Raw genomic sequence first — 576716 nt, forward strand, 5'->3', positions numbered from 1 at the left:
ATAATGGTGTGTTAAGGTCCCCTACTATGATTGTATTGCTGTCAATCTCTCCCTTGATCTTCTCCAGAAGATTTCTTACGTATTTGGGTGCTCCTATATTGGGTGCATATATATTTATCAGAGTTATTTCTTCTTGTTGGACTGCTCCCTTTAGTATTATGAAGTGGCCTTCTTGATCTCTTTTTATGTCCTTCACTTTGAGATCTAATTTGTCAGATATAAGTATTGCTACCCCGGCTTTTTTTTCACTTCCATTGGCCTGAAAAACCTTTTTCCATCCTTTCACCATCAGTCTGTGTGCGTCTTTTTTTCTGAGGTGGGTTTCCTGTAGACAGCAGATATATGGGTCATGTTTTCTTATCCACTCATTTACCCTATGCCTTTTGACTGTGGAATTTAATGCATTTACATTTAAAGTTATTATTGATAGAAACTTGTTAGTCGCCATTTTTGTTCTTTACCGCTGCGTTCCTTCTTTGTTTCCTGTTTTTTTTCTATTTACAGCAGATCCTTTAGCATTTCTTGCATTGCTGGTTTGGTTGTAATAAACTCCCGTAGACCGTTTTTGTCTGTGAAGCTCCTGATTTGACCCTCAATTTTGATTGATAGCCTCGCTGGGTATAGTATTCTTGGATTCAGACCCTTCCTTTGCATGACTTTGTATATTTCATTCCATTCCCTTCTTGCCTGATGTGTTTCTTTTGAGAAATCGGTCGCTAGTCTGATGGGGGATCCTTTGTAGGTAACTTTCTGTCTCTCTCTGGCTGCTTTTAGGATTCTTGCTTTGTCGTTGGTGTTTGCCAATTTAATTATTATGTGCCTTGGTGTCGGTCTTTTCGGGTTCATTTTGTTTGGGACTCTGTGAGTTTCTTGGATTTGTGTGAGTTTTTTCCTCCCTATTTTCTGTTACTATTTTTTCAAACAGGTTTTCTAGTCCTTGCTCAGTTTCCTCTCCTTCTGGCACCCCTATTATTCGGATGTTGTTTCATTTAGCATTGTCCCAGAGTTCTCTTAGGCTCTCTTCCTGCTTTTTAATTTTTTTTTCTAGAAGCTGTTCTGTTTGGGTATTTTTTTCTACCTTGTCTTCTAGCTCGCTGATGCGGTCCTCTGCTTCTTCTAGTCTACTGTTGATGCTTTCTATTGAGTTCTTTATGGCAGTGATGTCGTTTTTCATTTCTTCTTGGTTTCTCTTCATTTCCTCTTGGTTCTTCTTCATTTCCTCTTGGTTCCTACACATATTGTTGAATTGGTCTTCCATTCTTTTCATCCACCTTATGGCCATTACTCTGAATTCTTTCTCTGACAGGTTGCTTGCCTCCATTGCCTCCATTTCGTTTACTTCCTTTTCTGATGATGCCTGTTTTTCTTTCATATTTGGGTTGGTTCTTTGTTTCACCATGATTTCTCTTCTCAAGGTGTTTGGTTATGTAGTTCTCTCTCTGCTGCGCTGATTCAAAGGCACAAAATGCAACACAACAAGGCACAACGCACAAGGCACCGAACTAAATGCATTCACGATATCAATAATCCCAAATAAAGGTGACCCCCCAAGCGAAGAGAATTAGGGGATAAAGAAGAAAAAAGAGAAAAACATTAAAGGGAAAAATATAAAACAAAAAGGAGTGCTGAAATGAGATTGGGAAAAGGGAGAGAAAAAAAACCAAAAAGACCAAAAAAAACAAAACAAAACAAAACAAAAAAAAACAAAACAACAACAACAACAAAAAAATTAAGAGAATGAAATAGAGGTGGGGAAGAGGCTATTTATATGGGGAGAGCGAGGTATTGTAAATTAGATATATAAGTAGGGTGAAATTTAGACAGTGGGTAGAAAGAAGGAATAGGTAAAATCCAAAGCAGGAATAGGGTAAGAGAAACAGGACAACAAAAGGGGAAAAGTGAGGAAGAGAGTTTTGGCTTAAGGGTAAATGTGAGATAGAGAGAAATGATGCTCAAGGAACGATGAAAATAGAGTGTAGAACACTAATCCCAAAATAAAATAAAGAAAAAAAATACTAAAAAATAAAATGACACTTGAAAAAATGGTAAAAGGATGGCAATAATACTGGTTAAAAAATGTAGTAATTAAAAAGGTAAAATCAGGTGATGAAAAAAATAAAAAATAAAATAAAATAGGTTCTTGATGAAATGGTGAAAAAAGAATTTAAAAAATATATATATAAAAATATTCGGAAGTGAAGGTGCTTCAGATCTTCCACTCTTCTTTTTGGCACGCCTCAGTCCTGCCAGGCATTCAGGGGAGTGTTGAACTTCCCTGCGATACACTGTCCCTCCGTGCAGTAAACCACAGACCTGATTTTAAGGCAGGTTGTATTTGTTTACCAGACTGCCTTTATTTGTGATCGCAAAAGAGACAGTTCGTGGCTCTGCCTCTGGGTGGCAGTGTGTCTGGATTGACCTCCGAGGCCATAAGTCCTCTCTATCAGTAGGGTTTTGTTTTTGTTTTTCTCTATGGTATTTGGAACTGATTCCGGAAAGACCACTGCCCAGAGCTGGTTCCTTGCCACTGCCCGCTGTTTCCCAGGCTCCCCAAAAAGAACTTTCCCCTACACGCTCTGCGAATGACCCCAACTGGGGAATCCCATGCACTGGGTTTAATAATCAAATGCACGGATCAAAGGGGAACTGTAACAAGAGCCTGATAGTTGTGCGAATTCGCAAGCCTCCACCTTCCAGGTCTGCGCACAGTCTCCGCGCGCAGTTTCCGTGCGCCCACTCGCCCCTGGCACCAAGCAGCCAGCAGATTGGCAAAGTCCAAGGCTGCTCCTTTACATCCAGTCCAGCTATGGGCTCATTTTTCCCGTTCCCTTCTGCCAGCAGCCCTGTGGGGCCCCTTCCCCACTCGCGGGTCACGCTGGTCCCAACGGCTGCGGGCTCTGTGGGGCGCAGATTCCGCCCTGCGCGCTCGAGCTCGGTCCTCCCTCCAACCCGAACTGCAAACCGCACCTTTAGGGGATGTCCAACCTTTCCGTGAGAAGAAGCAGTGCTTGTCTGAGTTCAGGCAGTCACGCTGCTGCTGCTTGAAATCCCTTGTTTCCAGGTTAGTAGCTGGTCTCTGGATGCCGGCAACAACCCGGATGGAGATTCTTAAGAGCAATTTCTTGTAAGATGTTTATTCTTTTTAATCTAAAATTGGTTATTTTACATTCTTAATAATGTGCCTATTAGATCATGGAGCCCATTTTTAATAAACGTGTACACATCTTCCTACAAAATGAATCCCCTCGAAAGTTTTAATTAGAAAAAGACCTTGGGAATTCACTTTCTAAGGATATTTGATCAAGTACACCATACTCAGATTTTGTATTATAAAATGAAATAAAATACTTAACATTTTCATTTAAAATTATAAATGTTAGCAGGAGAAAGGCATGCAAAGTAGCCAGTGCCCTATGCATGGAGACAAGGCAAATCAGGCATGCGTCAAGTAGGATTTTCATGATTTCTGAAAATGAATTTCAAGATTCTCAAGAGCACTAGACATTTTGCTCTTAATGGACACCTATTTGGCAGATAACCCGTTTGCAGTTCCCTGAAGCATTTGCATTTCTCCACACTTAAGGGGTTTGCCAGATATAAATATGAAAATAAGCAATTTCTAATTCCAAGGACTGCCAATTCAGCCCTTGGTATTATACATTTCAATGCTGGATCATTTACTATTGCCACAGAAATTAAAACCAATTCTTGAAATTGAATTACTCATTTGCTGTGCCTTGTGTTAACTGCAGAACCACCTACCACACTAAAAATGCATGTTCAAACAATAAAGCATATCTTTCCCAGGAAAGCCTTCCACAGAATGATTATGTCTATCTGCTATCACAGAAAAAGCTTCAACAATAGGCACATATCACTTCTGTACAATCCAGCTCCAGTCCTTCTAGGATGGATGCATAATAGATACTATTGTGACTGTTCCAAACATTCTTGTTCCTCTTCGTCACTTCGTATCACACCATGACAATGAGCACGTTGCTGCTTTTGAAAAGCTTTGATCTACTGCAGCATCTAGAGGCAGAACTGAAAATAAAGTAAGGGAGATGGAAAGAAATTTCAGAAAACCAGCTCAGTCACTGCTCATTCCCATGCAGAGCATAAAACCATCACCAAGCCAAAAATTAGAATGAATGTAGCTCAATTAACGCAGGAAAAATGGTCAGCATTTGATATGTTTCTATCAATTTTATTACAGCAACAACGATAATTTGGAAATTAGAGGGAATCTTAAATTAGGATTAGAAGCTCAACTTTTTAATGTTTTATTGGAACTGAATGTGTTTTATGACAACTAAAAATATAACCATTGTCTTTTCCCTATGTGTTTTGGATCCAAACTATCATTGTAAGAATGAAGTAAAAAGTATAAGAAACAAATAAACAGTATTCTTTCTTCCCCTTTAAAGTCTCTGTTATTGCCTGGGGTTCTTCATACTGTGTGTAGATTTTCAGTGGTGTATTTGAAACATGATGCCCTGGAAGGTGATGGTATAATGCGAGATTGTTTTTGCTACCATAGTAAGGAATGGAAAGTAGAATACCTGAGCTATTGCTTGCTATTTAAAACAAAATGCTCATAAGCTTTCACTTCCATGTTTGATAGTGCTAAGAGTATCTATAGTAGTAGAACAAAATATTGTCCACTAGATTCTTTACCATATTAATCATAGTTATTTTATATTTGAACTAGAGGCCCATTTGCAGGAATATTCCTGCAAGAATAGGGCTTTGCTTGAGTCTCTACCATTCCTACCCCACCCTTCTCTGCTGCTCCCACCCCGCCCCTCTCTGTTGCTTCTCTCCCGCCCCTCTCTGCCGCTTTTCTCTTACCCTTCTCTGCTGCTCCCACCCCGCCCCTCTCTGCTGCTTCTCTCCCGCCCGTCTCCGCTACCTCGGCTCCATTACTTGGCTTCCTTCTACGGGGTCTTCAGTCTTCGCTCCCAACCAGTATATGCAAATTAGCCGCCATCTTTGTTGATGGTTAATTTGCATATCGCTCTGATTAGCCAATGGTGGTCGTAGTGAAGGTATGGTCAATTTGCATCTTTGTCTATCATTAGATAGGATTTGTACAGAGATAGAAGATAATGGAGGCAGGAAATAAGAATAGAAACATAAGTCAAGGCATATTAATAAGGGACAGTGGGTCCTGATAAGAAGTTTGGATTCTAGCCTATTGACCAGAAAATACATAGTGGTTATTTTAGCAAGGAAGTGGCAAGACCACACATTTTTACTATTAGTTTAGGAAAATAGCTATGCTTTCAATGTGATAGATTGTTTCTGGATAAGGAATAAGTGATGGCAGTGAGGCCAATGTAAAGGCTTCCATAGGGATGAAACAGTTATTTGATTTGGACTAGAGATATGGCTGTATGGGTAGAAAGACTTTGAGAACCACTGTTATGGTATAATTGGCAGTGTCTTGACTATTAGGCTATAGTGGGTTAGGGAAGAGGAGGAATCTAAAAAGATACTAGGTTTCTGGCTTAAGAAAATAAGCAGATATAATTAACTAAAGCAAGACAGAGACATTGACCTGGGAAGAAAAACAATGAGTTTAGATTTAAACATGTTAAATTTAAGTAACCTAGTTATCCCAGTGAATATTCTAATAAATAGTAGGTAATACAGGTTTGCTGCTCCAGACCAATGTGAAGGGAAAAACTGAAAATTTACATCCTGGTTTTCTTGAATTTCATTTTTAATTGCAGATAATATTAACTACCTCACAGAGTTTTTAGTGTGCAAATATATGGGATGCACACAGCACCTCAATAAATGACAGCTCTGTGGCTATTTGTTTTTGAAGTTGTTTGGATTAACAGAGATTAATTAAGTCAACCAGAGAGAGCATATAATATATTTGAAGTTAAATCCAAAGAAGTGCTTAGAGGCACATTTTTGTGGGTTAACGAAGTGCTTCAACTTTAGGGCAAGTGTGATACTTTGGATAGCGGAGCAGGACAAAATCCAGAGTTTGAGATTTGTGCAATTTGGCACTTTTCAGTGCCCTCCCAGGGATCATTTTATCAAATTCATAAAGCCATCCTTTTAAGAAGCTATTACCATCAACTTTATAAGGTTCATGACTTGCCTGCCAATGGTCATTCTCAAAGTGGAGCGATGAAACTGACCTTGCAAGTCTGGCTTCTGACTCTCAGCATACAGCTCTGTCATATCAAATCTGCCACTCAGTGAGCTCAACATCCACCCTTTTGCTGTGGAACTTACCTCAATAAAGCAGCTCCATGAAATACTGCATTTGAAAGGCAGCTATGGTGCACAATCTTTTTGACCTTGAAAGCACTTTAATAGTTTATCATCCCATTATAAAAATGTCCAAGAGTAAGACAAAGGTTCAAAACCTATAATCAAATTAAGTTGTTAAGTGCAAAATTCAATGAAATAATTTAGAAATATAGGTATTATTGATTTTTTCAGAGTTCATGTTGAAATTCTAACGCTGTTATGGCATTAACCCAATAAAATTTTTAAAGGTTCCTATTATCTCTAAAAATTCAGCCACACATATTCAGTGCTGTCTTAATAGTTACTGCTATAGAAAAATACATAGCATGTTAACTCTATGCCAACAAGATCAAGTTTGAAATGAAGAAAAAAAATATGCTAAGCAAAATAAGCCAGTCGTAGAAAGATAAATATCACATAATCTCACTTATTTGTGGAATATAATAAACAACATAAACTGATGAACTAAAATAGATCCAGAGACAGAGAAGCATTGAATAGACCATCCAACCTCAGAGGGAAGGCAGGGGAGGTGGAAGGAAGAGGGGTGGAGAGATTAACCAAAGGACTTGTATGCATGCATATAAGCATAACACATAGATACAGACAGTAGAGGGGTGAGGGCATGTGCTGGGGGTGAGGGCATGTGCTGGGGGCGAAATGGCTGTGGAAAGGTCAATGGGGGGGAAAGGAGACATTTATAATACTTTAAACAATAAAGAATTTATACACACACACACACACACATATACACTGAGAGGCCAGATTATTATGACCACCTGACGTTTGTAGGCAAATTAGCTATGATTTCACGCTGAAGTTGCTAGAGGGCCAGACCATTATAAATAGAGAAGCAGTTTGTTTACCACGACAGTAGAAGTGATTTTTTTCTGAAGATATGAATAAACAACGTGATTTAACAGCCTTTTAACGTGGGATACATACTATATATATATATATATATATATATATATATATATATATATATATATATATATACATATATATGTATATATGCTATAATATTTTTTTAAAAGAAATTTATCCCTTCAACACTAAAAGTTTTTTCTTGGGTTTAAAAGATGGGAATTCTTGCCATAGCCAGTTTGGCTCAGTGGATAGAGCATAGGCCTTTGGACTGAAGAGTCCCAGGTTCGATTCAGGTCAAGGGCATATGCCTGGGTTGCAGGCTCAATCCCCAATAGGGGGTGTGCAGGAGGCAGCCGATCAATGATTCTCTCTCATCATTGATGTTTCTATCTCTCTTTCTCTCTCCCTTCCTCTCTGAAATCAATAAAAAATAAATAAAAAGAGATGGGAATTCTTTTTTTTTTAATGAAGAAAGTTGAAGCATACAAATAGTATTTTGTTATTAAGTCCATGATACAACATTTCTTGAAACCTACTCCTCTAGTGGCAGGCAGTATTCTCACTATCCTGTGAACAGTTTCACCATTTGTAAAATGGAGTTTACTTTTTACTACATAAGTTATTGTGGCATTTGGTAGTTTCCTGTCTTTCAGGAACTTCAAAGCATTCCCAAAGTGGCATTTTTGTTATAGGAACAATTTCTCCACAAGCTAGGTTCTATTTCACTCTCATCTTCCATGAGATAATATCCCATGACACAGGATAATTGGAACTTAATTCTGTTCAGGCACATAACTGCTCCAGTCCATGGAAAATAACAGCAATAGATCTGGAATTCATCTAAAAGGTATAATTACACATTAAATGATCCAGTTTATTCTGGACATCTGCAGCATATCATTGTAATTAATCAAGAATGGGTAAGTGTAAAATATTAAGTATGAGAATAAGCATGCTCTGTCTCTATTTTTATTCCCTTCCACTAGAAGAGAAAACAAACATTCTGGAAGTATGAATACATTATGAAAAGGTTTATAGGAAAGGAAATCTTAAATCTGAAGAGTTTTTTATATAAATAACTCAAGAAGTTTGATTCTTGGTAAAACCTTCATTAATAAGTCCAAAATAGGAGGGAAGAGAAAAAAAATACTTATGATGATCCAGAGAAGAAACAGAAAAAAGAGAATGGGGGGGAAAGTAAGGGGGGGAGTCTTTAGCCATCATTCTTTGAGGAAAAGTTAAATGATCCAATGATTGTAATATTCTGCAACTACTCAGTCCCAGGAAAAACTGTAAGAAATGCAAATATCCAAGGAAAACACTCCAATATAAGTCCCAAGATTATATACATTTTATGATGAGCACACACAGACCCCAAAACAAGTAGAATTTCTGATGCTCTCGCAACTGCACAGAAAGTGAATTTAATTCAATAAACAGCTGTGAGGCACCTGCTATATTACCTGCAGTGTTATCAGTACTAGGAATACAGAGATGAGTAACTTGTGGTCCCTCCCTTTGATGAGCTAAGAATCCAGGCAGCATGTTAAAGCACACCAACTAACAAACAAACCAACACTCGGAAACTATAAAAAACTATCCCAATAGTAATATGAACAAGTTACCACAGAAAAATGAGAGCTTCCCTCTTTAACCTGGTGGAAGCAGAAGTGCAGAATACTAAACAGCCTTTCAGAGGAAGTGGCTCTTGAGCTGGCATGTGACAGATGAATAGCTGTTTCCAGGTAGACTGGGGGTGGAGGTCCTTTGTAAGCTCTAGACACTTTCTGAAGGGCTTAATATTACATCAAACATGCTGAAAATGTGCCCATATCAGATATTAAATTATACTTTATAATTTATACACAATCATATAAGTTGGGATGCATTTGACAGGAAGCCATAATGCTAGTAGCTACGTTGTGTAGACAATGAATTAAATGTTTATCAATTCCATTTTGTGATTTGTTTCATGAATTTAGTACAATATACTTAACTAGAGGCCCAGTGTACAAAAATTTGTGCACTTGGGGGTTGGGGGGTCCCTCAGCCCGGCCTGTGCCCTCTCGCAGTCTGGGACCCCTCGGGGGATGACCATCTGCTGGCTTAGGCCTGCTCCCCGGGGGATTGGGCCTAAGATGGCAATCAAACATCCCTCTGGCAGCCCGGCAGCCCTTGGGGGATGTCCACTTGCCAGCAGGGAGAGGCCTAAGCTGCAGTCGGACATCCTTAGCACTGCTGAGGAGGCAGGAGAGGCTCCCACCACCACCGCTGTACTGGCAGCCATCAGCCTGGCTTGTGGCTGAGCAGAGCTCCCCCATGTGGGAGCGCACTGACCACCAGAGGGCAGCCCCTGCATTGAGCGTCTGCCCCCTGGTGGTCAGTGTGTGTCATAGTGACCAGTCATTCCCAGTCTTTCTGCTGTTAGGGTCAGTTTCCATATTACCCTTTTACTATATAGGATAGAGGCCTGGTGCACAGGTGGGGGCCAGCTGGTTTGCCCTGAAGGGTGCCCTGGACCAGGGTTGGGGTCCTGCTGGGGTGCCTGGCCAGCCTGGGTGAGGGGCTGATGACTGTTTTCAGGCTGGCTACACCCCCTTTAGGGTGGGGGTCCCCACTGGGGTGTCTGGCCAGTCTGGGTGAGGGGCTGAGGGCCGTTTTCAGGCTGGCCAGCGACTGAATTTCCCAGCCTCTCCTTTTTTTCTTTTTTTTTTTAATTCTGAGATTTATTTACCTTTTATAATTAAAACATTGTTGCCGTCACTAGTGCTTCCAGCTCTGAGGCTGCGGTCAGCTGAAAGCCGGTATCTGGGGTTTGTTTAGCTTCTATAATTGAAACTTAGTTGCTTTCAGAGCTCAGAGCTCAGAGCTGGGCCGCGACAGGCGGGGAACCTTGGCTTCCTCCATCACTGGAGCAAGCAAGCCTCATGTTCGCTTCAGCTGTGTGGCTGCCGGCCACCATCTTTGTTGGCAGTTAATTTGCATATCGCCCTGATTAGCCAAATGGGAAGGGTAGCAGAGGTACAGTTAATTACCCTTTTTGTCTTTTATTAGATAGGATAAGAAGATCACTGGTTAGCCCTTTGGAGATGAACCCATGTCGGCATTTGCACACACCATTCTCTCTAGCCTGTGGTCAGGTGTCAGCAGCAAAGGGCCTGAGTGAGGGTCCATGCTGAGAAGTTATTTCCCTGTGACTCTGTGCTCATGGATGAGCCCGTTAGCCTCTCCAGCCTTGCTTCCCTATTCATTAAATAAGCATGGCAGATAGCACTATAAATGTGATGTGTGTGAAGCTTCGTATGGAAGACTTTCTAGAGGTGGAAGGCGTAATAGCAGCCAAAATAACTCAGTGCTTTTTATCGAGCACTTTTTTTTAAAATCAAGCACCAGAAATGACAAAAGTTCTTAAAATGTTTTCTTTACCAGAAAAGCAATATGTAATATGAAGATGAGGACCCCTCACTTCTTTAAGGAAACATTGCAAGAGAGCTTTTTTTAAAAAGTAGGAAACCCCTTGAAAATGTTGATTTTCTTTGTGAATTAGCATATGTAAAATCACCGAGTGATGTATGGATGCTTTTGATTTTAAACACTTTATTTTTATGGTCCATCAAGGGCTCCTTTTTACTCATTTGGGTGGGTTTTTGAAACACAGTGAAACTTTATAAAGTCCGGGGTGCCAGGAAAGTGAGCCTGCCCAGGGCAGAGAAGTGAAAGAAGCTTGAGAAACATTTGGCCTTGGGGGTGCCCTCCATGCCCATTTGGCCCTGGCTGCTGGCCCAGAGAGATGAGAACCTTGGAATGGGGCCAGAGTACCTGCCCTGTCCTAAGTTCAGGGCCACGTCCAGCTGTTTTCCACCTGTACAACAATGTGCAAAAATATCTGCGAATATCTCCACACGGGATCACGGAATGAGTTCTGCTTGGCAGTTCTGGGCCTAAGGAGCTTTGGGCCTAAGGAACTTGCCTGACCCTCCCTGCATGGCCTTCACTCAGTGTATCCTCTGCCACCCTCTTCAGGAAACAAAACCAGCTTTTCCTCCCCGCTGTGCAGTGTTTCCTTTGGCATCAGCTGTTGAATTATGACTTCATGTAACAACATTGATAAACATCAGAAAAATACGATGAAGCCAAAAAATCAAGATGCAAAAGCATAAAGATTAAAAATTTATTTAAATATAGATTACAACTTGCTGTGCTAATGGGAACCTTGTTTGGGGTGACCATTTTGATGAAACTGTAAAGAAAGTGAAGATAGTAATAACATGTTCAGGATGAGGTTAACTCTGAGGGGTTAGGAAAGTGAAGTGGCCTGGAGGAGACTTTAAAGGCTCTTGTAAGTTCATTTTATCATGATCGTTTTCATACATTACTAGTCCTTAAGAAACAGCAGTGTTGTTGAAATGCCGACTCAGTGTTGAAGAAAAAATGTAAACAGTGATTGGCCAATTACCAGGGGCGGCTCTACACCTTTATTTCCAGTGAGTCCTCATGGTTTCTAAGCTCCTCTTTATCCTCTTCACTGTCTACCCCTTGGGATTCTCCTTAGTTCTTGTAGTTTCCTATATATTTAAGATGGTGTTTGCTATACTTTGTCCAGCATTTCTAAGTTTTCTTTTGGGAGGCTTTCCAAGATATGTTTTTGTCCACATTGCAGGAAACGAAAGCTTTCTATTCACGTCTTTTGTTTTTCTCCAATCCAGGCTCCCTTCCCTCTTTCCCAGCCCATTAAAACTGTTCTTGTCAGAGATAAAATGTTTTCCATGTTAGCCAACCTTAATAGACACTTTTCTTTTTGTACTCAATTCATTCAATTCAATGCTCTACTCAATTTCTTCAATATAATTGGCAGCTCCCTATGACTTTGTATATTTTCCTCTCCTTACTGCATTGAAACCATAATCTTTGAATTCTCTTACTACCTGCCTTTCTCAGCCTCACTCTCTGGGTCCTTCCCTTGTGCTGGTACCTAAATGTTGAGGTCCCCAGGGCTCAGTGCTGGGCCCTTTTCTCTTTCCTACCCACACTTTCTTCTTCCTACCTGATCTTATCAAATCTCATGGTTTAACTCTCTGAATATCTCCACATTTTTATCTTCAGCCCTATTCTCCAATTCTAGACCCAGATTTGTATATCCAGTTGCTTACTTTACACTCCCATTTGCATGTCTAATAGGCATCTCAGAGTATCATTTCCAAACATAGTTCTTGAAATTCAGTCCTCCTCCTCAAGCCAGTAGGTATCATTGCAGATTTAATGCAGCTGCAAGTAAAATAAAATATCAAAAAATAGTGGCTTGAAAATATAAATGTTATTTTTCTCCTATTCAAAGGAGGCCTGAATGTCAGCATTCATAGCTGCTATTTAAGCTCCTTGGCCATTAGGGATTTTTTTTTACATTTCTGATTTACCATCTTAGCAGTTGCTTCCATATTGAAAATCACTTCAGTATCCATGCTGGTCTTGGCACACCACCCATCGTATCCAGAGTTCACGAAGGAAGACAGAGGAAAGAAAAAAGTGTGAACAGGGCATGTCACTGTGCTTGAAATAACCTTCCCAGAAATCTCACAGAGTATTTCCAATTACATGTTACTAGGGGCCCGGTGCATGAATTCGTGCACCTTGAAAGAAACTGTGGGCCATGAGGCTGCAGTGGGCACAGGGGTAAGTCTCCACCCATCCTCCGTGCCCATGCCCAGCCCCTCCTGCCACAGCCCCCAGTTCCCTGTCTGCGTGCAACCCTGCTCCCATTGCCCCCACTCCCACATGCTGACTGTATAAGGCCCACCCATACCTACTGATGCCGTGGAGCAATTGGGGCCAGCAGCAGGTATGAGCGGGTCTGGCACCTGCAGCGGGTGTGAGAGGCGGTGTAGGCCCTGAGTGCCCCTCAGGAGCAGGGGCAGGTGGAGAAGCCCTGAGGGTCGATCTGGGCCAGCAGCCACCGATCACACCTGATGGCAGCACCAAGCGATCAGGGCTGGCAACAAGTGCATGCAGCGACTCTGGTGCTGCCAGAAGGTGTGAGTGCCAGGCAAGACTGCGGCATGAGGGAGCAAAGAATTTTCAGTAACCACCAGAGACTTGCCTCTATGGCAGTGACTGGCACCCCACCTTGGTCTGGTGCCCCCACTCACCTGCTCCACCATCCCACCCCTGCTAACACCCACCATGTTCCATGCTCTGCCGCCTGCTGCTGACACCCGCCATGTTCCGTGTGCACCCCCTGGTGGTCAGCACACATTGTTCAGTTGTTCCACTGTTTGGTCTATTTGCATATTAAGGTTTTATATATACTAGAGGCCTGGTGCACAAATTTGTGCATGAGTGTGGCCCGGCGGGCTGCCCCAATGAGGACCAATCTGTCTGGGTCGTCAGGAGGGAGGGGCTGCAGGAGGTCGGCCAGCCCTGCCCCCGATGGGGAGGTTGGAGGTGGGGACAGCCAGGGGGAGGGGCCTCAGGAGGTTGGCTGGCTGGCCCCGCCCCTGATCTTGCCAGTTGGCCAGCTGCAGTGAACATCATAGCGACCAGTCAGTCTGGTCATTCTGGCGTTCTGGTCACTGGCTTTTTATATAGATAGATATAAAAGGCTAATATGCTGTGTCCCTCCACCCATCCAACCAGTCACTATGATGCACACTGACCACCAGGGGCCAGATGCTCAACAGAGGAGTTGCCGAACTACAGTGACTTGGCAGCGGCAGTTCTCAGGTGATGCACCCCAAAACCAGAGAGGAGGGAGCCCGATTCCTCACAAGGCCCATGATTCCACCTTTGGCCGCGGGTTATGTTGTTGCTGGGCACTGTCAGCCCTGAATCCAGTTTACTGCACACTTGCATTTGCGTTCCACACTCTGTATGACAGCAACTTTGCAGAGTGCCCTCTTGTACTCCGGGACCCCTCCATGGATGTTGGAGAGCCGGTTTCAGCCGATCTCCCAAGCCAGGCAGAGGGACCCTGCTCACTCTGCAGGCACCATTGGATCCACAGTGCTGCCCCAGGTACAGCCGCTGGGGAGGGACCACGGGAGGTTGGCTCCAGGGAGTGTCTGGCCTGTCTCACCCAGTCCCGCCCCTCCAACCACCTTCTAATTATTTTCCTTTCAATGTTCACAAATCCATGCACTGGGTCACTAGTAGTATGTAAAGTGAAAATTCAGCTTCTTAACAGTGGCCTGCATGAGCATCTGCATATGCCACTCTCACCCTCTGCTCACCTTTTCCAGCCTCAGAAGCTTCCTGCACATCATGTCCCTCCCCTTTAGGACGTTTGTGCCAGACCACACTCCTCCCAGGTGTTTGAATTGGTTTCTTTGAAGCATGTCTCCCGCTGCAACCCAGGCTCCGTGAAGACAGGGTCTTATTGGAGTTCTTCACCCGGCCCTGGAGCAGGGGGCAGTGCTCAGTATTGGTGAATGAACACAGGCATCTCTTATTCATGAAGCTATGAGAAATGCTTATTTTTAATTATGACTTCCACTATATTCCATATATCCTATAACAGAAATGTATTGCTTTTTAATGTTAGAAAGGTTTATATTAGTTAAATAATTTAGTCACTTTACTTAAATGAATTATAACATTCAATAATTTGTAGTGTATAATTATTGTCAGAAGTTAACTAATTAGTTAAAATTTACTAATATTTTGTAGAAGCACTTATAATATGTAAGATGTGGGCTGGAATGTCAGGTAATGAACAAATGAAATACATTATAACCTCAAGGAGCTTACAATTCAGAAATGGGAGCTAAGAAATAAGTACATCTATCTATATTCTAACCCAGACTTGGGTAAGTACTAGAAAGATACATAAATTAGATGTGAGCACTGTTCTATAATCCCTTTGGTAAGTACTCGAAAGATACATAAGTTAGATGTGAGCACTGTTCTATAATCCCCCTACCTCATGCAACTAGTACTATACTATATAAGCATGGCCTCCTGTGCAGCTGTTATACAGACAAATTCAAGTTGCCTCTTGTTCCTACAGTAAAAAGTTTCCTTTATCCTGACTTACATTTTTTTCATTATTAATTCCAAAAACAAATCTAAACAAAAATAATGAAAAACTAACAAAACAAGTAATTAAACAAAGAGATTCAGAGTAATAAATTATAGAGTTGAGAATAATATTTTCATTTATAATTCTGAATACAGTGTTTTCTCAATATTATAGTAAAATAAATATGTATTAAAGACTTAAAATATACCCAGCCAGAATTAGGTTTTATAAAGGATACTAGAGGCCCGGTGCATGAAAATTTGTGCACTTTGGGCGGCGGGGGGTGGGGGGGGCTCAGCTGGCCTGCACCCTCTCGGAGTCTGGGACCCCTCAGGGGATGACCATCTGCTGGCTTAGGCCTGCTCCCCGGGGGATTGGGCCTAAGATGGCAGACAGTCATCCCTCTGGCAGCCCGGGAGCCTAAGCCACAGTCAACAACCTTAGCACTGTTGAGGAGGTGGAAAGGCCCCCGCCACCACTGCTGCACTCACAGCCATCAGCCTGGCTTGTGGCTAAGCAGAGCTCCCCCTGTGGGAGCACACTGACCACCAGGGGGAAGTTCCTGCGTTGAGTGTCTGCCCCCTCGTGGTCAGTGCATGTCATAGCCACCGGTCATTCCCATCATTCCTCCATTAGAGTCAATTTGCATATTATCTTTTTATTATATAAGACTAGGAGCCGAGGGCACGATTTGAAATCATGCGGTGCTTCCCACCCAACTGCAGCCCTGCCTTGATACCCAAACCTGTCCATGCAGAGCTCCAGCACACCTGGCCTAGCCCCCAAACCCTCTGGCCTTCTCTGGCTGCTTCAAGCCCTGCCCTCAATCCGTCTAGTCCTCTCGGGCTGGTCCCGCCTTCTCTGGGTGCCTCCTCGCTTCCGCCCCGTCCCTGGAGCAACGCCCCAGCTAATATGCTAATGACCTGGTTGCTACCATTACTGGTAAGATAGGAAAAATAAGATATTAAATATATTGTCATCTTTGCATAATACTGTGTTTGCATAATAAATGATATATATATATATATATATATATATATATATATATATATATAATTATTATTAAGTACTTTATATCTAGAATTCTGAGGATGCCTTATATTGATAAAATTATAAGTAACTAGGTAAATAAAAGATGAATCATCAAAGTGAATTCAAAATAGCACTCTAACATTACCAAATTTTTCAGTGCTTAATATAATATTAGTCTTGGTTCTTACAAATAAACAGCTTACTGAACATCTTTCAATAACATGAAGCATTTATACTTCAAGATAAACTAAGGTTATTAAATGTTTCCTCTTTTAATTCACTTATAGCTTATTTCCAGAGCACTTCAGTGGCCTTAAAGTTTTTCTGCTTTGATTTTCGAATGGTGCCTTTATTTCCTTGTGGCTGTTATTCAATAAAAAGGCAGATTAATCAGCATCTATCCAGCATGCTGCTCACTTTCTCTGAAGTAAGCTAAGTAGCATCCCTAAGTCAGGCCAAGTGCTTGAAAAGGACTTTCCAAATACCTGGGCAGCATGCAAGTGCCCTGGAAACTTGAACCAAGGAGACAAGAGGTAGGTAATTATGGGTGGTTTCTGTTTTGGTTTTTATGTGTTTGTTTTCCATAGAAGTTTCATTTACAAATTGCATATTGGTGTCCTCAAATAACCTTTATGGTTCTGAATTCTGATCTTTATAATTAGCTGACAATATTTCAAGCCGTCACAAAAAGGAACTCTTCCCAGGCTATATAATTCATTTTAAGTAACACCATGTATGTACACCAGTTTTGTTAGTGCAGAGGGTCCCCGATTTGCCAGGGTTCAATTTAGAATTTTTTGACTTTGTGAGAGTATTAAAATGATAGGCATTCAGTAGAAATGAGCTAGGCTAAGCTAGGGTGTTTGGTGGTTAGGTGTATTAAATGCATTTAAACTTAAGATATTTTCAACTTACAATGGGTTTTTTTCAGGATGTAACCCTGTGGTAAGTCAAGAAGCATCTGTATTTTAATATCTTATTGTATTTTGTTCTTATCTCTTTCTGAAAATGTGAAAACTTGAAAACAAAATATGCTGAGTCGCTAGCAAGAATTGGACTCATAAACCTAATATATAACAGTAGATAATAATAGAAAATGTTTAAAGTTAAAAAAAATCGTATCATCACCAGATTCTCATTAGATTTAAGGAAGTCAACTACGTATTTGATTGTCAAATTAAAACAAATTTAGGAACATATGTATTTGGAATGTTGGAATTTTATCATTGAAGATTAGGTTCAACAGAAAAGAGGTAGCTTATTTTTCCTTTTAAATTCTCTGGGAAGAGAAACTCTTCCTATATATACAGTATTTGATTATTATATGGCTACTGTATATGACTTTCACACACATTTCCAGAAACGCCTTAAATATGAAAGTAGACCCACAAATGGAGGTATCTGGTAGCCAATTGATGGTGGTATTCTCACTCCTCACAGAAAGTATCTCTTTGCTTCATTTCTCTCTTTCTTTTGCTTTTCTTCTATCACCTTTCTTATTCATCCATGCATTTTCTCTGCTTATTCCTCAGGCCTGCTAGTGACACCTATAGGTACCCACAGGCATTGCACACCTTTAAATAGAGCTGGAGTGGGTTAACCTCTAGTGGGAATTTTAAATATTTGGAAGATTTGGAACCTATATATTTTTTTCTCATATTTCAGAATGCTGCAGAGAATTTCAGGAGAATGTTAATCTTGACTAGCACATTATGGCAGAGTGGAAAATGTGTTCGTGTGCTTGCACTGGATTAAAAATTTCGCTCTAATTGATCAGCTGCATAACCTTGAGCTCCTTACTTATCCTCTTAGAAAGTCAGTGTCCTCAGTAATAAATGTGTTTTAAAACACTGACAACTTGTTACTGTAAAGAGTATATATATATATATATATAAACATCTGGCGTAGGGCAGACATTCTATAAATGGTATTATTGCCATGATGCTAATTACATTGATTACTTTTTCTATTACATTGGAGTCGATTGCTGTTATGTTTAAAACTTGGATACAGTTTAATTAAATTAAAGGTTCTCCCTTTAAAAAATCTTAAATATTGAAAGCAATATTGACAACCTCTTCATATTTTTATTTGATTTTTAAGGGCTAATCAATTTCTAAGTGTTTAATAATAGAGTCTTGAGAATCAGTGACAAATAATAAAATAATTAAGACGGTAAGTTCATTGTTAAAACAGACCTCATTCTTAAAAATAAGGCAATGAACAAGATGTTAATTGATTTTCTTATAACACAGAAATGTCACAGTGGTACTGAATTTTGACCACCCTCATATCTTTACTTAGTAAAACAAGAAAATTCCCAATAAGAGTGGAATTTATATATATATATATATATATATATATATATATATATATATATATATATATATAGAAATGAAGCAAAAATTGGTATTGAATGTCTGCTTTTCCCACTTATCTCCAACTGTAAAGACCTTCAAATACTCCAGAGAGCACACAGGGTAGCCATTAAAACCGAGAAAAACCAACAGTCAAGGGAAGAATGTGAATCATTTTGTTTCTTTCATTGCTTTCTTTAATATATTTCATTTTCTTCTTCCAAAATTATATTTTCCTCCTCTGTCCTAGATAGTGACCTCTTTTCTCAACATCTCTAAGCTCTTCTCTCTACTTTTCCGTTCTATCCCCCTCATGATTCTTTTCATTTGTAGTCTGCCTATTGATTCTACACTGAAAGGACTGTCTACACTACAAGGACAGTTAGAGAATGTGCTGAGCTCAGTAACAGTATCAAGCAGATAAAATATGAGCTCTGAAAAGCAAGTCATGGACATGAAAATTGTTGATCTTTTAAAAAACAATGGGCATAAGGAGGAAAGATTGCATTCTGTACTAGGGTTTCTTCCATATAGGTGATGGGTTAGATCTTCAATTTTGGATAACATAAGAAGTGAGCATGTAATAAAGAGTTAGCTGTACAGAGTTAGCAAGGGTAGGGTTACAGTTGTGAGTACACAAAGCACAGTTTATTCTTGTATTATTTATTTATTCTTGTATTATATTATTTTCTATACAAATAACTATAAAACTACTTTTCCCCTGCCTTGTACATTTTTGGTATATGTAATGTCATGAGCAAATAAACAGAGACAGAAAAAAATACAGGTTTTGGTGCAAAGATCAAGCAATGAAGTTTCTGGGCCACTGAACAAAGAGCTGGGAAGGTGGGCAGTACTGAGGATAGCTTTGAAGGACACTGTGAGGAAGCTGGACTCCAGTGAAGATTTCTGAGGAGGGCAAGAGCATAATCCTCTAAGAAATTACTCTGGCAACAGAGTGGAGAAGGAGGATCAAAGGCAGAAGTGCAATTTACTAATAACTGTAAACAATCCAGGCTGAGGATTTTAAGGCCCTGGTATATAAAATTTGTAAAGTGGAGAACAGTATTAGCGATAGATTGGAAAGAAGAGGAAATAAAAAATACTAGATCAGAAACACAAAAACTTCTCAAACTGGGGGCCTTGGAGAATGATATCGGCATTATTAGAAACTAGAGGCCCAGTGCACAAAATTTGTGCACTGGTCAGGGAGGTGTTCCTCAGCCCAGCCTGCACCCTCTCCAATCTTGGTCCCCTTGGGGGATGTCTGACTGCCTATTTAAGCCCAATCCCACAAGGCAGTCAGACATCCCTCTCACAATCCGGGACTGCTGGTTCCTAACCACTCGCCTGCCTGCCTGCCTGCCTGATTGCCCCAACTGCTTTTGCCTGCCAGCCTGATCACCCCTAACCGCTCCCTTGCCAGCCTGATTAACACCTAACTGCTCCCCTGCCGGCCTGATCTTGCCCGCAACTGCCCTCCACTGCTGGCCTGATGGCCCCCAACTGCCCTCCCCTGCCAACCTGGTCACTCCCAATTGCCCTCCCCTGCAGGCCTAATCTCGCCCCCAACTGCCCTCCCCTGCCCCTCCTCCTGGCCTTCACTACACTGTTGTCTGTGTCCATGGGCTATTCATATACGTTCTTTAGCTAATCTCTGCACCTTCTTTCAGCCCCCATGGACCTCTGTTTTTTAAATAATTGTAGTAAAATATATATAAAATAAAAGTTACCATTTTCACCATTTTAGAATGTATAATTCAGTGGCATTAATTGCAATAAAGACCATTATAAACTGATGAACAAAAATAGATACAGAGGCAGAAGGCCGGGGGAGAATTGGGGGTGGGGGGCGGTAAGAGATCAACTGAAGGACTTTTATGCATGCATATAAGCATAACCAATGGACACAAGACACTGCGGGGTAGGGGAGGCCGGGGAAAGGTCAAGGGGAAAAATAATGAGACATATGTAATACTCTTTGTAATACTTTAAGCAATAAAACAAAATTTGAAAAAAAAATTACATTCACAATGTTGTTTAGAACATTTTCATTACCCCAAGCAAAAATTCCGTACCTACTACTAATTCTTACACTGCCTCCTCCCTGATCCTGGTAACTAACCTCTAATCTCCGTTCTGTGTCTATAGAACTCAATAGGATCATATAATCACATAATAGAGTTGTTTTCTTTTACTTTATTGTGGTAAGAATATGTACCATGAGATCTGCCCTCTTAACAGATTTTAAGTGTGCAGTAGATTATTGTTGACTCTAGATATAATGCTGTACAACTGGTTCTAGAATGTATTCATCTTACGTAATTGAAACTGTCCCGTAGATTAATAACTCCCCATTTGTTCCTTTAATCCTTGTTTTGATTTTATGAATTTGACTATTTTACATACATCATATAAGAGAAATCATGTAATACTTGTTATATGTGTCTCATGACCCCCGATTTTCTAAGGAAAAATAATATGGGAATAGGGGAAACATTTTAATTACATTTAAACTGAAGATACTTATTCAAGCACTTACTATCTCCAATAGAAAATAATATTGTATCTCTAGTTGCTTTAGAGTTTACAACATGTTTCCATATTATTTCATTTTTACAACCTTACTGTAAGGTTGGGCAAGAATTATTATCTACATAGCATAGACACAGTGAAGCTCATAGGTACTGGGTGGCTTGCTTCAGAATATATAACTAATAAGTCACACTTAGGTTTCAGGTTTTGTTGATTGAAGCTAGAAATATAATACAACAAACAAACAATCACTAGTAGTTATTTAGAGGTATAATTGATTAGGCTAAAATATGTAAACTTTAACATTTCTGTCTTTAAATGCATGATAAAATTTCCATGTAAAGCTATAAAATATTTCTAAGTAACAAAGTAAAAATTAATTTATCTGATGGGTACAATTTCAATATAAAGTTATAAAATATTTCTAAGTAAAAAATAATTTATCTGATGTGTAGTTAAGTCATCAGAAAATGCCTTAATAACACTCATGTTATTTACTTGGGAATATAATCAGAAATTATCTATATCTGAGTGTAGTAAAACTGTCGTTGTTGGAATGAACCAGAATTTACCTACATTTCCAAAATATAGATGCGTTTCCAAATCTTTTAAAATTTTTAAAAGTTCTCCAAATAATGGAAACTGGTTGATAGATTTTCACAGCACAAAAATACATAAAATAATGGGTGCCCATTAAAATATTACATTGCTTTCAAGTTTTGATGACTATTTGAGGAGAAATTGGGACTTACACATTTTCTATAAAATGTGAAGGGAAGAATCTTGGGTAAGTTTTAAATGAAGAGGACATGATTGGCTACAGCACTCATGTAGTTGGATTTCTTCAAATGCTGCTTTTTAATAAGTCTTTAAAACATAGTGTCTTTAATACTTACACTTGTGGTTTTGATAAAATGTGCATTGTGCCCTAACTGGTTTGGCTCAGTGGATAGAGTGTTGGCCTGAGAACTAAAGGGTCATGGGTTTGATTCCACTCCAGGGCACATGCCTGGCCCTAGCTGGTTTGGCTCAGTGGCTAGAGCATTGGCCTGGGGACTAAAGGATCCTCGGCTCCATTCTCGTCAGGGGCACATGCCTGGGTTGTGGCCTTGATCCCCAGAAGGAGGCGTGCAGGAGGCAGCCGATCAATGATTCTCTCCCATCATTGATGTTTCTATCTCTCTCTCCCTTTCCTTCCTCTCTGACATCAATAAAAATATATATTTTAAAAATTTAAAAAAGTGCATTGTAATAGAGGAAAGTAAAATTAGATGGAATAGCACATTAAATTCTTTGGTCTTTGTTAAGCTCATCTGTGGGCAGCCTGAGGGTTGAGATCAGAAAGCTGAAATTGCGTGTCAGCCATTTGCTGTGTTCTGGCCGTGTACTCTCCGTCTTTAGAAACAGTTCAAAAGGTGCAGCACCAGTGGTTTTTTTTCCAATGTAAGAGTACCTGGTATAAGAAAGGAAAGAGAAAGTATAAATCAGGAAGGTTAAAACTTTTGCTTATGAATAACTGATGTCCCTGCTTTGCTTAATTTTGTTTTCTCTGTTTTGTCCAGGAAAACTCCCAGCCCATCGTCACCTGATCACCTGATAACTCTGTCAGGACTCCATGCAACATTCGGAAGGATGCATTTCAGACAGAGGTTTATGCTTAAGCAGTTTTAAAATGATAGTCAATAAGCAAATAACTTTTGAAAAGGCTAATTTGCTTTGTCGTCAATTCTACCCGAAGATGGGCATTTTCTTCTCCGTGCGTGTGTAACGTGATTTAATGCTGAAAGGAACGTTTCCATTCCCCGCTGGTTTAGTCCCCGACCCTTATTCAGACGGCCATGTTGTTTTTTGATGTTTCTCACGGCACCCACAGTTAACAACTACGTGCCTGGGAATGAATCTCCCAAACATCAGTAAAACAATTCCCTGTAATTGGGACAAACGTATAGGAGTGGTAAGGGTGGGGATGGTTTGAAAGGAGAGCAAGGGTAATTAATAATTGCCAGTCTTTCTGCTTCTCGTCTAGTGTTTTCTTCTCTGTCAGCTGGGGACTTGGGTGGAGTAGATTTTGGCAGACAGGAGAACTTAAAATGAAGTTCCAACAAAGGAGAAACTATCAAGTTGACAGATGTGACCTCAGTGCCTAGGACAGAACCTGGCAGGTAATGGGATCTCACTCACTTGTTCCTCAGCTACTTATTGAGCGCTTACAACATGCTATGACTATTCAAAGAAATGCAAATACGTCATTGGAACACAGCACTCATTGTCCACTGGAATTTATATTTCAGTGGGGGAGGGCAAATAACAAGCCTAATAAATAAAACTTTGGAATCACAAAAGGTGATGGGCTGTGGAAAAATAACAAAGCTGGGTAAGAGGGGTTGGGAGCACAAAAATGATGGAACAGTTGCGATTTCAAAAGATGTGGCCGGGGTAGCACTCAGTGAGGTGAAATGTGAGCAAAGATGTCAAGAAATGGGGATCTGGCCCTAACCGGTTTGGCTCAGTGGATAGAGCGTCAGCCTGCGGGCTTAAGGGTCCCAGGTTCGATTCCGGTCAAGGACATGTACCTTAGTTGCTGGCACATCCCCAGTAGGGAGTGTGCAGGAGGCAGCTGATTGATGTTTCTCTCTCATCGATGTTTCTAACTCTCCATCCCTCTCCCTTCCTCTCTGTAAAAAATCAACAAAATATATTTTTAAAAAATATTTTAAAAAAGAAAGAAATGGGGATGTGGGGCACGTAAATATCTGGAAAAGAGTATTCCAGGCACAGGGAACCGCAAGTGAAGTGGGATAAAGACTCAGCAGCAGTAAGGGGCCAGTGAAGCTGGCGCAGAATACAGGTGAAGGAAGCTCCTTTAAATAGGTCCCATTGGAGGGTGCACCTGGAATAGGGCTGTGGAGGCCACCCAAGGAGTTTGAGTTTCACTCTGAGTGAGATGGGTGTTGTTTTTTCATCAGCAGAAACAATCTAATTTATGTTTTAAACAGATCACTCTGGCTGCTGTGCTGAAAATAGAGGGTGGCAAGGAGAAAAGCAGGGAAGCCAGTGAGGAGACTATGGGAGTTATTTAGGCAAAAGGTGATAGTGGCTTAGATGAGGCTGTGAAATGAGTTCACTTATTCACCTATTCATTCTACAGATCACAATTGAGGGTGTTTTTGTTTTTGTTTTTGTTTTTTTTTTTTGTCAGGCAGGCGCTGTTCTAAATACTTTAAATATTCACATACCCTTATTTGCTTATATAATGTGGTAGGCTGAATAATGCCCCACCCCCAAGATGTCCACATCCTAATCTCCAGACCCTGTGAATGTGTTATTTACATGGTAGAAGGGACTTGGCAAATGTGATTAATCTAAGCATCTGGAAATGAGGAAATTCCACTGGGTTATTGTGGGAGGTATAGCGTAATCACAGGGTTCTTTATAAGAGCAAGGCAGGAGGGTCAGAGTCAGGTAGGAAATGTGAGGATGGAGGCAGAAGGTTGGAGTGATGTGAGGAGGAAAGGGTCAAGAGTCAGTCAATGAACGCAGTAGCCTCCAAAAGCTGAAGAAAGCAAGGAGGTTTCTCCCCTAGTGAGAGCCATTTAGATCTCCAGAACTTTAAGGTAATACATTTGTGTTGTTTTAAGCCACTAAGTTTGTGTTAATTTCTTACAGCAGCAACAGGAAACTAATTTGGAAATAAGATTTCCAAATAAATGCATAAGAATCATGATTATTCAAATTTTAGATTGTTTCCAATTTTTTTCTTGTTATAAATAATACTGGAGGCTATCCTTATGAATAAATCTAGGCATGCACTTCTGATCATTTTTTTAGGTTTGGGAATGGGACAACTGTTATAGTAATTGATTTTTATACTTTAAAATACAGAGATATTACAGAGAATCATACAACAAAAACTATATTCACACAACAAGGTTAACTTTTACTAACACTAGATTTTATACATAATAAATAAAATATAAATGGTAGAGGTTAAGTATCCTTTAATTTGCTTTCCCGTTCTGCTTCCTTACCCCATCTCTTCCAAGACATATACTATGACAAATATGGAAGGATTCACAAATGCGTGAGTCATCTTTGCACATTGGCTATGTAATCCCTGTGTGGTTCCAATTTTAGTGTAACACATTGACAAGGCAAGCAGCAGGGATATCTTTTTATCTTAAGAAAAACTTGAAGAAACATAGCCAACGTCATAAATTATAACTTGTTTATGACAATAATATGTTTAGACTCAAAAATATGAATCTTCATAGAAAGTAAAAAGCAAAAAAAAAACTTTAAGAGAAAGAAGAGGAAAAAAGGTTAAAATAAATAATGAACTGATCATAACTTTTTTGTAAGTGTGCGTTTGATCTCTATTTTATCTCACATTCAAAGTACTAATACAAGTTAAACTTATGAAATCTTTAAATTATGCACTTACAAGCCATTGCTATTTTGTCACAGTTCCAAAGTTAGATCGGCCTGTGCTCTGAACTGGGAAGAAAAGGAGATTGTTTCCTTTACTAGAATCCTACTGTTTTATTAGGGTGTCACATAGGCTACCTTACAGTCTAGTTTGAGAATAGGTCCCTTTGACAAGCTTGGCCAGAATTTGAGCAAACCCTCTACTTAAGCAGAACACAACTCAGTTATGAGGATGAAAATTCATTCCTATTACAAGATATCACAAAACTAGAATTTTGGCTTAATGAACTCACCAAATAAAAAATGCCTAAAATATAAGGGTTTCTCAAGATATGTAACTTAAAATAGGATTCCAAGTTACATATATGACACTTCAAGTTTATATTGGAACAATGGAGTCATTTAGAAGAACACTTCTTTTACTCTGATCAATCTAAATATTCCAACACAAATTTTTATTATTATAATTTATGTAAGAGCCACAAGATAGACATTATTAGCATTGAAAAGGTACACTTTTTGAATTAACTCTTGTAAAATATCTTTAAAAAGCAAAAGCTTATAGGGCTAAAAACTAGTATTTGTGTAGTCCTTGAAACACAAGGTATTTATTATATTTCTTAAATTTCACAAACAAACTATTATGTACTTTCTTCTCATATAAAGCTGTGAACAGCAAGGTTTGTTTATTAGTTTGAATGAAAAAAATTAAAGAGTAGAAATGAATGATTAAATGGTAGATGTCTGTCTGTAGATTGCATTGCACACACAGTGAGAGACTGTGTTTATATTAAAGGGCTAGTCTCTTTTCGAGATAGAAATTGTATCCCTAAAAAAAGTACGAATAATAAGCTGCTCCATATAAGTTTTTAAAAATTATTTTGATTAATGAAACAAGAAGTGAGCAAAGTTCCCACAAACGTTGTTAAAAGGACAAATAAGTTTCACTGTTGTTTTAGAATCAAAAGGATTTGAGCTCTGACTGATAATAACTCGTAACCAAGGAGGAGCTATTTAATGAGATGGGCTTGTCCTCAACTTGGCTATTACTTTCTAAATTCTGAATGACAACACCTCATTATATAAATTGATTTAATCTTAGAGGAATGTGCTTTATATTCAGTTTTTAATTTATGCTTACTTTCTTTTCTGAGTAATGAGACTGAATACAGAAATTTAGATGCTAAAGAAGGTTATTTTTAAAATATTATGTATTATTTTATAGAGGTACCTTTTCTTTTAAGCTTACTGTAATTTACCATGATAAAATGAGGGATAGTAAAAAATGCATTTACACACACATGTTTAATGACTAGGATCTTTAATGTCATGCCTTTACACTAGGAAAGTGTTTTCCAAGTGTGGTGTTGGGATGACTTGCATCATGTGAGCACCCAAAGATCTGTTAAAAAATTAGTTTCCCACATTTCACCCCAACGTAGACTCATTGAATTGGAATCCTCAGGCAGGTGCGTGGAGTGGAAGGATGCATACAGAGCAAGCATACTTGGGATATTGATGGAGACAGTTCAAGGAGTGAATGTCCTTAAAGTCGTGTTTTGTGGGCTAATGTCACATTTTTCTAAGTTTTATTCTTTAGAGCTTCATTAAAGCCACTTTAATATAAAGCCAGTTGTGTATCTATCATACATTTATAAGGCTTATATTTGAACTGATGATTTATAACTGATTATGAATTTGGCAATAATTACATATTTTAAAATGTCACTAAATTTTTAAATATGTAATTATTTTCTACTTTGATAGTAGGCCAGTCAAAACTACTCAGATGTTGCCCAGGATGGGTCGTTTGGTAGGTTGGGTTGGTTGCTAGTTTGATTCCTGGTCAGGACTCCTACGTAGGTTGCGGGTTCCATCTCTGGTTGGGGTAACTACAGAAGACAACTGATGGATGTTTTTCATGTTTCTCTCTCTCTCTCTCTCTCTCTCTCAATAAACATATCCTCAGGTGAGCATTGGAAAAAAGAACACCTATTCAGACTGGTACACACACTTGAGTGATAGCCTTGGATTAGGCATTATACCACAATGGCATTATTTTCTGTGTTATTTTATGTCGTCCTTTGATAAACATAAAAATCACAACCTTTCCTCATGAAGATTCTGATATGACCCCTGCCAGCAAGTGCCAGCTGTGCCTCAGCCCCAGTTAAGGATCATAATATTTTTTGCATTTCCATTAGCTCAGGTAGTATTTTTTGTAGTTTGTACTTTAAAATGTAGATTGTCTTTGTTTCTCAAATATCAAATTATAACATCATTTTTTTGGTCTACTCAGCCTGCTTTCCCCTCTAGCCCTGCAAGTAGTACCAACGTGCATCTTATTGAGAATCAAATTTATATATTGGGGTGGTGGAGGGAGGGATCAAAAAGAAAGAAAGAAAAGAAAGAAAGAAAGAAAGAAAGAAAGAAAGAAAGAAAGAAAGAAAGAAAGAAAGAAAGAAAAAAAGAAAAGAAAGAAGGAAGGAAAGAAACTCACACAGACAACAGTGTGGCCATTATGGGGGGAAGGAGGAAGTGGAAGAGGACATGTGGGTAAATGGTAATGAAAAAAAAGTAAATAAAATAAAAAAATTATCATGATTAAAGTGAAAATTTAGATATTGATTCAAGTTGCCATTATTAATCTTGGACCCAGTTTTATAGTTTACAAGATTGACTCCACAAGTCACATGATTAGTGGATGAGGCTAGGACTCTGGGGTTTCACCGGGAATGGAGAAAGAGATCATCCTTCGGTTATAACTGCTTGACTGTCCTTTGCTGATGTTATCTCTGTATATCTCTCTGTCCTCTATCTGAAACCATTCCTCGATACTGTCTCCAGAAACTCACTCTCTGTATACTGCTTCATGTCAATTATTCATGGTCATCATTTACTAATAAACATCTCTATTTAGACTGTGCTCCATCCTCATAGTTTTTCAAAGATCTTTTGAGTCTTTAAAGTACAACCTCCTGAGTTTTATCTTTCAATGCAATTTCCTCCACTCCAGTTTGGAGTTCCTTTGTTTTCCTACCTACACATATTCTCTATCTCCATATTTAGATACTGCCAAGGAAACTATTGTATATGTCCTTCCTACCGTAATGCAAACATTTCTTGTATGGACCTTGATCTTAGTTGACATTCATTAGGTAGATACAAAAGTTAATCCTCAATCCTTAAATGTTTATCTCTTTCCTTTCCAGGCCTCACAAAATAAAAAGTTTAAATAATCTTCTAAGGATGAATACAAAACACTTCATAGTTCATAAAACAAGGAAAACGTAAGTAGCTAATTATAATCTAAATCCAATACATCAGAACACTCTTTTCCCTGGATGTCACAGGATTTTGGGGTGTAGAATATTTGCAAGCTATGTAAGGACAATAGAGGGGTGAGGTTTCTATTTGGAGAGCTTCTTATTTATTGATGGTCCCAAATATGTATGGAAATCTAAATTTTCAAAGTTTAAGTTATATTTAGTGATGGAAAGACTTAAAGCCTGAAGGAAAAGACATAGGAAAAGTTTTCATTTTCACTAAAACTAAAGTGAAAATTAAAATGTTATTAGAAAATGTAATATAAGAAAGTCAATGAAATATTTTCAAAGTGACATATCAGCAAGAGAAAATAGCAAATAGCTCAAACTAGTAAGGCAGTACCAAAAACCAATAAGGAGAAAAATCTTCCTAAAAATGATGGATGATTTAATCAGGACAACTAGAATCCAATCAGAAGAGAATACACACAGGTAGTAAAATATGTCAGACCAGATTTTGTAGAGCTAGAAAAAAAATGGGTTATTGGATTCTTTAATAATAAATGGAATCCTCTAAGTATTAAAAGAAACTAGTCGACTTTTCCAGTTATGTGCAAATGGCATTCATTAACAGCAGCACATTAGAAATCATTAAATATTTTTGATGCTGTAAGAGATTCTAAAGCTTTCATGTGCCTTTGATTACACAAATTATACTATTTTCTCTGTCATTTTAAGTAGGTCATAGAATACCCGAGTTTGAATGTTCCTTTATTGTTAGCAGAATTTCAATAAATACTGCGTATTTCAATGAGTTAATCACAATTAAATAATACTGATATTCTATCACAAAAATACAATGGCAACAAAGTTCTATATATTTGAAAGCACCTTACTCTGATAAAGTCAACAGGAATTTGTAGGAAAGCACAAAGTAGATAATAGTATATTACTTGAAGGTTATTTTTGTTACTCTCATGGTTTATAGTCATAGTATTACTTCTTAGATCGATATAATATTATCCCATGTATTCCATGAAATAGCCTTTACCCCTTCTGTCTCTGGTTAATTAATAAGACATTTTTTAGATATGTACTCAATATATGATAGTATTGACTGTGTTTTTCTTTTGACAATCTGTTTTTTATTCTTATAAATAAATACAATTTGAGTAGTGTTATGAACTAAAAAGGTATTTTAGACGGTCCTGGCAACTTATTATGGTATTAACATACCTCATAACATACATCACAATATATTTGCTATAGGAATATTTATTCTAGATTAAAATTTTAAATAGCAGATTTGGACCACTGGAACACAATGTCTTCTAACCAGGATTTTGCATCTTTCTCTCTTGAAAGATGCTGCTAGATCTGCCTGGTTTTTACACATTTTGAAAGGAGTCATGTAGAACTTGACCATACAATCTCTATTAACCTTCTTTGAAAGCTATTTTAAACTTGTTTCCAGTTAAAATGAGGATTACCCATAGATTTACTCTGAACTAATTTCCTACACATTTGTCTGCTAATCCTCTTCTAGTATAATAGAACGTACCTACTATTTATGTAACAGAACAAGAAACAGAAATAGTTGTTAACTTTAGAAATATTAGTTCAGATCTTCTGAGGATTACACGTGAAGAAAATATGACCTGCAAAATTTTGGGTTTATCTTTTCATTTTGCCAAAAAAGGAGGCATAGATAAGAATCTTTAAGATGGCTGTGGCTGACAGCCTGCTCATAGGGCTGTACAGAAAGTTACTGGAGCCATCAGGTTTCAGCTGACTGAGTGCACAGCTGAAAGCGTCTCACCACACCCTTCTTGACTCCTCCAGCTTTTACACCACACTGCATGAGAAACCTTGCCTCTTGCATGTCTTGATTTTAATCATCCACAGCCCATGTGAGGTTGGGCCTTCACCCTTTAATAAAAGTTGCTGGAGTTTTGATAACCTATTAACATTTCTCGTTTAAGTAGTGTCTATTTGTAATTATTTTCATATTAATTGTCCTTCCTAGCAATAATATATAATGTTTATAATAAATAAGCTCCATGGTATTTTTCTTATTGCAGAATAAAAGACAAACTAGAAATAGAATTATGATCTCTATTAAGGAAAAATTATAATATTTAAAGGAACAAAGGAGACCTTCAGGGAGGAACCAGATTGCCAGGGAAATTCAGAGACTAGTGACAAAAAAGCCTTGGTTAGAATAAAGGATGAAACCAGACTAACTGGATACAAAACAAAACATGCTTATTGCAAAACTGGTGACATAAAGGTCATATTATCAAGTATTCCTTAAGACTTTTGGTATGTGTTATGCCTTATGATTCTCTTTTTAAAAAACATATTTTACTGTTTATTTTTCAGAGAGGAAGGGAGAGGGATAGAGAGTTAGAAACATCGACGGGAGAGAAACATCAATCAGCTGCCTCCTGCACACTCCCTACTGGGTATGTGCCTGCAACTGGGTATGTACATGTCCTTGACTGGAATCAAACCTAGGACCCTTCAGTCCGCAGGCCGACACTCTATCCACTGAGCCAAACTAGTTAGGGCAAATGTTGAGAATAAATTAGAGATTTTTTACACAAAGTATATTAACATGAGATAAAAAAAAATCAGACAAAAGTTAAACATGAAACAAAATAAAATAGGAAAACATTAAATATTAGCCAGCAATCCATACAGTATCCAGATCAACAGATGAAAAACTCAATTTTACCTAGTTGCTAGCCATGTAAATGTGGCACCATAATATATGCCACCATGTGTTTTAAAGGACTTTTATTTATTGTGGTTTCTTTTTCATTTGCTGAATCAAATCAAAACCACATAATATCTCAAACATGTTAGAATGGCTATTATAAAAAGGTAAGTGAAAACAACAAATGGTGGTGAAGATGTGGAATAAATGAAGCCCTTTTCCACGGTTGATGGGAATGAAAATTGGTTCAGCCACTACAGACTACAGTATGGGGGTCCTCAAAATGCTAAAAGTGATCCAGAAATCTCACTTCTGAGTGATATCACTATCTCGAAGAGTTACCTGTACCCCCGCATTCATTGCAGCTATAGTCACAATAGCCAAGACATAGGCATAACTTAAATGTCCATGGATAAAACAGATTAATGGATAAAACAAAATGTGATACAAATGAATTAATAAATGAATGAATATTATTTATCCATATAAAAAGAAGCATTTGCAACAACATGGATGAAACTTGAGGATATTATGGTAAGTGAAACATCAAAGAATGACAATGTTTAAACCCACTTAGGTGTGTAATCTAAAATAAATGGAATTCATAGAAACTGAAAGTATATTGGGCATTGCCAGGGACTAAGGGATGGGGTGGGGGATATGAAGAGATATTGGTCAATGGGCACAAACTCCCAATTTAAAAATAATACATTCTGGGGACCTGTGTATGCGTTTGGACTATAGCTAACAATACTATATAGTATATTGAAAGTCACTAATCACTTAGATTTTAAATATTCCCACTATAACAATAACAAAATGATAAATATGTAAGGTGAAGGGTGCACTAATTAACCTTATTGTGGTAAACATTTCTCAATATGTACTGTATCAAATTATCACATTGCACAGCTTAAACTTGCATAGTGTTATAGGTCAATTATATATCAATAAAGTTGGAAAAATATCTATAATCAATATCCTAACTTGTTTTAATTTTTCATTCTAAAAAATTAAAACAAGTTAAATCTAAAGCAAGCAGAATTAAGTAAATAACAAAGATTAGAGGGAAATACATGAAATAGAGAATTTAAAAAAGGATAGAAAAAGTCAGCAAAGCCAAAAGGTGGTTCTTTGAATAATCGAAATTGACACACCTTTAGCTCAATTGCTCAAGAATGAAAGAGAAAAGACTCAAGTTGGTAATATCAAGAATGAAGAAGCGGACATTACTGCTATCACCCTCATTAACTAGTTAATATTACCAAGAAAGGAAAGAAGCAAAGGGAAGCCAGACATTGTAAGCATGGCCACCTAGGAAGCTTCATCGGGAAGCTATGGCTTCACACAGCATATTCCTCCCAGGGGATTCACACCCCTCCCGTCTCCCACCTGGTGGCACCGGATTGTTGTGGGGAGAGTGGCACTTGCACAATAAAGTCAAAACGGTGCAGGGAAGGTGCTTGCCTGTCAGACTAGCCTGGGAACAATGGGTTGGCTAGGGGTGGACGCCGTCAGAAGCATGGGACATCTTGGAAAGTTAATTGGTTAGTCTGAATAAGGTCCTGGTTAAGATCCCCAGAGAGGTTTCCCTCTCTCTTGTTCTCTTGTTCTCAGTTGCTCCATGACGTGCATGTGTCCGTGTGTTCACTCATTCTCTACCCACACCCACGTGGCCTATTGGCCATTCAGACTTTACACACAGGATGCTGGACTGGACTTCAATATGGAACAGAAATTCTGGGCAGTGGCCTTATTCTGGACCTGCCAAAGACAACAAGATTGTATATTTTCCATGGTGAGATGAACAGAGATGGAACCTTGGAGGGGGAACTCTTTAATTTTACATCATCAGTAAGCTTTCTACTAAACCCCAACCTCCCATGGGGGCCTCAGGAAATTCATCTCCTCAAGGCCCCCCAAGAACTCCACTTCCACCGATAACATTACTACCAACCTTAAGGGAATATTATGAACAACAGTATGCCAACAAATTAGGTAAAAATGGACAAATTCTGAGAAAGATGCAAAATGCCAAAACTGGCTCCAAAAGAAGTAGAACATTTGAATAGATTAATGACAAGTAAAAATATTGAGCATAATGAGTATCTGTTAGCCAAGTTTCAATTTAGGACAGATCTTTGGAAATAAAGCAATGTGAATGTGGGCGGTGGGATGAAATGGGTAATTTCATAAAGATAAAACTGCATTTAGAATGTTTAAAAACCTCTCCAAAAGTTGGTGTTGATTGGGTTGCAAACAGGTTTCATATCTGTTAATGTCTGACTAAAGTTCTACATTGTTGAGAGTGATTCTGAAATATTATCTTAAGATCTTAAATGAGGGAATGTTCTGTGAATTCCACATCTTTGTCATACACAAAGAACTAAACTGGCACTGATGCCATTGTAATTAGCTAGTCATTAGCAATAGGAAAAAAGCAAAGAGAAGGCCAGACATTATAAGATTGGTCATTTGGGCAGCTTCACCAGCAAGCTGCAACTTTACATTCCACGGTCTATTCCCTGCAGGTCACTGGGGAAATGACTGGACAAAGAGGAGATGGGCACATACACAGTGAAGTTGGGGTGACGTAGAGAAGGTGTGTGCTGCCAGCCAAACCTCAGAACAGAAATCATTGGCCCGAGGGGGTGAGGGCCACTGCAAGCCATGAAAGTCTGGGAATACATAATCCCCCAGACAAAGGAATTCTCTCTCTTGGCGCTCTTGGCTCTTATGTGGCTCTCTTGCATTGGCCTGTGTTCCCGCCATAGCCATGTGGCCCTGAGGATCCCACAGGCAATGGACTGATAGACTGCAACTGGGAACACAAACGAAGCTCGCCTGATGCTGGATTGGACTGTGCCCCAGCACGGAGTGGGAACTCTGGACACTGGCTTTGATCTTAGCCCTGCTGAAAACGGAGTGGGACTTCTTCCTTGGTGGGACAAAGGGAAATGGCACCTTGGAAACTCAGGGGTTTGATTCCACAGAAATATAGATTTCCGGGATATCTCATTGTCCCGCGTGAGTCTTCTAAAATTATTTTTTTCTTGTGATATCACAAGAAGCCCACTTCCACCTGCAACAGGTGGGGAAACAGAGAACTCCCCACAGATAAACAGTACTCTTTTGTGAATTCTGACCTGTTTGTTCATTGAGAGGGTAACTAATATTAAACCCCTGTGTGTTGGGAGGGGAGGGGGGGGGGACAAAGAAAAACAAAACAGCAGTTTAGTTCTTATGACTACAGTAAGATGGAAGATTAAACTTTTTCCACAAAGAAATCCAAATTTCTCTCCATGAAGTTGAAATAGACAATTCTGTGGTAAAATGTATATGGCAAACTTAAATCATTTAGGCCACAAGGAAGGTTTACCCTCTTTTAATTAGCCAGGATTATTTGAGTAATCAACTCAATTTCACTTTGAACATATTATCTTAAATATATTTTAATCATTGGTTGCTTGTGATAATGTAAAGAAAAATATATATTTTTTACAAAACTTATTGGTTGACATTTAAGGCAAAGCATCAAAGCCTAAGTTTATTATAATGACACTAGAGGCCTGGTGCACAAAATTCATGCATGGTGGGGGGGGGGTCCCCTCAGCCCAGCCTGCACCCTCTCCAATCCGGGACCCCTTGTGGGATGTCCGACTGCTGGTTTAGGCCCGATCCCGGGGATCAGGCCTAACCCGGAAGTCGGACATCCCTCTCGCAATCCAGGACCACTGGCTCCTAACTGCTCACCTGCCTGCCTGCCTGATTGCCCCTAACTGCGCCCCCTGCCAGCCTGGTTGCCTCACGCAGCCTGCTGTTCAGTTGTCCATCCAGTTGTGTTGGTAGTGACGGCCCCTGGCTTTTTATATATTAGAATCTTTTTTCTTTCTTAGTCTGGGCACTAAATCATCATGCATGATTGACTTTTGCTTACCTTTATCTTCTCTCTATACTTACTTTCTATGAGGTCAGCTCTTCAGAATAAGATTCAGATATGAGTAAAATGAAATAATGGAGCAGCACCAGTGAAATGGAGATGGATAAAATCCTCTCCAGACTCACTCTGAATTATTACTTGGTTCCCTTTCAATTTTGGGCATCAAATTTCCCCTGAAGGTATATAGTTTCATTCAGGAGGGCAAAGCATTGATGGCAACAAGTAAGGAAAATAAACACTGCTAATTTGCACACATCATAATAAAGGGAAAAAGAAGAATATTATACCAGGGAGAGGTGGGGACTTGTTTCTTCTCAGAGAAACAGGAGACACCCATTTTTCTAATGTGAAAGTAAATGACTTCTGCTCGGCTCCCCATAATTTTGTATATAATGAGACTTGGAGTTGCACAAAGTATTGCTTTAGGAAGGTTTCCACATAGATTCCTGACATAGTAACCTCACTAAGGATGCAGACAGAAAAAAATCAACATCAATTGAATGAAAATCAAATTTTGATAAGAATACTCAATTGTCTAACTTAATGTTAAATAGTGTCCCAGGTACTCTAATTTATATGTAATGTTTCATAGAAGTTAAATATTCTTGGTGACCTACATATATTGAGAAGAAATGAACCGGCTGGGAGAGCAAGGATCTTGATCTCTATATATTTACATATAATTCTGAATATATATATATATATATATATATATATATATATATATATATATATACACACACACACATACATATTCTGAAAGAAAAAGCAAATTGAGTATTGACTTGGAGAAAACATGATTTCCTTCCTGATGTCCCTTTCACCAGCTAAGTGACCATGAGAGAGCCATTCATTTGGCATCAAATTAGCAGAGAAGTTTATCGGAATCCAGTATTGTGACAAAATCAAAGTACTTATGGATGGATCCATAAACTCCTCAGAGCATGGAACAGAGTGGACAAGAAGAGACTAACGAGACCTTTTGCACTTAGAACGCTGAGCTAAAACCTCCATTTGATCTAGGACTCTCTCCTCCCCTCTCTTTCTTGCTCTTTTTTTTTTTTTTTAAAGGAATGTTTGGGGAGTGACATTGGTAAATATGAACATATATTTCTTTCTCTCTTAAAAAAAAACTCTTAGCCGAGGATATGTTTTTATTGATTTTTTTTTTCTAGAAAGAATGAGGGGGAGAAAGACAGAAACATCGATGTGAGAGAGAAATATGGATTATTTGTCTCAGGTCCAGCCCCTGACTGGGGATCCAAACAGCAACCTAAGTATGTGTCCTCACTAGAATTGAACCCAAACCTTTTGATGTTTGGGAAGATGCTCCAACCAACTGAGCCACCCCGCCAGAGTCAGTCTCTCTCTCTCTCTCTCTCTCTCTCTCTCTCTCTCTCTCTCTCTCTCTCTCTCTCTCTCTCTCATCTCTCATAAAGTCATGTATTTTGAGCCAGGCACTGATCTCAGTTCTTTAAGTCTGCAGTATTAACTCAACACGTATAAGGGAGTCATTACAATTCTCTCCATTTGATGGCTGGCGAACTGAGGTACCAAGAGATTAAAGAAATTGCTGTCATGTAACTGTTTAGTGGAGTAGGTGGCATTCCAATCCAGTCTGGCGACAGAATCTGTACTTTTAACCAGTATGCTTTGCTTTCTTTCTTTGCATTTATCCCGTTAATAACATGATGTTAACTGCAAAATAAGATGTAAACTAATGAAAGGGCTGCGAAGGGTTAATGCTAAAGCACACCCGCGAGCAGGGAAAAAAGAAAAAAAAAAAAAACACAAAAACCCACAAACAAAAACAAACTAGCTAGCAAAGCCTGTTCCAGCCCCCGCAGGATAGTCAATGGGCCTCCTGTTTCTTTAAACTCTCGCTTTCGCTCTGGCTGACACTTTACAAAGCAGCTGTGGCGGCTGGACCACGCGGCCCCGCGCCTCCCCCCTCCACCCGCCTCGGAGGGTCTGGGGTTCGAAGGGGCTTCTCGGGGTCACTAGGCATACCCGCTCTGGTTTGCTTTCCTCACACACCATCCCCTGCCATACGAGCCCTCCCGGGACAGGGGAACTCTAATTAACCCTTTTGCGTCCAGAAAGAACCTCTTCTGCGGCCACGACCCCCCGCAGTCTGGCCCCCCGCCGTCTGGCGCGAAGGCGACCCGGGGGCCAGGCGGGTGCGGGCGCCACTGGCCGGAGGGCCAGCCAGGTGCAGGGATGGCGCCCCGGCGGCATGGAGGTGCCGCCCGCCCCTCCCCTCCTGGCTCGGCTTTCTCACCGCCTCTCCCCGCGCCCAGGGCCGCCGGCGGCGGGGGACGAGCCGTGCCGGAGTTGCCCTCTGCCGCTCCCTTGCATTGCTCCCCGGGTTTAATCTCTCGGCGACTCTTCTGCCAGCTCCGAGGAAAGTGCAGCCATTGGACAGGTCGGTGCTAGCTGCCGGTTTCGGGGAGGAAGGTGGGAGAAGGCTGGAGGAGCGAGGGGGAGGGAAGTGGGAGGTGGGAGGAGGGTGCAGCGGCCGATCTGGCAAATTGCGAGCTGCCTTTCCTCCCCAAAGATTGGAGCCGGAGCGCTGGGGAGCGCGGCCACGGCGGCGTCTCCTCCGCCACCAAACTCCGGGGTTCGGTTGGGCTTGGGGCCACCTCCTCCTTAGCCAGGAGGAACCCTCTCTCAATAGGTTCAGCCAGATTTTTTACCCCCTACCTATTTCTTTGTTCTTCTTCCTTTTTTAAAAAAAAAAAACAGCATTTTCTCCCTGACTTTGGATCTAAGAGTGCTGCAGCCTGAGCCTTCCCAGGGCTCAGCTCTTTGGGGCTGCCCATCCCTCCGGCGGCCAGAAAGGACGCGCGCCCGGCGTCGGGCGAAGAAAAGAAGAAAAACTTGTCGGAGGGGTTTCGCCAGTCCACAGTCCCCCCCTCCCCGCAAACCCAAACCTCCCGCGGTGGCCAGCCCAAGATCGGGAAAAGTTCCTTCGGATCCGACAGCTCTCTCGCATTTGGAGGAGGCACCCGCGCTGGCTGTGGAACTGGATCTGTTTTGAACCCAGTGGAGCGCATCACGGGGGCTCGGAAGGCACCCGGGTGGCGCTGTGGGTGCGGAAGCCGGAGTTTGCGAGCCCCGGCTGCTGCTGGTGGTCTTTCCTCCCCGCGGTTGCGGTTTGGTGTCTGGGGTGAGGGTTGCGAGTGTGGTGGCAAGTTGCGAAGAGAGACCGGAGGTCCGGAGAGGACTGCGCTCCCCCGGGTCCGCCCTTCCTCTTCCTGGCTCTCGGCTGTGAAATCCCAGCGAAATTTACAAAGGCCGCCCCGGACCGCGGAGAACCTTCCACGGTGTTAAGCTCCGACCTCCCCAGTCCCACTGAGAGCCCAGGGCGCCGGGGGAGGACTGGCGCGTAGGAAGAGGAGGAGGGGGGTCGCGGCGGCGGAATGGCGAGGTTCCCGAGGGCCGACCTGGCTGCTGCAGGAGTTGTGTTACTTTGCCACTTTCTAATGGACCGGTTTCAGTTCGCTGGAGGGGAGCCTGGGAACCAGCTCAGTGGTAAGATCTGCTTTTCGAAAGCTTGTTGATTTTGTGTGCAGCTGAAGACCTCTCGGACACCCCCATTCTCAACCCACCCCCACCTCATCTCTCTGCTCTTAGGAAAGTTATTGCAGTTGCTTTGGGGGTAAACTTGGGCTTCCCAAATGCGGAGAAGAGGGTTAGCTAGCGAAGGATGGAGGGGACTGTGGCTTTCACGAGGGTTCGGGCTTGCTTCACCTGAGCGCCAGGGGGTGGCACTGACTCCCCCAAGTCGCTCCGAGAGGACTCTGGTGTGAGAGCCTTCTGTGGCTACCTCGCCCAGGAGCTGGCATCCCTGGGCTGTCTCTTCTCCGGCTCCCCCTCCTTCCCTGCTGCCCCGAGAAACTGAACGAAAGCGTGATGGGGGCAGTGGGTGGAGGACTGGGTGGCAGCCAGGATTGCAAGGCTCCTGTCAGCTGGAGAAAATTACCAGTGGCTGCACCTTTCTACCTCCAGGCAATCTCCAGTTTAGCTCCCTTCGCCGTCTGGGGCGCGGCGGGTGCCAGAAGTGGGCAGGGTAGGAGTGGCGGGGCGCCGAGGAGCGTGGGAGGTGGCCAGTGTAGGGCGGGCACGCCTAGGTGACCAACCCCTGGCCCCATTGTCCTCCGCCGCTGCTTTGCAGACGGGCCCGGACGTGCGGGGTTCCTCCGAGCGCCGTGTCACTGCCCCCGCCCGCAGCCCCGACCCCCGCAACTTCCCGGGGCAGCGCCTCCTGCTCCCGCCGCAGCTCCAACCAGGTGCGCGTCCCGCCGGGAGCCGCGCCCCGGGGCGGGTGCGGAGCCCGAGATGCAGCCCTGGGTCGGCTCCGCTGGCTCCTCCGGGCGAGGCGCTGAGCCTGAGGCCGCCCGCCTCCCGGGACCCTGCCCGCTGCCCGCCCGTGCTGTCCCCCGTTTCTGCCCCTCGGAAGGGAAGCGAGGAAACAGGCAGAGACAGACCTTGGCAGAAATTTGTGAACTCGGGGGGACTTCAAGAGTAGGTGAAATGAGAAAGAAAGAAAAAATAAATAAAACACCTGGAGAGGGGGGGAAAAGGAGACATTTCAGTTTACGATAATAAGATTTTGATTTGTTTTCATTCTGGGAGCGGAATTAAAGGGGGCCGGGGAGGAGGATGGCAAGTGATTCTTCAGAAAGTACAAAAGTGTCCTAAAATGTCAGACATGAAAGTGCAGATGGAAGAAGGCCAGGGAGGGCAGCTGGGGATTTCAGGTGAGTGAATCTTCAAGGAGGTACTTGAAGGAGATTTTATAAGCTGAAGCCTAGAAGACAGACAGCCAAAACACTGTGTCTGCCCCAGGTGCAAATTCTTAGAGAAAGTACAGATTCAGGATTGGAGGGGTGTCTGTGCATGTATAGAGAGGGCGGGGACAACATGATGATCACACTTTTAAAACTGAATAAAACGCAAATTTCCTGGAAGTTGACTTGTCTTTATCACATGCAATTTTTCTCCATACTCGGATATAGGTCGTTCTTCACTAGGTATTATTTAGATCAGTAGATCATACCTTCTGTTTATTTCTCTGATAACATTGATTAAAGAAGAAAAAAAAGACTTACCCCTCCAGGAATTTTCATGGTGCAACAGTAATTTTCATGGACTTTTTCATGGAATAAATAAATGCCTTTAAGCATATAAGCAATTTAATTCATCTCAAAGGAGGTCTCAGAGTGGTGTGTGTGTCAAAATGCATCCCAAGTTGTTTATTTGGAAACTTATTTGGCACTGGAAGTAAATAGTGCATTTACAGTAAAAAATAAAAGAAAGCAAATGTTTATTTTTTTCTCAAAATTTTTCATTAAAAATATAATACTGAGAAAATAATATATACAATGAATTTACTATTCTAAGTTCTTAAATTGCAGATGAAATTCATTTCACTCTAAAATTGATCAGCTAGTTAAAAGCCTTTGGTTTGGGAAATATAAAGTACTTAAACTGTTCAATGTAAATGTGCAGGTGTGGTAAACCAGCCCAATATTTTCTGGTGGAAAACTACTCTGGAAACCCATATATTTATAGGATTGAGTAAAGAAGGAATAGTTTTAAATTTGTTGACAAATTTATTTGGAGACTTATTATAAACTGAAGTAGTTTATTTTCTGGATATCAATTTACATATAGTTTTATGAAATAATCCTGGAATAAAATAGCCTAAAATACAGAAATAAAATGGAAGAAAAAATATAGTTTCCTATTCCTATTAAAATAGTCTAGCTAAACGTTCAACACAGTAAATAAAGAGTCCAACAGTCTTGAAATTTGAAATGTAGCAATCAGGATTTTTATTACAGACATTTTGGCATTGGGGTAAAATCTGATTTCATAACAGGGATATTTTATTATGCATTACTTGAGTAATGCTGCAGTTGATTTTATTGCCACCAGAGGGCAGGAAAACTGCTATTTTCTTCTATTTCTATTCCCCAAATCTCTGATTAATGATCCTCAATATTTTGTTTTTTCTATGTGTAATATTTTTTGGTATTTCAGCTTTTATAAATGAGTGACAATTTTCTATAATGAGAGCTTGTTATATATTTTTGTTTTGATTGAAATTAACTAAATATAAATTCATTCAACCTCCTACATGTAAAAAGACCTACACTTTGAATACATCCTTATGGTGTAATAAGTGCAGTGGAAAAAAAACAAATACCCTCTTTTGTTTTATTGCTGGAGATTGTTAAAAAAATTACTGTAGAATTCCCAAGAATATAGCTTTAAAATACCTCTCATTAAAAGGTCATTATTATATAATTAATTTAAGTTTAGGATTGACTATACTTTATGCACATATGCACAGTCTTTGCTCATGCTAAGTAGTATATCTCAAAACCAATACTTAGAATAAGTATTGGAATAATAAATCTAAAATCATCTTTATATGATAATATATTCATTTTTGAAAAACAGTTTAGTAACAATGTCCAAGGAGAAAGATGTATTTCTGTCTTGAAAATTTCTAAAATTTAAGTGAGAAAAAAGGCCTAAAACATGTAGTTAGGTTTTTATTTATTACTCTCAAATGTAACTTAATGAAACAAGAAAGCTTATTATCACTGTGCAGAGAGAACAAAACTAGTTTAGGACCCAAGGGGATTTTAACTTTTTAAACTTTCTAATATCATTATGTTCTAGGGACAAGTAGTTTATTTGTAGTAGATTATTTACATTTATTTTCGTTGTTTCTCCAGTTGGGTATTTTATTTGTCTGTTTTCATTGGCATTACAAAACTTAGTGTGAAACATTACTGACTTGTGGAGTTTGTCATGAGAGTATCTCTGTTGAGACACACTGTCACCAGTATACATTTTCCAACTGCAAAAGACATGGGTCAGGTAATCAGACAAATGACAGCCATTACGTGTGATTGCATACCAAAAAATTTTAAAATATGAAATGGAGAGGCTTTGTCCTTTAGAGAATACATGCAAGTTGAAGCCTGAGGTTGTGCAAGTTTGGCCTGTGACGTCAGTGTGATTGATCTAGAACATTTATGTCAGAGATAGGTTTTAGTTCATGGATGTCTGCATAGAGATTTTGAGTGAGTATATTTATAAAGATGAATGGATTGATCAACAACTGTGATCCTGAGACCCAAAGCCTTAGCCGTTTCCTTTAAATACAGTCTCTTCACTGTGGCTTTCAGAACCGTGTCATCTCAAACTACTTTTCCACCTATCTCTCCTCTGTATGTTTTTTTTAACACTCTAACCAAAGGTGGCTCCTTGATGTTCCCTGAGCATATATCATGTGTTGCTGCTATCTCTTTGCCATTCTTTCTGCTCTCCCTTCCCTAATCCATCTCCATCCATCCCTCTTCTACTTTTCCCGCCTCACAGAAGGATGTGATGTTTTAGGTCCCACAGAGAACTCTATGCCTCGTTTAAGGCACTTGTTTAACTCTGCTTGATATTGTAGGAGTATTTTTTCCTCCCTTTTCTGCATCTTTCATGCATTCGCAGAGACCACATCACACGCTCTGAAAGTCACAGTCCACATCCTTCACTTCTGAATCCCCTGAGGCACCTGCCACCTAGACATGCAGTAAGCAGTTGTTGAACTGAGGGGAATTATAGTTCAAGCTAGATGGACGGCTGACTTGAAGGTCACCTTGGAAGGCATTTTCTTACCTCTATCACTTTTTCCATCAATAAGATGGAAATGAATACATAGATGGGCTTTACAGAATAATAGTTTAAAATGAGAGAATAGGATGAAGAGGTCTGCCCAACTGTTACAATGCATCTAGCAGATGATATATATTTACACTAAACTTTCTATTAGTATACAGAACTTTGAAAAAGTTTATTTTACCATCCTACTATACTTCTGGTTTCTGACTCAACTTTCTCTCATGTTCTTAATTAATACCTTAAAGTATGGTATGTACATGTGTGCGTTTGTATATAAAATGTATATGTGTAAATGCGTATATATATACATATATATATTTTATATATATATATATATATATATATATATATATATATATATATATATATATATATATCAGTGATAGTCTAATTTCAGTGGAGATGAACACTATTAAATAATTGTAGTTCCCAGTGAAATTACTTTTGAACGGAACTGGGCTTAGGCCTGATGCCATTAACATATACAGAAGGAGGCTTTAAAAACATAGTTTCATAAACTTGTTACGGTAGTTGTTATGGGGGCATGGCGGGTGGTGTTTTTCAATGCTTAGTGCAGGGTCTGCTTCCTGAGTGGCAGAGGGAGAGGGAGTGGGAGAGGGAGGGCCAGGGAGAGAGAGAGACAGGATCTTGTGTTTTACTAACAGAAATAACAGATAATATACAGTTCTTCTGAACGGGTTTGTTTGTATTTGTTTATGTCTTCTGCACATTATGAAGCGTGACCAGATGCATTACCTTTTACGTCTTGGTTTCTTGAAAGCTCAGAGGCATAATTAGTGGCCCACCTCCAACAAGTATTTGAACCTTCTGGCCTACATTTTGTGCACTAGCTTCCCTGGGTTTTCATCTTATCTTTCTTTCTCTCATTTATCTTTGTCCAGCTTTTCTCACTTAAAATCTTGTCTTGTATTTATACAAGAGATGGGAAAGAAGTAAGATGCCTTTAGGGTATTTAGGGATGAAAAATAAGTAAATAAAAGGTAATGGCTATAATACATAAAGTTATATATTACTAAATTGCTCTTTGGCTTTCCTTTAATCTAATTCCAGCCTTGCCTTCCTTTCTGAGCACATGTTCTCAAAGTTTTAAATACCTCCTTGCAGTACTGCACTCCGAGAAATCTTTTTTTCTTCACTAAGGTTCACACAGGATGTTTTTCCTCACCATCCCTAGACAACGATGCTGTTCATCTGAGGAAGTTTCGGCAGAATGACAGACTAAATAGTGATGCTTTTGTGAAGACAGTTTCTCTCACTATTTACTGAGTCATATATTTCCTGGCCCAATTAACAGAATGAAATCTGAGGAAAGAATAGAATATATTATATTCTATGCTGTGTTGTAGCAAGACTTTGAACCCATTTCCTATTCTTTGGATTGTTTTTATTTTGCCCTCTTTAGTTAAAACGGTGGTGAGGTATGGACTGACGGTCCAGATTTGGGCATTTCAATAGCATTAGGAGTCTTGTCAGGCACCTGTTTGGAATTAGGTTAGCCTATTAAAGATTGCAGATCTGAACATGGGGTCAGAAACTGTGTGACCTTCCTTGAAATCCAGACTTTTAATCCCTTTCTCCAGAGGCCATCCAAAGGGATCTAAGCACTAGCAACTCCTTTCCCCCTGAAAATTAGAATCAGCTGGCTTCATTGTTTCTGCTTCAGGCGTTGTGATAGAGAGTGGCCTGTGATTTTGTCAAGAGAGGATCATAAAGGCCAGGATGCAGAATGACTTCCACTTGACTTTTCTGGACTCATTAATAAGTTCCTCCCTCTTCTCCACCTATTATTTTTCACTCCTTAATTGGAAATTTGTCCTAGAATCCATATTGCTTAAAATCCCATCCTGTAGATAAATTACCTAGCTCACAGAGGCTTGGAGAATAGAGAGAGAATATGAAGAATTTGTCCAGTAGATAAACTTCATAAGAATCAAATATTTAAAAGTGAATTTTCTACACATTCCTTGGAGTGTTCAGTGATAGAAGTCTAAATAAAGGTGATTTTTTTTACACATGATGTTTGGTAAGTACCCCCTGGTGTATTTAGATTAGGATAATGTATTCTTCGGTCCAGTTGGAATGTGGAATATTCAACATGCAATGATGGCTTTTGGGTAGTTGCTCTCTTCTTCTCACTGAAGCCATAATCTGACATCCAATAAAATATTTATTCCCCTAAACCAGTGGTTCTCAACCTTCCTAATGCCGCGACCCTTTAATACAGTTCCTCCTCATGTTGTGGTGACCCCCAACCATAAAATTATTTTCGTTGCTACTTCATAACTGTAATTTTGCTACTGTTATGAATCGTAATGTAAATATCTGACATGCGGGATGTATTTTCCTTGTTACAAATTAAACATAATTAAAGCATAGTGATTAATCACAAAACAATATGTAATTATATATGTGTTTTCCGATGGTCCTAGGCGACCCCTGTGAAAGGGTCGTTCGACCCCCAAAGGGGTTGCGACCCACAGGTTGAGAACCGCTGCCCAAAACCCTAAAAAGGGAGTAAGGTAGGCAGGGTTTAAAATTATAGGTGATGAGAGTCACAAATAATAATGATTTTCAAGACGTGAAGTAGTCTTGAAGGTCCATTTCAGGTATAGCTCATGCTAAATCTATTATGTATGTTTGCTTAACTATCTCCAAGGTAAGAACTTTGACTGTAGCTACCACTGACCCAAGGAAACTAATTATTGAACTGGTGTATATTTTTTCATTTGTTTTGGTCAAAAAAAGTCACTTACCCTTCTGTAGGCAGAGCTGGGAGCAAGTCCATTGTTGCATTGGACCTCTTTTAGCTCTCCCTCTCCTTTTTCTGCTGTTTACTTCAATGCATCGAGAAAGTCTAAACACAAATTGCATTAATGTAATCTGCATTCTAAAATACTCATAAAAAGTGAGATGGCATTTAGTATACTGAATCACATTCTCAGTGACTATGGGATCTTGCATTTAAATCAATGCTGTCCTGAATTTTTGATTAAAAAATAATTAATCTCTTAATTATTTTGCTAGTCCATACTTATGTTTGAAATTAGCTAAAATGTACTACGTATGCATAATTATTTCAAGAATTATATTATTTGATATTATCTATTTTAATTCTATTTAGTATTTGTATAGGTTACAGGAATATACACCTTTGAATATTTTTTGGTAATTTAGCCATTTAAGTAGACAATCAACTTGTTATTAATCTGGTTGCTAGTTGCTAATTTACATGATATTTTGGATCTATTTTTTGGATTTTGAATTGCAGTTATTTTCAGTGTGATAATATTCTAAGAAGCAAACACTGAGCTAAAAGACATTATCGTTGTATATTTGAATTTTTGTTCTTTGGTTCTTGTTTGGAGTGGGAATAGAAAGGGTCATTTGATTTTTTTTGTCACACAACAAAAGTTCAAAGAATATTTAAACATCTATCTGAAAACTCTGGACACCCTGTAAAAGTAAAGTTGACTTGTAAGGGTAAAAATTGCCATTTTACATTTTAGTTTGATTGAAAGCATTCTTGCTATATTACAGGGATATCACTTGATGTTTTATATCATATGTTTAACATCATAGGATAGTACATATCTTTCATAATGTACATGTCTGTGTTTTGATTCATAAGTTGGATTTTAAAATTTTACATCTTTTTAAAATGTTTATTTCTTTTAATCAAATTAAATGAATTTCATGAAAACTTTTTATTTGACATGAAGTATGTATAAAACTGTTTCCTCTGTCAGAATATTGTGGTAACATTTGTTAATATACCAAGAGTAGTAAAATACTGGTGAGTATGTTACAAAACAATTTTGATTGAGGCTGAGTTGTGTAATGTTTACATCCCTTGCTGTTTTGTACACATGTATTACATGTGCTTGTGTTGGCCCTACTTTTTTCACAATTGGTTTACCCCACAATTGATTTATCCAACCTTCCATCAGTGAGCAAAATTAGTCCTGTTTTGCACACTGGTGCTATGCCTATCCTTGCATGTGTTTCTTCATATGCAGGGGTGACTCAGCTTCTATTTAGAGGTGGAATTCATAAGTTATTGGGCTTGTGGATGTCCTATAAAAGATAAATCCTGGGATAAGTCCTGCTAGATCTTCCAAGATTAAGTACTTCAAAGATAAAGAGAGGGTGTTCAAAACCCTGATAATTATCATTATATGGATATCACAGTCTTACTTTGCTTCATAATAAGTCTTTATATCTGGTGGCAAACACTTCCTCCTTATTCTTGATCTTCAGAAGTGTCCTGGCTATTCTAGAAGGCTCTTTGCTTTTCCATATCTATTTTAGAATAAACTTTTCAGCTTTTGCTAAAAAAATCTGTTGGACTTTCTATTGAAGTCACATTAAATCTCAGAGTCATTTGGTAAAGATTTCAGTTTCCTAATGGAAACGATGTAGTTTTTTTCTACATTAGAACAAGTACCACAGTGCCTCGTAACAAATTGTTAATAGTGGCTATTTGGCAGTGACCTTTTTCAGTTGATACATGTTCCAAGATTGGGGGTTAGTGATGTTTTCCTGTTCATATCATGAAGCTAACCATACATCTAATTGTCTCTTACGAAATACAGGGAGAAATCATTGGTTAATTAAAAGGAACAACTCAACTTCTTAGGAATTACCACAAATGAGGGGGGAGTCCCAGGCAAATACTACATGGAAACGATGACATTTTTTAGTTTTCCTTGACTAGCATTGCAGTTCGGAGCAAGACTAAGTTTGCTGCTTTATGAGAAATAGGCTGGTGAGAATGGCAAAATCCCCTGGATTTCGGATTCTTTCATGAGAGATTTACCTGAAAGAGCATACACTACGTATTGCTGCCATTTAGAGATAATAGATTCACAAATCTGTTTGGACTCCAGGCATTTATAAATTAGTGGTTTATAATTTGCTTGATTTGAAAATCCCAACTTCACACCCATCACAGCACAGTTTATCACTGGCTATTGCATGCTGATCTAGATAGTTTTTTAATCGCGAGTAAATGGACAAGCCAGCCAGTCTGTTTTATTTCTTTATTATTTAGCCTTCATTATCTTTTAAACATCTGTTATTAATTTTAGATATTTTTAAAAACAAGCACAATTCAAAGTCATTCTGCAGATGATAGTCTGGTCTGGACATTGCAAAATAGCTTTATGTGGGAGGCCAAATTTGTGCAATCTCCGTTTTGTCAGGCTGTTTTTAGAAGAGAGGTTTGTAAGACAGGCACAGCCAGTAAGAAGATGCTTTTTCTAAAACCAAGCACTGATGTTTGACTTTAGACAGCTTTTCTCCATCCCCCAATTCCCCTCTCCCAGCTCTGGCAGGCCATCATCCTTTCTAACCTGGGTTACTCCGTAGCTTCCCACCTTGTCTCCAAAATTGTCCTGCTGGAATCCATTCTTCATTCCACTGCCTGAAAGATCTTTTGCAAATGCAAATAAGGCTGTGTTATTCCAACTGCCCCTGGTTTACCTCTCTAGGTTTAAATTCCTCACATCATCCTTCTTACTCTCCCAAGTTTCCCACACACTCGCTCCCTTCTGAAACTGCACACGCCATTCGCTCTTCTTGAAGCACCCTTTCCTCTTTTTTTTTTTTTTTTTGGCTATTTTCCCTTTAGGTCAAAGCTTCAACTAGATTTTTGGCACAACATGTCATTTCTTAGTGTTTCTCTGCCAGCTCCAAGCCTGAGCTGAGTGCCTCACCAAAGTGCACGCTACACATCCGTTTCATATCACTTACCATCAATACTGTAATTAGTCATGTCTGTACTTGCTATTAGTCCTAATCTTCCCAGGGTTAGAGGCCATATGTGACTGATCATCGTGTATCACTAGCTCCAAGTATAGGGTAACCCTTTTGAAAATTTGTTGAATGAAGAAGCAATCTTGTTAGTGTTCGACTTGTATGATGCTGCTATATTTGCTCAGATTTATTTGTACCTTATTTTTACGTATTTTATAGGGCAAAATTCCAAATCATAATTTCTTTAACATGACACCTCAGATTTTCACATCAATGACAAAAATATATAAACAAGCAGGTTGACTTCTGAGTAAGGGAATTTGTCATATGCATTTGTGAAGAATTCACTTACAAATGATGGTTTGGAAATAATCAAGTCATTTGTTAAGCTACCAAAAATAGAAAAAATGATTCTTTAATGATTTATAATGTAGCAACTCAAATGGTCTGATAAAATATTAAAATTGCTTAATTTCTAGGGAGACTTTCATAGTTAATTTACCATCCGTTTAATTAATGAATTAAGATTAATTATCACTCTGGAGAGAATTCCATAATTTAAAAGGATATATGGATAAACAATCAACAAAATAGAAATTAGAGATAGAACCATAAAATTTGTGTAAACAGCTTTCTCAGTATCTCAAAGCTAAAGATGCAAACTTGGAACTATTCCTTAAGATTGCATATTTAAAAGATTTCCAGATACAAATCATTGGGCAGCCTTTTAAGCTTATCCCCCACCCCCAACCCCCTTAAGAGTCTAAAAGATCTCAATACTGCACTCAGTGGTGTGAATTGACTCTTTTTAAGGCCTAAAATGTGATTCACTTGTTGAAGTTCACATCAGTTTTGGTCAGCATCCTTTATGGACTCAACAACTTGTATTGGTTATTCTCCAAGCACATTTTCCTCACATTTGTTTTTCTTTATTGTTTTTCTGGAAACACTCTCCAAAGTTCTTCCTATATTCCATACTAATTTTATGGTGTGAACCTCTGATATTTTTCTGCCCAGTATCTCTGACCACCTTCTTCTGATGATAGCAATATTTTATCATTTTGGAATGCCCTCTCTCAGACTCTGTGTTGTTCTCCTGGGCCTTTTATCACAGTGTGCTTCCCCAGACAGTTCAACTTGTGTTCCAAGGGGGCTACTCATAATAACCCTTTTTCTCGGACCCCAGGCCAATTAGTCCTTCCACAAATGTTGCATATATATTCTAGAAGAGAAAGGGTGTTTGTCTTATTTTTTAAGTTTTGTAGGAGTTGCTGTATTAGGAAGATATAAATCTAAAGCCATCTATAGGCTGCCTTAGACTTCCTAATAGCGTAAGCCAGAAAATCCCAGTTTTGACTTGAGATTTATTACTTGCCACTGTAAGAGTCTTTTATACTTTGCCACTGTAAATACATCAAAGTTTTAATTGTATTGCTATTTGAACAATTATTTGATTGAGGATTATTTTCCCCACTAAATTGTAAACTCTGTGAGGGTAGGATTCATGTTTGTCTTACTTTCCTCTTTTGTTTTTGTTTTGCATTTATCATAATGCTTGGTATATAGAGGACATTCAGTAAGTTATTGTTAAGTGAATTTTCTGCATAAGTTCATTGATTGGTTGGAGTGTCAACTTAGTGACCAAAACATAATTCAAATTTCAGACATCAGGTGACATTCATCAATAGAGTCAAAAGTAATAGCATCTTCTCTGCTAAATGTGAAATGCTCAGGAGCCTCTGGATTTTTAAAGACTAATTTATTTCTTATTTTAACATTTCTTTCATTTACCGATGAAATCTTAGAACAGCTAGCTGGCTTGCTTTTATACATATACTGCTTATTTTTTCAGATAAGTTCACTAAAACACTTTATAAACAGAGCCCCATCCAAGAAAGTTAACTTGTCACCCAAGTGAATTGTGTAATCTCTTAAGGTAGTTTATTTACCCTCAGAAGCAAGTACGAATAAGGTCAAAGTATTATTTTCTTGCTTCAAAGCAGATGACTCAGCAGAATTTTGTTTCATGTCCTCAGCTCAGGCAGAGAAAAGAAAACTGTTTCTGGGAGCTTAGTCTCATTTTACATAACATGGGTTCACTAACAAATAAGACCTTTGGGTGTCCTTTTAATGCATGTTTTATTGGAATAATGTTCTTCAAATCCAAGTCTTGCCCTAGGCTATGGCTGAGTGAGGGGGAGGATTCTGGAAAAGAGCAATGCTTTGCATTCCACAACGAGTCGTGCAAGTCAAAGCCTGTGGGAGGTGCAGTCTGCAAACCATATGCCTGTTCACATGACCATGGAAGCAGTAAGTCTTAATTTTTCCTAGACCTACAACAGTACCGCTGCACCTGATTCCTGAACCAACCCGGAGGGAGGAAGGTCTGTAGGAGGAAAAGCAGATCATGAGAATTGATGAGGAGGGGTCATCTGGGAATTTAGTAAGCATGTTTTAGGTGGAGAAATGGTGGCCAGTTAGTACCAGGTTTCAGTAAGATAGGCAGTGAAGGGGAGAGGAGAGAGGAGTGACATGAATGAAACTACAGTCTTTTAGAAAGCATGGCTGAGAAGGAAATGGGAGAGGAAGTAACCACAGGGGAGCATATGGGCAAGAGAGGTGTTTCTAGAGTTGGAGATTTGAGCCTGCCTGTAGGAATGGGGGAAGCAGCCACTAGGTACATAGGCAGATTGAGAATATAACTAGGATGTAAATGCCTTAAACTGTTTTAGAATTGTCTTTGGGAAGATGATCTAAGCTCTTCCAAAATTCAACCTGATTTGAGGAACTCTTTATTATATCACATGTAAGAAAATTGCTGTGACATCTAATAAAAATTTAATTAAGGCTTAGATGAAATCACATTTATGAAATCACACTTGTGAATCATTACATCCATGAAATCTCTCAAATAAAATAGTTTATAAGAAGATAATTTTATCTTAAGAAGTAGCAGCAGGAAAAATGAATGTTTCATTTATTTTATCAGTTAAGTCTAGGTTACCAAATGAGTATAACATGATAAATAATAGCTGCATTAGAAAAAAAGAATATTTAAATAATTTGCTATGTTTTAGGCATTTTTTATTTTAAGTCAACATCACACCTTGAAGAAGGGAGTAATGACGTCATTGCTTTTTTCTTTTTCTTTCTTTTTTCTTTCTTTTCTTTTTTTTACCAATAAGGAGACCAGGAATTAAAATAACAAACCGAGGAAAAGGTGTTGTTTTTCTTCACTGTAATTAATTTTTATGACTGTTTTCAAGTTGAGTTTTTATAGTTATTAAAACAGTGCCTGGCACTTAGTAGGTCTTAATAAATATTTTTGAACTATGAGTTTTTTTAAACATTTGTTTGTATTTAACTAATGGAAGTAAGTATCAAATATTTTTTCATAAAATGATTGGCACTCTCTTCTCACTGATAAAGTCTTATAAAAGAGGTATTTATTTTCTCCCAATATTGCCTTCAAGGTGATTTAGAGTTTTATAAACAGTTTCTTTATACAATTGTTAAGTCTATAAAAGGACTGATTGTTATAATCTGTAACATGCTACCCAGCAAGACATTCCTGACCAGCTTGAAGTTAAAAAAAAAAAAATAAGGTATCAATCTTATGCAAGTTTGAAATTAAAAATGAGAACAAAAGTTAAAACCAACAAACCCTTCTTATCGGTAGCTTATCTTTCAGGATAGATTACAAATTTGTTTCTCTTAGTAATTGAAAGATTGCTCCATGCTCCCAGTGTGTGTGTGTGTGTGTGTGTGTGTGTGTGTGTGTGTGTGTGTAGGAGGGAAGGTAATGAATGAGTAGGGAAGAAAAATGACATGGCTGAGGTCAAGTTCTGATGATTTAATGATGCTATGGATGTGCCATAAGGCAGTTACTTAGTTTGCGTTTTTGTAAATGATCTGTCCTATTTTAACTTTGTAATGCATTGCAGAGACTAAAACAACAAAGTGCAAAATTAATGAATTTTGTTTTATAAGACATGCAGAAATGCTAATATTGAATATAAATGTGCATCCATGTACAGTGATCCTTCAGCTTGGAACTGAATTTGTTAGGTCATTTATCATTGTTTGTCTATGTAAATTGCTTTGTCATATGCTTTCCTGTAAATCAGAAACACAGGCCTCTCCTTCTTGTTTTTTATTTAGTTTATTTCTTATGTACTTAAGACACTTAATATGAAGCCTGACAATGTAGTAATAAAACGCTACTATGATAAAGCCACTTAGCCTTTCAATTACTTGCATTTTGATGAAACAAAAATAAAAAAAAATAGTTATAATTTGCTGAATGTATATAACTTTTTCTTAGCAAAATTTCCAGGCTCTAAATGCTCAGATATCTAGAGTAGACTATGTAATGCTTTATTTATGTATAAAACATGAACACAACACAATATTTTTATTGTTTAAAGTATTACATATGTCTTCTTTTTCCCGATTGACCCCCTCCCTGCCATTCCCACCCCTGAGGGCAGGCCCCCACCGCCCCAGTGTCTGTGTCCATTGTTTATGCTAGTATGCATGCATACAAGTCCTTTGGTTGATCTCTAACCTGCCCCCCACCCCCACCCCTTGTCTCTGGATCTATTTTTGTTCATCAGTTTATGTTGATCATTATATCCCACATATGCGTGAAATCGTGTGATATTTATCTTTCTCCGACTGGCTTATTTTGCTTGCATATGCTCTCCAGTTCTATCCATGCCATTGCAAATGCTAAAAGTTCCTTCTTTTTTATAGCAGAACTAGAGGCTGGTGCACAAAATTCGTGCACCGGGGGTGGGGGGAGGGTCCGTCAGCCCGGCCTGCACCCTCTCGCAATCCGGGACCTTTTGGGGGATGTCCAATCCCACAGATTGGGCCTAAACTGGCAGTTGGACATCCCTCTCACAATCTGGGACTGCTGGCTCCTAATCGCTCACCTGCCTGCCTACCTGATCGCCCCTAACTGCTTGCCTGGCTGCCTGATTTTGCCCCTAAAACTCAAGCTTCTTTTTTTATTTTTAATATTTATATTTCTTCTTTATTTTTTATTTTAAAAGTCAAGCTTCTTGAGAACATGAGGCATTTAACATTATCCCATATTCCTTAGAGAGAGCTAAGCATGGTAAACACAGCAAATACTTAATACTTATGGGCTTCTATACAAACACTTTCCAACCAGGAATGTTTTAATAGGCAGTCTCCAAAAACTTGAACTGAAAACCTAAAAGTAGAGTGCTCAGATTTCAGGCATCAGGTGCTATTAGCAGGATTTCTATTCCAATTAAACTCTAATTCTTAGCTCTCAACAGTTTGAACAAACTGCCCTTCACTGTCTCCAAAGTTTCTTATTTGTCACTATCCCATTTTCCTTTTTTTTTTTTTTTTGAGTTCCATGTTTTATATCCACATCTGTATGAATGTACCATACAAAACCCACTTGCCAGCCTAGCTGGGCAGGCAGGAGGGGGGCCCATGGCAGCATAGAAAACTGGGCTCTTGTCTCAAAAGAGGAGAAAATGGGTTTACAGTCAAGGAAACAAAATCAGAACCCAACATGATCAAGGAGAAGCCTTGAAACTGCATTGAGCGGAGGTGCTGTGGGCAGCGGTGCATCTCGGCTGGCCCAGCAGTGCCTGCAGCTGCCTCGGTTTCTGGGAAGCCTGGGGCCAGATAGGGCCCAGCTCTTGAGGTTATTTTTAATAATTTTGCTTTTAGAGGAGGAGGGCTTCTGGGCAGCAGCTCCATGTGGGGGTAAAGGGTGTGGGTTTCACTTCAGGGTTTGGAGGGGAAGTTGGGTCTGTGGGGCGGGACCTGTCAGGCCCCAAATGTTACAGCTGAGGTTTGGAAGTGGCACAGCGAAGTTCCTTCCTGCCTTGACCCCAGGTCTATGGCTTAAAAATCAGGGCACCAGGCTGGGGCTGAGCGCCCCAGGGGCCTTTGTAAACATGGCAGGTCCAGGCAGGGGGAGCTTGGGGGGACTGTAGGAACTGGTGGGGGCAACCAGAGCCAGGGGAGGGCAGTGCCTATGGGGCAAGAGTGCATGGGGTGGAAGAGGTAAGCTCCTCCAACAGAGACTTAGAGGTACAGAGACAGTCTGTGCTGGTAATGCAGCACCAGCTCCTTCGGAGACCCCTACAGGTTGTAGGGCTCTGCAAAACCCAAGCCAGTGGCCGTGCGGTAGATGACACAGTGCTGGGTATCGCCGTCCACCACCACAGAGCAGGCATAGCAGCCCCGCTGGCCGCTCTCACGGATGAGGAAGGTACCACCTCGCTTGCCGTTCAGCATTTCCTCAGCCTGTGTGCGGTGGATCTTGCTCACATACCAGGTCCGTTCCTCATGGTGGGGAGGTCACCCTCATCCTCCATCAATGCATACTGGTCTTCAGTCTCATTTTTGATTCCCAGCCACTCATTGATTTTCTTCTGCCGGGCGCCTTTCTGGTGAGCCATACCAGGTACTGGTCTCGGATCTTGTGCAGATGCATGAGGTCTGGCTTCAGGCTGTTCCTGTGCTTATCGATCTCCCGGTTGTCCAAGGCCGGTGTCCGCAGCTCCTGTTCCAGCCTCATGCGGCTCTTGTGGATCTCGGCGATGTGAGACTTGAGCAGTTCTGAGTTCAGCAGGATCCTCTGCATCTCTTTCTCAATGCCCTCACCTTGGAAGCGCTCCAGACACTCCTTGCTGCTCTTCTCTTGAGTCTGGCCCTACTCTTCCAAGATCTTGATGGTTTCATTGAAGGCTTCAATTGTGGTGCGCTTTATCCACAGCTCCTGGGAGGTGCGTGTGTACTCCTTGTAGAGCTGGTTGTACTCCGGCTCTTGTCCTCCTCTTCAAACCAAGGTAACAAACGAAACCTTTAATTATGATCTTCCTCGCTGCGAGGGAACAGCAAATCTCAATAGAAATAATTTCCTGCCAGAAGTCACGTCCAAATATTGCGAGACTGAGGCTATAGGGCTGACTATGTACATGCGCAATAACAGGCTCACATTCTAGCCATCGGAGCCTAGGCGTCCTCCACTATCCCACGATCCTCTGGTCACATACTTCCAGTTTTTCTAGCTCCACCTTAAATGGTGTTTCTTTCAATCACATTTCAAGTCCAGGGCCTCTAGTTGGAGAGGATTTTTCTTTTCTTTGATGTGGATAGCTGTTTACTATTTGGAATCATTGAATTTTCCAGCGGTCCGAAGCTCACTCATGAAACAATCGCCCATTCAGTCCACAGCTGATGCCGTCCTGGTTCTCAATGAGAAAGATTCTGTGCTGCGCTGTTTTCCAATCGGATCTTCCTCTTCCTTTCCCAGCACACTCCAAGCCTACTCTGGGCCCACCACCCCAACTCTGCAGACCCTTAAGACTTTCCCCTCTATTTCTTCGACTTTCCCCCATCAAACTCACACCCTATCGCATTGCCTAGGGTCGCTCGTAACTGCTCCCTTGGGGGTGGGGCCAGCCTGGGCAAGGGGCCCTGGTGTTCTGGTCTCTTGTTGTTCTGGTCTTTAGGGTAGCTGGCTTTTTATATATATAGATAGTATTCCATTGAAAACACAAATTTTTTATATTTTACATATTTGTAATATACATATTATCTTAGACCAGTGATAGCGAACCTTTTGAGCTCGGCGTGTCAGCATTTTGAAAAACCCTAACTTAACTCTGGTGCCGTGTCACATATAGAAATTTTTTGATATTTGCAACCATAGTAAAACAAAGACTTATATTTTTGATATTTATTTTATATATTTAAATGCCATTTAACAAAGAAAAATCAACCAAAAAAATGAGTTTGCATGTCACCTCTGACACGTGTGTCATAGGTTCGCCATCACTGTCTTAGACTCTACAGTGCTTTCCAACCTGTGATAATAAATACAGCATTAGAAATTTGTAATCAAGTATATTTACATCCCAATAAAAAAGATAAATCAGTTTGTTCATCTTCTAAACTTAATGGACATTTTGAAACAGTTTTAAAATGTGCAAAATAAAATGAATTTAAGTCAATTATTTAATCCTATAGAGCAAAGATTGAAATATTGGACTGATAAAGAACAATTCAATTTGTAGCTTCTATACAACCAGAAAGCCTTCTGTGAAGTCTTCCCATATTTCTTTGCCTTTTTGTGTGTTCCTGCATGTTTTTTGTGTACCTGGTAATCTGGCAGTCAGTTGTACATTTTATTGTGTAACTAGAGGCCCAGTGCATGAAAATTCATGCACTTGGGGGGATCCCTCAGCCTGGGCCGCGCCCTCTCACAGTCCAGCACCCCTTGGGGGATGTCCACCTGCTGGCTTAGGCCGGCTCCCAGGGGTATTGGGCCTAAGCTGGCAGTCAGGCATCCCTCTGGCAGCCCAGGAGCCCTCGGGGGAGCGGGCCTAAGCCACAGTGGGACATCCTTAGAGCTGCTGAGGAGACGAGAGAGGCTCCTGCCACCGCCTCTGCGCTCGCAGCCGTCAGTCCGACTTGTGGCTGAGTGGAGCTCCCCCGTGGGAGCACACTGACCACCAGGGGGCAGCTTCTGCATTGAGTGTCTAACCCCTGGTGGTCAGTGTGCATCATAGCGACCGGTTGTTCCCTGTCATTCTGCCTTTAGGGTCAATTTGCATATTACCCTTTTATTATGTAGGATTGCTGCATCAATAAGTCTTGTCTCTTGGGCGATTGCACATTGTTTGCTGGAAAGGACTTGAGCAATACTCATGTCCTGATTTGTCTGTTTTTGACCTGAAGGATAAAGGACTTGGTACTCTTCTCTTTTCAACAGTGGAATTTGTGGGGTAAGAGTTAACTGCACATCTGACGTTTGATTTGGCTGCTTCTAGTTCTTTCTGATCTGCGTGTGGGCACTCCCATGGTGGGCGATGGGTCCCATTCCACAGGTGCCGGGCCTGGGGCATAGATGGAAGCTGTGAGTGGTGCTAGTTGGAGCAGACCTGAAAGTCAGAGAGATGTACACAGGAGTGAACTCAGCCTCATCACTTTTTTGTTGTTGTTGTTTTTTTAATCCTCACCTGAGAATATTTTTTCCATTGATTTTCTAGAGAGAGTGGGAGGGAGAGAGGAAGGAGGAGGAGAAGGAGGAGGAGAGAAAGAGAGAGAGAGGCATCAGTATGAGAGAGAGATGGACAGTGGCCGGGGTTCAAACCTACAACCCAGGTACATGCCCTTGACCGGGAATCAAGCCCACTACTCTTACGTTAGCCAGCTGATATTCCAGCCACTGAGTAACACAGGCCAGGGTGCTACCAATTCTTTGGTTTGTTAGATAAGAACCTGTTTCACTGTTCTTAGTTACTTTCAATAATGCACTAAAGGATTATCAGAAGATTTAAATGAATACTGTATGCAGACCTCTAGCTTTTGATATACTCCACAGCTACAATAAAATATCACCTAATTTAATAAAGTTAGGACTCTTTTGTCAGCAAATGAGAGAAATCCAACTTGAATGTGGCAGGGGCTGCATAGAGGGAGGCCAAGGGGAAGAAATGGGGCACATCTGTAATAGTGTCCACAATAAAAAACAAAAAGCATACAATCCTATCTGTTTTCCATGGCTTGAAGGCTCCTATGAGCAGGTCCCTGCCTACCTGTTTGATCTCATCCCAAACCAGAAGTAATTATTGTTCATGTCCCCTCACACAGGATATGCTTCCACTCCTGTTTCGTTCTTGTTTCTCAGCTCCCAGTTTAAATGTCATCTTTTTATAACAGTTCTGCTGACTACTCAGTAGACAGTAGCCACTCTCTGAAATTACCTTTTATTCTCTTACATTTGTTCCTTTATTTTTCCACATACTGTTCTCTTCTGTTGTCGGGTTAGGGACCTAGTCTACTACTGTTCATTGCTGGGTGTTAACCTGAGGCATGGCACACTGCAGGTTCTCAACCACTGCATGTTACAGGAATGATCTCTCTTCTGGAAAACATGCAGACGGAGCCAGGCTGGGATTAGGGTCCGCTCCATTTCCAGAAAGAAGAGGGGATGGGCAGGCAAAATGAAGAGGCTGCTACACACTCACTTGACACTTTAAACCGCAAAGTATTTTTATAATATCTTATTTAAACTTCATACCAATCCATTAACTTTTCCCCCATTTTAAAATTGTGGTAAAATATATACAACATAAAATATACCATCTTAACCATTTTAAGTGTACAGTGGTATTAAACACATTCATAATGTGCAACCATCACCACCATTCGTCTGCTTCCATAACTCTTTTCATCTTGTTAAATTGAGACTCTGCACCCAATAAACAATAAATTCCCATTTCCCACTTCTCCCAGCCCCTGGCAAACACCTTTCTACTTTCTGTCTCTATTGATTTTGACTACTCTACTCAAGTACCTCATATAAGAAGAATTATACAGCATCTGTGTTTGTCTTTTTGTGACTGGCCTATTTCATTTATCACGATGTCCTCAATGTCCATTCATGTTGTAACATGTCAGAATTTCCTTTCTTGTTAAGGCTGAATAATGTTCTGTTGCATGTATATACCACACTGTACTTACCATTCATGTGCCGATGGACACTTGAGTGGCTTCCATGACTTAGCTGTTGTGAATTATGTTGCCATGAACGTTGACTCTTACCGATAAGGGAAAAGAAACTCTAGGTCGGAGATGAAGAGGCTTTTCTGAGATGATACCAATAGTGAGAATAGGTAATGAACCTATGGCTCCAGAATTCATATTTGGTCTTCTTTCGGCCATGCCCCAGACAATTATGTAGTGAACTTTCTAACCTTTCCAGTTATTTGTATGTATGTGTTTTGTTGATCATAGTCAAGAAATTAAAATTTTCTTGATTTCATGTATACTGAAGTGACCTTTAGCTAATTTGTACTTTATAAGTATCATAAAACCAATAGCTTGTACCATTTGCTTCAAAATCTCCTATTCAGGGCCATGGATACTTTTTCCTCCAAGAAAACTTTTCAATAAAGTGGTTTACTTATGACACCAATTGAGATTATTATTCTTTAAGGATACTTACTGTCTTTGGGTTAGGATTCAATAAAAATCAATTGGTAAAAAGCATTTATTTTTCATGTGCATTTCTTAGTACTTTCTTTCAGCGATACTTTGTATCTAGGATAGATAGCAAAAAGCAGATGGCTGTAGAAAATACAAAAATCTTCAATTACTCTAAGAGATATTTTAAGTATTAATTACATAATTCAGCTTTATATATGTTGTACTTAACACTGGTGACACTTTGCTTATCTTCGTTGCAGTTCTGTTTTGGAATTTTAGTATAATTGTAGTCAGCTCAAACAGCTCCATTTGAATTATACATAACTGGAATTAATTTTCATGGTGATTCTATAATTGGAATCCAAGAATAAATGAATATGATATCATTGCTGATTTCTGCAATCTGTTGGTCGATTAGAAAAGTGGTGACAAATGCACACTGGGTGGCGGAGATCACTCATGAATTTTGGTGACTCCGTGTTGAAAGTTTAAGCCACGCCCCTCAGAATCAATGCTGAAGATCACGGCTCCGCTGCCTTTAGCGTAGAAGCCAGGTGAAGAGGCCTGGACTCAGCTCACTCTGACCTTAGAGCTCTGGCCTGCACTCGATTCCTAGTGCCATGGATTATTAATTCTGTGATTTGGGGAAGTTGCTACATCCTCAGTTCCTTGGTTTTCCCATCTGTAAAATCACATGATAATGCTCACCACACAAGATATTTGTGATGATTAAAACGTAAAATATGGAAAACCCTTAGAAACCCATCTGGGGCATATTGAATAATCACTAATGATAGATATTACAGGTATTCAGTAAATATTCATGTATATTGGTGTGCTCTTTTAAATGTAGTGTTTGAATATGAATCTGCTTACTTTCCTGTCACAATGAAGGTTAAATATGGATTAGCATTTTATGATAAACAAAGGTTGAATCTATTTTCATCTACTTTCATTTACTGAAAATATCCATTTAGATCCGTGGTCGGCAAACTGCGGCTCGCGAGCCACATGCGGCTCTTTGGCCCCTTGAGTGTGGCTCTTCTAAGCCTTAGGAGTACCCTAATAAGTTTATAACAATGTACCTGCCTATATAGTTTAAGTTTAAAAAATTTGTCTTGCAAAAGAAATTTCAATCGTTGTATTGTTGATATTTGGCTCTGTTGACTAATGAGTTTACTGACCACTGATTTAGATCATCTTAAAAAATACAATATTTCATAAAGTTTGAGTGGGCTAGGCAGTAGAGTTTTGTTGTTATAGAAAATGATTCTTGATATAGAGGAATAATGGAAAACAAAGGCAGGTATTTGGTATGACTTTGAGAGGTCACAATATTGGTTGTAGTGGCAGGCTCAGACCTGGAATGCTCTTTCCACTATAGAATTATTAAGTTAAATTTAGCATTACAGTGAAAGTTCACAGTTCCAAGATAGAGCTCCTTGAGTGGTTAGCTTTGATATTTGACATGTAAATAGAAACACACTTTATTAACAAATTGCACTTCATTATGCCTTGAGCAACAAGTTATACATTTTATTCCTTGTTATTTCATAAAGGACCTTCACATTTCTTTGGCATCATAAAAATGTTGAAAACAAATTGCTGTGAGAGGAGAGTAAGAGCTGGCCTATCCTCATTACTGTATCACACACACACACACGCTCACACTCACACACACACACACACACACACACACACACAGATGTATAATCTTACCTGGTGGAAGTGAATTTGGTAAGGAGTGTATATAATTGGTATATAATTTCATTTTTATTTTGGAGAAACCTTAGACATTACTGATTAGATATATACTATTCATGTCATTGCTATTATCAAAGAGCTGATTATGACAAAGAAACAGATGTCAGAAAGCAATTACACTAATAACAACACGATTACTGCCACCAATTTAATTCTAGAAACCTGCCTAGAATCCTTATGAAGCAAATAATTTTCTGCAGCCGTAAAGAATAGGCACTGATCTCTTCCCTTTCCCAACACAACTGAAAAGAAAATGTGCGTGCAAACATTTTTTTATTAAATCTACCGGATAACATCAGCTTTCGAAACCTCTAAAGTTTAAATCTCATTCAAATTAGTTTAATTGCTTTTCAAAGCTTACTTCCCCAGATAGAGGCATTTTAGATGATTGTGTTTATGTGACCATGAGCATCCTTGAAATGTGTGCATGTGTGCATCATGATAGAAAATAAGTCCATGCTCATTCTTTTTATTTTTCAGGTAACCTAAGTTTCCACTTGTTACTCCGTGTCTCTTTTGGTTTTCTACCTTTTCTCACTCAGTTACAGTGTTTAATCATAATATTTTATGCTCTGCCTTATTTTTCCAAGTTATAAATGCAATCCCTGTGAACTATAGATACTAGTGTATAGAAGAAGAATCTTGCCCATCACCCATTGGTCAGAAATTATTAGAATTTGTTGTGTTTCTTTCTCTTTTGTTTTTCTATCTATCATCTATCTATCATCTATCTATCTATCTATCTATCTATCTATCTATCTATCTATCTAACCTATCTATCATCTATCATCTATCTATCTATCTATCTATCTATCTATCTATCTATCTATCTATCATCTATCATCTATCTATCTATCATCTATCTATCTATCTATCTATCTATCTATCTATTATCTATCTATCTATCTATCTATCTATCTATCTATCTATCTATCTATCAATCATCTATCTACCTAACTACCCATCTGCCTATCTATTATTTATCTATAATTCATTTTCTTCCACCTCTGCTGGCTCAACCACTTACTGTGACATCAGTCAGTTATACGTCTGTGCTTTACTTTCCTTATTTATAAAATGAAAATAATAACAACCCTACCTCACAGGGTAACTTTGAGTAGTAAATGGGTTAATTCATGTAAAGCAATTAGCAGAGTGCCTGACACACAGAAAACTCAATAAATGCTAATGATCTGTATTCCACATTTTTTATTTATAACTTATCTGCTGGTACTACTATAGTAACATTTAAATTATAAAAGAGAAACAAAACAGAAATCGAAAGGGACAAAGCACCCAGTGGATGGCGTGCCCTGCCCCATTTGGACAGCACTGGGGATAGGGAGTTGAAAATGTGCAAAGAGCATAAGTGATAGTATTTACAGACATATTCACAGAACTGTATTTATTTTCACGGTTTGGAGTAGGACTCTGAAGTTAATTTGAAATCTTGTTACTCTCCGAATGTTATCTATGTCATTTTACTGAATGGAGATATGATTAAAGGGCATCTTCTGATGTTTTACTTTGAAGGCTCTAAAATAATCATAGGTTTATAGTAACAGGTTCAAAGGCTGGTTTTAATTTTTACGGTTTGGCTCAAAACCCACTTCTCACTCCTGCCACTTCATAAAATGTTTCCTGACAATTGCAGCCCACAAAAACCCTCGCTCTCTGATTTCTTCCTGTTCTACTCACTTGAACTTTGACCATTTAACTGCCTATTTTGGCACATGTGTATGTCAATCATAATGGCCATCTTTAATAACACTCATGCCAGCTTCAGCTCAAAAGAACTGACTCAAAGCCTAGAAATCATCTGAAAGCCCAGCCTGTAAGAAGCTCATCTCCTGGTTGAGCACATTGAATTTGAAGGTCGATAAATATGTTACAAATTTTAAAAAAGGACCATAGATGGAAAGTTGTGGATAGGCTTCTCCTCATTTTTGGGTTAAGGAATAGCTTCCTCACAGTTCTACATTCTCCATAACGTATACTATGAAGAGGACCCTTCTTTGCAGCATGAAGGTTTTTTATTCTCTGATAAGTTTCTATTATCTGACATAATATAAATGAATATAAAAGAAGTCATTATAAAAAATCAGAGCAGAATTGAGATATAAGTATATTGCATTTTTATTAGCAGAGAGAAAAAATAGCTTGACTTAAAAAATATATTTTTATTATTCTATAATATATGTGCTCCCTCCCGCTTAGTAATACTTTTTTTATGTCACTTTTTAAAAATAAAACTTACTAAACTCTTAATTCCTATGCAGTTATGTATTATTTCTACCATGGTTTGTGGTTTTTAATTTGCCACCAATGTTGTATTAAATAATATTTAACAAAATTAACTTATTTATGCATATTGTTTGATAAATAAAATGTTCATGGGTAAGCATAGTTTTCTTTGCTGCCTTTTAAAGGATAAAAAATACATTTAAATATTTTTTCATGTTTTATGTTTTTATTTTTCACAACTTAAAGCTAATGTACTAATTTGATAATTATTCAATAATTTATTCTCATGTTCTGTATTTTCAATTTTTTTTGGATGTACAGAGTCAACCACAGTTATGACTAGCATATCTCCATAATAACTTCATTCATGGGTACCACCAGGAACTTTTCATTGAGATATTTTCTAGTGAAGAAGATGATCAGGGAGATAAAATGTTAGGAAACCAAAGAGGTGGGGAATGTGGGCAGAATATAATTAAAGAATCAAGAGTTGGGGAGACAGTAAACTTGTGCATGTAGAAGCCAGTGGTCCCAACATCCATTGCCTCAGTTTCTCTCTAGTGTTTTATGACATGAATGTGAACAACAAAAGCATGATTTGTTCAGCAATAAATCCAATTCTTAGTGGTGAAACTAGATGAACATCATAGCTTATTTTGTAAATTTGTCCTTGAACCATGTTTTCTATGCCCATGGATAGAGAATTCCAGTCAAAATTACTCACAAAAAAAAAAATGCTGGATCCAACTGCATTTTCATGGATGCTATCTGAAATCTGCATGACTGGTTAGAATTGTAGCTATTAACTGGCTTTGACTCAGTCATATATTAACCACTAACTATTAACACTCATAACTAGAGGATGGTCTTGCTTCCCAAAAGGCCGCAGGAACCTGGGAATTTGTAGTGCTGTTTTGAGATCATATGCAAGGTCATTTATTATATCTAAAATGCATAGAGTTCTGGACATTGGAACTAGGGAGATAAGCCCAGTTTTGTTTTGTTTTTATAGTCACAATCTAAATGTGTACTAGAAAATGTCTCACTTTGGTTTATTCTGGTTACTTATCCCTTATGAGTGATAGGTACTTGCTGGGACATAATGCAAGTTCTTTCTCAGTAAGATGACTGGTCCTCACTGCGGTTCTCTTGGTGAGCCTTCCACTCTTGACCTGTGGGGCAGGTCACTTAACTTCCGTGTGCTTCACGCCCTCTGTGTGTATCAGTGGCCCTTGACCAGGTGTGCCATCACACAGAGCTTTCACAGGTGTGCTAACAGATTGTAATAAACCTGTAGGATTACTTTTTGCTACGCCTTTCGAGAGGCAGTTATGGTGAATCTTGTCCGATGAAATGTTAAAACGAGCTGTGTAGAGAAGGGCAATTTCTTGTAAGCTGGAGGTAAAGTGTAATTTTAAGCCCGTGCCAAGAGAAGAACAGGTGTTTGTGGGAACCTGTGGGAACTCTTCTGCATGTCAATCATACAGCAAAACCCTGCATTAAATAGTTCTTAGTAAGCAACACCATCCATGTCAAGGGTGACTAAATCAATAGGTCTTTATCTGTGGAGCCTATTTATTTAGATCCTTTAAGTCAGTTATCCTATTAACAAAATATCCTGAATACACCAAAATTTTGCCACGCTGCACTAAATTTTATGAATCAGACCTCTTAATTCTTGCTTGGTACCTCCATGTGTAGTCATGGCAACCACCCTCAGCAGTAAATATAAACCTGATGCTTGGGCCAAAGGTGAGTAATTTGGATCTGGGTAGTGACAGGAAAGCTATTTTTAGGGAAGGAGGAGGAGAAAAATGAAAGGGAAAAAAGCATTAATGATATTCATGCATTTCCTTATGGCTCAATATTTTCATCGTACAAAAGGAGAGAGGAAAGGAGAAATGTGGGCTTTATGAAGTGATAGAATCTAGAGCGAAGGGAAAAATTAAGTCCTACTGATGGGTTATGAATCAATTTCTTCTTGAGTCTTTAAGTTCACTGTTAGTGATATGATATATTCTATGTATCTTTTCTTTATATATAATAGTTATCTTCTCTCTATAGAAATAAACCTTAACTATATACACATTTTTTGTCCATTAAAATGTAACTGAGCTGTTTGGTTGGGTCCCTAATAAGCCCTGAGTGTCAGACTTTCTTTGTCTCCCCAAACTTTTTGGGAGGGTCTGACATCAGTTACTCCTCAGGGAGCCAATGCCAGGATACACATGTGGGGAAGGGGAAGTGGAGGGAAAAGTCTCAGAGGCCAAGACCCCCAGCACATAATGAACTTAGTATAAAGTGGCCATTTGAGAAGTTTGACAAACCTCCCCACAAAAAGTATTTATTGATCATTTTGATTGATCCTAGTTCAAGTACTTAGTAAAAGTAATGTATTTTATAGCTTTGTACAACATATATTTGAATAGCTTTCTATATTTGGCCTGAAGTAGAAAAATCCAGATTATTTCAAATAATAGATTTTCATGTGTAGCAAAAAAAAAAAAAAATATTCTGAGTAAGCGCTGTACATGAGTGGAACACATATGCTGGAGATTCACAGGTACTCAGTATCCCTGCAGGTCTATAGAATACATTTGGAGAATCCTATATAATAAAACCCTAATATGCAAATCGACTGAACGGCAGAACGACCGGTCACTATAATGCACACTGACCACCAGGGGGCAGATGCTTAATGCAGGAGCTGCCCCCTGGTGGTCAGGTGCTCCCACAGGGGGAGCACCACTCAGCCAGAAGCCGGGCTCATGGCTGGCGAGCACAGTGGCAGTGGCAGGAGCCTTTCCCACCTTCGTGGCAGGCAGACATCCCCCAAGGGGTCCAAGACTGCAAGAGGGCGCAGGCTGGGCTGAGGGACCCCCCTCACCCCCAGGGCACAAATGTCATGCACCAGGCCTCTAGTCACTAATAAAAATCATTTTCTCTGATGGAAAGTGCTTGTCTGTATGTAAGTCTTAACTCAGTGGTTCTGTAAGTGAGGAGCATCAGAATTAGATGGGAATGTATTAGATGGGTATAGTTCAGTTCCACCTCAGATCTGCTAAGTGTAAAACTTTGAGGTGGGATCCAGGAATCTGTGACTTAGCAAATACCCAAGGTAATTTGGACACTGAAGTTCGAAAATCATGTCCTAACTGATCTTGTCCTTCAGATCTCTTACTCTCATTTCCTCATTGTTCCAAACTCAATTTATTTTAGCCCAACACTTACCATATATTGCACTCTAAACTGTATCACAGACTGTGTCAAGTGATATCCACGCATTAGTATGTTCTTGGAACAACCCAATAACATAGACTCTATAATTAGCTTCATTTTAAAGATGGAGTAATGGATGCTTATAGTGATAAGCTTTCTAAGATTATATAATTAGTAAACGGGGCTGGGATCCAGACTTCTTACCTCCTAAATCTTTGCACCTATTCGCAGAGCTATGCCGCTGTTGTATGTGTTGAATGCAAGGCATTTGGAAACTTGGATTGGAATAATGTAGTCCCAGACCCTGTGGAATCCCATTTTATGGTGGAAAATGATCTGTCTTTGCTAACAGCCCCTGTGCATGCTATTTCACCTAGAAAATATTGCTTTCCTTCCCCTTTAATCCAGTTCTGTGGCTGCTTTTAAAATCAAATTTGAGACACACCTACTCCTGGAAACGTCCCCTGATGCGGCTTGGGGAATAAATGTATATGCTTTTCTTCATCTGTGTCCATCAGTTTAATTTTCAGATCCAACCAGGAACCTGAGAGGGTCAAGGAAAACATTTTCCTCTCCTCATCCCCCTCCACAGTTTGTACCCATTTTCTACTAGAACTTGTACTCTTTGTCATTGTTGACTGTTAAGGCAAAACTGTCAATTAAATCTTAACCTATTATACACACTATTGTTATTAGAAGTGCTTAATGAAAATCGTGAAAGTACAGACAATTGTTTTTTAATTGAATAGACTATCTTGGATAAAAAAATGTTAAGGGTATATAAACAAGTGTATGGAATATGTTGTATATGTTTTGGTAAATATTGTTTCTAGTCTTATTTGAGGGTAGGTACTAATTTTAGAGATGCATGCTTAGAAGTATTGAAAAATTAATTAAAAAGTATATATATATATATATATATATATATATATATATCTCAAGGTGTTCTGGTTTTATTTTATTTTTTTATTTCTTTATTTTTATTTATTTTTAAATATATTTTATTGATTTTTTACAGAGAGGAAGGGAGAGGAGATAGTTAGAAACATCGATGAGAGAGAAACATCGATCAGCTGCCTCCTGCACACCTCCTACTGGGGATGTGCCCACAACCAAGGTACATGCCCTTGATCAGAATCAAACCTGGGACCCTTCAGTCCACAGGCCGACGCTCTATCCACTGAGCCAAACCAGTTAGGCTATTTTTATTTTTATTTTTTCATTTTCAATTGTATTTTACATTCAGTATTACTCTCTATTAGTTTCAGATGTACACCTTAGTAGTTAGAAAATCATGTACTTTACAGAGTGGTCTCCCTGGTATTTCATGTACCCACCCGGCCCCATATATAGTTATGCCATTATTGACTATATTCCCTATGCTGTCATTTACATCTCTGTCACCATTTTGTACTTCTGAATCCCTTCTTTTTCACCCATCCTCCCAACCTCTCTCCCCTCTGTCAACTGTCAATCTGTTCTCTGTATCTATGAGTCTGTTTCTCTGTTGTTTATTTTGCTTTTTAGATTCCACACATAATTAAATCGTATGTTATGTGTCTTTCCCTGTCTGACTTATTTCACTTAGCGTAATACCATCTAGGTTGATCCATGCTGTTGCAAAAGATAAGAGCTCATCCTTTCTTTTCATAGCCGAGTGCTATTCCATTGTTGTAAATCCACCACATCCTTTTGTATCCACTCTTCTATTGCTGGGCACTTGGGTTGCTTCTAATTCTTGGCTATTGTAAATGATGCTGCAATGGATATAGGATACGGGTGCATCTATTCTTTCGAATTTGTATTTTAGATAATTTCTTTAGGCATTTATTTGCCCACGGTTTTTATTGTTGTTTTTTATTCCTGCAGATGGGTGGTTTTGCATTGCTTGCATGCCTCCTACATGGAACCCTCCAAAGAAATTGCGAATTCTTCTTCCAAGAGAGGAACTCTATCTTTTATTGTTGACTTCTTTCAGTTTCCCAGCAGGGTTCTGTACATGGTCAGCATCCAAGTAAGGCTTGTTGAATAACAAGGATATGTATAAAATCTCTTTATAGTCCTTGAGTCAAGTGTTAGGTATCATGGGGAGGAGCCACCTTGGAGGGAAATGGCTATAATAAATCAGAAGTACTTAATGAAAGTAGTGAAAGTAGAGACAATTGCTGCTTTTAACTTGAATTTCCAAATGTCTTCAGCGCAGACTAAGAGGAATTTCAAATGTTTCCATGAAGTACATGCCAGGCTTGCTGTAGTTCTTCCTTTCACAATTGCACCCCCACACTGTTGTTTTTGGCTGCACTTGGATTTACTGAAATGATTCTGTTTGCCTCAAAGGGTTTTGAATGAAAGGTTGGAAGATTTTTTTATGAACTCATCATCTTCATCCCATGAAATGTTTTTAGAAAAGACAGTTTCATTTTATTGCTGTAGTTTTAAACAATGCTACAAAACTTTAAGAGGGAATTAAGATTTTATCATATGGAGAAGGAATTCCTACTTGTGCCTATTAATATCTCTCGTCACATATATTTATAAAGTGTTTCATTCTTTTTTGATCCTTAGATGCCCATGCATTTATTTAAATTATGTGATTTGTGGAATTTATAACCAATAGTTTTTTAACCTATGCACACATATCTGTAGTACTTTAAATGAAAAATAGCATATTTATTACAAAAAAATGTTTATCATAGATAAGGGAAATAAAATTACACAATAAAATAAACCAAGTGCATTTTTCTTTCCCATGTGATGAACTTTATATATATAACTTACATGTATATAAACAGATATTCTCTCTCTCTCTCCTCTCTCTCTCTCTCCTCTCTCTCTCTCCTCTCTCTCTCTCTCTCTCTCTTCCCCCCTCCCCCCAACAGACACATACACACACACACACACACACACACACACACACACAGTCGTGAAGCAAAAATCTCAATAGATTGAGAAAATGCTGCAGAGAATGGTAGCTTTGCAGCCTACTTTATACTTGATATTAGAATCAAAGAAGGAGACTTAAGAGGGGTCACATGAAATCCATTGCTGGTAGGTTAGCAGGCCGGAGAAAGCCAAGGGGGAAATCTCTGGGATTAGACAAAGCATAAAACAGAGGGACACATCCTTCTTTTACTTTGGTGAGCACCAGAGAATTAAAAATCAACACTGACAGCACATACAGGTGGTATTTAGGGAAAAAGATGACAATGAAAGATTCTGTGATCTGCTCTGATGGGAGATTGGCCCTGATGAGTCTGGAAAGATTACGCTGACATTCTAAAGGTATGTTATCATAGGTGCAAAAAGACAACAGACAGCATCCCATCCCGTAAAGACTGAACTTTGTCAAAGAAGCTACAGTCCCAGGACAGGACTACCCACTATAACCGCTTTTGGTTGGGAATGTTTATGTGCAGACCATCCTATGAGGTTACTTTCCGTCGCTGAGTCTGTGTGGCCTGCATGCAAGTCTCCCCTGAGCTTGTCAGGTTGAGTATGTGGCCCCTTTTTTTGTCCAGACTTATCCAGAAGAAAACCGCGCCTGCCTCGCTGACAGATATTTTTAGATACACATGCTTTTTGGATAAGGAAACATTATGTATTTCCCCCACAGTAATTTTGAGTACATAATACTAATCCTTCCTTTAGTATAAGTTTTTCCTACAAATGTTTCAATGACAAATCAGCTGAGTTGTTTATAGATGCCATGTCCTAAAACTTTTTAATCTTTACTCTTTTATGGGTCTTATAATTAAAAGGCAAACTACAAAGCAAATTTGCTTAAAAGATTATTATCTCATGGATGTTTAATCATGAAAGACCTATCTAATCTGCTCCTACAGGACCACAATTTACACACCCCATACTGAGAGACTGATTCTAAAGCAAGTGATCTGCTTTGGAATTACTATCTGTAAAATTCTTTATAAGAACCACCAAATATGCATTTTAAGTAAGATATCCTGCATCCTGCTATTTAGGAAAGACATGAATTTTAATGCATTTTCAAGGAGGTGATAAGAAGCAAATCATGGCTTACTCAGAATCCTCAAAGGACAAATGAAGACCCTAGAGCTAAGTTAAAATGGATTCTGCGCTGAAACTGGTTTGGCTCAGTAGATAGAGCGTCGGCCTGTGGACTGAAAGGTCCCAGGTTCGATTCCGGTCAAGGGCATGTTCCTGGGTTGCGGGCATCCCTGGTGGGGGATGTGCAGGAGGCGGCTGATCGATGTTTCTCTCTCATCGATGTTTCTAACTCTCTATCTCTCTCCCTTCCTCTCTGTAAAAAAAATCAATAAAATAATTTTTTTAAAAAATGGATTCTGCCCTGGAATTCATGGAGCTTTGCTGTTGGATCTGGAAGACGGGTATCTTATTCCAGGATATCAGACCCTCCATAGCATTCAACTGGTTTAACAAACATTTGTTGAGTTCTTAGAATGTACCACACACTCAGATATGCAACCCCAGAAGAGTCAAACAATAAGCCCTACTTCTTACTTCTGCAAGTACCTGAAAACAGAGGATTTTATAATAAATGGACAAAGGTAGACATTTAAACAAAGTATTTTATGACACCAGTAAGAGCTATCAATAATGATATTTTCACAGTGCTATGTTTTGGGACATGATGGGGAGCAATTACTCTTGCCAGTGATGGTTATATTCCAAGCAAATAACTGGTTTTCTCTCGCTCTCTTGTCATCATTCTTAAGAGTAATGTAGGGCCTTTCCCATAATAATAAATCAACACATAGTTGCTTAATTGACCTGAATTAAAGCATTTGTAGTTCTAGGTCCTGGATTTTTTTAAGGAGTGGTCACACAAAATTCGTACTTGTTGACAAAGGTTCCACCTCCTTCAACCCACCCTGTCTAACATGTTTTGGTGTCCCCATTGTCTCTTTCTTTAGTTAACACTTATGTTTGTGAGAAGTAATCTTTGATGGAGTGTATGACCAAGAGAAAGAGCTAAAATATCTCATGTTTATTCAGCTCTTTACCCTTATTTCTGAAGAAGCCCAGTTAGTCTTCTGGATGAAATCACAGATGGTAAGTGGGAGCAATGAACTCGGGGTGATTTTAGCGAAGAATGACACTGATATTTAAACTCAGGTAAAAGAGGAAGGATTAAGACAGGCTGTGAAAAGATAATCTAGAATCTTACTCCTTGAAGTGTGGCCCGTGAACTAGCAGCATCTGCTTTACTTGAGAGCTTTTTAAAAAAGTGAAATCTCCCCAGACACATTGAACAAGAATCTGCATTGTAAAAAGATTCTCATGCCATTCCTTTGCACATTAAACCTGGAGAAGGACTTGTTTAGATAAGTTAGAAAGAGGATAAATCATTGAGAAAGGAGAAATACCAGAGAATTCTAGAAGCAACAATTTTTTGCCTGCAGTGATACTGTTATATTTCACAGTCCATCTAAAGTTTATTGACTATAGAAAATATGAGATGCAAGTGATGATGATCGAGGCATCAAAACACATACTTAGTAAAATGGACAATATTTTCTCTTTGTAACCTCCAGGTAGTGAGCATCTGAGTTTTTATCAGGGACTTTGTTATTTTGTCTAGTCTATAGAATAGGATGTCTACTCTATGGAATAGTATGTATTCCCTCCCGAGTTTAGAAAATTAACATGACTCAGTTATTAAGCAAAGAATCTGTTAAAAATATTTTTTGTCTCTTTATATTGTTGTGATTATTTCTAACTCAATCATATTCTCAGGCAGGCACAATAAGGTAAGCAATATAATCATCACCAGGCTGAGGGTGAAAATACTTTTATTTAGTTTACAGATGTGAACTAATCAGAATAATTTGAATCTTGGATACTGTTCAGAAAAGCCATTTATTTAACTGCTCTTAGATGTGTTCTATTAATTTGCTGGGTAAGAGCTGCAGTTACAGAAAATACATAACATAGAAACTAAAAGTTTTAAGGGCTAAATAAATGGACCAAGGTATCCAATGTAGAGTCACTTGTTACCTGAACCTATAGAACTTAAAGTGAGCAACGCCTGGCTTCCATTCCTAGCTTACATATTACAATTCATTAGAAGCATTGCCGCTTTCTACGCCTACACTGTTTCATTAATAAGAACTGCAGAGTGTGGATGTTGTGTGATTAGATTTTACTACTTTACGCTCACAATGTTACTCTCCTCCTGTTTTCCTTCGCCTTATTTTGCTTCTTTCTCCTTTAGTTTCTGTCTTAGCTCAGGTCTCTAGAACACTGAACTTGAGGCAACGTTTGGTTATTTCTTTCCTAGGAGTGTGCAATCCCTGAAACGCAAGAGTGAGAGCAAAGGGTAAATGAGGAATGAAGAAAGGCAGGCCGACAAAGGGTGATACCGAACTGGCCATCCTTTCACAAGAAAGCAGCTAGCTGTTTGGTCCCACAAGTTGTCTCCCAAAAAGTTGTATGAAGCCACTACATCTGGGACCAGATTCTTATTCGGATTAATTATTTTTTCAGGCTTCTCCCATCTTGTCTCTCTTTGGTCAAAATGTAACCCCAAAGGGCTTCAACTGCACTGTACTAACTCCCCCTGACCAGCCTCTGCAGAACCCGGCACCTCCTTGGGTCTGGTTAGGTCAGACCGTGCACTGGAGGTATAGTGACTCCTGCCATGGTAGGTGCAGTGGAATCCACGTAGGGTCCTGGCCCTAGGTCTCTGGGGAGGACGAGTCCATCTGTGAACATAGGAAACGGGACCACACGACAACAGCTGGGTGCTCGGCACCACGAGACGGGCAGGAGTCACTGGGCTCTGTTCTGGCCTGAATCCCTACAAGCGACTGAGGCCTGTGGGGCAAGGGCACTGAGCAGATCTGGGACATGATATAAACTGTGTTCAGTACGGTCTCTGCATGACTGGCTAGAATGACAGCAGCTTAAAAGAAAAGACCTATTTGTCCTTCCACAACAATGAAACTCACCTAAACCAGTGGCCCAAAGACGTAGATAGATTGTTTTTAACATAAATCGGTGGCTATCAACCCGGGATGATTGTGTTTCCTAAGACATTTATGCAATGTCATAGAGACATTGTGAGTCACCAAACTGGAAGGGTGCAATAGCCATCTAGCTGGTAGAAGTCAGGGATGTTGCAAAACATCCTAGAATACACAGAACCACACATCCACAAAGTGTATGTGGCCCAAAATGTCTTGATTGAGAAATGTTAATATAGGCAAAGAACCTAGTGTGTGTGTGTGCGCGCGCGTGTGTATGTGTGTGTGTGTATGTGTGTGTATAAATTGATTTCAGAGAGGAAGGGGAGAGAGATAGAGATAGAAACATCAATGATGGGAATAATTGATTAGCTACCTCCTACAAGGGATTGAGCCCACAACCTGGGCATGTGCCCTTGCCTAGAATTGAACCCAGGACCTTTTAGTCTGCACTGAGTCAAACCAGCTAGGGCTGAAGAACCTAGTTTTTGATTATAGGGTTAATTTAATATTTTGTTAAGCAGTTGAAATAAACAACTCTCACTTCCTTTCCCTTGAACACTGACTGGGAATTCCAGCCTAGACTGACCTCCCAAAAGCTTCAGTGCCTTCAGGTACAATCTGTGCCCCAGACAAGAGGGGCACCATGGGCTCCAGAGGTGCTGAGTGATTCCTTCCACGACCCGCGTGGAGTAGGGTTCGGTATCTGAAAGAAGAGCCGCACAACAAATGAAAGAAAGAGACACAAGATAATTTTGCAATACCGGGGGACCAGGCGCGGCAAGTCCGGAAAGACTTCCTCCGCCGTGCTCAGGTCTCACCAAGCTTTTATTCATCTGGAGTAGCCCTTAGGGTAAGGAGGTTTTAATGACACACAGATCAGCAGACAATTTCCAGGAATAGGCAGAGTATCTGATTAGCTCATCAACAGATCTCCAGGAGTATCTGATCAACAACAATCAACAAAGATCTACATAAGCACCTAAGGAATTAAGTGAACTAAGGTGGAGATGCTTCAACTATTATTACTTAAATTAACTGGGTAGTTCACAGTTCTGACCTTTTACTAGAACTTCAAAGGTTACTAGCCTTTTTTGGGGGGTCTCTGTCTAAACTCAGCTAGTGAAGACAATAAATGGACTCCGGCATAGAGGGTGCTGCTGGAGAATGCCAGGGACAAATTTCAGCTATTTGTAAATGTGCCCTTAGCCAATTCTGCACAGTGAACAGAGGTTAAACTTTTATGTTTACTTCTGCCTTCTCTGTTGTGCAATTTTATGACCACTCTGTTCAAGATGAAGAATTTGGACCAGAATCTTTAAGTTTATAGTTCTGATAGTTTTTGTAGTAAACATAAATCTGTGAGTCTAACCGTTTATATCAGTTTTCCCTCGTTGAACAGTTTTTAACATGTGTACCATTGAAATACCAGCCCTGATGCATAAATTGAGGCCTTTGGAAATTAGTTCAAATCAGACTAGCATTCATTTAAAATATTTTTATATATCAATATTTGAAGAAGTCTCCCATTTTAAAATCACTTTTGTTATTACTATTCAGAGCTGCAACTATAAGTGAGTTAAAGTAGAAAATAAATAAGGGTAGGGATCTTTGTTTTATTTCAGGATGTGCCCAGTAAGCCACAATTGTACCTGGTTCGTATAGTAAATATTTGTTGAATATAATTTCCATCTATAGTAGTAGAAATGACAATATTTACAGAAGAAATATACAAATACATAAGTAAAACTCAAATACCATTTTTCTCTTTTTGTTCAGGTTCATATAACAGACTCACCAGGCTCATTAAAATGTGGTGTCATTTCAAATCATTATCAAGTTCTTGCAATGAATGTTCTTTACTTTTTTCCCTTTAAAAACTTATATTTGTGGGATCAAACAGACCTGGGTCTGAATCCTGGTTCTTATCAGCTGTGTAACTTTAGGAATATTACCTGCACTTGCTATGCCTTAATTTTCTCTTTAGTAAAACAGACAATAGTAAATAAGTTGATATATTGGACTTAATTTAGTGCTTATTACAAACAAAGTGCTCAAAAATGTTAGCTACCATTAGTATTATGTGCTATTAGAAAACAGAGTATACCAGATTTTATTTGAAGATATTTTGTCATCTTACTATGCTACTGCAGCTCAGTCTTTCTTTGTGAACTGTTTTTCACAGGTTTCATGTACTTTTGTTGATTTTTGTTTTGTTTAGTAGAAATATTTTAAACCACAACTTTGATTTTGACCCTTTAGACAATTTAGCATGAGAACTATACTAAAAAAGGTATGGTTTTTATTAAAGATAACTAATAATTGAAGCTTTACACACAGACACACACACACACACACACACACACACACACACTCACACTATGTGTCAGTATCTTCTTATAGTTAAGTGTTGTTTGACAAACTTCATTATCTCTCAATGTTATGATTTGTGATGGGCATTGACCCAGAGTTGGTCACTGACAACTTTGTCTCTGTAGATCAGTGGTGTGGGAGAGCTGTTAGTCACTGTAAGCTCTGAGAGCTAGAGCTCTGTGAGTTTGAATGAGCATTTTATCTTTTTCCTGCTCATCTCTCCTGGCCCTGACAGCTCAACTTGGCCTTTTCACTTGCTTCATCTACTTTCTCATATGAAAAGTGAACTATATCCAAGCATGAATGACAAGGGAAAATCAAAGCAACTTGACTGAAATTTTGACAGTTTTGAAATTTTTTTATTTTCTGTTATATCTTATCTCACTGTTAGTCTTAAATATCTTGTTCAATTGCATCCTTCAAGATATATTACACCCTGTGAGGAAGGTAAAAAAAAACACAAAACAATAATTGCTGAAATTACTTTCTTATTGAAAATCAGCTGGAAAAAGAGTTGTACACAATAACGAGAACTGTAAACTGAATTTCTACTATGGATAACTTTTTTTTTTACAAGAGACAATAATATTCATAATTTATTAATCATTTTACTATGAATGAGATATCAGGGCGTGCATTTCACATGGATTCTTTCATTAAACTCACAACAAGCTCTTAAATAACTAATGTACAATTGAGGGCACTAAAGCATCCAAAAACTGAGTTATTGCCTAAAGTCCTACAACTAACAAGTTACAGAGCTGGACAGATCCTTCATAGAATAGAGAGTCATTTTATTTGCTGTTTCAGTTTTACAGTATAACTAAAATTTTATAGTTTTTATATTTTGATGATAGAAACAAAGATCTAATCAATCTCTGTCTCTCTCCATTAGATCTGTAATCTACCCAATTCTTAAAGTCTGTATTAGTATTAAAATTGCAGACTGCACGAAATCAATATAAGGGATAAGATAACTCATGTGTCTAATTATATACCTTGTTTGTGCACTTTTTCACTAAGAATAATTAATTTACTTAAATATTCTTCTTGACACTTTAGAAGCTATCCAGAATTGATACAGAGGAACAATTCTTTTTTTTTAAGTGTTTAATAGAAAGTTATTCCTTTCAGTGGTTGGGCAAACTTAAGTTCTAAAGTATTATTATGTAAGCCAAACAATACCCACAGGAATAGATGTACAGAAATAGTGCTTACCCAGTTTGTAATGGGTTAATGAATCTATTACATTCATGGCCAATGGGATCATTATGTAAAATAACCTTTTGGGTTTTTTTTCTAGAATTCATGGTTGGGATATTTTAAATATATTTGTTGGAAGCAGTCAGCTGTTGGGTGCATTTCTCATCTGACCTGCTTGTTCTTTGACTTACCTAAACATGGCCTGGAAATTATAAGTTACTATCCTTTCCTTTGTTTGCCTTCACTGCTGTTGCCTTGGAAGCAACCTCCAGACAAGCCAATCAACCAACCACCTGGCCCCTTGGAAGAATAAATGCAGATATAGGGTAAGGCTGCAAGTAAGGATGGAAGATATGAATGACAAGAACAGCTTAGAGCTGCTCAGTTTGGGGGCAAACTTTCAAGCAGAAAGCTCCCTCATGGAGGACTTTGGTCTCTCAAATTGTTTTCCTTTGCCACTCTCTTCCCATGGTACTTCACCTGACAGGGACCTATACCATGCAGGTCATCTGCTATCTCCCACTCCTAAGGGTAGACCATGTACTCCTTTATCTAAGTGAAATCTATATTGTTTGATGTAGTTTCAATCACAAAATACATTCTAAATAGATACTAGTTGAATAGATGAAGGAATGAATTCTCCTAGTCACTCTCATTTTTATTTTAGGATTATAGTTACATTATACCAGATTTGACATTTATTTAAATTAGCAACCATTACTTAGTGCTATTATAAATGTCTTTGGTAAGGTTACATGCTCTCAGGTTAATGGGAATGAATTAATATAGAGTTATGTCTTCTTATCATGTAATTGGAAGTACCTGCACTGAAGAAATGTGAGTTTAGTTTATTTTAAATTTTATTTTTTTAAATTAATCCTCACCTGATAATATTTTTCCATCGATTTTTTTTGAGAGAGAGAGAAAGAGAAGGATGAAAAGGGAGATAGAGACAAGGAGATCGAGAAAAAGAGAGAGAGAGATACATTGACTGGTTGCCTTCCACCCAAGTTCTGACAGAGGCTGGGATTGAACCTGCAACCCAGGTACCTGCCCTTGACCAAGATTTGAACTCATGACCCTTCCATGTGTGGGCCAACACTAACCACTTAGAAACATTGGCCTGGACAGATATGTGAGTTTAAATGAAAGGTTGGGGTTACAGGGGAGCATTTGGGAAGAAGGGAAATGAGTAGCCTTGGAATAGAATGTATTTTGGACTGTAGAGTGGTCCACTGGGCTAGGGAGCAAAAAAGGCATCACCATGGCAACACAAGCTATTAGGAGGGAAGAAAGAATGGTAAAGGGAGTTCTGAAGGATGCCAAAGGGAAACTGCAGATATCCCCAGGAGTTGGCATACAATGCGCTGTATCTTTCTCTTTCTTTCATTCCTAAAATGTTTGCTTATTCCTAGGACTCATATTTTAGACGGTACCATTAATATTATATTTCAGACATATTATGTGTCAAATAAGTTGTAGGGCCTTGACCCAGAGACCTATGACCATTTGTTATAGTGTTCCTATGAGGAAAATGCAGAGGAACACATTTCAGATGTTTAAGGAATATTATAAATCTTCCAACGGAATGCATTTGTAACATTTAGCGCCCCCCCCCCTTTTTTACTGTGTCTTCTTGTTTCCTTACTCTTCTTGCCTGAATGGTCTTTCCAAAGGTGAAATCTGACTTTGCCACCTCCTTGCTTTACACTTTAATGTCTCCCTCGCTACTCTGACATTGTGTAACCCCTTTCGGTAGCACAGTCTTCAGGTAACCTTTTCAGCCTCATTTCTGCCACTTCATTCTCAGCTCCCCTTAAATTGCCTATCTTTGCTTAAGGCACTGTCCGCTCTTATATATTTCCCCCCTTCTTTTTGCCTATGGAGCCTTTTTGTCCCTCCGTCATTTCTGCTTTGCAATTTTTTGCCCATCCTTTAAGCCTCTGTTCAAGTCTCCATTTTATTTTAACCTGTCCTGCAGCTCTCCTTTAGCACATCTTTTAAAACCCTTCGGAATTCCGTGATAATTGGCTTCATGCTAATATCTCCATTGGACTATGAACTTGAGGCAGAGACTTTCTCACTTATCCAGAAGCCACATCAAGACTCTGGTCTTTCACACAGAGAAGGTTTCATTGTGGTTTGCTCACATTTGATTAGTAAGTGGTATTTATTTAACACTCCAAGGGAATTACTAGCCCTCTTTCTTCAACTCTAAATATAGGCGATATACTAAATGTTGCTATTTAAAGATATTCAACTCTAAATATGGGAGATATTAAGTATGTTCCAAATATCTACTTATTTGCAGCACTTACAGTGGCAAGATGTTATTAATTATTGTAATAATTAACACATTGCATAGTCTGACAGGATTTCAATCTAAAGTATTTCAATTCAACTTGTTTTAAATAAATAGCTTTAGTCATTTCTCTACAAAGCTAGTGGGATATTCTTTTGATTAGTATTTGCATGGTATTTATCTAGTATCTAATTTATAGTAATTACTAGTAAACATCATTATATAATATGCATAAATGAATATTTATATTTACATATAATTATTTAGTATAGTAATATATAGTATTTATCTAGTGACCAACTCAGATTTAGTGCTTTTGTGTAAAATATGAGTATATGTTTTATTACTCTTTTTACACACTTATTGCATAAGTAATCTCATTTAATTCTGCAGAAAAGATTTTATGCAGCCAGTATTTGCTGAGCCATATTATCCACTAAATGTTTACTATTTTCCAGACACTGGAAACTCAGTAGTTAACTAAAGAGTTGCAGTAAAGATAGCCAAGTTCTGCAATAAAGATAGTAATAGAATCATAGGAAACTGAAGAGGGTTCTTTCCTCTTTATGTTGTCTTCCTTAAGTTTAAAAACTTGAATCAGCTCATAAGTCATGAATGAGATAGCTTTCTTGCTTTATGTATTGCGATTAAAGGCATTTATACTACCTATGCTACACAATATCTACCCTGCAGCGACTCGTTTTTCTTTTCTTTTTAACATTGAACTTCCCAATCAGAGAAAATGGAAGCACATGGTGCAGGCTCCATTTACATCCTGCCAAGAGTTAGCCAGGTTCCTTAGAGTTACTGTAGGTTTGTATCCATTTTCCTTTCATTGTCTTTAGTCCTAGGGCCCTGATCTCTTATTCCTTTAGAAGCTAGAAGTGAAAAATGTGAGTGCTATGGAGCCCCAGGTCTATTTAAATCTGCTTTGAGAAACGGTAGAAATAGGTTGTGAAGAGCCTCCTATAAGCCACTGAACTGATGCCTGTTTTATGCGAACGCTCCTCTGATTTTCAAGTGATGTGAACAATGTAACAAATGGGAGCCTTTCTTCCATTTTTGTTTTTAGAGGGAAAGAGGATGTGATTTTGATCTTTAAGATCTAAAAATGAACCCACCTTGCTCCAATTTGAGTCTTCATGTCAGAATTCTTCAATTTTTAATGGCATCTGAGCTACTAAGGATGTGAATGTTGTGCTATTATGTTTTGGACGTTCTTTTCCCTCCAAGTTTTGTTTAGATGAGTCTTAGATCTTGGGTAGATGTTTGTGCAAAAGTTGTATTGACAGAGGCATCTGTGTAGATCCTAGTTCAAAACAATGTTTAGTTCTGGGAATTTTGTTCAGAAACAGCTGTCAGCTGACATTACATTATAGAAGTCTTTGCAGGACCGGTATACTGCATGCAGTGTTTTGCATTTGCCCCTTACGAACTGACGGCTGGGCTGCTTAGAAAGTATATTGAATGTTGTCAGGAGCAGCATATCATGCAGGATATCCTGGGATACAGATGGGCATCACTGCCCCACCTAAAACAGCCCTGGCGGAGAGCCAGTGTATCCTGTAGCAATTCCTTGTTTGGAAGCTATATATTTTGTAGATAGATAACTCCAAGACTGGAATTTTTGTTCTTGCTTTTATTTTCAAAGTATGAATGAGTTAACGATTCAGTACCTGAATGGAGCAAGAAATATATCCCTAGGTCAGGGGTGGGCAACCCCTGGCACGTGTGCCAAACATGGCAAGCCAGTAACTTTTGCTGGCACGCGAAACTCTCTCTTATAATCTTTCATTTACAATTTTTTTCTTAGTATCAACTTTTTTATTTTTCAGTAAATTCAGTGCAGGTGCATCTTAGATAAATAAATAATTTTACATAACAAGTTATCTTAAAGACCATAGACATGTATTGACGAGAGAGGGGAAGAGCGATTTCTATGCCTTACCTTAACTCTCCCTGCCTTCCTAGATCCGACCAATGTTTTGGTTTCAGCCTCAGATGCAACGAGTTTTCGTTGACAATATAACCGCCTCACCTACATATTCAAAATTTCACTCTATAAAAATGAAACCTTCTCTCTCGCTTTGCCCACTGGTAACGAAAGGGGAATAAATTTCTATGTTTCTCTCAGCAGCAAAAGTCCCACTGATAATATCAAACGGAGTCATAAAGTTTTCTGTCGAACTATCAGTGTACATATATACATTAAAAAATAAATGTATTTTTCATCATCATATACTGTGTTTTTGTCGCTCAAATGAATTTTATTATTTCTTCAAGGTTCTTCACATACGTACACCTTAAGAGATATCAAATAGGCATAACATGTTCTCAAAAAATTAGGGTTGGCACGCAGAAGAATTTTGAGTCAGAGATTTTGCTAGTTTTGGCACGCACTCACAAAAAGGTTGTCCACCCCTGCCCTAGGTTTAATTCAATATCTTTCTGCAAAGGATTGCTATTTCAACTTTTTTTTGAGAGTAGAATCCAAAGATTTTTAAAAGAATAATATAAGATTCTACATTAATCATTAATAAACATTTTAAATTTTGGCTCAAGATAATATGTCATATGTTGGATGAGAGAGAAAGCAAACACTGGTTTATGGAAGGTATAGACCAAGCATACTTTACAAAATATATTTTTTAATATCAGAGGAAGACTGTTGGGCTTACTAAGTGTGTGATTTAAATATGGCAATTCATGAAATTTATGGTGGATCTCTGACCAATTCAAACTAATTATCCACAAATTATATAATATATTGTTTTCGTAGGAGAGGCACCAACATGAATGAATTGAAGCAGAATGCCATTTGTGATCAATTTGGACAGATTTTGAAATTTGAATATAAGAAAGGATGGTTTCATTCTGATTAATCATATTTTGCTTTCTTGGGCTAAGATAGATAACTATCTGGTATACCATCTTAGGTTAAATCTTCTAAGAGCACTTGCAAGACCTTCTTAGTGTCCTCATTTTTATTTTATTGGATTTGAGGTACTGATTTAAATGTATCTTCTTTAAAAACATTTGAAGTAACTATCACCACATATATTTCACTTACTATAATTTAATCCAGAGTTTTATGAATACATTCATTCCTTGATTGATTTGATATGACATTTTTTTATCCCATATAATTAAAGGCTAATATTGCAAATCGACCGAACAGCAGAATGACCAGTTGCTATGACGTGCACCTACCACCAAGGAGCAGACGTTCAATACAGGAGCTGCCCCCTGGTGGTCAGTTCACTCCCACAGGGGGACTGTGGCTCAGCCAGAAGCCAGGCTCATGGGTTGGTGAGCGCAGCAGCAGTGACTCCCACCTGGCGCTAAGGATGTCCACCTGCGAGAGGGCGGAGGCCAAGCTGAGGGATCCCCCCTCCCGACCCCCAGTGTACGAAATTTTAATTAATAATTGTAGATACTGTCATATGGCTTTGTGTTCAACATCATCTTGATTAGGCTGATGTTTAGGTTTACGTGTCCTCAGAGGCTTCCCTGACACTATGGCAGAAAACACATTATGACTAGATTCAGTAGGCCAGATCAATAGCAATTTCCCTAAAAGGCAAAGTTGTATTTTTGTTTTAACATTCTAATGCCAAGTGCCATTTTATCTTATGCCTCATATTCTTTGTGAAAATATCAAAAGAATAAATAGTTAAAAATAAATAGAATAATTTTTATAAGTGCTTTGAATAAAAATACTACTGAAAAACTAAAGAGTGTCCAAATGAAGTTCGATTAATAATTGCCAATATCAGTAAGTAGAATTCTAATAGAAATCTATAAACACCAATATTAAAAACTAATAGAAGGTCTCTACTACGTGTAATTTACCATCTCTAAATGTGCTATATTTAGAAATTAAATCTGTTATTTAGGGTCTTAGAACCTCTTCAAGTATATTTGGAGGTTTCATATGTAAATTTGAAAATCTCACTTAAATTGTCTTCATATGCATAAAACAAAGGGGATGCAGAGTACTGAGGATTTCCTCAAACTATTGACAGGTTTTCAAAAATAAACACCAACTTCTTGCAGACACTGTGCCTGATCTGAATTTAATGTAGTTGATCCATTTCTGATTATAATGTGTGCTTCAAAAGAAAGTTTAAAGTTATGCTATTAAAAGAAAATATACAACCATTATTATTTTATTCATATTAACTTAATTGCCTAAGTTAAAAGGTGAAAGTTACTGCTAATACAAATTCTGTTGATTTATGGAAAAGAATCCCTTTTGTTTAATGAAACATCTTTGTTATCCTTGAAATAATTTTGCAGTGTTTTTTTTTTTTTTAATATATTTTATTGATACTCCACAGAGAGGAAGGGAGAGAGATAGAGAGCCAGAAACATCGATGAGAGAGAAACACCGATCAGCTGCCTCCTGCACATCTCCCACCGGGGATGTGCCCGCAACCCAGGTACATGCCCTTGACCGGAATCGAACCTGGGACCCTTCAGTCCGCAGGCCGACGCTCTATCCACTGAGCCAAACCGGTTTCGGCAATTTTGCAGTGTTTTTATTTATTTTGTCAGCTTGCACTTTTTTACTTTGACACTTTATTCTTTTTCTAATATTATTTTAAGACAAAGCATTGCATAGGAACCACCAGTATGAAGCATATTTGTGGTTATTTAAAAAATTTGAGTGGGAAACTGCAACTATTAGGTTAAAATAGGAAAGATAATTTTTAAAATTTTTTTCCTGTCGACATTTGGTTATCCTTGTTACTTTTTAATGAAGTATATGCTAGCACCCTCTGCCCTATCCTACAGATAATTAGAAATAGATTAGGATAGTTTCACATAGGTGTTTGAATGAAAGAACTCAGAGTTCAGGATTTGGCTATGCCCCTTTCTACCTTTAATAACTGTGGACGAGTTCATTTAATTTCTCTAAACCTACAATTCTCACGTGTTCAAAATATGATATCATAGAACTATTAAAAGGATTATAGAAGAGTAAACACAATATGCTAGTTATTATTGTATTACTTTTAAATTTTAATGTTAAGTTTAAATGTTTAATTAATTGGTGTTTCATTAACATTATGTTGAGCAGCGTTTATTTATATTTAACTAGAGGCCTGATGCACAAAATTAGTGTAAGGGGCTCAGCCCTTGCAGCTGCGGCGGCTTGCCTCAGCAGCTTGCCCTGGTCCTTGCAGCCCCAACTTCATCCGGAAGGTCATCCAGAAGGACATCTGGAAGGTCGTTCAGCTGTCTGGTCTAATTAGCATATTATGCTTTTATTATTATAGATTATCTGTAATGTTTAATTTTTTTTCTTTAATGTAATATCATTGTATTGCTATATATTTCTGAACGTACTGATTATGCTAGAAACATATCTAAGTTTTGTTCAGTAAAATATATTTTAAAATTCATTGTAGAGGAATATGCAATAGTTTAATAATCATTAAAATATTTAATACGCCATCATGAGCATACCATTTAATGTGGTAAGTTTTATAAATTTGATGATACTATGGAATATGACTGAAATGCAGAAAAATAGAGAGAAAGGAGTAGAAATGCACTTCATAAGGAAAAGATTGAAAGTACTAGGGTATTTCAGCAAAACTGAAAGTAGAAAACATGGGATCTGCTATTTATCTCTAATATGATTGAAGGTGAAAAATTAACTGAAATATTGCACATTAGGTCATTTCCTGGAGTGAGCAAGTATTAAATGAAGACTAGCTATAATTACTATGACCACTACCACTATTTCAACTTCTGTATCTATTACTAGAGGCCCAGTGCACAGATTCATGCACTGGTGGGTCCCTCTGTGTGGCCTGCGGGGATCTGGCTGAAACGGGCAGTACAACACCGCCTGCCCCTCCTGCCTGCCACTCCTGCTCATCACGGCCCCGCTGTGCCTGCTGCCCTGTGACTCTGTAGGCTCACTGGCACTAGCCTGGCGCCCGTTGGTCAGCTGAGTGGCGCTCCCACTTTGGGAGTGCAGTGACCACCAGGGGCAGCTCCTGTGTTGAGCATCTGCCCTCTGGTGGTCAGTGTGCATCGTAGAGAGCGGTTGATCGGACGCTTAGGCTTTTATAAATAGACTAGAGGCCCAATGCACAAAATTCGTGCAAGAGTAGGCCTTCGCAACCCCAGCCGCCCTCGCAGCTCCGGCTGCCTTGGCCACCCTCACAGCCCCGGCTTTGTCCAGAAGGTCATCTGGATGGTTGTTTCTCTGTTTGGCCATTCGATTGATTTGCTTATTACGCTTTTATTATTATAGATTGCTAAGATGTTAGCTCACTAAACTGGTTTGTTGTTAGGCTCAGGTGAGGAGGGAAAAATCCGTCATGTATAATTTATTTGCTGCTCACTGTGCACCAGATTCTGTGTTAAATATTTTTACGCATTATCTCATGGAATATACACAGCAACCCTGTGAGGTAGGTATGAAAAAAATCAGATTTAAGTTTGAATTGCCCAAGATGTGAGCTGAGATTTGAACTTAGGCATCCTTGCTGCTAACCACAATTAGGTTCAGATTTAATGCATTCTCACATTGAAAGATTTGAAATGAGACAGAAGGCAGGTGGAGATCCTCTTGGAAGCTGGAACATCGTAGTATTTAATAACCTAAAGAAAGAAAGCAAGGGCAGCAAAGCAAAGAATCACAATGGCACCATTTTCCTTTTTTAAAGACTGCCGTAGCTGATTTGGTTCAGTGGCTAGAGTGTCAGCCTGTAGCATGAAGGGTCCTGGGTTCAATTCCAGTTAAGAGCACATACCTTGGTTGGGGCTCGTGAGGGAAGCAATCAATCAATATGTCTTTTTCACATCAATGTTTTTCTCTCTCTGTCTCTCTTCCTCCCTTCCACTCTCTCTAAAAATCAATGGAAAAATATCTCTGGTGAAGAATGACAAAAAAACAAAAACAAAACAAACCCAGCAATAGGACCTTATGAAGAAAATAATTCACGTATATGGTAAAAGGATTCTTGGAGATGTCATTCTTTTAACCACATTTTGTTGAAATATGGACATATCATAGTTTGAAACTCTCCATTATATGACAAATAAAAAGGTAATAAAAAGGCAGAAGACAGATAATAGCATTGTATCCATGTCAAATTGTATACCAGGTGATAAATTTTATTAAAATTTAGCCTTTCTTAGATTATTTGAACTAAAATTCCTTGTTCAGGTATAATTTTATCTAAGAGGTTCATCTTGACATTTCCCATTTAATTGTGCATGCTGCATTCCCAGCGTCCATTTCTTGCTCTGTTTTCCTCCATCGCACTTGTTTTGTAGCATACCACATAGCTGAATCATGTATTCTTTATTACATGTCACCTCCCTTTAGTGTAAGCCCTATGAGGGTCAGGGATTTCTGTCTGTTTTATTCACTCCCGTATTGCCAGAGCCTGGATGCATGCCTGACACCTCTGAGATGTTTAATAAATATTTGTTAGATGAATATTTGGGAAGAACTAAGCTGAAATGCTTGTCTAGAGCAATGGGTGAGTTATTTTTCTTCCGAAGGAACAGATGACTTATTTTTCTTCTGAAAACCCAATGAGTTTGAGGAGTTTCTGGGACCACTGGCCAGAAAGTAGTCTAGAAAGTGAATGAAGACATCTGCGAAGGCAGCTCAGAGCAAGTAGGGGGAAGGCTGCAGCATGTGGCCTAAGCACCTTCATCCCCGAGGTGAAGTTCAAGCCCACAGTGGCAAGCGCCCAGATGTGAAGGAAACACTGAAAGCAAGTTTGGGGAGGCCACAAGAAGATCATGGCCCCTCCAGCGATGGCAGCCCTGTTAGAGCACGTGATGGGCCAGAGGAACATGCTAACCCGGCAGGAATGGAAATCAAGACCTGGAACGTGTGGTCTCCTGAAGAGAACCAGCCCAGCAGAGCTGGTGTCAGTCTTCTGTCCTAAGGAAATCCTGTGCCTGTTTGTGTTTTTGCAGTTTTGCCTTAACTGTCTAGTAAAGTTCCCTGAAACATTTTGACATTTGCTTAGCTCAACTAGGAAAACTGTCTCAGCCGCACTTAGACAAATGTGGCCTGGAATGCTCCAGACTGAGGAAGGGATGTGGCAGCTGCTGGGAAACAGGGTGGAGTGTGGGGATGCTGGGCAGTTAGAGTCAAGGTGGGGGTTGTGGGCTTGGCAAACGTGTGTTGTCTCTGTCGAGGGTTTTCTCCAGCAATGAGGGTCCGTGGTCATGGGATGTAGATTTTCTTTGGGGTACGTCAACCCAAGTGTAAAGAATTTCATTTTGTTGCTCCCTCAGAAATGCTGTTAAAGTTTCCCTGGGTCTACTTGAAGGTCACCAATATTGGGAAAGAGTCTGGGACTGTTTTGTTAACTCCCCTTTTCCACATGTCTAATCTTTATGCTGATGCAAATGATTGCACAAACTCCTCACAGAACATTTTGGCTGTTTATATGACACCAAAGACTTGTTTTGACTAAAAACCTCCTAATGTAGCAAAAAGGTCGGTACTGGTTCAAAACAAGGGTGTTCATGCAGTTCTTTTCTATCACGTGTGCCAAAGTCACCCTATTTCAAGTGCTAATGTTTGTCCATGGAGTTACCAGAGTTCTTTGCTACAGTGATTTAGGATGGGGTGAGTCTAGAGACGTGTTGGGAACAAGGAAGGGCTGTTGTGTGGAAGGTTGCTGTGTCTATGGTTATTGTACAGCAAGCACACCTAGCAGAGCAGTGGGACTGTTTTGTAGATCATTCTAGGCTCAGAGGTATGTGAACCTAACCCTGCTTCCACTAGTGGAGAAGCACTTATTTTATGTTTCCAAAGTATGACCTTTTGTACAATGGACCGGTGGGAGACTTACAGTGGTTCTAGAATGGAACAAAAACATTTATTTAAAAAATCATAATATAAACGATGTATAAAGTATACTCACTTTTTAACATTATAAGGAATTCCATTTCATTTCTTTGGTATCACAAAGGCCTATTTCCATTGCAAAGTGCGAGTAGGTAGTTATGTGGGAGCCATGGAGTATTGGGTACCACCTAAAATGATCCAGAGTAAAAAAAGGTTGAGAGTCAATTCTTGGAAAGAATATTCAGTTCTTATGAGAACATATCATAAGAGATATGTCAGGCTTTTAAAATTATGAACCCAGGTTTCCAAATTCATAAAATTGCAGACCTGCCTGTGGGTGGTCAAGGAAAAGGTAGAGGAGAGAGCCATTCCAGCAAGTGGAGGACAATGTAGAAAACTTTACTTTCTTTACTGAAGGTAGCTCCCCATCAGCAGCTGAGCAGGAGAGCTGAGCAGGCTGTGATTGCAGCTGATTAACCCTGCTTATTCCTGCCGGAGAAATCAGTAAAAAGAGCGATATCACTAAGGATTTGAAGAATGAGGGCTGGGAAATGGCATCAAGTTGAAAGCATGGGGAGCATTTAAGATAAAGTTTTTATTCTGTTTAGAAACAATTTACATGAAGGAAACATGTGACAAGTTTATTTTAATTTTTAAATATGTTTTTATTGACTTTTAGGGAGAGAGAGGAAGGGAGAGGGAGCAAAATTGGCTGCTTCTTTCACACCCCCTTCTGGGAATTGAGCCCGGGCCTGTGCCCTGACCAGAAGAGAACCAGCAATCTCTTGGTGCATAAAACGATGCTCAACCAACTGAGCCACACTGGCCAGGGCAACAGGTTTCTTGGAAACCATTGAATCTTCTCTCATTAGCTGGTATGGAGGAAGGCAACTCACATTTCCAGAAAGGTAGGGCGTCTTAAGCATTCAACAGGGACACGTCAATCACACTCTCTTTCCTACCCAATTTGTTTCCTCAACCTCAGACAGTCATTGACTCTTCTTTAAAAAAGCGATTTGTCAATTACAGTTGATATACCAATATTATGTTAGTTTCAGGTATATAATATAGTGATTAGACTTTTATATACTTTACAAAGTACTCACTCCAATAAGTCTAGTACCCATCTGACACTGTATATATAACTACTAGAGACCCAGTGCATGAAATTCATGCATGGGTATGGTCCCTAGGCCTGGCCTGTGATCAGGGCCATTTTCCTCGGCTGCCCACAGCCAGCCCCGCCCCCCACCGCCACCCACCCCCTGTTCCCCATTTGCCATCGGGTGATCGGAGCCTGCTGGCCAGGGAAAGGGATGGAGAGGTGGTCAGTGTGCCTCATAGTGACTGGTCGAGCAGCCATTCTGGTCGTTTTGCTGTTAGGGTCAATTTGCATATTACCCTTTTATTATATAGGATGTATGATGGAGTCATGACTCTTTTTAAAAATGTTATCTTTATTGTTAACAGTATTACAGATGGCCCCTTTCTTTCCCACTGACCCTCCCACCCTCACCTCTACTGACCCTCCCAGGCCTTCACCACACTACTGTCTGTGTCCATGGGTTATGCATAAGTCCATATAAGTTCTTAAGTTAAGCTCTATCCACCCTGATCCTTGAACATGTTAAAAAATAAATAAATAAAACCTTGGTAGAAATTGCAGATGTTGACTCCCTGCCCTAAGATGACTGCAGGTCTGAGAGGGGGGTGAGTAAAGCACAGCACTTAGAATGCAGGGCGCAAAGTGCGATGTGCTAGGGAACAGGCACATATAGCTAAATGGTCAGAAATTCAGATGCAGAAAAGGGCTTTTGTTTTGGGGACCTGGGGAAAGACTAGACCAGGCTCCTTGAAAGACATGTCATTTGAATTGGGCCTGGAGGGATGGATGTGACCTTAGCAGGCAGAGTTGAAGGCAGAAAGGATTACAGGGCTAGAAAGGTAGAGTGCTTATCTAGGGGAGCTGCGGGGAAGATGACCCAGGTTAAGGAATTTTCACTTTATATGATCAGGAAGAGCAGCTGTCAGAAGTTGGAGGAAATCTCCTCATGCGGTGGGTGATTAGTCTACATGATTTCTCTGCTGCCTTCTAATGGTGTCACCGAAGAGCCGACAATATTATTCCAATGAAACATTCTAGACTGCAGGCCCAAGAATGAAATCACAAAGCCAGCTCCATACTATGCTCAGCCTTGTTGTACTTCTTTGGGGTTCAACATGGAAACTGGTGCAAAAGGCAGAATTTTATGCCATTTTAGTTTTCCCATTCACTTTAGAAGATGTGGCAGTAATAGAAAATTAGCAGAAAAGAAATTCTGAACGAAGCCAGTGGCTCTTGCAGTTTTGCTCATTAATTGTTTTATAAAAATAAATAACTGGAAATTGTATGTAACAACATGAAGGAAAAAGAATAATATGGCTGCTGTTTTCTATTTTCCAGAAAGCGTAATCAGCAAGGCTAAAAAGATAAAAAGAGGTAATGTTAGTTTTTAGAAGTATTTTGAAATGCTAAATTTAAATAACGAAGTTTAACAACTCTGGTAACAATCAAAGGTAGTAAAATGCCCAGACTGTGTAAAGGAAATGAACATGTACATTAGAAATAAAGGTGCTATGTGGTCCTTGTGTACATGCATGTGTGCATGTGCAAACTAATCAATGTTCAGTTTCTTCCCAGAATGCTGAGCTGCGTGCAAACAGAATTTAGAGTGCTTTCAGTGAATGTGTGTCCTATAGTGCAGCTGGAAATACAAGTTAAAGTAATTAGTTCAACTTTTCTAAAACATCAACAGCAGAATTTTTGTTTTCTTCAACTGTATGATTTTCATTCATGTTAAAAAAAAATCAAGTTTGCCTGAGAATCAGAGAAGTGAGAGGTTTTGTCATCTCTCTCTCTAATTCAGTGTTATGTAAAATAAGGGACATGTTAGTTATGATAGAAAAGCTCAACATGTTCATTTTCTTTTTTTAAAATTTGGTTTTGACCAACATTCCTTGTTATGGAATAGAATGGGATAGGAGGGGGCAGGACAGGACGTGACTGGACAGGGCTGAACAGAATGTGACAGAACAGAATAGAATAGAACTGAACTGAATAAGTGTATTATATTTAATCACACACAGACACACACAATTGTGTCTTAGAGTATTGTTTAACATCGATTTCTGACTCTCGTCACAGTTGAAAAAATGTCTGAAAGCCCCTCCACTAGTCCCATGGAAACACTAGCTCTTGGGATTCTTCAGTGTAATAAACTTTCAGCTCAGGAGAGAGTGAGGTGGTGGTCTCCCACTTTCAGGCAATCAGTATGAACTAGCTGTCTTAGGGCACTCCTCACTTGTTGTGCTGAATGGCACCATTTTCCTCTCTCCCACTTGAAAGCACTTCTCAAGAATTTGATGTAGTCCATTTTTCAGGGGCGAACATATATATATATATATATATATATATATATATATATTCAATGCAAATTTAATCCTGAAATTTTTGTTAACTTTTGCCTTGGGGAAAAACAAACAGACCTTAGCATTTGCCTGTAGCATTTTTTTTTCCAGACAAACTCCACAAAATTGGAATACAGTCCAATGGTGGCGATTATGAGTCCAAACACTGGTCCATAATTTATTCTTCCCAATTTCTTATTATCAAGTTCTATTTGCACCATGGATCTGGGAGAGTGGTAAAAGAATCAGAAGGGAAAATATATATATATAAGTTAGGAGGGAGAGATGTATGATTACAGACTACGAGATGTTTTCTATTTGTAGCAAAAAGTGTTTTGCTAATTTTGGCAGATTATTTTAAAACCAGTAAAAAAAAAAAAAAAAAAAAAAAAAACACAAAAAAAACTTTTGCATCAAGACTTACAAATCACTGGAGAAACTATCTTTTCCAGCTTAAACTTCATAAATGTACACAAAACTTTTATTTCTGGTTTTTCAACCATTACTGGGCTGTAGATATATTTTCTCTGTAAATGGAAAAAATTGTAGGCCACCACCCAAAGTCATACAGATCCTGTGTCATAGACATGTACGCTTGAAACCACTATGGCCCTATCATCCTATTAACCGATGTCACCCCAATAGATTTAATAAAAAATTAAAATTAAATAAAAGAAGAGTATTTTTAAAACCAATTCTTTAAGAAGAGGCAAAGCATCACAAAGTCTGAATAGTTATGATAGATTGTCACCATGTGTCTAGTTATAGCACATATGTATCAGGTTTTTTCCATTTCATTTCACAGTGTTTCTTAGGTTCTTAATTGTGACAGAATTTCTTGGCAGATAAAAGTATTTCTGTTTCTAACAACTGTTAACTGTAGTTAGGTTAAATTCAGCTATTTCATCAGTGATATTACATTGAAGTTATTTTTTTAAATCGCATACAAAATCATATCTGATCTTTTGATAACAAATTAACATTAGTCATAGTTACCCAAATTGAAAGAAACCTAGAAAACAGGTGACCCTATATAAAATGCCAGTATAATTAAATATGTAAAGACTAGAGGCCCAGTGCACGAAATTCGTGCACACTAGGGTCCCTAGGCTTGGCTGGTGATCAGGGCCGATTGGGGCCTTCCTTCCCATGTCTGCCGGCTGCTGGGGCCTTCCGTCATTCCGCGCCGCCCCCTGGTGGTCAGTCTTAGCTAGTGGTCGAACTCCAGGTCAGTCAAACTCCCAGGGGGACAATTTGCATATTAGCCTTTTATTATATAGGATGACCTCAACAAGTTGTTTGCAGCCTGTTGAATGATCATTGAAATCTGTGGGGTTAAAACAACACAGTGAGAGTAAATGACTTCTCCCATGCACGCACACAGTCAATAGCAGAACTGGGACTAGACCAACCTTTACTGAGTCACCATTATTTCTATTACATTTAATCTATTCTCCATTTCTTCCAGTTACGTAAGTTTTAGCTGGATACATGACTACCTAGCTAGTTATGATTTATTAATCACACCCATGCATTTAGGTATGGCCAGATGACTAGGTTTTTACCAATCATTGAGGAGAAATGATGTTTGCAACATCTGAATAATTGCTTGGAGAATACTGCTTTTCCTCTGAGTGGGCTGGAATGGAGATCTGGTAACACAGCTTCTATTCTGAACTTAAGATCTGCACCCTAGTGCAGTGGAAGGGAGCCAGGGCGCTGGATGAACTCATGGATCAAAGCCACTCACTTACCCTTGCCTGTTGCCTGCCCCTGGAGAGATATATAAACCTATAACTCGACCGAGTCACTGTACTTTTGGGTTATAGGAGCTTAGCCTACTCCCTAACTATGGTGACAGTGTTTACAATATATTCTATAAACTTTTGATACATTCCTCTTCCTTGGTCTTCGATATAGGTTAGCATCAACGGAAGAATATGTCCTATTTAATACAATACCAGCAAATACTTTGGGGGGAAGAGCTTAAAGCACCTTCAGGTAGTATTGCTGCAACAGATACTACCCAAACCCACCTTGCTTTGGCGAAGATGCATTGGAGAAAGGGATAACAAGGAAATTTAGAGTGAAATCAAGCAAGAAAATACACTTGGAACATTTAACTTTACAAATGCTCTTTCCTACCTGTTAGATTTTAAATAGTTCATTTTCATTGAAAACGGCATAAACATTGAAAGAACTTTGAGAATTGCACATTGTATTAATAAATACTGTCTGGAGCAGTGGTTCTCAACCTTCCTAATGCCGCGACCCTTTAACACAGTTCCTCATGCTGTGGTGACCCCCAACCATAAAATTATTTTTGTTGCTACTTCATAACTGTAATTTTGCTACTGTTATGAATTGTAATGTAAATATCTGATGTGCAGGATGTATTTTCATTGTTACAAATTGAACATAATTAAAGCATAGTGATTAATCACAAAAACAATATGTAATTATATATGTGTTTTCTGATGGTCTTAGGCGACCTCTGTGAAAGGGTCGTTTGACCCCCAAAGGGATCGCGATCCACAGGTTGAGAACCGCTGGTCTAGAATCAAATTCAAGAAGAATACTTTTTCTAGGAATGATAAAATTCCCAAATATACATTCTTTCTGAATAACTGTAGTGCTCAACTCTAGGCAAACACCTTTAATATAAAATGTGCTTATTGGAATTTGGAAAATTTAAGCTATCAATTAGTTATCCTGACCCCCAATAGTTAATTGAAGCTAAAATGGCTTAATATTTTTCTAATGTATTAATTGTGCTACATAGTTTTTTTATAGCTCAACTTATTTTTATTGCCAAAGCAAATTATTTTTCTGCTAATATTTTTCAGCTTCAAATTACTCTGTCATCTTTCATGTATTAGAGGGATATATAAAATGAACTCTGGCTTTCTGTGGGTGTCATGCTATTTTGAGATAGTTCTCATTAGGCATTTTATTTTCTCTCAAAATTGACAGCCAGCTTGAGTGAAGGTGTGGGGAAGCTAACACAGAGGGCTTCTCTCTCACAAATGTGCACAATGCTTCCTTTTTATTTTAGTGTGTAATCTTTTTTTTAAAATATATTTTATTGATTTTTTACAGAGAGGAAGGGAGAGGGATAGAGAGTCAGAAACATCGATGAGAGAGAAACATCGATCAGCTGCCTCCTGCACATCTCCCACTGGGGATGTGCCCGCAACCCAGGTACATGCCCCTGACCGGAATCGAACCTGGGACCCTTCAGTCCACAGGCCGACGCTCTATCCACTGAGCCAAACCGGCTTCGGTTAGTGTGTAATCTTAAGCTTCCTTCGTTTTTATTGATACCACTGCCTTAGGCATGCTACCTGGTCTAAACTGAGGGAGCTATTCTTATCTGCAGTAGTATTAGCCAGTTAACCACTGTAGAATCTGGGGATTCAAATGTTTTAGGTACCTGCTTGAGAGAGAGAGAGAGAGATTCCTTCATTTAGGGGTTAAAGGAATGAGAGAACATCTGGTTAGAACTCTGAGAATTACAGTTTTTAGAATGTGATTAAGAACAAAATGCAAAGTGTTAGTCTGCTCACACTTGCAGTACTTAGAGTCTACTTTCCTAGTGCCGCGACCCTTTAATACAGTTCCTCATGTTGTGGTGACCCCCAACCATAAAATTATTTTCGTTGCTACTTCATAACTGTAATTTTGCTACTGTTATGAATCGTAATGTAAACATCTGATATGCTATATGTGTTTTCCGATGTTCGCGACCCACAGGTTGAGAACCCCTGACTTATACTCACATTAGCATCACTGACCTATCAAATGCTGTGTGAGCATCGTAGTGCTGGCTCATGCAATGCACTCACTCAAGGTTTGTCGATTGTCATATTCATACCCATCCAGAATATTTAGATGCTGTTTTGTATAATTTTCTGCAATCAATAAGTTTCATATATCCATGTCTGAATATATATATCAAATTATTCTAGTATTTATTTGTTAAATTGCACACCCATTATGTGTCAGACATTTTGCCAGGTGCTTGCATTTTAACAAATATCGACCTTAGGGATTTATAATTCAAAGCATTACTGTCTGAAACTTTCTTTTTGTCCATCTAGCTATTTTAGAATTGTGTAGGGCAAGTCTATTAGGTATAAAAACTGCTGCTACAATAAAAGATACCATGTTATTCTCAGGGACTAAGGGACACTCACTCATTCCTTCAAGAGAATATAACCAACTTACAGTTTTATTGAATTACTTATACTTATACCCTATCTACCTTACAAAAGATATTTAGGGCAGGCAGTCCTATTGGTGTTGGTTGCAGGTGAGGAGGAAGAGAGTACTATGACACTGTAAATAAGCAAATGCTGTAGCAGCTGCAGTGTGCTCCCAAAATGCCAAAGAGGGGGCCAGCACATGTTGGAGAAATTACAGCATCTTTGAGGTTGAGATGCCAAGTGAAGGATCATCCTGGAATGCCGAGAGGGAACGTGGGATCAGTAGAAGGGTAAAGAAAATGCTGATGCTAAGTGCAATCAGCATGCAGTGCCTACTTTGGAGGTCAGGAGAACATTATCAAAGAGATAGTTCTGGGAAAATGTCAATGTATTTGACAAATAGCAATTAGTTCAGAATTTCTGTACCATAGTGTAGACATTGGGAGGTTGGAGGGCTCGGGGGAGATGAACCCCTCCAGGGCCATGTTGTAGAAGGCCTTGCTTTTCAAGCTGAGGAGGTTATACTTAACTTCAGTAGGCAGTGGGGATTCATTGAAGGGCTAAGATCAGGAAGAAGAAGTAAAAGTTCATTTAAAAGGATTAATTTACTGAGTTTTATAGGATGGGTTGAGGTATGAAGGAAGTAAAGGTGGGACATCAGATTGAAACTTATTGTGGGCAATATACGTTACAACTAGATAATGCAAGACTGTGGTTGACCTAGCTCTGATTTTTATTGCCAGTAAGTTGATTTAGTAAATCTACCATTCTGAATGTTTAGAAATGCCCTTGATCTAGGGGCTTTTTTCCCCCTTCTGTTGTGCTATCCTATCTAATAAAAGAGCAATATGCAAATTTACCTTCACTCCATTACAAAGATGTCAGCACCCATAGCCACAAGATGGTGGTGCCCAGTCCCCTCAGCCCTGCCACTGGAGTGTTTGGGCCTGTCGGCCCGGCCAGGGGTCGTGGGGACCAAGCGGAGAGGCAGGATCCGCCCACTCTGGTAGCAGATCAAGCCTTGCTGCTCTACCACCTCTGGAGTGTCTGTGGCCAGCAGGGCCTGCTTGGCCATCGCCACGGTGACCCGGAAGCAGCCAAGCATGGCCTGCAGTCAGCACCCAGCAGGGCCTGCTTGGCTGTCGCCGCAGCAACCCGCGAGCAGGCAAGCATGCCCGCAGCCAGCACCCAGCAGGGCCTGCTTGCCTATTGCCGTGGTGTGGAGCAGGCAGGCCCCACAGAGAGCAGAGAACCATGGGGAGCAGGCCTAAGCTGTCAGTAGACCATCCCCTGGGGGCCTCCTGGATTAGAGAGGGTGCAGGTCGGGCTGAGGGACCCTCGCACCCCCATGCATGAATTTCATACACTGGGCCTCTAGTTGAAAAATTAAAACCATATGGGGAGTTTTGAAACAAAATTCTAGTTGCTTTGACCATGTGGACAGAAGTTATTCTGGAATAGCAGCACTCTTCTGCATAAGAAACCACAACATGCGTTAACACTTTAGACCATAACTTCAGGATAAAAATGTGTGGGTATAGTTTCAAAACACTAAAAGCACAATGTGATAATCAGTAACTTAAAGCTTGGGTGACCACTTTTTAAACTATGCTAATGAGTAATTTTTTGCTATTCTATGGAATCTATTACATGGCCAACTTGAATAGTTATTTGCTTTTTTTAAAGTTTTCTATTTGGAAACAGTGAAAAGATTTTTTTCTATTTATTTCAACAAACACAGTATTAATGTCAATAATGTTATATACAATGTGCTAGGCAGAGAGACAATTTTGGAATTTTCTATAAAATAAAGCATCCAGGACTTACCTTATTTCCGCTTTTCCCTCCTCAACTCTCATTCTCTTTCTAGACCCAGTCAACTTTAAGTTTTTACTTTAATGTTTGTATCTTATTTGATGCTGTTGTTACTCCTGGAATATTCTTTTTTTTCTTTCTTCAATTTCTGCTTCTTTAAAAACTGCTTAAAATACTTTAGAAATCAGCAAAACTGATTTTTAAAAATAACCATATATTTATAGTTTTTAGTAGTCTGCAAAACACTGTTGTATCAATGATCTCATTTTAATTCTAGTAACACTATTATGAGATCCAGAACACTATATTTACACAAGAGTAATTAAAATGAAGTTGTGTTCAAATGAACCTTGAATTTGCCTAAGTGTTTGGATGAACTGGGTGTTTTTTTCCAGTATCCTAGATACTTCCCATTTTTCTTCCTCTAAATTTATGTATAAAATGTCAGTGTCTTTTAAGAATGGAGTCTTTCACTTTCTCCCCCAGTGTCTCCTTTATAATGTGAGTGTTTTAACTATTAAGGCATTACAAAAATAATTTTACTGAATTAGTAACTATGAGGCAGTTTTACAATTTAGTGTGAATTACCTACTAGATTTACTGAGTGACCTCAACTGTATGGTACCAAATCACGGAATTTTTAACAGAATATTTATATTTTTGACAACTTGTTTTAACATCGCATTCATAAAATTGTATAAGGCTGCTCTGAATTGCTTGAAAAGGCAGATGTGACAAAAAAAAAATCTTAATGATATGTTACATTATGGATATAATAAAAAAATGGTTAAGAAACTTCGGTAGTTGATTACAGTGCTAAATAAAACTGTTTATAAATTTCTCTATTGTTGAAATTCCCAGTAAGTTCAGATAAGATAACTTTTCCAGTTTTGTGTTGTAGAAGGCATTGCATTTATTAACGATTTTAAGTTATTGTGTCATTACATTTCATATATTTAATATATCTTATGCATAACCCATATTTAAATATTTGCAGTCTACAAAATCTCAATGCTGTCCTTCTCCTTGGACTGAAAGGCTGTCTAGCCTAACTTAATATGTTAATCGCTTCTTCATGCAGTCATCTTAGGCTGACAGACATCTATTTTGGCAGGATTTCAGCTCAAGTTGATGTATTAAAATGTGATGTGTTTCAATCAAAATTTATATTTAGTGCCTACTAAGTGCCTAGGTAAGTGATGAGTGGATTTTTCTTTTGATGGATTTCTGATATGAAACTCTGGCTCATATTTTAGCAATACATGTTTATAAGAATTTTTGGAATAACACTAATTCAGAAGCACTTGTCTTTCTCATAAGATTTTAAAACTTTCATTTACATTTATTTCGGATTCACACAATAAATATTAATTCATTATTCTACAGAAGGAATGTTAACCTGAATGTATAGCAATCAAGACTAAGGGATCATGGTTTGAGTCCACTAATTACGGAAAGCACGAAGCCCAGAGATCAATATCAGGAGGCCAACAAAATGTTTAGGCTAATTAATAATGGCAAAACAGAGGACGAAGAGGTTAGTCAGGCTTTGGAGAAATTAGATGATCAACTAGGTGATTCAGGACTTAAACCTAGTTCTGTTTGACTCTAAAGTCAGGCAGTTCTTTTTCAACACTGCTGTCCTGTTTCCATAAATAGATGTCATGAAGCAGTGTGGCAGAGCTAAATCAAGGAGTCAACTATAATAGTGTGAAAGGTTTATAAGGACAAATATTAAATTTTGCACTTCACTTCAAGAAACAACTGCAAACAAATGGATGAGATTTGGCATATGTCACAAAGATGTGTTCAATGTTAGTCAACGTCCTGAGAAGATCAGCCAAGATTGCACCTTGACCAGTGTTAAAAGAAGCACAACATAGAGAACAAATAAATGGGAGCCTATGTTTGAGTCTTGGCTTCTTTTGTTCATCTACACTTCAAGGGAGCTGAAATTCTGATATTTATTCAGAAAAGAAAGTAAACAGAAGTTAAGAATGCGTGCTTATAAGGAATGATGACAACAATGGAGGGTGTTTAGGAGGCTGTGAGAAAACCTTGTTGGACATGATAAATGCCATCGAAACTTGACTTTCTTTACTTTTAATTGAATTTATTGGGTGACATTGGTTAATAAGATTATATAGGTTTCAACTGTACATGTCTATGATACATGATCTGTATATTGCATTGTGGGCCCACCACCCAAAGTCAAATCATCTTCTATCACCATATATTTGCCCCCCTTTACATTTTACAACCCTTAACCCCCTTTCCTCTTATAACCACCATACTGTTGTCTGTGTCTATTCATTTCACTTTTTTTATTGTCTAAAGTTTTACATATGTCTCCTAGTTTCACTTTTATCTCCCACATTTGAGTGAAATCATATGGTTCTTGGCTTTTTCTGACTGACTTATTTCACTTAGCTTAATATTCTCAAGGTTCATCCATGTAGTCGCAAGTGGCAGCATTTCATTTTTTCTTATGATTGAGTAGTATTTTATAGTATATATGTAGCACAATCATCTTTATCCAATCCTCTATCAAAGACACTTTGGTTGTCTCCATGTCTTGGTCACTGTGAATAATGCTGCAATGGACATAGGGGTTCAAAGTAAACGTTTTCGAGTTTTTTTCAGGTAGATACCCAGGAGAAGGATTGCTGGGTCATAGGGTATTTATTGTTAATTTTTTGAGGAACTGCATTACTGTTTTCCATAGGGATTGTACCAGTTTACATTCCCACCAGCAGTGAGTGAGGGTTCCTTTGTCTCCACAACCTCTCCAACCCTTGTCATTGCCTATCTTGTTGATAATAGCCATTCTAACAGGTGTGAGGTGGTATCTCATTGTAGTTTTGATTTGCATTTCCCTAATAGCTAGTGAAGTTGAAACTTTTTCATATACCTTATTTTTATAGTCTTGTTAATATATTTGTGTATTTTGTAAAACCAATAGCATTAAAAATCAAGATAGAAAATTATCATTATTCTTCCTATTTTACTTTTGTGTAATTTACATCTTGCAAGAATGTATAATGGTTATGCTGAAGGAATGGTTGGTCGCAGAAGGAAGAAAAAAATGCTGAGAACTCATTTAAGGCTCCTTTATTTCCCCCTGGAGTATTGCAGGTTAGTCTTGTGGGGAAACAACATGTATCTGTTTCTGACAGTGCAAGATGCTTTGGTGTCCCCTGAAGAAACTATTAATGGATTTGCTCTAATTAAAGTGTTCATTTTTTGAGGAGCTTTCCTTTCACATCTTTATTCTCCTTTAATTTTTTAATAATGCATCCCAAGGTCCATATTTTGGCTTCTCTTTTTCTGCAAATTAAAAAAAAAAGTTACACTTGAAAAGAATCATAGGGATTAAGAGAGGGTAGTGAAAATTAAAATTTACTTCAATCCTTTGGCCTCAAATTTGATATGCCTCTCAGTCACATAACCTCCCTGCCTCAGTATGTTCGTGTTGCAGAAGCTCATCTTTATTTACGTTAGAGATGCTCAAATGTTTCTGTTTTCGGAGGTCTTGAAACTTAAAAAAATTGAGGACCCTAGTAATTTTTTGTTGTGAATTATATCTCTCAATATTTACTATATTAGAAATTAAAAGTGAATTTTAAATATTTGCCTAATATTTTATTTTAAAATAAATAAAGTATGTACATATTTACATGTGATATTTTTATGAAAAAATACAGTATTAACGAAAAACACTATATTTGTGAAAACAGAATCTTAGAGGAATAGCAACATGCTTTCCACTTTTGTAAATCCAGTATTCAGCTTAACAAAAGATGTTTAGCTTCACACATCTGGGAAATTCCACTGTAGACTCCTGAGAAAATGAGGGTGAAAACGACAAATAATGTCTTAGTTTTATCATGAAAATAGTTTTGACCTCACACCCCCTTAAAAGGATCTCAGAAACATCTATGGATCCCCAGAACACACTACTTGAAAAGCACTAGTTTAGAAAGTAGGTGTGTGTTTTGTATTTATTTTATTTATTTATTTTTAAATATATATATTTTTTATTGATTTCGGAGAGGAAGGCAGAGGGGAGAGAGAGAGATAGAAACATAATGGTGAGAGAGAGAATCATTGATTGGCTGCTTCCTGTATGCTCCCGACTGGGGATCAAGCCACAACCTGGTCATGTGCCCTTGACCAGAATCGAACCTGGGACCCATCAGTCTGAAGGCCGATGCTCTATCCACAGAGCCAAACCAGCTAGGGCAAGATTTGTATTTTTAAATCTTTTTAATTATGTTCCTTTGGTAGTTACAGATAATATGTTCTATATGATCTGCATCATTGACATTCAGTGAAACTCTTTTCATCAGAGAAGGTAGTGATTGAAAACTAGGAAAAAAACTATGTGAGTAAAAGATATGAGGATGAGGAGACTAAATAAAAAGTGTGAGTGTGTGTATGTGTGTACACATGTGCTCACACCTGTGCTCCATACATGTAAAATATAAATGTGTCCCCTGTCAGTCCATCAAGAATGTGGTAATAGAGAGCAATAAAAAAATATCAATAGTATCAAAGATAGTATTTGCCTCTGTTTTGAATATAGAAGTGTTAAAACGTATCGGGATCATTTGACACAAAATAAAATAGATTATTGCTTGAAACAGGATGGAAAGCTTTTTATAATTACAAAGACAACAATGGCAGGATGTAAGTCATTAACAATGACATTAGTGCCGAGCCAGCCAAAAGGAGGAAGAAATTAAGATTTTGACTTAGTCCTGCACAGGCCACATTCTGTCACTGGGTACCTGTTTCACTGCAGTTTGCAGGTTAGTCTTGTGGGGAAACACATGTATCTGTTTCTGACAGTGCAAGATGCTTTTGTGTCCCCTGAAGAAAGTATTAATGGATTTGCTCTAATTAAAGTGTTCATTTTTTGAGGAGCTTTCCTTTCACATCTTTATTCTCTTTTAATATTTTAATAAACTAACAGAATGAGTTGTCAGCTTTGCCAAGAGAATGGTAGGAAAGTATTGTTTAGTAAATATTAATTGAACTGAATTGACCGAAGGTGATATAAATTTTACTTCCTGAGAATTCTGGAGTACTAAAATTATTGAGGAACTCTTCAGCTGTATCTAGGATTTTGCATAAAGTACAGATTTTATTTTCTAAACCAAGTCTTTTTTCTTCTGGTTATTGATCTCCCGTAAATAGTTGGGCAGCCTTTAAAAGAATGATTAAAAGAATGACCAGGAGTAGATTACCTACATCAAGGAGCAATGAACTGGTGGGAGTTAGATCTCTCATTAGATTAATATCTAAAGTACCACTGAGGCGGAGGTAGCCTGAGGAGACTGAGGGAAGAGCCGGCCAGGCGACACTATTGTAATTACAGCATGGCAGTCAGACACCCACGCCATCCCCATCAGAGGAGTTCAGTACAGATTGGGGCCCTATCATAGGAGGCAGATAGAACAGGGGCACAGAGAGTGTTGGCGCTGACCATACTTGCACAGGTCCAGGGCGTCAAGAGACTGGCATCTAGAAGAGTGTCAGAGACGGGGTTTGGGGAAGTACTGGCCGTACCTTGGGGAGCTGGGAAAGGGCAGTAAAAGCAATGGAAAACTCAGTTCCTACAAGTGCCATTAAAGGGGGAGACCTGCTGCAGACAAGGCAAGATGCTGCTTCACCTGAGAGTGCAGAACAAGAATGCAGTGGTTGGACGATGCCAGCCAGCATTCTTTGCAGGCTATCTGCAAAGGAATTTCAGACTTTATGAATGCTTTAATTAAGTACTTTGGAGTAATGTGATATAACTCTTGTTTTCAAGCTTACTCCATGGCTTGACCTTACATGCTGCAGAGGTTAGTAGAAAAAATACCATCTACCTCTGGGAAACATTTTTATAATGTGATAGGGCTCAGTGTTTGACTCATTGCTTCTTTTGAAAAATGGCTTAGTGCTAGGGTGCATCTTTTCTTCCTACTCTATGACTTAAGACTCTATAAAATGCTTAAGGACCATTTGAACATTTTTGGAAGTAGTAACTCCTCCCATTTTGGGTATATTCTTTAAATTTAGATGGAGACGAGCTCTGTTGATTCTTTTCATTGCCAGTTATTTTTCTTTCTCTTAATGGCACTTCTGCTTTTAATCATGCTCATAGAGGCATGTGTTAACTCATTCAAGCCTCTTGGGCTCCTCCAAATATACAGATGTGTGATTCATTAAATGACTCATTAATTGTTTTCAAACCACGAGGGTCTCATTTAATTACTTGCTTGAGCCTGCAATTAAATAGTGTCCTAGTGCCCTCAAAATGAAGCCTCATTTAATGACTCAGGCACTCTTGAAAAGGGAAATTAAGTTCACCACACTGTGCCGGGGTTATAAAGTAAACTGGGTTGCTTCTGTTGGTTGCTTTCTTTTGCTTTCTTTGTGGCCTTCCCAATATGTCTTGCTGAGGTACCAACTACAAATATATATTATCACTAAAAGCTTCTAATCTTATAATTTCAATACTAATATGTTTATTGGCCTTAATTTTAAACATCTACAGGAAGGAAAATCATGGGCCAAGACAAATTTTATACCCTGTGCTCTGAGATGGGCTCCATAATAGTGTCAGCAGGTAGGTAACCCAGATAATTAAAACGAGTGCTGGCTGTGTATAGGCTCTGGCCTATGTCTTTATCTCAATTTTCTCAATGAATTCTCACAAAAATACTATGGGTTGTAGTTTCTACATTAGATGATGCAGTTGAGGCTTAGAGTAGTCCCAGGCAGAGCAAGTGGTAGCATTGGGATCCTAACAGAACCTGCCATCATTCCGTTTCCACATTTCAGAGGCCGCTGCCATTCATTCATAGTTCCTTCATTCATTCCTCCCTTAATTATTATTGCCACTCTGTGAAAGTGAAGGGCAGGGAAGAGTAATACAGTTTCGTCTTCTTGTGCTTATAAAATATAATTATGTGCAGGTGTATGTAACTAATATAAGTATTTCTCTCATTTTTTAATCTCTCTTATTTTTGCTGATAATCTTCAACATATATATGTCCTTCTTATGGAAGTTTAAAATACTGGAAGCCACCTGGAAACATCTTGCTCTATGTAACTAATTTCTTTCTCTCTATTTTCTGCTTTACCTTGGAATTCCTGTCTTTCTGAGTTTCCCACTTGTTTGTTTGTTTTGTTTTGGGGTGTTTTTTTTTTGTTTTTGTTGCAGCTTTAGGGTCCAGCCTCTGTTCTCATTTCTTTCTCAACATTCTGCCATACAGTCTCCTTTCTATACCATTCTGTACACATCTTTAATTATTTCTCCCTTAAAACTTTATCTGTCTCCCAGACACCAGAAAATATAGCAACTTAGCTAAAGGACTTAAAATATAACATAGTATACCCTATTCTCCTTTAAAAAATTGGGATGTAAGTATTTCTGTTCTCTTTGTAGTAATTCATAAATGCAATATTAGAGTGTTTTGTGTGTCACGCTATGTGGATAAAAGCACATGATTTCTTGGCTTTTAATTTTTCTTGTCTTGACTTAAGTTATTCTCACACTATTTTCAACCTCTTTTTCCTCTTTCTCTTTTCTTCTGTTTCCTATTCACAATCTTCTGTAATTACCTTTCACATCTGTTCAATTGCCTTCCAGGCTTTTGAATGGCTTAGCCACAGAGTCTAACATGGGAATTATTATTTTCTGAGCTGTGCTCCCTACTCCTCAAGTACCTACTGCAGGTGCTGTAAAATGAAAGCCACTGGGTCCCCACCTCTGCCTCCTTCTTAAAAGCTCCCTGCATCTTCCTTACAAATATATTGGGCCTGATTTTAGACCTGCTGCCTTTGGGAGGTTAGTCACCTCTGTGGTGATTATAAAGCTAGGCATGATTAAGGAAACTTCTCTTTTGATTCTAATTCCAGTTAGCTATTATAACTTACTTTTAAGTAAAACTCAAAGTCTAATAGTGCAAAGATTTGGTTTTACCTTTAAGTTCTGAAAAAAGTAAACACCATATGATATTACATGTGAAATTGCTTCTTTGATTTAAAAAATTGGATTTTCGTTTTCACAGAATAAGTTGAGATCCTTACGGAAACAAAAAGGGGGGCAGCTTCATTCTCATGTTAGATTGTTTTTAATGAATTTGCTTGTTTCTTGGATTTAAAAAAAGGACTCATGCAACGAGACATTTCCTTTTGTTAAAGAAAAGTTAGGAATTTTAGAAATACAGAATATTAATATAGTACAAAAAAATTTCAGGTTACATTAAAATTTACGACGCATGAGTCATATTCATCTCATACTTGTAGGTACTTCATAAGTATTTGTTAAATAATCATAGTAGCTATTACTTAAGTCTGTTTTTTGCTGTGTCAGCCACTGTCTAAGGACTCTTAGTGAATCCCTACAACCACCTAAACAGGTATGTGCTATTACTGTTTTTGAATTATGAATGAGGATTAGGAGTATGGTGAATTATATGTTATAGTTGTCCGAAGTCAAAGAGGAAGAGTTGAGTTGGGATCCAAACCCGGGCAGTCTGGCTCCCAGGTTTTGCTGTTACCCCCACTGTGTGCACTGTCATCCCAGTGTAGGTAGAGAAAAGACTTGCTCTTGACATTGCATGCCAAAAGTATGTACTTCTGAACATAATTCTGCTTAAGAAAATTTCTGATGTAAACTTACAACTATGACTCCAATTAAAATTGCTGTATGCCATATATAAATGATTCAGTATAAATATATATATATATATATATATATATATATATATATATAGTCATTCACATATAGGAATATTGATTGCTATGATTTCATAAATCAGGCTACTTCCATTACTTCATCTTTGGCCCTAAAAGCTCAATCCTCTGGTACAAATTTGATTTAAAAGAAGATAGTTTCTATACATCAGTGAGCCTTCTTATACTTTGAAATTCCTTTCCTTCTTTCCCCCAAATTTCCTCCGCATTTGGTGGTCACTTCATACAGCAGTAAGTTTTGATGTTCTCTGTTGTGTCTGCACAGCAATGAGTATCAATATGTATTTGTTTATCTCTAAGTAAAGCCTTTGGGGTATAGAAAAAACCGAGAGCCAAGACAGACGGCCGGAGACATTCTTTCTTTCTGTTGCCTTAGTTGGAATGTGCTTGCCACTGTTATGCTTCACCATTGTCATCATGGGGAGCAGGTTCATCCAAGACAGGTCAGTGGTTGGACCTGCTGGGGTTCCATTCCTGAAAGTGGGAATAAGTCAAAGAAGCACTCTGGTCCCGAGATGCCAGAAGGAGTCAAAGTTCAATATCTATATCTCTATAGATATTTAGAGACCTAGGTTTATGTTATCTTATCTCTTCAGGGTTTGGCTCCAGCTTTCATCAAAGAAAGATAATAATCCTACTTCAAGGGGCTGACATATGTATTGATATATTACTAATCAGCTTATGGAGCCTAGCAGGGAACTCCTGGGGAATCGATTCAGTGCAGGGCCTACAATGGTTTCAGCTATGACAGGCACATACTTTGCTAACAGTCCACTGTGTTTGTGATTGAAAATTCAGCATAAATTATATATATGTAGATAGATAGATAGATATGTATATATACATATATACACACATATATATACATATATCTATCTATCTATCTATCTATCTATCTATCTATCTATCTATCTATCTATCTATCTTTATGCTGAATCTTAAATCCCACTGCATATTTTCAAAGCTGAAATGTCTAATATTTGCAATGTTGTTTGTTTGTTGTAGGAAGTATTAGTTACCATTGGGAGGGGGGAAAGTGCCATATCCATTTGCATGAGTTGAAATAGTTGATGACTCATAATAAAGTTATCTGTGGGCTGCTTAATTTAATTTTTATGTAGTGAGTGCCACCTATACATGCATTTTTATATTGTCCACCCTCAAAGTCCTAAATGCCTTTAGAAGGCCATCCTATATAATAAAAGGCAAATATGCAAATTGTCCCCTTGGGCGGGAGTTTGACCGACCGGGAGTTAGACGTGTGGTGACTGCCAGGGGGCGGTGCAGAACATGGCGGGCATCAGTGATGTGGCGCTGGCAGCTGGTGGCAGTAGAGGCGCTCCGGTGGGCCCCAATGAGAGCGGGACCATGGCAGGATGGTGGAGCATGTTCACAGGTGGCGCCAGGCCAAGGAGGGTGTGAGCAGGGGCCCTGATCGCCATGCTGGTTGCCCCACATAGGGCTACTAGTGGTGGTGGCGGGGGGTGGGGCCAGCTAGTGGGCAGTGCCAGGCCAAGTGAGTGCGAGTTGGAGCCCCAGTCACCCCGCTGGTTGCCCCACAGATGGGCCCTGATCGCCAGTCAGGCCTAGGGACCCTTACCCATGCATGAATTTCATGCACAGGGCCTCTAGTCTAATATAAACGAATTGAGGGATGCATTTCTTTATTTAAAAATTGCCATAAACTCCCCCGATGACTCTAAGGCTTATTTAAGTTGTGTGGGAATGCCGTGCAAACAGTGTCTGTGTTCACCATAATAATGACTTCCTTTGCAAAGAAGCAACCTTTCCGAAATTAAGGCCAATGCTTTAGAAGTTTATAAAATAAACAGTTGAAAATAATCTTACAGGAAAAACAACAACACTGTAAGTAAAAGCTTATAGTTATTAAAAGAATCCGCAAGGTCTTTTTACTTTCTCATCAGCAAGTCACAGGGCAGATGGCAGCTTAGTTCTGATCAACTAATTACACAGCCCTTCCCAGAAATGTTTTCTTCTTTGAAGCCTCTTAAGTGAACTTTGAAGAAGAAACCTGAATATTTATGAGTGGGATTTAGTATATGACATGGATGGTCTGGTCCGAGGTCAACCATGCTAACAGCTCAGTTCCTTTGAACCCACTCCAGTGCCCAATGGTTGGACCTGGTGGGGTTTCATTCCTGAAAGTGGGATCAAGTCAGAGGAGCACCCTGGTGCTGAGATGCCAGAGTGAGTAAAAGCCCAATCTTAAGAGCGAGAAACTAGCCTGGGCACAGCTCCACAGAGTGGAGATGCAGCAGGAAACAGACTGAAACATCTGGGGGAAGAAAATGTATATTTTAGTGAGAATTCTCAAGTGTCCAAGATCTGAGGAATTCTGGCAAGCCAAAGGTCCAGTGCTTTCCATTTTATAGCACAAGCCTAAGAAGTTAATGTGTTCCTTAAACTCTCCCATAATATAGTGTGAAATTCTCCTATGTATAATAGTCCCATGAATCAGAGATGTATTTGAATTAACCACTTTCCAATTTCTACAATTCATATGTTCCTTAGAGGGCTGAGTGAGTGAGTGGGTAAGGCATTTATTCGTCCCTATCTCCTTGTAGATATATTTTTTTAATTTCTTTATTGGTTAAAGTATTACAAATGTGTCCTCATTTCCCATTAACCCCCAACCTCCCCGCCTTATCTCCTCGTGGATACTCTTAATTGGATTACTTAACAACGAGGGGAAGTCATGAGGCAGAGGAATCACTATTTGTTTTCAGGACAATGACAGCTCTCCTTCTTTAAATGGGTACAAGAACTAATAAAAAAAAAACAAACAAAAAAAACACAAAAGCACACTAATCCAAATTTAAGATCTAATTATTTGGAATAATTTATCCAGAGTTTCTCTTTTAGAATATATGCAAATTGAATTAAATAAATGTCTTCTATGTATTCTTGTAAAAAAAAAAAAAAAAGACTTGTCTTGGTTACAGATCCTCTATATCCCAGGATGGCATGAGAATACTACTATTTCTTTATGTCATGTCTTTTCCATGACTCTCCCCCATAATGTCATTAAATTATTTTATCCTGACTATTGCAAACTCTGAAGTTCTACTTACGATTTTTCAGAAACAAAATTAAATAACATTGCTTTCATATAGACAGATGACTTAAATTTCAGCTTTGAATTATTCACTCAGTGAGTACAAAAATAATAGGAAAGACAACTCAAACTCAACATGTAAAAGTTTAGTTATAAAAGTTACCAACTATGGTTCTGGATACCCATATGTGACTTTTCCTTGCTCACTTAAGGATTTTACTATTATATTATTATGTATCTGGAAATATGAAAAAAGGTCTTAATTTATATGTCTTTCAAACACAACTCATAGAAAATTGACAACAAAAATGAACTTTAATTAACCACAAAAACCAAAACTAACCAGTTCAGTCTTCCAAACACAACCAACCAGTAGAAAATTAACAGCAGCAACAAAACTGAACTTTAACAGTAGCAACAAAAACTGACTTTAATTTCGGGAGTAGTACATTTAGCTTGTAAACAATGAGTCCCCTTTATTTGCCTCTGTGTTCCTGACTCTTGCCAGGGAAAGCAGAGAATGAAGTCTCTTGATCAGTCTAAACTGAGACCTGTCCCAGTCAGACCACTGCAATTACCAGAGTATTTGTTCCCTGCCCTCTGCCACCTTTGACCTAGAGCAGTTCCTTGCCCACAGCAGGTATTCACTAGGTAGGGACTACATTAAGCGTGAATGCTTGAGATAAATATGTCTATCTGGTATGGCCACGGTGCTAGGTTCTGGGTACCAAGCTCTTGTCCTTAGGAGTTTTACTCGCTTTTGAGCACCTTGTCTGTGCTATAAAACAGAGAGAAAGAAACCTCAGAACATGACCCATTAACCAGCTGCGGAATTCACTCTGGCTTTGCAAAAAGGAAGCGAACTTTTGATTATTTGTCTCCTTCTCTGCTCCTTCCCTTGCTCATTTGCGTTTCCTTTCCCTCCCAAGCAATCAACCCAGTCTCCTCAGATACCTCTCGGACTTGTCTTCCTGAAGTTTGCTCTTAAAGTTGTTCCTCATAATTTTTGCATTATGGTTGTGGAAAATTGGCACACTCCACGGATACATTAAATACTTGAGGGATAAGAATAAGTTAACAGAATGTCTAATTTCTTTTCCAACCAGAGAGTTTATAAAGATCAAACAACCCACCTGTCCTCCATCTGCTGCTAAAGCTGGTAGAGCCCCGGTAGTTAAACATTCTGGCCTGTAAGTACCAACTGCTGCATAATGAAAACATTATTTTACAAAATTAAAATGCAGGAAATTTTGATTGCATATATTGTATGAGAATAAATACTCATGAGTCATATCAGGTAGCCTCAAAAGTACCCTGTAAGGCCAGGTCATTACAGTCAACATATACAACAGAGCAATACCTTGCTAGTAGTTGTGGATAATTAAAATATACTTGGTCTAAACGTATCATTAAACTCTTACTATTGGGGGAAAAAATTCAAACTTTAAAAATTTGCCAAAAAGTAAATGAGAAAAGATAGGATAATGAGTTAGCATTATGTAATAACACAATGTGTGTTCAGTATTTTAGATTTCTTCAAACGCTGCATACATGATATTAAATATTTTAATAAAATTACAGTATTTTTATTACAATCTGTGTCACCTGTTCTAATTTTATTTTATTGTGAAATCTTTATATTTCTTGGGCCAAGAACTTCTAATTATTCGACTTTTTGTCATATTCTCTTAGGTTAGAGCATGATTTTATTCAATCCTCTAAATACATCATGATGGGGAAAAGTATATAGATATAAACATATGAAATGTCATGCTTCTTAGATTTTTCAATTGGCTACAATAAAATTGTTTTTCTGTGTCCCACTAAAAGGAACTTTAGTGATTGTTTCCAAGGGCACATAGAAATGAGAGTTCATTTGCCGACTTCTTTACTTAAATATGTCGTTCACAAAGGGCTTAAAAGGCATACCCTGAAATTGAAGTATAGTAGATAGAAATGGAATTTGAGGAAATATGAAAAACAAAAGGTGAAGTTGGGGCCAGGAGGTGTATGGTGGGAAGTGGTACATTGGAATGACAATATATAAGCTATTGATATTTCTCAACAATCACTCATGGAGTTGAAATTTTGGTTCTGATATTCCTGATGACTAAAGCAAAAAGGGAAAGGCCTAGCCAGTTTGGCTCAGTAGATAGAGCATCAGCCTGTGGACTCAAGGGTCCAGGGTTCGATTCCAGTCAAGGGCACATGCCCAGGCTGTGGGCTCGATCCCCAGTAGGGGGTGTGCAGGAGGCAGCCAATCAATGATTCTCTATCATCATTGATGTTTCTATCTCTCTCTCCTTCTCCCTTCCTCTCTGAAATCATTAAAAAATATATTTTTTTAAAGGGAACATAACAGTTACATGAATCACACTGTCCATTAGGAAAATGCATGTTATTTCTTTAAAAGAAAGAATAATTTTTCTTAATCTTTGGTAAGGAAAAATAAGTTATGTGCTTTATTTTTAAGAAGAGCTGTAATGGATAAAATTCTCTACAACATACATATAGTTCAGGAATAATGAGTGCCCCAGGGCTTTCTGTATTACAGTCTCTCAGTGTGCGCCGAGGACATATGCCATTAGGAAAAAAGATTTTAAAACTTAGTAAATAAGGAACAATTCTAGATTTGAAGTAACATCTTTGAGATCTATAAACCAAGTCTTGGGAAAATAGGCCCTCCCAAATCTCTACTCTAGTTGGTGTCATGTAGAATAGAAACATCTTACTGTCAGGAATATTGCCCAGTCTTCTTGTCTTCTTGTATTATTCCTTCTCAGATTATTGAGATATAATTGACAAGTTACATTGTGTAAGTTTCACATATACAACATGTTGGTTTGATCCACTTATATATTGCAGAATGATTACCACCACAACATTAGCTAACACCGCCATCAAGTCACATAATTATCATTTCTTTTGTGTGGTAAGAACATTTCATATTTACTCTTTCAGCACTTTCAACTATATAGTGCAGTATTATTAACAATACTGTATACACCATGCTGTACACTAGATCCACAGAACTTACTCGTCTTCTAAATGGAAGCTTGACCAACATTCTCCCATTTCACCCGCGCCCAGCTCCTGGGAACCACCATTCTATGCTATGTTTCTATGGGTTCAGCCTTTTTAGATTTGTAGGAAATATCAGTCAGTATCTGTCTTTCTCTATTTGGCTTATTTCACTTAGCATAATGCCCTCAAGTTCCATCTATATTGTTAGAAATGTGAGGATTTAATTTTTTGCTCATAGGTGAACAATATTTTATTATATAACATATATCACATCTTTATTCTTCTATTTAGGTTGCTTTCATATCTTGGTTATTATCAACAATGCTGCAATGAACATGGGAGGGCAGATATGCCTTCAAAATAATGATTTCAATTCCCTTGGCTATATTCCCAGAAGGAGGGCTGCTGGGTAATATGGTAGTTCTATTTCTAATTTTTAAAGGACCCTTCATACTGTATTTCATAGTGGCCGCACCAGTTTACATTCGCACCAAAAATGCACAACAGTTTTTCTTTCTCCACATTCTCTCCAGCACTTGTTATCTCTTGTCTTTGTGATGATAGCCATTCTGACAGATAAGGAGCAAAATAAAGCAGGGATAGCGACTAATGTGTGTGTGTACGTGCACATGCTCACATGTGTGCATATTTTAAAATGTAGGTGTTATTATTACTCAAGCACAGTGTGGCCAGCAGATTAAAAGACGGTTTCAATTGAAAAGAAGGGGCATACTACGCCACACAGGGCTACACAGGGAAGCACAAGGTTCGGCCAGGCGGCAGAGGGAGTGAAGGGAACATATGAGGAAGAGCTCTTATTGCACTTCGCATGGGAAGGAAATGGCGAGTCAGGGAAAACAGGCTTAGATTGGCTAGTTTGAATAATTTTGAGGGCTATAGGGTATAGGGGCTGTCCCTAGTGGTCTAGCAGTATGTAGCCCCAGGTTGACTAAGGCAGGTGCACAGTGGCACTGAGTGTGAGAGCCAGTGAGAGGAGGTGTTGGGGGTGTGAGCATTGTATTGATTGGATTACAGATGGAAAGTGTGCTCTTAGGATACTGGTTTACTATTTCTGGGCTAACCATGAAGTCCCTCCAGTCTCAGCAAGGCTCTAGATGTCAAAGCATCAAAATACAGAAAATAAAAGACATGCTTAAGAAATGTGTGGGTGTGTGTGTTGCTGCTCTTATACATAGGGCAGTAAGATTCCACACATAAAATGACATTGGGCCAAGACTCAAAGATGACTAGAGCGTCAGCCATGTAGTTGTCTGGGTTCCAGGGGGACAGAACAGTAAGTGCAAATGTCCTGAGCGCTTTAAGGGAACAATCCAGACACCTGTATGGCTGGAGCAGCACCAGTGAATGGAGAAGTCAGAGATGATGTCCCAGATCTCGGGCTTAGAAGGAGATCACGTGGGCCTGGTGAGCATTGAATGGACTCTGGGTGGGGTGGGCCCACTGGGGTGTCTTGCGCAGAGGAATGACATGATCTCTTACATTTTAGTGGGATTATGGCTGCTGTGCTGAGAACATTCTACACTGGGGGAAAGTGGGCAGCAGTTTCTTGGGCCCAACTGGTTGGTTCCAAGGAAGGTTGTCAAAATTGGTCAGCTTCTGGATCTGTTTTGAAGATAGAGCCAAAATTATGCTCTGAAGATAAGATGAAGTGTGCGAGACAAGAGTCAGGGAAGAAACAGGCTATAATTAGCCTATTGTGTACTTTTATAAGAATGATTACCCCCCCGCAAAATGTATCCCAACATAATGTTTTATGCTTAAAAATATTTTACTGATTAATTTTCATAATTCTGCAATAAAAGATGTATATAAATTAAAATATAGCATTTTAAAAGTTCTTTGTGACTGTAATCCTAAATATAATTATCATTATAATTATTAGAATTGTCTAATTGATCAAAACGTCATAACTATATTCACTCGGGACAGTTGCCTTTACTGTTCTGTCTCCCTGAAGCCCAGACAACTACATGGCTCATGCTCTAGTCAACTTTGAGTCTTGGCCCAATGTCATTTTATGTGTGGAATCTTCTCTGACCACCCTATCTATGTAATTATGATAAACAGTTATTAAATGTAAAAAAGCAAAATACTATTGACATTGTAACTAGAAAAGGTGTTAGGGGCCTTGACTAAAGAAGCTCTTCTAACACAGGTATTTTGAAAAGTGCTTTGTTTTGTGCTTAGGAGGGTTTAACATGCCTAAGAAATACAGCAGAGTAAAGGGTGTTCTTAAGGAAATCAGTTATAAGACATGGTGCCTGTGGAAGTTTAGGATCAAGATGGCAAGCATTTGTGTTCCCTCAGAAGTGCACACAATCCAATCTGATGAATACCAATACAGAGGAACTGCTAATTACCTGGCAATGCATCGTACGTATATTCTCTCATTTATTCCTCACAACAGTCTTGAGGTCTCCATCAGGACAATGACCATAGGTCTCCCCACATTTCTACAGAGAAGACACTGTAAACTCTATTTCTGTACGGGGCAAGATAGCCTTACCCTTCTTTGCCGACCATTGCTGCAGTAAATCATTTAATCTTTTTTAATTTTGATTACTGAGCAATTTTTAATTATACTTTTTTACCACTATGTAAAGTTCTCTTCAAGGAGAGAATACACTAGGAAAGTGATCTTTATGACCGTTTGCTAGGTTTTGCAATGAAAATATTGGCATTCTGGTTTGTATGTCAATTTCTCATGAGCTTGCATAGTGTGAGTTACTGCTTGGTAACCCAGTTTGTATGGTTATGACCTGAAGCTCTGGACCAACGAATGAGGTGACTAGTCTCAACAAAGCTGAGAATTCCTGAATCAAAATCCCGGGAATGTCAGTACCTGTTGCATGGTAGAGCTTTACACACACACACACACACACACACACACACACACACACACACACACAAGATTATAAAGCAAATCGCATTTCTTTGTTTAGATTCATGTTCATCTAGCTCAAATTAGTTATAGTTATGGTTCATGGAAAAACTAGAGTTTATCCCAGAATCTTACCACCTCAGCAATATATTACCCAAACACAACTTGGCAAGAAGAAAGAGATTAATAAAGCTTGTAGAAGCTGGCATATATTTTTACCAAAGCCACAAATCAAGCTTGACAACAACTTGGCAAAAGATTAAAGGAATGACCAGATGGCCACAGCAGGATAGAACATGACAAACAAATGTATTTACTGATTTACTCTCTCTTAATTATTTGATTACTCATTCATTCATTTCTGTATTCAGTTATTCATTCATAAATAAACACTTCTGGGGTATAGTAGTATTCATTGTAATAGAGATATCAAGAAGAATAAACCATGAGCTCTACTTTGTTGATCACTAATGGCTAGAGGGAATAGATATGTATAAGTCATTACCGAAATAATGATGTTGATGGTGATAATTACACCTCTTTCTATATGACTTACTAGAAGCTAGGCACTGTTCTGTGAGCTTCTAAAGCTCAAATGCTCTAAGTACTGTAAAATACCTATGTTCAATGTATTGCTAGTGGACTCATTAGGATATTATATTATGATGCCATTGCAATTAGGACAATGGCATTCTAATCCTGTCTTTTTAAGGAAATATTTAGTGAAAGACAGGAAATCAGTGTTTTTGATGTATGTTGATCAGCCACACACACTCACAGGCCTGAGTGGTACAGAGTAAGGGTCCAGTTTTTATGGTCCCTATTGTGGATCGGCAACATCCTTGACAGCCGGCAACCCCAGAGATGAGGGCATCAAAGAATTAGTAAACTGTATGTTTATGTGTATATTTGACTTCAGGTTTGATGGATTTGTACTTGTAAACTTCTTTCATCTTTGGAATTTAATGATACATTGTCCAGGGAGTGAAGAGGATGATGATGTTGATGATGATGGCGATAAGAAAGCAACACTTATATGTCAGGTAGCATGTGTGCCCTGCATTTTTCTAAGCTCTTTAAACTGGTTATTTATTTAATTTTCACAGCACAGCGAAGTAGGTGCTACTTTCTGTCCACTCTCCCAGAGGTGGAAAATGAGTCTGAGCATCCATGTAAGATTATGAACCTAGGGCCCCTACTAACTGAAAAGAACCAGGTCTTCCCAGCAGAGCACCGATATTCACCCTTTCTCCTTCCATCTCCTGAAAGGTTGAGAGTGGTCGCTTTTCAAATTGCCACTTGTTTGTTTCATTGGAAGGAGTGCTTGCTTCTGGGAGAGGTGCAGGCCAGTTGAGTTGCAATCAAAGGCCCAAGACAGCACATTCTAGTGTCTGTGCTTACACACTGCCATCATCTAATAACAGAATACATCCTACTTCACGCCTCATCTCCCCTCCAAAACTCGGCCCTTCCCTGGGGTGTGCGCTCCTCTCCAGCTGCAGGTATGGCCTGGTATTAATCTTCATCAAGCCAGGACCACATTTGGGACTATGTGTACAGAATATCTGGCATGCTTGCTTAAAAACAAAAAAAAAAAATGTGACTCAGAGCTTTTTGATCATTTTGAAATAGTAGTACAAATTTTAAATTGTGTCTGCTAAATGGAATAAAGATTTAAAGATTGCCTTTCTACCTATATTCTATCTGTACACATTTTAATGCATTCTCACTATCATTTTTATTTACTTAAAATACTTGATGCCTCTTTAACTCTCAACATTTTTTAAATTGCTCTGGCATAATTTTAAACAAGATCTTTCAAATTCTCTAAGGTTATTTTTTCACCCTACAAAATTGTCCACATATCTTACTGTATGCTTGAGTCAATTCACTTTTGACAGTGAAATACTATAATATCAGCCTCAGTAAAGTCTTTAGTAAAGTTCATTAAAGAACAAAAGTATTTTATCAGTGAGATATATTATAATCTATTTTGGGTTACAGATCAGTATTTAAAGTTGGTTCATGCACAAATAGATCCAGAGACATAGAAGCATGGAACATACCGATGAATTTCAGAGGGAAGCCTGGGTGGGGGTGTGGTAGGGGGGTAGAGATTAATGGAGGAACTTATATGCATACTAGAGACCCGATGCATGAAAATCGTGCATGGGGGTGGGGGTCCCCTCAGCCCAGCCTTCACCGTCTCCAATCTGGGACCCCTTGGGGGATGTCAGACTGCCGGTTTAAGCCCCATCCCAGGCAGTTGGACATCCCTCTCACAATCCGGGACTGTTGGCTCCTAAATGCTCACCCGCCTGCCTGCCTGATCACCTGTAACTGTCCCCCTGCCAGCCTGATCATCCCTAACTGCCTCTGCCTGCCAGCCTGATCACCCCTAACAGCCCCCCCTGCCAGCCTGGTCACCCCAACTGCCCCCCCTGCTGGCCTGGTTGCCCCTCACTGTCCCCCCTGCCAGCCTGGTCACCCCCAACTTCCCCCCTCCAGCCTGGTCGCCCCCAACTGCTCCCCCTGCCGGTCTGATTGCCCCACGCAGCCTGCTATTCAGTCATTTGGTCGTCCCTCACTAACCCCCCTGCCGGCCTGGTTGTCCCACACAGCCTGCTGTTTGGTCATTACTGTGACGGCATCCCAGACAATTTGCATATTCCTCTATTATTAATATAAATATGCATAACCCATGGACACAGACAATAGTCTGGTGAAGGCCTGGGAGTGATGAGTATGAGGTGGAAGGGGTCAATGAGGTTGGGCGGGGGGGAAGCAAAGGGGACATCTGTAATGCTTTCAACAATAAAGATAAATTTTTAAAAAATAAACAAAGTCAGTTGATGCAAATATAGATAGTGAATAGATAGATATGCAATGTTCCGAAGTGCACGTTCTGTGTAAGCAAATTCTGTGTCTCTGGCTTTGAAATTTCTGTCTGGTGCATCTCAAAATACTTCCCTGAAGCTATTTCCTTTTTAAAAATTGTCTCCACTTTATCTTAGTTTATGACTTGCCTCATTTTCCCCTGACTTAGTTTATTTTGCTCAAACTGATTCCACATGTTACTTTCAATCACTGCATCTCAGGGCTTTGGATGAATGGCCCTGAAGCTTTTTCTGGTTCAGCATCTGCAGGGATTTCAGTCCGAGGCACAGAGCTAGGAGAGCTGAGATGGGGAGGCATTGTCTTGGTTTTTGCCTGTTCTCCCATAAGCCAGCTGGGACTTAAAAATAAACAAACAAAATTTTGTTTTATTCTTTGTCTATAAATGTAGATTTTCACAAGCTCATCTTGAAATCAAGTTAACCAACCGGGCAGAAATCTATCCAGATTTTCCCCCTTTGAACATTCTGGAAAATTGTCTAACCTTATCACAGCTGGAATTTGGCTATAATATGAAGAGAATGGGAGTTTGGGAAGCGAATAAAGATGTATTTATCAAATATTTCTCATGTATGTGAACAAAGAGCTAATTATTAACTAATCACTTAGGAGACATATGACTTTGATATAACATTTCTTCAGAGTCAAATTCACTGGCCATGGCCAAAGGGAGTACTGATATTAGTAATATCTATTGTTAACAGAGATTGGTAACATCTGTTTTCTTTGCTCCTCTAAAAGGTCTATATTTTACTTATTTTTAGAGCAATCACATTTAATGATATGATTAATTTTGAAAACTATCACAAATTTTTTAGAAGTTAGCAGTATGTAAAGTTTAAGGCTATAGCAATAGAGACATGATGGCATTAAATAGAAAACAATGGGAGCTTTGTTTACCTGGAGCGGTTCTCTAAGGCAGTTTAATTATCTAAAATAATTAATCTTAAAAACTGTTCTCTTAAGCTTTGCCCTGAGAGAGCATGACCTTTAATAAGCTCTGATATCCGAGCTTGCACAAAACTTTTCAAAGTAGCTGAATATTTTTGAATAATGTGACACACAGTGAATTGAGTTTCCATAAAAACAAAACTATGAACATCAGTTTTATTCCTATTAATAAATTCACAACTTTAAACTTAAAGTTAGGTTATTTGAGATTTTATATTTTGATTCATTTATTATTAATTATTATTAGGAACTTATTTGGTAACTAAGTTATTTCCTAAAATTAAGTTAAAATGTAATTAATATAAAATTTTAAATTCCTTTGGTTCATTCTATTATTTAGATCAATTATGATGGATGAAAATAACAGTACCTACTATTTGAGATGCTGTGCTATCATCAGTCAAGAGCAAGTGGTAGTATACCTTTGGGAGGGGGGGACAGGTAACATTCTTTTTATTTTTCTCTTCTTTGTTTAAATCTTTTCTAGTGTCCTTTGGAATACTAAATTTTGTCTTAGACCATTTAGTCAGAAAATAGAAAAGTTAATTTCAAACTAAAATTTGTATTTTAATTCTACCCAAATCATATGAGTTACAGTAGTAACACACACACACACACACACACACACACACACACACAATAATTATGCTCAAAAGAAAAAGATAAGGTATTCCATTAACCACCAAAAAGGAAGACCCAATGTACACATAAAAACTAGGAAAAAAAATAGAAAGTAAAGAAAAGAAAGGAAGGAAGAAAGACAAGAACAAAAAAAAAAAGAAAGAGAAAGAAGAAAAAACATCAAATGAGACTACTTGAATAATCATTTTCTTTTTTTTTCTTTTGAAATTCTTGTTAAATATTAAATAATAATTTCATGGGCCCAGCTAGGTGTGGCTCAGTAGTTGAACATCGATCTATGAACCAGGAGGTCACAGTTGGATTCCTGGTCAGGGCACATGCCCAAGTTGCAGGCTCAATCCCCAGAGTGGAGCTTGCAGGAGGCAGCCGATCAATGATTCTCTCTCATCATTGATGTTTCTACCTCTCTGAAGTCAATAAAAATATATTTTAGCATATATTTAGCATGAAAAAATAATTTCATGGCATAATTGATTTCTCTCATTCCTTACTTTTCCTTCCTATTTTAAGTCTGAAATGAAGAAGCAGATAAAAATATGTAAGAATCTAGATTCTACTCTATTACCATCTTTCACTGATCAATACACCCATCATTACACAGTGGGCTGTAAAGTTAATTCGAATCTATTTTTCTAAGCTCTTTATTAATTTACCAGTATATTTTTTCCTTGAAATAACTCACAGCAAAATATTATAGTCTGCAAATAATGCTCATGATCATTCATGATATGTAAAGAATTGAAAAGTTAAGGTTACTTTGAGGATTTCTTGTGTCCATTTTTAGCTTTTAGGCCAAAGTATTTATAGGGTTGTTAGAGGGACCAACAAATATAAAACAAGAGCTTGGCACTTTCATGTAATGACCTCATTTATGTCTTTGAACAACCTTATGCATAGACATTAGTTCTTTTTTTTGAGATGGGAATGTTAAAGCTTAGAGAAACTTAACAGAAAACTGAATACCAAGGTCAACAGTATTAAGTGCAATAGTCAAAGTCTATCCCTATGTCTTTGTGACTTGAAACCAACCATATACTCTTTTATATTTTGACACTTTTATTATTATTGTGTTCTTTTTTGCTTTTGGTAATTTTCTTTACTCTGAACTCTACTTTAGATGGTATTACACCATGTATCAAAGTACACAAAATGTTGAGGGGAAATTTTGTGGAGGAACTTTTTCTTTTGCTTTCTTTTTATAATTCATATGGATGGGTGAGAAGTCAAAGTTGGGAAAATACTGCAACAGTAACAGAAGCTAACAATTATTTACACGGTGCTAAACTACTGTGATATTAAATCTTACAGAGTTCTTCGAAATGACTATTAGTATTACCTCCCTTCAATAGACTTGGAAATTGAGGCTCAGGGACAAATCTCAGATCTACATGGTGGTTGTGGAACTGCAATGAGCTCAAACTTTTCCTCAAACCTCAGTGAGTTAGAAATAAATATGTGGCCCGGTTGGTGGTTGAGCGTCAACCTATGAACCAGGAGGTCTCAGTTCTATTCCTGGTCATGGCACATGCCAAGGTGGTGGGCTCGATCCCCAGTAGGGGGCGTTTGGGAGGCAGCTGATCCATGAGTCTCTCTCATCATTGATATTTCTATCTCTCCCTTTCCCTTCCTCTCTGAAATCAATAAAAAAGAAAAATATGTGAAGTACCTGGCATAGGTTCGGTGCTCAAAAATGGGAATTATAGTCACAATCATTCTTTTGTAGTGTAAATGATCATTTGATTTAAGTATTTCTTAGCACTGAAGCTCAAGTACAAAATTCCATGTGTATGCAGAACACCAAGATATTTTTCTAGCAACAGTGGATAAATATAGCTTTTCCGTCATTCAAAAACAGAGATTTAGCAATAATATAAGTACTGCCAAAGAGTCTGAAGACCTTTCCCTTTATAAAAGGCTCGCTGGCCGGAGTGGCTGTTGACTGAATTTCATCATGTAAGTTAGAAAGCTGTTCTCCATTCTTCTCAAAAAAGCGTGGAGTCTGTTCAGTCCGGGCTTGCCTTAATTCTGCATCCTGCTTTGTGTTCCTCCGAGTAGCACAGGGCTTTGGTTCCGGCAGTTCCTGCGAGAAAGCCTTTCACAGACCAGCCGCCCTGAGCTGGCCACAGAAGCAGCGTGGACTGGGTTTCAGGTGCTGCTGTAACAGAATGAAGGATGTTTTGTGTGCTTGGTGGGCTGCAGTTGGGGCAGAGCTCTGGCAGGCCTCCTTACACACTAAAGTGTATTTGCCTGATACTTCAGATCCATCCTGAGGCTGATCATCAGAAACGTCACAGGAACCTAAGTCCTGCTTCATCCTCATCAACTTCTGCGAATCTCCCGTGAATTTTGGACATGCATCCTCCCAAATGATTGTGCAGTTCTGTCAAATGTCCGATTCAGTTGATGAAACTTGAATGCGGTTTCTAGTTGTTAAGTGCACATGTTCAGTCTGAATTTCAGTAACTGCCCTTTTAAGTTGAGGCTGTCTGTGTCTTGCTCACATCAGGGAGAAGGAGATGCAGACACTTTGGGTCTCTTAGAGGCCTTTCATTCTCCAAGGGCTCTGATGTGTGTCAACAGCTGAGGAAACGTTTGAAGGGGCATTTAAAACCCACTCATCTGAATGCATCACAACAAAATAAATGTAACGCTTATATTCTGCTTCGACTTCCTCTGAATAGCCCATAAACTAGAGACCTGGATAACAACAAAAGCACACCGTTCTGATCAGTTTTCCCCTCAGACTAAAGCAGTGAACCTAATTTGCAAAGTTCACAGCACACACTCTCCCCGTGGATGGTGCCAAGGGGAGCTCACCATATTTCTCTTCGGGTTTGAATGAGCTCGTGAAATATTTCCACCCTTTCTTTGCAGGTGCCCTATCGCTCATCAGCCCTTTTGCATTTTGATCTGTTTTTCTCACACTCCCTTTCAGCCCTTGGTTAATTTGTTTATGGTCGCTACTTAGATACTATCTTTTTCCAGAAATGTTAAGCAGGTAACTCTGAGTTTCCATGTGCTGCACTAGGCAATGCCACTTTCCTCAGCCCTTCATTTTATAGGAGAAGAGATTAGGCTAAGAGATCTAGAAAGCTGTGGGTTGAGACATATAGCTGGTCTTGGAAGAGGCAGGAAGTCCCACCCTGGCCTTGTAGAATAAAATATAATTAACCTGATTCCCAGTAGTTGACAAATAGCTTTGTAGAGGAGGTGGGCTTTCTGGTCAGCCTGAGTGATGAAAAGCACTGAGTAGGTAGAGTCCAAGTCCCCACAGTCTCTGTAATCACAATCCATGAAAGGAAGGCTGTGGAAATAATGGCAAACATAGATGGGCTTGGAGGACCGTGAGCATACTGGTATTTCTAACATCAAGTGTATTAAACACAAACTGAGCAATAAAAGCAACTCTGACCTAATACATCTTTAAAAACAAAAATTAGAGGTTTGCCTTGGCCTGAGTAAGGCTAAAAAGGTTGGAAATGGTGGGGAAGGGCACATTAAAGAAAAGTAATCATTTAAGATAGGCATTGCGCTTCTGTAGTCTAATACTGACACTCCTGGTGGGTATTGTAAGTTTGGAGTCAGTTGAGCATGATAAGCTTTTCTTTCCTCAAACAGCAAAGGTAGCTTTCTTAAAGGGCATCTGCAAGGATGAGTTTCTTTCCAATGGCAGGTAACAGGCTGCTAAGAGTTTCTAAATTGTGAAGTACTAGTAGTTATAGTATTATGTATGGGTGCATGTGGAGCTGCAGGACACATAAGCATCATTAAGTCAAACCTAACTGTGCATTACTGGATCTGAGTGTCCTTGAGTATATCTCTCAGGAAATAGTCTGGACAGTTACATTTCATGTATTAGTACAGACTGTGTGAAGTGCAGTGATAATCATATAAACTTAAATTTAGTTCATTGGTAAATAGAGAGTATTTAATGCATTGCTTTGTGGCTATAAATTTTGGAGAAATGTAATTAGTGGGTCTTTCTCTTTGTAAAAGATTTCTGAGTATCCCTAATCGTGTGTTGTTTGAACACTGCTTTTCAATCAATGCTATATACAAGATTCTTATAAAAAACTAGAGGTCCAATGCACGAATTCATGCATGGGTGGGGTCCCTCTGGGTGGCCTGCAGGGATGGGGCCGAAACCCACAGTCCAATGCCACCTGCAGCTCCTACTTGCTGCTCCCGCTCATCCCAACCCCACTTGCCTGCCTCGGGCTCGCAACCAATCACTCCTGATTGGGAGAGGCTCACGCTGCTGTAGCAGCACTTGCCAGTCATTAGCCCTGCATCTGGCACTCTCCCACAGGGAGTGGCCTGTGGGATCGGGCTGAAACTGGCTCTCCGGCATCCCCTGAGGAATCCCGGATTGCAAGAGGGTGCAGGCCAGACTGAGGGACCCCACCGATGCACCATCCAGCCAGGGAGGGACCGTGGGAGTGCTCCAGGGCATGTCCGGTTCATCTCGCTCAGTCCCTATCAGCCGGACCCCAGAAGCAAGCTAACCTACCAGTTGGAGCATCTGCTCCCTAGTGGTCAGTGCACATCATAGCAAGCAGTTGAGCAGCCTTAGCATGTCATTAGCATATTACACTTTGATTGGTTGGTCGGTTGTTCTGCAGTTTGGTCTATTTGCATATTACCTTTTTATTAAATAGGATTATAAAAAGAAATTAATAGTTCTTAGTAGCCAAAGAATAGTTCCTCCGCTTACTCTGTTGATAGGTATCAGAAGGTTTGCCCTTAGGTTTAAAGCTAATAGAAGATTTTCTATTGGTGCTGGTATGCTTCTCATAACCTTCAGTAATTACAATTCTCCTTAGAGAGCTTATAATTTTAAATTCAGTGTTAACTGTGGCAACTGCAGCAAAGCAGTGGAGTTCAGTGGAAAGCAGCCAGGACTGAGAGTGTGAAGGACTGTGTTGTATTTTCAGTTCTGTCAACAATGTCATAGGTGATTCTCTTAAAGATTCTGGGATTGAAATTATTTATTTAAAATGTTTTTCTGATTGTAAAATTAAGATAGTAAGTAGGCTAGATAAATTTAAAGCCCATTCTATTTTGTAATTTTCTGGTCTTATTGATAATAATATAGAATCAAATGTTGCTCAGTGTGAGCAGGTTAATAAGCCATTATTACAAAGCAAATGCAGTGTGGCTCTTTTGAATGAATATAAAATAACCACTTTATAGACACTTCAGTGTTAATTGCTATTGCATGTGCATTTACAGTGTCCTGCTGATTTTTATTTGCGCAAAAACCTTTTTTAAAAGGAACATCATCTTGCATGTAGGATCTTGCTTAAAAGGAATACAGTTTGCTGGCAGAGAATGTTCTAAGCTGCCAATCTCACTGGGAGCCTGCTGTAAAAACATCTGCAGCTTGGAAGAACTGGAGAAAGCTAATAACAATGACTATAATTAATAGTTAATTGTTTTAAGGAAAGACATTAACAAATTGAGGTGATACTTAATCTACCCAATTAAAAAATAAGAAGCAAAAATAATTCAAAAATTATTTCAATAAGCAATGTATATTGCATCCATGGTAGTTTTTTATGGAGATGGTTGTTTTACATATATTTTTACAAAATATACCTGTAATTGAAAGTTATGATTCAGGCCCATAAGACCTGCTTTATTTTGCCTTTCACTTCTGCCTTTTATTGCTACAACTTGCACTTAGGTATCATGTGATCACACAGGATCCAGTAGTCCATTCTAGATCCCATATTTTTTAATACTGACATCAAACTACAGATGGGCAACTAGGGTGGTCCATGATCAGTGGACTGTAAAAATTAGCAATGTTTAGTCTGCATAAGAAAAGAGTAGGCAAAGGCACGCTAACCATTTTCTAGTATTTGAAAGCCCATGTTTTAGTCAACAAATTAAAAGGAGAAAGTAAATTGTCACTTTTACCCACCCTCCATTCACATACTCAAATAATTTATAACAGTGCCCTCCCACCTAGCAATAAGTAAGTGGGAGTGAGAATTTCTCCCATATACCATTTTTAGAGGCTTAGTCAGTTTGGACTACTTTAAGAAAAAAAAAACCCAGCATAACAAAACCATATACTGGTGTCCTAAGTAACAAACATTTAGTTCACACAGTTTTGGAGGCTGGGAAGTCCAAGATTCACTGTCTGGTGGGGGCCTGCTCCCTGGTTTCAGAGACTGCCACCTTTTCTGAGATACAGATTTACTTGCAGCTGAAGAGAAAAAAAAACAACACTAGTTGTTTGCCCGTCATCAAATATATTTAGATTCGATGACTGCTTTCAGATAATGACTTCTTGTTTTCACAAAATGCTGGTGTCCCATCTGATGGAAAGAGCGCTCAGTAGCTCTCTTCTTATAAGGGCATTAATGCCATTCATAGAGACTCCACCCTCATGACTTAATTACCTCCCAAAAGCCACATTTCAAAATACTATCACATTAGGATTAGGGTTTCAGCATATGCATTTTGGAGGAACACAAACATTCAGTCCATAACAGATAGGACAAGTAGCTCCCGTTCTCTCCACTCTTTGCTGATCCCCGACTTTGAGTCCCAGCACCTGTGGTTGCTCTTCATTGGTTTCCTTACATGGTATCTGCGTTTGTCAATGATACATAAGTCCCTATAGGCATTCCAGTTTTGTCTCCTGACCTCTGAGGTTTCTTCTGGTACCCGGTATTATGAGGCTGTATTCTATTCAACTTTATTCTGTTTAAGTGAGCATTCTACTTCATTAACTTCAATTTGATTAAAAAAAAAAAAACCAACAGAACTTTTTGGTTTTATAATTTGAAAAGCATCATTTGGGATATAGCCTTTTAAGTATCATTGATTTTTATGAATTAAAATTGAGTTTTACTACATGAGTGAGATACAGTGAATCCAGTACAAAGTGTTACTCTTTTGTAGATGCTTCAGAGGAGCAGTTTTATTTCTGTTGACCATCCTCCTCATAACTAAATGCTGAGAACATGCTGGATAGTTATGACACTGATGTAGGGATTTGGAGAGTATCCCAAGAAGACAGGATCGTTGCTTTCATGGAGCATATATTCTGAGATGGTTACTTGACTTAGGCCATGGAACCAGACGAAAACAAAGCATAACATGTTAATTTTAGCTCCTCCACCCCCACCCCCTACTGAAGTCTCTATTGTGCTTATTATTTTCTTCTTTAAAGCTTCGGCTCTAGCTTAATGGGGTCAACAGGGCTAGATAGGGTTGCTGTACAACAGTTGTGTGGGCTGTGCTCTGCACAGTGGCACTGACCAAGGGAGGGGAGGGGCTGAAACCCAGCCTGCATTCCGCACACAAGGCCAAGTCCAGCCCACGCCAACCGCAGTGCCCAGGAGCCAGTCAGAACTACTGTGTCTGCCCCAACCGGAGGACACCTGATTCTAATTTACAGGAAGGCTCTCTCCAGGCTAGCAGAGGCCCTGGGACTCAACTTGTGCCTCTGCCCACCCACTGTGAATTGAGGGACAGTCTGCCAGTGTGGTTAAAACTTATCATAGCTTACCCTTTATGGGGCTGTTCCTTGAGGGGGAAGTTACATGTGTGTTGGGGTGGAGAGGCAATTAGACACACCGTAGTAACTGTGCTTGATGTTTTTTCAAGCCCTGGTCTTTGGGATCAGGAGGAAGGAGTCGTTGCTGGTGGTGAGGCTCCCCTCCGCAGTCACCATTCAGGGTGACTTAAGAATGTGTACCACTTTGAAAAGGTCCTACTGCATCTTCTTTATGGCTTAGTTGTGTGGGCGGGGCCTTACTCAAGTGGTGGGAATAAACAGTTGACCCTTCAGAGAGCACATCTGAGACTTAACTTAGTGATCTGAATGTCAAAACCTAGCTCAGTGATTCTAAAACTAAAACATGTTTTTAAAGCTCATGAAATTGGTCTAAAGTGCCAGAAATTCCCATTTTGGATTGGCTTCCAAGCAATGAAAGTTTAGACACTGACTCATCGAACTATTTCCTTATTAACAGATGTGGTACCAAACATTTTTAAGGGTTGAAAAAAATAACTGAACTGTTCAAACACTTTGAGTCTCTCAAATTCAGAGTTCTCTTAACCTCTTCATTTTGAGACTTGGGAATTCAAAGGAAATTTGATCACGGTATCCATACATGTTTTTGTTGCTGCTTTTATTCAGAACTCACCCAAATGCTATTTGGCCAAGGATGCTTATATTTGAGAAATGTTTTGAGTCATTTTTGTAATCTGTTCAGGGCTTTACTTTTTTAGAGCAGGAAGTTGCAAATTGCCAGCATAAAGCAGAAAGTATGTACAAGCTTTATTTAGAAAGAATGCGGTTTTATGAATTATATGAACAGATTTATTTCACTGACAATCCACCCCCAAATATTACATAACAGTTGAAAGTTCTCATATATAAGGTCAGAAAAAATCTCGCCTAATTAGAACCATGTCTATCCAAATTAGTTTAACAAAATACAAATATATTTATATTGAACACAATAGAAGAGTTTAGAGTTCCATGAGAGTGAAAGCCAGTTAAAACATGTATATAATCTCTCTTTGTGTTATATATGTTATTCAGAGCTTGGCACCATCATACATATTTACTAAACTGAATAATTTTCATTTGTTAGTGGCAGAAAAAGTGTTTTACCCATGTGTTACACTGAGGCAGGTAAAGATAATTTTAAAAAATGTTGATAGTCAATAGAAGATGAGGGTAAAAAGGATTGAACAAGCGTTATCTTTGCTTCCACTTGAAAAGGTTGATTGCATTTTTCCTTAGCAAAAACTGATATGTAAATGCTGCTCTATGATTGTATAAAGTTGATAATCTTCAACTCATCCCCACTACTATTAGTTGTTAATGTGTAATTTTTCTATTTCCCTCAAATTTTATGCGTAGGCTAGCAATTATTTTGACATTATTGGTAAGTGGGGGCTCCAAATTCCTCAATAGGGTTATATAATATTGGTCAATAATATTCGTATCTACTTATGGGAGAAAACATTGAAACAAAAATGGAAAATGATCTCTCAGAGCAGTAAAGTGATGAATGGGATTTCAAATAGAACTTTTGGGAAAAGTGGCTACAATCTCTAGACCTTTTTTTAACCTCTAAGCAGTCTGTGCAAATCATTTGGAGGAGTACTGAAAAGGTGACAGAAACTTGCACCCACATTTCTTTTTCTCTAGCAGGGAACACATTTTGGTGAAGACATTCCACTTCTTGACAGTTCGCTTCCGACGTGCAGAGCATAGATATCGGTGGCCTGTGAGTTCACTTGCGATACAGGTGTGAAGAGGTAGCGCTGGTAAATGTTCTGCTTTTTCCAGATGGCAGAGGCAGCTTCCGCCTGCCCATTGACTACCACCTATAGATACCACCGTGGCTTGTTCCATATGACAAGGAAGCTGTATTTCTTATCGATTACCTCTCTGTGCTTTTTGGGAAGTTGATAGGACATGGATTCAAAATCAGGGCAAAGTTAAAGGTCTGCAAACTGCTGCTGTATAGAATATAAATGTGTGGACCTGCTGCAGACACAGCACAGTTAACTCACGTAACTTCCAGCCATGACACCGGTGAGCCGTATTTAACAGCCAGGCGCCAGAGAAGGTCACCCAGGTCCTGCAGGAAAGTCTGTCAGGCTTATTGCAGCTCAGCCGGAACCCGGAAGAAGCTAAAGGCCTGGAGGCTGAATTCGCCTCTGCACACCAGTGACTGTATAACCTGGTGGCCCACGGCAGCATTCCAACAATTCTGTTCTGAGGGGGCCCCATGAGGGCAGTCTGGTAGATGTGATATCACACTGGCAAAATAGTAAGGAAGTTGTTGTTATTTGTTTCCATATAGTCAATGAGAGAAGGGCATGCAGAGGCTTTGGTCTGTTTTATTGTTTGTAAATTTTTAAATATGTTTTCATTGATTTTTTTAGAGAGATCGAGGAAGGGGGAGAGATAGAAACATCAATGAGAAAGAAACATCATCAATCAGCTGCCTCCTGCACGCCCCCTATTGGGGATGGAGCCCACAACCCAGGCATGTGCCCTGACTGGGAATCAAACCAGCCACCTCTTGGTTCATGGGTCCACGCTCAACCACTGAACCACACCGGCCAGGCTGTGTACATCAGTATATTTGAAAACAAGGACAATATCTGAATACTTAATCACGGAGTTGTGTGCAAAATTACATTTTACTGAACTAACCTGTGCTTTGCCCAGACTTTTTCCCCACTTGGGGTGAGAGACTGCAAGGGGTACTAGTTTTCATTCCAAAGTAGACCTCCATCAGCCTCAGTGGGATGGCCCTTAGCTGAGGAATAACATTCATTGAACTGGAGTTGCCTGCTGTTTTCCACAGAGGGAAGCGCGGGAGCACGCAGCCTGCGGAGTTTCTCAGTGTCTGTTTTGAGGTAGAGTTTATCAGCTACACAGTAAGCTCATTACACCTGATGGCTGAAATTAGCAAGTTCCCACAGATAGACATGTAAGGCATCCACATGGCTGCATTAAGCAGAACCAGTGATCTGTAATATCAGAGAGATAAAGTTGCCATTTCCCCTTATTTTTCAATATAGGGCGAATATGAGTAAAAATAGAAATTTCGGAGAGTAAAAGAGGTGACACAATGCAATTCTATCTGGCAGGTTTATACCAGAAGTGAATTTAGGGAAGCAAAATTGCCAGTTACTCACATAACAGTCTCCATAGATTATATATCTGTGACTTTTTACCAACCAATCCCATGGTGGCAAAAAATAAAAGCAAGAGAAATAATGCTTTTTATTCATGCTCAGCCAAGAATCCAGATGAGGTTACATCCCCATGTGAATGGGCAGTGTCCCCATTCCAGCTTCGTGTGATAGGAGTGACAATTCTGCACTGAGGAGGTGGCAGTAAATGAAAAGAACAATTAATGGCTATATTTGCCTTTGTAACTGTCTATTTATTTTACAAAGAGGAAACCGCCCACATGCAGGTTTTTATTGTCTCCAGTATTGTGTTGCCGGAAAATTGCCTAGAGGAGTAGAAGAGAAGGGTCCTCTGCTGAAGAGAGGCATCAGCAGGCGGAAAACTACAGGACTGTGCTGCCCTGTGTTCATCTCGGCTGGGGAATGTAATAGGCAATTACCGAAGGCTGATGGAATCACTTTCTCAGGCATCTGAGCTGGGGGCAAAACGGACAAATGCAGAATGTCTTCCATGTTCTCCTGTTGTTGTTATAGAGCGGGAGCGGCATTAGCAGTGAGAGAGGAATCAGTCTTGCTTGAAGTATGTCCCACCCCATTCCCAACACTGCCTTCGAGCATTGTGGCCCCGGGAAGGCCTTCCTCTGAAATGAGACCCGCAGAGTGTGGGGTTGCTCAGAGTTACTGAAATGAGACACGCCACGAGACATGTCATTGAGACAGGACGGTTATTTGAGGGTCTATCAACACCAATGAGAGCCCTTGACAGGTTGATGGCTGCATCATCTGTTCAGAGACGGGAAAAGTGTGCAGAAAGCTCCTGATAGAGTTTCCTGCTATTTGGATAATGATTGTTGTCCCAACTCTTCCCATCTCTTTCTTCATCTTCCTTTCTACTGCTGGAACCCCAGGCACATCAGCTTTTTGTCTTTCTGCCCATATCCGACTGCTCTCCAATTTACCATGAAGCTGATATTCCCAACAAAATTTACTCACATTCATTCACTCACTCACTCACTCACTCATTCATTTATTCATTCATTCAACAGCCATTTAATCTGTTTTGACTGCTTAACACTTCCCAGGAGCTGTGCTAGAATTCTGAGAATAAAATAGGTTAAAGCAAAGACAAAACACACCTTGGGAAACTAACATTAAACTGCAGTGGAACATGATTGGTATGAACCACGTGCACTGGGAACACGTTGGGAGTGGGGGTGGGGTGACACCACCTACAAGCGCAGGGAAGGCTTCCCAGAGGGAGCTGATATTGTTTCAATTGGGCTTTTGAAGGACAACGTGGCTTTTTTTTTTTTTAATGAAGGAGGAATAAGGGCAATTCAGGTGAACAGATGAATTCACAACAGCAGAGAATCTGCTTAATAAGTCTTTTAAAGAAATAGCTTTTTATGATACAACTGTGTTTATTACAAAATTTAGAAAAACAGATGAGTAATCAGAAGAAAACAAAGAGCACTCATATTCCCTTATCAGTGTGGGGACCTGAGGGAGGTTTTTGCTACCATGAAGTGTATGGGAACTCCAGGCCACACTTGGGTGATGCTTGGTTCAGTTGCCCTTGCTTCCAGAGGGAGAGAGGACAGCAGTGGGTGGTTTGGTGGATTTCATTGTAAGGGGGACTCTTGGCCTGTCTCCCATCCAAAAGTGAGCCACCTTCGGTGGTTAGAGGGGAAGATAAAGGCCTTTTATCCTTTAATCAATGACCTACCCTCTAGAGCAGTGGTTCTCAACCATGGCTGCACATTAGAATCACCTAGGAATCTTTTTAAAATCCTGATTTCTGGGCCTCATCCTCTGGAAATTCTGTTTCTTTGTTATGGGTTGGGGCCACAACATTAGTAACAAAGAAACAGAATTTTCGGAGGATGAGGCCCAGAAATCAGGATTTTAAAAAGATCCCCAGGTGATTCTAATGTGCAGCCAAGGTTGAGAACCACTGCTCTAGGGTAACAGTTTTCTAACAGAAAACTCTATCAAGGAGCTAGAGCCCTTGATTTATATCCACTCTGAGATTTCTACCTTGGAGATTTATCCTACGCCTGCACTGGTTCTAGGATTGTCTCTGTATGAAGAATACTTTGGTTTTGTTTCAGCCATGGGAAAAGTTAAGTAGACAGTCAAAGGAATTTATATTTTCTTGTGGAAATTTGTTCTCAATTTTTAACAACGGATTGATAATTTTTTAAATAGTAATCTTTATAAAAGCAGATTCTCAAATTCCCCTATTTTTTGTTTTTCCTTCTCACTTGGAGACTGTACACAAATACAAAATTGGGAACCAGTTTTTCTTTTCTTGGGCAGAATCAGAGTATAAGCAATGGCTAACATAAGGCTATAGGTCAGGAATCCTATATAATAAAAGCCTAATATGCTAAGTGTCTGGTTGTGTGATCAGCCATTCAACCAATCAAAGAGTAATATGCTAATGATATGCTAAGGCCCCTCAACTGCTCGCTATGACGTGCACTGACCACCAGGGGCAGACACTCCAACCACTAGGTTAGCTTGCAGCTGGGATCTGGCCTTGGGACTGAGCGAGAAGGGCTGGACATGCCCTGGAGCCCTCCTGCAATCTTTCCCCAGCTGGCCAACATCCCGTGTCCCTCCCTGGTCCCTATCATACACTGGTAGGGTCACTCAGCCTGGCCTGCGCCCTCTCACAATTCGGTATCCCTTGAGGGATGACGGGAGAGCCTATTTTGACTCTATGTGAAACAACCGGTCACTATGATGCACACTGACCACCAGGGGCAGACGTTCAATGCAGGAGCTGCCCCCTGGTGGTCAGTGCGCTCCCATAGCGGGAGTGGCTCAGCCAGAAGCCAGGCTCATGGCTGGTGAGCACAGCTGTGCTACCGAAAAGCAGTGGTGGCAGGTTCAGCGGGGCTGGGATGAGCGGGAGTGATGCCCAGCCCCAGCCCAGCCCAAGCTCCTCCCCAGACGCCTGCTGCTTAGTGCACTGTTACATCCCTCCTACCCCATAAGCCTGCAGTTACAATCTCCTGAGAATGGTTGAAGCAGGGACACTCAGAATAACCAGGATGAGCCTGATATGCCACCTCCAGGCTCCTGGAACTCTGCCTGCTGGAACTCTGCCTCCGGAGTCGAGATCAAATCTCATCCCTTACTGATTGCCCCAGAGCTACACAGGAAGGCAGCGATATAACAATGGCCACAAGGTGGCGACTGACAGTCGGGGTAAAAGTCAAAGAGAGATGGATCTGAAGGGTGGGGGCATGGGCAACAGAGAACCCCCGCCCCCCAAAGTCCCCAACTTTGTATTGTTCACCTCGGAGGGTCTCTTATCTGGCTCCGAGTGGTGGAAAGCATCCAGCACAGCCCAGGCGTCTACCAGGGACCGCCCGGCCAGTAAGGCGCAACCTTGCTCACAGAAGGGACATTTGGAAATACTTTTTCAGGAAGCTGTGGGGAGGAGGGTAGAGTTCACATGCAACTTCCCAGCGTCTCACGGGCCGTGGAATCTCCCTGGGCATGGGCTCCCAATTTCCTTTCAATGTGCACGAATCCATGCACTGGGTCACTAGTTTTAAATAAGACAAATCTGTTTTTCCATCCCAGCACTCTGAAACATAACCACTGATTACCTGAAACTGCCTGCTGGTTACATGTCCTGAGAAAAGGGAAGACAGACTCATTTCTTTTGTAATTTTGTGTTAGTGTCCCTCAGACTTAGTCCATTCTCTGGGCTTATTCATATCTAGTTGCTGAAAATCACTTTATAGATAGAACTGTCTTAGCAACTTGGTCGTCGTCTGCTTAGAAAATCCAGAAGAAAAATTTCTCCTGTGTCCTGGAGGATGGGTCCTTTGGACATCTGTTATTGGTCACAAAAGACATTCTCATGTCTTCCCTCCCGCTCCCCTCCCCCCCCAGGATATTTCACAGTACATTTTTCTCATTCTTTTTTGTAAATTTTAATCTCCCCAGATTCCCTTAATGCTGTTTAAATATATGAGTTACTATACTCTTTCTAGGCCCCAATTCTAAAATTTTATTTTGGGAGATTATCTCATTAAGAAGTTGACTGAAATCAGTTTTTATAATGAGGATGAAATATCTCAGTTGAAAATAGTAAAACTTCAGGAGCAAACATTTACTGATTTATAGGAGGATAGAAGCTCTGTCTTTTTACAAAAAGCAGCTGGAATGTGTTTTCCACTTGAGCTCTCTGCAAACCAATAATAAGGTCTTTAGCTCTGTGATCTTAGCATAATTCATGGTTGTCAAGGGAAATATTTGCCGACCTAGAAGATATGTTGACTCCCATCAATGAAATGCAATGAAGCTGATATTTGTACTCAGAAATGTTTTATTGGGCCTGTTCCAATTACACAATAAGCTCTATGGTAAGCAGAATTGTACAATGGTTAGGTAAAATGTGTCTACGACATTTGGGAAGATTGCTAAACAAGGGAAAACAGAGGTGCTTTAGAAAAAAAAGGAAGAGGGGGTCCCTGTGTTTGCTGAAAATGGGATATGCAGTGGCTAGTGTTGTCTCCTGCATGTGGCGAAAACTGTGGGAAAGAAAGCTAGTCTGGGTCAGGTGACCTTGTTTGCATTGACTAAGAGAACACATGCAGTGAAGGAAGAGGGGCTGCAGAGAGCTGATTTCTCTGTGAGTCCATCCCCTGCTCTTCAGAAGCCATAAGGATGAGCCAGCCTGGCACACACGTTCCTTCCCTTTCACTCCCATCTCTGCATTGCTGAGACCCCGGCTGTGAGCCAAGCTGGTTTTAATGGCTGTCTCCAAGCTGCAGCCAAACAACTATTTTACAGGTGCACATTGTTCGACAATTCACAGTTAACATGTAATTTAAAAGGTGTGTGTAAATCATGTAAAAATGTGTTTTAAATGCTCTTTGGTGGGCTTACTCATTAAAGAAACCCACCGCAAGGACATTTTGAAAGGGGAAGCATCTCTTTTTTATGTCAGTAACTGTCAGCACACCTAGGCTTGGCCTTGGATATATTGAATAGGTCTGAAGTGGGGTGGGGTAAGCTGTATGTTCAGGCTGTTACCCTCTGCAGAGGCCATATTGAGTTTGACCAGTTCGCTTATCCATTGTGCTTCTGCCTGCCCCACAGGCCGGACACAGGTCCTGACAGGAGGAGGAGGCAGATTGTTCGTAACGCTTCCTTTTCCTGCCAGGCCGGGTCCTCGCTGGCTTCCCTGCAAACTCCCTAGTTGTGTGAATGAACATAAATAAAATTACTGGAGCTTTAAGAATGACAGATTTGGGACTTGATTCAGTTAAATTTCAAAACAGGAAATGCCTCCTAATTTGGAAAATTTTGGTGCCTGTGTGTGCATTGAAGTTAAATAATGAAATCTACTAAAAAAAACGTTATGCCTGAAGAACTTACATGCCTGTGCAAACAGATTTTTTATTCTGTGCATCACAAGCTGTTAAATAAACTATGAGTCCCATCAGATCTCAGGTCAAACCCCTTTCTGCTTCATTGCATCATGGTGACATAGTTTTTGCTATTTTAATAAAATTTAAAAAAAAAATAATTGACAAAATAACAGACACCAGCTCAATTGCTAGTGTTGTTCTTTTGATTTATTTCTTTTCTAGGTACTTCCAAGGGGTCTATTTCTTTTAACCTGTCTTCTCTCTTATTTTTCTTCACACTCCCTTAATTTATTTTTTTATTTTTTTATTTTTTGGTATATATGCATCTTTCCTGATCTTAAACTTGTCTTACCTTCCAGCTTTTTTTTTTTTTTTTTCTATACCAATGACATGCAATCATCCAACTGGAGTTATTAGGGTGGCCCTTCTGGCACGTTCCAAACCTTTCATCAAATATTAAAATAAACATGTGTTTTCAGATTTGTTTTCATCCTTATTTATGTTTGGCTTGGCAAACTAAATGGCATTTTGTATTTCCTTTTCTTTTTGACTTACTGCTTTGGGATTTTTTTCTTCTGCACAGTGAGACACCTACCACACGTGCTGTCAATTGGAGAGCAAAACATAGCTTTCCACATGAAATGACTAAGAAGTAAATTATAATCTCTTGATAGATTACCCTCATATCTCATATTGAAGGTTTTAGTTGCAAAGTCCAAAGTCACAATGTTGTGGGAATAAAAAATATACTCTTTCTGAGCATGTTTGAATACCAGCCTTCCCAAATGAAATATTCTTCTGGACATGTGTACTTCTTATAGATAATCTACCACATTTGAGATATGCAGATTTAAGACCAGGACTTTGGGTAATATAGGAAGTGATAAGGGGAAGCACAAAAAGGGCTTGGATACCTTCAGTTACTTTTGGCATTTGTCTTTTCATCTAGGAAATCCTTGCTGCCATATACATCAGCTTCCCTTAGCCAAAGAGGGGCTAGAGGATGTTTAGACAGCAGGTTAGAAGGAGAAAATTAGTGTAAACCTAACAATTGTGGTAACAAGCATGCAGGGTAGTTAGCTAAGCCACTTGGTATGCTTGGGGTATTAGACAAATGATTTGCTCATGTCAGGGCCAAGTTCTTCAGCAAAAGGGAGTTGGTACCTTCTGCAGGTAGTTGATATGACTACGGTTGATCTTACAGTTTCTGGCCCAAAGTAAGTGCTGACAAGTATGAGCTTTCCTATTATGATAATGACTAGGGGCCCGGTGCACAAAATTTGTGCATGGGGGGTGGGTCCCTCAGCCTGACCTGCACCCTCTCCAATCTGGGAGCCCTCAGAGGAGCCCTTTCCAATCCGGGAATTTCTGTCTGTCTTTGCAATCATATGAGCGAATTGTCTGAGACCCCAACCCAGTTTGGTTTGGTGCTCACAGAATAATAGAGGTCTTTTTTTTTTTTCTTCTTTGCTCCATTGGTAGAGATTTCCTAGAAATTGCAGGATATCTTCCTTTTAATTTTTCCTCGACACTCTGACTTTACTCATGTCTCTCACATTTGCTTTCTCCCCATCCCCCACCTGCAACAGCAACTTGCTCCAGGCTCACTTTACTCTAGTGCAGTGGTTCTCAACCTTCCTAATACCACAACCCTTTAACACAGTTCCTCATGTTGTGGTGACCTCCAACCATAACATTATTTTCGTTGCTACTTCATAACTGTAATTTTGCTACTGTCATGAATCGTAATATAAATATCTGATATGCTATATATGTTTTCTGATGGTCTTAGGTGACCCCTGTGAAGGGGTCGTTTGACCCCCAAAGGGGTCACGACCCACAGGTTGAGAACTGCTGCTCTAGTGTCTAGGAGATCCTGCAACGCATCTGCCACCAGAACTACAATTCCCAGCATTCCTGGTGCTCCCCCTGCTCTTGGTTTCTGCTTCCAGTCCAGGGGCTGCAGAAACCAAAAGGACTGGGAACTCCAGCCACCCCAGGCTTGGCTGACAGGACCGGACACTCCAGTGGCGTCCCTGGGACCCTGGCTGCTTGGCGCCAGCACATGCGCGCGTGCTCTCCACAGACTCGGAGCAGGCGGCGTCCCACCCTGTCTCCAGCTGCTTGGCGCTTGCGTGCCTGCTCACTGCCCACAGCTCACCATCTTTTTTCAAGTTAATTTGCATACTCACTCCTGATTGGTTGTGGGCATTGCTTAGGGATGGTCAGTTTACATATTTGTCTATTATTAGAATAAATTGTTGATCACCTTGATGGAAAGAAAGATATACCTATACCTGTTTAGTCATGACCGGACAGTGCTTCAATCCCCTACTCAAATTCAGTTACAATTTGCTGATTTGTTTTGGTAACAAAATAAGGATTATCATCACAATGTCTACTTCTCAGTTGGTAAAAATGAAAAATGCAGTGTACTAGTTTAAAAGTATTATTTATCCCAAGCAGTGTATAACTAGTTTGGTTGCTACTGTTTTTTAGGGGTTCCTGGAGTTTGCACAATAGTGTTAACCTTAAAGAAATGGACATCCAGAGATTTCTCCAACAACATGGGGTTATTCAGGTCCACATAGAATTACAATTTGAAACATGTGGTCTAATGGCATACCACTTGCAAGTCTAGGGAAACAAAGAAGAAAAAGACTCTTTTATGAACTTCAGAGGGGCTGTTGTAAAGGAAGAGTCCATTGGATGAAATAGTGACTTTTCATTGGCTGAGTTTTGGCAGTCTCCCACTGGCTGAACTGTTACTGGGCCAGGAGGCATCTGTTCTTCCTCCTGCTGAAGTGGTCAAACCTTAGCACTTCCTGTCAGGAATCCGGGGATGCCTTTTCCTGTTGGGGCCAGCAGTGTGCATTGAGTAACACCGGCGTGGCTTCTTTCCTAGCCTCCTGACTCCATGTTCAATGGGGTTTCTGTTCATTAATTCTTCTAAGAACCACTTAACCATCTATCATTTTGGGGTCTTCATCCGCACCTAAGAGAGTCTCTGCTCCTTTTGTGATTTATTTTCTAAAGTGAAGCAGGCTCTTTCAATGGCTTCTTTATTTATCCAAAGAAAATGTCTTCCCATGTATGTGAGAGGTTTGTTGACTCTTAGAGCCAATAGTATTTCAGCATCAGTGCTGGCCTCACTCATGCCCTAGGCCTGTCCCTTTTCCAAAAAGGAGGGAATATATTTCCATTGAAGATTCAGTAGAAAAATGAAAAAGCCATGGCTATGTTCAACACATTACTGACTGTTTGTATGTGAGGACTTTTAGCCTTTTCTCATCTTCTCCACACATCGTGCGGCCTGGGCCTGTCTCCATGTTCATGGTTGGTAGAGGTTGACGGTGGGAACCTAACGCCCTCTGACAAGATTAGCGGCCTCCTCACGTGCTTCACCAGCACCCAGCGCTCCTGCATGTTACCATCAGGGCACAGGCTGCCCAGCTTGCCGCAGCCAGAGAGTATACTGTCCTGACAGCTGACAGGTGTGTGGGCCTGGAGCTAGAGGAATATCCTCTCCAACCTGGAAAATTGCCAGGCCAGGACCTGGCACGTGGAAGCGCCCAAGGCAGTATGAGCTCCCGCTCCTCTTATTTCCTTTTAGAAATGTAAATCCTGATGAGAGCTTATGGAAAGAGAAGCGAGTGTTTAGGCATCACACCTGGCAGCTCAGGGTTGCCAACGGCTGTCTCCTCTTTGGCTCCAGCGCACACACCTTGGCTGTTGCCAAGCATCTCTTTGTCTTAGCCCCGTCACCTCACAGAAGGTTGAAATTGATATGCTTGACCTGCCTCCATTTTTTTTTTTTTTTACTACTGTATGTGAGAATCACAGCAGTGAAGAGTCACTCCCCCAAGGAAGTGCAGTGAGCTCATAAACAGCCTGATCATAAGTGATATTCAAAGGAGCTAGGATTCTGAAAGCACATTTTAAAACAGCGGAGTTATAAGCATGGAAACTCTTCCAGGGTGGTAAAGATGGGAAAAGACTAGTACCATCCATCAGTAGGAAAGTTTTGACAAGAATTGCAATCAATATACTAGACTTATTGAGAGGATGACTTCGTAATTTATTTAAACATCTAATCACTATGCTGTACACTTAAGTGAATATAATATTGAACGTCAACTGTAATTGAAAAATTAAAAAAAATTAAGAAAGAATCACACTCAATAGATAGATCCTGTTACTGCTATTATTGAAGTATATCTAAATAATTTATCAGTGTTTGTTGTAAATCAAAAAGGCAAATATGTCTTAGTTCTATTCTGATATAAACAAATAAAAAGTTTGTCACTGATGAACAGAATTTTTAAATTTGTTCTTGAGACATCTTAATTTTTTAAGCAAAGTTTTATGTATTGAAATATAATTTGTATATAGAAAACTGCACAAGTCCTAATTGTAAACGTGACATGTTTCCATTGGATAATCAGCATCCTGATAAAGAAACAATATTCTCAGTGCCCCAGAACTTCCCGGTGCTCTTCTCTGGTTACTCTTTCCCAGCTCACCTCTTGCCACTATCCTGACTTCTGATAGCATAGATTGGTTTTGTCTATTTTACATTTTAGATTGAGGTTGACACATTCTTTTAAAGGCCAGATACTTCAATCTCAGTACATATTTTTGTCTTTGTGGGTATTAGAATCTCTGTTGCAACTATTTAAGTCTGCTATTACAATTCAGAAGTAACCACAGAAAATACATACGCATAGGGCATTGTTGTTTTTTAATGAAGCTTTATTTATGCAAACAGAGGCTGGCTGGATTTGCCCCATGGCCACAGTTTGCTAACCTTTGCTTAAAATAATGCTTAACAATATGTTTGTGAGATCCATTCAGTAGTGCATGGGGGCTGGCTCACACTGGCTCCTGAGGACTGATTGTGCATATCTCTTCCCCAACACTTGGTGTAATGACTTCTTGTTGGTAGCTTGAAGCTGTCCATGGTGGAGTATTTACATCATGGAAATTGGCAAATGCTACAAATCATGCTTCCTTCTCCCATTGTTTCCTTTTGAATGTGACTGAATTGGGTCTCAGTGGCAATTCACTTGATGTATCCTTGCCTGTTTCTTCATTTGTAATGGGGACATGGGAACATCCAGAGATGACCTATGATGAACTTAGCAGGGTGGCTGCTACTGAAGTATTCCATTCTAACATAGTGCTCATGTTCTAGAATATTCCACATATTAGCAGATATTGAGAGCTCATCTTAGCACTTTTTACCTTTTAATTTTGGATCTATGATTTCTTAGTGACTTTTCCACAGTGTAACATTTATCTGCTTTTGACTCAAGTTATGGTTCTTAATGCCTAAAAATTAAATGTCCTTTAGCAAGTCATGTATGGTCCTGAAGCAGAATTTTTGGACTGGAACCCGGAATCTTTGTCCACTGGAGTTGAAGAATGAATCCACAGACAGAAGGTAGTATAGCAAAGGTAGAGATTTATTGAAAAACAAGTACAGACTCCCACATGGGGAGAGGGAAAGGGTCCCACAGAACGGACTCCCAAGTGGGGAGGGGGAAAAGGTCCCACCGAATTCCTTTTCCCCTATGGCTTATAAAGGCTACAGATCCTGGTGCCTTGATATCCCCTCTTATTGGTCACTATTCTCTTAGACTGGTTACCATAGTAACTCCTGGGCTCAAAGGTCAAACCTCACATGGGTCATGTGAGGTTCTCCCCCCTCCTTCCCTATTGTTTTCCTAATCCTTTTGGGCTTTCTTCTTCTCCTTCTGCATGAAGGGCTTCCTTCTCTTTATTTTGTAAATATAGACCTTCTGCTGTTCCCAGCTCCCTCATTCTATGGAAATGTACCTTCTGTTGCTCTGCAGCCCTGTGCTTCCTCCAAGATCCCCTTAATTTCCAAAGTTTCTAAAATTTCCTAAAACCTGTCTTTTTCACCCCTAAAAATTCCTGTTTCAGTCCTAATCCCACATCTTCCTTATCACCTCCAGACCTTCTGCCTGCTCTGCCCTACCCTCAGAATGCGCCAGGGCCTTAGGTCATGCTGGTGCCTCTACACAGCACCTCCCCATGTCAGCTCTACCGAAGCTATGAAGTCAGTTTTGCATGATAGCCCCTCACAGCTTCACCCACAGCAGAAGAAATTGTCCCCACACTTATTTAAGTTTAACATTTATTCTAAAACATATAGCATTAAAATCCGTTGTTTATATATCTGTCTTTCCTATTTAAGTCATGAGTCCCGTGAGGACAGAGACTGTATTTTGTATCCTAGTATGCTGCCATAACTCTACTTGGAATACCAATAGATTGCTGGAATGCAAGTCAGAAAAACAGAGGGACAAAAAGAAGTTAATAATGAGAATATTGCCACAGCCCCCCAAAAAGGACTTGCCATCTCAGAACAAGCTCATCTAAATAGAATTTCTGTCCGGATAAGGAGGGGCTCCTGTTCAAAACTGCGTATCAGAGGCAGTAACAGTCCTTGGTAGCTGTTGCGTCTCCAGAACACCTTTGAGAGAACTCTTAACCTGCTTTTATGGTGTGGTGTTGGCCTTGTGGGCTACCACTTGTAATTGTGGCTTTGGCACAGCATAACCAGTAGCTCACACATTTTCCTTCAGCCTTGGATGCCTTTTGCATTTGGCTTCCCACTGGTTATAAAAACTCAAACATCCCTATTTGCATGATGCCATTGCTAGCCTTTCTGATTTGGAAATTCCATACCCATAACTACAACATCAAAATATATGATCTATAGCACCTGTTGTTTATCTTACGTTGCCCTATGTCAATGGCACAGTGGGGAAGCTTGAGGCTCTACCTCAAGCAAAAGCATTAAATAGTTCCTAGGATAGGAATTTGATCTCTCACAAGGAATTCTTTCAGTAACCTGGTGCTATAGGAAGATAAAGTTGAAAAGATGGGTGAGTCTAAGTTGTGGATGAGCTTGAAATGAATCTTCAGAGATGGGTTGCCACTGCTGGGTAGGCAATGAGAAGTAACTGAAAGTTGATTATCAAGGGAGTGTTGTAACAGAGGTGGCTCATGGGAAAATTAAACTGGCAATTGTATGTAGACTAAATTTGAGTAGGAAGATACAGAATCTAGACATTCTGAGAGAAACCTGTTGTAATAGTCCTGACAGGAAGTAAGATGTTCCTAACTATAGCAATGGCAGCATGGCTGGTGTATTAGTCAGGGTTCTCTAGAAAAACAGAACCAATAAGGGGGAAACACACACACACACACACACACACACACACACACACACACACACACACTGAGTGGCCAGATTATTATGACCATCCCATCAGTACTTCGTTGGTCCACCCTTTGCCTTCAATACTGCAGCGATTCTTCTTGGCATTGACTCCACGAGATGTTGAAAGGTGATGCGAGGAATCTGACACCATGCCTGATGAATAGCACTGTCCAGTTCTGTCAGATTTGATGGTTGTGGAACCAGCTGCCTGATGGTTTGTCCCACAAATGCTCAATTGGATTGAGATCTGGTGATTGTGGGGGCCACCTAAGCAAGGTAAAGTCTCCCTCATGTTCTTGAAAGCACTCCTGCACAATACGAGCACTGTGGCATGGCGCATTGTCTTGTTGGAAGAAGCCATCTCCATTGGGATACGCCATCAACATGATAGGATGAAGCTGATCAGCAATGATGCTTAGGTATGTGTGCTATTCAGATGTTTATAATGATCTGGCCCTCTAGCAACTTCATTGCAAAATTATAGCTAATTTGCCTACAAACATCAGGTGGTCATAATAATCTGGCCACTCAGTGTGTGTGTGTGTGTGTATCCCCCCCCCCCCTTATTGGTTCTGTTTCCTCAATGAGTTTTCTCAGTGATAGAATGATAGTTAAATTTCATTGAATTAGTGTTTGGGGATATATATATATTTTACTGTAGGAATTGGCTCACCTGGTCCTGAAGGGCCAGAGGTCCCACAAACTGCCCTCTGCAAGCTGGAGAACCAGGAAAGCAGGGATGTAATTCAGTCCAAGTCTGAAGGCTGGAGAACTAGGAGCTCTGATGTCCAAGGGCAGGAGGAGACAGACATCCAGCTCAGGAAGAGAGAGAGCGATTTCACCGCTCCTTTGCCTTTTTGTTATATTTGGTCTCTCAGTGGACTGGATGATGTCCACCTACACTGGGGAGGGCAATCTTCTTTCCTCAGTCCAGTGATTCAAATGCTAATCTCTTCCAGAAATACCCTCACAGACAGACACATTAAGAAATATTGTTTTAACAGCTTTCTGGGAAACCTTTAGCCTAGTCAAATTGATACATATAATCAACCATCACAAATGGAAAACATGAGAATGGATATGAAAAACATAACTGAGATGGGTTTTCTGAACTTCACAGCTTGTTGCATGAAGGTGAAGGCAAAATACTCTTGGAATTAAAATGTGGAATCAGAAAAGATTTCAATTTTATGTACTAGTGGCTGAGAAGATTCAAATGAACTAAAGATGAATACATGATTACAAAGTTGCAAATTGGTTTAATAATACAAATGAACCAATTAGCACATTGGAGTGTCCCCTCTGGGATATGTGTGTTGGGAGCTATAAATCAATGAGGTGAAACAGCCCTTTCTCAGCTGAGATGAAATAGGACTTAACAGTGTTAAGTGACATTGGCAATGACCTCAGTTGGGGAGAAAGATTACCTCCCTCCAGAAATGAAGAACCATCTAGAGAAAATGTTATCTTAAAATAAGAAATTCTAGAGAGTTATATGTGTCAGTAAAAGGAAACCCTGGGTCAGAGTTTTCTCAATGATAGTTACATTTCATTGAATTAGCATTTGGGGACATACCTTTCCCAGGTTGAAAAATATATACTACATATAAAATAGCTCCAGGAATCATCTGTGGACACTTTAAAACTTTCACCTACTTCTTATGCGCCAGATTTTATAACCATGAAAACTCATAAAAACTTAGGTTTAAAAGGGCTGAAATTGTTCTACTTTCCATTTTTTCCCCCTTAGAAAAATGTCACAAGATGATATGTGGGAAGGAAAGAGCAATACAGTAGCTGAAAAATTCTAATGTTTATAGGGTTCTACTAAAACATTCTGTTGGGCAAAATGTGACAAATGTGGCATAAATGGCAGAAAATGTGGATGTTTTGAGCTATAAGAAGGAAATTTTCTTTTTCCAAGTACTAAAATTAGAAATATACTTATTTGGATTTGGGGTGCCAAGGCAATGAGAATTATATTGGCATGGTTGACATTTTATATAATATGTATATTTATACATATACTGGAGGCTCGGTGCATGAAATTTGTGCAATTGGGGGTGGGGGAGGGTGTTCCTCAGCCCAGCCTGCGCCCTCTCACAGTCTGGGAGCCCTCAGGGGATGTCCAACTGATGGCTTAGGCCTGCTCCCCACGGAGACATCCTTAGCACTGCTGCAGAGGTATGAGAGTCTCCCACCACCTCCACTGCACTTGCCAGCGTGAGCCCAGCTTTGGCGCACTGGCCACCAGGGGGCAGCTCCTGCGTTGAGCGTCTGCCCCCTGGTGGTCAGTGCCCATCATAGCAACTGGTCATTCTGCTGTTTGGTTGATTTGCATATTAGCCTTTTATATGTAGGATATTCAAGCTGGTTTCTTTAATAAATTAAAATTTTAAGAATTTTTCAGTAATGAAAATAATTTATGTGATTTAATACAGTCATGTAAAAGAATTTCAGAGCAGAGGGTATATCATTAAATTAATTAATAAGCTGGAAACTGAAGGTTAAAAAATAATATGGTTTAATGTCATACCAATACTACATTCTGGGAGGTTTTACTTAAATTAAAATAAAGTGAGGAACTTTGAATATTATTAGATAATTTGTACTAACATGCCTAGAGTTTGGAAATATATACCTTGTAAAATTTTTCAAAATGCTAAGAGATCATGAGTTTTAAATGCATACTAATGCTCAAAATGATAGAGAGAATTAAAGAAATCATTTATATGACTTATCCCTTGAAAATAAATCTAAATTTTGGCCTTAATTAAGTGTATAGAAATAGAATAAGTATTTTTTTTATTTGAATGCTTTAAGACAAGTAATTTCCTCATTGTATACTTTATTTGAGTGGAGGAAAATACATTTCTTTGCTTATAAAAGCTTATTTAAATGTGAAAAAAGAACCTAATGTTTTTAAAATTTTCAACCATTTCAAAAATAGCTGTCTGAAAATAATTGCATTTTCATAAGTTTTAAATTGTCTCCAGAGCTGAACTTTCTTTTAGGTCTTCCGAGTATTTAAACATGGATAGAAGAAGGGAAGAGGATTTGTATGGGTTGGGCCTCCTCCTTCATCCTGTTTCTCTTTTTAATAATTGCCCTCTTTAGTGTTGAGAAATTAAATTGGTTCTCAAGATTATTTGACTTTTTTTAATGATTAACTTTATTGTGTTTCATCATCTGCAGAGACAGGATAATAATATCTATCACCAAGATTAATGAAGTACCTTGAGGCTTTTGTTTGAAATATAGAAAAAATAAATAAATAGTTGTTGCCCCTTGAATAATAAGAAATAAAAAAAATACATGTCAACCACCTATTACTCTTAAAGCTCAAGAAAAGAATTTAAGACATTTTGTTGCTTCTGAGATTTAACAAGAATTTATAACACAGAGATAAAATTAAATATTTTATAGGAAAGAATTCAGTAAAGTTTTTAATAATTCTTCAAATTCTCATACTTGTGAATATTGAATATTTCTAACCTGAGATATATCTGGGATGCAGGATATGTTTAACACAAAAAATTATCCTGTCATGGATTCAGGAGCTGGTATCACACTACAAAATAGAGGGTTAGTATCACTTGTAGTCCTAAAGAATTACAGAGCAAGAAAAGGTCAATTCTCTAATTTTATAGGCAAATAGATCAATAGAAGCAAAAATCAAACAGGATTAATTTGGTCAAATTTGTAGAGCTATGCAATGGTAGAACGGGCTTTTGTCCCATAGTAGAATCCCTCTGCCCCTGCTTAATTTTATTTCAAGAATAAATTCTCTTGATTCCTAGATAAGTGGACTTCCAAAAAAACCTCCCAGAGAATATAAGTTTCAAAATTTCTACTGATTAACAAAATAGATCCAAAGACATAGAAGTACGGAACAGACTGTCAAACCTCAGAGGGAAGACAGGAGATGGTGGGTGGGAAGAGATTAACTAAAGCTGCATGAGGCAACCAATCAATGTTTCTCTCTCTCTCCCTCTCCCCTCCTCTCTCTCTGAAATCAATAAAAACATATTTAAAAAAGTGTTTTCTTAAGCCAGCTCCAATGGGAGTCTTACTTGAAACTAAATGTAACCTAACCCATGTTTATCCTCTTAAACATCTTTATTGTAGAAAGAATGCCTTTTATGAGTATGAAAATCACAGAACTTTTTCTTTCATTCATGGAAATTCATGGGGCAACTTGGGGTTCATCTTCCTTAGATTCTCTTTTATCTTCCTTATTTTGTTTTTTACCCTGACTGCGTACCTTTAGATTCCATTAACATTTATCGAGTCCTCCTTGTATGCCATGCATTATGCTCCACACAAGTCCTCTTATTTCACTTCAACCAAATATATATTTTTTATCTTTTATAAGATGAGGTATACCTGCTCTTTAATCAGGCCTCTTTTCTGTGTGTGTTTATTTCCAGGCATTGAAATATAGAAAAATAAGAATGAAGTTTCCTAAGTGATTGAAGAGTTGAACACAAAAAGCAGAGGTCCTGGTGTTATTTATCTTGAACTAAGGGGAATCCTATATAATAAAAGGATAATATGCAAATCGGCTGAACGGCAGAACGACTGGTCGCTATGATGCGCACTGACCACCAGGGGGCAGGCGCTCAACACAGGAGCTGCTCCCTGGTGGTCAGTGTGCTCCCACAGGGGGAGCGCCACTCAGCCAGAAACCCGGTAGCTGGGCTCACAGCTGGCGAGCACAGTGGTGGTGTCAGAAGCCTCTCCTGCCTCTGCAGCAATGCTAAGGATGTCTGACTGACAGAGAGTGGGCCTAAGCCATCAGTCAGACATCCCCCAAAGGCTCCCAGACTGCAAGAGGGCACACATGAGGCTGAGGGATGCCCCCCGAGTGCAGGAATCTTGTGCACCAGGCCTCTAGTATTTAATAACTATCCCTAGTTGCTATTCTGTAAAGACGGTAGTAATTTTGCAACCATTCCCTATCATTTCCAAGGCCAGAGAAAGAATAAATGGACTTATACTGAAACATTAAAAATGCTATTGTAAAGATATGCTGTTGAGAAGATTGTCCAGATGGTGAAAGCTTTTGACTCTCCTGTTATGTGCCAAGTAGCCTTGCACGACACCTTCTTCCACTGAGGCTTAAAAAGCAAGATATTCCCCTGTCTGGCTGTGGTAGTTGTTTCCCCTACGAGTTTTAAGTACTCTCTCATGGAGGTTGCATTAAATGATTCCATAAATTTCCCTTATGATTACCAAATTCTGTCATTTTTATGCACTGCTTTACGTGACTCAAAATATTTCTCATTAAACCTAATTGGGTTCTCCAAAAATAGGAGGAAAGGTCTAATCCACTTGCTTTCCAGGTCCAGTTTAATGTACATAGTTTCATCCTCAATTGACTAAATACTAATTTAAGTATTTATTGGGGGAAAGTCAAAACAACCAGTGCTTATTTGTAATAATAAGGAGATACATATTTTGAATAACTACATCTCCAGTTAACTCAAGATCAGTATTTTAGCCATTAATCATAATTTCTCCACCTTTCAAAAGCCTCTTTTTCAGGCTATTACTTATAGAAGCTATAATGATTTTGAGTTTGGCTTCCCAGAAGAGTTGCTAAAAATCAGAGTATAGCTCAAGAACTCTCAGAAAGAGGAGGCAGCTGCTGCCAAAGTATGCAGTCCCTCCACAATTATATATTTAGCCCCAGAATATTCCAGACTCAGCCCTGCTTTGCTGCTCGCTTAATTAATGGAGTCTTTTTTCTTGCTGACAGGTGTTTTGGGCAATAGGATCTTTTTCAATATAGGTATGTGTATTTCACTAATGGCTTCTAAATTTAAGCATTTCTCTAATGTTCTGTACAATTTAGTTTAGGTCTTAGATGAATATTCTAAGCTTCTAATGTTAATGAGTTATCTACCTTTGCCATCTTTCTCTCATAAACAAGATGACAGAGAGCTCACTTCTTCCCTCTGGCACGGTGAACAGTTTTTAGTGGAGCATCCATTATACAAGCCCTCTTCCATAGAGTGGTTGAGTGAGTAAGCATTGCCATATGCTATTGGCATAGTTTTAATTTCCTGGTCAAGATCTATTAAAGCACAAAATTGCTGTGCTTGGTAAAATACTAGACCAAACAAAGCTCCCTGTGTCATTGGGTTTTCTTACTGCTATTTGCTGAATACTCCTCCGTCTTCCTGCTATAGTACCAGCCACTGAAGAAATTCTTAAAGTAGGAAACATAGCATCTTGTCCTTTTAGAGCTATTAAATCCAATTGGCCCATCCTGAGAATATGAGTTATTTCAGTGACTTGGAAAAACAAGTAGGAATAAAGGTGATTTGTGTTTCTGTCGGAGATAGACTTTTGCTCTGCATTGTACATTAGAATGATGATTTGCCACATTTAATAGAATTCAGCCTTTGTACCATTAAAATGACTGGATATTAACTCTTAGCACTTTTCTCTAAAAACTTGTGGGCTATATTTACCTTTCTGGTAGCTGTTTTGCAGAAGTAGGTATAAAGGAAATTTGATAATTTGAAGGATTTTTGGTTTAATGATAAAAACAAATATATACAATGTTCTCATAAACCTGAAATCAGTTTGATATTCTTTCCAGTAGGAGTAGAATTTCTTTTATTTTTTTCCAGTTAGAATTTCTTTCGCGGGATTTTCTTGTAGACTGCTGGTAATTAAATATTTTCTAGAAAAATAGAGGAATGATGCTATAATTCCACTGAGAAGTCATCACAGCCCATAGGTTTATACATTTTGAGGAGATGGAAATAAAGTCCAGATTAAGAATCTGTTTTTTTTTCTCCAATGTTCTGACATGAAAACCTTCAGAATCTATATTAATTCACATGGTTAGGCCAGTTATTATAAATTTGAAATATGTATTTCTTTACTTGTTATCTTCTGTGGTTGGTAACTCTTGATTTAAAACAAATAAACAAACAAACAAACAAAAAACAACACACACACACACAAAAAAAATTTTTGCCCTGGCTGATGTGGCTCAAATGGTTGGGTGTGCACCGAAAGGTTGCTGGTTCAGTTCCAGGTCAGGGTACATGCCTGGGTTATGGGCTTGATCCCAAGAAGGGGGCCTGCAGGAAGCAGCTGATCAATGTTTTGCTCTCACATGGATGTTTTTCTCTCTCCCTTGCTCTCTTTAATATCAATTGAAAAATATTTAAAGTAAATAAATAAAATTAATTATATTCAGGTTGTTGGGTGTTGTAGTAAACATATAAATATTGCTGTTCAGACACACGAATAATTGTGACCTTGTTCATCCTTTTAAAGCTTTCTCTGCTGACTCACCAACTGTACTGTGAGCCTCCCTATTGAGGAGCCTGTCATGTTGTCAGGGACCCATGTGGTAACAAGAGAATCTGGTGAAACTGTGTCTAAAGTCTCGCTGTGCTAGCAGCGGACTGAAGTTGCGCAGTCTTTCTGGTGATTAGGCATTTCCCCCATTCCGTAAACCTCCAATTTGTTGGGAAGTGGATGCCATGTTGGCAAGGCTCACCGACCATCAGCCTTTCCAAGGCCATGCTGGCCTGGACTCAGTTCTCTTGGCCTTGGTCTTTTATGCTTCCCTATGCAGTACTGATGGAACTGGAGAATGGCTCTCAGCCTTGTGACACTAGTGAGATCTTTGGCTACGAGCAGTTTGTTATGTGCCCTGAGTGGTCTTCAGGCCCCTCTGACCTGTAGAGATCTCCACAGCGTTTCCCTGTCATCTTGCCCGGGCTTCAGAAGCACACTCAGACGCTTAGAGTGAGTTCAATGGGCTCTATTTAGAGAGGTGAAGTAACTGTCTTGTGGAGCGAGAAAAGCCCGTATGTAACCCCAACAAACTACTTTCAGTCAATGTGACAAAGCTTCCAGCTCATTCCAATCAGATATGAGAGATTTGAATTATGTTGTACCCTGTTGAGCTGAAAGAGGTTTCCAGAGGACTGGAAATGTATTTTCACACCAGTTTTCAAATCCCTTGTTATAATTTTGGACAAGACCATGTTAGAGAACAATCATTTAAATTGGAACTAATACTGTGTGCCCTCGAATTCACTCCACCCATTGATGAAGGGTAAGAATGGCTCAGGCAGAATGCTTTCAATTTTGGAAAGACTGTGGGCATCATCATGAATTGATTGTGGCACATTAGAGAATTTTCTCAAGGCAGCTCAGCTGAATCTGCTTTTTCCTAACTGAATTCCCTGCCTCTAATCACCGCGTCCTTCAATTCTGTTCACCACTGCCTGCGGAGTTAACTTCTAAAATGTAGCTCTAATAACGCAAGGGAAGGGGAGAAGCTTGTTGCTTACAGAAAAATGGAAATTCATTAGTCGTCAATGGCCTCCATAATCCTCCTTTCTAGATACAGCTTCCGCTCTGTCCCTTTGCTCCAGCCAAATTTAATATCCTGTTTGCAGTAGACAGAATAATGCCCCTCCCAAGGTGTCTGCATCCTATTCCTGAGAACCTGTGATTATCTCCCATTGTTAGGCAGAAGTAAATTTGCAGAAGGAATTAAGTTTGCTAATCAGCAACCTTGAGATGGAAGATTATCCTGGATTCATTGGCTGTGCTCACTGTAATCTCAAGGGCCTTCATAAGAGAGGAAGGGGGGAGAGTGAGAGTGAAGGGAGTTTCTGAAATGCCAGCTCGACTGCTGGCTTTGAAGATGAAGAGGGGGTCATGAGCCAAGGAATGCAAGTGACCTCTAGAATCTGGAAAGGGCAAAGAAAGGAATTATCTCCTGGTGTCTCCAGAAGGAATGCAGCCCCAAAACCTAAAATTTACCCTTTTGGGGACCCCTTTTGAACTTCTGACCTCCAAAATGTACGATAATAAATCTGTGTTGTTTCAACCACCAAATTCATGGTAATTTGTTACAGCAGTAATAGGAAACTCGTTATGAAAACACTCTGAACTCAGGGTACCAGGCTTGAATCTTGACTTGACACTAGCTCTGTGTCCCTGGGAAGTATCTTGAAGTTATCTAAGGCCTGCCTTTTTTTTTTTTTCCCTGCTCACTAATGCTTCAGATAAATAGATGCCTGCTTTCTCCAAAAACATTTTGGGCTTTACAACTGCCATGCTTTGCTAATGTTATACCCATTATTTTTGGAAAAGATTTTACCTATACTGTTGAACCCTGCACTAATGTTTTCACTTCTTCAAAAATATCTCTGATCCCCTCAAGGTAATTTTGTCTCCCCCCCCCCCTTTTTTTTTTGGAGGGATGCAACTCTAATGTTTTGCTCTTATCAAGTTATAACTTTTGCTGTAGTTAGTTGCATTTGCTTTATGGTCACTATTAATATTAAAAACCCTTGAAAAGATGGGTACATTTTGTTTATATTTGCATCTCCCATCTCTTCGTACTCTAGAAAAGTACATTGTTTATCATAGATGTCCCTAAACTTTGTGGAATCATTGAATTTGACTGTTGACATGAGTCTTGTGAAATTAAGGGTCCAATAAGGTATTTTATGTCTGAGGTTATATTGCCTATTTTGATAATTATATGAGATCATGTCCCCATTAGGCACTTAAAAATGTTAAAGATCAAATGGTCAAATATGCTTATTTAAAGACTTCACAGCTGATATTTCTTCATAAAATCAGTACCCACAGGTGTCCTTCACTATGTGTTAGGGAGTGAAGGGTTTAAATACTCAGTACATGATTATCAGGGCCTAGCGGGAGGGTAACATTAGCAGAGATATATTCTCTTTCTTATTGCCCCAGCCCTTTTACTGATGCCATTTGTCAGATTCCAGTGAGGGGAAAATGGAAAAAACCAACAAAGGTCTTAAAAGCAAGCAAGTAGGGGGCGACATTGCAGAATGATTGTCTCCGTCTCAGGAGTAATAGAATGCAATGCCCTCGATTACAAATGATTTTGATATTCCATTCTACTTCAGACCCTGTGACTGACCATGGTGAGCTCCACTTCCCCTAAGTTATGTTTGATCGTTTCAATGGAAAACTCTGGTTGGGATCAGCAGAATTCTGTCAGGGTGTGGTAGTTAAGTTAATGCTCTGAGCTCTAGAGAGAGACAGATATGAATGTGGATTCCAGCTTTGTCACTTAGGACTTTTGTGGCTTTGAGCCATGCTTAACCTCACCAAGCTAATGTTTTCATATATAATAATGTTAATAATAAAAATAATTTATCTTAAAAAATTATGATTATTATTTCATAAGTTTTGCTGCCTGTATCTTTTGTATTTTTAAAAGGATAAAGCATTGCATTTTTATTAATAAATTAGAATATACATACAATATATATTATGTTATAAACCTGTAATGTACACAATATATGCTCTTATATTCATTGTTGAATCTGAATTTGTGCAGGAGCATTCTACATGTCAAAATACTAATTCTTTTAGTGTTTGAAGGCTAGCTGAAATGTGACCATAAGTAGTCAAGTGAGAAAAAATTCTGACATGCAGAAATAAAAAAATTAACAGCTCTTCTGACACCATTTTTCCAGTGCTTGTCAGAGCAGAGGTATCTGAATATCTTCTGGGAGTGTATGAGGTTAGAAGCAGGGAAAAACTAAATCAATTAAGAGGGACAGTAGGGGGTAGGTCGGACATGAACCTTTCACCTCAGTTGAACTGTGGTAAATGAGATGAACATTTCAGAGTACTATTAGGGGGATAAAATAATGGGAATGCTACTGATATTAGGATATATTTGGTTTCTTTTATGGTTTTAAGTAAAACCAGCCTCAAAGTCACATGTCTGCCAAGTATTATAGCTCAGTTTGTTTGATATTCTCTTTACTTAAAATTATAGATTTTAATTCAAACAGAAGAATTTTTGAGTCACATATGTGCATATCTAAAATCCCAAGTGTCTGAATCTCTTGGCCTGTTTAGGTACTTAACAGCAGCTGTTGTTTGGACCATAAAGAGAATTATTTATTAAGTCAGCCTTCCCACCAGCTGAGTGGCTGCTAATTTTCCAGGAAATGACACTGATTTCTTATGACCATTATAAGTAATGATAATCAGCCACCTAAATTCATTCAACTTTAATTGAATAAATATAGCATGGATTCTCCCATAGGATCTCAAAACCAAACCAGAAGTTGTTCAGCTGAAAGTGAATGACCTTTGGCTGTATAAAACTAATAGGAGTTGAAATGCAGGAAACCCCATTTATCAGTCAAAATCTCTAGAGGATTCCAGACTTCATCAGAGAGTACCTCCAAGTTTGGTTCAGAGACTGTAGAGGAAAATGTAGAATATATGACTTTCTGCTGTGATTGCTGGGGCTGTAAGGAACTTTTCTGGTGTGCACATATTAGAAAAGCTGCAATCTTAGAAGTAGATTGAGCTGTAAGTAAATTCTGTAGAAGAATTGACTAGTTGTCACTTGCTTCAGATTTCCCAAGAGGGTAGTAAGAATGAGACATAAGGGCAGGTTGTAAACTGGTTAACTCATTCTTGTCTGGCCTGAGAGGAATGGGCCAAGGGAAATATATTTTAAAAGTATGCTTTACATATTTATTCTTGATTTTATGTATGTATCTCAGAATTCTAGATTTTGTACATTTCTTAGAATCAAGAATTCCAGATATTATAGCTGTCATTAGTTGACCTTATTTATACTACTAGTTAATTTTGCAATATTGATTTCATACAGTATTTGGGTAGAAGCCGGTTGTTTTAATAGGAATTATTCATAAGAAGGTGATAATAAATCAATTTAGCTTATATTTATTGAGCATCTACTATATGTCAGGCACAAACTCCCAGGCATTTGAGCTGAGGAAAAGACACACCAGAGCTTATTGAAGGAGGATGAGAGTAGGTGTTGTCAAAGTCAGTGACGTTGGGGGTAATGAGAAGCCACTGAGAGATGTCCAGGGTAAGAGGAAATGAGATACTAACAGTATGAGATTTACTTTTTTAAACATAAGACTGCTGTGTAGAAAACAAATTTTAGGGTGATAGCCATGAGAACTGAGTAACCATTGAGACTGTGGTAATCTTAGGTAAGGGGTGGTAGTGATTTGGGCAAGGGCTGTGGGTTCCAGAGGGAGAGAACTAGAGCCATTTGAGATTATATTTGGGAGGTAGAACCGATAGAACTTGCTGAAACATTCAATGTGTGTGCAGTGAGTGCATGAGTCCATGCAGCCTGGGTTGTTAAGAGTGAATAATGTGCAGGGAAATAGAGGATGAGGTAGCAGAAAACATCAAGAATGACTTCTGTCTTTTGGTTTGAAAAAGAGAACAGGTCTATCAAAAATACCAGTCTTGTTTACAATTCAAACAAAAGTTCAAACTTATAGCAGGTCGAAAAATATTGCCATTAAAGTGGAAAGTTTGAAAGGGAAAAGATATTTCAAATTTCAGTTTCAGACCTATCAATCTTGAATCTTTCTTGAACATTAAAATTGTTTTTCTGAAAGGAGTTTATAATTGTCATTCTTTCAGTGATCTCCAGGAATGATTTCAATTCTTTTATTATAATCATCTGTGATAGAGAAAGGAAGGAATGCAGCCTGTTTTTTTCTTTTAAATATGCCAATGAATGTACTGTCTTGTTGATGAAATAATGTTCTCCCAAGCATTGGTGATTGCCTTTTAATTTCAAAGAGTCCAGAAAAGAAAATGACAGCTGATAGCTTTGGGAAGTGGGGGGAGAGGGGGTTGACAGAAACATGCATTTAAATCATATTAAAAGCTTGACTTGAGTCTTTAGAAGCTTAATAACTTATAGCAAGTGACATAAATCAAGCTGCATCTGATGAAAAACAGACAGGATAGGTAGGCATTGGATTAGGCAGAGATTATGCGAATAATGGTGTAAAAAAAAAAAAAGCACGATGGATTTAGTTAAGCAAAATATATTGGCTTATCTTCCAGAGCATTTTCTTTGAAGGTAGTTAATAAAAGTATACCAAGCCTTGCATATTGACTGACTCTGTCAGCCTATTTAATGCTATTTCCTGAGGACAAATTTGGTACATGTTTAGCCTTCATTTTCCTTAGTAACACTTTGAATGAAAATGTCCTCTAAACCAATCTTTAGCAATAGGCAGCTAAAGTAGTAGTACATGCTCTTCGAGGAGAAAACCCAGAAAGGAACATGTAGCCCACTACCTCTATTCAGATGTTTCATATTGTCATTGATGGAAGTGGGGTGTCCACCGGTGGAGGTGAGGGCTCCCTTTCCCAACTGGGTGCTGAGGGTCAGCTTCTTAGATATCGTGAGAAATAAGAATTTCCTAAGACTTGCCCAGGAGGATGAGTGATTTTTATTTGGGTGGAATTACATCCCTGTATTTCTAAAGTCCATTTCCCTTCAACCAGTCCCGGAAGAGGTGCAGCTGGGGTCTCAGCAGAGCCAGAAGCAAAGCCAGTGTCCAGAGTTTTCTTCCAAGGTGAAGTTGGGTCCAGCACAGCATCAGGCTAGTTCCAGTCCATCAGTCCATTGTATGGGGTCAATCTGGCCATGAGCCAGGTTGGCAAATGCAGGGGAGCCAAGAGAGCATGCCCCTTGCAACAAGACAGCCAGGAGCAGAGAGAGCAAGAGAGAGAACCAAGAGGGGAACCTCCTTTGGGAGCTTATGAATCTCAAATCTTCCCACCCTTGCAGTGGCCACGCCTACTCTGGCTAATGACCTATTCCCAGGAGTAACTGAGACAAATATCCTCCCTATTTCACCCCGACTTTATGGGGCATGTGTCTAAATTGCAGCTTTCTGGCAAAGCTGTGCAAATGGCATGCCTATAAAATTTGGCCTTCCCCCTTGCTCCTTTCCAGTTATTAATAACTGGGTTCATTACAATGGTATCAGTATTTGTATCTTGCAGAATTGAATAATTTATTATTTGTACCTGACATCTGATTTTTGACAATTCATTTGTATTTTGTACTGTCTATACAGGGCCTTGTTAGAGAGAACAAAAACATGGTGTGAGCTCTAATTAAATTTTCACAATAGAACTTCATTTACATGGATTTATTTTTAAATTAATTTAAATAAATTAGTTAGGAATGACTAGAAAATTATTAACTGGGGATTCTATTAGAATTTTTGATTTCTATAACTTAACATGCTACAGCATTTAATACTGAGATTGCTCTCAAAGAGAACAAATGGACATTATGAAGTTGTTTCAAACTATTTTTATTAAATAGGATATACGGACCTAGCCAGTTTGGCTCAGTGGATAGAGCGTTGGCCTGTGGACTGAAGAGTCCCAGGTTCAATTCTGGTCAAGGGCACATGCTCAGAGTGTGGCTGGATCCCCAATAGAGGGCATGCAGGAGGCAGCCAATCAATGATTCTCTCTCATCACTGATGTTTTTCTCTCTCTCTCTCTCTCTCTCTCTCTCGCTCTCTCTCCCTCTCTCTCTCGTCCTCTCTAAAATCAACACAAGTATGTTAAAAAATAAATAATAATTTAAAAAATAAATAAAATATATGTTTGAAATACATGTTTCTGTCACAATTTAAACGGTCAGACTATTCTCAGAATGCCCTGTGGTCTCCTTAAGGGGTAGGTCACTTAAGGTCATCCTTAGATGGCTTTCCTGCCCTTTCTGCCAACTCTGTCTCATATACTTCCTTCAGGACACTTTTTTCTAAAGTGAATGGGTGATTATGTTTTTATTTAAAAATGTAGAAGTCTTGTTGCCAACTAAGTTAGGCCCAGATGGGGCTGCAGGTTGGGTTTCTCTGTGTTAATAATCTCTTATAGTTGCCTCTCATTCACCCTTTCTGGATTTTGTATCAAACTGAACTACTCTTCTAAGAAATAAAAGCTCCCATCCTATCCCAGGAAATCAATAGATCCTACACATCCATGTCTAGTTCACAACTTGCTACCTCCCGTCACTGATATCCAGGGTTATGGACAGATAAAAATGTGGGATTTCAAGTCTGTGGTCTGAGGGTTGCCTTTAGGCGGAAACATTAAATTTTTCAGCTTTAGTTTTTTCACTTGTAAAAGGTAATGAAGCACTACACTAATAATATATGACTATAATCTATAAAATACATAGAAAATGCCTGGTATACAGTGGGCGCTGCTTAATGAAGATCAGTTAGCTTTTCTTTTAAAAGAATTGTCCCATCTGTTTTCTCTTACCATGCTGGAAATAATCTCTCTTCTTTTGAGCTGTCATAGCATCCATTTAAACTTTGTTTATATTCTTACATTTTTCAACTATTAGACTAAATACTGGGCGTGTCATCTATACTGCCTGTAAATTCCTGGAAACTATAAATGTCTTATTTGTGCCTGTAATCTTCACAGACCAAAAATAAATCTTTTTTACATGAAAATGAATGTTTATTGACTGGAAGGGTAAGGGAATGCCAACTGCTGTCCTCAGGAGGGTTCTGAGTACTTAAAGAAACGTTTTTAAGAAGAATGCAAAGTATCTTATTAATCATTTTTATATTGATTATATGTTAAAATGATAACATTTTGGATATATACTGGGTGTAATAATTTTAATCTTATTAAAATTAATTTATCCCATTTTTAAATATTTAAATGTACCTTTAAAAATTTACAGGTATATATATGGCCACATTTTATTTCTCTTGTACCAACCTATTGACTTGAGCATTTTTTAACTGCTGATTGATAACAGACCTAGCTAGTTTATTACTTAGATTAACAGGTAAATGGGTGGATGAACAAATGTACAAATAGAAAAAAAGAGAGTTGATATAAAAGATCAATGAGGGCACTATTGTGTTATCTCATACACTTATAGATCCTCTGCATCTAGCACATTCTTTGCTACATACTAGAATTACCTAAAATTTTTTATTGGTTTAGTCCTAGTTATAAAACTATCACAATTCTGTGGTGTCTGTGACTAAAGGCTACCTTACATTCTCATCCTGTTTTCATTTTTCCCCCAATTTAAGGGATTAAGAAAAAAAACAACACACACAACAAAACAGTGAATACCTTTTATTGGTGTACATTAAGCATGTGATTGAAGGATGTTGCTAATGGAATACTTTTTTATATTTTAAGGTCTCATTTTAATGCCCTTACTCTGAAAAATCTTTATTTTTTCATTCTTTCAAAGGACATATTCATATGAGTTGGAGATATACTGTGGTGGCAAAGGCATAGAATAAGTTCTTATTTTCATTTTATTAATCAGTTTGGTGACTAGAGCAGCACATTTAATAACCACATTACAGCTCACTCTGTCATGATAGTTTTTTTCTTTAATAGCTCAGTTTTTTACAGGCAGGCTAAATATTCATCATTCAAATCTATGTAGAATTCCAGCATTTAATAGTCTTTTTTATTTTATTGAAAATATATTTTTATTGATTTCAGAGAGGAAGGAAGAGAGGGAGAGAGGGAGAGAGGGAGAGAGAGAGAGAGAGAGAGATGATGAGAATCATCAATTGGCTCCTTCCTTCACACTTCCTACTGGGGACTCAGGATTGTAACCCATGCAGGTGACCTGACTGGGAATCAGACCTTGACCTCATGGTTCATAGGCCAATGCTCAACTGACCACAATGGCTGGGCTGGTTATATTTGGATGGTATAAAAAGATTGCAATTATTTTCCAATTTGATATGTTTTTGTTTGTTTGTTTATAATACTATTTCCATTCATATGTTTGTATAGCCCTACATTATTACTTGAACTCTAATAATCCATTTAACTGTTTTATAAAAATTATACCTTCAAATTGGCAAATCTCAAATATGGCTCTTGAAATAAAATGGTTTTCCATGAGTAAAGTTATTTTATTCCCATTTTGTTCCTTTTGTTTTAATTTGTTTCCTCCATTGTGGCTTCCTAAGGTGTAAGCGCAGATCACTGATTTCCCACTCTATATTTTTCTAAAATAAGTATTTAAGGCTATTAAACTTCCCTCCAAAGACTGTGTTAACTGCATTTCATCCATGTTGGCATTCTGTTTTCAGTATCATACAATTTAAAGCTTTTCAGATTTCCCTTGTAATTTCCTCTTAGGCCTATAGTATACTTGATTTCTAAATTAATTCCATTGTGGTCAAACAATATATACTATATGATTATTTTTTTCTGAAAATATTATGACTGTTTTATAACTAGTATATAGTATATCTTGTTGAATAGCCCATGTGTCCTTGAATAGGACATATATTCTGCAGTTGGTCATTGTAGGTTCTTTAAATGTCAATTAAATTAAATTATTTATAAAGGTTATCACATCTTTAATAACATCACTTGTGTCTACTTGTTCTAGAAAATACTATAAAAAGAAAATATAAATCCACCTTTAATTTTAGACTTTTTTTTCTTTTAGTTCTGTCATATTTTACTTTACATATTTTAAAGTTTATTTACATGGGGTATATACACATAGGATTATTTTGTCTTCTTGATGAATTGGCCATATTATCATGAAGCAGAGACCCATTTTATTTCTGATTATACCCCCAAGTCCTGAAATCAATTTTGACTGACAGTGAAATAGGTATACAAAATTAGTTTCTGTACAGTATATCTTTAGTCACCCTTTTACTTTTCAACCCTCTGTATCTTTATATATATGGTGTGTCTCCTATGGACATCATATTATTTGACTCTTTAAACAAAAATCCAGCCTAACAGTGTGCTTTTTAATTTGAAGTTAGTATATTTAAATGTAATGTAATTATTTATATGGTTGGCTGAAGTGAAATTTCTTGTTAGTTTTCTATTTGTCCTACCTGCTTTATATTCCCATTTATTTCCTTTCTGCCTTCCTTTGTATTAACTGAGTATTTTTAAATATTTTTATATGCTCTATTGGCTTTTTAGCTATTCTTCTTTATTTATTCTTGTTTTATGGATTATAATATGCAGTTAAAGTTATCAAAGCCTAGTAGAATTATTTGAGTGAATATTATATCACTTTATGTATGAACTAGAGGCCTGGTACATGAAATCCATGCATGGGTGGTGTCCCTAGTCCTGGCTGGCAATCAGGGCCGATCTGTGGTGCAACAGGTGGGGCAATCGCGGGGCCCCCCGGCACTCACCTTGGGCTGGGCTGGGGCCTGCTGGCATTGAGCATCTGCCTCCTGGTGGTCAGTGCGCGTCATAGTGACTGGTTGTCCTGCCCATCATTTTGCCGTTCAGTCGATTTGCATATTAGGCTTTCATCATATAGAATATCCTTCTTATTCCTCTTTCCTTCCTATAGATCTGAGTTTCTGTCTAGCATTATTTTGTAAATAAACTTCAGTTTTTCTCAGCTTTAATTTACTTGAAAATATCTTTATTTGGCCTTCATTTTTTAAATACAAAGTTTTCTTTTATATATAGTGCTTTGATTGAGCATTTTCGTTGATATTCCCCCCCCCCCTTAATCAAAGATGATGCTTCATTATTTTCCAATTTTTGTCATTTTTGATGATGTCAGCCATCATTCTTATCACTTTTCCCATGTAAGTAAGGTGCCTGTTTTTCTCTGGTGGCTTTGAAGCTTTGATTTTAATATTTGGTATTCAACAATTTAACCATCATGTCTAGATGTGGTTTTCTTTAGATTTGGGGAAAGACAGTGATACACTTTTCTCACCTGTCCTCCTTCCAAGCCTTAGAATGAGTAACTCCAGAAAAAGAATCAAGACAGAGGAAGAAACTCTTCCACCAACAATACGTTTTAGTTACACCTCCATTGACAAATAAGGCAATTATTCCCTGAACACCCACTGTCTGCTCGGCCCTGCTCTTGGTGTCTGGAACACAACAGTGAATCAGAGACAAAAATCCCTGCTTTCTTAGAGTGTACATTCTTAGTACAGACGCCACAAATAACAAACACAAAAAATGAGTCTGTCTATAAATTGTAAATATATAAGGAAATATGGGCTTTGGAAAAACAGGTGAGAGATAGCAGGGCATGGGGCCTGGGGAGGGCCAGAGTGGGGTGAGGCCAGTTTGCAGTGTTATATACAAGGTCAGGCCTGACCTTATTAAAAGGTTGGCATTTAAGTTTAATCCTAAGGAATGTGCAGAAGCTTGCCCTGTGGTTATTCAGAAAATGAGCATTCCAAGCAAAAGGAACATCATTATTTCCCAAATCTACAGCACCCTCTATGTTTTTGCAAACTAGTTAACATTTCTTATTAATTCTTTATTCACAAAATGTATTGCAGTTTTGTTGTGAGTCAGTTACTATGCTGGGTGGTGAAAGTCAGTATGAGGAAGACAGAGTCTTGCTTTCAATTTCATGGTTAATTCAAGACCCTTTAGGTTCCAAAGTGGTAGTGATGGTGTGTAGTATCCTAGAATAAGACAATGGGGCATTGAAACAAGCCCTGTGTACCCTACACAAAGGCATTTAAACACATTTCATTGAAACATTATCACTGACAGACAAAATATATCTGTAATTCTAATGCTTCCAGCTGGCTGCCAGCTTGTAACCCGTTCAAGAAATGGGCACATGAAAGCCTAGGTGCAGGAACACACAAGTGTGTGATAGAGAGGCCTGAAGGCAGTGGGAGCAGTGGAGTCTGATGATGGGAACCTGAACAGGCTTACTGGGGTGGGGGGCATTGCCCCAAATGCACAGAGATCACTTCGTGGCTATTCCTAACAGGGTTCACTACATTCATTTGTGCTTAAAATTGATGGATAGTTGGTCAAACTATTTTCCAGTCATTAGGTTAAATTAGTTAATGACAGCTCTTAGGTTTCTTCTAAAGAGCATGCTATATTCTTTGTAAGTTATCAAACACTAAACAAACCGAAATAAAAATTCATTTTGCATATTCCTTATTTCCTACGTTATATGCCATGAAGCCTTTCCATACTTTCCTTGAAGTATCCGTCGGACATTTTCCTTTTGACTTTTCTGTTTTCTCTCAGCAGCAATGAACCCTTTCCTGCTGTGGAAATGCCCCCTCTCTAGTGAAGCCAAGTCACATTGCTGGGGAAGAGTGAAGGGTAACATGCCCCCTTCTCTCCATGACACTTGTCCCGAAGATAAATGGACTATGTAGGTCTCTCTGGCTTGTCTTTCTAACTCAGAATTTTATTCTGAACATATTTTAATAATATAACTCACAGTAGACACAAGGGGAACATGTACATTTTAAAAATGCTCAAAGTCCAGGGACTCTAGAGTCATGAATAAGGTGAAAGAATTGTAATAGAATATATAATGACAGCAACTCTTACATTGTGTGCATGCTACAAGTGGCGACACTTTATAGTTGTGGCAAAATTCTGTCTCCTGGAGCACATTATGAGGCTATCTAGAGTGACATATTATTTTGTTAGTGTTCATACTTTTGTCATAAGTTTTCGTAATGACCCCTATGTTATAGTGCAGGTAGTAAAACTTAAGAAATATTAGCAATTAAGATGTGCTACTGGGAATAATTCTTTTAAACTGAAGAACAATTTCATATATCTACTGTCTGGACACTTGCATAATTTGATAGAATGTCACAAGAATGTCCCTTCTATTAGGTATACTTAGTTTATGAAATTCAACAGTTGGAAATTTCACCAATTATATAAAAGATATACATGCTTTCTTTAAAAAATGGATCTTGACTTCAAACGCAAACTAGAACCAAGTTAGTTCTATCTCTAATCCTAGTCTTCCAACTAAGACCATGTGGAGATTAATTTTAAAGCCAATATAATACACTACTGATGTGCATCACATTGTAAAAAGGATATTGATCTTCTTATAGTTTTTGTTGACTATAGAAATGGTAAATGCTTGTAGTAAGAACATGTGAAATATACAAGTTTAATACATACAGATAAAGACACTTTTTTTAATATTCAGATGTAACCACTTTTAATATTTTTATACTCACATTTTCAGACAGCTTTTCATTTCTCTGTATCTTTAGATTATATGTATATAGTTTCACAAAAAATTCCATAAATTGTATGTTTTTTTTGACTCAATAATAAGTTGAAAATACCTTCTTTCCATGTCACAACATGGAATTATCACTTTTATGGAAGTGTAGAGTTGCATGAACCTATTGTATCATAATACGTAACCAGGCCCCTAGTAGGGACATGCTTTTGGTCTTAATGGATCAAGGGTATGTGAATATTAATACCAAACTATTTTCAGAAAACCTGTACTAATTTATATTCTGTGTTCATGTTCCTTAGCAATACAATATGATTTCTGCAATGAAAGCTATTGGGACAGTGAGATTTATTTTTTAGAATTTGAGTTCTATGTAGTCTTGGTTCCTGTTCTGTATATTAGTTGATACTAGAAAGGCCAGCACATACACATATTCTTTTCTGATTTTTATCTCCTGGTGACTAAATACTTAGCCCGTGGTCGGCAAACTGTGGCTTGCGAGCCACATGTGGCTCTTTGGCCCCTTGAGTGTGGCTCTTCCTAAGCCTTAGGAGTACCCTAATTAAGTTAATGACAATGTACCTACCTATATAGTTTAAGTTTAAAAAATCTGGCTCTCAAAAGAAATTTCAATCGTTGTATGTTGATATTTGGCTCTGTTGACTAATGAGTTTGCTGACCACTGACTTAGACGATCCTTGTAAGCTCACTTCTTAACTAGAAGTCTAACTTGTTTTTCATTAGACCAGATTTCTTCTTGGGGTAACACATAATGAAAATTGTTGTTTCTATGCATATTTCTGGTATTTCATAAAGAAGAGTTGATGGGGTTAATCATCTATTTCTTTGTCATCTCAGAGTAAAATCAATTGTATAATGATGAGGCTCCTGTTAGATAATTACTATTGTGGAGACATAACTTTGACCTCCCGGAACCAAGATAAAGTTCTTGATCACTCACTATGTGCTTGATCCAAAAAGTAATAAAGGCTAAACACATAAAATAAATCATTATAACTTACAGACTATACTGTCCTTTGACACATAAATATTATGTAAATCAGAACTGGAAAACTGACATTTCTTCTTTGACTATTCAGTAGTGTCTGATAAAACCAAGTGTCTCTGTAACCAGATGCCCTCTCTTTCTAAATTTGATTGAAATTATATCTGAAGTAGTTGTGGCCAGGGCATTTAGGGTTTAGTACCTCTTCTCCAAGGCTGTGATATAGCCCAATACTTGAAGTTTATTCCACAATTGCCTTTTTGTTGTTGTTCAGAATTAGTTTGCAGAAGGGAGTGGTTTTTAGTGTGTATGTTTTTTTAAATTCGGTATAAAGACAGAATAGATCTTCTCAAAAAAAAAAAAAGTGTTTAATCCTAGGTCAGATAAGCATCATGTCAGTTTTTTTTATATTATTTTTTTTCAAAGTAAGCTCCCACACTGGCCTAGACCTTGTTCCCGGGGAAGTAAGTGAAACCATTTGCCAAGTTGTCAAAACCTCTCATCCTGTGGTCAGCAGGGGAAATTTTGAGTCCTAAGCAGCTGCTGTGCAGACCATGGATTCCGTGTCTGTGGCCTATTGCAGACAGGTTTCTGATTGGAAACAGAAAGCCAAATATCTTCCTGATTCCCAAACAGAGGGGAGAAATGAATCTAAATTTGGAACCTAAATTTGGTCACTGAATGCTCATTTTACCAGTGGAGAAATTGATCCTAAAATGTGAAGCAATTTACCCAGGATTACCATTTCTTTCATAAAAATAATTCAACTATCTGTACAATGAACCCTTCTGATCTTACAAAATTGTGGAATGATTTTAAGGGAGGGATAATAAAGATAACCTGGAATGATAATGTTGGTGTTTCTGAGAAACACATTTCTAATAAAAAAGGGAAATGAAATCAAATAAAAAGCCTTTGTTTTTAAAAATAATTGAATGGACTGTTACCTTTTGATAAAAAGCTGCTAAAAGTGATTTATCTCTGAGAGAAAAACAACCAGCATTAAAGTAGTGAGTTTATTTGCAGTTTAGCAAGAATCTTGTCCAGGTTTTCATTAAATCTATGGTTACTGTGAGTTGAGAGTTCATGTCTTAATTTAAAAGTCTTGAAATACCTTGTACCCTTAATATTTACTTAAATTAAGTTGAGAAATATTCATATCTGAAATATACCTTAATGTAGAGTGAATCACAAAGATCTTTATTCTAAGCCTGGGACCTGATTCTCTTATAGAATCCCCTCAGAGGGGTGTCATATTTCTTTAGAAGGTAGAACTATCAGTAAACCAAATAGAATCTTAGGGACCCAAATATCTTGAAGATCTAGGGTGAGTTTTTGTTCAACACCCAGTTCTATGACCAATGGAAATGCAGAGCTATTGCCAGGACTTTTGAAAATTTCTAGGATATTTTTTGTACCTCTAGCTTTTTTAGTTTTATTTCCTGCATATTTTCTCTGTACTGTGCTATGTGGCATAGGTGTGAAAATCAGCACCATCTTTGAAACCCCACAAAGACCACTGACAAAAAACACAATGATTTTATTAATACTTATGGAGGGTGAATTTTGGAGAAGGGGTTTATAAAGCAGAAACAACTAGCAAAATGGAACAGATATCATCTCTGTTGTAGTAACTTTTGGACACTTCAACTACATAGTATTTGTGAGGATGGAACCTCATGATCTTGCTAGATTCTCTCTCCTTTTTCCATCCTATTTTCTTTTCTATTCTCTTATATTCACCTCTTCACTGTGAAGGTAGAATGCTGCTCTTCTGATACTCTGAAGCGGCATGGATCCAACCCCTATTATCTTGCGCTCATATTATCAAACATATTATCAAAGATATTTTCCAAGCAAAGATAGTCCCCTCCCACTCTGACTAAGGAATGGTGGTGGCAGAGTACACATTTCACCCCCCCCCCAACCACATTACAATAAAATTTTTATATTCAACTATGTCAGCCACACAAAGTCTATTTGCAGAGGCCTTGAACGACTTATTACTCCTCAACTGCCATTTTGCATAATCATTTGGAATACAAATCATCAAGGTACATAGCTCACTGGCCCTTGAGACCAAAGAATGTACTAGTTATTTTAGTGCTTTAGCAAGCAGAGCATCAGTAAGTTACTTGTCTTGAGCTGCGATATCTCATCTTAAATTGTACATCTATATTGCCAGGCAGTTCTGGAAGCTGCTGGTTATGACTCTACAGCATGGCACTTTGTTTGAATTTACTTAGCTGTTGTTAGCAGGATGTTTCCTGTTTGGATTTACAAGAAAATTCTGTAGTGTTTATGGATAGCACCTCTGAATTTTCTTGCACACCAATGAGGAATCTCAAATTGAATGATTGCACAGATGTAACACAATAGCAGCAATGTATACTGTGCAAACTCATTATTTTCAAGATCTAACTATAAGCTATTGATTTACTGAATTTATCAACAAGGATCATAGCAATGCAAACCGATGGGATAGTGGGACATCAATGTTCAATGTTAGTGCACGTTTGGATTGTTATGGAGCTTTAAGCACATTTGAATATGTCTAACTTAAAAAAACCCTCCTGTTCTTAGCATTCTGTTAAGTCTCTGATGCATGTGCAATGTTAAAGAAACCTTGTGAGAGAAGAGATATTAGCAAAATCTCATACAAGTGACACACATTGCACTAAACACAAAAGAAGGTTCAGCAGGATCAGTTCTGGAATTCATGATGTGAGCCAGGTTGTGGAAGACCTCAAAGCCAGCTCTGTTAATGAAGGCGTCATCCAAATGAGTCACATGGCACTGACGTACAGTTAACACGCAGAGATGTTTGGGTGGCACGTTAAACAGAGAGGTCTTGGAGCAGTGGTTCTCAGCCTTCTGGCCCTTTAAATACAGTTCCTCATGTTGTGACCCAACCATAAAATTATTTTTGTTGCTACTTCATAACTGTAATGTTGCTACTGTTATGAATCATAATGTAAATATCTGATATGCAGGATGGTCTTAGGCGACCCCTGTGAAAGGGTCGTTCGACCTCCAAAGGGGTCACGACCCACAGGTTGAGAACCACTGTCTTGGAGGCATGGTTTCTCTGGGAAGCATTTCAGTGACCTATGAACAGAGTCGATTTGATTGGCCTCATCAGGGTCTGTCTTGATTTCTGAATAAGAGCTAAATTGCGTTGCACTGGTGATGTCTTTGCCAGGCCACAAAGCCCCCCAAGATGATATATCCTGCGCTTGCTGAGAAGCAGTTGCCTATAAAATTAAAGATTCCGTTTCCTGGTGTGCCAGTTGCTGTAAACTTGAATAGAGAACTTGCTCTAATGATCATTTCTCCTATACCCTTTTTCAAAGCAGTTGATACGGACCGCATTTTCCCTTCCCCGTGGATATGAGGGGACTTTTTGTGATTATACACCTATGTGTACGTTTAAATGTGGAAAGAAGTGAATCACGGTGTTTTCCCTACCGTAAAGCTGAAGTTTAGTAAACTTTTCTTTTTGTAGGGGAAGTACTTGTTTCAAGAAATAAGGGGATAAACCTTGCAAGTGAAATCGTGTTGGATTTAGTGCATCTAGGTATTTTCATGTCTGACCATTTTCCCTGGAGAACTTACAATGAAAATAAATAGATTCTTGATCACTTGATTGAAATAGGACTCAATCTACAAAAGTAATAGGGTGAATAGTGATCAAATGGATTTTAAAGCTGGACCCCAACTGAATTGCATTCAAGGCAATGAAGCCTGCGGATTTCTGATGTGCTCAGTTAGCACTGTTTCTTTTTTTCTTTTTTAAATATATTTTATTGATTCTTTATAGAAAGGAAGGGAGAGGGTAGAGAGTTAGAAACATCGATGAGAGAGAAACATCCATCAGCTGCCTCTTGCACACCCCCTACTGGGGATGTGCCTGCAACCAAGGTACATGCCCTTGACCGGAATCGAACCTGGGACCCCTGAGTCCGCAGGCCGAGGCTCTATGCACTGAGGCAAACCAGTTAGGAGCACTGTTTCTTTAATTGATAAAGTCAGCAAATGGAGGCTGGTCATTCAGGAAATATTTACTGGCCCTGACCATGGGCCAGACACTGTGGAAGATACTAATGATACAGCCGTAACCAGGACAGACATAATCTGTGCCCTCACATGTGCCATGTGTTACCATCTTTGCTTGAATTAGCATTTACCCCAATTCATCTTTTTCATCTTAAATCAGTTATTCTCAAACTTATGGAGATCAGAGTCACCTGCAGAGCTTTTCAAACTACAGGTCACTGGACTCCACAACCAGTTTGTTTTTAAGTTTTCTTATTTAATTAATTTATTTTTCCAGCTTTATTGGAGATATAATTGACAAATAAGATTGTGAGATATTGTACAATGAGATGACTTGATATATGTATACATTAGAAAAGGAGTTAATTAACACATCCATCACCTTCACATTAGCTTTTTATTAATTAATTTATTTATTTATTGGTGAGAACATGTATGTTCTCTCTTAGTAAATTTCAGTTATACAATACAGTGTTGTCAAGGATAGTCTGGTTTACTAGTAGTAGTTCTAAGATGAGTCTCAGGAATTTGCATTTCAACAAGTGTCTAGGTGATGCTGCTAGTTTGAAACCACACTTCTAGAACTACAGGATTGGGCAAAAGAAGGTTTCCAGTTGTGATTTCCCAAAATACAAAGTTTATTTTTGTGTTATTTATTAATTATTGTATTATCCTCCACACGAACAACTGTAAACCTACTTTTACCCACCCTGCACTGCTCTAAATAAAAATCAGAAACTGCTTAAATGCGAGTGGTAATAGGTGTCAGTATTAAAGAACCGACCTTTTAATTCCGTGGTTGGCAAACTGCGGCTCGCGAGCCACGTGCGGCTCTTTGGCCCATTGAGTGTGGCTCTTCCTAAGCCTTAGGAGTACCCTAATTAAGTTAATAACAATGTACCTACCTATATAGTTTAAGTTTAAAAAATTTGGCTCTCAAAAGAAATTTCAATCATTGTACTGTTGATATTTGGCTCTGTTGACTAATGAGTTTAAAAGTGTGTAATATTTTTGTGTGCCCAAGTCACCTTGAAAGTAAAATAAGACACTTCTAAATTTTTAATTGTTTTATATTTTTAATTCTAATTTTACTTTTTAATTAAAGTTTACATTCAGTATTATATCTAACTTTTAAAGAATTAACCAAATTGGGCAGTTTTTGATAGACATTAAAATATTTTTTGATAAATGAAAGCAGTACGAGCTATGGATTAAGAACTACAGGTTTAAATATTGAGTAGTGTAGCATTTACTCTATACTGGTCCTGATATGTTAATGTCATTTGATTATATGATTTATTCATATTTTAGGGTGCCTATTTTGACTTTTTCACTGACGTATTTCTGGCTATCTTTACCTATAAATTGTTTATAAATGTTTTTCTCCTGATTGCATAATAGATTGGGGCTCAGAGCTCTCCCCTCCCCTTACTCTGGGAGACCCCTTTGTGCTCTGTACTCTCTGCCGGTAACTCATCTTCTATGGCAGGCTTACAGTATTTCAGAAATGAACTTTAGAGTATTCCGCAGCACATTCTTTTCCCTTGAAATCGGAAATAACACACTGTTAGATCCCATAAGGCAGGCTCTGACCACTTTTCATTACTGTTATTTTCTCCCGGCATTTGGAGTACTTGAACCAAGGACACAGACAGATCTTGGGGAAGTGAGGGAAATGTTTGAAGAGCCCTTTTGATTATCACTGATTAGAGCCACGCTTCTGTTTCTTTAGGTTTTAGGTAATTTCTGAAAGTCAGAAAACGAGTTTGTCCTCTGGTTCTTTGGGAAGGTGGCAGTAGATTTTTTTTTTTTTTTTTTTTTTTTACCTTCTAGGTAAGTGCTTCTGAAAGCACTCCTGTGGAAGTGCAAACATTGTTAATTCATTATTGAGTGATATGCAGAGAATGCAGCAAATAGGAAAAAAATTTACTGCGAAACTATTATCAGTTAAAAGCAGTGTTGTGCCAGCAAGTGTTTACCAACTGGCTCTCGAAGGAAAGGAAATAGTCTTGATTTGTAGCATTGGCCAGTTTCCTTGGTGCTAGTGCTCCCAACATGACAGATTTCAAGCGGCCACGTAGGCATCACTGAGAAATGGAGTTGGCTAGAGGTGCACACAGTTGATTTCTGAGAGCTGGCTTTAGTGCACCAGAGAGGCGTATAGTTTTATGTTTGTTTGCTTTCAGGTGAATGAGCATAGCAAGAGGGAAGAGAATCCTCAGATTTTCTATATGAGCAAAAAGAAGTGTCAGGGTTGGGCCTTTTTCCAAACAACTTAGCTTCCCACTTCTACGCAATGTATTAAATCCTTCTCCATTTTTCAATCCTATAGAAATAACTCAGAAATTCAACTGAAGCAACATACCAAGAGCAGTTAGAACTCATCGATCATCACTAAAGGAAACATAAACGCATAGCATCCTAGCAGTATCTTTGTAGGAATGCCTGTGAGCTGTGGGTTGTGTTCTTGGTGACTCCCCTAGCACAGGGTCCCTCCCCATTATTATAGCACTTGTCACCCGGCATTCTGCCATGATTGTTTGCATGTCTGTCTGTCCCACTAGCCCATGACCTCCTTGAGGGCAAGCACTTTTTGTTGTTGTTGTTGTTAATCCTCACCCTAGGATATTTTTCCATTGACTTTTAGAGAGAGTGGATGGGAGGGGAGATACAGAGAGAGAGAAACTTTGATGTGAGAGAGACACATTGATTGGCTGCCTCTTGCACACGCCCGGACCAGGGCCACATGCAGGGGATTGAGCCTGCAACCCAGGTATGTGCCCTTGACTGGAATTGAACCCAGGACCCTCCAGTCCTTGGGCTGATGCTCTACCCACTGAGCCAAAACGGCTAGGGCTTCCTTCATTATCTTTAAACCTTAGCATAGTGTTTAGTTAACAATAGGAACTAGCATTAGTTTCTGTGCCTCCACAGGGGTCAACTGTGAGGGGCCATCCCAGCTCCAGGCTGCTGCTGTAATCACCCCAGGCCTCTGTTGGAGCTGCATCACAGTTGAATTTGTCCCTCTGCTTAATCTTCTTGCTTTCCTCACTCATTAACAAGTGCTGTTCCCAAGAGAATGCCACAGCACACCTCCTGGGCGCAGATCTCCAGTTCAGAGACAATACTTGATATGTCTCTGACATATACTTGAGATTTTGAATATTGCATAATGAAAAATTGGGAAATTTGCCACTTTTCTACAATAGTGCATGCACTTCGGAGCAACATTAAATAATTGGCTTTTTTTTCTTTTATTTTTAAAGAGCATCATTTTGCTTGAGGTGTCTATTAAACTAGATTCTTTAACTTCCTAAAAATTTCTCTGCACTCTGCATTAAGATAACCTGACTGCCCTGGCCCCATGGCTCAGTTGGTTTGAGCACCGTCCCATACACCAAAATGTTTTAGGTTCAATTCCGGGTCAAGCACATACCTAGGTTGCAGGTTCAATCCCTCGTCAGGGTGCATACTGGTAACCAATTGATGTTTCTCTGTCACATGGATGTTTCTCTCTCTCTCTCTCTCTCTCTCTCTCTCTCTCTCTCTCTCTCTCTCTCTCTTCCTCCCTCTAAAAGCATATCCTCTGGTGAGGATTAATAATAATAAAATAGCCTGACTTAGCTATGATCAGTGCAGCAGAGTTTCAAGAGTACAAGCTCTTTTAGGAAGGAATCCTATCACAGTCATAGAGTCTCCAGACGATTCTGTAAGGTTGGTGTGGACTGTTGGCCAGTTTGTTTTTGTACTTGCCCTGGAAATGTAGGTATGTGCCTTTTGTCTTATGTCATGAGGCAGATTGAACTTACCTTTTTCATCACCTTACTTTCTTAGTGCAAAATCTGGGATTCCTTAGGACAAGCAATTTCCACATGACCTGTGTTAGCTCATGGCCAGAATAACATGACATCTGTGTCTTAAATAAGAAAGTCATGTCTATGGTACCAGCAAATCCCCTGGCTTCCGTGAAGCAGAGACAATGAGGAAGCCTATCTCTGCATGTGCTTAGACTCCCCAGGTCCTCAAGAGCATAGAATTCTCTGCAAAATAATGTTTTGTTACAGGATTGAATGAAAGCACCTATATGTTGATTCTCAGGAATCAGGATGATCACCTTCAGATTCTACAGTGTGCCCCAGAACAGCTATTATTAACACTGTGCTGCATGCCCTAGTTTTGGAATGAAACTCCTATTTCATTATCCCAGTAGTCCTCAAGTGGATTTACAATGCCGTTCTCACTAATAAGATTCCATTCTGAATTCTATCAAGTGCTTCTCGTAGATATCAGTTAAATGGGACAAGTAAACCTTGAATAACTTTCCTGAACTGGGGAAAACTAGTTTATGATTGCCATGATTGCAAGTCAGAGAAACATATAACTATAGAACTGCAGGAACTAAAACACGACACAAACGCCAAACCCAAGCTAAATAATCTCTCACTCTCTTTTAAAATATATAAATATTAAAATTTGGTTTGCATTTTTAAATGGCTCCATTGTAAATCAGGAAGTGAAATGTCAGTAATATTCAGCACACTCATTTTTGCCTTTTTGGTAAAGGAACAGAAGAAAACATCAGAGTTGTTCTGTTTTATGTTTATATATTACGTCTATACTCAGATGGGAGAAATATGAGCTTATTTTATCCCGTTATCTTGTCTCATGAGCTTAGCATATACTAGTAGTCTTGCATCTTATTACTAGTTACTTCCCTACCACCCATCCCTTTGTCTTTTTTTAAGGCTTTAGCACCCAAGTTCAGCCAAACTAGGCCAGAGCTTTTTCAATTGTGCTAAGGCCCATAATTAGAGAGCAGGCTTCTCATAGAAGAGACCAATCGCATTAACATTTTCCCTAACACAGGCAGGTGGGGAATGCAGAGGCAAGGGTAACCTCTGGGGGAAGGACTCTGAGGATGTAGCAATGCAATTGTGGCAGCCGGTCTTGGGGTAGCTATATCCATAGCCACATTTTGGATCTCTGAATGGCCTGTCGAGACATAAATCCCAGACTGTCTTCATCAGTGCTAACAAATGGCAACCTTTGGCAAAACATGTTTTATGCTGCATGTTTTATATGCCTTTGGGGCAGCTTACCTTGTGTAAAATGTGACCATAATGAAACCATCACATTCTTTACCTCTAAAGAGCAAAAACCCACTTCTTACATATGTGTTTTAGGACACGGCATAGGACACTACCCTTTTCTATTAACTGCTTCATTCTAAATTGTGTTGAGGTAACAAAATCACAAATGGGTTTGTTGAGCAAAAAAAGGTAGTCAATAACTTTGGGAACCAATATTAATCTAGACTCCCATGTTGGGCTTGATTTTCAAAACATATGTCCAAAAGATGGAAATATCATCAAATCCAAGTGAAAAGAAATAATATTAACTAAATTATGTCTGGATGCATTCAGAAAAGTATGGGCATTTGTAAAGGAAAATAAATAACCAAATGAACAAAATGGGCTCAGACCACTATTATTTAATTACTTGAGCTCAGACCCAGGAATATCACTTAATTTATTTCCTGTTTCATTCCTTATTGTAAGAAACACAATGTTCAGTCCCACTAGGTGGCTCAATTGGTTGGAGTGGAGTGTTGTCCTGTGCACTAAAAAAGTTGCAGGTTCAATTTCAGGTCAGGGCACATACCTAGGTTGCAGGTTCAATCCCCAGTGTGTGTGGGGGTGGGGGTGGGGGCGTGTATGGGAGGCAACAGATTGATATTTCTCTCTCTTTCTCTCTCACTTTTCCTTCCTGTCTCTCTAAAATAAAAAAAAAAACCTTATCCTTGGATGAGAATTTAAAAACCTACCATGTTCAAACTAGAAAAGGTAGAGTAACCATGTTAAGAAAAAACAACTATCTACACTAATAAAAGAGAAAAATGGTAATTGGTGTACGACGATACCCTTTTCATTGGCTAATCAGGGCTATATGCAAATTAACTGCCAACTAAGATTGGCAGTTAACTGCCAACAAGATGGCAGTTAATTTGCATATGTAGGCACAATGCAGGGAGGCGAAAGGGAAAGCAGGAAGAAGCCCCCTGCCACTGAGAGTGATCAGAAACCCAGGGGGGGGCTAAGAGCTGGGGGCAGGGCAAAGGCGGCCCTGGGGCCGCCTTTGCCCTGCCCCCCAGCCATGATCGGAGAATCAGGCACCTTTGCCACCCTGGCCAGTGATAGCAGGAAATAGGGGTGGAGCCAGCGATGGGAGCTGGACACGGTCGAAGCTGGCAGTCCCGGGAGCTAGGGGTCCCTTGCCTGGGCCTAAAGCAGAGCCCACGATCGCGGGGCTGCTGCAGCTGCGGGTCCCCGCTGCCCGAGCTGGACGCCTCAGCCAGAGGCATTAGGCCTGGGCAGGGGTGGAGCCTGCAACCGCGGGGAGCTGGGGGTCCCCTGCCCAGGCCTGACACCTCTGCCGGAGGCCTCAGGCCTAGTCAAGGAGCCGATCCGGTGATTGGTGATCGGAGGGTGATGAGGGTCAACTCCTCTGGCCGAGGCATCAGGCCTGGGCGGGGGGCGGAGCCGGGGATTGGGGGGATATGATGATCCCCTTGCCCAGGCCTGAAGCCTGGGTCAGAGGTGTCAGGCTTGGGCGGGGGGTGGAGCAAGCGATCAGAGGGAGATGGGGGTCCCCTGCCCAGGCATGATTCCTGGGCCAGAGGCCTCAGGCCTGGGCAGGGGCCAGAGCCAGTGATCGGGGGGAGATGGGGGTCCCCTGTCCAAGCCTGACACCTCTGGCGGAGGCGTCAGGCCTGGGCAAGGGGCCGATCAGGTGATCAGAGGGTGACGGGGGTCTACGCCTCTGGCTGAGGCATCAGGCCTGGGCAAGGGGCAGAGCCAGCAATCGGGGGGGTCTGGGGGTCCCCTGCTCAGGCCTGATACCTGGGCCAGAGGCATCAGGCCTGGGCTGGGGGCAGAACCAGTGATGGGGGGAAATGAGGGTTCCCTGCCCAGGCCTGACACCTCTGTCAGAGGCGTCAGTCCTGGGCAAGGGGCCGATCCTGTGATTGGAGGGTGATGGGGGTCAACGCCTGAGGGCTCCCAGTATGTGAGAGGGGGCAGGCTGGGCTGAGGGACACTGCCCCCCCCCCAGTGCACGAATTTCGTGCACCGGGCCCCTAGTCCTATATAAAAGGCTAATATGCAAATTGACCAAATGGTGAAACCACCTGTCCCTGTGATGTGTACTGATCACCAGAGGGCAGATGCTCAATGCAGGAGCTGCCCCCTGGTGGTCAGCCAGAAGCTGGGCTCATGGCTGGTGAGCACAGCGGTAGGAGCCTCTCCCTCCTCTGTGTCAGTCAGACATCCTCCAAGGGCTCCAAGACTGGAAGAGTGTGCAGACCAGGCCGAGGGACCCCCCTCCCCACCCCCGCCAGTGCATGATTTTCATGCACCAGGCCTCTAGTAATGATAATAATAAACATATTAAGAAGAAATAAAATATGTGAAGAAATGTTAAAAGCATACCTAACTGGTTAAAATTAGTTCAAGATTCCAGACATGCATTATTGACATTTTAGTGCACTGAAAATAATTGCAAATATCACCTCCCTCATGTGTGCCTAGAATCTTGAACTAATCTGAAGTTTGTTAGGTGGTACAACATTGATAGTACAAGTTAAAGAAAAGGAAGGCCTTGCTTTCTTTCTTGTTTTAAAGGGGGAAAACAAAAATCACAGAATCAACAAATGGAGCATAATGCATTAAAAGTGAGTAGACTACATATTAGGCTTTATTTACAAGCTAGTTTCCAGGAAAAATTAAAGAATGCATCCCAGTTAGGAGTGTTATTTAGTCTTGTGTTTATTTTCAGAGGAAGATTTTACAGTGGCATTGATGGAACACATTTGAGTTACATAAACTAAAACGATGAAGAAAATGGAACAAATATCATGTGAATTAGCCAAAAGAACTTGGAATATTTAGCCCAGAAAAGAAGACTTGAGGAAAAAGGTGGCTATTTCAAGTATTTGACAGGCTGTCATATGTGTGATTATTTAGACTTTATTTATGTTGTCACCCCAGTGAGCAGAACAATCAGCAATTTGAAGCTACAAGTAGACACGTCTCCAATCAATGTAAGGAAGGGTTCTAAGTAAGATCGCCAGCTATTTAAATTTAGAAATGGACTGCTCTTAAGATTGTAGGCAGGTTCAAATGGAAGGTGAAGTCAGTCATTCAGGTTTATGGTGGGAGGAAATCTTGTATTATATGAGAGATTAAATATGATGACATCACATCTCCTTTGCTTCAAAAGTTCTACGTTTGGTTTAGAGGAGAGTGTCACTTCGACTTGATCAACCACTCTAGAATGTAGGGGTGTAACATTTGAAGAGTGTAGCTCATTGGGAGCATTTTTTTCATTTATTATATATGGTGGCAGAATATAGGGGAAAAGCTAAAATAAAACGTCATTGAGTAACATAGATGGTACCCTATAAAAACTATTGATTAAATATCTACATCAGTGCAACAGATGGCACAACCCACTGTTAGACCAGTAAGCTTTGTAGGGGTGAGGCTACCAATCCAAAAATTGAAAGCAGGTGGCAAAAGCTCCCTGGGGCACTTGGCATCTGTAAGTAATCAGTTACTGTAAAAGCCCTGGTCAGACACAAATTAGCTTCATTGCTGATGACATTTTTAATAGCTGAAGGACCTCACAGATTTATTTAATTAGAACTGTAATACTCTACATGCATGTAGCTGATCACCTATGACAAGTGTTTGGTTCGCTTCTACTTTGTTAGCCTAAGTTGCAATATACCAAACATTTTATTTCTGTAATGCAGAGGGATCATAATCACAGGATGGAAGACAAGATGCACCAGTCTGCACTGTTCCAGGGTTTCTCTGATGCATTTTCTCTGGTTGTTCCATTCATCCATAACCAACCCTTAAGGAAAAATCAAATACATCTGTACTTGGTTTCTGTTCAGTGGAAATTAAATCCCACAAAAACCAAACCGTGGTTTGAACTGAAAATGCTCATTTTGAAAGCATGTTACTAGCCTTTCTGACATTATACACCACTGCCATCTTCCCCTCCCCAGTGGATATTGAAGTGAATTAAAGTTCATTCGTAGGGAAATTGATAGATAAGAGATGGATAAAGATTTAAATTGCTAATAATGTCCAAAAACATGACTTTCCAAGTCTGGTCTTGTACTCAAATTTCTTTGGAAAATGTGGTGGGGAGTGAGAATTATTTTGTGTAAAGGCCAGACTATTCAGTTTGGAAAGAAATGAATAGCTCAGAGTCTTTAAACATGTGATGGGAACATTTCTGTAGATTCTTGTATGCCATTGGCCAACATTTAAGTGAATATGGTAAGAATTTTTGTTCTGATTATACTCTGGGTTGTTTGTCATGAAAGCATTTGCTTTGTTGAAACAGTAGTTACTGTACTTATAACAATTGAGACTGGCTATAAAATGGGATACATATAAATATATAAGAAAAACAGCAGCATGATTTAAATACCCTGTTTTGGCCCTCACTGGTGTGTCTCGGTTAGTTGAGTGTCATCCCATGCACCTAAGAAGTCACCGGTTTGATTCCCGGTCAGAGCACATGCCCAGGTCACAGACTTGTTCTCTGGTAAGGGGTGTGAGAAGGTAGCCAATTGATATATCTCTCTCATAGATATTCATATCTCTTTCTCCCTTATTCTTTCTCAAAAATCAATAAAAGCATTTTGAAAAATGAAAAAAATAGAATACCCAGTTTGGGAAAAATAAATACTATGTGAAGTCAAAGGACAATATACTGTGTGTGATTCAGAGCCTCTCTCTGTACTTTCTCCATAGTGATATGGAGAACGAAAAGGCAGAAGTCTGCTGCAAATAGTGGCTAAATTTTTAATTATGAAAAGGAGTAGTAGCTGGAGTGGGTAGGATTCATATCTCATTCCCAGAAGTGTGCATCAGCCTGCCTCTTGCCTTCCCTCCTCCACTCCAGGAGAAATTGTATCTTTACATATTGCATTTTCATTACTAGGCATGTATCTATTATCTAAAATGAAGAAAGCATCTTGCATCATTGGCTTTGGTCAAGTCCTTGTAATTTATTAATTTATTTAGTTAATGAATCACTGATTTATTGTTAGGGACCAACTTTCTGCTCATGCTGGTCCTCATACCTTTTATGCATCAACTGTCTACCTAATCAGAAGCCTGGTTCTTGTTGAAATTTAGGAACAGTAAGTCACTTCACAGATTACAGTGACATTTCCAAGAGTTCACATGAGGAAAACATAACCAAGGAATGAAAAATAAACAGTGAATGCCTTTGTGTTATGCATAACTGTAATGTGAACGTAAGCCTCCTGTTTATAATAAAGGCTCTGTTGGATTACCTCACGTAATCCTTCAGATTTCATAGCAGTGGCTAACCTCCTCCACATATAATGAAGATACCCCCTTGGCTTATTCTGTTTATTTAGGAGACAGTGATGGCATTTCCCATTGGTTACATTGCACAGACATAAAGTCATATTTTAAACCTTCTGGATTCCCAAACCCTGTCGTATAGCTCTGGGGCCCACAACCATGGTTCAGGAAGGAATTTCTGGGGAAGAAGAGGCAAACTCTAAGTACCTCCAAGTGAACAAGCCTGTAGTCCCACTGGTGGTCCCCTGAGTGGTGCTGAAGAAGCCCGGAGGAATCTAGAGTAAACATGTCCTATCATGGGAGTCTCCCTCCGAGCTTCATTCCGACATCACAGCAGGATCTGTCAGAAATTGGCTTGGACCTGAAAAATATAAAATCCCTAGAATGTGTTGGATTTAAACCATGCAGCTGCTCCCCGGTTCTTCAAGTTCTGCGCTACTCCTTTCTTCCTGCCTTAGTAAGATTTTTGAGCTTACATGATTAAAACAAAACAAAACAGGTTAAGTTATAGTGTAGTTAATTTATAATTGTTTGTAGATTTTAATGTTGTTAAATTGTGCAAATTAATTGTTCTTTTTTTGCATTCTGCTACTTGCCTTTTATTTCTATCTTGCAAAAAGCTATTAGTTTGCTAATAATTATGTGATGGATAGTTGTTTTAAGAGGTAAAATTCATTGGCTATAACCAATTTATAACCTATATATATATTTGGGTCCATCATTCAATCACAATTCTCTGTTATTATAAACTAGGGTCCTGGTGCACGAAATTCGTGCACTGGGTGTGTGTGGGGGGGAGTGTCCCTCAGCCCAGCCTGCCCCCTCTCACATACTGGGAGCCCTCAGGCGTTGACCCCCATTACCCTCCAATCGCAGGATCGGCCCCTTGCCCAGGCCTGACGCCTCTGGCTGAGGTGTCCGGCCCGGGCAGCGGGGACCCGCAGCTGCAGCGGCCCCGCGATCGTGGGCTTCGCTTTAGGCCCAGGCAAGGGACCCCTAGCTCATCGCTGGCTCCACCCCTACTTCCTGCTATCACTGGCCAGGGCGGCAAAGGCACCTGATTCTCCAATCATGGCTGGGGGGCAGGGCAAAGGCGGCCCCAGGGCCGCCTTTGCCCTGCCCCCCAGCTCTTAGCTCCCCCCTGGGTTTCCGATCACTGTCAGTGGCAGGGAGCTTCTTCCTGCTTTCCCTTTTGCCTCCCTGCATTGTGCCTACATATGCAAATTAACCGCCATCTTGTTGGCAGTTAACTGCCAATCTTAGTTGGCAGTTAATTTGCATATAGCCCTGATTAGCCAATGAAAAGGGTAGCTAGTACGCCAATTACCATTTTTCTCTTTTATTAGTGTTGATAAATGGAAAAGTTCTATAGGCTAACTAATGGTTCAACTTTGATCATCAAGGTTGCTATGCCTGAGTCAGAGATAAGGAATAAATAAAAGGGCCGAGATGAGGGATCTGTTTTCTCTGCGACGAGAGAGGCAAGCTGCATAGCCTAGTGACTCAGCAGCCTGCTTAAGGGGTTGAATGTGAAGGGAGACATTGGTTCGCTCACAATTCTAGGTTGAAGGAAAATAGCCCCTGGGCAGACGAAATACCTTTGGGATATTCATCAGTTTATGAGGTAACTGTGTCATCCTAGACTGCTGCTTGGCATGTGTTTTTTTCATTCATCTCTCAGCAAACCTTTATTAAACTCCCTTTAATGCAGCAGTGTCTGATATGGGATCCTAGGGAGAAAAGCGGGGATTACCTGTGATGTAAGTCAGCATATCTAATTGTCATGACAATGCAGACAAAGGTCTGGTGGATGTGAAATCAAGCAGAGGATCTTGATCTGGGGCTTAAAGAACAGGGCAGGCATTCTAAGAATAGGGAGTGGCACAAGCCAGGCAGGTCCAAGGATCGCTTGGGGAGTTGGGAGAGTAGTTCATTTTAGTATAAGGTTTAAAGGGTGGGTTGGGACATCATTTGGCCTGGTCTTGAGTATCAAGACTAATAGATCCAGTCTTTATCCTGTGGATAAATTAGAATCAGTGCAAGTTTTTTTTTTTATCAGGTCCTCTCACTCTATCTCAAGATATATCTGGCAAAAGTGAGCAAGAGAGACTAGGATGAAAAGAGAATGGATACAGGGGAATGGTTAAGCTATTAGGATACAGAAAAGATACAACAAAAGCCTGAATTGTTGCTGTTAAAGTTGAAATAAAAAGGAAACAGCACACTTACTTTATCAGTTGGAGGACTTAATGTCCTGATTTCATTTTAATGGTGAGCTAATTAATGTCCTCTAGTGTTTTTTTTCTGCACTGGTGAAACAAATTCATCCCTACTCCCTACCTACATGGAATAGATAGTCAGAATTAATGAAAATATTGAAAATGGTAGAGAAATTAGTTTTTTGATATAGGTAAAGCCTGTAAGATTTTATTAACTTTTCTATGATCAGGGCAAAGTAAAAACTCTATTAATTCATAGGTAAAATTTGAGAACAAATTTAGAGTCATTAATTTTGAATTTTAACTATTATTTTTTTCTATAGAAACTGTGCCTATGGTTAATCTCTACATTTTTGTTGCAAATTTGATATACCACATTTGTTGCATCAGTAGCAAATTTTGTCACTTGCAATTGGTGCAGATATTTGCACTGTCCAACATCCTTCAGAATTTGAGAACACAAATGGTTCTTTCTCTCTTCAGGGAACTCAGACAATTTTTATTACATTGCCAATGCAATAATTACCTTAATATAAAGGGATTTAGTAGGCAAAGAAGAATATTGCTTAAGGATACTTTGACCTTTCATTTATAATTTTTCATTAGAACCTAACATTAGTAAGTAGAAATATATGACAAAATTACTTTGGTGGATCCTATGGAGTCAAAGGACATAGGTTTCAAGTTTACCTTTCGAGAAGCACCAGTTTTGCTGGTATAGAATAGAGTTATGATAATGGAATTTTCCTTCTGATGATGAATGACCAGTCTGTGAGGAAGTGGTTAGGCAATGGTAGCCCATCATCTAGAAAGCCCCAAGAGCAACCATTAATAAGCACTCTTTGGTTGAATACCTATCATTATGGAGGCTGAGCTCCCCGGGAGAGCGCCATTCTGCTTCCATCAGACATGCAGAACAGTCAGTAAGAAAATGAATGAAAGAGTATAAAAAGAACTATCAAAAACAGACTGAAGAAATTTTCATTTGGAATAAAGAAAAAATAACAAAAATGTGAACATTTTATTTTTAAGGGAGATTTATAGGTAAAACTACAAATTAATTATTTGTAGTCACTTTCATTAACTTGCCTAAGATATGTGACTGGCTATGTATAAAGTTTAAATATTTAAATGTATAAGATTTTAAATGTTAAAATATGTACTCTTTTATAATACTTCATGTATAATATTTTCAAACTATTTTAATGTTTGAAAACCTAAACAGGAAGAAAGCAAGATTGATAGAGGGCACCAATAGTTTGCCTTTTGAAATTATTTTTGAAAAGTCAGAGAATCATTCACAATGTCCAGATTATGAAACAACCGTTCCTTTAAGTAGAGTTTCTTCTGTCGCATCTCCATCAGGAAGTAGGTATGTAGCCAATTTCCCATGTAGTTCCACAATCCTCAACAAAATCAACTTATTGCTGGATCTTCATTACACCGCAAGATGTAAATTGTTAGTTACCCAACCAGCCAGTGGTTTCTGTGGCTCCTGGGGGGCTGTCAGCCAGTCTATGGGCGGAAAAGTTGGCGACAGAGCAACATTCACATAGAAGCATGAAGTCGCTTAAGGGCCATGGTTCACATGCTGATAGCGGCTGGACCCTTGGCACTGAAGAAGAAAGGAAAAAACTTTCTTGATGCTCACTGAGTCAGTAAATGAAGTCAAGAGTTAGAGTGCATGTGGGGAGACAAACTTTCACAAGGAATGTAGGAAGGAAACCAATGAGTATACAATTAGGAGACCTAATTTCCAAATATTGTGGGCTTCTAGTTAGTTGTAAATGTCCTATTAATGCCTCTCAGCAAATTGCAAACTCCATGGGGACAGACATCGGTCTGGTTTTGCTCATTATTACACCCTGGAGAACCTAGTTGGTACTCAATAGACTTTTGTTAAATGAATGAGTGAGCAATTATCTGAACTTTTATAACTGTGATTATGTTTAATAACATAATTATGCTAGTTTAAATAATGAAGCAGTGAAATGTTCTGGTCCTGATTCTTACAAGGCTACTTGTTGAGAAATCTGGACAAGGTTGTAATTCCCAGTCTCTCAGTTTCTTCATACTCAAAAGGATTAAGTAGACTAATTCATTGTTATTCTTTATACTAGTATTTTCATAAAAAGTAGTATAAATAGATTGTTAATGAGTTGAGAAACCATCATCATCCCACATACACAGTACTGTCATTTCTCTGTCCAGAGGCAGCTGTTCTCACTTTTTGTTTCTATTGGTATTTATCTACTACACATATCTAAGTAATACACTTATAGCACTAGCTCTGGTTTATCAATTTTAATAACTATCCCTCAAATACAATGGAAGATGAGATCTTAACCTTTTAAATTAGCTTCAGCCCCCTATTATACACCATTCCTGCAACTTATTAATATTAGGACCATGAAAGAATTTTTCAGAGCTATGTCATACATTACTATTCCCTTATCTCTCTTTTAAGTTGGATATCTTGTTTTATAAATTTTTCATCTTATTTTTCCTTGATTTACTATCTGATTTTGATATAGTATATCCTCCAGTAGTTTCCTGGAAAAAATGTTTGGGGGTAAGTAACTTTTTGAGATTCTGCATATCTTAAATGTTGTACTCTCATGCAAAATTGGCTGCATATAGACTTTTGTTGAAATTCAGCTCCCTTACAATTTTGAAGGCATTGTGTTTTTTTTCTGCCTTCTAGTTTCCTGTGATCTTGTTGAGAAATCCTAATTTATTTTCACCTTTAGGTCTGTGATGTATTCTCTCTCAATTTCAAGGTGATATGCCCCGATGTAGGTACATTCATTTACATTGCAAGGCACCCAGTAGGTTCTATTGATCTAGAAACTTCTGTTGTTCTGTTGTTCAATTGAAACTTCTGTTTCAATTTGCTTGGCTGATTTCTTTAATATTTTTCTCCTCTTCATTTAATCTTTTCCTTGTTCTAGAGTTTCTGTTATGTAAATAGTAAAGTAATTGATTCTTTCAAATTAATATGACATTGATTTTTAGGACCCACTGCAGAAGGAGAGCAAAGCTGCTCTTCAGGCCTTTCTGGAGATGAAATCCTAGCCTTGAGTCACTATGTAGCCTTCCTATAATCATTACCCATTCATAAATTCCTGCCTGTCCCTCTCTTTGAGCTGAGTCATGTAGGTGAGATAATGCATGTGAAAGCACCTTGTTCTTGATAAAGAGCAAAACAGAAGTCTCCAGTGCTGTTATCATTAATTCAAAATACATGGTATTCTCAATTCCCGCCTCTGTGAAGTGTGCCACAATTCAACTTTTTGATAAAAATGACAATGACTTTTCCCCCACACAGTAAATGGACTCATTTTTCTAAAACTGGGAATCACCTGAAGTAGTATTTCATAATCTCTTTCTTTGAGGAAGAAATAACAATACTTCAGGTGACTAATTTTAATACTGGAGTCTCCAAATGGTCATTTGTGGCTGATTTGTGATAAATTCAGAACCATCACTCCATTATTTTAGCCATTTGAAGTCTAATAGTCTAATATTGCAGGATTCTGGCTCAATCATCGCTTTTACAATCATTTTCCTCTTGACTGTGCTAGGCTCCGGTGCTTATTTTAGCTCCGAGACAGACAACTCCTTGCAACACAATACAGTAATACAAGCATAATACGCATAATACCTATCTGACTTTATTTCTTCAATCCCCATGTTAGGAGAGCAAACTTAATCTTTATGTTTTTATGCAGGATTGACAATACACTATGTAATTTAAAAATAGAAATCATGGTCACTAGCTAAATTATTTTTATGGACAATAGCAAGACATTTTTAGTATACTTTAGTTTTGAGAACATTTTTAGGATCACAGCAAACTTGATCGGAAGGCACAAAGACTTCCTATATACCCTCCCCCCGCCCCCCCCCCCAAGCTACTTCACCTTAATATCCCCCACGAGAGTGGTAGTCTTGTTACAACCCATGAACCTACATTGACACATCATTATCATCCAAATTCCATAGTTTGTGTTAGAATTCACTCTTGCTGTTGTACACTCTATGGCCTTTGACCAATGACATGTGTCTATCCTCATAGTATCAAACAGAGTAGTTTCATTGCTCTAAAAATTCCCTGTGCTCCACCTGCGCATCCCTCCCGACCCTCTACCCCCCCATTACCATGCCTCTTTTTATTGTCTTCATAGTTGTGCCTTTTCCAGAATGTCAAATAATTGGACTCCTGTAGTATGTTGCCTTTTTCAGATTGCTTCTTTCACATAGTAAATGCACTTAAAGTTTTTCCATGTCTATTCAGGGCTTGATGGCTTATTTCTTTTAGCACTGAATAACATTCCATTGTCTGGACACACCGCAATTTATGTATTCATTCACCTACTAAAGGACATCTTGGTTTTTGTTGTTGTTCAGCATCTAGTAGGCGTATTTTTTACATTAAAAAAAACCCTGCAATAGAAATCAGCTTTTTAAAAATTAATTTTGGTGGATGCAAAAGAGAGGATTCAAGAAAATAAACTGTGTAACCTCTTTCTACTAGTATACTGATGTCCTTCATATTGCTGGGTGGATATTGAATCATTATATAATATAATTATCAGTAATAGCATTATCAATATTATTGAACAAAGGACTGCAGATCTGCAAAGTTGATATATCTCTATGAACAGTGACTCTGTTAAAATTTAAATGTATTACTATCAAAACTTTATATTAGCACGTTCTTTTTTATTGTATTTATATGTGATGTAGTATTTTTTCATGGAGATGACTTTGTAATGTATACAAATATCAAATCACTAAGATGTGCACCTGAAACCAATAAGATATTGTATGTCAATTATATTCCAATAAAATAATTTTAAAGTAAAATTATTTAGATCATGTTTAGTTATATAATCCTCTTACAAGTAGCATATCTCTTCACTGAGAGAATCGCACTCGTACCAGTAGCAGATTTGATAGGAATCTGGCCTGCAGTGGGTAATTGCTGAATTCTATTCCTTTTTTCTAAATTAATCTACCAAATTGGTAAAGAAGACATGCTATTTGTCTTGTGGGGGTGAAAAAGAAGGGGAGAAACGGTTTTCATCCCTTCCCTGTGTGTGCCTACATTGATATGTGTGGCTTTCTTAAGTCCAACGCGTTAACCACTCGGCCATCCCGGTGGCTTGTGTGGCTTTCTAATGTTGTTTTATTATTGTTCGGTTTTTGAGAACAAATGGCTATTTGACTTTTTTGGAGGTCAAAGATGAGTAGAAAAATTGGCCCCTGGACTTGCACAATATCCTGCAGAGGAGACAAAAGAATTAGGTGCTTCTGGTGTAATAGCTGCCCTTACTCAATCATTTTAGGCCATCGCCAGTACTGTGGGATAATAAATCAGTCCACATTTGTCATTATGTTGGGGTCCAGTAATTTGCCGTAAGACTAGCTATTCCTATGGCTGTTCAAAGTGCCAGGCAGGGAAGAACAGACAGTACTACTTTGAGATGCATATATGCATCTCCAAATGGTTAAGATTCAAGTTCCAAAAAGCATCTAGGTCCCCATTATCCCTAATTTCCATTACCCCTATCTCAGGGCTCCCCATTACTGGCTATTACATGTATATTTTTTCCTCTTTTTTTCCTTTGGCTGTTACATATATGGACATCACAGTAAAAGGTCTGGTTTTGCGATGGGGATACTAGTGAAATGAATGAATGTTGGCACAACAATGGATAGGAGAATGACCATGAACAGCCCAATTAGCCTTAGTATGGGAGCATAAACTAAATCTGATTTCTTAAGAACCAGGTTCAGGTGTCAGCCAGCCAATGACTGGCAATGGAACTTCAGACAAGGCACCATACCCACTTGCAAATGAATTGCTTCACCTATAAAACTAGCACAATGGTAGCACCTTACATAACTCACAGCTTATTATGAAAAACAAAGTAATAGTTTCGAATGTGCTTTTCAACATGGTCTATGCAGATAAGGAGCAAAGATAAGGTTTCCAATATTTTTTTTAAATCATTTATTTATTTATTTATTTACTTACTTACTTACTTACTTACTTACTTATTTTATCTTCACCTGAGGATATTTTTCCATTGATTTTTTGTTTGTTTGTTTGTTTGTTTGTTTGTTTTAGAGAGAGTGGAAGAGAGAGGGAAAGACAGAGAGAAATATCAATCTGAGAGAAGCACATTGATTGGCTGCCTCCTGCACGTGCCCTGACCAGGGCCTGGGCCAGGCAGGAGCTTGCAACAGAGGTACATGTCCTTGACTGGAGTCGAACCTGGGACCCTTCAGTCCACAGGTCGACACTCTATCCACTGATCCAAACCAGCTAGGGCAGGTTCTGAATATTTGAACAAGTCTTTTCTATTTCAGAATAAAATCAGAACTCATATCCACAGACTATTTTATGTTTTCTTCCATATCCCCTATATAACTTTAAAAGCTGCCCCCAAAGTACAAGCATAAGACCTTTAATTCCAGGGACCAGAAGAAATATATTTCTTAGGTGTTTACTGACAGCAGTCTTTTTCCAAGTACAATTCTCTGATTACCTGCTTCAGAATTCTCTGATATCTTTGTGAAGGGAATGGGTTTGAAGAATCTTCAAGACCACTGTGTGACAGGGATGCATTCTAAAGCTGAGCTGATTTTTACTGTTAATTTTAGGAAAAAATGTAGAAATTTGATTGAAGTTCAACTGTAGGTCTTTTGGTTTACAATTATAACAGCTTCTCTTCATTTATCCTTTTATATTTATTCTTATAAAAGGAGATTGTACATCTGCCTTTTTTTTTCCCTGAGATGCTGTTCACTCATTCATTCCACAAAAATTTATTGAGCACCTACTAAAACTGTGAAGGTCCATTTCCTGTCCAGGAAACCAGCTCTATTGCTGTTTACATTCCTATGTTAATTAGGTAATACATACATTGAAAATGGTCTTTGGTTAGAGTCCTTGTCAAAATATGAATTTTTACACTTATGGACAATAAGCTGCCCTCAGTTTTGAAGTATTTTCCCCCTCCTCTTATTTTTTGTTTTAATTTAAGCCAGAATTGTTTTGGGTTTTTTTTTGTAACTATTGGGACACTTTTAAAAATATATTTTTATTAACTTCAGACAGGAAAGGAGAGGGAGAGAGAGATAGAAACATCAATGATGAGAGAGAATCATTGATCTGCTGCCTCCTGCATGCCCCACACTAGGTATGGTGCCTGAAACCCGGGGCATGTGCCCTAACCAAAGTGGAACTGTGACCTCCTGGTTCCTAGGTCGATGCTCAACCACTGACCCATGCAGGCTGAGCTGGAATTATTTTAAATATATCTTTATTGACTTCAGTGAGGAAGGGAGAGGGAGAGAGAGATAAAACATCAATGCTGAGAGAGAATCATTGATCGGCTGCTTCCTGCACGATCAGGGTTTGAGCCTGCAACTCAGGCACATACCCACCCTGGGAATCAAACTGTGACCTCCTGGTTCACAGATTGATGCTCACCCACTGAGCCATTGCATCTGGGCTAACTACTATTGGAATATTAAATGAGGAGGAAAAAGGACAGAACAAATCAGTTTATTTTGCTTCTCCATGCCACATCTTGATGCATTGAATTTAAATGTATATTCTATTGTAGAGGAGATTATTGGAGTGGATTGTAATGGATATTTTTTCCTGATTTTCACTTAGAGAAGTTGCTAATGATGTTACATGTGTTAAATTTAGGCAAATATTTCATGTCTTATTAAACACATGACATGGAAAATTAATGATCCTAGACATTTAAATTGTTAATCATCTGTCAGCCTGATTGCTTATTTTTCTTCTCACAGTCCACTCTTTATGCTAATAGCGCATGGTAATTGTTCAACCCCTTATTGAGTGACCATGTTAGTCTTTCTGTATGGTAATGCAATGTCTTCAGAAAGAAAGCATTCATTTTTAATTTTTATTTTATTTTTTTACTTTTATCAGTTAAGCCTAGGGTAATGCAAACTGTCACACTCCTAAAAACCACTTTCAGAGAACCCTGGAGGTGCTCTTTTGATTTCAGATCATGCTCTTTCCAGCTTAAAACCTTCTAATAGCTTTTTTTCTTTATTGATTAAGGTATTCCATATGTGTCCTTATCCCCCCATTCCCCTACCATCTCCCACTCATGTCCTCACCCCCCTGGTGTCTGTGTCCATTGGTTAGGCTTATATGCATGCATACAAGTCCTTTGGTTGATCTCTCCCCCTTACCCCTCCCTTCCCCTACCTTCTCTCTGAGGTCTGAGCATCTGATTGATGCTTCTCTGTCTCCGGATCTCTTTTTGTTCATCAGTTTATGTTGTTCATTATATTCCACAAATGAGTGAGATCATGTGGTATTTATCTTTCTCTGACTGGCTTATTTCACTTAGCATAATGCTCTCCAGGTCCATCCATGCTGTTGCAAATGGTAAGAATTTCTTCTTTTTTACCACAGTGTAGTATTCCATCGTGTAGATGTACCACAGTTTTTTAATCCACTCATCTGCTGATGAGCACTTAGGCTGTTTCCAAATCTTAGCTATGGTGAATTGTGCTGCTATGAACTTAGGGGTGCAATATATCCCTTCTGATTGGTGTCTCTATAGCTTTTTAACTCTCAGAATAAAATCAACTTCCTTACACACTGCGAGGCCCTGTGTTATATGCTTCCTGCTCAACCCCAGGCTCCTCTCAGTCCACCTGCCAAGGCTTCCTCCTCTCCAGAAGCACTGGTCCTCCTTCCACTTCTCCAATGGAATGCTCATCTCGCCTGGGCCAGTGTTCTGGCTGCTTCTACATACTCTTCTACACACTGACACTGTCAAGGAACATGATCTGATTTATGAATGAATGAGTGAATGAATGAATAAATGAATGAATGAATGGATTTACAATTTGTTGAGCAGAAAGTATTTTATTTCCTTAAACAAGAACCTAGATTGGCATTTTGCAGACTCCTTTGAAATGTTTTATATCTGATATGGGGAGAGATATTTTGGGCTGGCACAGGGTCTTTCTAATTGTACCCACAGTGAGTTTAAATATGGTAGAGATAGATTAGCATTCTCTGAGCAGCTTAGAATGTAAGCTTAGAATTGGAAATTTGCATATAAATAGAAAATTAAATCAGTTTTCTAAACAGGTATTTTTGAAAATCCAATAGCAGGTTAACAAATTTAAGGTTTATGCAGAATTTTTTCCCTTAATTTTAATTAAATTTCATGAAGTATTTGATTAATAAGTGAGCAAGGAAGAAAGCATTCTCTTGGCATTCTAAACAGCATTGAAGGATATTGATGGCTTAAAAAAAATGATCCCAGACAGCCTGTCTGTAATCCAGCCCAGTGATTCATAACAAAAGGCAGGTTAGAACACTTCACTATAGAGCAGTGTGTTGTGAGATGTGAGACATTATGTAAAGTTAAAGGGAGGACACGCTGATGTGTTTTCTTCTCTTTATTCACATGCCATTCTTTATTACAAGCAATATACTTGAAAGTTGGTCTCAGAGCATTTTGCTTTCCCTGTGGGGAAATGTGAAAGGAAATGATGCATGTAGAATAAAAACAGGTTAATGTGTGATAATTTACTCTAGAAGAGATGCAGGGGAGTTACCTTTGAGTGGGAATGGACTTCTAGTCAACTTATGTTTTCCGTACATGAACACGGAACTTCTCATGGCCAGTTATCACTAATTTTTGAAGTGGGAGGTTATTAAGGGTGAAAACATCTCTCTATATAAAAGCCTAAGCGACTGTCCTACCATTTGACTGTCCGACCAGTAACTATGACACACACTGACCACCACAGGACAAATGCTCAACACAGGAGCTGCTGAGCTGCAGTGTCTTGGCAGCTGTGGTTCTCAGGTGACACACTTGGAACCAGCGAGGAGGTAGCCTGATTCCGGGATGCATCACACAAAAACTGCCCTCTTGCAATCCGGGACCCCTTCGGGGGATGTCGGAGAGCCAGTTTTACTTGATCCCCGCAGGCCAGGCCGTGGGACCCCACTGGTGCATGAATCTGTGCACTGGACCATTAGTATATCACTTTCTCAGTTTTCTCTTTTCAAGTGCCCTAGTTTTTAAGTCAATATTACTGGAACTATAGATGGAGTAAAACTGTTACTCAGGTTTCAGTATGGAGTAAAAGAACAATTAAGATGAATACCATTTGATTCGAGAACATAGAAAGATGTCCTCAGACCCAGACATGAGGCAAGTCACAGCAGGTGACACCTTCATATAAAAACCACATCTCAGCCCTAGCTGGTTTGGCTCAGTGGATGGAGCGTTGGCCTGTGGACTGAAGGGTTCTGGGTTCGATTCCAGTCAGTGGCACATGCCTGGGTTGTGGGCTCGATCCCCAGTGGAGGGCGTGCAGAGGGCAGCCAATCAATGATTCTCTCATCATTGATGTTTCTTTCTCTCTCTCCCTCTCCCTTCCTCTCTGAAATTAATAAAAATATATTAAAACAAAACAAAACAAAACAAAAAACCACATCTCAGATCAGTTGCTTATCTCCTAAGGTTATCTCTGGACTTTAACCAGCTTCCAAAATTACTTTTATGCAATTTGTCATCATTCTTCTAGACACCTGTAATTAAAGCCTCTTAACTTTCCTCTTTCCTTTTCCTAGGTTGTCAAAAGGCTTGTCTGACTTTTCCGTGGAATATGTATCCCACTACTGGTATCTTATTTTTACTCCAATTTAATGCCCTTAATACCTTAGGTATCCAGGGTGTCATGTACACATTTGGATTGAAATTAAACTACTAAAGTACATGTGCCATCTTTCTTTTGATTTCTTCTCTGAGTTTGGATGTTTTTGTTTTTATTTATTTTAATAGAAATTAGGTAGAAGAGTTCAGAATTGAAACTTTCATTTTATATCCTACTCCTTTTATCATACTCTATTTTGTTGAAAATTTAGACTCGTATCACCAAACAATTACATTTTTTTTCCTTGTGGCCTTCATTAACGATGAATAAATTTAATGCTTTTGTCCTTGGTTTGGAACCAGATTTATCTTTTAGATAACTGCTCTTGTTGTGGTTATCTATCATATAAGCCCCCGCATACTTTGTTGGAATTTTGAAGACTCAGTGTTTTTGAAAGCCTTTAAAAATCTAACCGATGAGTAGAGAAATACAGAATTTGAATATACTTGACATGTATAACTTCCAGGAAAGATGAGGCCTTTCCAATGATTTATAAGAATTTGAACCCTCGCCTTGGTTAAACAACTTCCTACTTTTGTTAATGAGTTCTGTTCATTCATTCATCGAATATTAAATACATGCTTACTGGAGCCTGTTCTATAAAGTATAAAGAGTATAAAGATATATAAAGTATAGCCTTTTGGGGTACACATATAATTATATGAAAAATAGGAATACAGAAAAACAAGCAAATGACCTATTTGGGAGGAGAAACTCAACTGTTTATGTGGTAAGTATATGTTCAGATTTACCATTTCACCATACAATTCAGTGCAATTAAGTACATTCATAATGTTTTGCATCACCCTATCTATCAGCAGACATTTTCATCACCCCAAATTGAGACTGTTCTCATTAAACAAAAATTCCTCATTATTCTCTTCGTCCTCTTTCTGGTAAGCTCTACTCTGCTTTCTGTCTCTATGAATTTGACTACTCAGGGTATCTCATTTAAGTGAAATCATACAATATGTTTCCTTTTGTGTCTGTTTTTTTCTTTTTCACTTAACATAGTGTCTTCAAAATTTACCCATGTTGTAGTATGTATCAGATTTTTTATGGATAAATAATATCCCAATATATATATACACCACATTTTGTTTATTCATCTATTTATTTATTCAACAAATAGCCACTTGTGTATTCATCTGTTTATACACATTTGGATTGTTTCTGCCTTTTAGCTAATGTGAATAATACCTATATGAACATTGGTGTTAAAGTATCTGTTAGAGTGGGGAATTACTTTTTATTTTAAAATAAATTTTAATTTAAGAAAAGATGCAAGACTAATACAACCTCCCTATCCGCCCTGCTCTGTGTGTGACAGGGTGCCATCATACATACTTTTTTCTTGGCTGATTGTAAGTTATAGAAATCATATCTAATGTTTCCTCTCAAAATCAAATAATCTTCACACTACTGTTACCTACAGGATTTGAGAATTGACTGAAGGTAATATTTAGAGTTATGTCTGAAGTATCAAAAGTGAATATTTACTTCATTGTGGATTTTTAGGACTAGCATAATTTAACTCATACCACATAGTTATTAAACAAGAAATATTTAATATATGACATCATCTCCAAATTGTATAATTCGGCAAGGATAAATATGTTAATATTCTCACTATTCACTCTATAGTCAAATGGTGAATTGCTTTCATTGTTGTTATTTTTTGAGTCAATATTTTTAATCCTTTTGATAAGGACTAAAATGTTTATATTGGCACATTTTCACATTAGTTTTAGTGTAATAATGCCACATTTAGATGTCTGCCAACATAAAACTAACTTACTATGCCTTACTTTGAGTAAGAATGACCAAATAAACAATCAAACAACTAAACCCTAGATGGTACTTAACAGGAGTACCATTTTTAAGAAATAAGCAAATGTTTGTAGAGTATGTCTTGAAATTTAGCATACAAAAGGTGGTATGCTATCATTTTTACCTCATCAGCTAATGTGGATGATAATATGCATCAAATAAAATATTTGATTTATACTTTAATAAGGACTTTGATTGTTGAACAAAAATCTCTGAATTAGGGGCACATAAATGGGTATATTTTCTGTAGGTAAGGAAATTTCTCCACAAGTTCCAATACTCTGATATAACTGGCACAATAAGACTAAGGCAGTTGATTTTTTACTGCAGGATGAGAGACCATCAATAAAATATTTAGAAGGGATCTTCTGATGAGGCAGAAGCAATTCCCCCACTTTTATGGAGTATGTTTCCCAATGGCACATGCTGAAAGTAAAGATGTGGACAAGCATGTTTGTTGAGTTTACATATAAACGAAATTATTTCATCTTTCCTTAAAGCTCAGAACTGTGCAAAAGCAACTGAATAATGTAATACTCTTATGTGTTAGAAAAATTGTGTCAATTTCAATAAAGTTGTTTCTGACAGATTTATATAAATGATTCTCTGAATATTGTTTATAAATTAGTTTTTACTAAACCAAACAATTCTTTAAATTAAGAAAAAATTGAGTACCTATCCCACAGAAAGGATTTGAGTAATATAACCAAGATGGAAATTGCATCAACATGTTGACTCATTAGCAATCAAAAATGTAAATTATAATAGTGAGATTTCACCTAACAAATAGGCAAAAATGTTTTTCTGAAAGACACCAGTTTAAGGGATTGATGAAAATATTGGATACCCATGTTCAATGTTCTACTGGTGAGCGTGTGAACTGATACAATGTGTAATTGAGTAGAGATTACTCTTTTATCTATTTAAATTTACCTTTATTGTTGAAAGTATTATAGATGACCCTTTTTTTTTAACCTCATTGACTCTCTCTACCCTGTACCCACCCCCTCCCTCCCCAGGTCTTCACCACACTGTCCTCTGTGTCTGTGGATTATGCATATATGCATGTAAATTCATCAATCTCTCCCCATCTACCCATCCACCCACCTCTGCCTTCCCTCTGAGATTCCACAATCTGTTCCATGCTTCTATGTCTCTGGATCTATTCTGTCCATCAGTTTATTTTGTTGATTAGATTCTACATATGAGTGAGTTCATGTGATACTTATCTTTCTCTGGCTCTTTTAGAAGTTGTTTCTAAAAATAAAATAAGCTGCACACAAAAATTTAGCTTCTAGGTTCAACTGAGAAGTTAAATAATTGAGACTTAATTAGATGTGGTGGACATTATTTATTTGTAAATATAGTATACTAGAGGCCCGGTGCACAAAAATTTGTGCACTTGGGAAGGAGGCGGGTCCCTCAGCCCGGCCTGTGCCCTCTAGCAGTCTGGAACCCCTCGGGAGATAACGACCTGCTGGCTTAGGCCTGCTCCTGGGTGGCAGAGGGCAGGCCCAATCCCTAGGTGCAGCCCCTGGTTGGGCTCAGAGCAGGGCTGATTGGGGGGTTGGGGCACTGCCCCCTGTCACACTCAAGGCAGGGTTGATGGGGAGGTTGCGGCGCCACCCCCTGTCACACACAGAGCAGGGCCAATCAGGGGGTTGGGGCACTGCCCAATGTCACTCACAGAGCAGGGCCCATCAGGGGGTTGGGGCTCCGTACCCTGTCACGCACAGAGCAGGGTCGATCAGGGGGTTGGGGAGCTCCCCTCTGTCACGCACAGAGCAGGGCTGACAGGGGAGTTGGGGCACCGCCCCCGTCACACACAGAGCAGGGCGGATCAGGAAGTTGGGGCGCCGCACCCTGTCACACTCAGGGCAGGGCTGATGGGGAGGTTATGGCTCTACCCCGTCACACACAGAGCAGGGCCCATGGCGGGGAGGGAGGTTGGGCACCGTCCTCTATCACCCACAGAGCAGGGCCGATCAGGGGGTTGGGGCACCGCCATTGTCACACTCAGGGCAGGGCCAATGGGGAGGTTATGGCTCTACCCCGTCACACACATAGCAGGGCCCATGTGGGGGGTGGAGGTTGGGGCACCGCACCCTGTCACACACAGAGCTGCAGGGCGATCAGGGGGTTTGGGCGCTGCCCCCTGTCACACTGATCCCGGTGCCGGGAGGCCTCTTGGCTCCGCTGATCCCGGTGCTGGGAGGCATATTACCCTTACTATATAGGATAGAGGCCTGGTGTACAGGTGGGGGCTGGCTGGTTTGCCCTGAAGGGTATCCTGGATCAGGGTGGGGGTCCCGCTTGGGTTCTTGGCCAGCCTGGGTGAGGGGCTGAGGGCTGTTTTCAGGCTGGTGGGTGACTGAAACTCCCAACCGCTCCTTTTTTTCTTTTCATTTTTTATTCTGGGCCAGCTTTAGCTCTGAGGCTTGGCTCCAGCTCTAAGGCCTCTGCTGCTGAAAGCAGGTATCTGGTTCGTTTGGGTTCTATAATCAAAACACTGTTTCAGCTCCAGCTCTGAGATCCCGGCTGGCTGAAAGCAGGTTTCTGGGGTTTTGTTTAGCTTCTATATTTGTAACAATGTTTCAAACTGCAAGCTCAGAGGCCAGCAGTGCAGGCGGGGAACGTTAGCTTCCTCCGTCACTGAAGCAAGCAAGCCTCATGTTCGCTTCAAGCTGCCTGGCTGCCAGCCGCCATCTTGGCTGGCAATTAATTTGCATATTGCCCTGATTAGCCAATGGGAAGGGTAGCGGAGGTACGGCTAATTACCATGTTTCTCTTTTATTATACAGGATAGTCAATAACATTTATATTGTAGTGCTGAAATAAACAGTTATATAGGTGCATGTGTGTACACATGTATACACATAAATATACTCTTTGTACACAGACATCTGCAGACATGCAGAGAACTATCAATGAAGGACATTCATTAAGGTGATAACTCTGCCCCCTGCATCTGGGACAGAATAATAAGTATTTTAAATGTTCTCTTATTTAAAAAAATGGTTTAATTACTAGAGTTCTGGTATTCACTCGACAATATGAATAATGGTTTTTTAAAATGAAATGGAGAGATGCTTATTTATTTAAGGATACTGTATAAAATTCATCACTTATGAACTAGAACAAGATTTTTTAAATCCATGTCCCTCAGATATTTCTTATTTGTGAAATAGAGTAAAGAATTTCTGTCTTAATATTATCCTGAACATTGGTAAATATATAAAATAAAAAGTTTGGCAATACCCTGGCAAACAGTTTATGACCAAAAATAAAATTCATAGGTTTTACCTTATTTTATGAATTTCAGATATTTTTCTTGGCCATGCACTAAAGTAGGCATACCCATAGAAGAGGAATTTTTGATAAATGCATACTGTAATAAGTACTTAAAGCAGAGGCTTTTCCAGTCTATCTGAAATTTGTGTGAATGAAAAACCATTTACAAAAAAGTAATCTATAATAATAAATGACGACCTTCCCGACAAAGCCAGGGCTGCAAGCGAAGACCAGGTCCCGGGTGCCAGAGGGAAGCTGGTGCTGGCAGCTGTGGGAAGGAAGGCCTACTCTTGCACGAATTTTGTGCATCGGGCCTCTAGTTTATGAATAAAGGGAGAGGGAAGGAATAACACAGAAATTGAAATCTAATTTTAGCACAATTTTTTTCTGTCTTAATTTCTTTTTTTAATGTAATTTTGTTGATTGTGGTTTATTTACAATGCTAGTTAAATGTGTAATCAGTATAAATAAATGCAATCATGCAATTTAATTAGGAATGTTATTTAGGAATGTAATGACAAAATTCAGACATTCATGGCATTTTTAAATTTCTTTGGAACTTTATTTTAAAACTGTAATTTGAATGAAAGGTAGTTAATATTCAAATTTAAGTATTTCTCTTTTTCCAAAAAAGTGGAAAAAAATCTTGTTAAATTCAGTGGATTAAAATATATTATTACAGTTTGTAAAAAAACCCAAAATTGTAACTATCCTTATATGATGTTTCACTTTCTATTTCTCATAATTTTCACAGTTTGGGGTTTGAAGTTTCTTATTCTTGTGAAACAATCTATTTAGAATATGATTTGCGTTGTTGTTTTTTAACTCCAAATCATAGACTTACATCAAGAAATATATTTTTTCTATCTCAGGATATTTCACCTCTAATAATTGCTTGAGTTATTCATCAGGTGAACTGGGTAACTGGGTAAATTATGCAAGTAATCAGCTAGAAAATACTCAAAATACTTAATGGAGCAAATACATATTTTGTATGAATTATTCCATGTTGAAGTATAAATAACAGTGTTTGTGTGAGTTAAAGAATTATATGCTTTCTGCTATAATTAACATTATTTATGAATCCTTACTTCACAATGCCTTTGAAATTCAGAATCATAAATCTTTCCAGTAAATTTTTTTACATTATTTACTGCAAAGTTTCTTGAAACTATTAAGATGAAGGAATTTTGCCCATTGCTTTGTGGCCCTAAGGTTGCTTGAAGATATGTTTCATTAAATACTTGAATCAAATGTGAGAAATAGAGTAACTTGGAGAGAATTATTTTCTCTTGCTCTGGCAATCTATATTAATATTTTAAAAGTCTTTAAAGTAATTGTGCTTTAACAGTGAACTTTTATTTCATGAATCTTATAAATAGAAGAAGAGGTGAGAAGAGTATTGGACATTGCACAGAAATTGGCAGGCCTCCTTCTAAATTTTCTGAAGAAATAACCCAACACGTCTAAGTATTCAAGTCTAAGAATGAAGGACAGAGAAATAAAATTGTCGTAAGGAACAACTGCCTTGATGGGAAATGCCAGGTCACTATCCCAGCTTTGTCATGACATATCCCAGGGAAACAGACAGACTGGACAGGCTGAGCAGTTTTAGTGAACTTTTTTATTAGAATCTATAATAATAAAAGTGTAATATGCTAATTAGGCCAGACATCCTTCCTGATGACCTTCTGGACGAAGCCAGGGCTGTGAGAGCTGAGGCAGCAGCAGGGGCGGCAGGTGTGGGGGGCGAGCCCCTTGCACAAATTTCATGCATCGGGCCTCTAGTAACAAATAAGAGCAAAAGATGAGTAAATGACACCTCCCCTGGCTAAGGTCATGGTAGTTTGTAGGATGGCATTTAATCAATAATTACAATAATGAGAAGAACACGGCAGTAGGTTTGAGTAAAGTTCTATGAGATCACACTAAAACACGGTGCCTAGCCCTGGCTGTTGTGGTTCAGTTGGTTGAACATTGTCCCATGCACCAAGAGTTTGCCAGTTGGATTCCCGGTGAGGGCACATGCCCAGGTTGCAGGCTCAGTCCTAGTAGAGAGGTGTGCAGTAGGCAGCTGATCAGTGTTTCTCTCTTGTCTATGTTTCTCTCTCTTTCCCTCTAAAAAATAAATGAAAACATATTTAAAAAGAAAAAAAAAACTCTGCCTAGGAAGATGTATCTTGATGATCATGAAGGTTTCACCAAGTTTAAATATTAAATTTGACCATCAAAATATGGACACTTAGGGCTGTTTATCTCTCACTATAGAAGCAGTACATTATAGAAAAGATATAAAATGAAGATATGCCAAAAGAATAAGCCAAAAAAAATAGCTCTGACATATTGCATGATACAGAGAAAAGTACTATTAATACTACAATGTATTTCTTTCTGTCTTTTTTTTTCTTTTGTGTTATAGGTATAAAATATATATGCATATATATTGTTACCGAATTCAAAGACTACATACCATTTTTCTCTACTTTTTCATTAGTATTTTTGCACATCTAAGGATGTTTACACAGTATCAAATCCTAAACAACTTTATTACAGATTGAAAATTTCCCCATAGAAAACTTTGATTAAATTATGATCCCACTATCAATATCAGGTAACACAATACTTGCTTCAGGAAAAACTCCTATCAAATACTGAATAATACAATTTTACTATAAATTTCTGTGAACAGAGTAGAAAAAATAATTGTATTTTATTGCATTTCTTTGACTTTTTATAATGATAAACATTTTATATATCTTTTAGTATTTATATTTTATTTGAATTATCTATTTATGCCACTTGCTGTGAGTTATCTATTTATGGCACTTGCCCATTTTTAAAATTGAGGACTAATTAAATTGTTAGTATACTTATTGGGTATGTAGTTATATATATTTAGATACAACATATGTGATTGCCATTTTGTAAGTAAAAATTAAATAGATATACATAGTATTAATCATGATCTGTGCTGCTACTGATGTTTTCCTGCTGGCCTTTTACACTTGTATGACACTGAATATAGGACCATTTTTTTTTCTTAACATTCTTTAATGGTTTTATGTTGTTCTTGTGTGTTTTATGTAATGATCGAGTCTCCAATTAGAGCATTTTAAGATAATATTTTGTTTTTCTGTATTTACAACAGTAGCACACTGAAGGAAGCTCATAAATGTAGCTATTGTAGTGGTATTTTTCACTTTTATCCAGGTGATACTTAATATTTAACAACTAATAGTATATGGTCAGTCATAATGCTCACACACCAGACCATAGGGCTGAGCCCAGGTCTGGAAGCCTTGTCAAACCAGGTGTTTATCGCTTAGTTGTTGGGTTCTATGGAGGGCATTGCTCATCTCTTTGCAGGGAAGTGAGGAGTTGGAGTGCAGTTAACTTGTTATTTGTTCAGGTTGAACTTAAGAGTCACTTAGTTAAATTTCCAAAAAATATTGCTGGCTTTGAATGTAAGTATAGAATCAAAACTTCCACTTACTAAGGTTATCTTTTAACGAAGTAACATAGGCCCAGAAGGACTTGCCTGAGGTTACAGTTATAGCCCAAGGAACATAATTTAAAACAAAAAACAATAGAAATAATTTTGTGATGAGGAAATTGAAGTTGATTTTGGCCTCTTGTCCAAGTCCCCACAAATTCTCTAGAGGGCATTTAACCTATAGAAATGTGGGCTATTTTGATAATGGTATGATTTGCATGATTTAAATCAGGCAAAATTTATAAAACATAATCTGATAGAAACACATGTGTTGGTTGGCATGTGTGGCCATTGGCTAAGTCAGCCTATGCTTGACATTGGCCATTATACATTCTGATTCCACAGACTGAATATGGTCTGATGACAATATGCAATGAGATGCGTCTGTCAGACATCTGGCAGCCGTAATTGAATTGAGGCCCCTCAGTGATTCGGGCCCTAGGCATTTGGACGTCATCTTTGACACTGGGCACCATTATAACAATTGATTCCATCTGGTCTGTTCTGGCTCAGAGGACTCGAATTTTTCTTAGAGAGGCTATTGGCCATGGCTGGTCCTTGTTTATAGAATTTTTCATCTCCCCTGGTTGGGACTTAGTTTGTTTGTGCAAAGCCCTTATTCTAAAGTCAGCCATTCCCCAATACATTAAACAAGGGTAGTTTAGGATGACTAATGATAAATAGAAGTGTTAAAGTGTTTTACCATATAAGTTTTTGTTTTTTATTGTGTTCTGGAGGCTCTAAACCAGTGGTTCTCAACCTTCTGGCCCTTTAAATACAGTTCCTCATGTTGTGACGCAACCATAAAATTATTTTCGTTGCTACTTCATAACTGTAATGTTGCTACTGTTATGAATCGTAATGTAAATATCTGATATGCAGGATGGTCTTAGGCAACCCCTGTGAAAGGGTCGTTCGACCGCCAAAGGGGTCGTGACCCATAGGTTGAGAACCGCTGCTATAAACTCTCACAATACATAAATTTTCACAAGTTCAATAGAAAACCTGAAAACAAATATGTAATATATATGATCCAAAATAGCCCTAAATATGTTAAGATATTTAGCTAGCCAGTAGGTGACAGGCTTTTCTAGCTGGGAGGGATTGTAAAGGCTATACAGCTGCCCCCTCTCACTTTATAGATAGTAGGCAGTCACACACCTAAAACTTCGATGTAGGTTCTAGGCTCATGATATAGCATTTTCTACAGAAAACCTAAAGTAGCTTATTAAAGACAGATTCTCAGGTTTAATTAAATGCTATTTTCTCTGTTTATAAATTATTTGTAGATATGGCTCATGTGAAAATGAGTTTATTCTTCAAATCTGACAGCTTTATTTGAAAACTCAGTGGATGGTCTGAGTTATTTGACAATTGTCCTTTTTATTATGAAACAGGAAGTTATATCACCATAAAACAAATGCTGAAATCTACTTGAAGTAATGTATTTATTTTTAAATTTCTACTTGGCAGTTAATAATAGAAATTTCTTAATTAACAAGATTATTAATTATTTATTTTAAAGTACTTAACAAGCTTTCAAGATATAATAAAAATATAATCAATATTAATGTGCTATTACGGCTATGTCTTTACATTAATTAATATTGTTCCATTTACTCTCATTGGTACAGTCAACTTGATGGATATTGTAGTTCTTATTGCTTTCAAATATTAGATTGTTTATATAGTTTTGCTCTTTTAAATAATCCATTTTGTCTAATTTACTTTTTTTAAATTTTCGATTATTTCTTTTTGTCATGTCATTAGGCTTTGTAATAGATTGCTAAATTGATCCCTGAAACACTAATCAGAGGCAGATTAGATAATAGTTAAGACTAAACCTCTGGATCAAGCTCTGGTTACCTTCCTAGTCTAGCACCTCTCATATGTATCAATGTCTTCATATGTAAAGTGGCCTAATAATAATACATGTCAAATACACTAATGTATGCAAATTTTTAGAGCATTGCTTGGAATTTAATCCTAAGTGAGGATCAGTTATTTTTATTAGTAGTAACCCATATTAAAAGCAATACATATGCCAAAACCTCTGTGGCTCAGTGGATAGAGCGTCGGCCTGCGGACTGAAAGGTCCCGGGTTCGATTCCGGTCAAGGGCATGTGCCTGGGTTGCGGGCACATCCCCAGTGAGGGATGTGCTGGAGGCAGCTGATTGATGTTTCTCTCTCATAGATGTTTCTGGCTCTCTATCTCTCTCCCTTCCTCTCTGTGGAAAATTGGTGAAGTAGATAAAAAAAAAAAAAAGCAATACATAAAACTCCGATTAACTTAATACAGTTTTATTCTTTCTAATTTTATACTTTAGTAAATATATTACAGTACTTTAAAATTGTCTTAAACTTTAAGCATGTTTTCCATAGAATAATTTGTCATTCTTATGGGTAAAATTAAAATGTCTGCTTATTATCTTATTTAATATATTAAACTTTAGAATTATAAATTAATTCTATTTTGTAATGTTTGATTAGATTTTCCCATCCTGCTTATTTTTTTGTATATTTTCTACACAGCCTAATATTCTTTTTTAAAAAATGTTTGTTTATTATTGTTTTCAGAGAGAGGGAGAGAGACATAGAAACACCAATGATGAAAGAGAATCATTGATCAACTGCTTGCTGCACACCCCCTATTGGGGATCGAGCCAGCAACCTGGGCATGTGTCCTGACCGGGGATTGAACCATGATCTTCTGGTTCATAGGTCGATGCTCAACCACTTAGCTGAGCCACACTGGCCAGGCCTGCCTAATATTCTTTAGAAAAATACCCTACAGTAACACAGAACCCTACAATGGCTCAGAAGTCAGAGAAGGAGACTCATGGTGAAGGGGGTGTGCAGGTGCTTAAATGTTGGCTAAGGCCTTTATGGTTCTAATGCTCTGCTGTCTCAGAAACTGAGCTCCTACACTTCAAAGTTCTTGAGTAATTCTCACTTATTTTCTACTTTTAACTTAAAATTTTTCTCATTTCATCTACCCCAGATTTTCTCAATTTAGCTGGGCCATGTCCATTCTTCAAAGACATACGTTGCATTTCTTACTGAGTCTGTTAAAGGAAAAAGGGCTGAGATGATGAACTGCAACCCTAAGTGTTGTTGAACATCACTTAACTGGCCAGCAACTATTTTAGAATCAAACTCAAATAAGATAAATAGGAGCTATTATAGATTTGTTTTCCCACAGTTTCCTCCTTCATCCGCCCTGTTACCTGACTATTAAAAAACATGGCTAAAATCCTAAGAAGTTAGACAATAAATTGCATACATCACTTGTAAGACACTTCTCAAATAAGCAGCAAACTGACGAATCATTCATTTACTCATTCATTCTTTCGTAATAAAAAAAACAACAACTTTAAATAGTTATTACATGTCAGTGTCTGTGCTTGTACTGATGGGACAAAAATATAAGTAAGAGCCCTAACCAGTTTGGCTCAGTGGATAGAGCGTCTGCCTGCGGACTGAAGGGTCCCAGGTTCCATTCCAGTCAAGGGCATGTACCTTGGTTGCGGGCACATCCCCAGTAGTGGGTGTGCAGGAGGCAGCTGATCAATGTTTCTAACTCTCTGTCCCTCTCCCTTCTCTGTAAAAAATCAATAAAATATATTTTAAAAAATATAAGTAAGATAGAGTCGCTCTTCTAAAACATCTCTGGATCAGGGGTCTTTAAGGCAGGTTTTGGGAATGCACTACGAGGGCTCACATGACTCAGCATATAGCTGTGCCCATGGTTATGATTTATTACAGAAAAGAGATATAACCAAAACCTGCAGAGGGAAAGGCACTTGTGTGGAACCAGGGCAAGTTTCCAAAAGCCCTCTTCAGCAGGAGCACACAGGATGTTTAATTCCTCCACCAACGAGCTGTGACAACACATGTGAAGTAGTATTGTCTACAGGGAAGGTCATTAGAAACCCAATGCCCAAGGTTTTTAATGGGAGCTGTTCACATAACTGCCTTCTGTCCAGCATTTCCCCAAATTCCAGACTCCCAGAAGGAAGGCAGGTGTTCGGCATCAACCTTATTGTTTACTCAAAAGGCTTAGCCACAGTGAGCCACTCTTATCTGTTAGGGAAATGGGGGAAATCGCCCTAAGTCTAATTTCTTAACCACCAGCCAAGGGCCTCGCAAACACAATTTTCTGTGGATAGCAGTCTCAGGCTGTGTTAACTCTTTTCTGCATAATCGCACATTCAAGTGACAGGCAGAAAAGTGTTTCAAAAGTCGGGTAAAAAGAGTTATTGCATTATAGAAGAAAACTCAATTAGCTCTGCCTGGGTGACTCAAGGGAAGCTTCATTTAACAAGACAATTATTGAGTTGAATCTTGAAGAAACTTGAAATTCTAAAATCCAGGGTGAGGAAAGGATGTCTCCATGCAAAAGTAACTGTATTCATTGCAGTAAGGAGATTACTGAGAAATTCTGCGTGGTGGGAGCACAGGGCCTGAAGGGGAGTCAGAGACAAGGGAGTGTTTGGAACAAGAGCATGAAGTGGTTTATAGTTTTGTGAGTGGTAAGGAGCCATTAGAGATTTTAATAGAAAAAATAAGTGAATACATTTGAAAAGTATATCAGGTAACAACAGAAGGAAACAGGATTGGACAAGAAAGAGTTTGAAGACAGTAAGACCAGTTTTGAGGCAAAAGGTGGGGATGACATGACGTAAGGCACCTATGGAGGGACCAGAATTTGGAGCAGTAGTTCTTACCTGTAAAGGTACAAAGAATTACAACGGGAGCTTATAAAGATTATGATGTCTAAGTCCCACTAAAGCCCTTTTATATCTCTCAACAAAACATTCTGTATGCTTTCACTTATGTAGCTCTCTTACTCTATAATGCTATCAGTGAAACCTCAAAGTCCACTGGGTAGTCAGTTCATTATAGGACATAACCAGGGACATATCATTTGCATAAAATTTCTTCCTCACTTTGACAATAAATTGAGATGCAAAGCCATATGGCAGTCTACCTTAGCCAAATAATTTTATCTATTCTCAGATGAATCTAGCCAATAAATCTGTATGCAATGAAGCATATCAGTGTTTCTGCAGAGGACTCAAAGGGGTGACTTTGTTTTCTTGATAAGTGCAGACCAAAGTGCTTATCAAGAGGTGCAGATGGATCCTAATTACATAAGATTCATGTCAGTATATGTAGTTACTTCTCGGTGGTTCCATGTGTATTGTGCATATGATTTGTATGCAAGCCTCAAGAAATGGGTTCCAAGATGTTTTCAACATATAACTATTATAATAATTAAATGTAAGGTATTTAAATAAAATCATTAGGATAGCACACAAATATAAACATATATAGCCCTGCACAGCTTTCTTCCCTATTGTTTTTATATTATTTTATATTATTTCATTTTATGGTATATGATGGCACAAAAGAGACTTGCTAGGTTTGCAAATAATAATAGAAGGATATACATAAATTTCCTTTATTCTCATTAGCTAGGCATTATTGGATTTCATAGCGATGTGCTATTTGAAATATAATGAAGTGACTCCTTCAGTAATAGCTTATCAGCTATTTTAATTAAGTAAAATATTTTAAGAATGTGTTAAGATCAACTTATATGTTATATACAAAAAATTCATCCTTAAGTTTTCTCTCTTTATATTCAAATGGCAGTCATTAGATATCCTATCTAATAATAGAGAAACATGGTAATTAACCGTAACTTCGCTGCCCTTCCCATTGGCTAATCAGCGAGATATGCAAATTAACTGCCAACCAAGATAGCCGCCGGCAGCCAGGCAGCTGAAGCAAACAGGAGGCTTGCTTGTTTCTGGGATGGAGGAAACCAAGGTTCCCCGCCTGCTGCTGCTGGCCTCTGAGCTGCACTCTAAGAAACAATGTCGCAATTATAGAAGCTAAATAAACCCCGGAAACCTGTTTTCAGCCTTCAGAGCTGGAGTGAGCAGGACCGCAACAGTGTTACAATTATAGAACCCAACCAAACCCAGATACCTGCTTTCAGCAGCTGAGGTCTCAGAGCTGGAGCCGAGCCTCAGAGCTAAAGCCAGCTCTCAGCTCCAGTGACAGCCATAGAAGGTAAATAAATCCCAGAATAAAAAAGAAAAAAAGAAAAAAAGGAGATGTTGGGAGCTTCAGTCACCTGCCAGCCTGAAAACGGCCCTCAGCCCCTCATCCAGGCTGGCCAGGCACCCAAGCGGGACCCCCACCCTGAAGGGTGTGTGACCAGCTGTAAACAGCCATCATCCCCTCATCCAGGCTGGCCAGGCACCCAAGCAGGACCCCCACCCTGATCCGGGACACCCTTCAGGGCAAACCAGCCAGCCCCCACCCATGCACCAGGCCTCCATCCTATATAGTAAAAGGGTAATATGCAAACTGACCCTAACAGCAGAAGGACTGGGAATGACTGGTCACTATGACACACACTGACCACCAGGGGACAGACGCTCAATGCAGGAGCTGCCCTCTGGTGGTCAGGTCGCTCTCTCATGGGAGGAGCTCTGCTCAGCCATAAGCCAGGCTGATGGCTGCCAGCACAGCGGTGGTGGTGGGAGCCTCTCCTGCCTCCTCAGCAGCACTAAGGATGTCCGACTGCAGTTTAGGCCTGCTTCCTGCTGGCAAGTGAGCATCCCCTGAGGGCTGCCGGGCTGCCAGAGGGATGTCTGACTGCCATCTTAGGCCCAATACCCCGGGGAGCGGGGAGTCCCAGACTGTGAGAGGGCACAGGCCGGGGTGAGAGACCCCCTCCCCCACAAGTGCACCAATTTTTGTGCACTGGGCCTCTAGTATTTAATGTTTTGTTGAGTTATATGATTAACAACTATAGCAAAATACGTTGGAGACCATTATCTTTGAAGGGTTTCAGTGGTAGTTTAATTAACATACAGTGGACAGAAAGCATACAATCTGTTCAAACAGATGATTCGAAGATCCCTCCTGTTGCTTTTGTTTTCACTGCAGCTGGGAAGGGAAAGATTATATTACATATATCGTTCATCTTGCTTCTGAATGATTTGTTTTGGTGGTGATTTAAAATATTTTCATGAGTTTGAAAACTTGTGAAGTGTATAGGAATAATTCACAGTGTAGATAACTAGGTTGTGGTTTTGCCAGTTTTTCTCCATCTTTATTTCTGTAAAACATCCATTTTTGACTTGTCTTATCTTCTTTAAAAATGATTCTGAAAAGGGACCAAAATCTAAGCCAATTTTATACTTCAGTCTTGATGAACCAAGTGCTACTGAATAATGAACATATAGGCATGCATCCTCTGTACATGATTGGGCGGTCTTGCTTATTCATCACATAACCAGAGAAAAAGAGTTATATCTAAAATAGCAACCAAAGGAAAATTCATGGAGGCCAGGCTCTAAAAATTAAAAATTTTCTCATTAGAAAACCCTCAGGTCCTTTTTTAGATTATGTTTAGTCTTTGTAAATACAATTGGAGGCAGTAAGTGATCCATTTTTATCAGTTTATCCAGTTTAATTTAGCAAATTTTAGAAGGAGCAAGCCCATCCATGATGGAGACAATCCAATCGATGATTATATTAGCTGATGTGATGGTAAAGCAAGAGAGAAAAATTTTAAAACACAGCTGAAAAACTAAAAAAAAAAACCACAACACCAAAACTGCACAGGTATCTGGAGACTTACCTTTGTAAGTGCTGGAGTAAACATTGATTCTTGCTTCATCTGGGAGGCCTACCTGTTGGTTAGTTTACCTTCCCCAGTAATCTTAATAATAAAATTTGAATAGTCACTGTAAAAACAGGAGTTTGACACATTAATGAAATAACCCAAACTTCAGTGTAAGCGGTGTTAAAAGATAATGTTTGACATATTACAAAATTTAAGTTCACCTGAGCAAGAATCAATTCCAAGGGACAGCACCAAATCAGAAGGGTTTAGGAGCACGCCAAGGACAGGAGCTAGGGGAAAGACTTTTCTGGAGAAAAGGTGGAAGCAAAGTAAGGAAACCATTTGATTGGCTACAGCTTCAGCATTTGCTGGATTCAGAAACGCAGAGTTGGCTGTTAGTGACTGATGGCCCTTAGGTTTGATTTCTTAACCCTGAGGCATTTACTGGCTTAGGTTGGGTTTTGCTTACTATGTAACAGGCTGCTAAGGTATTAGTACCACCTCATTCTAATGGCCTCCTTGTTTAATTAACTTAACAGCGGGGAATATGAACTTTATTGTTCCTGAGATTTGAAGTGCCCTTTCATTTCTTCTCTTGGGTAAGAAAGCTGGGAAAGAAAGAGAAAGGGGGCTCAGGGAAGTTGGGAAATGGAATTCCTATGCACACAGCCTCTCCCGTGCTGCTTATTTCACCTACTGCCTGCCCTGGGCCAGAACCGCAGGAGCTGGTGTGACTGACCGGCCTGACAGGCATCATGGAAAATACTATATTTTATCTTGTGCTATAAACATCTGAAAAGATAGTGGTAAAATCAATATCAGTTAATTAATATCCAACAATAATACTAATTTAAAAGAAACCCAGAGTTGTTTTGAAATTCTGTGTTGAAGATTTTAATAAAATCTAAGTGTTTGAAGTTTTTGGTATATTTTCCCTAATTTACATTATACTAGAAGGAAAAAAAAAAAAAAAACACCTCTGGTTGGACCCGTTCCTTTTGCGTGATTTTAAAAAATATTTCTTTGTTTCTAGGACTTCTGACTCCATTAACTGCATTGCATTTGCCACACTGCTTATCTAGGTTGACAGGTGAGCCAGGACCCTGTGTAGATTTTCAGTAGTTCCTCCAGGACTGTTTGTATTCAGATGCCCACCCCCCTAGTGCAAGGCAAATGCACAGCCCTAAGGTGAACCTAAGCCTGGTGCTAGGAGGTCCTGATTTGGTTGTTGTAAAACGTATTGCTTACCTTTGTTGTAAGCTGCCTCATATATTTTTAGTAATGAGGCAGGATATATAAATGAAGCAAATAAAACTGCTCTCTGTATCTTCGCCTAGAATCATAGGTCTTACAGATCCTCAGGAAAAGCTGTCTACTTCAGGTAAAATAGTGTCATTCCCATTTAAAATATAGGGTAACTAAAGCACAGGGAGTTTTGTGAACTATTCTCAACCCCATATCCAGCAAACCTAACAATAAAATTTCCACTCAAAGTCTCCTGAATCCTTGTACAGTATTTCTTCTATTACACAATTCTGTCTAGTCCTGTCATTCTTGCTCCAAAGAGACTGTCAACAATTCATCGGCCTATTCACTCATTCAACAAAAATTTACTGCGCACTGTCCAATGGCTAGTGGGAACAACAGTGTTAAAAAACAAACATTTCCCTCCCTGGTTAGGTGGCTCAGTTGGCTGGAGTGTTGTCCTATGCACCAAAGGGTTGAGGTTTCAATTCCTGATCAGAGTACATACCTCGCTTGCTGCAAATTCAATCCCCCGTAAGGGTGCATACTGGAGGCAACCAATGGATGTTTCTCTCTCATATCTATGTTTCTCTCCCTCCCCTTCCTTTCTCTCTAAAATAAATAAAATCATATCCTCAAGTGAGTATTAAAAAAAAGGAAACATTTCTTGTAGTGGAGGGTGGGAGGGGACCATAATCAACCCTTTTCGTACATGAGCTTTTTGCGGCCTTACAACAGTTCTATGAATTGAACATAGTGCTACATTTTTGTGGTATTTCTGGAGTTCTTGGTCATTTTCATTCTCCATGGTTCTTTTAAATCCTATCATTCTATGAGCCCATAGAAAAGTCTAGATTGCCGACCCTGTGGTAGTGTTTCTCTCTAAGCTGTATCCACTAAAGCATCAGGCAGTAGGAGATCTTTTAAGTTCATGATGAAACCAAAGAATAGTCTCTCTGTCAAGAAGAATTATCACCTTTTTTTTGAGTTGAAAGGGAGATGTTTTAGACTATTTTCCTGTGATGAGTAGTGGTAGCCTTACCTTAGTTATTAGAGTTCTGAGTAACTGAGTCAATGGTATCATAAGCCACATTAAACACATTTTGGTTTCTTGGAATGTTCTTGTATTGAGAGGAACCTCACAGCTATGATTAAATCACTGCTCTCTTAAGCTCTTTTTGAAGCCATATCCTGCCAGTTATAAAGGCTGTCATTTCATATCTTTTGGTAATAGTTGTGTAGAAGAGGACTGTTCTTCCTAGTCAGAAACTGAATTTCTCAGACTTGTGGTATACCTTCCCCTGCTGACCCACAGAAATGAAAGACTAGGACTAATGATTAAATCTAATTTCCCCTCCTGTGGTGGCAGGATGAGCTGGGTCAGCAAGGACAGTCCCTGCAGATAGCTTTAGAATACCTTTGTGATTTGATCCCCTCGCCTTCCATTTCATTTCTCTAAGTGCCTATCACTGTCATTCTGTACCACCCCAGCAAGTTTCTAAGGTAAGAACAACACAAGTGAACAAGAGCATTTGTGATGCCTCCTGAGAGCGTTGCTTATTAAATGAGTTAGGCAGTGAGCCAAGTCTGACTTGTGAGCTACAAAGCAGGGTAGCACATTTACACGAAGATCATTCCGTGTATTATTTAAACCGTTCACATTATTGTCCCTCTGCTGTTCAACATAACTCATGTGAAATGGATATTAGTTCACAAGTTAATAATGTCTGACTTTTGTATTCAAATGGACTGAGAATCACTTGGTTTTCATTCCTTTGTCTAGATTGTAGCTTGTTTTCTCAGAATAACCGGGGAATATTTATGGAGTGTGTTATGGAAGGTGGGGAGGGAAGGGAATAAAAATGCATTGCTTTAGGGCTGCACATCTGTTTTAGAGACTCTGCTGGGTCTTCACATTAACCACTGTCACGACTTATGATGTGTCCCAAAATTGCATTCTACTCAGAGACGTGCATACCGACTCAAAATATTACCATTAAACAGATTTCACTGGTATGAATTAGTTCTCTATTTTCATGACTAGCAGATATTTTTCCTACTGAAGTTGATAACATGTGTATGATTCATAGCAAGTAAGTAATTAGTTGTTTTATTTACTTTCAAACAGATTGGCAACACCAAGTTGCTCAGGCCTTCCCGCAAGCGGAAGAGGAGATAGAAGTAGACACACATACGTTCAGCCACAGGTGGAAAAGGAACACAGATCCCCTCAAGGCTGTGGACACGAACCGAGCGAGCGTGGGCCAAGACTCCCCAGAGCCCCGAGGCTTCACAGACCTGCTGCTGGAAGATGGGCAGGACAACACCACCCAGATTGAGGTAAACAGCCTGAATAATTGAAATGGATTAATGAGTACAGTTGTGGTAAGGCACCTATATATATGTACTGTCATTTCAGCTCAACCTAGGACTTTTGGACCATTTTTTTTTTTGTAAAGATCAATTTAATTCATAGATAAATAATTAATTTGTTAATATTCAGTAATCCAATAATAAACAATTCTGTTAAACAAATAAATAGGTAAACCATTTACTCACCCACAAATTCATTTACTCATGAAACAGACTAGCATGGACTTGGTGTGGTGAAGGCAGTGAGGGGAACACAAAGATGAAGACAATACAGCACCTGCCTGCAGGGGATGTACCATGTAAGAGGCCCTCCTCGCCATTACCAAATCATCCCTATACCATGCGATATGTACAGAAATATATACAGGCTGTAGCATGGCAGGCATGGAGGAGGGAGTGATCATCTGCTTGGGGCTAGGAGGTGGGCTGTTGTCAAAGAAGTTAACTCTAGAGGTGGGCATCTAGTCAGGGTCTTGGCAGGTTGAAAAGAGTCCACCAGGTTGACAACTTGGCAGTGGGGAGAGAGAAGAATCCTGGCAGAGAGAATTTCATCTGCAGAGGCCGAGTCGAACAACAGCATGGCATGCTGAGGGGTCCAGGGCTGGGGTCTTTCTGGCTTGTAGGGCTTTCCATGCTAAAAATGGGGCAGTGCTGGGCAAACTGGGATGGTTGGCCACTCTGACTGTAAGTAATTCTTTGTTATGGGTGGAACCAGGAGGTGGAAGGGCAAGGGAGGAAGGAGAAGGGGTTGGTGATGGGTTTGATGAGTCTGGAAGTTTGCTGAGGGCATATTTTATGTAGATTTTAGGGTTACCCAGAGGCCTCAGTCCTGAACATTGCAAATCATAAAATATGATCTTGTTAGTACACTAGATATAATAAAAACAACACTTATGGAAATAAGCAAAAACCACCCAAATGAGAACAGAAGCTGTTTTACTCAGTTTGCAATAGCAAGGGAGCCAGCCTCTATCACTTGCCTTTGGTGGAGACTCATAAGTAGTCAAGGCATGGGAAAGGTTTTCAGTTAAAAAAAGAGAAATCTTTACATAAGCTCTGATCGGTGATTGTCGGCCTGCAGAAGCTAGAGGTAGGCTATTTAAAAACAGAACACTTACTGTGACTGGTTGGGGGGGGATATACAGCTCTCTGTGGTTGGTCCTGAGTAGGACACAGGGACAAAAAAATAGAGAAGTATTAATCAAGTCCTGCCCATCACGGGCCAGTTGCTGCCAAGCTTCTGTTCTGGCTCCCTGGACTCTAGAGCAGTGGTTCTCAACCTGTGGGTCGCGACCCCTTTGGCGGTTGAGCGACCCTTTCACAGGGGTCGCCTAAGACCATTCTGCATATCAGATATTTACGTTATGATTCACAACAATAGCAGCATTACAGTTATGAAGTAGCAACGAAAATAATTTTATGATTGGGTCACAACGTGAGGAACTGTATTTAAAGGGCTGGAAGGTTGAGAACCACTGCTCTAGAGGATGGGGTCAGAGTTCTGTTGTCATCCATGGTCTGACCACTGTCCATTTGTATATTCTCTTTCAATCTGCAGTTTTAGTTTCTACTTTCTCCCAGGTAACATGCTTAATACTTTTAAAGGACCAGACACCATTCTTTTTTACTGCTGTGAACTACTCATTATTTAGGAAAAAACTCAGTTCATGAAATAGATACAACATAGTTCTGCCAATTGTATCAAGGCATCACTTGCTGCCTCATTAGCGAGGGGACTTTTCAGAAGATCTGCAGCCCAGGCCAGTGGCATTCTATGTATGTGGGAAGCCCAACGATTTTCAAAACCCCCTCCGTCTCCTTAACTAGTATGTGACCCTGAGGGCCCCGGGCTGCCTCAGCCAGGACCCTTAGCAGGCCACAGAGGGTGTGCCAGGAGCAGAAGTCGCACAATATCTCTGAGAAGCGATTCGACTCCTGCCGTGTGCCTGCTATTTTGGCAACTATGTTGTTATAGCAACGCAGAGTAGGGAACATTATTCTTCCCTGAGAAGCTCTTCAGCTGGGGTGCAGTAAAGAAAGGAGAGCTCAGGAGAGGTGTTTACTCTCTGCACACAGCTGCACCACTGAGATGGCAAGAGGGGGCACAAATTCCTAGAACTCTGTGATCTCTGTGCAGGATGCCGAATTCCCCCTAATCTCTTGTAGAACAGAAAAGCCCTTTGCTCAAGGATGTATGAACCCTCCTCGAAATACAGCCCAGTAGCTATTATAGCTCTGACTTTGTAATTCAGCCAATTTTTTCTTTTTCTACTTTAACAGAGGGAGACCTCATCATGTCAGTGATTTTGAATCAGTGAAAAGATACGGGAAGGATGGTGCAGGGCGCTATTTGCTGGGTGCTCGAGCGGCGCTAAGATCGGCCAGGTGTTGCATGGATATTGTTTTTCTTAGTCCTTATATCGGCCTAGAGGTCGGCATCCCCGGGTTCTCTGAGCCATCTCGGTGACTTACATGAGGGCGATATCAGGTGTAGTGTTTCAGATTCAGGTTTAGCATTTTTAATAAGGACTCCCATTAATGAGTAAGGAAGCTGAAGCTCGCATGTAAACTCAGGTTTAGCCTTCCTACTGGACTTGGCTTCCTCTAATATATAAGGAACAATAAATGGCATTTTGATTTTGGAAGGATTTTGGACAGCGGCAGCACCCAGATAGCAATATGACAGCAGCGTTAGAGTTTCAGTCTGGCTGGAAGGGGACTTACCTTGAAATTAGATGTGTACAGGAATCGGACTCCCTCTATTTTGAGTTTATTTATTTTGATGGCATTCTGGGGACTGGTGAAGATTATTGGGGATCTAAAGTCCCATAAGTCATCTCTTGGCACCACCATAACTCTGGAAACAAAAGCCTACGTCTGAAACTTTTCTGCGAAGTTTATTTATCCTGGCCCCTGAAATAGTATTTTTGAACATTGTTGCATCTCTTTTTGGGGAAAACACTTTTGCTGGATTGAAGTAAACAGGAATAAAAAGAGAAATGAACCACATGTTTATAGAGTGACCCTTCTGTGCTGGGTATCGGGGCAAGATCTTTCTTGTCTTTTAGAAATAGGCATTTTGCTCTATATAGCTGATTATAAGAAATAGCATGAAAGCCAGTATGCTTTTTCCTTTAGATCAGCAGTTCTCAACCTGTGAGTCGCGACCCCTTTGGCGGTCGAACGACCCTTTCACAGGGGTCGTCTAAGACCATCCTGCATATCAGATATTTACATTACGATTCATAACAGTAGCAACATTACAGTTATGAAGTAGCAACGAAAATAATTTTATGGTTGGGTCACAACATGAGGAACTGTATTTAAAGGGCCAGAAGGTTGAAAACCACTGCTTTAGATGCTTCTACAGTCGATGTCAGGAATCAGAATTATTTTGCCTGAGAGCCTGGGCTGTACTCGGAATTCTTAAAAAATAATTTGTATCCCACTGAGATTAAAACCGCCCATTAGGTATTCCTGTGCATGTCCTCACTTCTGCCATGTCTAGACTGTATATCCCACTTTCACTAAACAAAAACAAAAGACAATAGCATATTTACTATTTTGGCACAAATTCATTATGAAACAAAGACTGTTATTCTCTTAAATTGGTGACAGTATTTTTTCTGGCTCTGCACAAGAACAGATAATGGTGGGCTTGTAGAACCCAGTGTCCCAGCTAAAGAATTCTTCCAATTGAAGGTTTTTGTTGTTGCCATTGTTTTTTGTTGTTTTTCTTTTTTAAATATTCTTCCGGTGAGGATATAAAGATGTCTTGAAATCATTTGTACTTCCTGTTGAGCCAGCATGGACTCAACAGTGAGCAGATGCCACTGTTGATCTGAATGTTGGTCCATGTGAGACTTCCTTCTTGTAATTTCTCTGATTGTGTGGACATGTAACCACTCAGCCAAGGAGAAGAACAGGGCCCACTTCTGATTTGTAGGTGTTGAGTGTGTGGTGTCATAAGGCAATCAATCATTCCTGTGCTATGTTTTGTGATTACTTTGGGAATATGAAGGCTTTCAGGACTTTCAGGTAAAGTAGAATTCCATCCACACTCAGCCTTGCTTGAGCAGCCTTCAGTGAACCCCATGACCCCAGGGACACACACATGCACGAGCAAGTCCGGGTCTCTGCACCTCGCTGCTGGCTGCCCAGAGAACTCAGAGCGTCAGAGGTGCCTTACAGAACCGAGAGGGCCTGAGGGGTCAGTGTTTGGTGAGTTTCATAAAGCTCACTTGGATTATCTTATTCCTGTGTGAAGGTGTTGGTAACTTACAATTCTTCACTTGACATAAATCAACCCCGAATTCCTTTCTAACACACTAAACCAAATATGTGTTTTTTTAACACTTATTCATATGGAGTTTTATATTCCCTCTCTTGGGACAATGGAAGTGTTTCTGAAAAGGATTTTTTTAAAACATTTATTTTTTGGTTTTAATTTATTTTTAAATTTATTTTATCTTTATTATTGAAGGTATTTTCCCCCCATTGACCCTTTCCACCCCACTCCAACCCCCCATCTGAGGCCTTCACCCCACTATTGTCTGTGACCATGGGTTATGCATATATGCATATAAGTTCTTTGATTAATCGTTGAAAAGGATTATTACATGTGATTCTTTTTTCTTAATTGAAAAGCACCTGGATGTCTTGAAGAAGGGAAGATTTAAAAGGAGGGCTATGGATTGTATAAGTGTAGCTTTATGTTCCAAACTGACTCGGAAATTGTGAGCTTGACCAGTGCCTCTCAGTTGATACAGATGTGTCTAGACCACAGGCCACACTTGGAGTTGCAAGGAGTTAGAGTGCCAGGTAGATTTACCTAGTGGTTTTGAGGATAGAAAGGTTCCAAAAACCCTTAGATAGAGTTGCTTACCATCAACATGTCTCATGGATTTCTCATCCTGGTACCAAATTAGAAACTGCAGGTATCTTTGGCAATTCTTGAATCATGCATGTTTTTCTTATCTGAGGAGGTACTATGGAGAATGGTCACCAAATATGTGTGATAAATGTAGCTAAAAACTAGAGCTCAATCATTTTTCTCTTAACTGCATACGGGAAAACTCTCTGATCTTCTGTTGGGGGGGTCGACATTTGTCCAGTGTGTCTGCATCTTATTTTAACAACTTGCACAATATGTTTCTCTAAAAAGTTAGCAATTGCTAATTGGGGCACACATGGTTATCATGTGTGTGCTAATATTTTATCACACTTTCTCACTAGGTAATGCATTTGAAAGGAAAGAAGTCACTGTCAAATGCTTAATCTTTAAAAAAAAAAAAAGAGTATGCTTGCTTTGATGGTTATGTTACAAAGAAAAAGGCAAATTCTATTATGTCCCATCTGGGCAGAATGTCCGTGGTATATTTGCAGACTAGAGAATACATCAGAATATTCTCAGTAAATGAAAATCCTACCGCTCCTGTGTCTCAGGGAGCTAATGGCAACAATAATGAATAAAAATGTAAGGTAGTAATAAAACACATCCCATTTCACGGAAAGAGAGTAATGGAAGCTGGCAGAATACTGCTGTCCTGATTCTTTCTAGGCCACTGTTCTGTTCAGTGATCTCATGGAAGAGGAGACTTTCATCCGGGAAGAATGTGACCATGCACATTTGTGACATTTTTCCAAAAGGAAAAATACCACCTGATACTGAACAGCTCTGTTCCTATATTTATTATGCATGTGCAAAGCTGGTGTCGGTTTTTCTTAATGAAACATTTCCATTTTAGGGGGTGTTAAACTCTCAGAGGCTTTAGTATGTGGTTGCAGAACCAGAAAGCTGTGCAAGGGAATTCTAAGATTAGTCCTGAAGGAACACACTTGTTTGACTCAAGAATGAATTGAAATTTCCCAAATGCATGTTGGTGTCAGATTGGCTTCCACAAAAGATGAGAAAGAAAGATCTGAGGGCATATGAACCGAGTCAGAAAGAAAGAGTTAGAATCTGGTAGCCCTGTGTCAGATATATCTAGACAGTGAGTGTCACACAGATTTGGCTTACACAACAAATACTTATTTCTCACACTTCTGCAGGCAGAGAAGTCCAAGATCAGGGGTGCTGGAGGATCTGGTGTCTGGTGAGAGCCTGTTTCCTGGTTGATAAATGGCCATTATTCTACCGAGTCCTCACATGGCTGAAAGGCCTAGAAAGCTATCCGGGGCCTCTTTTAAAAGGGCACTAATTCCATTTATGGGGGCTCCACCCTCATGACCTAATCACCTCCCAAAGGTCCCACTTTCTGATATGATCACATTGGGGGAGGGGGCGTTAGGATTTCAACATATGAATTTCGGGGGTTGAGGGGAGGGACACAAAATTCAGTTCACAACACTGTGTTAAGGTGTTTTGGATTCATTAGGAAGGTACTTGGAAGCCACTAAAATATTTGAAATAGGATCAGGCAAGATTCCATTGATGTTCCTAAAATATTGCTATGGGAGTCTGAGTTGGGGTTGGAAGAGGCAGCTCACATCTAGGGATGGAAAGATAAATTAACTTTAGATGAGAATTGTGGAGTAACATGAGAAGGAAGTTAGGGAAAAGGCAGTGGATAAGCATAAGAATTTGAGAAAGACTTAGATTTCTAATTATTAACTTACATTAACTGCCGGGACCAAAGTTTTGCCCAACCTTCTGGTGCTTGCTTGACTCTGAGGGTTAATTGCTTCCCCGGCTGTGTGGTCAGCCACAAGTGTGACAGCACCCACTTCACGTGGGTTGGGAACTGACCTTATGTCCTCAACTCTGCATTGCCAGAGATTGTATGTCAGCTGACAACAAAATCTATTTCATTTTCTTCTGTTTTGGTAATTGGCAAAAACATGTAGTTTTTTTAAACTTCTTATTTAACCCCATTCATTTTCTTACGGAATATTGATAAGGACTTTTAGTTTTCAAAGAAAAAAATGCACTGAAAATAGCAGGCAGACGTGATCTGCAATGATTGCTCATCCTCTAAAAAGATAATGAGGATTAAAATAGGGTATCATATATCTTGCTCAGTTATATATTATTCTTAGCTTGACATGTCAGGTCTTTATTGAAACAAAAATGGAAGAAGATTCATAACCGTCCTTCACAGAGTTACATAAAGAATAACTGCATTGTCTCATGATGCTTCCTCATGAGCTAATTAAGTTAACATAGTTTTGGCATGGAAATAGTCTTCAAAATGATGTATACAGGGTGTAAAATTATTAAGTGTGTTAGTCATATAAATTATTTGCAGAACCAGAATTATGTTCCAGAGTGAAAACTATATTTGAATTCTCCATGTACAGAGAGAAATATTATATTTAACCTCCTCCACCAGGACCCTGAGATTAATTCTAAGAATATTTGCACTCAGTTTTTCCAGCCTCAGTTTCTTACCACTCATGGGGACCCTATTATATCCTCTGCCTCTCTTTGCACTAACTAGTGACAGTGATAGGAGACTTCTAATATAGGAAACACCAGGTAACTATTAATCAGTTGAATTTCTATTCTATCTAATTGCAATCTCATTTTCTTCTTTGCCCAAACTAACTTTCAACAGAAAATTTAAAATACACTTTCATGAAAATTACTATTTTCAATTAAAAAATTATAGTACAGACCAAGGCCATAGGTCTAGATCTTTCATTGATTTTAAAAACTCATGCCGAAAAGCAGATTGATTGGTTTGATAATCCAGTTTTATATGCTGTGCAAAGGGTTCAGGGTGAAGGAGCAAGTGGCCACTAAGTGTGGGCCGGAACCCAGGAGCAGAAGAGCCAGCATAAAGAACGTCCCCCGTTCTCCTGGCCACCATAGTGCTCCAGGGAGGGAGGTGTCCCCTTTGCTTTTCCTCTTTGTGGGACAAGCATGTGAAAGGCGTTGTGCAGGGGAAGTAAACATTCAAGGATCAAGCTCCGTGCAGCCCAGGCTTGCCTGCCATCCATTTCAGAAGTGCTAGGAAATGTCTCCAGGAGCTGGGTTGGGGTTATCAGGCCCCATGGAACATTGAGTTCAATATCAGTGCACAGGGCATAACCTTTTGTGGGGGCAGAAAAAGGATTGTCCTCCTGTGCTTAAAAGTCTCTGGCTGGACTAACAATCAATAATATGAAACAAGTTAACAGAAGGAAACTGTCAAATGTGTTATTATATACAGTGGTTTCATAAGAACATGAAACCCACGAACAGAGTGGGCATTGAAGGGCTTACATGTCATCTCAAGCTAAGGAGGAGAGGAGATGGGTTGTGGTTTGGGACCTCAAAGAGCAGGAAGGCAATTCCCATGGAGATGAAAAAGCAAATGTTTGCTGGGCCATCTTTAACAATAGGATACAGGTAAGGCTTTGATCAAAGGGACCTTGCTAGGACCCTCCCTATCACACTTAGCTTATATTAAACTAATAGAGGTCCAGTGTATGAAAATTCATGCACTGGAGGGGGGTGTCCCTCAGTCCAGCCTGCCCCCTCTCACAGTCCGAGAGCCCTCAGGGGCGGGAGGCGACCAACGATCTGGGGAAGGTGACACCCCCATCACACCTCTGCTGCTGCCACTGCCAGCAGCACAAGCCTCGGCTGGCCCTGGTTACCTGAGCCTCAGGCAGCCCAGGGAGGCTGGGCAGCCACCATCTGAGGCTTGCCTGCACCTCGGGCCGGCCCTGGGTGGCTGGGGGGACTGAGGGGCCTGGGGGACTCCGAGGCAGGCACACGGCAAGGCCCCTGCAGGGTTGAGGTGACTAGATGCTGCCATCTTTGAGGGCGGGGCAGTCAATTAGCATATTCCTTCTTTATTAGATAGGATAGGTATCTGTGATTAAATCTCACTTTCTGGAGCAGGTCCTCTATCTAAATTCCTTTCAGGCATTAAAGAGGAAGGACAGAGGTGTGTTTCTGAGTCTTTGGTTTCTTAAAAATAAGCAGCTTAAAATAACTAGTATCCCAAAAGGGCATATTTTGGGGTGGCAAACTCTACTTCCCTTCAACTACGTCCTCAGCTCTCTGGTTTCTGGGAAGCAAAGGGAGAGCTTCTGGGGTCATTGCACTAGACCAGTGATGGCGAACCTATGACACGCGTGTCAGAGGTGACACGCGAACTCATTTTGGTTGATTTTTCTTTGTTAAATGGCATTTAAGTATATAAAATAAATATCAAAAATATAAACCTTTGTTTTACTATGGTTGCAAATATTAAAAAATTTCTGTATGTGACACGGCACCAGAGTTAAGTTAGGGTTTTTCAAAATGCTGACACACCGAGCTCAAAAGGTTCGCCATCACTGCACTAGACAGTCCCATTCTATATTAATGCATCATGTTTTACCAACTAGTTTTTCTCTGTGGTTTTTTTTCAGAATCATAAATAGAGTAATAAAAAGTAACTGTAGCTCAAAGACTATAACAGATCTGAGTGGGTACAGGCATGTCAACAGCATGATTTTATTACTACATCTGGGGGAATATTAGGGCTACTACTTACTCCTGTGAAGATTTGTAGTATCTTGAATCTGCCAGCCCCTATAACATGAGCTTACTTAATTTTTAGAAATACTAATACCAATTTGATACACTAAATCATACGAAGTCTTTTTTTTTAATTAAATCTTTATTGTTCAGATTATTACATTTGTTCCTCTTTTTTTTTCCCCCCATAACTCCCCTCCTCCCAGTTCCCGTCCCACCCTCCGCCCTCACTCCCCACCCACTGCCCTCATCCATAGGTGCACGATTTTTGTCCAGTCTCTTCCCACATCTCCCACACCCCTTTCCCCCCCAAGAATAGTCAGTCCATTCCCTTTCTATGTCCCTGATTCTATTATAATCAACAGCTCATTCTGTTCATCAGATTATTAATTCACTTGATTCTTAGATTCACTTGTTGATAGATGCATATTTGTTGTTCATAATTTGTATCTTTACCTTTTTCTTCCTCTTCCTCTTCTTAAAGGATACCTTTCAGCATTTCATATAATCCTGGTTTGGTGGTGATGAACTCCTTTAGCTTTTCCTTATCTGTGAAGCTCTTTATCTGACCTTCAATTCTGAATGATAGCTTTGCTGGATAAAGTAATCTTGGTTGTAGGTTCTTGGTATTCATCACTTTGAATATTTCTTGCCACTCCCTTCTGGCCTGCAAAGTTTCTGTTGAGAAATCAGCTGACAGTCGTATGGGTATTCCCTTGTAGGTAACTGAGTTTCTTTCTCTTGCTGTTTTTAAGATTCTCTCTTTATCTTTTGCTCTTGGCATTTTAATTATGATGTGTCTTGGTGTGGTCCTCTTTGGATTCCTTTTGTTTGGGGTTCTCCGCGCTTCTTGGACCTGTAAGTCCATTTCTTTCACCAGGTGGGGGAAGTTTTCTGTCATTATTTCTTCAAATAGGTTTTCAATATCTTGCTCTCTCTCATCTTCTGGCACCCCTATAATTCTGATGTTGGTACGCTTGAAGCTGTCCCAGAGGCTCCTTACACTCTCCTCGCATTTTTGGATTCTTTTTTCATTTTGCTTTTCCGGTTGGATGTTTTTTGCTTCCTCACATTTCAAATCATTGACTTGATTCTTGCACTCCTCTGGTCTGCTGTCGGGCGTCTGTATAATATTCGTTATTTCAGTCCGTGTATGCTTAATTTCTCGTTGGTTCCCCAATATAAGATCGAGGGTCTTATTAGTTTTCGTGTAGATCTCATTAAGTTTATCGACAGCTTCTAAACAGTTCTTGAGGGACCTTAAAAGTGTGGTTCTGAACTCTATATCTTCCATTGACAATTTTGTCCTGTTTCTTTGTCTCCGCATTTTGTTATGCTTCCTTGGTGTACCCCCTAGTGGTCTTTGTTCGAAGTCTTATAGTTAAATCTTGATTGTTGTAGCTAATTCCAGGGAGGGTTTGACCTCCAGGCCAAGTGGCTATGAGAATCAGCTGTGTCAGCAGTGAGAGAACTTCTGTCCTCTAGGGAGGTGCTAATCTAGCCTTTGCCTGAGGCTATCCGGCAAATGCCTCTGTGCAGGGCTTGGGCGGGGCGGGTCGAACAGGATCAACAGGGTGGGCCGGAGAGAGCAGTTATGGCGGCTCTCAGTCCTGTCCCCAGGGGCTCTGCCTCTCTGAGTCCCAGCACCCGCTGCAAAGCTCGGAGAGAAAGCTGCACTCGCTCTGACCGAAGCCAGACAGTCCCGCTTCTCCCGTTTGAGTCTGGGTCCCTAAAGACTCGCCCGGATCTGGTGCTCAGAGTCTGCGACTCCCTCCCAACTGAAAACAACAACCGCGCCCTCCGCCGCCAGCCCGCTCCGCGCACTCCGCACCTCAGAATTTGACTTCACCACTGCGCCTCCTCTGAGTGTCCGTGTGCGTTTCTCTTTCCTCCTAGTTGTAGGACTTCCACTCAGCCAGCGTTCCTGTGGTTCTGGGTGATGTCTGTTCCGTGTTTTAGTTTCACTTTTGAAGTAGTTGTTCAAAGCAGCAAACTCCGGCGTTAACCTATGCCGCCATCTTGGTTCTCCTATCCAAAAAAATTCCACACGAAGTCTTTGTCTTCCCTCAAAAATTAATGAGTGCTCTATAATTTAGCACCAATTCATTGAAAAAATAAGGAATATAGGCTTATGATAATCAATGATATTCTGTTATTTTATGTGATACACAGTAACTTCTATGGACCTATGTCCAAAGTGTCTCATGTGTCTTTGTCAAGTGTTGTGACTTAGATGGAAAGACTATTAGGTCTACCAGTACACCAAGCATGTCAAACTCAAAGGCTAACATGGGCCAAATAAATAAGGTTTAAGTTTATGTGGGCTGCAAAAAAACAAAAGCTTCAATTTTCATAGAAACGTAGATTTAGTTTGAAAAGTATGATACAAAAAAAAAAAAGAACAAGAGCAATGATAACATTAATGTTTTTTTCCTGACACTTGGCATCTCTCTGCTCCTATCTTTCCTTCTTCGGGGGAAATCTTGTTCGCAGTGATAACTTTCAAAACTGACCCAAGGTGAATGTCAGTAATCCTGGATCTGACAGGAGACGTATTTCCTTTCATAACTGTAAATAACTGCTCACACCGTTATGTTGGCTGGGCCACAGAAATATTCGTTTGGGCCGCATGCAGCCCGCAAGTTTGACATGCTTGGTCTACACAGAAGTGGGCCATTACAAATATAGAAGACATTTTACATTTTCTGATGATTTAAACTTAAGGGATGAAAAATTATATTTCTGTTTTAAGCAATGAGGAATAACACACTTTCCTGAGTGTGCACAGGATTTCTGCTACACCGTGTATTTCGGAAGCACTGTAAGGTAGATAAGGTTCTCTTTAAAACAAAGCATGCACGTGTACAGTCATAGTCATTGCTTTTGCATTTGTCATAAACAGATTTGTCATATGCCATTCTATTAAGCAAGGCATCAAATGTCCGAAGGTCTTTTTAAGAATGGGTGGCAGCAGTCAGAATGAAAAGAGACTGCCTTACTTTTCTTTTTGTGTGTCCCTAAAAGCAAGCATTTTGTTCGTGACCCAGCAATGCATAGATGTCTGAATCTGTCTAGAGTCCAGAGAAGAATTGAACTTTGCAGCCCTTGGGAACAGTTGTTTTGAGCTATTTTCTACATAATGTTTCAAGCCTGAGCTATTAAATTGAAATAATAGTTTGGAATCCATGGTGCTGAATTGAGTGAATGAATTAAACACTGCTGATACTATTCCTCTTTTACAAATAATATCTAGTGGGGGTTTTTTTGTAAGCTTCATATATTTACAGTATCTCTAGTTTAAAGAACAAAACTATAGAACATATCATCATTCCTCTTTTAAACAATACCTATCAATCAGTCATGTATCTATCCATATTGTTTTTGGATTCACAATGTTGATCCTACTTGTGACAAAAGGAATATGTAAGAAAAACTTGCAGAGTGGATTTCTATCTGTTTAACTTAAAATTTTTATTTAGCCACAGCACCTTTTATTAAGAAAGTCTTTTAGGTACTTCCAAAACAGATTATTTCATCTTATGATAGGATTTCTAACAAAAAAATAATGCTGCCTAAACTGTTAGGGTTTAATGGATTCTAGTCTGGAAAATGTTATCATTTTCAAAGATGAATTTAATGATTTGTAATTCTCAGACTTCTTTCTGTAAGAAAATTCAGATTATAATGTTCTTCAATTTTCTTTGTTTATAATGCTTTGCTCAGTTTTCATATTTGTGTGTAATCTTTACTATTCTGTCATTTAAAACTAGTATTAAGTAAAAGATCACTTAAAATTTCATGTTTTAAAAATATTTACAAGAAACACTAACAAACCTTCAAAAGAAACTTAGAACAGTTAATTTGTCCATTGTAAATAGTATGATAGAAGGATCTGTTATCTTAACAACCTGGCATAAACAATCATTTTATCTTGCTTGAATACCAATTGAACAACTAATTACTTTTTATCTTTCTCTATTCAATGAGTAATCAGATATTGCTTTCTTATTTTTACAACTCATGGGGGTTAATTTTTACCAGAAAAGAAGAGTGTCATATTCAAATGGTAAAAATGTAATTCAAAGAGTAAGAAGATAGCTTTATGAATAAATAGAAAAATATGCTAGACCAAAATAATAAGTATCCTTTAGAAATTTTTATCTTTTTACTATTTGGACCTCATGATAGTAAAATTATCTTTTAAAGGTAAACAAAGTTTAGACAACTCTATATATTTGCTGTCCCTCAAAAACTCTGTGCAAAGTAATATTTTTCATCCTAAACCTAAACAAAAAAAATAATCAGTACATTCAAAGCCTCTCTTCCCTCTCCTGCCAACATCCCTTCCCCAACATGGATCCGTTACAGCAGCAGACATTAACGAACAGCTAAGGTTCAGTTACTTATTGGTCCACAAAGATCTTAAGTGTTAACCAAAATCACTTTTGTCGTGTTGGTCAAGACATTATTTTGCCTCACTGAATAGGTTTGCTATGGTCTGAACAGATTAAGAATGTAGTTGACGTGCTTTGTTTACGCATTGTGTTGTTGAACAATCATAACTGCCACTTCAAGGATTTTAAAACATTTTTGCTTTGTAAATGTGTATTTCCTGCCTTATGTTAAAAAGAGAATGCAATATATTCTGCATACGAAGTTATTTGCATAAAAGGGCAAAAGAAAAAAAAACCTGCATTTTTATCTACTTAAGAAACATGTTTAAACATTTTTAAAGGAAACTATAAACTTTTTTAGTTGCTGATCACTTGTGAATGCAAATTACAGTAAATGGTAAATGACTGTGAGACTGTTCTTCCTGATTTTCTACCGACTTTTCAAATGTCAGTGACAAAGGGGCTCGGAAGAGGAAGTGCTTTCCCACTTTGAAATAAAGCAAGGAGTGAGTCAGCGTGGAAGCAGAATCTGGGACCAGCAGTCATTTTCTACTTTGCTCCCTTCTCTTCCGGCACTAGCAGTGCCTTCAGCCCGTGATCCTCTGTCAGCTCAGGGCCACCATCCCCATGCATCACTGTCTTCCTTTGGGCTGCAGATGCAGAATTAAAATCGAAGAACTTGGCATTGTAGCCTGTGATTTTAAAAATCCTCCTGTGTAGGCAGGGCTGCTATATACTAGAGGGTTGTTGTTTTTTTGAGCCTGTAAATAGAAGTTCTAGTAATTTGTAAATGTATATTTGTGTGTGTATCTATGTTTTATGTGTATGTATGTGCACACACACACACCTGTGTGCATCATTCCTAATCATGGTAAATAAGAATTGCCTCTGTGGAGAAAATAAATGGTGGCTTGGACAGCCCCATCTACCAGACACCTAGTTTACACTTGCATTGGGGGTCTTCTTTCCCTCAGTTAATACAACCAACATGTTTTGCATTTTTATTTCATGAGGTCAACAGTCCTATATAATAAAAGCACAATATGCTATGTGTCTGGTCATCTGGTCGGCTGTTCAACCAATCAAAGCATAATATGCTAATGATATGCTAAGGCCATTCAACCACTTGCTATGACATACACTGACCACCAGGGGGCAGACGCTCCTACTGGTAGGTTAGCTTGCTGCTAGAGTTCGGCTGATCATGACTGAGTGAGATGGGCTGGACATGCCCTGAGCCTTCTGGTGGTCCATCCCTAGCTGGCCAACCTCCCGCATCCCCTCTCCCCCCCTACCCCCACCCCTGACCCCACTTGTGCTCTGGTTGGGTCCCTTGGCCTGGCCTCCTCTCTCTCTCAATCCGGGACCCCTTGGGGGATGGCAGAGAGCCGGTTTTGGCCAATCCCGCAGGCCAGGCTGAGGGACCCCACTGGTGCACTAATTCATGCACGGGGCTTCTAATAAAAATTATATAGCTACCTGGAAAACTGGCTAATACTCCCTTTTACTTCAGTGAGCATTTTAAGCTTTAACTGTACTCTTCAGATTATGGCTCTGGAAGATGAGGGGACACTGTAAAAGGAATCAAAGCACAATAGATTTTTTAAATAATAGGAATCAGAAATTATGAAAACTGGACAGGAGATATGATGGTGGACTCGTGACAATGGGGCAGATCCAGTGAGGTTCTCTTATTCTCTCTTCCTTCATGTACCTCTTTCTGCACATGCATCCCTGCCATGAGGCTTGCTCCTTGTGTCTGTTCCAATCACTGTGGTCCCTCATTTTTCTTTATAGCAAATGAAGAAATACTCTCAACCAAGTATTTCTCTTGACTAGAAACTCATAGCCTACTAACAGTGGGTGTACTCTGAAACCATTTGGCATCTTATCATTATTGCAACCCCACGGGAGTAGTATAAAGTAGATTCTTTCCTAGAATAAGCGAGAGGGCCTCTCTATTTGAATCATGGTTTGGCAATAAAACTCTGTGGATATCTCTCCAAACCACATAGCCATGATATGACCAGACTATTTCAAAAGACCTGATCTAGGGAAATCTGACTCAGATTACAACCTCCTTGAAGGAGGAAACAAGGCCAGATATTTTATTGATGCTCATAAAATTTCCATCGATTCAAAGCAAAATTATTGGATGCAGGGAGGGTAGTATTTAATGGACAGTTTGACATAAAACCCAGAAAGGATAGAGAGACTTTACTTCCTTTATGACCAAGAAAACATGGATTCATGGAGTGGGTTAAAAGTAAAATAGAATGTGACAAGAACTAGGAGTAGATCACCAGCACAAGCCTGACAATGCTGTTGGCCATGTTCACATTAAAGTGAGTAGTGAAGTGGGGTGTGTGATTATAGTGTTTCCACTGGGATTCTCTGTACAGCAGTAATTTTGTTTTCATCCTCAAATGATCTGAGTACCGTTTTCTTCTGCAAAAGAAGAGATGAAGGATGAGAGAAAGTGAGGTGAGTACAGAGGTGGTGTTTCTCCCGTGGCCACAGTGCAGAAGCCCTTTCCCTCCGGCACAGGAATCGTGGCCCAGCCTCAGCGCCTGTCTGGAAACCGTGCTTGGGTCCCCTGGAGGGCCTCCCCCACCCCAATCTACTGTGCTTATCAAAGCTCATGCTACCTGCACACATTTTCTCTCTCCACTTCCCCTAAACTGTATTTTTGAAGAATTACACATTCAAGTCTGTCCACATACAAAATAATAGTAGGAGATGGTAGCCGTATTAGCAGCATCACTTCGTGTAGCATTTCTGGGGCAGGGCAAAGCGGAGCCCCAGCAGTTTGCAAAGGCAAGGGTGCACTTGCAGGAAAGGTATCCTTTGGCTTAGCAAGCTGCTGCACCTTCTGCTCTTACTCCAGTCATTTTGCTTCTACTGTGGCAGTTTTTATCCACTTTGCTGCCTTTCTGTCTGCTTCCCATATCAGGCACCCCAAGTTGAAATGCTGCAAAAGCACATGTGCCTGGAGACAGAGAAGAGAATGCACCTTAATCATTTCTATTCATGCCAGTGATGACAGAAGGCCTGATACCATAGCTATGAATCTACCCACCCTGAGTGCCAACTGGGCTTTGTCAGTTGACAGCAGGCATTGTAATACTTCTAGATGGGCAGGGCCATTGGGCATCTCGGTAGCAAACAAGGAATGAGGCTTAAGAAGACACTGGGACCTTCAGGGTTTTGCACCCACTACTCCTTGGTGAATTATCCATGGCCCCAGGCTTCCTTTAACAGGAAGGCCCTAACCTCCCTTTGGGGACCAGGAGAGACCTGGTTCCCAGCTCCCCCACATGTGATCAATCTGGAATTTCTCTTTTCATTCTGTTGATGGATTGTAGATCTGTCTACTTCTAGCATGAAGTAATTGAATTCCATTTTTCTTTTTTTTTTGAACTTCAGATTGATTACCCCCTTTCATTTCAGAGAATCCCACATGGAGAGATTAGGTTTCCACTTCCTAAATTACTAGCACATTCCAAATTCGTTTTCCTGATATTTCACTAAAATTGCCTTGTTTGGGCTCTGAGTGTTCTGAAACTCGTCTGCAAGTCTCATATTAAAGATGGTCACTGGATCGATACTCAGATTTTGTTTTGTTGAGTCTTTGGGGTCAAACTGGTGTTAAAAAGAGACAGAAGCACGTGTGACATGATTTATTGCAGGGAATTTCTTCCAGAATGTAAGAAAGTCATGGGCAGGGGACTGTGGCAGTCAGAGGAGAATGCCAAGCCTGAGGAGGCCATGGGGGAATGTGGGCATAAGACCCTAAACCTTTTAGTTTCTCAAGAGATATCCAAACACTTAAGTGTTGGCTCTTTATTCATTTTATTTTTTTCATAATCACATGTAGACCAACACAATGATGGCAAAATAAAATATGTCCACAGGCCCATGTATCCAATGGCTACCAGATGGTATTGCTGAAATGAACTAAACAGACGACTAATCACATTCTTAATTGATAGAAACTTACTAAGCTATCCTCACTGGGAGGCGCCTCCACTGTTGCCTCCATGTATACCCTAGAGACAGCATTCTATGTGTTAAGTTGAATTCAATCAAATACAATATGATTCTTGGATATATATTTCAGACTCCTCCTGTCCTGCTTTTCTCCTATACTTACAGTGGAGGTGGACTGCTTCCTAATGCGTCCCTTGAAAACAAGTAGTAGAAGATGGTATTAGAGGTCTCACCTTAACTGGCTATTTTAAAAGAAGCGTCCAGGTTTATTTTCTTGTTCTTCTGACATAGTACAGTGCATGGAATTGCATTTAGGAGAAACCTACTGCTTGGATCTGATTGATATAATATACCAAGTTTTCAAGAATATTTATCCATAATAAGAATAACTTTTGCATATTCTATTAATTACAAATAAATATTATAATTTAAACAATAACATTTCTTCAATAAATCATCATTTTTTAGCTGTTATTTTTCTTGGAAGACTGAAACATTCTAGACTTCTCTAGAAACATTTAGACAAAATTTAAAAAGTCCAAGAGATTTGAAACATTGGCAAAAAGTTCGATCCTATATAATAAAAGGCTAATATGCAAATTGACCAAACAGCAGAATGACCGGTCGCTATGATGCACACTGACCACCAGGGGGCAGATGCTCAATGCAGGAGCTGCACCCTGGTGGTCAGTGCGCTCCCACAAGGGGAGCTCCACTCAGCCAGAGCCGGGATCACCGGCTGGTGAGGGCAGCAGAGGTGGTGGGAGCCTCTCCAGTCTCCACGGTAGTGCTAGGATGTCTGACTGCCAGCTCAGCGGGCCTAAGTCATCAGTAGGACATCACCCAAGGGCTCTCGGACTGTGAGAGAGTTCAGGCCAGGCTAAGCCCCCCCTGAATTTTTTGCACCGGGCCTCTAGTTTTTAATAAAGCAGAGGTCTGGTCTATGCCTATAACCAGCTTACTAAAAATATAAATAACAAACAAGTAAAACTGTTTGATTACATGATCATTATGTATTCAATATAAATAAAATATCTATATTTGCACATCAACTTGGAGGAAAACAAGAATGAAACTGAATCAAATAACTGTTTTGGGGAAAAACTTTTAATCTGAGACTTTGCATTTCTTTTCAGTTTTATAGCAGTGTCTACAGTTATAAGCGATACCTTACACAGAACACCGCCGTAGAGGTCTGATGAAGTAACCAGGCTCAGCTTAGATTGCTGGCAGAGCGAGGATAAGGACCCACATCTGGTTTCTGGCTCCTAAAGCCTGCCAGCCATTTTCCACGCACCACCGAGCTGTAGCTCTTTCTCTTGACTCCTGGTAACTGACACCTGGTGCTATGAACTGAACGGTGTCCTTCCCAAATTCATATGTTGAAGCGCTAACCCCCAATCTGATTGTATTTGAAGACAGGGCTTTTAGGAGGTAATTAAGGTTAAATGAGTTCATAAGGGTAAGGTCCTAATCTGATAGGCTCGGTGGCCTTATATAGTAAGAAGAGGAAGAGAGAGACCCTTTTTCTCCATGTGAGCGATATTGAAGAAAGGCCATGTGGGGACACAATGAGAAGCTTCCTGTTTGCAACTCAGGAAGAGGGTTCTCACCAGAACCTGATGCTTCTGGCACCCTACACTCATACTTCCAGTCTCCGGAACAGTGAGAAAATACATTTCTATTTCTGTGCTATTCATGCCCAACTGGGGTAAGATACCTGCTATATGTAAAGAGAGTCCATGGTAGATGTCATTTTCTGAAATGTGTCCTTACGAAGTTTCCAACACTTGAACACTTAACCTTCCAGTCTGAATTGAGCCACTCTTTTGTAAATAATGATCCTACTCCTATTCAATCCCATGACTGGCTGCATGGATCACCACAATCCAAGTCTCACATTGTATCTTCTTTCTGCCCATTTCCTCATAGCACATTTCCCAGTGAACTCGTGGTAGATTTTTCTTGAAGAAAAGTAGCCGCTTCAATTGACCAGACTATACGTTTTCTCTTTCTTCATTTATAGTTTGTGGCACTGGAGAGATTTCATACCTCTTTTATGTATGAATCTCTCTATTCAAGGGTGATTATTTGTAAACAACATTTCCTTAACAGTCTGAAAAATTTGGCTATAGATTTTTGGAATCAGAAATGTTTAGCTAAATCCTTCACAACTACCACATTTTGTGTATGTTGACAGAACCTCTCACAGCTGCATACAGCCTTCAATAGACATGAATGCCTGGTGAGAAAATAAACATCAGTTAACCATCTTTTTCTTCTTGCACCCAGATAACTGTTTATCCTGAAATATTGTTGCATAAGATAAAATAGTGTCCCTAGGGCTCTGACCCACATAAATGAGTACAAGCTAGAGATGGCGTGTAGAAAGGAAAGATGGTGGAGGAGACAAAAATTCAGATAGATCTCAGGTTATTTCCTATCTGGATGGCAAATTGTTTGTTTAATTACCAATTACCTTAGGGAGTTATTTTTAAATATAGCTAAACTGAGCATAACTTAAAGATAGTTAAAGAATCTGATACATTATAATGTGCTTTTTAAAAATTCAAATAAATTAATCTTATCTATAACATCCCCAACAGCCTTTGCTCAGAGTCTTCTACTGGGAATTTCAGCCGGTTCAAGAGAGAACATCTTTGTTTCTGACACAAAAATTTTTTAAGTGTTTCTCATCCTTACTTAGCCAAGTATTTTATCCCCAAAACATTCGCCCAAGAGTCCTCATTCTGACCTCTGCACACAGCAAGGCTAGTTCCCCTCTGTCATTCAGTGGACTCTTCCCCATTCACTTCTCACATGATTTGAACAACAGACCTTAGATCTTTCTCCCCTAGCTACATTTTAATAATTCCATTTATTATTAAAACTAGAGGCCCGGTGCACAAAAATTTGTGCACTCAGGGAGGAGGGGGGTCCCTCAGCCTGGCCTGTGCCCTCTCGCAGTCTGGGACCCCTCAGGGGATGACCACCTGCTGGCTTAGGCCCGCTCCCCAGGGGATTGGGCCTAAGATGGCAATCAGGCATCCCTCTGGCAGCCTGGCAGCCCTAGGGAGATGCCCACTTGCCAGCGGGGAGCAGGCCTAAACTGCAGTCAGACATCCTTAGCGCTGCTGAGGAGGCAGGAGAGGCTCCCACCACCACTGCTGTACTGGCAGCCATCAGCCTGGCTTGTGGCTGAGCAGAGCTCCTCCCATGTGAGAGTGCCCTGACCACCAGGAGGCAGCTCCTGCATTGAGCGTCTGTCCCCTGGTGGTCAGTGTGTGTCATAGTGACCAGTCATTCCCAGTCTTTCTGCTGTTAGGGTCAGTTTGCATATTACCCTTTTACTATATAGGATAGAAGCCTGGTGCACGGGTGGGGGCTGGCTGGTTTGCCCTGAAGGGTGTCCCGGATCAGGGTGGGGGTCCTGCTTGGGTGCCTGGCCAGCCTGGATGAGGGGATGATAGCTGTTTGCATCTGGTCACACCCCTTTCAGGGTGGGGGTCCCCACTGGGGTGCATGGCCAGTCTGGGTGAGGGGCTGAGGGCTGTTTTCAGGAAGGCGGGTGACTGAAGCTCCCAACCTCTCCTTTTTTTCTTTTATTTTTATTCTGGGATTTATTTACCTTCTATGGCTGTCACTGGAGCTGAGAGCCAGCTTTAGCCCTGAGGTTTGGCTCCAGCTCTAAGACCTCGGCTGCTGAAAGCAGGTCTCTGGGTTTGTTTGGATTCTATAATTGAAACACTGTTTCAGCTCCAGCTCCGAGGCCGGCTGGCTGAAAACAGGTTTCTGGGGATTGTTTAGCTTCTATAATTGCAACATTGTTTCTTAGACTGCAGCTCAGAGGCCGGCAGCCGCAGGCGGGGAACCTTGGCTTCCTCCATCACTGGAGCAAGCAAGCCTCCTGTTCGCTTCAGCTCCCTGGCTGCCGGCCGCCATCTTGGTTGGCAGTTAATATGCATATCGTCCTGATTAGCCAATGGGAAGGGTAGCGAAGTTATGGTTAATTACCATGTTTCTCCATTATTAGATAGGATGCTGAGCTCACAATTGTACTCTGCAAGAATTCATCATGGAACCATTGGATCTATTAGCCAATAAGCAATTTTCCCTCAACTTACTATTGGGTAAATAGTATAAATTTATTTATAAACTGACATTTAGGAACTCAGAATACTTTTCTTCTTCTTCTTCTTCTTCTTCTTCTTCTTCTTCTTCTTCTTCTTCTTCTTCTTCTTCTTCTTCTTCTTCACTTTTATAAAATAAGACAATAAGTTCCCTCGGTTTCATTCATCTACTTATTTATTCACTCAACAGATATTTAAATAGTGTCCATTGCTAGTATTTTTAGTAAATAAAGCAGAAATGAAACATGCCTTCTTGGAGGTTTTACAGTCTAGCAGGGTGGATAGACATTGAGTAAATAAGTCAATCTAGAATCATAAATATGAAGGCATAAAGTGGGCGCAGAGATAAGGGTTAGGAGCTGGGATGAGAAGGATCTTCTATAATAAGAGTGTTGGTGAAGACATCTCTAAAGAGGAGAAATTTATGTTGAAACATTAATGGTGGAGTGAGGGCGATGTAGCTTTCTGTGTAGGGAAAGCAGCATTATGAGAAGGTGGTGAGCGGGGAGGAGGTAGATTTGTTCCAGGACCTTAACACATTGTTTGCGGGTAGTTTTTATTGTGCGCTAACAGGTGGCGTGGGCCATTTTTGCTAATTTTTTGCGCAAATGGCAACGTTCAGTAAAATTATGATAACTTTAGTTTACGTATTTATACGTTACCCGCATTCTATTGCTAGTCTATAAAAAACATATTAATACATGTCCCGTGCTCTACTACACTGGTAGAACGTATAAATACGTTTCCCGCATACAGTGTGTTTAATTAAGGAAGGCCAAGGTGGGTAAGAGAAGGAGGCACAGGAAGGGACTGGAGCGTGAGGCTGGAGTTGGAGCCTGAGGTCTTTGGAAGCCATGTGAGGGCATTTGCATTTCTTTGGGGCCTAATGTACTCCAAGGGCCTTGTTGTCCTGTGGACAGCCGGGTCCCCAGAGGACCCTTGGAAGCTGCTCTCTGGATTAAGGAGTAAAAGACCAGAAACATGAACAAACACCACCGCTCCTCTGCTTTGAGGATTCACAGTGGCTCTCCACGCTGCACAATAGCCCATAAGCCACTCATAGGCCCCGGAATGGCCTTAGGAATTCTTTAGAGCAGTGGTTCTCAACCTTGGCTGCACATGAGAATCACCTGGGAATCTTTTTAAAATCCTGATTTCTGGGCCTCATCCTCTGGAAATTCTGTTTCTTTGTTACTAATGTTGTGGCCCCACCCCATAACAAAGAAACAGAATTTCTGGAGGATGAGGCCCAGAAGTCAGGATTTTAAAAAGATTCCCAGGTGATTCTAACGTGCAGCCAAGGTTGAGAACCACTGCCTTAGAGCCTTATACCATCAAGAAGAAATGTGAAGCACATGGACATACTCCTTTTCTGGATTCACTATTACCATTTACAGGGGGAAGGAGAGCTTTTACTTTGACATGAAAACCTTGCAGCTTTCCTAGAGTGCTTGTGAATAAAATATTCTTTATCAGAATATGAGAAATCCTCTAGGCTCTATCTCCGCAATTTTATGATCAATGCTTTTGGTTCTTTAAAGATGTTCTAAGCTACCTCAAAAGAGGGAGGCAAAAAACACTATGGCAGCGACCTCTGCAGTTTGGATATTCTCATCTAACCGAAATGGAAAAAGAAAGACAATGTTTTCATTCAAAAAGATACGTCATTTAAATCTATATTATCTATAATTGTTATTGTTTCAGAAAAAGAAAACAATAAAAAGAAATAGAATATGTATTAGAATAAATGATAGGTGAGTTACTAGATGTATCTTAATTATGTTTGTTACTCCTCTACATGTTTTGTGAACCACTGCTGGCATTATTTTTGCAATATAAACCTTTAGACCATGATGAGTTAGACTAGGGTGGGGCAAAAGTAGGTTGACAGTGCTGAGTATGTGAAACAGTTTTTCTTGTATTATTATTATTCACTAACTAGGGGGCCAGTGCACGAATTCATGCATCTTGAAAGGAACTGTGGGCCACGAGGCTGCAGTGGGCACAGGGGTGGGTCTCGGCCCATCCTCCGCGCCCCAGCCCGGCCCCACCTGCTGTGGCCCCTGGTGTCCTGTCTGCTGGCAGCCCCACTCCTGCCGCCGCCGCTTCCATGCCCTGACAGCGCTGGCACCACTCCACCTGATGGCAGCGTGGAGTGATTTGGGCCAGCACCTTCAGCAGGTGCGAACGGTGGCTGCTGCCCCAATTGCTTCTCAGGATCAGGGGGAGGTGGAGAAACCCTGAGGGGCAACTAGGGCCGACAGCCACTGCTCACACCCACTGATGGTGCTGAGTGATTGGGACTGGCTCCGGTACCGGCAGCGGGTGTGAGCAGAGCTGGTGCTGGCAGCAGGTATGAGCGCCGGGTGGGACTGTGGCACGCAGGAGCAAAGAATTTTCAGTAACCACCAGAGGCTCACCCCAATGACAGCGACCAGCACCGTGCCTTGGTCTGGCACCCCAGCTCACCTGCTCCACCATCCTGCCTTGACCAATACCCGCCATGTTCCGCACACGCCCCCTGGTGGTCAGCACACATTATAGCAACTGGTTGTTCAGTTGTTCCGATTGTTCCACCATTCGGTCTATTTGCAGATTAGCCTTTTATTATATAGGATGATTGTATTATTTCTCCATACAAACATCTGTACACCTACTTTGCTCCACTGTGTATATAAAAATGCTGCATCAGGGGACCAAATATGTGTCTGATTTTGTGAACTCTGTCTTACATATTAGACTGATTACTTATAAATTATCAAGTCAAAATCACATAGTGCAAAGACCCAGATGGAATTTGGATTTTACACTGGTTACAACAGAATGTTGATGCATTGTGCCTACACGCCCGTTTTCACTCATCTGATCCCAATGAATATTTACTACACTCTTTGTTCTCTGAGTGAACGTTGGAATTTTATTCCTCATCCTCCTCCCCACTGTCTCTACCTTTATTCCCTGGGGTAGTAATGTTCCTTCCAAAGCAAAACCCAAAGATAACTTTGACATAAGCTTTCTTCATTTCCCCCCAGGTTGTTTTTAATGTTTCACTATTAAGTAATATTCTTAATTGTATCTCTAACTAGCTGAATTCATTTTATCCACTAATGACTATTCTAAGCAGCTTTTATCCACACTGTAGGTTAGTGAAGAGACCTACTTCGATATCAAAGCCAAGACAGAGGAAATCCATGAGCAAATGGAAATTCTCTAGAATTCTAATGGGAGAACAATAAATGAAAAGTTTTGAACAGTAAATGAGAACTTTTCATTTGAAATATACATGTAAATCAAGTTAAATTTCCCAACGCTAATCTTCTTCAAAGTAGTGTTTATAATTACTATTGTGTTTGGTATAGTCACATACAACTTACCACTGTTTAATTCTTTGCACTTTATGTTTATGCAAAGCCTGATGATTATATACGTAGGCTGACTAATGATCTTTAAAATTGTGTTAATATATCAAAATAATCCAGCATATCCATTGCCTTTTAAAGTTGCTTTATCTATAAACTTGTTTCAAAGCTAGTAAACCTGGGGGGAGGTAGGGTGGCACATAAATGTTACATCAAATTAATATAGCAAAAATCATGACATGAGGATTCCAAATTTATACTATTTGGGACATGTAAGATGCAACCTATGAAACATTTAGAAAATATCTCAGAAATTCTCCAGCTCTGCTATCCATTAAGGAAAAGAAATGTGGATTCAGCCTCCTTTATTGAGATCAATGTCAACAAGGCTACAACTTTAAGAGTCACCATTTCAAAAACAAATGGATTTTTATTACTCCTACAGTTCTCTGTAATATAAATCTTGCTGTATGTAGTTTGGAGGATAGCAAGCTCAACATTTAAAAACATGAAATTCTTAAAATTTGATTATCTCTCTAAGGATAAGTTGATTTTTTAAATTTCTAACATCTTGCTTTGGACATGATAATGTAGATAGAGAACATGTTCAAGTTGCAAATTGGCACTTTCCGCTAATAGGTGATATATGCTCTTATTCAGTGTTTTCCAGACTTTTCCGCACAATTGGGATATCACACTATGCAACCCAAACCAGATTCTGATTTGATTGGCCTGCATATTATTTGGTCTTTGAAATGTTTAAAAGATCTCCAACTAATTTTAATGTGCAGACAAGAATTAGAAGGTTGAAAGGTTTTCCTTAGCTCCTGGCATTGTCCCACCTTGAGTAATGTTTCAAATTCAGTGAGAGTAAGATAAATACATGTGTTATCTGAATACAGGAGGTCTTTCCATTATATCTGGTTATTCTCAAGTCCCTGTTTCTGTGACCCTTGGTATGCACTGTATTTGAAAATCAATGATATTATTTATCTTATACGTGTTTTCTAGAATTTAAAGTGACATGTAGATATTGTAAGTTCTGCTTTAACATGTTAACTGACACCAATTATTTTGAACTGTTAGATTGTCCAGTTGTCCTGACTAAATGCCTCTGGGTCATTTTTGAGTGTACCTCTGTCTTCTTCACAATAGCCTCTCCCCTTGCTGTTTTGCCTGTTTGTAAGCTATTTGGAGCTGTTATGAATTTTTTAAAATATATATTTTGTTGATTTTTTACAGAGAAGAAGGGAGAGGGATAGAGAGTTAGAAACATTGATGAGAGAGAAACATCAATCAGCTGCCTCCTGCACACTCCCTACTGGGACTGTGCCCGCAACCAAGGTACATGCCCTTGACCGGAATTGAACCTGGGACCCTTGAGTCTGCAGGCCGACGCTCTATCCACTGAGCCAAACCGGTTAGGATGGAGCTGTTATGATTTTATTCTTGACTTTTGCAATAGCTCCCAAACCAATGTCTGATTCTAATCTTCCCCGTCTCTAGTCCATACTATTGTCTAGATTGTTCCTTTTGATCCACACTTAATCCATTATTTCCAAGGCTCTCTCTTTACACAGAATCAAGTTCAGACAACCAAGGGGTTGTGCAAGCTACACTCTGCACATCTCACTACTCACTTCACATTACTCCCCTGTATATACCTGTTGTTCTAGTTTTAGGCTGTGGACATGGGTTCCTGTGGTGTTTGGAGAACAGCATTTTGGGGCCCATGCATGGGAAGATGCGATGGAGTGCTAAGATTTACTGAAGCTGGAACAAACACCAAGGATTGTCCCCAGGTACCTGGGGTCTGTGTCTCATCGATGGCCATGGTTCAGCTCCGTCCCACCACGGAAGGCCAGCCTTGTTTGCATCAAGCGCAGAAGGAGGGCCCGGGCCCAGGAATTAATTCTGTGCCAGTGGCCCAGCTTTTGCAGGCATAGCTTGTTTCAGCCCAGGCCAAAGCTTTGTCCAGCTCAGTCTGTCCTCATCCAGCGAACTTAGCCTCTGTTCCCAGCTGCACTCGGGCCGGTGCTGTCTGCTGTGCCCAGGCTGGCCCTAGGAGCCACACTCGGACCTGCGCTTGCTCCAGAAGGAGAACACGCTGGAGCTCGGGAACATGCCAGCACCTGTGTGCTATTGAGAGCGGCCTTTGTTAAGCTTTGACTCTACTATTATCTAGGTCGTGGGAAGGAGCTGGCTGTCTTTCAAATTAGCCAATTTCCTTCCTGATCCCTAGTGGCCTTGTGCTGGGCCCTCCCCCTCACCAATCAGATCCTTTTCCCAGACTAGATTCCTTCCCCTTTAGGTCACCATCTTGGCTCCTACTGTATATGAGCCCAGCAAAGGAGTTTCCCCTTTTTCTCTCCCTTGATCATCCCAGCTAATGGCTGGTAACCAATCTTTCCTTCCCACTTTGGAGATTAGGTCTGAAGGGTGGAGGATGCAGCTGTTCCATAGAATGTGTGAGGCTGTAGCTACCAACCCAATTAGCTTAACCAGTTTTGCTCCCTAGTTTATTAAGCTTAATGTCTGATTCCCTTTGTTTTCTTCCTTTATTAATATCTAGCTACCTATGCTAGCAGAGTTTCTATAATCTTCCTAGCTTTTCCTGCTTATTCCCCTATGCCAGGCCAGGCTTTCTCGGTAGTTCCAAATCATTCTTCAAGGCCCGCATTAAATATCATGACTCTGAACCCACTCTCCCTGATTTAAATCACTAAGACTGAATGAAATGTTTGCCTTCTTCAAAGTCTTATGGAACTGTCGGTGCCATTAGGACTTAGTTACCTCATCCTGGGTTAGAATAGAGATATCTAAACATCTGCATTAGCTCAATCTGTTTCATATTTCAGGAGAGCAAGGACTATATTTTTGGTCCTTCTCAACACTGAGCTCAAGGCCTTCCGCATATATAATCAATGCATCATAAATACTTGCTAGCTTAAGCGAGTGACACTTAAAAGAAATGGTTGTAAATAAACAGGCCATTTGATAGCATCTGACTACATTAGACTCTGATCTCTTGAAAATTTGACCTGCATGTACTATTTTTCTTGAGGTCTTTGAGCTAGTTCTTAGGAAAGGGCGAAGCTAATAACACTGATTTCCCCCTGTGTGATTCTTATAAGACAGAAGCCAAAAAGGAAAACATGTTTCTCAGTCTGCACTGAAATAAAATCTTTTCTAGCTATCTTGTTATTTTAAGGTATAAACGCCGGCTTTGTAGATCTAAAAGAGACTCATTCTGCAAATCAGCAAAACTATATTATGAAAATATTTGTTTGAATCTAGCATCAGTGTTTTTAAAACAATACTACTCTACAGATTGTGCTTTTCTTTTTGCTTCTTTACTTTTAATGATTTATGAAACTATGGCAGTCTCTCTCCCTTTGCTGTGCCCTTGTTTGACCTCTAAACAGCTACCTAAGGTTAAGAGAGCTGGCGACAAGATTTCCCTTTTTTTTTTTTAAGATGTGATCCTAGAATAATTTATCATCTGAAATGGGCATTTAATGTCTTGTTTAGAAAGCATCACAAAGATTTATGTTGTCAAAAGTAACTCTGCCAAATGAAAGCACCTTTACAGATTTTTTTTTTTAATTTAAGCTCCCCAGAGGGTATTATCAAAATGCTATCTCTATGAAGTGAAAATGGTACAGTATCTCGGGATGGGGAGGGGCAAAGTATCTCTATGTTTAAAGTTAGCAAAACAGCTCAACCACTAATGGACAGAAAATGTGGATGGCATGGTGAATTAAAAATGGCCAAAAATTCCTACAATTCCTCCCACAAAGAGGTAGAATCTACCTTCCCACCCTGGAGTTCAGGGCACACCTTGTGACTTACTCTGATCGAATGAATGGGACAGAAGTGAAGGTTTGCAACTTACAAGCAGTGCCTCCAGAGGCCTTGCAGCTTCCACTCTTACTCTCTTGGATTCTATCGCCTTTTGAATAAGCCCAATCTAGCCTCCCTGAGAAGGAGATGGCACCTGGAGATAGAGATCCTGAACGTGTGACCAACACCATGTGGAGCCTACCATCCCCTGCTAACATGCTAACTGGCTGCAAACCAGCAGTGACCCCGCTGACACTATCAGACAGTAGCAATGCCCAGCTGAGCCCAGCCCACCTCAACAGAATCCTGAATGGTTCAAACGCAGAATCCTGACAGTTGTTTCAAGCCATCAAGATCTTGGGTTGTTTGTATATGATCTTCTATTTCTTCCTTGGTGTAAAAGCCACCGTGCCCCAGCTCAGTTGATTGGAACATCCTTCTATACACTAAAAGGTCATGGGTTTGATTTCCAGGCAGGTTACATGCAGGAGGCAACTGATCAATGTTTCTCTCTCATCTTAATGTTCCTCTCTCTTTCTCTTCCTCTCCCTCCTCTTTCTCTAAAATAAATAAAACCTAAAAAAAAAAAATAATAATCCACTATGGTGACATTTCTTCTAAGAGGTAACAAAGGAAAAGAAACTAGCTTTGAGAAATAGAAAGAAGCTTCAACATCAACAAATAAGTATTGAATGTCTGTCATGTAGCAGACACCGTCTAATTCCTAGAATATAGCAGTGAACCCAAGAGAGAGAGGGAAAGATATTTTAAATGGAGTTAGGGAGTGATAATATTTTTTAAAAGTCTGATGGTACAAAAATGTTATAACAGAAATTAAAGCAGACTAAGAATTTAAAGCATGATATAGAAGAGGGGAGGACCATTCCAGATGCATAAAACAGCAGATGTACAGTATGAGGGTGGGGCAAGTTGATGCATCAATGGGACAACAAGAAAACCAATAGGGTTGGTGCAGACTGTGTGACGGAGAGGATGGAGTTGAAGAAATGGTTGTGTCAAGCACAGACTTTATGAGGACTCTGGGTTTTATTCTAAGTGTGTAGAGGAAGAGTGTTATATGATCAGATTCTTGTTTAGAATTACTTTTATTTTATTTTTTAAAAAACATATTTCTTTATTGATTTCAGAGAGGAAGGGAAAAGGAGAGAGAGATAGAAACATCAATGATCAGAGAGAATCATTGATTGGCTGCCTCCTACACACCCCCTACTGGGGAATGAGCCCGCAACCCAGGCATGTGTGTGCCCTTGGCTGGTATCGAACCTGGGACCCTTCAGTCCGCAGGCTGACGCTCTATCCACTGAGCCAAGCTGGCTAGGGCAGGATTACTTTTAAAAGGATGATGCTATTATGAGGAAAATAAAGTGAAGAGAACCAAGAAAAGAAAAGCAGAGAGACCAGTGAGGGAGCTATTAGAAAAGGCCTGGTAAATAGCCTCATGAAACAATTTAACCAAATGTAATATTTGTGAGGTCCTAAACAATTTAATACCTAAAAGATGTCATGTAAGTAGACAGAACACAGACTGAAATTACATACAACTGTTTTTATAACTCTGGGATTCGAGGGATGTCATGCAGTATACTCAGTGTTTCTGAGCTTTAGATTATTTGTAATTCACTTAATTGTTGTTAGGATTACATACATAGAGTATATTATGTGTCAAGATGAGAATTGGGAATATTATATGCACTCATAAGTGATAGTTAAATGTATATACCAGTTCTCATAAATAACTATTTACTTGGCATAAAAGTAAAGGATTCAAAACAAAGACCAACCAACCAACAAAAATCTGATGGTAGATGGTAGGATAAAGCAAATGAATTTGATCTGGTGAGAATGTTGAACTTTCATTCTCTGATACTTGAGGATAATTCATAGATCAATAAATGTTAGTACCACAAAAATGTAAATTATCCGAAATTGTTTTTGTGTTATCTGCAATATTTATGTCAGCAAAACAAAAGTAGTTTCTAATAGCACTTCATAGTTTCCAACATATATTCACATCTTAATCTCAAGGACTTAACCCCAGTATTGTAATATGACTAATTTTATCCTAACTTTCACTTTGTAGTCTTGAAAATAGAGGTTTAGAAAGTTACTTTTATTTACAGAATGTCATCTATAAATGTAAATTAGTATTAGATTCCTATTCTGATTGAAAGTGATGCCAAACTTCCTTTGGCAACATTTTATTCACAGCTTGTCTATTGCTTATTAATCATTGACTGGCTCGGGGGCTAAAATTTTGAGGACATGAGAAGTTATAAGAAAAGATGACAGGAGAAAAGTTTTATTCTTTGACATTAAAGGAGTGAGAATAATATGTAAAAAAATGACTAATTAAAAGTATATTAGCCTGTCACTTGAAATATCAGACTGGATAATTTGGGGATAGTAACAGTTACCTTAGAAATGAGAATGTTGGCCAAGTGGTTACCAGTTGCTAGGAGGAAACCATCCAACTTTTTCACCATGTTGGTTATGTGAAAATTCTCAACTTTTTAATTTTTAAAAGCTGCTTCTGAATAAATATTTTCCGTAATCTTTTGAAATTATAAATAGTAGGCATTTCTCTCTCTCTCTCTTTTTTTTTTCCCCTAAGAAATAGGCCAAGACAGAGAACTGTGTGGATTTTCCAAAAGTCCTCCTATATTAGAATGCTTGAATGGCAGTTTTGATTGGTACTAGAAAATGCCATGAACTTTCAAAGCTAATAAATCTGGGACTTCTTTACAAATGCAAACTTAATAAAGAAGCTATCTGCAAGTGCTGTGCACCGAATTGTGTTCTCCCAGAATTCACACACTGAAGCCTCATGTGACTATATTTAGAGATAAAGCCTTTAGGAAGTAATCAAGGTTAATTGTAGTCATAAAGGCGGGGTCCTAATCTAATGGGATTGGTGTTCTTATAAGAGGAGGGAGAGACACCAGAGAACGTTGTCTTCCACCATGTGAAGACACAGCACAAAGGAGGCCGGCCAGCCACAAGCCAGGAAGAGGTCGCACCCAAAACCAAATCAGCCAGGACCTTAATCTTGATCTTCCCAGCTTCCAGAACTGTGAGAAATAAAGTTTTGTTGTTTAAGACCCCCAGTCTATGTTATTTTGTTATGGCAGCCTGAGCCGACTAAGAGTATGTATATAATTTGCAAAGTTCAGCCCCATTATGGATGCTAAATCTAAATCAGAATATTCGAGGCCCTCCACATAATCGTTGTTTTTTCAGTTGATTGGAAAAATACACCATAATAAGAATTATAGAGAAGTTCAGTGACACTGTACAATTTTCACACATTTACCCATAACAACATTCATTTGAAAAATATCGCACATGTATGCATGGTGTTCTCAAGGATTCTAGCACCCCCTGCAAAGAGTCCAATATGGAGGTCAATTTATAATCCTTATGTAATAAAGGTGTAATATGCAAATGGTTGTTACACCGTGAAGCATAACAACCGACCGCATAACGACTAGATCATGGATCAGCAGGAGGGTGGGGCAGCGAGCTACAAGTGGGCAGTGGAGAGCTACAGGAGGGGGCAGGGCAGCAAGCTATAGGGGGGGCAGAGGGAGCTACAAGAGGGTGGCAGCAACCTACTGACAGGGAGCTACTGGCTACAAGCAGGCAGCAGAGAGCTACAGGAGGGGGCAGGGCAGCAAGCTATAGGGGGGGCAGAGGGAGCTACAAGAGGGTGGCAGCAACCTACTGACAGGGAGCTACTGGCTACAAGCAGGCAGCAGAGAGCTACAGGAGGGGGCAGGGCAGCAAGCTATGAGGGAGGGTGGGGGAAGGAGGGGAGAGCTACTGGAGGGCTGCAGCAAGCTACTGGTGAGCTACTGGCACACGGATTCGTGCGCAGGGCTACTAGTTTGTCAATAAGGATGATTAATTACATATTGCAACGATACTGTAAGGTACAGGTTCTGTAACTAGCTACCTATATGGGCTCTTCAAACTGCACACTTTTATTTCTTTTGGTGAGTATCACTTAAGTAAAGCAAAGAGTCTGCTATCCCATGCTTAGCAATTGCTTTCTCTTTGTGTGTGGCTTTAGGATGTCAGAACCTTAGCTGAAAGGCATTTAAGAGACAACTTAAATCAACCCCTTCCTATACAGAGTAAAGTTTAGAATTTACAGTGAGGCAGGAACTGTACTTCAACCCCAGATCTTCTTGGAGCTACATTATTTTAATGCCAATTTTGTGTGTCTTAATAGAAACCTCACATATAGTTTAAAACTTCTTAATTCCACATGTTTTGCTAGATATTTGGAGTCTTGGAAGATCCCTTGTGAGTTGGCAGTGAATCTCTTTAGTGGCCACTGTTTGGGAATGACTTGCTTGTATTTATAAAAGATAAATTGAGATGTTAATTCGCTCAGAACTGCTGCAGACCTTCTCCTTGGCCTCTTCTTTCTCACCACTCTGAGCCTGGGAATAGTCCCCTAGGCTCCTTTTTGCAAAGGTTAAAGGTTTCAACCAGGGGCAGATAAAAGCATACTTTATTCATTTGGAAAATAAGCTCTGCTTCATTTAATAAATGAATGAACATAAGCACATACCAACACATCTCAAAATGCCTGGAGAGCTAGGCAGTCGTTTAACTGAGTTATAGAGCTTTGGTTTTGTTTTGGAGGATCACAAAAATGTATGTTGTGCCTCCTTGGCCACACACTTACCTCTCTGCACAGCACGAGAGACCATGTCCTCTGTGAGAAAGATTATTACTGGAAAAATGGAAACTATTTTATAATGGAAATATTGCTGGAATCCCAAATTTTTTGTGTTGCACAGTAATCTGACCTCACAAACTCCACCCCCCCCCTTTCTCTCTTACTCAAGTAATCTTACATTTTTGGAGGCCACTTAATTAAACTCTTCTGAATGATTAATAAAATAAATCATGCCAATTAATAGCCATAGTCAACTATAGGGTATTAGATCAGTGTGCAAATAGATCAAGTAGGTAAAGAGAAATGGTGAAGGTGTGTGTAAAACATAAGCATAATGAGAACTGGTGCAATAATCTCATATAATCAACAAGACATAGAGAAGAAGAGAGAGAGAGAGAGAGAGAGAGAGAGAGAGAAACATCAATGATGAGAGAGAATCATTGACAGGTGCCTCCTGCACACCTCACACTGGGGATCAAGTCTGCAACCTGGGCATGTGCCCGAATGAGGAATCCAACTGTGGCCTCGAGGTTCATAGCTTGATGCTCAATCACAGAGTTATGTCAGCTGGGGCCTTCCTTCCTTCCCTCCCTTCCTTCCTTCCTTCCTTCCTTCCTTCCTTCCTTCCTTCCTTCCTTCCTTCCTTCCTTCCTTCTTCCCTCCCTCCCTCTCTCCCTCCCTCCCTCCCTTCCTTCCTTCCTTTGATTTTATGTATGTATGTATGTATATATGTATATATGTATGTATGTATCTATCTATCTGTCATCTATCTATCTATCTATCTATCTATCTATCTATCTATCTATCTATCAAATCAGAGAGATAGAGAAATAGAGAAAAGACTAAAGGTATGTGTCTATATTTAGATGGATATAATTTTATAAATTGTGTTGCATTCAGAATACTGTATTTGAGGAAAATAATGAATTTAACTGTACCTTCTGGCCTTTGAAGGCATGCATGCCATCTGGTTTCAGAGTTTTTCCTTAAAGAGTTCTCTTAATATTAAAAATTTGGGTTTCTTACTTTTTAACACTACATTTCTATAGCTCAGATTTCTACTGATTACTTTCTATGAAACATGATAATGGACTTAGACTATTTTTATTTATTTTCGCAGTTGATGTTTACATTGTGATTTATAATCATAATAACAAAAATGTCCTGTTTCTCTGAACATAATTGCTGTGGAGTCAGGGCTCACTATCTAAAGCTTACTACGGCTTCTTCGTTCCTGAGGCCATGTTTGAGTCACCTCCTGATTGCTTTGGTTGTATTAGTTACTACATTTTTAAGAAAGTCCCACTTATGGTCTATTCCTTCTGCATTTGTATGTATTAGAAATATATTTGTTGCCTTTATACTTAAATTACAACTTTTCAGGGTAAAACATTCTTGAGTCACAACTTCTTTATCTCACATTGTGTGGGCATTGTTTCCACTGGATATTATGAGGAAGTATTAGACTATCTCATTTTTTTCCCTCCTTATAGAGAACTTGATTTGTTTTTCTAGATTTTTATGATTTAAAAAAAAATCCATGAATATTTTGAGTAATAGGAAAATTCTTATTACTCAAAATCCTACTGTAAATTTTCTTGGGACATGATGTACAGGTTCAAATCTTTATCTCAGATAAATTGTTCTAATGTTTTTAAAAGCATTTATATATATATATATATATATATATATATATATATATATATATATTTAAGAAAAAATATAAATATTACTACTATACATATCTAATTTATATTTTATCTATCTTAGACACTTGTTTCATTATCTTTTCCATTTCATCTTGTATACACTTCTCAAGACTGTTTTCTGTGTCCTAACTAGTAATTTCATTTTGTTTATTCTCCTCTTGTTACTATTGAGTTTATCTCTATAATTTTTTTCCTGAGTACTACCAGATCATTCTTTCTCTTGCTCTCTTTTTACTTTATCATGTTTTTTGGTTTCTAATATTAACATGCTTTTATATCGAAGAGGACTATACTAACTCTTTGTTTTTGAAGGGTTTAATATATACAGGTAATACTTTAAAATAGCCTTAACTTTAAATTCACTATATAGTTATTGTAAAATGATTTGTATAAGAAATGATTTATATATTTGATGTATATATTAATACCTGGCAGGAACAGTTGAAATTATAATCTTGTATTTATTATGGAACTATCTTTGTGAGGTAACAAATTGATTCAATGCTAAATAGCTTTACCTAAGAACTTTGATTATGTTTTTTGTATCCAGATATTTCAAATGACTAGCACAGTGAAATAAATTTGGAGTTCAAGTGCTATTACTTTCATAAGGCAATGTGAGGCATTCATAAAAATTACCCACCATAAAATCAACTTAACCCCCATGATAGAAAAAAAGACAATGAGTTAGGAATTGTGTAAATTGCATGTTGCCGAATGTTTAGGCTACACTTACGATGACTTTTCCTCTGTGTGTTTGCTGTCTATCCTCTTTTCATTTACAGCTGCTCATTTCCCAGCATGTTTGAGAAGAATTGATTTATAGGGTTTATAGCTTCCTACTGTGCCATCTACTTTCAGTAACAGTTGGTTTCCTAAGTGAATTGGCAACTAGGCATATCTTAGTAGGGTTTTGTTTTATTTTCTATGATGTTAAAAATAGTTTGTGTTTGAGAAGAAAAGGTTAATCTTTGTGCCTGAATTGGCTTTTGACAACTCTTTAAGTGCCATTACTCCTATACAGGACAGGATATGGTCCCTATCATTTAATAGTGCTGAAATGTCACATTCTTAAGACAGCTATTTTATGGCTCCCCTGAATAACTGAGCCCAGTGCTTCGCCCTGGAACTTAATAACTTATGCCTCTAAATTCCTGGGTAAAAAATAGCCTTCCTCTTTGAATAAAAGTTGCCATGGCAATTGACAAACTTGTCAAACACCAAGGCCAATCCTTAGCTTTGCAATATTTTCAAAGATGTGAGTAAAAATAAAGGTGTATTATCACATACCCGTATAAGTGATTGTAATTAGGCAACATGTATATTTTTGCAGATAATCATTATTTAAGCATAATGATATTATTCTTTATGTTAACTTTAAGACTATATCTTTTTTTTACATATTTTATTGATTTTTTACAGAGAGTAAGGGAGAGGCATAGAGAGTTAGAAACATCCATGAGACAGAAACATCGATCAACCGCCTCCTGCACACCCCCTACTGGGGATGTGCCCACAACCAAAGTACATGCCCTTGACCAGAATCGACCCTGGGACCCTTCAGTCCGCAGGCTGATGCTCTATTCACTGAGCCAAACCAGTTAGGGCTAAGACTATATCTTGACTTATTACAGAGATATAGGTGTTAAGGGAAATACCAAAGTCCTTTTAAATGTGTTGATTGCAATAATTATACTGAATTCTATAGTGAAAATTTGCAGTTTTAAAGAGAATACTATTTGGTATTTATGTGGAAATTTGGCAGCATCATAGAATCTGTTACATAATTCACCTAAAGATTACATCTCTGACTTTAGTGTTGCTGAACTGTTTATAATAATTCTAGCAATAGGGAAAAATTAAAATTCTTATTTAAACTCATAGCCAATTTTCTTCAAAACCACCCTTTTATATGATTCGTTGGGAAATTACATGAATCGTTATCACTTGTTATTCAGATCTGATGATTTCTGGCAAGTTAGATTTAAATTCTCATTTCTGCTATGTGACTAGCTAGAATACCAGAATTGAACGGGAGATGTTTGTTATAGAGATGTGTAAATCTCTACATTAGTTTGCCTTCTTCAGTGTGTTGCTTAAGTTGAGTCTCTTTTGGTTGTAAGTTAGGGAAACTTGGTTGTCAGTTAGGACTCTTTTAGTTGACAATTACCCAACAAAAGGTGTTTTAACAATAAAAAAGATTTCATGGTTAACACACCCAAGTGTAGGTCAAACTTATATGCACCTGATCAGGGATCTGGCTTTTTCTTTGCATTGATTGTTGTTCTGTTCTCATCTATGTTTGCTGTGTCTTCAGGCTGGGTTTTCTCTTGGCAGCAACATGTGGGCGGTAGTTCAAGTCTCACCCCTACGTTTCTCAGCAATCAGAATAAGAGAAAGTATCCCTTTTAAGCTTCTAGATGTCTCACTGGTAAGACCACTGGTAAGTGGTAAGACCACTTTCTTACCATGCTTGTGTGCTCCTGATCCCCACCGGCCCTTGTGGCCTTTGGAGTGACATGTGCAGAACGGCTAGTGCCCAGTGGCAAGGACGGGACCCACCTCAGAAGTATCCAGTGGTGAAGCTCCAGTCAACAGGGAAGACCCGCTGGCGACATAGTCGCAATGCTTGTTACCCTCTCCCCCCGGAACCCACATAATCAGTGTCTTCATCTTCTGCAAGGGAGTGCTGGAAACCCTATGAAATCTCTCTTGGGCTGCATGGAATCTTCTTCCTTCTTCTGCCTTTGTGTCTCCTTTTTTCTCCTTTCTCTGCATAATTTTCTTATCGGTATACACACAATTCAATGTTATACCCAGAGTTTAATTGGAGGTTTACTTAGGAACTTTTAAAAAAATCTTAATGTTAACATATAATCACTGTTCTCAATATTTACAATCAGGGTCAATATTTTTTTTTTTAGTCACACAGCAAAATCTAGCACTAAAAATATTCCCTTCCTTCATATAGTCAGTTTTCTATATATATCTAGCTTGATGGCTTGTGAAAAGGTAGCTGGAATTCTTGTTTTGACAAGATTTCAAGAATAATTGTACTTTATTTAATTAGAACAACTAATAAATGCATTAGACAATATTCACATCTCAAACATTATTATTCAAATCACAGACCCTATAACCAATAACCATTATTCTTACATATACCTGAATGTTTTAAAATATATTCTATCTAGTGGGCTCCACAAATTGATATGCACAATTACATTTCATGGTAAAAAAAATATTTGCAATTTGAATTAGTCAAGAATCATTTTATTTTCTGGGAGCTTCTCTTCAAAATTGCCTTTTAAAACATTTAAGTCTTTGCACTGAGTGAGAGACATGAAAAATAAAGGTTCTGTAGCAGGCACCATGGTGATACCAACAATGAGAATCACGTAAAAGTAGAATTTAGTAACCCCGATTATAGAGAAAATATATATTATCCATTTCTAGGATCTTTAACTTAAAGCAGGCCCTAATGTAACCCCAGCTTTAAAGAAGAGAAGTTTGAATTTGTTGTCACTCAGTGGTAATTATAGTTCAAGTTTTCATTAAATAGTTCCAAGAGTGGCATTTTCTTTGGTCAGCAATTAGAGAGATCCTTGTAATAGAAAGACTATTGTTTATTTATAAATTTCTTCTAAAGAAGCTTACTAATTTTATATATTTTTTATCTAATTCACATCCACTAAAGGTTAACTCCTTTAGCTGTTTTTGAAGAATACTAACACTTTTAATTTCATAGTATCATTATTTAGTTTGTATTTTAAGAATTTTGGGGGACCGTATTCTGTTCATTTCTTTTGAGAACTGACTTTTTTTTTCTTTTTCATGAAACTCTGTCTATAACTCTGTAATTTACATAAATTGGATTAAATGCCTCTTTTCTCTCCAGCCCTATTGAGATAAAATTGACATGTAACAGTGTGTAGCTTTATCTATAAAATATGTTGATTTGGTACATTAATATATTACAAAATAATTACCATGATAGCATTAGCTAACACTGACATCATATCACATAATTACCAGTTCTTTGTTGTGGGGAGAACATTTAAAATCTACTCTCTTAGCAACTTTCAAGTACATAATACTGTACATGTATTATGTACATGTATTATGTGTTAACTATAGTCACCATGCTGTATAGGAGATCCCCAGAATTTATTGGGCAGTTTGTACCCTTTGACCAACATCTCCCCGTTTCTCCAAAACCCCAGCCCCTGGTAACCACCATCCTACCCTGTTTCTATGAGTTCAGCTTTTTTAGATTGCACATATAAAAACATACAGTACTTATCTGTCTCTGACTTATTTCACTTAGCATACTGCCCTCAAGGTCCATCCATGCTCTGTTCTTTATGTGCATTTTTCTCTATTATTACAGGAGGACACAGATCACAATTACTATATATCTCGGATATATGGTCCCTCTGATTCGGCCAGCCGGGATTTGTGGGTGAACATAGACCAAATGGAAAAGGACAAAGTGAAGATTCATGGAATACTTTCCAATACTCATCGACAAGCTGCAGTAAGTGCTTTGACATTTCAATTTCATTTTTTCCTGCTGCGAAAAAAAAAATTTGTTTTAACTGACATATCAGCATTTCTTGTTATGATCACTGTTCAAGTATATTTAGTTCTGCAACTGCAATTTAGATTAATAATTGCATATAAGATATTATAGAAAATAAAAAATAATTATTTTGAGAACCCACCTTTAATTCAATTATTAACAATTTTCCTAATGAGAGGATGAGTTACGTATTCAATGTTGAGATAGATCTTGGGTGGTTGTCAGGTTTTTTTGTGATCCATGAGTTTAGACAATATTTTTTAAAAATTACATTAATTTAGTATCTTCCATTTTGCATGGGTTTCTTACTCTTGGCCTGGGAAAAGTGCAACCAGAAACATTTATGATTCCAATACACATATAGACCAAGATAAAGATCTAAGTGAAGAAGTTTGATATAAAGGAAAAAATTAAACCTAGAAGTCTCCAATTATATTTTAAGCCTGAGTTCATTATTTACCAGCTGTGGTTTCTAAAACAAATAATGTAACTATTCTGAGTCACAGTTTACACATCTGTATGGTAGGGATGACAGGGGAAGTTATATAGGACTCACCTCACATGGTAATTGTTATCCTTTTCTACCTTATAGACTGAATGCTTATGCAGGTTAGCTTTTCAATGTACACAACAATCCTATGATTTCAATATTACTGTCCAGATATTGCAGATGAGAGAATGGAGTCTTGGAAAAATAAGGAATCTACCTACAAGTCTCTAATTAGTAAGTGATGAAATTAGGATGCTAATGTAAGCAGTGAGGCCCACACTCAAAATGTGTGTGTAAAATTTGTCACAGTTGGTTTTCAGCAGTTTTGAGAATTGCTTCCTGATAAGTGCCTGATTTAACATTTTAGAAGTTATTTAGTTTTGCTATCATAGACAACAGTGGTAATCTTACTGTTACTGAGGTGATGTCTTGTTCAGTTTAGTATGACTTAAAGTGAAACAACTTTAAATTTTCAAGTATTCTGCCATTATTGATATAAAGACTCAATGGGTTAAGTGACTCAAAGAGGCATGGATTTGGTAAATGTAAAATACCAAAAATTTTGGCCACAGCCTTTATTGTATGTACATGTACTAGACTTTCCTATTTCAGGAGGTCAACTTCTAACTGTTAAAATGGAAGTTAAATATAATCCACCATAATGATTTATTCAATTTTCAATGTAGAGCACATGTTTTCTGAGGCAGAGAAGCAAAGTAGCCAGCTTGCCCTGGCTGGGTGACTGTGGGTTAGAGTCCTCCCATACACTAAAAGGCTGTGGGTTGTATTCCTGTTCGGGGCATGTATGGGATGAAACCTATGGATGTTTCTCTCTCTCTCTCTCTCTCTCTCTCTCTCTCTCTCTCTCTCTCTCTCTCCTCTCCCTTCCCCCCCCCCTCTTATATCCCTTTCCTCTCTCTTTCAAATCAATAAAAAACATGTCCCAGTGTTAGGATTAAAAAAACAACAACATACGCACAAAAACACTACAGAGTAGCCACCTTTCCTTGCTGAATTTCATCATCTGGCTTTTCCATATTCAAGCAACCCCAGGCAAGATGACAGATTCAGAAATGATTCACTGTTGGGTTTAGAACGGATCTGCAAAAGAAGACAAAATGATTATAGTAGGACAGTGTCTATTAGAAAGTTATTTCATCTTCAGGAAATCCCACTTTGCTTTACTAAAATATATATAGGACAGATGGGGCTTACATGCCCTCTCAAGCTTAGGGGAAAGGGGGTTGGGAGTTATGGTTTGGGACTTTAAATCGTGGGAAGGCAATTCACATGGAGATGAAAAAGCAAATGTTTGGTCAATAAATGCTTGCTGGGCCATACTCAACAAAGGGACCCAGTGAGGACTTTGATCAAAAGGTCCTTACTAGCTTCCTCCCTGTCAATCACACTTAATTCATGTTATCTAAGATGATAGTTCTCTTCCTGGAGCAGTTTTCTATCTAAATTCCTTTAGGTGGGTAAGGGGCCAAAGGTTTTTCCTGAGTCTTCTTTCTTGAAAATATCCAGCTTTAAAAATAATAACCCAAAAAGCATATTTTAGAATGGAAAACTCTGCTTCTCTTCAATATTATAACTTTTTTTTTCCTTTGTTTTCTTTGTTTCTTTATTTTGTTTTCTAAATTCTACCTAAATATAAAATCATAAGGAATCTGTTTTTCTCTATCTGACTTATTTCACTTAGCATAATACCCTCCTGGTTCATCCATGTTGTTGCAAATAGTAAGATTTCATTTGTTTTTTATGGCTTAGTAATATTCCATTGTACATACGTACCACATCTTTTTTATTCATTTGTCTATTAATGGACATTTAGGTTGCTTCCATATATTAGCTATTGTAAATAATGCTACAGTTAACATAGGGCTTGTTAACGTAAAAAAACCATTGAAACCTGTAAAGAATTTTTGTGAGTTTATTTGAGCCAAACTGTCGACATATGCCGGGAAGCAGAACCTCAACGAATTGAGATAGTGCTCCGGAGAATGGCAGGGTTACATACGTATTTATACATGAAATTCATTGGTGACACATTTAAGGAGGTGGGATTAAGCGAAGTGGGGGAAACCTCTGTGATAGGATAAAAAGTAAAATGATGGACACATACTTAGGTGGGTGCAGGAACAATTAACATGACAAATGAAAGAATCTGCTGCATCTGTCCTGGGCCCAGCACACCTGGCCCTGCCCCAGGGGCTCCAGATACAGGGAAATCACAAGTTACCCAGACATTTCAAGGGTATGTTATCATAGATGCAAAAAGACAGATAGGTTCAGCTACAGTAAAGGTTGACCTTATTAGTGTAGATATCGGCTTAGGACATAACTGCCCACCATAACTGCTTTTAGTTAAGGTTTAATTTCAGACCATCCTTTGTGGCTACTTTAGGTCTCCGAGTCTGCAAAACTGCCATGCAGGCCTCTCCTGAGCTTGTCAGGTCAGCATGTGGCCCCTTCTTTCACAGGCTGCATATATCTTTTTGAATTAGTGTTATATATTTCTTCAGCTAAATACCCAGACGTGGAATCGCTAGATCATATGGTAGTTCCACTTTTAATTTTTCAAAAAACCTCCATATTATTTTCCATAGTGGCTGCACCAGTTTACATCCCCACCAATAGTACACAGGAGTTTTCTTTTCTTCAGTAGAAAAATGTGCCAATTGGACTCCATTTAATTAAATTTTATACCTGGAAACTTATAAATTAATAGAACATTTAAAAATTTTTCTACAAACATTCTTCCTTTCATAAAAATTAGTATGAGATTTATAATTTGTAAAGAGTGATGCATGGTTTAACATGTCCTCAATTGGCCTCCCCACATTTCCAATCCTTCCTGGATCTCTCTGCTCTGTTTCCATTACGCCTTCCTCTGAGTAGAATCAGGTTGTTAGAGATGAGGACAGATTTCTAATGTTAAGGCACTAGGGGACTCAGTAATATCCACAGAACCCCTCCCTTCAACCTTCACAGAACACACACACCATAACACAGCTGTTCTCCCTGTGATGTTACTGAGAGGTTTTAGCACAAGGGAAAATGGCAAATGGGAAACAAGACATCCAGGTTGACTTGGTTTACTGATGTCATGATTATCATAATTCTTGATGCAGTGCTCTCTGGTAATTAGGCTGCAAACATTTAAGCCCTAAAAGAAGAGGGAAGTTTCTATAATCTCATCACCAAAAAGGATATAATTTGCATGCCCAAGGTCAAAACAAAAGAAGAAGAAACGATATACCTAGGGGCAGACCCAGGGGCAGTTAGTTAAGTAATCCAGCCCTAAGTAAGCAGGAGGTAGAGTGAGAAAGCTAGAAGATTGATTTTTCTGAAGACACAGCTACCTTCCTCTTTTCTGGCTTCCTCAGAATTGGTCAGAGGAAGACAAAGGAGTGTCTGAGTTGATAGCATAATTTTTAAAAAAATATTTTTCGCTCTTCCACCATCACTCATAAATGTGGTCCAAAGCCATTTGGGGATCATAAATTAATATTCTAGAAAGAGGAGGAGGGTGGAAACAGTAAAAGTTATCCCTGTTCTCCATTAACATAATCCTATATAATAGAAGGTTAATATGCAAATCGACCAAACAGTGGAACGACCAGTCGCTATAATGCACACTGACCACCAGGGGGCAGCCTCACAACACAGGAGCTGCCCCTGGTGGTCAGTGCGCTCCAACAGGGGGAGCGCTGCTCAGCCAGAAGCCAAGTTCATGGCTGGCAAGTGCAGCAGTGGTGGTGGGAGCCTCTCCTGCCTCCGCAGCAGTGCTAAGGATGTCCGACTAATGGCTTAGGCCTGCTCCCTGCCTAAGCCATCAGTCAGACATCCCCCAAGGGCTCCCGGACTGCGTGAGGGCGCAGGCTGGGCTGAGGGATCCCCGAGTACACAAATTTCGTGCACCGGGCCTCTAGTATCTTAAAATTTCACAGCTGAGTATTTGTTTCTAAATCATTTATTTCACGTTTTACATGACAGAACACACTAACTTCTTTTTCTTTTTATATGTAAGATATACTCAGTATTCACATTACATATGTATATTGCAATTTCATTACATGTTCTTTCAAACCTCCCCATTGTGCATTTTGGTTTAAATAACATTTCTTAAATTATTATTAAAAATAAATAAAGCAGATGTTAAAGCCTACTTTTACCTTTGACAAATTAAAGGAAGGATCTTGTATTCCTAGATAAAGTTGAAAAAATTTGCAGTAAGTCCCTACCATATGGCAAGCAATGAGCCAGCACTTTATATTCAATTAGTGGTACTTATTTGTTTTAGGTTGTTGTGTTTTATCTGTTTTCCGTTATTGAAAGTCATACAGTTGTCAGGTTGTAGCTCTGGAAGTTTCTAACTACAAACCTAGGAACCTGTTTGTACCTGTTTCTTTCCCTCTGTGTGGAACTTCAAATTTCATAATTTTGAGATTATTTTCTATATTTCTAAATCATATACTTTCATTCATTGCTGGGCACAAAGTTTGATTAAGTAGCTAGTCAAATTAGAATAATTTTGCCTTCTAAAACTATGGTTTATCAAATTCTGCTTTACAACTTGATACCACTCTCTGGTGGAAGGAGTTTGGGGTGATAGGAGTTATAAAACCTTGGCTCCAAAATTTTTTTTCTCAGGTTTTGGACTCTCTGCATTTTACTTTTACAACCTGCCCACCTTGACTACCCCTCAGTTCTTATTTGAGAATAAAAATGAAATAGCTATGAAAATATCAAATAAAAATGAGATTGCAAATGCATTGTTATTGGAGAGTCCAAAAACATAATAAACCCCCCAAAAGCTAATTTCTAAGTATTCTCTAAGAATATAGGTAGATAGATATTAATATCAATATTATATCTCCATATATTTTATTTTGCCAAGAAATTGTCAATGTGCTCTTTGCTAGATATAAGCCCACTCTTAGCTTACAAAATTGTATCTTTCTCTATGTTAGTAAAAAAGATTGATTCTTTATATAAGAAACCTCAGCAAAATGAAATGAAGTGCTACTCTGTACCTCTGTCGTATTGCAGGCAAGGTTTTTGATGAAACTTGTAGTTTTGACATGGTGATTGTTCTAACACTCTTCTTGGCAGAGATCCTCAGACTACTTGATTTATAAGCAGAAAGCTTCATTTAAAAAAATGAAGTTTTCTGCAGTTTATTTTCTTTCCCCCCCTCCCCCAGGAAAATAGCATCATTTCAACTAGCATTTCTATCAGTCTTACATTTGCATAATGTTGATGTTGGGAGAGCTAAATTTGGATGCCAATTGTGATTATAGTCCATTGTTTGCTCATATTACGCAATTTCATTTTTTTTCTGTGCATCAGAAAATCAACTGATAAATGCTAATTTCTCTAAATGATTAACTCTAAAGGCAATTTAAATTACTGTTTCTATTAGGCTATTATCTAGACCACACATTTCTGCCCGTGTCCTGTTCACAGTATGTAACAAGTTGCTTTTACTTATTTTTGTTGGGTTGGGTGAATAAACTTGCTGCTCTCTGTCTTTTGAATTGTTTCCTTTCAAGTAAGACATCCACAGTCCATCCACCTGGCCTTGCTTGGTTTTGCTCATGGGATTTTCCTCTAGTTTAATAACAAACTGAGATGAGTTGTGCCTGCACATGTCCTTCCAGCTTGATTTTGGTTTCATTCCTTTTACTCTTACTATTTCAAATGGCCACCTACCAATTTTGAGAATAATTCTCTCTCTACTGAAGAAGTGTTATTTGAGGCTTTGTGATCCATTCAGCGTTATCACATGAGGTTAGAGAAACTGACTTCTGTTCCTCTGGGTGCCAGGGAAACAGGCTGGTCCACCCGCCTCAGAGCCAGGAAGTAATGGAAAGAGCTAGTCTCTCCCACGGGTGGCATTAAGAACACCTCAAACACTTCTTGGCCCATTCAAGTTGCTGAGTTTAGTAAACGCCTTTTGCTGATCTAATTACATAAATTACTAATCATTTAAGATACCCTTGATACCCTTCCTGAATCTAAGAACCGGGTTTTAGACATTGCAGGTCCTTTGGTGATTCCTGAAGATAGCAGCAGCCTTATAAGCCCCCAGTGATCAATTCTTATGCATATAACATGCCTTAGGTTTCCAAAGCAAGACATTCTTTTTTTAAAAATCATACTTGAGTTCATCATATTTCAGGTCAATGTCATCTTCATTCTCCATATTGTGTCTTTAGTGGGGGGTGGGCACCATTCTTTATGTAAAATTAATGTAGGAACATTGGGAGGTAATTTTATACGTTCTCTGTTACCAGTGATGGCTGTAAAATAATTCTAGGTAGGCAAATATCTACTCAGCTTTTTAAAGTCACAGTGAGGTGAATACTTGAGGTTTCTATGAAACTCTCTTAGATTTCACATTAATCTTTCATAATCATAAAGTTGCTAAAATAGGACCCTCAGCCATATCTCAGGTGGAATAAATAAGTCCATTTACTCCTGTTTTTCATCCGGGGTTCTCTTCTCCAACCTATTTTTTATTATCTTTTCTGGGATCTCTCCATGAACCCATGATGACATACCAGTGGTTAATTTTAGATAACATGTCATCCTGAAGCTACTCAGTGGTTAAGCTTACACATGACTATTTTGTACGAGAAAAGTTGACAAAATGTAGATGAAATATAATATTTCTTAAGAGTGACTACAACTAACAGCAAGTACATTTAATTCTTGTGAAACATCTTAAGTTTTGGAGGTAAAAGACAAGACATTTTCAGATGAAGATTTCCTTAATAACTTAGTATTTTTATATCTTTTAAAAATATTTTATAGCTATTTTCAATATATTTTATTTTTGTCTGTTTCTACTTACCAAATTATAACCTATCTTTTAAGTTGTAAATGATTACCTGAGGCAGAGATTTTCAAAACCTTTTTCATCTCATAGCACACATAAACTAATTGCTAAAATTCTTTGGCACACTGAAATAGATATTATAATTTTTGCTGATCTGGCAAAAAAAATAGGCATAATTTTTATTCATTCACACCAGATGGCTATTGTTTTGTTGGCTGTTGTCATTTTTTTTTTTTAATTTGACAATCTAAGGGAAAAGAGGTCAATGCTCCTGACTAAAGAGTCAGGTACTGCATGTTTTAAAAATTCTTGCTGCACACCAATGTGCCTCTTTGGGCAAACCGGTTGGAAATCGCTGCCCTTGGGAATAATCAACATGTCACATGGTTTATTTATACATTGGCTTACCACCAGAACTTTGCTGTGCCTGAGTCCAGCCCCAGAAAATGAGTGTCTCTTTCTTCACTAAGTTTCTCTGTTAAAATTCCAATGCGTCTGGAAGTGAGCCTCCTGTAAGCTACTCTCATCCTATACTAATAAAAGAGAAAAATGGTAATTGGTGTACAACCGATACCTTTTTCATTGGCTAATCAGCGAGATATGCAAATTAACTGTCAGCCAAGATGGCGGCTGGCAGCCAGGCAGCTGAGAATAGGAGGCTTGGTTGCCCCAGCGATGGAGAAAGTCAAGGATCCCCGCAGCTGCGGGGCTCTGAGCTCCTGAAGCAACAACTCCAAAAGATACAATGTTTCAATTATAGAAGCTAAAAGATGGCGGTTAATTTGCATACTCAGGCTCCAAGCAGAGCGAAGCCAAACAGCCCTGAAGCAGCAGGGCAGAGAGGCCTCAGGGCCTGGGATCAGCAGAGTCGAGAGGCCTCCCGGCCCCGGTGATCAGCGGAGCTGAGAGGCCTCCCGGCCCCGGTGATCAGCGGAGTCGAGAGGCCTCCCGGCCCCGGTGATCAGCGGAGTCCAGAGGCCTCCCGGCCTGGTGATCAGCCAAGAGGTCTCCCAGCCCCGGTGATCAGCGGAGTCCAGAGGCCTCCCGGCCCGGTGATCAGCCGAGAGGCCTCCCAGCCCCGGTGATCAGCCGAGAGGCCTCCCAGCCCCGGTGATCAGCGGAGTCCAGAGGCCTCCCGGCCCGGTGATCAGTGGAGTCCATAGGCCTCCCAGCCCCGGTGATCAGCGGAGTCCAGAGGCCTCCCGGCCCCGTGATCAGCGGAGTCGGAGGCCCCGCGATCAGCAGAGCAGAGAGGCCTCCCGCCCCGGTGATCAGCGGAGCCGAGAGGCCTCCGGGCCAGGGATCAGGGGAGCCGAGAGGCGTCCTGGCCCTGGGATCAGCGGAGCAGCGAGGCTTCCCAGCACCGGGATCAGTGTGACAGGGTGCGGAGCCCCAACCCTCTGATCGGCCCTGCTCTGTGCATGACAGGAGTGGCGCTGCAACCTCCCTATGGACCCTGCCTTGAGTGTGACAGGGGGTGGTGCCCCAACCCCCCAATCGGCCCTACCCTGAGCATGACTGAGGGTGGCATGGCAACCTCCCAATCCGCCCTGCTCTGTGCATGACAGGAGGCGGGGCCCCAACTCCCCAATGGGCCCTGCTCTGAGCCCGACCAGGGGTTACACCTAGGATTAGGCCTGCCCTCTGCCACCCGGGAGCAGGCCTAAACCAGCAGGTCCTTATCTCCTGATGGGTCCCAGACTGTGAGAGGGCACAGGCCAGGCTGAGGGACCTCCTCTCCCAACCCCGAGTGCACAAATTTTTGTGCACCGGGCCTCTAGTCCTATATAATAAAAGCATAATATGCTAAGTATCCGACCTATTGGTCGACCAGTCGCTATGACACGCACTGACCACCAGGGGGCAGATGCTCTGATGGGTAGGTTAGCTTGCTACTGAGGTCTGGCTGATGGGGACTGGGCAAGAGGGCTGGACACGTCCTAGAGCCCTCCCACAGTCCCTCCCCAGCTGGCCAACCTCCCACAATCCCTCCCTGGCTGGCCGGCCCCCATCGGCCTGATCGGGACTGGGCGAGACAACCCCAATCATCCTTGATCGCAGGCCAGACTGAGGGACCCCACCCGTGCATGAATTCATGCACTGGGCCTCTAGTTTAAGATGTAATGCCAGAAATTTCTTATCATGCAGCAGCTGAGAAGCAATGCCAAGTAAGATTCACTCTTGATAAATAGGTCAAGTTTAAGCATCTGGGCCCTGCTCCCAGACAGGTTAACCTGTAGATATGTGCGAGTATCAAAGGGAGCAGCTCTGAGGGACTGTGTTGAGAGTCATCGATTTCCTTAACTTTTGAAAAATCCAGAAGTTGGCAAATGTGACTAAATGTTAATAAATATTGGTGATCTGCATAAATATATAGGGGACTCTTTCTATTATTTTTGTAACTTTTTTAAATTTGAAAATATTTCCAAATACAAAATTAAGAAAAAGAGACGTTAGCAAAAGAGGAGTTAACTTTGAAGAGTTAATGTTGAACTTGTCCCAATTTCAATTTCAACCTGTAATCAAGTTTTGAATTTTTTGTCACTCTCCCTGCATTGAATTTCAAATCATAGCATGTCTGTTGAGGGGCAGCTTGGTAATAGTGTTTAAGGAGATGGACTTAGGCTGCCTGGATTTTGAGTCTGCCTTCCCCTCCCCCCAGCCCCTACTTTTCTAACTACTAGCTGGGTGATTTTGAACATGTTATTTACTCTATTAATTCCTCATCTATAAAATGGAGTGATAACAGTATCAACCTTTTAAGGTTGACATTAGAATTAAAAGATTTAACATTTGTACAGTGCTTAATTCAGTGGCTGGCACAGTGTTGTAGATGTTGGTGTCATTGATACTAATAATCATCATGCAAATATTTAACTTTAAAACAGTCACTTTCCACTGACAGGAAAGGGACGACAGATTGTAATCAACGAAGGCAAGAGAGGGACTTTTTAAACTGCAAAGGATAAACTAATAGGAGTATTTTTCCTGCCTACCCTGTTTGAGGATCACTGGTCAAGGAGGTAACAGGGGTGTCATTGCCCTCAGGTGTACTAGGGCTGCAAAGAGCGCTAGCAAATCATTGCTTTAAAGGGACTTGGCAAGCAGGTACTGCTATGCTTCAATTCCTCAAATGGAAAATTTCAGGACATGTAAGTGCTACCAGGCGAAGCAAGATAATGTTATCCAGAATCAAGTCTATTTATCCTTTTAATCCATTTCACGCCTGTCAAAGTCCTTATAGCAGTTGTCTTAGAGTTCCAAAGACCATTGATATGACATCAAGTCTTGCTATTCAAAGTGGGCTCCCTGCGGAGAGCTTATTAGAAACACAGAATTTTAGCCCATTCACCCCCAGACCTACCAATTCGGAATCTGCATTTTAACCAGAACCCCAAGTGTTTCCTAGGCACACTCTGGCTTGAGAAGCCTTTGGGGACCCACGGCATTGCTTCTAGAGCAGGGTAAAAAACCCAGAATTGGCTTTTTCTGCTTCTCGTCCTCCCCACCTACCCTTCAGGGGTTTCTTGACAAATCCTGTTGTGCTTTCTCTGTGCCCTGGAACCTGCTGTTGTTCTGCACCCCGCCTGAAGGATAGTTACCTAACTAATTTGAATAATTCTCAAAATGCCCAAGTATAGGCTAGCTAGCACCTATAAGTCAGGTGTTTGCTGCCAGTCATGCACTGTGAGAGGCCAGAGATATGGCGCTAGTTCACTCACTCTGTTTCCCATGAGCGAGCATCAGGTAACTGCAAAATGTTTACATGTTGTTTTCTAATTTATGAATAGGCCCGTGCACAGTGTCATTCAGTATGCAGGGTTAATGAAGTTCTCAATTCCGTTATGAAAAAAAGCGCTGAAGCGGTTAGAATTCCTAACTCAAAAAATCAATTCAATTGATGGGCTTTTTTTTTTCTAAAAGACTGAATAGCCAGTCTCTTGTCCTTACATTTGCATATTGATTAGCCAATTTCCCTGAACATTTTGATCTTTTAATTAGGTTTGCAGTGTTTTCAGTCACTGGATCAATGACCCATGTCCTGTTCTCTCCTCCCAGAGTGTGAGAGTTGGTTAAAATACCATTTTATAACAAATCCTTGATCGTAAAAGCATTATGAATTATTGTGCCCACTGCAGCTATTTTTTTTTCTGGAATATACTCATCTCATTTTGGGACTAGAAGCAGAATCTTATTTTAGGGCCTATATCAGAAGTTTGCATTGCTATTCCACATGTATATGCCTCTCCACAGTCCACTTTCTCTCTTTAATAGTTACTTGTTGTGGAAATATGACAATTAAAATGTTTCTATCTCTAGCTATATCTACAAACATACATGTGTATATGCTTATATTTATATCCCTCTGCTATCTTTCAGTACTATTTATAGTACTGTTAGAAGTGACTTGATTTCTGTTACACAGGTGACTAAATCAGTGAAGGGCAATTACCATTAAGAATTGTAAAAAAGGAAAGAAATGTTCTCGAAGTTTAGAAAATAGGTCCCTGGATCTATTCTCAGAAGGTAAGAAATGGAAGCATCTGAACCCCAGTGTGAAAAATAGAAGTGGTTTAAGTTGTGCCCATCACCTGGTGAGAAGGGGCCTGCTGTGTTGCCATCAGACCTCCATGGGGTGTAGCACACTGTGGCTCCACCCAGCATGGTGCTCTGTTAGTCTAGTCCCCATCATTCCATGCATTTCATCTGAGAAGACTGTTCTACACCTTTTTCAGATTTTGTCTTTTTTTTTTAATTTATTTTTATTTTTTTACTGTGGCCTCATGCATTGTTATTACATGTTAAAGGAAATTGTTACATCTAATAAGAGCAAAGCATGTGACTGCAATATTAAGGATTCCAGGTAGAAAACACAGTTATGGGAAGTCTGATGACATGTAGGAAAAGAATTACCTAGTATAAAAGAAGGGGGATAGAATGATGTAGGTTTTAAGACAGTGTTTTGGAGTCAAACCTATGTGGATTGAAATCCTGGCTCCACTACTTATTGTGGTGTGAATTTACTACTTGACCTTTTCTTGTTAAGTTTTTAAAAAATAATTTCAGGCTGATAAAAAACTGTGCAGGGATTATTGAAAGCATTCCCAGATATCGTTTACTACCCAGCTTTCCCAAATGTTAACATCTTACATACTCATGGTACAGTTATCAATACCAAGCTATTAACATTGTTACTATACTCTTAACTAAGCTATAGGCCTTATTCATAATTTGTAGATTATCCTCTTTTTTCTTATCCAGAATCCAATCTAGGGCCCACACTGCATTTATTTATCCAATCTCCTGGTCTCCTCCAACAGTTCCTCATTCTTTCTTGTCTCTCATGAACTCTACTCTTTCAAAGAATATTGGCCAGTTATTATAGTTTCCCTGATTTGGGGTTTGTCCTAAAAACCTTTGTGTCTTCATGAGGAAACACAGGTCTCTGCTTTTGGCCAGAATAACACAGCAATGGTATTTTGTCCTCCACTGTGTAGCATATCAGGAGGTACATGATGTCACTATGTCTTGTCACTGGTGATGTTATCTTTGATCATCTGCTTAATGTGATGTCTGCCAGGTTTTGTTTCTTTGCTATAAAGTCACTGTTGTTGTTCTTTTTTGTATTTATCAAGTATCTTTTTGCAAGATATTTTACAACTATACAAATATTCTGTTTTTCATCATACGTTCACCTTATTTTAGCATTTATATTTGCTAAAAACAGATAAAATACTTAGCACAATGTCTGATATATTAAATGTTAATTTCATTCTCCCAACATTAGTAAACACAGTAGTCATAATCACTTCAATATAATACAAATGAGGGCATCATAATATTGCTCAGAAACATAATATCTAATTGTGCTATGATTCTATTAGAGAAGTAATTTGCCTGCATTGTTATTAGAGACAACAGATACTAAATCATTTCCAGCTATTTATTAGGAATCAAATAGGAGCTACTTTTTGGTTAGGAAACTTGTTTTAAGGAACTATGCTAGATATCTTCATGTACGTAATCTGATAGTAGCCACCATCCAGTCAGTGCTTATGAAGGGTCAAGTGTCATTTGATTATTTGATCCTTATAATAATCTTTAAAGAAGTGTCTGGACTTTACAGGTGAGCAAACTGTGGCTTAAAGCACTTAAATGACTTATGAAATCACAGAGCTTCTAAGAATCAAACTGGGATGTAATTCGAAGGCTCTTTGACTTCAAAACATGCTAGATCATTCAAAATTAAGGAAAGAACCATTTAAAATTTAAAAATATTTCTCCACCTAGTTCCATTAAAAGAAGATTGTAAAATGTGTGTCTTATGGTTAGCAAAGGAGCGAGACTGCAGTAATCTATTTTAAGCACTAATAGGTGAATGTGTTGTATTTGGGCCTCATTCATTTCCAAGAAAGACAGTCAATTGTTACTTGCATTTTGGAAGAATATATTACATCCCAGTTAAAAAACTTAATTTATTCAGAGTTATCTATTAAAAAGTTATCTAATAAGTAATGATTATTTAATCATTTTTAGCTATTAGAGACATAAATCTTACTAGAAATAAGATCATTTATTTAGGTAGTTCAGATAAAAGCCAGTATCACTGTAAAGTGCCATTTAGGTAAAACATAATGTAATTTTTCTCAAGTTTTTCAAGTCTTCTCAAAGTTAATACCTGGCATAAATAAATATACTGAAAATGGTTTGACTCAAGATTTATTTGACCTACTTTTTCAAAACAATAGCACAAATCTCACTTCACTACTATTACTACTTAAAATAATATCTCAGCTATTAGAAAGCTTCAAGGTAAATAAAAACTTATTTGAATTATTAAAAATGGAATGTTAAGATATATGTATAGAAATTAGTGATTAATCCATGAATTTATTTTTCAATAAATAAATACTCCTATATTTTTAAGACCATTTGCTCTCATGGACTCAGGACATCATCAATTATTAATAGTTTAATTACCACCAATTTTTGTTCCACAAGCTGCTTTCAGCAGGATTATGCCTTCTAAAGATGGCATAAAGACTTGGGAGAACCAGAAAATGTAGCTTTATTACTATGAAGAAGAAGCTGTCTTAAAACAAAAAGCAGTTGTTATTAATGACATTAAAAATGGTTTTGAGAATTATAGAAGTTTCTTTTCTAGATTCTTAATTCTTCTTAAGCAGTTTCTGTCTTCAAGCTTTTACTGGCCCTAATTAATTTACCTTTGTAATACAACTGAGAAATAGGCAAGCAGGGGAAACTGGAATAGTGTGTATGTAGGATTAAAATTCATGTGTTGGAGAACCAAGATGGCGGCGATATAGGCAGACGTGTCCCAGGTCGTGTCCCGGAGCAAATGGAAGCTGAAGCTAGTAACACTCACACCGAATTGGCGAAATTGCTCAGCTGGTGAGAGGGTTTGCAGCCGGGAAGAGCAGAACTCCCCTGGAAAGCAGATCCAAGCAACAGCAACCTCCTGAGCACCACATCCTCTGCTGAGGAACAGCAGCTGTACGTGAAACCTCGCCCCACCAGCCAGAAGAGCCACCACAGCTGTGAACAGCACCCACCAGAGGAGCTGCTGACAACTGAAGAGCAGCTGCTACCGCAACCGCCCGAAGAGCAACCACAGACCAAGGAGTCACTGCCACCAAGGGAGCAACCACTGAACAACTCAACGTCTAGATATGTCAGTGAGATCAAACATGGGTAGACAAAGAAACCCCCAAAGGAAAGAGAAGGAGGACTCTCCAGAAAAGCAGCTAAGTAATACAGAGGCATGCAACATGACAGATAAAGAATTCAGAATAAGGATCCTAGAGTGCATAAACCAGATGGAGGAAAAAATCGACAACCTCTTCAAGAAGCAAGAAGAAACAGATGAAAAAATCGATAACATATGGAAGAAGCTAGAAGAAACAGATGAAAAAATCGATAACATATGGAAGAAGCTAGAAGAAACAGATGAAAAAATCAACAACCTAAGTAAGACCCAAGAGGAAATGAAGAGTGACATAGCTGCAATGAAAAACTCCATTGAAAGTATCAACAGTAGACTAGGAGAAGCGGAGGACCGAATAAGTGAATTAGAAGACAAGGAAGCAAAACACACCCAAAATGTACTGCAATTGGAGAAAAAAATTAAAAGACAGGAGGAGAGCCTAAGGGAGCTTTGGGACAACATGAAACGAAACAACATACGAATAATAGGAGTACCAGAACAACAGAAGGATGAACAAGGATTAGAAAACCTACTCGAAGAAATAATATCAGAAAACTTTCCTGAGGTGGGGAAGAAAAAAGTCACACAAGCCCAGAGAGTCCCAAACAAGGTGAACCCGAAAAGACCCACACCAAGACACATCATAATCACCATGGCAAATGTTCAGGACAAAGAGAGAATCTTACAGGCTGCAAGAGAGAGACGGAAAGTTACATACAAGGGATCTCCCATTAGATTGTCAAATGACTTCTCAACAGAAACACATCAGGCAAGAAAAGAATGGACTGAAATTTACAAAGTGATGCAAAGCAAAGGACTGAATCCAAGAATACTCTATCCAGCAAGGCTATCATTCAAACTTGAAGGGGAAATAAGAAGCTTCACAGACAAAAAAAGGCTAAGGGAGTTTGTCACCACCAAGCCAGCATTGCAAGGAATGCTAAAGGGACTGATATAAAAATAAGAAATAAAAAGCTCAGAAAGAAAACAGCCACACAAAAAAAGAAATGGCTACAAACAAGTACCTTTCAATAATAACTTTAAACGTAAACGGACTAAATGCTCCAACCAAAAGACATCGAGTGGCTGAATGGATAAAAAAACATGACCCATACATCTGCTGTCTACAAGAAACCCACCTCATTAGAAGGGACTCACACAGACTGAAAGTGAAAGGATGGAAAAATATCTTTCAGGCAAATGGAAAGGAAAAGAAAGCTGGGGTAGCAATACTTATATCGGACAAAATAGACCTCAAAGTGAAGGCCTTAACAAGAGATAAGGAAGGCCACTTCATAATACTAAAGGGATCAATACAAGAAGAAGATATAACCCTGGTAAACATATATGCACCCAATGTAGGAGCACCCAAATTCATAAAAAAACTCCTGGAAAATATCAAAGGAGAGATCGACAACAATACAATCATAGTAGGGGACTTTAATACACCATTGACAGCACTGGATAAGTCCTATAGACAAACAACCAGCAAAGATATAGCAATCGTAAATGACTCACTAGATCAGATGGACTTAATAGACATCTTCAGAACACTTCACCCCAAAGCCAGAGAATATACGTTCTTCTCAGGTGCTCATGGGACATATTCAAAAATAGACCACATACTGGGTCACAAGCAAAGTATCCCCAAATTCAAGAAGATTGAAATCATAAAAAGCGTCTTCGCAGACCACGATGGCATAATATTAGAAATAAACTACAATAAAAACAACCCAAAATACTCAAACACCTGGAAGCTGAATAGCATGCTATTAAATATTGATTGGGTTACCAATGAGATCAAAGAAGAAATTAAAAACATCCTGGAAACTAATGACAATGAAAACACAACAATCCAAAACCTATGGGACACATTGAAAGCAGTCCTGAGAGGGAAGTTTATAGCTCTACAGGCCTATCTCAAAAAACAAGAAAAAATGGTAGTAAATCATCTAACTCTACAACTCAAAGAATTAGAAAGAGAGCAACAAGAAAACCCCAGAGTGAGCAGAAGGAAGGAGATAATAAAGATTAGAGCAGAAATAAATGACATAGAGACCAAAAAAACAATACAGAAAATCAATGAAACCAAGAGCTGGTTCTTTGAAAGGATAAACAAGATTGATAAACCTCTAGCCAGACTCACCAAGAAGCAGAGAGAGAGGACCCAAATAAATAAAATCAGAAACGATAGAGGCAAAATAACAACAGACCCCACAGAAATACAAATGATTGTTAAAAAATACTATGGACAGCTCTACTCCAACAAACTAGACAACCTGGAGGAAATGGACAAATTCCTAGAAAAATACAGCATTCCAAAACTCAATCAGGAAGAATCTAAAAACCTCAACAGGCCAATAACTATGGAAGAAATTGAAGCAGTCATCAAAAAGCTTCCATCAAACAAAAGCCCAGGACCAGACGGCTTCACAGGGGAGTTTTACCAAACATTCAAGGAAGAACTAAAACATATCCTCCTCAGACTACTACAAAAAATTCAAGAGGAAGGAACACTTCCAAGCTCATTCTATGAAGCCAGCATCACCCTAATACCAAAACCAGGTAAAGACAACACAATGAAAGAGAATTACAGGCCAATATCCCTCATGAACATAGATGCCAAAATCCTCAACAAAATCTTAGCAAATCGGATCCAGCAGTACATCAGAAAGATCATACACCATGACCAAGTAGGATTTATCCCAGGGATGCAAGGATGGTACAATATCCGCAAATCAATAAACGTGATGCATCACATAAACAAATTGAAAGAAAAAAACCACATGGTCATATCAATTGATGCAGAAAAAGCATTTGACAAAATTCAACACCCATTTTTGATAAAAACTCTCAGCAAGGTGGGAGTAGAAGGATCATACCTCAACATAATAAAAGCCATATATGACAGGCCCACAGCCAACATCATACTCAACGGACAAAAACTAACACCATTTCCCCTAAGAACAGGAACAAGACAGGGATGCCCCCTCTCACCACTCCTGTTCAACATAGTACTGGAAGTGTTAGCCATTGCAATTCGGCAAGAAGAAGAAATAAAAGGCATCCAAATTGGAAAAGAGGAAGTAAAACTGTCCTTATTTGCAGATGACATGATATTATACATACAAAACCCTAGAGATTCCATCAAAAAGCTACTAGACTTAATACATGAATTTGGCAATGTAGCAGGATACAAAATTAACCCCAAGAAATCTGAGGCATTTCTATACACCAATAGTGAACTTTCAGAAAGAGAGATTATAAAAACAATCCCGTTTACCATTGCACCAAAAAAATTAAGCTACCTAGGAATAAACTTAACTAAAGAGGTAAAAGACCTCTACTCAGAAAACTACAGGACATTGAAAAAAGACATAGAGGAAGACATAAACAGATGGAAGAACATACCGTGTTCATGGATTGGTAGAATCAACATCATTAAAATGTCCATACTACCCAAAGCAATCTATAAATTCAACGCACTTCCCATTAAAATACCAACAGCATACTTCAGAGATCTAGAACGAACTTTCCAAAAATTCATCTGGAATAAAAGAAGACCCCGAATAGCTGCAGCAATCCTGAAAAAGAACAAAGTAGGTGGGATCTCAATACCAGATATCAAGTTGTATTACAAAGCCACTGTTCTCAAAACTGCCTGGTACTGGCACAAGAATAGGCATATAGATCAATGGAATAGAATAGAGAGCCCAGAAATCGGCCCGAACCAATATGCTCAATTAATATTTGACAAAGGAGGCAAGAACATACAATGGAGCCAAGATAGTCTCTTCAATAAATGGTGTTGGGAAAATTGGACAGATATATGCAAGAAAATGAAACTAGACCACCAACTTACACCATATACAAAAATAAACTCAAAATGGATAAAGGACTTAAATGTACGACAGGATACCATAAAAATTCTAGAAGAATCCAAAGGCAAGAAAATTTCAGACATATGCCGAAGCAATTTCTTCACTGATAAAGCTCCTAGGGCACTTGAAACTAAAGAAAAAATGAACAAATGGGACTACATCAAAATAAAAAGCTTCTGCACAGCAAAAGAAACCATCAACAAAACAACGAGAAAACCCACTGTGTGGGAAAACATATTTGCCAATGACATATCTGATAAGGGCCTAATCTCCAAAATTTATAGGGAACTCATACAACTTAACAAAAGGAAGATAAACAATCCAATCAAAAAATGGGCAAAGGACCTAAATAGACACCTTTCAAAAGAGGACATTCAGAAAGCCAAGAGACATATGAAAACATGCTCAAAGTCACTAATCATCCGAGAGATGCAAATCAAAACAGCAATGAGGTACCATCTCACACCTGTCAGACTGGCTATCATCAACAAATCAACAAACGACAAGTGCTGGAGAGGTTGTGGAGAAAAAGGAACACTTGTGCACTGCTGGTGGGAATGCAGACTGGTGCAGCCACTATGGAAGACAGTATGGAGTTTCCTTAAAAAACTGAAAATGGAACTCCCATTTGACCCTGTGATCCCACTTCTAGGAATATATCCCAAGAAACCAGAAACACCAATCAGAAAGGATATATGCACCCCTATGTTCATAGCAGCACAATTCACCATAGCTAAGATCTGGAAACAGCCTAAGTGCCCATCAGTAGATGAATGGATTAGAAAACTGTGGTACATCTACACGATGGAATACTATGCTGCTGTAAAAAGGAAGGAACTCTTACCATTTGCAACTTCATGGATGGAACTGGAGAGCATTATGCTAAGTGAAATAAGCCAGTCAATAAAGGAAAAATACCACATGATCTCACTCATTCATGGACAATAGAGACCATTATAAACTTTTGAACAATAATAGATACAGAGGCAGAGCTGCCTCAAACAGATTGTCAAACTGCAGTGGGAAGGCCGGGGAGGGTTGGGGGGCAGGAGGTAGTGGGGTAAGAGATCAACTAAAGGACTTGTATGCATGCATATAAGCATAACCAATGGACATAAGACACTGGGTGATAGGGGAGGCTAGGGGACTGTCTAGGGCGGGGGGATAAAATGGATACATATGTAATACCCTTTGTAATACTTTAAGCAATAAAAAAAAAAATGTTAAAAAAAAAATAAAAATAAAATTCATGTGTTATTAAAAAGAATTTAAAGAGATAATAATTAGTGAGAAGACAATTGGAAGGCATAAGAAAATTATGTTAAAGAGGCAATTAAAGGTGTGGATATACTTAGACATCTAGGAGAATGACCCTGATTAAGTCTAATAGTCAGTCCCAAACAGTAATTTCCCTTGTCTGACATTAGTTCCTCTCCAAAAAGTCCCCAAAACATGCATTGAGATATTTGGTCCATGCCGGGGTCCAACCCCAGCAGGTCCAGGGGTCCCCAAAGGTGTAGACGGAGTCGGCGAAGAAGGAAGGACACTGAAACAGTGTTCAGTTGATCAGCAGCCTAGCCAGGATCTCCAGCCAGGATCTCCAGCCAAGTTCTGGTCTGGATCTCCAGAGAGGTTCTGCTTAGAATCTCTAGCCAGGTTCTGTCCAGGTCCAGCCAGGTTCAGTAGCCAGGTTCTAGTCAGGTTCTCTTGCCAATTTCTGTAGTCAGGTTCAGTCCAGGATCTTTTGCCATGTTCTGTCTCTAGGTTCTTCTCTAGGTTCTGTGCCTCTTGGTTCTGTCTTCTAAGTTCTGTCTTCTTAGTTCTGTCTCCTGAGTTCTGTGTCTTGCTGTCTAGTTATATCTGTATTTATACCAGTTGATTCAATCCTATCAATCTCTATTACAAAGGTTAGGGCGTTTCTTATCTCCATTCCAGGGAGAAAAGATTATGTAGTTTAAGCATGATTGTTCGTAGTTAAAGGGATTAATTACCCACCTGGCACTTAGTTGAGGGGTTTTATTCCCTCCCTAACTTCAGGGGAAAATCCCTACCTGGGGATTCAACCTTTCTCGGAGAGGTGACCTTGGTTAAAACATAGCGCCAAGAAGGTGAGCAAACATATTAAGAACTGTATGCCATATATGCCAGGTCCCTTGAAACAGCAAGGATGGACCGGCTCCCGGCAGGTCCATGACAAAAGGTCCTTGATATTTGGTCCAAAACATCCATGGACATATTTGGTCCACACTAACCCATTTACCTAACCTCTTGTGCTATTACTAGCTAGACTACTGAGGCAAGAAGGGCTATTATGGCCAATGCAGCCACAGTGTAATTATTGGGCCAATAACGCATGATAGTATGTTTTATGAATTAATCCTACAAACCAAAGGTATAAATACATATTATGGACTATTTGAACCCAGGGGCGTATTCTTGGACATTTTAGACAGGACAAAATATCAAGGACTTCTTGGCATGGACCAAATACCTCCATGGGCATTTTGGACAGGAACAAATGTCTGCTATTATAATGTCATGGACCATGTTGTGGGGAGGATGATGTGTTTTTTGAGGTCACAGTCATTTATTGGCTATACCTGCCATACATTTATACCAAATCACCTGGAATCTATGAATATACTTCATCAAACTCTTCAAAGGAAATTTCATAAATTTATCCTTCCCCACATGAAGAAGGGATGCTTTATTTGCTTGTCTAAAAAGTATTATACCTCATCTTTCAAATAGTAACTCCTTTCCACACAGTGTAAGGAAGCAGTAAATTCACTTGATTGCATGTATGTCACTCATGCTCTTGAAAGTTTCACTTCTGAATTTTTATTTGGTATTTTTCCCAGATTATTAATTAATTGATTGTGTCTTTACATGACAACTTTCCTAAATCATTTTCTCTTTTACATTAGGTATTTCTTAAGGGATGATATCCAAGATAGGATAATGTTCAGGGTGTATTAATCTACATGTATAAAAGCCTAAGCGACCGTCGCAACCGAAACAACTGAACAGACAACCGAACAGGCTGCGTGGGGCGACCAGGCCAGCAGGGGGCTTAGTGAGGGCGGACCAAACGACTGAGCAGCAGGTTCTGTGGGGCGACCAGGCCAGCAGGGGGGTTAGTGCGGGATAACAAAATGACTGAGCAGCAGGTTGCGTGGGGCAACCAGGCCGGCAGGGAGGTTAGTGAGGGATGACCAAATGACTGAGCAGCAGGCTGCGTGGGGGTGACCAGGCTGGCAGGGGGGTGCAGTGAGGGGCAACCAGGCCAGCAGAGGGGGCAGTGAGTGGCAACCAGGCTAGCAGAGGGGGCAGTAAGAGGTGGCCAGGCTGGCAGGGAGGCAGTTGGAGGTAACCAGGCCAGCAGAGGGGCAGTTGGAGGTGACCAGTCCAGCAAGGGGTGGGTAGTTAGGGGCGATCAGGCAGGCAGGCAAGTGAGCAGTTAGGATCCAGTGGTCCCGGACTGTGAGAGGGATGTCCGACTGCCGGGCCTAAACCGGCAGTGGGACAATCCCCCGAGGGGTCCCAGATTGGAGAGGGTGCAGGCTGGGCTGAGAGGACTCCCCCCACACACAGTGTACAAATTTTGTTCACCAGGCCTCTAGTGATACGATAATCTCAATATTATGTTTCTTTTTGTTTATAATGGCTTTTTTTTGTGACAGTGTCCAGGATTCTGCTAGTCTTTCTGGTTACAGTTAATGGAACCCTCACTAATTAATGACACAGCAGGCTTTCTCACACTTAACCAAATTAACTCTTTTTCCTGTATTCACCATCTCAATTGGTGTCACTGTGATCCACCAGTCACTCAGCTAGAAACATGTCCTTTAGTCTAGACTGTCTTCTCTCACTCCCAACTGTTATGTCTAATTAATCATGGCGTCCTTCCAATTTTATTCTCTACATATGTAGGTATCCCAAAAAATGAATACACAGGCTTTGAATAATTATAAAGGCAGTGTTTATTAAGATGCATTTCATTTTAAAAATTGAGCTATTAGCTGTAAAGTGCGTATACATGTTTTTGGGACATCCTGTAGTCTGATTCATACCTTTGGGTCTCATCTAGCTGTAGTTCCTTTTAAAGAGTCAGCCTCAGTGCCTCTCCTCTGGGTTAGGTGTCTCTCCTCGTCCTTACTCTGCCTGCTCCTATCCTTTATCCTTCTGTGATCCCCTTATCCCCTGGTGAACTCCTTGAAGGAGGAACTGGGTGGGACTTATTTGCTGTTTATTCTTTAGTCCCTGACTTAGTGCCTGGTATATATAAGGTGTTGAATAATTGATTGTTGGCTGCATGATTGAATGAATAACACTTCCTTCAGCTCTCAATGCCTGTTTTATATGCCATACACAGACAGAATAATTATCCAATTATCCAAAGGTAATCATGTTAAATATATCATCATTTTGCTTCAAAGTACTTCATGGAATTCTAGTGGTCGTTTTGTTTATGTTTTAGTGTTTTGTTGTTGTTGTTTGTTTTTTGTGTGTATATATGGGTGTGTGTGTGTGTTTTAAAGAGGGATAATAATTTTCAAAAATTTGTCTTTAAGTGTGACTTTTTTTTATCACTTTGTTTTAAATATCTAAGTAATTAAGTACATTTCCTTCATTGTCAATCAAACCTGGATTTAGATTCAATTTTCCTACTTGGGCCATGCTTAACTACTCTTTGCTGAGTTAGTTTTACCTCAAAGCAGTTACAGTATGAACCTTATGCAGTTGCTTTATGCATCCATGTATATGTAGAAAATGCTAGATGAGATATAGTAGAAAGATATAACGTGAGCCAAGAAATGAAGGTACGACTCTCTGAGGATGTGACACTTAGCTGTCCCCTTTGATGCTTTGCCCCATATCCCTCTGACTGCTGAGTGCACCTAAAACTGTGGGTACAGTTTCCAACCTACCAGTAACTTTCCAGCTCAAGTGCTATATCTCTTCTTCTGGCTGAGAGTACAAATAGGCATAGTCGGGGGAAGATGGGGAGTTTAAACACCCCCAGGAGCAACCTTCAGTCGATAGGGAATGGGTGATGATGGACAGTGCCCCAGTCCTAACCTCCAATGAGATGATTCTAAGGCATGTTTTCCCTACTGTCTTTCAGAGTCTCCAAGGGGAGACCTGGCTATAGTAGTAGCACACCCAATAATGTACCATTACTGGTTTCTCTTATCTCATGTTTCCCACTTTCTTTAGAAAATGCTTCCAAAAAATGATCTGCCCCTAAGTCCTTCTGTCAGGGTTGGTATTTGGGGTAACCAAAGCTTAAAAAATATGGAAGCCATGATTGACTGAGAGATCATAATAGTCAGAAGAGACATCATGTAAAAGTACCAGAGCCAAGAGTTAAGGGTGGAAATATCAAGGAACTAAAAGATGTTCTAGATGCCTGGCTGGAGCAATGAAGGGGAAATTGTGAGGTAGCAGGGCCCAGTTAGCGGTGGGCTTTACAACCATTGTCACTACTTTGTCAGTATTGCAGGGACAGTGGGATTCCAGACTGAAAGATATGAAGTAGGGGAGTGATATACTATATATTATGGAGAATGAATTGTAGGAGAATTAGTCAAGATACCTGTGATGAAGTTACTACAATAATAGTGACCAGCACTTGGGGAAGGAGTCAGTAGTATCTGGAGAGAAATGGGCAGATTTCACAACTATTGAGAAGCTAGCATCTTTCTAAATTGTCATTGCTATTTCTCATCAGTGTGAAGCAGTCATGGTGATAACTAAGGTGAACTGACCATTAAACAGGGGAGCATTTCAGTCATTGATGTTGCTCTTCAAATTTTATTTGAGAACTTATTTGCTTTTTTTAAAAAAGTCTTTACCTTATGGATATGTATATCGCAACCTTGTTCTAAAAGTATTGAAATATTTGTGGTGGTAGAGAAACTCATGTCACATTTCTCTGGTTCATCTTTGGTAGTAATTGGTAGAGATTATTACTGATTATTTGTTTAAACCAAACTCTTGTTGTGGAAGTGAGAAGGACAAAGGGCTGTAATGTTACTAATTTTCTCATGATCAATGAAATACATTAGAATGATGGAAAACAAGTTACTGTAGCAAGTGCCTTTATGAAGTTATTGCTGACATCTTCTTTGAGATATATGAGTTTGCTATTGAAGCTTTTATTTTAGAGTTATTAGTAACCACTCATTTCAGTTATTGCAGTGAAAATGAATCTTCTTGTTATGTTAGTCAGCAAAAAATAAAAATGATGATAAACACGTTCTGAAGATGCAGCTTTCATTAAAAAGGAAAGAAAACCTAATTGAAAGTCACTGTAAATTTTGAATGATTAATTTCATGCCAAATAAGTATTAAAAATCTCTGATGGATATAAAAAAGCAATCATTTGCAAAATTGGAAAGAGCTAAATTAAATCTAGATATACTTCTCTATTTTTTTTAATTTGTGCATTGGGAGAGATAATGTAGAAACTGTTGAATTTTAACACAATAGCCTTTTGCTATAGATAGTTTTTAATGCTATTAGGCTCTAAACCAATAATTAATTTCCCTTTTGTATATTTTTATAACAGTGGATAATTTTTGTTCTAATTTACTCTTTATCTTGTGTGTGTTTTTGTAATAATACATCTAGTTCATATTATTTCAAGCATTCAAATAATATAGGGTTTTTTGTTTCTTTGTCTTGCTGTGTTGTATTTTGTTTTTGTTATTATATATGATATATTATATGTATTTATAATATATAAAGTATGTAATATATAAATAAAATATATAATATCAAAGTATATATGTATGTATGTATGTATGTATGTTTGCATGTATATATAACTCAAGCTTCAGGCCCCTTTTTAGAAAACAGAGGGGCAAAATATATAAACCTTCTTCCTAAGTCTCCCCAAATTTTCTCTATACAAAGGAAAAGCACTTTTCCAAATAACCAGCATTTTTTATTCTTTGCTTTTAAAAATAGACATAATATGCTGAACCTGGAGAGTTCATTATATCTAAAAAATAAAAATGTCTGCAGGTCTCGGTCTGTAGGTGCAGATAGCTTGTTCCATGAGGCTGCCTTGCATTGCGAGATGAACAGAAAACAAATTGAATACAAAATTATGTACATGAAAATCTTTTGATTTTTTTTCAATATAACTTGACAGATAAGGAGGACTGTTTTGGAGATGACCCCAGAATAAAGTGTTCATCACGATGCCTGAACTGATTTGCAGTGGCCATGGGAAAGGCACTGGGGATGTTGGAGAGAATAGCTTGATTTGGAGTTGAAACTTTGAGGTTCCCTTTGTAAGCAAAGAACAGACAAACAGACTGTAACAGCCCAACTTTATTCTTTTCACACATTTCAAACATGTAATTACCAGGAAAAAAAGTCCTTTTTTATCATCTGGAATTCTGGTTTTAAAAGTCAACTACAAGAATAGCGGTGTAAAGTAGAAACATCAATTTTTTAAGTGGAAGGCTTTTCATATTGCATTTACTATTATGTGCATTATTGATTTTCTTTTCTGGTATTGTTCCTTGCAGAGAGTGAATCTGTCTTTCGATTTTCCATTTTATGGCCATTTTCTACGTGAAATCACTGTGGCAACGGGGGGTAAGTGGTTTTCTACCCATTCACCCTAAATAATCTACAGTTTTACTACAGTTATTATTTTTAATTCACTCCATATTTCAAGAGGGACATTTATTGGGAAAACCATTGTCTTCTATCACGAAGTCATGGGTATAAATAAAATCTAAGAAAGACTAGTATAGCTATTGGAAAAACTTTTCAGCAAGAAAAAAAAAGTTGTTATAATAACTTTCAACTTAGATTCATCACCTTTGCTTTCCACCTGAGCTTTAATTTGTTTTTGATAGTATGGTGAGACTGCACTAACAGGACTAAAGTAGAAAGAAAAGGTCCTTAAAGAAACTGTTGAGGTGTTTTTTATTTTATTTTATTTTAATGTATATAGCTGACATGTATATTAGCTCTAACTATTTGTTTCTTTCCTTTAATGTCACCTGTGTTGAGAGGTTGTTTTGTGTGTGTGTGTGTGTGTGTGTGTGTGTGTGTGTGTGTGTGTGTGTGTTTAATCCTCGCTGGATATTTTTATTGATTTTAGAGAGAGAGGAAGGGGGAGAGAGAAAGAGAGAAACATCGATGTGAGAGAGAAACATAGATCGGTTGCCTCCCTGACCAGGGATCAAACGCACAACCTAAGTCTGTGCCCTGACAGGGAATTGAACAGCCCAACCAATTGAGCACCCAGCCAGGGCGACTGACAGCTCACTTGAGAACTTTAAAAACAAACAATGACATTCAGTTTGAATTCTTTTAGTTTTATTTTTTCCCCACAAACTTTGGAGATTAGTTTAAAGATTAGCCATGCCCTAGAAAGGCAATTATCATTCTCTATAGTATAACACAGAAGTCAGACACATTTTAATCTTTGAGTGTTACTGGCAGAGATAAGCAAAATGCCAAAGAATATCCCTGCAGGCCTAACACGGAGACGCAGAGAAAGTAGAAGACTGAGAGAAAAACATAAATATGGGAGCATAAGCCAAGAAGCAGTGAAAAGAAATCAGGAGACGTGATGATAAGACTGGAGAGCACCCGTGCCCAAAGCACCACAGGACAGAGTCCTTCTCCGTCACAGCGTTTCATCATTGCTCTTTTGGATGTGACCCATGTCGCTTACTCTTCCCATATTTTAATATAACGCTTAGGAGATAGGTAGGGTTCTGGAAAAGATAGTAATCAGAAATATTGATTAAATAAAAGTTTTTGAGCATCTACTCTGAGCAATGGTAAATATAGCTACTCTGCCTTAGGAATGTACAGCCTAGTGGACTATTAGACAAGGGGAAGCTGACTATGGGGAGTTCCTTAGAAAATACACATGATGAAATAAAGGTTTTCAGGATAAAGCTCAAACATCTGTGAGAATTCTTTAAACTTAATAAAAAAATATTGTTTAAGGTATATCTTGAAGGCTATCGCAGTTGCTATGGTCGTGCAGGGAAATAGTGGATTCCCAAGAAGATTATCTCGAGTAAATATTCAGAAGAGGAAATAGATACGGTATTTTTTTATTGTAAATAATTGAGTGTGAGTGAAACTGGGGGTATGTTTACAAGAAGTGTAGCATATTAAGATGAAAAAAAGTTGGTTGGGACAGTTTTACATAATGTCTCAAGGGTCAATTTGAGTCATTAGTCCTTAATTGGGTAAGTAATCAACTTTAGATAAACATAGACATTTGTGTAGTGCCTTAAAGCAGCGATTTTCAACATTTTTCATCTTATGGCACACATAATTACTAAAATTCTGCAGCACACCAAAAAAATATTAGATATTTTGCCAATCTGACCAAAAACAAGGTATAATTTTGATATTTTGATTCATTCACACCAGAAAGCTATTGCTGTGTTGACTGTTGTCTTTTTTTTAAATTATTATTTGACAATTTAAGGGAAAAGAGATCAGTGCCCCTGACTGAATAGACAGGTATTGCATGTTTTAAAAATTCTTGTGGCACATCCGTTGAAAATCGCTGCCTTAAAGTATAAAATAATAACAGAGTTAGTACATATAATTGAAAAAACATTGCAGTGATTGTGTGACAAATATTGAGAGTTTTGGTGATTCTGTGGATTCAAACCAAGGGAGAGAAATGATTCTATGAACAAAAAATTGCAAACTCAAGCAGAAGAGCTAGTTTTAGGAGAAAACTAAAGGCTTCAGTTCTAAAACTATTAAATTTTGTGGGGGGAAAAAGACTATGTATAAATAAAATTTACACAAAGACTGTCTTTTTTAAGCTCAATTTCAATTTCTCAAATTGTTTTATTTTCAAAACTCATGAAGGGGATTCAGCCAATATACTATTAACGTAAGATTTTCCTTAACTGAGTTGGTAGGAAAAAAACAAACAGATGGCTATATTATCTTTATTGCTCTAAGTCTCATTTTCCTTTGAAAAGATTCTCAAAATAAGTAAAAAATATGGTGTCTTGAATCATCTCTCACTTCGCTGAGGAAAATAACTAATGTAAAGAAACTCTCCTTTCTCTATTTAAAATGTGGTAGCATGGAAGTTGCCTGTATAAATCCATGCCCTCTTTATAGAGGCATAGGCAAGATACTTAAGACATTGATCTGGGTTTCTTCAGAATGAAACCAGAATCTCTTGCACTTTAATAATTATTCATTCAATCAATATTGATTGAGCTGCTACTATGTGAGAGGCACAGTATATGACACATCAATGTATGCAGACAAGAATAAATTATGGTTTCTGTTCAGGAGCTTAGAATCTAAGAAGAGAAGGGGCCCATGACTAATCGATAAGAGAAGGCCGACTTTCAGTGCTGAAGGAGCAGGAGGTTACTCATTCTTTTATTTTTATTTTTTATTGATTTCAGAGAGAGGAAGGGAGAGGGTGAGTTAGAAACATCAATGAGAGAGAAACATTGATCGGCTGTCTCCTCCATGCCCTCTACTGGGGGTCGAGCCCCAACCTGAGCATTGCCATGACCAGGAATTGCACTATGACCTCCTGGTGCATGGGACGATGCTTAACTGACTGAGCCACACCAGCTAGGCTGGTGGTTGCTCATTCTTTGGACCAATCAAGTACAGGTTTGTGAAAAAGCTAACATTAAATATTGGCCTTATTGGCATTTGAGTAGGCAAAGGGGCAGGTAGAAAAGAGGTGGATAGAGAGGGACATTTCAGACAAGGGGATGCTGAGCTCTGTGACAGCACTGGGGTCATAATGAGCACATTTGAAGTTCCATCAAGTAAATCCACATGTTTTGAATGGAGAATTGGAGTAAGAGACTACTGAAGGGGAAGATGGGAAGAGGGGTGTGAAGAACTTGAACGTTAGAAATTTGGGTAATAGCCAGCAAGCACTGGATTTCTGTGAGAAAAGAAGAGATCCGGCCTGCTCTGGCAGGGGAGAGCAGGGTAATGTGTGGGGGTGAATACAAAGAGAACATTAGCACCAGGTTTTTCAGTATTTCTGTGTATCGAGTGCCTGAACTGGGATGTGTGCAATGGAGGAGGAAAAGGAACCGGTGCAAGACTCATCATTTGAGTTGTTTAATCACTGCGGTTGCAAAGATTTCTAGCCAAAAAGATCCAGTGAATAAAAGCTTAGAATACTTAACAGAGGACTCGTGAACCACAGACTTCTGACGGATCTCTTCTGTGATCGACTAGGTATTATCAGCAGACAGACCTGCCCAATAAAGGCTTATCACCTTACAAATCTTGAAAGTGTTGTTAACTGCGAAAGGCTTGGCAGAAAAATAGAAGCCACGGTCAGATTAATATAAGGTTTACTGCAGGCCGTTCCAAATAGATTGTAGACTGAGATTTTTAATAGGAACACATAGGTTTCTATGAAACTAAAATGAATAGACATATTCTCCACTGTGTCTACAAATTCTTCTTGAGCTGGTTTTAACATTGGCTTTGGGGGAAAGAAAGTAAAATGTAAAGATGGATATTTTAAACTAGTTTCCTTCCTTCCTACCTTACTGTTTTCCCTTTTCCCATGCCATCCTTAAAATATTTCCTCCCCACCCTCTCTCTTTTTCTGTCTCCTTCTCTTACTCTCTGCTCCTTCATAGATACAAATTTATTTAAAACTGAAATGAACTTGAAGATAATGTCTTGTGTTATTGCTAGGATCAATAACATTTTAAAACAGAAAATAGTTTAAAAATACAGATATATACATAATTTACTATGACCCATCTTTTTTATTATGAATGAACAAATTTTCAGTTAAATTGTAAATAAAAAGTAAGTACCTGGTCATTTATCTATAAACTACAAAAATGAATCTTTGCTTATTAAGCACTTTAATTTTGTTTCAAAAGCTTTAATCATCCACACAATAATGCACAAAATGAATTGGAAGTACCATCCTATTTTCTGGTTCACTGATAGCACAATCTGAATGCATTAATTTATCACTCTATTTAAAAAATACTTTAGAATGTAAATATTCAAGCATTAAAAAAGCTAGTCTGCTATGCATTTTATAAAAGTGTCTTCATTAATGGCATCAATAGTTTGTATTGTTTGCATATCACATGGCCTTTTATTTTCCTATACCAATACTTTAATTGGTTCTATTTTATTATTAGGCTGTTTAAGGTTACCTTTTAAATGCTTCAAAAAGTAGATTTAAGTTTGAAGATTTGATTTTTAATTCCTGCAACCATCACTAGTAATGATACTTTTCATGAGTCCATCATGGGTACACATAACTATGATGAGAAAAAAGGGTGGGGTGCAGTGGGTAAATGCTGCTTTAAATAATGGGGAAGAGAAAAAGTGAAGTCATCCAGATAATTCTGGCACCAAAATTTAAGCATGTAGATGGATGCTGATTCTTCATTAAAATAGCGTGTGGAATTGCAGGCAATTGTACAGGAAATTAGGAATAAAAAATTATATGAATTAAAAAGATAATAATGAACATGTTTTTCTTACATTGATTATATAAAGGATTTGCCCTCCCTTTCTTCCTACACAAATTCCTAGTTGGAGGTTTAATAAGAAAAGCATTTAGAATTAAATCTATTTTATTTTGCCACATGGTAATTAATAAAATATAAGATATTCATTAAGTAATCAGGTTTTAATATCTGGAAAGTTAATACGTGAAATTAAAAAGTAATAAACAGGCAAAAATAAAATAAAAATCTCCCTTCCTCCCCTGCCTACTAGTTCTCTAGCCCCTTTCCAAGAAAAAGCAACCATTACTCTTTGAGGTATGTGTGTTTCTTTCAATTCAAATTTGGACTAATTTTCTATAACTGGTCAAAATAATTAGTAGTTTCCCCCCCCCTTTATATTCCCAATAAGAAAGGTTAAAATGTAGAACATATTATTTTGATTGTTTTTTTAGGAAGTATATTATCAAATGTTTCAGTTCTTTTTTGTTTAAACTATCAAATAGTAATATTTTAGTTCCAAATAATACTCCATACTTTTTAGAGGAACTTGATTATAAATAGTTATAAAGGTTTTTAGGAGCAGTGGAGAGTTATTACTCATATGATCAATTTATAAATATCAACCTCCATTGTCTTTCAAGTATGTAATCTCTATAACAGAACTTGATGTATGCATTAACTTCCTGAATGTAGTGAAAAAGCGAATGGAGTTATTTTGTCTTTTTTATTATTATCAACACAGAGCAGAGATTATGGTTATCTGGTTATCTGATGCATGAAGGGAAGATACTGAAGGAATACATGCTGGACAAAAGTCAATCCATTCCAATTTGGTTCACTAATTTCAAGTAACAAACTCAGGTCTCAAGGACTCCTGGGCAGAGGGATAAATTGTGTGATGTCTGCTATGTGGGATCTAAATGATTCTCTGTGATTTACCTCTGAAAACCAGACAGTTCTTCTGAGCTTCCTCCTTGATCATTTACTCTAGTGTCTAGAATCCTGCAATATATTCAGCAGACTCAACTACATTACTACATTTCTTTTCCTGGCGGCTTTATGAATTGCATAATTACCATCCCTTTTGTTTCTACTATGTATCAACAAGGCGCTTTTCATTAGTGCTGGCTTTTGTGGATGGGGGTGAAGTGTCCTTCAAGATTAGAACAGCAGGAGACTCAGAGAGGGGCCACCCAGGAGCCAGACTTGAGTCAGTAGGCATAAACAAGAAAAATACCAGAGGTGGAAATGTGGGTAGAATGAAGGAGGACACTTAACAGAAAAGCAAATGACAGGACCTTTGGTACACGGTGCATACTTCTTGATTAGGGACAGGAGTGGGGGAAGGCTGATCAGCGGAGATGTGGGTCTGGGTAAAAAGTAAAATTTTTCCCCGGAGGCTCATCCTATTCCATTGTCATAGCAGCTACAAAGGAATCTACTTATCAGTAGTGTTTGGACATTGGACATTCACTTAGGAAAATTTGCCTCAGGAAAGCACCTTTTATACTCTTGTGAATTCCAGTTTTATTTGAAACAATGGGAACAAGTATTTTTGCTTGCATTCTTCCTTAGTCACTGCATCAATAAATCAGATAAATAACAATATTGCACAGATGCTCAAGTACATCACCCAAGTGAATATGAAGGGAGCCTCATTGACCATTTAATTAAGAAAGTAACAACACACAGCAGATGCTCTAACACAGTCCAATCCTGTAAAAGAATGAAAAATGCAAAAAATAAAATAAAACACTAAACAATGCAGGTCTGACTCTAGTTCCTGCCATTTCAGGAATGAGTTCCAAAGAGCTCCCTCAATTCTTGCTGAAGCCAGCAACTGAAATTCATTTTCTTGGAGAAGCACTCTGGCGTCTAGGTTAAGATAACACAATTTTGCCGAAACCGGTTTGGCTCAGTGGATAGAGCGTCGGCCTGCGGACTGAAAGGTCCCAGGTTCGATTCCGGTCAAGGGCATGTACCTGGGTTGCAGGCACATCTCCAGTGGGAGATGTGCAGGAGGCAGCTGGTCGATGTTTCTCTCTCATCAATGTTTCTGACTCTATATCTCTCTCCCTTCCTCTCTGTGAAAAATCAATAAAATATATATTTAAAAAAAAAAAAAGATAACACAATTTTGATTCAGAATGTGTGGGCCCATAAGTCAAGCCAGTCATAACTGTGTGATTGTTAGAATATTACTTAAACTCTCTTGTCTCAGTTTCCCAATCTGTAATATAGCATAATAAAAGTACCTTGATCATAAGATTTTTGTTAAATAATACATGTTGTAAACTACTTCCTGGAAAATACTACAGAAATAGCATATAATATTATTACTATACTAGAGGCCCGGTGCACGGATTCGTGCACTGGTTGGGGTCATGGTCTGCAGGGATCAGCCCGCTGTGGGAGCGCTGCTCATCCTGGTCAGCTGAGCAGTGCTCCCAATGTGGGAGCACACTGACCACCAGGGGGAAGCTCCTGCATTGAGCGTCTGCCCCCTGGTGGTCAGTGCACGTCATAGCGACTGGTTGACTGGTCATTCTGATTGTTCTGCTGTTCAGTCACTGGGCTTTTATATATAGAGATTTTTGTATGTAGGTGTTCTCCTTTATTCCTTTTCAAAACACTTTCTTTGTAAAGGTGGGCTTGCTTGTTAGTTTGTCTATTATTTTCTTTGATGGCATTATGCACAGCACAGGGGGTGTTTAGGGACTTAACTCACCATCACTTCCAACTGCTCCTGTTAAAGGCTGACTCATCCATTCATGACTGGGCGGTATAGTAAGTAGTCTGCAGAGGATCTGAGATGTCCTCTTGATCAGCATGGGCTATGTCTGTCATCTCTAAGTGCAGTGCAGAACCTCTACTACAGACCACACAATGTGACATTCTGTGAATCTATGACTGTCCGGAAGTCTTAGAAAAGTCAGCAATTTTGTAACACCTGGTAGAATAATTTTGTAGTTTCTCTAATTGTGATATCTTTGGTCATAACCGGGTAACAGGCATTAGTATAACATAAAGCCACATATATCACTTGCTTCTTATTCTATCCTTTGTATAACAAGGATGTTGAGAACAAGTCATCCAAAGCATAAAGTTAGTTATGAGTAAAATGATAAGGATAGAAGATGCACATTCTCCCAGTAGCATCAGGCTGCCTTTCATAAAATTGAGATTCACTTAACTGCTAATAATCCAGTTTGAGGATATATTAAAGACCCACTCTGAATGTAAATTAAATATTTGTTCAGTTATATTTATGTGTGATGTTTTGCCTTTGAATTAGGAGGCAGATATCCTCATGTGTACATATTATTTCAATGCTACCTTTACTTTCAGGATTTCTTCCCCATTAAAAAAAAATGTCACAGAAAACCAGTAGGTACAATGTCAAAACAGCTCAAAATTATGTTCTCAGTTCAACTGATAAGCTCTGGAGCTGAGACACAATATAAAAAATTAACCCTAAACATTTTGTTGACTATTTCCAATGGGATTATGACCGGTTTAGATGACCTTGTTGATCTGACTAGCCTGAAGACCACAGAGAGACTTTCATTTAATTTGCCTGAATTATTGTTCAAATGAGGATTTTTTTCTGCTGAAGGCAAAAAAGAAGGGAAAAATGCCTTTAGTTGTTTTATTATCAATTTTCACAGCTTTAAAAAGAAAGCATCCTTTCAGTTAATAGCTTGCAGAAAAAATTCACAGCATTTATAGACTAATCCAGAAAAAAAATTAAGAAGAGAATTTAGAACAATTAAATTTTGCAAAACAAATGCGTGATAGTGAAACTTTTCTTTTTTAATTGCAGTAAAATATGCATAGCATAAAATTTATGACTTAATAGATTTACTGTTTATGAAGTTTTAGTCATTGAGCTCAGCTCGGAATAAATTTTTCCTTTGATAAGTGGCAGTCTCTTTAGGTAATCTATAAATCAATCTGAGTAACTGAGACACCCTGCAGAAGCTGGGTACATGGCTCATTTCAGTGAAGGCACAGAGTCGGGGACTGAGCAGGTCAGATGCCATGAAGTCCAGATGGCAGGATTCCTCAAAATGGACAGCTACTAGTATACGGGACAACAGACAGCTGTTGGCCAGTTTCAGTAAATACACTATTAGACAGATCTGGTCTAAATAAAACTGGCCTAATGGGATAGCCCACAAATACCCCAATCTAGTATTTGGTCAAGACTATGGAGAATGAGGAACTCCAGGACCAGCTCCTGAAGTTGCTCTGTAGGCCATGGTAGAGATAAGGAACTACAGTAGCTCTGGGTCTGTAAAACTATCTCTTTTGAGAAATCTGTGACTTTTTAATATTGTCCAAGTGGCTTCCACTAAATAACTGGGTTCTGTATACATACAGAATATACACATTTCTTGCTTTTGCTATACACGTAGAGATGACACACCTCTCTGGTCAAGGACAGAAGCATGAATTTATTTTTCCTCTGGAGGCAGTGGGTTGTTCATACAAGGGTCCTATAGCATTTCTCCTGTAGCTTGGCACCCTTAGTGCCAGGTTCCCACCTATGGGGGGATAGGAGGAAGCTGCTATTCAATTCAGTTTTAAAAATCTTATTTTATAGACTAAACTGTAACTCTATTTAACATTCCATGCTTAGCAGGTGGCTGCCAGTGAACTGATTAAAGGTTAAAATGAATAACAGAATCTACCTCAGAATTACCTGGAGCGTTTTCTTTAAATGTGAAGATCTGGGCCCTGCACCAGACCTACTTACACTGGCTGATCTAGAATTTCTATTGGGGAGAGGGGCAAGGACTCAGTGATCTGGTTGAAAAATCAGAAGAGAAGGGAAGGATGAACCCACTTAAGGGTCCTTGTGGTGAGTGTGCATTAACATGACACTGGTTTTACCTGGGGTCTGTTTTATTTCAATAAAAATAACAACCTATTCTAATGGTTCATATTTCAAAATGCATGTATGAGTTGTGATTTTACTTCTTATTATTTTATTTGGGGAGACATGAGGAAAGTGATGTGGATCGTGGAGACCAAAAGCCCCAACCACCTCTAGGCACCACCACTCCCTATTCAATTAGAAATTCTGGCAACAAGATTTGAGAATCTGATTTTCAAAAATTCCCCGGGTTATGCTTGTTAAAGGGACAAAACACATTCTAAGAAAAAGAGTGTCTTTATGTAACATCTGGTTAGTGGAGGCTCTGTAGTAAAAACGAACTTATAAAAATCTTTCTACTTACACCTGTTACACATGGAGAAAGCAATGAGCGGTTTTAGGCAGAAGTTCAATACAGCTGCCAATAACCATAAAACAGCGGTTCTCAACCTGTGGGTCCCGACCCCTTTGGGGGTCGAAGGACCCTTTCACAGGGGTCGCCTAAGACCATCAGAAAACACATATATAATTACATATTGTTTTGTGATTAATAACTATGCTTTAATTATGTTCAATTTGTAACAATGAAATTGGGGGTCACCACAACATGAGGAACTGTATTAAAGGGTCGTGGCATTAGGAAGGTTGAGAACCACTGCCATAAAAGGAAAAAAGTCACTGCTCATCCCTAGACAGCTGACCTAATTACTTTCTTGTAATAGTCTGCTTGACAGGTCAAGATTTAGACGACATGCACTGGGTTGTTCTTACAAGGCTCAGTGTCACCTCTGTTTTGTGTCTGTCTCCCAGAGTCTTTCACTGGGGACATGTATTTGTTTTCATTTTGTTGTGGTTTGGCAGCATTTAAAGATAGTTTCTGCCTGATGTCTTTCATTAACTTTTCCCCAAAACTATTCTCTATGCTATAATATAGCCTATCCCTCCTAGCCTGTTCCTTTTTATATTTCCTTTAAAGATTGCTCTTTTTTAAAATTTTTATTTAATATATTGGAATGACATTGGTTAATAAACTTATATAGACTTCGTGTGTACAATTCTATGATACCTCATCTGTATATTGCATTGTGTGTTCACCACCTAAAGTCCAATCTCCTTTCATCATCATATATATGCCCCTCTTTGCCCTTTAGTACCTCTCCCCCTAAACCCTCCCTTTCTTTCTGGTAATCACCATCCTGTTATCTGTGTCTATGAGTTTTTATTTGCTAGTCTTGTTTCATTTGTAGCTTTCAGTCTTATATCCCACATATGAGTGTATCATACGGTTCTTGACTTTTCCATCTGACATTTCATTTAGCATAATTTCTCGAGATTCATCCATGTTGTCACAAATGGCATTATTTCATCTTTTCTTATGGCTGAGTAGTATTCCATTATCTATACTAATAAAAGGGTAATATGCTAATTAGACCAGGAGACCTTCCAGATGTCCTTCTGTACAATAAAGGCATGGTGGTGGGGCCAAGGCAGAGGTGGTTAGGGGCGATCAGGCTGGCAGGGGAGGGAAGGTGGGAGTGATCAGGCCAGCAGGAGAGGGCAGTTGGGGGAGAGCAGGCCAGCAGAGAGGGGCAGTTGGGGATGAGCAGGCCAGCATGGGGGACAGATGGGGGCGAGCAGGCTGGCAGGGGGGACAGCAGGCTGGCAGGGGGGGCAGCTGGAGGCAAGCAGGCTGGCAAGACAGGGCAGTTGGGGGCAAGCAGGCCGGCAGGGGGGGCAGTTGGGGGTAATCAGGCTAGCAGGCAGAGTGGTTAGGGGTGATCAGGCAGGCAGGCAGATGAGCGGTTAGGAGCCAGTGGTCCCAGATTGCAAGAGGGATATCAGATTGGAGAGGGTGCAGGCCAGGCTGAGGGACACTCCCACCCTCATGCATGAATTTTATGCACCAGGCTACTAGTTTATTCATAAAGGTATATATACCCTTATGTTCATTGCAGCATTATTCACGGTGGCCAAATCATGAAAACAATCAAATTGTGTTTTTGTTTTAAGTGAGTCTGAATATACTTGCTAGTATTTCCCTAATGCTCACCATAGATTGACAATCTCCTCTCAGCTTGTTTGAAATGTAAATTTGGGGGTAGCCTTTTCAAATTAACATTATAGGCATATGCTATGTGAATAAGATCTCAAAGGGGGCATAGAAAACTTTTTTAATTTTCCCCTTCAATAGTAGGATTTAATAAGACAGCATCTGTCACAACCATCTCATTCAAATAATCCATTCTTGGAATGAATAACATTTGTAGTAGCTCCTTCAAAAATCAAGCCTGCATCATACCACAACAGTTAACTTCAGAGAAGTGATGTAAATGGCAGCCTGAGTAACTGCTGTAACTTACACTTGGCTTATCCTATCTAATAAAAGAGAAAAATGGTAATTGGCGTACGACGATACCCTTTTCATTGGCTAATCAGGGCTATATGCAAATTAACTGCCAACTAAGATTGGCAGTTAACTGCCAACAAGATGGCGGTTAATTTGCATATGTAGGCACAATGCAGGGAGGCGAAAGGGAAAGCAGGAAGAAGCCCCCTGCCACTGACAGTGATCAGAAACCCAGGGGGGAGCTAAGAGCTGGGGGGCAGGGCAAAGGCAGCCCTGGGGCCGCCTTTGCCCTGCCCCCCAGCCATGATCGGAGAATCAGGTGCCTTTTCCGCCCTGGCCAGTGATAGCAGGAAGTAGGGGTGGAGCCAGCAATGGGAGCTGGGCACGGTTGAAGCTGGCAGTCCCAGGAGCTAGGGGTCCCTTGCCTGGGCCTAAAGCGAAGCCCACGATCGTGGGGCCGCTGCAGCTGCGGGTCCCCGCTGCCCGGGCCAGACGCCTAGGCTAGAGGCCTTAGGCCTGGGCAGGGGCGGAGCCTGCAACCGTGGGGAGCTGGGGGTCCCCTGCCCAGGCCTGACACCTCTGCCGGAGGCCTCAGGCCTGGTCAAGGGGCCGATCCGGTGATTGGTGATCGGAGGGTGATGAGGGTCAACTCCTCTGGCCAAGGCATCAGGCCTGGGTGGGGGGCGGAGCCGGGGATTGGGGGGATATGATGGTCCCCTTGAACAGGCCTGAAGCCTGGGTCAGAGGCGTCAGGCTTGGGCGGGGGGTGGAGCAAGCGATCAGAGGGAGATGGGGCGATTGGAGGGTGATGGGGGTCAACGCCTGAGGGCTCCCAGTATGTGAGAGGGGGCAGGCTGGGCTGAGGGACACTCCCCGCCACACACACACACACACACACACACACACACACACACCCAGTGCACGAATTTCGTGCACCGGGCCCCTAGTATTAAAATAAATGTCTTTTCTAAAATTAAAGTCTTCTGTGTGAGAGGCTTTTGTGTCTTAAAATATAAGACAAAGGATGTATAAAAATTATTTTTTTTTTCAAATTTTAAAGGTTAAAGAATAAATTCATAAATAAGAAGGAGCTTTCATAAGTCCCCAGTCTTGGAAAGGCAGAATTAAAAATAAAAATGTCAAAAATACCATTATGGAGGCCTTGATTTTGTGATATCAATCTAGTTTAGGTTGTTAAAGTGCACGTGGCCCGCTATTTCCTATAGGAGTAAAGTTTGCTTCCTCTAAGCCTACAAGGGCCTGCACAGACCCAGAATTTTAAATGGGAACCCCATTTAGGTTTGTAGACTCCACCCAAACGCCCATGTTTTGGCTTGAAGAAGAGGTCTTCGTTTGTGCTGTCCAGCTTGAAGATGATTGAGTATCTATCTGCAACTCAGAGAATATTGAAGATAATTCATTAACACTGAACACTTTGGATGAAAATGCGTAGCTTACTGAACAGCTTAAAAATTTTTCAAGTTGTGTTGGTCATTTTCATATAGTAAAGTACAATTCATTATGCTCATTCCATTTGCCTTGCACTGAGAGTATCTTCAAGCCAAAAAATACCAATGATGCTCAGTGAGACATTTGTTTGTTGAGCTACATACGCAAAACACTGAGTGATCTTACAGACCCTGGGACCTGCTAACCTTAAGTGATTTTTCTTCCTCCAGTAGATGAAGTTTAAGCATTTAGACCTTGACATTTGGCAGTTGGGCACATTATTCCTGATGAAGAGACACTTGGTAGTAATGAAAAAATAATTTCTTAATTTAATGAAGTAGATAATTTAAAACCAGGGGCAATATATTTACAGTTTGTTTAAAAAGAAAAAAAATAGGCTGCATTTAGGAGTCATGTTTCTGTTAGTGGACTATGGCCTCCATAGCCTGCATTTATTTCATTAGAATCTTTTTATTACTGATTTCCCTGCTACTTCTGACATTCTAGAAGTGTCCCAGTGTTTTAATCAAGCACATGCTGGTTATGGTATTTGGTCACACCACCTGCCTGTGCCTTAACTTGAATGCTAATGAAATACATTTTAGCCTGTATAGAATGAAATAAATACATATATAAATTCTCATAATATAGGCTTTAAAAATAACTATACCTTTTTTCCATAAAATCAAAATTACCTAAATAGAAATGGGTCAAAATTGAAAATTTAAATACTTTATGGTACTAGGGACTGAGGTGGCCTGGAGGTATTTCAAATATACTTTAACTCTGTTTCTCACAAATGGTTCTAAGTGAATGAGATATTTTTCTGGGTTGAAGAGAAGTATTGAAGTTCAACATTGTAGTGAACATATTGTTAGTACTAGAGTACATTATCCATGAGGAACAATGCTGGGCACTATTGATGAGACATATCAAAAGGCATGGTCTCTGTTTCCAAGAGAGGTAGAGATATATAATATACCTGTACAGGTGTACTGTGGTACATCTACAGTAGTCCATTCATATCTGCCAGCAGATAGACAGCAGAGTGTATTGGTTAAAGGTGCAAACTGTAGAGTAATATGGCCTTGGTTCAAATCCTGTCTCTGCAATTAGTAGTTTTGTGCTTCTTTTCCATATTTTTCTTATATATAAATTGAGTATTTCAGTAGCAGCTAACATACAAATTGTTGTGAGAATTAAATGCTACAATACATATAATGTGCATAGAAGAGTCCTCAGCAAATGCTAAGCTCTCAATAAAGGTTAAATAACTTTTATATTTGCTAAGGAATATATCTTTTTCACAATTTAAGGATATTACTACAGCATATAATTTCCCCCCAAAATTATATTTGATCTTGTTTAAAGAACATAGCTGCTGGATTTTGGGACACAAATGAAGTCATAACTAGTCCAGCATGTCCTCCCACAGTGGGCAATTCAGTACTTAGGCAAAACCATAAATAATACATGTCATGGACCTTCAGAATTACTCACAAATAGGCAAAAGAGGAAATGTTACAATAGTTAGGTTCAAAGGTTTGCTGCTAAATTCACACACACACACACACACACACACACACACACGCCACACATTGTAAAGACATTACCAAAAGCTTTGGGAGCCCAGATTTAAAGAAACAAAAACAACAATTAATTTCTACTACATGCATTGTGAATGGGTTTATGGAATAGCAGCATTTGATGTGAAGCCAGAATAGGGTTTGGGTAGGCTGAGAATCTGGGGAAAGGCATTTCCGGCAGAGGAAGTAGAAGTGCAGGTAAACTGTTTACAGCCATGTGGAGAGTGGCGAGTGGTCCAGTGACTTGTGCATGAGGCAAATGGAGATATTTCCTAAATGATTAGGTCAAGTAGATAGCTTAGAGGCATTGTAAGTAAGTCCTTGAAGGAGAAGGTTGAACTTTAGTAACCAGTAAGGTGGAGTCATTGAAGGTTGTATGGATAGAAAGGAGGGTCCAGGCTGAAAAGCTGAGCTGCTGGAAAACAACACTATTGTCTGTTTCCAAAATAATGGGACCAAAATTGGGCCAAGACAGAAGACTAGAAAGGAGGGGATTGAGAGGGGTGATAGTTAATTGACACATCCTTACACAAGGTAGTTCATTAAGAGTGGAAGAGAGCCCACCGAGAGTAATCATTAATTGATATAAGAACCACAGGATAAACAACACTCATGCATTTGGTTAGAGCAGTGGTCGTCAAACTCATTAGTCAACAGAGCCAAATATCAACAGTATAACAATTGAAATGTCCTTTGAGAGCCAAATTTTTTAAACTTAAACTATATAGGTAGCTACATTGTTATTAACTTAATTAGGGTACTCCTAAATTGGCTTTTGCTAAAAACGTCCTCAATCTGATTGAGGTACATTCGCTGAGGTCGACCCCTTCCAACTCTCCCATCCACACTCGTCTTGTATACTTGTTTCGTCTATCTTTTGTCACCCGCATGCGATTTGCGGATGCGACTAGCACTAACCACTGCACAATGAGACTGCTGACTGACTGGCTCACTCAACTCGTGCATGAATCACGTGCGCCTCCCCTACCCTGTGTATCCCGCGGGTCCGCCTGCACCATGTCTCCCGTCGCCCGACCGACCGACCGACACCCCCCACTTCTTCTAATGCCACTTCTTCAAAATAGACTCGCCCAGGCTGAAAACCAACTACTGCACATGGGCCACGAAGTTTCAATTGCACTGTACGTGCGCGCCCGCATATGGTATTTTGTGGAAGAGCCACACTCAAGGGGCCAAAGAGCCACATGTGGCTCGCGAGCCACAGTTTGCTGACCACTGGGTGAGAGCCTCACCTTTATTTTCACATGGGCTCCATCTTGCCTTGGTAAAGATAAAAATCAGCAATGACTCCTCATTCCATTGTGTGTGTTTTTTCAAGACCTTTTTGCAGTTGGGTAAAGAAGAGAGAAAAGCCCAAGTTCCCTTGACTGACACCCCCTGGTAAACCATGGGGCTTGGGCAGTAGCATTGCCTTTGGCACAGCTGAGTGTCAGGGAGGTTGGCTCACCACAAAGGAAGCTGAGCCTTCACCACTGGGTAAGCCAGACGACCGAAGTGCTGGGTGCCTGGTGCCCACAGATGGAAATGGTATACCAGTCCTATACCACTTTTTTGGAAGAGAGTAGTAGAATCAAAGAGTCAGAAGAGAAAGACAAAAAGTCCAAGTGTTTTCTGGGGAAGTACCAGGTTATTTTTTTAAAGATCAAGCATGATTGCCACCAAAATCAAGTAACAGAAACTAAATTCCTTAGAAATAAAGGAAAAGGTAAATTTGACATCATTCTTAGATTTACTAACAAGATCTGAAATGACAACAGAGGCTTAGGAGGCCATAAAATCTAAGCAAGAAGCAGCCTGGTCATGAGCAGAATTAATGAGTCAAAGGAAGGAAAACTACGGCGGGAGATGGGTTGTGTAGTTCTACTTCCATGCCCTGCAGACATGCAGTTTATATATTTAACCTTGCTTTGCCACCTATATATGTTCTTGCTGGTTCGCCCTCCCTTATTTTGTGTTATGTGAATCTAATGTCTAAGCTACAATTAATGCTTTAAACTGAGTCATTTATTGGGAAGTAAAATCAAAGTTAGAGAAAATTCTAAAATTTTGAAATAGTAGAGTTTTCGTCTATGTAATATATGAGAATATTCCATAAACATTGCATATATGCTGCATATTAAAGACAAAATGGCTTTGATATAAACTATCTTTACTTAGCTATTTTATTGAAATTCCCAGAAAATAATTACCCACAACACATATCCTAAAAGGTAATGCTTTGCCACATGTTAATGTTAGTTAAAAAATAACAACATTATTTTAAAGCATTTTAAGAGTAGCATGAGTATGTTGTCCCATTTGTAAAATTTCTAATATTAAGGATTTTTTTTTTAGAATATCCAATCAAATGTTGAATGAGTAAAAGTTCAGACATGGTATCCTGAAATAATAGATAATAAATCATTGCACTACCTGGGTTGCACACAGGATGAATATAACTTTGAGAACTTGGCCGTTGCCAGATGCCCCATGATTTAAGAAATCAATATGCAGATATATTCAGTCTAGAACTCTGGGGATCCCGATGTGAACCTCAATGGCAATGCTGACTCCAACACCCCATTCCTCCTCATCATGGTGTACTCCTCCCACTGTGTTCCCAGCTCCATGAACTAAACCCCACCCACTACTTTATTCAGACCTGAAATCTTGCTGTCATTCTTGATTTCTCTCTTCTTACCAAATTCTTGTCACTTCTAATAATTACCAAGTCTTGAAAAATTGCACTTTTGACTCTTTTCCACATACTGTCTTCATGTCTTCACCTTTACCCTCCCTCCTAGATAACTCTTATAGTCTCCTAAGTTATTGTGATTCTTCTAATCGTGGCCCTCCAAACTTTTCTCCATATGACAAAATAATTTTTTAAAGTGAGGTTTGTTTTTCTCCTTCAGCATTCATTCCATGAAATAACAGCTATTCATTTCTCCAACTTTATCTCTTACTAGTGGCCTGGTGCACGGATTCGTGCACATTGAAAGGAAATTAATTAGAAGAAAGATTTGTGTGGTAATTATGTTACTGCAAAAAATTGCATGTCAAAATAGTATATATAATATAGCATTATAAAATTAAAACACGTGTGTGATTGGCACCAGTGAGAGCTTTATATGTATTGTGCCTGCGTGAGTCAATGTTTATTTTTAAATTGCCAGTGCACGTCATATGTACTGGCTGGTCAGACAGATGGACAGTTGGTCATTTAGCCATATATATATATATATATATATATATATATATATATATATATATAGAGAGAGAGAGAGAGAGAGAGAGAGAGAGAGAGAGATTGAATATCCCTCCTGTACCAAGTTTAAGCAATTTAAAAACCTCTGGGTTCCAATAACCCAAACCCAGGCCTTTCTAACTGCTCCTCCTCAGATTCCGTACCTTCAGTATCCCTGCAGACCCTTCAGATCTTAGCTTGATGCATTTCTTCATAAAAAAAAGATCCATAAGCCCAAGACTCTGTCAGGTGTTGCTCCAATGTAATATCTAGGACCTGTCCTTGCTTCCTGCTGTGGAGTATCTATTCCTCTGTGCTGCAGCCCCTGCCTTCTGTGTCCTCCACTTCCCTCTAAGCTTCTGAGGGTATGGGTGTCAGCCCAGCACCTGGGCCAGTACCTGTCATAGTAAAGGCAGTTAATAAATATTTGTTGGCTAAATACATAGATGAATTTCATAGCTTCAACCACAGCCTTAGACAAATATTTGACTAATACTATGTCCATGTCATAATTTCTTCTATTCTCATAATGTATAAACCTGAAATTATAACTGCATTACTGAAACAAATAAATCTAGGGATAGCATGGTTGCTTATTGCATTCAGCTGCCCTTGATAGAACAACTTCATGAATAAAAGGAAATTGCCATCATATTTATTTTGATTGTCTTCTTCCTTCCTATTTTTATATTACACTATAATTTAGGGGCATGTATGAAAATATCAATAAATTATAGGATGTGAGTCTATACTGATTGTTTGAGTATATGTCTCTTTTCTAACAATTTGTGTAGGCAAATTTGATTTTCATTGAGGATTCATCACCCTCGCTAAGCTGCTTATGAGCTTTAGTCCCCTCACCACTGGTGCTCCCAGTCATGAAGGTGTCAGTCTGTGGCTGCCCACATGTGAACTCCCAAGTGCAGGAGTGTTTATTGCTCAGTTAGGGAAATAAACCAGTATTAATTTTAAAAAAATACATTTATCTCATAAATGGGTTATTGCAAAACAAAATCTTTAAGACATATATGGGGAAACAAACAAAAAACTTTGCTTTTAAATTCAGGTGAGCCCAGCTAGTGTGGCTTCCATGGTTGAGTTTCAACCTAGGAACCGTAGGTCACCAGTTTGATTCCTGTCAGGGCACATGCCTGGGTTGGGGACTCAGTCCCCAGTAGGGGCCATGCAGGAGGCAGCTGATGGATGATGTTTCTTTCTCATCAATATTTCTCTATATATAAACTTCTCCCATCCTTTCTCTCTAAAAATCAATAGATACATTTTAAATTCAGGTGAAACCATTTTGTAAGTAGTAGCTCATTCTGCTTGTTTTTCACATTATTTGGAAACAGTATAAGTGGCTAAAACAGGAATTTACATTCTGTTCTATATGGAGAAAATGTGGCTATACATAGAGAATACATAGAGAAAACCCAGGAACAGAGCAAGTAATTACAGAATATTTTTCCAGCTATTAAATCTGTAAATGGCATCTACATCTGTTAATGAAATAACTATTGGATTTTTAGCTGAAGAAAAGGAATATAATATGTGCCTTGATGAAAACAATTTTGATATAGATTAAAATTTTGGAGATAATCACCCTTAGCATTAGGTTGTTCCAATTACAATACACAGAAATTTTCAGAATTATTTCTTTAATTCTGCCATACCCTAAGACACAGACAGTAAGCAGTTCTCTCAAGGTTACACAGAGAGGTTCAGCTAAGATAAAAAATCGTGTGGGTTTGATTTTCTATCCAGTCTTAGACCAGAGTCTTTACTTCATTTCTGTCAAGGATTGTGTCCTCAAAATGATTCCTGGAAGAAATTATCTGACTGAAAGTGACAGAGGGCTTGAGCAGCCTTACAACTGAGATTTCTTATCTGCCCCCATCAAAGTACAGTAGCATGGATTCCATAGGACGTTGTGGAGGCTGTGATGTTATTTATAGGGATCATTATCATCTCTAGCTTTTCACTCCTTTCCTCTCCCTTCTCTTTTCTTTCCATCTGAGAAAGGAATATTTTTGTTACTATGATGCCAGGGTAACAATAGGATGTCTGAAGTTTTATTCCAGACATTTGGATTTTCTAGGGGGGAAATACCTTAATATTAGAAATCTGTAAAAATGTGATATCATAATACTCACGATGGTGTGTTTTTTAGGTATGCTTTTTCAACTAATATTAACATGTGGTGAACCTTTAAGTTATATTGTGTGGTGAAATTATTTTCTGGGGTCTTCAATGAAATAGCAAAATAATGATACTTTAATATCAACGTGCAACATGTATACACTATTATGGAATAGTCACATATACTATGCACATAAAATCTACAACTTTAGAATTTTGGGAACTTTCTCTAACTTTGTTTTTACTGTGCTAATAAATGACATTTATTCAAGAAGCATATGCTGAGTATCAACTACAAGTAACTGCTAGGTACTGTGATGATAAGAGAGGTCGCCATCCCTCTAGAACAATGCTGTGCAATATACAGCAATGTAGTCCATGAATGCAAGCATGTCTGTGATTTCAATTTTTCTAGTAATACCCCAAATGAAAAAACAAGCAAAATTAATTTAATAACATATTTATTTAATCAAATATATCCAGTATACTAGCATTTCAACATATAATTAAAGTTTAATTACATAAATATATTTACTTCAGTCTTCAATATTCCATGTGTATTTTATGTATAAAGTGTATCTCAGTTCAGACTATCCACATTTCATGTGCTCAAACGTCACTTTGTGGCCCATCCTACCACATTATACAGTGCAGTTATACAGGCTTAAAATTTTCCAGATGCAGTAAGTTCAGTGGGATTAATATGTTCCTAGAGGTATTTACAGAGTGTATGAAAATACAAAGGAACAATTAACTTAATTGAATAAAGGGTAAAATGATCAATAAAACCTGTTCTAATGGAGCAGATCTGTAAACTATCCAGAAATATGAGAAAGCATACCAGGAATAGGGAGTGGAACAAACAGGACTAAGTAGCTATCTCCCAGATTTCAAGCAATTTGGTGATTATTAGAGTGTTAAATGAAGAGGAGATAGTGTCAAAAGATGTGAGCAGAAAGTAGATTGAATATAGAATTACTAAAAATCCTTCTGTGTTCTACTCAGACTGTGGATATTATCTGGCACACAATCTAATGTCACTGGATTGTTTTACGCAGAGGAATTTTGAGATGTGCTTTAAGTTTTGAATGGAAAATCCTGGCGGAAGTGTAGAGTGGATTGAAGCTGGGTGTTGCTTAAAGGAGAGGATAGTTAAGAGGCCCTGCTTTGGCCAAAGGGATGTTCATGAACATTAGTTTACTTATAAAAAAAGGTTGTATGGTCAAATAAGTTTGTATAATACTGGGTTAAATACAGATACATTTATCTCCTCTAATATTTTTCAATATCTATGATGTTAATGTTTATTGAAATTCATTAGGCGTATATGGTATATAGCTTTTTTCAATTAACTTGTCAATTGGACTCTTGTCCAGGACTACCTTGCAGAACAAGTATTTTTTGGAGTACTTGGCAAATGCTGATTTAGGAAAAATCTTAGCTGGAATAAAAGGAGGACACTGTGTGAAAATTCAAAGAACTTTCCACTCTGTTTCTTGTCCTAATTAAGATCTTAATTGTAGGCCAAAAAAAAAAAAAAATCCTTTCATGTACATTTCAATTTGAATAAATGACTTTTGTATATGTCTCTTCCTCTTTTTCTTTCTTTCTTTTTTGACCAGGACTAGAGAAATAAATTTGGAGACTTGTAGATAACAATCTCTCCATGGAAGGAAATAAAAGTATAGGGAAATATTGGGGTAAAAAGGAAGTCAAAAAAGAAAAGAAATGAGAAAAAAGGAGAGGGGAGGGGAAGGGATTCAAAAGACAAAAGAGGAAAGAGAAAGGAGAGGAAGATATATATATATATATATATATATATATATATATATATATATATATATATATATATGGAAAAGGGAGCCACTTCTATTTAAATGACTGGCAGAAATAAAGAGCAAATGGAGTGAATGGACAGGGAAGGAGAAGAGGGACGTCAGTGCCCAATCTTAAGGGAGCTGGCTAGTTTCATGACAAAGGGAGTGGCCAACAGAGCCAGATGCAAAAGGGAATCAAGGAGGAGAAATCTTCATGCCTTGAGGGCTCCAGCTTACATCCTATAAAAATTATTTAAGTAAAAGCTAATACTTATTTTATATGTTTGATAGTTGGGACTTATGTCTAACCGTGAAACTTAAAAGTTCATGAGTATTTATAAATATACTAGAGGCCCAGTGCATGAAATTTGTGCACTCGGTGGGGGTCCCTCAGCCCGGCCTGCACCATCTTGCAGTCTGGGAGCCCTCAGGGGATGTCCAACTGCCATGGAGGTGGGAGAGTCTCCCACCACTACCGCTGCGCTCACCAGTTGTGAGCCCAGCTTCTGGCTGAGCTGCCCTCCTCCTGTGGAAGTGCACTGACCACCAGGGGGCAGCTCCTGCATTGAGGGTCTGCCCCCTGGTGGTCAGTGTGCATCATAGCAATCGATTGTTCCATCCTTTGGTTGATTTGCATTTTAGCCTTTTATCCCTGAGGGATCAGGCCGAAACTGGTTGGTTCTCTGACATCCCCCTAGGGGCCCTGGATTGCAAGAGGGCACAGACCAAGCCAAGGGACCCCATTGGTGCACTATTGGGGCCAGGGCGGGACACAGGAGGTTGGCCAGCTGGGGAGGAACTGTGGGAGGGCTCCAGGGCATGTCTGGCCCATCTCTCTCTCAGTCCTGATTGGCTGGACCCCAGCATCAAGCTAACCTACTTGTTGAAGCATCTGCCCCCTCATGGTAAATATATGTATTGGGGAAGGGAATCAAGAAAAAGTGTTAATTGATGAATATAAAGTCATTACAGGTATTTGACAAACAATGTGCTCACCTAATGGTAGAATCTGAATATTTGTTTTATACCTAAAAAAAAGCAAAATGAATTCACTTTTTAGGTTTATCTGAATGAGATTTTTAGAACTCTTCTTCAGGTTTTCCATTTGTCTGGTTTTCGGACCTACATAGTCATTTCATTTCTATCTGTTAATCTGCAGATTGCTCTCTTGTTGAGCCTTAGGGATAGAATTCTGATGGGCCCATTGAGAGAGATCAGAGCTTCAGATTGATCCAGGAGCATTTGTCTCCTGTGAATCAGTAATTTAGAGTTGAGAGCATATTTCACAGCCAAAGTTAAGTGACATCTTATTTCACCAAGAAATAGGTCATTTGAATCAGGAGACACTGAGAGTGTGCTTAAGGTAATTGCATGGAGCAGGTGGTCTGCACCACTAGTGCTAACTTGGATGAAAGAGAGATAATAGTCTGAAAACAACCCATCATGTTGAGTTCTGGAGGGAAAAAGGAAAAAAATTGAATAATTGGTTTTGAAGTGAATACCAATATTGTCATCCCTCAGTTATTTTCCATGGTAGATTAAAGATACAATTACTGCTTTAACCTCATTTCTGTAGAAAAATTGAGAGCAGTGCCCTTTTCTCATTTATTTAATTTACTAGAGGCCCTGTGCATGGATTCGTACACCAGTCCCTCAGCCTGGCCTATGCCATCTTGTGGCTGATCCTGTGCACCAGGCTTCTAGTATGCATATAAGATCTTTGGTTAATCTTTTCCCACCCTCCCCCCTCCACCCTTGCCTCTGAGATTCATCAGTCTGTTCCATGTTTCCATGCCTGTGGTTTCCGCTCCTGCATTGAGCGTCTGCCCCCTGGTGGTCAGTGCATGTCATAGCCACCAGCTGGTTGGCTGGTTGGCCGGCCGCTTAGGCTTATATATATAAACTAGAGGCCCGGTGCACAAAAATTTGTGCACTCGGGGGGGAGGGGGAGACCCCTCAGCCTGGCCTGTGCCCTCTCGCAGTCTGGGACACCTCAGGAGATAACGACCTGCTGGCTTAGGCCTGCTCCCAGGTGGCAGAGGGCAGGCCCAATCCCTAGGTGCAGCCCCTGGTCAGGCTCAGAGCAGGGCTGATTGGGGAGTTGGGCCGCCGCCCCGTCATGCACAGAGCAGGGCAGATTGGGAGGTTGTGATGCCACCCTCAGTCACGCTCAGGGTAGGGCCGATTGGGGGGCTGGGGTACCGTCCCCTGTCACACTCAAGGCAGGGTCGATGGGGAGGTTGCGGCGCCACTCCCTGTCATGCACAGAGCAGGGCCAATCAGGGGGTTGGGGCGCTGCCCCTGTCACACACAGAGCAGGGCCCATCAGGGGGTTGGGGCACCGCCCACTATCACCCACAGAGCAGGGCCGATCAGGGGGTTGGGGCGCCCCCACTCTCACACTCAGGGCAGGGCCGATGGGGAGGTTATGGCTCTACCCCATCGCACACAGAGCAGGGTCCGTGGGTGGGGGGGTTGGGGAGCTCCCCCCTATCAGGCACAGGGCAGGGCTGCTCAGGGGGTTGGGGCCCCACCCCCTGTCACACACAGAGCTGCAGGGCGGTCAGGGGGTTTGGGCACTGCCCCCTGTCACGCTGATCCCAGTGCTGGGAGGCATATTACCCTTTTACTATATAGGGTAGAGGCGTGATGCATGGGTGGGGCCGGCTGGTTTTCCCTGAAGGGTGTCCTGGATCATGGTGGGGGTCCCCACTGGGGTGCCTGGCCAGTCTGGGTCAGGGGCTGAGGGCAGTTTTCAGGTTGGGAGTGACTGAAGTTCCCAACCACTCCTTTTTTTCTTTTTTTTTTTTTTTTATTCTGGGCCAGCTTTACCTTGAGGCTTTGCTCCAGCTCTTAGGCCTCCGCGGCTGAAAGTAGGTTTCTGGCCTTTGATTACAATGTTGCGATTCTGCTGGCTGAAGTCCTGTGGTATTTGTTACAATGTTTCTTAAAAAGCCCGCTCAGAGGCCTGCTGCCGCAGGCAGGGAACGTTGGTTTCCTCCAACGATCCTCCGTCACTGAGGCAAGCAAGCCTTATGTTAGTTTCAAGCTGCCTGGCTGCCGGCTGTCATCTTGGCTGACAGTTAATTTGCATATCTCACTGATTAGCCAATGAAAAGGGTAGCGGTCGTACGCCATTTACCATGTTTCTCTTTTATTAGTGTAGATAGATTCTTTAAAAAATCTTGTCCCAATTATATCTTTTGGCTTTAGCATGATTCTATCTGTTTTTACTTATGAAATTATTTTTTTGAACTTAAGTTCATGACTGAATAGAAAAATGCCGACTTTAAAGCCAGCACCCAGAAATTATCATTGTTAAGATTTTGTAGGATATTCTTCCAGCCACAGGAAAGGGATCTTGAAATACATTCTGTTTTAGAAATTGCTGTTTTTGATCTAATTATGTTATGACCATTTTCTTGTGTCATTAATATTAATTTTTAAAACTAATACCAGCATGGTAGTCCATCATTTTGATGAACCATAATTAAATATTCTTTACTGAAATTTTATTTAAAATTAAGAATTAGAAATTTAAGTACTTTTCTTTCCAATCTATTTCCTACAGACCATCAAAAGAATGTTTCAAGGTTTGTTTTTCTTTATTGTTTTCATTTGGTGTTTCTTTGTTTAGCAATAAGATGTAAAATGATAGTCTATGAATAGCAAAACAAGGGGGAAAAGTGGTGAATTGTTTCAGAGAGGGCCTCAGAACCATCAAAATAAAAAAAAAAACACATTTTTTTTTCACAAACTTGCCTCTCACTTACAGAGATCTGATGGGAACGTTCTGGAAGAATAAATTCTAGTTACGGTTGATTGAGGGAGTGATTATGTTGCTACGATGATTCTTTTAATTATGTATGATAGGAATTATATAATTTGTCTCACTATTTTGTTTTACCTAACCTTTTCAATTATAATATTTTTAAATTAAAATAGTTTCTATATAATAGGTAACACAGCATAACTGTGACAATAAGCCTTAAAATATAAAATCAACATGTAAATATTTCTCATATCACCTGTTCAAAAAATTACTTAATTGAAAACGTGAGTCTGACAGGTTATTCTCTCATTCCTTGTCACTGGAAATAAATATATAATATGGGCACAATGAGTCAGAGAATCTCATGCTAGCAAATGCTGACTATCCATGGAAACATTCCCAGTTGTGGAAAACCATAAGTAGCAGGGTAGGAAAGTGTTGAAGGATTTCTGGTTAAACCAGTGATTCACACAGAGAAAATCTAATACTTTTGTTTCTCACTGAGACCAAGATACTGAATGCTTAGTCTGCATGTAGGAGTTTGTAATAAAGTTTTTATAAATTGGAAAGTCCACTTGTGTTTACATTTGTAATTGCATATGCACATGGGGGCAGGTGTGTTAGTGAAAGGAATAGTAGGTTTCCATAGCAATGTTAACAAAAGATCCATAACATGGAGGTGATAGGATATGAACAATTTCTTCCTCCAAGGTAAAGGGCGGCAGTACAATAAACATTTTGTAGTTATCAGCCAAGTGCAGACATGTCGTGTAATTCAGAAAACACTTACTTAATTCAGAGTTGACTGTAGCTCATTTGCGCAGGCTGTGTTATTACTATTCTTCTTCTCCCCTCCCCCTACTGTGTAATTTAAGGTGAAATTTCCTTGGCCTGCAGAGAAATTCATAACCGCTTAGCGATACAGGTGACAGAAAAGGCTAGGCGAGTTTTTTCAGTTAAGTAACTTTGCCAATAATTTGACGCATTTTATATTTTGATTTGTGGTTTAATCTGTTGATTTCAAAAATATTCATCACCATGTAAAGTCCATCATAGGGAATACAGTCAACTATACTGTTATAACTCTTTGCAGTATTACATGGCTACTAGACTTACTGGGGGGACCACTTCATATCCTATCTAATAATAGACAAACATGGTAATTAACTGTAGCTCCGACACGCTTCCCATTGGATAATCAGGGCGATATGCAAATTAACTGCCAACCAAGATGGCGGCCGACAGCCAGGCAGCTGAAGCGAACAGGAGGCTTGCTTGCTCCAGTGATAGAGGAAGCCAAGGTTCCCCGCCTGCTGCTGCTGGCCTCTGAGCTGCACTCTAAGAAACAATGTTGCAATTATAGAAGTTAAACAAACCCCAGAAACCTGCTTTCGGCCAGCCGGGCTTCAGCCAGCAGGATCGCAACAGTGTTTCAATTATAGAACCCAAACAAACCCAGATCCCTGCTTTCAGCAGCCGAGGTCTCAGAGCTGCAGCCGGGCCTCAGAGCTAAAGCCAGCTCTCAGCTCCAGTGACAGCCATAGAAGGTAAATAAATCCCAGAATAAAAAGAAAAAAGAAAAAAAGGAGAGGTTGGGCACTTCAGTCGCCTGCCAGCCTGAAAACGGCCCTCGGCCCCTCACCCAGACTGGCCAGGCACCCCAGTGGGGACTCCCACCCTGAAGGATGTGTGACCAGCTGCAAACAGCCATCATCCCCTCATCCAGGCTGCCCAGGCACCCCAATGGGGACCCCCACCCTGAAGCAACAAGATGGCGGCTAATTTGCATACTGAAGGTGGGTGGCAGCGGGCAAGGCTGTCCTCAGTCTGGGACCCAGATCCATGACCTGGTGGGTGGGGGCAGCGCTTGAGGCTGTCCACGGGACCAAGACACGGATCTGTGACCCTGCTGGGGCCGGGGGGAGGGGGCAGTGCTTGAGGCTGTCCGCGGTCCCGGGACCCGGATCCGTGACCCTTCCTGGCAGGGCGGCAGCTCGCACAGGGGCAGATCGGCCGGGGTTGGGCAGGGCAGGACGCCTGGCTTCCACCCAGCCCCAGTCACTCTGGGCAGGTGAGCAGCGCAGAGAGCCTCTGGACAGGGGAGGCAGGCCAGCAGAGGGCGGCCTGTACTCCCCACATGGAGGTGGTGACAGCTGTGAGCCGCCAAGCGGAGCCTGCAGGCTGAGCTGAAGTAGCACCTGCAGGCCATCAGCGCCCAGGAGTGGCTGGCAAGATCTGCCTCCTGGCCCAGAAGGTGCAGGATCGCAGGGACAGCCACCATGGCGGGCCAGACTGACGTCCTCCTGGCCGCACCACGGGGGTTTGCAGATCTGCAAAGCCAGAGGCCTCCGGTGTGTACTTCACCCCCGGCATGCGAACATCCCCCAGCACACTGTCACCCTCCTGCACCTCCAACAGTTGCAAACCAAGGCTTGCACAAGTTCCTCCCACCTCTCCACCGCACTTCCATCAACCCGGCATGCCTAACACCCCCACAGGATGTGCACACATCCCCTCTGATGCGCTCACGTCCTTTGGAGAGTGTCTGGGTGTTCTGGGTGCTGAGGGTGGGCACCTGTGAGATGACAGTGAGAGGGCGGAGTGGTGATGGCCTGTTCCCACGGAGGCCAGTGCAGCTACGAGATCACCTCTGGGGGGTTAATGCAGGTGCTGAGGCGGGAGCAGATGCAGACAGACACACCTGGTGGGTGCGGGCGGCCCTCGCTGAGGTGCCTTCGGTCAGCGTTCAAGATCAAGAACCCAGAGGTGGAGAGGAATTCCGTCCTTTCAGTGAAACAGTGGGATAGTCGGGGCGACTGTAGAGGAGGAATGTGCACTTTGGGTGCCAGCACCCATGAGCGAAGGCTGCCCTGACTGAGCCTCGCTTGCTTGGGGCCTAACGCACTCTTGCCAGGCAGTGGGTGACAGGACATGCTTTTCCGAATTAATGAGAGAAAATGTTGATTCTCTTGCTGCCCACAAAGGTGGAAAGTGAAGTGGGGAGACATGTGGGGAGTGAGCAGATTCCCTGTCTGGGGCTTCCAAATCTGCTGTTGGTTCCTTTCACCGCTGACTAGAGATATACAGGGTGTCCCCCCAAAATGTATACACACTTTGAATACCTACTAATTCCAATGGTTTTAAGCATAAGAAAGAAACAACAATGGAGCTGTTGTCTGTTAAAAGTGTGGGCACAAACAGATAGTTGGACATTCCCTGAGGGGTCTCAGATTGGAGAGGGTGAAGGCCAGACTGAGGGGCCCTCCCCCCCCCTCCCCACCCCAGTGCACAAATTTCGTGCACCAGGCTACTAGTATTATATAAATGTCTAACCCCTATGCTGTACACCTGAAACTAATATAATATTGAGTGTCAACTGTAATTTAAAAAAATAAAAATTAAAAAATATATATTCATCACCAGAACACAGTTTTGCTGGGCACTTTTCTAAACTGAGATAAAAAAATTGCATGTGAAGTATCAGCAGCCCAAATTACATCCACAAGAGCTAAAAGGAAAAGTACCTAAAGCAAGTTATTTGTGTTGGCAGTTACATGATGATCACCGTTTTAACTTGTATGTTGTCCTCACTTGCGATCATAGTGATTTAGTTTGAACTTCAAGGCATTCATTTACCAGAAACTGCAAATTATATTTTTTAGAAAAATTTTCTGCAGAGTGATGAAAATAAGTCACAAGAAAAAATTGTGAGATAACATATTAATGGCCTATAGTTTAGTGACACAGGGACTTCTAAAAATGGTGTGTGGGGATAACATAACCTGTTAAAGATTTGAAAGAATGGTGTAACGTTTGTCTACTCATCCACACTCTCCCCAAGCATGTGGTGGCTCTCAGTTTAGTGAAGACAGGTCAGAAACTTAGTGTTAATTCAGAGTCAAAAAAGGGAAAATGGAATTATAAGCCTAATTAAAACAAACCCCTGTCAACCTTTGCCAGTTGTTTTATTCCTTAGATTAAACTCCAGGGGAATCAACTGCCAGGATTAATCCTTTCCTTCCCAGCCTCTTGAGTTTCCCCACTTTCTTCTCTGCAGCGTTCATGCATTTCTTATCTCTCAAGTCGTGAAAATGGTTGTTTCACTCAATTTCCTTCTTTAGTTACCATGCTATTTCTCTTTAATGTTCTCACTCTGTAGGCTTGTCATTCCTGAAACTGAACTGCGGAAGTGGTGCCCAACACCTCCACAAATCTAAGGGCCTGGCCAACCTTCATTCTCCTTGACCTTTGTATAGCATTACTCTCTGCTGATTATCTCCTCCTCAGGACACTTTTACTTCTACTGAGTTCCTTTCTAAGAGAGCCTTCTCTGTCTCATTGTAATGACTGCTCATCTGTCACGCTGTTTCGTAGCATGCCCCAAGATGTGACCCTGAGCTTCTCATCTTTCCTTTGTATAGTTCAGAGGTTTTTGGTCCCTCCATACCCAAATCCACCTTCTACATTCCAAATGGTTATTTCACCTAAATATCATCCCAGATATAGTTATTATGGAGAATTCAGTGCTTCCTGAAGTGTAGTACTTTTGGGTAATTATCATCACCTCTCTAAGAATGATTGAACTCTCTTTTCCTACTTTCCTACTTCTCTCGGTAGCACAGCCCTTATCCCAAGATATGGTCATTATTCCTACAATCCTTTAACCCATAAATCTAATCGTATTTTTTTAGGTTAAGTGGGATACACATCTATGTTATTCCATTGCCATCAAGGAATGATTTCTGGAGATATTTTGGAGATAATTTTTGCTGATGAATTAGGAAGGGGTCTGAGAAAAGCAGAAAAGTCAAGGGTGGTTTTAAGGATTTTGCTTTGTGCAACTGAGTGACTTAGGACACTGGGAAAGAACAGGAATGGGGTTAGATTCCATCTTAAGTGTGTTAAGTTTGAAATTCCTGTAAAGCAGTGGTTCTCAACCTTCTGGCCCTTTAAATACAGTTCCTCACGTTGTGACCCAACCATAAAATTATTTTCGTTGCTACTTCATAACTGTACTGTTGCTACTGTTATGAATCGTAATGTAAATATCTGATATGCAGGATGGTCTTAGGCGACCCCTGTGAAAGGGTCATTCAACCGCCAAAGGGGTCGCGACCCACAGGTTGAGAACCGCTGCTGTAAAGCATTCAAATGGAGATGCTAAATAAGCATTTAAGATTTTTGAGTTCAGAGTTCAGAGAAGTGGGTGTTGAAGATAAAAACTTAAGAGTGATTCATCTTTAAAGGCACAGGACAGGTTGAGAGAGCCTAGGAACTGAGTGTAGGTAGCCAGAAAAGTGGGCTTAGCCAGGGGTGGGCAAACTTTTTGACTCGAGGGCCACAATGGGTTCTTAAACTGGACCGGAGGGCCGGAACAAAAGCATGGATGGAGTGTTTGTGTGAACTAATATAAATTCAAAGTAAACATCATTACATAAAAGGGTACGGTCTTTTTTTTTTTTTTTTTTTAGTTTTATTCATTTCAAACGGGCCGGATCTGGCCCACGGGCCTTAGTTTGCCCATGGCTGGTTAGACTCAGCCCTGGATCATACCAATATGCAAGGCAAGATGGAAGGGGTATGCTTTGAAAGAGGCTGAGAAACAGCAATTAACAAGGTGGGAAGAAAACTGAGAGGGTATTTTCACCAAAGATATTTAAGAAGAGGATAGTCAACTATGTGGAATGCTCCCGAGGGTCTGAGTGTCAGGGCCAGCTCATCCCTTACCTACAGGTGGCCCAGTGTCTGGGACCCATGAGACCTGTAGGGCCCCACAAAATGTTTTAATTTTCACTTATTTTCAAATCTGAAGAAAAAAATAATATAAGAACAATGACTATATAATAATGAATCCAGCCTGGATTATATTTATCTTTGTAACAATGCAATCATAAATGATCATTTTAAATACTTTTTTACTAAAGAAAGGGCTGTGGGCGGTCTTAGCATAGCCCTGCTGAGCATTAGATAGGCCATGTGGGTGTCTCTGCTCATCTTGATAAGAACAGCTTTGGAGGAGACCTGGGAACAGACAGCTGATAGGTGTGGGTTCAGGAAAGAGTGGGAGAGGAAATCGAATGTGGACACCAGAGACTGACAGCATTTTAAACAAACCTTTAAATGAATTTTGTTTATGGGTGCAGGGAAATAGGATCATAGTGGGAAGAGATGTGCAGGCAAAGAAAGTTTTTGTTTTATATTATATGATCTGAAGCCAAAATAGAGAGAGAGAAAGAGAGAGAGAGAGACTGGGAAAACTAGGAACACATATGTTATAGGAGATATAATTGAAGGAGCAGAGCCCTTCAGGGTACAAGGGCGTGGGATCGTCCCTGTGGGAAGAGTTGGCCTTTGATGGGAGGCATTTCTCCCTGATGCTTCTGCCTCCACAGTGAAATAGAAGGTCAAGTCACTGGCTGAGAGTGAGGAGGTCTGAGAGCGTGTGGGAAATTTTAGGAGAGGACAAAATAAGCAGTAGTCACATCATCTAGGGAAATGTAATAAGATTAGTGAGGCAGAGAGAATGTAAGAAAATTAAAAATGTTGACAGCAGTAGTTATCTCTGGATAGTAGAATCAATTTTTTAATTTTTGTTTTCAGAGTTTTACATTAAAGTACTTTTGCTGCTTTAAAAAGCTATTAAAAATAATAGTAGGAAAAAAAAAAAACAAAAAAAACCAACAGCCTTCCTACCCCTTATTTCTTGGCTTTGTTCCTGTTTTCTTATAGGACTTTTTTCCTGGACCAACTCCAGTTCCTTGTTACAATTTTCCTAAAACTTAATCTCCAGGGTATGATGATATCTTGTCATATATAGTGTTATGTCATTTTAACTGCTTTCTGTATGAATATATTGTTTTCCTAACGAATTTACCAACTCTTTATTGCCAAAAACTAAGTTCCATGTAGGATTTATGCATCATTGTTCACAAATATCGTTGATGTCCATCTTCTTTGCTGACGCGTGGGTTTTCTCTCGCCTCTTTTACTTTGGCAGAGCCTGCTCTGTCCTTGCAGGCCATGAAATCCTCAAGCTGTTCTTAATCAGAAACTGCTTCATCCCCCTTCGTCCAAATGCATCTCAGTTTTGATGAAGCCATAAGGTCTAAGGATGAACAAGGGGGAGGTGAGATAGAACTCTGCTCTCATGTTCTCCCTCTCCTTCCTCACCTTCTTTCCCACAGTACTCCTCAATGGGTCCCAGTAACATATGGATTATAGAAAAGATATGGGGCTTAATCTTCTGTGTCAAAAATCAATTCTCAGTTCTGAACACGGTGGGTGATAAGTTGCTTGAGAGTTCAAATAAAGAACCCAGACACACCTTCAGGGGAAACCAAACGCTGGAAGAGGTTGTATAGGAAAGATGAAATTCATTAGAGAGAAAGGTCTAGTGGGAATTGATGAAAGTAAAAGCCACGTGATGTTTTTCCACCCTCCCCATGGACTCTCCCTGGAGAAGTCTGAGGGGGAAGGCTGTAAAGTAGCCTGCAACCAAGGACAAAAGGCAGAAGTGAAAGGTGGCAACAATGTGCATTGTTCCCGTTGTTCAGTAGATGCCAGGACAGCCCAGCTGAGTTATCTCCTCAACCACCTCTCCTGCGGGGACAAGGTGAATCCAGCAGAAAATGTCTGTGTGCTTACCACGGCGGGTTATATGTGGGGAGATGGGTAAGTGACAGGGGGCGTCACCCCGAGAGTGCATCACTGGGGTCTGAAGGGCAGTGTTAGAGAGCCCCAGGGAAGGGGGTGGCAGTGTCTGAAGAACCCATAAATTCACCTCACGTAGTCTGGTATCTGCCATGCCATCATGCTTGTCCAACGAGAGAGAGAGAGAGAGAGAGAGAGAGAGAGAGAGAGAGAGAGAGAAAACTAGCTAATTTTTAAAAGGCTTCACCTTTCCTCTTGTTTCCTTCTGCTGACCATAAAGGAGTCAAAGAGCCGGAAAGAAGGTGGGGTAAAAGGACAGACCAGACCACCTCTGCTCCAGGTCCTTGAGCCCCAGATCCAGTCTAGGCCCATAGAGTGGGGGTTACCTTTAAACAGGCTTTAAACCAGGAGAAGCAGACATCTTCATTTCTTAACTCTGCACTCTAATACCGAAAAAAATAATTCTACTCCTCAATACCTGAGATGAAATGGCATGTTCCTGAGATGTCATCAGGGGTGAGGGAAGAGATCCAATAGATTCTTTGAAGACTGTGGTGGGAAACAAAATAAATCTGCATCCGCTGGGGTCAGCCTGTCTATTCAGTGAGTGAAAACAACAGTGATGGCGAGAGCAACAGTAATCACAGTAACGGTGGCGATGGACACCATTCACAGGGTGCTGACTGGGCGTTCGTTATTATATCGGGGACTGCAGGTGTATTATCTCTGCTCCTGACTGCAAGCCAGCAGTATGGTTGTCCTATCTCCAATATGCACAGAAGGAAACTGAGGCTCATGGGGGTAAATAAATAGGGTCACCACAGTCAGGCAATTAGGAAAACTGGAGGAAGGGAATGCATGTTCGGAAGTCTCCTCCCTTACTTTCTGCAATCTTGCCAACCTTCTCACTGTATAAGAGCTTCCAGTTCCCAATGACTCCTGGCTCAGGTGGCGCACCAACCGCCTGGCCTTTGGGAATATGGTAATCCTTCTGTTCTCTTCGGCCTCCAGCCAGCTTTTATAGGTATAAGGTGAGACAGTAGTTGTTTCCATATTGTTGCTGCTTCATCCTGTTCCAGAAATGTTACACATGCAATAAATATTTATGTCACATAAATCAACACCCTGTTTTGGACTAGCCTGCAGACATAATAGGGTGGGGCAAGCGTAGGTTTACAGTTTTTATGGAAAATAATAATACAGGAATAAATTCTGTGTTTCACGTACTCACAACTGTAGACCTACTTTTGCTCAACCCTGTATAATGTAATTTCCATGGGGAATCTCAGGTAAACTGATTCACAAGTAGGTCTCAACACTGTCAACCTCAAATGAATATTAGGATTACCCTACACGCATGCTAGGAAGCAAGGACATATTAAAAATCAAATATTTGTTCTTCTTTAGCTTCAGAACACATTGTGAAATTTAGTTCATATTTCTCCAAGTAACAGGCAGGGAAGAGTGAGGGGAACGAGAATGGTGCGAAGTGGCAGAGAAAAGCCAGTCTGTGATAATTCATAGGTTATTAGGAACAAAGACACGACTGCCCTCTTTTTCCCCGCTTTCTCTTTATGGCATGCCTGAGGAGGTCAGGAAATAAGGGACATGAGTGTGCACAGTCACCTGTAAAGTCAAACAACCATATCTCCCCATGGCCCGTGCTTTATCTGCCCAGTTGGCCTGCTGTCACGTGGCTGGGCCAGCACTAGTCCTGGTGCAGAATCTTCTGAGGAAGAGCACCGTGCCCTGTGAGAACCTGGCACTCAGGGGCATCCCCGACCTGCTCCTTAGTGATATGACCTGGGGCATCATATACCGGATCGCCACAAACTGACTTGCTCATTTAAAAATTAAGCTATTAAATTACACAATCTGTAAAATTAACCCTGGGAATCATGATTATTTAAAATGTAGTGTTGGTCTTGAGTCGTTTAAAATATTCCTCAATTCCACAAACATTTATTGATTGCTTATTTTATAGCAGACATTCTCCTCGGCAGCAGGGGCACCGAATGATTAAAGCATAATCCCAGCCTTTAAGGAGTCAGGAAGTCCATGTTCAGAAACTGAGTGAATCGCTTCCATGGTAGCAGGAACTTCCTCCAATTTTATCTTTTGACAATTCATCTGTCAGTTGAAGACTCCAATTACATACAAGCGTGACCTCTGGCCACGGAAGATAGAAGGTCTCTAAGTGGACAGGGTAATTGCCATCATGAAACTTGTTCATTTTCTTCCAATGTGAGGCAGAAGTCAGAGTGAGATCTTATCAGATGACCATGCGAGGGACCCAAGCCAGGGGCCAGGCCACACAGGTTGGTCCAGGCCCTGAATCTGGACTCCATTCTAATAGCCATGGAGGCCCTGGAGAGGGCCACGCACTGCAGTGAAGGGATGTTTGGAAGGTAACTGGCTGACACAGTGGTATCAAGAGGGCCTCCCTGCCAATGGCCACGGTGCTAGAATTTCCACTGTAATGTTCTTCAACATGCTCCTTAGGAGCTAACCGTTCCTCTCTGCCCCTCTTTACCAAGCCCCTGGTACCACAGAGATGGAGAGAAAACTTGGAAGCTGCTATGCCTTGATCTCCTTTCAGTTTCTCAAAGAAACCATGCTCTTTACCATCTCGGTGTCATTCATAACCTGTTTGCTCTCTCTCTGGAACTCTCCCCCGTCAGCCCATTGTTAATTCCTAAGCATCCTTCAACTCTTGGCCTTTCAGGGAACTCTCCTAGCCACCCTATGGTAAACACTATTTGCTTTAGGCTGTATGCTGTATGCCATTTAGTATATTCTACATGTGTGTGCTATATGCTGTATCCTATATGTGTACTATATGCTATATACTACACACTATGTACTATATACTATATATTTTATTTATAGCATAGCATTTATCACTATTCTTTAGTATATATTGATGTTTTTGGTTATTTGTTTAAATATCTTTTTCTCTAATAAAACGATTTACCAGGTTAGAAATTATGGCTGTGTTGTTTCCCATTATATAACCAGTGCCTCCGTAAATATCTCTCAAAGTTTGAATAATGAATGATGACCTTCAGGAAGAAATTAATTTTGAGATTTCTGAAGCTGTATAATTTGATGGAAAATGGGAGAAGGGAATAGCTTAGGCAAAACCATAAAGGGAGAAGTAAGCACCTAACAAGTGACATCTAAATCCCTATTTTGCTTTCCATTTTAATCAACTATAAGACTAAATCAACCTTTAGGAAACACTGTATTGAGGATAATGATTTCCAGTGGCCTTCCTTCACTGTCCAGGCAAGGTTCTTAACAGGCTCCCGAAGAGATATTATACAAAGGTGACTTCCAAAATCTTGATGAGCAGATGACAATTAAGGGTTATTATGAACAGAAAGGGGTTACTCTGTTTATGGCATTTTGAATAGAGTGTATTAAGTTTGAAGTATTTTGGCTTTGGCTATTTGGATTCATAACCTCAAAATAAAAATTACTTCAAGGTATTTACCTCCTAGAGGTAGGAATGTATATATTTAATTGTTCACTTCAAGGATTAAGTTTGTGATAGATGCCAAGTTCAGATCACAGGTGGAATTTTTTTTTTAATTTGTTTTTTTAAATATTTTGTAATGCAATCAAGAGAAAGTAACATAGATTGAGGATTTCTTATTTTGTTTTTAATATGTTTTTATTTATTTTAGACAGAGAGGAAGGGAAAGGGAGAGAGAAAAAAAACAGATACAAGAGAGAGAGAGACATTGATCAGATGCCTCATGCACTCCCCAACTGGGGATAGTGCTCAAAACCAGACATATGCCCTGAAATCAAACAGGGGACCTTTTGATGCCCAGAGTGATACCCAATCAATGCAAACCACACTGGCCAGGACAAGGATTTCCTGTGTTTGTTTATGTATTAAATAAGGGATGAAAAAAATGATCAGAAATTAGATCAACAAATGTCTTGATCGTTTTCTGAAGGAGAAAAAGAAAAATTTGAACCTTTCCTAATCCTGGGCAATACATTGCCTAATTTAAAAAAATGAGAAGGAATACAATCCATTATGATTGGCAATGCTAATCCATACCTTAGGGAGGTTAAAATATTTGCATTTTTTTGTGAAATAGGATATCACATTTTCCCAAATTTCTGCTTATACCAGTTAATATTAGGATGTGTTTTTATCCTTTTGTTTCCAGCAAGTATTTAGCAATGGTATTGAGTTTTGGGCATTGTCACAACAACAAAATATGTCATCATTTTTTATAATGCATTAGTTTTATGAAGTACCACGTTGCGGCCACCACTGGGAATTACTGTCATGAAGTGGTTTTAAATGTTTCCACACAAATTGGCAACTTGAGCATATTAGATATTGTGATCCCTTGAGAAAAATAGCAGCTTCTTTCTGAGGCTGATAAATTATATTTCCAGTGATTCACTGAAAGCATTAAAAACTCATTATGCAAGAGTCTTTCTTCTTCTAGGATAGTCTGCCCAGTGTTTGTAAGCTTAGCTCAAAAGAATTAGATTAGTAAGATTATTTTGTCTGAGAACATATTTTTTTTTGTCTACAGGTTTTTCTTCTTAGGGATTGTGATCGGTAATTTTCTATTTGAAAATAGTCTTTCTGATATCTTCTTTCAGATGGGAAATAATTACAAAGTCATTTAAGTGGAGGATATTTCAATGTATTTTAAAAATACTACATAATTATGAAAGATCAATAGAGTAATGCATATTTAGAATTAGAGAACCTTAACTAGTCAATGTAATTCTAAAACATGGAAAGTGCCCTCCAGGAAGTCAGGGTGCTCGCCATCTTTTCAGTGCTGTAGCTAGCCTCCAAAACAACATTTGGTCTAAATCTGCTTTTTGTTTAATAAATGGAGGAATAATTGAAATATGAAAAGCACAGTTTTCTTTTCTAAGCATTTAGAGGAATACATGAATCTGACCCTTTCATTTAAGGAAGATTAATGTGTCTAGCAAAAGAAACACGATATGCCAATAACTATTGCCTAGGCCACCGTGGCAAAGTTGAAAAATGACGTGAAAGTTCAAATGAATGCAACCTCTGCCTGGTAGGGATGGAGACTGCTCAGGAAGAAGTGTTGAAGATTAAGCTGGAGAAATAGGTGCGATTTTGACAGGTATAGTGTATGCGGAAGAGGGCTCTCCAGAAAGGGGAAACAGAAAGGACAGCATACAGCAAAGAACTGGAAAACATGCAAGAGTAGAAGACCCGACCTTGCCTACCCTGGGGAGAAAACTGGATAGATAAATTGGTGCTGGGTCACCAAGGCAGAAAATGACAGGCCATGCCACTTAGAACTCTTTTCTTATTACCTTGCATCAAAAACTAGTTCTTTCTCTTGTGGTCTTTATCATAAGCAGTGACAGGGAATGGCTTGATCAGAAATGTTCTGTTCACTTACCTCAGTTGTAGCATTGGTAGTGTTTAAACTTCTATGACACCATCTTTCCTGGCTCATTACCTCCCCTCCCAAACCTTGTTGCTTATTTCATCAGTCTTTTCAGTTTTGCAGGATCTCCATGTTAAGGTTGTCTTTGTCTTTGCCTTGCTTTTCCTGTTTGATCAGCTGCATTCCTTTCCCCACAGACTCCATTTGACCCACCCCTTTCTGTCCTTACCACTGCCAGCAGTTAGGCTTCATGTCACCTCACACCTGGATTATCCCAACCCCTTCTGACTCCTCTCTGGGCTGCTTGTCTGCACTCACTCCCTCACCAGGGAGTATAATTGTACCGAATTAAACTAAAACGTGGTTTTATTACTCTTCTGCTTCGTTACACAATAGAACATTATAGAGAACCTGTTATGTACTTCACAGAGCAATAGGCAGAGGGGGTTACAATGACAATGCCTTCCCTGCTCTGCGAGAATGTCCAGTTTAGTGTGGGTGACAGACTTGTAAGCCTAAGTTATGCACAATGGAAAAGGTAATAAAATGTCTTCTATTATTTTCCAATACTTTCATGTATGCTTATTTATTTTAACCTTGACAGTAAATTCCTCACGCTATTTAAAAATAAATTTATTATTCTACTTACTTTAAACTAAATTATTTATTTTTACCTATACTAGCAACTAATGTTATGATGTTTTATAATTTGAAAGATAAGTACATTTTTTATTCAATTTAGATTTTTGAAGACAATTTTGTTGGGAATCAAAGAAATATTTCACTTGAGCCATAGATATTCTCCAAGTAAAATATACATATTTATTAACTAACATTTGGTTTAGTTTGGTTCAAAGTCTAAACCAAAAATTTCAATGTGAAATGCTTGGTTTATCAATAAACATTATAAAGAATCACTGCAGGAAAGGCATATTCATTTTCAAACCCATTAAGAATGACCAAACATTGCTGTTATCAGCTAAAATAGACTGCTAAACTATGATGTTTATGTAAGCCCATGGTAACCACAAATAAAATACCTATAGAAAATACATAAAAGATAAAGAGGAATTTAAGCATATCATTATAAAAAATCAATGACATACAAAGGGAAGTGATAGGAGAGGAAAATAGGAATAAAGGAGCTATAAGACAGACAGAAAACAACCAACAAAATCTGGGGCAGACATACATATCAAACAAAATCACAGTAGTAAGTCTTTCTCAATAATTACTTTAAATGTAAATGGATTATCCTTCCTAATCAGAAGATTTTACTACTTAATGGATTAAAAAACACACAAAAATGAAGATTCAACTATATTCTGTCACAAGAAACTCACTTTGGATTTAAGGACACACATGGGCTCAAAAAGAAGAGATAGAAAAAGATATTTCATACAAATGGTAACCAAAAGACAAAAGGGGTAGCTGTACTTATATCACACAAGTAGAATTCTAATGTAAGTATAGCCTATCACAAGAGACAAAGAATTTTATATAGTGATAAAAGAATCAATTCATCAGGAAGACATAACAATTAAATATACGTGCACCCAACATTAAAGCTCATAAATATGTGAATCAAACAAAGACAAACTGAAGGGGGAAATAGACAGGAAGAAATCATAACAGGGAACTTCAGTATCCCCCCTTCAATAATGGATACAACTTCCAGACAGAAAATCAATAAGGAAACAGTGGACTTGAATAACAATATAGATCAAAAGAACCTAACAGACATACGGAGAATATTCCATCCAATAGCCCAGAATATACATTCTCCTCAAGTTCATATGGAACATTCTTCAGGATAGGTTATATGTTAGGCCACAAAACAAGTCTTAACAAATTTTAGAAGACTGAAATCGTATCAAGCACCTTTTCTGGCCACAAACTAGAACATTAATAGCTAAAGGAAAACTGGAAAAGTAACAGTATATAGGGTTTAAACAACACCCCCTCCCCGCCCCCCCCGCTCAAGCAGTGGGTCAAAGAAGTGTTCTTACCACAATTAAAACAAACAAACAAACAAAAAGGGCGAAGGACCACATTTGGGGTAAACTTTGCATGAGAACCAGAGAACCAACCTATGGTTGTCCTTTCTTATAACAAAATTCATTTTCCTGGAGCACAATTATTTTGAGAAGCATTTCACATCCAGAAAGTTCACAGATCCTAATGTACGTCTTCAAATATTTTCTAATACTTCTTCACGACATTTTGATTGTCACTTGGATTTTATTTCACAGTCCCTCACTGAATCTTTCAGTTACTAAACAGAATGGAGAGGAACTTTAATTGTTTTCTTATGAAAATAAAAAGGTTCCAGCTCCCTTTCAGGATTCGCTCTGTGCCCAGCCTCACTTTGGATTTTAAATCGCTCCTCTCCTCGTTGTATTGCCTTCATTACTCTTTTCCTGAAAAGTCATCCTCTGCTGCATTTCAGCCCCATGTTTTCCTCCCCGTTACCCTCTGCTTCATCTGAATCAGGTTGGGAACCTCAGAAAAACACTTCTGTCAGAGTATATTTATAACTAGGGGCCCGGTGCACGAAATTCGTGCACTGGGTGTGTGTGTGTGGGGGGTGTCCCTCAGCCCAGCCTGCCCCCTCTCACATACTGGGAGCCCTCAGGCGTTGACCCCCATCACCCTCCAATCGCAGGATCGGCCCCTTACCCAGGCCTGACGCCTCCGCCAGAGGCATAGACCCCCATCACCCTCCGATCGCCTAATCAGCCCCTTGCCCAGGCCTGACGCCTCCGCCAGAGGTGTCAGGCTTGGACAGGGGACCCCCATCTCCCCCCGATCACTGGCTCTGGCCCCCGCCCAGGCCTGAGGCCTCTGGCCCAGGAATCATGCCTGGGCAGGGGACCCCCATCTCCCTCTGATCGCTTGCTCCACCCCCCGCCCAAGCCTGATGCCTCTGACCCAGGCTTCAGGCCTGGGCAAGGGGACCATCATATCCCCACAATCCCCGGCTCCACCCCCCACCCAGGCCTAATGCCTCGGCCAGAGGAGTTGACCCTCATCACCCTCTGATCACCAATCACCGGATCGGCCCCTTGACCAGGCCTGAGGCCTCCGGCAGAGGTGTCAGGCCTGGGCAGGGGACCCCCAGCTCCCTGCGGTTGCAGGCTCTGCCCCTGCCCAGGCCTAACGCCTCTGGCTGAGGCGTCCGGCCCGGGCAGCGGGGACCCGCAGCTGCAGCGGCCCCACGATCGTGGGCTCCGCTTTAGGCCCAGGCAAGGGACCCCTAGCTCCCGGGACTGCCAACTTCGACCGTGCCCATCTCCCATCGCTGGCTCCACCCCTACTTCCTGCTATCACTGGCCAGGGCGGCAAAGGCGCCTGATTCTCCGATCATAGCTGGGGGGCAGGGCAAAGGCAGCCCCAGGGCCGCCTTTGCCCTGCCCCCCAGCTCTTAGCTCCCCGCTGGGTTTCCGATCACTGTCAGTGGCAGGGGGCTTCTTCCTGCTTTCCCTTTCGCCTCCCTGCATTGTGCCTACATATGCAAATTAACCGCCATCTTGTTGGCAGTTAACTGCCAATCATAGTTGGCAGTTAACTGCCAATCATAGTTGGCAGTTAATTTGCATATAGCCCTGATTAGCCAATGAAAAGGGTATCGTCGTACGCCAATTACCATTTTTCTCTTTTATTAGATAGGATATGTCTACAGTTGGGTTTTATAGATTTTTAAGTATAATACATTTTTTTTTTGCTTTCTATTTATTTAATGTTATGTCAATACTTATTCTCCCTTAGTTTATTCCAAAGAGAGGACCATATCAAAGTTGGAAAGAAAATCTTTACTATGGAACAAATTTGCTATATCCCCTTACAGTATTTATGCGCTACTAATATTGCAAATACATTGTCAGTGGGGAAATAAATGAATTTGTCATATAGAGGCTCTACTTATAAATTAAGGTTTATTCCACAGAAAATTACATCAAAATGGAATGCTACTCTTGAAGTGATTTTTTTTTAGTTATTCCAAGTTTATCTATATGTGTCCTTGCATCCTCATCTGGGGCAGAAATACATGCCCAGTTTTATGGTGAAATTAGCAGGTGACCCCTCCCTTTTGTAGGTCTTGAAATGGATGGAATATGATTATTGCCAGATCCCCCTGGTTCCCAAGGGCTTAATGCAAAGGCAACTGACTCAACAGGAAACTTTCAGTGATGGAAAAACCACCATGTGACCCCTTTTACTGTGGTACCTAAGCTTGCATATAAGTGACAGGAGTTGGATTATATTGTTTGCATTCTTTTATTCTGAAACTAGTCTATAAACCTAGATTTAGCTTTTTCTCCATGAGTTCCCTTATTTTAGTAAATGGCACCATCATCTTCCATTTAACTCCTTTCTCAGCACCCCACCCTTTATCTAATGAACCATCTGAGTATTGATTCTACTTTTGAAAAACCCTTTGATGTGTCTACTTCCATCTACCTCACTCCCAGTTTTAAGCCCATTCCATCTTCCCATGGATTGTTGAAATAGTGAACTGTTCACCCTGTTTCAAGATTCCGCCTTACTCACTGTGTATACGCTGCCTGAATATAGACTTTAAATAATCTTAAATATATCAGCTGTATTAAAAAATCCATAATATGTAAACCACCTGTGTATCCAATACCCAGATTCAGGGGGTGGGGCAGAAACAGACCCAGTTTGCCGGGCTGACCAGCAGCCCTGAACGACGGATGGACAGATTGCTCAGACACAGTTCCACAGTGAAAGAGGGCTAAGGGGCTCCCGGCTCTAGAGGCCAGAGCAGCCTCCATTGCCTGCCTCGTTAGGCTTTTATTGCAGTTTTTATCTTTCGATACAAGCGGTAGGGTGAGCAATCTTGGGAGGACACGTGTGTTTACATTGTCCTCTAGGCAAGGGCATCCAGGGATTAAGGATTCCAGTAAACACTCAGGGGTCTGCACGTGCACAGGCTTGTTTGGAAAGATGAAGGAATAATTAGGGGCGCCGCCTCCGACACTCCCCTAAGTCTCCCCTAAGTCGAATTCTGATAAACAGAGCAGGTGGCCTTCCACACACTTCCCTTTTCTCAGCATGTCCTCCTTACAACTTTCCAACCAAGTCTCCTGTGCCCCCGAACACCAGTTGAATTTTGCTTTGTACTCATTCTTCATTTGTCTACTCTAGAAATAAACACTCCCCTGAAGGTGGAGTTTATCAGAATGCCCTTCCAGTAAAGCAGATCTGGTCATATCAAGTCTCTGCTTCAGCACTTCAATGTGCTGCCGTCATCTTTGAAAAAAATTCCCCAACCTTTGCTGTGGCTGCCATGGCCTCCCACAGGCTGACCCCTGACTCTTGCTCTCCAGCCTCATCACATGCCATTCTCTGTGAAGCCCAGAGAACGTCCTCTTCCCTCCTCTAACCGTCATGCCTAGTGCAATCCCTCAAACACACTGAGCACTCCATGATTGCTTGCAGATTGGGTGAGTACACGAATGATGGTCAGGCACTATGTTGAGACGCAAACATTAAAAAGTTGTAGTCACTGTCCTCTATAGTCAGTAACTGGTGCTAAGAGAGAGGTAAAAATGGGCCAGGGGATGGATGTGAAAGGAAACCACTGTAACTCAGTGTGATCAAGTTTATAATAGAAGCCTGGGTGAGCATAGGGATGGAACACTGACCGGTGTCATCAGATCTTCGGAGTTGGAGTGGATAAAAGAAGGCTTCACTGAAGAGATATTTCAGTTGAAGCTTGAAAGATGAATAGGATTTTCAGGTCACAGAAGGAGGAAATAATATTTCAGCCAGAAGCAGCAGCATGTGTAAGGTCACAAAGCCCACGGGCCCGGGGAGAGCAGAGAGGAGCTGAAATGCAGGGTGCTTGCGGAGGGCTAGGAGACAGCTGTGAAGAGCCGGCAGTGACCAGGCTGAGGGGGAGGGGGTGTGGGGGGGGTGGGGGGGGGCTTTATATCTCTGTGGCAGCATTTGGAAATTCAGCATTCTCATTCTTGAAACCCAATTTATTCCTTACATGCCAAACACTGTGCCAAGCCCAGTAGCATATAGTACAAAGATAAGTAAATTGACACACTCTTAAAAGCTTATCTGATAAGGAGATAAAAGAAATCCACAGCAATTTTGTTGTTGTTAATCCTCACATGAGGATATTCTTTCCATTGCTTTCCAGAGAGAATGGAAGGGAGGGGGAGAAAGACAGAGAGAAACATCAAGGTAAGAGAGACACCTCCACTGGTTGCCTCCCTCATGCGCCCTGACTGGGAGTGGGGAGCAATCCTGCAACCCAGCTATGTGCCCTTGACCTGCGACCCCTCGGGTGGGCGGGCCGATGCTTTAATCACCAAGCAACACTTGCCAGGGCTGCAATTTTTATTTTATGTTTTTAGCACTTTCTCCTCAGCTACTGTTGTCCCTGGAGTGGCTAGATTGTAATGAAATCTTAGTTTTGTATAATGTTTTGTACATTATAAAGTCATTGGGCAACAAGCAGCCATAAACCAGAGGGCCTCCCATGTCATTCCCACACCCTTAACCTGCACCGTAGCGCCCAGTCTTCAGAAACCTCCGGCATGGCAGAGCCAGCAGAGGTGGTTACAGCCCCTGAGGGGCTGCAGTGAGCTGCACACGCAATATTTCAGCCTCCACTCTTGGCAGAACGCTAGGGGTTGGTGGGGGATCTGCGCTGACCCTCTATTCGAGGTCAGCTGTGAGTAGAGGCTCATCTGGGAGATTTCAGTCCCTTGTTTGAAATGACTGGGGAGAACCTTTCCTTTAGTGTAAGGAGGACTAGGAGGGTCATCTTCCTCAGCAACACGTAAATACTCCTGAGAGGAGATAGCATGGTGAACACTATATACCATTCACACCATAGTACATGATATCCTTCCGCGCCCCCCCCCACCCCCCACCCCCCAGAGATGTTTTAAACAGGAAGGAGAGAGCTAGGTGTCATTAACTACCTGAGATGGGTTTCCTTTAAAAAAATATACATATAGTTTATGGGTTTCAGAGAGGAAGGGAGAAGTAGAGAAAGAGAGAAACATCAATGATGAGAGAGAATCATTGATTGGCTCCCTCCTGCACTCCCCACCCTGGGGGATGGGCCCACAACCTGACCATGTGCCCTGACTTGGTATAGAACCGTGACCTCTTGGTTCATAGGTCTACTTTCCACTGAGCCACGCCAGCAGGGCTGAGCAGGATTTCTCATCATGGCAATGTCTAAAAAAGAAAATGTTGAAGTCTGAGCAATGAACTATTAATTTCGTCTCTCCCATGCCTCCTATATCTCCAATTTTTGGAAAGGTTAAAACTTTATTAAATTTTATTTGAAGGGGTATTACTGTAGCACTGGTGTCTGATTCAGTACAGGCCTGCCCTAGTTTTATTGAGCTTTGGGAACATATACCAGGCGCACTGTTAAGGCTGGGTTATGTCACTGAGGCCGAACTACTGCAGCCACCTGGACTGCTCCACTCAGGCACTGAGCAGGAGGTGCAGGCAACTGTCCGGGGAAAGCATTCCTCCCAGACCCTTTTCATGCTCTACCTTAGCAGACATAAAGTGAAATACAATTTAAAAATGTATGCCTTCTGTTCTGATCAGTCTGAACCAGTTCCACGGAAGTGCGTGTGAGACACGGGCTCTTGCTGCTCTTCCACAAAGGCTAACCTATTAGAAAAGCAGGTTGTTAATTACAGCATAGCTTCCATGCCTTTTCCCAGTCCCCTCGGATGAGGGCCTCTTTTCAACCTAAGAAGATGATAGCTTTGCCCTCGGAGACTTTTGTCAAATATAAAGGTAAAGGTGTTGAAAAAAATAAATGTAAGAATTTCTTATTTTCCCTGGGAGGCATCAAAAAAAGTTGCAGCAGCGCTTGGAAGGTCTTTTTCTACTGATTATAGCAGTTAACATAAGAGGAGAGTAGAATTCTTCTTGCCTTTAAAATATATATATATATATATATATATATATATATATATATATATATATATATATATATTGATTTCAGAGAGGGAAGGAGAGAGAGATGGAAACATCAATGATGGGAGAGAATCACTGATTGGCTGCCTTGAGGTCCCTGTCAAGCCCCACTGGGTGGGGGGGGGGGTGGCCTCAGGTCCCCTGGCCCAACGCTGGGGCAGGGGGAAGCTGGGGCGGGGGGCACACCTTGAGGTTCCCCGTAAAGCCCCATGAGCTGGGGGCACAGCCTGAGGTCCCCCATCAAGCCCTGCCAAGTGAGGGGGACAGCCTGAGGTCCCCCAGCCTGGCGCTGGGGTGCAGGGGGCATGGCCTGAGGTCCCCCAGCCTGGCGCTGGGGCAGGGGGCATGGCCTGAGGTCCCCCAGCCTGGCGCTGGGGCAGGGGGCATGGCCTGAGGTCCCCCAGCCTGGCGCTGGGGCAGGGGGCATGGCCTGAGGTCCCCCGGCCTGGCGCTGGGGTGCGGGGGGCATGGCCTGAGGTCCCCCAGCCTGGCGTTGGGGCAGGGGCATGGCCTGAGGTCCCCCAGCCTGGTGCTGGGGTGCAGGGCGTGGTCTGAGGTCCTCTGTCAAGCCCTGCCAAGTGGGAGGGACAGCCTGAGGTCCCCCGGCCTGGCGCTGGGGCAGGGGGCATGGCCTGAGGTCCCCCAGCCTGGCGTTGGGGCAGGGGGCATGGCCTGAGGTCCCTCAGCCTGGCGTTGGGGCAGGGGCATGGCCTGAGGTCCCCCAGCCTGGCGCTGGGGTGCGGGGCGTGGTCTGAGGTCCTCTGTCAAGCCCCACCAGGTGGGGGGCACAGCTTCAGGTCCACTGCCCTGGCCAGCACCACCCAGCCTCAGGTCCCTGCTGATTGCTCATAAAGGCTCATATGGGAACTTGACCTCTGCTGTGGGCGCAGCCATCTTGTGTTACAGAATCCCTGCCTCCACTGTGGGCGCAGCCATCTTGACCGTTATGGCATTATGGTTAATTTTCATATTCCCTCTTTATTAGATAAGATATATAGACAGTCCTCGAGTTACATCGGTTTCGATATATGTCATTTTGTGGTTAATTGCCATCTCCCATATATTTATAAAAAAAATAGTTCTGTCATTTCTACATATGTACATATGTGCTTTATGTTTTTTATTATTTATTTACAACAAGTAAAGGTCTTACAGATTATTCTATAAATACAGTGAGGTCTGATAACATAGAGGCTACCTGAAGGTGGTCTCTCTTTACATTTGGCCATCCTCCTTCCAGGGCTGTTTTTAGACATTTGAAAACTGGATTTCAATGATAGATTGTAACTCCTTAAAAAAGGAAGGGACAGTTTTCATATATCTCCCTGGTACACCTGGGCCAGGGCAGAGGAACCGGGGAGGAGTGCGGGGTGGGGAGAGGGGTGTTGGATGGGGCAGACAGGCATGGAATGAAAGACAGAGCAAGGAATGAGCTCCCCTCTCTAGAGAAGGACAGAACCCGGATGGGAGCCCAGCTGGTCATTTTGCACTGTCCTAGGTAGTTCCCTAAGAGATTATTCGGGTCCTGGTAAATGGAGGAATTCCACAGGAGCAGATAGTCATACGTCGGGAAGCCAAGTAGTTTCCTTCTAGAAAGTCTGCTCAGAGGAATCAGGGTCCAACATGGAATTCAAAATAGAGTCTTTGCAAACATGGGACAGCATATCTGAAAATCAAGACCTCAGTGCTGGGGCTGCCCATGTGAGTCTAGAATTTGACAACAGGATCCCTGAATCCTCAGTCTAGGACAGCCGTGGGCAAACTACAGCCCGCGGGCCGGATCAGGCCCGTTTGAAATGAATAAAACTGAAAAAAAAAAAAAGACCATACCCTTTTATGTAATGATGTTTACTTTGAATTTATATTAGTTCACACAAGCACTCCATCCATGCTTTTGTTCCAGCCCTCCGGTCTAGTTTAAGAACCCATTGTGGCCCTCGAGTCAAAAAGTTTGCCCACCCCTGGTCTAGGAGCATAAATAATTTGAAACAACACTCCTTGTCTCTCCCACGTAGGAGTAAAGTTTTTGAAAAATTAGTGGGATCTGCCTGAATAGAGGGGATGAACTTGATTTTCAAGTGAAAAGGAGCAGGCCAATGCCTCCTTGAAAAGCAATACAAAATGAAAATCAAAGAAGTTATGGATTTTTGTCTCTCTTTCCTCATCTACACAATTCTGGCTCCTGCTTTTTCTCTCTAGGGCTGGAGAGAGGCGCTTTATATAGCCACCATAAAATTTTACATTAGTAATTTCATAGATATAATTTGCAGCCAATAACCAAGTGTAACTTGTTGCTTTTTCCCCCAGAGGATGACTTTGCTGTAATTTGTAATCCTCAATGATGCCAATTAAGGCAATAGAATAAAGGAGTATTAATATATATATATTTACAATGTTTCATTATATAAAATAGATTTGGTATATTTTATCTTGACAGCTGGTTGGAATTATGAAGGGGAAATCTTGGGTGATTGACAATGCTATAGGTTGCTTCCAAGGAGCCCGTGGTTAGTGAGCTCACATGAACCTCTGAAATTGTTCTTTTTCTTCTCTAACCATCTACAAATCTGTGTCCTCACAGTGAACTGTGCGGTCTACTAGCAACAGTTGTACCCACAGGAAGCCTGTTAGGTGAACCCTGTCATTGTACAGTTGCTGCTGGCAGATAGTTACATTACCAGATAACTAACCACAACTTTTAATTTCCAAGTTAGCAATTGCTGCCACATATGGCTTTGTTTAAAGCGCTGACTGAGTTACAAACAAGTGTTTGTCTGGAAGGGGGTAGTATATAGCATGTGAGAATATATTGTGATTCATAAAATGGCATTTTTGTAAAACGCAAGTTGAATAACTCAAAGCTTCATGAATAGAAATGAAACATCATATATAAGGTTAATTAGGGATCAGTATGAAAACTCTATTTTCTAAATCCTTATGGATGAACGGCCATAAATTTCAGATCTATTCAATTAATGTGTAAGGATCACAGTACACGTGTCCTGAAGGTGGCCACAGTGACATTCACCACTGTCATTTGAACTCTAAAAATAGCACTTAACTATAAATGCTCAGTGCCCTACAGGCACACCCATCAGCTCCCACCTTTCCTCTAGGATCAAAAATATCCACTGAACGATGATGAAGTAGAATATTTTATGTAGCTCTTTATATGTTAAAGTTTCACAGGGAATTATAGCCGCTTCATGCTTTCTTTGTTATTATGACACTTCCAATTAAATGAAACAACCATTTACAACTAACAGGAGGTTAATATATTTACAAGGTGCTTATTCCATTGGAATGTAAGGAAAGGCATAGCAAACGAAGAGCGTGGGCATTAAGGCGTTCTATTACCTGTTGGCTTGCAGTTCAGTCAGTGGTGTGCCTTAACCCGAACTGCAATAGTGCAAAGAAACGTATCTCGTACCATTTGGGTCTGAAACATGACTTTGAAGTCATATAGACATCTTAGTGCAAGTCCATCAACTGGTATACATTAGACAGAGAAGACCTCCAGGTAAAAATTGGAGATGATTTAATGGATTGGTTATTTTCAGCAAATTTTATTTTAAGCCCTGTTTGAAAGTGCTTTTAATATATCAACTCGTTCAACCATCACAGCTCAATGATATTCATGCCATTACTACTCTATTTTAACAGATTAGGGAACTGAGGCACAGAGAGGTCAAGAACTTAGTCACATGGCTAAGAAATAATTTGCTTATACCATTACATAAAGTCTATAATTATTTGTACTTCACCTACCAGTTTGAGTCATTTGGTCGATTGCAAAAAAGAAAGCTAATTTCAACTATACATTTTGCCAATTAAAAGAACAGAGGATGAATTAATATAATAAAAGTAGCAGGATTTGAGGTGACTACAACTTTGCTCTGCGGTGTAGGTGCTGAAATTTTGACAGAGAACAGATCTTTTCCTCCTCACGCTCCTTGTTTAAATGTGAAATCCAGTGAGGAGAGCTATAGTTCTGGAAACATAATGAATTCTAAAATATATTGTAAAGAGTTCATAAAATTTGGAATTATAAACCAATTCTAGCCATTTGGCTTTGAGCAAATTACCCAAATTTATTATATGCCTCATTTAATAAAGGGAAATAATAATAATAATAATATTGTTTCCAAAGTTATTATAAGGATACAGTGAAGAGAATACATGAAATATAATTGGTAAAGGCCAACATAGAGAAGATAATTGTTCATTTCACTCTTATCACAATAGTACTTATGGTTAATAAATACATAATTGAAGTTGATAAATACATAATTACTGGGGAGGGTTTATTCATGTCAGAACTTAGGGCAGAATCCTCAAATGACTTGATAAGGCGTGCAGATTTAAAACTAGATTGTTCAAGTGACTGAAGAGCTTCCACAGAAAGCAGCCCATGGAGAGCCTTCCAGGTACAGGAGCAAAGCTGTGATTACAGCTGAACTTAATATTTGACCCTAGGTTTACTAGTAAAGACAAATGGAAATTCAGTGTGTTAGCTATCATTTGAAATTCAAAAATGCAAAACAAATTTACTTATTTGGATCTTTCAAATGGAGGTATCTTCTGGGTACCATGTTATCTGGATAATAACCATTTTTCTGCAAAACTTATGACTGAATAAACAAGTACTATTTAAACTAGAAGCATATAATGAGCAAAGAAGATGTGTGATTAGCCCTTCAAATGACTACAACCAAATCTGAAAAACACACGCATAAAATAAAAATAGATTGCCTAAATTACCTCAAAATGTGAAAGACCAAAATGAATGAATTTTTTTTTTTCTGTACTATGAGGTACATGCCCAGGTCAGCTAAAGAAAAAAAAAAAGAAAGAAAAAGAGAGAGAGAGAGAGAGAGAGAAAAGAGGTAAATGTAAATAATACTGCAATGAGCATAGGGGTGCATATATTCTTTCAAATTAGAGTTTTGGGTTTCTTCGAATATATACCCAAAAGTGGACTCACAGGGTCATAGGAAGTTCCATTTTTAATTTTTTGAGGACACTCCCAGCTATTTATGGTGCCAGGTGGGTACCTGAAATTCCAGGGTCAGAGGAGGGCATCTTGTAAAGTAGATGATTATCTAACTACCAGGTTGTCTAAACGAGTGCTGTGAGACCTTTGAGGCTTTAGAACAGATTTATTGCATTAAAGGTCTTAATTTGCGTAGCTGGTTCTTATTCAACACCTAGTTACATTTCCCTGCTCTCAGTGCCTGTAAGGCAGTGGTTCTCAACCTTGGCTGCACATTAGAATCACCTGGGAATCTTTTTAAAATCCTGATTTCTGGGCCTCATCCTCCGGAAATTCTGTTTCTTTGTTATGGGGTGGGGCCACAACATTAGTAACAAAGAAACAGAATTTCCGGAGGATGAGGCCCAGAAATCAGGATTTTGAAAAGATTCCCAGGTGTTTCTAATGTGCAGCCAAGGTTGAGAACCACTGCTAAGGTTTCTGCCCACTGGGTTATAACCACTGCTGAAATGACATTTTGAAACCTGGGGATGTAAGTACTGAGCCCATCAGTGCAGTCAGGCATCTTACCTCTTGGCCAATAAGAAGTAACCTAACATATTAAAAGAAGTGGATTTCAATATGTCTGAGGACCACGAATTAGCAGAATTAAATTCGTTTTGTGGAGTGGTGGGGTACTTGCCTCCTTGGATGGTTGCTCACATTCTTGGTGGTGGTGGCAGTAATGGTGGTAGCAAATGAATAGCGGTGGCAGATGTGCTAGTAGTTATAGCAGTTGTTTCTTGTTAATAGTAGTTGCACCACCTGATTGTTATTTATTTTAATTTTACATAATAGAAGAATCAAGGATTATAATTATTGCTTTTATATACTAACAAAATCTTTTGTATTTTTACTTTGTTCTTTGGGAACAATTTAAGACTTCATCTTTGAAATTTAGGAAATTTTCATTCTGGAAAACTTTTTCCTGATGAAAGAAGCAGCAGTTAATGATTCCCATGATTTGAAACTGGGTGTATGGAAGGTGGAGAATAACTTTTTGCCAAGTCTGTGTAGGAACATTCAGTGACAAATATATATATGATTTTAGAAACTAACAGTAAGAATGGAGCATCTGAAATCACCGATGGTTGTGCATTTTGCAACCCTTTTTTTAGGAATTGCTGATGCTTTTCTTAGAGTTGTTTTGGAGAATGAATTTGGTATTGATTTAAAATCACCTTACTCCTTGAGTTACTGCATTCTTTACTCTTCAAATCAAGCAAAGTTTCTTCTAATAGTACCTGGAGAACATAGAGTAGAGAACTAACTATCCAGAGCTACTGTCCCTGAAAGAACATTTGCAGAGTATAATTTAATTTTTTCCATAAACTATCAGACTTTTAGAAATTTTCTATCCATTTTAATGGTGAAATTACAAAGGCATGTTGGTGAAGATCAGAGAAAAAATAAATCATAGACCTTGAAAAAAATAGTTACTCTTCATCTTTATAATGTTAAGGATGTGATATTGGGCTTTCAACTTCAAGTGTGTCTCTGAAAATCTACAGGGAAATAAAGTAAAAGTAATGGCTGCATCACTTTATGTAACATCTTTAGTACGTTTGAGCTGTGTAAAATTGCAAATGGACAAAATTCTCCTCAAGGCATAGGAAATTTATTTTGAGAGCTATTACCTATCAAATAAGAAACAAGATGCAATCAACAATTAAAATACATGTTAAGACTTTCCTAATTAAAATATGTGTTTAAGGTAAATAGTCAGAATTAAAATATGCCTTTAATAAAAATTAAAAAAGAAGTAAAGGAGACACTGCTAGAAAGACAAATGAATTTCAAAGTCAGTAACTACAGATTTAATTCTCCAATAATTCCAGTTTATAATTTGAAACAATAAAATCACAATATACAATGAAAGCTTTATTTGGATCATAAAGTGAGATGACAAAAGTTTGAACACTTCTAGAAGTTTAAATCCTACCCAATTTTATGTTTTTTAAATCTTGCTTGTTTTATCAATTATTGTGAAAATTAAAACATGATCTGCAGTAGCCCCAGATATCTAGTTAGCTTATGATTGCCTAAACACTACAACTGCATTTTCACAAATAACTTGCTCTGGATTTTGTTTTGTAATAGTGTGTGTGTGTGTGTGTGTGTGTGTGTGTGTGTGTTCGCACATGTGTGTGTCCATTTGCATATACGTTCTTAATTGTGCATTCTTTAGCTTAATGTCAAAATGAGTTATCATTTTGAGGAGCTGACTCTCCTTTTAGACCTAAGACTTGGAGGCAAGAAACTAGTACAGGATTAACAATTGGTCATGGCTAATCCACAAAGTAAATAAACCAAGTGTGAATGATTGAAAGTGGGTAAGGTTGTAACATCAGAGCTATTGAAATTTAATTCAAGAGGAAGTTCTCCATAGTAAATTTCCTCTCATTATCCAACTGCTAGCATAGGCCGCCACTGATAAGCAAAGAGGCCTTGTGCGATATCAGTGTTTTCACCATCTTATCTGCAAACATATAATCTTTATCTTTTTGATGAGGTGCTAGAATTACAAAGACTTGAGTAACCTCAGAAATGTGCCAGTTTTTTCATGGGTGTTTAGCTTCCCTTCAACTTTGGAAAAGAGGTCTGACACATTTTCTCCATTTTAGTAATGGAGAAAGATATAAAAAATATATGAAGACATGTATGTGTAGCTTCTGAAATGTCCTTAGCTGAAATTGCAGTTTAAGAAAATAAAATTAAACATGATGAAAGTACATTCACTTGTAAAAATGATTCACATGTTTGGCTAGTGCTAAAATAACAAGGGATTAATAATGGCAGATTGAATGCTGGAATACTAATCTTTTCAGCCTGATAATCTCTTCCAGATAATAGTCATTTTGTCCACAATTACAGTTGTTCATAATATAGATTTTTTGTTTGTTTGTTTGTTTTTGTTTAAATATATTTTATTGATTTTTATAGAGAGGAAGGTAGAGGGATAGAGAGTTAGAAACATCTATGAGAGAGAAACATCGATCAGCTGCCTCCTGCACGCCCCCCACTGGAGATGTGCCTGCAACCAAGGCACATGCCCTTGACTGGAACTGAACCCGGGACCCTTCAGTCCGCAGGCCGACACTCTATCCACTGAGCCAAACCAGTTAGGGCCATAATATAGATTTTTGATTTGATGGTCTGCAGGGTGCTACCAAATCCTACCCAAATGTGTTACTTAATCCAGACCCAACTATTATTGAGCAGACATTAATTTTATTCCTTTTTTTTTTAGCTGCTATGATATTTTATTTTCAAAATAATACTGCAACTGAGTTGGAGCTATTTTAATTAAAATTGTATCTGGACTTTTTCTTAACATGTTTCCTACTTTTCTAATTATAGGTTTCATATACACTGGAGAAGTTGTACATCGAATGCTGACAGCCACACAGTACATAGCACCTTTAATGGCAAATTTTGATCCCAGTGTGTCCAGAAATTCAACAGTCAGATATTTTGATAATGGTATGTATTTATTAGCCTTTTTTTTTTTTTTTTTTTTTTTTTTTTTTTTACTGAATGCATACTTTTATTTATTTTTTGGGGGTCTTCTTTTTTTAATTAAATCTTTATTGTTGAAAGTATTACATATGTTCCCTTTCTCCCCTCCCCCAAATTGGTCCCTTCTAGCCTTTCCCCCACCCCCACCCCAAGACTTCATCATGAATGCATACTTTTAAATGGTGATCATCAACTTTATTTTAATGTTTATCTAACCTGGAGTATTTTGCTTAGTTTTTGATAGATTGACTTATAAACTGCTCTGTGTAAATACCCTAAGATGACAAAGTTATACCATGACATTTAATATGCAGAGTAAATATATAGTTAAATTCCACTCATTTCATTCATTCATTCGATTGTTCAACAAATGTTTAGTAAGACATATTAGACACTATAATAAATGAGTTGTTAAACCAAGCAAGTACATTTGATGCTATTTTCAGTAAGCCCCTGCTATTAGAAAAACTAAATAAGGATAATTTGTTCTGATCCTCAAGTAGAGGCAAGTGTCATAATACATTGATATTAAATTTTCAAAACTTAAGAACTTAATATACCATAAGATGAGCACACCTTTAAAAAAATATAGGGTAGTGGGTAGTTAAAATACATGTAAGAAAATCTAGTTTTCCTGCCCAGGCCAATGTGGCTCCATTGGTTGAGCATTGTCCCATGCCAGTTCATTCCCAGTCAGGGCACATGCCCAGGTAGTTAGAGGCATGCAAGAGGCAGCAGATTAATGTTTCTCTCTCACATTGACATTTCTTTCTCTCTCCCTCTCTCTTCCTCCTGTCTTGCTAATGATCAGAAGCTTGATACATTTAAAAGTGCTACATTTTTATATCTTCCACTACATTTTGTTTTTGATATGACAATTTACACATTTTTATATTGTATATCCATTAACAAATTAATTTAGTTATGGTTATTTTTAATACTTTTGCCTTTTAACCTTTACACTAGAGTTATATGTGCTTTACCTGCCATCATCACAATACTGGAGTATTCTGAATTTAACTACATATTTACCATTACCATTGAGTTTTATGGTTTCATATAATTCTTTTTACTAATTAGCATGAATTTATTTCAACTCAAAGAAGTCCCTTTAACGTTTCCTATGAGTCTGGTCTAGTGGTGATCAACTCCTTCAGCTTTTCTTTGTCTAGCAAACTCTTTATCTCTCTTTTAATTCCAAAGGTCAACTTTGCCTGATAGAATGCCCTTGGTTGGCCCTTTGACTATCTCATCCCACTCCCTCTGGCCTGCAAGGTTTCTCCTGAAAAATCCAATGATAGCTTCATGTAGATTCCCTTCTAAGAAACAGATTGCTTTCCTTTGCTGCTTTTAAGTTTCTTTCTTTGTCTTTAAACTCTGATAATTTAATTATAATGTTTCCATGTGAGTCTCTTTTGATTCATCTTGTTTGGTATTTGGGGGCCCCCCTAGATCTGGATGTCTGTTTTTGTTCCCAGGAAGGGAAGTTTTTCAGCCACTATTTCTTTGAATAAGATTTCTGCCCCTTTCTCTCTCCTTTATCCTTCTGAGATCCCTAGAATGTAAATATTGGTCCACTTGATAATGTCCTATATGTCCCTTAGCCTATCATCGCTCCTTTCATTCGTTTTCCTTTTTGCTCCTCTGATTGGATGAATTCCACTGCCCTGTCTTCAAGAGCATCAGTCCTGTCTTCTACTTAATGTCGCCTACTGCGGAACCCCTCTATTAAAATTTTCAGATCAGTTATTATATACTTCAGATACATGATTTCTCTTTAATAGTTTTTAATACTTTTTCTGTCTTTGGCTGAAATTCTCACTGTGCTCATGCATTGCTCTTCTGACCTCAGTGTTCATCTTTATGACTTATTTTGAACTCATTTGGGTAAATCATTTACCTCCATTTCATTAACATCTGTCTCTGGGGATCTTGTTCTTTTATTTGAAACATATTTCCTTGTTTATTCATATTTCTTGGCTCTGTGCTGGTTTCTGCACATTAGATAAAATAGCCACTTCTTCCATTCTTGTCAGAGGGGTCTTGTGTAGGAGATGACCCTCATCAATCAGGCTGCCTGAAGCTCCTGGTTGCCTCTCAAACCCTTATGGTTGTCTAAGACATCATCTTTGTTCTCAGTAGCTGAGAGTGTTCTAAGACCCATCAGTGTCCTAAAGGGGCGATCAGTCAGCACCTAGATGCAAGCTGATTTGTTGCTACTCTCAGGCAGCAGCTGGGGAAGTCTGCAGTCAAACCCCTTCCAGGGAGAAACTGGGGGACAGGCATTTTTGCCTGCTCTCTCTGCACTGTCTGGAAGTTTAATCCTGGGAGTGCTTCTGCACCCATTTTGAAACTTCTTTGTTTGCTCTAATCTCTAACTTGTAGATGCAAGCCCTGTTGGCTATCAGAGCAAGGCGGTTTATTTTAGGTGCCAAACCTCGTTGGCAGCCATAAAATTTGGGGCGCTCCACATAGACAGAGCTCCTTTGAGATGAATACTGGCAACTTGGTTTTACTGTTGGAGTGAGCTGCAGGGAGAAGGTGGAGCATTAGATGAATGCTACTTAGATGCTGGACCCTCATGCAGCAGCTTATAAAATATGTCGTCACATCCCTTAAATGAAAATACTGGGGGATGGGCATTTTTGCCTGCTCCCCCTCTGCTGAATCCTCAGGATGGAGGGGATAGGCACGGCAAGTGCACAAAGAGAAGCCTGTCTGCTACAAGCCTGTGGAACTCAGGAATGCACATCCCATTGTCTATCACAGCTATCAATCTGGGGGCCTGTCCCGCAGGTGATTCCACAGAACTGGGTGCCAGACTTGTGTGTAAGCTCCTCCCAGGGAGGTGCTGGTGACCTTGTTTTGTGGTTGTATGAGCCAAAGGGGGAAGGCAGGGGAACTGCCTTCTGGCTCTATTGGGCTCTAGAGAGGATCATAGTCAACACCTAGATATGTGCAGTTTCTTTTTTTAATTTTTTAAATAATTTTTTTCTTTATTGATTAAGGTATTACATATGTGTCCTTATCCCCCCAAATTCTCCCCCACCCCCCCACTCATGCCCTCACCCCCCTGGTGTCTGTGTCCATTGGTTAGGCTTATATGCATGCATACAAGTCCTTTGGTTGCCCTCTCCCCCTGACCCCCACCCTCCCGTCCCTTCCCTCTGAGGTTTGATGGTCTGATCAATGTGCACTTTCAATGTAGATATTTTTTCAGTCACCCGATGCATAGCAGTCACTCAGCTAGTTTCTGGATTTCTCTCAGAGGAAATTGCTTTGTGTGTAGCTATATAATGTCAACGTAAGAAACATTCAAACCTGTGAAGAATTTTTTTGAGTTTATTTTAGCCAAATTGTCGACAAATGCCAGGAAGCAGAATCTCGACAGATTGAGATAATGCTCTGGAGAAAGGCAGTTTTCACCTTGTTTTATACATTACAATCAAAAGAGGTGACATAACCTGGGTGATGTGGCTCAGTGGTTGAGCATTGGCCCATGAACCAGGAGGTCACAGTTCGATTCCCAGTCAGGGCACATCCCAATTTGGGCTCAATCCCCAGTGGCGGGTGTGTAGGAGTCAGCCAAATGATGTTTCTCTCTTATTGATATTTCTATCTCTCAATCCTTCTCCCTTCTTCTCTCTAAAATCAATGAAATATATTCTTTTTTTAAAAAAAGAGGAGATGTAAGTGAGTTACATGAAATCCATTAGTGATAGATTAGGGAGTTAGGAGAAAGCAAAGTGGGGAAATTCTGGGATTGATAAAAAGTAAAATGATAGACACATACTTCTTTTACTTAGGTGGGTGCAGGACAGTTAACAGTCAACAATTTACTCAATAATAATGAGGGGATTTGTGCTCTCCGCAGAGCAGTGCCTGTGCTTTGAGGGGAAAAAGGAAAATGACTTTGACATTACAACAATATATGTTATCATAGATGCAAAAAGACAATGGGCAGGCTCAGTTAAGGTAAAGATTGACCTTTGTCAGGAAAGATACTGGCCTAGGACATGATACCCACCATAAACTACTTTTAGTTTTAATTTTTTTCATTTCAGACCATCCTTTGTGGTTATTTTAGGTCTCTGAATTTGCCAGGCTGCCACCCAGACCTGGGCAGTCAGCTTAGCATGTGGCCCCTTTTCATCCACAACAGTTAGTGTGTCGATTGGAGGAAGGAAATTCAGGAGCCTCCTATGTTGCCATCTTGGTCAAAAGCTCTCAGGCTAAGTTATACTCAAAAGCAAGTAAAGACAGTGTTCTGTTCTGCATGGGTCATCTGGTGCAGCCCTTAGCGAGGGAACAGTCAAAGGGAAGGAATGCAGAGGGTAAGGTATGTGGGAAGGGGTGTGGAGCGTCCATGCTCTCTCTGGGCATGACTCTCCCCACACTTCCACATCCTCACCAACCCAGAAGCTCTCTGTCATACAGTCTTGACTTTTTCTTTTTTAATCAGATATTTATGGACCTGGAAGGCTGGTTTTGCTCTTTTAGTTCTGTGAGTTTCATTTTCTGTAAAACATTTTTTGACAAAATGATTTTTTAACCAAACAGAAAATCCAATACTTAGAGCTAAGCAAAAATATTAGCTGCTCATTTGTTTTCTTAAAAAAAAAATATGAAAAAAAACAATGTCCATTAAAACAAATATATGAATTCTCATTGGTGCCTTTTAAACCGTGTTTCAATTTATATCCCATGTTAATAGTTTTATCGTAAACACTGGTAGATTAACTCATTAGAACATGATATATAGCACTAAAGATTTTTCCCAGTGTACTTCATGGAGGCTTCAGAAATCTGAGCCTGGGGACCTTCAAGCTACCTTGCAGCCTTCTCAAGGCAATACAACAAAGACAGAACTGCAGGCATTATAAATCAAAGAAGAATATTTCCATTCAGGTTAAAGGAATTTCTTCAGCAAGGAAAGGTATAATTCTAAGTCTGGAAGAGCCATTTTTTGGGTCTTTTATGATAAGCAATTCTAGCTTTCCTGAATGTGTTCCTTTCTCTCTCAGCATTTTTCAATGTATTTGAAATTCATTCAAATCACTTGGGCTGCATTTTGAAAGTGGCTCATGGAAATTTAAGCAGACAATACCCATTGACACTAATGAACTTCCTAGGGCAAAATCCCCTCATACTGGGCTCAATATTAACCTCAGTATGAGGTTAGATTTTACCAAATATTTAGAGCCTACCCAATTCTTTAGCAATATTTCAAATGCTAATTTTTTAAAACTGGAAAACATTTCTTTTATCCATTCTCTCTCTTTATTTTAACAGCAGATATTGTGATCTTTTACCCTTAAGTTCCATTAAAGCAAAATAATGAAGTGTTAACATTTTACTTAAAAGGATATAATGAATCCTTTAAAAATAATGAAAATAAGTCAGTATGCCTTAGCAAATTGCATTCATGCTGAAGTTTTAGTCTTCTTAACAGGTGATGGCTAAAATCCAAACTGTAGAATAATACTCAGAAATTTTGAATTCAATTTAGATATCATCAGTGTCTTCATCATCGTCATCTCTAATATCATCAAACTGGTTTTAATCATCATCTTCAGGGCCAAATGTATCTATGTCATGATTTTAGCATGTTCCGAAAGCTCACCACATGCCAAATGCTATTTCAGTTACAGAATTCCATTAACCATATAAAACTTTAGTAGCACAACTACTAGATTTGAAGGCTAGATCCATATTTTTTTGTGAAGGCTCCACCCAGAATCGATTGATATGCTTTTCTCATTGTGTTTCTTCTGTTCCGATGGGGTTTCCAGGCACAGCACTTGTTGTCCAGTGGGACCACGTACATCTCCAGGATAATTACAACCTGGGAAGCTTCACATTCCAGGCAACCCTCCTCATAGATGGACGCATCATCTTTGGATACAAAGAAGTAAGTAATGTATTGAAAATTTATTTCACCCTTGACTTTGACCTCTATCTATTCTTTCCTTCAAATGTCAAGAAAGAGACACTTTATAGTAATGAAACTCAAATAATTTTCTCACCTCTTGGTTTCTTTACCTTGATTTAAAAAAAGTTTTTAATCTACTGGGTAGTACTGATTGTTAATTCTTTGTTGTTTTTTAAAATACTCTTATATCACTGGCATTATAATTCATTAATTTTATAAATTTACTGAATAATTATATTCTAGTAATATAATAAAATAACTCTAAGAACAAATATTTTCAATTTAGAATGCAATTGTTTATATATGTGTGTGTGTGTGTGTGTGTGTGTATTTTTGCCTTGTAAATTTCTGTGACATTGTTTGATTCTACCTCCAAAAGTAATAGTAAACGTGAAAACTTGTATGACTCAATGACCCAATACTGAAAGTGTTCCAGGATAGCCTTTCATCAATGGTTATTGCAAGCAGATAGGAAAGATTAATTAGAGGTCTAAGTGAAGGAAAAACAGGGAATTTAAACTTATGACTTGTTTCATTTTACCAATTTGACAAAGTAAACAATGGAAACTTACTAAATTGTAGCTTAAATTTAAGGAATGTCTAAATTAGAATAATGGCATGTTTGGTTTAAAACTCCATTGACAATGTAATTAAGGTGTATTCGACAACCTAAACTTTGGGGAGAGAAAATAGTCTACAAGAATGAAGTTCCAGGAACACCGGATGGGTGTTTTAGGCAGTCATTAGGCAGGAGAGGCTTTCTGACAATGTGGATTGACAGTGGGCACTCTCGACACATGGACTGATGGGTATTTATAATGGTGCAGGCTCAATGTCTTATTTTAGTTGAAGAGTTACTTTCCCTTAGGAAAGGAATCCCTGGCTATTAAGAGGATTTTGACAATTTAAAAAGGATTCACTTTGATCAGTCTTCTGAAATTTATCTTTTCTATAAAGTGAAGGGTAGTTATACTTCAATGAAATATAAGCCAACTTTTGGAAATTTCATAACCAGGCTAGATGTTTCTACTCCTTTGAAGAATTCTTGCATGTGGGATTAATCATTTGCTTGGGGCAATAATAACAATAGATTATAGTATAGAATCTCTTCTGCTCAGTGCTTCTTTATCCAGAGCTATGTTTTGATATCCTAGCCCACCATATTCTTATCCCACTCCCTGGAAGCTGAGAAAATATCACTCAAAGGGACTTATTCAAGGTTTTTTTACAATCTAGAATACTGCTGGGACTGCAGAGCGATGTAATGGAATGTGAGTTCTCAACAGTTTAGCCAAGAGTGGTAAAGTTTCTGGAAAGATGAAGGGTCAGTAAGTCTAGAGTCTTAAACCTCAATAGCTGTAGCCTTTGGCAAAACAAAAGTCTGTGTTCTTACTGTGGTCTCTCTCTCTAGTCTTTATTATCAAAACTGCCATCTCCATTTACACTGTTCTCAATGGGTGTCTTGCATTGAAGAATAACGGTTTATTTTTCCTTTTCTCTCTTTACAGTGGGTTTAGTATTTTTAAATGTTTTTCTTTATTTTAATCAAAGAGAAAATTATTACGGTTTCTCTGTTTTGGAATGGGGAATATTAGACTGGTAGGCAATTATAACACTGTCTCGCTGAACATCAGAGTTCTAAACTCAGAGTTCTAAAGAAGTCATTACATTATTATTTGTCTTGCTGTCCTTTCTCTCCTGGTTAGAAAGCAGTTACTTACTTCCTATTCTACCTTTTATTTCCTGATAATTGTCATGAATTTTATTTTGTAGAGGCAAGTTCCTCTTTGTGAAATTTGCCACAATGAATGTACCTATGCATTTGGGAGGAGATCCAGGTGCTCCTGCAACTTCTAGAAAATAATATTTATAATCATGTTAGCATAAACTAGTTGCTTACATAATGTACTTGACAGAATGCTTTAACATACATTATAGTTTTCAGTTCTCCAACAATATTCTATATTCTTTTTTTTAATTAAATCTTTATTGTTCAGGTTATTACAGTTGTTCCTCCTTTTCCCCCCCATAGCTCCCCTCCACCCGGTTCCCACCCCACCCTCTGCCCTTACCCCCCCCCCGCCCCCACTGTCCTCATCCTTAGGTATACAATTTTTGTCCAGTCTCTTTCCGCACCCCCCACACCCCTTCCCCCCCCCCGAGAATAGTCAGTCCACTCCCTTTCTATGCCCCTGATTCTATTATATTGACCAGTTTATTCTGTTCATCAGATTATTTATTCACTTGATTTTTAGATTCACTTGTTGATAGATATTTATTCGTTGTTCATAATTTGTATCTTTACCTTTTTCTTCTTCTTCCTCTTCTTAAAGGATACCTTTCAGCATTTCATATAATAGTGGTTTGGTGGTTATGAACTCTTTAGCTTTTTCTTATCTCTGAAGCTCTTTATCTGACCTTCAATTCTGAATGATAGCTTTGCTAGATAAAGTATTCTTGGTTGTAGGTTCTTGGTATTCATCACTTTGAATATTTCTTGCCACTCTCTTCTGGCCTGCATAGTTTTTATTGAGAAATCAGCTGACAGTCGTATGGGTACTCCCTTGTAGGTAACTGACTTTTTTTCTCTTGCTGCTTTTAAGATTCTCTCTTTGTCTTTTGCTCTTGGCATTTTAATTATGATGTGTCTTGGTGTGGTCCTCTTTGGATTCCTTTTGTTTGGGGTTCTCTGTGCTTCCTAGACTTGTAAGTCTATTTCTTTCACCAGGTAGGGGAAGTTTTCTGTCATTATTTCTTCAAGTAGGTTTTCAATATCTTGCTCTCTCTCTCTTCTTCTGGCACCCCTATAATTCGGATGTTGGTACGCTTGAAGTTGTCCCAGATGCTCCTTACACTATCGTCATATTTTTGGATTCTTTTTTCTTTTTGTTTTTCTGGGTGGGTGTTTTTTGCTTCTTCATATATCAGATCTTTGACTTGATTCTTGTGATCCTCTAGTCTGCTGTTGGAACTCTGTATAATATTCTTTATTTCAGTCAGTGTATTTTTAATTTCTAGTTGGTCCTTTTTCATAATCTCAAGGGTCTCACTAGATTTCTTGAGGGGCTCACTAAATTTATCGGTGGTTTCTAGAAAATTCTTGAAAAACCTTATAACCGTGGTTTTGAACTCTATATCCAGTAGTTTGCTTTCTTCCATTTCTGTCATTTGTGACCTGTTTCTTTGTCTCCACATTTTTTATGCTTCCCTGTGTTGATAAAGTGGCTTTCTGTGCTAGGTGTCCTATAGGGCCCAGTGGCTCATCCTCCCTAATTACCAAGGTGGACACTCTTGGTGCACCCCTTTGTGGGCCTTGTGCACAGTCTTGTTGTAGTTAAGCCTTGATTGTTGTAGGTATCCCTGGGAGGAATTGACCTCCAGGCCAATTGGCTGTGAGAATCAGCTGTGTCTGCAGTGTGAGATCTTCTGTGCTGGAGACACCCTTCTGGAGCAAGACTTGCTTCAGTGGGACTTTGGTGCTCACTGAGTCTACCCCCTGAGTGTGTCCCTTATGGATCTGAGGAGTTGTAATCTGGATGGTCCCACTCTGACCATTGGGTACACTGACTCTTGGATCTCTAAAGAGGTGCTAATTTAGCCTCTTCCTGAGGCTACCCAGCAGGAGCTATGGAGAGATCTGCAGATTCCTCTTCTCTGTTTGGGTTTTGGAGGTGCCCAGATGAGGCCCAGCTGTGAAATAATGCAAGCTGCTTTGGGGCCTTGGGCCTTCTTTTGGAAGTTCTGGGTCTGTCTGACCCAGCTGCAGTTTGTTAGGTAATTTTAGATTGCAAAGTTCCAGGCCTTTCATATGCAAAAGCCCCTGTGCACAGCTTGGGTGGGGCGGGGTCTCAGGGAATCAACAGGGTGGAGCAAGCAGCTATGGCTGCTCCTCAGTCCTACCCTAAGAGGCCCCGGGTCTCAGTGTCCTGTGGTAATCACTACAAGCACCTCTGAGAGAAAGCCGCCCTCGAGTTCCAACCGATTCCATACAGTCTAGTTTCTCCCTGTATGAGTCTGGGTCCCCAGAGACTCGCCCGGAACTGGAATTCAGAGCAGTCAGGAGCTTGAGACCCCCTCCCTATTGAAAAAGACAACCGTGTCCTCAGTTGCCAACCCTTTCCACGTGTGCCTCCGTACCTCTGCACTTTACTTCCACACCTCCTCTGAGTCTAAGTGTGCTTTTCTCTTTCCTTCTAGTTGTAGAATTTCCACTCAGCCAGCCTTACTGTGGTTCTGGATGATATCCGTTTTGTCTTTTAGTTGTATTTTTGAAGTGGTTGTGTGAGGCAGCAATTTCCAGTGTTTACCTATGCCGCCATCTTGGTTTTCCTCAATATCCTATATTCTTAATATTCTTAGTCCTCACAAAGGTGCTGACACATGGAAGGTGTTTAATAAATGTGCCTGACTTAATTATGGAATTAGATCATGCACAATTAGCTATATTTTACAGCTAAACAGACTGAGTCAGAAGGGTTGAATGACATGCTTGAAGTTGCAGAGTTAATTAAGGGCAAATCTAAGGCTAAAAACCTTAATTTTGGTGACTCCAAGTGACCTCAACATTTTCCCCCAAGGTGGTTATGCGTAATGATTCACAAATGTATTTCTCATTTGTTTTTTTTTTTAATAAATAGTTGTTAATACTTAGTGTTTAATAATCCTTTTATCTGATTCCAATATATTATGCAATTTTAATCCCACAAAATCAGGAGAGTATTTCTATTTAAGTTACAAAGTTAACAAAATCATGAGAATATATAAATATAAGGAGTATAATTTTGTGTTCCTATCCAAGTTAAACTTACAGAACCAAAATTATAGATAGGAAGTAAGTACAATTTTTTCTGCAATACGTTGCTTCTAGCTGATAATGCCAGCTTTGTTTTATTTTAGCATATTTTATGTAAGAATAAAATAATTTGATTTATGCAGAAACTACCAATAATAACTTGGTTTAACTGTAGAGTAAAATTATGTATTAAAAATATTAATTGATGATGCGTTAAATAAATTTATCGAAACAAATTTTATTTTATTACCCTCAAGTAATTTATTCCAGTAGCTAATTATGTTTCTCTTAGTAACTCTGGATGTGCTCATAGTAACCACTCCAATGACCTCCAATTCTGTCGTGTTTTATATAGTCATTTCTCTAACAACGTAAGCTTTAGAGTGCAAAGTAGATAATGATCAATCAATTAGAAAATACATTTGCTCTTCTCATAACAATCTTGCTTGTAATGGGATTGAGATAGGAAAGTACTAGTGCTGTCTAAAATGAGTGATTGCAGATTTGCTCCTAGCACTCAGTGTTCCTTCACCGAAGTCGCAGTGTTCTAACCACACTGGTGAGGGAAACAGTGGCGGCACCGGTTCCTGTACATAATTCTCTCCTGAGGTTATAGCTCTGTATGATTCAACCAAAGACTTGAAATTCTCTTTTAAGTTATAGACCTTTTTTGTTACACAGCTGTTAATTTTCATTAACTTCAGAAACATAGTTTACTTAGGATGAACTCAAATCCCCAAAAATGTGTCTTCGTTTTTAAAATGTCCTCTCAAATGATCAAGTCTTCACTTTAATGCACTTTTCAATTTCAGGATAGCCATATGTTTCTTTTGCATACATTTAATTATCTCATGAAATTAACCATTTTATCTATCTTCTTAAATCTATTACTAACAGTTCTTTTAAAGTTTGTGGCAGATAACTCTGTCTAGATTTCTTATATGTCTGTTTCAGTCATCTGTCTTTTTCCCCTCTGTGGGCTTTTATTCATGGCTCATGGCTTCCCAAGTAATTTTCCATCAAAGGCATTGTTTATAAAATACTAAAGATACACTGTGAGGCTGTAGTTGCTGTTTTCTTCCCTCAGAGAGGGTCTACTATTTTTGGTTTGGATGGAAAGAGTAATGCTGTGCAGTGCTAAGCTCATTCTAAATTGAACACCAGTGCTTGTAAAGGCTGTATACTAGTAGTTCTGATTAGCCTTTACCCTTTGAGTCTAGTCCTGCAGGAATTTCCACTTAATGCTTGGGTGCTTGCTATGGACTTTTGGCCTTAGTGGCCCTGAACGCATGTATTTTCTTCAACTCCATGAGACTGACTACAATTCCCGTCAGCTTCTCCGTCTTTGAACCTGGCTTATGAATTGCCAAATGTCTCGTTGGGAAGGTGGTGTTGGGTTTACTTTGTGATTTCCTTTCTCTGGAATCATGGCTTTTCAAGTCCTAGCTCTCTGATAGCCACCTGAAACCTTCAACAGATGCTTTCCACGTCATATTCATCTTTCCTGCTGGATCTCAATAATAGAAACCGTCTTATACATGTTTGTCTGCCATAACCAGAAGTCCTGTTCACTTTTAATAACAACCTCCAAATTTGATAAACCTAGCACTTATTGAGCTCTTCATAAATACCAGACAGTTATTTAATGCTTAAAAATTCTCTCATATAATTCTCATAGAAACCAAGGGTAGTTACTTTTATAATTTAAAGAGCAGGAACCTGAAATGCCCAGAGAGGTTAAGTAGCTTTCCAAAAATTATGAAACAAAGATTCATTTGAAGGAGTATGACTCCAGAGCTTATAGGCCTAACCACTGTACCATACACACTGCCTCCCTGCAAACTTCCTTGTACAGAAATGACTGGACTGCTTCATTGATGTCATTGACAGTATTTCCTGGTTAGTGATTAAAATACTGTAACTCAGCCACTGAGAGCACGGGGTGAGAATGGTTTGCCTTCCACAGCATTAATCTTATTTTGTTAAATTTATAAAGGAAAAGAAGTTGTACATAGATTAAAAATAAAAACATGCATTCTTTCTTAGATAAATGGGATTTGGAAAACTGAATTCCCATTTCCTATTTTGTTAATAACTATGTATGTCTCTGGGACCCAGATTCTTTATGTTACTTTAAATTGTCATTGCATAGTGATGATTGTTTGATTACAACAAATGTAGACTTGAAAATTTTCATCCATTCCTAATTTAACAAGGACACTGCATATTCATAAATTGTTTACAAAAACATTAGAGATTTGAAATCAGATTTTTTATAGTCCTTGATGCTATCTATCCTAGAATTCTATCATATTTTAGAAGTTGTACTTTCTCTGAGTTGCTTCTTCTTCTATTATATTTTGAATGCATTGTTATTTTAGATACAAACTAGGGAAGGATGTGATTCTTTTTGTGTTTTTTGCAAATTTGGTAATTTTTTTTTTACCGCCTTGTAGTGGTCATCGGCTTTGGACAATTCAATTTCAAAAAAAATGTTATGTAATCTTTCTATCTGGTGAAGTGGGAAATCAGACAATACAGTCCCCAACGGAGGGCCTAATTCTATTTGTTTTCTTGGTTGAATAGCTTCTTGTCTCCTCTAGCAACAAATTTTAGAGGAGGTTGGTTTAGTGGAACTTTATTGTTTATTAGGTAAAATCACTTTTTAATGTATTCTACTATTTAAGTATTTAAACCTAATGTTCCTTAGTGTAACATTTACTGCTTCTATGGAAGAATGCATAGTTAATAAATGAGCAGTGCCAAAGGTTGTATGTTTAAATGGCATCCATAATTTTTTTTAGGACTATTTCTCTCTCTCTTTTTTTTAACTGTAATGACCCTTCACTCATGGTAAGTATTCTGAAAGTATTAAAAGATGAACCCTTGCTAGCTTGTAGAATGTATGGGGAGATGTAATTCAAGAGAGTAAGAGAAAGCCAAAAGATCTGAACAGTGAAACAATTGCCATTAGATAATAAGTAATTTACTGTTTATATCTATTACTGCACATCTGAGAATGTTTGCATGTGGTAATGTAATAGATATGGATCCAAGAAACTTTATAGTTATGTGAGTAGAAATATTTATATTTACATGTATATTTTATTTAAATAACATTTATTTTAAAATTTATTTAATGAATGTATGATACCAGATTGAAAAAACCCAGATGGCTTAAAATGCTGATTATTAACTCTCAAGGAGGAATTTTAAGGAAAATGTAGACACAGATGATTTTATAATATAGCACTTCCCTTCATTTTAAATATAAAGTATAAAATGTTATCTCCCTGGCTTTATTTAGGATCTAATTCATTCAGATATATTTTTTTATTTTAGTTATTTCATACATACTATTAAAGTTCCAGATGTTTTCATTTCTTTTTACTTTCCATCTTGTAAGAAAATGACAAATTTAGCCTTTTTATCTTTATAATATTTCAATGACAAATCCCGTGGGTAAAAATAAATAAATAGAGTAATTATGTAGAAGAATCAATAACCTAGAAAAAATAATTCTAGAAATAGAATATTTGTTGTAACTCTGGCCCTGCCACTAGCAATTATATTGCCCTTGAGCAATGCACTGGGTCTTTCTGGGTGCACTTTCTCCCCCCAGCCTCACTGTTTTACCCTGAGGTGTCACTGAGAGATCTGCCTTAGGAGGTGCTCTCACTCCCATCAGGCCACGTGCTTTCTGTTCTGATGTTTCATGACCAAAGAGCTGCTTCATTGCTGAGGTAGAGACCTTGACATTCCTATCTCCCCAAACCCAGGGTGCAGAGATTCCTAATCCCCTTTCTTTTCCCTTAGTGTTTTATTCCCCAGCCATGTTTAGACCAGCTCCCTTTTCTAGCGATCATTCCAGATAAAGTTCCCACCATAGTTCTCTCTTGAGTCAAGTTGCACAGGCTTCCTAAGACGCAGGCGCCTACCTCATTGTCATCTGTGTATGAAGCTCCAACTCAAGTTTGCCAACCCCATGGTAGGCAACCTTTAAATCAGAGGCCACACTGGTGAGTGTGTGTGTGTGTGTGTGTGTGTGTGTGTGTGTGTGTGGTGTGTGTGTGTATGGTGTGGAAAATGGATGTGTTGCCAACATTTAAATATTTAAAAGTTTCAAATAAAAATATAGATTTGCATTTTCTCCTGAGAAATCAGAAGCCTTGATCACCTGTTGCTCCCAATTTCTCCCTCACCAATTTCTTTCTTACTCCAGACTAGCACGAGTTTCTGTAGAGATTAAGTTTGAAACACCTCTCTGAATATAGGGAGTGTCCTTACTTATCGGCTTTATGCTGTTATTTCTCTCCTTCCAGATGTTCTGCAGGGCATGATTGAGGAGATGGGGCAGGAGGGATGTTAAGAATGTATCTTCAGCATGGGGCTCTCTTTTGCTTTCATGCTAACAAGTGCATTATTCGATACCTGGCCTATGAGAGGTCAGTTACTGTAAAATAAAAGGGGATTAAATTAATTGTGTGAAAAGTTGGCAACATACAGTAAAGCAAATGGATTTGTATATTGTCAAATTTACTGAAAGCCTTTCTAGTTAAATTTAGTTTTTAGACAACTAAGAACTAACAATCTGCACTTTATGCGTTTTTTTGATAATAATAAAAGAAAGTGTGGCTTTGTAAAATTGGATGCCTTACTTAGTAATGGCGAAGCCAGAGCAGATATTTAAGGAAGATGAGGTAGAATGTTAAGAGTCGGATTGAGGTGAGAATGGGTAAAATAGTAAGCTTTGGTTTAAAACACATATACAATATATATAGAGAGAGACAGCATATTGCTGATTAGCGAGTGAAGAAAAAGACTGAACAAAAATGAGCTTAGAGTAATTCTTTTCTGGTTACGTTCCGATAGGCATATGATTCATACTTTGGCACACATGCTATACAATCAAGCCCTCGCTGAGATGCTGAGCCACTGACCAGATAGCTAGCTGGGTCCATAATGGAAACAAATGAATGTTTTGGCGAGGATTGCAGGACACAACAGACAGGAAAATAAAATCCCATTACCTCTAATCCAAGCAGCATATTGTTGCCTCCCTGTTTAGAGACGGATGTAAAAGTTCACATTTCAGGTATTGTGTTGGGCCCTTGTGTCCCGGTGAATGATGCTACAGTGCAGAACAGGGAGCAGCTCCTGACTTTGAACTTGCCTCCCAAGGCCAGTGGGCTGTGCCCTGCCTTGGCTTACTCCTAGTAGCCTCCCTGCCTTAATGTTGTCTAGTGACTGTAGCTCTTTCCTGCATCTGGCTTAATGTGCTTCACTATGTCATTTATGGGAGAACATATGCTTATTTAAATAATAAACATATCTATCTCTTATTAAATGGGATAAAAATTAAAAGACTTAAAAAAGAATGTATAAATGGTAATATAAGCCAAAATGCAGCCATATTTTAACTGGCACTAATGGTTCTTTTCTATCTCTATCCTGTGGAAGAATGTAATTGTAAAACAGCCTCAGAAATTTATGATTCAGTACAAATCATACAAAGGCCAAGTAAAAATTGAGTTTTGCTTTAATCATAAAAGGCAACTATTATAGGTACATGAAAATAATAAAGCTATATTTCTTTTTCTTTAAAAAAGGCTGACATAGTTAAGAATATATAATTTCATGTTTCCTAACATCCCTATGAACTAACGTAAGAGACATTTTCCAGATAAATAAGAATTTGCAGAAAGGATAACAAATAGCTTCTCATAGCAAAGTTTTTAGAATTTTTGAACTTGGACATCATGCTTGGCCATGGCTTCTCTGGCTGTGGACTTCAAATCCTTGGAAATGCAGAGTTCTCCAAAGAGTAGATGATTGCGACAATATGACAAACATGTTCTCGTGCTCATTTTGTTCAATATCTGATCGTTTATTGACTCATATACATGCAGTTGCTTTGCTGATATTAGTAAAAAAGCAGCACATTTTAAATGCAGTTTCGCAGCACTCCTGGTTCATCTGAACGGTCTCTAATCATTGACGTGGAGACCTGCGAACGGTCTGACTGGCTCCAAGTGCTGGCAGAGCTCAGTTCCTGGGCTGCAGTGAGTGAATGAGGGATCCTTTCTCAGAACAGCCCCGCGTCTTTGATATTTAGAAGTAAAAAGATTACAGTCCAATAAGGCAGAGTGGAAACGGTAATGACAGTATCAGGTGGAGACAGGCAGACATGTTTCTGAAAGAAATCTATGCGAGAGCCTGGAGTTGTTTATCTCTCCCTCATTAATCTTTTGCAACATTAGTCATTTAATTCAATTGACGGAAGCCGTTTTTGCAAAACCTGATATGTAATTATTTTGTAAAAGATCTAGGTAGCTTCTAGGAAGATGTGGGGAATCAAAGCTTCTTATTCATTTTAATATTTAATCAGGATAAAATACCACAGTTTTAGAAAGCCCGGGCTCTTACTCATGAACTCTATAAAACTTTAAAGAGAAGCATTTGAAGCCATTGATGTTGCCATAAAGCTATCATCGTTTCCAACCCTTCTTCTGCTGGTCTCCGTCTCAGAGCATGGCAGTGCCCGCCAGAGCTGCCCACGCCTCCTCCGCACGCCCAGGGCACACCACTCATGGCCTGCAGCGGGAATACACCGAGTGCACACGTGGCAGCCCTGGTGAAAAGCATGACTTCATTTTTCCTGCTAGTTAGACCCAAAGTCTTGGTGGCATGGTTGACCTTACTCTTTGTCTCACTCTCTTTACTAAATTTGTGACATGTCTTGATAGCAATCCCTTCATAGTTCATCCAGAATTCATCCTCCTGTTCCATTTTCACCTCCTACACTTGCCACTCTCGTGTAGTCCCAGCAACTCATCTCTTACCTGGACACACGAGATGCTTTCTTAACTCCTTTCTCTCTTACCCCTTGGCCCTGCAGTCTTGATCATACAGCAGCCTGTGGGATCTTTTTCACATGTAAGGGCACTTCTTTCCTCTGTTCAAAACCCTCTAAAATCTTCCCCATATGACTTGGAATAAAATGTAAAGTCATCGTCATAGCTTTCAGGGAACGCATGCTCCCTGTGACCTGCCACCACCACTCCCATCTCCTCTGACACCTTTATTTACTCCTTCTCCAGCCTTTTAATTCCTAAAAACACCAAAAGGCAGTTCAGTCAAGGCTGCATGACAAATCACCTCAAAATGTAGTGATTTAAAACAACCACCTGTCTTATTTTTCACAAGATGCCTGTAGATCAACTCAGTGGTTCCACTGATCTGGGTGGTACTCTTCTGATCTCAATGGGGCTCACTCATGTGCCAGGTGGAATGGGTAAGGGCTAGCGGGTCCAGGATGACCTCTGTTGGAAGGAGTGTAACTCTCCACATCTCTGCAGCAGACCAGCAGGGGACATTCTCCTGGCAGGGGCAGGGGGCCCTGCAAGGAGGTAGAAATGTGCAAGCACTTTTTGAGGCTCCTTTTTTCCTTCATGTTTGTTGTTACCTTCTTTTGCAATATCACTGAGCCACGAGTTAAAGTGGAAGAGGATGGCCAAGTGAAAAAGTAAAACGTGTGGATACAGGAGGACATTGATTGGAGGCCATGACTGCGGTTGATCCTCCACAGATACAAAGCACAGGGGAGAGTGTTTGACTTCAAGACAAAGTATAAAGGAAGGCAGTGCAAGGAAGGAAATCGGTGAAGACACAAATCAAATGAAGGATGGTAGGAAAGGGAAAAGATAAGGAAAAGTGATAGAAAAGGTGGAATGGAAAATCTGAACATAAGGGGAAGAGATACTATACTAGGAGGTGTGCAGCAACCAAGCCATGTGCGCTGGAAAAAAAAACTCTGGGGAAAAAATAATATTCATAATAACAGTAAGATTTTTTAATTGCTAGCAATAAAAACTCAAGGTCTGCTTTGAGTTTGGGTGGGGGGGAAAGACTTGACTTGGGGTGGTGAGCACATAATACAATATACAGATGATGTATTATAGACTTGTATACCTGAAGCTATATAATTTTATTAACCAATATCACCCCAATAAATTCAATACAAATTAAATAATAAAAAGAAAATGACTTGCAATAAAAAAGAAGGAAAGAAATACACTAATTATCACAGAATTATCTGGGAAAATACTTCACGCCTAGCAGAAGAAAGCTGCACTCATAGATGTTGCGGGATGAAGGCAAGTGGCAAATGCCAGTAGCGAAGCTTCAATAATTATTCTAGGCAGGCATCTGTTAATAATACTGCTTAAAAATTATGACTTTGTCCTATTAGGATATACAAAGTATAACCTGAATTTGCATTTTTTATGCTTATCCATCCTTTTGTCTTTTCATCTTTAACTGTAATCTGTCTTAAATGTAAATTACATTTATAGCAGTACTCCTCCACATGGAGTATAAAGCTGAGTAAACTGAGTATAATGCCCATTAGAAAAAGGGATTCATATATTGATACTGAATATAGGTTGGTAAATCAGCAAATACAGTATATCAGAGTTTAATTTAGTAAATGCTCTCTTAGAAACAGAAATTGTGGTTTGTTTTGTTTTTGTTGTCCAAATATCAGAATAATTTTTAATGCTGGACATACTGATATAAAATTGGAATATACCATTGTTTGAGAAAGGATTGATTTGGTACATAAAGGGAAAATCTCATCTTCCATTTACATGTTTCAAATAATTTCAGAAACATTAAAATGTTCTCTTAATTGGTCAATTTCAACAAAGTGATCCTTTTAAATATTATGATGCCAAGGGCAAAAGTGAGCAGAACAGCTCTTATATACCATCTTCTCTCCAGTTTATTTTTTCCCTTCTTATTGCTATACCATTTGTTAAAGTTTATATAACAATGTCCGATCTAATACTTTCTTTAATGAATTACTCACAGATGGCCCACAACCTATTTATTCTACTTAAAGATTTTTGGGGTGCATTTATTTTTCTCTTTTTGTTTCTAGTCCTTTTATTTCTTGAATATGGTTTCGTTCCCATTTTTATTTCTATAAAAATGATAATAAAGTTAGTAATCATTATTATTAGACTCTTCTAAGTCTAGAAAAAAAATAGAGTTCAATAGCCTGCCTCCTTTATAATGCTGTATTTTGTTTAGTATATTCTCAATGTGTCCTTCTTTTTTAAACTGTAAATATTAGGGATGTTTGTCATATTCAGATTTATGTTCCAGTTGTTCTCTCTGTAGTTCTTCATCTCCACTGCCTGATTTTATCCATCAAGCAAGGTGAAATTAAATGCTAACACATAGCAATCTGCTTTTGCTTTTTCAGATTCCTGTTTTGGTCACGCAGATAAGTTCAACCAATCACCCAGTGAAAGTGGGGCTATCTGATGCATTTGTCGTTGTCCACAGGATCCAACAAATTCCCAGTATGTAGAAGAAGGGTAATTGCAAAGTCTGAACCTGCTGTGGGGGTAAATGTAAAGGAAATTGATTTGGGCAGATGTTAACTCTTTGAACAATAGAATTACTTAGATAAGTGCTGCTTGTTAATTATATTATTTGGTTTATAACTTTTACTGAGGTTCTCTCTCTCTCTCTCTCTCTCACTAATAATTTAGGTAAAGTAAAATTAAATAGTCAGGGCAAGCCTGAATATTTTGAATTCTTTGGGGTGGTTAGCTTGGTTGTGTAGATATATTTCTTTTATTAACAAGAAAAACATTAAAGAAAGACATTATTTGACTAAAAGGTGTATGATAAGTGTACATTTATCAGCAAAAGAGGAGCTCTGTGTCATTTTATGTTTAACATAAATATAAATTTAGGAAAATAAAAATTTTGATGGAATTATATCTATTAGAGAAGATACATATTTTCTCTTCTAAATTAGTTTTGCCTATCTAGTCAACTTTGCATTTTGTAAAATAAAAACATATGTGCTATTTTGGGCAGCTGTTCATCATATTAGAAGTTCAAAATGTAAGTGCTATTTGTAGTAGTCTGATCATCTGAAAACTTCTGTTTTTTAAACTTCCTCTATTTTAAGAACAGTCCTCAGGAATGCTTGGGTATGTTCATACTAAAAGTGTCTGCTTGTTCATTTGTGTCATAGATGTGCTTATATAAAGCAAGAGATGATAATAAAATACATCTCAAGATTAGGTCATTTCTTTTCCTTTTATTTAAAGTTCTTTTTCTTTTATTTTATGACTAGAGGCCTGGCACACGAAATTCGTGTACAGGTATAGTCCTTAGGCCTGGCCCACAATCAGGGCCATCTTCCCTGGCTACCTGCAGTCAGCCCTGCCCCCAGCCACTGCCCACCCCTGGTTCCCCATTCGCCATTGGGCGATAGGAGCCTGCTGGCCTGGGGGACAGACTGAGAGGTTGGCTGTTCCCACCCACTCGCTGGCCCCGCCCCTGCCACAGGTCACCCTCTGTGTGTGGGGTGACCAGCAAGGTGGGGGCCTTGGCCTGGCACTGTGTGCATCCCCCACCACCTACCCTTGGTTCCCCATTTGCCATCAGGCGATGGGAGCCTGCCGGCCAGGGAAAGGGACCGAGAGGTGGTCAGTGCACTTCATAGTGACTGGCTGTGTGATTGTTCTAGTCATTCCACCGTCAATTTGCATATTATCCTTTTATTATATAGGACTAGAGGCCCAATGCACAAATTTGTGCAAGAATAGGCCTTCCTCCCCCCAGCTACTGGCACCAGCTTCCCTCTGGCCACCAGCAGGCACCCAGGACCCAGGCTTCCCTCTCAGCCCCGGCTTCATCCAGAAGGTTGTCCAGAGGGATGTCCGGAATGATGTCTGGTCTAATTAGCATATTATGCTTTTATTATTATAGATAGTGGTAGACTTAAATTATCACATGCATCTATGCTGTTTGGTCTTAACGTGAGCTGATTCTCTAATTATGCTATCTCTCACTAATTTAAAGTAAATGGAGTGGAAATTAGATTTTTCAGAGCAGTGTGTAAGCTGGATACATCATAGGGTTTATTTTACGAATAGAGTTTAGAATGACATTCATGTATGGCAGTTCTGCTTGGGAAAGAGCATGGATTGTGGCGGTTTCTCTATGTTAGCTCAGAACTTGTGGGAGGTGGTATTCAAGGGAACTGTCAAATCAAGGCAGATTTTCCAGAAACAAAACTATACTGTGAACAAAGCAAGGATGTATTAGCACATGTAGGCAACAGAGAGACCTTCTGACTGAACTCTTAAGTCAGAAGCTGAGTCCGGGAAAGCCAACCTTCACTCCTGTTGGAGGACTGTTCTCTCATTCTTTCTTTCAGAAGGGTTAAATAAAGCATGACTCCAGTCAATTATTGCACGAGTAAAAGGAAACACTAGTTTTAGTTTATTTGTGGTTTCTTTTCACCCCAGATAGAATTTTATTTGAAGCTTCTTCAGAAGCCATCTTAGATCACACATGTTCTGATAAATTATAGTGTAGAGAAAAGTACCTTCCAAAGTACAAAAGAAATATTTTACAATTTTAATAATGTAGTACTCAAGTTTGTGTGAGAACCTAGCCATGATAAAATTGTACTTAAATAAATTATTAATTTGTCCCCAAATGCAAATTTGCATCCCTTGTCCTATATAATAAAGTGGTAATATGCAAATTGACTGTCACATCCTCGCACAAGATGGCCACCCCCATGTGGTCACAAGATGGCATCAGGGGAGGCAGTTGTGGGTAATCAGATCAGCAGAGGAGGGCAGTTTGGGGCAACCAGGCCTGCAGGGGAGGGCAGTTGGGGGAAGTTAGGGGTGATTGGGCTGGCAGGGGAGTGATTAGGGGCAATGAGGCAGGCAGGTTGGCGAGTGGTTGGGAGCAGTCCCGGATTGTGAGAGGGATGTCCGACTGCCAGTTTTGGCCCGATCGGGCCTAAACTGGCAGTCAGACATCTTCCAAGGGGTCCCAGATTGGAGAGAGTACAGGCTGGGCTGAGGGAAAAACCCCCCTCCAGTGCACGAATTTTGTGCACTGGGCCTCTAGTTATAATATAATAGGTTAATTATTATGTTTTTTGGGATAAAAATATTCTTCCCAAATATATATTTTATTGAACAAATTAGCAAAACTCATGAATTTTTAGAGCATAGTATGTCTCAAGTTTGGGACTCTGCATTCATCTAAAAAAATTACTCAAGCTTCGCTTTCAGAGAAAAGCTTCTCTCAGGCAAGCTGATGCTGGAGCAACATTCACATTTTTGTTGACTTCACTGAGAAAATTAGCCAAAAAAGGGATGACAGTTCTGAGTTTCTAATCCACTTATACCTGCCTTTAGATGGGACCATATTTCAGCAAACATACTGGAATAAATGTGTCCAACTTTAAAATCTTTTCGGGAATATAAAACTGTTAAATCTCCTCTGAAATCTGTTCCCACATTGATAAAGTGTAACAGTGTCTGTTACATGAACTTCTGTATAAGGAGAGAGATATGGTTGCATTGTAGTCTCAGCTTAAAAAAAAACAACATAGTGCACTTGTTTGCAGCAGAGATTAGGCTAACCCAAGATTAGTGTAATACAAGTTATGCAGGTATTATTTTTCCTGAGAAAATAAGATGATCCCTAGAGATCTGTTTGTTACTTATTTGTGCAATCAGAATTTAGATAAATATTTAAGTCAATTTCAAAATTATGTTCCCATATTAACAGCCTAGTTATTAGGAGTTTTCCTCATAGGGAATTAAAAATATCCATCTCTGTTACCTCTTTTCTTCTCCTGAGTGAATTTAGGGAAAAACTGATCATTATCCTCAGTAATAGGCGGTTTCATTTCTTCTGCATTTCATGGTCCATTACGTAAGACTTGGTTCTCATAAGATCAATTTTCTGTTCTTTTACTCATTTTGGTTACATAGGATATAGAATCTAGATCCTTGGCTTAATCTAGCCATGGCAACATGGGAATACGAGTTACAATTTTGAGAACAATTTTCCCAGAGGGACCACAGTTGCTATATCATTTTAATTAGATTTGGCGAATGTTTGGTAAAGCATTCAAAAATCTATAAGGTAAGCTTAATTTATTTATTATAAAGATTCCTCCCACCCCTTCCTCATAACATCATCAACAACAAAAAAGGTGTTTTTCCATATTTAAAAGCTTCCAAATGGGAAATGATTTCAATGTAACTTCCAAGTATAATTAATTAAGGTAGCCTTTATCTTTCCAAGAAGGTCAGGTGGTCTGATAGTTTAAAATATCAAAGGGATTCAGGCACTGTTAGTAAATGAGTAAGGAGTTCTTAGGTTACAAGAGAAATTCCTTGGCTCCTTCAACAAAATTAAAAAAATCTATGGTGTAATTAACCCTTAAATTTTAAAAAATAAAATTTAATTAAAAGTCCAGAAAGCATAAGGAACATTGTAAGGGTGATTACTGGTCATGAGACCTTAGGCATTCTATTTAATTTCTATAATTTCTTTTAATACAAAATGAAATGTGTCTATAGCATGCAGTACCTGGCACAGTGTAAGCAGTATACATATTTGTACTAATACCCAGTCATCATCATCTACATCATTAAGTTAAAAAGACAGTGATGCTAGGATGACCACACCTAGGCCAACGACTCCTGAGTGGGGCCACAGGGATTTCCACTAAAAAATTCCTTGACTTCCTCTCAATGAAGCTCATTATTTCTGACTTTAACCTCTTTTATTTATTTGTTTTCTTATTGTCTGTGTGTAACCATCCTGCATTACCTTTTGATTTACATAAACTATTTTATAGAAATTTAGAGACAGAAAGATCAGTGGATTCATTCTCCACAGGTACAGGGATGAAAAACAGGTCTGCATGCAAAGGCTTTGGTAACTTATTACAAAAATATGAGTATAAAAATATATTTATGATTTTAAGCATAGTGCACATTAATTCAGAGGAATTTGTAAAGTAACAGAAAACACAAAGAAGAAAATTTTAATTGCTTATAAATCTATTACTGCAAAAAGATAGCAATGTTTCAATGTATCTGCATCTAATATTTTGTTTACAGTATACACACACACACACACACATACACACACACTAATTAAATTAGCATTATGCTATAAATACCTGTGTTTCCCATAATTTATACAACACATTTTTTTTGTTTATACGTTGCCAAGTTCCTGTCTAAAATGTGGTCATTAATTGCTGCAACAAATTCCTTTGTTTCATAATGTATGTGACTGTCTCAACACTGGCTTGCCATGTAGGTTGCTTTTTGTGTTAATCTACAGTAATAAAAGAGAAACATGCAAATTGGTGTCACTCCACTACACCCACAAGTCATGCCCACCAGCCAACCAGGAGCGAGTAGGCAAATTAACCCAACCAACATGGTGGCTGCCAAGGAGCCGGAGTGAGCAGGACACTTGGGTTGCACCCGGCAATAGAGGAAGCCAAGCTTCCCACCTGCCCTGGCCAGCCCTGGCCTCTGCTCATGGCTACAAAGTTTCAATTATAGAACATAAATAAATCCCAGATACCTGCTTCCCTCCGCTCAAGGAGGCGCTGAAAAAAAAAAGAAAAAAAGGCGCTGGGATCTTGGTTCTCCAGGGGCCATGGCTAGCCTTCAAACAGCCATCAGCCCCTCACCCAGGCTGGCCAGGCACTCCAGTGGGGACCCCCACCCTGAAGGGGGTGTGGCTAGCCTTCAAACAGCCATCAGCCCCTCACCCAGGCTGGCCAGGCACTCCAGTGGGGACCCTCACCCCATGGGGGTGTGGCTGGCCTGCAAACCACCACAGGCCCCTCACCCAGGCTGCCCCATGCCCCAAGGGAACCCCCACCCTGATCTAGGACACCCTTCAGGGCAAACCAGCTGACCCCCACCCATGCACCAGGCCTCTATACTAATAAAAGGGTAATATGCTAATTAGACTGGGAGACCTTCCAAGAGACCTTCTGGACGTTCTTCTGGACAAAGCCATGGTGGCGGGGCTGAAGTAGAGGCAGTTAGAGGCCAAGAGGGGAGGGCATTTGTGGGTGATCAGGCTGGTGGGGGCGGGGCTGTTGCGGGAAGCAGGCCATCAGTGGGGGTCAGTTGGAGGTGATCAGGACAGTGGGGGGGCAGTTTGGAGTCAGCAGGTCAGCAGGGGGGCAGTTGGGGGCGAGTAGGCCAGTGGGGAGGGAAGGTGCAGGCGAGCAGGGTAGCAGGGGGGGCAGTTGGGGGTGAGCACACTGGCACGATGGGCAGTTGGGGGTGATCAGGCTGGCGGGGCTCAGTGGTTGAACATTAACCTATGAACCAGTAGGTCATGGTTCTATTCCTGGACAGGGCACATGCCCTGGTTGCAGGCTCAGTCTCCAGTGTGTGGCGTGCCGGAGGTACCCAATCAATGATCCTCTCTCATTGATTCTCTCTCTCTCTCTCTCTCTCTCTCTCTCTCTCTCTTCCTTCCTCTCTGAAATCAATAAAAATATATATTAAAAACAAACAAAACAAAACAAAACAAAACAGAAAAATAGCATGGCTTTTGCAGAAAAACAGACACACAAATCAATGGAAAAGAATTGAGAGCGCAAAAATAAAACCACGTGTTTATGGGCAAATAATTTTCGACAAAGGAGTCAAAAACACACAATGGAGAAAAGAAAGCCTTTTCAATAAATTGTAGTCAGATCATTGGAAAGCCACATGCAAGAGAATGAAACTAGATTACATTTTGTCCTTAATTCAAAATGTATCAAAAACCTAAATATAAGACCTGAAACAATAAATTGGTGGGAATGTAGACTGGTACAGCCGCTATAGAAAACAGTATGGTGGTTGTTCAAAAAATTAAAAATAGAGTTACCAGATGACCCAACAATCTCTCCTCTGGGTATCTACTCAAAATACCAAAAACTATATACTCACAAAGATATATGCACCCCTATATTCAATTCAGCATTATTCACAGTGGCCAAGACATGGAAACAACCAAAGTGTCCTGTGGTAGAGGACTGGATAAAGAATATGTGATACATATATACAATGAAATACTACTCAGCCATAAGAAAATACTAAATACTGCCATTTGTGAAAACTTGGATGGATCTTGAGAATATTATGCTGAGTGAAATAAGTCAGAAAAAGCTGAGAACCATATGATTTCACTTATATGTAGAATATAAAACTGAAACTCATGGACACAGACAACAATATGGTGGTTACCAGAAGGGAGGGGGTGGGGATGGTGGGGGGTGAGAGGGCCTAATATATGGTGACAGTAGATGACTTGACTTTGGGTGGTGGGCATGCAGTGCAATCAATATACAGATTTTGTATCATAAAAATGTACACTTGAAGCTTATATGATCTTATTAACCAATGTCACTGCAACAAATTTAATTTAAAGAAGAGTATAAAGCTATTGAATGCCAATGGCTTTTTATGTACTCTGACACATTGCTTTCTATCAAGGCTGTATTAATTTACTCCCTGACCAGAATTATATTATAGCCCATTTCCTCAAATGCTCTCAGATGCGATTATAAATTTTAAACTTTTCAAATTTGTTAAGCAGAACATGATATCTCATTGTTTCTCTAATATTCTTTTGATTACCGGAAAGTTTTGACATTGGCATATTTTCAGAGGCCATGTGTACTTTCCATCATTTTTGTTAAACAGCTCCATTAAGTAATTCTTTCTCATCCTTGGCTTATGTCCTCTCAGATCCTTTTACACAGTGTGCAGAGGTCTTGGATAAATACACAATTCTTGCTAGTACTATTCATACTTGTTTGTTTCTCTCTCCTCCGATGTAACGTTTTGAATTTCGATCTTAATCTCTCAGGAGCTGACTTTCTCCATCAGGCCTCACCTTTTCTCCACCCTCCGAGTTAAATGAGCATAACATTTTCAGCAAGAAAATCCACTTGTGCCTTTATAATTCTTTTACTTGGAAACCTAAGGCTATATCATTTTTTTTCATTATTTTAAATTTATTGGGGTGACATTAGTCTACATGAACATATAGGTTCCATGTGTGGATTACTAATTTACAAAATCTGTATATAGGACCATGTGCCCACCACCCAAAGTCAAATCTTCTCCTGTCACCTCATATTAGGACCCCTTTCTTCTCTCACCCCCTCCCTTTGGCAACCATCACACTTCTGTTTGTGTACATAAGTTTCAGTTTTATATTCCACACATGAGTTAAGTTATATAGTTCTTAGCTTTCTCTGTTTGACTTATCACTTGGCATAATGTTCTCAAGGTCCATCCATGTTGTTATAAAAGACACTCTTTCATCCTTTGTTATGGCCGTGTAGTACTCCATTGTGGCCAAGAGTTGGAAACAGCCAAAGTGCCCTACGATAGAGGACTGGATAAGGAAGATGTAGCATACAAATACAAAGGCTATATCATTTTAGTAATGTGAAAGTTACTCTAGCACATGCCCAATTCTTGTACTAGAAACCAACTGACCTAATTTGAAATGGTTCTACTACAAGTTATACCATTTCTGAATCCCTTACACTACTCTGCTTTATTCTTCTCACCAGCAGTATATTACCTGGCTCTTTCTTAAACATCAATACCTTTCTCATCAGCATCAGCTATTTTTAAATGTTTGACTTTGTTCATGCTACAATGTGCCTTTGCTTTGTTGGTTATTATTATTCAAAGTTCAATAAGAAACATTGGCATTTTTAAAAATGAAACTGACAACTAATTTGGAAAGCAAATATATACTTTTGAACATTTAGAGGTTCAGTGAACTCTTTGAAGAATAATAATATATATATAGTTTGCCATATATGGACACTATATAAGGTTACAAACCAGGCAGCAGTTTTCCAAAGAACTTGACCAAAATTACATTTACAGACTGGAAAAAAAAACCTCAACAAACAAAAACATTTTGCTTTTTACCATGAAAAATGTCTTAAGCTTTAATTATAAAAAATTAAAATTAAAATAATAACAACAGTAATAATAATAGCACAGACTAGTACTTTGTTCATTAGAAATTTCTGTACTGATGAAATCATCTAAATCTGAACTGTCCAGTGTGGTCTCGCTTTGTAGCTATGGTGTTCCTGAAATGTGGCTAGTGAGACAGGGAAATTAAATATTTAATTGGATTTAATGAATTTAAAGAGATACATGTAACTACTGGTTTTATTGGACAGGGTATCAATAAATCATAGGCACATAAAATATTCAATTTCAAGTATAATATTTACATAAACATATTTAACATCTTTGCCTTTTAAAGGCCTTTGAATTTAAATATCCTATATAGTAAAGAGCTAATATGCTAATTAGACCGAACAGCAGAATGAAGCTGGGGCTGCGAGGGTCAAGCCCCTTGCACGAATTTCATGCATCGGACCTCTAGTGATTAAATAATACCACTTTAAATATAAGCAGTATATTATAACAGATTTTCTCCATAGAAAACAATTTGTAGTTTTGATTTGGTGGTAGAACACATGCATTGTAATTACTTAGCAATTAATAACATTTTTAAGAAGTTGACAAACTATGGAAGAAATAAATAATCTTGAAAAAATCTGAAAAATATTTTCTTTCATAGTATTTTATACAGCCCAATAAAAACTCTTTCAGAAGAACTGAGCTCTACTTTGCCAAACTACATTCTGTGGTAGCCTATGGAAGGCATAGGAAAGTAGCCAAGACAATTCTCAAAAATAATTTAAGCTGAATTTTTCTCTCAAGTTGTTATTTGCCATTTTTGTTTTAAATTATGACCTTGGAGATTTTCCACTTTTCCCTTTTTATATGCCTTCAAATTTATTTCTTACTTTTTTCCGGTTACATGATTATTTCTATTTTAACTTACACTTCCCTACAATACAGAATATTTCTATTTTTAACTAATATGGTTGCCTACATTTATAAACATGTCCACATGCTTATTTTTCCAATTGCATTGTGCTATAGGAAATTTAGTTTCTTAAAAATATGGGGTCATTTTCTTATCTAAGTGCGAAGCTTCTGAGTGATTTAACACTAAAAGGTTTTCAAAACCTTGGTTTTAAAATAAAGAAATTGTACTGCGTTTTACCCAATTTTATTTAATAAAGTCTCAATTTTTGTTTCTCTTAAAAAAAAAAAAGTTAATGACATTGCAAATGTGCATTACACAATCTCCCCATGTCTCGGAGCGGAGGGATGTGTCCCCCTGGTGGAAGCTCCCATGTTCAGAGCAAGAGTCCCTGAGCCAATGGGAGCCATGACGTCAGGCAGGCCTGCAGCCCACAGTCCACCGATCCACTGGACCGCTTACTTTCCTAACACTTGGGCAAAGTGATTTCTGAAGGAGTTCAAGAAATGCATCTTGTTTAAGCCATTAGTAAATATATGTGGAAGGAGAACAAAAGCGAGGATTGTTTTTAAAGTTTCTGTTTTTTGTACGCATGCTCAAGTAACTTACGAAATCTGGCCATTAGGTTTTCGCAGTGCCCTGAAACTCTGGAGCAGTGAGGAAATGATGAGAGGACCATCTGAGAGGTTGAGATGAGCACTTCATAGTCACCTAAACTTTATGTTGCCTTGTCCGATGCTGCATTATACGGCTATCTGATAGAATTAGAACTATAGCGGAAATATTTTTTAAAAGTTTGGGGCAAAAGCATCTTCTATTTGTAGGTGCTTTATTTAACACCCACAACTAGCTAATTCTCTTCATGCACTGCATTTTTGTGTGGAAAGCTTATAATTGCTGCAACAGTGCACTTCTTTTCTCAAGAGACTGTGTTGGTTTTATTTTCCTCTGCGTCTTTGTCCTGGGGATGAAATTGTAATTGTGGGATGTATGCTATTTACGTTGAAGAGTGTTCAGTAAATTATAGTGTGTGGAAGACTCAATTGGAACTAGAATGGAAAATAAGAAATAATCATTTGGGCCAGTCATTAAGCATTGGCAACACGTAAACAAGGAAATGTTAGCAAATAATTTACATGATAATGCAAAGTATTATAATATTTATCTAAATATAAGAATCAGCCAGTTTTGGAAATTACTCATACATTTTCTATGTGAATGTTAGCTTTCAAGGCAGGTTAGTAAACTTATCATAGCTAACCATGCCACAGTGTGCTCATTAAACGTGTTTATTTTGGCTAAAGTGACTATTGATTGGAAAGGATTCCTGGTGTTTCCATACAATCACTCTGTTTCTCCCGCAGATACCGCTCAGAATTTCTAAAAATGTCGTTCAGCAGTTACACCCTGAACCATATCCCCTGAAGATTTTTATTGCTGAACTTGAACTTTATTCTGTTAGTCAGAGATCTATTTTCTTTTTTTCAACTTTAAAAGCTCCTAATGGGCATTACAGTGGATCTTGATTTTGTAAAGTTGTACGAAAGAGTAGAAGCCGTGACTGAATGTTTGGTACAACACTATTTTGTCTGACTTTCTAAACAAGACACATGGGCTAAATACATTCCTGGAATCAAATGAAAGCTCCGAGCATTGGCAGGAGCTATGAGTAAATAGATTCCTAATTACTTGTCGTTGACAGTGGTATCTCTGAAATGCAACAGAAATGACCATTTGGAAGCTGTCATTAATTGGCAGGCCATCAAATATCAGTTATTCTCATTAATTTTGGTTTTGGTAAGTTAAACCCCTCCCCACAGTTGGAGGTGTCTGAGCAGGCGATAGAACTCTTTCCCTTCACCCATATGCATGATCAATAATTAACTCCCTGAGGCTTCCAAGTCCTTATGTTAGTCGTTTGAGCTCTTCAAAGTATAATATGAAATGAAAAGACAGCTAGTATTTTAAGCATCTACTAATACGGCTGATACTGTACAAACTTTAGTATGAAGACTCAAAACCTCCATCCCAGTGGCAAAGCTATGTCATTTATTTATTTCTGAGGAGTAAATTGTTTAGCACAATACAGGGTAAAGCAGTATATAGGAAAACATCCTCTTTAGACAAAGGCAGAAGCTGAGTAATGTTTTATATGCCTTAAAAGTAAAAAAAAAAAAAAGGCAAGTCCTAGCCGGTTTGGCTCAGTGGATATAGTGTCGGCCTGTGGACTGAAGGGTCCTTGGTTGGATTCTGGTCAAGGGCACATATCTCAGTTTCAGGCTCCTCCCTGGCCTGGGCCCTGGTCAGGGTGCATGCAGGAGGCAACCAATTGAAGTGTTTCTCTTACATCGGTATTTCTCTCTCTTTCCTTCTCTCTTCCACTCTCTCTAAAAATCAATGGAGCTCTGGCCAGTTTTGCTCAATGGATAGAGTATCGGCCTGTGGACTGAAGGGTCCTGGGTTCAATTCCGTCCAAGGGCACATGCTGTGTTGTGGGCTTGATCCCAGGTGGGGGGTGTGCAGGAGGCAGCCGATCGATGGTTCTCTCTCATCATCAATGTTTCTATCTCTCTCTCTCCCTCTTCCTTCCTCTCTGAAATCAATAAATAAATATATTTAAAATAAATAAAATAAAAATCAATGGAAAAATATCCTTGGGTGAGGATTAAAAAAAAAAAGTAAAAAAGAAAAGACATGACTCATGTGCCTTGAAACCTTACTAAATACCATGAAGTCAGCATTTTCTCTAATGTTCAATATATTTTACACTTTGAAAAGTATATATGCATCTTTCATTTACACCAAAAAGAAATTAATTGGATTAGGGTTCTAAACATTGTTTTCCAATCTGATAAGCCTGAAGATATATTCAGTGAGTGGCTCAGAAGCACTCCTAGCCCAGAAGAGGTCATTTGGGGGCCACCCCTTCCTCTTCTGGAGCAGAATTTCATGGTGAATAACCAGAAATGGGTGGAAGGATATGAGTGGAGAGAAGTAGAGATACATGCAGGGTTTAAGTAGATGTTTGACTTCCCTCCCGGATGTGTATGCATCCACATTTCCTAAACACTTTCACTAAAAGCCAACTGGCTCTCTTGAGTCACCACACTATTTCTGCGTTATGTCCTAAAGGAGACCATTGTTGGGTCTGTTGACTTTAATCAAGAGTGAACACTCTCTAAGGTAAGATGGCAGACAATTCTTAGAAGCCTGATTTCAAGGCCTTAGTGTGGTTTCAGTGAGGTTAGAGCTACAGAATTTAGACCACTATATGCAGCATGTAACCTATGCAGGTTGCCATACTGAAGACAGACACTGTTGAGCACTTGCAATGTGAAAGGGATTGTTTTGTTTGTTTGGGTGTTAATCCTCACGCAAGGATATTTTCCCATTGATTTTTAGAGAGAGTGGATGGAGGGGAAGAGACAGAGGGAGAGCAACATCGATGTGAGGGAGACATACCAATTAGTTGCTTCCCACACCTGCTTGGGGATCTAGCCTGCAACCGAGGTACATGCCCTTGATGGGACTCAAACCTGGGACCCTTCAGTCCACAGGCTGACACTCTATGCACTGAGCCAAACTGCTAGGGCATGAGAGGGATTGTTTTAAGTTTTTTCATTTATTATCTCATTTTAACTCTCAAAGCAACTCAATAATGTAGGTACTATTATTGCTATTTTATAGATGGAGGAACTGAGGCACAAAGGGGCTCACCAAGGAGCCCAACATCACACAGATACCAAGTAGAAACACAGAGATTTGAAGTGAACACACTGTTTAACAGTCCCATGTGCTATTAACCACTCTGACATATTACTTCCCCAAGATTGGATATTGTGATACTTAAAAAAATAACTTAAATCATCCCAAATAATCCCTGACAGATAAGACAGAATTCAGGAAACGCATTTCAGTCATTACAAGTATATCAAAAGCTAAATAAAATGCTGATGACATTACTTTTCTGTTGAAATTTACCTGCTCAGGCAGGCTTACCAGTATAAGGCTCAGGTTTTTTATTAAAAATGTATTTTAAATATATTTTATAAACAGTTTTATTGTTTAAAAAATATGTTTGCTTATATTTATCTGATTTTTAATTATTAAAGTTCTTGTCAAATCTCCTCAGAGACACTTCTGGATATGCTGATCAATATTATAAATTCCTGAATGCAATATAAGTATTAATAATTAACCTTTCTTAGATGCGATACTGTATATTTAATAAAAAGCAATACTGATTTTATAATGATTTATGTTCCATTTTTCCTTTCATTAAAGGAATTTATTCTAAATCTTTAAAGCAAAAGATTTATTCTAAATCTTTTGGCAAAAAACAACTTCATTTAGGCTGTGAAAAAAATTTTAAGTTCTATCTATTCCTAAAGGACTTACTTTAGCATTAGTTTCAGTCAAACGTTGTCTGTTTTCTTACCTCCTTGACTTCATATGTTAAAATATTTCAAAATAAATAAATCTATCAAGAAATTGTCTTAGGTAAGCTCTGGGTGACAACGAGTTGGAACCCAGCTATCAACATGAGATATCTGAGACCCTAATCATCAGTTTTAACTTTACTGATAAAAAGACTTCTGAATACATGGGGACATAATTGTTAGGTTGTTTTTTGTTTTGTTTTGTTTTGTTTTTTAATAATCTCTTCAGAGAGATTGCTATTTTAAATCTTTATTTTTAAAACTGCACCAGGTAAAAGTATATAATTCTACATTCATTATTAAAACACTTGTTTTACAGGTAAAGAAATGTGGAAAGTTGATTTCCCCCATTTTTGTTTTTATAGATGTTCGAAGAAGAACAATTTATGAATACCACCGAGTAGAGTTACAAATGTCAAAAATTACCAACATTTCAGCTGTGGAGATGACCCCATTACCTAGTAAGTTAACATCTGAACACAGCTAGGTGGGAAAATGATTTGCAAGCTTGACGATCTGGTCTCTTCACCAATAATAATAACATGGTGCTTGGCATGGCCAGGCATCTTGCATGAATACAGGGAGGGGTGGTTTGTTTTGACTGAGCCATCGTTATTGCTGATTTCTCCATCCTCCCAACTTGTCTGGATGACTGCATGCTCCTGTTTCCTAGCGTGCCTCCAGTTCAATGGTTGCGGCCCCTGTGTATCCTCCCAGATTGGCTTCAACTGCAGTTGGTGTAGTAAACTTCAAAGGTAAACAAGAATAATACAAAAAAATTTTTGAATTTTAAAAAGACTTGCTGCTTCTGCTCTTCCATTAAATTTTAAGTGTGCCAGGTGTGTTGATGATCAAGTGTGTGTGTAGTTAAAAAATGCCATGACCAAAAAGCATTAAAAAAATGCTTACACATGGAAATTTTTGTTTTTTCCTTTACCTGGTTGCTCAAAATTATCAAGAACCATCATGTCAATAAGGTTGTTATCTGACATGCATTTGTAATCTCTATGGGGCTGAAGATAGGTGATGATTGCAATTGAAAAGTCTTTAAATTGATGCTTCTGGTCCATATTCTGCAGAAGGCATGGTATTAGATATCTTTACTATGACAGGGAGAATTCATTCTCAAGCACATGAATATTTTTAGAAAATACTGTAAATATCTCAAAGGTTACTAGCCAGGATGAGACACATAGTCTGAGGGTGAGGAAGAGAGTGACACCAACTGGTCTTCACAATAGAATGGCTGGCTTTGGTCTGAGCTGTAACTGATTGACTTTGAAACTTAAGCTGCCTCACTTGTCAAGGAGGTTTATGATTGTCATGCATGGTAAAGAGGATTTTTCAGACCTTAGAGCTTAGAAGATTCTGAATGATCATTTGTTAGAAATACAGAGTGAAGACCTTTACACATGTTTTGGTATTTACTCAACCATTTGTGCATGAATTTTGTCCCCAGCACTGGGAAAGCATCTGTGAATAACATAGAGGTGGTCCCTGCCCCCCACGGAGCGTAAGGTCTAGTCTGCGTGAGATAAGTCCCCCCTCTCACCTTCAGAGTCTGTGATAAATCTGCTTCTCCCTCCAGGTGGAGAACCAATTCCTCACGCTGTTAGTCAGTGCCTCTGGCCTCAGAGTTTTCTGCTGTAAGCTGTCTCTGTCTTATCATCTTGCTGCAGCATTTGCTGTAATGATCGAGGCATGTTCAGGAATATTTTAAAAGTTATCGGAGTATAAAGAGGAGAATGCCAGTTCTTTGATAACAAGCTTTAGGAAACATGTTTAACTTGCTAACTTTGGGGCAACCACTACATTATTCTGGATAGAACCATATTATTTATTATAATTTATGTTTTGTTTTCAATTTAACATGTTGTTCCAATAATTTCCTTTGGGCAATGGATTTCAAATAATGAAAAAGCAAGCAGGCAATTAGCGTTCTTAAGAGTAGATTTTAACTAGCTGCATTTCCAGAGTGGGAAGAACTGCTATAAAATCAAGTGTGTGTGGCTATTTATATTTATAATTTTGATGACATTTCACAAAAATTATATGCATGTTAGAAATTATTCAAAATCTGTTTAGATAATTATCAAAGTGAATCTAAAGAGATGGCATTTTAATATGCATATTTAAGTAATGCTGAGCTCATACATGAAAAATGCCCAAAAGAATGAAGTAGAAATCTCTGGTTTGGGGGTGTGTATCTACTTCAAATTCCAGTTTAGTGACCAGCTCCTCTGATAAATCTCCCTAAACCACAAGTTTGTGTGAAATGGTCAGCCCCTGTGTCTCCCTGGCGTCCTGGACACACTTTCATCATTAGCATTTAGCTGTTCATTCGTCAGTCTCCTTCATGGGCTCTGGGTTTATTAAGCATGTTTTGCCCTTTTACCTACAGCACCTAAGAATGTACCTGGTGCTGCAGAAAAATAGATGAATGAGTCAATGAATGAATGAATGGTGATTCGGTCCCAAGTGAAGAAATGATTAGATTTATCTGGGATTAAAGGGCTTCCCAGGATTAGGGGCTTGCAATGCGGAAACCAGGAAAGTCAAGGAAAAACCAGGTCAAGGTTGCCACCCAGCCAGAGTACTATTAGGAAAATTCTGGACTGAAATAATGTTTTGGTAATTGAAGGTTTGGGACATTAGTCTATAAACCTACATTCTGCTAACCATTTCATTATGGTTTTAAAACATCCTGTTGGTGGAAATATATGTTTCAAGTTCCAAACAAGCAATTTTGGCAATAAGATGACATCCACAAATTGGAAACTGCTCTGTACTATTAATATTTTCATTGAATTGAGAGATTTCTCTGCCAGTCATTGTGCCAAGGAATTTGCAAATGTATTTAACTTGTACAACATTTTTACAGTGGAGGAAACTGAAACTAAGTTATCTGTGCAGGATCTCATTGCTCTAAAGTGTTAAGTTCAGAACTGAAGCTTAATCGGTGTGACGCCCCTGTCTGTGGTTCTGCCATCTGACCGGTTCCGCCTCACACCTGCCAGGTGTCAGGTATAAGTTAATCTTCTTCACAGCCTGAGAAATGGTAGACATACTGCTGAAAAATCAATATTTTTATAATTGATATTGCACAAAAGTGATAAAGTTTTTATAGGCATAAAAGAATGCAGAAGAGACTCAAGCAAAACATAAGACTACTGTATGTTATTGAAAGCATAGTTTTTTTCACAAATAATAGAAAAAAAGGTCCCTGGTGAAGCATATGAATGACGAAGGAACTCATCAACTAACACTACTAAAAAAAAAGGTATGAGTTTTCTGCATGTTACCACTTAATGTTTTGTTGAATACCAAACTCTGGTTTAAAATCTAGGATTTATTTTTAGTTCTTCAGAAACCCAGTTATATACAAAATAAAACGTGCCTAATTAATTGGTTTAACTATGGCTCATTGCACCTTTGTTTAACTTAATTTCCCCACTGCCTTTTATTAATTTCTCCTTTGACCTGTGAGCTTCAAATCTTGGCTTTTGCTGCCTGGAAGCATTTCCCCAGTCTTCAGAGCTTTTATTAACAAATTCATATAAACAAGAGAGGTCTTATCCTTAGCAGTACAAAAGATGCCTCACAGATTTTCCTTTCATCCTTCTTATATTCTCCTTTGTTCTCATTTATCCCTGAATAATAATCAGTTGATAGTGATTACTGAAACTCTCTAGATGGGCTTGCTTTAAGAAAATAAGTTCAATTGGTTTGTTTATTTCCTTTAGTTCTTATTCTTCAGGGAGCAAAAAACTAAGATAGAATGTTTGTAATGGCTTACCCAAAGTACAAAGGAAACTGGGTCATAGGGACATATACAGAACACCATCAAAAGTGTTTACCTAGAATAGATGGCCCACTACTTCTAGGTAAGGATGCTTTTATTTATTCACTGCAAATTGAGAGGACCTGAATCTACCACTTTCAATTACACCTTATATCTTCACTCATTTAACAAAACAATTTTAGTGTCTCTATGTTGGAGTTACAATCCTAGATTGTAGATTCAGCAATGAGCAAACAAGAAAAAAATCACTTCCCTCAAAGCTTACATTTGTGGTATTGGGAGATAGATTTTAAGCAAATAGATATGCAGAAAATATACTTAGTAAGGATGAGTATTATGGCAAAAAAGTAAGCAGGGCAATGTAATGGACAATATAGCAAAATTGATAAGAATAACAGTTTACTTGTTGGTATCATGCTAAGCAACCTTGACTTTTTTGAGAGACCTTGGTTTCATCAGCCATCATCCTCCAAAAGTTTATTTTTAAATTGAAAATGTATTTTGGTTCTTAAAGTAGTCATTCACTCATTCACTTACTTAAAAAGTTACTGAATGCTTTCCACACTAGTCTTAACATCGAGGTAGTTATAACAATAACCAGATATTAATCAGAGCCAAAGCTCTCATAGGGCCTTAGAGTTTAGCTTATTAAGCTGGAAAACAAATGAATTAATTATTAAACAAAAATATCAATTGATGATGAATGAGCTATTGAATGTAAAAGAGCCAGTAGTTGCTTTCAACTGAGTGGCCAGGAAAGGCTTCTTGGAGGAAATGAAAATTAAACTTAGATCTGAATGATAGGGAACTAGTTACACTAAGGTGAAGGCAGAGAGTGTTTCAAAGGGACTGCCAAGTGCAATGGTCCTACAATGGGTTCAGGCTTGATCTGGGAGAAAAGAAAAAGGTGCAGTGAGTTCGGAGCATTGAGGGGTGAGCATGAATGGTATCAGATGACATCAGAAAGTAGCAAAGTATCCTATATAATAAAAGGCTAATATGCAAATAGACCGAACAGCAGAACAACTGAACAATCGGTCACTATGATGTGCGCTAACACCAGGGGGCATGTGTGGAACATGGCGGGCGTCGGCAACAGATGGCAGAGCACGGAACATGGCGGGTGTTGGCTGTGTTGGGATGGTGGAGCAGGTGAGCAGGGGCGCCAGACCAAGGCGGGGCACTGGTCGCTGTCATCAGGGCCACCCTCTGGTGGTTACTGAAAATTCTTTGCTACCTCATGCTGCAGTCCTTCCCACTGCTCGCACCTGCTGCCGGCACCAAGCGCCAGTCCCAATTGCTCTACTATCAGCGGGTATGAGCGGCGGCTGCTGGTCCCGATAGCTCCTGAGGGCTTCCCCACCTCTGCCTGCTCCTGAGGGGCAATCGGGGCAGCAGCCACCACTCACACCCACTGACAGCACCAGCCCTGCTCTCACCCGCTGTTGGCGCTGGCCCCAATCACTCCATGCCATCAGTGGGTGCAGGCGGGGCCAGGTGCCCTCAGCATGTGGGAGCTTCAGCAGCAGGAGTGGGGCTTCCAGCAGACAGGGGACCAGGGACCATGCAGGGACACAGAGGATGGGCCGAGACCCTCCCCTGTGCCCACCACAGCCTCATGGCCTCCAGTTCCTTTCAAAGTGCACAAATTCGTGCACTGAGTCCCTAATCAGATATAAACATCTTTGAAGTCAGCAAAGGTTTTATTATCAGGGTGACAGGGACACTTTAGATTATAGAAGAACCTAAGCAGAGGCATGATGTGATTTCATTATATTTTTAAAATGCAACTCTGGCTGCTCCAAGGAAAATTGTGTCTGTGTTTTTGTCGTTTGTGTGTGTGTGTGTGTGTGTGTGTGTGTGTGTGTGTACGCACATGCATGCACTCAAGGTTTATTTGTCTGTTTTGTTAATCCTCACCCAAAGATATTTTTTCATTGACTATTTTTTTGAGAGAGAATGAAAGGGAGGGAGAGAGACAAGAAAGGAACATCGTTCTGATAGATACATTGACTGGTTGCCTCCAGCACGCACCCTAACTAGGACCAGGGATCAGATCAAGCTTGCAACCGAAGTACGTGCCCTTGATTAGAATCAAACCTTCAGTCCTCAGGTCCACTCTGTCCACTGAGCCAAACTGGCCAGGGCTCTTTTATTTTTTTTCTGGACTTGGTTTTTTGGGGGTTTTCTGTGTTTTTTTAGGGGGTTAATAATTAAAAGGAAAAGAATAAAAAGTGTATACAATAGTCTACAGGAGGTATGATTGAAACCTAAACAAGGATGATACTTATGGGGAATCAGGAGAAATGAATTAATATGAGGTGTCTTTTGAAAGGAGACAAGTTACTTACTAATGGATTAGAAGTGAATGGAGAGGAAAAGATAAGGATCAAGGATACTCCCTAGTTTTTGGTTTGAGAAATTTGGTAGATGCTGGCACTTGTTTTTTGAGCCTAGGTAAGATGACACAAGAAATAGAGACTAGGGCAGGGAGAAATAGAGTTTGGTTAGGGACATGTTCACTTTGAGATACCTAGCAGGTTTTTAGTGGAAATGTTGAGTAGATGGGGATAGATAAGTTAAAAATTCCAGGAACAGTTATGTATAGAGGTTCAGATATATAAACTATATTTAAATTCATGGAACTAAATGAGATCATCCATGAAAGGAGTGTAAATTGAAAATAAGAGAGAATCCAGGAACTAACTCATGGCATGGCATACTGTGGGTGGTGCTGATTTTCCATTACATACATGATGTTTCTATCAACAGAGAAAAGATACATATGAGAATGATGACAGTGTTTGTCTTTGGGGAAACTATAGTGAGCTGGAACAGGCATAAGAATGAGTATTACTTTTCAGTAAGTCTCATTCGTATGACTTGAATTTTTGCCACATGGATTTGAAGATAAAAGCAGGCATCAAGAAGAAATAACAGAACATAAATTCTTCAAAGGGTAGAAATGCAGTCTTACTTATTTTAGTGTCCTCCACAGCACCCAACACAGTGTCTGGGCTAATATAGGAATCCAGCATATACAAGCTGGACTGAATTATGCAGATAATTGCGGCCAGAAGTTTCTATTTTCCTGAGAATTGTAATTACTGACATTGGCTTTGTCAATGTCAACCAAATGATTATAGAAAGAACCAAGCTGATGCCTGGTATAAAAGGTCAACATTTATAATTAGGCATGTTGAACACTGGGGAGTTAGACTCTTGGTGCCTTTTCCACCTTATATTTACCTAGATCCAATCAAAGTAATAAGACTGGTATGAGTAAAAATTTGGGAATAAATACATTCTATTTTTCTTCCCATTAAAAAAATAAACACTATTGTCAAACCCCTACTAATGGTAAATACCTCTATTTATAGAATAGTTCTATGACATATTTACTTTAGAAGGAATATGGGAGGAGGGAAAGATGTTCCCAAACAACTGCTGTATATTTTCTCAACCTGAGCCACCATGGCAGTGACTGTTGTTTTCCAGTGAATGAATTGGACTTCTTTGCTGTAACAACAAGAGAAATAGAAAGTATCACATGTGACATATTTTTTAAATTTTGAAAATGTGTAAGTCAAATAATGGCTAATAATAATCTATACTAATAAAAGGGTAATATGCTAATTAGACCAGACGTCTTCTGGACGTCCTTCCAGACAAAGCCACGGTGGCGGAGGCCAAGGCAGAGGCGGTTAGGGGCGACCAGGCCAGCAGGGGAGGGCAGTTGGGGTGACCAGGTCGGCAGGGGCGGGCAGTTAGGGGTGATCAGGCAGGCAGATAAGCAGTTAGGAGCCAGTGGTCCCAGATTGCAAGAGGGTGCAGGCTGGGCTAAGGAACCCCCTCCTCCCTCTCCCCGTGCACAAATATTGTGCACCAGGCCTCTAGTTCATTAATAATAGGAAATGTATCACAAACCTAAGTTAATTAGCATAGAAATCCTTTTTATATAATCACTGCTAGATTTTAAAATTAGAATGTATGCATATCATTGTACGTGTATTTAGCTTACAGAAATTAAGCTATTTAAGTTTGGGAGGAGAGAGAAATGGGGAAAGAAAATTTAAATAGCGCAGCTGATCCGCAATCAGTAATCTTTTGCTCCTGAAAAACAACAATGAGACTTCAATATACTTTCCTCCTTTGGTCTTGTTCATGTGTACTCCTTTAATAGTGGCACATTTTACAGCATTCAGTTTGACTCTAGTGTTTAAAGACACAGTGGGTATTTTTCATACCAACAACTTCATGGAGGGTCAACCCCAAACCCCACAGTCCATTCTGACATTGCAGAAGGAACTCATTTTATCAAAAGACAGGGTGTCATGTTCCTGAGAGGGCTGCACTAAGGGAATTTCAAGCATATTTTGTCACAGTATGATTTTCATCTACTTACTCACCTCAATATCTAGCCCTCAACTAAGGTGCACCTCCACTGTAATTCTTAAAGGGCCGTGGAAAGCATTCTGTTGGTCTGATTTAGATGTAAGTCTTAGTTTAGTCTCAAGATTCTGAGATTGAAAGATGATGATCAGAAACCCACAACTATTGAATGACAAATCATATTTCTTGGAATATATGCCCAAGGCTATAATTTTTTTAATTAAGGTAAGTCAATACTTAGCGTCAGTATAATTGCAATTGCTTAAATGTACCTTTTATATCCCAGACAAAGCCATAGCCTGTAACCCTTTTGACATCATATTTGAAGCTATTTGTACTTCATTAACATGATCTTTTCATATAAGGAAATCTATTGGCTTTGGTAATAAGACCTGAAGTCCAGGCTTAATAATCAAATAGAAGCCATTTAAGAAATCTAGTAGGAACCTTGATCCAAAACTAATTATGACCTTAGGCTTATTTCAATGGTTTGGGCTAACATAAAGTTCTGCTTGGAAATGCACCTACTTTCAGATAGACATTGAGAACTCATCACATTTAAAATTTTTAAATAAACTTTTATTGATTGATATTCCAATATGCCGACCTTTTTTCAAGTTGAAATTACTTCCATTTACTTATCAGAATTACTGATTAGTAATATTTTGATAGGAAAAATATTCATATATTAATTGAATGTCAGGTTTAAGTGCAAAATATGAAGCTACTTGTAAGTCTAACAAAATCTATTTTTGTGTCTTTGATAGAAAGTATGTCCTTGATAAAATATTAGATACAACACATTTATTTGTTTGTTTGTTTGTTTATTTGTTGTTGTGAAACCAGGTTGCTGGTTTGATCCCAAGTGGGGGTGCATATGGGACACAACTAAAGAGGAGGTCATGTTTTGTTGTCTGACGTGGAATAGACTGGATGTCTAAAGACCAGTGGCGCAGCCAACAATTTACTGGCCCATCATGAACAAACAAATTAAAGCTCTGACTCTATATTCTGAAATGTGACATCCATGTCTCTAAATATATTTGATTTTTATTTTCTTGAAATCTGAGTGGCCCCATCTTTTAGAGTCCTCAAATATTAACAGTTAAGCATTGTCACAGGAGCTTCTTAAAATGCAGATTTCTCTGCAGCTCACCAAGGGAGTCAGATTCAGAAGGTCCCGAGTGGAGCCCAGGAATTTAACTTTTTAATAAACCTCTTCAGGGGATCCTGTGTCCTGAGGAGAGCACAATGGAAGTAAGTGCAAAGTTTGCACATACGGGCTGAGCGTCCTGCCAGCTTGCAGTAATCCTCCCAACGTTAGTGGGGACACTTATTGGTACTTTGGGATTGAGAAATACTATAGAAAAAACATCTAAAGAAAAAAAATTTGTTGTTAAAAATCTATTTGACGTTAATGAAATAGGACTTAATAAAAGAAAGCAAGCAGTCTTTGTATATGTAATAAATCAGAAGATTTTAGAACATTGTTTGGTAATTAAAGTTTTTGGAATGTCTTTGATTTATGAATTTTTATTAAATGACTGCTACCAAAGTGGAAATTCATTCTTTTAAAGGGACCAAGTTATTTCTAGAAATACCATACAGCCTTGTTTTTGACATGCTATGCTTATGAGGTGAATTGAAGTTGAAATTTTTTAGTGCAAGACCCTTTAAAATCCTTTCAAATTTAAATAATCTTATTTTTAGCTTGTCCTGAAATATAGCATACGCAAATGGTCTCTTAAGGATACAAAATTAAAGGTTTTTTTTTCTTCCTTTTGAGTATTACAAGTCTAGCTTTAACAAAAATATGATTTTTTGTGTGTGAATAAATTATAACAGTAAAATGAAGTATGATATTATTTTATCCATTACATGGAAGAATTATGAAGTAAATTTCAACATTGAGAATAACTTTTGAAAAGATACGTAGGTAACTAGTAACAAGGGCTCACCTTTGGGGAACTGTGGTGAGTTAGAAATTGGCATAGAGAGGTAATATTACTATTTCTTTATATTCCCTTTCATAGAGTGAATTTTTACCACATGGCCACAGAACCTACACTTAATCAATCAATAAACAAACATTTTTAAGAGAAAGAAATAAGTATATATGTTAATGTATATTAGGAAAATATGAGTAACTCTTTTAGAAAATTCTACTGTTAAAGAACTTTCGAAAATGATCAATGCTGAAAATATAGGTGACATCTCTTTCCTCTGGAAAGCTGGTGCTTGATTTACTAGCCTTTTGAATATAAAACACATGTAATTCTTTTCTTTTTAAAAAATAATATCGAGTCCTGGCCCGTGTGCTCAGTTGGTTGAGTGTCATCCCATGCATCTAAAGGGCCATTTCTATTCGCGGTCAGGGCACATGCCCAGGTTTCAGGTTAGGTCCTCCATTGGGTGGGTGCAGGAGACAGCTGATTAATGTTTCCCTCCCTTCTTCTCTCTCTCTCTCAAATCACTAAAAATATATTTTTAAAAATAAATTAATTATAAGTGGTATTGAACTGTGTGTTTTTATCTATCTATCTGCCTGTCAGTCTTTCCATCTGTCTGACTATCTACTTTACATTTTTATCTGTTTCCTTTTGTCCACTGGCCATCAGTCAGAACAGCTGTGAATTCAGACTAGGAACCAGCTTTCTTTTTTCCAAACTCTACAGCCACAGATGCTTGAGCCAAGAGTCCTGATAACAAAGTACCACCTGAAACACGAAGGCACTCTTTTAAGTAGCCTGATGTTCCCAGTCTCGGAATGCTGGGTTTGCTGTCCTTTGAACACCAGTTGGCAAAGTAAAGATAAAATCTGTAGAATTATTTAGCATCACCACTTTTTATAGCTGCTATTTCCAAATGATTGTAAAATTTTGCTTAAGTGTTAACCAGCTGTGGTAGCCACATTTAAGATAGTTATAATTTATAAAACCCGAATTTTCAATAAATGCAATCCAACAAACATATATAAGTCCCTAAAAATGAAGCATTTTAGTGCTATATTAAATATTCCATTCCCTTAGCTTGCCTATACTAATAGTAGATTCCCTTGGAAATAATTAAAAGTTAATTGTCCAAGAATGAAATTGAATTTGTTCAATTTAAAAACAGTAGGTGCTAAATTATTATGAAAAAAATGTGATACTTAAAGGACAAGGAAATAAAAATTTAGTTGGATTCTATAAAAGAAATAATATGAGTAGTAAGTATTAAAAAACCTCAGGTTAACGGTCTTATTTTGAAAAAGAATGACATTGTAATAAATAAAAGAGAACATTTAATAAAAATAGTTTATGGTTTAATTATTTGTTTTGCTGGGATTCTAATATCAAAAATATAGAAAGACATTCAAAATACAATATGTTCATACTCAAGCAATCTTGATTAATACTTATGTAGGAAAATACAAATGTCATTGGGATAGCTTCAGATTCTTTTTACTTTCTGCTAAAATCTATCTCTAAGAAAAGATGAAATATGACTATTGCATATTTCTTTTTTAAAATATATTTTTATTGATTTCAGAGAGGAAGGGAGAGGGAGAGAGAGATGGAAACATCAATGATGAGAGAGTCTTTGATCGGCTGCCTCCTGCACGCCCCCTAATGGGGATCGAGCCCACAACCCTGGCATGTACCTTTGCCTGGAATTGAACCCAGTACCCTACAGTCCACAGGCTGATGCTCTATCCACTGAGACAAACCAGCTAGGGCAACTATTGCATATTTCTTAATATGAACATACTACTTAAGGTTTTGATTAAATTTGTAAATGCTAAAGAATTTATTTTCTGACAAGTCCTAAGTCAGAGTTACAGCCATTAAAAAGGCCTGCCCAGAGTTTTAAAGAAACCTTATGAAAGGAATTGTCATTCATGAAAAAGTTCGATAAACCCAGTAATTTAGCAATGCATAAAATAACCCTGTTATTTCTTTAGTTCTAAGAGCACCTAGCTGTCTTTTTATGTAACTTAAAGGCCATCTAACCAAGCTGGTATATGTTACTAGGAGAAACAAAGAAGGTATTCCAGGATAAAAATAAAGATTTTCTGTTTGAACGAAGATTAGCATCCAGTTTTTTTCTTTTCTGGGATATAAAATGGATTGGCAGAATTGAAATTAGTGAAACATTTATTTCTCTTTCCTAGAGAGACACTTTTTCTTTCACCTCAGCTCTTGAATTTGCCCTTCAATGATAATTCATAGTCAAGGGGGAGCTATTCTCTCCAATAATATGACCTTGGCTCCAGCCATTTCTAATGATAGGCTCTCCTAATAATACACAGATTTTATATTCCTAAATAATGTCTTTCAACCACCAGAGAAGACCTCAATATTGATCTGTGTCCTGATCAGAGTTAATCTCTCTCTCCTCTGCACTCCGCTAGCACACAGGTGTATTTTTGCTTGTCCAAATTTCCTGTTGCTGCTGCTATATTGCATGAGCTTTGAAAGAAAGGATATGATAGTTGTTTTAAGGGAAGGATGCCTTGCATATGGAGATATTGAAATACTTATAAGAGCTACCTTTTATGCGCCAGGCATCGCACAAAATACTTTACTCCCACTGAAGTCTTTTAATTCTATTATCTCATTCAGTCCTTGCAATTGCATTAAGAGGCAAGTGTTAGGATCCTGTTTTATAGATTAAGTAAATGAGAATTAGGAAGGTTGAGAAGCTTAGCCAAGGTCATGAAACTAGTAACTGGTGGAGCCAGGATTTAAAATAAGAAGGTTTTAAACTATGGATGATTGGAAAGATGAAAAACAAAATAAATGCTAGGGTTGAAAATTCTTCATTAGTCTTCTATGCCTCGTCTTATAGGACTTACAGCTTAACAAGTGTGCACATATATGCTGGTCACCAATCCATCAAGTAAGCAAAGAGGCTACTCCCTTGCCTACTAAAAGGGTTTTATTGGCTTATTTACATTAACATCCATTCAAAACTTATTTGAATTATTTGTTACAATTAAGGTTATATTCATGCAAAGTGCATGGCTGGCAAGATAGAATCTTCTTGAAATAAGAAAAACCATGAATCGGAGAAACTAATAAAAGTAGCACATAGATAGGATTCTCATGGGGGGGGGGGTCGCTATTAAATGCAGCAAAAATGGTGTACAAAGAAATTTTTATTTTGTATAGGTGCTGTATCAATCACTAACCTCAGTGTTGTTTTCTACTCATATGTCAAAAGATGGATCATAAACAGACATCTGAGAGAATCCTCCTCAGACCCATGCACTCAGCTTACGAGAAAGAACAATTCTTGAGGACTGGGCATAAGATACTTCAGAATACACTGAAATTTTAGTGTGTAAGCTTAAACCTAGATTGTCTAAAAGAACAAAGTGAACAAGAATACATACGTGGTAGGTGATAAATACATAGGGACACGTGACTGGAAAGCTTATGATGTCGAACACAGACTCTGTGAATAGAAATGTCTGTGTAGTGTGAGAATTAGATTCATCCCCCCCAGGCCATGCTTAGTTTTCTCAGGACAGACCAGTATCCCATTTTGTTCTCTCTCAAAAGTGTAGTGATCTCCCTCCCTAACATCATTCTGGGGAACCCAACTATTGTCTAAGTTTTAACTGCTTTTGTGGTTAAAACTTAAGGCAGTGCTAGAATTTCTAGATTAGTTCAATTATTCTCTGTAATGGAATTCCTGTGACAGACACCATATGGCCCACAACCTGACATATTTACTATCTGGTCTTTTACAGGAAATGTTTTCCAGATAAATGAAAACATATAACAAATATGTTGAGTAGTGAAAAAAATAAAATATGTTTTCATAAAAAATGCTTTTGGCAGAAAATATTGACTATTTTTTAGAGGTTTCATGAAGTAAACAGTGACATTGGAATAAATGAGACAATTTTAATGAACATCACCTAAGGAAACATTAGATAATAAGTGAATGATCAGGTCATACTGATATAATAGTGTTTGTAAAGAATAGTAAAAAAAAAAAAAATGAGGGTGTTGAATTGGGTCTTGTGAGCTGAAAAAAAGAGTAACATGAAAAGTCAGGTCTATGTATCCACTCTACATATGCTTATATTGCTTTTGCTATAAATATTTTTCTATCTGGGTTAAAGGGATATGCTCTGAAATATTGTCAGTTTCATTAAAAGCAAATCTGAAGAAAAATACTACATAACCAAGAATGTTTCTGTTAACATAAGTTGACACTAACTGTATTTTATGAAGCAGAAAATTGCTTCATACCCAAATTCTTAAAATCTTTCTTTTATGCTGCCTTTAATAAGACATAGAACATTTGTACACATGAGCTGCATAAAACTCTAATAGAATTAGCATTTAGTAATTTGATATTTTATATGCCTGACAAATCTGATATAGAATAAAGCAAGGAAATAAGGAGGCAGAGCACTGTTTTATGTCTAGAATCATTCCTTCAGTGGAATGAATGTACTAAAACATTGTTAGTAATCTCCATCAGGACCTCGGTCCGCTGCAGATTAGAAACAGACCCTCCAGGTGAGCTCACAGGTTTGTAATGTAGAAAGAATAACAAAAATTTTAAAATAAAAGAAAGCTTTCTATATATTAAACTTATACATATTATTTTTTAAGCATGGATATTGCAGCTTAGACTTCAAGAGGCTAATTTAACTAATATATGTTTATTTCAAAATTTCCATAATGCATTTTTTAATTATTAAGGAAATCATTTCATATAACATTGCAACAAACTCTGTAAGTCTTGGAAGTGTTTCTACCAAAATCAATTTGCTTATCCTTAGACATTAAAAGATAAAGCTGAATTACCATGAGCTGATGTTATGAATGCAGAAACTTCAGTTCTTTGATCAAAATAAATTGATAAGATGGAATGATGATTTTCAAGTTTGAATGATTAAGCTAAGCAAATACAGGCCACCACATCTGCATAGAAAGATACTCTAAGTTAACCTGGATCTTAGAGAAGCTATCTCACAAACGTAATATCTCTTGAAAAATACAGAAGTGCATTTTCAAAAAGTCATCTCAAATATCTTTTAAGAGATAGTGTTCTGCCCTAGCTGATTTGGCTCAATGGATAGAGCGTCAGCCTGCGGACTTGAATGGCTCTGGGGTTCGATTCCAGTCAAGGACACATGCCTGGGTTGTGGGCTGGATCCCCAGTAGGGGATGTGCAGGAGGCAGCCAATCAATGATTCTCTCTCATTATTGATGTTTCTATCTCTCTCTCCCTGTTCCTTCCTCTCTAAAATCAATAAAAATATGTTTTAAAAAAAGGAGACAGTGTTCTGCTGGTCATTATAAGAGTCACTTAGGTACTATTATCTGGCATTATGATGCCTTAAATTGCACCTTCTAGGCACAAGCAGAGAGGAAGAAGATGTTGGTCTTCTTAGAGGGCCCTGTCAATGTTATTACATTTCAAGTGAACTCATACTACTTATCTGAAGGACGTAATCACATTGTAAAATATAACGATAACAAGCCTAGATGAATTGATCAGATGAGGTGTATAAATGATTTAATAAAATGTTTACAGATTTTTTCTTCCTAATCTGGACAGACATTTTTGCTACATGAAACTACAAATGTAAAGCAGATAGAACTAGATCTCCTTGGGTACAGTCCGGAGAGATTCACAGCCACGTTCTCACTCCCACTCCCTCGTCGCCCACTACAGCAGCCACTGAGGCCTCTGCAAAACTAACCCCTGAGCTCTGGATTGAGCTGTAAAATATGGGATTAATGCAGGTTTTCCCAGTTAAAAAATACTAAGCTTCTTAATCCACCCATTTTTTTCTGCAGATCATTTGCAAGGGCCCAAATGCTCTGTGGTTGGAAGCACTTTGTCGCTTAAGCAATGAGAGACAGACCTTTATTTGTCTGGAACATTCTGTCAGTCACTCCACCTGAAGAGATGGAGTCGAATGTAATGGTGTTTTGTATTCCCTTATAGTCCTTTCCTGAATGTTCCTGAGTCAACATAGGAATAAGAAAATTTCATGATAGGGGTTCTCTGAGATACTAGAAACACCATCTTTGTTCATTTCTCTGTAAATCTCAATATTCCAAGTAAAATTCTGAAACTTTTTATAGTAAATAAATTAGAATAAATAACTGCTTTTTGAAGAGACAATCCTCCATCAATGGGATTTCTTGTTCTTGCCAGAGCCCAGCTTTACTATCTTGGCAGAGCAAGGGTGAGCTGACTCATGCATTGTTGATCCTGGGGAAGACAGACAATGCTGAAAGTCCCGGCGCCATGAATCTGAGCACCATGGAATAAAAATGTATTCGTAAAAGGGTAGCATTTTACAGAGGCACGGCACACCTCAACCCCTAAGACTTTATGTTCTATTTTCTGAGCCAACAACAAAGTAAGAGCCACTGCTCTTTCTGTCCATTTTTAAGCACTTAAAGGTGTCATTTAAGCATTACAATTAATATGAAGAAATTTAAGAGAGGGTGTCAAAATACGGAATTCTGAAATTTCCAGTGGTTTTATCTGTGACTATTTCAAAGGTTCACAAGCATAAGGAAAACTCTTTTCCTTTTCCGTTTTTTTTTCTTTTCACAGAAGACTCAACTCCTACTTCTGTTTTACCAAGACAGTAAAGTTAAATGCTTGGCAAAGAATTTTTAGATTCTGAAATAATTCACTTATCAGAAAGAGAAAATTTCTCCACTTCATTTTATAATTCTAACTTTTGTGGTTGAAGAAGCTTGGTCAGGACTGGGAGGATATTACACAGATTTCCAGTTATATATTAGGTCTTGTTTTCAATGAGCACTTTTCAACCTGTGATAAACATTATGGATGGTAAAATATATAACATAGCTTACATTTATTGAGCACTTAGTATGTCAATCACCTATATTATCTCGTTTAATCTTATTAAAGCTCAGCAAAGATAGATGTTGCAATCTCCGTTGTACTGAATCTGAATCTGCAATATAACTTGCCTTAGATCCCACCCACTAATCTCCAATAAAAACTTGCCATGGATCACAATTGATAGCAGAATCAAGAATTGAACCCAATTTTACATGTGCAATTTTAAAGCTCATGCTCTTTCCACCGAATAATATGGCCTTAAGTTTTTGCAGTAGTATCAAATGAGGATAATTGGGAGGAATATTTCCTGGTTGTGGTGAGAATTATATAATTGATGGTTATTGGACACATGTCAATTACTACAAATGAACACTATCAATAGCCTCCACTTCCTTATCTTTCTTTTTCCCATTATACCTATATTCAATGACACAAATTTTGGGGTGGTGGAGCCGTGCCCCAGTAACATGTTGAAAATTATTAATCAAGTTATTAATTAATAAGTCAAGGTCAGAGACTCCATTGTTCTCAGTGCTTGAATTCGGAGAGCGAGTCAAGTGTGGCAAAGTGGAGTTCTCTCTTCTAAGATACTACAGTGTTCTGTGTTCCCAAATTCTTAAGAGTGTGCTACTCAGACACAAGACTCCAAAAATTACATGTATAATTAGGTAGAAACTGGTATTGTTTTTAAATGGAATACTCATTTTATAAATATACTAGAGTCCGGTGCATGAAATGTATGCACGAGGTGGGTGTTCCTCAGCCCAGCCTGCACCCTCTCGCAATCCGGGACCCCTCAAGAATATCCGACTACAGGTTTAGGCCCGACCCCTGGAGGGTAGCAGTGCACCAAGTGGCAGGTGGCCAGGGAGGAGCTTGAACTGGGGCCAGGCGCCGTGCATATCACGTTCATCCCAGCCACTGCACCTGCTGCCACCGCTTGGTAGTGCTGCTGCAGAGTTGGAAGAGGCTCCTGCCGCTGCAGCTGGGCTAGCCAGCCATGAGCCTGGCTTCTGTCTGAGCAGCACTCCCCAGTGGGAGTGCACTGACCACCGGGAGCAGCCCCTGTGTTGAGCGTCTGCCCCCTGGTGGTCAGTGAGTGTCATAGTGATTGGTTGGTCAGTCATTCTGGTCATTCTGCTGTTGTGGTCACTGGGCTTTTACATATACAGATACCTTAAAGCTACAAAAATAATTATTTTTCCTCTTAGAAATAGTTAGAAATAAATATAATCTTCCTTTTCTAAGATAAAAAATATGCAACTTCTTATTCTTGTATATATAATTTGAAGAAACAAAAGAAAACTATTTAATTGTAATCAAAATCTTCCTCAGTTACCATGCCTCAGCCTCAGGTTATCATTTATCATCTTTGGAGAGTTATGATATTTCTAAAGGAGTTGAAAATCTTTCATAAATAACGAGCCAAATCATCAAAACATGTTTTCAGCCAGATTCTGGGTAGTTGACAAAGCCAAGTTTGAGATCAATCAGTGAAGAAATATTTTCTTCATAATATTAAGACAGTTTTATTTTAAGTGTTAATAGCCCTTGGTAAACTGAAAATTTTGTATTTCTTCACCATGTAACTTTTATTAGTTATTAAATATTCTGTTCTCAAATTGGATATAGTAACCTTCCCTGAAGCTTCACTTGGAGAAAGGTTGGGTTAAGTCTCACTGAAGATGTGAGTGGGATAGAATGATTGGTAATAGGAACTTCAAAACAAATGGAAGACATGCAAATTAAGTATATTATAAACTAGTGGGAAAGGATTTGAAAAGGAGTTCATAGAAAGCAAAGGGAATGTGTCCATGAAATGTTAAGTCTTTGGCTACCTTCCTTAGGAAATACTAAAGCTGATCATTTCTTAAGCTGACTCTATTGACCAATTGCTCTCTGACCAGAGATGTCTGGTTTCCTTAGGTCATATATACTAATCCCAGTGTTTTAACAAGAGGAATACCTGCAACTTTATCTTATCAGTAATTTATAATTTCTACCCTATTCACTGAGTTTATCTATTTGCTCTGAACATTTAACTCTAAGGTATCCTTTGGGTTATAGCTGACTTTATTTTTGTAGTAGTGTGATTATTAGCTTTTCAACTTCTCAAAATCATAACAAACATTACCATACATCTCTAATAAGGGTTGTTCTGAATCTCAGCTGCTCAGTAATTCTATAATCTGGTATGGCTGCCTTGTTTTGGCCGCTTAATTGAGCTATGAGTTCACTTCTCATTTTACTCCGATATAAGACACAGGCAGGAAGCAATAATGATTGGCTACTCTCCCAAGACTTCACTTTCTTGGGCTTTAATTTCTCTCTGCCTCTTCAGACCGAATAATACAATGCTGATTAGAAATAGTGAGCGTAGCTATTTTGTCTTCTTTCTGATCTTGGAGGTGTTAGGTCTGATCAATGAATTGAATTGATACCCCCTCCCCGGGAACTGACTTTTAGGCCACTTCACAGTGGACACTCCACTTGCTTAGCCCACATTCCACTTGCTGAGACCATTCTCTCTCCCGTCCGGACTTTCCCAGAATCCGGACCTGCACAGAGAATTCTCCACCCAGAAAAAGCCCACCTACAGTCCTTTAAAAACCTCTGACTCCCCTACTTTGGGGGCTGGCACCATTTTGAGGCTCAGCCCATCTGGTATCCAACTGACCTAATAAATTCATAATTCCTACCCCTTTTGGCTTTGTGCGTTCTTCCTTCAGCAACCCTAACATTTGGTGCCGAAATCCAGGACCCCCGCCTGGGCCCTGCCCAAGGTGCAGAAGGGAAGCCACTGGAAATCAGACTGTCGTCTGGCCCCGCCAAATGCTAGGTCTCTGAAGGAGGAATGCATGAGGCCAGAGTGGTGAGGGATTACAAATTTGTCCGATCATCCACACGCCAGGTGTCTGAGCCTGGGTGGCTCCGGCACCCCAGTGACAGGAGTAGCAGATTTTAAAGGACTTTGGCGGCTTTTTGTGGGTGGGGAATTCTCTGTGCAAGTCCAGCGGGGAGAGATAATGGAATGTGGTCTCAGCAAGTAAAGTGTGGACACAGCAAAAGGGAATGTCCATAGTGAAATGGCCTGAAAAGGGGTATAGATTCAATTGCTCCATCAAACCTAATAGGAGGAAGGCAGTCTTCCATAATTATAGATGTTAGCTGTAGATTATTTGTAGATATCCTGTATTATTTATGAGTATAGAATTTTAAAACGCCCCCAATTTAAGGATAAAATCCAACAAACTTAAAATAATTTAAAATGGCCAAATAATAAATTAATTCCATGAATGCAAACATGGCTTAGTTTAAAGAACTCTACTAATACAATTAATAGAATTAATATTAATATTGAAGATTATTTAGTCATCTTGAAAGATGAAAAAAATATTTGATAAAACCCAACATTTTTTTCTAAGTAAAAATGTTAGCAGACCAAGGTAGAAGGACAATAATAAATATTAGTTCATAACAATGGAGGAAATTACTAGTCATTGAAGTCCAGAGATATTCCCAGTAAAATAAGGAAGAATACAAGGATGTGATTACCACTGTTATGTAACAGAAGTCTATGATACTAGTTAATGCAAAGAGAAAAAAAATACAATAAACATTATTATTGGGAGGAGAAGCAACATTGTTATGTGTAAATAAAGGGGCCAGTTACAAAATGACTGCACAGAAATCAATAGCTTTCCAATGGTCAGAAATAACTATTTAGAAAATGAAATTTTTAAAAGTCCTTTACAACTGCAAAAGTAGACAAAATTGTTACTAATAAACAATGTATATGCCCTAGTATAAGGAAAACATTGAAAATTTGATGAGCAAATTAAATGAACACCTGAAAAATATTTTTAATGGATAGAAAGCTACCATGTATCAAATATCAATTATTTCTACATCAATTCTGTCAAATTCATAATATATCGGTGTGATTATAAAAACCCCAGAAAATGAATAAATGAGACTACTCAAGAAATATTCAAAAATAGGTTCAATAATGGTAGACAAACTACTTGGTGTTAAATTATGATATCTACACTAATAAAAGACAAACATGCAAATTTACCGTACCTTTGCAATGCCTTAAGCCACACCCACCAGCCAATCAGAGTGACTATATGCAAATTAACCCAACCAAGATGGCGGCCAGCAGCATGGAGCTGGAGCAAGCAGGAGGCTTGGTTGCCCCAATGATGGAGGAAGCCAAGCTTCGCGCCTGCTGCAGCTGGCTCTGAGCTCCACTGAAAGCAACAAAGTTTCAATTATAGAAGATAAATAAACCCCAGATACCTGCTTTCAGCTGGCCGTGGCCATGGAGCTGGAGCGAGCAGAAGGCTCAGGTTGCCCCTGGCGACGGAGGTAGCCAAGCTTCCCTCCCTCCCGCCCTGGCTGGTTCTGAGCTCCTCTCAAGGCTACAAAGTTTCAATTATAGAAGGTAAATAAATCTCAGAATAAAAAATGAAAAAGAAAAAAAGGAGAGGCTGGGAGCTTCTGTTGTCGGGGGGCTTGGCCAGCCTGAAAACGGCCCTCAGCCCCTCACCCAGACTGGCTAGGCACCCCATGGGGGACCCCCCACCCTAAAGGGGGTGTGGCCAGCCTGAAAACAGCCATCAGTCCCTCACCCAGGCTGGCCAGGCACCCCAGCAGGACCCCCACCCTGATCTGGGACACCCTCATGGCAAACCAGCAGGCCCACACCCATGCACAGGCCTCTATCCTATATAATAAAAGGGTAATATGCAAATTGACCCTAATAGCAGAACGACTGGGAATGACTGGTCACTATGACACACATTGACGACCAGGGGGCAGACGCTCAATGCAGGAGCTGCCCCCTGGTGGTCAGTGCGCTCCCACAGGGGGAGTTCTTCTCAGCCACAAGCCAGGCTGACAGCTCCCAGTACAGTGGTAGTGGTGGGAGCCTCTCCCACCTCCTCAGCAGCGCTAAGGATGTCTGACTGCAGCTTAGGCCTGCTCCCCATTGGCAAGTGGACATCCCCGGAGGGCTCCCAGGTTTCCAGAGGGATGTCTGACTGCCAGCTTAGGCCCAATCCCCCAGGGAGCGGGCTTAAGCCAGCATGTGGTCATCCCCCAAGGGGTCAGAGACTGCGAGAGGGCACAGGCCAGGCTGAAGCCAAGCCCCCCCCCCCCCCCCCCCAGTGAACAAATTTTTGTGCACCAGGCCTCTAGTAAAGCTGTAATAATGAAATCATTATTAGAATTGTACAAGAAGGAACAAAGCCATCACTGGGAGAGTATACAATCTCAGAAATAGATCTTAGCGTATGAGTTTATTAAAACATGCAGTTCCCCCAAATATGAGTAAAAATCTATTATTTGATACATGATTCTGGGAATCTTAGCCATTTATTTTAATACAAATTTTTATTTAGATTTGGTTCTTACTTTACACCATTTACCAAAATATTTTTAGAATAGATTAGAGAATGAAACGTAAAAAATGAAATAATGGGCTAATAAGGGAGACTATGGCAAATATTTACTTAACAACAAAGTAATAGAGGCCTTTTTTGACCAAAAAAGCAAAGAAAGACATATTGAAAGAAAAGGTTGAAAAACTTCACAATATAAAAATACAAACAGCTACATGGTAAAAATATTCCTGTTTAGAATTGAATGACAACTGACAGACAAATGATCTATTCAGTAGAGATTTAGTGCCTTTAAATAGTTCATAGAAAACCTAATTTATAAAAAGGTAACTCAGGCAAATAAACTGAAGAAAATAAAGGAGTATGCAATTAAAAATGTAGTAATATAAATAGTCAAAAGCATGTGTTAAAATTTTAACCTTACATTTGATAGAAGAAAAGCTCATTAAAGCATGGAACATCATTTTATTCCAATAAATTGCAAAAGGGATGATGGTATATAGTTTATAAGTGTTAAAATGACAGGTATATGTTAATATATAGGTTGAATAAATCTTTTATAAAGCTACATAATGAAAGTTATGTTGGCATTAAAATAAACTCTCAATAGATATTTATGGGCATGGAAAATATAATATAGACTATAATATTAACTGTGAAAAAAACAAGTTATCCCATGTTAGAATCCAATTAATACATCTGTATAAGTCAATATGCATTAAACAAAGACTGGATGGGAAATAAACCTAATAATATCTTAGCATTGGGATAATACTTTAATTTCTGTCATTATACTTTTCTGTAATTTTCTTTTTTAAAATGTATTTTTATTGATTTCACAGAGGAAGGGAGAGGGAGAGGGAGACAGAAACATCAGTGATGAGGGAGAATCATTGATTGGCTGCCTCCTGCATGCCCCACACTGGGGATCAAGCCCAAAACCTGGGCATGTGCCCTGACCAGGTTCATAAAATGATGCTCAACCACTGAGCAACACTGGCTGGGCAACTTTTTTATAATTCTCTATTAAAATGAGTACTTGAAAACACAGACAATGCTATTTAAAGCACAATTGTGATTAAAATTATAAACTATTTATTGGGATAGCATTATACACTCCGGCTTACAATTCAGAAGAGTTAGGCTATCAATTGCACAGTGGGTTGCAACCAACATTGTTTTAATGGAACAAAATATATCTGTGCTTTATGTGGATCTTTAAAAAAAAAAAAAGAATGAAGGAAGAAAGAAAAGAAAGAAGCATCACAACAGCTATTTACTTTCAGTGCACAAACGCATACCCCCTCTTATCCAGATATTTGTATGTCTAAATACTTGATGTTACCTATATTTCTTACTATGGTTTATTCCAAAAAGTTTGAAAGACTCTACATTGGAGTAATTTTTTTAATAGAATTGAAGCTTTCTGAAAGGGCATACTTTACATTGCTAACACATTCTATTCATGAAATAGCACAAAGGTAGAAATCATTGAGGAACCCAGATTTCACTATTTCAGCTACTGCTGGTTAAAAAAAAAATAACAAATACAATGCTCAGATTTGTGAAAATATAGAACAATATGATGGTCTGTAATAGAGGATTATTTAAGTCAATACACAGCCAAACTTGCATCATTTAAAATTCCCTTAGTCAGCACATTTCCATGTGCACTAATAGCACTTAAAAGTTAGATGGGGAGCAAAGATAAAAATTGAATTTTACTATGAGATTAGTTTTGCAAGCAAATCAATTTAAGTCTTTGGAGTCAAATAGTTTTATTATTTCCATGTGGGTGAATATTTCATTCTCTTGCCCCATCTAAGTAGTATTTTGAGAAAGTTTTTTAATGTAGGTATAAAATAAGTACTCAGATATCTAATAATCTTGGTAAACTTAATTAACATCAGGAGGTGACACTCCTACAAAGAAAGAAGTCTAGCATGAAAAGCCAATTACAAAAATCATTTTCCTTATTGAAAATATTTTTTAGTGAAATAAAGGAATAAAAATCTAAAAGTAACAAAAATGGCTTTTTGGGGGGAGGAAAGAGGAATAAGATGTGAATTTTTTAAATTAGATAAACAAACTGCTATTGTTATGCTTCTAGATTCTAGAAATCTAGAGGAAAGATTAAGCCTTTATTTTATAAAACCTGCCACTCTGCAAGATAACACATATGGAAATTACAAGGATATCAGATATCAGATGATTTGACCCGTTTTCCATCTGAAACTCATCTCCAAAACAGACTTTCCCCATTCTGCAGATAACTATTCTTTTGGCACTGGATTATGATTCTGAGCTACAAGTAACATCAAGAGCTTTCATGAAAACATATTATGCAAGCATACTTTGCATATATTTGCATATTATAATGATGTAAAATGTCATAATTTATCTTACATTATTGTGTATGCAATAGGTTGTATAATTAGATTTACCTAATACTCCCAGAGTGGTTCAGGCATAAAGATTCTGAAAAACTTTAAGCTCAAGTTTCTTCTTTTTAGAAATGAAATCACTTATCTCATTCCTAAGGCTAATTAGAAATAATAAGTATGTTCCATATAGGAAATGAGATAGAATTTTTTACTAACTTTTATTGAGATTAATGATTATAATCAAAATTTTTAATATGACTCACCTTTCCTATTAAAAATGTTTCGTATTTCAAAACAAAATAAAATCTCCATATCTTACAGCTTCATATTATTGGTTTTACCTTATAACAAAATGTTATTAGTTACTAGTGCCCCGCGCACAGATTCGTGCATATCTAAAGGAAATTAATTAGAAGGTGGCTGGTGGGGCCGGACTGGACGAGATGGTCAGACATGCCCTGGAACCAACCTTTCAGGGTCCCTCCCAGCTGGCTGCATCTGGGGTGGCACTGCGGGTCAAAGGGTGTCTGCGGAGTGAGCGGGGTCCCTCCAACAGGTGGGGTCCCTCAACCTTGCCTGCAGGGATCAGGCCGATGGCGGGTCTTGGGTGATGCACCCCAGAATCAAGCTCCCTCCTCTCAAGTTCCAGGGTGCATCACCCGAGAACCGCCACTGCCAAGTCACCACAGCTCGGCAGCTCCTGTGCAGCGTCTGCCCCCTAGTGGTCATTGCACGTCATAGCTGCTGGTCAGATGGTTGCTTAGCCTTTTATATCTATGCTAGAGACCCCGTGCACGGATTCATGCACCAATGGGGTCCCTCCGCCTGGCCTGTGCCCTCTTGTAATCCAGTACCCCTCAGGGGATGTCGGACTGCTGGCATTCTGACATCCTCCGAGGGATGTAGTAGTGTGCAAAGTGGCAGGTGGCTGGGGAGGAGCCTGAGCCTAGACCGGCCATGTTGTTCCCGCTCATCCCGACCCCGCTGCACCTGCCACCGCTGCCCAGTAGCCACCACTTGATAGCGCTGCCACAGAGGCAGGAGAAGCTTGCACCACCACAGCTGCACTTGCCAGCCGTGAGCCTGGTGTCTGGTGTCCATAGGTCAGCTGAGCGGCACTCCCGCTGTGGGAGCGCACTGACCACTGGGGGACAGCTCCTGCATTGAGCGTCTGCCCCCTGGTGGTCAGTGTGTATCATAGTGACGGGTCGTTGGGTCGCTTAGGCTTTTATTATATAAGACATATAATAAACGGCAAATATGCAAATTGTCCTCTCAACCAGGAGTTCGACCAGGAGTTTGACCAGGAGTTTGACTGCTCACTGTGACATATGCTGACTACCAGTGGCAGACGCTCACTGCAGGAGCTGTCCCCAGCCTGCAGGACCCAGGCCAGCCAGGGCAGGTGCTAGCGGGGCCCCCTGACTGTCCCGCCAGTCGCCCCACAGAGGGAGGCGACTGGCTGTGGCGGCATGGGGCAGGGCCGGTGAGCGGCCGGTGCCAGGCCAGCCAAGACGGGTGGCAGCAGGGGACCCCTATCACCCCACAAGTCACCCCACAGATCGGCCCTGATTGCTGGCCAGGCTTAGGGACCCTACCCATGCAAGAATTTTGTGCACCTGGCTTCTAGTAGAAAATAAAAGCCTAAGCAACCGTTGCGTGGAATGACCAGAACGACAGGTTGCTATGATGTGCACTGACCACCAGGGGCAGAAGCTCAATGCAGGAGCTGCCTCCTGGTGGTCAGTGCGCTCCCACAGGGGGGGTGCCACTCAGCCAGAAGCCAGGCTCATGGCTGGTGAGCACAGCAGCGGTGGAAGGAGCCTCTCCCGCCTCCACGGCAGCGCTGAGGAGCAGCGAGCAGGCGGGCGGTAAGGAGCAAGGGGTCCGGACTGCGAGGGGGCACAGGCTGGGCTGAGAGACACCCCAGTTCGTGATTTTCATGCACCGGGCCTCTAGTATATAGATAATCACAGCTGTTTTTCATTATACTTACTTCTCAGATAAAATACTTTTGCTTTTTTAAAAGCCTCTTTCCATTTTTTGTTTGATGCCTGAAGATCATTTCTCACACTTTTGCAGACTGTGGCAAAAATGTACAATAGATTTTTCCATTAAGTTGCACACTATGATAAATACACCAAAGGCTGCAAGGACCATTTAAATCAACAGACAACTCTATGAGGTATTTGTCCTAAAATTTTCAGAATTTTACAGATCTTTATTTTTAGATAACAGTTCAGCAAACCATAGCAAAAGGGGCAAATCTGACCTACTTCCTGGTTTTTCTAAATACAATTTTATTGGAACATAGCCACACCCATGTCTTTCTGCCTCTGTTTATGGCTGCTTTTGAGCTACAATGGCAGAAGTGACTATTAAGATAGAAACTATGCAGCCTGCAAAGCCTAAATTACTTAATCTGGTCCTTTGCAAAAAAACATTTTCTGACTCCTGATCTAGAAACTAACTGCTCTTTGGGACTTCAAATTTTGTGAGTTTTCTTTCCTAACTTCTCTTTTGTAGGTGCTTCTTTTCACTGGTGAAATGATACATGCTCAATTGTGCTGTCAACACACTTCATTTTTAATCTTTAAGAAGCCGGGGCTGCCAGGGTCAAGGCAAGCCCCCGCAGGGCAGAGGCAAGCCGCCACGGCTGCAAGAACCGATTGATCACAGAGCCCTGGCAGGGTGGGCAGGGCCTTCCTGTGGGTGGGGATCAATGGTGGAGCCCAGGCCAGGTGGGCAGGGCCTTCCTGTGGGCAGCGATGAATGACAGAGCCCGGCTGGGTTGGAAGGGCCTCCCTCTGCTCTGCGATTGATTGCAGAGCTCCAGCAGGGTGGGCAGGCCTCCCTCTGTGCAGCATGGATCACAGAGCCTCGCAGGGTGGGCAGGGCCTCCCTGTGCGCTGCTTGCCTCAAAGAGGGAGCCCCAGGCTACCTGACCTGCAGTGCTGCGGCGGGGGGTGGGGTTTCCCTCTGCAGGGTATAAATCTGGGGGCCTGCAATCCATTGCCCCACAGAGGGAGGCCCAGGCCACTGGCTAGCAACACTGTGGCGGGTGGGTGGGGCCAGCCGGCTATCTCCTCACAGAGGGAGGCCCAGGCCAGCCAAGTAATGGCACCCCACGCCTTTTGCCCACAGAGGGAGGTGACCGGTGGGGGAGAGGGGGCGGCACCACACAGATGGCAAGCAGTGGCAGCCTCAGGGGTGGGGCCAGCTGCCAGCAACCAGGGGCAAGAAAGCCTGGATAGGCCCCTTCTCCCACCAGCCCCACCCCCAATCGGCCACCCCCACTCCTGGCCCTGACAAGAGGGAGGAAGGAGCCCGATTCCACCTGTCCCTCCCCCGGCTGGTGTGGACAGAATGTCTGAAGACCAACTACTGGCACAAAGTACCTCTGAAGCTGAAAGAAAGTGGCGGCATTGACAGAATATGTCGGAAAACCAACTATTGGCACAATGTACCTCGGAAACTGAAAGAAGCTGGCGGCATTGACACAATGTGTCTGAAGACCAACTATTGGCACAACATACCTCCGAAGCTGAAAGAAGCCAGCATTGTCAGCAGAATATGCCTGAAGAACAGCCATCGGCAAGTACTACCAGTACTGGTAGGAACTGCCTTCACAGCGAAAATGAAGTAAATGAACATGCAATTATCAAACATGGTTGTGGTGGAATGACTGTTACATGTCAATTTTGTCTATCACTAAAAAACCATCTGATGGAAAATTTGTCGATGTTGTAGCAAAGGTAAAGTTTGTTCAAATCATATGCATTTTCCAGAATACCCGGCATATTTTTTAAAAAAATTAATGATAAATGAAGATTCTGACAGTAAAAATTTCATGGAAAATATTCGTTCGATAAATAGTTCTTTTGCTTTTGCTTCCATGGGTGCAAATATTGCATCACCATCAGGATATGGGCCATACTGTTTTAGAATACACAGACAAGTTTATCACCATACTGGAACTTTACATCCTTCGGATGGTGTTTCTCAGAAGTTTGCTCAACTCTCTGTTTTAGATACAGCTGAAGCTACAAGTAAAAGATTAGCAATGCCAGAAAACCAAGGTTGCTCAGTAAGACTCATGATCAACATCAACAAACTCATGCATGAAATAAATGAATTAACAAAATCATACAAGATGCTACATGAGGTAGAAAAGGAAGCCCAATCTGAAGCAGCAGTGAAAGGTATTGCTCCCACAGCAGTAACAATGGCAATTAAATATGATCGTAACAGTGACCCGAGTAGATATAATTCTCCCTGTGTAACCGACGTTGCTGCCATATTCAGAAACGAAGATGGAGAACCTCCTTTTGAAAGGGACTTGCTCATTCATTGTAAACCAGATCCCAATAATCTGAACGCCACTAAAATGAAACGAATCAATATCCTGTTTCCTACATTAGAGGCAATGACATATCCTATTCTTTTTCCACATGGTGAAAAAGCCTGGGGAATGGATATTGCATTAAGACTCAGAGATGACAGTGTAATTGACAATGATACTAGATGAAATATAAGGATATGAGTCACACAAATGCAGTATTATGGATTTCATCTCTCCGCCTGGGACACGTTCAATCCTATTTTAAATGCAGGAAAATTAACTCAACAGTATATTGTCGATTCATATTAAAAAATGGAAGCGAATCAGATAAATTTCATTAAAGCAAACTAATCTAAGTTGAGAATTGAAAAATATAGCGGTTTGTTGGATTATCTCACATCTAAATCTGAAAATGACAATGTGCTGATTGGTAAAATGATAATACTTCCATCATCTTCTGAGGGTAGTCCCAAAAATATGCAGCAGCGATATCAGGATGCTATGGCAATTGTAATGAAGTATGGCAAGCCCAATTTATTCATAATCATGACATGAAACCCAAAATGGGCAGATATTAGAAACAATTTACAACACTGGCAAAAAGTTGAAAACAGACCTGACTTGGTAGCCAGAGCTTTTAATATTAAGCTGAATGCTCTTTTAAATGATATGTGTAAATTCCATTTATTTAGCAAAGTAATAGCTAAAATTCATGTCATTGAATTTCAGAAACGCAGACTGCCTCATGCTCACATATTATTGATATTAGATAGTGAATCCAAATTTTGAACAGGAGATGACATTGACATATAGTTAAGGCAGAAATTCCAGATGAAGACCAGTATCCTCAATTTTTTCAAATTGTAACATCAAATATGGTACATGGACCATGTGGAATGCAAAATCCAAATAGTCCATGTGGAAAATAAAAAAAAAAATGTTCAAAGGGATGTCCAAAAGAATTTCAAAATGTGACTACTGAAAATGTTGCTGGATATCCCAAATACAAAAGAAGACCTGGTAGCACCATGTCTATTGGAAATAGAATTGTCTTTAACACTTGGATTGTCCCTTATAACCCATATTTGTGCCTTAAGTATAACTGTCATATAAACATTGAAGTCTGTGCATCGATTAAAAGTGTCAAATATTTATTTAAATACATCTATACCTTTATTTGCACAATTGTGCAAATATTCAAATTTCTGAAAAAAATATTATCAATCATGATGAAGTACAGGACTTCTTTGACTCCAGGTATGTGAGCGCTCCTGAGGCTGTTTGGAGGCTTTTTGCAATGTGAATGCATGACCAATCTCATGCAATCACAAGATTAGCTATTCATTTGCCAAATGAAAATAATTTGTGTTTTCATACTGATGATTTTGCTGAAGTTATAGATAGGGCTAAAAGGCATAACTCGACTTTGATGGCATGGTTCTTATTGAATAGAGAAAATTCTGACGTGTGTAATTATTATTATTGGGAGATTCCACAACATTATGTGTTTAATAATTCTTTGTGGACAAAACGCCAAAAGGGTGGGAATAAAGTATTAGGTAGACTGTTCACTGTGAGCTTTAAAGAACCAGAACTATATTACCTTAGACTTTTGCTTCTGCATGTAAAAAGTGCAATAAGTTTTGATGATCTGCAAACTGTAGGAGGTGTAATTTATGATACATTTCGTGAAGCTGCTAAACATCGAGGATTATTAATCAACACTATCTGAAAAGATACGATTGATGTGATCATCCTTAATATGCCCAAACAACTATGGCAACTTTTTGCATACATATGTGTGTTTGGATGTCCTTCTGGTGCAGACAAATTATGGGATGAGAATAAATCTCATTTTATTGAAGATTTTTGTTGGAAATTACACTGAAGAGAAGGTGCCTGTGTAAACTGTGAAATGCATGCCCTTAACAAAATTCAAGAGGTATTCACATTGCATGGAATGAAATGTTCACATTTCAAACTTTTGGACCATCCTTTACTAACGAATACAAATACATGTGAGGAATCGTAAGGGCGACAACAGGCAAAGGCTTTGATAAATTCTCTGAATGATGAACAGTTGGCAGCCTTTCAGACTATAAGTTCAGCCATTGAAGATCAAACTGAACACCCCAAATGCTTTTTCTTGGATGATCCAGGCGGTAGTGGAAAAACATATTTTTATAAAGTTTCAACACATTATATTAGAGGTCGTGGTGGTACTGTTTTACCCACAGCATCTACCGGAATTGTTGCAAATTTACTTCTTGGTGGAAGAACCTTTCATTCCCAATATAAATTACCAATTCCATTAAATGAAACTTCCATTTCCAGACTCGATATAAAGAGCGAAGTTGCTAAAACCATTAAAAAGGCCCAACTTCTCATTATTGATAAATGCACCATGGCATCCAGTCATGCTATAAATACCATAGACAGATTACTAAGAGAAATTATGAATTTGAATGTTGCAATTGGTGGGAAAATTCTCCTTTTCAGAGGGGATTTTTGACAATGTCTCAGTATTGTGCCGCATGCTATGCGATCGGCCATAGTACAAATGAGTTTAAAGTACTGTGATGTTTTGGGGATGTTTCAGAAAGTTATCTCTTAAAACAAATATGAGATCAGAGGATTCTGCTTATAGTGAGAGGTTAGTAAAACTTGGAGATGTCAAAGTTTTCATTTAGATGATTGCAGTTTTCATCTAGGAATGGATGTTATTGAAATCCCCTGTAAAATGATTTGTAATGAATCTATTATTGAAGCTACCTTTGAAAATACTATATCTATAGATAATATTAAAAATATATCTAAACGTGTGATTCTATGTCCAAATAAATGAGCATGTTCAAAAATTAAATGATGAAATTTTGGATATACTCGGAGATTTTCACACAAATTTGAGTAATGATTCCATTGATCCAACAGGTGATGCTGAAAAGGGAAATTTTCCCATGGAATTTATTAATAGTATTACTCCTTCAGGAATGCCGTGACATAAATTAAAATTGAAAGTGGGTGCAATCATCATGCTACTGAGAAATCTTAATAGTGAATGGGGTCTTTGTAATTGTACTAGATTTATTATCAAAAGATTGTGACCTAACATTATCAAAGCTGAAGTATTAACAGGATCTGTGGAAGGAGAGGTTGTTCTGATTCCAAGAATTGATTTGTCCCCGTCTGACACTGGCCTCCCATTTAAATTAATTTGAAGACAGTTTCCTGTGATGCCAGCATTTGTGATGACTATTAATAAATCACAAGGACAAACTCTAGACAGAGTAGGAATATTTCTACCTGAACCCGTTTTCGGACATGGTCGGTTATATGTTGATTTCTCTTGAGTTTGAAGAGTGTGTGAAGTTAAACTTGTAAATGCTTCATCACAAGGGAAATTAGTCAAGTACTCTGAAAGTGTTTTCACTCTTAATGTGGTATACAGGAAGATATTAGAATAAGTTTAATCAATTTATCAGTCATTGTTTGTATCAATGTTTTTATTTCATGTCTTTGTTGTTGTTATATCATGTTGTTAATGTTTATTTATTAATAAATTTATATATTATTTTCATATAAATTTTACTAATTTTCTTTCATCTCTGACACTTCTATTATAGAGAAAGGGCAAATAGCAGTATTAAAATATTTCCTCTAATTAATTCCATTTCAATGTGCACAAATTCATGTACCGGGCTACTAATATACATACATATATATATGTCTTTTCACTCTATTTCCTTCGCCTGAATATATTACCCTTATAAAATAAGTCATTTCTGAAATTCTTTCTACAAAACAGATATGTTAGATATTTGAAGAGGTTTACACTTTAATCTCTTGACTGGATAGATACTTCAAGCTATTGTTTGTTTTCTAGGCTGCCTAATTTAATAGGGTTCGCTTAACATGGTCCCTGGGGGCTTTGAAATCAACATCCCATTGAAAGTGAGAGGAGAATAGTACAATTAATTTGAAGTATAGCTCTCTATCCATTTGTTTTGGAATTAGGTAAGAGTGAGAAGAAGAAGGAAATAACTTCTTCCAAAAAACATTAGAAACATCAAAGTTAGGATACATATTAAATAGATGTGTAAAGTTAAATATGCATTAAATAAACATATTTAAGTCAGTTTTTGAGAAATATTTACAAAACCATATAATCTCTGCCTTATTTATAAATATTGAATAAAGATTTGTCCCATATTTGAGAGCAACTTTGATATTCTCTCATAAGATTTTATAATACTAACTAGAGGCTCGATGCATGAAATTCATGCAAGAGAGTAGGCCTTCCTTCCCCCGGCTGCCGGCACCGGCTTCCCTCTGGCACCCGGGACCCGGGCTTCCCTCAGGCCCTGGTTTCATCAGGAATGATGTCCGGTCTAATTAGTATCTTACCCTTTTATTATTATAGATTCCCAGATATGATGATAAAGTATATTTCACATTAATATGATACACAATTAATTCCTAAATATTTTCCAAAATACTGCTCATATCATGAAAATCTCACTGATTCATTTTCAACAGTTGTCGACCTTACCACATGTATACTACAAAGTCATGACCTAGGTATGAAAAACAGCTGCTATTGACTAAATGCTGACTATGGAGCAAGCTCTAACTTTAATCTTTACATAACCTCTCCTATCTCATTTTGCAGATGAGGAAACAAGATTAGATAGGAAAAATAACTTCCTAAGATTACATACCTGTTTTGTGCCCAAGCCAAAATTCCAGCTCAAGCAGTTGAACTCCAAATCCTCACTTTGAACCATGTTCTCCTCGAGGTCTTGTTAAGATAAGCTCGAACACAACCAATTATAGTGTAATAGATAGTAGCACTTGACATCGGGTTGATATTGAGGGCACTGAGAAAGGGTTGCTAACCCTTCTGGATGGGAAGAAAGTAGACGCTTCTTGGAGTAGATAAGCTTCAGTTCAATTGGGTTTACTGATAAGAAACAGGGAAGGTATTCTAGACACAAGTAACAGCAGGTTCAAAGTCAGAGACCTCAAAGAGCACAGCACATTCAGGGAGGGGCACTAAGGGTCATAAGAACAGGTTGCAGTGATGGGCGGAGGAGTGGGAAGGGGCCTGCTATGGGGACATATAGGATGGGATGTCAGTGGTTCTCAGATTTCAGTGTGGTAAGGATCATGTGGGATGATTATTTACAATGAAAATTGCTGAACCCAAATTCATCAGAGAATCTTTCTTATACAGATATACCCAGGAATTTAGTTTAACAGGAATGCTAGATGATTACAATGTAGAATAGTCTGTTTGCTAACAGTGTTAAAAATGTCTGGAAATTGCTTTGCTGGTGTGGCTCAGTGGTCGAGTATCAACCTATGAAACAGAAGGTCACAGTTCAATTCCTGGTTAGGATACATGCTCTGGTTGTGAGCTCAATCCCCAGTTGGGGGCATGTGGGAGGCAGCTGATCAGTGATTCTCTTTCATCATTGATGTTTCTACCTCTCTCTCCTTTTCCTTTCCTCTCTGAAACCAATAAAAGTATATTTTTTAAATGTCTGGAAATCAATATGCCGGAGCATGGCATTGTTAATGTCTCTGTGTTAGAAAAAACAACAACACAGCAGCTCAGTGGAGAGAGGAAGTTGATCTCAAAAGTGATTTTTGGTTTATTTTGAATTCAGAAATAACATAAAGGTGGTTTTTCTTAATAATTTATAGCATACACACACTATTTTGTTTATAATTGCTTTTGGGTGCTATTTAGATTATATTAGGTTATAAAAAATGCTTAAAAAGCAGCATTCAGTTGTGTTAATATTTGTTATTGTTAATCTTTACCCAAGGAAGATTTTTTAGAGAGTGTGGAAGGAAGGGAGAGAGAGAGAGAGAGAGAGAGAGAGAGAGAGAGAGAGAGAGAGATCCATTGGTTATGTGACCTTGACCAAATCAAACCTGAGACCTTTTAGTCCATGGGCCTAAGCTCTATCCACGGAGCCAAATCGGCTGCGGCAGTTGTGTTAACTTCTAAGGCACTGTAAGCTACAGAATGCATGAGCTTTTCAAACCAAATCTTATTGGTGTTTGCCATTGTTAATCCTTACTACCCTAGCAATTAGTAAACTGCAGATCAATTAATAGAGAATCAATTGTGAATAAATGAATAAATTGCTTAATTGAATCACATATTTTCAGTAGAACCTAATTTCACATATATAACTGGGGGACCATCTAATAAATCAAGCAAAAATGCAGTGCTTCTGAACTTTTCCCTGGGATTGATTTAACCATTTAAAGAACTAATTACTTAAGATAAAATTTCAGTTGACTTATAAATTTAAGATTTACTACAATCTGGTAATAAAATAAGGTAAAAGTTGTTATTTGCCATTGTCTTTGAATACATTTGCCATACAGTATGTAAAAACAAATTTCATTTTAAAGTGATCTATTCTACTTAATTATTTGTAGTCAGGTGGTCCCCCAAAATATTGTTATTGTAAAAAACCAATATATCCCCACCTTGCAAAACAATGTCAGTATGTATATTTTTCAGTACTTAAACAAACTTGACAGGCAAAAAGAACAGGAGGGAACAACCATCTAACTCAAGTGGAATTAAATAGACGCTAACTGTTAGACTTGCTTTGCATAACCAGAGATGGCCTTGACCAACTGGGGATTCTCAAAGTTAGCGTGCCAGGTCACACACTGATATTTATTCCACACTTATGCTCATTCAACACAGATGGTAGGCATAAAATAGCTGAGCTCCAATGAATCATGTCTGGGCAGAATGATAGATATGGTGTGTGTGTTTTTATGTTGACAGTAGAGTTGTTTTCACATTCCACTTGAATTAAATTATGCTCATTCATGCCATAGTGCATAATCTCTGGCAAAGATTCTTAGAAAAAGTCATCATGTGGACCCACTGCAAAACAAGTGGGAAAGAATAGTAGCACTATAAGCCCTATAAGGAAATTTAAGACAAAAGTTGAATAGTCTTCATTTATTTTTAAAAATATTTAAATATCTTTAGGTTAACATTTATTAGATGGATTCATATATATTGTATGCAAATGACTATATAGATATTAAATTCAGGAGCAATTTAAGTCTTTAATTTTAATAAACTGACAAAAATACTTTGAATTTCTAATAAGAAAATAAAATCATGTGTCAGCCATACTAGGTATGATCATATATGACACTGGCCATAACTTTAAAATGTTAACAAGTTTGGTAAATAAGCACATGACATTTTGTATAAAGAAGAAAAGTTACATAGTAAAGTAAGATGTGATCAATAGCAATTATGAAACTTTATCAGAATGGGCTCTGGAGAGTAATTTTTGTGTTTCTTTAAAAAAAATCAATGGACTGTAGCTAGAGAGCAGAAAATTATTCCAGTCGAGGAAGAAAGAGTGAACAAAATCTTACTAGCCCAGTGCTTGCTCAAGTGGCCATTTTAGATATGACCTAATCATAGTGTTGTTAGGGATTCCCAAGACCACACTCAGATTGAATGACTCAGTAGAAGGACTCACAGAACTCAGAAAAGCTGTTATACCCCAGGCTGCCATTTTCTATAGCAAAAGGATAGAGATGAAAATCAGCAAAGGCGAAAGGCACTGAGGGCAGAGTCGGGACGAGAAGCTTCCGGCTGTCCTCTTCCAGTGCAGCCGTTACAGGCAGCACTTCTTCCCCCAGCAGCAGTTTGTGAACACACAGCATGTTCTGCCAACTGAGGAAACTCATCCAAGTCTTGGTGCCCAGGGTTTTTATGGAGGGTCAGTCACGTAGGTATGAAATTCTCCACGACTAACCTTATCTCTAGTCTCCAGCCCCCACAGAGTTCAAACTGATAGAGCATGGCCCAGCGCTCCAGGTGAATAAAACAGACATTCGCCATAAATCATATTGTTAGCATAAACTACCTTGCATTTATCCAACAGGATAGTCCACAGGCTTTATCTCCCAAGGGCCGGTTCTTTCTTTGGAATGTGTGGGTTCAACACCCCGGACCTGCTGCGTTAACCCTTTACAATACAGTAGAGTTTGTATGACTGTGAGTCTCAAATTTTAAAACTTAAAAAAAAAAAAAAGATCTGATATTCTGAAAAAAATGACACCTGCAAAATATTTTTCTATATCCACTTGTTTGGATGATGAGATCAGAAATGAGGACAACCAGCTTCTCAGAATAGCAACTGGCCTTACCTTTGGGTTGGGAGCCCAGTGTCCTGCACAGTGGAGTGGGCCTCAGGGGGGTCATTTGTTGCCATGTTTGACCCAATCGGATGACCACCTGGGAATGAGTTGTTCCCCAGAACACTGTTAATACTTTATGGCTGCTCCAATCAACAGGTCTGCAGAAGAAAGCCTGTTGTGCTAAACTGAAAATTTGAGAATTACCTACTTACCGATGTTTTCCTTTTCATTCTTGCTCCTCACTCTGTACCCTTACTTCTTTTTCTGAACTGCAATGTGGTCTTCTCTGAAGATGTTCCAGTGGCTTTGATCGTCATCGCCAGGACTGGGTGGACAGTGGATGCCCTGAAGAGGTACACATGTTCTTTATTATGACAAGATTCGGGGAAACACGCTGTCATAGATAGATGCTATAACTTAATGAAAATGCTATCTCATTTGGTAAAAGTAGACAGCAGTTATTGAGTCCCTTATAGGTACCAGACTTGGGGTTTTACTTGTAAATCTTTGCATGTATTTTCTCAATTTATTCTTATACCCATTCTGTGAGGTAGGAGCTATTATTGCCCCCATATTAGCAAGAGGAGAAGAGGGAAGGGGTGGGGAAACGTTGGGGAGGGATGTAGTGAGGGTATCTAGACTTGGGTATGTGGATAGGGAATAATAGAACCAGGATTTGAATTTCTATGAGCAAAGGATAGTTCTCTTAAACTCTTGCTTGCTGCTTTTCTAAGACCTAGGAAGTCATTTTTCATATTTTTCCACTCAAATTATAAAGCCAGTGGTATGAAGGAAAAGATTGATTGCAGCAAATTGGGCTGATATAAGTTAAAAATGATATAACATAGAAACAGTAACTCCCAGGCGAACGTGATGGAGACAGTGATGCAATGAAGCAATTCATATAAACGTGTACAGTTGCAGAGGCAATTTGAACCTGTTCAACAGTTTTCTAGGGAATTGCATTTACATTATCATTTCAGGGTCACATAAAGATATTCTGTAAAAGAAATCTATGTACAAAGAAAATTATGTTTCTTCACCCTTTAAGTTTTAGGGTATGAATTTTGAATAAAAACAATGAACAGTTACACCATTTTTCTTATCAGTTAAGCAAATCCTGTCAAAGAGCTACTTCAAGGAAGAGCGCTGATTTGTAAAGAAAAGGAATTCTTGCTGATGGCTCTTTTATTTAAGAAATAAAAGATGAGCCCGTGAGATAAAAATGGGAGAAGCATTATGGGACTGGAGTTTTTAAGTAGATTGAAGAGGGTTTGGAATTTATACTTAGGGTAATGGGAGAAGAGGTTAGCAAAGCAGGCCGCTGTTGCCAAGCAGCCTAAAAGACACTGTTGAAGATACAGGAGGTGAGTTTTTATACCTCCCTGGGGAGGGGGGTGGGGGGGGGGGCTGTGTGGTTTTTCTCCAGCTGTGCCTGAGCAGTCAAGGAAAAGATAGATTTCTTTGAAAACAACAACAACTATATTCAATATTGATGATTTTCTGTAAAGGTGATGTGAAAAGAAGAATAAGGTAAAGATGCATGATATTATTGAAAAAGAAGTTGATGTGATAGAAACAAAATTCATAAAGGAAGACAATAATTCTATGTAATCACAAGATAAGAAGAATTTGAGTGAACAGGTACATAGATTAGCTGAAAATAGAGTAACTGGAGTTATTATTTCAGAAGTAAAGTATTTTCAACTGCAGATAAGGTCGAGGATATGGAGATGATAACTAAAGTAGAATCAAGAGATGATCATGAGATCTTTGGGGCTGAGAAGACATAGGATCTAAAATTAAGGGGATTGAATGGGTCCCAGGGATGATTAAAGTATAGAATAAACCTGTGTCGTATCCAATTAGTGAAAAGGAAGCCATCTCAGGAACTCATTCTAAGCAGTAATAAAGTGCATTTACTTCACTAGTGACAAGAGAAGTATTTATTTAGTAATAAATTCAAATGTGGGAGGAGTGCCTTCCATGTCAGAATAGTTATCATCTGTTTCCTCAAGGCCCATCTGAAGGATGGAGTTCTTTGAAGCACAAAGAGGTGGGGAGAGACACCAACTTCCAAATCATAAAAGTTTGAATGTTGAATATTGCTACTGGTGAAGGGTATAGGATTTATTTTCATGGACTATAGGTGAAAAATACAACGTGTACCTTTCCCTGGTGTCCCCAGTAAAGCTCTGCTAGGGAAATGATAGGTTAAGTGATAGATGAGGGTTGCTCAATCCTTCACTTGGGTGGTTTCAATATTTCACAAAGGGAAACACATTTTAAATATCCATTCAATCTGTGGGGGATTCTTGTTAAAATAGTAGTAGTATGGAGCAGTCACCAAATTTTTAGAATTTGTCATTATCAGTTTGATATGGAGAGAATGCATTTTTTCTTCACATACCTAAGTATGTTTTAAACCTTATCTTCATGGAGATGTTTTTCTTCTTGCATAACCTTTTCCTTTTTGACATCATGTCTTTTACACATATACTGATATAAAATTTAAAGCAAGATTAACAGCAGTATTATGTAAACAGAAAGGTTATCAGCAGAAAATGATGAAATCAAATATCCAAAGATGGAAATGCTTTTTTACATCCAATTTATTCTCTCGTCTATTTTACATACTTTGTAAATTAACAAATCCCTAAATATAGTCTTGTAAAAAAATGTAGCCCTCATGTTGATTCGAGTCTCTTGGGATTTACAGACCCATTTCTTAGATGTAATTTTAAATAACATACGATCACTCTTAAATTGCTTTCCCATTTGTTTCTCTTATTAGTCAAAAGAGAAGATGTGTGAGACTGTGGAGCCAGTGGAAAGTTCTTCTCAGACCACCACAACCATGCAAGCAACTACTGTACTATTTAGGTTCTTAACAACCACCAGAAGAGCAGCAACGTCCCAGCTGCCCACCAGCCTGCCCACAGAAGGTGCAAACTCAGGGTGTGACATGGACTGGAGTTGTTCTCTAGAGGGAATTTTTATTTATTTATTTATTTTAGCAAACTGGACTTCTAAAGGGGAAAAGACAAAATTATTATGGAATGAAAATATGTGCTGGGATTCTTTTAATGTACTTTGCCTTTCAATAGTGGCTTGCTTGTCCTCCCTAGAAAAGAAGTATAGACTTCCTCTCGTATTGCTAAACTTGGAAGTAACTGAATTCCACATTTTAGACACAGGATATGAAGGCAAATTTATATAAAATATGCATTGACTTTGGATTCTGAACAATACGTAATTCTACTCATCTGCAATTCTAATATTTGCCTGAACACAATCAATACAATATGTTGGTCCATACCCTGTAGAGGGCACTATAACTGTCACAGAAATTACCCGTGGGAAACATCGCCTCTGCCAGGGAAGAGAGACATGCCAGAGTCCATTAATGCATGGACACAATTCACTGGGGGAAGAGGAATATTAGTCAAATTTGTGAATATTCTGGATGGTACCACTAAAGAGAAATGTGAGACTAGTTCGCCAAAAGTAAGCTCTGAGGGGAGAAAAATGGTCTCACTTCTTTACTGTACTAAGCCTTGCTTTCACTTGAATAAGGAATTAAACTTGAAGCCTTTGCTATTCATTGAAATTTACTTGGATGTCAAAAATTAACTGGAATAAAGTAATAGTGAGGAAGAGGACAACTATTAAAGACATTTATTTAGATATTTAACACCAATGTTATATTTATTTTAATCCAAATTATTTAGGTTGAATATAGCCTGTGAAAATATTTTTCCAATTTGAATCCTACCCTGTGAAATATTCCTACAATTTGAATCCTACCCTATAAAATAAAATATAACCACTGAAATAAAAAAAAGTATGATCTACATTTTATCCATTAAAGTCAAGATATTTTTCATGTGAAGTTGGATATATTGATTAGCAATGAATAAGCATTTAACTTTTGAAGTTAAATTTGTAAATATTGGCAAATCATTACTACAATTAATTTGAAATTTTCTTGATCTTAATTTTTAATGAATAAAAAAAGTCATACTATAAAGTCTTATTACAATTACTCGTTTTTGAAAATTAAAAATACATGTATTTTAGGTTACATTTATAACAATGTACTTTTCTCACAGATCTTAAGAATTATATAATACTCGATTAAGTCTTGATTTCATGAAGAAATTTTAGTACTACATCATGTAAGCTAGGACTTGCTCTCATTGAACAAGAAATTAACTTACTAAAGTGTTAAAATCTATTCACATTATCATTAAAACATTAGTATCATTAAAACATTACTGTACAATTATTGCTCCTGAGATTTATGTACTTTTAGTTTTTTTCTGTTGTAATAACTTTGAGTTTCTCTTTCAGATGATACCAAGATAGCACTGCATCTAAAAGATAATGGAGGTAGGAATTAACACTTTTTCTCTTGTATATACATATTTTGGATACTAATCCATTTCATTCATTTTAATCCAAGAAAAGGCTTTGGAGCTTCTAAATAAAGAGTGAGGTTACATTTCACTTTCTGTTGGTATTTTACAAGAGAAGAATTTAATGTGTTGGCTTGAAAAGTAAAATGGTTTCAAGAGTAGAAAGAAATTCCAGTCCTTCTACTATGAAAACTACAAGGCACAAATGACCAATGAAAACTGTGTATGCTGTGCTTCATTGTTTTGGTGTATGTAGTACTGGGATAATAGCAAGGATTAAGATGGAGAGGATTAAGGCTAAAACACCCGGCCCATCTCCTATTCACTGTTGCTCAGTTCAGGGGTGGGGAACCTTTTTTTCTGCCAAGGGCCATTTGGAGATTTATAACATCATTCTCAGGCCGTTCAAAATCATCAGCTTAAAAATTAGCCTGCTATATTTGGCCAAATATTTAATTAACTCACCCCTAATGCCATGGTAGGGCCAGACCAAATGATTTTGAGGGCCTTTTAAAGTCTGCGGGCTGGCCGTTCTCCACCCCTGCTCCGATTCTTGATTTAATTGCGTATGTGATTTTCTACCCAGAGCAGGTATTAAGTTCAATTGTGTGTGCTTTTCTTTCACTAAATTGAATATTCAATATCCTTTTTAAATAAAATTAAGAAATAAAACAATGTGGAAATATATTGTGTTAGGTCTTTTAATCTTTTATCTGAAGCAAGACACAAAAATTAAATATGCAAGAGAACATTTAGCTAGAGCATACTTAAAGTGTGTCTAAGTCAATTTAGAAATATCTGTAATGGTACTTGAAAATTTGAGGAAGAGAGGTTTTACCAAAACAAGGCTGTAAAAAATATTGACTAAAATTTTAAAAATAGGTTTTCCTTATTAAACTTTGTTAGCTCATTGTGTTTCTTTATCATAGTATGCTGGATCTTAAAAGAGATTCTTTATTAGTAACTGTTTATTTAGCTCAGGAAAAGGGTCTCCTCCTCTTCTTAGCAGCATCTATTATGTAAATGTGGCCTGCTGTAATATTGATCTAGACACAGTTTTACTTGTGTAGCCCCAGGTGATTTTGTGAGTATGTCAAAATTGTTAGGATATTTTTCTCTATAACTGTACAGATGGCTCCTAAATTACTTAGTCTAGGTTAAGTTGCAAATATATCTATGTTTTCTTAAGTATGTGTACAGTGACCTAATATATATATTTACTAGAGGCCTGGTGCACGGAATCCGTACACTCGGGGGATCCCTCTGCCCAGCCTGCGCAATCTCGCAGTCCAGGAGCCCTCAGGGGATGTCTGACTGATGGCTTAGTGCTGCCCCAGAAGCAGGAGAGACTCCCACCATAGCTGCTGCACTGAGCCCTCCTTCTGGCTGAGCAGCGCTTCCCCTGTGGGAGCACACTGACCACCAGGGGGCAGCTCCTACATTGAGGGTCTGCCCCCTGGTGGTCAGCACACGTCATAGCGACCAGTGGTTCCATTGTTTGGTTGATTTGCATATAAGGCTTTTATTATATAGGACTAGAGGCCTGGTGCACAAAAATTTGTGCACTCAGGGGAAGGGGGTGTCCCTCAGACTGGCCTGTGCCCCCTTGCAGTCTGGGACCCCTCGGGAGATAATGACCTGCTGGCTTAGGCCTGCTCCCAGGTGGCAGAGGGCAGGCCCAATCCCTAGGTGCAGCCCCTGGTTGGGCTCAGAGCAGGGCCAATTGGGGAGTTGGGGAGCATTCCCCTGTCATGCACAGAGAAGGGCAGATTGGGAGGTTGCGATGCCACCCTCAGTCACGCTCAGGGTAGGACCAATTGGGGGGTTGGGGCACCGCCCCGTCACACTCAAGGCAGGGTTGATGGGGAGGTTGCGGCGCCACCCCCTGTCATGCACAGAGCAGGGCCCATCAGGGGGGTTGGGGCTCCATACCCTGTCATGCACAGAGCAGGGTCAATCAGGGGGTTGGGAAGCTCCCCCCTGTCATGCACAGAGCAGGGCCGATCAGGGGGTTGAGGAGCTCCCCCCTGTCACTCAGAGAGTAGGGCCGATAGGGGAGTTGGGGCACCGCCCCCCGTCACACACAGAGCAGGGTGGATCAGGGGGTTGGGGTGCCGCCCTCTATCACCCACAGAGCAGGGCCGATCAGGGGGTTGGGGCGCCGCTACTGTCACACTCAGGGCAGGGAAGATGGGGAAGTTATGACTCTACCCCATCACACACAGAGCAGGGCCCGTGAGGGGTCGGGGGGGGGTTGAGGCGCCGCCCTCTATCACCCACAGAGCAGGGCCGATCAGGTGGTTGGGGCACCGCCACTCTCATACTCAGGGCAGGGCCGATGGGGAGGTTATGGCTCTACCCTGTCACACACAGAGCAGGGCCCATGGGGGGAGGGGGGGTTGGGACGCCGCACCCTGTCACACACAGAGCTGCAGGGCGATCAGGGGGTTTGGGCACTGCCCCCTGTCACTCTGATCCCGGTGCCGGGAGGCCTCTCAGCTCCGCTGATCCCGGTGCTGGGAGGCATATTACCCTTTTACTATATAGAATAGAGGCCTGGTGCATGGGTGGGGCTGGCTGGTTTGCCCTGAAGTGTGTCCTGGATCAGCGTTGGGGTCCCCACTGGGGTGCCTGGCCAGTCTGGCTGAGGGGATGATGGCTGTTTGCAGCTGGTCACACACCCTTCAGGGTGGGGGTCCCCACTGGGGTGCCTGGCCAGTCTGGCTGAAGGGCTGAAGGCTGTTTTCAGGCTGGGACTGAAGCTCCCAACAGCTCCTTTTTTTCTTTTTTTTTTAAATTTTATTCTGGGCCAGCTTTAGCTCTGAGGCCTTGGCTGCTGAAAACAGGTTTCTGGCCTTTGTTTACCATCTGTATTTGATACAATGTTGCGGTCCAGCTGGCTGAAGCCCGGCTGAGTAAAGCAGGTTTCTGGGGGTTTTTTTAGCTTCTTTATTCGCAACATAGTTGCTTAGAGTTGCAGCTGAGAGGCCGGCAAGTCAGGCGGGGAACATTGGAGTTCTCCTTCACTGAAGCAAGCAAGCCTCCCTGTTCGCATCAGCTGCCTGGCTGCCGGCCGCCATCTTGGCTGCCAGTTAATTTGCATATCTCGGCCCTACTCTGTGAGTGACAGGGGTATTAGCCAATGGGAAGGGTAGCGGAGTGACACTAATTACCATGTTTCTCTTTTATTAGTGTAGATATTTCATATCGGTTTAATTACATACAAAGTAAGCTACTTATCCTCTTTATATTTGTCATTATTATATCAGTTGTCCATTGTCTTGCTTCTATATCAGTGTTATTTCATTTATTTTTTACTCATTGTTGTATTAATGGAGTAAATGGATAGCTTTACAGCTGACCATTTGCAAACTATATACTATTGAGAAATAAATTTAAATCTTAGTGTTTAAAGGAACTCTAGCATTCTCTCAGTTCAGGATTTTTCAAAGTGGGATGTTAGTAAATCCCATGTGAGTATAAATCCTAATGTTGGGAGTACCTCATTTGAGGAAGATGTGTAGCATGAGATGACTGATATCGAGGAGGGCTCCCAAGGGGCTTCTGTTGTATTTGTAACATTTAAATCTACATAGGGGTAGTGGTGACATGTTTGTGTATTACAATACTCTCTATGCTCTCTTTTCTCTTCTTTTTTAAATAAAATATTCTATAATGCTATCAGAATAAACAAAAGATTCCTATGTTTAAATATGTGTGAGGTACTCTGGGTGAGAAAAAAATGAAAGTGGTTTTGGCTGGAGAATCGTTCAGGGCTTTTAATGTTCATTTGCTCATTCATTTTCATGTATTCCTGCTGAACACTGCTCGTGTGGAGGCATTGTTGCAGGCTTGGGGCTATGGCAGAGACCAAAACTTAGACAAGTTCTTTGCTTTCAGAGAGCATGTATTCTAAGGAAACTGAGATGGTAATAAAGATGGAGCAGCTAGCATTTCTCATTTGGTCATAAAATCTTTTTATAAGTAGCATCTCATAGACTCCATTTTTTGTCAAGCACACATTGGGAAATAGGTTCCTAGAATATTGCCAATTATTCCAAAGACATTCGTTAGTATTGTTTAAAGCAGCAAGGAATCATAAAACTGGAGATGTTTTTAATTCAGGACATTAGAACTGCCTTATGACGCTGAGAAACCAAGTTAAGTAAGTTTGAACATTTAAATGGAGGCCTTTTTCACTTTTTGTTCTGCTAGAACAGTGTACTTGGATTTCCAGGTGATACTGAGATCATTGATATGCAGCAGGTGTCCATCAGAATTTTAAAATATCACAATGAGAGTTTAATTATGTCTGTTTACTGGAACTCTCTTCATCTCTAGTGTTGTTTATAAAATAGTTTTCCTAAAAATACGGTTAGAGCAGACTAGCCTGATCAGTATTAAGATAAATTTTCTTTCAAAACAGTGTTTAATAAAAATCACAGATTATGTTTTATAGCATCTTCATCAGGATAGCATGCTAGCATTGCTTTTTACTTTATGGAATATGGAGATGCAGGAAGAGTTGCCAATTTAAATCTAACTTCATTAGTTAATTAAATGTGTTGAAAAAAAGAGCTCAGAATTGTTTTCTCCATCACCCTCCAGCTTAACATTTTGCAAAATTGAGCTAATAATAAAAAGGAAGCCTGATTTAAATGTTTTCTCACATTTATTGAGAATTTTTTAATGCAAGCTAATACATTTTTGTAAATTGCTATATATTGTTGCAAAGACATTTAACACCTTTTAGTTCTTGATTGAACTTTCTAGTTTAGCCAAAGAACATATACAGGCGTAACCCATAGATACAGATAACAGTGTGGTAATGGCCAGAGGGAAGGGAGAGTGAGAGCTGGGTGGAGGAGAATAAGGGAGGGAACATCTGTAAGAATATCAACAACTAAAATAAAGAAAAAAAGTCTTTTAATTTAGAGGTCTGCACTTTTCTGGAAAAGTAGTCAATATGTAGCTAGAAACCAGTGACTGTCTTTACATATCTCATCCTTTAGGTGTGAGATTACCTTGGCTCTGAGTGTTTCTAGGACATGTCTGTGGTTAAAGTAGTTGATTTTCTTCGTGGAATCCACAGCTGACATGATTATACATTCACTTTCCAGGAGTTTTCTTTCATCTTTGATATCCAAGCATAAAATACCTCTGAGCAGCTAGACCCCGAAAGCACACAACAGAGTTTCCCATTGACAGGGCCCACACTGAGTTACAGGCGGCTAAATCGCTCCTGGTGAATCTTCCATTGTGTACTGAGTTTCCTGCTACCTTTAGAACAGGTCTAGGCAGAGCCTCTGGAAGTTTCAGACTAGTGCTTTGATTGAAAAGTTTTTATCATCCTTCAGGGTTGAGTGGGCATTCTAACCTCTGTAGGTAACTTGAAGAAAAGAACATGAAAAAAATGTGAACAAAAAGAATGATATCTAATGAGCACAGGTCCCTTCATAAGATATAGTATTAATTGACTATTGTTAGTGGCTGAATACAAAAACTCAGAAGAACCATTCTAAGTATTACATATCTCCAACTAAAATATTACCGGTTGCATATTTATAGTATTAAGTTTAGAATAATACATAAGTGAAGTCAATTAGTATACCTGTCCCTTATTCATGTGAAAAACAGAAGAGGAAGAGAAAGTAGAGAAATTAGAGGAGGGGGTAAGGAGGGGGAGGAGGCGAAAAAGAAGAGAGAAAAAATATTTATTGAGTGTTTACTATGTTCTAGGCACTATTCTAAATACTGTGCATATATACCTCACTTAATTTATCTAATACCTCTATGGGTTGGTCCTGTTTTTCATTTCCATTTTATAACTGAGGAAATGAAGGCACAGAACGGGTGCATTACCTGGCTGGTATGTAGCAGAGCTGGGATGTGAATCTATTTAACCTTGGTGCACAGTTCAAGTCCTTAACAACCTCACAGTATTGCTGGCCCCTTATAATTCAGGTCTCTTACAATGAAATTTCACATGGGAAATGTCAGTATAAGGTGTTTGATGAGCACCTATTATATTCTGTGTCCTTTTTGGTAACAATGGATTATACTTATAAGTGCTTGAAAATGAAATTTCCTTTTCACATGTAAGTATGCATTCGTTTCCACTTTATCCTTTCTGTGAAAATCACAATCGGTTGATTCTCTTGTGTAATTGAATAGTGGCTGCATCACTGGCATGTGGCCTCCAAACTACAGGGCTTCTCTGTAGTTTGTGTTGAAAACCTTATTTAAAGTTCTTTCAGCCTACTTGGTTCCTCTAGAAATTCAAACTTAATTCACCATTAAGAGGTATCTATAATGTATTCTTTGAATATATGTGGGCATTGAAAATCACATCTTCTTGTTATATAAATGTGCACAATAGTTATAAGCATTTAAAACCACAGCTTGAGCCCTAGCCGGTTTGGCTCAGTGGATAGAGCATTAGAAGGGTCCCAGGTTCGATTCCAGCCAAGGGCTCATGCCCAAGTTTCGGGCTCAGTCTCCAGTGGGGGGTGTACAGGAGGCAGCCGATTGATGATTCTCTCTTATCATTGATGTTTCTATCTCTCCCTCTCCCTTCCTTTCTTTCTGAAATCAATAAAGAAATATATTTAAAAATAAATAAATAAATAAATAAAGCCACATCTTGATATTTAAATGTCTAACCACTAAGCTGTACAACTGAAACAAACACCATATTGAAGGTCAACTGTAATTGGGGTGGTGGCGGGGGGGATTAAGAAAACACATCTTTGTATTTCTAGTTCTGAGCAAAACCTTATTAGAAGAGTTCCATTTGAAAGGAATGACCTATGCAAAGTGCACAAAATGATATCCAGGATTACAGATTTTTGAAAACTAAATCAATGGCAAGTTCTTTTAATTGAAAAGTAAAATCTTCAACCCATTTCAATTCAATTTAGCAAATTGAATTGTGCCATTCCTCTGTACTGCAGATGTTTAAATGATTTCTGGCTCTAAAATCCGGTGATTTTATTTTATTACTTAAAATTCATTGGTTGAGATTTATCCAAGTACCAAAAGCTGCATTCTCTCTTGGTTCCTCTAATGGTTCTTCCCTTTGATAAAGTTAAGTGAAAAATAAGTTTTGACTCTACGTTCTTCATTGCTACTAATATTTAAATAGTGTCAGCACTCTAGGCAGCTGTATTATGCAGGTGGTGCTGCATTTGTCATCTCTTCTTATTTCTAGGAATTTTACTAAACCTGGATTCTAAAAGGCTGCATTCTTTAGACAGAATGTGGTATCTCTATCAAAGAGATGCTGAAATAGCTACATTGAGGCAGTTTGCAGAACACAATTAAATTAATTTTAGGTACAAGCCTGCAAAGTGATTTCAAAGAGCTAAAACAGATATACTTTGATGAGCTACTATGGAATGGCTGGTTTAATTTTTGCTACTGTTGTTTAGTTTTTCATTTCTGAATATATCATAAGACTTTTTATTCAAAGAGAAAATGTTAGAACATTATTCTGACTTTTTCACTAGAACATTTCTAAGTATATTTTTATGACCTAGTCTGTAGTGACAGACCAAGTGTCTAGTGTTTCATTTATCATTCAGTCGAATTATTTTTTTATTTTAATACATAAATAATAAAAGCAACCTATCTTTCATTTCTTCTACCTGTCTCCCCTTGTTGTTGTGTGTGTGTGTTTTCATCTACTTCTTCAGCACAGGTCACAGTCTTGTAAGCGAAGGGAAACTGTTCTTTCCTTTTGACAGGCTATTGAATATCTATTGCTTTCCATTTCTAAAAAACGTAATCATCTTGTCATTTGGTTTTATCTTTTGCTCTGTTTGACTACTTTTCATGGCAGCACTGACTCTATTCTAAGTATGTATATGCCATACTTCAGAATGTTATTTTTAATATCCCCAAGGATTAAAGATTTCTCTCAAAAAAAATGGTCTCCAGAGTAGTGGTTCTCAAGTTTCTCTGTACATTGAAATCACCTGCTTATTCTCATCTAATTTTATTATTCCAGCTTATAACACCCCCAGTGCTCAGACGGTCCTCTAGCCCGGTTAAACTGGACCCTGGAGCTGGGATCCAGGCAGCAATATCTTAAGCCCCTGGGGGACTCCCATGGGAAGTCAACTGTGAGCTAGTGGTGTGATGCAATGCCTCCGAAATAGTATGAGCATCGGAATCATTGGGGGAAGAGAGGGGTCTTGTTGAAATGCAGTGTCTGCTGTAGGAGTTCTGGGTGGAGCCCAACCTTTGCACTGCATCTCTCACATGCTCTCAGGTAATGCAGGTACCACCAGTTCACAGACCACACTTAGCATATCAAGAATTCAATGAACTCTGGATTTCTTTCTCCAGAGTCCCATAAGAATGACATATCTTACTCTGAGTGCATCATTGGTCCTTACCTGTACCTCATGACTCCCCTCAAACAAAATTTGAATTAGTGGCAACAAGAAATTACCTCTGTCTACATGTAAAGAGCACAGCTCACTCAGCAGAGGCAGGGGCCCCAAAAGCATTATGTCTGTCATATCTTGCAAATCATTTCAATATATGTGAAAATTTGTATAGTTTATCTGTTGCAATCATTTATTTTGATAAAGATAGTTACACTTTCTGTATTTTGTTGCACCATGTGGAATTGCTAATTTCCTTTTTATCATTTTTTTACCTGCAAAAATTGCAGTTTCATTGTCCAATGTAAAGTTTAAAAAATTGTTACCCGACATAGACAAAGATAAAGAAAAATCACATTGGAATCCACTGTTTCCCTTCATGTTGATTTATAGTATTTATCTTGCTGATAGAACATAGACCATAGAAAATTATTTAGCAGAAGTTCTTAAGAAGTACACATGTGGTTCCAAGAAGTAGCTCTCAATACCAATACATTTTCCATTTGTCATCAGCTAAATAGTTTACTACATCCCTCTCTCATCAATACCTTCTTTCCTTTCTGTGCTCATCCCCTCTATAATTTTAACATATGTTAACATAATGCTCAGCAGCCATTAAAGAAAAAAAATACAAAAATGCAGAGCTAAGTGTAAATGGGATTCTAAGAAATATTTGTTTAACCTAAAGAAGGCAAGAGTGGAATAAAAATGGGCCACATGTTGGACACAAAGAAAACAAATAGTAAGTGGTAGATCCAAATACAGTTATCTCAATAAGTGTATTAACTGTAAAAATAATAAACACTCCAGTTAAAAGCATAGATTATCAGATTGACTTTTTCAAAAGCAAGACCCAGTTATCTACTGTATAAGAGATGAATATGAAGCATAAAGACATAAAATGCTTGAAGGTAAAATGATGAAAAAATATATGAAAACCTAATAATAGAGTGGCAATATAAATACAGATTACATAGACTTAAGGTCAAAGAGTATCAACAGAAGAAAAGAGTAGAAAGTATTAAAATGATAGCAAGGTCAGTTCATCAGGAAGATATTACAACATTAAAAAATTGGGCCAACAAATAATAAAATTAGAAAGTATATAGATTTAAACAACAATGTCAACCACCTTATTCTGGTTGATATTTCAGAGCTCTGTTCCTTACAACTACAGAATATAGATTTTTTTTCAAGTATACATTTACATGGTCACCAAAATAGACCACATACTAAACTATAAATATATCTTAAATTTCAAAATATTAGTTTTATAGACTATATTCTTTATAAAAAGAATCAAACAAGTATCGGTAATGATATGATATCTGGAAAAATCTCAAATATGTGACAGGTAAAATCACTTCTAAATAATATAGGGATCAAAGAAGAAATTGTAAGGAAAATTAGCAAACATTGCAGCTGAATGATAATGGATACAACAAACCAAAATTTGTGGGATGCTGTTAGAAAGTACTAAGAAAGAAATGTATAGTTCTAAACACGTATATGGGAAAAAAGAAGATTTAAAATAATGACCCATGCCTGCATTTAAGAAGTCTAAGAAAATGAGCATTAAGCCCAAAATAAGTACAAGGAAGGAAACAAGATGAGTAGAAAAAAAAAAGAAAAAGAAATACAAAATAAGCAAATGATAGAGAATATTAATACAGTCAAAAGTTGGTTCTTTGAAAGTTTTAATAAATTTAATAGCCCCTAAAAAGACTGTTTTAAAAATTGATAAATTTATCAAAATTGAAAACTTTTGTTCATCAAACTTCTGTTAATAAAATGAAGAGAAAAATAATACTTACAATATACATATTGCAAATACAAAAGACTTCTATCCAGAAAATATCAGTACTCTTGAAAATCCTATATAATAAAACCCTAATATGCAAATCGACTGAACACGGAATGACAGGTCGCTATGATGCACACTGACCACCAGGGGGCAGACGCTCAATGCAGGAGCTGCCCCCTGGTGGTCAGTGTGCTCCCACTGTTGGGGAGCGCTGCTCAGCCAGAAGGAGGGCTCACAGCTGGCGAGTGCAGTGATGGGTAGTGGGAGTCTCTCCGGCCTCTGCTGCACGCAGGCGGTAAGGAGCAAGGAATCCTGGACTGTGAGAGCCCAGACTGTGAGAGGGATGTCTGCGAGAGGGCAGAGGCCAGGCTAAGGTACACACACACAAACACACACACATACACATATACCCTCCCCCCAGTGCATGAATTTTGTGCACTGGGCCTCTAGTTAGTAATAAAAAGGCACCCAACCAAAACCTCAATGAACAAATTCATGTGACTAAAACTAAAAAGACATGACACTGATATTGAAGATACAGTAACTAGAAAGTGGCAGTTTCTTACAAATTTAAACATATCTTCCTTTTCAGCCATAAATTCTACCTCTAAAAATTCATCCAAGAGAAACACATTCACAAAAATATTTACAAGAATATTCATAGCAACTGTATTCATATTACCAATACCGGAAAAGAATCCAAATGTTCAGTGGTGAAATAATAAATAAATTGAGTATATGCACACAATGGACTTACTATTCATCAGAAAGAAAATAAAACTAGTGGTACATGCAGTGACACAGATACATTTTTTAAAATATGCATGACAAAGTGCATAGAGTAGTTAATTTATATGAAATTCCATGCAGGTGAAATTAATCTACAATAGTAGAAATCAGCACAGTGGTTGCCCATGGTGGGGTGTGGTAGGGCGTGGTAAACATTGACCGGAAACAGGAAAAGGGAACTTTCTGAGGCCACGGAAGTGTTCTGATTTGGCTAATGGTTACTTTGGTATTTACTGTTATAAAAATTTGTTGAACTATTCACTTAAGATCTGTGTATTTCAAGGAACCAAAATTTACCTCAAGAAAAAGAAAAAGAGAGAAAGTGACAGCAAAGCACCTTCTCTAATCAGTATGCACAAAACTTAACACTTCTGATTATTTGATTCATGTTTTAACTACACCCTGCGTAGTTACTAATAATGATAAAATTATTTAGCAATTATTGGGCTGTTTCTATATACCACCAGGCACTCTTCTAAGGGCTTTGCCTACTTATATAACGTAATCCTTAAAGCACCCTGTAATGAAAGAATGATTATAATCCCATTGTACACATGAAGTACTAGAAGCGCAGACTTAACTCATTTGTCTGGGGTCACATAGTTCATACGGGACATACAGGGCTACACCACCAAATGCTCTGGTGTCAGAGCAGGCGCTGTGCTCCCCTGGCCATCCTGGCCTGCAGGGAGGATTGCTCCAGAGGTTGCTCAGTCAACTATGCAGCCATTTGTCTGCCATCTCCCCCTATTAAAGCCAGGCAGGATCTCAGAGAACACAGCAGCACCAATTGCCAAATCAAGGAGTCCAATGAGCCTGTGGCCCCTCCTATCTCATCCCCCAAGACTTTGAGAGCAAAGCCCTTCCAAATGTCAAGCTTAGGGGAGCTCTGCATACCTGTGAGTGGGGCCATGTACACAGCTGATTTGATGGGAAGGGTTAGGCTGAGACTAGTGCTCACCTCCTAATCATAGTCTATCCCACGTTCAACGTATGGCACTTCATGTTTCAGGAAACTTGATATTCCAGGACCCACGAGGCAGGCAATTATGTCAAATAGAATTTTATAGCATCTTTCTTCCCAGGCAGGCGAGTGTATTCTGTCCCTGTTAGGGTCATTATCTGAGCCACGTTTTGCCAGTATTGATACTAGGCTGTGAAATATAAATAGCCTGCAAAACTGGTTCTCAGCGGTTTCAGTATTTTCTTTCTGCCCTTGATATATTTTATTAGTTCTGGTAACACAAACTAAAATGAAATTCCAGGCTCTGCTCAATTTTTTTTTTCCAGTTTCTGATTGTCTCCTTGAGATACAGAGCACATTCATGTGGCCCTGCCCATTTACCCTCCTGGGGATTGTATACATCAAACCACAGCAAATAACAAAAGCATTTTATGGGGGTTAAGGACATCAAGAACTAAAGTTTCAACCCTGAGGCACACACTGGCCAGATTGGTATCTACAGCAACTAAATTAGCCCATGCTTCCTTAGGAAGCCCAAAGGTTTTCATTAATTTCTAACATAATCTCAGGTACCAGAGCCATTGGTTTAATATTCAGCAGTTTTCAAAAGAAGCTGCTTATGGATAATCGCCATAAGGTCAATTTTATTTACATAGCTTACTGACACTATGAGCCCTGGCCACTGGGATTTTTTTTTTTTCACATTTTGGCTGCAGGTTCATATCCAACTTCCTAGTTATTGCTGGGCTCTGGGATAGTTGACCCCATAAGGATTTTGGTGGCCTGTTTTTCTAGGGGCAGGTATTCGGAGCAGGTGCAAGTGGGATAGATCTTGATCTTTCCAATATAAAAAACTATTCATTGAGATGTCCTTGCTTCCAACCAACATTCACTTAAATTTCAGCAGGAGAATGAATCCCATTTCCATGAATAATTTCAAGAAAGCTTCATATTGACCTAGGAGGTACGAAGCTTCCATGTTAGCTGAGCAGATTGGACACACATCTATCTTTCCATTGATAGGAGGTATTAAAGAGGATTCTTCCTCCCTGTTCAGAAAACCTTGTGGATTTGATAAGAAAGTAAGCATTCATTGTTATAATCAGAAGTTTGTCTATAAATGGACTCTTTACATAAGTGACTTGGTGGCTTAGAGTCACTCTGTACCCTTGCATCTTGAAAGTATTTTTCCAACCGTATTTCTGGTATTCCAAAAGCACTGTGAATATGCTCATTAGGAAACTCTCTAAGATTTTTTCTGTAATTTAAAGCCCTAATTTCTTAACCACTGCAAGGGTTTGGCATAAAATTAAAAGAGAAACTGTTTCCACAAAATTCTTTATTTATTTTATTTTTTTTCTGGAGAATTAGGTACTAGGATTTCTTTTCTGTGGATTGTTTTAGGTAAAGATTTATTTTTTCAAAAATAATTTTAATGTATTTTTAAATATAGAAACAAGACAACTTTGTATAGAATGCTGATGTTAGGAAAACTTTAAAAAGTAGGTCTTTTAAAGAGCTTGGTTGCAGAAAATATTGGAGGCATAGATATATTACTTTTTAAAAGTAGTACATACACATAAGAAATGAAAAATGATAAGGGATTACTCCAGAGGTTTATTTTTGGTTTTGTGTAGCCATCATACTATGAACCCTTTGCTCTTAGGTGCTCAGATATGCGCTGTATGAGAGCTCTGATCATATAATGGGGCCAGAGGCATGCTGGGCTGTGGCTGCTCTCCAAAATCCCTCATTTTGATGGAATCAAGAATTTCTTTTAATATGATTTCATGGTAATTTTATTTAGCATCATTTTTCTAAGATAAAAAGCAATGGATTATTGTTTTAAAAGATTGTCATACCTTAAGCTCCTTTAGCCCAGAAGTTTCCCTGAATGAAATTTCACAGTTGCCATGTAGTAGCACAGGCTGCAAAAGAGAGTCTGGGCCAGCTGCTCCTGCGAGCTATTGCTCTCGCCATACATAATGCACTTAGCTGTGTCTTTTGCACTCATTGTAACATCTTTTCACAGTACTTACCCAAATCTCTCCTATGGAGATGTCATAATGTGAATCATGAATGTGTTGTCACAGTGAAACATATTGTGGATTAGGTATAGCTTGTATAATATTTCAAGGTACCCTACTGCCTACATAATATTGACAGATTGGTAAGCACCCAAAAAAGTAATAAGACCATGATTAAGAAGCTGAAAGAACTAAGAGAATTATGAAAAATAAGAGAATAGCCCTGGCCAGTGGCTCAATTGACTAGAGTGTCATCCTGTGCACTAAAGTGTCCTGGATTTGACTTTCAGTCAGGGCATGTACAAGAGGCAACTGATTGTTTCTCTTTCACATCAGTGTTTCTCTCTCTCTCTCTCTCTCTCTCTCTCTCTCTCTCTCTCTCTCTCTCATTAATAAAAACCTTTTCCTGGGGTGAGGATTTAAAAAAATAAGAGAATGCATAAAACATCAGGAGAAACACTAAATTATCATGGCTGTAGAAAAGCTAAAAGAGCTAAGAGGAAAAATATATGAGCTACAAAATGAGATCAGTTACAAGGGAAACTTTAAAAGGAAAGTTAATTTATTGAAAAATTGTATCACTTGATTTTCTTCCATTACATGCTTTAGCTTATAAATGGGTTAGGTAATATTCCATAGGGAATGTCCTGTGTCTGTGTGTGTGTGTGTGTTTAAGCCAAAAATGGAACACTAACATTTTGAGCATTTATAGTTTAACTTTACTTATCTTTTAAAAAGAACATTTTGACATTATCTGCATAAGATTTATGAATTTTGAACAAGTTTGTGCAAGACTTTGTCCAAAGCCTGTTGGTCCCCCAAAGGACATTAATACAAAGCAGAATTTATGGGCTGTGGTGTTTCTTTTTAAAGCCAAGGAAAGAGTTAGTTCTAAAGTGAATAAAATTTCAGACAAGGAGCATTTGTATTTTAGTTTTATTTTATTTCTGGACTTAAGTTATTGGCAAGATTTAATAGTGGGCACAGATCACTTTAGCAATGTATAAAAATCTTTTTATCATACTGAAGAATTGTACTTTTAACAGAATATCAATGCTATGTGCCTTAAACCTTGAAAAATGTCAGTCACAGAAATAACAAGAAGACATAGAGGTTTAAAATTAAATGTTACACTTTAAAGAAACATATCAAACTTTCTTCTCTTTCCTCCTATCTTCTTTCTTTCTTTTTTTAAAATCTTTCCTCTTATCAACAAGTCATAAACTTTTCTTGGAATGCAACAAATTAAACACATTTACGTAAGATCTTAAATATTATCTAATCTGTACTTAATGCCTTTTAAAGCTGTTGTTTTTTCTATCATCATAACTAAAACTATCCCCACACAGCAGATTGCTTTGATACATTTGATAATTCTCGCAGTCCTCTTTGTGTCTAAATATTGATCTGCATCTTATAAAGTAGTAAAAACTAGAAACTTGAAAGTCTCATCAGATGAGAGCATATTATATTTGATACTATTCCATTTCTGTGCATGATTTATGTTTTAAAATGTCTTCAACATAGTACAAAGAAGGCCTCGATTTGATAGACTTTTCAAGTATATGTATATACTTGTTTTTGTGGCTTTGAGGCTCTACTTTATGGTGTCTTGTCCTATATCATTAATTCCTCTTATTTGAATACACAATATAAAGCTAAAAAGGCTAAATATTTTAATTGTCCTGTGTGGAGGTGAGGATGTTGTTTGGCTTTTGGGTATAAGTGAAAGAGCATTAAGATAATCCTTGGTGTGGAATAAAAGTCTGGGTCCCTCCTGACCTTTCTGAGTATTCTCCCAGCTTCTAATAGATTCTATTTCAGGGACCGTTTCTATTGATTGTTTTCTCTTTGAATGAACCACACCTTTCTGTGAATTTTTGTTTGAAACTGGACATTTGAACCTAATAATGTGGTAACTCTGGGAATCAAATTATTTTCCTACCTCAGGGTTTGCTAGGTTTGGTTATTGTTTTGTTGTGTTGTGTTTTTATTGCTGCAGGCTGTCTCTGTATTGAGGTTCAGCTTGAAGTGTAAACTTAAGGTCTTCTCAAGTCTATTCTGAGCCTTTCTCTGGGTGTGCACTGTCACTTTTAAATTTTCCCCTTATACATAGTTGTTTTTGAGTGTTCTACTTGTTCATATCTGGCTCCAAAAAGGGGAAAATGACAAAAGTAAAAGGGGAAGCAATAAGAAGCTTGATGCCTCTTTTTATCTTTTTTAATGTTTTTTTTATTGACTTTAGAGAGAGAGAGAGGAAATATATATAGAGAAATATCAATTGGCTGCCTCCTACACACCCCCTTCTGGGGATCAAGCCTGCAACCTGGGTATGTGCCCTGACCTGCAATCGAACCAGCAACCTTTCAGTGCACAGTATGATGCCCAGCAAACTCAGCCACACTTGCCAGGGCAGAAGAATGCTGGATCTTTAAATCCCTTGGAATTCAGTCAACCAAAGGGGAAGAGGCTTGCAATCATGGGGGAGGTGCAACAACAATGACTGCCTGTCTTTCTGTGTGCACCTCTGTGATCAGAAGCACCAATCAGTGATCAATACACATGCACAGCTGCCTGTCACATGGTTCAGGGGTGAAGAATAGGTGGCTACTACTGTGCTAAGAGCTGAAATTGACTGAAATTAACCACAATTTATAGTCTAAGGCTAAGCCTTACCTGGTAAGTTGAAGGCCTTCAATATAGTCCAGAGTTCCAAAATAGCTATGGGAGACCAGCGATTTCCAACCTTCTTCATCTCATGGTACACATAAACTAATTACTAAAATGCCATGGCACACCAAAAAATATATTTTTGCCACTCTGAAAAAGTATATATATATAGTTTTGATTCATTCACACCAGATGACTGTTGTTGTATTGACTGTTGTCATTATTTTTAATTTAACAATCTAAGGGAAAAGAAGTCAAGTGTCCCTGACTAAATAGTCAGGTGTTGAATGTTTTAAAAATTCTTGTGGCACATCAGTGTGCGTGCCCCAGCACACTGTTTGAAAATCACTGTCTTAGACAGATTCTGCCAGTGCAATTGTTATCTAGGTGGAGAGACAGAGTCCTGATACTTTACTGCCGTCTTCCCAGAATTCTCCCAGTAAATGGCTTTTTATAGAATGAATTACTCTTTACATTTTACATTCTTTCACTAATGAATTTCTGCTAGGTAAGGGAAAGCTTTAGGGTTTTAATCTTTATTTGATTTGGAGAAAGATTACTGAATAACAATAAGGATCTCAAGCAGAGAATACAAACAATAGCAACATCAAAGGAAGGGTGGGAAAATTGGGGAGGTCAAGTTCCTTTGATTTATCTAGAATTCTGTTATTAGCATTCACCACACATTCTGATAGGCAGTCATATTTTTTGTATTAAAATTTTTTTAAAAAGAAATTGGTGCTTATTGAATGAGATTTAATAGACAAAAAATCATTAAAACATAGAGGCAAATGGTGAAAATAACAAAGACATAAATTGGTAACGAAATTATTAGGAATCCCTGTTCTAAAACTTCTATGACTCTTAATGAATTTTCTCACTCAAAAATACCAGTTTTATTTTGCACTAAGATACGGTTACCTGCTGCACATAATTTAAAAAGATCTCTAGATGCCCGTGTAGTCATCAAAGATTGCAGACTTTTAGAACAAGATAATACTTTATAGATTACTTTTATTTGGTTGATTGACTTTAAGTTGGAAAGTTATTACTTTAGAAATTCAGAAATACCTCTCTGAGAATGAGTATTATGGTGGAAATCATCTCAGTAAGAATTAGAGAAATTTGTATTGCTCTGTGGCATAGTAGGATATTTTTATATGCTGTGTGTTCCCTTTAGATAGTGATAAAACTATTTGAGGGTCATTTAGCCTCCATCTGTTATAGTTTTAAAGAGCATTTCAGTTTAAGACAGATTTTGAAAATTATCCTTTGAACTTATGCAGACTTTCTGAAAATGCCTGTATAGTCACAAAAAACATGTCTAATACTCTTCAATTTAAAATTTCCACAAGAAAATGAAAGAGGAGTTTTCTAAAAGTAATCAATTTTCCCATACGTAAAAGGGCCAGTGGTTTAATGAGAAAAATAAAAGTTAAGGTTATTATATAGTTAGAGTTTTAGATTTTCTGAAGTACTTTTAGAACAAAGGCTATTGATCTTGCTTATTGAACTATAAATTATAACACAATTATAAATATAACTTTAATCACTAATAGTATGGATTTTTTTATTGCCCAAATAAAGAGCATCTAACTTCTAAAATGGGTGTTAAGGAAAAGAAAAGTTGCACAGGAAGAAAAATAAAAATATCCAACAGTACTTTACTTAAAATCTAAATATTCCTTCTAATGAAAATTCACACTTAAGAGTACACACCTGAATGTCCTGACAGCTGTGTTGTTCTCTCAGCCTCCACAGATGACAGTGCAGCCGAGAAGAAAGGGGGAGCCCTGCATGCTGGCCTCATTGTTGGAATCCTCATCCTGGTCCTCATTATCGCAGCAGCCATTCTTGTGACAGTCTACATGTATCACCATCCAACATCAGCAGCCAGCATCTTCTTTATTGAGGTAAGTTGCAAGTATTACACATACAACCATGCTAATTTACAAACTCTCTCCACTTGCTAACATCACCTGTATTTAATATTTTGCACATTATTTCTCCATTTTGCAGTTGGGAGCTGGCTGATTCTCTCTCTCTCTCTCTCTCTCTCTCTCTCTCTCTCTCTCTCTCTCTCACACACACACACACACACACACACACACACACACACACACACACATTGATAGATTGCTTTCATGTGATGAGTTCAGTTATCTCATCTCAGGAGTTTTTAAAGAAATAACCTATCTTGCTTTTCACAGATCTAAAGGAAAATGGAAACCGTACAGTTTTGTCCTTTTATACCCAATATGTTAACCAGCTTTTCTCCTGATTCTAGAAGGAAATGCAGCATATGCTGGAGGCTAAAGAGCTTTTCTTAAGTCAGTTAATCAATAAATGCTAATTAAGTTCTGGCAGCATGCAAGTTACTATCGGGTGGGCCTGCTCTCAAAATGTTCACAAACTGTTCCGGAAAAATAATAGCTTTATATTATAACAGATATAACAATAATATAATGGTATGGGCTATCACAACTTTGTGTAATGATGTACATTTTTATATTTATACTAGTGGCCCGGTGCACGAATTTGTGCACATTGAAAGGAAATTAATTAGAAGAAATATTTTAATATCTCTATTCGCCCTTTCTCTATAATAGAAGTGTCAACCAAATTCACGATTGACAATGACAGATCGAAACACACACATGTGAATGGCACCAGCGAGAGCTTTATATATATTGCACATGCATGAGTCAACCTAGCCTTTTACAGATATAGAATGAACTTGCTTAATTAGACCTGCTTTCTGATTTAGCTAAGCTTTTTCCAGCCCAGTGAAGCACCCCAACTTCTCTTTCGTGTAATTGTCAGCAACACAGCAGTAAATATCAACACAAAGCAGATTATTATTGTAGATCACGCAGGGAGAACAAGGGGTAAAATATTTAGCTGCAGCAGTGTTTGACTGTATTCTGCACAGTGAGAAAACCTAAAGTCATTTTCAAGGTCCACCATTTCTTACTTCTTTTCAGTCAGGTCAAGTTTCTAAGCTTTCTAAATCTACGTTTTCTGGCTAATGAAAAGAAAATAGGATTCGACCAAGTCTCCTATCTACCTACTCCAGGACTTCTGCTCTGTGAGGATAAAAATAGATGAGGCATAGGAAAATGCTTCACAGACACTTGGTTAAAGTGTAAAATGTTTCCACCTGGCTATAAAGCAAGTCATGTTCCTGGACTGAAGAAACTGCAAGGAGTTTCTAGTCGCTAGGGAGAGGGAACTGGGCATTGCTATGTGATGTCATTACCTGGACAGACACTTAGCATATTAGCCTTTTATATACATAGACTAGAGGCCCGGTGCATGAAATTCATGCACAGGTGCAGTCCCTAGGCCTGGCTGGCAATTGAAGCATGAGCATCTGGTGTGGAAGGGCAAGTCCCAGATACCCTCTGGGCCCTGGGCAGCACCTGGGCCCCCAAGCCCCCGCGCGCCCTGCCACCTGAGTTACAGCGCCCGAGTCCCCACACGGAGATGTGGTGAGCACGGCTGGATGCTATGTTCCGGGGCACAGCATGGGCCTCTTGGCTACCCAGTGCCATAGCACGGAAGTTGGGCAGGCAGCACACTCTCTCCTGGTCAGCCTCGCAGACTGGCTCCTGTGCGAACCCACGGGGATCCCGACCGGCTCCTGAGGCCCCAGCAGTTATGGCCCAGCTCACCCAGAAGAGGCCACGTGGGTACCGGGCGTGCTCCTCATTGGTGCCTGGCACCTGAGCACAGGAGCTTTCCTGGCATGTAAGCCCTGACATCCCAGGGGAGGGTAACAGGGGAAGTGAGAGTGAGCTCAGTGGACACCCCACATTCTCACCGTACCTCTGTCCCCATCACCCCCGCCCCCAGGTAGCCAATGAGAGGTCACAGCATGTCGCCAATGCCCATCATGTTCCACGCTTCCCCCTGGTAGTCAACACACATCATAGCAAGCAGTCAAACTCCTGGTCAAACTCCCGGTCAAGGGAACAATTTTCTATTAGGCTTTTATTATATAGGGTATAGATGTGTATGTGTGTGTGCATGTGTGCGCACGCACACACACACACACACACACACTCGTACAAACACAAAATATAGCACCATGGTGAATCAGTGTTGTGTTCCTATGCATGGAATATAGATTTGGAACCAGTGCCCTGGATCATTCAGGTGAAGGACCGTGGTCTGAGTATAAAGGGCCACAACCAAATCCTATTGGCCAGAGGCCTGAACTGGGAAGGCTGGAGCCCATAGGATAAAGTCAGGGTGACCAAGTCACCTTCTATCTTCCAGATGAGTGAGCTTACCTAGCCCCCTCTATGTGCAGCTTTCATTCTAACATCTTAATAGCCTCACTGCTCTTCCAACACCAAATAAATACTAGAGCAATAAAGGAAATCTTTCCCTTCAGAGTTTCAAACATGTCAAGTTTAAATATTTTTTAATTCATAGACTGATAAACAGAAAGGTTCCCTAGAATTTTGTTCACTTGTTGAATAAGAAATTATAATTCTTTTAAAAGTACAGAGTCAAAATTACCTTTGTTTCCTTTAAAAAAGAGAGGTGAATGAAAATACAATTAAATAATTGCTCAGAAGCCCTATATGGCTCTCTACTGTCTATAGAACCAAGTGCAGCTTCTTTAGGTCGGCATTTAAGGCCTTGGAGAACTGGATCTTGCCCATCTTTTCAGTCTGTAACCCATGGCTCCCCAACTTCAAGTTGAGAGTGCCATCAGATTTCACTCTTTGCTCTTCTCCTTGCACACCCCAAATTTTCCCTGCCACCAAGGCATTGCTTATTCTGTTTCCTCTACCAAGAAAGCCCCCCACTTCCACCTCAGTTCTTGAATTTAAGATCCAAACAGTCTCCAATGCCATGTACCCTGTATGCTTCCCTGAACCATCTCTCTTTCTGGACAGCTGGACATAATCTATTTCTCCTCTGAGATTCTGTCCATTGTAATATGATTGTATCTTTCTCCTGCGTTTACTTTTCTGTTCTGTATTAAAGTAAAGTATGCACATGATTTATTGCACCCTACAGACTTCTAAGTTCTGTAGGATTTGGAGTAAATCACTTAAGTTTCTTTCAAATAAGAGGTATCCCATTAATATTCCTGGGGAAAACATATACTAGGGCATTTCAAGATTACACTAAAAATTTACATATGACGTATTCTAGAACTAGCATCTTGTTTAAAATCATAAGAACGGAGAAATTATCAGGCACTGCACTTAGTTGGAAAGCTGTTAAGTGTTGTTAATGTACTGGATTTTCACAGAAGGAAGTAGAAAGCTTCCCTGAGGTCATGAATGCATGCCTCAGAGAGCTGACAAGTGACAAGCTGTAAAGCTTCAGCAACTAACCAGACAACAGGCTGCTGCTGTAACCCCTCAGATGTTAAAGCCTTTTAATACACTGTGCAGGGTATTTCTGACATCGTAAAAAGGAAGATACTGTGAAATATCTGATGGTGACGGTACGAGCGGAAAATTGCACAGTGAAAAAGACCCACTTTACACAGCAGCCCTGCATGAATAAAAAATGAGACCATAGAATAGTGAAAGCATTTTTCTGGCATTTGCCTTTTTTAATCAGTCTTATTGTTTTATAATCAGAGCCTAGATGTCCATGTGTTTGTGTGAATACTTACACATGCGTGTATTTATAGAATGGTTAGAGCTAGAAGGACAAATAGAGATAATTTGTTCCTCTTCCCTCATAACACAAAAGAAGAGACCACGGCTCTGAGTGGCAGAAGACTTCCCCGTCAAAGAGCCATAGCTCTGGGAAGACTGTCTGGTCTTTTCACACTCAAGTGAAGCAGAGTCATTCTGCAGGTTCCCAGCTTTTCCCCTCTTAGCCTTTTTTCCTTCCAACTGAGTCAACTATCAGTGTCTACGTAAATCATTACCTCTGACACCCTGCTGTCCTCATGCAGTTCACAGGGGCTGCTCAGTGGGTGATTTTTGAAGGTGATAATTATAACTTTACTATTATTCAAGCTGACCCAGGTTTGCAAAACAAAATACAGGTTCATGATGACTGCATAGTTAGTGAAATAACAGATCTATGAATTTGAAGGCTTTGAATAACCAGTTATTTTTTAAGATATTTTTATTGATTTCAGAGAAGAAGGGAGAGGGAGAGAGAGATAGGAACATCAATGATGAGAGAGAATAATTAATCAGATGCCTCCTGCATGCCCTACACTGGGGATCCAGCCCACAACCCATGACCTTCTGGTTCATGGCTCAATGCTCAACCACTGAGCCACACTGGTCGGACTGAATTACCAATTAAATGAGAGTTATTTGTGCATAAAGAGATGGAATGCACCAATATTGTATAAATTGCTTTTTTATCCCATATTATACATCTAAATTTTAAATAAAATTCATGTACTTTTTTGCATTATGAAAACAATACCTGTTCATTATAGAAAATTTTCAGAAATGTAAAAAGAAGAAAAAAAGAGCCATTTACAGTCCCAACATGCAGGAACAATCACTCTTACTATTTTAATTTGTTTTCTTTTGGAGTTCTTATATGCATAATTTGATATTTGCCCATTTAATATAACTGTGATGTCACTGAAAGGCAAATTGACATTCTTTCCTTATCAAATAACATTTTCCTGTTTTACTAGCTCTTTGTAAACATCTTTATAATGGCTGTATACTATTTCATTCAGCATTCACTCCGTAGCTCTGCATTGATTGCCTTTTATGCTAAGTGGCAATTCAGAAAGCACTGAGGGCTTAACATGGCCTGTTAAGTAAGAGAGAAGCTTATTTCAGCCAATTTAAGATGTGTATTAGTTTCCTGTTGCTGCTAGTAGCTTAAAGCAGTACATAATTATTACCTTACAGCTCTGGAAGTTAGAGTCTACAACAATTCCACTGAGTCAAACAAAGTGAGAGGTGTCAGCAGGGCTGGTTCCTTCCAGAGGCTTCAGGCTTCAGCTGCTAGAGGCTGCACACATCTCTTGGCTCCTGGCCCCTTTGCATCATTCCAACGTCTGCTCTGTCATCACATTTTTTACTGCTAACTCGGAACCCTGCCTTCTTCTTATAAAGCCCCTTGTGATTGCCTTGGGCCCACATGGATAATCTAGGATAATCTCCCTACCCCAAGGTCCTTAATGTAAACACAGCTACAAAGTCTTCTTTTTGCCATATGAGGTACCACTGGCAGATCTGGGCAATTATGACGCGTGCATTTTGGAGAAGCCGTTATTTTGCCTACCACAGATACATCAAATGCAATATGCATCACACAGTATCCATTACACTATGACCATAAGAGACACCCCAATTTCAGTGATATTAGATGTGATCCAATCTGTATCTTGTGTAGTTCACAATGAAATACAAACTGTACTGAACACTTGCAGGAATTAGTTCTTGTGCTAAACACTGTGTATACTCTGATACAATTTAATGACTTTATCTTCCAATGCATGTAAGAAGAGTTCATGCAACCAATTTAGTACTGTGGAGCATGGAGCTCTTCTCACTCTTTGCTATCATAAGCCCCATCATGAACATAATAACGGTAACTGTAATTTTATTAAATGCACTAGTGGAAGTGATTTATACTTATTAACTCAGTTAATCATCACAAAGACTGTGAGGCACTAAGATGATCTCCCTGTCGTATATGAGGAAACTGAGGCACAGAATTTAAGTAACTTGCTCCACATCATGCAGTTAGGCAGTGGTGGAGTCAGAATTTGAGGCAAGGCCCTCAGGAGACCATATCCTTAACCACTGGGCCATGTTGCCTCACTGTATGTAGAAATACAGGAAGATGTATACCTGTGGGCATACATTGTGTACTTAGAATAGATTCCCAAAAATAGAATAAAAGGAAATAAAGAGTTTAAATGTACTTAATTAATGTTGCCAAAATGTGTACACCAATTTACATAGCTACTGTCATTAGTGTTTATTTATAGTGATGCTAAAGACAGTGGCCATTATTTATGTTTTGTTCTTGCAGAAAATTTGGACCAATTATTATATATTTTGTGGATACAATACTTTTCCTCAGGTGAAGTGTTTACATGGCCTTCAGCTTTTAAACTTCTTGTTTGTAGATAGGCAATGGGATAAAGTGAGAATTAAAAATCTAATCTAGGAATACATTCTTATATTGAGTTCTAAGTAAACATGACTAAATGCAATAAAATAAATAAAAACCAAGAGAAAAGTAGATGAGGATGAGGAAGCCTTGATAATAAAGCAAATCATCACCCGATATATTTTATATTAAACAATAACTGAATTAATTATTTATATGCCGTGTATTTATGTACATGATAAGGTACAAGAGCTCCATTTTCCTAAGACATTCAGTCTTTATCTGGCATAACAGTCTATTTCATGAACTTATCTTCTGTATTCCTCCATCATCCACTTCAGATCTTACATTGAGCATTTTTTGGACATTTTAATAAATGGTTTTCATTTCATGTTTATGTCTGGCTTTTCTCAGTAATTTTTTAAAAAGACATTTGATTTTGACCCAAATTTACTCTGTTATGCAAGAGCAACTAACATGCTTTAAAATCTTTTTTTAAGTTTATTATCTTGAAACAAAATAGGAAACATTCAAATAAGCATGTCTCCCTTAATTTTTAATAGATTTTGATGACACTCTGTCTTTAATTTTTTAGAAGAATTAAATATGCCTTAGGTTCTACATTATGTTTGATGAACATTCTATGATTTATAATAAATTTTAGTGTTGCATAACACTAAGATTTTTTAAATAATATACATAAAATGTAGCCTAAATGAAGGTAAAGAAAATAATATTAAAAAGCAATAATCATATAAAAAAAATCCCGTGGAAGTATTCTATGTGAACTATAAACAAAATAATTTAGACAAGCAAAATTAGAAAAGAATTTATTTTCAACACTGCCCTTGACTTTTCTTAGTATTTTAAATAATAGCTGGTCTTTAAACATTTATGTACAGATTTGATTGTGAAACCCTATATAATAAAAGGCTAATATGCAAATTGTCCCCTCGGGAGTTTGACCAACTGGGAGTTTTACCACTCGTTATGACGTGCGCTGACCACCAGGCGTCGGCACGGAATGAAGAAAGGCCCTGGCCCTGGCCAGCAGCCACCAGACTCTAGTCTACACTAATAAAAGAGAAAGATGCAAATTGACCATACTTTCTTGACGCCCACCAGCCAATCAGGAATGAGTATGCAATTAACCCAAGAAAGATGGCGGGTTCATTTGCATATGCAGGCGCTGAGCGGCCAGGAGCAGGGCAGGATGCTTGCGTCGTCACCATGGAGACGACACAGGCATTCTGCACCGCCCCAGCTGCTCCAGGCCTCTGGGCAGTGTAGGAAAGCAGAAAGGCAGCCCCATGCTGGAGCGAAGGCAGAAAGGCGGCTCTGCCTGGAGCAAAGGTGGTGCAGGTAGCCAGGGGAAGGAAGGCCCATTCTTGCACAAATCTTCATGCGTCGGGCCTCTAGTCAACACTAATAAAAGAGAAAAATGGTAATTGGCGTACGAGCTACCCTTTTTATTGGCTAATCAGGGCTATATGCAAATTAACTGCCAACTAAGATTGGCAGTTAACTGCCGACAAGATGGCGGTTAATTTGCATATGTAGGCACAATGCAGGGAGGCGAAAGGGAAAGCAGGAAGAAGCCCCCTGCCACTGACAGTGATCGAAAACCCAAGCGGGAGCTAAGAGCTGGGGGGCAGGGCAAAGGCGGCCCTGGGGCCGCCTTTGCCCTGCCCCCCAGCCATGATCGGAGAATCAGGTGCCTTTTCCGCCCTGGCCAGTGATAGCAGGAAGTAGGGGTGGAGCCAGTGATGGGAGCTGGGCACGGTCGAAGCTGGCAGTCCCAGGAGCTAGGGGTCCCTTGCCTGGGCCTAAAGAGAAGCCCACGATCGTGGGGCCGCTGCAGCTGCGGGTCCCCGCTGCCCGGGCTGGACGCCTCAGGCAGAGGCGTCAGGCCTGGGCAAAGGGCCGATCCTGCGATTGGAGGATGATGGGGGTCAACGCCTGAGGGCTCCCAGTATGTGAGAGGGGGCAGGCTGGGCTGAGGGACACTCCCCCCCCACACACACTCCCAGTGCACGAATTTCGTGCACCGGACCCCTAGTATTAATGTAAAAGAAGAGAAATGTCTATGACCCTAATGATCAAGATGATCAATACCTTAAAAAAATAGATGCTATGAATAAAATATTGGCGGGTTTTGTTGTTGTTTTGAATAACATAAAAGTAAAAATTAAGAATTCTCATCTTGCTGCAGTGGCTGCAAAATAGTACTGGAAGCACCCTCAGAGAAAAAGGAATCAGTTCTAAGAACTTGTTTAAAGATAGTAGAGAATAAAGCAAACATGATAGGAACACTGCCTCTCATGTCTGAGGAAGGCACTGTGATTTCAATGGCAATGGAGCTTGCCTTTACATAGATTGTAATTCTTACCCTCAGGATTGGAGAAAATACAGGCTATAGAGCTCTGTTGTCAATGCGGTAGCCACTACCCCTATGTAGCTATTTAGCACTTGAAATGTAGCAAGACTTGAATGAGACCCATGTAAAATACATGCAAGAATTCAAAGTTTGAATAAAAAAGAATATATAATATCCCACTAATTTTTATAGTAATTGCATGTTGAAATGAAAATAATTTGGGTACATTGGGTTAAGTAAAATATATTACTAAAATTAATTTCACTTTTATATCTGGAAGCTAGACACATAAAATTATGTATGTGGCTCACAATGTATTTCTATTGGACAATGATGGTTTATAAAGGAAACCTTGTAGAGAAGAGAAGATTAGAAATTCTTATTTACTCCATATATTTTTTAAAATACATTTTTATTAATGATAGTATTACAGATATCTCCATTTACCCTCTCTTTTATCCTCCTCTTTCCAGCCCCTACCCAACCCCCTAGGTCTTCACTATCTATTGCCCATGTCTATGGACTATGCATATCCTACATAATAAAAGCCTAATGTGCAAATTGACCGAAAGGCAGAACGACCAGTTGCTATGATGCACACTGACCACCAGGGGGCAGATGATCAATGCACGAGCTGCCCCCAGATCACAGACCCCAGGCCAGCCATGGTGGGTGCCATCGGTGGCCCCCCTCATTGCCCCACATCACCCCTCAGAGGGAGGCCGACTGGCAATGGTGGTGGGGGTGGCGGGCAGCAGGAGGCAGGGCCAGCAAGTGGGCAACACCAGGCCAGCCAAGGCAAGTGTCAGCGGGGGGCCCCCAATCACCCCACCAGTCACCCCACAAATTGGCCCTGATCACCAGCCAGACCTAGGGACCCTACCTGTACACAAATTCCATACAGCGGGCCTCTAGTAAGTATATAAGTTATTTGGTTCATCTCTTCTCAACCCCCCACCTGACATAAAGGTATGTCAATCTGTTACAGACATTTTAATCATGTTAATTTTTTCCAATCCATGAACATGGTATATGCTTCCATTTGTATTTTCCTCTATTTTTTTTTTTTGCAATGTCCTATAGTTTTCCAAGTACAGATATTTTACCTCCTTGGTTAAACCTTGCCAAATTCATTTAAAAGTGGAAAACCAAGTGATTTTCAGCACGGGGAAAAGAGGCTATTAGAAGCATGAGGAAAGAGATGGCTGACAAAGCTATCTTATATACTGACCAATTAATTATTCATTCAAGTATTCAAATTTGTTGAATTCCTATTATGTAGCCAGTTACCCAAGGTACAGAGGCCAATAAAAATAGAAAGGAGGCAATCCTTGGCCTCATGGAGCTTGCATCCTAGTAGGTGAAGACAGATGATAACTATATTAATCTAGGTATGGATTAGTAGTTGAATGTTTAGTTTTATAAAAGAAGCAGTCTTCATAAAATGCTTGAAGAAAAACAGTTATCTTTTTTGAGCAATAAGATATTATTACTCAAATAACCAAGGATATAAGAGTCTGTGATGGCATTTGTGCCTAAACTTGGCAATATGCTAATTAGATTGGGAGATCTTCCAGACGTCCTTCCAGACGAAGACATGGTGGCAGGGCTGAGGCAGAGGTAGTTAGGGGTGATCAGGCCAGGAGGGAGGGCAGTTGGGGGTGATCAGGTCGGTTGGGGGGGCAGTTGGGGGCAAGCAGGCCAGCAGTGGGGAGCAGTGGGGGTGATCAGGCCAGCAGGGGAGAGCAGTTAGGGGTGATCAGGCCGGGGAGGGTAGTTGGGGGTGATCAGGCTGGCAGGAGGGGCAGTTGGGGTGATCAGGCCAGCAAGGAGGGCATTTGGGGGCAAGAAGGCTGTCAGAGAGGGCAGTTGGGGGTGAGCAGGCTGGCAAGCATAGGGGTTAGAGGTGATCAGGCAGGCAGGCAGGTGAGCAGTTAGGAGCCAGAGGTCCCAGATTGCAAGAGGGATGTCCCAGGGATCAGGCCTAAACCAGCAGTCAGACATCCCCCAAGGGGTTCCAAATTGGAGAGGGTGCAGGCCGGACTGAGGGACAACCCCCCCACCCCAGTGCACAAATTTCATGCACCAGGCCACTAGTTTGGTAATAAGAGAGATTACAATTATTGCTGTTATTATTATCATTTCATCTTTAGGATTTTTTATAGAGTTCTGGATATATATTTATTTAAAAAGTAAATAAAATATAAATGACCACTCTCCAAAACAGTTACTTTTCCTGAAGGACAAAACAGTTTTACTATTCTTAAATTGTGTGTGCTGATTTGAATTAAAAATTGCACAATGGTTTTAGCAATAAAACCTGTACATAAATGTCTAAATACCAGTCATTGTTTATACTATGCTTTAAAATTCTTGCTATTGCCAGGGGACCAAAATATCTGTCCTTTGGTACAATTGCCCAGTATTTTCTATCAGCAAAATCATAGGATATTAAAGCAAAAAGAAAGCTCAGCATCCATGCAACCCAGGGATTCTGCGACTTTTCTTCAATAAAGTTTATGAATTCTCCAAGTATCTACCACAGATACATTCCTTGGAATTTTATATTTTATCTTAAAAACTTGTGTGAATTTTGCATTACTCTATAATATAGACACATTTATTTGATATTTTAAAAAATCCCTCCCACTCTTCTACCAAAGTTAATATTCGGAAAGACAATTCTTATCTCTTCTGTAACTTTAGTGCATTCCAAGCACCCCACTTATTGTATAGTTCTAAATGCTATAAAATCCAGATAAATTCAAACGAGCAGAGCCCTCCATTCCTGGAACCTAAGTGGGAAGTGTTCTTTCTATATGTTTGTTGGAGTCGATTCCAATAGAGAATTAGAAACCCAGAAAGGCTAAAACTCTGCTTGGGTCATGTGACACCCAGTTTCAGAGATGAGACTTGAACCCAGAATTGCTTATTCTGGACCTGCAAGATTTGTTGCTACAGCAATAGCATAACAGCAGTCTTTTGAGCAGTTTACCACTCAAGGGATTCCCCATCCCAATACATATTTGTGGAGAACAAGAACCCATGGAGAATATGATTAAAGAAAGACAGATAGCCGTGGCCTCCGCTTTTCCTGGCAATCAGTAGTTCTGCCAGGAGAGAAGCCAGAAAGGAGCCAGGCAAAGACTTCAAGGTTCCTGATGGGAGGGGAAAAAAGTGTTTACTGAAAGTCTGGCATTTTGCTTTGCAGCTGCTACATGACTAGCACTTGGGAGTCAAGAAGATCTGTTGCCTTACCTATAGTAAATACAGAAGTTGTTTCCTAGATCTACGAATCCTTATTTTTTTCTTGAAGTCACATGTTTTTTAATAAGAGTTTTCCCTGCCCTAACCAGTTTGGCTCAGTGGATAGAGCGTCAGCCTGCGGACTGAAGGGTCCCAGGTTCGATTCTGGTCAAGGGCATATACCTTGGTTGGAGGCACCTCCCCAGGAGGGAGTGTGCAGGAGGCAGCTGACCAATGTTTCTCTCTCATCATTGATGTTTCTAACTCTCTATCCCTCTCCTTCCTCTCTGAAGTCAATAAAGATATTAAAAAAAAAAAAAAAGCTTTTCCTTTAAAGTATTCCTTAGTCTTATTTCAGTCTTAAAGAAAACTCAAGGAAAAATTTATTGGTTGAAACGTAATATTTTTATTTTTTAAAGGAGGCAAAAGATGACATTCACTTTTGATGAACTACTACAAGGAAGGAATGATTAGGCTAAACCTTACTCTGAAATAGTTTGACACTCTCCTTAAAGAAGCTATTTAATTAGATGGCATTTTTACAGAAACATAGTAAAATATAAGGGAAAAAAGGGGAAACTGGTTTGATTCTTAAGACACTGGATTTCTGTGGTTTTCTTTTCTCTCTTTATAAGATGCTAAATTTAATTCATGTACATCCCTGAATGTTTTGATACATCAGTTCAAGTTCATGGTGATTATATATATATATATATATATATATATATATATATATATATGATTTCTTTTATGAATGTCATCTTGTAGGTAACATATTTTAATTTAAATTCCTAAAACTAAAATATTGTTTTTAATTTAATGAAATGTTTTCTTCCCTTCATTGGGAACAACTATTAAAACTACTAAATAAAATCTTTAATACTTCACTGAGTTCTCTGCTCTAATCCTTCTTAATTACTATTCCCTAACTTATTATTTTTAATGGTGCATAAAGCCATGAAATAAATTATTTATATATATATATATATATATTATATATATATGAAATTATATATATATGTATATATATATAATTTCATATATATATAATTTTACATATACATGAAATATCTGCAGGGAAGTTAGTAGATGAAAGATCCAAATGAATAAATACATAAAAACTTGCAGAGCTATAATTCACATGAGCATCTGTAAGTACATGTTATATGTTTTAAGTGTTCAGATCCTTTCCTCTGTTACCTCTTTAAAAGGAGATTATTCCACTTACAATATCAACTGTCGAGTAACTTCTTCCTTGTGACTTTGGTAACTGTTCTTTGTTAAAATAAATACTTAAGTCATCCTGTTTGTGGAGACAGGAATAGAAGTTTAATTTTAGCAGTAATTATTGCCACAATAATAATGAATTTATTCAATTATAAGATTATTTTTCCCACTAATTCCACATACAATAATTTTTTTGGCAGAAATACAAAACAGCTAAAAATAAGTTGATTATTATGACATGCTTTGTTTTATAAATAATACTAAAGTGATTTGTGATTGGTAGAGGATTAAAATTTTGGATTTTAGGTCCAGATGTTAAAAAAAATTCAGAATCTAGAGGATAAAAATATAAGGAGATGTATTTTAAATGACAGAAATATTCACACTAATTGTAATTCTATTAGAAGAGATTAGCCAAAGGTACTTTTGCAAATAGAGTAAGATTAGTTTGCTCTATTTTCTTGAGGTGATGACTTTATAAAATCTTTCTTATATAAACAAAATCATTTTGATTCAAAATTAAAACCCCTTTTTATATTAGTCAGAATTATTAGTTATATTACTGCCTTCTCTCTTTCAGCTAATTATAGCATTTATATTTTAATGAAAAAGCCATTCATCTGTTCAAAAAAGCTTTTTATGAACACTGACTCTGTGCCAAGTGTTGTCTTTGCCAAAGACTTTGAAGGAGAAATGATACTTGTTCTGTTAAAAGAAGAAAACTTTTTCTTTTATAAAAAGAAAAATTTATGATAGTTTTTCAATATCTTAGTGCAATGTAAAGTTCTATGGTTCTAATAAGGAGTAATCCTATTTTAATTTTATATATTTTGTTTTACATATCAATTTATGTCACACGTATTTTTCCTTAGTTTTTCTAATTTCCCTTGAGGTTGACTTTGAAATATATGTAATTCAGTAGCTTATAATTGTACTTGAATCTCAAATATATACAAGTTTGATATGGAGGAAATTTGATGTAGAGGAGGATAAGTAAAGAACATTGAATTTTAGTGAGAAAAGTAATATCAAAATGTATAATTTAGTATTTGACTGTCAAGTTAAAAGTGTAACATGTTTCCTGAAAGACAGGAAGGCATCTCACCAAAGTGTAGGGTGCATTCTGCACCCTATGCTTGTAGGGGAACATGGCCAGCCTAAAATGTGTTCAGAGGAGAGAGATTAAGAATATGAAGGACCTCTGATCCATGCAGGAAATGGATGAAGGAAAAGGAAATTTCTAGCACAGATAAGTATAAAAGGAGGAGCAAAATAGCTCCTCACCAGTTGTTAATTGGCTGTCACATGATTGAGTATTTGACTTGATCTGGATGGATCTGAGGGATGGACACAAGGTTCTCTGGGGAGAAACTATGAAGATATGAATATGGGCTCAATAAAAAGACTTTCTAATAATCAGAGGCACTCAGAAGTGGCACTCAGGCCAGTACGCAGAGCATATTTATATATTATATAGCAGGTTGAGCTGTAATTAATGCATTTAAGGTTCATTCTGTCCCTGTAAGTGTAGGATGTTCTTGTGCCCTCTCCCAAAGTTGAAAGATACAAAACAAAAGCAAAGCAAAATAGAAGTCATGACTGTACATGCTTGCAGTTTTTGAAGACATCTCTTTTTTGAGTAACACAAAGTGAAAAAATAAACGCATACCCACACAGCAGGGAAGACAACAATTCTCCTATCCAGAGAGTATAAGTATTTATGCAGCAATAACCTAATATTGGGAAGGAGCACCAACTTTGCAACTTTTAAGGAAATTCATATTATGGCTAACGCTTTAGATTTCATGTTCATGTCTCAGAATGGCAAGCAAGACTCCAGTTTGTCTTTTGTAAAAAGTCTGCATAAAAACAAAGGCTTTTATCAAGAAAAGAACTGATTGTAAAGTGCTTTAAACAAACCTGTCCCAATGAGGGGATACATGAAACAGAAGAAAATAACATAGAACCAGATACCAAGTGCTGCTTTTTCCTTTCTTCCACAGTCCTTTCCACAAATGAACTTTTTAAATCTTACTAAGAAGAGAAGTTGACAGTCAAATACATATGCTTTCTTTATATCAGTAGGAGAAGCAAAGCATTCTTGGCATTTTCCACTTAGAAATAAAGTCCTCTGTGTTTTGCATTCTGTCTTCATGCCTTTTCTTTCTCTCTCCTAAGATTTAAACTATTTTGATCACTCAAAATCACTTCTGTTACTATTTCCTTCTTTCACACTCTGCCAAGGAGCCTTCGGGAATTTTTAAATAATGTGTATTCAAACATTTTCTGAAATTTAAGTTGGCATTTACCACATTTCTATGTTATTTAACTCTGTGGTCCTTTGTGTCTTTATATTATAATCACTACTGATGGACAAAGTGCTTTTTTTCTTCTCATTTGAAACTCTCTTGTGCTGATAAATTATGCAGTTGAGTCACATTCCAAAGAGGTGCAAATTTGTTTTCCAGACAGGGCAGGGTGTAGATCCCCAATCTTTATCAGGAGGAGCTGAGAGGAGAGATTCAACCAGTTAACTTTCCTCTATGAATCTCCTCTTAAAGGAATAAATCATTATCTCTGACTGACCTCCAAATTATAAAGAGACAAATAAATATGCCTTGCCTTGCTGCCTTTATAAGCCTACGATAAATACTCATTCATTCATCTCAGCAGATAGGATAACAATTGCCTATAATGTTTTTCAGTGAAAAGTGGGTATAATAATAAAGTATTTTAAGTAAAAGATTTTATAGTTAATAAATGATATAGTGTCCAATGATATAGTCTTCAAATGATTAGTGTCTACTCTTAAATTTGATGACATAAACGATTTTATTGGGTTGTGCTATAATGTTGTGATTAAATATGGATTAAAGCACACAACATTTTAGGACAGAAAACAGTTGACTACCATTGTTAAGTCATGGGTAAATAGAGCTTAATTTGCCAGCTTTTGTTTGACCTCACAATGTGAGAAGCACATAGATGCTCAGATACAAGGGACTTTATGAGAACAACCTCTTAAGGAATACAGCCAGTCGTGCCGTCACACTAACTCACATTAGACTTTTATTAGAACATTTATGGCCAGAGTAGCATTATCTTGTCTTTTAACCAAGCCACTGTGCAGCAACAGACTGGCCTGTAAATTCATTGCAAATTACTTTTCCTCAGATTAAATTGCCTATCTAATAGCAAATTATTATTCTAGTTTAGTAGAAAACAACCACTGTGGCAATGTGGTTCAAACAATCAAGAGGTACTGCCAAATGCAGTATCAACATAATATTATGAGCTAACGCTAAAGAAGACTGGAAATTTCTCAGCTTGTATCACCGGAAATCAATCACAACCAAAGCTCCTATTTATGCAGTGCAATTTGGTAGATGTGATTAATATCACAGGGGTGTAACTAGAGTAAATCTAATCCCAGTTTGCCTAGACTGTCCCAGTTTATATCCGCTGTCTATTACAATTGTTCATAGTTCTCCCACTCTAAAACAATGTCATATGGTCACCCTGTGTGTAATCATATTTCCCAGTTTATTATATATGTGGACATATAGAACATACAAACTGTAAAGCCAAATATCCACATATGAATAATAAAACAAACATCAAAAGTATAAGCAATGCTGAATAAAGAGGGCAGTTAAATACCATAAAATTCTTAAGAAAGATAGATTAATCAGGGGGGATTTGGTTTAAGAGGTAGTGTTTGAACAGTCTTGAAAAGTGTTATGCTCTGCCTAAGCAAAGAAGAAGAGATGACATTTTACATGGAAGAGAAGTACATGATTTCAGAAAAGCATTAAGTCGAGAAAGGACAAGAGGAATCAACTTATTCAGCTATATATTAATATCTATTGACAGGTATATTTTCAAATATAATTTGAAAATAGAAAGGGGGTGGAGAAAGCTAGTAGAGTAAAAGAATACTTGAGCAGAATTAGAAGGCTGTATCAATAATCCATGTATGACTTGATAGTTGAGAGCTGAATTAGGGTATCCATTGAATGGGGCTAATTCAAGAGCCACATGAATGAAAAAGATAGAACTTAGCAATTTTCACTTGCATGAAGTTTGTGTCTGAAAGTGCTTACAACCAATCATCTTTTATTCTTACCTACTTCCCAATGAGGTTTGTAAATGTAGACATTTTATCGCTGTTCTACAGATCAGCAATTGAGATTCCAAGAAATTAAACAGCTTCCAACAACTCTGTAGCTAATTGGTGGTCAAGGTGTGGAGGGTGTCCTGATTCTCTGCATTGAATGCATGAGGTGAAGAAGAAAGAAGGAAGGAAAAATACAAAATCTGAGCAACTGGGAAATTTGTTTCCTGGAACAGAATTAGAAATGTCAGAAGACAGAGTTCGTTTAGGAATGAACATGAGGGGTGGATTTTAAGCAGATTTGGTTTGAGCTGATGGTCAAATCACATTTGTGCCTTAAAAAAAAAGCACGGGGGAAAAGGAATGGATGAAGGTGAGAATATAATCAAATTGAAACCCAATAAAATAAAAAAGAATGCTAGGGACAGAGAGAGATTAGTGTTTGTAGCTAAACCTTAGGACATGTTAACATTTAGTGTTTATAAACCAGGAAAGGAGGCAAATTGAAGAGGGAAAAAGAAATAGAAAAGGCCCAAGGGAATAGACCAGCATAGCAAGCCAGCAAATAGGGACTGAGTCAAGAATGAAGGGTAAGCTGCATAGTGAAGTGCTCTAAAGAAGTCACAGAATAAGAGGGAAAAGGTACCACGAAATGTCTGAGACAATTCAGGAGAATGAAAGGTGACTTCTAATCTATATGTGAAGATCCGGGAAGCTTTCTTGTAAATAATGTGAAATGGATAGTGTTTGGATAGGCAAACATAATGAAGTGAACTATAGGACAGATGAATGGGAATGTCACAGGCAAAAGCTCAGAGCGGGACACTCTGGGATATGGGCATGGGACCAAGAGAAATATGGTTTGACAGTGTTCTGAACCCTCACTGTGCACCTGACTGACCTGAAGAATATTTTTAAAAATACACCTGAATAGTCCACAGCCAGAGATCCTGAATCAGTTAGCTGAGATGGGCCTCAACCTAAGTACTTTTATTTTAATTTTTAAACCTCCCCCGGTGATGTTATTGGTAGTGAGGCCTGTGAAGCACTCTGAAAGAAAGGCTCTGAAAGAAACTAATGGACACTAAATGTTTGCAATGTATGATTAAAAGATGTTTCTTCCCAGATGAAAAAAAAAGTACTTAATTTAACAGCTAATGGAAAAGCACTTAATTTTTGTTTTAAGAATATTTTCGCTTTAGAAAATCCCTTAAATAATATGATGGCTCTGTTATCCTAGTGTGTAGCTGTTCTCTACATGCTCTGGGACGATTCTCATCTCAGACATGTGCCAGCTCTGGGTTATGCTGACTAATTCTTCAGGCTCATACACAGGGCAGTTCGAGAATGAAGGCAACATACTAATGGCAAGTAATCGCAAGCTGAAGAAGAGGACAACAAAACAGCTTCCACCTGAAGAAGAGCAACCACTTTCAGATGAGCAGAAAATGCGTGAAAGGACACTAGGGCTTTCTTCACACGGTAGTTATTTCTGGAATTCTTGGCCAGCCCAGAAGACGACAAGTCCATCTGAGGGTTCTTTTTAAGGAAAAAGTGACCTATGATCCATGATGCAAAGAGGCACAACCACAAACAGGAGTAGTTTCTTTTAATTAGATTGCAAGTTTGCCTGGCCAGGGCCCCACAACATTGTGTTTCCGCATGGAGAGGGTTGCCACATAAAATAGAAGACTCCAGACAAGTTGGAATTTCAAATTTAAAAATGAGTACTTTTTTAGTATAAGTGTGTCCGATGAACTATAGTTTTTAAAAATTAGTCACTGTTTACCTGAAATTCAAATTTAACTGGTGTTCTCTATTTTGCTAAATCTGGCAACCCAGACATGTAATTTGTTAAAACTGAAATAATAGTCAACACAAAATAAGGAGAATAGAGATAGTTGGAATTTAGAGTTATATAAAAGAAAAAAGAATCCCTTTTCATGAACAAACTTTATCAAAGCTAAACACGAAAAGGTTAATCCAGCTGTACAAGGAGGGTTCAGTTCCCATGAAGGCCCATGGGAGACACAGGAAGGTCAGAGTTCAATACCGTTTCTTCCACTCGCTTTTAAAGACGTTCCTCTTTGCAGAGACCTTAGACAGTCACCACCCTTGCTATTCAAAGTGTGTGTGTAGTGTGGACCAGCAGCAGCAGCAGCACTGGGGCCCTGTTTGAAATGCAGAGTTCCAACCTGCCCCCAGACCGGATGAATCAGCACGTGCATTTTAACAGGATCCCTTGTGACCTGTATGCGCAGCCAAGCCTGAGAAATGCAGATTTAGTTCTGTAGTTTCCAAAAACATGCTCTGAGAAGGTGTAGGGTCCACAGGCTCCCTCATGGCTCAGGAAGAGCATGTCAGCAGGGGCTCCTCCCTCCCAGTGAAGGGAGACCTACTCTGCACAATCTGGTTTGGATTACAAGGGAAGATTTCAGTGGAACAAAGGGTCTGTGACAAACACTTTTTGAATTTAAAAAGAAAAGAAGTTGAAAGACAATCATCTAGTTTATTTCATTTTCCAAATGGGGAAACTGAGTAACAAAGACATCATGTGACTACCTAAGTCCTCTGATGGGGACTAACAGATGCTGTTTCAGTCTGGTCCCAGCTTCCTTCTACGACCCCCTGTTCACTGAAGAAGGCAGCACAAAACACCAGAAGTTTCCAGCCAGCTGCTTGTCAAGTGTCTTCCAACTGAGCCTTGAATTTTAAATCTGGTCCATTTTCTTTTACACTCATGCCTAGTAACTTCCTTTCAAAGCTCATCTAACCCAACTCAAAGGCCTATTTGCTTTGCTGACTGAGCTCGAAGAGAAGTCTCCAGCTGCAGTTGTGTGTACACTGCTAACTGAGGGTACCCTGCAGGTTTGTTTATGTATATTTCAGCTAATTATCGTGCCACAGACCATTGAGACAGATCTGGATGACTGTTCAATTAATAGTACTGAAGGAGTAATTAGGGAGAATACCTGATTGCGCAGCCCACCCAAGCCGGCATATCAATGTGAACATTGACTTCTGAATGTAATTAATCACATAAATAATTCTCCAGCATGAAATTAGAGCTCACCCACGCATTATGCCCGCTAATGTTTTAAGGCATTACTTCCCGAATTTCTGTCATGAGTTCCGCTACACTCTGATTTGAATTTTTCAATTTCAGCCTACATCCTGCCCTGCTAGCAAGTGATCCTGTCTCCCCGATCAGTTTCTGCAGGAATGTGAATTCGCTGTCCTAAAAAGAAGTCAGATTTAGACATGTCTAAGCCTTGAGAAAGACATAAAAATGCAGACTTGTGACCACAACACTTTGTGGCAGTGCTAGACATCAGGTGTCTAGACCCCCTTGTCCACTAGATAGATGCCTCATGTTATAGCATCAACTTCAGAGATTTTTCCCTCACAGAGAACTGCCCCCATTATTTTCTTTTATAAGGAAACCTTTGAAGGACTGAAGATTATCGACATAGAAAAGCATTTCAATTAGGACTAATTTATATAGGTTTCCCTTAAATTTAGAAATCCTAAAAGTTCGTGAAGAGAGGCAGGAGGGACAATGATCAGAAGAACCACCAGACAGAGGCATTTTTAAATCACTCTTTTTCCCCCAAAAACGTTAAAGGCAATTATCTCAGACAAGCCGATATAAGGATCCTAAGAGTTTAGAGGACAAACCCTTAGATAATATTTTACAAGTGAAGGAACAAAGGCCCAGAGAAATCAGATGATTTAAGATCATATAATTAATTTGTGTTATATGTGAAAGTATTCTAGAAAGAAAGCAGAATTTTGGTAAAGTTATTACTCTTTGGTATCTTTAGGGCTAAGCTAGAGATATCAAGAAAATGTAAAAGAATGTAAAATCAGACCAAATTTTTAAAACCCCAGTTGTATGATATTTGTTAGAGTTCAATTATGAATTTTAAGATATCATTATCAACCAAAGGACTTGTTTACATGCATATGAGCATAACCAATGGACACAGACAGTAGTGGGGTGAGGGTATGTGCTGTGGGGGTGGGGGTGACTGGGGAGAGGTCAATGGGGGAAAAAGGAGACTCATGTGATACTTTAAACAATAAAGATTTTTTTTTAAAGTTATTTAACAAAAAGAAAAAAAGAGCTATATTAAGATATCATTATCGAAAAAGGCATTTTATTTTAATCTAGGCAAAAATAGCAGGAGTACATGTACATACTCCCAAAGGGACCAGAAACTACTAGTATGTTCCAAACCTTTCTTTGGTCATATGTCCTTCAACACAGCATCTGGCACCATACTAGACATTTCTGATTTTGTAAATATTTTGTGCTTTCGCTTTGGCCCAATAATTCTACTTCCGAGAGTTTATAAAAGGAACTAGTAAGAGATATATTCATCAGATGAGTAGCAAAGTTAGTCAATGTAATGTTATTTATATTGTCAAAAAATGTGGAAAACTACCTCAAATATCAAGTTGATTATATAAAACATTTAGTTATAAATAATATACACTACAAACATTTAAAATAATATTGTAGAGGCATAGTTCTTTTTCAGTGTTTACTTAAAACAGTATGTGCAATGATTCATTGTTCCTAGAAATGCATATAAGTGGTGGACACTGAAAGTTGAAGCAAATTATGTGTGAGTGGCGGGATCTCTGGTGATTTTAAATGTTGATGGGGCAAGTCTGTGTGTGTGTGTTTATAACAAATAGTAGGAAAAATCAAGAGAAAATTTTAAGGTAATTAATTCAGAAAATAAGTTACAATTATGTTAACAGAGGAAGCTTCACTGTCCAAAATTTTTGTACTTTATTTGTACTTTATCATCACAAAGTACATGATGAGCATTATTAATCCTGCATTCTTTTCAGCTAATACAGAGAATAATTAACTTAATGTTTCTGACTTATTAACAGAATACTAAAGTTGTTGATAAGGGTATATTTTTAAGACTGAAATAAAAATAGAACCATGTTCACAAATTTCAGATAAGCTATACGCAAGCCACTGAATTTTAAGAATTAAGTTCTACAGTCGGGAGAATTAACTTTGGAAGTAGATAGATCTCATTTTAAATCTTGGCTCTGCCATTTACTAACTTTACAAGTGTGAAAAAATATAAATGATGGAGTTCTGCATATCAAATGTGATCATATATAAGTCACCTAGTACAAAGCATGAACTACTGTTAGGAGCTTAACAAAATATAACTTTCACAGGCATCATTATCAACATTCTCATTATCTGGGTTGTACATTAATTAGCGCTAGTTCACAGGCCATACTTGCCAGCTGGACCCACAGGCCAGGTAGGTCTTAGAAATGTGGGGATTCAGAAATAAGACTTAGTTGAGCTGCTTGACTCAAAGAAGGACTAGGGCAGTTGTGGCTTCAGAAGTCCATTTGTGAAGTTACTGAAACCAGAGTAGTGATCATAAATAGTGAGTACAATGGCATATTGGCATTTTCCCACAGACAGGAGTAACCATGAGTTATAGGGCCATCTGCCTAGAGACGCTTTGTATATTTCTAACGATGATGATTTTTAGTTCCAACAGAGACACACTATTTTTTCTACCTACCTCTCTCTCAGTTTTAACTTGTTCTTTTGAAAAATATGAATAATTCAGTTCTACTTACATCATGGACTTAATCAGCTAACACATATAAAGCATTCTGACCACATAATGTTACATAGACAGTACATAATATTATTAGAAGGCAAAATGTAATTACCTAAATTGGTATTTTCTCAGGAAGTAGAACTAATACTCATTCATACTTGGTATGAAAATTCTTCTGCAGCCATTAATAATTGACATTGGAATATAATTGACAAATCTAGAAAGCTGCCAAATGCCAGGATATCTACACTAATATTTAACATTTTTTTCACATTGAAATTCTTTAGGTAGAAATAAACTTCCTTCAATATTTATTATATTACTTACTCCAAAATTGTAGACATAATTTTGTAGACTTTATTAGACATAAAGAAGACTGATAGTTTCTAGTGTCATTGTGACCATAAAATGAATTTTAGTGTTTGTTTGATGGATGGAGTACTGGGGAGACATGCAGTCCTTTGTCGATAGAAATAACCTGCATTTTAGGACTCGTGACCATATGGGCAATTATTTAGCTCATAGGGTCAGGATGGTTCATGCCCTCCGAAGCTGGATTCAGTTTTCAGGACATGGCATCTGTTACTTTCAAGCACAAAAAGTAATATATATGAAGTCTCAGCTTAATAAATAATTTTTTAAGATATTAAATGGTTTTCCTTTTAGTTTATTTGCCAGAAAATCTGGCACCTAATTTGAGGTACACTTCTAAGTACCCTGCAGAATTTTATGGCCTTGAGTTTTGAGTAAGTTAATTAATAAAATGAAATAATGTCATTATTGACTTCTAGAGAAGAGAAAGTGTCAATGGCTACATAGTAAGAAGACATTTTTTCTACCACAGTTCATTTTTGCCTAGTTACATTTGGGCATTTGTAGTATCTTTTAGACATGAATATGCATGAGACGTAAAGCTTACCTTTGAGAAGCTCTAATCTGATGGGGGTAGGAATGGCAAATGCCTGTCACCTAAGAGGGGCTGATGGTACCAGAATGGAAATGCAGTCATGGGGCTTTGTGGGTAGGTAATTCCAACTGTGGTGGCAATAACAGAGAATTTCACATATCACTAAATTTAATTCAGAAGTTAATCTAAACTACTTGGCAAATATATTTTCTTCTGATGTGATCGCCGCCCTGGTGTTCACTGTGTTTCCATTTTCTCTTTTAGAGACGCCCAAGCAGATGGCCTGCGATGAAGTTTCGAAGAGGTTCTGGCCACCCAGCCTATGCTGAAGTTGAACCAGTGGGAGAGAAGGAAGGTTTTATTGTATCAGAGCAGTGCTAAGATTTCTCGGACAGAACAGCACCAGTGCTGGCTTACAGGTGTTAAGACTAAAACCTTTCCTATACCATTAAGACAAAAAAAAGCAAACACACACACACACACACACACACACACACACACAGGGAGCCCTAAGCTGCTGTAGCCTGAAGGAAACAAGATTTTTTGGACAAGCCCAGCCCAGGAAGGGTAAGAGAAAAACTAAAACTTATAAAAGCCACCATTTACCACTGAACATAGAATTCCTTTGAGGATGGCATCTATAGTTCACCCAGAACATCTCGCGTGGACTTCCCAGAATTATGACAAGATTACAGTGCCATCGGCTTAGGTGCAGGGTTGCAAAGGGATCGAGAACAAAAACACTAATAACAAAGCTTTGGTTCACAAAGGATCTACACCTTTGGTTCATATACTCTTCTCCGATGTCTCAAAGATAACTGTGTTCCAAGGCCGGAACCCTTCCACCCAAAAGAGCAATGATGAATGTCAAGATTGCTGAGAAAAATAGCTCACGCAGGAACAACACAAACACAAAATAAGAAATTTTCTATCTTTTCATCAGACGTGTGGCCAAAGGATTGTGTTTTTTCTGGTCTACATCCACCTGTTCCAATAGGTTCATTACTTTATAGGATGAACCTTTTATCTGCACAGGAGGTTTAAACTATGCTTCCCTCTTCCTTGTTAACGAATGCCCTTTTATGAGCTGTGGTAGAATTTCCAACCTGTTGGCTAAGGATTAGGAAAGAGGGAGTAGCAAATGAAGCTTTCTATTCTCGCTCCTCAGAATAAAACTTGATTTGCTTTACGAAGCATTGCCTCCATTTCCCAACTGTGAAGTCCTATGAAGCCACAGTTGCTCTTGGCTGAAGGAAACAAAAGGATGAGTAGTTCCTTAATTACTTTTTAAACAAAAATGTTAAGGGATTCTTAGTATATGGGTATTTTTTACTTTTTGCTGTTTCAGTACTAAAGGCCCATTTCATTGTCGATTCCCTTCTAAGAAGCCATTCAAGTCAGCATATCCCTGGTGATAAAAAAAAAAGAATGAAAGAACCCTGCTGAATCATACAGTAATTTTCTTTAAAGCACATAGTAGTTACATAAATATATATAAATATATTTTTCTTTATAACTAACACAAGGCAGGCTCTTGTGACTCTAAGAGTGCATTTTTGTCATGAAGACAAAACAAATGCAAGGTGCATTACTGCATACTTCCATAGAGTTGTAAAATAATCCTTAATATTAGAATATTTTTATGTCACTTAGCAAAAGTGGTTCAATTGGTTACAATGCCAATCATTGTCCTGCCTATTTGAGCCACCTTTCATTCATATCGACTCCTTCCCTCCCTGGCTAAATAAACCAGATGCCCAACACTCCTTAAATGGAGCTGTCATTTGCCCTGTAAAGAAAATCCAGATCTTGAAATTTCCCCCTGAACGAAGATAGAAAAGGCATCCTTTTGAGGAGGAAAGTGGCTAATATCCAAATACTGAGCTCCTAAAGTTTAAATTAAGGTACTGTGTGTACAACTTCATCACATCTTGACCCATGAAACTTACATCCTGTGCCAAGAAGCTGTTGGTTTTGATAGGGTACAATGTCTACCATTTGCAGATTCTGGTATCAAGAAGCAGAGATCTCTTAAACAGCACCTCACTAACAGCTTAACGTCTTGTACACAGTGTCTACATTGAATGACAGCAGCTCACTAACAGTACCGTATTTATCTACACAACTGTCTCATGTAAACTAATGCCATTTTCCATCCCATGCAGTTTGTTTTATATTTTTAAGTATCTGTTGAGGGTGGTAATTTTTTCCTAAGTACTTGGTTCATAATTGCAAAAAAAATTGACAGACAAGGTGATTGAAGGATGTGATGACAATCTCTCTGCGTAGCTTTGTTCAGTTTATATGAACTATCCCAACTTATTTTTTTGTGGAGTAGGTTTGATCAGATAGCGATAACCAAATGACTTGCCAATGTAACTGGTGCAACTGGTATTCTACAAAGACATAATGGACACTTAGACGATTCCTTTTAGGATAAGATGATGCTTCTTTCACTAGCTTATGTGGTAGGTGTGGCTTCTCACAGCAGTTGATTGACAGTTATATAAACCCTGCCTATATATCCAACTTCTTACACAACTCTTTGAAATAGCAATGTTATCTTTATACTCTCCCATCTTTCTTTTAAAAAAAATATATTTTATTGATTTTTTTACAGAGAGGAAGGGAGAAGGATAGACAGTTAGAAACATCGATGAGAGAGAAACATCGATCAGCTGCCTCCTGCACACCCCCAACTGGGGATGTGCCCACAACCAAGGTACATGCCCTTGACCGGAATCGAACCTGGGACCTTTCAGTCCGCAGGCCGATGCTCTATGTCTATCCACTGAGCCAAACCGGTTACGGCTCTTCCATTTTTTATTCAAGAGAATCGGCCATTCTGTAGAAAAACATAAAACCCTCTGAATTGTTCAGTGAACTAAAGCACCAAGTGATAGATACAACTTTTTGAAAGGAAAAAGGCTGCTGAAGTGTGGGAAAGCTTCCTAACAGAATGACGACTGAAGGGTGGTGAAATGTTTCTGTTGAGCATGAATCCTTTAGTGGCCAGGGGAAAGGCTGGCTGAATCCCTTTTTTTCATGAAATTTTCAATCTATTTTATATGTCTCTGTTTCCTTCTTGGTGACCATTTATTGAAACAGAAGAGCAGACATACACGAAGTTTCGGGAAATTCAGAATAGATGCTGATACTTTGAACTGTACATATATAATATATTAAAAAGGACACGTCTGTACACTGCTTAATAAACTATGAGCATGGAGAGAGAATCACAATTTTAAAATTAAAAGTAGCAAAGGAAAACATGCAAACTTCTGCAGAAATCAAGTGAATGGTAATATACAGGGAGTTAGTTATTCATCTTCATTATTTGCAAAAATAATATTCAATGATTACATAAAAGTACTAAAAGTCAAGAAAAATACTTTAACTCAGATAGCAGTGACCACAATGTTGGTTTGTTTATAAAGGGTGTAGACTTCCAGATATATTAACAAATGGAAAACTAAAGATACATGATAACCTACACTTTGCTCCAGTTATTATTTTAGTTCAAGTTACCTAGGGCATTTGTTAATCTGTCACATGTAGCTTCTAGAGCTGGCTGTCCAATCTTATATTCCCTAGACAAATGTGGTTATTTGAATGTAAATTAATTAACATTAAATAAAAATTCATTTCTTCACTCACACTAGTCACATTCAAGTGCTCAGTAGCCACATGTGGCTTGTCGCTACCATGTTGGACAATACAGAATCTCCCTGTCGTCACAGGAATTCTATTATGTGGTGCTACTGGGATCTTTCCTTCCAGCCCCCTCCCTTGAGAAAAAAAGGAGAAGGATAACGAAGATTTGGTAGTTCTTAGCTAAACTAAGCATTTTTATTTCAGAGCGGCATGATGGAATAATGAAAAAAAATACCAGCTGATACAACTTTGAGTGTCCACTATGTTATTTTGGCAAAGTCACTTTAATCTCCATGAGTCAGAGTTTGCACTTTGGGAAAATGAAAATATTTGCATCCTATCTTTCCTGCAAGATGATTATTATGCAGATTGACTAAATGTACAGTCTTTTAAAACCATATGTCAGTGCAACCCAAATAAAGCACGGCTCTTGGTTCAGGACCAGCACACATTTGCATTCAGGAAAAAAAGTTCATCAATACACAAAGCATTCAAAGACGATGAGATCAATACATTTCTTGAAAAACTGCCAAAGGAGAATACTTTCAAAGCAGACACAAATTACTTAGGTTTCTCTTTGCCCATCTTAATATTTTCTCTTACTAATTCCTCTACATGACTTCTCTCCCAACCGTCTGTCCTCTCCCACACCAAAGGCCTCTATGTTCATACTTCAACTGGCTCACTTCTTTATTAAGTAGAGTCATTAGCATCTCTAGCTTCTTCTAATTTCCCAGTTTATTCTTCACAGCAAAGGGAGGCTTAGGAGCCGGCCAGCAGGCTTCCCTTTAGAAGGAAATACCTCAAACGCAAATAACTTTAAATATTTTTTATCCCCGTAACACAAATGTAAGGGGCTGTCACATTAAAATATAAATATGTGGAACTTAATTTTAATTGTAAAAATTTGCAAATGAAGGCTATATATTGCATAAAAAGAATAAAATTAATTTAAATTATGCTAATATGCAGATGATACATTTTCTCAGATGAGTATAATTTATTAAACTGTTGGCAAAAAAATCTTCTTATTTCCTCATTCGGAAGAAGTATAAATTTGGTGAGGGTCCTAGGACTTACTGCATATTTGAGAAAAAGTTTTGCTATAAGCTATGTTATGGTTCAAGACACATCCGTTCCACGATGAGAAATGAATATTTAAGTAAGATTAATTGAAAAATATGTCCTGTGGTTATGGTTTCTTGCTCCTGTAAAATGTTATTTTGCTTTGTATTTCTTCAGACATTTTTCAGATATTTTATTACTTTATGTGCTTTACTAATTTCAAAAGATTGCTCCTGCTTTTTCCTTCTCATCCCTGCCCCCACTCTTGGCATCAGCATCTGTATGCCAGAATCATGGGAGGTCGTCTAATTCAACTTTTTCATTTCACAGATAAGAAAATTGAGTCCAAGAGAGAAAAGTAATTTTCACATTGTCATAACTAGGTCTTGAACTTGAAACTCCTGTCAGGTTATTTTTGTTCAAGTTCTCCTTGTCCATACTCCTTTGTCGGCAGGTAAGGTCAACCAAGCATCTCAGAAGGCACAGTCCTTCTAAATTCTAGCTTTATGTGCTGTATGACTCTCTACTCTGTCCTGTAGAACAGTGGACCAATCTTCCTCTATCATGTTGCTGTTTTCAGAATGGCGCCATTTTAATAACAGTCTGTGGTTTCAAGTTCTAGCTATTACAGGATCTTTGTCTGGGTTTGCAGGTTCCTCCCGCCTCCCCACTCCTACCTGTTACTATCTAAGTTAACAATACTATTTCTTTTTGCCATTTAAATTTTTTCTGCCTTTGTTTCATTTCTTCCCCAATGTACCTGAAAATGAATGATATTCATAGCAGGTTTTCTTATCATTTATATAATCACAATTTTTATTTGCTTTCTAAACTGTCTGAACTTTTTTTTGTCCTGAGAAGGTTTTTTGTTGTTGTTGTCGTGGGTTTTTTTTTTTTTTTGAGCAAATATTATGAGGTCTGCAGCATTACCTATTACATATATACTCATACTACATTGTGTTTGTAAAGCACTTTACATTTTAAAGAGCACTTTCATTCATTCCTTTATTTGTTTATTCATTTAACCACTCAATCAACTTAAATATTTATTGAAGATCTTGTGGCATATAGTAATAAATACAAATAGTGATAATTGTTTGTAGTATGGCAAAATCCTTAAACACAATTTGGCAAGAAGGTACGATCAATATTATTTCATTATCCAATTCCAATTTTCGATCCTATTTAGATAAGGAACTATCAAGTATTTGCCTGAAGAATGTTTATGAAAAATGGGACATCGTTGCATGCACATCTGTGCTGTTTGCTCTATTTTAAATAATGTGTTAATTTCATTAATGAGAAGAAAATTATATATCCAAAGTTGTGCTGGACACAGAACTTTCCAGGACACTTGAATTCTTTCTGACTAAGCATAATAGTTCACCTTCTTGCACCAATATCTGTTGCATTTTTTAAAATTATCAACATCGTATTTTTTAAGATATTCCAGAAACACCAGTGTATCGGAGAAGCATTTGCACTTTAGATGTGTGTGGCTCTTTGTCATTTATCAGACCATCTCAAGTGTCCTCAGCTTCAGCACTGTTGACACTTTGGGGCTCATTAGTCTTTGTTGGGGAGTAGGGGTGGAAGTCCTCCTGAGCATTGTAGGTTGTTTTGTCAGTTTCCAGAGCTTCTATTGACTATATGCCAGGAGTGCGCTCTCTCTCTCTCTTTCTTTCTCTCTCTCTCTCTCTCTCTCTCTCTCTCTCTCTCTCTCTCTCTCTCTTTCTCTCTCTCTCTCACACACACACACACACACACACACACACACACACACACACACACACACAAAACAATGCAGTTGTGACAACTAATGTCCCCTGGAGGGATTGGGAAATCTACTGAATTAGCTAGTGAGCAAAATATATCAGGATAAAAAAAGGAAATTTTCTGTTTCCCTTATCACTTAATGTTTATCATAGATAGGTTTCCATTTACAATAAGACTTGGAATCATAAACTCTTTGCATTAGACGGGACTGTAAAAAGTCACTATTTCAGCCACAACCCAACATCATATCCTCATCTATTTCTCCATCTCTTGACTTTACAAATGTTTTGGGAGAAGATTAGTAATCTCTGGAAACTTGGAAACTTGGTAGCTAGAGATTAGGCTGTTTGGCAGTTATGTTTGCTGCTATAACAGCTACTGTGGTAACATTTGCTTCAGTTTGTGGACTTGCTGTAGTATCTCAGAAACTGTAGTATCTCAGAAACTGTAGTGTCTCAGAAACTGTAGCATCTCAGAGACTTTGCTTTGAGGTGTTTTCTTTTGGTCACTTCACACATCTACAAATCTTGTTCCTTTTATCTTTAGCTTCCAAACATGCAGAGAAGTTGAAGTTCGGCGTTTCTAATTTTAAGTATATCTGGATGAGGTTTCTATTTCTGATGCTGATTTTTTTTTTTGGAGGGGGGCCCTCTATGGGGGCAAAAACAAAAACAAAACATTTGACCGTCCCAAGTAACTGAAAATTGGGAGTTTCAAGTCAGGCCAAAGTTTTTACTAATTTGATGTGCCTTATGCCAATTTTCCTGTAGGATCAGTCATTTCCTATGTATAAATCTGAATCCCATCCGTTTGTACTTGTGTCTCTTCTGCACCAATTAAAATACCTGGAGAAGTTATACAAAGTCAGCCTCTTGATATTCCCACAAATAACAACAAACGCCCAACTGGAATACCATGTCTCCCTTTATTCCTTTGCTAAAAGACCAACCAGACTTTGAAAGCATTCATAATTATTGACTACAAGTTGCTAGTATGGACACACAATTGAAAGCCTTCTTTGCAAAGTAAGTCTAAGGGTATAGAATACTGACAAGTGAGCTCTCATAAGACAATCACGGAAATCAGAAAACCATAACCGAGGAGAGCCTCAAGTGTATATATAATTTTCTACTCTACTACTGTTCTATCAGACAATATGGTGTTACTTAACATTTTGATTAAGTGGATATTCAATTTCAAATTAAAATGTAATACCATTGCCTCGTTATTGCCTCACATAACTTTTAAGCTATTTAGTGCCCACTGTTCTCACAATGATTATTGCCAAGAAGTAAGGTGGTAATTATGAGAGTAAAGTTACCTAATTTTTTGAATCAAGTCTCCCTAGAAGTTTGTGAATTACATCATCATTGGCTTCTCAATGTTAATTCTTGTTAATTTCCAGATCACTGTCTACACTGAAAGATTTATGTTCCTTTAAATCCAGAACAAAAGGCTGGAAAAAATAATGCAAACCATATGCTAGTACTCATCTTTTTCTAATTTCTAAGATTTATTAGCATTTGAGAATTACTAAAAGAAATTCTCTCCTAAGGAAATACAGTAAAAAATTTTGATGTGCCATGTTGATTTTTAAACATAGTATCTGAGTCCCCAAGCATTATAAAACTATGTATTTATATCTCTTATTCATCACCCAGCTAAAAACCTATTGTGCCTATGGAATAGACACATAGCATGAAACTAATTTTAGAAGTTTGCTATGTGGGGAGAGATAAAAACATAGGAGTGGGTGGATGGGGGGTAATTCAGAGAAAAAATAAATATCAAAATATTCTACCAAGCAGTTTTCAACTTCTTCAGAGCAACGTGCAAATAAATATTCAATTAGGTTCAGCTCAAATTTAGGTCATTCCGATACTGGAGCACAGATCCTGTAAATTATGCTAGAAACACATGGCATACAGAAAGCAAAGGATGCCCCTAGCTCCTCTAAAACTCAGCCGTCACCTGCCTGTACTTCTATGGCACTCATTATAAATCGCTGAGGCCTTTGCTGTAGGGAGTTGGGTTACTTACGGTCAGGGAATAACCAGAAAAAGACTTGTATTTATCTTCCTGTGACTTACAAGGAATGTTCTTTGGTTCCCTTATCCCAGGAACCACAAGGGAGCCAACCATACCCAGGCAATAAGATACAATGAAAACAGAAGTAACTTTTCTGAGGAAAAGATAAGAAAGGGAACTTTCAACTATGACCCCTAGCTGGATCTCTATGAAGTTTGACCATCGCAGGACCCAGACTCAAGGAATATTGTCTAGACACTGTAGTCGAGTCTAAGTCATCATTTTCAAGGTGTTTGAACAAAAATACACTCAGTTTGTCATATTAGTAGCAGGGCAATAAATTCTCAAATTAAGTGTCCTCCACCAGGCGACTCTGAAAATACCATTATGTGAAATCAGAGCTTCTCTTGCTAAGAAATGTTAAAATAATTTTAGGTCAATGAATTAAGTTTCTTTAGACACAGACATTTTGTATATATTACTACTAAATTCTGGGGCTCTGTCTGACAGGGTTCAGTTTTTTCAGAGGTTGGTCAAAACAAATCTTTCATTTACCTCATTTGGGGTATTTGGACAGTGCCTGGGAAGTACATTATTTTCAGGGGGGGAAAAAGACAGCCTTTTTTGCATGCCAGCAGGGATCATGGGAACTCCCAATGCCAGGAATTTACTACTGTTTCTGGTAATTCTGCTTGTAGTAATTTGAAATGTTGAAGTGTGAAAGGAAAAGTTGGACACCCAGGGGGCTGTCTGTGTTTTATGCCAGTTGCACCAGCACACAGAATATTTGTAAATGCCTTTCGAAGTGGGCATAATTGTCCCCTTTGTCAGGATCACAAAGCCCACTGTGGTGCTGCTGAGAGAGAACACTGCGGGGGAAATCTGACCTTCTAAACTCAGTCAGCCTCAAACAAGAGGAGAGCCTGTGTGGGTGAGCACAGCACATTGCAAGCTAGTTTCTCACTGTTTTCCATCAAATCAAGGACATGCTTTTCAGGTGAAGGTTAATTTTGCAGAGGTTTTCCAAAACTGAATTTAATACAGTGCTTGGAAAACTGAGCATTTTGAAGTTACTCCAGTCCTCTGGGCATCATTTTTGTTTCCTTTTCTATGTTAATAAGACATTCCAAGGCTGAATTCTTCATGAAAAAATAACATACGCATATGACCTCATGCTTGATGTACCTGAACCTGCAAATGTAAAAATGATTGTATCTAAATTTGCACTAATGGTGTCTGATAGCAGAAGAGGTGTGATCTCTACTGAAATCCAGTTTAAATTCCGTAATTCAGATGCTACATACTTCTGCAAGCTTCTTGATTATTTTCACTGTAAGAAAAATTATCTAAGTTTGAATGTATTTCCTTATAGTTCATTGATTTGCTATCTAAAGATCCCTATGATTGCAATAATTCATTAAGTGTTCTTTACACAGCTTCTTAAGTCAAGTTTTTCTATAGTTCTTCTGGTCCTACTTACACTACATGGGAAATCTTTTTCTTTCCCTGGTAATAATTTTGTAAGAAAGCCAGTGTATCGACCACCATCGTGACAGAATTCATCTTTAAAGGTCTGGAAGCAGGTGGTGACCAATTGTTACCTGTGTTTTCTCTGTTGAATGCTATCTTCAGAATTAAATCATGTTTTGTTCTATTTTTTTTCACTTTCAGTTGAAGTCAACAAATTTGGGATTTTAGAAAGGGGAGAAGGGAACAATTTGTGTAATACTGCTGTCATATTTAACTACATATTAAAAACAATAAATGATCATTTTGTTTTAATTTCTTAAATGTGTTTACCCTTGTCTTTCAACATATTTTTGTTTCATTTCCATCTTTGGTTTTAGAAACATTTTACCTGTTGCAGAAGACAATCAGTGAAGTGTCCAGAGCTACAGGATAAGGACACACAGGAAATCCTTTTTGTTCTGAGCCTGTCCTACTGAGGGTGCCAATACCAACTAGAATGAGCTGTAGAAAATGAAGGACCTAGAATGGCATCGATGCAAATGTGTGGAGACTTGATCCCTGTCCACAACCCACAGAGCTCAAATGCTGAGCTCTTCTGGATCAGAGAGTTGAGTTTTTAGCTGGCAGTTTAAATCCTAATCCTGGAATAAGTCAGGGTGTTTCAGTTCAGCTTTTGTCTCTGTCACTCGTCTTGGTTTATGAGCTCCAATGAGTTTTCAAATGAATTATTGAAGTTGCTCAATTATTCCATCCCCTTTCCCAAACTGGAAATGATTGTATGTATTTCTCAGGGGCTGTTGGATGTGTGCCTCAGCTAATTTACGTAGAATGTCTGGAGTGAGATGTTATGAATTCCAAATATTGTTTCCCTGTTTCCTCATCCATTACTATTGAACTATCTTTTTAACAACACCAAGTACATACAGTCCTGAACCCAGGGCCAGGAAGTAGGTGCCAAAAGCTGGGGAGAATTCCAGTCAAAGATTGAGCAATTGCTCTGTCCAACTCAATTCTGATTTTTTAAATCTTACCCCTTTGTGGATCTTTTGGACTATATTCATTATTCTTTGATATCATGGAGTAAATTCAGAACTGCAATTGTAAATGGTGTGAATTGTCTTTATGATGCCAAAAGTGAAAAATTACTGATGCAAGACATGCAACTCTCCCTAGCAATAGAAAAAGAGTAATGCCAGAGCTTTTAAAAACCATAAGCATTTACCATTTCATTAAATAATGCAGGGCAAATAAAAGTGCTAATGGCAATCATACAACTTTTAAATTAGCTGTAGGTGTATCTCCAATGAATCTGGAGACCACGTCTTCTCCTCACTGGTCCTTTATTTCAGAATCAGAACTCTCTGAAAGGTACTTGGGAGTGTTTTCCCCTTGTTTTAGCAAGCATTTATTACATGTCTAGCCTGTGCTATGCAATCTGCTTGACTACAAGGCTAAAAACAAACAAACAAGGTCCCTGCTTTTAGTTATTCTACAGTATAAGAGGGAGAGACAAACATTTAAACCAATATGCTAAATAATGTAGTATAAGTCCCAGAATAGAAATATTTACACAGTACAATTAAGTCACAGAGAAGGGAAGAGTTTATTCAGTATGGAATGAGTCAGGAGAGTTCCCACAGAACAACTTGGTCTGACAAGTGAGAACAATTTGACATTTGAACTTGGTCTTGACAAGTGAGAACAATTTCACCAGGGACAGCACAGACATATTAGAACAGGGTGGTAGTGAGCAAATAGACTGGCTGTGAAAGGGGAGCAAGGAGCAGATAGCTGATAAGTAAGCTGAAACCAGAGGGTTAAAATCCTGATGACATTCATAGGACTTCAGAGTCTCTCCTCAAAGCAGTAGATACACTTGAAAGTTTCGAAGCAGAGGTACCATATAATCCAAACTGCTTTAGAAGGACCATCCAGGTGATGTTACAGGAATGGTGGTATGAGAGATCCCCTTGGTCTCTCTCCTTAAAGTTTCAACAATTTGAACAGCTAATACTCAGGATTCCCTGCCCAGTGCATGAGCAAGGCTGAGAGATCTGCTCATTGAAATACCTAAAGGTGGGCAAATGGGAGCAAAAGGGAGAGGTTGGAAGGAAGAAGGGCTCAGATGAGCCATAGACACAGTCCTGCAGCCAGGAACACATAGTGGGGCTCAGCCCGGAGGAGAGGGGAGGGAGCCAGTTGTGGCTGGTGCTCCCTTCAGTTGGAAGGAGCAAAGAGATTCAATGGGCATTCCTGCAAAAGTGAGTAGGATGAACTGCAGCTGAGCCCAGAGACCTGGGAAGGACACAGCATGGGTGTGTGGCTATGGTTGTCAGGTGGTTGTCATTCCAGGCAGAGAAACAAAGCCAAAGAGCCCTGCCACCCTGTAGCCTCCCAGAGCTCACCGTCCTTCACTCTCTGCGTGAGGTTGTGGAGCACATTACTGTATCTGCAAACCCCAGATCTTGTACTGCAGAATCTCTTCCTTTCCTGAGCAAAGAGGGCACTCTGTGAGCAGTCCCAGGTCAGGCCACAGGGGAGACACTCCAGCAAGATCGCCATTGCAGGGAGGGAAAAACAACAAAGAAGCAAGTTGATTCCTCCAGCCTATTCCTCCCCCATGCATTGCAGCTATATTGACAGTGTGTGGCTACAAGGGCAGCACTGGGATTTCACAAAGCTAAACAAAAATGTGATCCAGTGCCACCTCTTTGTATTAGTCTGCTAGAGAAATGCAACTCATACATAGATGCCTAGACAGAGAAGGAATACATTGAATACTATGAATAACTAACATAATGAGACAGCTCAGAAAGAAAATGAAAAATCTCCAGAAAATAAACTAAAGGACATGGGAATAGGTAATGTAAATGAGAGAGAATTCAGTTCTACAAAATAGTTGACAAGATATGAGAAAATACAAACAAGCAATTTAATGCACACAGAAAACAAATTAATGAACAAAATGAGTACTTTACCAAAGAGATTAAAACTTCAGAAAAGAACCAAACAGAAAAATGGGTATGAGGAACTCAATAAAAGAAATCAAGAATGAACTAACAGCATAGAAAAAGGAGTGGACCAGACGGAGAAAGGGAGATAGAAATCTAAAACTTATACACAAGGAATAAAAGAGAGACTTGAGCATAAAAAAAATTAAAGAACTCTACAAGAACCGTCTGACTCTATCAGAAAGAGCAATATAAGAATAATAGGCACACCAGAAGAAGAGAAGGAGAAGGAAATAGAGAATTCATTTAAACAAATAGTGGCTGAAAACTTACAAAACCTGTGAAAAGAAGTAGATCCTCAAATCCAAGAAGCAAACAGAACATCTAGTTTCCTCAATCCAAAGAGACCTTCTCCAAGGCACATTGTATTGAACCTGTCAAAAATTAAAGACAAATAAAGAATTTTCAAGGTAGCCAAGGAAAAAAGAAAGGAAGCTATAAAGGGAAGCCAATTTGTTTATCATGGGACTTCTCAGCAGAAATTCTACAAGCCATAAAAGAGTAGAACCAAATATTTAAACTACTAAACAAGAGACATTGCCAGCAAAGAATACTATATCCAACAAAGTTATCCTTTAAATATGATGGAGAAATAAAGACTTTTTCAGGTATATAGAAGCTGAGGGAATTTATCACCAGAAACCTCCATTGCAGGAAATCCTCAAGGGGTTGTTCTTCCTGAAACAAAGAACAAAAGGTCACAAAACTATGCTTAAGATCACCATCAAATTTACAGCATAAACAGAGATAATTTGAGACAACAAAAACATAAAAGTGGAGGAGGTGAAAGTCTGATTTGCAAAGGAAGATGGAGATTAGATGCATTCAAAAGAAAGAGGACTACTGTATATATAAATCTTTCTTTTTTCATAAACCTAATGGTAACCACACACATAAAACCCAAACTAAGACATGTAGCTTAAGAAAAGAGGAAACAGAGGAAAGAAATATGGAATCCCTCCAAGAAAAACAACAGACAGAAACACAAAGGGAAATAACCAATGGAGGCAGAGAGATACCAGAAAACAAAAGATAAAAATGACCATAGAAAATCTTCATACATCAATAATTACCCTAAATGTAAGTGGACAGAGTTCACCAATAAAAAGGCACAGAATCGCAGGTTGGATTTAAGAAAAAACAACAGCCATATACTGCCTTCAGAGTACATAGCTAAGCTGAAAAAACAAAGTTAGACTCAAAGTAAGAGGATAGAATGATTCTTCAAGCAAATAACATCCACAGATGTAAAGGTATAGCCATACTATATCTGACAAAACAAATTTCAAGATAACAAAGGTAACAAGAGACAAAGATGAACATTTTATAATGATAAAGGGACACTACATCAAAAAGACCTAACACTTCTTAATATACATGCACCCAATCAGGGAGCCCTGAAATATATAAAGTAAATACTAATAGAACCAAAGAGAGGAACAGACAAAATCAATTATAGTTGGGGATCTTAAAACTCCATTGATAGCACTTAAATAGATCATCAAAACAGAAAATCAATAAAGAAATATTGGCATGGAGGGGTAATAGGTGGAGGGCGGAGGGGGATCAATGGAGGGAAAAGGGGACATCTGTAATACTTTCAACAAAAATAAATAAATTTTAGAAAAAGGAATATTGGTCTTAAAGGACACATTAAACCAAATGGACATAATTGGCATTTACTGAGCCTTTCATCCCACAACATCTGATTATACATTCTTTTCCAGTGTACATGAAACATTCTCAAAGATATGTCGGGTCCCAAAACTATCTTCAACAAATCCAAGAAGAGTGAAATAATACCAAACATATTCTCTGACCACAATGCTTTATAATTAGAAATCAATAGCAAAAAAGGAAGTAAAGAAACCCACAAATATGTTGAGATTAAACAGCATACTACTAAAAATGACTGGGCCAAAGAAGAAATAAAAAGTGAGATCAAAAGATATAGAGAGAAAAACAGGAATGACAATATGATATATCAAAACTTCTGGGATGCAACAAAAGCAGTAATAATAGGGAAGTTTATATCATTACAAACCAATCTCAACAAACAAGATAAAACCCAAGTAAACAACCTAATATCACATCTTAAAGAATGTGAAAAAGAAGAACAAAAGCAACCCAAAGTAAGCAGAAGAAAGGAAATAATGAAAATTAGAGCACAATTTAACGAATTAGAGAACAAAAAGACTATACAAAAAATTAATAAAACAAAGAGCTGATTCTTTAAAAAAATTAATAAAATTGATAATCCCCTAGATAGACTCACTAAGGAAAAAGAGAAAAAAACCATATAAACAAAATCATAGATGAGAGAGGAGAAGTCATCACAGGATATACAAAGGACTATACCAGGGGTGGGCAACCTTTTTGTGAGTGCGTGCCAAAACCAGCAAAATCTCTGACTCAAAATTCTGCTGCATGCCAACCCTAATTTTTTGAGAACATGTTACGCCTACTTGATATCTCTTAAGGTGTACGTATGTGAAGAACCTTAAAGAAATAATAAAATTCATTTGAGCGATGAAAACACAGTATATGATGATGAAAAATACATTTATTTTTTAATGTATACATGTACACTGATAGTCCGACAGAAAACTTTATGACTCCGTTTGATATTATCAGTGGGACTTTTGCTGCTGCATCACTGATGACAGAGATTTTACATCAGGTTTATTTTTCGTGACCTTCAGAGATAGGCACGAGCTACTACTTTCATCTGTCAGGCTACTCCTATTACAAGACTTAACAAAATTCATCACTGAGAACAAATATTCACAAGCGTATGTGGATGAAAACATGGAGAGTAACGCTGTTGCAAAGTTTTTTAAACAGAAAAAGTTTTCTGGAATCTCATTCCAAGTTCTCAGTAGTTCATTTTCAACACTTCTCTCTGGTACTCCTGTCTCTAATCGCTTTTTTTCAATGTTTTCCAAGTCAACTCTAAGGTCAATAAATTTCTGCTTCCAAATTGAGCTACTCTGAAATTCAATCAACTGCATTTCAAAGTCAGCCATGTCTAGGCTCTTTAAGATAACTTGTTATGTAAAATTATTTATTTATCTAAGATGCACCTACACTAAATTTATCTGAAAAATAAAAAAAGTCGATATTAAGAAAAAAATTGTAAATGGAAGATTAAAAGAGAGGGTTTCACGTGCCAGCAAAAATTACTGGCGTGCCATGTTTGGCACGCGTGCCACGGGTTGCCCACCCCTGGACTATACTATAATACTATGAAAGACTATATGCCACTAAATTTAATAACCTTAAGGAAATGGATAAGTTCCTAGAAATATATAACCTTCTTAGACTGAATCATGATGAATTGGAAAATCTAAACAGACCAATTAACATTGATGAAATTGAAACAACCATCAAAAACCTCTAAAAAAATATAAGTCCAGGACCAGATGTCTTCACTAGTGAATTCTACCAAACATTCAAAGATGATTTGCTGCCTATTTTTCTCAAACTCTCCAAAATATTGAAGAAAAGGCAACACTTCCTAACACATTTTATGAGGCCAACATAGTCCTGATACCAAAAAGTGGCAAAGATAACACTAAAAAGAAAACTACAGACTGATATCTCTAATGAATACAGATGCAAAAATTCCAAACAAAATACTAGCAAATCAAATACAATACATTAAAAATAATAATAATAAATGACTGCCAAGGTGGCATGTCTCAGTTGTTGAGCATCAACCTATGAACCAGGAGGTCACAGTTTACAGTAATTCCTAATCAGGGAACATGCCCAGGTTGTAGGCTCAATCCCCATTGGGGAGTGTGCAGGAAGCAGCCAATCAATGATTTTCTCTCATCGTTGATGTTTCTATCTCTCTCTCACCCTCCCTTCTACTCTGAAATCAATAAAAATATATTTTAAAAAATAACACAATCAAGAGGTGTTCATTCCAGGGCACAAGGATGATACAAAATATGCAAATCAACCAATGTAATACACCATATTAACAAGACAAAGAATAAAAATCGATATGATCTTACCAATAGATGAAGAAAGAGCATTTTAAGATATAACATATATTCAGAAATAAAACACTCAATGAAATGTGTATAGAAGGAAAGTACATCAACATAATAAAAGCCATACAAGACAAACTTCAGCCAATATCATACACCATGGTGAAAACCTGAAAGTTTGTCCTCTAAAATCCGGAGCAAGACCAGATGCCTACTCCCATCGACATGGTTCTGGAAGTCCTGGCCAGAGCAATCAGGCAACAGAAAGAAATAAAAGACATCCAAATTGGGAAGAAAGAGTAAAAGTGTAACACTTTGCAAATGGCATAACTTTGTACATAGAAACCCTAAAGACTCCACCAAAAAACTATTAGAAAGAAGAAACAAATAGTAAAGTTGCAGATGCAAAATCAATGTGCAAAAATTCACTGCTTTCCTATATATACTAACAATGAAACCAGAAATAGAGAGGAAAAAATTCCCTTTGCAATTGCAACCAAAAGAATAAAATACCTAGTAATAAACTTAACAAAGGATATAAAGAACCTAGTAATAAACTTAACAAAGGATATACTAAAAACTACAAAACATTATTAAAAGAGATTGAAAAAGAACAATGAAATGAAAAGATATTCTATGTTCATGGTTTGGAAGAGTCAACATAGTTAAAATGCCCATATTACCCAAAGCAATATACAGATTTAATACAATCCCCATCAAAATACAAATGTCATTATTTTAAGAAATAGAACAAAAAATATCAGATTTGTATGGAACCAGAGAAGACCCTGAATGGTCAAAACAATCCTGAGAAAAAAGAATGAAGCCAGAGCTATCACCTTACCTAACTCCAAATTATCTACAGTGCTATGATAACCAAAACATCATGGAATTGGCAGAAAAACAAATGGAAGAACATACCATGTTCATGGAAGAAAACTCAAGCCCATCAACATGTGAGTAATGCCCACTCCTTTTTAGCAAATTATACATTTATTTTCCCCCAAAGTAGCAGCACAGCACAATTTGACAAATTTCCATGTGAAATCAGATAGACCTGCCAAGGTGTACCCATCTATACAAGAACTCTCTTTTGCATTGTCTAAAAATCCCAAGGCAACCCAGACAATCAACACTCTCTGAAGAAGAGGCTAACTTTCCTCCTCAAGGAGAACGAAACAGGATAATGACACAATATCATTTCTCTTCTCATCAATATAAATTTATTAATTAAGTTATTTTAGGTTTGTGTTTAAGTACTGTCCCCGAAGTAACAGAATCAAATTTATTTATTTATTTATTTATTTATTATCCATTTATTCATTTATTTATTTATCCATTTATTTTATCATGTAGGTCCTTGCGGGCATCTCTCTTTTTTTTAAAGTTTTTATTTATCTCTATTGTTGAAAGTATTACAGGTGTTCCCCCTTTCTTTCCCCATTGACCTCCTTCATTTTGACACCGCCCCCAGGCCTTCACCACACTATTGTGTCCATGGGTAATGCACATATGCATATGAGTTCTATTTTGTTGTTGTCTGTTGGTTTGTATAAGGTTAATACTTTACCTGCTGACTTGTCCTCAGAATTAATGGTTAGTAAGTATTTTGTGGTTATCACAAAACTCAGCAAACCTGACTTAAAGAAAGGAATTGGAAAATCAAGTGGTTTCACTTCCAGAGACAGATGAAGCCTGCACCAAGCCTACAGTCACATGTTATTAAAGAGCAGATCCAGATGCAAGATCCAATGTGGAGACAAGGACTGTAAACAATTAGAGATAAAGCCTCAGAGATGTGAGCAGGCCACAGTGAGAAGATTTCACTGCAAACTGCCTTTGGATAACTTGAGAATAGAATGAAATTTTCCAGAGCTCTCCAAGGAAGAAGTTACACATGACGTAGTCAAAAGGGAAGCTATTAAGATGTCAGTCGTGAAGCCAATTGGTTCCCATAAGCCTGACTCTGCTTTTAAATATCATGACCATGAGTTCAAGTGCATTCTCGTTATGAGGGCGTGCTCTGGAGATGGAAGGAGCTTGTAGGAACGGAACCAAACATTTGCCTCCTGCAGGCCTCCCATTTATAGGCAGCCAGATTTCATGCCTTCACCCCACCACCATGGGCTGTAGCACCAACAGAGGCAGGGTGGGCAAGAGCGCAAAAGTAGAGAAAAGACAGGATTGCCAACAGGAAACTACTTCCTTAGCTGATGCTGATTTCCCTGATGCAGCCAGTGGCCACTTTAAGAAACATCTCCTACACATGTGCCTCTTCAACGCTAAATGTAGGGCATTTATAGTTTTTGAATATTTCAAAAGTGTGTCCAAAAGAGAAAACCAATGAAAGTCCCTTAGAGCCTGCAACTCTAGGCCATGTAGGAGCCTCCACCTCCACCTCGTGACTGGCTTATTATTTTCTGATTCCCATCACTTTGAAGATACACAGCATGTACTTGGCTGCCCAGAGTAAATACACTTCATTCACAACAGCATCTCATGATAAATGCTAATTGACCCCTTTTCAATGTGCATTCCTCTTACCAACTGCAACAAACTTTACTTGGAATGTTTGAACTTCTACCAGATATTCTCCTGACAATTTTATTTTCAGTGAACTTTACAAACATTTGGGGGGTGCAGAATAACACCGGCCTATTTTTCTCCCCAGATTTATCTGTACAACTGCAATTTAGATTTCATTCCGAAAGGATTTATTGTGGCGTGAGCCTTAATAGAATGTGAAGGAAATTTCTCCAACTACACTTTGGCTGTTAGCCTAGAGGATGAGATGCATAAATTATTCTAAATGCCATAGGACCTTGCATTTTATTTCCTTCTAGAATGTTTGAAATCTGCGTCAGAATGCCTTGAAGTGAGAGACTGAACAAGCAAGAACACATCAGAAGGAACAGAATTAGTGACTTGCAAAAAAAAAAAAAAATGAAACATCCTTTTTGTAAAACGCTGTCATTTGGAATTTAATTAGATGTCATTCTTTTGAGGAAATGTTTGTTATTTGAATAAGACCAGAGATCTCAGCGGGGTAAGCAGTAGTCCGGCAAATAAGAAAGGTGTACTGCTGTTAGAGAGAAAAGTGAGAAGGAGGGCTTCAATATCACAGGAGACTCCCCAGGCGCACAGAACACAATAAAGTGGCAGCTGGGGTGTCCACGGAGGGAGGGCAATCATGTGGCTTTTCTATTGTTCTACGCTGTGCCCTGATAAGATTTATTGAGGCTCTGGGGTGGGAGTCCCTTTCCCTCACACAGATTGCTGCAGTCAGTTTGATTTCTTTGACATAAAATCAAAACCAAGAGCTGACCCGGCTGGCAGTCACGGCTCAGAGAAAGGCAGGGGAACATTCCGTTCCCCCTCAACAGGACAGAAGGTCCAGTGGTGATTGCTTTTGCCCTTCTGATAAATGTCCAACCAGGATCCCCTTATCATCAAGAGCTTCCTCAGGGGCATCTGCTCTCAAGTTTACACATGTCAGTTCCTGAGATAAGTTTTCTCTCTCTGCCAATAACACGAAATATTAGGCCATCTGACACTACCCATGTAGCAAGGAGATGAACTCTGTCGCAACTGACCTCTCAAAGCCTGGGTTTTTTAATTGATAAAATGAGGATTGAAATAGTAGACTTTTTAGGGTTATTGTGGCATATAAATGAACTAAAATATGTGTTGCGTTATGCCAGAACACTCAATAAAAGTTAGTTATGCCATCATTATTGTTCATGAAAGATGCATTGATTTCAGTAGCAAAATATTCTGTCTTGGTCCTTAAGATAAATGTAAAACAAAAAAGCAGAGGGGAGCAATGCACTGAAAGTGCAGATTGAGACATAAGTAGTTCAAACTAGAATTTCACAGGAGGAAAGCTACTTTCTTACCATCATCTATCTTACTCATTCTCCCTGCAAGTCCATTTCTCCGCACTCTCTTTGTCAGCCTGTTCTTTATCCATTCTGAGAGATTTATCAGAATGAAAAGGAGGTTTACACCCTAGCAATAAATAGTAAAAAATTAGCTCTGGCCGGGTGGCTCAGTTGGTTGGAGTTTTATCCTTATACCAAAAGGTTGTATACCGGGGGGGGGGTGGGTCTTATATCTTGGTTTTGGGTTTGATCCCTGATCAGTGTGTTATGGAAGACAGCCTATTGAAGTTTCTCTCTTTCCCTTCCTCTCTCTTTCTAAAATCAATAAAAACATATCCTCAAGTGATGATTAAATAATAAATAAATACCAAAACACAACAAGTAATCTGTATTAAGAACATTTGGTCATAGAACTTAAAGAGGTGCCTACACACACACACACACTTGACCCTGAACAATGCAGTGCCAGTCAAAAATTCACATGTAACTTTTGACTCCCCCAAAACATAACTGATAATAGTCTACTGTGGACCAGAAGCTTTATCAATAAAATAAACAGCCTTATCAATAAAATATATAACACATATTTTGTATGTAAAATGTAATATATACTGTATCCTTTCAATAAGGTAAGCTAGAAAAAATGCTATTAAGAAAAACATAGAGGAGAAAAAGTACATTTATAGTACTGGCTTTATTTACTGAAAAAAAAGTTTGTGTATAAGTGGACCCATGCCATTCAAACCCATTTTGTTCAAGGGTTGACATTACTTTATTCATTCATTTCTGGTTTTGCAGAAAAATCAAGTAAGCCTTCTGAGTTTTATTTAAAAAATATTTTAAGCTGTTTGTATTTCATTTCTTTGTTCGAGGGGAGGTCGGTTAGGTTTCCATGGGGGCCCCTGTGGATTGGCTAACTTAAATAATTTCACAGACTCCAGAGCATTGAAGCAGTTGCTACCTGTATGGTACCTGGCTGAGGGGTGATTCTGGTGGGCCTCTAGCGATCATGGGTGCAAGAGGCCAAAAAGGGAAGTGGTTAAAGTGTGGACTTAATCCTTAATTGGCTGCTTCAGAAGGGAAACACACTAGCCTTGGGCTAGTCTGTGTCTCAAAACTGGGTCAAGATGGCATTAAAAAGAAAACCACATTACAGTGAAACGGGGAAGATATTGAGAATTGTTCAGATTATAGCTATATTTGGAGGAGGAGCCAATAGGGCTTGCTAATGGGTCAGATATGGGATGTGACAGTAAGAGGGCTGAAGTCCAGGGTTTGGGGCCAGAAGTCTGGAAGAATGGAGTTGTCATTAACAAAGATTAGCAAAACTGAAAAAGAACAGGTCTGTAGGAAAACATTAGAAGCTCAGTATAGAATAGCTTGTGTTTGAAATGTCATTTTACTTCTCTTTACAAGACATCTAAGTTAAGATGTTTAACAGAAAATGGATTTATGGGTCTGAAGTTCAAGAGAGATGTCTGGATTAGAGATATAAATGTTGGAGTGTCTGACGTAAATGTGTTATTTAAGGCCATGAGACCAGTGAGATCATCCAAGAAGTGAATGTAGAAAAAAAATGTAGCCCAGTGACTGACAGGAAGAATTTGGGTTGCTGAGGAGCAAACAGCAGAGGAGACTGAGAAGAAGTCAGCTGAATAGAAGGAAAAGCAGTGAAATGGAGTCTAAGGGGCCAGTAAACCAAGTGTTTTGAGGACATAGAAATGTTCAAAATCACTGGCAATCAAAGTCACATATTAAAATAACAATAAGATACCATTTTGACTATTAGATTAAGAAGTAAAATAAACACTTGATGTTGTCAAGAATACAGGGAAGTGGTTTACCAATTTATGCCATAATTGGAAAAATAACTGGGTTGAACTTTCTGGAAAGCTATTTAATAGCTTATCTATACTACTAATAGCCTAGGTGGCGTCATGCCCTCATGTCATCACAAGTTGGCTGTCACAAGATGGCTGCGCACACAGTGGAGGCAGGGCCCCGCAGCCACTCCATGCGGTGACGCCTGGTGGTCCTGCAGCTCTGTGTGGCGCGGAGGAGGCGGTCCCAATGTCTCTGCTGCCTTGCGTGGAGGAGGTGGGTCCCAGCGGAGGAGGCAGGTCACAGCAGGAAGGACAGTTGTGGGCAATCAGGCTAGCAGGGGAGGATAGTTGTGGGCAATTGGGCCGGGAGGGGAGGGTAATTAGGGGCAACTGGGCCAGCAGGGGAGGGCAGTTGGAGGCGACTGGGCCAGCAGGGGAGGACAGTTAGGGGCAACCAGGCTGGCAGAGGAGGGCAGTTGGGGGTGACTGGGCCAGCAGGGGAGGGCAGTTGAAGGTGATAAGGCTGGCAGGGGGTGGGGGCAGTTGGGGGAGATCAGGCTGGCAGTGGAGCAGTTAGGTGTTGATCAGGCTGGCAGGGTAGAGGGCTGCCTGGGAGGCACCTAGGCATTTTCTTATAATTATTGTCAGCTGAACTCAGAGCATAGGCAGAGCCACGCCCTGGGGACATGCTTCCCCAATAAGGCTGGACATGTTAATCAGGCAGGGGCGGAACTAGATATGTAAATCTAGGCCTTTAAAATAAACCTGCTGTGTGGCTCAGCCCGCTTTTTGCCGCCTCTCCATCAGAGAGGATGGTGCCCACCTGGCCCCAGCTTAAAATCTATTTCTGCGTCTTGGTCTTTCTTTAATTTCTTAATCCCCAGCTCCTCCACTCAGAAAATGGACTGTTTCCTTTTCCATGCGGGACATGGAAAAGAGAGAAACAGCCCTCCACATTTGCTGCCCCCCAACAGGGACTGAGTACAGGCAAAAGAAGAAAGCGAGGGGGTCACTCCCAGAAGCGTGTGCACACAGATTTAAAGGAATAAGGTAAGGGGAGTGTATTGTTGTGAATTGATATGAAATAGCCAGGTGTAAAACGTGGGTAATCCTCAAAAAAATGCTTTATTTAAACTATGCTCTGTTAATTGTAGTCAAATTCTTGATTTCTTTCTTAAGCTTTGTTGATGAAACCTGGGAAAAGGTTAGAAAGCAGTTGTGTGACCAATACTCAGCAAAAAGTCCAGAGAAAATTCCTATTTTAATTGGTGATGGCCTTGATTCAGCACAGGAGAGTTTAAGAATGTCTAAGTGGGGTGCAGCCACAGCCTTACAGCCTGGAGTGGAAGGGTGCGAGTCTCTAAGAATACCATCTGCACCTCCTCTGCCTCCACGTGTAAACTACTTGTAACCAAGTAGAAAAGGATTAAAGGAATTTCTCAGCAACTGCCAATGATTCTTTATCTTAAAAAAATCTTTTCTTTCCTTGAAAAATAAAAATAAATAAAAATTGAAAAATAAATAAAATAGAAAGAGTAAATGCCAGACCATTACTGAATCTTCCCCTAAGAAACAAGGAGGTGGGGGAAGCTCACATGGCCATCCAATATGGATGTCACTCCCCAAGAAAGCCACTTTTTCACCTCATCTTTGCCATCTTTATCATTTTTTTCCAGCTAATGACTTAAAGCTTTTACAAATTCATAAATGCATCCGGGATTTCTGTGCACATGTAAAGGGCGAAGGCCAGTTTAAAAATGAGTGCGCATAGTTTTGAATTGAACTTGACCTTTTGCTGTGTACAGAATAAAAACTCAAGACTGTTTTGGCCTTAAAAATGGAGGAGATGAACCTGAGAAAGAAATACAGGCTGGTTTCCCAAGGCGATTTAAAGTAGCTCTTTTGAAATTTCCCGCCCTGAGGCAAGTACCACCAGGAAGTTGATAGTCAAGTTTACATGTGAATAGCTATGGTTTTGCTTCTTGACTTCCCCAGCAGGAAAATTGTGACCATTTTGAAATTTAGCAGTTATGCCAGGCTTATTGTCTGGAAACTTAAAACTTTTAAGTTCAAATCATCTAAAAGTATTGAGATTTATAATACTGAAATGTTGATCTGAGTATGCCTAGTATGAAGTCTAGATGATAGAAGTTAATCTATTAATTGAAAATGCCTTATATTTTATTTGAAATGTATCCTTAAATGTAAAAGTATTGATTTGAAAAATGCTAAATATTTAATTTTCTACCTAAGATTTAAAGCTCTGAAAGTTTTTAAAGTCTCTTTTCTTGCCATTAAAAAGTTTAAAGCTACACCCTTTTTTAATGGAGGGAGGGCTAGACACGCCCTTCCCCTAGCATGCAGGTAATCCAATTCCCGCCAGCAGCCATTTTTAGGAATGTTAATTTGCATTTCAATGGCTACACCTTTTGCTAGCCGACCTTCCCAGAGAAGATCAAGTGGCCAAAAGGTGGCTCCTTTGAAATCAGCTTTCCACCAGTAGTCATTTTTTAATACCTACAAGTTTGCTTCTCAGTTTCCCCAGGCAGAAAAAATATGGTTTAAAGTTAATTATTAGATTTTAATATTTATTCTTAAAAATATAAAAGTGTAGTTAATCAAAGAACTGCTAATATTTGACTTGTAAGCTCTGAAAGTTTAAAGTGCAAATTGAATCAGGAGAAATTAATTAAATATCTAAAGTATAACTTGTTTTGGAAAAAATAAAATGCGTTTTCTCTTAAATGATTAGGAATTCAAAATATGTTACTCATTGGTCTGATTTTAAAAAAGAGGATTAATTTTATGATCTCAACTGAAAATTTTTTAATACAAAAACCAGTTTAAATTTGATTGATATTCTTTAAGATAATTATAAAGGGTATAAACAGCTAATGAGATTCCTGTTTGTCTGCAATATAATGTTGGTCATCTATCTTTTAGGGGTTTTGGTTTGCTCTGTCAAAGAACAGTGTAGACAGCCGCCACTTTGAGCTGCCTGACTTGGCAGCCGCCATGTTGGCCGCATGGCCGGCCGCTCCCCTGGGGGCCGCCATCTTGAAACAACAAAGGCCCCGCCCACCCTCTGACTTAACCAATCACAAAAGGAGTGTCTGCTCACTGAGGCATGATGGGATTTCAGGGGTGGAGTTTTAAGGTGGAGTTTTACTACGGAAATGCGGATGGGGCAGAAAGTGTGCTTGCCTCTCAAATTTATTTAATACTATTTTTAAGAAAATATTTTTAATACTTAATAAATTAGCAATCACGGTCTTAATATAATTTCAGTGGTATGATAGACCAATGTTTTAAGCAGTTGGCTTTATAAGGGCTGACAATAGAGCTCGTATTTCTTAAAAGGCTTGTACATAAGAGACATTTTTAAGTCATCTTAAATTCTCAGTAGAACCATAGTTATACATATATCATAAACAAATAAAGAGTAATTGATTCCATGGTCAAGACTAGATCCTATTATGTTGAGAACTGCTTTTAAATGTTGAAAATTTTTTAATTAGATATGTATTTGACAGTTTTTCCCAAGTGCAATATTTCAAAATATAATATGCTTGGTTGCATAAGAAATTTCTGCCAAATAAAAGAAAAAATTGATTTATTAGTAGCAATGTCTTTATTTAAACTAACAAAAGCACCACGCTGCTGCATTTTAAATTAGGCTGGAGGTGGGGCAGTGTTTGCACCTCATGTATCAGACATAAAATTACTAAATTTACTAATCTTTGTAAGCAATTGAATCCTAGTAAAGTAAAATTCTTCTAAAAAGTTACTGAAGGCTTCCCATGACCCCTCTGTATATGCAAATAAGCCAAAAGGGAATGCTGTTTAAAAATATTATTTTAAATTTAATAAAAAGGAAAAATTTTAATATTTTGAAATATCCTCCACTAATATTTATAGGATAATCTAATGATTTGCTGTTAAAATACCAAATCTGAAAATAAGTACAGTCACCATAAATGTTTAATGACTTTGACTTGAAATACATGGCCTTGCGGCACTATCAGTCAAGATCCAAGAAGTAATCCTATAGGTTACTTGGTGTAAAAGAGAAAGATTTTTCTTTTTTAAGTTGAAGTTCTTCAAGTGTAATCCAGCAGGAAGAAGACAAACCAGACAACCAACAGTCCAGAAACCACCTAGGGGACGGTAAAGTGAAGTATGGTAACAATTAACTCAGGTAAAAACTGTAAGTTTCATATTGGTCTTAGAAGGCACATTTTTCCTTTACCTGGGAAGTACAGCACAACTATCCCAAGGTCAGAGGGCTCTAGTTAGTGTGTCAACTCAGTGTTCTGGAGACCCAAAACTGTAATTTAAATAACATGCCTAAGTTTAACCTGGGTTACCCAAGGACTCTAGATAATGTGTTTACCCAAAACTGTAGTTTGGATGGCATGCTGTCTCTGTTTCTGTAAATTGCTTTTTTTGCAAACTAGGTTCCTCATTCCAAACCTCGAGACAGCCAATTTAAAATTGAATTGTCATGACCCAGAGCAAAGAATATTCTTACATGGTATTATTCTACAAGTTTCATTAATAATTTTGATGCTTTAAAACAGTATATTGTGCATTTATCCCAAACAAACTTACAAATTAATTCTTTGAATGTTTGGCAACAATTTAATATTTAAGGACATAAAAGAATTTATTCCCTTCCACTGTGTGGAAGGCCCCCTGGGAAGGCACTTAAGCATTCTGTATTGACCTCTCTTGACCTTTTTTGCCGAGAGGATTTCCTCTTCTCACAATTCAATTGCCTACAGCTGTTGCCTGAGTTCTATGTTCGTGCTGAAGCCTCATGGTGGCTGGTACCATGGATCTGTCTCTTGCCCAATGGTGTAAGCTGGGCCCTCTCTGGAGAAAAAACCTGGGTTCCCTATGATCAATGCCGGGGCCCCACCAGCAGGAGAGGGGATCCAAAGGCAGTTGCTGGGCATGGAGGCCAGAGGGACATAGGTTAACAAGGAGACAAAACTGAACCTCACATCACCCTACTTGGCCCAGAGAGTACAGCTGGTAGTCAATGACGGGTAAGACCCCTCAGGGAGGGGCGACCTAAGACAGGCACAGTCGGGGGGCCAGTAGGAGAAAACTTGGGGCTCAGCAGAGGTGGGGCACAGATCTTCACCCCCCCCCCCAATGGTGCAGGGGCTTGAACACTCGCCCCTTCTGAGGAAGGTCTCCTGTCCCCATGGCTGCTTCTTACTTCCCATGCCTAGCCCAGATCAGGAACCAAATAACAGAAGAGACTTGGTCCAGCTGAAAATGGTACCCAGAAAAACGAAGGCTTAGTTTAACAGACTCTAAATTTAAATCTAGCCTAACAACAGAAATGCTTAAGCCTCCTCAAGGACGTAAAGTGATCCTTTCAATTAATATTTACAGTGTAAATTAAAATTTTTGTTAAAATATTAAATTTGACAGTAAAATAGTTGTCAAGTTTTCAAATTAAATTAGGCTAACTTGAAATAAATAATTATTCAAAAAGTATTAACCAAAATTTTCATTTCGTGATAAAATTGCTTAACATGCTATGAACCTAAAGCAGTTATATTTTTGTGCAAAAAGTTGGAATTTAAAATTATCTAGACTGCATGTAAATTTTCCAAAAAACTTCCTAATAATTAAATCAAAAAGGGGGGATAGTAGAAAAATATCATGTAAAAAAAATATCCTATAACTAAGTTACGTTTAGATAAAATTTTTCATTTAATCCTAACAGCAAGACACCCAGAAAAAACACATGATGTCAGGGAAAGCCAGAAAAGATCATTTTAAAGAAAAAATCCCAAGTAAGGTTTTCTTTATTAACCTTTGGTTGAGAATACATTTGTATATTTTCAGAAGAACAGCTCCCAGACCATGTGGATTCCTGCAACAACAGATCCCAACTGACCAGATTGCTCCAGCCACAAAGACAGGAAAGACAGTTCAAAGATAGAGATGGTGAAGATGCCTTGTCATGATAGCAGTCAGCACCTGTGCATTGCTACAGGTTGCCCAGGACCAAGAGCAAGGAAGAAGGAGCAATGCAGCCAATTCGGGTGCCAGAGCGTTACATCCGTCACCACAATGGACTCAGACATTCACTCAAAAGGACGAAGTACTGCCCTAATGACAGCAAAAGGGAAGAAGAAGAAAAATGAAAGACACAAGAGACTGTCGTGTCAATATGGAGTCATCTGAAGAAGTTAACGACTGAAGCGCAAGAGATAGTGGAAAAGCAAGAAGTTGAAGCTACTTCTTCAACCATGTTCCTGCTCATGCTAGCATCTGTTAGCTGCCAATCTTCTGCAAAGTCTTGTGCAGCCAAGTCCAAGGACTCTGAGTAAATATACACCAGCAGCAAAAGAGAATTATTTTTTTCATTTAGTAGCAAAAATGTTAATATGTCCATAGTTCTGATTTCTCATATTGTTGTTTTGCATTGGCATTGTTTTGTTATTATTTAATAGCCAGTTTTGTTCTTAATGTTCAAATTTTGAAAATGATAACATGTATGTAGTTTAGTTTTTGCATTTGCATTGTTTGCAATTGTTTAATTCTAGAGCCCTCCTATTAATGTTTAAAAATTTACTTTTATTATAGTAGCTTAAAAAACAAAAATGGGGGAGATGTAGAGGGCCGCCTGGGAGGCACCTAGGCATTTTCTTATAATTATTGTCAGCTGAACTCAGAGCATAGGCAGAGCCATGCCCTGGGGACATGCTTCCCCAATAAGGCTGGACATGTTAATCAGGCAGGGGCGGAACTAGATATGTAAATCTAGGCCTTTAAAATAAACCTGCTGTGTGGCTCAGCCCCCTTTTTTCCCCCTCTCCATCAGAGAGGATGGTGTCCACCTGGCCCCAGCTTAAAATCTATTTCTGCATCTTGGTCTTTCTTTAATTTCTTAATCCCCAGCTCCTCCACTCAGCAAATGGACTGTTTCCTTTTCCATGCGGGACATGGAAAAGAGAGAAACAGCCCCTCACAATCAGGCTGGTAGACAAAAGTAGTTAGGGACAATCAGGCAGGCAGGTGAGCTGTTGAGAGCCAGCAGTCCCGGATTATGAGAGGGATGTCCGACTGTTGGCAGATTGGAGAGGGTGCAGGCTGGGCTGAGGGACACCCCCCTCCTCAGTGCACAAATTTCATGCACTGTGCCTCTAGTACTATATAAAAGAGATTTCTATACAAAGTCTATATACTGAAAACCAGCCTTTCTTCTTCTAGGAATCCACCCTAAAGAAATAAGCAGAAATTGTATACACACAGATGTTTATTACAGGGTTATTTATATTAGTGAACAACTGGAGAAAATTGCATTTTAAAGAAGAAAAATTATTCAAAGTATTAAGAGTCTAATAAAAATTGGATATTTTAGCCCAGGAAAATAATAATGCCAAAGTATATTTAATGACACATGAAAGTCCTCACAATACTTCATTAATTGAGGAAAATAAGAAAAAGTCCTTTATCATAACAATGAAGTTAATAATTACCATTTATTGAGTACCTACTGTGTGCAAGGTATTGTGCTAATAATTTATATACATTGTCTCTAAGTCTATAAAGTAGGTATCTGGGGAAAGCAAAGTTTCAAAAAGTTAATAGACTGGGCCATGTTTTATTTGATTATATTACTACATTTTAGAACTGATTACAGCATATGGATAAAATGATAATCAAGAAAGGACCAGCCCCTACTCTGGTGCAATATATAGTCTAAAAGCAGGGGCAGCTATTAAACAAATTATTTTTTTTTTAAAGTCATCATATACATAAATATATGAACAAAACTATGATAAGAGCTATGAAGTAAATGTAAGAGGTTCTAAACCAGCATTTAATGGGATTACATCCAAATCTAGAAGTTAGAAAGGAATTGAGCCCCTAACTGAAAATTTATCAACTCATCTCAAACATTACGTATGCGCACACTGATGCTGAATTTTCTATGTCAGAAATTAACTAATGCTAGCCCTAGTCAAGTTGGCTCAATTGATAGAGTATTAGCCCATGGACTGAAGGGTCCTGGGTTCTATTCCGGTCAAGGGCATGTACTTCGGTTGCAGGTTGGATCCTTGGGAGGCAACCAATCGACGTGTCTCTCTCACATGGATTTTTTTTTCTGTCCCTCCCCCTCTTTTCCACTCTCTCTAAAAACCAATGGAAAAATATCCTCAGGTGAGAATTAATTTAAAAAGAAATTAACCAATGCTAAATGGCCTTGAAAAAGATTGAGATTATTGATTCCACTAGTGCCCCAGTGCATGGATTTGTGTACATTGAAAGGAAATTAATTAGAACAAATATTTTAATATCACTATTCGCATCTTGCTAATGAAAAGAAAGTAGGATTCTATCGAGTCTCCTAGTTCGTACTCCAGGACTTCTATGAGGATCAAATGAGATGAGGCATGGAAAAATGCTTCACAAACATTTGGTTAAGCTGTAAAATGTTTGCACCTGGCTATAAAGCAAATTGGGTTCCTGGGATGAATAAACTCCAAGGAGGCTAGTTGCTAGGAAGATGAAGCCTGGCGCTGCTATGTGATGTCATTACCTGGCGCCCACAGCTACGGTTTCCAGTCTGAGCTGGGCTGTGGGCTGCATTTTGCACCATGGGGTCTTGGCAGTATTTGCTGCAATTTGGTGGGGTGTCGCTCCAGGGTGGTGGCAGGGCTTGTGTTCCATTTGGGGGAAGCTGAGTGTCAGTTTGTTGGCACCAGGTCCCTGGTGCTTTTTATTTTTAAGTGGCCAGTGGGCCTCATGGCAGCTCCTGCATTGAGTGTCTGCCCCCTGGTGACGCTCATAGCTACTGGTGTGATGGAAGGACACTTAGCCTTTTATATAGATTGATTATGCGATTCAAGCAACAGCTGAAAGGAATAAAAAAAAAAGGAGTAACTATGACTCTCATCTTCTCCAAAGGCCTGGAAGATTTATCTAGGTCAAAAGTCAGTCTGGAACTCCTTCCTTCCAAAATTTTGGGTCTCCCAATTTAGAGACTTTAAAATACCAGTAGTGGAATTTTGTTTACACTTTACCACATAGCCTTCCCAATAATCTGTACCATATAGCTGCCCATTAAAATATCTCACTGAAATATTACTTGACCATAAAAAAGAAAGAAATCTTACCATTCATGACAGCATGGATGGACCTAAACAGTACAATGCTAAGTGAAAGAAGTCAGACAAAAACAAATACCATATAATTAAACTTATATGTGGAATCTAAAGGACAAAATAAATGAATAAACAAAAGTGAAACAGACTCAAAGATACAGAGAGAAAACTGATGGATGCCAGAGGAGAGAGGGGTTGGGACACTGGGTGAAACAGGTAAAGGGACTAAGAAACCCAATTTGCTTTTTACAAAATAGTCACGAAGGAATAAGCAAGTGTATGAAATGTTAACAATAATATGGTGATAACTATTTGTGGTGCCTAATGGAGTGCTGGAAATGTCAAAAGGAAGACTATGTAAAGTATATGTTTGTCTAATCATTACATTGTACACCCAAAACCAACACATAAAAAAATAATTCACCCTGGCCAGTTTGGCTCACTGGATAGAGCATCGGCCTAGGAACTGGAGGGTCCCAGGTTCGATTCCGGTCAAGGGCATGTACCTTGGTTGCAGGCACATCCCCAGTAGGTGGTGTGCAGAAGGCAGCTGATCGATGCTTCTCTTTCATCTATGTTTCTAACTCTCTATCCCTCTCCCTTCCTCTCTGTAAAAAATCAATAAAATATTTAAAAAAAATAATAATTCTGACAGTTTTAAATACTTGTTAAAATGATAATAAATAACGTTAACTTTGCTTGCATTCTGAAATTATATAAAATGGTCTTCATTTGTGAAATGTGTATTTTTAGAGACTTGTAGGTTTTTAAATCAATTCTGTACACTTTGTTAATGTATGCTATTATAATGCTACTAGAGGCCTGGAGCACAAAAATTTGTGCACTCAGGGGGGTCCCTCAGCCTGGCCTGTGCCCTCTCACAGTCTGGGACCCCTCAGGGGATGTCCACCTGCGGGCTTAGGCCTGCTCCCTGGGGAATAGGGACTAAGCTGGCAGTCAGACATCCCTCTAGCTGCCCAGGAGCCCTTGAGGGATGTCCACTTGCCAGCGGGGAGCAGGCCTAAGCTGCAGTCAGACATCCTTAGCACTGCTGTGCTGGCAGCTGGCAGCCTGGCTTGCGACTGAGCAGAGCTCCCGCTGTGGGAGCGCGGTGACCACCAAGGGGTAGCTCCTGCATTGAGCATCTGCCCCCTGCTGGTCAGTGTGTGTCATACTGACCGATCATTCCCAGTCGTTCTGCTGTTAGGGTCAATTTGCATATTACCCTTTTATTATATAGGATAGGGGCCTGGTGTACGGGTGGGGACCAGCTGGGGTTCCTGGCCAGCCTGGGTGAGGGGCTGAGGGCCATTTTCAGGATGGTCATGCCCCCTGGCAACCCAAGCTCCCAGCCCCTCCTTGAGCGATGGCCACAGCCAGCTGGAAGCAGGTATCTGAGATTTATTTATCTTTTATAATTGAAACTTTGTAGCCTTGAGTGGAACCAAGGGCCTGCCAGGGCAGGCAGGAAGCTTGGCTTCCTCCATTGCCGGGGGCAACCCAAGCCTCCTGCTTGCTCCAGCTCTGTGGCCTCCGCCATCTTAGTTGGGTTAATTCGCATACTCGCTCTTGATTGGCTGGTGGGCATGGGTTGTGGACGTGGCTTGAGCGTAGTGGAGGGATGATTAATTTGCATGTTTCTCTTATTATATAGGATACTATAAAATTCTGGATAATTACACCAGCTAATGTCTAGCATATAAGCATCATATTTTTTCTTCCTTTCTTTCTTTCTTTCTTTCTTTCTTTCTTTCTTTCTTTCTTTCTTTCTTTCTTTCTTTCTTCTTTCTTTTAAATATATTTTTATTGATTTCAGAGAGGAAGGGAGTGAGAGAGAAAGATAGAAACATCAATGATGAGAAAGAATCACTGATCAGCTGCCTCCTGCACACCCCACACTGGGGATTGAACCCACAACCCAGTCATGTGCCCTGACAGGGAAACAAACCATGACTTCCTGGTTCATAGGTAGATGCTCAACCACTGAGCTAAGACGGCAGAGTCAAATGTGCTTTTTGAGTGATCTTACATATACTGTCTTTTTAATTTCCCATGCTACATCTTGTTACTAAAATGAAATGCATTCTAAAACACACATACACAAATCTCACTTTGAGACTCCCAGGCAGGAGCTTACACTAAGTGCTCTCAAGCAGCAAGCCCAACTCAGCATGCCTCAACCTGAGCTCAGTAGGACTCAAGAGCTACTGTGTGCTTCTTACCTGCTCACTTAAGTGTACTATAAACATTGCCTGTGACATTCTTTGTCCTGGAGATTCACAGTCTGAAGTGGCCTATTAAATGTCATCTCTGTGTTCTCCACCCTCCAATGAGTTCTCTTCACAATCTAGTCGCTGCCTGACCCTCTTTCTCCAGCACACTGGCCTCCTCACTGTCCCTCCCACAGGCCCACCATGCTCGGGCTCAGCCTTTACACAGCACTCACTGTCCCATCTGCCCTGAACACTCTTTATCCTCTTCCAGATCCCTCTCCTCTCTCTGTCCCTCTCTGCAATCAGGTCTCTACCCAAAAGTCATTTCCTCACAGCCACCTTCCCTGACTAGGCCATATTTACAATCTTCTCCCTTCTCGCTCTAATCCCCAACACCTGTTATCCTTCATAGCAACACTATGGCTACCTGACATGTTTTATATTATTTGTTTATTGTTGGTCTCCCAGGAGAATGGAAAAGCCATAAGGGGAGGCACTCATTTTTATCTCTGCTCAGTGCCTACAAGAATGCTCAGCAATAGGAGGTGTTCAATATACAGCCGTTGACTTGATTAAAATGGATGAATGAATGCACTGTTTGGCTTTCTGTGGGCAAGCTGCTGTCTGCTATTGGTTCTGACAGGACGGGCACTTGGCATCCCCCAGGCAGAGCCATAGGTAGGGTTGCTCAAGAGAAGGGTGGGATCAGGGGAGGGGGCAGTTCTGTGGACCAAGAACTCATAGCCTGGGCACTCCCCAGTGTCTCTCATGATGGTCTTTTCTTTAGATTTTTTTCCAGGCTGCTAATGGCTCCCAGACTGGTGTGCTTGGGGGATGGTTGGCTTTTTCTTAGATGTAGCATGCAGTCATTTACCCTGGTCTCCTGACTCTGACAAGCTCTGAATCACCACTGTCTTATCCACTACCCAGCCAAGGGAAATCTCTTTCTAGATTGGTGAAGTTTCCTAGTGTTTCTGGCCAAATTCAGTGGCTATCCACTATGAGGAATTCTGTCCTTTTTATCTCACTGTGAAAATCACCTAAATGACCCTGGTGCTCAGGCTCTGGAAGACAAAATTGGAAAGGGAAATGTTTTACTTCTTAACTTTATTTTTCTGCTCTGCCACACACATGATGTAAAGCTATGAGCGTAGGGCAGAACCGTTGTTGAACAGGGGACAGGCAAAGAGGCAGGACAGCAAGATGAAAAAAGAAAAAAAGAAAATTTTGAAAAACATGCATATATTTATTATTAGCTTGGTAATAAGATATAGCCAGAAAAAAATTACTCGGTCCATGGCCATGAGTTTCCAAAGAAAGGGAGGAAAGAGTTTCTTTTAACTAAATAAGTGTGTGAACACCAAGTTTGGTATCAAATATCAAAGCCTGGTGGTTCTGTATAACCAATTTTTTCTTATAAAAACATTTTCCTTGAGTTATACAGCCTTATGGAAAATTTGCCTCTATTAATTCTAGACATATTAGCATTGGAAAGTATTTCTCAAAGACAACCTTTTTCCAAAAAATTGAACTATCTGGGTTTTTCTTTGTTTTGTTTTGTTTTTACTATTCTCTTAGGAATGCCTTAAAAGCTGGTATGGTAGCTTCAGCTGTAGTTGGATAAAAATTACAATTCAATTCAATCACATTTAGAGAACATCCTGCTTTGTTTTATGTAAAAAAGAACAAAAGAAACTCTGAATTATTTTTAGTTTTAAAGAGATATATACATGATGCATAGTGAAACATATATTTAGCTTATGCATTTCAGAATATTTGAAGATTTATTTGCTCAATCGTCACTAGCAACCATATTTAAATAAAGTAAGAGACACAAAACACAAATTAGTTATAAAAAATAATTTATTTGCTTAGAGATGAATGATGGCTTTGTCTGAAGGATAAACAACGATGAGAGTCCTGATGATTTTTCCATTTTCCCACCTCTGTGTTCAGCTAGGTTATCTTAAATCAGTCAAACGCTGTGCTTCAGAGATGCCTTCACATTTTACAGCTGTCCAGGTGGCTATAAAAGAACACAGTTCAGTAAATTTAAATTGTATGTGCATTTTATTTAACTTTCTGATTTTGACTTTATTCTGTCCTATGTTTCAGCATAAAATTCCCAGCTCCAGATAAGAAAGGTCCCTTTACAAAGACTGGCGGCTTCTAGAACAATCAGCCTTGCTTTGACAGGTGGTGGGAGGGCTTTGGAGAAGAAACATCTGATGTGATTGAGTAGGTGGGGCCTGAGCAGGGAGATGAATCATCTCTGGAGAAGGACGGAACACTGGGCTCTATTAATGCAAACCCCTCAGTTCAATGGTGGGCTCTGCTCTTTTAGAAATGATCTGTGATCTAATGTGAGATTGTTGTTTATGATCCTCACACCGAGTTTACTTCATGCTGGCTGATAGCATAAATAGTTGTGTCTGATGGATGGGAAAATCCAGCAGCTAGGATGAGCTACCTAGCGAGTTCATATCATACAGACTTTATTAATCAAATACAAGGACAGTCCATCTTTTCCAGGTCAAAGCTTTGCCCGTGTCCTGATGACCTATCACTGTTAAGAGCAAAGTGCCAGCACTAACACTTGGCATAGAGCAGCTGTTCAAAAAATATAAATTTCTTCCCTCCATTGAGATCCATGAATGAATTAAGGAGAAAATTAGACCCATAGGTGTTCTGCAAAAATGTGGGTTCTACGGCCAAATAAGTGTGGGGAATTACAGAATGAGAGCAAGTACACAGGTGAGTCAGGCTCCCATTTGGAGCTTCAAACTGCCATTAGTTCAAAGCAGAGTCTGGGAACCAGAGTATCAGCTCTCCCTTTCTTAGCTGGGAGACCTTAGGCCATGTACTTAACCTCTCTGTTTTGTTATTGCTAAAATGAGGATATCTTCTACCTCATAGGATTAGTTACGTTAGTATTTATAAAGCACTTACAACAGTGCCTGACACAGAATAAACACAAAATAGGTATTTATTAATACCTATTAACTAATTATTTACCATCATTAATTAAAAAATTAATAAATCAATAAGAGTTTTTGAACGTCTTCAAAAATAACTTAATCTAGAGTTTCCTGAGCTTTCTTTGACTATTGAAACCCCTGCCCCCCACCTAACTCCATACCACTCCTCCCCCCCTCCCCCCCCCCGCCCCCAATAGTTTTCTCTGGGAAAACTATGCTTCAAAATATTCTTTAGAAAATCTGCTGGAGAGAGAAGTTAATTGAATCTACTCTCTTAACAAAGGATTAAAAAGAAAAGGCTTAAAAGGGGTCACTAGTGGGCATTTTGATCATAATTATAAAAGCCTCAGAAATCGAAAGAGAAAATTTCAGAGTATGTTCCGTGAAAAGAGTTCTTAGTTAATGAAGTGCACGCACTGCTGTTGATTGTCATCTTGTGTTCTGCCTGGAGAATTACATTAACAACATTCAGCAGGTGCTGAGTGCTGCGAACACCAGGCCCTTGTCTAGCCTGTTTAGATGCTACTTCTTCATCCTAATAACACTGTTGAGAGTAAATATTTTGACTCACCCCACTTCATAGATATGAAGTTTAGAAAATCAAAGAGTTTTCAAGTTTCTTGCCTATGGTCACCCAGCTAGAGACAGTGGGGCCAGGAATACAGGTCCAAGATTTCAGACCCCGAGACCTGGACTCAGGAGGTTGCTCAGCACCTTCAACATGCAGATTGCTACTCCCTCAGCTCTCTCCTTCCTCCCCCTTGGAGGAATCAGGAATTCCAACCCCAAAGTTCTGTGCTAGAATCAGCTGCTTTTATAAATAGTCCCCCATGCAGTTGAGCTTGCTCCTCTGGGACAACAATATAGGGCAGTGGTTCTCAACCTTCCTAATGCCGCGACCCTTTAATACAGTTCCTCATGTTGTGGTGGCCCCCAATTTCATTGTTACAAATTGAACATAATTAAAGCACAGTGATTAATCACAAAAACAATATGTAATTATATATGTGTTTTCCGATGGTCTTAGGTGACCCCTGTGAAAGGGTCGTTCGACCCCCAAAGGGGTCGCGACCCACAGGTTGAGAACCGCTGAGGGAAACTCACATTAGAGATAGGCTCCAGCAGCAAAGGTGTCTGGGAAATGGTGGACTCTGTTTAATTCTCTGTGACTGTTTAACTCTCTGTAGCCTCAGGCTTGGCTGATTACCCAGAAAGCGAATGTTGCCCACTGATAAATGTCATGCCCCCAGGCAGGAGGCTAATGAATGCACAGAGTGTGATAACTGCCTGATGTTACCTGTTAATTGAGGAATGCATTGCTCTTCCTGGTGGTCTGCATGACTACCCACCATATGGTTTTACTATTAACCTACTAGAGGCCCAATGCACGAAATTTGTGCAAGAGTAGGCCTTCCTTCCCCCGGCTGCCGGCACCGCACCGGCTTCTCTCTGGCCACTGGCAGGCACCCAGGACCCAGGCTTCCCTCACGGCCCCGGCTTCATCTGGAAGGTCGTCCTGAAGGATGTCCAGCCTATAATGATAATAACTTTTATTATTATAGATAGTAAAACCTGTAAAAAGGAATCCTGTCCTGGGAGGAGTGTAGATTCCTTCCGGCCAGCCACCACTGGCAGCAGCTGCTTTGCTGTGCATGTAAGTTTCTCCTATTAAAGCTCTTATGAATTTGAATAAGGCAATGAGTGTCAGTTCTTCAGAATCAATCCTGAATTTAGACTTTTGGGACTTTCCTCCAACAACCATATATAGCCATCATCATCCCCAATCATTACACAATTAAGCACAATGCATAATTTTACTCATCTTTCCTCCTCCAAGATGTGACGTTTTCACACCCAGTAAATGGAGGAGAGAGGACCCCCCCTCAGTGCTCTCCTTTCTGCAGTGTCTCACTGCTACTTCCAGAACTTTTTAAATTTCACTTACATCTGCTTTTGTTGTTCTTTTCAAATGCTGACATTTAACAAATATCACTGGTCAGGTTAGCTTTCTTTTTCTATTAATGTAGAAACACTTTGCAGGCACATGGGGACACTGAGTGACACCCAACTCCAGGGGCAGCATCTTGCTTCACTTTTGCACCATCCAGGCACTCAACAGTCAAGGAATATTCTGAATGGCCCTTTGGAAAAAGAAAAAATAAATATTCCTGCAGCTGTTATGGTTGAAAAATATTTAGCACAATGTCTTTAAACTAATGAAAATCAACCAACTAGGAATATTTTCTCTTGTGCATGGCAAATATAACAGATGGTTTGATTTTTTTTGTTTTGTTTTGTTGTTTAAAAAAATAAACAAAAAAAAAAAAACAACAAGATGTTCTCAGATCTCAGAGAAATATGTCCTTCCTAAATCAAAATCTATAATGTGTATTTATGTAAATTCACAATCAGGTTTTTAATTTCCAATCTGTTGACATTAAATGAAGTATATAATAGACATTATGTACTTAAATACACAGTGAAGTTTTATATTTCCAACCTGTTGAGATTAAATAAATATTTTGGCTCACCCCCATTTTATAGATATTATATAATATTACCCATATTATCTCAATGTAAATAACAGAATTATCAAAGAAAAACTAGACCTGGAAAAAAGTTAAAGCAGTGAAAGCAGATTTTATTCAGGACTATTGCAATAGGAGAGAAGCTCCTCAGTACAGAACCAGGAACAATTCTGAAAATCACAGAAGTAAGGGGGAATTTATAGCCAAGGTGCAGGGTCAGGGGTCAGGGCATAGAAAATTAAGAGGAAACATCAAGATTAGGGCTATTCTGGCTACACTGAAGTAAAAGAATCTTCAAATAAGACAATTGGGGTATGGTGGAGGATGAGGAACTGGATTAGATATTGAAAGCAGTAAGAAATGCAGGATTGCCTGACCAGCATGGCTCAGTGGTTGAGCATCAACCTATGAACCAGGAAGTCACTGTTTGATTCCCGGTCAGGGCACATGCCTGGGTTGCGGGCTTGATCCCCAATGTGGGGCATGCAGAAAGCAGCTGATCAACGATTCTCTCTCACCATTGATGTTCCTCTCTCTCTCTCTCTCTCTCTCTCTCTCTCTCTCTCTCTCGTGCACACTCTCTCTCCTTTACCCTCTGAAATCTATAAAAACATTTTAAAAAAAGAAAGAAATGCAGGTGAATGACTCTTACTAAAACTGACTTAGCAGGGTTCTTGAGAAAACTGGAATTTACAAGGAAGTGGACATATCTGGGGTTTAAGAAAGGTATGGAGCCTAACTAAAGTTTAGTCCAGCAAAGAATCTTTTTCAGTATTAATCCTGGATTTTTTGGAAATATACTCTTCAACTGCCATCACATATGTATGTGCTGTTTTATAGATGCCACACACAAACATCATACCTACACAACAGGCTTCTACTCTTAAATGGGATTTAGATTAGCAGCTTTAGAGAGACACCCAATGGCTTGAAGAAAGTACCACTGTCCACCTACAGTCAGGGACAGAAGTATAGCAGACTAGATCTCAGGTCCTCAAACCATCCTGACCTGAACTTCAGGAAGAAATGCCACCTGATGTGTTTGCTATTGGGTATGTAGTTGATATTTTATTTAGAGACACTTGGTAATAAGTAAGGTAACATCTATGCCACACATGAGATCAATGGTATCTATCCTATTCAGAGGCCTTGCAAACCCAAGGTAGGGATTAACAGGCGTTTGAGCAGCTGATTCTGAATCCATCCTTTTTAGGTTTACATTTTTCCTCTTCCTCACGTACTTGGACCCTCACTCAGGTCCCGGATTCTTGCTGCCACTAGCTACACCCAGCCTTTGGGAACGCACTGCCCCTCTGTGGCAAGCCATGCTCTCCTCCAAGGCTGTTCTGTGAAACTCTTGTGTCAGAACCCTGGAGTAAACATGTTGAAATGCAGATTCCTGGATCCTACTTCAGACCTATTGAATCTCAATATCTATAGTGAGTCCTGGGATCTAGATGTTCAACAGAACATTTATAAACAATCACAGAACCACAAGTAATTACCAAAAATACAATGAGAAAATGAAATTAAAAATAGAAAAGAATGGGGTTTCTGGATAAGGTATCTAGATAATTTATACTTTGAGAATGAAAGAAGGCACTAATTCACACCCCCCTAACCTTTAATTTTTCTCTTATCCTCCAGTTCCCCAATTGCAGCTGCAACTTGGTACATGTTGAAGCAAATGGCAGGGTCTATGGCACGTTTGGCTGGCACACCAAGTGTGGTCATCGTGGGTGGCAGCACCAAGAGATTATCCCACGACCCCCTGAGACTATGCCATCTCTGAGCACAGTTGGTGTTTTCAGGAATCCTTGGGCATGCTATCTGTTAGGTCTGATCAAATAATTGAATCAATGCCCCCTCCCCTGGGAACTGACCTTTAGACCACTCCACAACTGACATTCTTTTTCGCTTAGACCACAATCGACTTGCTAAGACTATTATCATTCCCCTCTGGACCTTCCTAGGATCAGGATCTGCCCAGGGAATGCTCTGCCTAGAATCCTTTAAAAATCTGACTCCCTGTCCCTGGGTGCTGGCGCCATTTTGGGGCTCAGCCCCTCTGGTAACCAGATGAATTAATCCTATCTAATAAAAGAGAAACATGGTAATTAGCATATGACTGCTACCCTTCCCATTGGCTAATCAGCAAGATATGCAAATTAACTGCCAGCCAAGATGGCCACCGGCAGCCAGGCAGCTTGAAAATAACATGAGGCTTGCTTGCTTCAGTGAAGGAGGAAACCAACGTTCCCCGCCTGCCTTGCTGGCCTCTGAGCCTGCAGTTTGAAACATTGTAACAAATATAGAAGCTAAACAAAAGCCCAGAAACCTGCTTTCAGTGAGCCGGGATCTCAGAGCTGGAGTTATACATTGTTTCGATTATAGAACCGAAACAAACCAGATACCTGCTTTCAGCAGCAGAGGCCTAAGAGCTGGAGCCTCAGAGCTAAATCTAGCCCAGAATAAAAAAAAAAAAGAAAAAAAGGAGCAGTTGGGAGCTTCAGCCCTCAGCCCCTCACCCAGACTGGCCAGGCACCCCAGTGGGGACCCCCACCCTGAAGGGTGTGTGACCAGCTGCAAACAGCCATCATCCCCTTCATACAGGCTGGCCAGGCACCCCAGTGGGGACCCCCACCCTGATCCAGGACACCCTTCAGGGCAAACCAGCTGGCCCCACCCATGCACCAGGCCTCTATCCTGTATAGTAAAAGGGTAATATGCCTCCCAGTACCAGGATCAGCGGAGCCGTGAGGCCTCCCGGCACTGGGATCAGCGTGACAGGGGGCAGCGCCCAAACCCCCTGATCACCCTGCAGCTCTGTGTGTGACAGGGTGCGGCACCCCAACCCCCTGATTGGCCCTGCTCTGTGCGTGACAGGGGGTGGCGCCGCAACCTTCCCATCAACCCTGCCTTGAGTGTGACAGGGGGCAGTGCCCCAACCCCCCAATCGGTCCTACCCTGAGCATGACTGAGGGTGGCATTGCAACCTCCCGATCCGCCCTGCTCTGTGCATGACAGGGGTGGCACCCCAACTCCCCAATCGGCCCTGCTCTGAGCCCGACCTAGGGATTGGGCCTGCCCTCTGCCACCCGGGAGCAGGCCTAAGCCAGCAGGTCGTTATCTCCCAAGGGGTCCCAGACTGCAAGAGGGCACAGACCGGGCTGAGGGACCCCCCCTCCCCCCCAAGTGCACAAATTTTTGGGCACCGGGTCTCTAGTATATTTATAATCCTTTACCACTTTGGCCTCATGTGTTCCTCCTTTGGCAACCCTAACACATTCCTTGGAAATGACCTTATGTCTGGAAGGAGTCAGGGAAATGAAAGACAGGTCGTCAATGATTGTCTTTTAGATTATATCACACTAGAGGCCCAGTGTACAAAATTCGTGCACTGGTACACGCAGGCCTGGCCTGCGATCAGGGCCATCTTTCCTGGCTGCTGGCAGCTCTCCTCCCCCACCACCCACCCCCAGTTCCCCATTCACCATTGGGAGATTGGAGCCTGCTGGCCGGGGGAAAGGACAAGAGGTTGCCATTCCTGCCCACTCACCAGCCCATTCTTCTGTGTGTGGGATGACCGGCAGGGCGGGGGCCTTGGCCCGTCACTGCCTGCATCTGCCGCCACACACCTGCGGTTCCCTGTTCACCATCAGGTGATTGGAGTCTGCCAGCTGGGGGAAGGGACCAAGAGGTTGGCCAGCAGGCCCCAATCAGGCAATCAGGCTATAAACAATGCCTAGTGCAGAGTAGGTGCTCAATAAATAATTTTAATAGTATGTATTCTATTGTATATTATTTTTAAAAGTATATATATATATATATATATATATATATATATATATATATATATATATATATATTATGCAAAGTGTCCCCTCCAGAGTTCGACTGGGAGACCTGGAGTTCGATCGCTCACTATGATGTGTGCTGACCAACGGGAGTGGCATGGAACAAAGGAAGGCCCTGGCTGGCAGCCAGAAGGCCTGGATGGGCCATGATCACTGGCCAGTCCTAGGGACCCTACCCGTGCATGAATTTCATGCGCTGGGTCAGAATTGAAGGGGTTCAGAACATGCTCCTCCAAAGCAGTGCCACTTAGGCATATTGCTTATTTGAGTGGAAGGTATCTGAGAAACTGCAGAGGCAAGAAGGGCTCTCTGACCTCCTTTCTCAGAATAGAAAACCAATCTTATCCTGGAGACTGTGAGTCAACACTTAAATGTACCTGTCGGAACAAACTTACAAAAATAATTCTTACCTTCCATTAGTTCCCCCATATATTTCCTAGTCACTGTCTCACAATTTACTTCCCCAAGCCCAAGCCCCTCATCACATCCTCACAATTTGTTGTTCCTCATTTGAAAAGATATGAAACTCTGGGGCCCAAAAGACTTCTTTGGATCTTCCTTTTCATTGTAGGTACTCCTGTGTGAATGTAAAAACACTAAATAGAACATATGCTTTTCTCCTACTAATTTGTCTTATGTTAGCTTAATTCTCAGGCCCTGCCACAGAACCTCAGAAGGTATAAGTTTTTCTTTCCCTATAAAGGAAAACATTAAAAAAAAAAATCTCTGTACCCTCTGTACTGGGTAGGGAAATTCAATCAGATGTCCATACTTAATTATGTTGAATATGAGCAAAGCATAATAAGACCCAGACAGTAGAGTAGCACAAAAGCTAAGACAGAGAGAGAGAGAGAGAGAGAGAGAGAGAGAGAGAGAGAGAGAGAGAGAGAGAGAACAGTAATTAAGAGCCATGAGTAAGCAGAAGCCTTAGGCGTGGAAGAGGAGAGTACGCTCTCAATAATGGCAGCAGAGGCTGATACAATACAAACCTAGGAACCAGATTAGTAGATCCGTGGTAGCATACTGATGTTACTGCTTTATTCTAAAAGGTGTTTCAGTTTTTCATGAGAACTTATATTACTGGACCCCCATGTGCTGACAACATGCTCTCAGTCATCCCTCATGATGACAAAGTGGCTCTTAACAGCTCTAGGCTTGCATTGCACACCTTCCAGGAACATAGAAAAAAGGTATGTGGCTCTAAAAGGGACCTGTGACCTTCCCTGAACTAATACTGGTGCTGGGAGTATTCTGATGAGCCAGGCATGAGTCACTTGCACATCTCTGCCACGAAGGCTGATAGCAAGAATTCTTTAACCACATGGACTGAGACTGATGGTAGAATGTTTCACAAAGGAAAACAGGGTAACAGTGTATACTGACAACGAAAACAATCATCTCTACCACAGTTGGTAGGTGTCAAGAATACCTGCCAGGGTTGCTTTTTCTGGAAATAAATGGAGAGGCCAATGGAATAGCTGAGCTCCTTCTGCAAAGCCTCTCGGAGATGTGTAATTCAGGGGAGAAGCTAGGCCATTGTCTCTGCAGATCCCCTCCTCTTACTCCTACCACCAATACAAACCACTCTTTATCTAGGATGCTGCTGGCCTTCGTTGTAAAGGTTTACTTTAGAGCAGTGGTTCTCAACCTTCTGGCCCTTTAAAACAGTTCCTCATGTTGTGGTGACCCCCGACCATAAAATTATTTTCGTTGCTACTTCATTACTGTAATGTTGCTACTGTTATGAATCGTAATGTAAATATCTGATATGCAGGATGGTCTTAGGCGACCCCTGTGAAAGGGTCGTTTGACTGCCAAAGGGGTCGCGACCCACAGGTTGAGAACCGCTGCGGCTTAGAGGCTTCTGTCAAAGTCCTTTGGTAAAGTACTATGTAGGAATAGCCTGGCATTATACATTTATATGTATAGTTCATGATGGACAATCCTGGCCCACTATTAACTTCCATCATTTCTGAAAGTCCTGGTGAAGTTATTTAATCAGGGAACTTACTTCATCATTTCAAAAACCCTTCTCAAAGTTAAACAGCTTTAACCTTTCTGGCATCAAGGAGCATGGCTTTTACTCTGTGGCTCAAGGCTCTGAGTAGAAGCATAGTATAAGGTCCCTTGGAAAAAATCTTTCCTGTTTTATGAGTCATCTCTTTGCTGTTGAGGGGCAAATGCAGGCAGAATTCAAATATTCAGAATCAGAAAATTAGAGTATAGAATACCCAGTAGAAATGCTTTTAAAAAATACATTAAATAAAGGTATGTTGTAAAATACTTTTACACAATACGTCAGTGTGCTTTCTCATTCTCCATTAGCTTCAGCATTATGAGGAAGCAAAAATCCATATTATCTTGATTTCAGAGTCAATAGAGAATCCATCACTTCCAACTTTTCCACCCATTCTAAGTTTTGGAAGGATAGTTAGTAGCCATATTCATTTATATACCTACATCCAAATACCCAAACATTGTACTTTAGAACTTGCATCTCACGTTTTAAAACATAATAAGATGTCTACCAAGATTTAGGAATCTACTCACTCAATTACCAATGCAAGCTGAGCTCTTCCTTTCATTAGTATCACTAAAGCAGGAACCATGGCAGTAGACTTTCTGTGTTTTGCATCCTTTAGATAGCACAGGCTGAGATGCAGTACAGATTGTTATCTCCGAAGCAAGAATCATTCTGCGCTCCCAACTAAGAAAGGATCTTTAAATATTAAGACGAGGAAAAAGAAAAATTCCACCCACCCACCTCCAGGTCTTTCTTCTATTCCCCTGCTGGGTCTATTCTTTCTGCACACTTTTTGCAAGGTGCCAAATTCTTCAATTTCAGCATTTACTATTCATTATCTACCAGTTTCTTCTTAATATCTATTAATTTTAGAATCCCATTTTCTTTTCCTTTCTCTAACTGAAATACCACTCGCACTGCCTTTTTGCCTTTAGGCTGCATCTGTCACATGTGTCTAGTCACAGGGTTTATTTTATCCTGTGTCTCATCAACTTGCTCTTCACTTTCTGTTTTCTGAGAAGCAGCACATTAGCCTTGGTGTCTGCCCTTTCAGCTTTGCCTGCAGTCCCAGAACGTAGCCTTGGGAGCACATGACTACTGTAATGAAAATCTTAGTGTTGATAGGTTGGCAAAAAGCCTTCTTAGGAAGAAATAAACATTTTTCTTTTTCTAATTTCAAAACTTTAAATTTAAAAGGCCTATATATGCTAAGAAACCCAAAACACCAATCAGATAATATGCACCCCTATGGTCATAGCGATATTATTTACAATAGCTAAGATCTGGAAACAACCCAAGTGCCCATCAGTAGATGAGTGGATAAAAAGTTGTGGTACATATTCACAGTGGAATACTATGCAGCTGAAGTAAAGAAGGATCTCTTATCTTTTGAGACAACATGGAGGGACCTGGAGAGTATTATGCTAGGCTAAATAAGCCTGTCAGAGAAAGACAAATATTACATAATCTCAATTATATGTGGAATCTAATGAACAAAACATACTGATGAACAAAATAGATCCAGAGACATGGAAGCAGGCAACAGACTGACGATTCTCAGGGGGAAGGGGGCAGGGGGAGGATGGAAAGAGATTAACCAAAGAGCTTATATGCATAACCCATGGGCACAATAGTGTGGTAAAGGCCTGGGGAGGGGCAGGCATGGGGAGAAGGGGGTCCATGAGGGAAAAAGTGGGTATCTGTAATACTTTCAACAATAAAGATAACTATTTTTTAAAAAAAACAAGGAGTATTAAATGCTAAGACTTGCCTCAAGAGGTTTTGCTAAAAATTCCTTCCCTAAAAAGCTAACCACAACTGCATAGGGCATGGTGTAGACAGGTCCCCCCCTAAAGAGATCAAAAGATGGACACACTGAATGCAGAATGGCGAAGACAACATGATAAAGCAATGCTTAAGTATTCTGTAGTTAATTATGAAAATAATAACGTCTTATAAAAATATGTGCTGCCACTGATCACCTCCATCTGTTAACCAAGGCCAGTGGGACAAATACTGTAAGAAAAATTTCAAATTTAAAAGTGTACAAAAGAAAGATCTCTTACCCTTTGAGACAACATGTATGAACCTGAAGAGGATTATGCTGAGTGAAATAATTCAGTCAGAGAAAGACCAGTACCATAGATCTCACTCCTATTTGGAATCTAATGAACAAACTTTACTCACAAACAAAATAGAAAAAGACTCAGCTAGAGAACAGACCGACAGCTGTCAGAGGGGAGGTGGATTGCAGGCTGTGTGAAAAAACTGAAAGGATCAAGCAACAAAAATAAAAAAATAAAAACACCTATAGACACTGACAATAGTATGGTGATTTCCAGAGGGACAACGGGGTGAGGGAAGATGGAAGAGAGTAAACAGGGGGATAAATGGTGATGGGAGACTCACTTGGGGTGGTGAACACACCATACAGATGATGTATTATAGAATTGTACACCTGAAACCTACATAATTTTATTAACCAATGTCACCCCAATAAATTCAATAAAAAAGTTTTTTTTTTAATTTACAAAAGACATGGAAACTAGAGTAAACCATTCCCACTTAAATCTACCCATGGCTACTTACTCTTAATTAGAGTCAATGAAAGTTATCTAGTTGTACCCTCTTCCAGGTATTCTAAGTGTAGACAGCAGGTATGAATGAAAAGCCTGTCTCCTTCATTTCCACAAATGAAGAAATCTAAGTAAACTTTCCTCATTTTTTCTATATATTCAAAAGCTTACTTCCTCCTCACTTCTCAGTATTGCCCCCTCAGAATTCTTCAGTATGTCCTTCTGCATTTCCTTTCCCATTCCTTCCTCAATACCCTTGGTCTGACCTCTGCCTCAAAGATACTCAGTGGGTTCCCAGCCCCAATCCTGCTACCCTTTCTCACTGGATCATTTTGTCTGAACAGCCTCTTCCTGGAGGCGCCTCCCGCCACTTCTGGGGTGCACTGAGAGAGGGTGCTCTCCCTGCCCCCCTCTCCTTCTGTCACTGGCTCTGCTTCCTCGGCTCCTTTCCCACATCCCATGTCTCACACAACTCGCACCAGATTCTTTTCCTTTGAAATCTCAGCCAATCTATGAGCTTCCATAGAAAAAGAAAAAGATCTCCCCATTTCTAGCCATGCTTATTCTCTCTCTCAGGGTCCAGTGCACCCCTCCATCAGCGTCCCTGGAAGACGCCTTTATCGTCCTCTCCCTCCTAAGGCATTTTCCTCGGTGCACATCTTCACTTCCGGCAGGGGCACCCAAATCCACAATTCACACTAACCTCTCATGATTCTTGCCTTCTCCCTTGTCTTGATTTGTTTTCACCAACATCTTTTTTACTTTTTTCTATGTTCAACCTACTGCAATAATCTCTGCCTGGCTCTGGTGCTTATAATCTCTCTGAATTGATCTGAGCCAACAGTCTTATTCTAGGAGATAGAGACTCAAAGGAGACTGAGGCATGACAAATGCCCGGAGGAAGCTTTCGGGAGTAGGTGGCAGGGTTGGGGTAGGGAATAAGTAACCTTAACATGTTCTAAACTATTTTAAAATGTAACAACAGGGTGAAAAAATGCATCGAGTCTAGAAATCTAAGTCACATTCAGGCTCAAGCAAGGTCTCCAGGGAAGGTGAACTAGGAAGGGAGTTTTAAATGACAAATATAAGATGAATATAAAGAGAAATGAGAAGAAGTGGTTGAAGCTTAGAGCTGTGAGCATGGTTAGATGGTCCATATGGCTAGAATATGAGGGGAGAGGAGGCTAGAGAGTGGGCGGTACCAGTGAGAGTTTCAGGAGGAAGAGTTGCATATTCAAAAGGTTAAGTGTGCAGAGTTTCACAGGGGACTATACAAGTGTGAAAGGGATGATGCTGCAAATTAGAGTTGGGCTTCTTTGGGCATTGTGATTTGTAATGATCTCTGCTTAAAATATTTATAGGACCCTTTTTTATATTTTGACACCTTTATCCTATTTAAGATTAATTGCTAAACCAAATCATGTACACTATCATGAATTTCACTTTAAGAACATGTTTGAATTTATGAGACAACCCAAAATTAATATATCTATTTCTTTAGGATTACATGAATTTTTCCAGCAACACTTTCTAACTTTTCATTACATTGTTAGGCTTAAACACATTTTATATTTTGGTGTATTACAACAGAAATCTGCACTAAACACTTTCTTTTTTTGGCATCCACCCCAAGCCATCTACTTTCCTCTATGGCATGAAGTAAATGCAAGTGGGGAGCAAAATCACAGCTAAGTGAGAAGAGTAGTCTCATTTCATAAATGGAGTCATTGTGAACAGAATTCAACCTATTTGACAAATAGGCCTAATTTAACTAGTATCCTGTGTCTGGTGGATTTCGCCACTTAGTAAGAACATTAGTGTTGCAGGGTTTTTTGCCTCAGTATGTAGAAAAGAATCCAGAAAGTGACTCCTGGCCTTTCATTTGAAATTTCCCCAAGATTTCAACGAATAACGAAATACCACATTTTGTCCAACAAATTGACAGACATATTAAATATATTCATTGTGACATTCCAGGGATTTGTAGGAATAAGGAGAGGGAAGAGAGGATTGTGGGATGGATTATATACTGAAGGGATCAAAATGGCGTCAAGTTTCTCAACAACTACCCTGAAAGATAGAAGACAATGGAAAATTACCTTAAAATGAATAAATGATTTACAATCTAGAATTCCATTTCTAGTCAAATAATAAATGAAGCATAAGTGTAGACTAGAATTTTTCAGACATGTCAGTTCTCAAAACAATGTATTCCTATGGACCTTTTGAGGTTCCACAAAAATGAGGAAGTGAAAAAGGTGGGGGAGAGGGGAAAAGAGGAGAGAGAGAAAGAGAGAGAGAGAGAGAGAGAGAGAGAGAGAGAGAGAGAGAGAAGGGGAAAAGAATTCCCCTGGGAATGTTGAAGAAAAACTGTGCAGAGGCTAAGGGCACACTCCATGAAGATTGGAAAAAGAGGACCATTACATATTGATATATTTGTATTGCTTTAAAGTGGCCCATTCCACTTTATCTTGATATACTGGACACAAACACTTTTCTTAGGTTCGTTCATTCATATCGATGACATTTCATCTGTTTCCAGTACAACAAATGGGTAAGTAAGATGTAATGGTTGTCGAAACCAATCTGTTTATTTTGTGCTAAAATGCATAATTTAATAAGTTTCCTTATTAAGGGTGACTTATAAAGCAGACATTTATTCAGGGACATACCGTTTCTGTGTTCTCTTCACTATTTAAAGTCATTGGATGTGCTACGCTTGTACTTTGTAGAGAAGCTTAAAAGTTTGTCAGAAATTAGAGATGAAGGGAGGTTGAGGTTTTATTAACACCCTGGCAGGTTGGACACAGGCTGAAATACTCAAGGCAACGGGGTCTGTATGAACTGAGAACTGGCTGCGAAATCAGCCAAAGAAACCTCTACCTGGTGACTCGTGCACTTGCAGTCTTTGCATCTCAGTGTCCTATCCTGTGAAACTGGATCCTCTCAGTAGGTTGATTTTAGTCTCGAATAAAAAAATGAAAATGAAAGCCTTTTTTTTTTTTTTTTTTTTTGTAAATAGTGCCATGCTACGGAAAGGTGAGGTCATGCCGCGGTGGGACTCAGTGCGACACTTCAGTTCTATTACCTATGAATATACAAGTAGGCCAGGACCTCTGCGTCCTGGTTGATAGCAATGCCAAAAAGGCAGTTCATGATATAGAGCTTCAACTGTTTTGCAATCATCCTTGGAATTAAAGAGAAATAGCACTGGGTGAGGTGCCACCCAGATCGTGCCTCTGGGACTCAGGCACTCACTCCCCCGGCTGCTGCACATGTGGGCTGCCGGTAGCTCACAGCTGAGCTCCTCTCTGGGAATGGCCACATCAGCAGGAGACGGCCTTCCCGGGAGCAGCCTGCTCGCAAAGATCAACTGAGCAAAAGTACAACCAACTTACTCCATGCACAAGAATAAACTCAAAATGGATGGAAGACTCAAATGTAAGTCGTGAAACCATAAAAATCCTAGAAGAAAACATAGGCACTAAAATCTCAGACATCTCAAGTAGCAGTATTTTCTTCAATATATCTCTTAGGGCAAGAGAAACAAAGGAAAAAATAAACAAATGGGACTGCATCAAAATAAAAAGCTTCTGCACAACAAAAGAAACCATCACCAAAATGAAAAGGGGGCCCACTGTGTGGGAGAACATATTTGTTAAGGGCTTAATTTCCAAAATATTTAAAGAATTCATACAACTCAACAAAAGGAAGACAGCCAAATTTAAAAATAGGTCCAGGACCTGCATAGGCTCTTCTCAAGAGGACACACAGATGGCCAAGAGACATGAAAAACTGCTCAAGGTCACTAACATCAGAGAGATGCAAATTAAAACTACAATGAAATATCCCTCAGACCTGCCAGAATGGCAATCATCAGTAAGTCAATAAACAACAAATGCTGTCGAGATGTGGAGAAAAGGAAACCCTTGTGCACTGCTGGTGGGAATGCAGACTGGTGCAGCCTCTGTGGAAAACAGTATGGAATTTACTCAAAAAATAAAAAAATGAAACTATTGTTTGACCCAGCGATCCTACTTCTAAGAAATTGCCTAAGAAGTTGGAAACACCAATCAGAAAGAATATATGCACCCCTATGCTCATAGCAGCATTATTTATAAAGCTAAGATCTGGAAGCAGCCCAAGTGCCCATCAGTAGATGAGAGACTAAAAAAACTATAAAAAAGGATCTCTTACCCTTTGTGATAGCATAGAAGGACCTGGAGAGTATTATGCTAAGTGAAATAAGCCAGTCAGAGAAAGATAAATATCTATCACATGATCTCACTTATAAGTGGAACCTAATGAACATAATAAACTGACAAACAAGAGGCCCAGAGGCATGGAGGCATGGAAAAGACTGACATATCTCAGAGGGGAGGAGCAGGGAAGGCCAGAAGAGATGAACAAAGAACTTACATGCACATATACATAACCAACGGACACAGACAGTAGTGTGGTATAGACTTGGGACAGGGCAGGCACTGGTAGGAAGGGGGCAAAGAGTGGGTGTTAGGGGACATCTATAATATTGTCAACAATGAAATAAAATAAAAATTATAAAAAATAAAATCTACAGTAGCCATTTATTTATGGGCCATAACAACTCACAGTTGCAGATTGAACCTTACCTAATAAAGTATATGTTCCTTTCTAAAAAACAATAAGTAAATAAAAACAAAAGTAGATATGAACAAAATGATGGATTTTCTTTGTGTGAAAACAACAAATTCTTGTGCTTTATATATAAAAAAAAGAATAGTACAATGGCTGTCCCTATCCTTCCATTGGCTATAACTTTGAAGATTCTTCCAAGTTGAACAATCTGTGGGATTGCGCAATGGCATCACAGCTGTCCCCTTGTCCCATCCTGCTTCCCCCATCTCCTTCCGGCTTGTTACCAGGTGCACGGCCTAAAGAGTTCGCCTGCCTGCAAATCTCCATTTCAGGAATGGATGTGTTTTAAAAGCTCTCCAAGTGATTCAGATATCGATTAGTGCTGCAAATAGAGGTTAAACCTCTCCACGCCTACGTTTGTTCATCTGGCAAATTGGAATAACTCCCTTAGAGAGTTTTTGTTATAAGATATGTGATAATACAATGTCTGCAACATTGTACGTACTCAATAAGTTGGTTGTAAAAAAGGTTACAATTCAGTATGATTGGGCCTTGGTAGATGTACTCTAATTAGATCTTCAGGCAAATGCAATCATAAAAGTAATAATAACATTTAATTATAGGAAGATGTAAGAGTAATTTGTTTGGGTATCTTACATAGCAAACCAGACATCTTGGCAAGGCTATTACAAACACTGGAGGATTTATATACCTGCTGTGGATATATTTTTCTAGGAAAAGAACACAAACACCCACCAAATTCACTGTTGAATGTTGTTGGGAAAATGCTGGCTGAAGTCTAACTAATGCTAGCTAATATGATACCATAATCTATTTGTTGTCCATTGGTTCAAGTCATAAGTATAATTAAGAGATCAAAAGTAATAACTAGGGTAAAGTGGAGCCTTTGGGGAGAATTAGCCATGTTATTTATGTAGGATTTCTTAAATTGCTATTATTTTATAGGGAATGGAGACCAACTTTCTCACCTCAAGGAGGAGAAAACTTGGATTTCAATTGGGAAATGAGAGTTGTGTGAGGAGGCACACAACTATTATAATTTTTCATTTTCCTGTTCATGCATTTTTTAAAAAATGGATTATAGTAATCTTGCCTTTTATATATATAAATTTAATCAAAGGAAGCTGTTTAATTACACACACACACACACACACACACACACACACACACACAAATCCTGAATCTTAAGTAGGATCAGATGGGGCAGGATACTGTCAGGATTAATAGAACCCTCTTATCCACCTTGTCACCCAGTAATCCAGATTAGTTTAAGAGCTTTTAAATTGCTTAATTCAGATGTTTTTCCCTAGGGCAGTGGTTCTCAACCTTCCTACTGCCGCGACCCTTTAATACAGTTCCTCATGTTGTGGTGACCCCCAACCATAAAATTATTTTCGTTGCTACTTCATAACTGTAATTTTGCTACTGTTATGAATCGTAATGTAAATATCTGATATGCAGGATGTATTTTCATTGTTACAAATTGAACATAATTAAAGCATAGTGAGTAATCACAAAAATAATATATAATTATATATGTGTTTTCCGATGGCGACCCCTGTGAAAGGGTCCTTCGACCCCCAAAGGAGTCGTGACCTACAGGTTGAGAACCGCTGCCCTAGGGCTTTGATAAATGATCACCTGACATTGAAGAGAAAAGAGCTCAAGAATCAGAGCTAGAATGTTTGCACTAAGGTTTGTCACAAATTTACATAGAAAATCAGATAAACTACCTAATTGTTCTATTACTTCCAAATTGAATTTACTAAATTGTATTTAGTTGCAAATCAGCACCCCAGATCTTTACAAATCATAGCTGCAAAATAAGATCACAGCTATTTCTTTCATAACTAAAAATATAAAATATTTCAGGCATTTAGGCAAGTAATATAGAGGCTAAATAAAGGCTCTTGCACATCACACTTTATTTTATAAATTCTTTTTATTTTATCACATCTATCTCAGATTATTTTTAGCAATGAAACATTATGAGGTGTTTTAAACCCCTCTCTCTATCTCACTATAATTCCCCATTCTCCATCTTCCCTATCTGGAGGAAACTGCTATCCTGCATTCATATTTATCATTACAGTAAGTATTTTTACAATTTTAAGATATGTAGGTAACCACTAACAATGTATAGTATTATTTTTCATATAAATGATATAGTATGTCAACTTGTTTTGTTCTGGCTAAATATAAAGTTTTTAAGATTTATCTAACTTTATATGTAAACTTCATTCATTCATTCGCCTGCTAAACAGTGTTCCATTATATGATAGACAGCAATATAAAAGGTGTGCCAATGCCCTAGCAGGTTTGGCTCAGTGGATAGAGTGCTGGCCTGCGGGTCCCAGGTTCAATTCCGGTCAAGGGCATATGCCTGGGTTGTGAGCTCTATCCCCAGCAGGGGCGTGCAGGAGGCAGCTGATCAATGATTCTCTCTCACCATTGATGTTTCTATCTCCCTCTCCCTCTCCCTTCCTCTATGAAAAACAACAATACACACACAAAAAAAACTCGTTAAAAAAACTAAAGGGTGTGCCAAAAAAGGATACACATTTTTTTTATAAAGTCAGTCTTTATTAACATACAGTTCATTTTTAAAATTTAAAAGAATCTACAGAAGCGAATAATTTTTTGTCAATGCCTGCTTGCAAACTGATGACCATTCTGGTCCAGGCACTGCTGATAACTTGAAGCAATGGAATCGCAAACATCAATAATAATTTCATTCAGTATTTGTGTGCCCTCAATTCATCAACTATTGCCAGTTTTGTACCCATATACTCTATATTTGATGCATCCCCATCAAAAAGTCTAGTGAATAAATTTTCTTTGTTTGGAGCTTAGTCTGGCTTCACCCATTATTTTAAATCAGTTAAACTTGAAAAGGAGTGAAAATTGTGAGTTTTATCAGGTGCTAAACTTGCATAACTTTAATAGCTGATAAACTCTATGTCTCAAAAATAACGTATGCACACTGAATAATTATAAAGGCAGTGTCTGTTCTTCAATTGCGTTTTCAAACTTTCAGTAGCATTTTAGGATGAATCTCCTTTGTTCAAAGCTTACTCTGGCTGAAAAGAAAGAAACATCAATTGAGCTATCAGCTGTTAAAGTGTATACACATGTTTTTGGTCATCTAGCAGATTTCTAATTTGTCAATATTAAAAATATCCACAATGCCATGCATGGAGGTTTCTTGTTTATAATACAAATGGAATGGCTGGGTTCCAGGGCCCAGGCACCTTCAAATTTACTCAGTCTTTCCAACTTGCTCTTAACAGTGGTTTAACAATGTTGACATTTTCTAGCACTGTGTAAGAATTTCTAATCCCCCATAATGTAATTCTCATTTGGTCCTGATTTTTAAAATTGGCCAATCTGATAATTATAAAATTCTCCTTCCTTTCCCTCTGAGGGTCAGTGCTAAAGGTCCCTTTTTTGTGCATGCTTTGTAGGGTTTTGAAAATTTCACATTTCTGGTGTATGTCACATAAACTGAAGTAAAAGTCATGTCCCCTTTTCAATTTCATCATGAAATCTATAACATTTTTTTCTTTTTTTTCTATTTATTTGTTTATTTGGCCAACTCTGGCTTAATTTCTAACTAGTATCAGATTTGCCAGGTACAAGGAGTTCAAATCTTGGCTCCATCAATTATTAGCTGTGTTGCCTTGGGCAAGTCACTCAATTTCTCTTTTCCACATTTTCTTTGATTATAAAATGTGACTTTTATAATCTTTGGGGTCCCTCCTCTACAGCATTCTGCCTGTCGTGATTTTCCACAATGGGTCTATTTGTGATGATATTCTCTTAGACTTTTGTTTAAATATTGTTGCAGTGTAATTGACATATAACATATTCATTGAACACGTACAACATAATGATTTATGTCTATCTTGCAAAATGACCACCACGCTAAGTTTAGTTAACATTCATCACCTCACAGTGACATATTTTTCTTGTGATGAGAACTTTCACGATCTATACCCTTAGCAACTTCGTAATTAATGTAAATGGACCAGTAGCTCGAATTACAGGTTTACAAAAGTAGATGCTTGAGTCCCAGTGCCTCAGCCTGAAAGGCTTCCTCTCCTCACAGATGCAGAGGCTCTCAGAAAAGAAACAGGGGGCTGGGCCATCTGAGCTAAGTAATAGCTGGGAAATGCTCAGAATTCCAAAATAAAAGACAAAACCACTATCCCAGGGCCATGTGATCTGAAGGAGGAGCTTGGAATCTTAGCTCACATCCTTCGATGTCCAATGGTTATAACCTCAGAGACCTTCCGTGGAGAAAGAGGAGCACTTTATGAGTGAGAAGCTGGAAAGCACTGGCGTTCTAGCAACTTACTTGATCATTCCAGTGACTTAGGGTCACAATCTAGTTCTGCCATGTACTTGCCTTTACTGAAGCCTTTTGAGGTTTAGTTTCCTTATCTGGACAGTAATATATTTACTATGAAAATGTTTTATTTCAGTCTGATAATAAGATATGCTTGATAGGCTTATTGAAAAGTTTAAGTAAAATAATGTGCTTAAGCCCCTTTGTATAGATCCAAAAATTCCATAGTACCTATTATTGCCTCTGTTGATAATATATTTTTTTGTAATTATTGTTGGTGCATTTCTCTTACCCAGAATGTTTGGTTTGCTCTTATTGTCTCTTCAGTGTCAAGTTTAAGGACATAAACAGGCACTCAGAAATTTTGGTATTAACAATCAAAGTAGTACTTTAGAAATATTAATCTAGTGGAGTCACACATGAGGAATTAGAACAAAGAAGGATGAGGCACAGAGATCAGCTAAAAATCATTGCAATAGGAGGAAATTTGATGGAAATGTGTGACTAGGAATGCCGTAAAGGATAGGTGGATGCTGAGCATCAACCTATGAACCAGGAAGTAATGGCTCAATGGTCAGGACACATGCCTGGGTTATGGGCTTGATCCCCTGTACGGTGTATGTAGGAGGCAGGTGATCAATGATTCTCTCTCATTGATGTTTCTATCTCTCTTTCTCTCCCTTCCTCTCTGAAATCAATAAAAAATATATTTATATATATATATATATATATATATATATATATATATATATATATATTTAAAAAGGATAAGTAGAGATTAAAGACTTTTAACCTTGATCTCAGAGGAGTCTTTATAGAATGGAATCTTAAGTTTAATTTTTGATATTTTGTCCCCTTTATAGCCTTTGTTAAATTTTCATCATCTGAGGTCACCTGAGGTGTGTCTGACCTTTGAAGTCCAAGGACCCTAAGTAATACAGGTGCTTTGGAGTGTGTGTGTGTGTTTGTGTGTGTATGTGTGTACCTGAAGCCAAGTCATTAACTTGCAGAGGATTTGGGCAGAAACCACTCAAACCCAATTGCTTTTTCTGAAATTAATGGTTTTAAGTCTTTTTCTTTGGGTATATTTACTTCAAGGATATTTGAACTTACTCTGCTCTTGCCAACAGAACAGTGTGGGGCAACACATCACTTAAGTCAGCAACTAAATGGCACGCTCTCTCTTTCTTTGTTTTGCTGGTTATATTTCATTCCCCTACATGCCCATTTGAAAAGCTGCTAATGGGATTGGTGTTATTCTGGAGTATCTTGTTTTTCAGGGTTGTCTCTTCTAAATTTTTTTCAATGACTTGAGTCTAAGAGAAAACCTTAACCATCCCAGAAAGTCACAGAGATTGTGGTACTGCAGTATGACCGCCACCCTAGACAAGCACATGGGGACACACACTTCCAAGGACATGTGGGAACATGGGACTTCAGTTCATGCATGAACATCTAACAGTTGTCACTTATGTTGCATTTGCATTTTGCTCCCAAATCTCCTCAGAGATGCAGTTGGTGGCCAGGAAAACCCAAAGTCCAATGAAGCTGGGAAGCTTTTAATGCAGCCTGAGCTGTGTGCTCCTGAGTGCTACTCTGGGCCCAAGGAGAAGGAGAGGAAAGGCTGGATTAGCTTTGCCTTGAAGTGTAGTAATTACTGCCCAGACTCTGCCTCACATCTATTACTACTGTTAATCCCACTCTTCATTCTTGAAAATAGTTTCTATTCATACTACCTACTATTCACAATTAAGCACAAATTCTATTTTCTATTCATGCTCACTACTGACTTTCAAATCCTAACATAGAATCACTAAGATTTAAAAGAACCCTGATTCCCAATGTATCCCTCGATGTTACCAGGTGAAGGTTTGTAGAGTGTGTCACTCAATGTCAGTCATATTTTATTGAACAAAGTTATACAGCACTATTATCTTCAGTGTACGCAGCTCTGTAGGTCACAAAAAGATGCATAAGATTTAGCACCACCCTTAAGGACCTTGAAAAACGTAGCTTCCATGAAATAGAGGATATTAATAATTTGTGTGCAGTAACTGTAAGCTCAAAATGTGCTTTGAGAAAGAAAACTCTATGTTGACGTAAAAGAGTCTCAGAGGCTTCATCAAATAGAAGCGGCTTAATATCTCTCTGTAGTACCTAAAAATAAAATTATTTTAAAGCAAAATGAAACAAAAAAGAAGAAGCAGCTTATAGATGGGTCATCGTTGAATAGCTTGAAAGAAAAAAGGAAGGACAAATGGATAGAAATGAAAATAAGAATTTATTCTAAAGAATAGTCCAAAAAAGTAATCTGGCTGCCATGTAGGTTGCATATTAGACCAATGAGGATGCATGGGAGCCTTCTACCTACTACAGAACCAGGAATACAATTATAAAACTCTTAATGCAATAATGACACTGTTAATCCAACTATGAAGTTAGTAACCTTAAATTATCACCAGTGGTAAAGCCACCAAAAATAAAGGTGGGGCTCAAAATAAAGCTCATTAAATTTTTAAAGCCATCAAAATAAGTTCACTGCTATAAGAGAAATTGCAGAGGGCACTGAGTACTATCACAGAATTTCTTTTGCATTGGCCCAGGGTACCAAACCAAGAAAAGAAAGTGATTAAGTTATGTTTCTAAAACATTGTTATCATCAAACCATGTTTCTCTCATTAGATTAGGAGTTTCTTAAGTCAGAGACCATTTATATATGTAAAAGCCTAAGTGGCCGTTTGACCATTTGATCCATGCAACTGTTCCATCACTCGACTGGTAGCTATGATGCACACTGACCAACAGGGGGCAGATACTCAATGCACAGGCATGAAAACATGGAACAGACTAATGAATCTCAGAGGGAAGGGGGAGGAGGGAGGGCGGGAAGAGATTAACCAAAGATCTTATATGTATACTAGAGACCCGGTGTACGAATTCATACACCAAGACTCTAGTATCTTACAAATTTTCCATTTTCTGGTCAGACACAAAAGGTGGCAAGAGGCAATTTGTTGATGATGGTGACTGAAGATGATAAATTGATAAATGGCCAAGACTGCTGACTGCTGTCTCCTCCCTTGCTGCCAGCTGTCCTTTCTTAGCATATGAAGTTAGCAGCCTCCTCCCCACATTCCTTTTCAGAGTGAAATCAAGAAGAGCAAGATGTGTGGATATTACTCTTTTGTTGTTTTTTGCTTGTTTGTCTGTTTTTAGGTATGGTTTCTTATAACCTGTTGCTGTTTCTGTTTAACGTTGTAGGATGCTTTCTTATACAGCAAGAAAACACCCTCTCCTCTTCTGACATCAACTTTCTTAGAATGGCTCCTGACAACACTTGACCAAATGAATCTCCCCAAATGGTTCCTGAATCTATCTCCATTTATTCATTCCTTCATTTGTGTTATCTTTTGAACATCTACCACAAGCCAGATACTGTTCTTAAAACTGGGGTACAACATGGAATAAAGCCCAACTACTTATTATCATGGAGTTTCCACTGCAGACAATAAATAGATAAACAACAAATATGTATTATGGCAGGTAATAGTGTTATTGATTAAAATAAAACAGGGAAAAGGAGTTTGTGAGCTCAGAATGAAAGTGAGCTATTTTATTGTGCACGGTAAGCAAAGGTCTTACTGCTATGGTGATATTTAAGCAGAAACTTAAATAAACTGAGGGAGGGGCCGTGTTAACAACCTAGAAAAATGACATTCTAGGAAGATAGGAAAGTAAGTGCAAAGGCCCTGAGGAAGAAGTATGCTTGGCTTGTTTGAAGAACAGCAAAGAGGCCAGTGTGCCCAGATGTTACCATGAATGACAGTAGAAGCAAATGAAACCGCAGGAGGACATTAGAGTCTAATGATTAGACTATGGTAAGAAGGGCAGAAGTAGACAGACCAGTTGTCAAGCTATTGCATTAAGTCAGGCAAAAGATGTTAATGGCTCATTCCAGTGGTAGTACTGGAGTTGAGAATTGGTCATATTCCACATTTATTGTAAAGATAGATCCAATACAATTAGCTGGTAGTTTGGAGATGGGATGAAGGAGAGGAAATAAGCCGTCAAAGATTCCTCCAAGATCATTGTCTTGAGCAGCTGGAATAATGAAGCTGCTCTTTGCAGAGATGGGAAAGATGAAGAAAACCAGGTTTAAAAGGTGAAGTAGGACAAGTTCAGAAGGTTGATTTTGGACTTGTAAAGTGTTTGATGTCTATTAGATATCCAGCAGAGTCATCAAGTCAGCAAGAGGCTAACTCAGTCGGCAGTTCAGGAAAGATTTTTGGCCGGGAGATAAAAATGTGGGGATTATCAGCATGTGAATGTCATTGAAAGACATTTGGTGAGATGAGATTCCTCAGAGAGCAATTACAAATAGAGAAAGAAGCAGAGCAGACCGAGCTTGGGAAACTGATGTTTACAGATTGTGGAGAGGAGGAGAAACCAGGAAAAGAGAGCAACAGTCTCACCCAAAAGCAGCAGAACACAGTCGCATAGCCGGCACTGATCCTTTGCAAGTTTGCAAAGGGCACCGGCACACACCGCCAGTTTCTTGATCAGGGTGATTCCTGCCAGCTGAGCATGATCTTGCAGAGCTCTTGGCTCTGCTCTGTAAGCAATTAGTTCTCTCCTGCTCCTTCTTCTATTAGAAATAACCCATAGTGCAGCTGAGTATTTTTCTAAATCTGCTTTCTTCTATGAAAGGTTGGTGGTCCAGATACCTCTTTTTATTTTTGGTACTATTTGTCCCTTTCATTCTCAGCTGATAGCAATTTCTTCTTTAAAACTATAGGTTTTGCCTGGTCATGGTGGCTCAGTGGTTGAGTATCAATCTATGAACCAGGAAGTCACAGTTCAATTCCCTATCAGGGCACACGCCCGGGTTGCAGGCTCCATCCCCGATCCTGCAGGATACAGCCGATCAATGGTTTTCTCTCATCATTGATGTTTCGATCTCTCTCCCCTTCTCCCTTCCTCGCTGAAATTAATAAAAGTATATTTAAAATTGTAGGTTTATGATTTATCAATTTATAATCAATTCCATTATACGATTCTTTCCAGGGTAGACCCTTCAGTGCCATGGGTAATTGGTGGGGTTGTCGTGGAACATTACCCCAAAACCTAAAAGCTCTGTTATTTAACCTACAGTATCTATGGTTCTTAAGCACAGTCCTCTGATCCTCAGAAATGCTACTACACATACCCTTAAAGCTTTCTGTGGTCTCAACAAAGGATATTAAAGCCACATTCTTGAGACCATTGCCCTGAGACCATGTTTTCCTGGTGGAGCTCTGGATTTGGTCTTGGCCTTAAAGCCATTTCTTACTTTGGGAATTTTTTGCCTGGATGAAAATGGGAATGAGAGACGGTTTATGTTCTTCTAAACTCAGGTTGGAATTTAACAAGATATTTTAAAAGCTCATGTCTCTCTTCTCATATTTTATCATATGTGGATTAAAAAAATTAGTTGGTCCTTCTGACATTCTATTTGGAAATCTCCTTATCCAGATCCCCAAGTTTCTAATACACCTGCTCTGCCTCCCACATTCTGCAGGTGAGGGTTTTGCTATACTTCCCACCACTACATAATACAGGTCATCTATTCTCCAGCTGTTTCTTCACTGTCCTACGAGCCTTCACCAATTGCCTCCTTATGGCACTCTGAGCTCCCATATGCTACCTGGTGCTACATGTTTTGGTATTTGGTTATGGCAGCATCCTACATCCAGGTAACAAATTCTGTTCCAGCTACATTGCAAGTGTTCCAGGAAAGAGAACATGGGAGCTGCCAGAAACTTCTCAACTTCATTCTGAGCAAGCTGGCCTAGACTCAAGGGTAGAGCACATAGATAGACCTGCCCCTCGATGGAAGTAGCCATTGCATTTAAAGTTGTCAAGGAAAGTAAGCAGTTGCCCCATGGGGTAAACAGATTTGCAAAATTAAACTGTGATTCATGGAAGGAAAATCATCCTGTCTCTTCATAGAAGCTATCCATCTTTGACTGTTAGAGTTATGAAAAGGTAAAGCAATATCAAGTAATCGGAGGCATCTTTAATCTAATACAGATGGGGAAGCACAAAGGGGTGGCAGGTTTGAGGATGACAATTTAATTCAGCACATTGAATTGGAGACAGACAAGTTAATATTTCAAACAGGCATGCGGATACGTCTCTGGACTCCCAAAGAGAAATCTGAGCTTAGAGGATAAATCTGGGAGCTAAGAACGTGAATACTATTACCCCCAAAGAGAGTGTGGAGCAAGAAGAAAAGAAGCTTGAGACTAATGTTTAAGAAGTTCCTATTCAAGTAATAGAGCAGCCGGCAGTGTAGACAGAAGAGTGTTCAGAAAGGCAGGAAGAAGACCAGGCCAGTGCCGTGCTAGGAAAGTCATAGATGAGAACCAGGGAAGAAGGAAAGAGTGGGCAGATGACAGGCACGCTCTTCCCCGTCGGGCTTTCTGCCAGCTTCACTGGATGGAGCACATTCTAGAACAAATAAAAACAACAGACTTTTCTACCAGGTTAAAATTACCAGCAGGGTTTTGGCCAGACTGTAAAATTTGTTTTTCTAAAAGTAAGGAAATATTTAAATAATGTGATGTTTTAGGGGAAAAAAATTACAGGTTGAGCAGAATATATCCCTAATAGGAACAATATGCAGGAATGAGGAACAGGAGTATAAAACCAACAGCAGGCCTGCAAACTGCCCTTGTACACAAGCATCTGACATTTTGACATTTTATCTGTTTGTTTTTAAAGATAAGGACAGTCTCCCGGGAAAATTAATAACCAAGATATGATATATCTTGACACTACATATAAATCAAATAAGAATGCTGTTAACAAGTAGAAATTTACATTTCAAACCCCGTTCATGAAACTGAGTTTTGGGAGGGATGCCCTCCTGGGTGGTATTCCCGGGCAAGTACAAGCTGGCTTGCATTGATTGGAAGTGAACACTGCAATTTGCTTAAACTATTTTTCCATCCAAGCATGCCACACTCCCCGTCAGGCCAGCTCCTGCCCACTCCGATGGCAGGAGTTACCTCCTTCCTGGCCTCTGTCTCCTTCAATGGACAACACACATGGGACCTAAAATGAGAACACTTAGAGTCTTTGTTCTTTGAGAGGCCCAGATCCCTCTCTATGGAAGATTGCCCAGCTGTGGGAACAAATTATAATGCATGGCATGCGCGGCTGCATCAGCATCCTTGGGCTGGTGGGTTTCATCTCTTGTGGGGGGATTACTGTCAAACCACTTTGCATGCATGTTTCCAAATTCCTGAAGCTCTAGAGCAGTGGTTCTCAACCTTCCTAATGCCACGACCCTTTAATACAGTTCCTCATGTTGTGGTGACCCCCAATTTCATTGTTACAAATTGAACATAATTAAAGCATAGTGATTAATCACAAAAACAATATGTAATTATATATGTGTTTTCCGATGGTCTTAGGTGACCCCTGTGAAAGGGTCGTTCGACCCCCAAAGGGGTCGCGACCCACAGGTTGAGAACCGCTGCTCTAGAGGCAATGCCATCAAAGTCCTCCATGTTTAATCGAAAAAGCCAACTCAGTGCTTTGCTGGCATATCTATCAGAGCAGGCTTCACCTCCTCCAGGTTGGTCCTCTCTGACATAGCCCAAGGAGAATCATGAAGTCCTGCCAGCAATTTAGTATAAAAATGCAGAGAAGCAGGCTGAAAGGAAAAATATTCAGAAAGAGGTAAAATGTAAAAGATTTCAGGAAGGCACTGGGAAGTAGTACAAGTTTTTCCAGAAGATTGATTTGAATTTTGGAAAAGTCTTCTAACTGCCCAGAGTTCATGCAAATCCAAGTTCTGAATGTTTTTGAGGTCTGCCCTATCCATCTAATATGTAATAGAAAGAACTAATTATCTTAGGACTGTGCAGCTGCATGCAAACTTCAGATTAATATCAGAGTTCAAAGACAGAAGCAGATGTGTAAAGCAGAAACAATGCCAGATACATACTTTGGAGCATTAAGAAATATTTGGTTTGATGAAAGGGTCTTGTTCAATAATAATTTTCCATCTCTCAACCATGGCGATGGGATTAATATACATGAGTCTGTCAACTAGGTTGCTGTTTTTCATTGTATTTGTTATTTTCCATTTGGGGCTTAATAGACAGGAAATTGACTTTTTTTTCAGAGCCTGTGTAGATTTTGGAAATTTCAAGTGGAAGACACTCAGAAAAACAAATCCAAAAAAGGTGGGTCTGCTATTGTCAATTACAATTTGTTATTTTCCTTTAAGCAAGACTAAGAATAATACCACACAATTCAATTTGCTGAAACTTGTCCCTTAATTTTTTAGTTAAATGATTGAGGTTTGGACATAAACTTTGAAGACAGCAAGTGTTTGTAGACATGATGATTTAAACAATCTTTCTGGATGGCCAGCCCAGATACTGGGCATTTGGAAAAGCCCAAAGACAAAGATGCCAAATACCCAGTGTGGGCCTGGAAGAGGCCTAGCTTTGTGACATCAGCATGTCTTTAGTGACACCCAGCCTTTTATCAGAAGAGTGTTGAAAGTTTTCACTTGGAAATGGTCTAGTAAAAACTGTCCACAGCAAAAATGACTGAGAGAAAATACATCAAAATGTAAACAGTCATCACTGGTAGGTGGGAGGGCTATGTGTGACTTTTGATCCTTCTCCAAATTCTCTTTATTTTTCTAAATTTTCTTCACTGGGGATGGAACGGTGATGAACTGAGATGAAACTAAATATTTTTAGATGTTCCTGGCACGGAGGTAGCTACAGGTAATTCATATCAGGGAAAACAAGTCACTGACCCTGGACCCTATTTTCAATTTATAAGATAAAGAAAACAAATCTATTGTTGATGGGAATATGAGTAAAAAGAAAGCTCAGACCCTCACAAATGTTGGAGATCAGGGAACCTTAGGTTTCCCTAATACGAATTACCTGTAGCTTCCTCCTGGCATGTTCGATTTGCCACATGGAGACATACCAAATCGTATGGTAATGAATGATGAACGTGGACATCCAGGACAGTCATCAGGGTGAGGCAAGGCTGATCCTCCTGGACTCAGCCTAACCCAGATGTTATCCTGGAGAGTGAGCACTGGAGTGTCAAACTAGTCAAGGAAATATGGAGAAGGGCAATTGGTAAAAACTCTAGCCTGGAAAACAGCATCCATCATGAATAGCAAAAGTGATGGAAGAGGACAGGTCTTCAGCAAGTCTGCAACCAAAGGCCGGAAAGATTGGCACATTTTTAGACCATCTCCCCAGTGAAAGAGATGGTGTGACAACAGAGGTTCGATGCCTGTGTGCACTGCCTCTGCATGAACAAGGCTGAGAAAACAGGGCACGGTATCAGGCCATCTGCCATACTTTGAGCCCTTACTCTATGCCAGGTGTTGTCCTAAAAGCTTCACATTCTGTAGCTCATTTAGTACCCACACTCTACAGAGGGTGCTATTACCAATTTATGCAGGGGAACCTGAGGCTCAGGGTGGTAAGGTAACTTGCTCAAGATCACATGTGCAGGTAATGACAGAGTTGGAATTCAACCCAGGTCTGTGTGACTTCAAAGCCGTTAGTCTTCAGTGTGATGATGCATTGCCTCTTAACAGAGTAACGTACATCTAGCTCTGCAGTTTCGCGGCATCCTCAGTGGATCTTCACACCAGAACTTTGATGTAGACATCACTTCTATGTATGAGCACAAAGAGCAGAGAGATCCAGTGCCTCCCCTAAGGCCACAGACCTGGAAAACTGGAGATGGGAACCTAGGATTCCTGCCTTTCCTTTTTTCCCTTTTAATCCATAGCACATTGCCTGCAATTTCTCATTTCATCAGCAAAACGTCTTTGTGTGATAGTGAAAGCTATATATTTTCTACCAGCTGAACAAAACAATAATGGCCCATGCACAACACACTCAGCATATTAATACTCCTGTCAGGACATGGGATTAATCTTTCCCTCCAAAGGGACAAAATATGCAAACTCTGAGCCCCTATAGGAGTTAGAGTTGCACCATATTCTATGTATACATTTCATCAGTTACTTTATCTATGGATTTTCTGTGAAAAACCTGAGCCTATACTTTATGCAACAAAGGCACATTAGATGCCTATGATGAATTCCTCTTCAGCTTTAAGTAAACCATCAAGATGACAGAAGCACTCTTCAGTGATGTCACTGCAACCTATTTTTCTACGTGTTCGAACAACGTGCTTTTTGACTGAATGTTCTCTCCTTCAGACCTGCGTGGAGGGAAGACATGGAGTAGGAAGGGTTAAAGTTCTATGTGGATAAGTGATTGCCACAATAATGCTGGAAACCACCCTCTCTAAAACCAAGTGGCTTAGAGCAACACACTTTTATTTCCATGCTTATACGTCTGCAAGTTGGCTCTGCTTCTGATGATTCAGACTGGGCTCGGCTGGCTGCTCTGGTTCAGGGGATAAGGTATTATATACATGGTTACCCAGAGCTGAACCTGAGCCTACAAGAAATACCAAAGCAGTGAGCTATGTATAGCAGGTAGAAAAAAATGAATAAAATATTGTCAACTTGGAACCCTATTTATTTTCAAACTGATTAGAATGACAGAGACAAAAATGAATGTTAGTGATTTTTTTCCACATTGAAGCACTGTGCTGTGAGGGTGCTTTGTTTTGCATAATGAAAGAATAGTGACTACTCTAATGGTGTAAGTGTACACATGCATATTTCAAATATCAGCATTTATAATTTATGATCAACTGATTTACAGTACCAGTACTTGATTTAAGTAGACAGAAAATGCTCTTCATTAAAAATAAATTTCTAACACATGAAAGTTTTATCTTCTCTATTTCCATGTTCAGTGCTTAATAGTCATTGGCTAAGTATTGCTGCAATGTCAATTTTGAATCCTGATACATTTTTATGTCTTTTCACTAAACTCTAAACACATATCCTATATCTGGGAATATTATAAAATGAATAAAACACTGAAATACAAATGAAACTATTTCAGATGTCTAATAAGAAAATATGAAAATCTAAACACCCTGGAATATCTCAATAGCTTATAATTCACATTTGCTCCAAGTTCAAAAATGTTGCTTGCTGGCTTGAGCTGAAGTTATACCCAGACCCACCTTGGACTATCTACCATCTACGTACCAGTCTGGCTGAGTGTCTATTTTGATCGCTTTGGATCCACAGTTGTGGTAGAAGCACTATTCCTATTTTACCCTCTGAGACAATGTTTCCTTCTGTACTTTCTTATTTTATCCATCACAGACCATGGGCATGCATCGCCAGACCTTGCCATGTAGCCTGGCTTAAGGAAGATATTGGCTGACCTGGGTTTAGCCATCCCAGGAAGGTCTGTGTTAGCTGGGAGAGGGCCTCTAGGAGCAGTGACATCATCACAGAGACTGGCCAAGAAGGGAGTCCATTATTGGCTTTAATCACCAGCTTCATTCAGAGAATCTTTATTTTTATCAGTGTGTATATGAAAGTTACATATACTATCTTATTTGAAAATGGAGTTCTTGCATTTTTGAAATCCTTTTGAAAAGTACTGCTTTATATCCGGCACAGAAAATGAGAGGCAATGACAATACTCCCTGACATGCTATTCATTGAGTCCTAGGAAAGCTCACTTTCCAGGTCTATGTGTAGATCCACTCACAACCTCCCATTGCTAACGCTGGCTGCACATATCAAAGGAGAGTGCTCAGTGGTGCATCTGCAGTCACTAAAGTTATGTCTCCCATGAGTCAAACTAATTAATTGCAGAAATTTTGTATGAGGCAAACTGGTTATTGGGGAAATCTCAGCATTTCATCTTGTATCTGATCTGCCCATAGGCTCTCCCCTCAGTCCTCTGTGCACTTTTCTTATGCATCATGGGAACGGCCTGGCCTCCAGGGGTCACAGGGGTCTCACATAGCTATAGGAAAAGAGTCTACAGATGTATTTTCTTCCTATTATTTACACCATTATGAGTCTCCATATAATTCTGGTACAGTAGTGGCCCCCTTATCTGCAGTTTTGCAATCCATTGTTTGAGTTACCCATAGCGAATTGTGATTCAAAAAATTAATGGAAAATCTAGAAAAAAATAATTCCTAAGTTTTAAATCTTGTGCTGTTTTGAGTAGAGTGATGAAACCTCTTGCTATCCTGTGCTGTCCCGTGCCATCCCGCCCCCCCCTCCAGTGTACCTTTTCCAGTATACTTACATATACATTGCCACCTGTTAGTCTTTCAGTAGCTGACTTGGTTATCAGATTGACTACCACTATATCATAGTGCTCATAGTTAGTCACCCTTATTTTACTTAAAAATGGCTCCCAAACATGAGTGGTAATGCTGAAAGTGCTCAATAGAAGCCATAAAATGCTTCCTTTAAGTGAAAATGTGAAAGTTCTTGATTTAATAAACAAATTTAAAGAATTGTATGCCAAGATTGTTGAAATCTATCATAACAACTAATCTTCTATCCATGAAATTGCCTAATTTATAAATTCAAGATTATATAGGTATGTGTGTATGGAAAAAGCATAGTATATATAGAATTCAGGGTTTGGTACTATCCCTAGTTTCAGGGATCCATTGGGGGTCTTGGATAAGGGGAGGCCTGCTGTAGTTATTTATTTGTACACATTTATGTTATTTGAGAACATGCTTAATCATTGCTCTTTAGTATACTCTGTAAAGAAAAAATGAAACACACCTCTATTGTAGCACACAAAGGAAGGTGATAAGTAAAAGTACTGGCAACCTGGCCAGTTTTGCTCACTTGTTAAAGCATCGGCTCAAGGACTGAAGGGTCTCAGATTCAAATTCCAGTCAAAGGCACCTACCTTAATTGCAGTTTCAATCCCCACCCTCCTCTGGGGCTTGAGCAGGAGGCAACCAATTGATGTATCTCTCCAACATCAATGTTTCTCTCTCTCTCCCTCCTCCCTCTCTCCCTTCCACTCTGTCTAAAAATCAATGGAAAAAATATCCTTGGATGAGGATTATAAAAAAAGTGCTGGAGACCTTCAATTTTCAAGAAGCTTTTATGTTGATTAATTCATGTAATATTCACAAGCACTTAGGTATGAAAATAAATGCTACTAAAGCAACTGAAATGATTAAATTGTTTTTAACACAGATGACTCTAAGAACCATGCAACCTGTATTTTAACCATCAGTTAGGTAGTTATCTGCATCACGGGCCAGCCTGGGTCCAACTGGCCCGACTGTTAGCTTAGCCATGGAATTCTCCTACTTGTGTCTGTTACTCTGATTTCTCTTCCCTTGGTCTTATCTTGGCCTTCTGCTTTAGCCTCCTCAGCCAGTTACTTCAATACTGGTTTCTTTGTCTACTTTACTCAGGAAAGTCTGTCCACTAAGCTGAATTAAAACTGTTCATCTCAGTGTAGAGAAGAATTTATTTTTTAAAAGCTAAACTGATAAACAACATAAAATTTTTCTTCTTGAGGAAGATTTTAGAGAAATTGAAAAGGAAATAAAATGCCATTTTCTTTTACAAACTATCCTTCACCTATATTGAAGTTACCACAATAACCTTTTGTCTACTCTTTAAAGTTGGTTCTATTAGAGAATTATTAACGGTTATTAAGCTCTGACTGCTCACTCTTTAGGTATCAACTCAAATATCATTTTCCCTTAAGATTTCTCTGGACTCACCTAGTAATGTACACATGCATAGCAATGTAAGCATTCCTTAATCCATATACTGCAGCTTTAATGACCCTATTTCTTTCTTCCTCAATAAACTAACTTTGAGGAGGGTAGACAACTTGAAAGGCACCAGATACATACAGGGAGAAACAGAACAGTCCATCATCAGGCAAGAGCTGGGGGGGTAGGCTTTTCCCAGACAGAAATGCTGGCAGAGGCCTTTGTTCCTTTGACGGACCCTCCTCTGACAGAGCTGGAAGGTGGGTGCCATATCTGAGACTCAACCTGGCTCACACTGGTTGCCCCACCCTGGTGATTCCCTGAGGCCCTACCCCACCCAACTTTTGGACCCACCCAAACTGTTTCCAGAGTTTTTTTCCATAAGAATGGCCTGTCCTGGCTCAAGCTTCAGATTTTCCTAAAATCTCTCAAACAAACAATATCTGGCTTCAGTGAGTTCTGTACCTTTTGTGAAGTGGCCCCTGGTCCAGCACTGGCAGCAGCCAGCTATGGTTTACAGCTTGGCCTTGCCTGGGCACCTTGAAGCCTAGCACATATAACAGCCATCTGCAGAGTGCTTTGTAGCTCATGCTGGGTGGCTCTGGACAGAGCACAAGTGGTGGCTGACCTCGACCTGCACCTCACAGGAGGCCCCAGAGCCATTGCCCCAAGTGGATAGCTTCAGACCATGTTGGAGCACCACCACCCAACCACCTCCACAAATTTCACACTCAAGGGGTGGGGGGACTGGGCAGTCCTGCTCTATGGGGTGGGCCCCTGCACAGCTGATCCTCCATGGTGGTTAGAGGTTGGCGGTCAGTGGTTGCAACTAGTTCTTACAGCTGATCAGCCTGGAGTAAATCCCTCCCATTGACATGCCAACAGCAATCAAGGCTCAAATATAAGAGTAGGATGTACACAGCTCACATGGGGGATCACACCTTGAATTCACAGCTTGGGTGATCTGGGAGGTTGTGCCACTGAACCCACAGGACACCTATTACATAGGCCACTCTTCCCAGCATGGGAGACATAGCAGCTCTACCTAATACCCAGAAACAAACACACGGAGACAGCCACAAGGAGGAGACAAGGAAGCATGTCCCAAATGAACGAACAGCACAAAACTCCAGAAAAAGAACTAAACAAAATGGAGACAAACAATCTATTAGATGCAGAGTTCAAAACACTATTTATGAGGATGCTCAATGAACTTAGAACTTCATCAGCATAAAGAAGGACATGAAAACCCTACAAAAGAAATAAAGGATACACTAACTGGAAGTAAGAATAATTTACAGGGAATTAACAGTAAGTAGATGAAGCCAAGAATCAATCATTGACTTGGAATATCAGCAAGCAAAAATACACACAACCAGAACAGGAAAAAAAAAAAAAGAATAAAAAAAAATAAGACAGTGTAAGAAGCCTTTGGGACAACTTCAAACATACCAACATTCGCATCATAGGGATGCAGGAAAGAGAAGAGAGAGAGAAAAAAAAATGGAAAACCAATTTGAAAAAATAATGACAGAAAACTTTCCTAACTTGGTGAAGGAAATATACATGCAAATCCAGGAAGCACAGAAAGTTCCAAACAAGAGGAACCCAAAGAAACCCACACCAAAACACATCATAATTAAAATGCAAAATGTTAAAGACAAAGAGAGAATCTTAAAAGCAATAAGAGAAAATAAGTTAGTTACCTACAAAAGAGCTCCCATAGACTATCAGCTTATTTCTCAACAGGAACTTTGCAGGTCAGAAGGGATTGGCAAGAAATACTCAAAGTGAGGAAAAGTAAGGACCTACAACCAAGATTACTCTACCAAGCAAAGCTATCACTTAAAATCAAAGGACAGATAAAGAGCTTACCAGATAAGAAAAAGCTAAAGGAGCTCATCAACACCAAAACAATATTATGAAATGTTAAAGGTTCTTCTTTAAGAAGAAGAAGGAAAAAAAATTATGAACAATAAAATGGCAATAAATGCATATCTATCAACAATTGAATCTAAAAGACAAAATAAATGAACAAGCAGAACAGAAACAGACTCATAGATGCAGAGAATGTTTTGACAGTTGCCAGATAGGAGAGGGGGTGCGGGGAGCACAAATTGGTTGTTACAGAATGGTCATGGGGATGTAAAGTACAGCATAAAAAATATAGTCAATAATATTCTAATAACTATGTATGGTGTCAAATGGATGTGAGATTTGTCAAGATAATCACTTACTAAGTTATGTAATTAATGTCTAATCACTGGGGTATATACCTGAAACTAATATAATTATATATTCCAACTGTAATTGAAAATTTAAAAAAAGATTAAATAAATTTTAAAATCTACACTAATAAAAGAGAAAAATGGTAATTGGCGTACGACGATACCCTTTTCATTGGCTAATCAGGGCTATATGCAAATTAACTGCCAACTAAGATTGGCAGTTAACTGCCAACTAAGATTGGCAGTTAACTGCCAACAAGATGGCGGTTAATTTGCATATGTAGGCACAATGCAGGGAGGCGAAAGGGAAAGCAGGAAGAAGCCCCCTGCCACTGACAGTGATGGGAAACCCAGGGGGGAGCTAAGAGCCGCCTTTGCCCTGCCCCCCAGCCATGATCGGAGAATCAGGTGCCTTTTCCGCCCTGGCCAGAGATAGCAGGAAGTAGGGGTTGAGCCAGCAATGGGAGCTGGGCACGGTCGAAGCTGGCAGTCCCGGGAGCTAGAGGTCCCTTGCCTGGGCCTAAAGCGAAGCCCACGATCACGGGGCCACTGCAGCTGCAGGTCCCCGCTGCCTAGGCCAGAGGCATTAGGCCTGGGCAGGGGCGGAGCCTGCAACCGCGGGGAGCTGGGGGTCCCCTGCCCAGGCCTGACACCTCTGCCGGAGGCCTCAGGCCTGGTCAAGGGGCCTATCCGGTGATTGGTGATTGGAGGGTGATGAGGGTCAACTCCTCTGGCCGAGGCATCAGGCCTGGGTGGGGGGGTGGAGCCGGGGATTGGGGGGATATGATGGTCCCCTTGCCCAGGCCTGAAGCCTGGGTCAGAGGAGTCAGGCTTGGGCAGGGGCCAGAGCCAGTGATCGGGGGGAGATGGGGGTCCCCTGTCCAAGCCTGACACCTCTGGCGGAGGCGTCGAGCCTGGGCAAGGGGCCGATTAGGCGATCGGAGGGTGATGGGGGTCTACGCCTCTGGCCGAGGCATCAGGCCTGGGCAAGGGGCAGAGCCAGCAATCGGAGGGGTCTGGGGGTCCCCTGCCCAGGCCTGATGCCTGGGCCAGAGGCATCAGGCCTGGGCTGGGGGCAGAACCAGTGATGGGGGGAAATGAGGGTCCCCTGCCCAGGCCTGACGCCTCTGTCAGAGGCGTCAGGCCTGGGCAAGGGGCCGATCCTGCATTTGGAGGGTGATGGGGGTCAACGCCTGAGGGCTCCCAGTATGTGAGAGGGGGCAGGCTGGGCTGAGGGACACTCCCCCCACACACACACCCAGTGCACGAATTTCATGCACCGGGCCCCTAGTATATATATAATGAAATCATTTGCCATATTAAATGATGTCATATTTCTTATAAGAAAATAATTATATTCTTCCTGCTGGCAGGTATCAATGGAGTATTTGTGTGTTTTTTTCAATTATTATTTATATTAAATATTATTTTGTATTAGTTTCAAGTGTACAGCACTGTGGTTAGACAATCATATACTTTACAAAGTGTTCCCCCTGATATTTCCAGTACTCACTTGGTACCATACGTAGTTATTATAATATTATTGACTATATTCCCTATGGTGTACTTTACACCCCATGATTATTTTGTGACTGCCAATTTGTACTTCTTAATCCCTTGACCTTTTTCACCTCTCATGGGAAATTTTATGATCTGCTTTTAGGTAGAAAAGAACTTTTCCTGCATCTGCAGTTTCTCAAGTGCCTTCCATTCAAAATAATCTATGCCAAAGAAGCATGTTGTGGGGTGGCATTTTCTGCATCCCTTCAGGGCAAAGGAAGGGACAGGGGCATGACCAATAGGACCTGACGCCTGACTAGATAGAGAGATGAAGGAGAGGGGAATCCCTTAGGGGGTTCCCAGTGTGTTCAAGTGACAACAGCACAACACAGCTAGGAGAAACAAACTTGCATATGATGTGATCTTGAGGCTCAGTTTGTGCTGAAGAGTTTGGTTCAGGGGACAACTGCATACAGATGTTTCACTAGACTGGAGAATTTATAGAAGAGAGTTTTCAGTTAAAAAAGAAAAATATTAATGTACAACCTTTACTAATAATAAATTAAAAATAAAATGATAAAAATAATTCAATTCTCTCACAGTCTCAAATTGGTACTGATCTTTCTGATTCAAAAACTGCACACCTACCAATGACTTCTAATCTTGCTAAAAATCTGAAATCTGAACATATAGATCAATATGTTGACCTTATTATTTATTACCATCTTCAGATATTAAAGGCAAAGTTTCTATGAATAAACATGATTAATGTTTAAACCAAGCTGATCACCAAGGTCAATGTAGCTACATAATAAGTGCACAGGTTTCATACTATGATCTACTCTAAAAGAAGGGTTCTTGTAAGATATGAACTTTCATAGCAAAAGAAACATTGGTTTTGGCTTTTAGGACTGAATATCAAAGTGTGCAGAAATGGGGCCAAAGAGCTGCAAAGTGTCAGCACTGTGAAAACAGTTCTGAAGCTTTTTCCAACAGTGTTGCCTTCGAGTCATCTGGGATGCACAGTGTTGTAGCAGTTGGGTAAGTTTTGACTTGGATATGTTGTGGTTTCTTCAAAAAATTAACAGATAGTCAGCAACTACAGAGCCAGCTATTAAATTGCTCCAATTTTTATTGCTGAAATGTTGACCCTTCTGTGAATGTGCCAGAAGCAATGATGAGACTGCAGGTTGAAATCAATCTGCCAAGTCCCACCTCATTAGGCTCCCATCTGATTTTAGCATATTGGCCCTGCACTCCGCAGCCCGCCTCCGTCCAACACAGGAAGCCCTCCTGACTCTTGGCGATAGGCGGTGGGAGCCATATTGAGAAAGCCAGGAGCCTGACCAGATGGTAGCTCTCTCTTGGACTTCTTCAGAGATTTATTTTCTCTATGAAGCAGACAAAATTGGGCAAGTCCTCTAAGCACATGGCCTTTTTTGTACTTTCATTATACGAGGAAGCCTGGGCTAGTCTTTTGGCAGCTGATATTTGGCAGGCTGGCAATCTGGCAAAGCCAGGCAGCTCACAGACTCAGGGAGCCCTTCAGACTACAAAGCAATTCTCTTAGTTTGCAAAGTCCCTAGGTGGAGGGGGGAGCGTAGGGAAGGGGGGGGGCAGTGGGGAAACAAAATGATCCATCGCAGGCACCTAAAGACATTCTGGAAATATGACCAGCTTTGCCAAGAGAGGGAGTGAGACAGAATGTATTTAATAAGACTTTCCAATAGAAACTTTATTTTGAAACTTTTAAAGTACATTAATGATGATTGCACATTATAGAATACCATTCGTGTGTTGATTTCCACACATTTCCCAGAATCAGCCTAGACTCCTGGGTTTCTTTCATGGCGAGAGTAGAAACTTCTCTTGTCACTTTAGAGTTATTATGTCTATGTTTTCTTCCAAGGAAAGGATAACAAAGGCACTAAAGGGGTATATGCTTCAACTCTCCACTCATTAATTGACTTTTTAAAGCAGCTTTTTGAGATATTACTCATATACTGTACAATTTTCCCAGGTAAGTGTACAATCATTGTTTTTATTATATTAAATTATTAATTTCTATAAACTATGGTAAGATATATAAAACATAATTTGCCATTTTGACTAATTTAAAATTTACAGTCCAGTGGCATTAATTATGTTCGCAATGTTGTGCAACCATCACCACTATTTTAAAATCATTGCATTACCCTTAATAGAAACAGAAACTCTATAACCACTAAGCACCAACTCCCCATTCCCTCTTCCTATAAGCCCCTGATAGCTTCTCATCTATTTTCTATCTCTATGAATTCACCTACTCTATATATTTCATATAAGTGGAATCATGCAATGTTTTCCCATTTGTGTGTGGCATATTTCACTTAGCATAATGTTTTCCAAGTCCATCCATTTTGTGGAATATGCTAAGAATTCACTTCTTTTTTTTTAAATATATATCTTATTGATTTTTTTTAAAAAAAAATATGTTTTAATGATTTTTCACAGAGAGGAAGAGAGAGGGATAGGGAGTTAGAAATGTCGATCAGCTGCCTCTTGCACACCTCCTACTGGGTATGTGCCCGCAACCAAGGTACATGCCCTTGACCGGAATCGAACCTGGGACCTTTCAGTCCCCAGGCCGACGCTCTATCCACTGAGCAAAATTGGTAAGAGTTGTTGTTTTTTTTTACAGAGAGGAATGGAGAGGGACAGTGAGCCAGAAACATCAATGAGAGAGAAAGATCGATCAGCTGCCTCCTGCACATCCCCTACTGGGGACGTGCCTGCAACCAAGGTACATGCCCTTGACCGGAATCAAACCTGGGACCCTTCAGTCCGCAGGCCGACCCTCTATCCATTGAGCCAAACCAGTTAAGGCAACACATGAATTCTTTTTTTCCCCTTTATTGATTAAGATATTACAAATGTGTCCTTATTCCCCCAATGTCCCCTCATCCCCCCAATCCTGCCCTCACCCTCACCCCCTGTTGTCCACATCCATCGCTTATGCTTATATGCATGCATACAAGTCATTTAGATGATCTCTTCCCCTCACCCCCATCCTTTTTCATGGATGAAATATATATTCATCTGGTGATGGACACATGGCTTTTTCCTACCTTTTGACTATTGTGTTCATTTTAATTTTGTCAATAGAATGACAATTCAAAGGGGAGAATGTGTGCCCAGATGCATGTCGCATTTGGCAGCACATACATTATGAATACCTTACACTTGGAAAGTCATCCCAAGATAGGCTTCCCAGTTCCCAGCATCAATAAAAATTGGTTAGAATGAATTGCATATATATAAAATAAAGAGCAGGACCATGGAACACTTTCTCAAACATAATCTATTTGGGAAAGGTAATGTAGTTTCCCTAAGCATAAATCATGCCTGACTAATCGAATAGACTTCTGTGAGGTGATACATATTAACGTAGAAAAACAGACACTGAGTATATGGCTTGTTTAAACTTTCAAAATGTCTTGGATAAAGTTTTACCCCAAGGCTATATGTTTTAATTAAATCACCATGGAACTGGAAATAGGAGCAAACTGTTTCACCATTATAAAAATACTAGAGACCCAGTGCATGAAATTTGTGTATGTGTGGGGTCCCTAGGCCTGGCCGGTGATCAGGGCCAATCGGGGCCAGGCCTATTGGGGCCAGGATGATTGGGGCCCCAAGGCCCCAGCAGGATTGGGAGAGGAGGCAACGGTCACCAGCCCAGGCGTGGAAGGAACAAATGCCAGATGCCGACGCCATCATCATCAGCGCCCCACCACCGCACAGTTCCCCGCTTTCCGCCCTCCTCCTTCCCTGGCTGTAGCACCGCCACCATGGCGGGTGGGCAGCGGGCTGATCGGGGCCTGCTGGCAAGGGAAAAGAATGGGGTACAGGAAGTTGGCCACTGGCCCCAGGGAGGGAGCCTGCCCTAGGCTCCCCCTGGGAAAGGGGCACATCTATTGCCACCCACTCTCAGTTCCCTATCCCAGCCCGGGGCCTGGCCCCAATCAGGCAATCAGGGCCTGCTGGCCAGGGGGTAAGACCGTGAGAGGTTGGCTGGCTGGGGGAGGTTGGCTATGGGAGTGCACTGACCACCAGGGGGCAGCTCATGTGTTGAGTGTCTGCCCCCTGGTGGTCAGTGCACGTCATAGTGACCAGTCATTCCGGTTGTTCCAGTCATTCAGTTGTAAAGGTCATATATATATATATATATATATATATATATATATATATATGTAGACTAGATGCCTGGTGCATGAAAATTAGTGCACTTGGGGAGCAGGTCTAAGCTGCAGTCTGGCCTCCCTCTGCGGAGGCAACTGACAGGTCGATCAGGGGATGGGGCCGGCCCCCATTACCCCTCTGCCTCCGCTGGTTGCCCCTGCCCCTCCCCCAATTCCCATCCCCTCCCTCTGCCCGCTGGCACCTGCCTTGGCTGGCCTGACACTGCCAGTTCACCAACCCCATGCTCCCCCAACTGGTTGTTACGCCATTCAGTCAATTTGCTTATTAGGCTTTTATTATATAGGATTGAGTTCAATGAATATGTGTGCTTAGTAAGAACTATGGGAAATACAAAGTAAGGCATACTCCCCCAAATTCTCATCCCAATGAGAAAGGAAGCACAAAAGGTAATATAAAATTTGTAGGGCATAAAGGGTCACATTTTTGCAAGAAAAAAATATTAACAATGGAATTCTTTAGAGAATTAGATCTAAAAACAGTCTTATTTTAATATATATTTTAAGTGTTGAAGAATGTATAAGAGGAAATCACCAAGTTTACATACACTAATAAATTCTTCCAGAAAGAAAAACCACAGGTGAGTTCATACTTTATTATTAAACAACAACTCCAAAAATGACTAATACATTCTAAGAGAGTATTTAAAAAGCTAATGAACTAATAATTTAATGCAAATACACCCATAAGAATAGATTTTAATTTATCAATTATGCTCCATTACATATACCTATGATAAGTGACGAAGTATGTTTTTCCAACACCAAAATTATATCAGACACACATGATTAAGGAAAAAAGGACAATGGTGTAAGAGAATAATAGAATGACTATTTGGGAATAAGCCAGAAAATATCTCCTACCTTAGTCATATTAATCTTGGAATAATCATAATTATTTTTAGAATTAGTTGTCTAAAATGATGAAATCAGAAGATTTATAGAATACTACAGTCTCATAAGGACCATTTTATTGAAAACATAAACTTTATAAGATAATAAAGATCTCACTACTAAAAGCACCAGAAAAAAAACCCTCTAGATTCATTTTTTATGAAATATGTGAAGAATTCTTTGGTATGACTGTTAAAACATTTTTATTAAAATATGCTTTAAAACTCTCATGTGAAAAATCAGTAAACCACATTAACAAATGATCAGAAATAATTGTTTAGCTTTTTAGCAAATGTTATCTTCAGTCTCAACAATTTATCTGAGTAAACTCTGAGATACCGAGTCATAGAAATAATAGTATAAAATAATGTGCAAACATCAATAAACTAAAAGAGAATTTAATATGTGTCAGAATTTTAAAAAACAAGTCAAATGTTTAAAGTTACTACACATCCTAAACATTGATCTAAATTTACCATGGAGCTTATTACACACGACGCTCTCCCTCTTTTTCCTACTCGCTAATGAAAATTTAACAAATCTATTTGTGATGAATAAAATATCATTGACCTGGAAAGGTCCAGAGAAGACAAGTAAAATGAGGAGAGTTGTGGAGGGCATGTCGATAAAGACACTTGAAAAAAATTAGAACCATAGTTGGAAAGGTAAAGACTGAGTAAGGCTACTTTTATTTTGTTAAAAAATGTAAAAGGTGAAGATAAAGGAGAGAAACCATTCATCAAATCCTGGGATACTAGAGCAAGGAGAAAATGTTTCAATTTTTAGTTAGGAAAGTTGAAAATTAATATTAGGGATATCACTTTTTATAGGGCAATGTGAACTACTCTTCTAGAGTCTAAACTTGAAGAGTAAAATTAGCAATCTAAAAAAACTAAAAAAATAACTGGTTCATAATATAAAAGGACAATTAGCAGACGGTCAAATTTTTCTTACTTTATAGTGGATGCCCATGTAGTCAAACAGGTATCTTCCAGAAATGCATTTCCTGGCGCCCTTATTTTAGAGTGTCAAGCTGAATACGGACAACAAGCCGGATTCCCTCCTCTGATTCTATGCTCTTACCTTTAAGGCAAGCTCCAGAGGTGAGACTTCAGTGCAGGCTAATGAGAAATTAAGCAGAATGTACACTCTTAAAGGTCAAGGACTGCTTTCTCCCTGAGAGATCCTAGCACCATGACAGAAAGCTATTGAACTATTTTCTCCTTAATCATGAACTCTAAGAGAAGAAATAAAGAAACCTAGGCATTTTAGAGAAACAATGAAGAGAAACTGATACTATTGTAATTCACCTAGTTATCAATAACAGGAAGGGCACAGAGGAAAGATAGACACATGCCCAATAAAGTTGGGGTGATGTCAAGAGGGTTCGTGCCTGTCAGTCACACCTGGGATCAGATTATTGCACAGAATGGGTGTGGACACTGCAAGTGCATGGAAATTTGAGATATTTAATCCCCTAAACAAAGAAATTTGCTCTTGATTGCCTCCTAGCTTACAGGGCTCTCACTCTCCTGCTTCCTGACTGCACCCCCACCCCCCAAACACACACACTTCTTCCAGGACTGGATCAAAGGAAATAGGACTTTAGAAGCACAGAGATCTAATCCCATGCAAATAAAAATCACTCGTCCTCCCATGTGAGTCTGAGAAAATACTTTTTCTGGAGCTATTGTAAAGGCTTCAGCCCCGGCACTCAGTGAGAAGAGGGAAACCTCAACTTCCCTGATAACAAAGCCATCCAGATTCTGAAGATAGGTATGTATAATTATCACTTTCTTAAAGTTGCTAGAAAAGGAAGGCAATTTTTCAAGAGTTTCTTTTTGTTTGGAAAATACATTAAATAAATCTTATAATTTATCTTTATTATTAAAGTATCATTATCGTGGTAATTATATACTTCTTTCATAATTTTATTTGCATGTGAAATGAATCAGATGGTAGATCTCACTATTTCTAAGTCTTTCTTTTTTCAAAAATTTCAACTGAATCCAAGTTGAAGAAATGTGGTCTCAGTAAAAATAGGCTAATTTGTAGTGATTGCTGTCTTTGGCAAAAACATATCAGTTTATACGTAGTTTGGGTCAGGAGTTGCCTGATTTCATGAAATTTATAATAACTGCATCTAAAACAGGAGAAATAAGCCAGGATTTTATCAGGACAATAAACAAATTAGATCAGTAAAATGAAGATAATTCCTTACTTTAATAGGAAGTCACCTTTAATCCTAAAATGTTCCAGCTGGAGTTACAAGAATAATCAGCTGACTCCAGTAATTTAGTGATAAAATAATGGCTGACTCAATTCAGAAACTACTGCCCTTTATCTGCCCAGGAACAGATGCGCTAGGCTCTGCCAGTTATGTAACTAGGATCAGGACTCATTCTTTGCTCCGGTGAAAACAAGAATTTTAAAGTAAAATAAATGTCTCTTCTCTAGGTGCCACTTTCAACTCCTGGAAATAATGCCTCAGTGAAAAATGCTAAATAGGCTTTAGTTGAAGTGCTTTATCAGAAAGCACCACCAGAGCTTAACACCTGGATCACACAACAGCAGTGTCTGCTCACAGGCCAAATGCCCAAAGGTTAGGAGCCCTGTGAAACAGGAAAGCAGCCCCTTTTCCCTCGTACCTGCCACATACTGTCACTGACATGTAAACGCTACACCCTCTGGAGAGTTCTGTAAGGAAGCTGTGGGCCTAGTTTAAGCTGCATCAGGAGCTGACCAAAATCTTGATGAAATGCATTATTTTAAAATCAACCCCCCTTCCTGGGTTTTTTTTAGTGGACAGATGTCTGGTATTGAGCACCTCGGCCTGGCGTCAGAAATTGGGCAGACCAACATATGTCTTAAATTGCACTTACTTCTGAGAATGCTTCTTACATAAATCAAACCTTCCCATTTTCTTCTACAAATGGGTTTGGATAATCTGGTTTGACTTCATTAAAATATTGTGTCCTTCATTATTCTTTAAACTGCCTATTTTTAATGCTAAACAAAATCCACGATTTGATTTGCCTAAATTTTCATCATTTTTTGTTGTTGGTAATCCTCACCCAAGGATATTTTTTCCATTGATTTTTAGAGAGAGTATAAGGGAGGGAGAGAAGGAGGGGGGGAGAGAGAGAGTGAGAGAGAAAGAGAGAGAAACATTGATGTGAGAGGGACACATCGATTGGTTGTCTCCCAAATGTGCCCTGACTGGGACTGGGGATTGAAAACTGCAATCCAGGTACATGCCCTTGACTAGGAATCAAACCCAAAACCCTTCAATGCATGGGCCTATGTTCTAACAGCTTAGCAACACTGCCCAGGGCCTGAATTTTCATCTTTGAGTCAGGAAGTTGATTAAGCCAGTGCTTCTGAAAATGTATGTGCGTACAAACAAACTGAAGATGGTGGGAAAAAGTCAATTATCATTCAGTAGCTCTGGTGTGGGCTTCAAGATTCTATATTTCTGACAAACTCCCAGGATATGCTGACGCTGGTAGTCTGAGGGCTACACTTTGCATAGCAGTTAAGCAACTATTATTTAACCCATCAATCATAAGGCTTGTGTCTGCACCAAGATATTAAGAGAGAGCCATTGAAAATTCTACATTTTTATGCTCTGAAAATGTCCATATTTTTACTATAAAACTGCTTCTAATGCTGCCTGGGTCAATCAGCGTGCTGTCCCCATCTTGAACTCACAAAATCAGACCACACTTTTTCAGGACCACAAGTAAACCAAATAAGATCAACCAAATATAGAGAAATATCTCTGAGTAAACAAAAACCCCTTTTTTTTTGTTTGTTTCAATAGGTTTTATATATAAAGAGTAAAAGTTGTTTTCTGCTTTCTAGAACTTCTTATCAAAAGGAAGGACAGTGATTGCATTTTTAAAAGGTTAAGAGATTTGCCTTGGGTTTCTACAGCTGAAGCATTTCATCACTATTTCTGTGGAGTGTTGAGCAGCTTGGACTCTGAAATGAAATAGTCACTGTTGCAAAGATTTATCTCAAGCATTGCAGCTTTCCGCAGGTAAGTTTCTAGCTAGAAAAGGTTGTGAAATGCTGGCTGGCTAGTTAAGGACATTGCCAGTCTACAGAGGGTTCAGACAAACCTGCAAGAAAGATAATGACACATAATACATAGGAGAAGGTATTAACAGAGTAAATTGAAAATATAAATAATTTAATAAATTATGATGCTATCCTAAAGTTAACTATACATTTCTCAAAAATTACATATCAATTTAAATTAGAATCAAATAACAGCTTTTAAGTAGAAAACACACTGGAAATAGGAATTGGTAAGAAAGGATTGAAGAGGTAAAAGTGAGCATCGCCAGGCATAACATGCGAAGATTCAAGTGGAGTAAATGTGGAAACCTCATCTCTGTTCTCAGTCAAATCGCAAAATTTCATGGATATGATTTCTATTATGTTAAAATTCCAAAGTTCATACTGAGTGAAGACACTGTAGAAAGATAGAAATTAATAGATAAGTAAAGCTAAAATAGTTGAAACAGTTAAATACATATTATACTGATTTCAAAGAATCTATTCAAAATTGGAAACATGTATTATTTACAGATATTAAGCTAGCCGACTTTATTTAGGATAAATTTCTTCTATAGGTAAAAATGCATTAATTTGTACATTAATTTATAATTTTATTTTTACAGTATAGTCATTTTTATTTTGTTGAATCGGTTTAATAATTTGGAAGGCAAACAACATTACCTATTTGTTCTGCTTGTTTTGAACAATTTCAATAAATGGATTCAATGAGGGATAATGATAGAAATTTTAAAATAGTGGAAAAATAGACTGACATTCTCTACAATACTTAATAACTACATTTTAAAGTTAAAATAAATAATCTCTGTGGACAGAGAAATTGCTATCTGAACATAATGATACTATTAATAGTAAAATAGGTAGAAGAATGAGAAGATAAAAATTATTATTTGGACAATAGACAGAAAGAATTAAAGATGGTAATAGACACAACAGAAATAATTTCAAAGAAAGCACTAACTGGTTACAACTCTCACACAATATCTTATGGTTCACATCCATGGGAAATTCTTATTTCTAATTAGATTGGGCAGTAAATGTACAAAGAAAATATCCTTAACACAATGAATCTTTAAAAGAGTCTCATCCACTATAAAAATTGAAATGACAATGATCCTATATAATAAAAGCCTAATATGCAAATTGTCCCCTGGGGCGGTCATTCACCAGGAGTTCGACCAGGAGACCTGGAGTCTGACCACTTGCTATGACATGTGCTGACCACCAGGGGGTGGCATGGACCATGGCTGGCGTCATCGATGTGGCTCTGGCAGCAGGCGGCAGTGGAGGCGCTGCTGGCTCCGATAAGCCGCGGCAGGATGGTGGAGCTGGTGAGCAGGGGGGCCAATCACCCTGCTGATTGCCCCACAGATGGCAACCAGTGGCGGCAGCCCCCCTGCTGCCCAGCTCTCATGATCTGAGGGAGCCAGGTGGGGGGCCTGGCCCTGACTGATCACTCTGGAAATGGGATGGTGGAGCAGGTGAGGGGGCAGGCCAAGGCATGGTGCCAGGTGGGGCGGCAGGGCTGAGAGGCTGGGGCGCAAGCTGGGGTTGCAAGGCTGGGGGTGCAAGCTGGGGCCCAATCTCTGCAGGCAACCCCGAGGGACTCCACCCGTGCATGAATTCCTGCACCAGGCCTCTAGTTTTCCATATCATGAAAGGCCTGTGTCTGTGATGCCATAACGGTGTCACGACCAAACAACCAGTCACCAGGAGGTGCATGGAGCACCTCTTGTGGGCTGGGACTCGTGGTTCACACAGTGAGGCAGGGCTAGCCTGGGGCTGGTGGCGGGGCTGTGCAGTAAAGAAGAAACAGCAAGGCGGGTAGTGGGCAGGTGGGACTGCGTGTGAAGAGAGCACGGGGGATGGGCACTGGGCAAGTGGTGAGCATGGCTTGGGTCCCCAGGTGGCAAGCAGAGGTGCTCCTGTTGCGGGGGGAGGAGTGGGGGCACATGCAGCCAGCAGCAGGGGGAGACAGCGTATGGGGAAAGGGTGCGAGCTGGGAGCAAAAGCAGGGCGCTGGCAGCGTCCAGGGAGCATGTGAGGTGTTGAGGGGCGGCAGACATGGCCCTGATGGCAGGCTAGGCCTAGGGGACCCTACATGCCCATGACTTAATAGTGTGCTGGGCCTCTAGTAGGATACCGATATATTGTGCTTTATTCTTTAAGATATATTTTTCCAAGTGTTCACAGAACTTATTTTTTATTGTTTTGTCCTTGGCCTATGGTTTAACTCAGCAGAGGATTTCCTTTGTTGTGCCAAGATTCCATTTAGTGAAAATTTAGGATTATTCTTAGTGCTATGGCTCTTGGGAGGAAGCAGGTTTGATTAGCTAGTAATGATGTTACCAAAGTTAAAAACAGTTTTCCAAGCTCTACTGTGAAATTGAGTGGAACACTGGAAATACTAGTATATGCAGAGGTCTCTGATTTAATTAATCAAGTTAGAAGAAGTTTTAAATCTTTTCAACCAGTTGGTATTAACTGCTGCTCTCTTCTTCATGGCCACTGACCTTGGTAGGCATGGATAACCTGATTTAGGTTTGTTGGGTTAACTGGGTAATGACTGCTGACTCTTCTGTGGCCCCTTTTCCAGACTCACATCTCTCTCTCTCTCTCTCTTTCTCTCTCTCTCTCTCTCTCTCTCTCTCTCTCCCTCTCTTCATATTTTCTGTGTATTTCTCTTCAATAATTGCATGACCCAACACCTTTCTGTCTGCTCTATACAATGAAAATACAAACTAAAGGAGAATAGAAAAAAAATAATTAAAGCATTAAATTGTACAAATTACAAATCTTCCAAAATATACTTACATTAAATAAAATACGCAAATAAGAGATCTACAGTCAATGACTGCATTCTGGGAAGCCTCAGACACTGAGGCAGGGCCGGCATTCGTGGGAGGAGATAAGAGACTGGCATCCAATCAGTTTGCAGTGGGCTTGGGCGCCCACCTGCCAGCTCCTGGCAGGTCATTGGCATTGCTGTGCAGGGAAGTGATCTGGGGGAAGGTCAGAAGCAAGCTCCGATTCTGAGTTCATTACAACTTCTCAAGCATTTCCTCAGCCTACACAGTACAGGTTCACAAAGTAAATGTTAAGGTAAGCAGACAACGCATTTTCTTGCTGCATTTATGTGGGACTCTGTCTACAAAGAGGTTTCTCCTCAGGACATGTCACAGGACCCAGCAGAGCCAGTGGGTCTGTGGCACGCGAGGACTGGGACAGAGGCCCCTCGAGAGCTGGAGAAGACCCTCAGAATCCGCGCTGCAGGCGCCCCCCCCCCCCCAACACCCAACGTACTCTTAATGTAGCCTTCCACTTTGTTCCGGAAGTCCTCCTTGTCCCTCAGGTGATGCTCTGCAGCCTCGATATTCAGTGGGTCATCGGAGTTCAGAAGATCAGTAAACGAAGAGTTTAATCCCCAAACAACACCCTTTAATGTCCTCGTGGGAGCCCAGCCAGTGCCGTGGATGGAATGCTCTCTCAGTACCAGTACACTCAGACAGATCCCGCCCGGCTCTGTGATGTCGGGGTGCCAGATCCTGGTCAAGCATCTCACTTTGGGCAGCACCGCATTGTCTGCATCAGGAACTTCTGTTTCAAACGGAAATTATCCACCCTGGTAGCAACCCTCATCTGGGTTACAGTTAGCTGAAAGCAACGAAGCTTGTTTGGGTCGGGAACACGCACTTTGCATGTACAAGGTACCTTAGCTTCAAGTTCTGCAGCCTTTTTAATGATCAGTCTGTGCCTCAAGGACACCCTCCGAGTGGAGTCAGAGGCTGTGGCTGACGTCCAGACCTTTGAGACCATCATCCCGCTTCAATGTGCTCACCAGCGTCAGCATTACTGCTACCTTTTCCCTGGGCACCTGGAGAAGGCGAGGCGGGCCTGGCACCCAACACCATGCCCGGCAGGCAGCGACTAGGCGCGGGCCCTCACAGCCGCACCCACTCCTGGCAGCGGGACTGGAAGTGGTGGGGCCCTCACATGTCTTTCAAATAAAACATGGCTTTACTGTGGTACAATTTCAATATTCATATCTTCATTTAGTAAAGCCACCTTCTTGTTCATTCCATTCTCTTTTCTATCTTACATCCTTTACTTTATTCCTCCACTGGCCTCTTCTGTACCCCAAATATCTTTCTGCCTTTGCTTCTCAGTATCATAAAATATAAAATTTAACAGAAAGCATTCCCCAATTTTCATCCACGTTGAGAATAGGTGAAGCAAGACAGGCACATACACAGAGAGACGTGCATGTGACTCTTTAGGACATGTCTTTGTTCCTGTTCTCCTTTAGGCTTTCAATTTTTAGCTGCTAATTAGTTTTAAGTTGTTAGCAACAAATACAATTTCCTTTGAAGTCAGCCTCCAGTTTATTAAATTTAAAAAAGAATTTATTGAGTGCTAAATTCCAGGCACTGTGCTAGGAGTTGGAAGTATAGAGATTGGACTAGCACAATTCCTCACCCTCAGAGACTCACAGAATAAAAGAGAAAACCAAAATTTTACCAAGAACCTGACTTATTTAAAATAGAAAATTGTATAAAACTCTTCATTTATACAATTGTTCATTCATATATAAGCTGTTCATTCATTCATTCATTCACTCATTCATTCATCTATACGCAGTGTACAGGGAAAATAAAGTCTCTGCCTTCAGGAGTTGGGAACTGAGCAAAGACTGCCCACATAAGACTGCATTGCTGAGTGTGCACAGCCCACAATGCATATTTTTATGGCCCAGCCAATATAATGGTATATAAGAAACATTTTAATAAAAATTTCATAACTTAATTTTTACAATATCCTGTTATACATAACTAGAGGCCTGGTGCACAAAAATTTGTGCACTCAGGGGGGTCCCTCAGCCCGGCATGTGCCCTCTCTCAGTCTGGGACCCCTCAGGGGATGTCCACCTGCTGGCTTAGGCCCACTCCCCAGGGGATTGGGCCTAAGCTGGCAGCCAGACATCCCTCTGTCAGCCCCGGAGCCCTCAGGGGATGTCCACTTGCCAGCGGGGAGCAGGCCTAAGCTGCAGTGGGACATCTTTAGAGCTGCTGAGGAGGCGGGAGAGGTTCCCGCCACCACCGCTGTGCTGGCAGCTGGCAGCCTGGCTTGTGGCTGAGCAGAGCTCCCCCTGTGGGAGCGCACTGACCACCAGGGGGCAGCTCCCTCATTGAGCGTCTGTCCCCTGGTGGTCAGTGTGTGTCATAGTGACCAGTCATTCCCAGTTGTTCTGCTGTTAGGGTCAATTTGCATATTACCCTTTTATTATATAGGATGGGATTTATTTATCTTCTATAATTGAAACCTTGTATCCTTGAGCACAGCTGAGGTCCAGATGGAAGCCTGCGTTTCCCCTGGCAACCAGGCTCCCAGCCCCTCCTTGAGTGTAGGCCACTGCCTGCTGGAAGCAGGTATCTGGGATTTATTTATCTTCTATATTGAAACTTTGTAACCTTGAGCGAAGCCCAGGGCTGGCCAGGGCAGGCGGGAAGCTTGGCTTCCTCTATCACCGGGGCAACCCAAGCCTCCTGCTCACTCCAGCTCCGTGGCTGCCACCATCTTAGTTGGGTTAATTTGCATACTCACTCCTGATTGGCTAGTGTGTGTGGCTCGAGTGTAGCAGAGGGATGGTTAATTTGCATGCTTCTCTTTTATTATATAGGATTATTAATAATAAACTACAATGTTCATTAATGACTAATTACTATAATCGTGTTGCATTCATTTTTCTTATGCACCTTATGTGCAGGTGCACCATTTCTCTCCACTAATACTAGCAGCAAATATTTTAGCGGCTGATTGCTATGTCATTAGTCTTGGACTGACTTGTTTGGTGTGTGCAACAGGAAATATTTCACTTTCAGAGAACAAGAAAAATAAGTTTACTAGTATTGGCATTATGCTTATTAATTTGTGCAGTTATTCAGTGTCTGGTAAGTTAATGTTCAAGAAAAAATATTAATTTTTTTATTAAAATATTCTATTATTTTATATTAACGATTACTCATTTATTCCAGCCCTTTGTATTCAGCACGTCTCTATTGAAATAAACCAACATTTCTAGGAAAATTGAAGCTTTTGGTTTTTTGCAGCCCACATAAACTTAAACCTTGTTTATTTAGCCTGTATTATGCTTTGAGTTTCACATGCTTGTTCTATAGGTACTGACTCAACAAGAGTTTTATTTTTTTAAAAAACACCTTGGATTGTTTTTTTTAATTAAATCTTTATTGTTCAGATTATTACATTTGTTCCTCTTTCCCCCCCCCATAACTCCCCTCCTCCCAGTTCCCACCCTCCGCCCTCACTCCCCACCCACTGTCCTCATCCATAGGTGCACGATTTTTGTCCAGTCTCTTCCCGCATCTCCCACACCCCTTCCCCCCCCCAAGAATAGTCAGTCCTTTCCCTATCTATGTCCCTGATTCTATTATGATCACCAGATTATTTATTCACTTGATTCTTAGATTCACTTGTTGATAGATGCATGTTTGTTGTTCATAATTTGTATCTTTACCTTTTTCTTCTTCTTCCTCTTCTTAAAGGATACCTTTCAGCATTTCATATAATACTGGTTTGGTGGTGATGAACTCCTTTAGCTTTTCCTTATCTGTGAAGCTCTTTATCTGACCTTCAGTTCTGAATGATAGCTTTGCTGCATAAAGTAATCTTGGTTGTAGGTTCTTGGTATTCATCACTTTGAATATTTCTTGCCATTCCCTTCTGGCCTGCAAAGTTTCTGTTGAGAAATCAGCTGACAGTCGTATGGGTACTCCCTTGTAGGTAACTGAGTTTCTTTCTCTTGCTGCTTTTAAGATTCTCTCTTTGTCTTTTGCTCTTGGCATTTTAATGATGATGTGTCTTGGTGTGGTCCTCTTTGAATTCCTTTTGTTTGGGGTTCTCTGTGCTTCCTGGACCTGTAAGTCTATTTCTTTCACCAGGTGGGGGAAGTTTTCTGTCATTATTTCTTCAAATAGGTTTTCAATATCTTGCTCTCTCTCTCTTCTTCTGGCACCCCTATAATTCTGATGTTGGTACACTTGAAGCTGTCCCAGAGGCTCCTTACACTATCTTCGTATTTTCGGATTCTTTTTTCATTTTGCTTTTCCAGTTGGCTGTTTTTTGCTTCTTTGCATTTCAAATCTTTGACTTGATTCTTGCGCTCCTCTGGCCTGCTGTTGGGTGTCTGTGTAATAGTCTTCATTTCAGTCAGTATATGCTTAATTTCTAGTTGGTTCTTTATCACAACATCGAGGGTCTCATTAGATTTCTTGAGGATCTCACTACATTTATCGGCGGCTTCTAGACAGTTCTTGAGAGACCTTAAAAGTGTGGTTTTGAGCTCTATATCTTCCATTTCTGACATTTGCGTCCTGTTTCTTGTCTCTGCATTTTTTTATCTTTTCTTGGTGCACCCCCTAGTGGTCTTTGTGCGCAGTCTTGTTGTAGTTAAGCCTTGATTGTTGTCGGCAATACCAGGGGTGATTTGACCTCCAGGCTAACTGGCTATGAGAGTCAGCTGTGTCTGCAGTGGGAGAGCTTCTGTGCTGGATCTCTAGGGCGGTGCTAATCTAGGCTTTGCCTGAGGCTATCCGGCAAATGGTTCTGCGCAGGGCTTGGGCGGGGCGGGTCCCAGGGGATCTACAGGGTGGGCGGAGCAAGCAGTTATGGCTGCTCTCAGTTCTGTCCCTAGGGGCTCTGCCTCACAGAGTCCCAGCAGCCGCTGCAAACCTCGGAGAGAAAGCTGCCTTCGAGTTCCAACCAAAGCCAGACAGTCCTGCTTCTCCCATTTGAGTCTGGGTCCCTAGAGACTCGCCCGGATCTGGAGCTCAGAGTCTGAAACTCCCTCCCGATTGAAAACAACAACCGCGCCCCCCGCCGCCAGCCCGTTCTGCATGCACTCCCCACCTTAGTATTTTACTTCAGCACTGCGCCTCCTCTGAGTCTGGGTATGATATTCTCTTTCCTCCTAGTTGTAGAATTTCCATTCAGCCAGCCTTCCTGTGGTTCTGGATGATGTCCGTTCCGTCTTTTAGTTGTTTTTTGAAGTGGTTGTTCGAGGCAGCAATCTCCGGCTTTAACCTATGCCACCATCTTGGTTTCTCCTAAAAACACCTTGGATTTTGCTATCACACACACACATCTGTGACAAGATTTGTGAATGCTGCCTCATGCTTTGTTGTGAATATGCCCCTGACATCAGGCTCAACATAAGCTCTGTATTTTCAATTTAAAATACTTTCCTGGTGAATATTTTACTGACTACCACTTTACCTGCATCTGGTTATTCAAGCAAGCAGGAAACTCTCTGAAAAAAAAATGTGTCCTGTGGTGTCAACTATGCCTGGAAGTACCCCAAACCCCCACATGTAGCTATGCTTAAAGTGCCTATTATCAAGTTTAATAGAGCAACATAGACACAATACAGGCAAAGAGAAAGCTCTGTGTGTGAGAGTTTGCAACAAAAATGGCCTGAAGAGATAACATTGTAAAGGAAAGTTGTCGATATTTTCTCACATTGATAAGGAGCTACTTTTGACTCCCTTCAAGTAGACAGATTCCTTAGCTGTTTGGATAAATGAATCATTGATAAAAAATGAAGAGTGAGCCTGAAAGAGTTCATGGTCTGATTGAACAAGATAAAAAGAATCTCACAAAATGCATTTGTAGAACTATGAAAAGCTCAATTCTCTTCAAAATACTCGTAAATTTCTCAGAAAAAGAAGAGTGTGCTTAATTTACTGTTTCAATGCAGGAACAAAAGTTAGAGAAAAAAGTTGGGAACTTATAACTATAGGAATGAAAGGAAGAAATTTGAATAACAAGGACTAGAAAATAAAAAGAAAGTACCCAATCAAAATTCTGGCAAGTTATATTTTGGACGGCAATAAACAAATTCTACAGTTTATATGGAAATCAAAAGACAGAATAGCCAACACAATACTTATGAAAAAGAACAAAATAGAGGACAGACACTACCCAATCTCAAGATTTACTTTAGAAGCTAGCGTAATCAAGGCAGTGTGCTATTGACAAAAGAATAGGCAAATAGATCAATGAAACAGTTAGAGAGGCCAGAAATTGACTCATACAAACATAGTCAAGCGAGCTTTGACAAAAGAGCAAAGATAGTTCAATGGAGAAAGGGTAGTCTTTTTGACAAATTGGGCTGGAACAACTGTATATCCAGACACTATGACCTCATAAAAAATAACTCACAATGGATCAGACACATAAATATTTATCCAAAACTATAAAACTCCTGGAAGAAGGCAAATGAGAAATTCTAGGTAACTTCGGGTTTAGTGTGATAACTTTTTAGATAAAACACCAAAAGTAAGAACTGTGAAAGAAAAACTGGTAAGTAGAATTTCATTAGTGTTAAACACTAATGCTCTATGAAAGACACTGCTCAGAGAATGAGAAGACAGGTTACAGAGTTGGAGAAAGTATTTGCAAAACACATCAATGAAGGTCTCATATCCAACCAAAATATACAAAGAACTCTCAAAAGTCAACAATAACAAAACAAATAACTCAATTTAAAGTGGACTAAAAATCAAAGAGACACCTAACCACCGGGAGCAAATATGTATATGAAAGGATGCTCAACATCATATTTCTTTAGGGAATTTTGAATTAAAACAACATTGAGAGACCAACACACACCTATTAAAATTGTCATAAATTCAAAACACTGACAACACCAAGTACTGTGAGAACAGTGAGAAACAGGAACTCTCATTCATTGAGGATAGGAGTGCAAAATAGTACGGCTATCTTGGAAGAAAATTTGGCAAGAGGGAGATGGTATATTGGGAACACTCTGTAATTTCTACTCATTTTTTCTGTAAATCTAACACTGCTCTAAAAAAAAAAATAAAGTCTATTAGTTTTTTTAAAAAGAGCAAAATTTTTCCTGAAACAAAAAATCAAATAAAAGCACAAACAAAAGTGAAAAGCAAAATAGAAGCTTAAGCCTACTCTTGAGAAGAAATCATAGGACAAGAAACTAAAAGTGAAATGAGATTGTCAATAGGATGTAAATGTTTTTCAATAGAACTATGATTTTTAAATGTAGAAAAAGAAACAACAAACCCAAGATTAAAACTTCAGGGGGATTCAATCCCATATTACTTTCATAGCCAAGCACTAAAGGGACCTCAAAAAAATGGGTATGCTCTATATCATAAAAATTGGTTTGTCTATTTTTGCATATGCAGTATTTGTATTCAACTCTGGTTGATGTTATAGTAACTAACAGTCCAGGGCCTGGGCCAATCTATTTTAACTAAAGTTTCTCAGGGAATCTTCATTATGAATTAATATTTAATGTGTTACAAAAGTAAAAAATAAAAATCATAGTTCCATGTTGAAATGATTCCCAATATTCGTAAAATTTGAAGAAATGTTATTTTCTTGCTACATGGCATATTGGGATATGAAAAGGGAAATTATGTAGAATTGCATTTGACAAGCTGAAGACTCAATAATAAACAGCTATTTGTAGATATTGGCAAATGGCACAGCATGTAAGCAGCCATTTGAATGGCACACCTCCTATGAATGACTATAACATCACAGAGAAATATTGGGTTGACCCTGAATTGCCAGAAATATTATAGCTCCTGTTTTGTTTTTGTTGCTATGATTTACAGTGCTATTAGTTATTGGCAGTTAAAATCTCTTTTTAAAGACCAAATTGTTACTTGATTATTATTTATTACTAGAGGCCCGGCACATAAAAATTTGTGCACTTGTGGGGGAGGGGGGTGGCTCAGCCCAGCCTGTGCCCTCTCGCAGTCTGGGACCCCTCGGGAGGTAACAACCTGCTGGCTTAGGCCTGCTCCCGGGTGGCAGAGGGCAAGCCCAATCCCTAGGTGCAGCCCCTGGTCAGCCTCAGAGCAGGGCCGATTGGGGAGTTGGGTAACCGCCCCCTGTCATGCACAGAGCAGGGCCGATCAGGGGGTTGGGGCACTGTCCCCTGTCACTCACAGAGCAGGGCCCATCAGGGGGGTTAGGGCGATGCCCTCTATCACCCACAGAGCAGGGCCGATCAGGGGGTTGGGGCGCCGCCACTCTCACATGTTGGGGTCGAACCCCAGCAGGTCCAGGGGTCCCCAAAGGTGTGGACGGAGTCGGCGAAGAAGGAATGACACAGGGACTTCTCCAGCCAGGTTTGGTCACCAGGTTCTAGTCAGGTTCTCTTGCCAATTTCTGTAGTCAGGTTCAGTCCAGGATCTTTTGCCATGTTCTCTCCAGCAAAGTCCTTCTGTCTCTAGAGAATGTTCTGTGTAGGTTCTGTGCCTAGTTTCTGTCTCTCTTGGTCCTGTCTTCTAAGTCCTGTCTCCTAAGTTCTGTGTCTGAAGTTCTGTCTCTCGCTGTCTTGTTGCATCTGTATTTATACCAGTTGATTCCAATCCTATCAATCTCTATTCCAAAGGTTAGGGCGTTTCTTATCTCCATTCCAGGGAGTAAAGATTATGTAGCTTAAGCATGATTGTTCGTAGTTAAAATGATTAATTACCCGCCTGGCACTTAGTTAAGAGGTTTTATTCCCTCCCTAACTTCAGGGGAAAATCCCTACCTGGGGATTCAACCTTTCTCGGAGAAGTGACCTTGGTTAAAACACAGCGCCAAGAAGGTGAGCAAACATATTAAGAACCGTATGCTATATATGCCAGGTCCCTTGAAACAGCAAGGATGGACCGGCTCCTGGCACTCACACTCAGGGCAGGGCCGATGGGAAGGTTATGGCTCTACCCTGTCACACACAGAGCAGGGCCTGTCGGGGGGGGGGGGGAGGGGTTGGGGCGCTGCACCCTGTCACACGCAGAGCCACAGGACGATCAGGGGGTTGGGGAGCTCCCCCCATCAGGCACAGAGCAGGGCTGATCAGGGGGTTGGGGCACCTTCCCCTGTCACGAACAGAGCAGGGCGGATAGGGAGGTTGTGGCCCCACCCCCTGTCACACACAGAGCTGCAGGGCGATCAGGGGGTTTGGGCGCTGCCCCCTGTCACGCTGATCCTGGTGCTGGGAGGCATATTACCCTTTTACCTTATAGGAAAGAGGCCTGGTGTACAGGTGGGTGCCGGCTGGTTTGTCCTGAAGGGTGTCCTGGATCAGGGTGGGGGTCCCCACTCGGGTGCCTGGCCAGCCTGGGTGAGGGGATGATGGCTGTTTGCAGCTGGTCACACACCCTTCAGTGTGGGGGTCCCCACTGGGGTGCCTGGCCAGTCTGGGTGAAGGGCTGAGGGCTGTTTTCAGGCTGGGCGTGACTGAAGCTCCCAACAGCTCCTTTCTTTCTTTCTTTTTTTTTTTATTCTGGGCCAGCTTTGGCTTTGCGGCTTGGCTCCAGCTCTTAGGCCTCCGCTGCTGAAAGTAGGTTTCTGGCCTTTACTTACAATGTTGCGATCCGGCTGGCTGAAGCCCGGCGGACTAAAACAGGTTTCTGGGGTTTTGTTTATCTTCTATATTTGTTACATAGTTGCTAGAGTTGCAGCTCAGAGGCCTGCAGCGGCAGACGGGTAACTTTGGAGTCCTCCGTCACTGAAGCAAGCAAGCCTCATGTTAGTTTCAAGCTGCCTGGCTGCCGGCCACCATCTTGGCTGGCAGTTAATTTGCATATTGCCCTGATTAGCCAATGGGAAGGGTAGCGGTAGTACGCCAATTACCATGTTTCTCTTTTATTAGATAGGATGAGATCTTTTCTGTCTTTTCTAAGTTAAACTGTGGATGGTGCAAACTGACTCGCAAGTAAAATGATGGTATTAAATTTATACCCCCATCTTGGGAACCAGGATACTCTGTGCTGCAAAAGATAGCAGTGGAAGCAAACTCAGGTATGTGATGTCAACCTCTTTTTACTTCCTGGGTTTCACATACCTCACTGAGAAACTTTCTCTCTATAATGATGGAGACAAAATAAAATGTCACTATGTTTTGGAGTCTAGAGTACACAGGCATGCTGTCATAGCTTCACTGAGTAATCAAGGTCATTTGATGTGGCCCTCATCTGTTTATCACATGGCAGAGAGACAGGTAGCTCTCTGGCCTCTTTTAAAAGGGCACTAATCCCATTCATGAGTGCTCCACCCTCAAGACCTAATTACCACCTCCAAAAGCCCCATTTCCTAGTACAATCACTTGGAGATTACATTTTAACATATGAACTCAGACATTAAGCCCTTTGCATTATTTTTACCTGTTCTCTTTCTCTTTCAGTTTTTGAGGGGGCAGGGAAGGTCCTTCCTCAACTCAATAAAAATCAGTGAAATACAAAAGAAAACACCAATGAGATGCTATATTTTACCTATAGGATTGGCAAAAAATTATATTCTGCCGATATGTTGATGAGAATATTGATGGGATTAAAAGTTCATATGAAGCTCTGTAGGTATAGCTAGCTGTTGATCAAACTCCTTTGCTCCTTCCAGGAACACAGGTTTTGGCTGAGAAGTGGTTGTCAAACTATTTCCAGCCTTTCTTGTAGCTGAGTGTGGCATTGAAAGTAGTTCTCACCAGTTGAAATCAGAATACAACTTCTGAGACAAAATCTTTAAGAAGAGGGTGTGCCTCCTGTACACTCCAGTTCCCCTTCCGTTAATTGGATACAGTGAGTAGCAGAACCACAAAAATCTAAGATTTCTGATTTACTGCATGGAGGAGAGTGAATCACAGACTAGGAATAATTATGATGGACTGTAGCCTTTGGGACTAATCATATCTTAGCTTACCAAACGAATATATACTTCAGAGAATAATTTGACCAGATCTAGAAAAACTGAATGTAGACATACTGTCTAGCATCTAGCAATTTCACTACTTGTTATGTTTCCTTGAGAAACATTTGTGCCATGTCAAGAGGTTACCCATTGCAGTGTTGTTTATAGCAGCAAAATAATAGAACCACCTAAACGTTAACCAATCCTGGGATGAATAAAGAAAACACAATATTTTCACATAATGGAAGAGCAGACAACAGTTAAACGAGGTGAACTGTACATGTTGCGCTTTGAAAGAGTTATGTACATAGAGCTCCAAACCTTAAGCTTTTGTGGGGAAAATAGCAAGTTGCAAAAGTGAATACCACCCAGCTGCATGGTTTAGTGGTTGAGCAAAGACCTATGAACCAGGAGGTCATGGTTTGATTCCCTGTCAGGGCATGCGCCTGGGTTGCGGGATCCATCCCCAGAAGGAGGCAGCTGATCAATGATTCTCTCACATCATTGATGTTTCTATTTCTCCCTCTCCTTTCCTCTCTGAAATCAATAAAAATATATATTTTTAAAAAAATACCTAATCATGATTCTATTTGCTAAAAACACAAACACACAGAGCAAAATGTTTATAGCATACTAACTGTGAATGTAAAATTATAAAAGATATATTAAAAGTATAACACTAGGCCCATTATCTCAAAAAAAATGAAGGGAATAAAATGGGACCAGGTTTGTGGACAAGAAGCACTTTATTTGGCTATAATACATTGTATCTAAAGAAAAATAGTGTTAGCATATATTATTTGTATAATGATTTTGAAAAATGGAGAACAAAGATAGAAAGCAAATGTGACCAAATACTGACAAGGTTAAATAATGGGTGGTGGAAATAATGGTCTAGTATAGGAAACCAGATACTACTTGTTCTCATGAAGTGAGATACCATGTGTGCACAATAAACTCTCCCAAGACTCAGCTAAATATCTGTCTTGTTTTACATTATCCCAGGACCTAGGAGCCCTGGCTTTGAAAGAGAATAGGTACAGGTGTGGTAGCTCACGGCCCCCTTTCAGTTTATTTTAACAGCATTATAAGTTACAAGTCATAACATTACCCATTGCAAATACACAGTTCGGTGAGTTTTAGTAATTTATAAGAGCTGCGTAGCAATCCCTGCCATTCAGTATTACAACACTTCCATCACCCCAAAACTACTTTTGTGCCATTTTGCAGTCAATCTCTACTTTCACCACTAGCTCCAAGAAAACCATCAATATGTTTCTGTTTCCATAGTTTTGGCTCTTGCAGAGATTTCCTATAAATGGAATCACATAATATGCATTTCTTTTGTCATTTAACATAATGTTTTGAGATTCACCCATGGCTTTGTGTATATCAATAGTTTATTTCTTCTTAATGTGGGTATATTATATGAATGTGCCACCTTTTGTTTATCTATTCACCTGTAAATGGATATATGGGTTGTTTCCATTTGGAGATATTATGATTAATGCAGCAGATGAGTCTTTGTGGAGAATTATGTTTTCAATTCTGTTGGCTAGTGTAGTATGTTGAATGGTGGCCCCCAAAAGATATAACCACTTAGAACTTTGTGAGTGTGACCTTGTTGGGGAAAAGGCTACTTGCAGATGTGATTAAGTTAAAATCTTGATGTGCAAACATCTTGTATTAGCAGGGGCCCCAAAATCGGATGGCTGTGTCTTTATAAGGGACAGAAGGAACATTTGAAGACACCAGAAGCTGGAAGAGGCAAAGAAGGATGACCTTTTAGGCCAGTGGTTCTCAACCTTCCTAATGCCGCGACCCTTTAACACAGTTCCTCATGTTGTGGTGACCCCCAATTTCATTGTTACAAATTGAACATAATTAAAGCATGGTGATTAATCACAAAAACAATATGTAATTATATATGTGTTTTCCGATGGTCTAGGCGGCCCCTGTGAAAGGGTCATTCGACCCCCAAAAGGGGTCTCGACCCACAGGTTGAGAACCGCTGTTCTAGACCATTCACTGCTGAATCTTGATTTTGGACTTTGGATTCCAGAATTGTAAAAGAATAAATTGCTGTTGTTTTAAGCTACAATGTTTGTGGTAATTTGTTATGGCAGCCTAAAAAAAGAATATAAGTAGATATCTAAGAATATTGCTGGGCCATATGATAAGTGATTATTTAACTTAAAAACACACACACACACACACACACACACAAAAAAAACACAGACAGTACAAGAGGCTGGTGGCTCAGTTTGGGGCTTTTCCTTGAAGGCTGTGTGCTTACGTGAGAGGCCTCTGTCAGCAATGGCTGCTAGACCCTGGTTACGGATTTGGGTTCAGTTAAACACAAGGAGCACCTTGTGGCAGACTGGGCATTCTTTGAAGTCAAGGACACAGTCTGACTAAGTGCTGTATACCTGGCACATGGTATTTTTTGCAACATAACAAACCTGAAATCCCTCCTAAGTGGCTTAAAACAACAATTATTATTATTCTTCTGCTTCACGTGACTGGGGCAATGAGACAACTAAAGTGTTTTTAAAAGTCTCACTAATATGACTGGCAGTTTGTGCTGGCCACTAGCTGGGAACTTAGTTAGGGCTGGTGGTTGGGGGACTTGTTTCTTCTCTACTGAGCCTTTCCACATTGCTGCTTGAACTTCCTTACAGCATGGCAGCTGGATTTCAAGAAGGAATGTTCTAATAGCTGTAGATATATCTTAAGGCCCACCCTTGAAAGTTACACAGCTTCGCTTCTGCATTCTTTTGAACAAAACAGATCATCAGACCAGACCAGAGTCAAAGGATGGAAAGACTCCATCAAATAATGAGAGGAATGATCAAGAATTTGTGGCCATCTGTAATTTTTAATCAGCTTAAACTTTATTTTTTACCAGTGCCCCAGTGCTTGAGGATAGAACTGGTAGACTAGAAACCATCAATACCAAAGACATGATAAAGAGGGGCCAGAGACCTTTCCCTCTGCTTCTTTGCATTACGGGGAACAAGGACAGAGTCTGGCCTCCCACCAAGAAGAAGAATATAAACTTGTTATTTTAGAGGCTACATTTGAATTTCATACTTGTTTAACTTTATAGATTTTTAACAAAATCTACAGTCAATTACAAATTATCTCAGAATGCATTGCTTTTCTTCTGAACATCCTTGTCCCAGCTCCTTTATTGTTTAGTATTTTAGTTTCATCTTATTTATAAAACTTGTGCCCAGCCAGTGTGGCTCAGTTATTGAGCATCGACCCATGATCCAAGAGGTCACTGGTTCAAATCCCAGTAAGAGCTCATGCCTGGGTTGTGAGCTCAATCCCCAGTAGGGGATGTACAAGAGGCAGCTGATCAAAGATGTTTCTCTCTCATTGAAGTTTCTCTCTATCCCTCTCCCTCTCTCTCTAAAAATCAATAAAAAGATATTTTTAAAAAACAAAACAAACAAAAAAACACAAGACAAAAAAAAAACAAAAACTTTCCAAACTGTTTTCCAAAATGACTCCACCATTTTACATTTTCTAATAGCAATGTATAAGAACTGCAATTTCTCCATATCACTGCCAACACTTAGTATTGCTAACCTGTTTTTATTTTAAGACATTCTGATAGGTGTGTAATAGTGTCTCATTCCTCTAAGGACTAATGATGTTGAATATTTTTTCATGTGCTTATTTCATATATTTTCTCATTTTCTTATTGAAAAGTGGGTCTCCTTATTGAGTGTGAGTCTTTACACATTTTAAATACAAGTTCTTTATCAGAAATATTTACAAATATTTTCTTCCAGTCAATTGGTGTCTATTAAAAGGCAGATTTTAAAAAATATGTAATGTCCAATTTGCCACTTTTTGCTTTGATGTATTATACTTTTGAAGTCATGCTATGGAATTTCTGCCTAATTCAAAGTCACAGATATCTTCTTTTATGTTTCCTTCAGATATGTTATACATTAACATTTAGATTTATGATCCATTTTGAGTTGTTTTGTTTATGGTATAACATAAGGGAAAATATTCATCTTTTTACATAAGGGTAACCAATTGTCCCGGCACAATTTTTTGCAGACAATATTTCCCCATTGAATTACTTCAGTGCCATCCTAAAAATCAATTCACTATACATATGTGGGTTTATTTCTGCATTTTCTAGTTGATGCCATTGATCTGTACTTCTTTTTTTTACCAGTATCACACCGCCTTGATTCTTTGGCTTTATGGTAAGTTTTGGAATCAGGTTGTGTAAGACCTACACTTTGTTTTTGGTTTTACAAAGTTATTTTGACTGTTCCTTTTTATGTCACTTCTATTTGGCTGTGTCCCACAACTTATGAGATCCTTAATATGTTGATGCAAATCAGTTCATATGTACCAACCTAATATTCAATGAAATTAGTGAAAATTTTGAGAAAAGAAGGAACCATCTTGAAAGAAATGTGTTCTTCACAATCCAAGTACTGAATCCACAAATGGCCACAGTTGTTCATCTTTTAATATCTTACTTATTTTATTTTAAAAATATGTTTTTATTGATTTTTTTAGAGAGAGAGAGGAAAAGAGAAAAACATCGATGAGAGAGAAACAGATCAGCTGCCTCCCACATCCCCCCCCCCCCAAACCCCGGGATCAAGCCCAAATCCTGGGTATGAGTCCTGGCAGAGAATCGATAGAGGGAGATGAACAAAATGAAAGTAAAATAATAGATTATGTAGACAGTGCTGATTGTTATGGAGCAAATAAAACAGGATATGGAGGACACTGCCATGAAAAGTGATCAGGACTGTGAAGAAAGTCCTCTATGTAGAGGTGACAATTGAGCTGAGACCATCAGTTGTAAGAAAAAAAATGGGAAAATCATTTTAAGCAGAATAAATGGAGAATTCACGACGGATTAATGAACTTATTGAACACAAGTTCTAGGAGCAGAAGGAACACTGAAAAGGCTGGAGGTTAAGATAAATTATTGTAAACAGAGAGGGGGGGGGGAAGGAGAGATCAAAGCCATTAAAGAAATAAAGCATGAGTTATCTATTACTGCTTCAAACCAGTCGCTCACAGTTTACTGCCTTAAAACAACTGCAATACTGTGTGTGTGTGTGTGTGTGTGTGTGTGTGTGTGTGTGTGTGTGTGTGTGTGTGATTCTGTGGGTTGATTGGATGGATTGTCTGCTAGTCCTGTCTGAGCTAATGTGGCTGCATTGAACTGGCAGGATGACCAGGACAACTCTCAATTGGGATGGCTGGGGTAATGGGAGCCCTGTCTCTGCCTTTCATCCTAGGATCCTTAACGGCAGGGCACCATCAGGACAGTGTTCCAGCTGCATTAAGGCCACGTAAGGTCTAGGGTCCAGAACTCACACATATTTCTTTTATCACTGAGGGAAAACATCTCCTCTTGATAGAAGGAGCTGCAAAATATTGCTGCTATGTTTTTCAGTCATTACTCTTTGTCCTCTGGTTATAACTACGTACATTTTCCCAACATGCAAAATATGCTCACTGTCTCCCTCAAAAATGTCATCCCATTGTAGTATCAGACCCAGTATCAGAGTCCAGAATCTCCTTACTTAATAAATCAGATCCAGAAGGGAATAAGGTCCCTCAGGTACAGATTGGTCAACAAAACTTAGTTTTCTCGTATCACTCCTCTCCTTCAAATCCTTCAATGTTTTCCATTGCCTTGAAAATGAAATCCAAACTTCCTACAATGTCCTATGTGACGCCCAACTCTCATTTTATCTCTGCCCTACGCTCATGCTGCAGACATACTGCCACGGTCTCCTCACACAGGGCCTTTGCCACGCCCTGCTCTCTGGCTGGGCTGTGTCCCCCCCGCCCCCCGCGTTCTTCCCGTGGCTTCTCAGCATCCGTGTCTCAGCTCAAATGTCAGAGAGGCCAAGCCCAGTCCTCCTTTCTCCACTCCCAGTCTTACTGTATTCAATTTTCTTTTCTTTACATTATTTATGACTACCTGAAATTAGTATTTCTGAGTTTTTTATTGTCTGTTTTTCCTCCCGCTACCACAAGAATACAAACTTGAGAAACACATATGCCTTATCTCCTTTATTAACCACTGTCTACCCCACACTAAAAGCACATCTGGATGCAGGATAAGTATTCCACAATGCACTATGGAAGCAACATGGCTATGTTATAAATGGAATTAAATTTGAGATTGGCCTGACCTTTTCCATAATAATTACCTGAAAAGGTTTTCTCAACACAACCCTGCATGCATATACACTTAGTTTCTCAACTTTCCTGAGATGCAATTCACATATTACACAATTGACATATTTAAACTGTACAATTCAGCGTTCTTCAGTCTATTTACAGAATTATGCAACCATCACCACATTTTCATCACACACACACACACACACACACACACACACACACAAATACCCTCAACCCATTAACAGTCACTAGTTATTCTTCCTCTTCCTTCCCTATGCGACTACTAATCAACTGTCTGTTTCTATAGATTTGCTTTTTCTGGGCATTTCATACAAATGGATTTATACATAAGTTTTTTTGTGACTGGCTTCTTCCATAGCATAATGTCTTCAAGTTCATCCATGCCTTGGCTTGTATCAGTACTTTATTTATTTTAATTGCTGCATAATATTGCATTTGTGCTTATACCATATTTTGGTAATCCAATAATCAGTTGATGAACACTTGGGTTGTTCCCAATGTTGGTTATTATGAATAGTACTACTATATGTATTTATAAGTTTCATGTGGATATGTTTTCATTTCCCTTGTGCATATACCTAAAAGTGGAATTATTAGTAACTCTATGTCTAACATGTTGAAGAAATGCCATTCAGATTTTCTAAAGTTCCTGATCATTTTACATACCCACAGCAATGTATGAGAGTTTCAATTTCTCCACCTTCTCTCTCTCTGTGTGTGTTTTTAATATAGCCACACAAGTCCATGTGAAGTGGTAGTTTATGATGTCTTTGATTTGTATTTTCTTAATGACTAATAGTATTGAGTATCTTTCCATATTTTTAATAGCTATTTTTATATCTTCTTGGAGCAATGTCTATTCAGATTCTCTGCCCATTTTAATTGGGTTATTTATCTTTTTAAGTATTGAGATGCATAACTTCCTATATATTAAAAATATAAGTTCCATATCACATATATAATTTGCAAATACTTTCTCTCATTCTGTTGGTTGTCCTTTTTTTATTGACTTCAGAGAGAGGAAGGGAGAAGGGGAGAGATAGAAACATCAATGATCAGAGAGAATCATCGATCAGCTGCCACCTGCACTCCCCCTACTAAGGATCAAGTCCACAACCCAGGCAGGTGCCCTGGCTGGGAATCAAACCTGCAACATTTTGGTGGACACTTGATGCCCAACTAACTGAACCACACTGGCCAGGGCCTTTTTATATTCTTGCTGGTATAATTTGAAGCTCAAAATTGTTTAATTTTAATGAAGTTCAGACACATTTTTATTATGAGAATTTATATTTATCACTAAAGATACACAATTAGCATTTGAATGATCATTAGGTTTGTATCTTATAATCAACAATAAATAGTTGAATTTACTTAGAATGACAATTTTTATTAACAGTGAAAAAAATGTTTCAGGATAAATTTACTATAGAAAAAATACTTTTGAAACAGCTCTTATGTAACTATCTGGTGTAGTCATTTTTCGGTTACCCTTCTGAGAATTCACTGAGTCAATAAAATTTCTCAGGTACATTATAGCTACTGAAGCACTACTGAATTTTTCTGTACAGAATTAACTTAACTTTTGGTGTTACATTTATTCCTCAATTGAATTTATTGGGGTGACATTGGTTAATAACATTATATTGGTTTCAGGTGCACAATTCTATAACACATCATCTGCATATTGTGTTGTGTGTTTACCACCCCAAATCAAATCTCCTTCCACCACCATTTATCTTCCCTCTACCCTCTATTATCTCCCCTCACCCCTTTCCCTTTGGCAATCAACATACTGTTGTCTCTGTCCACGAGTCTTCACAATAGGGAGCTTTCAGGTTGGTTAAAATTTTCTGTTCATTAAAGAGGTTATAGGATTGTGATGTCCAATGGCTCAGTGGCTCCTGTCTTGTATTCCGTTCCTTCTAAAAATTTGCAGATTGAAAAGAAAGAACGCTAAGATTCACTCAGCTCATAATATGTGTCAGGTACTTTATAAGGCATTTTACTACATAGTAAAATCATTCATAATACAGTCATTCAAGAGAAGATTGGCAGCCAATCTTCATGGCCTCCTTTATTCTCTAATTCCTACAACATAAAAGTGAATAATTCATTCACTTTGTTAAAGAAAATTGTACTATAGGTTTCCTATGTGCCTAGTATTATACTAGACTTTACAATTATAAATCTGATCATTTTATCCTCTTGGGGGGTCATAGTTTGGGAGGAACAAAGAGAAAGGTGTAAACAAATAGATATAATGAAGTGTTGTTGGAAAACAGTATCTACAGGACACAGAGAGGGGAACAAAAGGCAATATCAGCAAATATTTAATTTCATTTTAGTACAACAGCCTTGTAAATCATATATTTCCTCTCTACAAATGAGAAATATAGGGCTCAGGAAAGTTAAGGAACTTTTAAAATTTCTGTAATACAATAGGAATGCAAAACAAGGTCCTCCTGATAATAAAACTGTGTTTCTTCCAGTCTGTCAAGTAGATTCCCACAGACTCGTTCTGCTTGCCCGGTCAGTCGGGCTGATCACACAGTGGTAAGCAAAGGACAGACCTAGAAGCACGTTATTCTGTTAGCACGTTAGCACGTCAGCCAAAGAATGATATTTGATATACGGTCAATATCATTCTTTGGCTTCTTCACGTCTAGTTTTACCCTAATATACTGCCAGACTACAATAGGTGTTAGAAAGATTTACCAGCTCTAGAACATCTTTTTTAAACAAAGCATTTAGAGCCCTTATTTTTATTTTACAACGATAAGCCTTGTGGTAAATAGAAACATTGTCTACAAATCTTTATTTGCTTCTCCTTGATGCCTCATGCATCTACACCCTTTGCCATCTGTCTCTTCAATGCCAATTACTAAAGTGGGCAGGGCTCCATGCCCCATCCCACTGGCCATGGGCTCGCTTTGAATGATGGAATGTGGGCAAAAGCAGCTGTGTGCCAATTCCAAATGAGGCTGACGAGGCCATGCATGTTTTGACATGAGTGTGCATTTATGACGGCCGTATGAAGAGGTTCCTCTGTAGCTCCTTCACTTTCAGCCTGAACCCTGCAATAAGCACACAAAGAACAGACCAGAGCCCAGCCGGCACTGAGAAGCCACACCCAGCCCAGTCGGCTGCCCCGCAAACATCCCACAGATGCATGAGAAATAAATACTAATGATGACATGCCACGGAGGCTTGTCTGGTTGTTATTTACACCTCCTCGATAGCTGAAGGAGGGAAGCTTCAGTCTCTTGTTCATGGGGAATTTACAATATGCGCACTCCAGATTTATTTCACCAATTTGTAACTCCACTGTGATGCATCAGACTTCACAGGTCAAAACTCAAACACTTTGTTTTCCCTGTAAACCTATTTTGCCCTCAGTCTCCCCATCACAGTAAACGACACCATGATCCAGCTAGAAATCCAGGAAGTCATCCTTGACAGTTCCATGCCATTGCTCACCACATCCTATCCGTCAGATTTTTTCCAAAGATTTTCTGGGGCTCATCTACTGCTCTCCTTGGTCCCTACAGTCTGTACTCTGCAACCAGAACCCTCTCTTTTCCTCATTAAAACAGAGTGAAAGGCAAACTACACACACACACACACACACACACACACACACACACACACACAGATTTGCTACCAATCAAAGACCAGTACAAGGCTAGAATAGTGATGTCAAAGAGAAATATAATTCAAACCACATATGTAATTTTAAATTTTCTAATAGTCACATTTAAAAAGATCAAAAAGAAATAAAATAATTTAATATATTTTATTTACCACAATATATCAAAATATTATCATTTAAACGGGTAATAAATATAAAAATTAGTAATGGGATAGTATACATTTTTTCATACTATCTTCAAAACTCAGTTTTTATGTCACACAAAACATCTCAGTTCACACAAGCTACATTTCAAATGCTCAATCGTCACATTGCTAAAGCGGATAGCACAGACCTAGAATATATGAACACTTATGAAGCAATAAGAAAAAGACAAACAGACCAAAGGAAAAATGAGAAAAAGGCACGAACGTAAAAGTGAGTACATTCAGCTCTGACTGGTGTGGCTCAGTTAGTTGGAACATCATCCCGTACACTGAAAGGTGTTGGGTTTGATTCCAGGTTAGGGCACATACCCAGGTTTGGGCCTCAATCCCCAGTTGGGGCACATTGGGGCACATACAAGAAGCACTAATCAATGTTTCTTTCCCCCAACCATTCCTCTCTCTAAAAAAAAATGTGAATGTATTCAGCCTTCTTTTTTGCTCAGTGTTCATGAGCATAGTACATTTCAATTATTTGTATTGAGACCAGACCAAGACACTGTGTGGGGCAGTTGTCCTCTAAAATGGCTGCAAATCTTAATGATCCATATTAATGATTTTATTTGTTATTTAGAGATTAAATAGACTGACCCCATTAGTATCAAAGCTCTATTTTTATTTCTATCATATTTTAATGGTTTGTAATGTTCTTAAAATCCTTATTATTCAAGGTAATTTTTATTCTGATATCCAATTTATTCCTTTTCTAATAACAGAATATTCACTATCAGCATGATACTTACCAATCTATTGATGGGTGAAAGGCAAGAAAACGCATGGAGATACACAAATTTACATATTTTCCTAAAGTCAGAAAAGAAAAACTAAGCAACCAAGTTTAACTTTTAGTTCATTACAGACAGTATCTCTAACAAAAGAAATTTTCTTATCTCTTAAAAACATTCACCTTAAGTTCATTATAATTGCACATACCTGAAAGTTCTGTCCCTTCCAAAGAACAATTAATGAAGCAATTCTACTAGACTGCCCATGAGAGTTCTAAAAAAGTTATCTGTTTCATAAATGCAACTATTAGACTGGCTGGAGCTCTTTGGTCAGAGAATGCCTAACAAAGCTCTTTAGAGAAATAAGAGAATAGGGAAATATTATTGAACCCCATGAGTAAAAGTTTTAAAAGTCTGGAGTAAGAAAGTTACTCATTCTGAGGAAAGAGTAAGTTACATTTGAGCCGTCCTAGGCTGCAGGCTCATTATTGCCCACGGAGAGGAAGTTCTCTGAGAGATCATGCTGGGCCCTGCCTCTCAAGTGTCCTATGACCCTGACTGTAAGATCTGGCCTGGCTTTTATCAAGACACGGAGTTAAATAAATAAAAGTCATACCTAAGGATGTGGTTAAACAATAAAAACTATAGCAATATATTTAAAAACTAGCAGAGTAGGTTACCACATTGGGAAATTCAATAAACAGTTTATAGCTCTGGGGGTGGAGGCCCAAATTCAACAACAGAAACAGCCAAGGAAAGAGAAATGATACCAGAGACGAATAATGATGACCACACAACAAGCCTGTGAGTGATGGTAAAAGAGAGTGAACCTCTGGGTCCAAGCCACCCACAGTCCCCAGTATGAGCACTGGAATGGATGCTGCAATGAAAACCAAGAGGGGGCTACGTCAGCCACTCCGAGGGTATAATGAAGTGTGACACCAGAAACCGGAGAACTTTGGGTGAACCACTCGGATTTTCTTGCCAAGGTAAGGGAAGATGTGTGATCTGCGGGAAGACAGGGACACAGAGTTCGTTTTCCTTTTCTGGAGTCCCCATCTCATCCTGTAGCAGCCTCTAAGGCTACTATTCACTCTGCACTTACTTGTTCTGAGGGTTGCAAAAGTTTTCAAAGTTTCAAAAGGTTACTTTTCCATCAGCATGTTTGAAAAGCTACTGACCAATTTTGTGGACTACTTATTTCAAGTGGTATGCGATTTATAATGTAAACAATCCCCACCAGTCTAGTTTATGACCAGGAAGATGGCCCTACTGAGCTTTGGAGCTGCTGTGTGTCTTCTTTGAGCCATGGGCTATGATATATAGCTTAGGTGGCGTTAAGATACTGTATCAGAATTTAAAATTTGAACTGAAAGAAAAAAAAAACACAAGCATATTACTTTAAATGGGGTCTTTTAAAACAATATGTCACCATTTTCATTTCTTATTTTTTAATCTTCCTCTAGGCAGTTAAAAAGTAAAATACTACTTCAGAAGATATACATTTAAACTACACTGTAGGGGCATGCAATTTGAATATAAAGCACCCTAAATTACCTGTCCATTAGCAAAAATCTGATCTTTCACTCCCAAACCTATTTTGTTTAATTGAAAATACTCAAAGAGCAATTCTTCATTAATATTTAAATTCAGTGACTTGAACTAATACAGCTCTATTTGACTCTTCTATCCTGGGATGAAATTGAAAGTAATGAAGCTAATAAGTAAAGATGATGAACTGCCTCTGTTAGAGTAAACAGTTTGACAGACATGAGCAGAGTAGGGAGGATAGGCCAGGTATGGAAGCTCACCAGGGCAGAAAGCCCTGGGTGCCTAGTAGTGGGGGAAAAAGCATTGTAGGTGGGACCTCACCCCCAGGGTGACTTTTCCTCCCCTGGCTTATCACTGGTCATGTGGCTCAGACCCTCCCCTGACCTTTCCTCCCTGGCATGTTGCTAGTCATGTGGTGTGCCTGCTTAGAGGAGGAACAAGGGGCCAGAGAACAGCCACATATGATTCCCATATAAGCCTTCACATGCACAACCACTCCCTTAAGCATTAAGCCCTCAGGACAACAAAGTTCTGATTCACATCAAATAATCTTAGGAAAGTTGATCAAAATTATAGAGTTTTGGTCAAAGTAGAGCTAACCTTTAAGCCTCAGTTGTGTTCCAGCTCCAGGCCCAGAAAAGCAGCAAAACCAAATAAAGCAATGCCATGGCTAACATCTCCTGATGTCATGCCCACTGCAATGACTAAAGATCCCCTGACCTAGGGTCCATGAGCCTAAATGATCACATAAGGAAAGCTGGTGAGTATTCTATTGAGACCCTCCACTGAGACTTCCCCTAAAATCCTGCCTGTGGAGCTGAAACACAATTTAAACCTAGATGTTATCTCTTGGGAAGAGAGGTCATGGGATTGGGGTCTAAACCAGCAATATGCGAGGGGAGGAAAGGTCTCCCTGGGAACCAGATCCCACCCTACAATTGTCATTTGCTAGACACCTGGGGCTTTCCACCCTGGTGACTTCTGTACCTGGCCCATTGCCCTTGCTTTGTGCATGTCTGTCTAACTGCCTACCATATATATATATATATATATATATATATATATATATATATATATATATATATATATAATCTAATAATAGACAAACATGGTAATTGACTATACCTTTGCTACGCCTCCCATTGCCTAATCAGCACAAAATACAAATTAACTGCCAACAAAGATGGCAGCTAATTTGCATACTGCAGGCACAGCAGGACAGCATCATCCTGTCTGTCCCGCCGCCATCCGAGTCTGCTGTCTGCGACCCGGGTGGTGGGCATCCCCTGTGAGACCCGACCTGTGGCTGGCAGGCAGGACCGTGGCGATCCCTGCCACCCGCCCAGCCCTCAACTGGCCCTCCAGTGGGGGACCCGGGGTTGGCAAGCTGGAAGGCGGCTCCAGCCGGAGCAAAGGCCTGGGTCCCGGGTGCCAGAGGAAAACCGGTGCCAGCAGCCAGGGGGAGAGAAGGTGTAGTGCAAGAATCTTTTCGTGCAACAGGCCTCTAGTCCTATCTAATAAAAGAGAAACATGGTAATTAGCGTACGACCACTACCCTTCCCATTGGCTAATCAGGGCGATATGCAAATTAACTGCCAGCCAAGATGGCCGCCGGCAGCCAGGCAGCTTGAAAATAACATGAGGCTTGCTTGCTTCAGTGACAGAGGACTCCAACGTTCCCCGCCTGCCGCTGCCGGCCTCTGAACTTGCAGTTTGAAACATAGTTACAAATATAGAAGCTAAACAAAACCCCAGAAACCTGCTTTCAGCGAGCCGGGATCTCAGAGCTGGAGTTGATACAGAGTTTCGATTATAGAACCCAAACAAACCAGATACCTGCTTTCAGCAGCAGAGGCCTCAGAGCTGGAGCCAGAGCTAAAGCTGGCCCAGAATAAAAAAAAAAAAAAAAGAAAAAAAGGAGCAGTTGGGAACTTCAGTCACCCGCCAGCCTGAAAACAGCCCTCAGCCCCTCACCCAGACTGGCCAGGCACCCCAGGGGAGACCCCCACCCTGAAGGGTGTGTGACCAGCTGCAAACAGCCATCATCCCCTCACCCAGGCTGGCCAGGCACCCCAGTGGGGACCCCCACCCTGATCCAGGACACCATTCAGGGCAAACCAGCCGGCCCCCACCTGTGCACCAGGCTTTTATCCTATATAGTAAAAGGGTAATATGCCTCCCAGCACCGGGATCAGCGGAGCTGTGAGGCCTCCCAGCACTGGGATCAGTGTGATAGGGGGCAGAGCCCAAACCCCCTGATCGCCCTGCGGCTCTGTGTGTGACAGGGGGCGGGGCCACAACCTCCCTATCTGCCCTGCTCTGTTCGTGACAGGGGAAGGTGCCCCAACCTCCTGATCAGCCCTGCCGCTCTGTGTGTGGCAGGGTGCGGTGCCGCAACCCCCTGATCGGCCCTGCTCTGTGGGTGATAGAGGGCGGCGCCCCAACCCCCAGATCCGCCCTGCTCTGTGCGTGGCAGGGGGGAGCTCCCCAACCCCCTCATGGGCCCTGCTGTGTGCATGACAGGGTACAGAGCCCCAACCCCCCTGATGGGCCCTGCTCTGTGCGTGACAGGGGGGAGCTCCCCAACCCCCTCATGAGCCCTGCTGTGTGCATGACAGGGTACGGAGCCCCAACCCCCTGATCGGCCCTGCTCTGTGAGTGACAGTGGGGAGCTCCCCAACCCCCTGATTGGCCCTGCTTTGTGCGTGACAGGGGGTGGCGCCGCAACCTCCCCATGGACCCTGCCTTGAGTGTGACAGGGGGCCGTGCCCCAACCCCCCAATTGGCCCTACCCTGAGCGTGACTGAGGGTGGCATCGCAACCTCCCGATCAGCCCTGCTCTGTGCATGATGGGGGCGGTGCCCCAACTCCCCAATCAGCCCTGCTCTGAGCCTGACCAGGGGCTGCACCTAAGGATTGGGCCTGCCCTCTGCCACGCGGGAGCAGGCCTAAGCCAGCAGATCATTATCTCCTGAGGTGTCCCAGACTGCGAGAGGGCACAGGCCGGGCTGAGGGACCCCCCCTCCCCCCCGAGTGCACTAATTTTTGTGCACCGGGCCTCTAGTCCTAGCTAATAAAGAGAAAAATGGTAATTGGCTTACGACGATACCCTTTTCATTGGCTAATCAGGGCTATATGCAAATTAACTGCCAACTATGATTGGCAGTTAACTGCCAACTAAGATTGGCAGTTAATTGCCAACTAAGATTGGCAGTTAACTGCCAACAAGATGGCGGTTAATTTGCATATGTAGGCACAATGCAGGGAGGCGAAAGGGAAAGCAGGAAGAAGCCCCCTGCCACTGACAGTGATCAGAAACCCAGGGGGGAGCTAAGAGCTGGGGGGCAGGGCAAAGGCGGCCCTGGGGCCGCCTTTGCCCTGCCCCCCAGCCATGATCAGAGAATCAGGCGCCTTTGCCGCCCTGGCCAGTGATAGCAGGAAGTAGGGGTGGAGCCAGCGATGGGAGCTGGACACAGTCGAAGCTGGCAGTCCCAGGAGCTAGGGGTCCCTTGCCTGGGCCTAAAGCGGAGCCCACGATCGTGGGGCCGCTGCAGCTGCGGGTCCCCGCTGCCCGGGCCGGACGCCTCAGCCAGAGGCCTCAGGCCTGGTCAAGGGGCCGATCCGGTGATTGGTGATCGGAGGGTGATGAGGGTCAACTCCTCTGGCCGAGGCATCAGGCCTGGGTGGGGGGCGGAGCCGGGGATTGGGGGGATATGATGGTCCCCTTGCCCAGGCCTGAAGCCTGGGTCAGAGGCCTCAGGCCTGGGCGGGGGCCAGAGCCAGTGATCAGGGGGAGATGGGGGTCCCCTGTCCAAGCCTGACACCTCTGGCAGAGGCGTCAGGCCTGGGAAAGCGGCCGATCAGGCGATCGGAGGGTGATGGGGGTCTACGCCTCTCGCTGAGGCATCAGGCCTGGGCAAGGGGCAGAGCCAGCAATAGGAGGGGTCTGGGGGTCCCCTGCCCAGGCCTGATGCCTGGGCCAGAGGCATCAGGCCTGGGCTGGGGGCAGAACCAGTGATGGGGGGAAATGAGGGTCCCCTGCCCAGGCCTAACACCTCTGTCAGAGGAGCCGATCCTGCGATTGGAGGGTGATGGGGGTCAACGCCTGAGGGCTCCCAGTATGTGAGAGGGGGCAGGCTGGGCTGAGGGACACTCCCCCCCACACACACACCCAGTGCACGAATTTCGTGCACCGGGCCCCTAGTATATATATAAAAGGCTAGTATACTAAGTGTCTTCTCAGGAGTTTGACCAGGATACCGGAAGTTCAATTGCTGGCTATGACCACCAAGGGGCAGCGTGGAACATGACAGGCAACCAGCGGAGCGGGGCACTGCGGGAGCGAGGGAAGGGGGTGGGGAGGCGGGGAATCTGATCAGCCTTGGTTGCTGGCCAAGCCTAAGGACCCTACATGTGCAGGAATTTCGTGTATTGGGCCTCTAGTTGACATATAAGAAGCCTGAACTCCATACTTTGTTAAGATGGATTTGAGAATTAGGGCTCCCATCTTCTCCATTGGTTCCTTTTCTGTCAATAAGTCTTTCCTTATTTCAAACTCTGATGTTTTTAGTTTCAACCTTTTGAGACATCAGGCACGTGAACTTTGGACTGGTAACAATTTTCACATCATTATATGGGAGGAATATCACAATTGAGAAATGTAAGCAATATAGTTTAACTTCCACTGAACAGTACCTCTGAAGCCAGAATAACACCAACCCAAACACAGCTAGAGCAATGACACCAGAGATTAAGGTTGGCAATCACAGAAACCAAAGTCAAAGATCTTCTGGAGCCAACGCGCTATGTAGAATTGTGGCAGCAAACTGATACATGAAATCTTTACATTGTATTATTCCTTAGAGTTTCAAGGCAATTTGTAACCAATAAAACTGCAACTTCAGCCAGGCTAATCTGAATTCCAGAATTTTCTAAGGTGACATCTAATTGAAAAACTTGGAATGGATGAGAGAGCATATGATGGGTTGAGAGTAGAATTCTCTTTATTGCATTATTGCTGATTACCCCAAGGCCTCTTTAAAAACTGCCTGGAGGGCCTTACCAAAATAAAAGTATAGTTTTTAAATGAATTTGAGGACAACAAAGGGCATCAAAAATGATAAAATTTGAGTTGATACAGTTTTGTAACAAATTCAAAGCCTTCATCATTTCACTAGGTTTTCCTGCCCCCCCCCCACCTTATCATGAATGTGCTTTATATTTCCTAAAAGGACAGTGTCCTTAGAACCATTCAGAGCACATTTCAAAGAAAATGGGAAATAATGCATATTGACCTGAAGAGGCACTGCAGAGACTGAGAGATTGGTGGTACCACCTGATTAAATAAAGCACCTAAGCGTTTCTGAGGTGTATGTGGGTGTATGCAATTGTGTGTTTGTGTATTTGTTTCAGCCAAAATCCTATGGGAAGTCAGACACAGACAACTGAGATTAGAATACTGCTTCAAGCATATACAGTTATTATCAACTTGTAAGAGTTTTATGTACATGGTTGATGAAAGTATGACAAATTAAATAGCTGAACTTTTCTGTAAGAAAAGAGCAAGCAAGAAAAAAAAAAGAGTCCTTACGGTCTCTTAAAAGCCATGAAGACATAAATGTAAAATGAATGCAATTTATTAACTTAGAGCAGCAATTTTCCACTGGTGCCACAAGAATTTTTAAAACATGCAACACCTGATTATTTAGCCAGGGGCACTCACCGTTTTTGCCTTAGATTGTCAAATGAAAAAATCACAACAGCCAACAGAACAGTAGCTGTCTGGTGTGAATGAATCAAAATTATACCTTTTTGTTTTTTTATCAGATCAGCAAAGATATATGTTTTTGGTGTTCTGCAGAATTTTAGTAATTAGTTTATGTGCCATGAGATGAAAAAGTTTGAAATCACTGACTTGGAGCCATCATTCCAAACTGCGTTGATGAAACTGCATTGTGCTTTGAAATTTTCTAGAATAATTTTAAATTCCAGGACTACTTAAAGAAATAAATCATCATTTTATGCCTATAGAATAGAAAATATTAATTGTTAAGGGCCGTTAGTAAACACTCGGCTTAATTACGTCAGCTGGGATTCAGAGCGAGGGCAAAGCCACGCCCTGAAGGCGAAACCAGTCAAGAGGTTGGATGCCACTCAGTCTGACTCTCCTGCCCAGTGTTAAGGGGATGGATCTCATGATATCCATGATGTCGAGCTCAAGGCCCACCCATATGTGATGTAACTTCCTGTAATTCGAGTATATAATAAACAGCTTTTGGTGCTGGTGCTGGTGCTGATGCTGGTGCTCTCTCTGTGTCTGTCCCTCCATCAGAGGGCAGGCTCTCTCTGTCTGTCCCTCGAGTCAGAGGGCAGACACCACACCCAGCCCAAGCTTTTAATCTATTTTGTGTCTGTCTTTCATTATTCTTTAATCCCAAAAGTGCCTCCTAACTTGTATGAACCGGTTCACATCTCCCTTTCCATGTGGGACACAGAGAAGGGAGACCCCAGCTCCAGCCGCCCGGCAAAATTAATTAAATTAATACATTTAAATAAGAGTGGTTTGGTTTTTGGAAAAGTTGTGTTTCTCTTTTTGTAGATATGTCAGCTCAAAGAAAGTTTATGCTTTTACGATACTATTAAAGGTAATTAAAAGTCTTGATTTTCCCCCCTCATGTTTTATTCTTTAAAGGAAGTGGCAATTTATTAATATTAACAACTGTATATAGTTCTAATAGCCCATATGAAAATTAGATACCATGCATTTTATATTGTTTTACTCAGAAAAATCCATTTGTAGCATAATAGTTTGATTATATAATTTTAAGTGTAAATGTAGCTATTATTTGTTACTATAAGCTGGAATAAAAGCCAGAGAACATTTCAGGACGTAAAGTAACTTTATTTTATTTTTTAAATATATGTTTATTGATATCTGAGAGGAAGGGAGAGGGAGAGAGAGATAGAAACATCAAAGATGAGAATCATTGATTGGGTGCCTCCTGCACTCCCTCCTACTGGGGATTGAGCCTGCAACCCAGGCATGTGCCCTGACTGGGAATTGAATTGTAACCTCCTGTCACATAGGTTGACACTCAACACTGAGCCACACTGGCCGGGCATTAAGGTAACTTTAAAACTCTAAGACCATAAAACTCTTCCATATGAAGATAATAAAATCAGAAATTAAATTTTTATAAAGATAAGTTATCTGTATGTGTGTATATATCTATAAACATATGAAGTGCAAATTCTGTAAGTCTTATCTGATTGTGAACTTGTCAATGTCAGGAAACAATAAAGTAAGAAATATATTCTTAACATGAATCATTATCTCAACCTACATGAGTGTGTACACGTACATATGCACACACATACACTAATGCTAGAAAACTACCAATCAGCCGTGTGAGTAAAGATAGAACATGAGTGCCTGTGTGCCACCTTTTCTAGTAAGGCACTTCATTCAGTTTACATAAGGGCTTTCTAAGGCTATTTTTAAATTACTTCCAATAAAACAATAAAGTGTTCACGGAGAGATGATCATTTTCTCTGCTGTGTGATGACACAGAGAGAAGTTTGTTATCTACAAACCAGAAAGAGGGTTCTCACCAGGAACCTGACTCTGTTGCCATTCTAATCCCAGACTTCCAGCCCAGAGGAGAAAAGTAAAGGTGACAAATGTGTGTCAGCCACCAAGTCTACGGGACCTCGTTAAGGCAGCCCAAACGGCCTCAATTCTCAAATCCTGTAATTTTGATGATAAATTTGATTTTTAAATGTGGCAAATGGTCTATTTGTATGCTCTTGCTTCTATTTTCCTTCACTTTTGATACTTTTCCTTCCTTCCTGCCTTACTCCTTACCATACTTGATTCTTAATTCTCTATATGCCCACATCCTCAAAAATTATTGCAGGTCCTTTGGTAAATGCTTGGCTTGTTTCAGCAAAACCCAACCTAAGACCCCACATTCTAATACTGGTTGGAAATTTTGAAAACTTGTGTTTTAACTTTTCCCCCCTTCATTACTGGTATGGACTAAAAGGGGCCACATGCTAACCTGACAAGCTCAGGGAAGGCCTGCATGGTGGCCTTGCAAGTTCAGAGACCTAAAGGTACCACATAGGATGGTCTGAAATTAAAACTTTAACTAAAAGCTGTTTGTGGTGAGTAGTCATGTCCTAGGTCAGTATCTTCCCTGACAATGCTAGATCTTTACCTTAACTGACCATGTCTATTATCTTTGTGCATCTATGATAACATACCATTGGAATGTCAAAATACTTTTTGTTTTTACAGTCCCTTAAAAGCACAGGTACCGCTCTGTGGAGACCACAAATCTCCTTACTGATACTGAGTTACTTATTGACTGTTAACTATCCTGCACCCACCTAAGTGAAGGAAGCATGTGTCTTTTATTTTACTTTGTACCCAATCCCACAGGCTCTCCTGCTTTGCTGTCTTCTCCCACCTCCCTAGTCAATCAGCAGTAGATTTCACGTAACCCACTCGTGTCTCCTCTTTTGATTGTAATGTATAAAACGGTGCAAAGCTGCCATTCTTCAGAGCATTATCTCGTTCCTTTCAGATTATGCTTCCCGACATTTGTCAGCAGTTTGGCTCAAATAAACTCACAAAAAATTCTTCACAGGTTTGAGTGTTTCTTATGTTGACACTGGGATTCAGCTCTCGTTTTTTCTCATTTCATCTTTACCAGCATGTTAAAAGCCAACATTTCTACTCAGTTAGCATTTTGCACCATCAGCATTAATTCTTTTAGACATGAGGAACTTTTCCTTCGGACCTCCACTTCCTTTGGGGCAACCAACATGCTTGATACTCAGAAGGGAGAATTATATACTTGTAAGTATGAAGAATTTATATTCCCTTCAAAGAGTTCCTTAAGAGATCTGACCAAATCTTGATTTCATTATTCAGGCTCACTGAAAACTGGAGCCTGCTGTGAAAATTTTAGATATCCTATATAATAAAAGGTAATATGCAAATTGACCAAACGGTGGAACAGCTGGTCTCTATGACGCGCACTGACCACCAGGGGGCAGACACTCAACACAGGAGCTCCCCCCGGTGGTCAGTGTTCTCCCACAGGAGTGAAGGTGGAGGGGAGTGTGCCTAAGCCATTAGTCAAACATCCCCAGAGGGCTCCTGGACTGCTAAAAAGGGCACAGTTCAGACTGAGGGACACCCCTCCCCTGAGTGCACAAATGTCATGCACCAGGCCTCTAGTAATTGAATAATTTCCCTTCTTTTAATAAGAACGAATTCAGTTACTCATTTACAGAATTTTTAAATTTTATTTCTGAATGTGCTTCAGTGGAATTCCAAATAAATTCAACCAGAATCTATAAATTAATTTAGATCTTCCTTATCCTACAGTGAGGAAAAATAAAAACTGAGGGGAGAAGATATATCATTCAGCCTTAAGTATTTCCCACTCCTGACCCCACAAGAATACTGTAAGCATTCCCTTACATAAAGGAACATTACAAGTGGCCTTTAATAATGCCACTGTTTCAAGTGGTATTTGCATGCTGGTTGGTTGATTTGTTCTTTTGCTAAGCAAACATATTTTGATCTCTCTCTATTTTCCAGGTACCATGCTAATCACGTTCATATACATTACCTTTTTTTAATATTTGCAGTGATTTGTTGAGGCAAACGTTATTCCTTCCATTTTTACATGTGGAAGGAACAGGTGCAGCCTGCTGAGAGTAAAATCATTACAGAAAGTTCCAAAACTATTACATTGCATAACTGGACTTGAAACCAGGTTATCTGACTTCTGAGTCTGTCAACATTCTCTCATCATCTCCCCACCCTATCCCTTCATTTCTTCAAATACCACTGTTTGCATAGTGACTCCCTCATATCTCAGCCATCCATCCCTGTTTTTTGCCTGGACCACCAGGAGGGGCTGAGAGTGACTGCAGATGATGTGAGGGAGAAGGAAGTTTGGAAGATTTGCGTGGGGGAGGACATGGTAGGAAAGGTGAGAATTTTGGATTTTATTCTGAGTGAGGATAAGAAGCCATTGGAGGTGGATCCCTCTGGGTGCCATGGAGAACTGTGAAGACCAGGAGTGATGGCAGCTTGGATTGAAGCTGGGAACGTTGGGAAGAGTCCAAAGGGGCAGCAGCTGTGACAATGAGTACGATCTGGTGGTGGAGGTGGTGAGAAGTGTTCTGGTGTTTGGACCTGGGGACTATTTCTATTTGAGCCAGGACAAGGATTGAATCAGTCATGTTGGCTACTTATTAGTTCAGAAAGCAGAAATTATTCTTTAGGGGATATAGAAAGAACAGACCTCATCTTGGGGGTGGTCTATGGACACAATAGGTCAAAAGAAGGAATTTCCTGGTACCTACAGCATCAGTACAGCCTAGGGAGAACTCTGTGTCAAATACATATAAGATTGGGCTTAAGAGGGTTGGTAAGGAAAGCTTAATGAAAATCTACTTGATTTATGGTATAATTTAATTAAGAATTGGATTCCTGCTTAAAAGTTGGTGGCTTTTCCATAATATCATCTTGGTGGGAGGAGTGTGAAGGGTTCACCAAATCCTTCGACTTTAAAATGCCTTTGACCAAAAAAAAAAAAAAAAAAATTGGAGAAGCTTCATCACTGTGAGACTGCCAACCAGCGCAAATAACTTTATCTTTAATGCAGAGCATTGGTGCCTCTCTTCCGAGCAATTATCTATGCAGATATAAGTGTGCTTTAAATTGTCTCATTTTCCAGACACCATTACTGTGAGTTTGGTTCTGCCATCCTGAAGACCAGAGTGCAATCATTTTTGATAGTGAGAACAGATTTTTAGGTAGATTTCTTTTGAAAAAGACAAGGAGTTTCCATTTCAAGAAAATTAAATTGAATTGGATTTTCAGGTACCATTAGTTGATGTAACAGAGAGGATACAAACCTGATGATTTGGCTCAGGGCCCTTTTTAAAAAAAGAGAAAGACATCCGTGTGTAAAGCCTCCAAGTCTAAAATGTCAGGCTCCTTGCAGCTCCCATAGCAATACCTGCAGTAACAGCAGAAGCGATGTGGCTCATCATTTTCCTGGAGACACTAGGAGCTGCAGGCACATTTTAAGCTGTCATTTCTTCAGTCCATCTTTCAGAAGTTCCAGAAATAGTTTATTCATTGCAAAAGTGGTCTTAAGAGACAGAAACACTAAACAATCTAGAAAATCCTTTTCAATATAACTTTTTCCCACTCTGAATTTTGGTTTCTAGTATTTCTAATGAGGACTTAGATAAATCTTTATTTGACACTATTATGTGCCTCTTAGGCTAAGTGGTTAAATAAAAAATTCGTGATATGGGTAATGATGGGTTAGGTCAACAGCAAGTTTTTCTATATTAAAAAAATAAATGATTGCTGGGGCTGAGCGGCAGATCCTGAGAGACAAATGAATGATTACTCTGACACATGTTTCTGTGAAAAAGAGGGCTAAGGGACTGCTTGGCTATAGGAACCAAACAGCCCTGTTCCCCTGCCTCCTTAGGTTTTTATTATAACAACAGCTTGAACTAAAATTAACTATTAGATACTATCAGCAGAGTAAGCATCCTTGAGAAGACACAGGCATCTGTAGTGTCCTTTAAGCAAGGATGTCTTGAAGTCTAAACATAAAGATTCTAATAAGACACCTGGGGGCTCAGACTTATTTGGAAAAGTCAAGGTAGGGTCTGCCGCCTTCAGCAAGATCCCCCTAGAGGCCCCCAATCTTTTGGAGATTCCTTCTTACAGACTTTCCAACCAAGTCCCATGCTTCCCCACAAATTTTAAATTTTATTTTGAAAAATGTTTGTGCATTAAGATGCATATGTGTATCTAGAAAAGTATTTATAATCTACTAAGACATTCTTATCTGGAGGTTTATTGACCACTGGCCAAAAGCCCAAAGATGAGGAGAAAGGTGATAAAGGAAGCACTGATGTCCTAGAATTTGTGCTCAATGGGTGGATTACTGCCCCAAGGGGTAAAAATTGGTCTTTGGGGGCAAGACATTTTTAGATGTTACAGTGTTTTTGTGACGTTCTCTGGTAGGCACCTCCTGCCCTGCCCCATTAAAGAAGTCCATTTTCTAATCCCCAGAACCTGTAAACAGTATATTACATGGCAAAGCAAAATTAAAGTTGTAGATGGTATTAAGGTTGCTGATTAGAGACCTGAAAATGGAGAGGTTGTCCTGGATTATCTATGGGGGTCCAATGCAGTCACAAGGGTCTTTAAAAGCAGGAGAGAGAAAATTAAAAATGGTGGCAGAGTAAGTGGATGCTGCACGGACATGCCCCAGAACCAAATTAGAATTATAACTAAAATAGAGAAAAACTTCCTAAATAATAGCCAAAACCGGTTTGGCTCAGCGGATAGAGCATCGGCCTGCGGACTGAAAGGTCCCAGGTTCGATTCCGGTCAAGGGCATGTACCTGGGTTGCGGGCACATCCCCAGTAGGAGATGTGCAGGAGGCAGCTGATCGATGTTTCTCTCTCATCAATGTTTCTAACTCTCTATCTCTCTCCCTTTCAATCTGTAAAAAATCAATAAAATATATTTAAAAAAAAAATAATCAACAGACAGGCTGGAGAGAACCCTGATACCCGAGGATCAAAAGTGGAGACCACATAGAGACTGGTAAGAGGGGTGGAGGCATGAAAGGGCTGGCCAGGCTGACACAAATGTCTGAAGTTCTGGAGAGATAGCTCAGCTGTGGAGGGTTGCCACTGAGAACTCTGGTATCTAATCCCAGAGCTGGGCACCCCCAGCAGAGAGCACCAGAACTGAGAAGGGTAACCACATAACATCTGGCTGTGAAAAGCAGCAGGGTTGCTGTCTGCCAGGGAGAGAGGGATGAAAATTCAGGCACCATCTGAAAGGGCCAATGCACAAAATTCCCTGTGAGATACCACCCTGTGCTCCAGCAGAGGGAGGGCAGAGTGGACTGGAGCTATGTAAGCAAAAGCCACTATCAGGGCTCAGGAGTTAGAGCTAAGAAGGTAGACACCCCAGTTTCCTGTGCTGTATCATTCCCTCATGTTGCAGAGGACTTATTTCTCATGCAGGCATTAGCTATACAAGCAACCCTGCCTGTGGGGGAGTCAGCTGATCCATTCTATTGGTAAACACCTTGCATGATTGTGTAGAATTGCTGAGGCCCATGAGAGACTGAGAATAACAATTAGCCTCCAGGCATAAGCAACAGCCCCGCCCTGAGGAAAAACAAATTCTTGTCACACCTGAGGTCAATAGGCTGAGGGCAATTTAAGAGAATCTTGTCAGTCTGTAGGCCGAGGCAGTCTATGGAGGCTTTGAGTCTTTGCCTGATCTAATCAGTCAGTAACAGTATTTGATACTGTCCTCCACTAGAGATTGAGAGGCATACCAGATCTACCTAATATATCATCACAAACCCAAACAGGAAACCAAAATGAGGAGACAAAAAAACAACCCCAAAACAAAAGAATAGAATTTTCCAGAAGGAGAGATAAAGAAAATAGAGATAAGAAATTTATCTGATAAAGAATTCAGTGCAATGATGGTAAAGATACTCAACAGCAGTGGTTCTCATCCTTCCTAATGCTGCAACCCTTTAATACAGTTCCTCATGTTGTGGTGACCCCCAACCATAAAATTATTTTTG

General features: G+C 39.4%; 1 protein-coding gene, 1 non-coding gene and 2 pseudogenes across 3 annotated transcripts; 1 reads left to right on the top strand and 3 right to left on the bottom strand.

Moving 5' to 3' along the window:
- Positions 1–37700: 37700 nt before the first annotated feature.
- Positions 37701–463645, top strand: PLXDC2 (plexin domain containing 2). 2 transcript variants are annotated; one of them, XM_059660677.1, is made up of 15 exons: positions 37701–37853; positions 38174–38962; positions 212753–212964; positions 252975–253121; positions 279655–279724; positions 335277–335399; positions 341228–341346; positions 355428–355527; positions 369711–369806; positions 370019–370100; positions 407000–407060; positions 409502–409652; positions 411061–411099; positions 429522–429682; positions 453596–463645. In XM_059660677.1, the coding sequence occupies exons 2-15, from the start codon at positions 38851–38853 to the stop codon at positions 453710–453712; spliced, it is 1590 nt and encodes a 529-aa protein (XP_059516660.1). In that variant the 5' UTR covers positions 37701–37853; positions 38174–38850; the 3' UTR covers positions 453713–463645. The 2 variants fall into 2 exon arrangements, with proteins under 2 accessions (XP_059516660.1, XP_059516656.1); XM_059660673.1 differs by lacking the exon at positions 37701–37853 and having other exon boundaries at positions 37972–38962.
- Positions 54974–58535, bottom strand: LOC132228538 (phosphatidylinositol 3-kinase regulatory subunit beta-like; annotated as a pseudogene).
- A 76485-nt stretch (positions 463646–540130) lies between the features above and the next one.
- Positions 540131–540814, bottom strand: LOC132234952 (NEDD8-conjugating enzyme UBE2F-like; annotated as a pseudogene).
- Positions 540815–553609: 12795 nt separating this feature from the next.
- On the bottom strand, positions 553610–553757 carry LOC132224616 (small nucleolar RNA SNORA57). Its single transcript, XR_009450703.1, has one exon. It is a non-coding gene; the product is annotated as a small nucleolar RNA SNORA57 (small nucleolar RNA).
- Positions 553758–576716: the final 22959 nt, after the last annotated feature.

Source organism: Myotis daubentonii, chromosome 1, assembly GCF_963259705.1.
Source record: "Myotis daubentonii chromosome 1, mMyoDau2.1, whole genome shotgun sequence".
Taxonomy (NCBI): Eukaryota; Metazoa; Chordata; class Mammalia; order Chiroptera; family Vespertilionidae; genus Myotis; species Myotis daubentonii.

Coding starts and splice junctions, on each gene's coding strand:
- PLXDC2 (XM_059660677.1), top strand. CDS start 38,851: ATGGCGAGGTTCCCGAGGGCCGACCTGGCTGCTGCAGGAGTTGTGTTA. Junction 38,963..212,752: donor GCCTGGGAACCAGCTCAGTG/GTAAGATCTGCT, acceptor ACTTTCAAACAG/ATTGGCAACACCAAGTTGCT. Junction 411,100..429,521: donor GCATCTAAAAGATAATGGAG/GTAGGAATTAAC, acceptor TTGTTCTCTCAG/CCTCCACAGATGACAGTGCA.